General features: G+C 36.5%; 4 protein-coding genes, 1 long non-coding RNA gene and 1 pseudogene across 9 annotated transcripts; 4 read left to right on the forward strand and 2 right to left on the reverse strand.

Moving 5' to 3' along the window:
* Positions 1 to 45,631: 45,631 nt before the first annotated feature.
* LOC129398641 (uncharacterized) lies at positions 45,632 to 104,288 on the reverse strand. The gene is made up of 4 exons (XR_008626473.2): positions 94,217 to 104,288; positions 93,062 to 93,181; positions 52,420 to 52,597; positions 45,632 to 51,851 (listed from the first exon to the last, which is right to left on the reverse strand). It is a non-coding gene; the product is annotated as an uncharacterized LOC129398641 (long non-coding RNA).
* Positions 104,289 to 111,513: 7,225 nt separating this feature from the next.
* NUDCD1 (NudC domain containing 1) lies at positions 111,514 to 203,293 on the reverse strand. Its single transcript, XM_003821755.5, has 10 exons — positions 203,006 to 203,293; positions 191,107 to 191,261; positions 165,175 to 165,360; positions 162,133 to 162,313; positions 158,543 to 158,725; positions 149,781 to 149,985; positions 144,164 to 144,308; positions 139,825 to 139,950; positions 114,162 to 114,321; positions 111,514 to 112,142 (listed from the first exon to the last, which is right to left on the reverse strand). The coding sequence occupies exons 1-10, from the start codon at positions 203,121 to 203,123 to the stop codon at positions 111,850 to 111,852; spliced, it is 1,752 nt and encodes a 583-aa protein (XP_003821803.1). The 5' UTR covers positions 203,124 to 203,293; the 3' UTR covers positions 111,514 to 111,849.
* On the forward strand, positions 203,188 to 212,773 carry ENY2 (ENY2 transcription and export complex 2 subunit). Of its 2 annotated transcripts, none has more exons than XM_003821758.5 (5): positions 203,188 to 203,587; positions 205,245 to 205,321; positions 208,414 to 208,484; positions 209,591 to 209,665; positions 212,507 to 212,773. In XM_003821758.5, exons 1-5 carry the CDS (start codon positions 203,582 to 203,584, stop codon positions 212,581 to 212,583), a joined length of 306 nt encoding a protein of 101 aa, XP_003821806.1. In that variant the 5' UTR covers positions 203,188 to 203,581; the 3' UTR covers positions 212,584 to 212,773. The 2 variants fall into 2 exon arrangements, with proteins under 2 accessions (XP_003821806.1, XP_003821807.1); XM_003821759.5 differs by having other exon boundaries at positions 203,408 to 203,515.
* A 17,793-nt stretch (positions 212,774 to 230,566) lies between these two features.
* Positions 230,567 to 395,903, forward strand: PKHD1L1 (PKHD1 like 1). The gene is made up of 77 exons (XM_063606533.1): positions 230,567 to 231,779; positions 233,658 to 233,747; positions 250,455 to 250,599; positions 251,552 to 251,660; positions 253,177 to 253,234; positions 254,660 to 254,753; positions 257,614 to 257,667; positions 258,196 to 258,269; positions 259,572 to 259,614; positions 263,526 to 263,596; positions 265,127 to 265,237; positions 267,556 to 267,645; positions 269,177 to 269,445; positions 270,598 to 270,689; positions 273,655 to 273,814; positions 274,097 to 274,232; positions 275,429 to 275,572; positions 277,147 to 277,304; positions 278,964 to 279,077; positions 281,355 to 281,504; positions 282,514 to 282,638; positions 288,155 to 288,318; positions 289,576 to 289,748; positions 294,149 to 294,296; positions 296,052 to 296,206; positions 298,378 to 298,500; positions 298,970 to 299,075; positions 302,182 to 302,292; positions 304,260 to 304,424; positions 305,407 to 305,528; positions 307,393 to 307,525; positions 307,967 to 308,162; positions 309,781 to 309,923; positions 310,347 to 310,451; positions 311,080 to 311,268; positions 312,020 to 312,190; positions 312,748 to 312,974; positions 313,729 to 314,713; positions 317,202 to 317,450; positions 318,399 to 318,548; positions 320,037 to 320,211; positions 321,187 to 321,343; positions 321,781 to 321,937; positions 323,221 to 323,300; positions 323,773 to 323,902; positions 325,316 to 325,445; positions 328,649 to 328,890; positions 330,830 to 330,966; positions 333,295 to 334,324; positions 335,654 to 335,845; positions 344,171 to 344,322; positions 345,564 to 345,723; positions 346,281 to 346,452; positions 348,614 to 348,702; positions 349,054 to 349,202; positions 350,496 to 350,625; positions 352,051 to 352,169; positions 354,098 to 354,227; positions 355,707 to 355,880; positions 359,023 to 359,126; positions 360,043 to 360,172; positions 360,944 to 361,065; positions 362,758 to 362,848; positions 366,002 to 366,150; positions 366,233 to 366,355; positions 367,238 to 367,349; positions 367,429 to 367,545; positions 373,112 to 373,277; positions 376,444 to 376,676; positions 376,881 to 377,048; positions 379,557 to 379,714; positions 383,941 to 384,076; positions 386,938 to 387,279; positions 390,965 to 391,114; positions 391,521 to 391,669; positions 392,011 to 392,164; positions 395,599 to 395,903. The coding sequence occupies exons 1-77, from the start codon at positions 231,707 to 231,709 to the stop codon at positions 395,901 to 395,903; spliced, it is 12,789 nt and encodes a 4,262-aa protein (XP_063462603.1). The 5' UTR covers positions 230,567 to 231,706.
* On the forward strand, positions 338,378 to 341,141 carry LOC134731019 (mitogen-activated protein kinase 6-like; annotated as a pseudogene).
* An 11,015-nt stretch (positions 395,904 to 406,918) lies between the features above and the next one.
* On the forward strand, positions 406,919 to 433,728 carry EBAG9 (estrogen receptor binding site associated antigen 9). 4 transcript variants are annotated; one of them, XM_034966505.3, is made up of 7 exons: positions 406,919 to 409,569; positions 419,576 to 419,673; positions 422,637 to 422,715; positions 423,495 to 423,653; positions 425,700 to 425,807; positions 429,603 to 429,694; positions 433,199 to 433,728. In XM_034966505.3, exons 2-7 carry the CDS (start codon positions 419,591 to 419,593, stop codon positions 433,317 to 433,319), a joined length of 642 nt encoding a protein of 213 aa, XP_034822396.1. In that variant the 5' UTR covers positions 406,919 to 409,569; positions 419,576 to 419,590; the 3' UTR covers positions 433,320 to 433,728. The 4 variants fall into 4 exon arrangements, with proteins under 4 accessions (XP_034822396.1, XP_008973477.1, XP_003821808.1 ...); XM_008975229.5 differs by having other exon boundaries at positions 406,919 to 408,763; XM_003821760.7 differs by having other exon boundaries at positions 408,753 to 409,305.
* The last annotated feature ends 5,622 nt before the right edge of the window (positions 433,729 to 439,350 follow it).

The raw sequence follows: 439,350 nt of genomic DNA on the forward strand, positions 1-439,350 counted from the left end.
ATAATACCAACAATTAGAATAGTTGTTTGGTTAGCTTCTAAGTCCTATTTGTCATGGTTGGATAGATGTGTACAAAACTATTTTGAGACATTACCGCAACAGACAGATAAAGTGAAGAAAAATAGAATTTAAAAAAGATCAAATGAGAAGTCTTCCAAATAGCACATTCTGGGTTAGATTTATTGGGGGAATGGTTTTTAAGAGTTTAATATTAAATATTTCATGTGAGTACCATTACTTCATTCACAATCAGTCATTTTCTTAGGGAGGAATGCAATTGGCCACCAGAAGGATCTGAGACAATTGAAAGAATCTGTCCCTTTGCTTGGCATATTGAACACATTGTTTTAATGCCAACATATGAAGGATGTGAAAACACTGATTTCCATGGCCAGGTGGCAAACTACAACTTGGGCAAATTGGGTTGTTGCTGAGTTTGCCATTACTTATTGATCATCTAGGCTATATCTCATGATGCCCTTCTGCTTGCTGATCAGAAATGGCAATGAAGATGATTATAAAATAATCATTCTATAATTATAACGGTATAAAATACCGTTCTTTAATTTCTTATGTCAGTTGCATATATTTGGGATTTTTATCAAAATTTAATATTGCCATGGATTATGATTGACATGATATAGTCAAATAGAAGAGCTAGAGGGTTTGGGACCTAGCATCAAAACTGCTGCCTACATGAAGCAGACACTAAGAAGAAAGTATTGAGGTGATGGCCATCTATCTGTGGAAGCAGAGAAAGAATTCAGTCCAATAGGGAAAATGTCAAACACATAATCAACTGAAGGCAACAAATAAGTAGTCAGATGGAGACCATTTATAATTCCAGGGAATTCTCCAAGACTAAACAGTGTCTGTGCTTAAAACAATTGACTGTGCCTTCTGAGAATGTAAAATTAGTAAGCATTTCTGTCTTGGTTTTATGTGCTTTGTATAGAGGTGATGTGTAATGGCCCTCTCTTCCTCTTCTCAGCCTTGAGTTTTATTCTCCTCTTCCAAACCATCTCAACCCCTACACCTCATGCCCAACACACAATTCAAAGAAGTAAAACTTAAAGACGGGGGTGAGAATATTTGTTTCAAACATTTCTTGGTAATAAAATATACCAATCATTTAATAATTTTCTTTTCTTAGACTGAGTCAAAAGTGCCTGCTCCAAAACCTCTGGGACAAGCTGCTGCATCAAAATGTCACAGGAGCTACAAGCTTATTTACCATGATGGCCTCAAGGCAGCTTTAAAATGTCTTCTGATCTTTCTCATCATCTTTCTCTTTCTTCTTCTCTACCTCCTTCTCTACCATTATTTTCTTCCTATTCATTCTCTTTCTGATCCTTCACAGAGCGTTATTTAAAACATGGTACTAAAACATCAGGGAGGGAAAAGTGGGCTTATTAATAGAGATTCTTCATGCTTTAATCAAGCAATATTTTCCTAAACAGGGAATATTTCCCAGAAAAGATTCTAAAAGCTTATTTAATTTACCACTGTTTTGATCAAAAAAAGCAATATATGTCAGAACTTAAATCCATAATTTTTAACATTAAAAACACATAAACATAAAGCTACACTTTCTCTATACCTGTTATTGCAGATTGAAGTAAAGATCTTTATTCAATTAAAGATTGACTTTATATATTTAAGGAGGATTAATGGATACATTGATGAACAGATAGATAGAGAGATAGAGAAATAGATCAACCCAGCCAGACAGATAAGCAGATATTATTTGAATATTTAAGTTGCTAAACAATGACTTAAATGCTCTTTAAAAATGCTTTTAGGGTTACTCTTGGCACACTTTTTCCTCCTACTATTCTCACTACAAGTTCACTTTCTAGAAGTCTCATCGAAACTTCCACAAGTTCACAAGTTGCCTTTCAGACATCCCTCATCTTCCACTCTCACCCCTCTTGCTAAAAAAAGGCAACTAACTCATTCCACACACTATCATCTGCCAGAAGCAATTTCTGCGTTTGTTTTTTATTACCACAGTAGGATTTCACATTCTGCAAGCTTCCATTTCTGAAACAACACAAAACAAATAGAAAAGTTTATCTCATCAGATTTTAGAAAAAGTCATCAGATGCAAATGTGCTGAAATAATGGAAATGCAGCAAAAAGAGTGATCTCTGCCAATAATTTGGCATTAATGCAAAGTGCCCTAAGGCAAAATGTAATGCCTCTGTTTTCAAGTGAATTGAAATCTGAAGTCCCAAATACATATTTTTACTGTGTGAAACAGGAGGAAATGTAGTTTGTATTCCCCTGGACTTCACCAGCCTATGGACATAAACTAAGTCACATTAAGGTTAACATGCAATTTCACTGGGTGGCTAACCTCCCTACCTAAAACAGAGAACCTCAGCCTCCCCTTCAGATATTTCCTGCAGGGTGGGTATCACACTGCTCAGGGCTTATCTTGTTCTTCAACCTCAGCCTCCTTTTTGACTCAAAGCCACAAAAGGATAGCACTTCTTGCTGCCATGGCTTCTGGTTCCCCTCATGATAATGCAGCTTTACCCAAGGAATCATCTCTTCTGACTTCAAAAGTTACAAAAATTTCCATTGTCATAAAGAACTGCACTTATTTCCCTGCTCCATGTAAATATCCCCTATCTCCTACATCATATCATCTTTTGCCATAACCTTGGTTCCAATGTCACTGCTTTTTCACTGTGTATAAGAATGACTCATGAAAATAGGCTGTCAGTTTCCACCTGCAAATGCTCTCTTGCTAGAAGATCAAATCCAGCCCGGGTCCACCCTGTCCTCTGCCTCCTCCACCTCTGCTCTCAGGCACTCAATCACAAAAAACTTCCATCTCTAGCATATCTTCCCCCCAATATAAGTCAACTCGCAAAGGTAAATAATGGCAGGCACTGGCTCTCCAGAACAGCAGACTGAATTGCAGTGTCGGTTCAGTGAAAATTACAATTGTATTGAAAACAGGCTGTTTGAGAAACAAAGTAGATATGCTAGTTTCCTTCTTCTTTTTGGAACACAGAAGAAGAGTAAATGTCAAAGGAAAGAAAAACTCAAGGGATCCCTAGCTTACTTCAAATCTGAGTTCAACCCTACCCAAACAAGAAGTACTAACACCAACTAACATCAGATATCACTTATGGCTTCAGAATGTCTTTCAATCAGCAACAGCCTCAAGCATCCAGATGACATGAGTGAGGGGCAGAGCCAGAATGAAACAAAACATATTTGGCTGTCATTAGACTATAAATGACTAAAAAGAAAAATAATCTACTTAGTGTGGCCAACTAATATCTGATAAAGCTGAGGTGGAATTTTGAAATCAAACAGGGAGATTTAACTGTTAAGATCCTAAAAGCAAACATATTCACTGGTCTTTATTCTGCCTTCCAGCTGTTATTTTGAAATCCTGTAGACTGGACTGAGATTACAAAGCATTCTACCCAACAAACCTAGACCTACTGACTTTTTTCTTTTTTTCTTTTTTTTTTTTTTTTTTTAGTGCATTTGGAGGGAAGCCACAGAGTCCACACTCCACTTTCCATAGCCGTTAACTGATGGATTCACAAAATTCAATTTTGTGGTGAAAGGCTGCAGCCTCTCTCCATGTTTTAGAGACCATCAAATTATTCATTCCCTCCTTTCACAGTGATCTCAAGAGAGAGTAAGGTCTAAATCTCCACCTGCAGGTAAATAAACAGAACTTTCATAAGCAAATGAAGAATGCAAACCAGAAGCTTAATCTTGGTTTGTACATGCAAATCAAAAAGCAGCAGCTCAGCCAGGCTTCCTGAACCCAGTAAGACCAGAGTCAAGTAACATTCTTTAAATGGAATCCTGGAAGCTTATTTCCCTCTTTGTGTATTACCTCTCCTGGAGAAATTTCTCCAGCAATTAAAGTTGTCAAATTCATGCAGAGTGCCTGTTACACAGAGAAAACCGCACACAGAAAATTGGGAGACACATCGCAGCATCAAGTACTGTAATTAAGAAAATTGTTTTTATGGTTTTCTATGAATATGAATGACTGAATAAATGACTGAGCAACACCACAGCCTCTTCATTACTAAGACAGTCAGAGACCAGAAGAGGCTCCTGGGTCTTCAGGAGATCTGAGGAGGGTTAGAAGGAGGAATAGGGTCAGAAGCCAATTGATCTCAGTAAAACATAGGAGCCTGTACACTTGCAAACCGAAGATAAAAATAAATGAAATGTGCAGCCCAGGTGCAGGTGCTGAAACATAGCCTGAGTCAGAGATAGGAAATAAACTGTCACAGCTGGAAGGTACCTAGGAAAGGTGTGGGATCTATACTGTGAAAGTGGACTGTCAGCTCCCTGACCTTAACGCTGCTCTTGATCCTGGCTCTTAACTCCTACCCTACTAGGAACATTTACAAATTTCTCTGTGTTCACCTCTTTGTGCTTCTCCAGAAATCAGGGCTGGTGTAAACTGGAAGTTCTAAAAGGCTGAGAAAGAAGCAGAGAGACACTGAACTGGGCTCTCAGGAATGCCCCATGCCTACCTGGCAGAAATGGGGAAGGTCTTGGTCAAGAGTCACCTTTGGGAAAGCATGGAGGAGGAACTAAAGGCTGAAAAAGGGGATTTGAGAGGCAAATGGAACCCAACATACCAGGGGCAAATGAACAGCCAAGGAAGAGGAATTAGGGCCCCTTACTTGGGTATTGTTTGCAACAAAAAGGAATAGTTGCATGGTTCTAGCTCACAATTTCCCTGTTAGACTTGGTGACATATTCCAAACCAATCTTCAAATTTATTTTGCAATGTTCTGGATTTCCTTGAGTTCAGTCTTTCAGATTAAAGACGTCTTTAAAGATACAATTAGGAGCATTTAAACTTATGGCTCTGGTGTTCATTGTGAGGAAATATTTATAATAGATAGTAATTAGAAATAATCTAAAAATTCAACATTAGAAGATTAATTATAATTCTATAGATGGAATATTATGGGATCATTAAAATTATATAGTAGTAGTACTTAAGATATAAAGCAGCATTTGTGTAATATTCCGATTTTATATACATGCATATGTAATTTCAACTTGCATTATTTGTATAGAAATTTTTAAACCCCTTTATTTTTATCAAGCCAAGACTCACTTGAGTAGCCCTTTTGGTTGTTGCGGTGTAGGAAACCAAAATCTTTTGTAACTTGAGCAGGTCATGATCTCAGAAGAGTTACTTGGGAACCCAGAGAACTTCTGAAAGTCAAAGGAACACAGCCTCAACACTGTTGCCTGAAAGAAGAACTTAGGAAGAAGGTCTGATGGGGCTTTCTGGAATTGCTCCGGTCAGCTTTCATTGGCAAAAAATAGGAACAGGGCACCTGAAATAAATTTACCTTGACAAAAAGGTAGCTGTCTAGGCTTTTGACCCAGTCTTAAGAACATAGCCTAAGAGCGTATGTGGAAAGGCTGGTTCTAACACTGCATGCAGCTGATTTTGGAAATTCTCTGGAACCACCCCTTTGGGATACAGTGGTTGTGCACTCGGAAACATTGACTTAACTAAGACAATAGTCCTTGGGAATCCAAGTGTAGAATTTAGATGAAGCAGAATATGAAAGACATGCATGCCATCTGCCCTTTCAATTTAGGACTGGCCAGCTCCAGCATATGCACCAATTGAACCAGTTCTGAATGACTCCATAGCTACTGCTTTAAAAAAAATTCAATAGTTTTTGGGGAACAGGTAGTGTTTGGTTACATGGATAAGTTCTTTAGTAATGATTTCTGAGATTTTGGTGCATGCATCACCCAAGCAGTGTACACTGTACACTGTACCCAATGTGTAGTCTTTTATCCCTCATCCCCCTACCACACTCCCCTCAAGTCTCTAAAGTCCATTGTATCATGCTTATGTCTTTGTGTCCTCAGAGTTTAGCTCCCACTTATAAGTGAGAACATACAATGTTTGATTTTCCATTCCTGAGTTACTTAATGGTCTCCAACCCCATCCAGGTTACAGTGAATGCCATTATTTCATTCATTTTTCATGGCTGAGTAGAATTCTGTGGTGTATACATATACATATACACATACATACATACACACACCCCCCCCCCACATTTTCTTTATCCACTCATTGATTGACGGGCATTTGGGCTGGTTCAGTATTTTTGCAATTGTGAATTGTGCTGCTATAAACATGCGTGTGCAAATGTCTTTTTCATATAATGACTTATTTTCCTCTGGGTAGATACCTAGTAGTGGGATTGCTAGATCAAATGGTAGATCTACTTTTAGTTTCTAAGGAATTTCCACACCGTTTTCCATAGTGGTTTACTAGCTTACATTCCTATCAGCAGTGTAAAAGTGTTCCCTTCTTACCACATCCATGTTAACATCTGTTATTTTTTCATTTTTAAATTATGGCCATTCTTGCAGGAGTAAGGTGGTATCACATTGTGATTTTGATTTGCATTTGCCTGATAATTAGTGATGTTGAGCATTTTTTCATGTTTGTTGGCCATTTGTATATCTCCTTTTGAGAATTGTCTACTCATGTCCTTACCCCCCTTTTGATGGGATTACTTTTTTTTTCTTGCTGATTTGTTTGAGTTTCTTGTAGATTCTGGATATTAGTCCTTTGCCAAATGCATAGTTTGTGAAGATTTTCTTCCACTCTGTGGATTGTCTGTTTAATCTGCTGATTATTTCTTTTGCTGTGCAGAATCTTTTTAGTTTAATTAAGTCCCATCTATTTATCTTTGTTTCTGTTGCATTTGCTTTTGGGGTTCTTTCTCATGAAGTTTTTGCCTAAGCCAATGTCTAGAAGGGTTTTTCCAATGTTATCTTCTAGAATTTTCATGGTTTCACGTCTTAGATTTAAGTCTTTGACCCATCCTGAGTTGACTTTTGTATAAGGTGAGAGAAGGGAATCCAGTTTCATTCTTCTACATGTGGCTTGCCAATTATCCCAGCACCATTTGTTGAATAGGGTATCCTTTCCTCATTTCATGATTTTGTTTGCTTTGTCAAAGGTCAATTGGCTGTAACTATTTGGATTTAGTTCTGGGTCCTCTATTCTGTTCCATTGATCTATGTGCCTATTTTCATGTCAGTACCATGCTGTTTTGGTGACTATAGCCTTATAGCATAGTTTGAAGTTGGTTAATGTGATGCCTCCAGATTTGTTCTTTTTGCTTAGTCTTGCTTTGGCTCTGGGGGGCTCTTCTTTGGTTTCATTTGAATTTTAGTCCTGTTTTTACAGTTCTGTGAAGAATGTTAATGGTATTTTGATGGGAATTGCATTGAATTTGTAGATTGCTTTTGGCAGTATGATGATTTTTACACTATCAATTCTACCCATCCCTGAGCATGCAATGTGCTTCCATTTATCTGTATCATCTATGATTTCTTTCAGCAGTGTTTTGTAGTTTTCCTTATAGAGGTCTTCCACCTCCTTGGCTAGGTATATTTCTAAATATTTTATTTTTGCAGCTAATGTAAAAAGGGTTGAGTTCTTGATTTGATTCTCATCTTGGTTGTTGTTGGTGTATAGCAGTGCTACTGATTTGTGTATATTGATTTTGTATCCTGAAACTTTACTGAATTCATTTGTCAGATCTAGGAGTTTTTGGATGAGTCCTTAGCGTTTTTAAGGTATGTGATCATATCATCGGTGAACAGTGACAGTCTGACTTCCTCTTTACTGATTTGGATGCTCTTTATTCCTTTCTCTTGTCTGATTGCTCTCTTGTCTGCTGTTTGAAGTGGTTGGCTCATAAGATGGCAACCAGCAGCCACTGGAATAACAGGATCTTTTGTTAATATCCAGAGGAGGAGAGAGAGAGGAATCACTGTTCAAGGATGGAATATGTCTTTCACATTAGTCTGATTGAGCCAACTAAAGTCAGAAGCCCATTCCAACATCAGTAACAGTAGTGGCCTAAGAATTACCTGGGAGTAGCTTACATATGTAGAAAATTGCAGAGTCACTGTTATATTTCGTGCAACTTGGGAGAGCAACTTTCTAAAAGTATAAAAATATTTCTGTCATCAGTATGCAAGTAGTATGACCAAAAAAAAAAATGGCTGTATCGAGTTTACAGATAACTGAATCAGTGTCAGTAGTGTTGAGCCAAAAGTTACACTCCTGCTAAATTCAAAATACTCCCAGTGCACTCACACAAAGATTTCATCTTTTAACTTTTCCTTCATTGTGTGTGAGCTGCCTACAATGAGGTGTTTAGGCCCCTCCCTCACGAAAATCAATTGCTGGTGACTCTTATCCTGTCACAGCTGCATGCCCAAGAACTTAACTCCCCATGTGTACACAGATTTGGTTTCCATCTGGGATCCCCACTAGGTTAGCAGCCTCCAACATAAAAAATAGAAATGAATCTGAATGATTCAATAGACTGCATATAACCAAGTCTAAATGATTGTAAATGATTGTTCAAGCTAAAATCCATTTCCCCAATGGTCAGATTGATGTCATCTGATTAAAGCATGCCATGTTGGACTTTAAAGGCCAGTTTTTTATAAGACTTTGTGATTTAAGGCAATGAATTGAGTTTATAAATCTTTCAGATGTCAGTTGCCTGAGAGTATTAGCTTCTGAGGGTTAGTTTAGATTACACATTCTCCAGTTCATAGACCCATGCCAACTGGAGTCAGTGAATGTATAAATAATGAAAGCTCATTTATTAAGTAATAATTTATTAAACACCTATGATATGCCAGGCACTGTACTAGGACAAGGCCATTCCATTCTCAGTTGTGAATTGACATATATTTAGTTAACACTGAAATAATTTTTTTTAACATAGAGATCCACAAAGTGCTTTGGAGCCATGCAGACTAAGTGGTACATTCTTTCTGAAGATGTCAGGACAGCCTTTACAGAGAAAGCAACATTCAAGAAAGGTTTTTAACATGAGTAAAATCTTGAGAAAGAGAAAAGAACCAAAAGAAAGTATTTTCAGGAAAAGGGAATTTCATGGACAAAAGCATAAAATATAAACAAGTATAATAATTTCACAGAATGTTAATGGGCAGAAAATTTGTTAAGATGATTTTAGGAAAGGAATAGATAGGTGATGTGGAAATCAGTAAGCAACTGGATTGAGGTACTAAACACATGTATCGGGGACCTGCCCCGATAATCATGTAGGTTCTTTTCTATTTTTCCTAAGCGTTGGCTGGCTTGAGAAATAAAGGGACAGAGTACAAAAGAGAAAAATTTTAAAGCCGGGCATCCGGGGGAGGCATCACACATTGGTAGGATCCGTGATGCCCCCCAAGCCACAAAAACCAGCAAGTTTTTATTAGGGATTTTCAAAAGGGGAGGGAGTGTGTGAATAGGTGTGGTTGACAGACATCAAGTACTTAACAGGGTAATAGAATATCACAAGGCAAGTGGAGGCAAGGTGAGATCACAGGACCACAAGACCGAGGTGAAATTAAAATTACTAATGAAGTTTCGGGCACCATTGTCATTGATAACATCTTATCAGGAGACAGAGTTTTGAGATCAACCGGTCTGACCAAAATTTATTAGGCTGGAATTTCCTCTTCCTAATAAGCCTGGGAGCACTATGGGAGACTGGGGTCTATTTCACCCCTGCAGCCTCAACCATAAGAGACAGGCCATGCCCAGGGGGGCTGTTTATAAGCCGATACCTCCAGGCGCGTATTCTCTTTCTCAGGGACGTTCCATGCTGAGAAAAAGAATTCAGCGATATTTCTCCCATTTGCTTTTGAAAGAAGAGAAATATGGCTCTCTGTCCTGCCCGGCTCACTGGCAGTCAGAGTTTAAGGTTATCTCTCTTATTCCCTGAACAATTGCTGTTATCCTGTTCTTTTTTCAAGGTGCTCAGATTTCATATTTCTCAAACACACATGCTGTACAATTTGTGCAGTTAATGCAATTATTACAGGGTCCTGAGGTGACATACATCCTCCTCGGCTGACAGGATTAAGAGATTAAAGTAAAGACAGGCATAGGAAATCACAAGGGTATTGATTGGGGAAGTGATAAGTGTCCATGAAATCTTCACAACGTATGTTTAGAGATTGCAGTAAAGACAGGCATAAGAAATTACAAAAGTATTAATTTGGGGAACTAATAAATGTCCATAAAATCTTCACAATCCATGTTCTTCTGTCATGGCTTCAGCCAGTCCCTCTGTTTGGGGTCCCTGACTTCCTGCAACAGACATGGGTTGGAATTTTTATTCTGTCACTTAATATCTAGGTCTCTCTTCAACTGTAGATTATGGATGTTAATCTACCTTAACTGTTTCACAAAATAATTGCTGACCATGCTGCAGCAGGTAGAACCCTTGCCTTAAGATTTAGCAAATACTGATTCTCCAAACTGTGACACTGGCACCTAAGAGGGTACCTTGGTGGGACCAATCCCAGCCATCCTTTCATCTACTGTGAGGAGGGATTTGGACACTAGCCTGTATTTATGTGTTATGATACTTTGCACCAATACTCAACAGATACAAAGGCTGCAACATTTTTGGAATAGTTGATTTATTATTAAGACAAAAATAGGTAAAGGTAATACTTGACTGAATCCTAGACATGGTTAAAAAAAAATATGTATGACAGTTTGAGGCCACTTCAGAAAATTTGAATATGGAGTCAATAGTACTGTATCAATGTTAAACTTTTTCATTTTGACAAATGTACTGTGGTTATTTAAGACAATTTACATTCTTAGGAAATGCATGATGAAGTATTTAGGGGTAAAGGAGCATGACGTCTTCAAAATACCTCAAATGGGTACAGTAATTTCTTGTTCTCTTCTTGCAATGTTTCTGTAAGTTTTAAATGCCATTTTAAAAAGGAGAAAAGGTGATTAAGGTTTCATACCATCCAATAAGCCATTAATTCATTTGTCACATCCACCTGGGGACAATGACAATGGAAGTGACTCCAAGGGAATTTTCAGAAACTATGAAAGAAGACACCTCCTTGGGCAGGCAAATCTTTGATCCCTTCACAAGTTGATAGCTGCCCACAACATCACTACTACTACTAGTGTTAACTCTGTCTGCCTTGAAAAATTGACTGAATTTTTGATATAACCTAATTCTTACTGTGAATTGTTACTCAGTTTGAACTGAATTTTTTTTCTTTTTTCAGATTGGTCCAAGCATCCTTCTTTGAGTACACTTCTTCCCCAGATTCCTGGTGTTTGGCAAGTCTTATCACTTAATAAGGAATCATGAACTAATCTGCCACTTGGTAGGATAAGCTACTCAGATTTTTCATTCATTGAAGTCCTCTAATTTTCAGTTTCAGTTGTAAAATGGAGATATTAATTCCTGCCCCCCTTATCTTAAAGGATTGAGAGGAGCACAAACAGGAATAACACGTATGTAGGTTTTTGCAAACTCTAAAATCTGACACAAGTTAGGAATTTGTATAATTTAATTGTGATGTCAGAATCAAAGGCTCACATGAAGTTTAACCCTTCCTATCCTCTACTCTGGATTATTCCCGGGGCCTGAACTGTTTGAATTTTGAGGTACTTTGATTCCTACTATTAAACTATCTCATGGAGCATTTTTCCTATACAAATATAACAAATGCTGAACATTTTCTGTCCACAGTACTACGTGAAATGTAATGCAGATAAATTACTAATGAATAAATATTTTAGAGCAAGCTAGAATGACACCACCTCAAAAAACTAACAAAGAATGTTTGACTTTCTTATGCACATTGATTTGAGTCGTACTTGGTTTCAGAGATCACTAATGAAAAATTCATTTTACATTTATGTGTTTGGATCAAGTATGGCTTGCTCTACTTCTTAAATCCCATAAATTTCATCCCAAGGTAAATTTTTAAAGATTAAAATAAATCCTACAATAAAAGGGTTTTTGTTTTTCTAAAATATTTTCATTTTTAAAAATTAAATAACAGCCTGGCATGGTTGTTTACGCCTATAATCCCAGCACTTTGAAAGGCTGAGGCAGGAGGATCGCTTGAGACCAAGAGTTCAAGACCAGCCCTGGCAACGTAGTGAGACCCCATCTCTAATTTTAAAAATTGGTTAATTAAAGAAGTAGGTAAGAAACACAATATTATTGAAATAAATTTTTAAAAATCAGACTCATGTACAGTAAAAAAAAAAAGGTAATTACTATTAACAATGTGATATGTACTTTTTAGCCTTTTCTCTATATTCAGAGAGAGAGAAATAGGATATATAGCTTGAGTTTGTTTTCTTGAAGAATGTCATACTAAACATGCAAATCTGTAACTTGATTTTTCTTATTTAAGTTAATTTTATAGTATCTAATGTCTATACTTAAAGATAGTCCTCATGCTTCCTTTGGAAATAATTTTTAAAAATCTCTTAGAGAAGATCCATACATCATTCAGGTTGAAGAACATTGGTCAACTGCATATTATTCTATTGTGTGGATGTACCATGATTTACTTACATCCATCTATCAATGACACATGGGTTATCCCAGCATTTTACTATCAAAAACAATGCTTCAGTAAGCATTATCATGAAGTTTGTTGTGGTTTTTTTCTTGCATTTCTTCCAGCAATCCTATAGGATATCAGCCTTAAAAAAGAAATTGCTGAGTCAAATGGCATATGCATTTTTAATTTTATTGCTATAGTGACTTCCAAAAACACTGCATCTATTCATACCCCTAACCAAGAATACATGAGAGTAATTATTCCTCTACACTTTCACCCATGCTAGATATTATCAGTCTTTTAGGATTTTTCTAAATGGAAGGTCAAAAGTCACATTATTTTATTTATTTATTTACTTATTTTTTGAGATGGAGCTTCCCTCTTTTCACCCAGGCTGGAGTGCAATGGTGCTATCTCAGCTCACCGCAACCTCTGCCTCCCGGGTTTAAGCAATTCTCGTGCCTCAGCCTCCTGAGTAGCTGGGATTACAGGTGCCTGCCATCACACCTGGCTAACTTTTAAAAATACGTTTAGTAGAGACTGGGTTTCACCACGTTGGCCAGGCTGCTTTCGAACTCCTCACCTCAAGTGATCTGCCCTCCTCAGCCTTCCAAGATGCCAGGATTACAGGAATGAGCCACTGCACCCAGCCAAAAGTCACATTATTTTAAATTGCAGCTTCTTTATTTCTCCCTCTCCTCTACTTGTATGTTTTTCTGTAAGTTTTTTTTTTCATGACCTTTGTCCATTTTTTTAATTGCTTGAGTTTTCTTAAAACTTTATGGAAGTTTTTTATATATTTTAAATATCCCTTGTATATTTGCAGCATATTTTCTTTTATTTGGTAGTTTGTTTTTTAATGTGCTTTTATATCTTTTTTTTTTTTTGAGATGGAGTTCGCTTTTATTGCCCAGGCTGGAGTGCAATGGTGTGATCTCAGCTCACCACAACCTCCGCCTCCTAGGTTCAAGCGATTCTCCTGCCTCAACCTCCCTAGTAGCTGGGATTACAGGCATGTGCCACCACACCTGGCTAATTTTGTATTTTTAGTAGAGACTGGGTTTCTCCATGTTGGTCAGGCTGGTCTCAAACTCCCGACTTCAGGTGATCTGCCTGCCTCAGCCTCCCAAAGTGCTGGGATTACAGGCATGTGCCACCACACCCGGTCTTTATGATATCTTTTATTGCACAAAAGTTTAATTCTTTAGTTTTCAGGTGATATTTATCTGAATGTGAGAAATTTCTAACCAAACACAAAGAATCAGAACCCTTAGGACCAGTGATCCTAGTAAATCATTTTACACAGACATTCTAGTGGGAAAAGGCAAGATAAAAATCCCTTTAAATAATATCTTAATTTCTTCAAGTTTCAACATATGTTCTCTTAATTATCAGAAAAAAGTTATTTTTCTTTTTCTAAAAATCTTAGCCCAGAACCAGAGCACAGATATCCATGATAATCCATTTTCATTGGAATCCATTTGATTTCACTTTTCTGCAGTTAGTTTGTACATATGTTGACCCTTCCTTCTTTTCCATTTTCCATTGCAATTCTCTCCCTCTTTGTACCTTTTCTAGAAATCTAAGAGTATTTTTCAACTATTCATGTGGTATGTCATGAATAAGCCCTAAAGGTTCTAGATCAATGGCTAGTGAAATGTTCCCAAATTCTATTTATCCAGTTTTCTAACTGGATAAAATCTTGCATGTTCTTACTCATATGTCGGAGCTATAAAAAGTGGATCTCGGCCGGGCGCGGTGGCTCACGCCTGTAATCCCAGCACTTTGGGAGGCCGAGGCGGGCGGATCACGAGGTCAGGAGATCGAGACCATCCTGGCTAACACGGTGAAACCCCGTCTCTACTAAAAATACAAAAAATTAGCCGGGCGTGGTGGCGGGCGCCTGTGGTACCAGCTACTCGGGAGGCTGAGGCAGGAGAATGGCGTGAACCCGGGAGGCGGAGCTTGAAGTGAGCCGAGATCGCGCCACTGCACTCCAGCCTGGGCGACAGAGCGAGACTCCGCCTCAAAAAAAAAAAAAAAAAAAAAAAAAAAGTGGATCTCATGAAGATAGAGTGCATATTGGCAGTTACAAGAGGCTGGGAAAAGGAAGAAGGGAGGCTGAAGGGGGGAGTATATATATGTATTTATTACCAATGAATTGTACACTTAAAAATGATAAAGATGGTAAATTATATATATATATATAATAAATAAATATCTGCTTCTGCAGAAGGAAAGGAATAAAGAGCTTCCAGTCAACTTATTAGACATAACTTATTTCCTTTAGATGGTACACATCTAAAATTAGAAGTGTTTTTTACTCTTGGCCTGGCCCAGGAGTGCCACAACCACAGAGTGAACATGGAAGAAGTATTGATCCAGTCTACCATGGTTCAGAGATGCATGTTTGTATTTTACACTATGTGTGTCACATGGTCAGAGCTAGTGACAGGTAAAATTAGGAAGGAGGCCATGTTTGTCTTAGTATCATTTTGCTATCTTCCCCCAAGAGTCCCACCCCCTACTCCTTCCCTTTGTCCAGGCAAATAAAGGGACCCCAAGCATGGATATCCAACCAGGATAACTGATATGGTTTGGCTCTGTGTCCCCACCCAAATCTCATCTTGAATTGTACTCCCATAATTCTCACATTTTGTGGGAGGGACCCGATGGGAGATAATTGAATCATGGAGGCAGTTTCCCCCATACTGTTCTCATGGTAGTGAATAAGCGTCACAAGATCTGATGGTTTTATCAGGAGTTTCTGCTTTTGCGACTTCCTCATTCTCTCTTTGGCTGCTGCCATCCATGTAAGATGGGACTTGCTCCTCCTTGCCTTCTGCCATGACTGTGAGGCTTCCCCAGCCATGTGGAACTGTAAGTCCAATTAAACCTCTTTCTTTTATAAATTGCACAGTCCTGGGTATGTCTTTATCAGCAGCATGGAAATGAACTAATACAATAGCTCTCCAGTTTCACCCTGGTTCCTCTCTCTGACTAAATTTTAAAAATACTTGTTTCAATTGGACTGTAAGCTCCATAAAGACAGGGATCAGCTCTGTCATTGAATACTCAATGTTTACTGTATAGCAGGGGCTCCATAAATATTTGTAAAATTAATGTTTCAGATTTCAGGCCTTTTTAAATGAATGGGGCTTTTCTCCTTGCACCACAAAGTCTACTCTCAGAATGATTTATTTCACAACAGTGCTTTAGAATTCAACAACAGCTTAGTCGAAAGCAGAAAAACTTTAATATAGACATTTCAAATGTGAAGGCAAGTAGACGGGCTCTCCAATGTCCTATACCATATTATAGACAATTATCTGCTTTTCCTTTCAAGCCAAGCTCTGAACTCAACCATCCTTCTTTTATTTTTTATTTTTATTTTCTTGAGACTGCATTTCACTGTTGCCCAGGCTGGAGTACAGTGGTGTGATCAAAGCTCACTATAGCCTTGAACTACCAGGCTCAAGCAATCCTCCCACCTCAGTCTCCTGAGTAGCTGAGACTACAAGCAGGCACCACAATGCCCAGCTATTTTCTTTTTCAGAGACAGGGTCTCACTATTGTGCTCAGGCTGGTCTCAAAGCTCCTGGGCTCAAGCAATCCTCCTGCCTCAGCCTCCCAAAGTGTTGGGATTACAGGCATGAGCCACTGCACCCAGCCAACCATGTATCATTTATTCTTGTTCTACAAACCTGCTATTTTTTGGAAAGTGTCCTTCCATGGCATGATACATTTTAACACTTGTAAGCATGCACAGCTGGGGTGCTTTGCTACATTTCTATACATACATGTCTGTACATGCATATGTAACATTTAATGGATCAGAATGACCAAAGGAAGGAGAGAAGGGAGGAAGAGAAAGAGGGAAGAAAAGCAAGGAGGAAAGAAAGAAGGGAAGGAGAGAGGAATATAACTTAGAAACATGAGTTTAGGTTACTTAGACATAAAGTTGGATCACATTTTCTAATTATTTAATTTGTAAACCATTTTATTGACATATGATTGATATATACAGTTGTAGATATTTAATGTATACTTTTAAAGACACTATGCAGGTGTTAAAAATGAAATAGGGCAAAGCAAAGGAAAGCAAATCTATGGAATTATAATATGAATATACTGATTAGCAATTGCTAAATAATGCTGTAGCCTTGAACATTCACATATGTGAAAAAGGAATGATTTGAGGAAGCAAAGTGATGAAGTAAAAGGTGCCTGGTTTTATAATCAAACAGGCTGGATTTAAACCCTGATTCTGCCACTAGTTTTAAAATCCAACTCTTCATCTCAGAGCTTCCATCTATAAATTAGGGGTGATAAAATGAAATAGTGTGTATAAAAAGTGCCTGGATCATGGAAGTGTCAATAAATAACAGGCTTAATTATGTTTAAATATTTGGTTATTTACAGACAAATCAAATGTCAAACAAAAGATTAATGAACTTTTTTCCCTAAGCTGATCATTCAAGTACACTAGATCCCTTCTGAAATACCAATTGTCAGAAAACAGAATTTGACACTAGCCACCCACGAGTTTAAAGGACCGCTGCAAGATGCATTTCTACCCAAAACACTTTCTGTCTCTGTCCTGACTCGAGGGCATTTGTCAGGAGATTTCATTAGAGTTGGCTGGAGTTTTATGAAGATAAAAGAGAAAACATTTAGAACTACTCTGTAATGAGCACATCAAATGCTCATTTATTCTGTACAACAATTCTAAGAGGTAGATATTATAGTCCCTGTGTTATGTATGCGGCAACTCTATTCTATTGAATGGAAGTAACTCATCCAAATTACCTAAATTCTGTCAGCTTGTCAGTGGTAAAGACAGGATTCAAATTAGGCTGACTGCAAGCCTACTACCTTTCTGTCACATAATAATGCCAATGGGAGTCAATCTCAAACAGGAAGTCTTCTAGTTCTCAATGTAACAACAGTTCAGTGCATGCCAAGTTTAGAGAACAGACTTTTAGGCACCATGAAATCAAATGAGATAACATTAAAAGTTTATTTCTGATGATTTCAGGAGAATTTTAAAGATCAGAACTCATAATAGATCAAAAACAATAACGTTGCCATGATGCCATAGAATGTTGGTTTGGTAGCCATGAGTGCTAAATCTAATTGTCTTTTTTATTGTAGTCTTGGAAACTGTTTGTAAAACTCTCTGTGACATAGGTTCAAATTCTCTGTTTTCCAGAGAATGTTTTTCTCCCAGTCCATTTCAAGATGCAACAGATGCTCCTTCTAAATGATTCATTACTCGAAACTTAGAGAATGCCTTTCAGGAAGTCAGTTTCTTTACTCTCTCTTGCTGAGCATCAGTTGACACATTTTTTAAATTTAATTTGGTGGAAATTTTTTTTAACAGCCCTATTGATGTACAATTGATATATAAAAATTGTACATAATGTATACAATTTCATTAGTGTGAATATATGCATATATCTAATACATTTTATGTGGCGAGTTTTGGCTTTTTTTCCACTTTTCTCAAGAGAGTGAAAGGTCAGAATGTTGTGCAGCACTCTGTCATCATTCACGCACAATACATCCACTGGTCATTCCTAAGCATTCATCTTCTGAGGTAGTGTTCATAAAATATCTACACAATTACCCCACAGCAAAACAAGTCTTAGTCTGTTTTTCATGTTAAAACAGCTAAAACCCGAATCATAAAGTTTCCAATATTGATAACTTTAAAGTTTCCATTACAGATATCTCCACAGGGTTTCTCTAGTTGTTTCCAGAATGCATAATCTTTGTGTTTTTGCATCAGAAGTTCTGTTGACTAGGACTATTGTAGGCCAGTTCTTCACATTTTCTTCCTTAAAATCTTAGACATGTTGCAAGTTGGTATTAAGGCAATTCAAAGTGAATGAATGGATGCCTAGATAGCTTCAGGGAGGCATTAAAACAAACAAAGGATGACTGTAATCCCAGCATTTTGGGAGGCTGAAGCAGGCAGATCATGAGGTCAGGAGTTTGAGACCAGCCTAGCCAATATAGTGAAACCCCACCTCTACTAAAAATAGAAAAATTAGCCAGGCGTGGCTGTAGTCCCAGCTACTCGGGAGGCTGAGGCAGAAGACTCGCTTGAACCTGGAGAGGCGGAGGTTGCAGTGAGCTGAGATCACACCACTGCACTCCAGCCTGGGCAACAGAGTGAGACTACATCTCGAAAAAACAAAACAAAACAAAACCAGAAACACAAAGGATGCACTATTGCTTAACAGGAATTCAATTACATGGAGGGTAACTGAAATATCTTTAAATAATAATGAAAATAATAATATGAGGTGCAATTACTGAAATACTATGTGTTTAATATACCAAGAGGATAGCATTTATCTCACTTGATCCTTTTAAAATTTTGGTAATATTATTATTCCCATCTTACAATTGAATAAAATGAGACTTGGGAAATTCAGTAATTTAACTAAGTTTCCACATCTAATAAGTGATAAAAGCAACATGTAATTCTAAGTCTGTCTGACTCCTAGGCTCAGGCTCTTAACCACTTAACCACACTACCTTTCTAAAACTTTAGTGTGTGTGTGTTTGCTACCCTGTGAATACCATATTTACATTGCGTGTCCCTTAAAAAACAATTAGGATATCTTGAAAAGGAAAATTTGGCAAAGCTGGAGATTATTTGGTGAATGAGGTACTAAAACCATTTCTACTACAATCAGGAGTTGTACACATTAAAGAAAGCAAAATAATTTGAATTTTTCCTTTATATAAGCTCTCATTCTTGCCACTATTTTGTCTTTCTATCAGAACCAAGCTAGAATGCATTTAAAAATAGTGCTGCCATAATATATACAACATTCATTTCACAAACATTTTCTAAGCATTTACAATGTGCTAGGTCCAGTATTAGGCCCTGGGGATACATGCATGCAGCCTACACAGTCCTCCTAAGGAAACAAACTGTTATGTATATTTAGGGCTTGTTCTAAGTGCTAGGTATTTATATTAGTCCATTCTCACACTGCTATCAGGAAATGCCTGAGACTGGGTAATTTATAAAGAAAAGAGGTTTAACTGACTCACAGTTCCGCATGGCTGTTGAGGCCTCAGGAAACTTACAATCAAGGCAGAAGGCAAAGGGGAAGCAAGGCACCTTCTTCACAAGGCAGCAGGAGAGACCTAGAGAATAGCACTCACAAAGGCCCCGAAGCACTTGGCGCTTCCCAGGAACAGCAGAAGCCAATGAGGTTGAATTTCACTGAACAGCCAGGGACCATGAAGGGATGAGAACCAGGAAACAGGGCGTACACGCCTGGCGCGGTGGCTTACGCCTGTAATCCCAGCACTTTGGGAGGCCGAGGCGGGCGGATCACGAGGTCAGGAAATCGAGACCATCCTGGCTAACACGGTGAAACCCCGTCTCTACTAAAAAAAATATAAAAATTAGCCAGGCGTGGTGGCGGGCGCCTGTAGTCCCAGCTACGCGGCAGGCTGAGGCAGGAGAATGGCGGGAACCCGGGAGGCGGAGCTTGCAGTGAGCGGAGATGCGCCATTGCGCTCCAGCCCGGGCGACAGAGCGAGACTCCATCTCAAAAAAAAAAAAAAGAAAGAAAAAGAAACAGGGGGTACATACCCCCTGGAGTCTTAGGGCCATAGTAAGGACTTTGGACTGTCTTCTGAATGGGTTGGGAGATGATTGGAGATTTCTGAGAGGAGGAGTGACATGATCAGACTTAAGTAACTAAGGATCATTCGCTCCTGAATGAAGAGACTTCAAACAGTGTTAATCCGATTGTTTATATTGGGTAGCCCACTGTCAGGGATTACTAAGTGATTAAATGCTTTTTCACCTCTGTCCTTCCTCCCTTCTCTCTCCCCCTTTATAATGTCTCTCTATATAGAGTCAGCCTAGAACGGCTGCCTTTGCAGCTTTGTTCCAGAATCTGACAGGGACCAGAAAAGGCACTGCAGATGAAGCTGGCAGGTTCTAGACTGATCACACTCTCAGGAATTAGGGTAAAGGTGTCCTCTGCAATCCCCTCTACAATGTACAGGCAGTTTTCTAAAGGTAGGGACTCAGGACAAGAGTTTCCTTCAGAAGAACGTGCTACACACTTATGTCCCTGGGAGGAGTATGGTGTCACTCAGGAATATGAATGCATCAGTGAGTTGGGGTGGGGGGGGTTGTGTCACACAAACAGTGAAAAAAAGCATCCCACTCTTGGCTGGGAAATAAAGGAGGATTAGTAAAGCTGCTTTTCAGGGGAGCTCAGGTCTAGCTGAGGTATGCAGGGGGATTTCTAAACATCTAGCTAAGTGGAGGAAGTCTAGTAGTGTGAGACAAAGTTATGAATAATCAAAGCCACAATGTGTTTTGCCCTGAATTTTCTCTAAGGTCATGATACCCTTAGGGTCAGGGAGCTGGGAACCCTGAAGTTACTTTGAGCATGGGAAAGGTCTACCAAGAAAGGATTTTTACTTGTGCCTACAAGCTTGGAAGTACATTCATGTATATATATTTTTAAACCAAATACAACCGTTATTGTTTGCTTACAGATACAATTCAACCATAATATCAAATAGGGCTATTTTTTGTTGTTAGGTTCTTTGGTTTGGTTGGTTGATTGGGTTGGTTTGTTTGTTCATTTGTTTGTTTTTACTGCTTTTGTACTTTCCTAGGTTCTTAAAGCATGCAGCCCCTGAGGTTTCTACAAGGATCCCTGTCATTTCTAGTGGGGATTTCATGTTGTCAACCCTGCTACATGTTAGAATCAACTGTGGAAATATTTTTAAAATATTGATGCCCCAACTTCATCTCTAAAGGTTCTAATTTAATTGATCATGGGTGGACCCACAGCTTTAGATGATTTTTTTAAGGCTTGCCAAGTCATTCTGAAGTTCTGCCAGCTTAAGAATTAACATACCAAATAAACATGTCAACCAGGTGTCAGGCAGATAATTTCTGGATTTTGGCTTTCTTATTGAATTCTAATTAAATTAGTGTTTACACAGTTCTTTGTAATTTTCCAGTAAAGTCATTCATAACTTTTTTCTCCCTAGGGTACTCGAAAAATGCTGGTTATTTCTCAAATGGAGGAAAATAGGATATTAAAATTTCAAACTGCAAAATTAAGCCCATAAGTTTATGGCTTGTTTATGCCTTGAGACAATAATATTTCTATTTCCTTTTGTCCTCATTCACTTCTAAGGCTTAAAACCTAACTATCTGCATCGTAGCAGTATTTGAGGCTCTAAACAAAGTGACTTGTAGGATCTATTTTGTTGTTTTATCATTAAAAATGAAGAACATCAGAATAAACAGGAAAATAATGATCAAGGAACAAATGTATGTACATCAATTGATGATGGATAGATGCTGTTGGCTGGGGTAGTGCCTGAGAGAAGAAGAGTGACAGATGGCATGTGTTGATGTACACAGAGCATGAGGACTGAGGACATTTTTTTTTCCTTCCAATTAGCCATGTCTTCCTTAAAGGAGGGAAGGTCTGAGAAACCAGGTCCGATGCTGCTTTGGAAAACTCTACCGTCATTTGACAGCTTGGCAGCATGAGTAAATTATTCACAACTTGCCCCCATGCTGTGATGTGGCTTGCCTCAGACCATTATACATCTTCCTCTGACTAAATGCCTTCTATACTTCTATACTCTGAGGAATAATTAAGAATGTCCTTTGAAACAAATAATCTTGATGTTCCTGTGATAGGAGTCTTTAGGTCATCCAAGGATCTGTGTATTAATCAAACCAAAAGAAACCTGTAGAAATCATAACATTCATAATAGCTCACATTTATTGAACACACTATGTGTCAGGCTTTTCGGTGAGCCTTTAATATGCATTATCTCATTTAATTCTCACAACAACCTAGGATGTAGGTGTGACTTTAAGACCCATTTCAAGATTAAACAGAGTAAGTTTTCTAAGATCTGTCACCATGTGGTGACACTGGTAGGCATCCCAGTGTGTGTAGCCTAGTGCTAGACAGGTTTCAAAGTTGGAGAATTTATGTTAATTCTCTTGCATTTAGAAACTCATATCAAAAGAATGTTTCTCCCGCCAAGGTTATATAGGTCACTGAGGCAAGAAATTTCCTGGACTCCTGTCAATCAACCAGAAAACTAAGGCACTGGTTCTCAACTTTGCTATATGTAAGGCTTACCTGTGAAGCTTTAAAAAATAAGAGTCTGTGGTCTCAACCTCAGAGATTCTGATTTAACTAATGTAAACTGGGGCTCAGGTATGAAGATTTTTAAACGTTCTCCAGGCAGGACAGCTACAAGATTTGTAGGGTCCATTGACAAAACATGCAGTTCTTATTTTAAAATTTTAAGAGCGTTAAGATGGTAACAGCAGACCATTAAACTAAGTGCAGGGCCCTTCTTTGAATGAGGCCCTGTAGGATTGCACAGACCACATACCCATGAAGTTGGCCTTACCCCACGTGATGCCAATATGCTGAAACTTTGAAAACCATTGGACCAAAGGGTTCCCTTGGCCAAGCCCCACTCCTGTAGCTTGGTTGGCTCTTCATCATCATCACTGTCGTCACATGTATTAAGCTGTTTGCAAGCATCACATAATCCTCACAATGACATTGTGAAGAAAGAATGGCAGGTACATCCCAGTTTTTCAGATGAGGAAACGAAGGCTCTGCTAAATTTAGTATTGTGCCTGGAGTCCCTGAGGAGTCAGTGCCCCTGCTTACATGGAGCCCAGGCCACACAGATTCTGGATCCCATACTCCTTTTTTTTCTTTCTCGAGACAGGGTCTCACTCTGTCACCCAGGCTGGAGTGCAGTGGCACGATCTCTGCTCACTACAACCTCTGCCTCCCGGGTTCAAGCAATTCTCCTGCCTCAGCCTCCTGAGTAGCTGGAATTACAAGTGCCCACAACCATGCCCAGCTAATTTTTGTATTTTTTGGTAGAGAAGCGGTTTCACCCTGTTGGCCAGGCTGGTCTGGAACTCCTGATCTTAAGTGATCTGCCTGCCTCAGCCTCCCAAAGCGTTAGTATTACAGGCGTGAGCCACTGTGTAAAGCCGTGGATCCTGTACTCTTAATCATTACCTGACACTGCAGCATCTTGAATAAGTGGTTCTTTGTGTAATAATTATCTGTGTGACCCCCCCAGATTCCAAATTTTGAAAAAAAAAAAAAAGATACTCGAATGGAAACAGATTCATGTCTAAAAGTTTATAACATGTAATTGATTTCCTTTACACCTGAATGTGCCATTGTTTGCTGTTTTTTTATGTTTTAATTTTGCCATTATATTGCATATACACTGGCTGGAATATACATAGACATGCATATACATAGGCAAAAATATAATTTGTATGAAATCTGACTTGTAAACTCAGAAAGGGATTTACAAGTCCCCAAATCTAAATCTTCTCCAGCTTTCCTAACTTCAAAATCCTCTCTGAGGTGAATGGCAGGTAGGAGGTGTGCAGGGTCACTCCGTGACTGAGGGAGAAGACAGATTTTTTACTTTGAGGAGTCATAAATAGCTTTGCTCACTGATTTGGTATACTGCACTCTAAAAATAAAAAGAAGATTCTGAGAATAAGCAGGTGCTCACCCCAGGGATCAATACATTTAATTTAGTCCTCAGGGAGAGTTTTTAGTGTGGCTCTATTTTGTCACACTTAAACATATTTGTTAAGAGGAGCTCAGTTCCTCAAGCTCCCTCTCAAATAAAAAAATCATATACCTCCCTCCCCACTTTCCACCCTACACTGTGTTGTGTCACTGCTGTATCTTATTATAGCCATTATCTCACCGTCCTGCAATCATTTGTTATATGAAGACTTGCCTTAGACCATGAACTCCAGAATGCAAGAACTGAGTTCTATTCATTTTGTGTATCTTTGGCTTTTTACACAGTATCTGACACATACTTGGCTTTCAATGTTTACTAAGTGAATGAATGCAAGCACACATAAATGACTATCTTTCAGAGTTCATTATGAAATTCATCCATTCCACTGCAATATGAAAATGCTTCAAACCATTTTATTCTTTCCTCCCTTTTAGTGACTTACTTCTGCAACTACTTTCTATCATTTTTGACATCATTTCACTCATTTTTATTTATGTCCCTCTGCAGATTCAAATGAACTCCTTATTTTTGCAGTCGTCATTTGTATTTTATGGAAATTCCTCAAAGGATCTGCTTGTACAGCTTCAGAGTTGTCTTGGGAACTACTATTTATCCTGGCTTTCAGAAGGATTTTGATTCTTAGCACAAGGCTGTGTCACTGGAAAGTACAAATTCATTATTATCCAGGCTCTTGACTGGGGACTAGAATTATTAGGTTAGCTTTATCTCACTTTTCCAATTTTTCTCTTTCCCTAGTTAAATTATCTCATATTTTCTATCTCTTATACTTTCATTATAATTCCTAAAGCATAGACTATCACATGAAGCAGAAATTTGAATACACCCTCATAATCAATCACATGGCATTTTCTTTTTTTTTCAGTTCTTTGCCTTCTACTTTTTTTTTATTATACTTTAAGTTTTAGGGTACATGTGCACAACGTGCAGGTTTCTTACATATGTATACATGTACCATGTTGGTGTGCTGCACCCATTAACTGGTCATTTAGCATTAGGTTTATCTCCTAATGCTATCCCTCCCCCCTCCCCCCACCCCACAACAGGCCCCGGTGTGTGATGTTCCCCTTCCTGTGTCCATGTGTTCTCATTGTTCAATTCCCACCTATGAGTGAGAACATGCGGTGTTTGGTTTTTTGTCCTTGCGATAGTTTGCTGAGAATGATGGTTTCCAGCTTCATCCATGTCCCTACAAAGGACATGAACTCATCCTTTTTTATGGCTGCATAGTATTCCATGGTGTATATGTGCCACATTTTCTTAATCCAGTCTATCATTGTTGGACATTTGGGTTGGTTCCAAGTCTTTGCTATTGTGAATGGTGCCGCAATAAACATACGTGTGCATGTGTCTCTATGGCAGCAATCACATGGCATTTTCATTGTAGGCTGGTTATTCATTAGCTTAGCCAAGCCCACATTTTGCTAAAAGATTTGCAGATTTAAGATAATATCTAGTATTTGTTATCTAGTTTTCTCAGCATTTTTCAGTCTGTGAGTATTGCCTAACAGAGAGTCAAGTGTCCAAACTTAGTCTTTACTCCAGTGGTCATTGATACATAAAGCCCTGGGTTATGGATAAAGCTTCTTACCCCCAGAGCAACACTAGGTTCCATGTCTATGTTTATTTGCTTCTGTGATTTTAACATTTCCTTCTCATTTTCTGGTCCTTCAAGATTTTCTATACTTTCTTGTGAACTTAACACACATTTTCAAAGTGTCTTGCTGTGGCAGAGACAGCTAAAGGGTACCTTAGCCCACAATACTGCTCAAAGTGGAAGCCCCCACTTTGTGGTTTTAATTATGACCAGGATGCTGGTTTTAATTCTTTCCTACCCCCACCCCCATGCCTTCTCTTTGTTTCTTTGGAAGATTCCTATTTATCCTTCAAAACCCAGTTTAGAAACCCTCAGCTGGGTTAGACATGAATCTGTTTCCATTCGTAGTATCCTTCTTTTTTTTTTTTTTTTTAATTTGGGAACTGGGGTGGTGGTGGTCAAAGAAGAACACAGTGGTTCACAAGAAAGAACCACTTACTCAAGATGCTGCAGTGTCAGGCAGTGATTAAGAGTACAGGATCCATGGCTTTACACAGTGGCTCATGCCTATAATCCCAGCAGTTTGGGAAGCCGAGGTGAGTGGATCACTTGAGGTCAGGAGTTCAAGACCAGCCTGGCCAGCATAGCAAAACCCCATCTCATCTAAAAATACAAAAATTAGCCAGGCCTGGTGGCATGCACCCGTAGTCCTAGCTACTCCAGGGGCTGAGGCAGGAGAGTTGCTTGAACCCGGAAGGCAGAGGTTGCAGTGAGCTGAGATCGTGCCACTGCACTCCAGTCTGAGCAACAGAGCATGACTCTCTCAAAAAAGAAGAAAGAAAGAAAGAAAGAAAGAAAGAAAGAAAGAAAGAAAGAAAGAAAGAAAGAAAGAAAGAAAGAAAGGAAAAGAAAAGAGACCACCTCATATTGAAGGCTTTCTATATAGAGAATAACTTCTTCCTGTGTATGCTGTTTCTGTAATTGCACAAAATTCCCTTTTTTCACTTAGCATGTCATATTGTAGTCTGTTCACATGCCTGTTTTAATCACTAAAGTATAAGTTCCTTGAAGGCAGAAGCTAAATCTTACCCATCTTTTTATCACAAGTTCCTAGTACGGTACCTAGCAGACAACCAGCAGTACCAATCTTTTTGGCACCAGGGATCGGTTTCGTAGAAGACAATTTTTCTACAGATGGTGAGGGGATGGTTTCAGGAGAAACTGTTCCACCTCAGATCATCAAGGCATTAGTTAGATTCTCATAAGGAGCGCATAATCTAGGTCCCTTGCACGTGCAGTTCACAATAGGGTTCGTGCTCCTATGAGGATCTAATGCTGCCACTGATCTGACAAGAGGCAGAGCTCAGGTGGTAATGCTTGTTCACCCTCCGCTCACTTCCTGCTGTGAGGCCTGGTTCCTAACAGGCCACGGACTGATATCGGTCCATGGCCCAGGAGTTGGGGACCCCTGCAATAAAGAATAAAATTTATCTTAGAAAGATTTTAAGTCTTGTTGCTTCCTTTTTTTTTTTTTTTTTTTTTGAGACAGAGTCTCACTCTGTCACCCAGGCTGTAGTGCAATGGTGCGATCTTAGCTCACTGCAACCTCCACCACCCAGGTTCAAGCGATTCTCCTGCCTCAGCCTCCCGAGTAGCTGAGATTACAGGCATGTGCCACCACGCCCAGCTAATTTTGTATTTTTAGTACAGACGATGTTTCACCATGTTGGTCAGGCTGGTCTCGAACTCCTGACCTCAGGTGATCCGCCTGCCTCAGCCTCCCAAAGTGGTGGGATTACAGGTGTAAGCCACTGCACCCAGCCAGTCTTGTTGCTTTCTTAATGTACATTGCAACAAAACAGATTGCCCCTTCTACTGCTGACTCGGTAAACTATACTAGGCATACAGTGGACAGATCTTCACTGTGGCTGTTGTTCAAAGAACAGGGCAGCTCTTTATATAACCCCACTCCAGTGCTTAGAATACCACAGATGGGCCCAAGAACAGTTAATAGAATCAAGTAATTCTGCTTAGTCCTCTATTTTACACACCCCCCACACCCACACACCCCTCCCCACACACATATACACATCACAGTATAACAACTTTTGATGTTAAATTTCCAAATGACTGTAGAAAAATTATTCTGTAGAAGATAGGTAGATGACAAGGCCCTTCTACTACAGTCCAAGATTTCTATGATAAGAGAATTTCATGGCACTATGGAGCACATGGGAGGAACCCTTCACCTATCCTTTATAGGGTGAGGTTAATTTTTCTGGAGAAGTGAAGCTCATACTGAACCCTGAATAAGATGCCATCCAGATGGATGCAGCTGACCTTAACATTCTGATACATTTTTAAATTCAGCTTCATAGAATAGCCCTCAACATACCTCTAGAAACCGTAACTGTCAGGACACCAAAGCTTTAAGAACAGTAGAAGTATACCTCATCACAATAATAACATATTTTAGCTGGTCCAACAGAAAGTCAGGAAAATATTATCTACCACTGATTTAGAACTTATGTTCGGTTTGTCCATAGACACTGGTTATTAACCCCTAATCCTCAGATTTCACATCGTTGCTCCCAGACCCCCAATCTCTCCTGGCTCAGATTTATCTTCATAAGAATTAGAGTCCAGATCACGGTACCCCGTCTTCCAATCTTAGAATAACATTTTTGTTTTACTACTGCCCTCTTGATGCTTTAAACTTGTGAGAACCTGCCCCATTATGTGATTGAGATTGAATACTAGCCTTTTATATTTTTTATTTTCATGGGTACATAGTAGGTGTGTATATTTATAGTTTACATAAGATATTTTGATACAGGCATGCAATGTGTAATAATCACATCAGGTAAATAGACTATCCGTCACCTCAAGAATTTATCCTTTGTGTTTCAAAAAATCCAGTTCTATTCTTTTTACTTAAAATTATTTCTTACTATAGTCACTGTTACATGAATACTAGCCTTTTAATGATTTATGCTATGTACCTCAAATCACATGCATATCCTAGAATACATACAGCTAGCTATATTGCCTTACTTGCCTTAGGTCTATCCAGGGCAAATAGCATCTGTTTATAGCCTAGGACAGTGGTCCTCAAACTTTACTGTGCGTCAGAATTACCAGAAAGACATAACTTGCTAGGCCCTATCTCCAAAGCTGCTGATTGAGTAGATTTGGGATGGATCCCAAGAATTGCATTTCTAACAAGTTCTCACGTGACTCAGATGCTGTTGTTCAGGGAACCAAACTTTGGGACTCACTGGTCTAAGAATTAAAGGAAGAGGCTATTATTTCTCAAACTAATATATGTTACCCTCTGGGGAGCCAAAACATAGTCTCAAGGGCCTGAGAGTTGTTTATAAAATTTTTAACTTTTGTGTATCTATTTTCATAATAATCTGAACAAAATTAATACAAACTTATTTTAAAACATCTAGATAAGCATCATATTGCTGACTATTGTAATATAATTTCAGTGCCCATGTTTGCATTTATGATTATAATTTCATTGATGCCAAGTAGTACTACTTTAATTGTTGATAATAAACTAGCTAATGAGATAAGAACAGAGGTAGACTAATTACATAAATGATGTATTCATACTCAGTGAAAACTCACTGTAATTATGAATGCTATCTGAATAAAGATTTGGTAGTAATTTGAATAGAGAAACATATTAGAGAAAAAGGATTGGCACAACTGAGCCAGTGCACAAGAAAGCAATGGCATGTCCAATTCAAAAGAACCCATGTGGTAGCAGTCAGTGCTAGATTCCCTAAGTGAATGATGCTTTACTTTCAGAAAAATGTTAGGTATCAAGTAAACTCAATATTATTATTAAATGTATTGGAGTATTGTTTGAATGCAAATAAATGATTGAATATATCACTTTTCTTTGAAATATTTTAGCATAATTTAGGAACTGTCACTTAGTGTTAGCAGGCTTATCATAATCTTATCAGTCAGCCTCCTGGATAAACTGGAGGCGAGCCTTCATGGAAAAAAGCTAGCTCTAAACTCCTAATTATTTTAATAACAAGAATCTTACTATTTAATATTGAATTCAAACAGACGGGAAATTTAATTTTTAAAATTCTATCTATCTGGTGACAAAAACTAAGGAAAGGGAGTGGATTTTTTAAAAGACAAAAGGAAAATGTAAATCACAAATAGGTAAAAATGGAAAATAAGAGAAATGGAAGAGTGAGAAAATGACAAAAAAAAAGACAGAAGGATCATGAAACAGAAAAATGTAAGTCAGTGGAAATGTGCTTGGGAATAAATAATATATCTCCAAAAAGGTCAAATACATATATTATGCCTCATATTTGATGAGAATATAAAAATCTAATTATTATGACAAGGTTTGTACAAGAAACTCATGAATCTTTTTCTTTCTGCTATGCTAAAATTACTAAAGTCAATATAAACTTTGTTCAAACAAGTCTAAAAAGCAACATGTCAGTTTCCATACTGAATAAACAAATGACTTTAGTTTAAAGGAACAGATATACCAATTAATAAATGTTTTTGAGTCTTTTGTATGTCTCAGGCACACTGCCAGGCATCAGGCATACAATGGTAAAAAATTACATATAATCATCATTTTCACGGAGTTCACAGCATTGAAGAGGCTACAGGCAACAATGGACCAAGAAGTTATAATACACTGGCAATCACTTGGGTGGAAGAAACTCAAAACTACAGAAATATTGGTAGGGATACCAGTCCAGATTTAGAGGGTCAGAAGTGCTTACATTAGGAAACTGGGAAGAAAAGGATTAACAGCAGGTTTATAATCTATTTCTTCCTCCAGGAGAAGGAAGAGATTGCCAAGAATCAACCTCTAGGAAGAGATGCCACAGTCAAACCCTTTGTAATCACACTAATGATAGAGCTGATAGTATTTTCTAGGGGGAGAGTCCTTTCTATGAGATGTCCTAACTGTGGTCTATCTAGGTTGCTTATTATAACTAAAGCTGGAATTTATGAGTTTATGAAACATAGCTCACTAGGAAATGTCATGTAAACTGTCGAATAAAAGAGATATTCCATTACTGAAATGACTCCCTTTATGTAAGTAATATCACTGAAGCTTCATTTAGGTCCTCATGTGTTCTAATACACATCCTAGTATGGGAAGAACAGACCTGGGTGACTTTGTTGACATGCTCAGACTTCTCCATGTTTCACTTGAGTGTTGTGATTTCCCATATGCCCAGAATTTGACAATTCAACCTTCCATGTTATCTCAGAAATGACCAGCTATGACTTGAGAAGTAAGTAGAAGTTAGCCAGATAAAATCATAGAAAGGAGTGGGGACGGAGATGGGCAAAGAGTGAAAGAAAACTGAGTTTATGGCAGAGTAAACATCTGTGAAGGAGCACATTTAGGAAAGGTGAACAAGGTTTAGCTAGAGCAAAGAGTGAAAGCTGCAGCAAGCAGAAGCCAACTAGCAGAAGGCCTGTGGGCCATGGAAGGGGTTTGTAATTCATTCCCAAGCAATGCGACCCAATTGAAGTGGTTTAAAAACATAAATTATAGGATATGGCTTGATTTTAGGAAGAGTACTCCATCTATAGTTTAGAGAATGCATTAGAGAAAGGCAAGAAGTCAAGATAGGAAGCTATTAAAAGAATAATATTGTATCTAGACTAAGTACTGCAATTGAAAGATGAATATTTTCATTCCAAAGAGTTTATCTAACATAAATGCATACAATGTATGCCAAAGGAAATGGACAAGAGTTATTTTAGAAGTATTATTTACAATAGCCAAAAACTGGAAACAACCTAAATATTCATCAACAATAAAATGGATAAATACATTGTGGAAAATCATACAATGCAATATACAGCAATGAAAATGAACAAACTGCTGCTACACAACAACAATAGGAATGCTTCTCACAAATGTAATATTGAGCTAAACAGGTCAAACACAATGCATCCTCTATGATTTTATTTACATAAAATTCAAAAGCAGGTAAAATTAATCCATAGTATTAGAAACTGGGGCTGGGCGCAGTGGCTCACACCTGTAATCCCAGCACTTTGGGAGGCCAAGACGGGCAGATCATGTGGCCAGGAGATCGAGACCATCCTGGCTAACAGGGTGAAACCCCACCTCTACTAAAAATACAAAAAATTAGCCAGGCGTGGTGGCGGGCACCTGTAGTCCCAGCTACTCAGGAGGCTGAGGTAGGAGAATGGCATGAACTGGGGAGGTGGAGCTTGCAGTGAGCCGAGATTGCACCACTGCACTCCAGCCTGGGCGACAGAGAGAGACTCCCTCTCAAAAATAAAAAATAAAAAAAAAAAAGAAAACAACAAAAAAAAGAAATTGGACCAGTGGTCCTTTTGAAGGTTGAGTGGTATCTGAGGAAGGAGTGGGGCTAAGGGATTCCTAGGGCACTGGTAAAATTCTGTTTCTTGATGTGGGTGATGGTATCACTAGTATTCACTTTGCAGTAAGCCAATAAGCTGTATGCTTATTATTTTTTTTGCACACCTCTGTGTATATTTCAATATCAAAGTTAGTTAAAACAAAAGCAAAACAAAAACATAGACCATTAAGCTAAGATTTATTGTTCTAGAAGAGAGAATATAAAGAATCCAGTAAGCAAAGAGTGTCAAATTTTGGGATTTTTGTTCCAAAATGTCTTGAAAGTAGTGACTTTCCAGTGCAAGAACCAGGCATTTGAAAGACATAATAGTTTTATGCTACTTGGTTTTTCTGTGGGAAGTTTCTGGTGGACTTAGGGGGAATTCAAAAAGCTTGGCTTTATTGATTAAAGGCAAAGATTGGAAAACTCAAAACATACAGCAGAGAAGAATGAGTGATGGCACAAGAATATCTTTCTTAACACCCAGATAGGTGGTTAAAACCCATTATGGGCTATGGAGAAAGAGGACAAGAACTTAAAAAGAAAAGCAAAAGAGAGATATGAATGTGGAGCACCTGAGAAAACTTCTGCCACACTTTCCTACTCTATTTTAATCCCAGGTGGCAGATCAGTTTAGAGGGATCCTAGGGTGGAGAGGATATAGCCTTTCTTTCCAAAGTTTAGCCCTAAGAGAAGCCTTGCATTCAAACAACACCAGAGAGTGGATGAGCAATGGGTGTGGACCTGATACGTTCCCTCCAAGTCTCCTTCAGATCTAAAGCTACATGGGAGACCTCGCTCAGGTCTCCAAGAGAGGCAAAGAAATTAACAGTAGGCCAAAAGAAAGCTCATGCCTGAGGTAAGGCTAATACATACCATGGTATCCAGCTAACTAAAGGCGGTGGTAGAAATGACACTGTCAGCAGATGCAGCAGTACGAGATGCGAAGCCTCAGGACCTGCTAGCACAAGGCACCCATCAGTACAGACAAGCAAGGTCAGAAGATGATCTTGGATCTTCATGTCACCCACTTCATGATGTTACATAGGGCAGAATCTCCCCTAATTCCAGACACCTCTCAAGGAGATAAGGGGAAGAAAGGGGAGGAGGGAGGCTACAGAGCCTGAGCTCTAAACTGGCAGTGACTGAGTTTCCTTAGCTTAGCAAAATGATGTTTTTCACCATCAAGCAGAAATGAGGAATAAAGTTTCGTGTTTGCACCTGAGTCTCTGACTATAAACAGTTTAACTGCTACACATAAAAAAGATTTACAAGCAGTTTGGAGGCTCAATTGTTATTTCCATCACATCCAAAAAGATGCTCTTTCCAGGGCATGGAGAAAGAATTGAAGGAAAGAAGTGTTTGAGATGGATAAAGCAGTATTAATTACCCAACCTCACAGGATAACTGTAAAGATTAAGGAACATGATAAAAGCAGCTGTCACCAAGTCAGAATCAGTAGATACTAATCCCTTCTCTCATGGAATGAAAGGGTTGAAAGAGACCTCCAGGGGCCTTCTGCTGCAACCACCTTGTCCTTATGAAGGAAAATTAAAAACATCTAAGGCAAATTGTTGTCTTACCTAGTTTTACAGATTTCAGGCATGAACATCCTACAATCCATGCTAGTATTTATCACATGCGTAGTTAACAGTATTTCCAATTCATTCCCAGCAATGTAAGCCATTTCTTCTCATTAAAACCTATGCGAAAAGAGAATAATTCACTAAATCTTTTTATATAATTTTTATTTTCCTGGAAAATAGTCATAAAATCATGATTTCATTTTCTTTTCATGTAAGGTAAATAATTTTAACTCGTTTAACCTTTCCTCACTGTCATGTTTTTTAGGATGTCATTGTTTTTGAGACTTAGCACTAAAAACTTCTTTTGAAATGTGATGATCAAAACAGAGTAAGATGCTTTATTGACTAGGGAAATTACTACTCAATTTTAGCATTAGTTTTTGAAACAACATTCAAACATTGCTAATTGTAAGAAAGTTGATATTTTTAAGAGATAACTATGATTGGATCTGTCCTGAATGTCATATTTTTTAACAAGAGAGAAAATTGAGACAGGTAATGTTAATCAATTTTAAATTTATAGAATATGAATTAAAGGAAGGAAAAATATACAGATTTATATATTTTGATAACTATTTTCCAGTAAAAGAAAAAGTATATAAAAAGATTTAGCAAATTACTCTCTCTTTTAACATGAGTTTTAATGAGAAGAAATGGCTTAAACTGCTGGGATGAAATTGGGAAATATTGTTAACTACACATGTGATAAATGCTAGCATGGATTGTAGGATGTCCATGACTGAAATCTATAAAATTAAGTAAGACAACAATTTGCCCTAAGTGTTTTTAATTTTCCTTCATAAGGACAAGTGACTTACTCACATGCAAACTGCTAGTTAGGTAGAGCTGAGATTCTAATGCCATTTACTCTCACCCACTCCCCATCCCTGGACTAAGCCACCATTGCCTCTGACATTGTCCACTGTGGTATCCTCATAACTGCTCTAACCTACATACATTTATGCCTTCCTTTAATCCATTCTCTATACTTCAGCTAGAGATCTTTTCAAAAAGATGCCATCAATGCCTTGGTTAAAACCGTTCTATGATTTTTCAGTGCCCTAAGGATACACATGAAAATGCTTTGACATGCAGACAAGGTCCTGCATGGTCTGCCTCAAGCAGGCCTCAGCAGCCTGGCCTACCATGGACCCTCACTCTTTCTCCTCTCAAACTGTACTGGCCTTCTTCCATAATCTCAGTCTCATCAGGCTAGTATTTATATTAGACTAAACATGAGCTTATACTGATATCTCCAACTCTAATCCATTACCACATGAATCATTCTCCTCTTGTTTATCTATATCCCCCCATTCCAGTAGTGAGAAACCCACCATTTACATCCATTTGCTTTGTTTTTCAATTCTGATATACACATATAGTGATATCAAATTGTTACCTCATACTCCTGTGGGAAACAACTTTATCAATTAGAGTACAGTGCTTACGTGCAGTTCTTTTTGCCTTTAGTCTTATAGATTCCACTCATTTCCAGTTAGGTTGGTGCTCTTTTCCCCAGTACCTTCAATGCAGTGGTTGTTTCACACATTTGTAATACAGTTAGATTCTGAATTCCATCCTGGGATCTGCTGACGTTTTAAATAATTTCTTTAAAATTTGCATATGTCAAGAATTATCAACATCATCATTTATATGTTCTTACCAGTTTGATTTCTGCTCCAGCTAAGCATATCTCTGCTATAACTCCCCAAATTTACCTTTCTTTCGAGATTGAAATATGGTACCCTGTGAACTCAGTTCTCTGATGGGTCCAAGAAAAGTCACTAATGTTCAGTTTGTTCAAATTTTTTCTTGTTTTAAAGACAGAAATGAAGATTTCCAAGATCTGTACATGTTGAAACTAAAAACACTGTATTCACTTTTTAATGTCCATCTTTCTCCTTAAATTCTATGTTCTGTGAGAATAAGATTATGTCAGTTTTGCTCACCATTGTATTCAATTACCTAGTTTGGGTTCAGGCATATAGTAAATACTCAATAAATATTGGTTAAATGAATGGAAAAATGAATAACTCAAGTCCAAATACAAGTCCAGTAAACTTTCATCTATGTCACATGTGCTTCCCTGGTCCTATGCCATTAGACAGTCTTTTTTATTAATTCATGTTGGTTACTTCATAGTGTCCCTTTCAGTCATACTTATAACTTCTCTATTAGTGACAATCTAAGTCTTTATTCCATGCCTTGTTAGTGAAGAAAATGTCACAACCTCTTTCTAGATCCTATTTTTATCATCATCATCGCCAAGAATTTTTTCAGGCAATAACTATCTACTGGACTTACTGGGAACACTGGTGCTTTAACCTCATAATGATTTTAAATAAATAATATAAAACTAAGTTTTCCTCTGCGCTGTATAGTTTGCCTCTCTCAATATGCCTCTGCTATTTCCTGATGTCCAAACTTCCTGACATAACAAGCTTTCTTTGAATGAGGAAATAAGCCAACCTTCAGGACTCTGCAGTTTGAGCAACTAATCAAAGCTTTAAACTATACAGATGCTGAGAGCAAAACATGTTTTCATGTGTGGTAGAATAATTATCTTGATTTGTTTGCCACCAATCAGTTGATATTTAAAACTCTATTTGTAAAGCCTATAAATACAAGAGCTATGAAGAGATTACTGAGCAAGGCAGGAAAACCAAAGATCTCTATAATTTTTCTTTTCTTCTAAATAGATTATTTACACATACATAAAGAAGTATGTTACTCAAACACTCTCTTAACTTTAATACACACTCCCTACCAAAGCTGGGTGTATTAACTTTTCTCAAGTAAACTATATAACCCTCTAAAGAGACTCATATGTTTCTTCTAGGAGTATATATTGATATAACCATTCTGGAGATTATGTATCCAAAGATTTCAATTTTAACACAGAAATACCTCTTCTAGAAAAAAACTTCCAAGGAAATAACTAACAGGGTATTAAAAGATCTAGCTATGTAGGTATTAATCACATATTTGTTTATAGTTATGAAAAAATTGAAAACAACTTATTCAACTGTACTAGATTGATTAAATTGTGATTCAATCATACAATGGAACATTCTACAGCCATTAAAAATTACGTTGTAGATGTACATTTATCAACATAGAAAGATGTTCTTAATGTGCTGGAGAGTTAAAATTAAATTACAAAACAGTTTACACTGTATAATTTCAAATATAGATGGATTTATTGACACAATAAAGGACAGATAAAAAGATGATTGATTGATAAATAGGTACTCCAAAACTGTTCACAAGTTATTTCTAAATGAATGTATTTATCTCCTTCTTTCTTACTATATTTTCTTGTTTTCTATTATGTACATGTATTTTGTATTTTTTTAAAGAAGATGTACTCAAATATAGTCATTATCTTAGTACCATAATTTGGTTTGTTGCCATTTCCAGTTGGCATTGGTATCTTGGTATTGGTACACAATATTGCTAGAGACCTTGATTGTGAAGTCATGAACATTATCTTTCAAGGACAGATATAACTAAAAGTGGTTCTTTTGTTCTTTCTCTTTCAAAGATGAAGTTATACAAAGAAGGCAATAGAGCAGAGTTTGAATATCATACTGAGAAAGCAATGGCAAAATAACAATATTTCTGTGGCAGAAAAAAAAGCTAGATTTGGGATGGGTCGGGTATAGATGTAGTAGTCACACTGGCTATAATTTTAAGAGCATTCATTTTCAGATTCTTGACTTTCATATGCCCTTTTCCCCATCATCAGGTAGATTATCTTCCCCACTTTTCCTTTCAAAATGACTCTTCTCCCATTTTACAGAAGAAAGACATCCCCATGACTCATCTGGAATCTAATTATGCCATTATCCCAGGGTATAAAAATATCTAGGGCATCAGCAAAAGGTAATTAATGTAATGTATGCAGGAAAGCCTCATTTGTTGATATATCAAGACCCTGTCTTCCCTTTTTCTCTGTCTTATCCGTATTTCTAACAAAACTGAAGCATGTAACATTAGAAATGGGGTATACTGACGCTTGTGAAAATGTTTTAAAATTAGATATACAGTGGCAGCCTTCACCTTTTCCTTTCCTTAGACCCTTTTCAAAGAATGTCTTGCCCCCGAGGGAGAATTTGAGGAGAGAATATTGAAGAAAGCATTGTCAAGAAACATTAAAAGCTAAAAGCTCCTTTTCTAAAATGAGCAATTTTTCAGATATTTATAATATTCATAATGAAAGACATGTTGTTGCAAAACACTACAGCTTAATGACACTAACTCTTCTTAAGAGTATATTTTCTGTTGGGAAATGTTTGTCACTGACATAGTATGCAGATGTATACTTAAATAAAACCAAAGTTTAGAAAACAATACTTACTCTTAAAGAAAAAAACAGAGCATATTTTCCAGGACTATTCAATTTTTTTCTACTTTTGTGGAAATTACATCTACAGATGAAGATTTTATGTGATTTCTTTTAGATTCAGTATGCATTATTAAACAAAGTCATTAAAGTGTAATATATCAAATCAGATCTTAAAATATTTATTGTAATTATATACTAGTTCATTTTATAAAGTAGTTAATATCTTCTATTTTCTATTATATAGTATGCAATTATATGATAGCTGCCATATCAATTTAGCCATAAAACATTTTTCTTTCATAAAATACATAGAAAATATATTTTGTCAAAAAACTGATGATATTATGAATATTTATAGAATATACTTGTTTAATAGTTCCCAAAATCTGATACTAGAGTTCAATAAATATCTACAAACTCATTGAGGTAAGGAATATCATGGTTGATTTATTACACTCCTTACTTCGCAGCTACTTATTTTTGCTATCCATCACATAAGATTTTGGATATTGTATAATATTACATTATTAAACATATGAAATTTTAAAACATATTTTGTTTTATGATTCATAAAAAGTAAAACATTATTTTAGATCCTACATCATCTTAAATGAGACTCAGCTGTTTGGAAGGATCTATCTTACAAGATGGAATCCATTATTTGGTTTTCAGTGCCTTTCATAATAGTGAAAATGAAACACATGTTAATCCATTTACTTGAATTAAAGAATAAAGCTAGACTTTTTCTAACAATGAGTATGCTTGATTTGGTTGACTGGTTTACTAATGAGTACTGACTTTGCTAATTTGGTTATAGAGTGGAAATTTTCTATTAATTGAATGAACTGAATTTGAATTTCCAAGTTTTTGATAAAAATATGTTTAAAGCATGTAGAATATGGGAGACACAGCATTTTGTCAAATGTATGGCAAAGGTATGTAGAAGTTATTACTACCTCATGTCCTAATTCTTTCTTGAGTGTATTGAGTTAAACTATATGCCTCTAAGTGCAAAAATAACAAATATAATTAATACCCATCTGAAAAGTATGGGTAAAGCACTTCTGGTACAGTTCCCAGAAATCAAGAAAATGAATGATTCCAACAACTGTGTAGCAAATCTTTGCAAGTGAATTGATTTTCAGTTCTTTGCTCTCAACAAAATTGAAGGTGGACCTAATAGAATATTCAGTTAATAAATCATCAGATGTGCTTTTTGATGCTAGACCACTTTGAGATGGTTGTCATATAACTCGGAAAGTGTTCAAAGAATTAAGGAAAATCAGTATAACAAACTCCATTCTATTGCCATCTACTTATCTATGTGAATTGATGCTGAACCTTCCCTGTCTCACTCAAGCAATGAGTAATATTCATCTAGAGTTGCATTAACTAATTGAAAAAAGGTGCCATTCATCTCAGTAAGTGCTTAATTAAATTGTCTTTGTTTAATAATTATCATATTATTTTAATCAAATTGCATACTCATAATGCAATGATAATATGATCCCGCACATATGTTTCAATATAATAAAACACTTTAATTGAAATTTATAAACATAGCTTTGTTAAAAACAAGTGTGATGTGGGATCAATAAAATAATTTTAAGGATAAAAATATGTTTTCTTAACATAAAACTCTATGGGGAAAGTAGAATAAAATGTAGAGCTCAAGGAATACATGATGTTCAATTTCTTACAATTAAAAAAGTTTCTTGTGTTTTTAAAATGAATGGTGATGGCTATCAAATCGCTAGGGTATTTAGATTGGATTAGATACAATTAAAAGAGCATTTTAACAGTTTCATTTAAAATATTAGTATTGAAATATTTCAGAAATTGCATCTCTGCATTTCCTTAAATTAATGTTTAAAAATTAAAAATAACTACTAAAAATTAACTACCTAGTCTAATAAAGACATCAGACAAATCTCAGTGGAAGGGCATCCTACAAAACAACCAATAGTCCTCAAAACTGTCAAGGTCATTAAAAATAAAGAAAGTCAATTGTTGATCAGTGAGTACAAAGTTTCAGTTATGCACAATGAATAATTTCTGGAAATCTGCTACACACCATAATACTAATAGTTAACAATTTGGTATTGTGCACTTTAAACTATGTTAAGAGGATAAAGCTCATTAAACGTTCTTACCACAAGCACAAACACACAAAAGAACACAAGGAAATTTTGGAGATGACAGGTTTATGTGCATGTACCATAGGTAATCAATGTCAGCACATATCTTGATTGTGCTGATGGTATTATGGGTGTATATATTTGTCGAAAATCATCAAAATGTTTACATTAAATATGGTGAGCATTTTTGTATATAATTGTACCCCAAGAATGCTTAAATAAGTAAATAGAAATTACATGCTAATTTTATTTTTATATATGTTACATAGTAAGTAAAATATATCTAATTGTAAAAAAAAAGAAAGAAAAAGAGGGAAAGTTTGAGAAATTGTCACAGCCAATAGAAAACTAAGAAGTGTGATGACTAAGTGTGATTTGGTATTTAAAATGGGATCCCCAAACAAAAGAGGACATTACGTAAAAACTAAGGAGATCTAAATAAAGTATTGGCTTTAATTCATAATAATGCATCAATATTGGTTAATTGCAATAAATGTACCATCTTAATGGTAAGATGATAATAATAAAAAAACTGGGTACAGGATTATAGGTATTCTCTGTACTCTGAATGTTTTCTGTAAATATTAAACTGTTCTTAAAAATAAAATTTATTAAAAATTAATTACTAAATTAAAAATAGGTATAAAACTAAAAATATTCAAGAAGGGGCGTCATATAAAACTATATATATTTAGTGGGTATCCATGAACAAGCATTTTTTTTTTTTTTTTTTTTTTTTGAGACGGAGTCTCGCTCTGTCGCCCAGGCTGGAGTGCAGTGGCGCGATCCTGGCCACACTGCCAGCTCCGCTTCCCGGGTTCATGCCATTCTCCTGCTCAGCTTCCCGAGTAGCTGGGACTACAGGCGCCTGCTACCATGCCCGGCTAATTTTTTTGTACTTTTAGTAGAGACGGGGTTTCACCCTGTTAGCCAGGATGGTCTCAATCTCTTGACCTCATGATCCACCCGCCTCGGCCTCCGAAAGTGCTGGGATTACAGGCTTGAGCCACTGCGCCCAGCCAGCAAGCATGTTTCATGTACACAAATTCTTGCCTCTGCAAATTTCTAACTATATTAACAGAAACAAATGGCCGAACCCGTCTCTGCCTCAGTTTCCCCATGTAAAAAAGAATGTCTTAATAGGGTTATTGATAGGACTAAAATAATGCCTTTAAAATGCCTAGCATACAGGAAACACATAAGAGCAGTTGTTATTGCTATTATTTTCATAAACAGATGAGTCAAATACAGTAGTTTCAAGTAGTAGTTTATAAGTAAATTTGATTTTGTAGCCGAGAGACAGTTACGAGTAGATGAGACCAAGCAACCAAGGTGAAATGTTCAAGAAATATTCATGTGCACATGCACACAAACTTTCTCAAGATCTGAGCCCCACACTTACAATATGCTTCTGTTATTCTCCAGTACTCCCTGTGTCTAGGCCCTGACACCAAACGCAGCCTGAGTGCAGCCAAAGGAAAGTTTGGAATCTACCCTTAGTGACAACCCTGGGGAGTACCCAGACACAAGTCAGGAAACCATCTCACAGCACTAAGAACTGTGAAGTCAACCTCTAGCAACCTTTCCTTCTTTGAACCATCAACCTATGACTGAAAATTAGATCAATGAGATTAAATCACTTGCAATCAAGATATTGAGAAAAAGCCACAATGAGGGCAAGGTAAGTGTGCAAAAAGCATTCAAAGTAGCCACATAGCCTTGCAGAAATATTTAAAATAGAGGAATTTCATCTGGATGGTTTCATGTCTGTCTCCCTCTCCAGAACGAAAACTTTTCAAAGGTAGAAACAGTGGCTTTTAAGCTCTTCCTCTCCAACGATAAGCACAATGCCTGGTTGACACTTAATAAATAGTTGCCCCCAAACACAGTATTTATCTCAATTCAGTTTACAAAGATAATAAAATCACATTTTTATTCTCTTTATTATATGAACTGATAGTGATAACAATGTAGCATGCTCTTACATTGGCAGTTAAAGCTTTCAATTTACAATTGCATCTGATATCTTATTTTTATAGGTGCAGATACTTTGTAGAAAATGTAGAGGATTTTTTCAATTTTATGTAGAAAAATACAAACATTTAAACATCTGCCACTTCAAAAGACATCAAATACGTGGTTCTCGTGATAGTGAGGGAGCTCTCATGAGAGTTGATGGTTTCAAAGTGTGGCACTTCCCCTTCACTCTCTCTCTCGCCACCTTGTGAAGAAGGTGCTTGCTTCTCCTTTGCCTTCCCCCATGATTGTAAGTTATCTGAGCCATGCGGAGCTGTGAGTCAATTAAACCTTTTATATTTATATATTAGTAAGTCTCAGTTATGTCTTTATAGCAGTGTGAAAATGGAATAATACAGGAAATTGGTACCGGTAGAGTGGGGTACTGCTATAAAGATAACATGAAAATATGGACATGACTTTGGAACTAGGTAACAGATGACTTTGGAACTGTTTGGAGGGCTCAAAAAAAGAGAGGAGGATTTGAGAAAGTTTGGAACTTCTTGGAGACTTGTTGAATGCTGATAGTGATGCAGACAATGAGGTCCAGGCTGATGTGGTCTCAGATGGAGATGAGGAACTTACTGGGAACTAGAGTAAAGGTCACTTATGCTATGCTTTAGCAGAGGGACTGGCACATTTTGTCCCTGCCTTAGTGATCTGTAGAACTTTGAACTTGAGGGAGATGATTTAGAGTATCTGGCAACAGAAATTTCTAAGCAGTAAAGCATGCAAGAAGTCACCTGGATTTTTCTGAAGGCATACAGTCATATGCATTCACAAAGAGATGATTTGAAATTGGAACTCATGTTTAAAAGGGAAGCAAAGCATAAAAGAGAGACAGAAGAAAGAAAGACTGATGAATAAGGCATTCTATAAGCCCACTGATGATAGTTTTGGCAGAATCAATGCTTATAAGGAAGGCAAATCTATACCCAAAGTGTCTATTTCAGTAACAAAATGCTACCCCTTCCATAATGAAAGCAGTCCTAGTGATCATTCTGGGAAATGATACCTTATCAGTGACTTACTATTGATCTCCACTGCTGGCGTATTGGACATTCAGCAGTGGTTGTAGCCACATCATCCTAGGTTAATGGAAGTCTATATTACTGAGCCCATGCATAACTTCCATCCCTGTCACCATGGCCACTTTGTTCATGAGCCCACTGGCGATGACAGAGGTGGCTGGAGAAAGAAGCTGACTGGTATCCATAAAACAGGTCATCCTATCCAGTTGATTATTAGAATCCTCCCCTGCTGAGGTCACCCTTTGGTAAGCATTAACACAAAACGCAAATATCTTCACATTTTTTGCTCATTTAGAAAGATCTATACACATACCTCTTCCCCAAATTTCCTTGTCATCAATTTTCCAATCATGTGCTTTACAAGTCCCTGACCATCCAACAAAACCACTGGGCACAGGCCATGAATTGATATATAATTGCACATATGCATTTGGCCACTTCCTCTTCCAAGCGAAGTAAACAACCAAATGTGTTGCTCAAAGTTCTGTCCGCTGGTTTCCTCCACCAATATGCTTCAGGGATGCCTGCGTATTTTCCAGAATCATCTGTAAATCAGGCCCAAATCTTCTCTTCTTCTGTCAACAGATGATAGGGAAGTCTCCGTGGGCCCAGAGGTACAGAGAGAAGGCAATGTAGCAGAAGTGGGGGCCACTTCTTCATGTAACTTATTCGTGCCCTCGGGGCCTGCTTGGGCCTGATCATGGATATGCTACTTCCAGCTGACAATGGAGTACTCCTGTGCATGCTCAACTTCATGGTTTGGTGGGTCAGATAACACCCAGTTCATGATGATGAGTAGCTTAGTTTGCATGGTAACTTCATGGCCCATGTTTAAGTGTTCAGTCTCTACTAAGGTCCAATATTAAACCAACAGCTTTTTCTCAAAAGTGGTTATCTGCAGAAGATGGCAGGGATTTACTCCAAAATCCTAGAGCCTTCCAAAGACTCCAAAGGTCATTCCTATCTGCCACTGACACTTCCAGCACCATTGGATCTGCAGGATTAGATAGACCCAGTGGCAGAGCAGCTTGCACAGCAGCCTGAACCTGTTGCAGGGTGTTGTCTTGTTCTGGAACCCACTCAAAACTAGCAGCTTTTTGGGTCACTTAGTAAATGGGCTATGTAACACACCCAAACAAGAAACATGTTGCCTGCAAAACCCAAAGAAGTTTAGTAGGTGTTGTGTCTCCTTTTTGGTTATAGTGGGGGTTAGGGGAATGCAGATGCAAAAATGTATCCCCTAGTACCTGGTGTAGATGTGTTAATTTTCTTAAGCAATGAAACCACATCTGGTGTGGTAGCTGCAGTTGGAGTCACCATCTTGTTAAGCCTGCAATAATTCATTGTCATTCTCCAAGATATGTCTGTATTCTACACAGACCAAGAGTTGAGTTGAATGGGGGTGTTATGAGAATCACCACCCATTTATCCCTCAAGTCCTTGATGGTGGGACTAATCTCTGCAATCCCTCCAGGAATGTGGCATTGCTTTAGGTTTACATTTTTGCTACGTAGTGGCAGTTCTAGCGGCTTCCACTTGGCCTTTCCCACTATAATAGTCCTCACCCCACAGGTCAGGGAACTGAGATGGGAATTCTACCAGCTGTTGAGTATATCAATTTTAATTATGCATTCCAGAACTGAAAAAATAAAACACAGGATGGGTTCAGAGACCCACTGGCCCACTGTGAGACAGATCTAAGCCCTGACTCTGATGGAGCACAGTAATGTTTTGAATACCTTGAAATTAGTGTCAGCTCAGACCCAGTGTTCAGTAGTCCCCAAGAGTTCTGATTATTTCCTTTTCCCCATTGCACAGTTAAAAGACTATAGGTGCTTTTGTAGAAAGTTGGAAGAGAGATTAACAGTATACATTTTTGTTGGTGTACTGGGGTCCTTCTTCAAAGGGACCTCCCTTTCATTGAAGGAGTTTAGGGTCTGTAAACTGGCTCAAATCTGGAAATTAATTGAGTGACTATGGCTTTGTTCTTATCTCAGTGTATACTTTTTTTCACTTGGACTAGAACTTTTCTGTTTATACAGATCAAATAAGAATGTTAGAGGTTTCTTATCTATTTCACTTCTAGGAACACCATGATCAACTAGCCAGTGCCATAGGTCTGCAAGTCAAACTATTCCAATTACTGCTTTGACTCTGCTGTTCAATGCAGTAACCACATCCACCTTGCCTTTGATAGCTGAGTGCTGCTACTTGGACACTGTCAAACCAGAAACTAATTACTCTCTGACATGGCAGAGAGTAATTCTCATGCCTGATTGTGGCAATGGTAATTTATGCTGAAGCCAATAACTTTCTGACCATAGGAAAGGCAGCAACATTTTTTTCATTTTTTAAAAAATTATATGTATATGTAATGCATACATATGGTAAAAATTAAATAGAACACAGGGCTAAAAAACATGATAAAAAACAAGAGTCCCCCAGCCCTCTCTCCTAGACAGTGGCCTCCTTCCCAGAGGCAACCTCTTTTAACTATTTCTTGTTTTGGTTCTTCTGGAGGTAACTCCCACAGTCTGGACTCACGGAGTTGAGGCAATCTGGATATTGGCATGAGGGTTTTTAGTTGTCACAGTGATGGGGTGTGGGGGGACTACTGGCATTTACTGGGCCCAGGAGAAGGTGACAAGTCTCCTGCAATGCACAAGATGGTCTTGAATAATGAAGTCATGTCCCCGTTTCTCACCCTGTTTATTGTCCTCTGGACATTCACACAGACAAAAAAATCCGCTTCTAATCATCAGTATAACATAACTCCATTTCATACATAAACATGAGTTATTTTGGGGTGGTTTTAAAACATGTTGATTTTTCCAGGGATGCAATTATCTTATAAACTGGGCAAAGATTGTACTTTGTTTTGCTGGGAATTTTACCAATTTGTCCACCATTTGGGGACACTGTGACATGGATGGCAAGGCCACTCTTGATATTTGAATTATGAAACAACACATCTTCATAGTTGGGCCTTTTAGCTGTCCCATTCGTGGAGATTCTATAAGTAGATTGCTCATTGGGTGACTTCATTACATCTTCAACCATCATTTTACCTGAGCACTTATACACATCAAGATAGACACTATTTGTGCAATTATTTTCAGTTCTCTTTTATAGTTAATGAATTATATGGAGTTTTTTCTTCAATTTGCTTTTTTTTCCCTCAACTTTTATTTTAAGCTCAGGGGTACATGTGCAGGATATGCAGATTTGTTACGTAAGTAAATGCATGCCATGGTGTTTGCTGCCCAGATCATCCCATCGCCTAAGTTGGAAGCCCAGCATCCATTAACTATTCTTCCTGATGCCCTCCCTTCCCCCACCATTCCACTGACAGGCCTCAGTGTGTATTGTTTCTCTCCATGTGTTCTCATCGTTCAGCTCCCACTTATAAGTGAGAACATTCAGTGTTTGGTTTTTTGTTCAGCAGCAACATTTTTAAAGGTCCAATTTTGCACGTGGCTCTGGGATTCGTTCCTGAAAGCTCAACGTAGAATTTGTTGCTTCATCCCACTCAACAATTTCGTAAGCCATTTAATACCCTAGAATAAATACCTTCTTATATAAATTAGCTAGAGTGGGTTTGCTATGTAGCTAGAGTAATTTATTTTTTCCACAACAACTGAATGCCAAACAATATGGCCACTAGCATTATTACATGAATTGTAAATATCCTTTTGGCTTTTATTTTTTACAGCGGAAGAAATAAAGACTTGAAGGAGAAAAAGGATTTCTCTCTGGTTGTGGTTCATAGGAATTCAAGTTGTATATGACCGTCATACCTCCATATCTTGTGTGTCTCTCTTTGCTCCCCCATACACTAAATATACCTCTCTACACTGTGCCCAGTGAGGAAGCTGGTAACATAGCTTCATGGGAACAAATCTAAACTTAATAACTGAGAAGCTATGCAACATACATCCTGACTATATTTAGACCTCACAAAGCATAGCAGGAGCATTTGTTTATTTACTTATTTATATACATATGTTCATAGCACCTTTATTCATAACAGCAAAAGAAAACTGAAAATAACTCAAATGTCCATCAACCAATAAGTGAATTAACAACCTGTGGTATGACCATACAATGCAAATACTGAAAAGTAAAACAGGAACTAACGACTAATACATTTAACAATATCAGTACCGCAAAAGTATTACGTTAAGTGACAGAAGCTGGACGCAAAAGACTATATCTGATTCTGACTATTTGAAATTCTAGAAAAGACAAAACAAAAGTGACAAAGAGCAGATCAATGGTTGCCAGGGGGTAGAAGTGGGGGCAAGGGATTGACTACAAAGGGGAAAAGGGAAATTTTTAGGTGATAGAAATGTTATATATCAAGATTGTGATGGTGGTAATTACATGACTATACATTTGACAAAATTCACTGAATTATATACTTAAATTGGTTAATTTTATTATATATAAAATAATATCTTAAAATTTATTATATATATATAATACCTAAAGTTTATATATATCAAAATGGAACAATGGTAATATGATTTACTTTGTATGCTACATTTCCAAATATTCTCCAATGAGGATGTTTTGTTTTAAAATCAGAACAAAAATCCCATTTAAAAACAATTAGCGTATTATAAATATGAGTATATGTGATCACAATGACTTATAAATAAATACAAACTCAGAGCTAAGAATAAAAGGAAATTTACCATCATTTACTTTGGGTAAAGGAGTACTAAAATTCCTCCTAAAGCTTTTGTATAATTGATAACTTTTAGGGGAGGACTTTGTTTTAAAAATGCAGTAAGAATAGAGAATGCCTTGCAATAATTGGTATAAGTTTGTCCAGAGCTTTTGCCCAAATTAATGAATTAGGAAGGCATCGCGTGCTCACTTTTCAAAGATGCCTTTGAAAGGTTATTCAGTAGTTTATTTCTTTTGTTTTTTTCCGCTAAGTTTCTGTTTCAGGTGGCTATTTTTTTTTTTTTTCAAGAGTTATTCTCTGCTGGAGCATTTAAATTGAAGCTATGAAACCAAAATTGAAAGGCTGCTAGTTCTGACTTAGTCATTTCATCCAGATTATGCTACCTGTATGAGCCCAAGAGTCTCTTTTTCCATTAAGGAATTCATGTTCAAATTGTGTTTTGAGGGTGTATATGTATGTATGCCAGCAGCAAAAGGAACAGGCTCACGGGAAGTGAAAGACAGTAAGAGAGAAGGTTTGCATAATCTAACCTTGGCAGGCCCTCTCATCCTCTTGGGTTGCTTTTATTCTCATCTCAGCTCTTTGTCCCAGGTTTTTCCCATCTTCATTTTTCTCCTCTCTATGCCCTCAGATTAAACTTCCACTTCACTGCTCTTTCCTCCCTCCTCCCCATCTTTATTGCCTTTTATCTTATTCTGTCAAAAGAAGAAAGCATAATAGCAAAACAAAAAAGTTCTGTAAAAGGAAAAACAAGCTCCTACTCCTACATCTAATATCTAATTTTCTTCTCTTCTACCACATTCAATCATGTTTACATCTAAAAAAATTTACACAGATAGAAGTAATGAAAAAGGAGAAAACATAAATAGAAAAAGAGAAAGTGGTATTTAGATGGTTTCTACTACGTGCATTTATTGCTAGATAGGAATAGTTGTTTTAATTATTGTTGTTGTTGTTATTTGAATTAAACATGGGATCATTTATTTAGCATTTATTCCATTCCTACTTTATGTCCCCTGACGGTGGGTTAAGAACTAGACAGAAAATAATAAATGAGACTTAGTGTCTGCCTTCAATCAGCTAGTAAGAGAAACATATTCATACAATTATGATGAAATATGTTAAATCTAATACTCCAGTTTGAGCTAAAAAAGCATCATCTTTAAATCCTCTGAGGAAGGAGCTGTACTATCCTGCTTTGCCACATGGGCTAATGCTCTTTCTAATAAATTCTTATTGGATATTCAGTGCCTCTAACTTAAGCAATTGCACTCTGAAAACCCCTGGAATGCCCTGGAATGTTTAGGGAAACTTTTTGGTCTTAGCTAGCCCACAAAGTGTTCCCTAGTGGGCTCATATTTCATAGTAACATAGTATTGGTAATCATTTTTTATTCCTTTCTTTCCCTCAGCAGCCTCATATCTAATCAGTGAGTAAGTCCCATTGTTTCTATCTCCAGATAATATTTTTAATTTGTCTACTTCTCCTTATCGTCACCAATTAAAAGACCCTAAAAGAAAAAAGCTACTGTTATTCTGTTTTAGACTGCTGCAACAAACTCTAACTGGTCCCCGTGCTAGTTATTTTCTGTTTATTATCCCCACCACCTCCTTCAGATCCAGTCTCAATCTTCTGTGTATCCTGCTCTGTGTCCCAGAAGTCTGATTTTACAGGCTGCCTCATCCAGACTCCCTTCCTTGCTGGCCAGATTCTGGGTCAGTGTGGCTGAAGGGAGGCACCAGCAAGAAGTCAGTGATATGGTTTGGTTGTGTCCCCACCCAAAATCTCATCTTGAATTGTAATCCCCATAATTCTCATGTGTCAAGGGCAGGAGCAGGTGGAGGAAATTGGATCATGGGAGCAGAGGGAATTGGATCATGGGAGCAGTTTCGCCCATGCTGTTCTCAAGATAGTGAGTGAGTCTCATGAGATCTGATGATTTTATAAACATCTGGCATTTCCCCTGCTTGCACTCACTCTGTCCTGCTGCCCTGTGAAGGTGCCTACTTCTCCTTTGCCTTCCACCATGATTTTAAGTTTCCTGAGGCTTCCCCAGCAATGCCGAACTGTGAGTTGATTAAACCTCTTTCCTTTATAAATTACCCAGTCTCAGGTATTTCTTCGTAGCAGTGTAAGAATAGACTAATACAGTCAAGAAGTGGGGAACAAAAGTCAAGATATTTCTTCCCCTCTCTGTTCTTCCTAGGCATCACAGCTCTGGCAAGAGGTATGTCTCTCCGTAACTACATTTCTTGTAGGGCAACCCCTCCTCACAGTTCTAACTCTCATGGAGCTCTGGATGCATAACTTTGCCCCCTTCCTCCTTCAGGCCTAGGAGAGATAACAGCTTTCTGCTGTTGTCAGTCTTTGGGAGCCTCAATATCATTTGTGGCTTCCCTTGAACCTACCTACTCCTCTGTAATAATTCTTCATTAAAGTTTATTAAAGCCTTCTGAGTAATGTTCATTAGATCATGACCCTAATTCATATAGTCTCCTTGTTTCCACTCCTGCCTGCTTCCAATCCATTCTCTACACAGTAGCCCAAGCCAGGCAAATGCAATCACATCATGTTGCATTTACAGGATGTGATTGCACCATGTCTGGTAAAGATGACCTGGTTTATTCTTCCTGATTTTTAGCCCTCAGAGGCTTGTTGGTTCCAACCCAATGTTCTAACCTGTTCTCCAGTTTTCTATCAATTTTCTTGTAGTGTCTAATGGATACTACTCAGAAGGCTTTAATAAACTTTAATGAAGGAATTATTCATAGAGGAGCAGGCAGGTTCAAGGGAATCCACAAACGATATTAAGACTCCCAAAGACTGGCAACAGCAGAAAGCTGTTATCTCTACTAGGCCTGAAAGAGGAAGAGGAAAAGTTATGCATCCAGAGCTCCATGAGAGTTAGAACCATGAGGAACTGTGAGGAGGGATTGCTCCACAAGAACTGTAGTTAAGGAGAGACACCTCTTAGCAGAGCTGTGATGCCCAGGAAGAATAGAGAGGAGAAGAACATGTAAATGCAATCACATCACTCTCCCACTTAAAACGTTCCACTCATTCCCCATCACACTTAGAATAACTCTTCACCATGGCCTACAAAGCTCTGTAGTCCTGCCCTCCCTACTGTTTCTAATTTCTCTGACCCTATTACTCTATCTTTAGTTCCATAAACATGTTGGGTTCGTTTCCCACCTTGGGGCTTTGGCAGTAGGTGCTTCCTCCTTGTGAAACATTCTTCCCCATAATCTTCATGCAATTGGTTCCTTCCTGTCTTTCAGATCTCATCTAAAATGTCATCTCCACACTGAGGTCTTCCCAGAACAAAAAACATAAAATAACCTCTCAATAACCCTGTTTCAATCTTCTATACACAATTGTCATTTTCTGATGTTTGTTTGGCTTATTTGTTTATTGACACTGCTTCTTCCTCCACTAGACAGAAATTGTATCTGGTAATCTGAAACAAAAAATGGATAATTGGATCCAATTTGAAAGATAGCAGCTCAGATAATTTATAGAAAGCTGGAGAGCAGGTTGGGAAATTGGGCTGGAACCAAGGAGGCTCTGAGGGCTAAATGTCAGGAAGAATAATTCAGGCCATCATCACCAGACAGGTGTGCCCAGCACACCTGCCTGAAACCAACACAGTACCTTACCAGCACTGCCACTAGATGCTCTCATTGCTGCTAGACACTGCAGTTGCTCCACCATTACAAAGTTGGGTCTCCTATCCTTGAGCTGAGGGAACAAAGGCATCTTTGTTCAAAGAAGGCAACTGAAGATATGGTGGATAAAATGAATTTGAACTCTATTACTTACAGCTCTGGCTGTGGATGTAATCTGTACAGGTCATCTTCTTCAGATATAAAGCAGGGAGCAAAAGGATATGGTTTTGGAAGAAAAACTAGAAGATATCCCTTAAAGCTCACCGCTTTTGCCCTTCAGCACTCATTCTTTTCCTTCATCCTGTTTGAAATTTCTTATCTTCAATCCAGGTGACTAAACTCCCATTAGAAGCTGGCATTAATTTGATTACACTACCACCTGAAATTTAAAACATTAAATGTCACCAATATTTTTCATATTCGATAGTAGGGGGAAAAGACAGATCATGAAGTTATTAATTTACATAAAATACAGGTGCTCAGTCCCCACTCTGGTAGCTGGTTAGGAGATCTAAGCTGCCTTCTTCCACTACCCAGTTCATGTTTCTTTTACCCTTAGCAAGCACCTTGGCTGCAAAGGGATTTTTACTTGGAAGGGTTATTTGTAGGATCAAAGTGGTTGGTTGTCTTGTCATCTTGAGATTTTTGCTATTTTCCATTTGACAGAACTATTAGACAAGGGAATGTTAACAGGCATCAAAGAGAACCTCTGAGGTCCTAAACATAGTCCTAGTTATGTGAAGATCATGGGCAAGAACACTCCAGAAAGGGGAAGAAGGCATTCCAGGAGGGACATTTACATATCCTTCCTTATCTTCAATCTTCCATTTGTGTCCTTAAGTGCCTGACCACCTGGCCAGCCCATTAGGCCTTGCCTACAAATCAGTGCAGATCTATAACTCAGGCTCTTTGTCTTAACACAAAAAGTGAGCAACCACATGTCTTACCTGAAGTTCTGCCTACTGGCATGATATGCACTTTCACCACTGTCTTTTGGAGTCTCTCTTAAGTCAACTATAGTGAAACAGCCATCCACTCCTGCCTGGTGCCAGTATACCATGCAGATACATCAGTAGGCCAGGCCCACCTTTCTTTCCTCCTCAACAAATAAGCCACAGGAACTCTCTGTGAGGCAAAAAGATATGAGTTGGGAGAGAAGCAGCAAAGCAGAAGAAGATGACATGAGTCTGAACACCCGCTTATGCAGTTTATTGTGCCTCTGGGTCAACTTAGATCCAATATCTATTAGCCATTTCTATTTTATAGTAAAATGTTGCTGATATTAGTCCAATTTTATGATTCAGCAGATCTGATAACACTAGTTAATGTATAGTTTGGGGGAAATAGTAACATCATGTTCCATAGTCAGGCTGCAGTCTTTACCAGAGCCCAGTAACAAGCCAGCAACTGTGTTGTTTTTGTTTTTTTCCCCCTTTGCTGTTGTTTTGCTTTTTGCTGTTTATTGTAGGTAGCACTTATATTTTTTCTCACACAATGATGTGTTCCTTGGGCCTAATGTTCTTAACAGCAATAGAAAAACAAAATGGTTCTTTTAAAGAGTTCTGAATTATGTGCAAAACTTTACATTAGTTAAAAGGATACATAAATTTATGGGTGTAAATGCAAATCACTTCTCAACTCAAGATAAATAACAATATATGATGTTGTGGTGGGAAAACATTAGGTAAGAAAAGAAACTGGGTGCTGGGACTTGAATTTTTCCAAACTATTCTGGCTGTTGAGACAGAAATGATAACTGATTCTGGAACTCTTGCAAGCTTCTAGAGAAATCTTGAGTTAGCTTTTACATGCCAAAAGTCAAACCATTAATATCCCACACAAATCAGAAAATTGACAGTCTTTCCTCTTTCTAAGCCAATGGCTTTTTTCTCCTGTAAACATGCTCTTTCCTTCACCTCAGTCATGAAACAATTAAGTCACATCGTGTAGGAGTATAAATCAAGGAAATGTATAGGATATGCACGTGTATATATATGTATTTTTTATATACACATGTATACATATATGTATTTATATATACACATATACATATATCAAAGCAATCATTGACTGAAATATAAGGTCAAATCAACAAGGCATTTCATCCTTCCAGAAACCAGCAGTAGTTCAGTCACTAGATAATATCTTCTGGAAAATCTGAGTATTTCTGTCTCCCTCATTGCAGTCACTCTAACAATGTCCGCAGCATATGAAGGACTATTTCAAGGCAATCATGGAGGCACTCTTGTTCTTCACATGCTTTAAATTTTATATCACAGCTTCCAGTTTCTCTTGTTTCAAATGTATGTTTTCTAGGACAATCACAAGAAGCCAGATGAATCCACAAGATTTATCATCATTATTTTCAACATAACAACTAAGTTGTTATGACTCCACCTCCTGATCTCCCAATGTCTTGTCCTCTACTTGCACCTTATCTGCCTGCATTTGCCATCACTGGTGATAATTGAGTAATGCTGATGCCACTGTATGCCATAATTTACCCATGTGTCATTCCCTTAAGCAAGAAAATTATCTTTCCATTCCTAAAATATGTGAACAACTGAATTTTAGAATCCCACTTTAAGGCAAGGAGCAGAACATTGTTTCACCATTCACTGAGTGACCAGGTGGTGCAGCCACGGTTAAAGACAGATAAGTGTCATCCAGGAAAGAGAACAGTTGAACAACAAGCACAATAGGCTCAAGTAATACAGCATTTACTTAAAGCCGAGGAGACAAAAGATATACAAAATCCAGCCCCTTGCTATGTGTTGGTCCCCCGTGACCAGCAGATCTACTCTGCAGCCTTCACAGGCAATGGACCTGCACACATCCCACTCCGTGCTGCAGTAGAAGGACTCCTCCCCCTCTTCTATTGGATCTAAAACACAGAAATCTGGACTGTGCCTGAGGCCCATTGATATATGTATTAAGCAGGACAAAGGAGTACACGTTGAGTCTGAAACAGGGAAAAATATTCCCACAAAAGGCAATAAGCTTAGCACAGGCTGTGAAGACTCTTAATTCCTGGTAAAGAAGTGTTTCAGGCTTGCTATGGTTTGAGTGTTTTGTCCCCTTCAAAATTCATGTTGAAACTTAATCCTCAGTGCAAACTTAACCCTTAGGTGAAGGCTGATGGGAAGTGTTTAGGTCATGGATTAATGGCACTATAAAAAGGGCTTGGAAGCTGGCTTTCACTCTCTTTCCCTTCTGGTCTTCTGCCATGTGAGGAACAAGATTCCTCGCCTCTGGAGGATGCAGCATTCAAGTTGGTATTTTGGAAATGGAGACTGGGCTTTTATCAGACACAAAACTTGCCTGTGCCTTGATCTTGGACTTCCAAGCCTCCAGAACTCTGAAAAATAAATTTCTATTCACTATAACTTACCCATTCTCAGGTATTCTCTTATGGCAGGACAAAACAGACTAAGAAAAGGCTCAACACCCATTCTTATGTGGCCAAGAAGGGTTCAAAAGACTATAGGCACACGATTGCCTTGTACAACTCTACTAGTAGATTATTACCAGCTCTAGGTCTGAGGAGCAAGGTGAAGGAGTGATTACTGAAACCTGGAGACGAAGAGAATGCTGGAGAGGGTTGCCTTACAGAAGCAGTGATCTTCAGTCAAGGGACTGAAGTAATCTCACAGGCAGGGAAATAGCAAAAAAGTCCCTCAATCTCATTCTCTTCCTTTCAATCTCCTACCAGTATTTCAACTGAACAGACTTCCCTAGACACCAGAAGTCAAGAAACCTGATGATGTACTCCATACAATTCAGCCTTCTCAGGCAGACAGTAGGGTAGAGAAGGTTGTGAAAAATAGATTCAGAGAGGTAAAAAAAAAGTTATCTAAAATATGTATCCACAAAGCTTAGAGCAAAGTATTTCCTAGTACTGCACTGTCATCTGTCCTTGCTTAGTATAAGTAATATGAAGACATTCTCCATTGCATAAACTGTTATCAGCTGAGACGAATATTCTCTCTGGTTCTCAGTAGTCAACATCCCAACATACTCATAATTTATGAGGCATTCAGATCGCTTCTCATCTTTGCTGTTGCAACACTTTTGTCCTGACATTGAGGCTCCTTTAGGTCCTCTGGCTCTTACTCAGATACTTCCACTCACATATGAGAGACATGGAAACATTTTGCAGTTCTCTAGTTCCACTGCTCTAGATGGAAGTAAATTGGATAGGGCTACCTTGGGACCTTTTGACAAAGATATACTACATTGCCCTCTCCATTCTGCCTCTCCTGAGCCATACTGAATATAGAAACTGAGTGAGGGAGTACTCCTTGAGAGTGAATGTCTTTTTCAGGTTATACACAGAAAGTGATGGATGGGTATCTCTTGCATGGGACCCCATGGAAGGGATCCTGTGACTCTATCTGGAGTTCTACCATTCTGCTTCCTACCTCTGGGGGATGAGAGGTGAAGAGTGGGGAGTGTGAAAGTGCAGCATTCAAGCCTCTTATCTGGGACATTCACCTGTACCTAATTTTATATCTCCATTTCTAACTTTGTTAAATATTCTGTGTCAGGGATATTTTATAGCCTCTGGGAAGGGGGAATAAGTTTGGCTTGGAAAAAATTCTTCCAAATTTACGTTTCATGGTAAAATCTCCACTTTTGATGTCAAATGACAAAAGTCACTTCTATTGTTCTCCTATCCTATGGCTACCTCTTCTTCCAGCAGTGAATATAGATTCTTATAGCTGTCTATGGTGGGGGCAGAACCATTGCATATAAGTAAGTGTGTAGAGAAAAGTACATAAGCTAATAATTCACAATATTCACCAAAGGTCTTTTCTTCAAGACTCTAACATGTACACAGCAATCCTTTCTAAAGACACAGATTTTCCCGCCATTTTCCATAGTAAACTGAAGAATTATTATGAATGTAACAGCCAGAATTTCTCCAGCACTTATTCTATGCATTACATTTAAGTATTTTAATAAAATAATTTAATGTATATAAAGTCCTTAGTAGAGATAAGTCTAATAAATGTGAAGTCTCTCCTTCCATATACTATTTACATTGTTGGTATTCACCTCATTGAAAATAAATATTGATATGAATAAACAGGTAAAAGACACAAGAATAATTACATAGCAAACTGGAATTCCTAAATACTTTAACATTTAACAACTTCTAAGTAACTTTAATAAAATAGAAGATAAAAGTAGTGATTTTTACTTCAGTCTTAGCCATGCTTCCACCACTTAGGGGACCTGCTCCTATTATAGTTTAATAACTAGATATGTCTTAAACATAGTTTTTGGCAACACACATATTCTCTGCAGTGCCTCAAACCTGATCATGTTTTAAAGGGATGATACTTAACATCTATCATTTTGATAGTCTACTTTAAAATATACATTGCAATAGATAGAAATAACATGAGTTACATTTTAGAGATAAATGGCTTTTTAAATAAATGTCATTTTATAATTAATTTTTACAACCAGAATTTTGTTTAAGGAAAATATCTTCTTTTTAAAATCTGTGTATATCTTGATAGAATTCCTGGTGTCAAAGAACAAAATTTCCACAAGTTAAGTTTGAAACACCTAATTGGATTTTGTGATTCATGAACCAGGCAGAATTCAGTTTACAAAACAGAAAGGTGCTCCACTGAGTGCGGCAGAACAATGGGCTTTTATAAGGCAGCTTTAGCAGGAACAAGTAAACAGTATAGCGCAAAGAGTGGATTGGTTATCATTGGGTTATTTCCCTTGCAGGAATGTAAACAAAATCTTGTTGGCTTATGGGATTTGGCAATTATCTCTCTCCAAACTTTTTGGAAGGTCAGGTCCTACAAGCAAACAGCTTATATTTCAGTTTGATGACATGGAACTTAGCATGAGTGACTCCATTTGGGTTCGTCTGTTGGGGTCTAGAGTAGAAGTTCAGTCCAAATCAATGACCTCCATAGATTTTATTTAACACTAGCAACCTAACCTGCCCTCCAAATTTACCATGTTCATTAACCAAACTTGCATTGTGTACTTACGTAGGTCTACTATGTGAAAGGTACCACATTGAGCGTTTTGGAAGAGATAAATGTAAAAATTAGTCCTGCCCCTAGGGGGATGACAAGTTAGGGAGACAATATTTTAACATAAGAAAAGTAAATAATGTCACAGAGTTTTTAAAAACACCATGAAATCAACAATACAGAAAGTTGGAAAGACAACCTAGTTTTAGAATGGTAAACCCAGAGTTCACGGGTTGCAAATCCTATAAGCCACAGTATCCTAAGAAAGCTTGATCTCATTTATAAGATAAAATAATAAGATCACATGTCTACCATGTGTCAAGCACTATGCTCAATGTCTCACAAGTACTTTATTTAGTTTTCATAATCCATCCTGTGTAATCCATACTGTTAGCGCCATTTACAGTGGTAAAATAACTTGCACAAGGTCACATAGCTAGCTTAAGTGGCAGAGCTAGGAGGCAAACCCATGGCCTGTACTGTTAATCAGCACATTACATTATCTAGTAGTGTTTACTTGGACCCTGAAAGATAAGTGAGACTTGGGCAATAGTTAAAGGCTTAACATTATTACCAAGTCCTAGAAATTTAATATTTATAATATAAATATTATATTTAACATTCATATGGTATATGTAATATTATAATATAATTAATATTTTTATTTGTTGTCTCAGTACAAAAAATCTACAAAGTAGATACTATTATCATTTCTTTCTTACAGATGAGGCAATTACCATTTAAACAGGTTAAGTAATTTTCCCACATGACACAGCTAGTTAACAATAAAGAAAATAAAGATTTCAATCCATGCAGTCTGACTTTCTATCAACATGATAAGCTTTGACAGACAAAGTAGAGTAGGAGAGCATTTTGGCAAAAGTAGTAGCTAATGTAGAGCCAAATTAACAGCTATAGAGTTAGGTTGGATCAGTTTCCAAAGAGCCTGGAATGCTGAGATAAGGAGTTTAAATTTCATCTGGTTGTTAACAGGAAGCTACTGAAAGGTGTTAACTGGAAATTCCCACCTGTAGAATGGCTTCTAGGTAAAATCAGTAGAGTGAGTCTGTCTATGGGCAAAATTCATGCCAAATCCTCTCACTGCTTTCTGGTAATGGTAATGAACAGTAGATCTGGGGTGATCCAGTGCCAGCTGGGAGAATTAAACAGGGCTAAGACAAACACTCTCTGCTATGGGATGACAGCTCTCTGTACGTGGGAGGCACTGCCTTAGATAAGAGAGAAGAATGCCAAGATCTTTCCCGGATAGCTCCTGCCTTGAGGGAGCTAGCTGTCTGTGATACAACAGCTATTCTTCTTGGTCACTTGTAATACTTCTAACATCAAGACCCAATAGCCTCCTTTTCCAGAACTTAAGTGAGCCTGACCATGATCCTTTCAGACTCAGCAGAATCTTTTCAGTTTCAACTTCTTCCCTGCTTAGCCAATAAAAGCCACTAATCTTTACATCCAGTCTGTGCTTCTTCAAACTTGACCGCTCACCTTGCTGCCCTAAAACCTTGATCAGCCAGATGCTTTCTGGTCCTGGATTATCCTCGCTAGTCTCAAATTGCCTTCATTCTACCTTGATTATTTTAGGATATTAACTCTGGTGGCAGTTATAGAACAGGCTGGAAGAGGAAGACACATGATACAAGAAGACCAGATGAGAAATTACTGTCATTGCTCACATGTGAGACAGGAGCTGCAACTAGAACGATGGCAGCGTGAACAGGAAGTTGCTAAAGACTTCGCAAAGACACAACAGGATCAACTGACTAGAGGATAGAGGTGAGAAAGAAAATGAAGAGTTCGGAGATTAAATTGCAATTTCAAGTCCAGGTAAGCTGGATAATGGTACCATTGAGATGTTAGGTTGGAAGGATGAGAATTCAGCTGTAGATATGTTGAGCTTTAATGTGGCCACTGAACATCCAAATGCAAATCTTCACTGGGCAGCTGAGAATGAAGAACTTGAGCCCAGGAGAGCCATCAGAGCTGGAGCTATTGATTAGGAATTGTTTACATAGTGAGGATCAGAGAAGCAAGGAACCTGAAAAGGCTCCTCAAGGGAAAAATGTTTAACCACGTAGCTTCCCTATGGATTTCCGCTAAAATGTCAGAGCACAGTAGGCCCTGTTATCCTCTTTATCTCAAATGGATTCTTTCGCATTTGAGGCTCAGACAAATGTGTGCGAGGGGGAGAAAATGAGGAAATTGAGAGATAATGAGTATAACAACAGCAACAACAAAGTACTCCCTCCAAAAATATTTTCCCCCCCATATCCTCAATTATAAATCTTAAAATCACATTCCCACTTTCTGTTATAATAATAATACTGTTGTTTTAAAATAAGCTCTCTCAATTTTAATCTTCTTATTTTGACAACAAACTTGATTATATATTATGATAACAGAGTGGACTGATCTAGTTATCCAATCATCCATTCCAGAGAAACATAATATGTAAATATGCATTGATTAATAATTTTTAAATAACTATAAAAATCTCTATAAGTATTACTTATAAGAAAACATAAGAAATACTATTTAATCTTTCTTTGATAATTCAAAAGGCAAAGTAGGATTATGAATTCCTCAGGTTAATCACTGAGGCCACAAATTTTCACTGGGCTAGGAATGTGTCAAAGCATGAGATTCATTGGATTTTCTGATATAAAAAATTCTAGCTCATCGTTTAGTCCCTACCTGAGCCAAGGAGACAAATTAGCCTGGCCACAAAAATGTTCAGGGTAGGTACAAAAATGTTCAGGGTAGCTACAATTTTGAATCCTATAGGAAAGAAACACATTTGTAATGGAGTTAGCTTTTGTCTTATCAAATATCTATTTGGTATGATAATTAGAATGCTGTCACTCACTTTAAGATTGCATATTTTGGTACCTCCATTAAATGCAAAAGCTCTTAGTACGGGACTACTGTTAATTTAATTGATTGATCATGCATTGTCTTTTTAAGCATCTCTTAAGTATTCTTGATTAAAATATATGACATTTAAAAACATATCTCAGGTATAAAAATAGAGATTTTTAAATAAGTTCTACAGTTTTAAGTTCCCTTTGAAAAGAAAAAGTGATAAAATTGGCAAACCAAAGGAAGCCTAAATGGGATTCATCACTACTGGTTGGGCAACTTTCTGCAACCTTCATTCTAGGAGAAAACGAGACATTTCTCTGAAACTTGAAGAATTTAACTATTTTCCTTCAGAATGAAATCCTTTTTCTAGTGCTTCTCCAGCAGTACAAAACACACTAAATCAACACATGGGAACAATAACATTTAAATCCATGCACAGAAATCTCAGGTTAGAAATAACAAATAGATAACGTAAATCACCACCACCACCACCACCACAAGAAAAAACCCAGAGGTTACCACCCACTCACCACATAGAGTGAAGGACTGGCAATAAGGTTAGTCTTTGCCTAAAAAATCAAAATTTTAAAGTACTATAGGCAGTCCTTCCTTAGTTATCTGAAAATATGTACAAAGTGAGTACACAGTTCAAAGATGCACAAATTTGAGTTCACACAGTGCCCATGCAAATCAAGAACTGCCTATATTTCAAGCAGAGGCTGAGATGTGAGCTGAAGGATAAAGAATGCCAACTTACTTTACATATTCAAGTGAAATAAATGTGTTTCCATTGAATTTCTTTCTCTTTTGCTCCTGAGAGTGCAGGGAGGGAAAAGAAGAGAGAAAAACTAGCCAGACATCAAGATGCCAGGATGTCCCATAGAACGTCAGAGCCTTTAAAAATTGCTCAGAGAAAAGACTTTTGCAAATGAAAATATCTAATGAGTAAATTTAAAGTTGTCTGTCACTCTAGACTTGCATTGTCCAACGTGGTAGCCACTAGCTACAGGTGGCTACAAAGTAGTTGATATATGACTAGAAAGAATTAAGAAGTACTCAAAATGTAAAATACACACTGGATTTTAAAGACTTAATATGAATAAGAAGACTGTAAAACAAATCTCATTAATAATTATATTTTATATTGATCACAACTAATTATGATATTTTGGATATGTTGGATTAAATAAAACATACTGTTAAAATTAATTTTACCTTTTAAAAATGTGGCTACTGTAATATTTCAAATTACATATGTAGTTCATATTATATTTCTATTGGATAGTATTGCTCCAGTAAAGCCTGCTACACACCTTGTGTGAGCAGGTTTTGGTGAGAAACCAAAGAGGCATTAAATCAAGAAAGCACATGTGAGATGGGGAGACCATCACAAACTGAGTAAAAACACACACAAGGCACAGCTTGAAGAGCTCTGTATATATTGATTTACAGAGTCTTCATTACAACTCTTTGAAGACCTCAGTTTTCAAATGAGCAGACTGAGGCACAGAGAGGTTAAGTAATTTGCCTGGGGACACACAGCCAATCAGTGGTGGAGGAAGATTTGAATCTATGCAATCTGGCCCTGGAGTCCATATTCTTTTACAACTGCTTTATTTAATTACTTCTGTAGCAGCTGCAGGGCTTAAAATAAAAAAGGACCATGAGAATGTTAAGTGTCCTGAGAAAATGCAGAAACATACAGGGAGCAGTGAAACTTTCCATGTGTCTTGTGAGGAATATTTGAGCTAACCTTCCAAGACCTTAAAGGAAAGAATGGTATTCTCTAAGACTTGGATAACACTGAAGTTAGGTTTGCTATAGGCCTTCCATAACTCAATGAGCTTGAACATAAACTTCTTTAAATACTTTGTTTTATTCCCCTCCATTAAGGAAGCCCTATGTTTGGGCTTCACTCTTGGTGTAATCACACTTTCTTATTGGTCCTTTCCACCTTCAAGTCCAAATTGAGCTTTCTCAGCAAGCTAGGTCTGCAGAAAAGCTCTTCCTTTCTAAGCTCCAAATCTAATACTTTAATTTCTTTTTTATTAAAAAATTTTAAATTCTTTATTTTTTAAAGACAGGTTTCTAGAGTAGCTTTGGGTTCACAGCAAAATTGAGAGTAAGATACAGAGATTTCCTATATATGCCCTGCCTTCACACATACATAGCCTCCCACTATCAACATCAAAATCCCCCACTAGAGTGCTTCCTTTGTTACTAAGGGTGAGCCTACACTGACACATCATTATAACTTGAAGTTCATAGTTTACATTTGGATTTACTCTTTGTTGTATATTCTGTGGGTTTGGACAAAAGTATAACATGTATCCATCATTATATTATCATCCAGAATATTTTCAGTGCCCTAACAACCTCTGTGCTCTACCTATTTATCCCTCCTCCAGTGTCCAAACCCTGACAACCCCTGATCTTTTTACTCTCTCCTAATTTTTCTTTTCCAGAGTGTCATATAGTTGGAATCACACCATATGTTCCCTTTTCAGATTGGCTTCTTTCAGTTGTAATTGCAATTAAGGTTACTTCTTGTCTGTTCATGGCTTGATAGCTCATTTCCTTTTAGTGCTGAATAATATTCTATTGTTTGAATGAACCAGTTTATTTATCCATTCATCTACTGAAGGACACCTTGGTTGCTTCCAAGTTTTGGCAATTATTAATAAAGCTGCTATAAACACCTGTGTGAATTTTTGTGTGGACACACATTTTCAAGTCCTTTGGGTAAATGCCAAGAAGCATGATTGCTGGACCATATAGTAAGAGTATGTTTAGTTTTGTGAGAAACTTCAAATTGCCTTCCAAAGTGGCTGTATCATTTTGTATTCCACCAGAAATGAATGAGAATTCCTGTTGCTCCACATCCTAAGCAGCATTTGCTGTTGTCAGTGTTCTGGATTTTGGCCATTCTAATAAGTGTGCAATGGTATCTTATTGTTTTAATTTGCATTTCTCTAAAGACATATGACATGGAACATCTTTTCATATGCTTATTTGTTATCTGTATTAGTTTGTTCTCATGCTGCTAATAAAGACATATGCAAAACTGGGTAATTTATAAAGGAAAGAGGTTTAATTGACTCAGTTTCACATGGCTGGGGAGGCCTCACAATCATGGCAGAAGGTGAATAAGGAGCAAAGTCACGTCTTACATGGTAGCAGGCAAGATAACTTGTTCAGGGGAACTCCCATTTATAAAACCGTCAGATCTCATGAGACTTACATTTGCCCCTTTAAGCCACAGCTGGGGCACAGAGCATCAAGTCATGAGATTGCACGAAGCAGCAAGGCCCTGGGCCTGGCCCATAAAGCCATTTTTTCCTCGTAGGCCTCCAGTCCTGTGGTGGGAAGGGCTGCACGAAGGTCTCTGACATGCCCTGGAGACATTTTCTCCATTATCTTGGCAATTAACATTTGGCTCCTTATTACTTATGCAAATTTCTGCAGCAAGCTTGAATTTCTCCTCAGGAAATGGGTTTTTCTTTTCTATCACATAGTCAGGCTGTGAATTTTCCAAACTTTTTATGCTCTGCTTTCCTTTTAAACATGAGTTCCAATTCCAAATCACATCTTTGTGAATATATTAAACTGAATGTTTTTAACAGCACCAAAATCACCTCTTGAACACTTTGCTGCTTAGAAATTTCTTCCTCCAGATGACCTAAATTATCTCTCCCAAGTTGAAATTTCCACAGATCTCTAGTTCAGGGGCAAAATGTAGCCAGTCTCTTTGCTAAAACATAGCAAGAGTCACCTTTACTCCAGTTCTCAACAAGTTCCTCGTCTCCATCTGAGACCACCTCAGCCTGGACTTCATTGTCCATGTCACTATCAGTATTTTGGTCAAAGCCATTCAAAAAGTCTCTAGGAAGTTCCAAACTTTCCCACATTTTCCTGTCTTCTTCTGAGCCCTCCAAACTGTTCCAACCTCTGCCTGTTACCCAGTTTGAGTCACTTCCACATTTTGGGGTATTTTTACAGCAGCATCCCACTCTACCAGTACCAATTTACTGTATTAGTCTGTTCCCATGCTACTAATAAAAACATACCCAAAACTGGGTAATTTAAAAAGGAAGGAGGTTTAATTGACTCATAGTTTCATATGACTCACCATCACGGCAGAAGGCAAATGAGGTGCTAAATCATGTCTTACATGGCAACTGGCAAGAGAGCTTGTTCAGGGGAACTCCCATTTATAAAACCATGAGATCTTATGAGACTTATTCACTACCACAAGGACAGTATGGGGGAAACTGCCCCCATGATTCAATTATCTCCACCTGACCCCGCCCTTCACATGTGGGTATTATTACAATTCAAGGTGAGATTTGGGTGGGGAAATGGCCAAAACAATATCATCTGTGTATCTTTTTTTAGTGGGGTATCTGTTATGGTCTTTGGCTCTTTTTTTCAATTGGGTTGTTCTCTTATGGTTGAGTTTTAAAAGTTCTCTGTATTTTTTGGGTAACAATCCTTTATCAGCTATGTCTTTTGCAAATATTATCTCCCAGTTTGTTGTCTGTCTTCTCATTCTCATGGTAGTACTATAATTTAGATAAATGTTGTCCTTATAGTCAAATGACCCACTACTTAGCCCTGTTTCCTAGAGTCTAGCTTCTAAGCTCTGTGAGTAGCCTTTCTTCAGATTTATATCCACTGAGCTTTAATCTCATCTGTTCCGCTTCAGTTTCTCTTACATAGAGCTCCTATTTCTAAATCCACAGATCTACTAGGAGCTCCTCATTTCTTTAGAACATTGCTTCATAGTATTACCATCATGGTACACAACTCTAAGGCAGGACCCTAGAGGAAGAGGTCTCCAGGAAACAGGGATACAAGGACCAGGAAAGGACTAATGCTTACCAAGTCTGTGGGATACCCAAACCTAGAGAATTCATATTAACCAGGAATAATAGGGAGGTAACAGTGAATGGGAAAAGGGCTCAGATATTGTTAAATAGGATTTGCTATAACAGTCCCTAGTCCTTAAAAACCTAGAAGGGATTTATTGGTGGAACTAAATAGGTAGACTTGGGCTGCCTTTTGATGAGTAAGCATAAGTCTTTCTGAGTGAGGTAAATTTCCTTAGAGTTACTTGAAGTACTAATAGAGAGTGGCTTCATACTCTATATACTAATGAAGACAAATATTTCTTCCCTTTTTTGTTCCAAATTTAGATGTAGTCTTGTGACATCCTATGAAGGTAACAAAGCCCAAGAGAATTCTTGAACTGAGTTCTTGCCATGAGTTTTTTCTCATTTCAATTAATAATGCCACTGTTCACTATTACTCAGGTCAAAACCTAGGCATTGGCCTTAATTCCTCTTTTCATTTCATACCTCACCCCTAATGCATCAGCAAGTCATGTTAACCCTCCCTTCAAATATTTCTGAATTCTAACCATCTAACCATTTCTTACCACCTCCATTGCTCCTCCCACTTAGGATAAGCTACTATCCACTCTAACTTGGAATATTTCAATCACCTCCTAATTGATCACTTGGCTTCCCCTCTTGCTTCTCCAATTGTGTTAGGCTGTTCTTGCACTGCTATAAAGAAATACCAGAGACTGAGTAATTTATAAAGAAAAGAGGTTTAATTGGCTCATGGCTCTGCGGGCTGTAAAGGAATCACGGCACCAACATCTTCTCAGCTTCTGGTGAGGCCTCAGGAAGTTTCCAATTATGGTGGAAGGCAAAGGAGGAGCTGGCAGGCTACATGGCCAGAGCAGGAGCAAAAGAGAGATAGTTGGGAGGGGAGTGGACATACACTTTTAGAGGAACAGATCTCGTGAGAACTCACTCACTTTCCCAAGGACAGTACCAAGGGGATGGTGCTAAACCATTCATAAGAAGTCCACCCCCTCGATCCAATCACCTCCCACCAGGCTCCACCTCCCACATTGGGGATTACAATTCAACATGAGATTTAGAGGGGAAACAGATAGAAACTCTATCAGCAATTTCCAAACATGGCCAAATTGATCTCTTAAAATGTAAATCAGATTATATCATTCCCCTCCTTAAATCCTTCCAATATCTTGCCATGACACCCGTAATAAAGTCTAGGTCCTTAACACGGCACACAAAAGTATTCCATGTCTTGTCTCCTACCTACCTCTCTGACCTAATCACTTAACACTATCCAGCCACACTGACCTTCCTACTCCTCAAAATGCTAGACTCATTTGTATTTCAAGACCTTTATACTCATTCATGCCATTCAGGTGTTTACTTAAATGTCATCCCCTTTAGAAATTAATTCCCTCATCATCTTATCAAAATTGGCTCTCCCCTTGCTCCCCTCCATCACTCTTGACCCCTTAAATTGCTTTATTTTTTCATAATACTTACCGTCCATCACCTGAAAATAATTATTTATTTATATGTTTATCTACCTTCTCATTCCCCATGCCCATCCTCAGGAAATTATAAGCTATTGCTTTGTTCAAGAAATACTGTTGAATGAGGAAATAAATGAGTTTTCTAATCCAATAGAGTCAATTAGTGACAAATTAAAGTTGATTTTGTCTTAGAACTTTCAGAATAAGCATCTAAAAAGTTTTAAAAATGCTTAAAGAGGAACGCTTTGATTTCTCTGAGTTATCTAAAAAATGGTCTTGTGTGGATTTTTGATGGATATAAAATGGAAAAATGATTGAGACTTATTTTTACCCTAAATTAAAGGAGATTAACATTTGACTTTTTAAGTGTGCTAATTGATGGAAGGCAGAAGTTCAACAGTACTTCTTGAATATTTACTATGTGTGACACATTTTTCTAGTTACTAGAAACTAGTTCTTGGAGATATTGTAATGAACGAAGCAGATACCATAAAGTTTCTCTTCCTTCCTTTACCCTTGCATTCATTTTCCATCTCAGCAATATTCTTTACAGTGAGAGTTTGGACTAATGTTTCCCCTTTTTATTATATTTTTTAAAGGAGGCAGTGGAGCATAATGGATGAGAGTGACGCTCTTGTTATTAGAATGCGAGAATGTGGCAAGTTACTTGGCCTCTCTGCACTTCAGTTAAATGGAGATAAAAAAATAGTGCCTAACTCATGTTATTGTGAAGATTAAGTGTGTTAATACATGACAGCCCTTGGAACAGTACTTAGCAATAATGTGGTGCTCAATAATTGCTAGTCATGATTATAATCATCATAATGAAATATTCTATATAAGGCTTGTCTATTAGTATTATTGGACAAATGTAATGTTGAACTATGTTGTGATAACATGGATGGATTTTCGAATTCAACATCTTATTTCAAAATAATGTGGAAAGCCTGAATTGTGAACACATAAATAAATGTGAATAGGGATACAACCATTGAACAATAAAGAAGGCAGAGCAAAATGGGGACGTGTATAGGCAGGCTGGTAGACTTGCTAGTGGAAAAATATTCACCTTGAAATAATCATTCAGCAAATATTTATTAAGTTCTTACTATGTGTCAGGCATCATACTAGGTGCCCCTAGCCTAAACAATAGTGCTGAGCCATACACAATCCCTGCTATCCTGGAGTCTCATTCTAGAGAGTCTGAGGTGAGGCAAATGGGTGAGGAAGAAACTAGGGAAGGCTTGAAGGGAGAGTAAAAAAATAGGAAAAAACAATTAGGGAAATATGAAGTTTTGATGCTACATTGAGAATATATTTGAGTTTTAAATGAATTTAAAGTATGGCTAATTTGGTCCAGTTGTATAATTTCTCAAACAGCATTCAGCTATTCCAGTACAAGCACAGAGAAGGTCGATAGCTGAGTTCAAGCAGTGGTTGGCTGGATTTTGGGCAGATGACTTTCAAATGAGAAATTCTAACTATTGGTCATAAAATGTAAGCTGGGTAGGCAGCAGTGATGGTAAGAGAGTTAGAAGGGAGAAAAATGATAGGATTAAAAAATTAAAAGTCTGGATGGTGTAAATTAAGAGTTTCAGTAGGAGTAATAGAGTGAGGCAGCTGGACGATGAGAGTACTACTTGAAGACTTTGAAGGTGGTGCATTTACTGGGGATAAGGTATTAAGGGGCAACACAGAATTGTGAAGCTAAAATGGAAGCAAAGATCATTTTGGGAGAAGGTCAAGAAAAGTGGGCCAAGATGCTGGATGGGTCACTCAGAGGTTATTGAAACTGCTGAGAATAAAGACGGGGTAGGCATAGAAGGGAAGGAAGTGAACCAGAAGCTCAAACTCAAGTATCTGCCAAGACCACATACATACATGAAGCAGCCACGAGAGCCTGCTCCTCAGCCTGCTCCAGCTGAATGCTGCCAGGCAGGAATGTGGACTCAGTATTGCCAAAGTTTATATCTTTTTCCAGAAATTTTTTTTGAACCACTTTGTGAAGACATGAATATATTGCCTATCCCACAAAATCAGCACCCATTCATTAAGAGTAACCGAAAAAATTGAGTCTGAACAATTTTTAAAATGTATCATCTTGCAACAGACCTCTTCAAAATTGTCCAAGATAGTTTACCCCAAGTCTTCATTTTTTTCTCCCAAATTTATTCACCCAAATTCTTTATGGTTTATTGGAAATGAAGTCAATATTTAAAGTGCTACATCTATGAACTCAAAGTTCACATAAAATCTACATCAAAGACTGAAAGTAAGTAGGATCCTTTAGTGGTCTAGCTCATTTGCTTCTCCAAAAAGCATAATTTTTCATGAGACAAGAATTTATCCAACATAATGTTAAACACATGAAAGTTCAGTGATTACACAGCCTTTCTTTGGGGTTTCCACTAGTCAACTTACAGTTAATATGATTTTTACTTTACTTTGGGGAGAGTTGGTTATAATTCTCAAAGTCATTTTTTCCCATTATATTCCTGTTGTACAGATTAAATAACCTAAATCGTTTTATTTTCTCATCCCTTTTGTTTTTTAACTTTTGAATTGTTACCCTAGTTCCCTTTTAGCTATTGGGGGGTACAGAGGGAGACAATACTGGAGCCATCATACTTACCTTCCTAACTAATTATGACATCTCTAATGGTGTTATCAGATAAAACTCAGAATCCAGGTTCAGCGTGTTTCACTCTTGGTTCCCTCAAAGAGAATTGTTGGCTTTGGGGCCATAATCAGTATTGGGAACACTCTCACCTACTACCTGGCTGAGTCAAGAGGAAAGTAAACTTTTTGCTGAAACAACAAAAGAATGGGACACAGAAAATAGAAATTTTCTTTTTTACTTTCATAGGTTGAATTTATCACTCTGCAAAGCAAAAAAAAAAAAAAAATTGTCTGATGATACTATAGCTTTTCTAAAACCAGAAAAATTATTGCACAAAAGTCTCTGAGTTGGAAAACAGTTTCTTACAGATCTGGAGTTGTGCTGCAGTAATTCTATTTTTTCATGATCAAAGTATCCTTAGCCAATCAGCTTCCCTCTAGTAGGGTCAAGGAAACTAATCAAACCCACATTATAAACAACACTGAGAACAGAAGTAGAAAGAAATGAGGAAAGCAAGCATAATATATAATTGCTATTATTTAACAGGTGGTGGGAGAAAGGAAGCCTCTGCTTAGCAGAAGGTCTATTGAGTGTTCTAAGATTATGACGGCCACCAGAGACACGGCAGAAAGTGAGGGAAGCAGCCTAGTTTCAGTAATGAGCTCAGACAAGGAAGCAGTTTGTACCCATATCCCGCAGTGTGTAGAAGACATTCAAGAGGTAACTTTTAATTTACAAAGCCTTAGCTACCTCTGGCTCCTTTTGCATGGCAACAGCAGGTCGAAATTAATGGAGCAGTTGTACGTTCAAGCAGCAGCTCTGGGAATTTGGACTTCTTCAAGATCTATTTGTGGCTTTGTACCACTTGGACTTTAGTTGCTAAAATAGTCTCAGTTAATTCTTTTTCCAAGATGAAGTTTCAGTCATATGAGATGAACCAAATACAAGTGATTACTTAAAAAAGGGATTTTTACAAAGTCTTGGAATCATATGGTTTTCTTCCACATGTTTCTTCACCATGTGCCTCACTCATTCCTTCCTTTCTTAAGCCATAATTTAAAAAACAGTGGTCCCCATCTTTTAATCCACTTCCTTGCTATTCCCTCATTCCTGCATTGATCTTTTTCCACCTTTACCAAGACACAGAAACTGGCAAATGTGACCAGCGACCAATACCCTTTTTAGTCTTTATCTTACTACATTATTCTCCTGCTTCTGATCATGTGGATTTATGTTTCTTGAAATGCTTTTAAAATAGAACTTATGAGAGGTCATTGTTTTGGACTGAGCTCTCGTACTAGACCCCAACAGATCAGACCAAACCAGAATGGAGTCATTCATACTAGACGCTATGTAATCAAACTTAACTTCAAAAAGGGCCAGAATGGCTAATAAAAGCTAATTAGATCTTTCAACTCAATTTGTTGAAATCTTGTTCTTTGACACTCTTTACTTCCTAGACTTCTGTTGTATATTCTCTTTAATTATTCCTTCTGAGTCTCCTATGTCTGTCTGCTCTTTAAAATACTTTTGCTCTCATTCCATTTTCTATAATCAACTGTTCTAAACCATATTTTATTGCTTTAAACACCACTTATGCAATACTAATACTAATTTACAAGTTGTATTTCTAGATCTGCCCCTTCTGTGAGTTTAGACTTGAATATCCAAATGCCTGCTGGATACATCAGTGTGGTTGTCCTATGGGCATACAAACAAACAAATCCTTCATATTCTCTCCTTCCCTTTTGCTCCAATTTCACTAGATGCTACCAAAATTCACCCAGATACCCAGGCCAGAAGCCATAGAAATTTGTTGATGCTTCCTAAGACCTCACTCCTCACCATCTCTACCTTCATTTCATCCACACCTCTGATGAAATGCAAACATAATCATCAAGACATATTGGTTCCAGCTGCAAAATAGTTCTACTCTCTACTACCTCACTTGGGAAAAATACAGTCAATAGATGCCGATGCCAATTCTAAGCCACAGATGTTGGAATTATCTGAAAAAAAACTTTTAAGCAGTGATTATAAAAATGCTCCAGCAAGCAACTCTTACAAAAATTTTATTGGCTTTATCAATTATTGAAAGAGGTAGGTTAAAATCTCCTGCTATGATTGTGGTTTTGTCAATGCTTCAGTAAATTCTAAGTGGGTAAAAGACTTCAATATAAAGAACTGTTGCAGGACTTTTCCTTAGTTCAGCTAAAGATAAGGTCCTTGTCCGTCCCATGGCCATGAAAATTTAGGCTTGCAGGTGGTTCGAAGGGTGAGTAAAGCAGGGTTTTATTGGGTGAAAAGGAAGAAAAGGAGGAAACAGAGACTCTCGCTAGGCCAGAGTCCCTGCTAGAGCACTTCCCGCCAGGCCTTTGGAATCTGAGGTTCCACACAGGAAGAAGAGAGGCCAGGCTCCTTCCCACTGCAAAGGGCTCGAACTTCCTGAGGCTCCACTGCAGTGGGCAGGCTATTTGAAGTTTCTCCAGGGACCCGCCTCCCACCTGGCTGTCTCAGAACTATATAACCATAAAATCTATGCCAGTTCCTCAGTCTTTCCTTGCTTATTATGAACTTGATACTTTTGAAAAGTACTAATCAGTTATTGTGTACAATATCTCTTAAATTGGGGTTTTCTCATGTTTTCTCCTGATTAGATTGAGTTTGTACATTTTTGGTAAGACTACCACAGAATAGATGTACCTTTATTTTTTCCTCTGTAATTAATATCTTGGGGGGTGATATTTTGAGACTGTGCAAATATTCTATTTCTCCTCAAACATTAGATCACAAATTTTAGCATTGATTGATGGTTCTTGCCTGCAACAATTATTATTGTGGTATTTTCATGGTGACTTTCTATTTTCCTCATTCTGCCTACATTTATTAATTGGAATTCTTCTGTAAGGAAGAGCTGTGCCTTCTTCCTTTTTAATTTGTTCATACAAGGTATTTATATCAGTATAGACTCATGTATTTTTCTTTTATTCTTTACATTATAATCTAATAACTATTTTGTTGTTGTTGTTGTTGCTCAAACTGTTTCAGCCTTGGCCATTGGGAGCTCTTTCTGACTGGCTCCAGAGCTTTCCCAATATGACCCATCCTGATCCTTTTTGAATTTTTAAAAACTTTCAGGTACTGTAAGATGCTCCAGGCTCATCTTGTATTTTTCATGTCCCAGACCTGGAATCAAGCACTTCTTTAAGAAGCCCTGGTTCTTATTGGAGAATGGTATATCATGCTCCAATAGAACCATTATCTGGGTGTACTCATTCTTACTGGGCTGTCATTTGTTCTAGGCTTACTTAGTGAACAGAGAATACACACACACACACACAGGCACATACATAGCAAATTTCTTTCTTTGGGTATCTATCTCAATACATACATTTTAAAAACAATGAGTTTGTACCAATACCTCAGATTTCAAAGAATTCTATCCTTCTCCCTTTCCTTATTTGTAACTTCTTTCTCTGACAGTGACAAATCTGGCTCTTGAATCTAAGCTATATTTACTTATTAATTAAACCTTACTATATACATAGTTTGTGAATTGCCAACCCATGCATTTGTGGACAATTTTTTCTGTTTTAATCCTGCTGAAAATCTGTTTTGCAAAGTAGGTTAGTTCTTTACTATTCCATCTCTCTCAGGATGGTTACATTCATTTATAACTCAGCTAGGTTTCTTTGCTCTTTTTTACCCCCAAAAATCTTTTATAATGAAAAAAATAGGTTTATTTTTTAGTCTGTGTTTCCTTTTAAGTTCCTCCTACATAGAGATTTTTTGTTGATTTTAAGTATACATATAATAAAATTCACTTTTTGTGGTGTAGTTTTTATAGGGTTTGACAAATGCATAAACTTTTAAGTTCACCATCACAGTCATGATACAAAATATTTCTATCACCCAAAAAATTCCCTTATAAATCAGCATTTTTAACATAAAAAATTTTAAAAAGAAAAAAGACTAACCATAAATAAGACAATTAAAGATTTTAACTCCATAAAATATGCTTCACGTTGTTGATTTTTTTAATTGGTTATTTTATTTTAATACTTTGTTCTTCAAATATCATATTTGGTTTACAAATTTTATAGTCTTTACTGAGATGTATTTTAAATTAACCTTATCAGGGTCTAATTTGTAAAAACTAAACTAAAATTTAAAGTATAAAATTCTTTGAAGAAGAGGCAGAGGAGGTGAGAAAGAAGGGAAAATCAGAGAGATTTGAATTGTGAGAAGGATTCAAACAGCCAGTGCTATCTTTGACTATGGAGAAAGGCAGCTTTCACCAAGGAATGCAGGATGGCCTCTAGAAACTGAGAACGATGCCCAGTGCCCGGTAAACAGCCAGCAGGAAAAAAGGGACCTCAGTCCTATAACCACATTATTTACAACTGAATTCTGACAGCAACTTGAATGAGCTTCAAAGTGGATATATCCCCAGAACCTCCAGAAAGGAGCACACCGTGTTGCTATCTGGATTTTAGCCCTGTGACAGGGAAACCCGCTAAGCCCGCCAGACTTTTGACCTACAGAATTACAAGATAATACATTTATATCATATTAAGCCCCGAAATTTGACATAATTTGTTGCAGCAGCAATAGAAAACTAATACCATGGAAAACTGATGAAACCCAAAAAAGTCCGTGGTTTTAATAATATACCAATGTTACCGTCTTACTTTTAGAAAATATGCCAAATGGTTATGTAAGATGTTAACACCAGTGTAAACTGGGTGAACGGTTTACAGGAGCTCTCTGTATGATGCAACTTTCTGTAAATCCAAATTTCTTCAAAAATAAAATTTTCATTATTAAAAAAACTATGAATTCTGATAAATATATGTGCCTGTGAAACCAGCAGCAGAATCAAGATGCAGAATGTCTCTAACAACTGCAAACGTTTTCTCATGCCTCTTTGCAACCATTCTCTCCCTCCACTTTCACCATAGGCAGCCATTGATCTATTTTGTGTCCCTATAAAAATTTTATAGATGTATTCCATTTTAATTTTTCTATTAGTTTACTGGTGTATTAGTCAAGGTTCTCTAGAGGGATGGAACTAATAGATGTATATATTAAGGGGAGTTTATTAGGAGAATTGACTCACATGATCACAAGGTGAAGTCCCACAACAGGCCAACTGCAAGCTGAGGAGCCAGGATGCCAGTCAGTCTCAAAACCTCAAAAGTAGGGAAGCCAGTAGTGCAGCCTTCAGTCTGTGGCCAAAGGCCTGAGAGCCCGTGGCAAATCACTGGTGTAAGTCCAAGAGTTCAAAAGCTGAAGAACCTCGAGTCTGATGTTCGAGGGCGGGAAGCATCCAGCATGAGAGAAAGATGAAGGCCAGAAGACTTAGCCAGTCTAGTCTTTCCATGTTCTTCTGCCTGCTTTTATTCTGGCCACGTTGGCAGCTGATTAGATGGTGCCCACCTAGGTTGAAGGTGGGTCTGCATTTCCCAGTCCACTCACTGACTCAAATATTAATCTCCTTTGGCAACAGCTTCAAAGACACAGCCAGGAACAATACTTTGCATCCTTCAACCCAATGAAGTTGACACTCAATATTAACCATCACAACTAGCTATATCTTTTGCATTCATTTTTAGTTGCTCTACGGATTATGTGCATCTTTAACTTATCCCAATCTACTTAGAGTTAATATTTAATTATTTCAGGTGAAACACAGGAAACTTACAACAATATAATTTCATGTACCCCCATCTTTAGTACTGTTGTTATACATATGTATCAGTGGATATAGATACAGATTTGTGTGCATGTGTGTTACAAAACCAACAGTACAGTGTTATGTTTGCTTTATAATGTTTGTTTTAAATTACGTCAAAACAAAAAGAAAAAAAGCAAAAAAAAATTTTTTAATGTTATACGTCCTTGAAAAAATTAAGAAAAATTAAATATATATATAATTACATTTAACCACCAGCTTATCATTTCCAGTATTTTTCATTTCTTCTTGTATATTTGAATCATTATATGGAGTTATTTTCTTTCTACCTGATAAACTTTCTTCAGTATTTCTTGTAGTACAGATCTGCTGGTTCCTAACTGAGTTGTTTACTTGAAAATTTCTGTATTTTATATTGATTATTGAAGGTTAGTTTCACAAGACAAAAAATTATTGATTCCCAGGCATTAATGATATTATTGTTTCCTTGTCTGTAAAATGTCACCTTTTTGTGGTTACTTCCAAGACTCTTTTAATCTTTGGCTTTCATCAGTTTGACTCTAATATACCTAAATATTTTCTTTGTATTTATTCTGCTAGAGTTTCATGGAACTTCTTGGATCTGTAAGCTGATGTTTTCTACCAAATTTGGAAAGGTTTCACCTATGATTTCCTCAAATATATTTAAGCTCCTTTCTTTCTCTCTTCTTCTGGGACCCCGGTTACATATATATTGAATTGCTTGGTAGTGCTTCAATGGTCTTTGAAGATATGTTTATTTCTCCATAAAACAAAATAAAGTATTGACACATGTTACAACATAGACAGACCTTGAAAACTGGGGAGTGAAAGAACCCAGGCATAAAAGGCCACATAGTGTATTAATTTATTTAAATGAAACGTCCTTAATAGGCAAGTTTATAGAGACAGAAAGTGGAGCAGTAGGGGATGGAGGGAGGAGGGAAGAGGTATAGGACTGCTAATGGTTATAGGGTTCTTTTTAGGGTGATGACAATGTTCTGGATTAGATAGTGATGATGGTTTCACAACCTTGTGAACATACTAAAATCCACTAACTATACACTTTGAAAACCATGAATTTTATGGTATGTAAATTATTTCTATTTTAGAAAAGGGGGAGGGAGGAAAAGATTCCAACAAAAGAGACCAAGAAATAGAGAGGTAGAGAAAGAACTAGGAGGTAATCAGAAGAGAGAAAACAGCTTCAAGGAGTGAATTTTCAATAGTGTCAAATATCATGGTGGGTAGAGGACTGAAAAATAACTATTGGTCTGGGAACTGGGATAAAATCCGTCATCTTAGTGAGAGGCCCTTCAGTGGGTTGGAGAGAGAAACCAAGGAAAAGTGTATGAAGAGGAAAATGGAAAACAAGAAATAGAAATAGCAATTATTTGTTATTTCTTCTGGAAGCTTTACTTGGTAGGAAAAAACAACAGGTGCTGGAGAGGATGTGGAGAAATAGGAACACTTTTACACTGTTGATGGGACTGTAAACTAGTTCAACCATTGTGGAAGTCAGTGTGGCGATTCCTCAGGGATCTTGAACTAGAAATACCATTTGACCCAGCCATCCCATTACTGAGTATATACCCAAAAGATTATAAATCATGCTGCTATAAAGACACATGCACACCTATGTTTATTGCGGCACTATTCACAATAGCAAAGACTTGGAACCAACCCAAATGTCCAACAATGATAGACTGGATTAAGAAAATGTGGCACATACACACCATGGAATACTATGCAGCCATAAAAATGATGAGTTCATGTCCTTTGTAGGGACATGGATGAAGCTGGAAACCATCATTCTCAGCAAACTATCGCAAGGACAAGAAACCAAACGCCGCATGTTCTCACTCATATGTGAGAATTGAACAATGAGAACACATGGACACAGGAAGAGGAACATCACACACTGGGGCCTGTTGTGGGGTGGGGGGAGGGGAGAGGGATAGCATTAGGAGATAAACCTAATGTTAAATGATGAGTTAATGGGTGCAGCACACCAACATGGCACATGTATACATATGTAACTAACCTGCACGTTGTGCACATGTACCCTAAAACTTAAAGTATAATAAAAAAAGGAGGTATATGTTTTTATATAAAAACTAATTTTCTCAGCTTTAAATTATTTTACATATAACCAATGAAACTATTAAAAAAAACTATAATTGAGATAATTTAGATTGTTTTTTGAAAAAGAATAGTTTTTCCTGGCATCATTTAACCCCATATCATTATTTAATATCAATATAAAATGCATAGTGGTTTTCCTATAATTAACAGGCTTTAGAATAATTCCTATTTTATGTTTGATTTCCTACTAATGTTCTATTGCTTCATACTACCTTAGTATTTTGGTAATATGCCAAGGCTATGAAAATTTTTTCCAATATAAAGATTAAGTAATGCATCACCTAAAGGTACATATTTCCTTTTCTATTTTCTGTCCTTTTAAAATGCATATACATTGCATTTGGTTTGTAGTGAAAAGTAATCAAGTAATTTCAAAAGAAAGGGTTAATGCGATTTAAGTCACTGCCAATGTAAGCGCCTTAAGTTTGGCTTATTACACTTTTCAGTAAGAAAGTTTCATTAAATTTGTTCTGTGCTTTTTTTTATAGACACTTTTACATGTTTTATGAACACTTAAAAAACTTAGGAATAGCAACTCTTACCAAATAACTTGACTCTATATTTTTAACAGATCTCTTTTCTATACCTCAAATAGTTCTAAAAAGACCAAGGCAAAAACATTTAATATATATTTCTATACATTTAACTCATTCAGAGGGAGGATTATGTTCACGCTCTTCAGGTATTCATTTGTTTCACTGTTAGTAAATTAAAAAAAAAAAAAACTAGCAGCTGAGACAAATACAAATGATCCTTCACTATCTTTAACTGTATGTTCTCTAAGAAAGGATTTTTCTTACCATGGTCATTTCATTTCCCCGAACCTGTTTTCTTGTCTATAAAAGATAGAGATTGGATCAAGAGGTCCACGGACATTCACACCCTCTCTGTATTCAGAAATGAGCTTTTCCCTGATAGATGCTTGTGCCAGTCATTTATATATTGTATCTGAGCTCCAAATCTGTTCTTTTGTGCTCCACTCTGATACTGCGGGGCTAGCAAACTGCCCTTCCAGGACTGCCTTGTCATCGGTCTTTTAGTTTCTTTGAAAGCAAGGTTTCTCAACCGCAGCACTCCTGACATTTTGGGCTGTATAGTTGTGTGTCAACGAGAACTATCCTGTGCATTGGTAGCATGCTAAGCAGGATCCCTGGCCTCTATCATCAGATGGCAACAACATTTTCCACCCACGTTGTGAAAACCAAAAAGTCTCCAGACATTGCCAATGTTCCCTGGAGAGCAAAATCACCTTAGCTGAGAAACATTGTGCTAGAGGGAAACTGGACCAATGGAGAAGGACTGTTGCACTTTGTTCCCATTCCTGTCAGCATTGCTTCAGTGGTAGCAGTTGCTCTCATTTCCAGCATCTTTTGGCAATACCAGAATTGACCTCATTATGACCCCTCAGAGACATCAATGACAGCACAACTGGGAAGTGCCATCTTCAAAGTTCTGATCATCAGCTCCTCAGGGCCTCTGCTCTAAGCTGCAAGGGGACCCCAACTCTGCCCTACTTTATTCAACAGACATTTACTGAACATCTACAAATAGACTGGCACTGTACCAGGCCTCGGGAATAGAAGGTAAACAAAATGTACTCCCTGATATCTGGGTAATAAAGAACAGAATTATCAAGAGCCAACTGTAGATGGATTAAGTACCTGCAAAATTGTTTTCCAATCCAGTGCTTCATTTGACCACCCACAGATCGGTGTCAAGAGGTGCACTGTATTATCTTATCTCTAGTAGTTTTAATTGTTTTTGGCATGTCCTACTTCTTTAGTTTAGCTTTTAAATAGAAAACACATGCATTCTGACTCACTCATTTTTATCACTACCAAAGATGCAAGTAACTTCATTATTTTACAGTTGCCAAATTATTAGTAAAGGTAGAAAGAGCTTAGAAAATATAAATCTCTATCAAACAACTTTGTTACAACTTGGAGGAAATAAGCCAGGTTTATTTAGAGAAATGGATGGAGCATGAGGGAAAGATAGAAGCTGGGAACCAGTGATGGTAAATGTTTAAAATTTCACAAAATCCTTCAAGATTGATTTAAAAACACAGAGATGTTAAATTATGAGTAATGGAAAATTTAAAAACTCTGCTTTTTTTTTTTAAGCCTCTTGGTTTCATAAGAGACTTCAAAAATTCCAAATTTTCTTTTCTTCTTGAATATGCCTGGTGAAACAAGGAATAGACCTTACTATGGTAAGTGGTTATATCAGTCAGAGACTAACCAGGAAACAGAACCACTTGAGCATTTAAAACAGAATTAATCTAATAAATAAATTAATAAATGGGCGATGAAAGAAATGAGAAGCCAATCAGAGAAGAAGTGAGGCAAGACAGAGATGATTAAAGTAGGAATTTAGGATGACTATCCATAGGCCAGAGGGACTGAGAGAAGAGTTGGAATTACCAAAGCTCTGAGACAGCCAGGTGGGACGGAGTCCCCAGAAAACCTCCAAGCAGCCTGCTCATTGGGGTGGAGCCTTGGGAAGTTTGAGCCATTTGCAGCGGAGAGGAGCCTGGCTACTCCTCTTCCCATGGGGAACCTGGGGTTCGGGGCCGCGCGGGAAGCGCTCTAGCAGGGAATCTGGCCTAGCAGAGTCCCTGTTTCTCCCTTTTCTTGCTTTTCACCCAATAAAACCCTGTCTTACTCACCATTCAAATTGTCTGCAAGCTTGAATTTTCCTGGCCATAGGACAAAGAATCCCGTCTTTAGCTGAGCTAAGGAAAAGTCCTGCAACATTTTTGGTGTGCAATGTTGGGACTCGAGAAGCGGTGAGTAAAATGGGGACTCAAAACCTCTCGCTGTTGCTCTTAAGCCTTTTCATCCTCGGACTTCTAGGGTGAGGGGAACCATGCCTCCAATCTCCATCATTCCTGGCCTTTTTATGGCCTTTTCCTTCCTTTTTTGGGACAGATCAGAGAGCAGCTGCTCCCCACGGCTCTCCCCTCCCCGCCGGGACTGGGACACGCAGCCCAAGGCGCTGCAGGCTGCTGGCTGGTGTTTTCTGCCACAGTCCCATGGGGTTTCCTCCTCTCTTTTCCAGGGAGGCCAGCTCTGATCCACCGCAATTAAACTTGTCCCTGGTGGAGGAACCACTTGCATAAGAATAAGGGGTTCTTCCCCAGGCATTTTAAAACTGTTTCTTTTCTTTCTTTCCCCTTCTCTACACCATCAGCAAGTTAACTTTTAAAGTTTTTTTTCTTTTATCTTTTTTTTTTTTTTTCTTTTAGAAGATGTTTTTACTAGGCAGGGCCCCTCAACTATCACTGTTTATATTTTCTGCAAAGCTTTGGTTGTAAAATCAAGCCTCTATCTTGTTTTACATCCTTAGGGCATCACTGGTAACTGCTGGCAAGGATTTGTTCAGCAATCTTGCCTTAGGGGATAAGCCCTCTCAGGTTGGATATTTGCATGTTTTTCCTAGCCCTGTCTCTCCCTCTTTTTTAAATTATTTTTTGAGAAGCAGCAAGGGTTTATTAATTTTATCAATTTTTCCAATGACCCATTTTGACTTTTATGATTTTCTTATTGTTTTCTTCTTTCTGTTTCCTTTGGGTTCAATTTCCTCAACTCTTCCTAGCTTCTTAAGATGGAAGCTTCATTCTTTTATTTTACACCTTTCTTCTTTCTAAATAGAAGCACTGAACACTACAGATTCTCTTCTAAGTGCTGCTTTAGCTTCATAACACCATACTTTTTTTTTTTTATATATATACTATAAGTTCTGGGACACATGTGCGGAACGTGCAGGTTTGTTACATAGGTATACACGTGCCATGGTGGTTTGCTGGACCTATCAACTCGTCGTCTACATTAGCTATTTCTCCTAATGCTATCCCTCCCCTAACTCCCCACCCCCTGAAAGGCCCTGGTGTGTGATGTTCCCCTCCCTGTGTCCATATGTTCTCATTGTTTAATTCCTACTTTGCAGTGTTTGGTTTCCTGTTCTTGTATTAGTTTGCTGAGCATGATGGTTTCCAGCTTCATCCATGTCCCACATCATTTTTCACGGCTGCATAGTATTCCATGGTGTATATGCGCCATATTTTCTTTATCCAGTCTATCACTGATAGACATTTGGGCTGGTTCCAAGTCTTTGCTATTGATCAACAGTGCTGCAGTAAACATACGTGTGCATGTGTCTTTATAGCAACATGATTTATAATCCTTTTGGTATATACCCAGTAACGGGATTGCTGGGTCAAATGGTATTTCTGGCTCTAGATCATTGAGGAATCACCACACTGTCTTCCACAATGGTTGAACTAATTTACACTCCCACCAACAATGTAAAAGCATTCCTATTCCTCCACATCCTCTCCAGCATCTGTTGTTTCCTGACTTTTTAATGATCGCCATTCTAACTGGCATGAGATGGTATCTCATTGTGGTTTTGATTTTCATTTCTGTAATGACCAGTGATGATGAGCTTTTTTTCATATGTTTGTTGGCCAAATAAGTGTCTTCTTTTGAGAAGTGTCTGTTCATATACTTTACACACTTTTTGATGAGGTTGTTTTTTTCTTGTAAATTTGTGTAAGTTCTTTGTAGATTCTGGATATTAGCTCTTTGTAAGATGGATAGATTGCAAAAATTTTCTCCCATTCTGTAGGTTGGCTGTTCACTCTGATGAGAGTATCTGTTGCTGTGCAGAAGCTCTTTAGCTTAATTAGATCCCATTTGTCAATTTTGGTTTTTGTTGCCATTGCTTTTGGTGTTTTAGTCATGAAGTCTTTGCCCATGCCTATGTCCTCAATGGTATTGCCTAGGTTTTCTTCTAAAGTTTTATGGCTTTAGGTCTTACATTTAAGTCTTTAATCCATCTGGAGTTAATTTTTGTATAAGGTCTAAGGAAGGGTTCCAGTTTCAGTTTTCGGCATATGACTATCTAGTTTTCCCAACACCACTTATTAAATGGGGAATCCTTTCCCCATTGATTGTTTTTGTCAGGTTTGTCAAAGATCACATGGGTGTAGATGTGTGGTATTATTTCTGAGGGCTTTATTCTGTTCCATTGGTCTATATATCTGTTTTGGTGTCTGTGGGCAGCAAGCCACCCAGGCGCCGAGGCAAGAGACCGAGGACACGAGCTGTTCCAGTATAATAAAATATAAAACAAGAATATTTATACCAGATATAGATCTTGGATATGATTATATATGAATAACATTAATCATTAGTTGGTAGTAATTACTCTTTATTCCAATATTATAATAATGCTCGCTCTACAATCATAACCTAGGAAAAACCAGGCCATACAGAGATAGGAGCTGAGGGGACATAGTGAGGTGTGACCAGAAGACAAGAGTGCGAGCCTTCTGTTATACCCGGACAGGGCCACCAGAGGGCTCCTTGGTCTAGTGGTGACGCTAGCGTCTGGGAAGATGCCCGTTGCCAGGCAGACCATAGTCTAGTGGTAGCGAAAAGTGTCAAGGAACAACACCTGCTACTTAGCAGACTGGGAAAGGGAGTCTCCTTTTCCCCAGGGGAGTTTAGAGAAGACTCTGCTCCTCCACCTCTTGTGGAGGGCCTGACATCAGTCAGGCTTGCCTGCAGTTATCTGGAGGCCTAACCATCTCCCTGTGATGCTGTGCTTCAGTGGTCACGCTCCTAGTCCGCCTTCATGTTCCATCCTGTACACCTGGCTCTGCCTTCTAGATAGCAGTAGTAAATTAGTGGAAGTACTAAAAGTCTCTGATATGCAGAAATAATGGTGTAAGCTGTCTTTCTCTCCGTCTCCTCTCCCTCTCTGCCTTGGCTGCCAGGCAGGGAAGGGCCCCCTGTCCAGTAGACACGTGACCCACGTGATCTTACCTATCATTGGAGATGACTCACACTCTTTACCCTGCCCCTTTTGCTTTGTATCCAATAAATAACAGCGCAGCCAGACATTCAGGGCCACTACCAGTCTCCATGCATTGGTGGTAGTGGTCCCCCAGACCCAGCTGTCTTTTCTTTTATCTCTTTGTCTTGCGTCTTTATTTCTACACTCTCTCGTCGCCGCACACTGCGAAAAGCCCACTGACCCTGTGGGGCTGGTCCCTACAGGTGTCAGTACCATGCTGTTTTGGTTACTGTAGCCTTGTAGTATAGTTTGAAGTCAGGTAGCATGATGCCTCCAGCTTTGTTCTTTTTGCTTAGGATTGTCTTAGCTATACGGGCTCTTTTTTGGTTCCATATGAAATTTAAAGTAGTTTTTTTCTAATTCTGTGAAGAAAGTCAATGGTAGCTTGATAGGTATAGCATTGAATCTATAAATTACTTTGGGCAATATGGCCATTTTCACGATGTTGATTCTTCCTATCTATGAGCATGGAATGTTTTTCCATTTGTTTGTGTCCTTTCTTATTTCCTTGAGCAGTTGTTTGTAGTTCTCCTTGAAGAGGTCCTTCACATCCTTTGTAAATTGTATTCCTAGATATTTTATTCTGTTTGTAGCAACTGTGAACGGGTGTTCACTCATGATTTGGCTATTACTGGTGTATAGGAATGCTTGTGATTTTTGCACATTGATTTTGTATTCTGAGACTTTGCTGAAGTTGCTTATTAGCTTAAGGAGATTTTGGACTGAGACAATGGGGTTTTCTAAATACACAATCATGTCATCTGCAAATAGAGACAACTTGACTTCCTCTCTTCCTATTTGAATACACTTTATTTCCTTCTCTTGCCTTATTGCCCTGGTCAGAACTTCCAATACTATGTTGAATGAGAGTGGTGAGAGAGGACATCCTTGCCTTGTGCTGGTTTTCAAAGGGAACGCTTCGAGCTTTTGCCCATTCAGTATGGTATTGGCTGTGAGTTTGTCATAAATAGCTCTTATTATTTTGAGATACATTCCATCAATACCTAGTTTACTGAGAGTTTTCAGCATGAAGAGGTGTTGAATTTTGTCAAAGGCCTTTTCTGCATCTATTGAGACAATCATGTGGTTTTTGTCATTGGTTCTGTTTATGTGATGGATTACGTTTATTGATTTCTGTATGTTGAACCAGGCTTGCATCCCAGGGATGAAGCCAACTTGACCATGGTGGATAAGCTTTTTGATGTGCTGCTGGATTTGGTTTGCCAGTATTTTATTGAAGATTTTTGCATCGATGTTCATCAGGGATATTGTCCTGAAATATTCTTTTTCTGTTGTATCTCTGCTAGCTTTTGGTATCAAGATGATGCTGACCTTATAAAATGAGTTAGGGAGAAATCCCTCTTTTTCTATTCTTTGGAATATTTTCAGAAGGAATGGTATCAGCTCCTTTTTGTACCTCTGGTAGAATTTGGCTGTGAATCCGTCTGATCCTGGGCTTTTTTTTGGTTGGTAAGCTAATTATTACTACTTCAACTTCAGAATTTGTTATTGGTTTATTCAGGGATTCAACTTCTTCCTGGTTTAGTCTTGGGAGGGTGTATGTGTCCAGGAATTTATCCATTTCTTCTAGATTTTCTAGTTTATTTGCATAGAGGTGTTTATAATATTCTCTGATGGTAGTTTTTATTTCTGTGGGATCAGTGGTGACATCCTCTTTATCATTTTTTATTATGTCTATTTGATTCTTTTTTCTTCTTTATTAGTCTGGCTAGCAGTCTATCTTTTTGATCTCTTCAAAAAACCGGCTCCTGGATTCACTGATTTTTTTGAAGGGTTTTTTGTGTCTCTATCTCTTTCAGTTCTGCTCTGATCTTAGTTATTTCTTGTCTTCTGCTAGCTTTTGAATTTCTTTGCTCTTGTTTCTCTAGTTCTCTTGTGATGTTAGGGTGTCGATTTTAGATCTTTCCTGTTTTCTCCTTGAGCATTTAGTGCTATAATTTTCCCTCTAAACACTGCTTTAGCTGTGTCCCAGAGATTCTGGTACCTTCTGTCTTTGTTCTCATAGGTTTCAAAGAATTTATTTATTTCTGCCTTAATTTTGTTATTTACCCAGTAGTCATTCAGGAGCAGGTTATTCAGTTTCCATGTAGTTGTGCAGTTTTGAGTGAGTTTCTTAATCTAGGGTTCTAAGTTGATTGCACTGTGGTCTGAGACTGTTTGTTATGATTTCTGTTCTTTTGCATTTGCAGGGGAGTGTTTTACTTCCAATTATGTGGTCAATTTTAGAGTAAGTGTGATGTGGTGCTGAGAAGAATGTATATTCTGTTGATTTGGGGTGGAGAATTCTGTAGATGTCTATTAGGTCCACTTGGTCCAGAGCTGAGTTCAACTCCAGAATATCCTTGTTAATTTTTTGTTAATTTTCTGTTTCATTGATCTAATATTGACAGTGGGGTGTTAAAGTCTCCCACTATTATTGTGTGGGAGTCTAAGTCTCTTTGTAGGTCTCTAAGAACTTGCTTTATGATTCTGCATGTTCCTGTATTGGGTGCATATATATTGAGGATAGTTAGCTCTTCTTGTTGCATTGATCCCTTTACCATTATGTAATGCCCTTCTTTGTCTTTTTTGATCTTTGTTGGTTTAAGTCTATTTTATCAGAGACTAGGATTGCAATCCCTGCTCTTTTTTTGCCTTCTATTTGCTTGGTAAATACTCCTCCATCCCTTTATTTTGAGCCGATGTGTGTCTTTTCTTGTGAGATGGGACTCCTGAATATAACACACCGATGGGTCTTTATTTTTAGCCAGTTTGCCAGTCTGTGTCTTTTAATTAGGGCATTTAGTCTATTTACATTTAAGGTTCCATTGTTATGTGTGAATTTGATCCTGTTATTATGATGCTAGCTGGTTATTTTGCCCATTACTTGATGCAGTTTCTTCATAGTGTCAATGGTCTTTACAATTTGGTATGTTTTGCAGTGGGTGGTACCAGTTGTTCTTTTCCATGTTTAATGCTCCCTTCAGGAGCTCTTGTAAGGCAAGCCTGGTGGTGACAAAATCTCTAGCATTTGTTTGTCTGTAAAGGATTTTATTTCTCCTTCACTTATGAAGCTTAGTTTGGCTGGATATGAAATTCTGGGTTGAAAAATCTTTTACTTAAGAATGTTGAATATTGGCCTCCACTCTCTTCTGGCTTGTAGGGTTTCTGCAGAGAGATCTGCTGTTAGTCTGATGGGCTTCCCTTTTTGGGTAACCTGACCTTTCTCTCTGGCTGCCCTTAACATTTTTTTCTTCATTTTAACCTTGGTGAATCTGACAATTATGTCTTGGGGTTGCTCTTTTTGAGGAGTATCTTTGTGGGGTTCTCTGTATTTCCTGAATTTAAATGTTGGCCTGTCTTGCTGGGTTGGGGAAGTTCTCCTGGATAATATCCTGAAGTATGTTTTCCAGCTTGGTTCCATTCTCCCCGTCACTTTCAGGTACACCAATCAAACGTAGGTTTGGTCTTTTCACATAGTCCCATATTTCTTGGAGGCTTTGTTCATTCCTTTTCATTCTGTTTTCTCTAATCTTGTCTTTATGCTTCATTTCATTAAGTTGATCTTCAGTCTCTGATATCCTTTCTTCTGCTTTTTCAATTCGGCTATTGATACTTGTGTATGCTTCAGGAGTTCTCATGCCGTGTTTTTCAGCTCCATCAGGTCATTTATGTTCTTCTCGAAACTGGTTATTCTAGTTAGCAATTCCTCTAACTTTTTTCAAGGTTCTTAGCTTTCCTGCATTGGGTTAGAGCATGCTGCTTTAGCTTGAAGGAGTTTGTTATTACCCACCTTCTGAAGCCTACTTCTGTCAATTCAGCAAACTCATTCTCTGTCTAGTTTTGTTCCCTTGCTGGTGAGGAGTTGTGATCCTTTGGAGGAGGAGAGGCATTCTAGTTTTAGAATTTTCAGCCTTTTTGCATTGGTTTTTCCTCATCTTCGTGAATTTATATACCTTTGATCTGTGATGCTGGTGACTTTTGAATGGGGTGCTGGTGTGGATGTCCTTTTTATTGATGTTGATGCGATTTCTTTCTGTTTGTTAATTTTCCTTCTAATAGGCCCCTCTGCTGCAGGTCTGCTGGAGTTTGCTGGAGGTTAACTCCAGACCCTGTTTGCCTGGGTATCACCAGTGGAGGCTGCAGAACAGCAAAGATTGCTGCCTTTTCCTTCCTCTGGAAGCCTTGTCCCAGAGGGACACCCACCAGATGCCAGCTGGAACTCTCCTGTATGAGGTGTCTGTCGACCCCTGCTGGGAGTTTTCTCCCAGTCAGGAGGCACAGGGGTCAGTCCACTTGAGGAGGCAGTCTGTCCCTTAGCAGAGCTCGAGTGCTGTGCTGGGAGATCTGCTGCTCTCTTCAGAGCTGGCAGGCAGAAACGTTTAAGTCTGCTGAAGCTGTGCCCACAGCTGCCCCATCCCCAGGTGCTCTGTCCCAGGGAGACAGGAATTTTATCTATAGGCCCCTGACTGGGGCTCTTGCCTTTCTTTCAGAGATGCCTTTTCCAGAGAGGAGGAATCTAGAGAGGCAGTCTGGCTACAGTGGCTTTGCCAAGCTGCAGTGGGCTCCACCCAGTTAGAACTTCCTGGCGGCTTTGTTTACACTGTGAGGGGAAAACGGCCTACTCAAGCCTCAGTAATGGTGGACGCCCTTCCCCCCACCAAGCTCGAGCATCCCAGGGTGACTTCAGATTGCTGGGCTGGTTGCAAGAATTTCAAGCCAGTGGATCTTAGCTTGCTGGGCTCTGTCGGGGTGGGATCCACCAAGCTAGACCACTTGGCTCCCTGGCTTCAGCCCCCTTCCCAGGGGAGTGAATGGTTCTGTCTCACTGGCATTCCAGGTGCCACTGGGGTATGAAAAAAAACTCCTGCAGCTAGCTGGGTGTCAGCCCAAATGGCTGCCCAGTTTTGTGCTGGAAACCCAGGGCCCTGGTGGTATAGGCACCGGAGGGAATCTCCTGGTCTGCGGGTTGTGAAGACTGTGGGAAAAGTGTAGTATCTGGGCCGGAGTACACCGTTCCTAAAGACACAATCCCTCAGGGCTTCCCTTGACTAGGGGAGGGAATCCCTGACCCCTTGCACTTCCCAGGTGAGGCAATGCCCCAACCTGCTTTGGCTGGCCCTCTGTGGCTGTACACCTGTCTAACCAGTCCCAATGAGATGAGCCGGGTACCTCAGTTGGAAATGCAGAAATCACCTGCCTTCTCTGTTGATCTCGCTGGGAACTGCAGACCAGAGCTGTTCCTATTTGGCCATCTTGCCAGCCTCCTAGCTCTGTCTCTTAAAGGGCCCCACCCAGCGACTGGGTTTTCTTCCGCCTGTCTGTTGTGTGTACTGTGTGTAATGTCTGTTGAAAGAGCTCTAATTAATTTGGCCTAAAGAAAGACATGCAGTTGGATCTAATATTTTTTAAAGGGAAGATAAAATCTGTGGTACCTTCCACTTCACGTGACTTTAATCTTTAAGAAATAAAAACAGCTCTCCAGACTGTTAGTAAAATGTAGGTCAGATGCAAGATTTGCTAAGTGTTTTGAGGTTACAAACTGACTTTTGGGTTTTGAGAACTATTTGACTTGTTGGCTTCACAACTGGTAAGGCCTTGGGACATATGAACTAACCACGCCCTTAACTAAGAAGGCAAACCTTGGCTGCACTTAGCACACAACTAAAGCAACTTACCAAATTTTACCTTAAAGTTAAAAATTGCTAGGAGTTAATTGAAACTACTAGAACAAGATTTACATGCAAGGTGTGTAAGAACAGTACAATGTGTGTGTGTGCGTGTTTTTAGTAATAAGTTATAAGAAGACATGGAAATGTAAATTTTTGCCTGGGGTTAAAGGATTGTTTTAAATTAAGAAAAAGCTGAAAGTTCAAACAAGTGGTAGAAGCATTATGGAAATTAATCCTGCAGAAGAGGTTCTCTGTGAACATATTAACTAAACATGTTAACTAATGTGAACATATTAACTAAATTCTGAGGAGTTCTAAGAGGATTTTGCTTCTTTAAAATTTCTGAGCCATCTTTTTGGCAAAATAAATAACTTATGGTAATCTGGCATTCTATTTCATAATATCAATGCTTTAAACATATTTAACAGCCTTCCCCAAATCAAACTTCAGTTTCAAAATTGTCTTCCCTAGCACCTGGCTTTTTGAATACTTCAGAGGGCCCCCGAAGTGTCCAGAAAAGAGATGTAGACAGGATTATTTGACATGTTTAGGTACACGGGATTGCCAAAATCTTCAATTTAGGTTATATTTTTGTGAATAATGCTAATACATGTTCCAAAATTGTATGGAATTTTAAAAATTCTAATGTCTAAAGTATATGCTATCGGTCACAATTAAGGTTAAGTTATTGTAAACTATGGAGATAACCAAACTTCTTTGTCAATCATGTTTCTAACTGTAACTACCCTGCCCATTTTGGTATTCACAGACAATTGCTGTCTTGTTTTAATCCTTTTTAAAAGATGGTTTATAATAAGCTATAGAACTGTAACAGGTGCTCTCAAAGACAATCAGGTTTCCGATAACTTTGGAGATTGTGACATTGGAATAAAGGAAAATGTACAGGACTCATGAAGAGGTGAAATGCTTATGAATACCAAGCAAAACAAGAGTTAACTAAATGGACTGAACTCAGAAAGCTGGAGCAAACTTTTTGACTTTTGCTTGGAATATTGCTGATCCTTGTTTTGTCTTTCAGAATCAAGGAAACTTATTTTGAACTATTTATGGTTTTTAATAATTAAGCAAGGTATAGTCCTATGATCAAAATTTGGAGCATGTTTGTTTCTCTCTGCCTAGTTCCTCCAGAATTTAGAACCTATCTGTGAGTATTCTTAACTTATGGCAATATAATTGTTTGCATCGGTGCAATAAGAATCCATTTTTCTCTTGCAACAGAATGCAAAAGGAAAAACTGAGTATTTTACCAAGGATCTGATTGGAAGCGTATGCTTCCCTTTAGGGAGTCAATCTTGACTTGCAAAGCCAATAAAGCCCAGTGGGGGAAACTGGCCTCCTACCCTTGTCTACAGATTCCCTGAACAGGGTTCCTGGTCTGTGATCAGTAAAATGTCACTTTCTAACAGGTCCAGGAGCTCCAAGTTTATCTTGGGACCTTAAGAGGAGAGGATCACCCAACTCACAGGTATTTGATGATGCAAACCCATGGCTGGGCTCGGCTTTAAAGGTCTTATCTGACATCCTTTGTGGAACAGAGTTCCATCAAAGCCAATCCAAAAGGCCTATGTATAAACAATTATTCTTGCTGCACTTTATGCAAATAATCAGGCCAAATGTAAGACTAAGGCCTATTTTGCAAACCACTCAGTCCTATGGTGATTTTTTTTTTTTTAACAAAAATGAGAACTAGAGAGAAAGAAATTATGTTCCAAAATGTACACATTTGTCATTAAATTCTGAACTCACCAGTTGTTTTTAAGTTTTTGCACACATTTTAGACTAACCCTGCTAGTTCCTGTGCTCCAACCAGCAATTTCCGGCAGCAGCTCAAAAAGAACAAGACAGGGCCAGGTGCGGTGGCTCATGCCTGTAATCCCAGCAGTTTGGGAGGCTGAGGTGGGCGGATCATGAGGTCAGGAGATTGAGACCATCCTGGCTAACATGGTGAAACCTGGTCTCTACTAAAAATAGAAAAAATTGGCTGGGTGTGGTGGCACGCTCCTGTAGTCCCAGCTACTCGGGAGGCTGAGGCAGGAGAATGGCATGAACCCTGGAGGCGGAGCTTGCAGTGAGCCTAGATCGTGCCACTGCACTCCAGCCTGGGTGACAGAGCAAGACTCTGTCTCAAAAAAAGAACAAGAGGGGATGGGTAATGTAGAAATCCTGATCAATATCCTAGTTCTGAGCAATTATCCTGCAAATCCTGCCAGGTGATGGGAATAAACAGAATTCTCATCACTCAGAGGTTTCCTTTTCAGGGAAGTAAGACCAAGGGAGCTAACCAAAGCCAAGTCCCATGCATAACTAAATCTTCACAAACATAACTATAGCCACCAGTTTTCTGGGTGTGTCACAAGATACCCTTTCCTCTCTCGTTGAAAGAGGACTCAGTTCCACAGTTTCACCTTAGCATTTGGCTTATGATAAGGAGTCCCTCCAATGCCCCCTGAGATACATTTTTGTCCCAGACTCAATTCTAAGCTTCGGGTCAAAGCCCTAGGAAGGAAAACTGGATCTGAAGGATCCAGAGATACATGACAACAGAGGTTAAGAGGCACAATGCAGGCGAGTGTGGCTGATTCTTGCAGATTAAGCCAACCCTAAGCTTCCTGTTTCATGGATAAAGGCCATGTTAATATCCATAGCATAAATGAAGTCTAGGGAACTCCAAGGCTACTGGCAGAAGCAGGGAGGCACAGGGGTCATCTGTAGGCATAGGTGAGAATGATAATGCCTATTCTCTAGGCCCTCACTGCTTCAGGGGTGCAAGCCGCTTTGGCACTCATGGCAGGACCTGCCAAGGTCACCAGGACTTGGGGATGCAAGGATGGAAAAAGAAAACAGGATGCTCTTCCCTTTCTCCCTAACATACCCTGAGTATCTGCTAGGAAGAGAAGGGAATCAGGGATGCCTGCTCCCTTCTTTCTAGATAGGATGCCATTCATCTTCTGTCTGTACTCCTTTCAAAAGCATCCTGAACCCCTTGGACTCCTTTAAAAAAACAAAAAAACAAACAAAAAAACGCCTTTTTTTCCTTTCTCCTCCTCATCCTCTCTTCACTGATAGGTAATTGTGTCTCCATACTATGGGACACTCCCCTCAGATGCATCCTCCACACTGGAAATAATTAATTTCCCAAACCTTAAACTGGTTGGCTTAGGATTGGGCTCAGGGGAAGGGAACCCAGAAGCCCAACATGCCAGCAAAAGGGTAAGGTTTTTATTGCCATTCGGGCTTTTGGCTTCCTTCTCCCTGTGCAAACTGGTAAATGGCCTCGGAATTTTTGAGCTGTCCTTACCCTTCCCCTTGTTTCATTTTGATACATGTTTTCTAATAACCTGGTTTGTCTGTTCTTTCCTTCAGGCCATCAAACTCCAGTCATACAACCAGAGCCTGGGACGATGGTCCCTTCTGCTGGGAACCCTTAAATAGGCTTCTGAGGGAGATAGATCTGACTGCTGTTTCCCCCCAAAGCAGCGCCCCCTGTTGGCAGGAAGCAGTTACGATTGGTCTTCGTCTTTAATGGCAGTTAGATGTTCTTCTTTAGATGGGGGAATGAGACAGCCAGGTGGGAGGGGGTCCCCAGAGAAACTCTGACCAGCCTGTGTACTGGAGTAGAGCCTCAGGAAGTCTGCAGCAAAGAGGAACCTGGACCCTCTTCTTCCTGTGTGGAACCTGGGATTCAAAACGGCCGGGCGGGAAGTGCTCTAGCTGGGACTCTGGCCTTGTAAGAGTCCCTGTTTTCCCCTTTTTTTCCTTTTCACCCAATAAAACCTTGTTTACTCACTATTCAAATTGTCTGTGAGCCTGAATTTTCATGGCTGTGGGACAAAGAACCCCATCTTTAGCTAACTAAGAGGCCAGGGTTACCTGCAGAAGTTGACATCATGGTACAGCTGGCCAGCAGTAACTGGGGCCACAAAGGAGAGAGACTGCTGCAATACATGCCACCTAAGTTGGAGAAGACTGGGCATTGTGGGGATTCCTTGGCTTATCCTTCCCCTACACCCCTAATCCCCGACCAGTATCATTTATTGATTGAACCCGGGTGGGACTGGAAACCTGGGAAATGCAGCCTGCAGGGGTCTCATTACTTGCAACACACAAAAGACAAGAGGGAAAGGTAATGCATGGATCTGAGACTGGAGATACTATAGCCTAGCAGAGTGGTTTACTCAGTATCTTATTGAATTTGTGCAACACTCAGTAAAGTCTTATCACCCATTATATACCTGAGGAAACTTAAGCTCATGGAGGTTAAGTGACTTGTGCAAAGTTACAAAGCCCATAAGGGGCAGATGTAGACGTTTTACCAAGGTCTATCCTGATCCAAAGCCCGTGCTGCTTCCTCAGCAAAAGGAGCTTGAACATCATAGCTGGGCTTCCTGGTTTGTAAGTTTAGAAAAGCAGCTCCAAGCAGGACTAGCATTCTTCTGGGAAACAAAATAGAAAGACGGTCTATGTGACAGAAACATGCAAGGTTGCAAGAGCTCAGCATCTAGCTGCAGGCTGTGAACCTTTTTATTAAACAAAACAAAGATTCTGGTCTAACTTCTTACATAAATCATCATTGTTCTGCTTAATGGGGCTGCCATAAACCTAATAACCCGAAGGATTTGCAAGCATTTTAATGAAAAATACACTGGTATTTCAGAGGAAAGTAATTGGGCTCAGGGGGACAGAGTTTGGATATAAAGGAGATTTATCCTTGGTAGTCAACAATGAGCTCTGTTACCTGGGAGATGTAACACATTAGCAGAGATGAGTTTATGTGATAAGCTACTGCCAATGAAAAGCAGAGCCTGAAGACAAGTAGAAGGGCACAGGAGAAATGATTTTTATGAAGGATAATAAGAGGTGGTCGGTAAGGGGAAAGGAAGGAAGGTGAGTTGCCTTGCAAAGAGATAAAGTCTGCCCCAAGAATGCTGGATTGACTAAGGAAGTGTATTGGATTTGCAGTTAGAAAGCTGTTAACCTATGACTAATATGTGTGGGTTTAAAAGGTTAAGTAACAAAATTCTTATTCTTTGGTGCTTGTAGAATAGGTATCCACATATTCTAATCTCCATAGCCTGATAGGTTAATAAAACCTCAGTCCATGGTTTTGGTTATTGTCCCTGGAGCCAAGTGAGAGTTTTTTAAATTTCTGATTTATGATTTTTTTGGTACTTTTTGTATTTGTGTTAGCTTTGGAGTTTGTACTGCTTGCTCATTTGTGTTGTAGAGACAAGCTAGGCTCAGAATTCTCCGATGGGCTTTGTTTGGTCTCCTGTAATCTGGTAACAGGCCTAACCCCCACTCCACAGCTGAGACATTGGAGAGCCTTGCTCCTTAGGCACAATGACTGCAGAGATGGGCACACAAAACAAAGCAAATCCATCTGAGGGCTGTCACTGGGATTTTTCAGATTTAAGCAGATTATGAAACTGTTACAATGTAGCACTGTAAACTGTTGCTAGTCACATTACCAGCAGATGGAGACATCCAGTGAGCAGCAGGAGAGAATAAAGGTGATATAAGGGAGACAGGACTGAATGACAATGGTGTTTAAGTTGTGGCTGAAACGTCGAGGTCCCAGATGGTCCACAGTTCATGCAGCTCTCATCCTTTTAACAAGTGCTTCTGTCACTTATAACCCAAGTCCTTAGTTTGTCATGCAGGTGTAATGCTGGTGATTCAAACATAGGGGAAACGTCTTTAAACTCTCCTTTTCCAAATCCATTGCCTGTAGAAATCAAAGCTGCACTCCTTCTCCTCACTTTCCACCTCTTCCACCAAAGACATTAGCTAACTCTTGGGAAGTTTGTTTTATCTTTGCCACTCTAGTGACTGGGACCCAGCCTCTTTACATATTACCTGTATTACACGATGAACAGACCACACAACTGGACAACCTTGTCTGTGGACAGCCTCCATAAAATTCACTCATCCAAGCACATAGGGTTTAGCAGGCCCCACACTGAAGATTTGATGGAGTCCTACAATACAGCCATGCCACATACCACATTGCCTTTTCATTTTCTCCCATTCCCCCATACCTTTTTCTCTCTCATATTTACAGCAGTATTTTTTTCATTAAAAACCCAAGTAGTTTGTTGGGATTGCATTTCTTCCTCTGTGAGTACAACAGCTTGCCCTAATGCCACTCAAAGGGAAAATTAAGGTTAACATGCTCAACTTCATGCTAGGTGCCACTAGTGTAGTACTTTCTTCTCCAAAAATTTATTTTTCTCAGGGATTCCGAAATTTGTTCTTTTGCATTAATTTTATTTAGCATACTCTTGAGTTTTTTCTAAGCTCAAACATTTATTTTATTCTATAAAGTCTTCCTCTATCCTAAAGCTCTTCCTCTTAGAGCCCTCTGTACTGTTCCTAATTGGACTGGTTGCTCTTTAATCCACTACACAACAATCCACATGAGACTCTTTTTACTTTTTATTTGGGCTTACTGTTTTCAGTATTTCATGCGTGTCCCTCTCTTGGTTCATTTTCTCATTTTGTTGGACTATATGCTTATAATGAAGATATTCAACTTTCTGAAAATTTACATATAGGAAAATATATTTATTCTGCCCTTACATTAAATTAATAATTTGTTGGACAGAAATTTCTAGATTGGAAATAACTTTAAGACAGAATTTTGAATTTACTATGCCATTATTTTCCACTCTCCAATACATGTGAAAAAACTTGTTGTCAATATGACTCTTAATTCCTTGTAAATGACTTTTTGTCTTTGAACTTTTCAGAATCAGTATTTAATCTTGATATTGTGAAAGTTTATGACACTATCTAGGTGTGGCCTTTGACATAGTTTGGATGTGTGTCCCCTTCAAAGGTGACCTCCAGTGTTGGAGGTTGGCCTAGTGGGAAGTGTTTGGGCCATGGGGGTGGATCTCTTATGAATGGCTTCGTGCCATCCCCGTGATAATGAGTGAGTCCTTACTCTGGTAATTCACACCAAAGCTGTTTGTTTAAAGGAGGCCAGCACCTCCTCCTTTCTCTTGTTCCCTCTCTTGCCATGTGACAAGCCTGTTCCCCCTTCATCTTCTGCCATGAGTAAAAGCTTCTTCATCAGAAGAGCAGATGCTGATGCCACACTTGTACACCCTGCAGAACTGTGAGCCAAATAAACCTCTTTTCTTTATACATTACCCAGTTTCCAGTATTCCTTTACAGTAACGCAAAATGGACTAATACAATCTTTCTGTACTTATTTATGCTGGACTATAGGTGGGTCTTTTTAGCCTGAAGACTCTTCAATTCTGGGAAATTCTTTTCTATAATTGGTTGGCTAATCCTCACCACTACTACCTTCACTACCACAAGTTATTCATTATTGTTTAAAATAAATGGGCAAGCTGCCACTGTTAATTTTCTGTTGTATAGGGTATCTTGGTCTTTCTTCTGACCAGGTCTCTCTTCAGCATAAAAAATTTGACCAGGAACTCCAGTGAGGAAATTCAGGGTATAGCCATTGGTGTAATCTCCTTCATTGTAAGCCAATAGAGAACCTATTGTGAAGCTACACATCTGCCCAAAATCTGGGATGAGAAATATTTTTCTTGGAAGCATCACAATCTTTGGAAGCCTTAGTTGTCTCCAGATAATCTTTTTTTTCTTTTTAGTAATAATAATAAAGGCAACACAAGTCACGCCTTGGAGAAGTGCCATCTTCTTGTGATCCATGAATAGGGTAGAGGAAAAAACAGGCGCCCATATACAGGTACAGTTGGCCCATATCAAGTTATTTAATTAATCCCTCTGATTTCAGCCTCATTAGCTTTCCCACCTAACTGAATCTGAGCCCAGAGTTTCCCTGGGGTTCCATTTTGGTAAATTGGCTCCTATCTCTTCAGTGGTCCTCTCCTAGTGTATTACAGCTATTTTTTTCTTTACTTGTTTCATCATCAACCGACTTCCAACTTGTCTTTCAGAAATTATTTTGAAAGATTCTTAATTTGCTATCTTTCTATTTATTTTGAGGGTGATCTTCAGGTTTTTACTATCCATTTGTATGATCATTTCATATTTGACTTTTTGTCATAATTGTAGCAAATATACCTTTTTTATACATTGTCTTATTTCAAACAGAATTTAAGGTAGAGATTGCTTTTAAGATACATATACTTAGATAACAAAAATAAACAATGAAATTAAGATGTATTTAAAAGCTTCAATCTATAACACTAATTTAGGAAGCCATATATTCTAGATACCAGGCAATAAAGACAGCAGTAATAGACAGAATAATGCCTCCAACAAAGATGTTCACATCCTTATCTCCAGAACCTGTGAATATGTTATATTACATGACAAAGAAACATTAAGGTTGGAGAGGGAATTAAGGTTACTAATCTGATAACTTTAAGATGGAGAGATTACCCTGGATTACCTGTGTGGGCCCAGTGCCAGTGTAATCAAAATGGCCCTGAAAAGTAGATGAGGGAGGCAGAAGAATTAGTGTCAGAACAATGATGCAGCATGAAAAAAATCTGACCAGCAATTGCTAACTTTGAAGATGGAAGAATGCCATGACCCATATAAGCAACTTCTAGAAGCTGCAAAAGGCAAGGAAACAGATCCTCTTCTAGAGCCTCCCAAAGGAATGCTATCATGCCAACACCTTGATTTTAGCCCAATGAGGCCGATTTTGGACTTCTGATCTCCAGAATCTAAGATATTAAATTTGTGTTGTTTAAAGTCATCAAGTTTGTGGTATATTGTTATTTTAGTAATTTGTTACATTTGGAAACTAAGATATCAATAAATATACCAAGTTAAAGAATCTCTCTAGGATTACTACTGAGATTAACATTCTGGAGTCTAGAATGTACAAGACCAGATAGGGAGTACAATTTAGACAATGCTATCTTTTGGCCCATTACTTCATCTGGGTGAAAACAGAATAATGGCATCGACATATAATAGTTTTTATTTTTTAATGTAGTTTTTCAAATACTATTCTTGGAGAAAATTGTGAAAACAATTGCCAGAAGCTTCTCTTTAAGCGACCTTAAGTGTGTATGACAGTGTTGAATTATCTCATTTGTTAAAAGTAACATTTCTAACCCAATCCATGATATTTGGTGTTTGTCATGGACTGCTGGAGTTTCTAATTCCACATAAGTTTGAAAAGCTTGCATCACTTGCCTTTAGACTGCTGTCAGACCTAGGATCAATAATTGTTAACCACATTTGGTAGGGGACAGATGGCTTGCACTACTCCTTTCTCTAACTCTACACTGAGTCAATTCTTATGAATCATGATTCCAAAGTCCTACCAGAAATGCAATGGAAAACACTGGTTAAACCCCTACTGGAGAAGTTCACTCATGTAAAAAAAAATGTCTTCACAACTGTCTCCACAGTAGGCAGACTCAAAAATAGGTCAACAAACTTTCCTGCTTCGTTAATGACTCATCATGGACACCAGGTAGATCAGAGAGCTTAGCCCACTGCTATCTTTGTAAAACAAGATCTTTGGGTAAGTAAACAAGTACTTGTAGCCCGGGATTCAACAAAAGTCAGAATGATACCTTAAGAAAAACACATCAAGGGAGGTTAAAACAAAACAAAACAAGATTTGGAGAAAAGAAAGTAAAAAAAATGAAAGAAGCATAGCCTAAAGGAAGATTGCTCATGAACAGGTGAATGGCAGTTTTTCTTCTCTTTGTACCAAGTTATAATAACCCTTTTAGGCCTAATTAGGAATTATCACACAGCTGGGGTGAGTCACTCTGTCGGTCAGGGGAAACCATTCAAAAGCATTCATTTGGAAGGAATTCAAAAACAGTGCTATGAAAATCACAGTACAGATTATCCTGACCCACCTCACAAAGCACAGGCGAAAATCACCAGCTTCTAAAATCATACAAAAGTTTTCCCATTGATTTGAATATTTTTACTTATTTTCCTAAAACCTCTGTCTCTGAAGATACTGAATACTGACAATTGCAGAAACAGGTAACTAAGCAGCAAAAGAAAAGCAATGATTGAGAAGTACATTTGTGCCCCGAACTCTATTTGCCTAAAATTCTAGAGACTTGGGACACATATGACTTAAGTCATCACCACAATTACCAAAAAGTATATAAACAATTTACTAGCTGTGTGTGCAAAGCAGGTTTTGTTTTGTTTTGTTTTGTTTTTTGAGATGGGAGTCTCGCTCCATCACCCAGGCTGGAGTGCAGCGGTGCGATCTTCTCAGCTCACTGTAAGCTCCGCTTCCCGGGTTCATGCCATTCTGCTGCCTCAGCCTCCCGAGTAGCTGGGACTACAGGCACCCACCACCATCCAGCATAATTTTTGTATTTTTAGTAGAGACGGGGTTTCACCATGTTAGCCAGGATGGTCTTGATCTCCTGACCTCGTGATCCACCCGCCTCGGCCTCCCAACAAAGCAGGTTTTAAAAGTGGCTGAGAGTTCAGCAAAGTCTAGACTGCCTTGGTTCAAATCCAGGTTCTGCCATTTACTATGTAATTCAGACAGATCACTTAACTTCTCTGTGTCCCGGTTTCCTCTTCTGTAAAATAGGGTTGGTATGAAAAAATAGTTAATAAGTGCTAGAACAGTGGCTGGTATATAGTAGCTACTATCTATGTATTAGCTGTAATTGTAATTAAGAAATATAATTTTGAAATGTCTGCAGCTCTTTGCACATTAAGGCAAAGATTTCAACCTGTCATTTAGATAAATGTGTAAATTTAAGATGCTATTGTCTATTTTATGTTTCAAGGTCTCAAGGGTTTTCTGTTTCTGAAAGGAGAATTCTCTGTCCTTACCTTGCAGAAAATTTTCAAAGAAATTTGAAAGGCTGGAACTTTCAACACAAAATGTCCCAAATTAAAGACAATGTATCCCTTCTATAACTTGTTCCTAATCCTGAATGTATGATAAAAGATAAATCTGTACTATATTTTCTTCCTTCTTTTTGCTTATTTGCTACTATTGTCTATTTGTCCTCTTTTTGACAGTAAAGACTATTACCATGTTTCTTGTCTGCATACTTTTACAGATGAACCCTTTTAAGCACCACTTTAATTTCACTACTCTCTAGCCCAAAACTTTCCACAGTTCCCTACTGTCTTCAAGATAAACTCTGAGATCTTTAGCTTGTTTAAGGCTGTACTCAATATAGCCTCAATCTAACGTTCCGATCTTATTTCTTCCTACTCCTTTCTCATAAAGCCAATAGTCTATCACAATGGGTTCTCAACTGTGGATGATTTTGCCTCCCAGGGAACATTTGGCAATGTCTGAAGACATTTCCTTGTTACAACTGAGGAAGCATGCTACTGGTTGGTATCTTGTAGGTAGAGGCTGGGATGCCGCTAAAGGTCATACAATGTCTAGGACAACCTCTGACAACCAAGAATTATCCAGCCAAAAATGTCAATAAGTGTTGAGTGTGAGAAACCTCGCTCGAGCCAAATGTAATAGCTATTTCACACCTGCTTAAATTTCCTGCTTCTGTGCTTTATTTTTCCAATGATACTCCTTCTGCCTGGAATTGATATATTCTTCAACATTACTTTATCATCTGTTCATTTATTGAGCATCTATCATATGACAGTCCTTATAAAGGTGAACAAGCCATTCCCTATCCTAAAGAAGCTCAGACTCTCATAGAGCCTAAATGACTCTTCTTGTACATGCATGTCCAAGTAGTACCATTTTTTCAAGATTTATAATTACGATTTGAATAATAAGTTATCATTTGAGTGCTAACTCTGTGCTAAACATTGTTCCATGTATGAACTCATTTAATTCTTACATTAATTCTATAGAGCAGGTACAATTATTACCTCCCTTTTACAGATGAGGAAACAAAGAGAAACTACAAAGTCACCCAATCTTATGGTTAGTAAATGGCAAAGCTGGGACTTGAACCTATGCAGTAGCCTATGCAGTAGCTAGGTGCTCAACCGTTGTCACAGTTTACTGCTGTCATCACTAACCCTCGATTACCTAGCTGCTTCATCCTGGCCCGCCTCAACCCTGAAACTTTCAGAATTGTGCTTTCTGCCTTTGACAGTTGCCTTTGGGAGACTCAGCCACTAAGAGCAGCTTACTCCAATAAGGCAGCAACCTGCAGCTCCCCTCAGATGTAGTGCTTTATTGTTACACACTGTGGTGGCCCTTGGAGAGCCTCTGGCTCCAGTATCATCAACTGTCTTTAGCCCCAACACTGGTACCTGCAGGCATGAAGAGAACCATCCCCATACCTCTCAGGCAACAGGAATTCATTCCAGGCTCCTTATCTCACTTCCTCATTGTTGCCCCACTACCAAACCATCTGTCCACACTGCCCTTTACCCTGCTCCACTGGGTAGGCGGGAAAGCCTGACGGCTAAGCAGACATCCAACTAGGAAATAAATGCAGTCCACTCTTCTTAACATCCCCAAACTTTATAAGAATCTCTCAGCATCTCTTTGCAGAAGAAAAATATTCAGGCACTTCCTCTCACCCTCACCAAAAGTCAAATTCATCTCAGTCCTCTAAAATCATCTGGAGGGAGTAGGGGTATGAGTGATGTTACCATCACTGTAGGTTCCACTAAACAATGGCCTCTCAGCAAGCCCTGGTGCCTTCAATATCTGGTGGTTACCCAAGTCTACAGGGTAGGGTCCTTAGCAAACTTCTTCTTTCTGTGAGCTTTAATGGTCAATCACAGGGAAAAAACTCATTTAACACCCAGTATCATGCTGTTACAATTTATTTCTTATCTAACACTTGTATATTCTTTAAGACATTATAAACTCTTCTGAGGAAACCACCATGTACTAAAAATTGGGCACACTATGTAACATATAATCTCATTCATAATAACTATGAGGAATGTAGCATTGTCTCCATTTTACAGAGTCGGTATTGGGGGAAGTCTGACTCCCTAAATCATGTTCATTTTAGAAAACAAAATTCCTTGAAGATTTGTGTTTACATTTTGATCCTCCTCTGCACTAGCAAAGTTACACAGGAGCATACAGCTGTTAAGAAGTAATGATCATGAGCTGGGCATGGTGGCTCACGCCTGTAATCCCAGCACTTTGGGAGGCCGAGGCAGGCAGATCGCTTGAGCCCAGGAGTTCAAGACCAGCCTGGGCAACATCATGAAATCTGTCTCTATAAAAAATTTTAAAAAAATTAGCCAGGAGTGGTGGCATGTGCTTGTAGTCCTAGCTACTCAGGAGGCTGAGGTGGGAGGATAGATTGAGCCCTGCAGGTTGAGACTACAGTGAGCCATGAAGCTGTGATTGCACCACTACACCACTGCACTCCAGCCTGGGTGACAGCAAGATCCTGTCTCCCGCTCCGTGCCACTGCCCCGCACCCCCCCCAAAAAAAAATGAAAGAAAAGAGAAAAAGAAAGAAAGAGTGATCACGGAGAAGGGCCACTTGGTGGAGCAGTTGGAACATACACAGCCTTTACAAATTAAATTCACTGTCTCATATTGGTGCAGTTTATGGTGCCCCAAAACAATTAGAATAGAAACATCAAAGATTGGGCTGCGCGTGGTGGCACATGCCTGTAATCCCAGCACTTTGGGAGGCCGAGGCGGGTGGATCATCTGAGGTCCGGAGTTCAAGACCAGGCTGACCAACATGGAGAAACTGTCTCTACTAAAAATACAAAATTAGCCAGGCGTGGTGTCACACGCCTGTAATCCTTGCTACTCGGGAGGCTGAGGCAGGAGAATTGCTTGAACCCAGGAGGCAGAGGTTGCGATGAGCCGAGATTGCACCATTGCACTCCAGCCTGGGCAACAAGAGTGAAACTCCGTCTCAAAAAAAAAAAAAAAAAGAAACATCAAAGATCACCAATCACTAGTCACTATAACATATAATACTAAAGTTTGAAATATCAAGAGAATTACCAAAATATGAGAGACACAAAGTAAGTATATGCTATTGAAAAAATGGTGCCAAAGGACTTGCTTTATGCAAGGTTGCCATAAACCTTCAATTTGTAAAAAATGCAAAATCTGTGAAATGCAATACAAGGAGGAACTGCCTGTATTTTATTATTTTACTTTCTGATGTGTTTTATATAAGGAGCTTAAAACACTTTGAGCTCTCCTTTGACCATGTAACATTTTGCTTTTCCTGTTTACAAAATCTGAAGTCTTTTTTTCTCTTCAAGATGTATAAAATGTGCATACTGAAATCTAACAAAGCGATTCTTCAGCTAAAAAAAGAAATGTGTAATCAAGGAAGGAACACGCACACACACACACACACACACACACAAGGAGCCCAGGAGGTCTGAACTGCAGATTATTTTTGTTGTGCATAATTATGAATGTATATACATATATATGTGCATGTGTATATATACATATATACATCCATAATTATGCACAAGAATAATCTGAATACAGTTTCCTCTCACACATAGTGTAATATTGGTAATAAAGCCGACTAGGTAACTATGAGATCTGGCCCTTTTGATGCCCAATCTCCTCTTTCAAACTGCTTCCCCATACTCTGCTCTCTGCTCACATGTCAAGCATCTCTCATTATCTAAGACCTTCACCCACAGTTACAGGAATATTAGTTTTTCACAGTCATTTTGCCATGTGACACTGATAACAAAGAATTTTCCATGCTAACAATTCTCTCTGCTAACACAAGTATAAACAGATATATTTTGCTCTTTACGTATTAAGGAGGTGATCTGAAAATATCAGCAGTCACATGCATTCTCATTACAGTATTTTCTGTTAGTGATGATATCTTAGATCTTTCCTGGTAGGTGTATGGCAGATGAGTGTCCGGGTTAAGGGAGGGGGAAAACTCTGCCAAGGCAGTAGCTGCCAGCGAGAAGTGGAGAGGAGAGAGGAAAAGGAGGAGGGGGACAGATGAGAGTACAAAGGATGAAGGGGAGGAAGAGAGAGGGAGCAAAGAAGAGAAAGACAAAGAAAATTAGAAGTTCTAGATCATGAGAAACTCGAGTACATGAACATTCCTGCTAATGCTTTTCCCCTGTTCCAAGGCCCTAACAGGCCTCACATCCTTAAATATAATTTGTGATATTTCTCCTGGGCCCACTGCAAGGATTTTCAACTAGACTGTGGACATTTAAGCACTCGTAATTCTTATTATTGGCTTAAGTTATTCATTATGGAACATGTATAAATGATAAACTCAGAGGTGCTAATTTAAACTATAACATGTTCAGAAAAACTTTAAATATCAAAATGTACTCCAACGCTAAAACCCCTTAGATGGCACATGTCTCATAGGGGTCCTGAAGTCAGTAGATACATTTTTCTAGGATCACTGCAATTTTGGTGAATGCACTCCTAAACAAGATATGTAGAGTGTTTTCTGTGGTTTTCATAGACTGCATGTTAACAAGAACAAAAATGCTGACAGCATAAAATCATTTCCTATAGACTCACATAGTCTTAGATGAAACGTAAATATCAGAAGAAAATAACAAAAACAAAAATCAAGAAAATGTTTTGTCCAAATAACTCCTCATAATATTATAGGAAAAGTATTTCCTCTGAGAGTTTTTGGCAAGAGAGGGTATCACCACTTTATCTGGTTTCCCTAATAAAATTGTAGGAATAATTTCCCTACCATAAAATTCAAATTTCTTTAAAAATATGTTGTTTCAACAAAGTTGAAGGCAAAAATACTAATACATTTTTAGAAATCCATTCATATTTAGCATGGAAGATGATCTCAGAATCTTTTTCTTAGCTCTTTTCTCATGCTGTTGTTGTTTCCATATGGCTTCATTGAAACAGAATCCACAAGCTACACAACTCACCTATTTAAAGTGTATAATTCAAGGGTTTTTAGTATAATCAGAGTTGTGCAGCCATCACCAAAATCAATTTTTGTCACCCCCAAAATAAGCCCTATACCCATTAGCAGTTACTTTCCATTCCTTCCCCACTGTAGCCCCTAAGCCTTTGGCAAGCACTAATCTACTTTGTCTCTATAGATGTGCTTTTTTTTTTTTTTTTTCCCTTAAAGACAGGGTCTCACTTTGATGCCCAGGCTGGAGTGCAGTGGTGCAATCATGGCTCACTTCAGCCTCGACCTCCTGGGCTCAGGTGAACCTCCCACCTCAGTCATGTGCCACCATACCCGGCTAATATTTGTTATTTTTGTGGTAGAAGTGGGGTTTTGCCATCCTGCCCAAGCTGGTCTCTAATGATCTGCCCTCCTCAGCCTCCCCAAGTGCTAGGATTATAGGCATGAGCCACCATGCCCAGCGAGATCTGCCTTTTCATATAAATGGAATCCTACCATCTGTAGCCTATTATGACTGGCTTCTTTCACTTAGCATAATGTTTTCAAGGTTTATCCATGTTGTAGCATCATTTATTGCTATATAATATTCCATTGTATGGATAAGCCACATTTTATTTATTCATTGGTCAGTTGATGGCTGTTTGGTTTGTTTATACTTTTTGGTTACTATAAACATGTGTGTACAGGTTTTTATTACTCTTGGATATATACCTAGGTGAGGAATTACTGGGTTATATGGTAACTGTTAACCTTTTGAAAAACTGCCAGACTCTTACAAAGCAGCTTTCCGTGCTGGCTGCAATCTCAGTTATTTTTCCTCACACCTGATTCCAGCTGGGTTCCTGAGGCACCACTAATGAACTTCCTATTATATCAACCTACGTAGGGGTATGCTTTATGCTTATATTGCCTTGTGCCTCCACTAAGATATCTTCATCCTTCTCTTTTTCCTCTAAGTAAGTGTATATTTGCAGATAAAAGAAAAACACTGAATGCTTATTTACTACTTAGTAAAAGACTTCAGAAGAATAGTTTTTTGAGAGCTCTTCATTTCATAAATTTCAGTGACTGTATTAAGTTTGTAGGCCAAACTACATTTTCTTTGTGAAAAACACAGATGGCAGATATGAGAACAATATTTATCCTAATGTCAAGAATATGTTTAATCTTCTTCAATATTCACCTGATATCATTTTTTCCTGCACTATGAGATAGATTCATATTGGATATTTTGGCAAGCATTAAAAGTGAATCTCAAACACTTAAAAAAAAGTCAGTTGCAGAAGTGGAAAAAATTTAAATGGCTTAAAAATGTAATATGTTACATATTTTTTTTTTCTCCTGTTTGGAGTAAAAAAATTGTAGACTGGGTGCATGGAAAATACTGAAGTCAGAAAATAGAGCTTGAGGATTGAAAGTACATTTACTTTTATCTTCCCTCCCTGGTACCAAAGAAACTTCTTCCAAATTTATTTTCATTAATATACATTTTTGAGGAGTTGCTAAACTATTTTAAAGTGAAAAAAAATTCCCCCATTTAAAAAGCACTTGTAACTTATCTATTAAACCCCTATGTGGATTAAAATATCAGTAATTCTCATCCATAGATTCTGATGTAAAAATCTAGAATAAAGTCTCAATGTGCACAGTATAATCATACATTAAAAGAATTTTCCACCACAGAATCAGGCCTCTTCTGAGTACAAGTAACAGAAAATCTGACCTAAACTGACTTAGGGAAAAAGAAAACTTAATGACTCCCATTATCCAAAATTCTAAGAACAGCTGGTTTTAAGAATTGCTTGGTAGGACTAGATGATATTATCAAGGTTCATTTTCTCAGTCTCTTAGCGCCATCCTTTGTTGGCTCCCTATTTTGAGAAGTTCTCACCTTACTGTAGTGACAAATGTGGTTTTGTTTATATCCCTTTATTCTTACATCCAGTGGTAAGCCTTTGTCCCAGAAATCACTGCAAATTCTCACTGTGAATCACTGTTTCTAAATGGGTCAAGTGCCCATTTATGAACCAGTCACTGTGACCAGGGATTCTGCATTCGCAAAGTACTGACTGGTTTAGCCTTAATAATGTTCTCTATACATGGTACCAAGGACAGAGTCAGTAACACACAAATATATTGGCTTAGAAAGAAATTATGGTATACTTCCAAAATAAGGGGAATGGGTATACTTCCAAGATAAAAGGGAAGGGATGCTGATCCCCGTGATATAGGAAACATGCACTAAAATGCCATTGCAATACAAGAAAAAAAAATTAAAAAGCAGAAATTAAATCAATAAGAAAATTTTGATAAGATTCAATACTTAATCTTTAAACAAATTTAAAAAGCATTATTGAGGCGTTGATGTGCAAAATGGAATGCTTAAGGTATACTTTTTCATAAAATTTAACTTGTGTATACACTCACAAACTACCACAATTAAGATAATGAAGATATCTCTTTACCTAAAATGTTTCTCTGCCCATTTATAATCTTTCAAATCCCTCCCGCTCAGGTAATCACTAATCTGTTTTCTATGTGTTTGCACTTTCTAGAATTTTGAGTTGAAGCATACAGTATGTACTCTGGCTTCTTTCACTCAGCATAATTACTTTGCAATTCATCTATGTTGGGTATATTGATACTTTTTATTGCTGAGTAATAATCCATTGCATGGACATAGCTCAATGTATTTAGCCCTTCATCTGTAGATGGATATTTGACTTGTTCTGAGGTTTGATTATTATGAATGCTGTTGCTCTGTTCAAATCTTTGAATAGACATATACTTTCATTTTTCTTAGGTAAAAGAATGGGTAAGTGGAATGGCTGGGTCACATGGAAGATCCATGTTTAACATTTTAGAAAACCACTAAACTCTTTTCAAAGGCGATTCTACCATTTTACATTCCAAACTGCAGTGTTTGAGAGCTCCATTTGTTTCATACCTTTGCCAACATTTGGAATGGTCAGTCTTCAATTAAAGGATTTCAATAGCTATGTAGTGATACCGCATTGTGCTTTCAATCTGCTCATTCCTAGTGACCAATAACGTTGAGTGCCTTTTCACATGCTTACTTGCCATTCATCTTGTATGATGTATCTGTTCAATATTTTGGCCCAATAAAAAATTTACATATTTGATTATTTTATTATTGAGTTCTGAGGGTTCTTTATACATTCTGGACACTAGTGCTTTATTAAATAGTGATTTGTAAATGTTTTCTCCAAATCTGTGGCTTTTCATTGTCACAACACTGCCTTTCTAAGAAAGTAATTTCTTAATTTTGATGAAGTATGATTTGTCAGTTTTCTTTTTTGGTGTCATATGCAAGAAATCTTTGCCTAACCCAGCCTTACAAAATTTTTCCTTTATGTTATCTGCTAGAAGTTGCACAGTTTCAGGTTTTACATTTAGGTCCATGATCCATTTTAAGTAAATTCTGATATAAGGCTCTGTTAGTTTCCTATGGCCGCTGTAATGAATTTACCACAAATTTGGTGGTAATGCATTCCGTCACAGTTCTGAGGCCAGAAGACCAAAATCAAGGTGTCAGCAGGGCCATTCCCCCTCCAGAGGCTCTGAGGGAGAATCTATTCCTTGCTTCTTCCAGCTTCTGGTGGCTGCCAGCATGCTCTAGCATTCCTCGGCTTGTGGCCTTTTAAACACCATCTTCACATAAGCTTCTCCTCTTTGTGTTTGTAATTGCACTCTGCCTCTCTCTTGTAAGGGACACTGCAATTAGATTTAGGGTCCACCCCAGATAATCCAGGATAATTTTTCCATGTGAAGATCCTCATTGTAATCACTTCTGCAAAGACTCTTTATCTTCATAAGGTTATATTTTCATGTTCCAGGGATTGGAACCTGATATCTTCGGGTGGCCACTATTTAGGCTACTACAAAGGCAAAAATGAATACCCAATTGTTTTTGCGCCACTTGTTAAAAATATATCTTTTCTCCATCAAATTATCTCTGCATTTTGAATTGCCTCTTCATTGAAATATCTCTGACTGAAATCAACTGACCATATGTGTCTGAGTCTCCATCTGGACTCTTTATTCTGATCTATGGATCTATTTGTCGAAATTGGTGCCAATACCACATTTTCTTGATTACTGTAGCTTTACTGACCATCTTTATTTTCTTTTCTGTGAATTAACTGTTCATATCTTTTGTCTGCTTTCCTTTTGTATAACTTGTTTGCTTTTTTATTAAATGATAGTTCTTATGTTCTAGATTTTAACATTCATACATTACGCATAAGTCACATATCTTTCCTCAGTCTGTTGCTTTATCTTATACCAAAAGTAGGTCATAAAGAAATTTTACATTTTGTAATGATCAAATTCATCAATCCTTTCGCTTATATTTTTGCCTTCTGGATCTTAAGAAGCCTTCTCAACCTTGAGAATATAGATATTTTCTTCTTGTAAGTATAGGATGATTAAATGTGTGTCTATTTTGTTTACTAATGCAATGATGCTACTCTTTTTACTGCTTCATGATGTATCTTGATATCTAGTTGGGTACCTTTTACCTTGGCTCTTTTTGTGCATTTATTCTTTCTTACCAATTCTAGAAGGCCTTACTTCTCTTTGCTTTATTACTTCTATACTTCCATCATTAGGCTTTTGTTTTTTACCACTCAACTATTATTACTTGTTCAGTAAGACACACTTACTACTAAGAAGTAATTAGAATATTCTTCCAGTAATAATCAGTGATAAGTATTAGTTTTGCCTTCTTATATGACTTGCCACACATAAACTTACCATCTGTTCTGTTCTATAGTTAACAACACAAAATATTAGAAATTCCTGTGTAATGATGGTTTAACTTGTTCTGTACAGTCATTTCCCTTTTATGTAGAAATGTGATGAGTATACTTTATTTAAGAGTATTTTTTTTAACATTGTTAACCATTCCTAATTTCTTGACACTCTGATTCTTTTTTCTAACTCTTCCCATTGGCAACTCCTCTACCTGACTCTTGTGGGTAGTCCCCAAGGTTCTAGCCCTGGTCAGACTTCCTTAGCAGGAAAGCAACCACTCTATGCCACCCTCTCCTCTTTTTTTCCCTAAAAAGAAATTTTATCTGAAAATCATTAGAATGTAGATTGTCTCTTTATCCTTAGTAATATACTATCCTTAATACTGAAAAAATCATGCTAAGGTACATAGTTGATGCTTAAATGTGTTAAAAGAGTGAATATTGTTAATGACTCTTAATATGCAAAACACATAAAATACTACTTTATTACTATCATAAATATTTTATAAATTCCTATTTAAAACATGATAAAAATCAACAAAAATACAAGGTACTATATTCTTAGCACTTGTAGTATATATCTCAATGTTCTAAGTATATGTACCTTAGAACATTGTTTAAATGTTTATGGAATCCCTGAAGCATTTCAGGAAAATAGCTTGAAATCACGGCTCTAGACCTATTCATCTTTTAACGTAGGTCAACATGCGACAATATTTAGGATTAATTATCCTGAGAGCTTTCAATTCAACATTAATCATGCAAAAAAAATCACATGCACAAAGAATATTGATTACTAAAATTGGCAATATATACATAGTCATGGTTAATTAAGCACCACATTTTTATTATACATTTTTCTTATGTTCCCTAAGAGGATATTATCTTTGGGGAAAATTTTAGAGAAAATTTAGATCTACTTTCCCATAATAAAGATTTTTAATAATTCACTATTTAAATGGTCTTTTGTTTCATGAAGTTTTACAACAATACTAAAAAGTTCTGGAAATATCACTGTTTTGGTTTTTGGTTACTATACAGTTTTCCATCTCTATGATCTCGTGATGTTTGGTATCTAGTCTCTCTTTCCTAATACGAATAGAGTACTATTAGGACTCCAATTGTCAATACCAGTCCTCGGGACCTTTCCTAACTTTCTACTTAGCACCTCAATACTCTCTAGGAAACTGCATTCTGACAAAGGGTTTAGAACATGTATGTAATCCTCATCTTTTTTCCTCCTCTCTGTCATTCATTCGTTCATTAAAATTTAGTTGAGTCAAATACTTGCCCAGACAGGCAAAAGACATGTTAGGAACAAAGCTTTTCTATCTTATATTTCTTATCTTAATCTTCTGCCTCTTAAATGAAGGTCTTAACTTCCTTATTAAAATATGAAATCCAACTTGACGTTTATATAAGATACGTATCTTGAAATGGTATAAAAAGTAATAAAAATTTCCAGGTACATACATACTAAAACAAACCTGGAAAGGTAAGTTTGAAAAAACAAAATTTGTGGCAAGAAACTATAACATATAAACAGGATTATTTTGTTGAAGTTGTTAGAAAAATAAAGAGAGCCACAAGGATAAATTATAATTTGTCCTTGTGTGGTAAGATTGTTCCATCAATGGCCCCCAATGAGTCATATCATCCGCTGTCAGCTTGTGTAGTCCACTCATTCTGACTCTAGACTTGGCCATGTGATTTGCTTTGTCCAATGCAACATTAGTAAATATGATAGATGTACAGGATCGATAAGCTCTTGCACATTGGAGCTTGCTCTCTTAAGATGTTTTCTCTACTATGGAAAGAAGATTCGTCTAGTCTACTGGAGGCTGAGAGGCCCTGTACAGCAGAGACAGCCAACTCACTGAATCGTGAAAAATAATAAAAGTCCTTGTTTTAAACCACTGAGTTTTGGTGTGGTTTGTTATGCACTGATGGATAATGTGAAATCTTATCTCTCTTTGTCTATGTCTGTGGCAGAGCAACTGGCTAAAAGTTACATAAAGCTACACTTAATTTGAAAATAATAATAAAGGTCTCTCAGTAAACTTAAAAAATATTAGACCTGCTGTTCTCTAGCATTTCCCCCTCCATGTAGACTCAGTTATTCAATCCACTTAAATACATATGTACAATACTCAACATTTAACTATTATCCTGTACATCTTATAGGTACAGCCTGTAGCAACTAATCAACGAACAGAGTACGCAATAAATATTTTTATTTTTAAACACTGAATTGTACATCTTTCATATAAAACATGAGATTCTAGCCTGTTTTAAAAAATAAGTATACTTGCTAGTACTATCTTCACTCTTTTTTTTTTTTCAGAAGCCAATGTTCTCTAAATCTGCAGCTTCATTCCATAGCTTTACAGAATCATAATCTCTTGAATATATTTCCAATGTTATTTAAAAAATAAAAAATCATACAAGATATATTTAGCACATTAAAACTTAAGAGGTTACAGTATAACTGTCCAGACCTCCAGGTACCACTGAATACTTTTCCAGTACAAAGAGGCCAATATGTTAGAATAATTAATTCTCTGTATTTACTTTTATTAAAAAGAGATTTTTGGTAGTAAGAACAAATAATCTCTCATTTGTTGCCTGAAATCCTAAAATAGGATCATTGGTTTCTAGGCTTGCTACTTGCTGCTTAGCAACCTGTCCTACTTGCCTGCCTTCCTTTCTGTTGTAAAGTACAGTGGACATGGGAGCAGGCTGACGATAGATGAATACTCGACGAAGGCACTCACAAAGGGCTGCATAGGAGTAATTTGGAGCACAGGCAAAAAATTTTTTGTCTCTCTTTGATGCTTGGACATAGCCTGCCAAGAATATGAGACAAACAAAAGAAAAACTATATATTAAACAGAAGGGGAAAAATGATGATTTAACATTTAATATTTTGCAATGTTTATTACAAATTAAAATGCCCAAGTAAAATATATACCATAAGGTATATAATTCTGAATCATTAATGATTAGCCACAATCAGTCTCTCCCATCTGGTACAAAAATACGACTTTAATTCCTAAGGAACAAAACAGATATGGCTTTCTCGCTTCAAAAAAAGCGTAATATACTTTCATTTAATTTCCACGAATAATTCGAACACTAAAATTCTAAAATCTAAAACACTCAATACATGACAAAATATCTTTAAGTGCCAATTTAATATTTAGCTTCGTGAGTTACGGATAGGGCATCACAGAATCATTTTTTTCCTCTTAAATAAATTGGAAACTGTGTATAGGATACCATCATAAAGTTATTTTAGGTTTCTGTTCATAATGTATCCCTGAATGTACTAGTATTCGTGATGCATTCTCTTATTATCCCTAAAATGTTAGTGATATTTTTATACATCAATACCAACACTGTAACCGGATTTTTTTGTACTTTTAGCCCCCACAAGTAGAATGTTGATCACTATAACTTCAAAAATAATTTCAAGTCTCTAAACTGAAAAAAATCCTTATCTTAATTCATGTACATGTTTAAAAAGTATCTTTTTGGATTAAAACAACATTTATATTCCAAAATATAAATTATGATTTTTAGATTGTGACATGGTTAGCAAATGTTAGGTATTTATGATCATGTAAAAGAAGAATATAACATTAATTAAAATTGAGATCTCATCAAACAATGAATAAGCAAAGGAACTACTGAGCACATGCAGATCAATACTGTTTTTAAAAATATTAAGCAGGTTTGAAGCAGGAAAAGTGAAGATTTAGATACCTATTTAAATAGTTTAAAGTAGCTATCCAGGCTAACCTTGACAGAATAATGTATATAATATTTCAAGAGTACATATCTAATGTATGTTGATTTAACTTAGAATTAAGCATAGAATTCCTCTATAATAGGGGATTTGGGGATACAAATAGAACATCTGAGCATCTAAAGATGATATGATAGAGCTTTCTTCTGACCAAAGTATAGATAATTAAAAAATAGCATTATAGTAGGGAGGCTAAAAATTATATGGTTAAATTAGTTAACCAAACTTTGTACTTCAGGTCATAAAAATCCATTTGGAGTCTGAACCAGTTTAGCAGCCTACATTATTAACTATAAGGGATAATTAATAAATTTCTTCTACAATTAGGGTTGTGCACATATAGCCATCAAAATACGTAACTTCACTTCTTGCTGCCTGTTTAAAATAACCTTTCAATAAAGCAACAACTGTGGCTAATTAACATAAAAAATTTCTGTCACACAATACTAATGCATTTTGACAGAAAATCAATGATTGCATACGTCTATAATTAAGTAGTTTAAACATTGTCAAGCCCTAATTTTAAAACTGATTTTTTTCCTTTTATCCTACCAAATAAATTTAATTTCTGCTTATCACCGCTTTCCATAAGTATTTTCATTATAATGGCTCTCTTTTGTACTTAATTTTGACAAAAGATGTCTCCTAATGTACATTGCACCTTAGGGGAATTCTATGATGTTTCTGAAGATTACTCTGAAGAAACTTGAACACCAGTTCCATGTAGGGTATTATCAAGCTCCTTGCTCAGACTCCAGTATTATATGGCTTACAGAATTAGAAAAAGCAAATGACTTATTAGAATAATTCAAGTGGTCAGATAACCACTTTCATTTCTATTCTGTGTTGATCTTCTGTACAAGCATAAAAACAGATTAGTCTAAATGTTCCAACAGTGCTAACACTCACAACTAGTACAAGCAAACAAATCATAGCACAAATCAATCTAAATGTAATCAGGACAGCTCAAATTAAAAAGAAAAAAAAGAAATGAACTTTAAATGAATGATGACTGTATTTCTGATTTCATGGAAAATGTCAAAGGTTTGCTTTATACCTAAAGCATTGAAAGTTGCGATGTGCTCCCACATATCATCTTGTTTGCTGGAGTGTGGTTGCCAGAGTAGGGCATCAACATCATGGCGCAAACAGAAGCAGGGCATTTCTTTAGGATCCACTATGACAGAGAAAAGGTACTGGTTGCTTCCAAGATTCACCTAAAAAGTGATTAAAAAAAAAATTTACTCAACAACAAATTAATAATAGCAACAATAACAATGGCAGAAGCTGACAGCCAGCATTAAGTGTCAGCAACTGTTTTATACTTTTTATATACTTAATCTGATTGACTCCTCATAATATCCCTGAGATAAATGTGCTACTGTTATGTTCATTTCAAAGCTGAGGAAAGTGATGCACAAGGCATTTAGGTAACTTGTCGATGGTCAGCCTGGCCATAAGACATGGAGCTGAAATTTGGACCCAGAGTCTATGTTCTTAATCACCACGTGATATACCACCTCTTAATTGTTAGTAAATAGTTTAAAACACGATATAAAGCAGGGGTCCCCAGTCACTGAGCCGCAGACTGGTACCAGTCAGTGGCCTTTTAGGAAGTGGGCCGCACAGCAAGAGATGAGCAGCAGGCAAGGGAGCATTACTGCCTGAGCTCCACCTCCTGTCAGATCAGCAGTGGAATTAGATTCTCACAGGAGGGTGAACACTATTGTGAAATGCACATGCAAGGGATCTAGGCTGTCTGCCTTATGAGAATCTAACTAATACCTGATGATCTGAGGTGGAACAGTTTCATCCTGAAACCATCCACCAAGCCCCCACAGGCCCATGGAAAAACTGTCTTCCACAAAACTGGTCCCTGGTGCCAAAAAGGTTGGGGACTGCTGATATAAAGCACCAATTTTATAAGCAGACTATTTTTAGGCCATAGAATACACACATGAAGTTTACTAATGCTAACTTGTAATGATTACCAAGAACAATGACACTACCAGAATTTATGAGCACACTCTACATGCCAGGCATGTTATAAATACTAATCTTAACAACACGCAAGGCTATTATTATCTTCATTTAAGGGATGAAAGAACAGGCTTGGAGAGTTTGAGTAACTTGTTCTAGGCTAAAGAGAAATATCACAATGCTGGAATTCACACTCAGATGTTTAAAACTATTTACTTAAATGTACTGCTTAATTAAAGTATCAATGTCAATATGTCAATAATGTCAACATTTGTTATTGTAACACATCAATAATTGTTACTGCAATATTGATGCCTAAAGAAATGCATTTTAATACAAAATCATCAAATTGAAACTCACTGAATTTCATCTACAGCAATACTTTTTCTAAATGAAGACATGTTGTAAGGATAGTCTTCTTTATGAGAAATGTTATTATCAGAGTTGAAAATACGAAACAGAATACCAACAAAAATCACATCAAATGTAGAAAATATAAAATATGCACAGTACTTATAAATATGTAATTGATTCTAGGAGTTTGCAAGCAGACTGGAGAACCGTAAGAGGTTGGGTTAAAGTAAGAAGTGGAGACCTGACCTGAATTCAATAGGGAAAGCTGTGAAGTGGCTCTCCAGCAAGGGGACCTATTATTGGTAAAGCTGTGACAACACAGGCTATTGGTCACAGGAGAATACAGTGTCAGAGCAACCCATCTTCTGCTCCCCAGCAATGCCAGGGAAATAGGGCTTCTTCGTAGAGCCAGTGCTTGCTCTCTACAAAATAAGGGGAGAAGGCCAGCACACAGAGACCACAGACTATTTCTTTTCTCTCCTTACTCCCGATGATCAGTGGCTAGATGAGGTTTATTTTCAAAGTCACCACTACCTAACTGGCCTTTTATTATTATAAGGTTTGACAGACCTAACACTGCTTCAGCTCTCTTCCCTGTACTCCAACTCTGATACTCTATTTTTTTTAACCAAGGGCTTTCACAGAAGAAAAATAAACAACAGCTAAAATAAAATACAAGTTGAAACAATATTTTCACAACAACACATCTACTTTCATGAGCCAAGTGCCTAAAGAATGTATTGAATATTATGAGGATTAATATAATTGAATGATCTCTGGTCCATCCATACTTGAAGAGACAGCAGTGAGAAAAGAATAGAGGACCTTGAACCACGAAGTGAAAGGTGACCACCAAGGGAGATCAATCATGAAAATAAGAGGATAAGAATGAAGGTAGGTGCCTTATTATGAGCCCCTCAGTCTGACTTAGATGTTTCTTCACTTCAGCAGCCACTTACCTTACGCATATTTCCATTATGGCGACTGTGTCAAGTGTTGTTAATTGTGAAACTAGCAATTTCATACAGCTTGTCTTTGCCATACCTTTGACATGGCATTCTGTTTGGACTCCTTGTATTTTTTTTACCTGATAGATTCCCACTTATCCTCTAAGACTCAATTCAACCATCAGTTGCTCTCAGAATTCCCCCACTCTCGTGGTTATATGCGCTGCTTGAATTCTGAGAACTCCAGCATCATGTATGTTATTCCTATCAAATTATTTATCATATTATATTAGATTATTAATATTTTTACATACCACCTGTGGCAGGCTGAATAACGTCCCCCAAAGATGTCCACATCTAAATCCCTTGGAACCTGTGAATAAGTTACCTTATATAGCAAAAGGGACTTTGTAGATGTGGTTAAGTTTAAGGTCCTGGGATGGAGAGATTATCCTGGAATATGTGGGTAGACTCAATGTATTAAGAAGTATTCTTAGGGAGGGAGGAGGGCCACAGACACAGAAGGTGAGATAACAACAAAATCAAGGGGATAGACAGAGTTTAGAAGATGATATACTGCTGGCTTTGAAGACACAGGATGGGCCCGGCCACAAGCCAAGTAATGGAGGCGGCCTCTAGAAGTTAGAAATGGCAAGGAAATGGATTCTCCCCTAGAGCCTCCAGAATGAATGTAGTCCCTACAAATTACTTTAGGACTTCTGACCTCCCAAATTGTAAGAGAATAAGTCTGTGTTGTTTTCAACCACTACACCTGCAGCAATTCGTTGCAGTAATAACAGCAACCTAACATACCACCCATTTCACAACGCTAATTCTTCTTAGGAACTAGAAGTCTGCCCTTTTTTCTCCAAATTGTAAAGAAATTTTTTTAAATGAATGTTATGTAAAAAGTGATTATTTCTGTAATATCTTCACCAAGGCTAATCTATCTTTAGATTTGGGAATTATCTATTTTACAGTTAGAATAATTGGCTGAAGATTCTGTAAGGCAAAAATCTCATAATTAGGTTCTTAACCTAACAAGAGGGTGACTAGGGTCAAGAGCTTCTAGACTTAGTACATAGTTCTCTGTGCCTTTTAGTTCTCACTTCCAGAAATGTTAGTTTCTCAGTAATTTCCCTCTATAGCTTTCCACTGTTTGAAAAAAAAAAAAAAGGTCCACATTGCCTTAAATGGCATTTTGAAAGCTTTTCGAAACCTGACCCCAGCATACTTTTCAATATTCACTATTACTTTCCTTAAAATATAACATTTAGCAAAACTGGATCACAATTTGCAAAACTGTCTCCCCTATTTCCCCATTCCTTTATTCATGCTTTTTTTTAACCTGTTGCATATCCTGTCCATTATACACTCTACGCCATATGCAAATGGCATCTTCTCCTCCAAGGAAGTTTTCCCTAATGCTAATAAAAAGAAATTGTGTATTGCAACTAATTATTTATACTTTTCCTATAGAGTTTGTTTCTTCATTTCACTTATATGCTCTTTGAGGGTGATAGCTATGACTTTGGGTAGGATATTTAAACCATTTTATTCCCCTTATAAATATGGTAACTACTACTCACTTCACAATTGTTATGATGAGTAAACAATATATTTCAAAGCTTAGAAAGAACTTAATAAGTGTTCATGTTGATTATTACCTGTCTAGGAAAGCCCTTAATAAGTATTAATGTTAATTATTACCCTTCCAGCATTCTTAAAACATTTTGTTTTGTATATTAATGGCATTTCAAATTTTAAGAATGAGATGAGTAACACTGACAGAAAAGCATAGCAGCTTTCAAGTTATCTTCCCGTAGCTCACAGCTACAGCTCTTATACAATTTTATGTCTCAGAAATGTGTAAATAGCTATAAAAATAACATACACTTATTCTGTCTTAATCCCAGCATATTTGAGACAAATTTCTATACTCTTGTACCATTTCAAAAATGAGAAATACAGAATTCATTGTTCTACTTGTCATTTTGTCATATAAATTCTATTTTTATCAGTGGTTACAAATGTATGCTTATTGCTTTCAATTTTATATATTCCTATAACGCATATATTCCTCAGTAAATGGATCTGCCCCTGAAAAGGGACAAAGTCATGTTTCAAATAAGAATTGGATTTTTAACATATACTCAAAACCAAGTACCTTAAAGTTTAAAATCCAAAGTAAACAAACTAGTCAATTTTTTGATGGCAGTAACTACATATAATTTACAGAGAGACATAAGAATCCCATTAAAAAATGAGATATATAAAGAATTGTTGAATTCTTTTTTTTTTTTTTTTTTTGAGATGGGGTCTCACTCTGTCACCCAGGCTGGTGTCCAGAGGCACATTCATGGCTCACAGCATCCTTGACCTCCTGGGCTCAAGCAATCCTCCAACCCCAGCCTCCTGAGTAGCTGGGACGACAAGCACACACTGCCATGCCTGGGGAATTTTTTTATTTTTTGTAGAGATGAGGGGTCTCACTATGTTGCCCAGGCTGGTCTTGAACTCAACTCAAGCAATCCTCCTGCCTCAGCCTCCCAAAGTGCTAGGATTACAGGTGTGAGCCACTGGTGCCTGGCAAGAATTGTTGAATTCTTTACTTCTTTCTGTATGTAGTAAGAGACTATGTGATACTCATTTTACTTATTAAATAAATTCTAGCTTCCCTATTTTTTACTTCAAAACTGAGTATTTCATACAGCTAAATAAAATAAAGATTTTGCCACTGCCAGATGTTTGCTACTTCTTAGGTTGGCCAGATGCCACAAAAGGAAAACAAAAGGAAAACAATTCAAAGATTCCAAACTGAGAGTGGATAAAGAAACTGAACATGAGCATTATTTTAAGATAATGCCTAAAAGGTGTTTGGCTTCATTTTTTTCATGGTGGTATTAGAATCTCTTGATAGCTGTTTATGCCTTTCACTATTATTTCCTGCCTCACTGCCTACCTGGGACTCCCAGCATTATGCTTGACAGGAGTAATGCGAGCAGACATCTTGGCCTGTTCCCAGTTGTAGCAGAAGCCTTCAGTCTTTTACCATGAAGTACGGTGTTAACTCTAGGGTTTCTGATGAGGCAGTTTCTGTCAATTCCTAGTTTGCTCAGCATTTTTATCATAAACGAATGGTATTTTTTTCATATTCTTTTTCTGCAACTACTAGGATGATCAAATATTTTTCTTTAGTCTGTTGATATGGTGAATTATACTGATTGACGATATTTGAATAACAAAATCAGCTCTGAGTTCCCAGAATAAACCCTACTTGGTCATAATGTAATTTTCCTTTTTACTTATTGATGGATTTCATTTACTAATATTTCGTTAAGAATCTTTGTGTCTGTATTCATGGAGGATATTAGTTTTTTTCTTCCTGTTTTCTCATCTTTTAATGTCTTTGGTATCAGGCTAACGCTAGCCTCATAAAGTAAGTTGGAAAGTGTTCCTTTCTCTTCAACTTTCTAGAAGTTTGTAGAGAATTGGTATTGTTTCTTCATTTGTTAAAATAAACCAGTGAAGCCATCTGCGGCTGGAGATTTCTTTGTTGGAAAGTTTTTAAAAATGAATTTAATCTTCTTCAACAGATATAACTAATAAGGTCTCATCTATTTCTTTTTTTTTTTTTTTCTTTTTTTTTGGAGAGAGTCTCGCTCTGTCGCCCAGGCTGGAGTGCAGTGACACAATCTCGGCTCACTGCAACCTCTGCCTCCCAGGATCAAGCAATTCTCTGCCTCAGTCTCTCGAGCAGCGGAGATTACAGGTACCCACCACCACGCCTGGTTAATTTTTGTATTTTTAGTAGAGACGGGGTTTCACCATCTTGGCCAGGCTGGTCTTGAACTCCTGACCTCGTGATCCACCCGCCTCAGCCTCCTAAAGTGCTGGGATTACAGGCATGAGCCACCGTGTCCGGCCAGGTCTCATCTATTTCTTAAGTGAACTTTAGTAATTTTGCAGTTTAAAAAATTTGTTCCATATAAATTGTCAAATACATGGAAATATAGTTGTGCATAAGACTTCATTGGTTACACTTTAGTGTCTTTAGGATCTCCATTGACATCCTAAGTGCTATTCCTGATGTTGATACTTTGTGTTTTCTTTTTCCTCAGTCTGGCTAGAGACTTACCAATCTTGATCTTTTCAGAGGACTAGCTTTTAGTTTATTAGTTTTCTCTATTATTTCCTTCTTTCAATTTAACTGGTTCCCACTTTTATCCTTACAGTGTCCTTCCTTCTGCTTGCTTTAGATTTCGTTTGCTCTTCTTTTCCTAGTTTCTTAATGTGAAAGCTTAAACTACTAAATTGGGGCACTTTTTTCTTTTCTAGTATAACATGTAATGCTGTAAATATCCCCCTAAGCTTTAGCTGTATTCCACGTGTGCCATGTTTCATCTTCGTTCAATACAAAATATGTTTTAACTTTCCTTTTGAGTTCCACTATAATTCATAGGTTACTCAGTTTTGCTCGAGTACTTTCCTCAATGGTATTGTTCCATCCCAAGCTTTAGGCCTTCACTGTGCATGTTCACCTCAGAGTCTATGCTCTTACTTCCTCTCTAGTGGTAGGCTGTGGTTACTTGTTGCTTGATGTGCTTCCTAGCCTGATGGTGAGGGGGATGTGGGTTGGGGAGTCAAGGAAAAGCATTCTCTACTGTCTGGTTCAGCCTCAGTACTCTGTGACCTCAGTTTCAGGGTTTGAGCTTTTTCAGAGATACTGCCCTCCTCCAGTGGTAGGAGACTTCTAATAACCTGGATGATTTTCTGCCCCTCAAGGCATAGAGATGGTGTTTTGAGGTTTTTCTTTATCTTCTCCTCTAGCTGCAATGGGTCTTCTTCTGAACCCTTGGCAAGCTAAGATTTGACACTCTTCCCTCAGCAGCTTAGGCTGCTGATACTTAAAAAAAAACAGTGCAGGCAAGACTTCATACTTTTCCCACAGCAGAGAACACACCCCTTTAATCCAATTCTGAACCAGGACATTTTCTAATGTCCTGCCCTCGCCAAGGTCCATAAAGAAGATCCTTTAAGTGTGAGCAACTTCCCTTGTGTCTGTGAATGCTAGGTGACAGTTACGGGTCACACCACGTCTTTAGCAATCTTAGTTGAATCCTTCTTACCCACTTACATGACAGTCCTCCTGTCTCCCTCCAATGTTCAGGTGAACCAGTGTCCCTATCTCATCTCTTCTTGACATACTTTTCCTTAGATTTTAAGCTGTTGGCTGCCCTGTAAGCTCAGCTTTCTGATGAGTCTTTAAAAAGTTATGATTCCATAAATAATCCAGCATTATTTTATTACAATGGGCGTGACAATCTTTCCAACTTTCTACATTTTAGGCAAAAGCAGGAATTTCCTTGATCACTATTTATTAACTTGCCTAAAAAGCTTAGGATTTCAACTTATAATCAACAGACCAGTGACAATTCAATATCTACAAGAGGTTCCAAATATACAAGTAGCCAACCCATGTACTATAGGAACCCACTTCCCTGGCTTCTGCTAACAGAATCAAGGGTTGGCATCTAATCCAAAGTTAACCGTCTTTAATCTATTGATTTATAAAATGGTTATGATGAAGTGTTTTCTCGAACAGATGCTTCCCATACTGGATGGTGGTTAGCCAAAACAATAAAGTCCTCTTGTTCAAGAAGTTTAAATACCAAAAAATAAACAATTCAAGCTAAGAAGAGAGGCAGAAGACATAGCTAGAGAGTACAGTAAGCAGAAACCATAAGATGTAGAAAGGAAGGGAGTGATCAATAAGTAGAAGTATGCTCAGCAGAAGCAAATACAGAAGATGGCAATGTGATCATAATAGCACAGAACTGACTTAGAGAACAAGTTGATTATCAAGAGGCAAATAGATCGCCTGGTCATCAGAACTTGTGCTATTTTCTAAACAATGTTCCACATTTCCTTTAGGTCTGACTTGCCAGCGAATTTGTTTCCAAAATGACCTTAGTTATCCATGAGATCTAAAGAGATTGTTTCCACTGTTCCTCACAGGCTCCATATATGCTCACATCATGACTTGAGATAACCAAAGGTTTTCTCTGTTGCCTGCAACCTCTAAAAGTTTAGGTAACAGGATTTCTTCCAAAACAATTGTACTTCCAGTACAATTGTACTTTGCTCTTTCTTCCAACAGCAAAGTACAATTAAAATTAAAAAGTAAAGTGACTAAAATAACTAGTTTTGCTAAGTGAATTAAAATGAAGTGTGATAAAAAGCACAATTAAAGTATACTTACTGTATAATCCTATAGACACAGAAAATATCAATATGAGAAAAAGAAAAAATATATGAATAACAAAAGGATATTGCATCATAATTTGAAGTGGAAAACAGGGGAAGTAAAACATTATCCATTATCTAGCATGGGCCATTACCTGGAAGAAAAAAGTACAAGATGTTCAGAAGGTTCCTGAGTCAAGAACAGGTGCCACAAAACCCATTTTTCACTAGAGAACTATTTATTCTGACTGTGAACAAAATTCCGTCAAGTTTACAACTTGGCAGCCAAGAGCAAAACAGGAAATAAGAAAGAAAAGGACTGTGGCTTTGGGTACATGCACTGCCAGAGGTGAGATGAAGCAGCCAATAGCTTATGAGCAGTGGAAACAAACACAAAAGACATTTTTTTTAATGAAGTAGGCAAAGACTCCCATTTAATTCAAATACCTTTAATGGTAATTACCTAGAAATACAAAGTATGGTAATTAATGTTCATTCTGATGATATGTAACCATCAACAAAATGTTACTTTCTCTTCAGAATGCTTTATGTAAGATGTTGGGCAAATAATACATTTTAGTAAGATTCCAAGGGCGAAAAGAAGGCTTTAAATATTTTTGGTATTTGAATGGAAAAAATTAACTTATTTAGGCAATTTACTCATTTGGAAAATTCATTCCTTGTTAATACCAACTAAATATCTTACTGCATAAAAAACAACTCTAAACTCCATAAATCCTTTGGGCAATAAAATATACTTCCACATTTCTTATCTTATGTTTACTCTAGAAAAGGTTATATTTACCTTTGAATTACCTTTGTAGTCTTTGAATGAAGACTACAATTAGAGTAAAATATTCTCTAGGGAAAATTTGGCATGCATTTCAAATAGTCAATTAATTGTCTTATTATTCTCTGTAGAACACTTAGCAATTAAAGACTACTGAAGATTAAATGTCAAAGTGAAGACATTTAGACAACTTTTAATCACTTCTAATACCAAATTAAATTTAAAAATAATATTAATAAAAAGGTTTTATCTACTCAGAAGGTATGTATTGGGATGCCAGATTGAAACTTTAATTCCAAATTCATATTCTGTACACAGAATAAATTGTAAAAATTATTTACTGTGTTCTTACTATGCATCAAGTATTTAGCTGATCTGTATTTACTACCTTATTTATTTAACCTTTGCTAACTGAGAATTAAGAATATGATCCCATTTAAAAGAGGAAACTCAAACTTGGTAAGTTCAGAGATTTAAGTCAAGAAGCTAACAACTGGTAGCTAGAATTTAAATTCAGATATATTTCCAAACTCATGTTCTTTACCACCACCTGCATGTTCTCCCAAAGTCCATTTTATAGCGACTATTAACCACCAGAATGTGTCCCTGGCTAGACACTAGTTCAGATACGGTAATTCACATACTATAAATATGCTTATAATCTAGTTTTGTCAGTTAAGTTGTATAGATAAGTTGTTCGTCTATTTTGTATATAAAATTGATGTCTAAAAAATATGGAAAAGAAGTAAATCCTGGGTTGCATTTTTTGGTTTGAACACCCATTAAATTACCTATATACTTAAATATCTCTTTACCTTGACTAGAGACTGAAGCATAGGAAGATGTCAGATCTTAGCTAAGTGGTATAAAATACAACTGGTGGAAATGCACTTAAATTTCTACTTTAAAAAGCCACATAACTATTACTTAGAAATATTTTTTTAAACTGATACTTATTTTTCATTTTTTGAAAATTATCAAATTAGGTCTTAACTATGATGTATCATAACATTTTACTGACTATTCCAGTGGAGGATACATATAAATGTTACCAGATAAAATAAATACACAGATACATATCAGAAAATAGAAAGTTCCATACAGAAAAAAAAAAAGAAAAAAGCACGTGAGAAGATGGATAATGTGGTTATGCTTTAATAGGGGACAAAAGACAACGTGAACAGAGGTAAATAAAGAGAATAAGAGGAATAAAGTAAGGAAACAGTGAGGAAAGGTAGAACATTTCAGGCAGAGATAATAACAAATGCAAAGACTCTAAGGGAACAGCATGTTTCAGTAGGTTTGAAGAACAGCATAATGGCCAGTGCAGCTAAAGAAAAGTGAACTAGTTGCCGGGTGCTGTGACTCACACCTGTTATCCCAGCAATTGGGAGGCTGAAGTGGAAAGATTACTTGAAAGTTCAGGAGTCTGACACCTGCTTGGGCAACACAGTGAGATCCCACAACTACAAAAAATCCAAAAATTAGCTAGGCGTGTTGGGATGCACCTGTGGTCCCAGCTACTCAAGAGGCTGGAAGTGGGAAGACTGCTTGATCCTGGGAGGTCTAGGCTGCAGTGAGCATGCACTTCAGCCTTGGTGACAGAGCGATACCCATCTCAAAACACAAAGCAAAACACAACCCAGAAAACTGAACTAGGAAAAAATGGTGAAAAATAAGATAATCAGGACTGGATGGCAGTGTTCTTTTAAACTATGTCTCCACATTGGTAGCAAAATCAAGTTAGAAGATCAAGAACAGGATTTTCTATTTTATTTCATTAAAATACCACAGAAGAATATTAGAGTACATCTCATACAATAAGGATAGTACTGTTTTGTGAAACTTTTGCATCAGATGTGTGTGTGCATGTGTTGAGTCTCAATTAAACACGTATCACCTACAGTGAGTTGCAGAAACTTGGAAGGTTCTTTGTAGACCATGGTAAGGACACTGAAAATTATTCTAAATGTAACACATAGGAAGCCTACTATAGGGAGAACAGGAATAGAGAAATGACATAATCTACTAAATCCTTTAAAAAGATTACTTTGATCTTCACACAAAGTACTTATTAATTCAAAATGAAAGATAACTTTAGATTACAGAAACCTGGTAGACATCACATAATGAAATATCGCACCACAAGAAAAGGAAAAAATGACACCAAGTTCCTCTTAATGTGATGCAGTGCAAGGGAAACATCTTTTATGTAGTATTCCTGGCAAAAAAAAATGCAACATCTGAACCCGATGAGGATATACAATCTAATTAAAAGATAATCTACATAAAAAGTACAAAATAAAGTTTAAAATGTTGGTTAACTTGCTATTCCAAATTACAGGAGATTAAAGAGACACCATAACTAAGCACTTAAAAATTCAACACCTCTTCATGATAAAAAAAAAAAAAAAACTCAGCAAACTAAGTAAACATGACTTCTACTTAAATAAAAACTCTAGAACTAATGTCATATTTAATGGTAAACCACTCAATCTTTCTTCCTAAGATTAGGAACAGGACAAGAATTCCTATTCTCATCACTGATATCTGCATTGCATCTAATATCCTAGCTAGTACAATAAGGTAAGAAAAAGAAATAAAACGTATGCAGATTGGAAAAGAAGAAGTTAAACTGTCTTTATTCACAGATACTACCCTGTACACTGAAATCTTGGAGTATCTACAATAAAGTAACTGGAAAAAGATAATTTATCGAAGTTACAATATAAAGTAACACTGTTGCTACATAATACACAAAATAAATTGGGAATTAAAAAAATACTAATTATATTAGAATCCCAAAATACAAAATATCGGGATTAAATATAACACTGACAACTTCAAAAGGCTGCTAGGACACATTAAGGAAAACCTAAATAAATGAAGAGACAACGTTTATGGATCAGAAGATTCAATATCATTAAAGTATCAATTCTCCTCAAGTTGACCTGCAGATCCAACACAATTCCAATTAAAAGCCCCATAGCCATTTTTGTGCAAATTAAAAAGCTGATTGTAAAGTTTTTACAAGAACCAAACCTATTTAGGAAACAAAAATCAAGACTAACACCATCTGAACGGAAACTCCCTGTAACGCGACAGTAATCAAGCCAGTATAGTACTGTCTAAAGAAGGAATCAGCAAACTTAAGGGGTCAGACAGTAAATATTTCAGGCCTAAAGGTCATACAGTCTTTGTTAAAATTATTAAACTCTGTTGTTGTAGTTTGTAAGTAGCCATAGATAGCATATAAATACATGTCTATGACTGAGTTCTAATAAAACTTTATTTATAAAAACAGGCACCTGGCCCACTGAGTCTTGCAGATAATGAATCATTTGTCAAACACATGTATTACAAATTCATTCCCCTCTCTGTAGGTTTCTGTTTTACTCTCATAATGACATATTTTTGAAAAATAGATGTTAATTTTGATCCAATTGATCACTTTCCTTTTTTGGAGTTAGTGTTTTTACATCTCCCAGTCAAGTAATCTTTGCCTAATCCAAGGCCACAAAGATGACTTTGTGTTTCCCTCTAAAAGTTTTATTAGTTTACTTCATGTTTATCATCATAGTTTATTATTTCATATGCAGCCCATCTGTAACTGATTTTTGCATATGGTATGATGTAAAAGTCAAAATAATTTTTTTTTCTTACAGATATCTAACAGACCCAGTGCCATTTGTTGAAAAGACCATCCTTTTCCCACTGCACTGCTATGTCACCCTTGTCACAAATAAGGTCATTGTATTCATGTGTCAGGTTTATTATTTATATTACTGTCAAATCCACAAAATGCATAGCAAATGATAATAATAATAAACAAACTGCATTTATTATCAACTATCTATCAATCCCTCCAGCCAGGAACATAGACTTCATCTCATCTAGTGTGTGAGGGGCAGTCTCCCTAGGAAAAGGTTGGCGAAGAAAGAAAAGCTATATTTGATAAAAATCCTTCCAACTGGGATAGTAATTTATGATAGCTGCTAAAAATGGCTTTGCCCTTTAAGATTCTAGAAGGAAAATAATTAAATATCCTAGCTAAAACAACAGCTTCTAGGAAGAGTATATTCCTGGAAAAAGGCTCAGTATATATGAACACAGATTCTAAGAAAAAAAAAGTATCAGTTAAGCATTTCATTACTATCCCAAGGAAAGGACTGAATTCTACTGCACTGAAGGCTTGACACTGTACAGAATTTTAAGAATCAAAAAATATAAGATTTGCAACTAAAAGTATATCTTTTCAGAGGAGAATGAAAGGCAAAAAAGGAATTAAAGACTTCTGCACATAAGTCCATCATAGGTAATAATAATTGGCAACCAATAATTAACAACATTATTCAATATACTCTCACAATCCCGAAAGAAACTAAAATGTCTCCAATAAAACCACACTCATATTGAGGTCAGCATTACTGTGATACCTGAACTTTAAGCTGCTGGGAGACAATTTTCCTAAATACTCACATTTTCTGCATATCTTTGAAGCAGAGGAACTAAATATAAGTCCTTAATTCTCAACTACTATTTCAAGGATGTTTGTAAAGCAAATAACGCAAATAACCTAGGAAGATATAGTATCTCTTTCCAAAGCAAAAGGCAGATTTGTTTAAAGTCCAGTAGAATAATGTTTCTTCTAAGCAAAGTACAGGAAGGCTTACTGGCCATCTCCATATTTCCCCGTGGAAACTGAGGATCAGGGAACTGGTCCAAATGCTGATACTCTGGGTTAATGCTATTGCTGTCAGTAATAAACTATCCTTTGTGTCTGACACAGGAGTTTCATGTCTTTTTACCAGCATCTATGAAACTGTGATAGGCTAACTTGTTAGCTTGCAAGTAGGCTAAAAATCTCAGACCCACTGTCATTATGGAGAAGAAGATGGAATGCTGACAGAGAAAGGGCTCCCTGGAGGAGAAAAATGAGAGCCTTATAGGTTGATTAACAAGGTTAGAGGTGTGTCTATGGGATTATCTGGTTAATTAGGCAATAAATGCCCTCCACTTCACTGCCTATTAATGAGGAGCTGCAAAGGCAGGTTGAGTACTGGGAAGATGGTTGACAGCTGCCTGAATAATGCCCTGGCTGTTGCTAACTCTCTTCCAGAAGAAAGTATCTTCTCACTGATTTGGTGGTAGTACTTTAATTAAAGCATAATGTGCTTTAATTTCTGTTTTGCTAGAAACTAAATATCACCATCTGTTTTTTAAAGATTTTCATGATAAGTTTCACTTTCTCAAAAACAGGGGCAACACAAATTTACCTTATTTAATAAGTTTCTTCTGGGCAAATCAAGTACTTGCTAATTCATACTTTTAACAGCTTACTATTCAAAAGATTTTTTCATATACTAAAAGTAAACCTCAAAGAGTCACACAGAAGATTAGGACACAATAAAAATGTCAAAAAACAGTATGAATATTTATCAGATTTTTATGAGGGCAATAATCTTCTAAGTGCAAGAAGGCAAATATATAAACATTACTCAAATACATAAACACTTAAGGCTGTCATTAAAGTGAGAAAAAATAAGCAATATTAACCAAAAACAGCCAAAGGGAAATGTCTGCAACAATTATGACCCAAAATCAAATCATATGCTATTTTTTCCTTTTATTCGAGAGAAGGTCTCACTCTGTTGTAGGTTGCCTAGGCTGGAGTGTAGGCACCATTATAGCTCACTGGAACTTCCAACTCTTGGGCTCAAGAGATCTTCGGGCCTCAGGCCCCTGAGCAGCTAGGACTAGATGTGTGCACCACCACACCTGGCAAATTTTTTTTTATACACAAGAGGTGGGGGTGGAGTCTCGCTATGTTGCCTAGGCTGGTCCTGACCTCCTGGCCTCAAGTGATCCTCCAGCCTTGGCTCCCTAAAGTCTGGGATTATCGGCATGAGCCACTGCGCCTGGCCCATATGCTAGTCAAAAAGCTAAAAAATAGATAATAGGTACAACAGGAGCAAACAGAATTTAAAACAAGCATACAGAAATCAACTGCAATATGAGCCAAAGAAACTCAATGTATAATTCACATATCTCAGATATCAATTCATAACCATTAAGATGGAAATAGTATTGAGTAGTATTGCTACACATACACACACGCACACGTCTCTTTGAGACTCTATACTCTGGCCATGCCAAATCTGTGCTGATTCTGAATCTCAAAAGAACCATCATCTCTGGGATATCACATAAATTGCAATATTTGCTTGATACAACTCTCTTTCCTCACTTTCCTATACTATAATTATTGTTATAAATATTTATTTACATGCTTGTTCCCCACATGACTGTATGTTTTAAAAGTAGAGACTGTCTTGATTACCAACAGGTCTTCGAAATTGAATGTAAGCACCATATACATTTATTTGCTCAATGTTGGCATGGTTACATTAAAAGTGGTGACAGGTAACTTCTGCAATATTTGTAGAACACTTTAATCCAAGGCCAAGACTCTAAGATAATTTAAGAAATACATGTAGGGGGGTATTTTAAATGATTATATTTGTAATTTTTAAAAATCTAGGGGAAACATATTCATTAGATAACTGATTAAATTACAGTATAAGCCTATATGACAGCATGCAATATATTAGTATAAAATGCTCATGGCAATATTAATTTTTAAAACAGTAGGCTACAAATTGAACCTACAGTATTGTTATAGACATAAAAATTACACAAGGACTACAAGGTGAAAGTTTCAAAAAGGTTAACATTAGCACTGCTAGGTCAAGAAAATGAAAAATCCACACTAGAATGAATAAATTACATATATATACATGATGAAAACTATGTAAGAGTCAAAACGAATGAAACTCAACTATACATGACAATGTGGTTGACTCTCACAAACTTAAAGAAAAAAAGTCACAAAAGAATACTCCAGATTATGATTCCATTCATAGAGTTCAAGAACATGAAATTAACCTATTATTAAGAGGTAAATGTGATAAGGGCTGTTAAACATATAAGTAATAAATATTAACAATGAAATATTAGACATTTAGGACTGCTTTCTTGGGCAAGAGGAAAAAGGCATAAGGAGATATAAGTAGTTAAGAGATGAGATCTAGAAAACATAAAACACAAAAACATTGATTCATTGTTTATTTTAATTTACATTAATGCTATTTAAACAATATATATTTTTAATAAAAGACTTCTACTTAAACTTTATTAAAATGATGACTTCATACCAACATAATTTGCCCGGTTTAATTATTTTTCTAAATGTAAATTTTCTTCAAGTACGACTCATAGGCCCTCAGGACTCACAGGGCCTCACTATGTACTAGTAAGGGCTAGTACATACCATAAAGAAGTATAATATATACCTATACATACACATCTGTACTAGTACACATACACACACAGGTATGGAGCACTGCATTACATGGTGTTATGAACAGCAATTACTGTTGCAACAAAAAAAAACGTCTTTCAGTTATCAAACTACAAGGGCAAGAAAATAGACTACTCACTTCAGCCACTCTCTATGGGCTAAAGGAATCTACTAAGAAAAAGAAAATTTAAATACTTGTATATGTGGTTTTACTTCGTATTGTTTTAACTTAATTCTACATTTCTCTTTAACTTCAGTATGTTTTGAAAGCGGAGATACTGACTGCTCTTTACTCTCTAATACCTTTCCAAATGTTAATGCCCCCAGTGGACAGACAAAATGGACTCCCATGGCTGAAGTGCTCAAAGTTAAAACAGAAGCAGGCAGCCATGGCTGGGTGAGGAAGTGGTCACCAATTGTGTTCTCAGAAAGCTGTTGTAAAAGTATGACAGGACCTCCTTTTCTACAGCCAAGTCAAACCAGTTCCTATTGTTGGTGCCAAAATAAACAGCAGCCAGAATCCCCTCACCCATCACTCACCATTTGAAAGAAACACTTGACAGAGACTTCTGGTTTTATGCTTGAAAACCAACCAGTCAGAGCTCACCTGCCCCGGTCAATCAGGGCTCAGCTGTGGTTATTCAGCTCAAACTATGGTTATTCAGAATTGGGTATTTGGCAAACATTCTTCCAAAGTAAATCAATCAATCATGGCTCAACTATATTGACCAAGGGGCTCAGCTGTGCTGACCGATCAGAACTAAGCTGTAATTCATTCATTTGCATAAACGGATCTGCTTGGGAACCTGGGCAGGAACTGTTGCTATAAAACCTGAATGTGGCCGGGTGTGGTAGCTCACGCCCGTAATCCTAGCACTTTGGGAGACCAAGGTGGGTGAATAACGAGGTCATGAGTTTGGGACCAGCCTGGCCAACATGGTGAAACCTTGTCCCTACTAAAAATACAAAAAATTAGCTGGGCGTAATGGCGGGCACCTGTAATCCCAGCTACTCAGGAGGCTGAGGCAGGAGAATCGCTTGAACCTGGGAGGCAAAGGTTGCAGTGAGCCGAGATCGTGCCAATGCAGTCCAGCTCGGGGGACAGAGTGAGACTCTGTCTCAAAAAAAAAAAAAAAAAAAACAAAAAAAACCCTGAACCCTCTCTTTGTTCTCTAGAACGCACCTTCATTTTACACTGAAGGCTGCCTAAGGCTACATCTCCTCAGTCTGTAAACTGTTCACTGGAATAAAGTCTCTTTCCTCCAAATACCTTCTCAAAGAACTTTGTTCACACAGGGATGTTCGCATAATGAACAACCTTAGAAGATAGAGTGCCTCCCTCCAGTACTATGGGCAAAATGTTTATGACAACAAGCAGTTAGACATGCTAACTGATCATTATAGCAGATTCAAGTTCCCTAAGCTCAAGTTTTCTCTCCTGTAATACAGCCTATTGATGTAGGTGGGAATCCATCTGGACCCATCTGTTTTGCCCAGTGGGAATTTTAGACTTGAGAAATTGGCATAAATATGCTAATGCTTATGCTGTTTACTGTGCAAAGTAATAAAGACTCCAATTCAGTAATTTCCTGTCTCCTACCAGAATCCATTAAACTGGCAGGTTAACTTGTTAGCCTGTAAATGGGGTAAAATCTCAGAACCTTCACAGTTCTTGACGTAACTATTATTCTGTAACTTTCTAAGAATTAGTGCTGTTACTGTGTGAGTGGCATATACACACAATCTCTGCCTTAGCCACTCTCAAAGTATGATATGCAGAACCCTATTGGGTTGGGGAGGGGGGTGCTGGGAGACATCTTCAGGGGGTCCATAGGCTTAAAACTATTTTCATGATAATACTAGGATGTAAATTGCTTTCTCCCTATTTTTAAATTTGTATGGATGGTACAAAAGGAAAAGTAGGTAAAACTGCTGGAGTGATAGCATAAATTACTGCAAATAATAGCACCACATACTAGTAATTACTTGAAGTTGCTACATTCTTCACTGCCACGTACTCACTGTAAAGAAAAGGCCAGTTTCACTTTAAAATGTCCTTGAGAAAGAAGTCAAAATGATTAATTTTATTAAATCTTGACTCTTGAGTATATGTCTTTTTAGTATTCTGCATGACTAAATAGGAAGTACACATAAAGCACTTCTGCTGCATACTAAAGTACCATGGTTGTACTTGGGAAGCACTTGGGAATCGTTTGAGTTGCAAACACTGAAATGGCTGTTTTTTCATGGAACATCATTTTTACCTGAAACAACAGTCGACAAACTATGGTTATTCTGAATTGAGATTTGGCAAACATTTTTCCAAAGTAAATGACCAAAGTCTGTCACTTCAAGGAGAACACCCAAAAGTATTTGTTGCCAATGATAAAATTTCAGCTTTTGAATAAAACTTAGAATTTTGAAGAACTCATATTTATCACCATGAGGATAATAGCCTGCCAATCCTTAAACACTTTTCTGGTGAGATTAGTGGTATATTAACAAATGCTTATGTGTGTATCGGTTTATATTGAATAATGAAATAGATTAGCATTTGGAAAGTCTGCATAACTCTGAGAAGCAATATTTCCAAGTTATCGTCATGGGTAAAAACATCCATTCAAAGTGTCTCAAAAACCAACTGATTTTAAAGTAACAGAGCATGAAAAGTTTACATTGCAACTAATATTTAAGAAATGGGCATGTCAAATTTTGGTGTAATATCAAAGGAAAAAACTCACCATTAACTGCAAATGTTAATTAAGTATCCCTTTCTTTCCAGTTATATATCTATAGGAATCTGAATATATTTCAACTACAGTATCATATTGCAAGAGATTGAATGCAGAAGCAGATATAAGGATTCAACTATATTAATGCAGACATTAGAGAGATCTGCAAAAATGTAAAACAATGACATTCCTCCTACTTTTTTTTTTTTACTCTGGAAAATATCCCAATTTTCATTAGAAAATATTATTTATGTTAATAGGTTATTATTTTAAAATGAATATTTAAAAAATTTCTTAATTTCTAATATGATACGTTTTGATAAATATAATCCAAATATAAAAATTAAGTACACCAAAAAGCTTAAGGAGGTAAAGACAGGCAAAGTAAACCCATTGGGTGGTTAAAAGGCTTGCTAAGAATACTAATTATTCAGTGAAACATAATTGCAAGGACAAAGTTTAACCTAATTAAAAAATAAATCTCAAATCTTCTAACATTAATTTTAATTACAAATGAATTGTTAGTAATTAAACAATTTTGTTTCGTAAAAATGCCGTTTACATGAAATTACTTGATTATTCATTACTTTGAATGACTTTTTGTAATGGATAATTCTGTTTTTTATAATAATTTAAATTTTTCATTTCCAAATAGTTTAATAAAATATGGAGGGAAAAAAAAAGAATGTAAAGGGGTCCTGAGACCAAAAACCACTGGTTTAGATACCTTTTAAATGTTTTTTAAATATTATAACTATTTACACTATTATAAATGCTCTAATAACTTCTGATCCTATCCTTAATATCCTCTTGAAAGGATTAACAATGTACAGCACTTGCCTTTCCTACTTCCTTTCATAATGACATTAACTTAAAAGAATTATTTTCTGTTTGTAACTCTTCCTCCTGTCTTGATGAGTTTATTTAAAAGTTACAAATATTATTTCAGGTGTTTCAATTTTATATCTTAAGCCAGTGGTCCCCAACTTTTTTGGCACCAAGGACACATTTCATGGAAGACAATTTTTTCACGGACAAAGGCAGGGGTGTGTGGGGGTTCCAGGATGAAACCTCAGATTATCAGGCATTAGTCTCATAAGGAGTGCATAATCTAGATCCCTTGCATGCACAGTTCACAATAACGCCACTTTGAGACTCTAAGACTGCTGCTCATCTGACAGGATGCGGAGCTCACCCACTGCTCACCTCCTGCTGTGCAACCAGGTTCTTAACAGGCCAGGGACCTGTAAGGTCTGTGGCCCAGGGGATTGAGGACCCCTGTCTTAAGCAACAGATGAATATCATCTGATCTAAGAAATTCATCATAATCTAATACTTAAAAATATCCCTTCACCTTCTGGTCATTCAAGTCTATATAATTTGATTAATACAGATCAGTGTTGTCCAACAGAAATAAAATGGAAGCCACATACATAATTTTAAATTATCTAGTAGCCATATTTAAGCATTAAAAGAAACTGGATAAATTAACTTTAATAACATATTTTATTAAATGAAACATATCCAAATGATTATCATTTCAACATGAAAATTGATATAAAAATTTATTAGTAATAATTTTTTTTTTGAGACGGAGTCTCGCTGTGTCGCCCAGGCCGGAGTGCAGTGGCGCGATCTCGGCTCACCGCAAGCTCCGCCTCCCAGGTTCACACTATTTTCCTGCCTCAGCCTCCCAAGTAGCTGGGACTACAGGTGCCTGCCACCATGCCCAGCTAATTGTTTTTTTTCGTATTTTCAGTAGAGATGGGGTTTCACTGTGTTAGCCAGGATGGTCTCGATCTCCTGACCTCGTGATCCGCCCACCTCGGCCTCCCAAAGTGCTGGGATTACAGGCGTGAGCCACCTCGCCCGGCTATTTGTAATATTTTATGTTTTATGTATTTCATGTTTTCAAAATCTGGTTGTGTATTTTATATTTATACCACATTTCAATGCAGACTAGCCACATTTCAATTGCTCAATAGTCACCATATGGCCAGAGGCTAACATTTTGACAGCATAGCTCTTAGAAGTAAAAATAATTCATCTTCAATTCTATCTGAATTCTGATTTGTGCTTTACACTTCAGTGACCAATTTAATATTTCAGAGAAATATTAAATATTCAGTTCTGATATTTAATATTTCTTTTATTGTGCTGCTTCATTTATTTATTTAACATTTTATTTTCAAAATGGCAATTCTAACCCTAATGTCCATGTCTTTAAAGGAAACTTATTTTGGGATATTTGTCATTTAAAACATAGAGTTCTGACCTTTTCATTACAGCATTATTTTCTAAAACTCTAAGGACATATACTAACCTTCCCATGTAAGGTAATTTCAAATTTCAAACATTGTATGAGTATCCATTCTACATATACGTTTATGCATTTTTACTTCACTGCATTTTTGTCTATATTTATAAAAATTAGTAATAGAAAAATCAAAATGCTTATAATTTTTAAATTTTATGTTCAGGGGTACTTGTGCAAGTTTGCTACATAGGTAAATTGCATGTCATGGGGGTTTGGTGTACAGATTATTTCGCCAACCAGGTAATAAGCATAGTTCCCGACAGGTAGTTTTTCAATCCTCACCCTCCTCCCTCCCTCCACCCTCAAGTAGGCTCTGGTGTCTGTTGTTTTTATTTGTGTGTCCATATGTACTCAGTATTTAGGATCTCACATGAGTCAGAATGGCCATTATTAAAAAGTAAAAAAATAACAGATGCTGGTGACATTGGGGAGAAAAGAGAATGCTTATACACTGCTAATGGGAATGTAAATTAGTTAGCTATTGTGGAAAGTAGTTTGGAGATTTCTCAAAGAACTCAAAGCAGAATTATCATCTGACCCAGCAATCCCATGATTGTATATATATCCAAAGAAATAAAAATTTTTCTACCATAAAGGGCTTATAATTATAAAAAGAAAGTTTGGTTTAAAATCCAACTGAAACAAAGATAAGAATCTTTAGTTTTAATTATACACTAATTGAAGTTAAACCAGCAATTAAACTCTGAAATGTGATTAAATAGTTAAAACGGTATGTACAAAATACTGGAAATGACTCATCAAATATTGTCTATAAAAGCTATGGTACAGTGAAGGATTATTTGTTTATTCTTAAGTTACTGAGGCTAGAACCTGCTTACCACAGAAATCTATTGTTCACACTCTTAGGAACACAGAAGACTAACTGTATTCAGAAGTAAGTACTAACTGCAGTAGCTTAGTAACTCCAAATAGAAATTTATGATCCTGTTGTTTAGGGAAAATTATGGAAAGCATACTGGCAGCCCGAGAGATCTAGTTTCTACTACTGACTCTCGCTTTGATCCCATATAAACTCCATCTATCTCAGCTTGTCTTAATAAATCTGTAAAATGAAGAAGATGAAATATGGAATTTCTTTGAAGCTGGAAAGATTGTCTGTTTTTATTATATATTGGACTTCTTCCCCACTCTTGATGTTTCCATCTACGACACTGAGAAGATCCACTGCTATAACATTCTAGCTTTTATAAATTCCTGAGGAGTGAAGTCACATTTGATTGGTAAATGTAAGAAAAATCGGTGTATTTTGCTCAGTTCTATCACTTTTTCCTATAAGGAGCTAGAGGCCTCAGGAAAGAAGAGGTTTCAGCTGCCCCTCCAGGGGCAGCCAGAGCTGATTTAACATTGCCTGTGACTATAGTTAAATCTGCTAAATTCTAGGACTTAGTAAGCAGATCCACTAAGCTTTGGTACTGTAATGTATCAGTAATAATGGTTTTCTTTTGCCATTGCTTGGTTTTAATTAACATGCTCAAACATAGGAAATGAAGAAAGGTATCATAAACTGGGGGTATCTTAGTGACCAACATTAAACTACTGATCAACAATACTTAGGAGTACTAAGATGAACTGAAATTCTCAGGGAAGCTACGTTTAAACCACAGCATTTTATGATACCTAAGATATAGCTGCCTTCCTTATAAAAGTTTGGCAGAAAACAGTATCTAAGAGTTATAGCACCTAAAACTATAACGTTAAGAAGAACAACCAGATTCTTCATTATTAGAACAAATAATCTCCAGTTAGTCAGATTCAACAGCCTTCTATCAGTCACGTCTGCAACTGGTTCTCTAAAATTTAACCCAAGGTAATAAAAAGAAGAGCAGCTATGTGATAGCTCTTATTTATCACAATTCAGGGAATCATGTATGGGATTATGTCAAAACTAAACAACATCTAGGAAGTAAAACTCCTAAAAAATCAAAACAGCTCCAATAATCTTGGGTTTTGACCGGTACCCAGCCTGGATATAATAATCTGATTAAGAATACTGCTTACTCTTCAATTAGAAGAGTAATTGAAGAGGAAGCGGGAAAATGAAAGATATTCATTTCTTGAGATCCAAGATGGACCTAAAACCATTTTTTTAATTTAATGACTGTCACTAAAAGATAATTCTAAAGAAATATATTAAGCATCTATTATGAATCAGAACATTTGGTAGGTGTTGAGGACACTGGTAAAATGTCATACATGTGCTTTTTAGAACTTACTGGTGTTAAAGTGTGGTGAACAAGAGAGCAGTGAAGAGATAGAAATTAATTGTAAAAGCAAATATTTAATTTTGATACAGTTTCAAATGGTACTTCTGCCTAGCCATTGGTCCTATGCCATTCCACCTCATTTATCTACACTGGTGTAACCTAGAAATGCTCATTTTACTTCTTTGAGTACTAATGTTCAGCCATTAAATAAAGCTGGTAAGTATCCAAAAAGACTAGGAAGGGATAGCGAGTGAGAAGAACAGTTATATTTCCTTTTAGTCAGTAAAATGTTGGGCCAGAACTCAGACCTGGTAAGCCAGCTTCCCATGACACTTTTAACTTCGGTTACATGAATTCTGCTAGAATACACTTTCCCCCAAATCTCTACATGACAAAGAAACATCAGGGCACACTTGGCAGAAATTTTTCAGGTTTTTCTTGAAAACAGAACCTTTGAAACCTGTATCAAAGACTCACAAGTCTAAAAACAGAAACAAAAGACCAAGTTGTTCTCAATCTCCTCTGTTGCTTTTGCTTGGAATGAGTCTCCTAAATTTCCTTCTGGTTTCAGTAATAACACTAGATTAATTTCTATATGCACAGCTCTAAATTAGCCACTGATTTGCTGAGACACCCTGCTCACATAAACAACTCTATGAAACACATTTAGTAGTATTAACTAATGGTTAAGGATTCCCCTAAGAAGGAATATCTAATAAGGTTCTAAATTAAAAAAAAAAAAAAAAATCTACATCTACTGCACCAAGCCACTCCAGGCAGTCTTCTTCAGTATCTTAATACAAATCTGTCAAAGCTTGTAAAAAGAGTGTAATTTTGAGGTGGGGGGGGGGTGGCTGGGGGGGGGTGTGAAATATATGCATATATGGCACACCAGAGAGAAAAGGAAAAACAAATTCCAGATGAATTAATGAGCTAAATAAAAAACATTCCAAAATATAAAAAGAAGAAAAAAATTAACTCACTTGATATAGAAGCATTATTCAAATTTAAAACACATCATACAAATTGGTAAGAAACACTAAGACAAATAAAAACTTCACAAAAGAAATAGTTATTACATAAAATACTTGACAGTAAAAAAAAAAAGACTGGCACAAGTTTATTCTACACACCAATTAATAATGATCAAACAAAAGTGAAGGTGAAGATGCAGTGAATCAGGCAATAACTGCAATCATTACTAATAAAAATATAAGTGGTAATCAATTTGTCAGAGGCTTATGATTCATTAATTTGAATTCTGTAACTCGTTATTAGATAAATATCCCTGGAAATAGAAAAGGCTTCATATGACAGAGATTTTTAAAAATAGCATCATCATAAATAATGTACTTTAAAAAAGTTATTACTTATTGTAATGTGTAGAACCACTACATGCAGACATGACCAACATCATAGCATAATCCAACCATTAAACCAGACATTTAAATAACATGAGGAAACACTTAAGTCCATACTGTTGAATGAAAAAAAAAAGTGAAGTTATTATACATTACAGGGTCACAATTGTATATTAAAAAGCTGTCCAGAAAAGCACCACTTGAAAGATATCAATATACAGTGGTACCAAAACTATACAACACTGTTTTGCTGAGTGTGGTAGTATGAAAAGATGCTACTTTATGGAGTGATGAGACTTATCAAAGCCAGTAACTGCTAATCAAGTATCTTTGAAAAACATATTTAGACCAATCATTATCTGAGTAACTACTGACAAAATTTTAGAAATATTAATATCAGTAACTTACCACATGAGTAGTTTTTAATGTATTGCCATCAAATCTGCATAAACTGGAGCTCTCTTCAAAGAAAATATCACATTCTTCTAACTCTTGAGCATTGCAAGGTGGTTTTTCTTTATCTGGATTTGGATTCTTAGTCCAGAAAATAAAATAAGTAAATAAGTAAAACAAATAAACAAGGGAATGGGTTTCTTCATCTTTAAAAATTTTAAGGTTACAGCAGTAATTAAAAATGAATTGCAAACCTATGACCAATAAAATCATAATCACAAAAACAGAAATAACAGAATGATGAAGTCAACAGAAAAGGATATGAAAACAGGTATTATAAACAGTTCCATATACTCAAAGATGTAAAGGAAAACATAACCATGTTGAGAAAGAGAGAGATGAAAGAACCACACTGAACTTCTGGATATAAAAACACAAATCTGAAAGGAAAAACAAAACAGATGTGACAGACAGCTGATTAGACACTGCAGGAGAAAAGACCAGCAAGCTTGAAAAATAGCAATAGTGACTACAAAATGAAGCACAAAGACAAAACATAAAAGCAGGGAAACTCAGTGACCTGTGGAACAATATCAAATGGTCTAGCATATGGGTAACTGGAGGAGGGCAAGAAGAATGGGGGGAAAAAATGCGAATAAGTAATGGCCAACACTTTAGAATGTCAAAGAACTCCAAGCACAACAAACATTTTCTTTAAAAAATCAAAAACCACAGTAAGTCACATTATAATTACATTTCTGAAAAGCAGAAATAAAGAAATTCCTAAAAGCAGACAGAGGAGGAAAAGATACATTATTTACAGAGGAACAAAGATGTAAAAGACAGCTGACTTCTCATCAGAAACTATGTAGGCCAGAATACAATGGTGGATATTTGAAGGTGTAAGAGAAAAAAACAAAAACAAAAACCTGTCAACACCAAATTATATACATAACAAAAATAACTTTGGAGAAGGGAAGAAAAGAGAAATATCTTTGCAGAAAAAAGCTGAGAGAATTTATCACCAGCAAATCTACACTAGAAAAAATGCTAAAAGAAGCTCTCAAGCCAGAAAAAAATAACATCAGATGAAAATGTCAATCAACACAAAGGAATGCAGAATAGAGGAAAAGGCAAATATAAGAGTAAATGAAAGACCTGTTTTTCACATTTTTAATCTCTTTTAAAAGAGAATTACTGACTATAGCTAAAATAACAAGGTATTATTAATTTTAATAGAATATAAAATGTAAGACAACAATAATACAAAGAATAGAGTGGAAAATATAAATTTCTTAAATTATAGATGATACAGTTTTTAAAGATAGTTGGTGATAAGTCAAATATGTAACCTCTAGAACCACTAAAACACACACACACACACACACACACACGCAAATATCTACCCAAACAGAAACATTGAAATATAGTTAACAATAAGCTTAAAGTAGACATAAATTCATAAAATTCATAAACTCATAACAGCAATTTTTAAATGTTCCCTTGCTTCAATGCAAGGGTCACTGTCTGGTCTTATATACCTCACAGAGTAACAGGATCACAATAATTAAGTAATAAATTATACAATATTTGCATATAGCAGAAATACAATTCTACAACTGACCAAATGTGTAAACATCTAGTTTGCTAAGATACAGAGATATGTTAATTCTCATATTATTAAGAACTTAATGAAATGAACTGAGAGAATCTGAAACTAAATGGATGGGAGTTCTAGAAGATCTACATACTCAACATGTGTCCATGTCCCAGCTGGGATATGGAACCACCTAGTTGTGGCTGTTGCCTCTACTCTAAATATCAATGGGAACAATTATGGTTGCTGTGGCTGGCTGCAAAGGCACCGCCAACAATCTCCTGGTTAGTTGATGCCATTGTGCACAGTGACTCAAGGAGATATCTATGTCCAGCAGAATAGAGAAAGTACCCTATAGATTTCTCCTTCCCTTCCCCTTCCAATTATTCATACTTTAGAAGCAGAAAAAATTAAAAGTTCGGGACTATCAAGGCCACCAGTGCTTCACAGGACAAGATTAGAGAGACAAGGAAATTGCAGAGAAAAGGGTCAAACATGCTATATTGCTTTCCAAGGACCATTTGCTGATTTCTAAACTGAGTCGAAAAAGACAAGCGGAAAGCAGCAAATAAGGGGCTAAAAAGCTGAGTTTGGGGTATTAAAGTGCTTGGGAGTCAAAAATTAGACTTCAGAGTCCACACAGTAGGAGAAGACCTGGTAACCATCCTAGGCTTTCAGTTGAGATAAATGAAAAGTTTTGCCTTAGGTGTAAGAATAAACATGGAATAAATCAGCCATGTAAAAGACTGAAGCCCAGCATCAAATCAAATCAATCCCTATGGAATTAAGAAGGTAGGCAAAAATTTAGAGAATGCAGCTACAGTAGTGCTTAGAAGGATATGTACAACATTAAGTGCTTTCATTGGAACAGAAAGGTCAAAAATCAACTAAGTATCACCTTCAAAAATAGAAAAAAAGAGCAAAATAAATCCCCGGTAAACAAAAGGAAGAACATAATAAACGTAACACAGAAAATAAGAAATGGAAAACTGAAAAACAAAGGCAATGGAAACAGATGCTCACATTAGACCTATATCTGTTAAAAGAAATGAAAAGCATTAAAAACTAAGGCACCATAGTTAAGTGCCTTCCAAAAAAGCAAACTCAAGGTCCAGATTGTTTTACTGACAAATTCTACCAAACATTTTAAGACTTAACACTAATTCTATACATTCTCTTCTAGCAATAGAAGAGAGAACACTTCCCTAATCATTTTACAAAGTTATTACCCCAGATACCCAAACTGGAAAAAGATGGCAAAAAAACAAAACAACACAAAACAGAAAACCTATCCAATAGTCCTCACAAATAGACATAAAAATCCCCAAGAAAATATGAGCAAATCAAATTCAGCAATATGTAAAAGGATAATACATCATGACCAAGAAGGGCTTATCCCACCAATGCAGAAAATTCTATAATCATTCATGATAAAAACTCTCAGCACACTACAAATAGAAGAAAATTTCTTCAATGTAATAAAAAGAATCTATCCTTCTTAATGATAAAAGTCGATTATTTTCCACAAGATCACAAATAAGGCAAGAATGTCCGCTTTTACCATTCGAGAGTTCTATATAGCTGTGGAGTAGACATTCTAACCACTGCAGTAAGGCAAGTATGAATATTTGAAAAACATAAAACTGCCTTCAGCTGCAGATGAGATTGTATATTTGTCTTCTCAAAATCTAACAAACACACTGGTGTTCAGGCATAAATAACTTTCTCATAAACACTAACATTCAATTGAAACCATTGAGTTTAACAAGTAGTTAACTGCAATTATCTACAATCTCAAAACACATCTCCACTACTGTCACTATTATATCCCCAGAGCCTAATACAATAATACTTGCTGAATGTGCGAATATAAGGCAATGCAGCCTGCATGGCTTGTTGTAAACAGGGCTATGAAATCAAAGTTTTATAGTCCTACATAAGAATTCCAGTGATTCCTGAAATTTTCAATTACTACTGGCAAACATGAAACTTAGTTTCTCTATTTAGCCATGTTTCCTTTTGATAGTGACATTCACTTTCAATATTCCAGTCCTTCTTTTCTATCTTAGGATGCAAGTAACATTACAGTATAAATAATTTTTGCACAGTCTTCCTCATCTCTATAATTCAAGATGGCAATAAACCAGACATCTTTCATATGCTGATATCATTGTTAGAAAATGAACACATAATTTCAAGTTCTGATGTACTGCTGTATTTGTTCACATTCTTAACATGATCTTACACGTCATGAGAGTGGGAATGTATTCAACCTCATGATTAAGTATTGTGTTGTCACTGTAATCATCATAATGAATTACATTATAAAGAAAAAATAACTATACTATATATGATACATATATCCTTGCAAAATTGTAAACTCACCTCAAAAATTTTAGTGATAAGTAGATTCTTAGCAAATAAATTGTAACATAATTTTTGTCCTACCAGCATTGGTCAGTTGATTCTCCTAAAGAATACATGTAGAGAGAGAGAGCGCACAATACATACACACACATAAACAGATACAGGCAAACCCTCTATACAGTATGACCACACATATATGTATGTATTTACATAGTGTAAGAAATAAATATTAGAACTTAGGCCATATTCAAACATCACTCAGATCAGTAGTATCTGATATGTATCTTTTATATTAGGAAAAGCAAAATATTGTTTGAAAAGCATGGCATAATCTTCACATAACATATTTTTGGACCCTTGGAAAGTCACACTACTATTCCAACTACTTACCAGTTCTTCAGAGGTCAAATGCATCAAACGTTCAGCTATTGCAGCACACTGGGCTGAATCCCTTATAAGTTCCCCTTGTTTATCTCCAATTACTAGCTCTGGCCAGGTCAGTCCTTCATTCTTCTTAATCAAGGAAATCTCCAAGCTAGAAGTTTAAATGGGAAAAGTAATGTTACATTAAGCAATTATACAAATTATACAATCAGTAGCAAAAATTGTTTGTTTCTATCTTCTATAGAAAGAACCCTCCGGTGTCCAGAGGATGGTTTACCAAAAATCTTGCTCATTTAAGTTTTGCATGTGATGGAAAACCTATAATCCAATGGCAAATAGTCCAGATTTAATAAAGAAAGAAAGTACCACTGGAAATGGTACATCAAATGGCCTGAAGAGAGGATTGCCTGGAAAGAGTCAAGTCATCCAGAAAGTACTGGTATGCAGTATGTTCCTGAACTTAATAGAAATACAAGAAGCATGGATCTATAAGACATCTGGGGAATGGTCGGGGGTGTGGGCATGTAAGCAAAGAGTAAAAGGGCTGTAATTAAAGGATAATTCTTTGTGTCTGGAATCAACAATTAACTTTATTTTCACAAACTAAGAGCCATAATATATGATTATTAACCTGAAGATCAAGCAGGTTAAATCAACGCAAATCTTAATTTTAAAATACAGATGTTAAATAACTGAAAAGTAGAAATAAGGAAAAAAATTAACTTTGGTAATACAGGGAAAAAAGATGTTAATGTGTTCTCTATTAACTTATTTAAAATCTAATTCTGTACATGTAAACAACTAAACAATTCCAGATGCACTTAAAATGGTCTGTCAGGGAACCCTGAGATCAAGGACTGATGCAGCAGGAAAGGGAAAGAGAGCAGAGTCAAGGCAGACTACGGACATAGGAGAAGAAGTAACTTGGCCCATGTTCCTCTGGAATAGGAAGGAAAACCCAAGTAAGATGCTTTGGGAGCACCCACTGCTATAACAGAAAAGGGGAGTGGTAATAGCTATTCCACAACAAAGCAACCTTTTCCATGTGCCATCTTTCGTACACATGTACCATATTAGCTCATGCCCTGGAACACAACTGCAAGAATACAATAATAACTATTATAGTTATCAAATAGGACACGCAAACTTACCAGCTGTTCTTTTTCAAGACTGTTACAATCACTACCTTATGAATTACAGCATTTAACATTTTTCTGAAACTACCTATTTTAAGAGACTATACAAAATAATAATATGAGTACTTATAATTAGCACTGAAAATTACTACCACAATAAAAGCCCAGATTTAGTTACATCTTTTCTTTTTTGAGACAGAGTCTCACTCTCTTGCCCAGGCTGCAGTGCAATGGCACAATCTCTCTTACTGCAACCTCCAACTCCCGGGTTCAAGTGACTCTCGTGCCTCAGCCTCCCAAGTAAGTAGCTGGGATTACAGGCCACACCATCATTCCCACCTGGCTAATATTTGTATTTTTAGTAGAGACAGGGTTTTGTCATGTTGGCCAGGCTGATCTCAAACTCCTGGCCTCAAGTGATCTGCCTGCCTTGGTCTCCCAAAGTGCGAGGATTATAGGTGTGAGCCACCGTGCCCAGACCCCAGACTGAGTTACATTTTCTAAGGATAAAGGTAATCTTGATAATAATGATGATGATAATAATAGTAATAATGACCATAGCTTATACTTACCTATATGTCAGGTGCTGTCTTAAGCACTTTACGTGTTTTAACTCATTGGTTACAACAACCAAATAAAGTACTGTAAATATTATTATCATCACCATTTTACAAGTAAGAAAAAAAAGTACTGAGGTTAAGCAACTTGCCAAGGTCACAAGCTATTTAAACAGTCTGGCTCTAAGTCCATGTTCTTCACTCCTGCACTATTCTGCTTCTCTGAAAAAATATATGTAAATAACTATTAAAGAACACTTACCCAGTGAACTGTTCTTAGTTGCTACCTAAAGAGGTCTGAAAGAGTTGATATAATCTTTTATAATTTCCAAACCATCATTAATTTGCACAGTTAATCAGTGCACCCTTCTTCTAAGACTGCATTTATACGTTTTAAAACTAATATTGTATGCTACCATCCAAGCAAAAAAAAAACCCCAAACAATGCCAAATATAATAAACTACAGATTAGTTAAAAAAATCTTTCCAAAGTGAGACAACAGTAACTTTTGAAAACGAGAGGTACGAATAATTTACTCAAGTACAGAAAATCATGTTTTTAAAACAACAATACCACCTACGCTACATTGTAGTTATCTTTTTTAACACAAAATAATAATCAAACACCTCAAATTTAATGGAAAAATAATACTGATCTATGTTGATGCATTGAATGCTGAAACTACTTACATGAAGTCAAGCTATTCCCCCAGACCTTTGCTGGGTTACTGCTTGATGACTTACATTTAACAATATGTTCTAGTTGGTTTGCCAATTTGTAAATGTGACTCACATACACATAAACATAATTAAATGGAGTATGTGGAGATACAAAATACTTTTAAAAGAAACTTTCAAGCAATTATTTTTGATATATTAAAAAGTGTAACAAAATCACCAAATGTCTTCATTAATAAAATGTAAGATACCTTTTACAACTTCAAACTTTCTATGAGCTAGATATATTCTTCTTGGATGCTCATGATTTAGACTTGTATCAGACTCACATGGATCATATACTACTAATTAAGAACTATACTTTGTGTAAAAACATCTAAGTTATCCTCTATGTAACATCAACTTAAAGCACAAGATTTAGGTTGTATTTTAAATCAACCATTTCTCATTTCTGACCAAATTTGACTATTTAAAAAATTAACTGCCTAACTCTATTCATTAATCCATCACTGAATTTAATAATTACTAAGACTTGATTTAAAATAAAAGAAAGTAATTTTAGTAATCCAAATAATTGGGGAAAAAACTGCCTGGAATAATAGATTTGCAAAATGGCACAGTTGTGGGGGGCAAAGGATTATAATTTTAAAAGACACTTAACTTTATCTTTTTTTAAAAAGACACAGTTTTGCTCCTTTAATTGAGGTGTAATTTATAAATAAAATTCACAGGTTTTAAGTGTAGAATTTACTGATCTTGACAAATGCATACACCTTTGAAACCCAATGAGGATACTGAATTATTTCCACCATACAGGCAGTTCCCTTGGCCTTTCTTCAGTCAATCTCCCTACACCCTAGAGATAACAAGTGTTCTGATTTGTATCACCATAGATTAGTTTTGCCAGTTCTAGAACTCCATATGTGGAATCATACAGTATGATTTTTTGTCTTTGGCTTCTTTCACTCCACATGTTTTTAATTCATTCATATTGCTTTTTATTTATTGCTAGCACTTTATTATAGAGTAACATTCCATTGTATGAATATACCACACGTACTTATCCATTCACCTTTTCAGTAACACTAGAGATATTTCTGGCTTTTATAAGTATGCCTGCTATGAATATATGTTTGCAAATTTGTTTTGGCTTTGTTTTGTTTTTTAACATATATTTTCAGTTGGGCATGGTGGCTCACACCTGTAATCCTAGCACTTTGGGAAGTCAAAGCAGGCACATCGCTTGAGGTCAGGAGTTCGAGACCAGTCTGAGCAACATGGCAAAACCCCATCTCTACAAAAAATACAAAAATTAGCTGAGTGACTGTGCCACTGCACTCCATCCTGGGCAACAGAGTGAGACCCTGTCTCAGAAAAACAAAAAATTATATACATTCATTTATTTTGGTTAAACATCAAGGAGTAGAATTGTTAAGATTAAAAATAGGTATATGTTTAACTTGATATGAAACTGCTAAACAGTCTGCCAAAGTGATTGTATTATTATTTTACACTCGTACCAGATATGAATGAGTTGCTGGTGCCCCACATCCTTGCCAACGTTTGATACTGTCAGTCTTCAAAGTTTTAGTCAGGTATGGGTGTCTCACTCTAGTTTTAATTTTCCTAATGTCTAATGATAATTACCTTTTGATGTGCTTACTAGCTGTTCATATATCTTCTATTGTGACATGTCTATTCAAATAATTTGACCATTTAAAAAAATTGGCTTCTTATTATGAATTTGTAAGGCTTCCTTATACACTAAGAATGAAAGTCCTTTGTTTAAGATGAATACTGTGAATATTTTTTCCCAGTTCATGGCTTACCTTTTTGTTCTCTTAATGGTATCTTTAGAAGAACAAAAATTTTTAATTTTGATATGCAGAAAATGCCTGTTTTGATGAAGTCTAACTTATGTATTTCTTTCTTTTTTTTTTGAGACGTAGTTTCACTCTTATTGCCCAGGGCTGGAAAGCAATGGCCCGGTCTTGGAAACCTCTGCCTCCCGGGTTCAAGTAATTCTCCTGTCTCAGCCTCCCAAGTAGCTGGGATTACAGGCACCCACCACCACGCCCAGCTAATTTTTGTGTTTTTAGTTGAGACGGGGTTTCACCATGTTGGTCAGGCTGGTCTCGAACTCCTGACCTCAGGCAATCCACCCGCCTCAGCCTCCCGAAGTGCTGGGATTACAGGCATGAGCCACTGTGCCTGGCCACTTATGTATTTCTTTTATGGCTTTGTGTCCTGAACACACAGTTCACAAAAGAAATGTAAATGGAGAATTTACATAAGAAAAAATTACTACAATTTACAAAGAAATATTAATTATTCCACTTTTAGAAATTTATCCTTCATATATATTTCTACACATGTGAAATAATATGTATATAAACAGAAGTTATTGAAAACAACCTAAATTAACACAATAGAGGATTAATTGTCTAAAATGATGGTGCAGTTGATAGAATAAAATACCGTGATGTCATAAAAGAGAATTTAATAATTTTTATATATTCATTATGGAAAGATCCCTAAGATTTATCATTGCAAGTGAACAAAAGCAAGATGTATAATTGTGTAAAGTATGTGTCAAAAAACTTTTTTATTGTTGTTAGAGACAGGGTTTTCTCTTTTTGCCTAGGCTGGTCACAAACTCCTGGCCTCAAGCAATCCTCCTACCTCAGCATCCCAAATGTTGGGATTACAGGCGTGAACCACTGCAGCTAGCCGCCAAAAGTAGTTTTCCTTAAAGAAAAGGAAAAAGTATGTGTCATGCTTGAATGTATGTAAAATGTAACAACACTGATTGTGAGGAGTGGGAGGATGGGTGACCCATAGGCTTGTGTTGGAGGCAGACTTCTCACTCTATATCCTTTTGTATATTTAAAATTTTAAAGAATGGAAATATATTATCAAGCCAGCAAACTAAAGTTAAAAAAATTATTTCTATTAAAAAGTTTGAAAAAGTGCAATTTAAAATAGCCATTTTCACCTATGATTATTATTGTATCCAGAGCTGGTAAAACAAAGCACTACCATATTCTCCAAGTGATAGCTATGCTACTATCTTTAATTTCAACTAGAAATATGCTCTTTGACACAGTAATTCTATTTTTAATATATCTTAAGAAAAGTAACCAGCAATACAGACAGAACTATTGTATTAATCTCTGATGTAACCACTGTGGAAAGAGTAAAAAGAAAAGAAAAAAAGATAATAGAATATTAAAGTAAAATTAAAAAAAATACCTATTACTCTCTTTAATTATCCATGTACTGCTTTCATGATCAATAGATGAATAGAGTTTTCCTTCTAAAAACTGGTGATCCTTCAGTACAATGTTGATGTGATCAGGCAAAAACTGTATTTGAATGTCCTCCTTAGTACTGTCTTCTGGAAGCCGTATGGTTACTGTCAAATCATCTTCAGTCTGTTGCCAGTAATACAGAGGTTCTATTGGGAAAAGAAAAATGCATCATGTAATAAAAAATTAGAGAAAGCATACATACACACAAAACCTATCTAAAAGAATTTTAGTATATTTACTAGTGATCATCTCACAAAACGTAATTATAAACAAACATGCACAGATCTTTTGAGGAATTTTCACTCAAAGATTTGCAGCAATTAACATGAAATTTTCCCCTTCCAGACTTACCTGATGCTTGAGGAGATAAAGCACTCATAAAATACTAATGATAGCAATCCTTTATCCTCATTTCTTCCCTCTCTCCCTCCCTTCCTCCCTCTTTCACTCCTTCTTTCCTTTAAACAAACACACACACACACACACAGAGTGAATCCCTAGTTCAAAAGAACATAAAATATGTTACCCAGAAAAGCTAGCAAAGCAGTTACATAATAATATCTCAATGGATAGCTTCTGCCAGATAATGGGAATGGGAGGATGTGCAAAATCACATGCACTTTTAGTATAAATTAAAGGCCATACTACCCCAACCCTTCCTGTGCATACATCACAGTGCAGCCGGGCCCTATCCACTCCATTTCTAAGCAGACCTCCAGGCATTCAAAGCACCTTGCCCAGATTGCAGCCTGAACTGTCCTACCTTTCCTATTCATAGATCTGGTGTTGGGGGGCCCTCTCTGCTTCACACCCAGGTGGACTTTCAGGCATTCAAAGCACCTGTTTGCCTGTTTCAACAGCCTGAGTTAACCTACATCTCCTGTGCAGATTTTCATACAGAGGGGCCCTCCCTGCTCCATGCCTAGGCAGAGCTCCAGGCACCTGGAGCTCTCCTAGATTAGGAGCTCATGCCATCCCCCGAACCCTGTCCAGAGAACTTGGGGCTGGGAGGGTTTCTCAGCTCCACACTTAGGTATGCCTCTGGGCATTTAGTGGCTGCCAGGTAGATTCTCCCTCAGCGCTGGTGTCCACACCTGCCACTGGGGGATCTGTAGGCAGATCTGCCCAGTCTCGTCCTGCCCATCTTGGCCCCTACTCCCCAGGGCTGAGCAGGGAGCTCAGACAACTGTGCAATCCAAGAATCAGCCCTTTGCCTGAGGCAATAGAGAGTTCTCCCAGTAAACAAGGATTAAGTAGATACCCTGCTGCACTGGCTGCAATTGGCTGTTACTAACAAGCACCATCTACTGGCTTGTAGGTTAAACTGCATAGCCCAATATACAACCTGCCAACAGAAGTGCTTAGGGCTATGGAAGCAAAGCCCAAAGACCCTACTCTGCATTCTCTATAGTCACACCCCCTAGAGAGGGAAAGAGAAAGAAAACAAACAAACAAACAAAAATAATATTATAAGGAAAGAAAGAAAAATAAAAAATCCTATCTGCACAAAAATATTATAAAAATTTGAAGTGCCAGGATCTCTAGATAAGAAACCAGAAAATCAAACACCACATGTTCTCACTCATAAGTGGGAGTTGAACAATGAGAACACATGGATACAGGGAGGGGAACATCACACACCGGGGTTGTCGGGGGGTGGGGGGCTAGGGGAGGGATAGCATTAGGAGAAATACCTAATGTAGATGACGGGTTGATGAGTGCAGCAAATCACTATGGCACGTGTATACCTATGTAACAAACCTGCACGTTCTGCACATGTATCCCAGAACTTAAAAGTACAATAAAAAAATTCCAAAAAAAAAAAAAGAAACCAGTGCAAGAATTCTGGCACCATAAAAAAATGTGAATGTAGTGACACGACAAAAAATATCACTAGCTTTCTAGAAATGGTCCTTAACCAAAATAGACACTCAGAAATAAGACACAAAGAATTCAAAGCATGGATTGCAAGGAAGCTCAACAAGATCTAAGACAAAATTGAAAATCAATATAAAGAAACTTCTAAAGCAATCCAAGAAATGAAGGAAGAGATAAACATCTTTAAAAGAAATCAGTACAAACTTCTGGAATTGAAAAACTCACTTATGGAATTTCCAAATACAATTGAAAGCTTTATCAACAGACTGAACTGAGCAGAAGAAAGAATTCCAGAACTTGAAGGCCAGTCTTTCAAACCAGTCCAGCTAGACAAAAATAAAGAAAAAAGAATTTTAAAAAAATGAACAAAGTCTCTGAGAAATATGAAATCATGTAAAGTAACCAACCCTATGAACTACTGGCATTCCAGAGAAGAAACACTAAACAAACTGAAAAACATGTTTGAGGGAATAATTCAGAAAATTTCCCTAATCCTGCTAGAGAGGTAGACATTCAGGTATAAGAAATCCAGAACCCCTGAGAAATACTATACAAAATGAAGATCACCAAGGCATATAGCACTAGACTGTCCAAGGTCAACACTAAAGAAAAAACCTTAAAGGCACCTAAAGAAAAGAGATTACATAGGGGAACCCCATTAGGCTAACAGCAGACTTCTCAGCAGAAACCTCACAAGCCAGGAGAGATTGAGAGCTATTTGCAGAATTTTTCAAGAAATTCCACCCAAGAATTTCATATCCCACTAAACTAAGCTTCATAAGTGAAAGAGAAACAAAATCTTTTCCAGGCAAGCAAGCACTAAGAGAATCAGTTACCACTATACCAGCCTTAACAAGAGATCTTTAAGGAAGTTCTAAACAGGGAAACAAAAGAACAGTATCTGCTACCACAAAAACACAAGGACAGAGCCATAGTCCCTGTAAAGCAACTATACAATAGAAACTACAAAGCAATCAGTAACAACTTCATGATAGAATCAAAACTTCACATAACAATATTAACCTTAAATGTAAATGATCAAAACATCCCACTTGAAAGGCACAGAGTAGAAAGCTGGATTAAAAAAAAAAAACAAAAAACAAAAACAAGGCCCATCGGCATTCTACAAGAGACCCATCTAACACACAATGACACCCACAGGCTCAAAGTAAAGGGCTGGAAAAAAACTTGCTATGCAAATGGAAAACAAAAAGCGCAGGAGTCACAATTCTTACCTCAGATAAAACAGACTTTAAACCAACAAAGGTAAAAAAGGACAAAGGGCATTACATAATAATAAAGGGTTCAATTCAATGAGAAGACTGAACTATCCCAAATATATATGTGCTCAACATTGGAGCACCCTGATACATAAAAACAAGTACTTCTAGACCTATGGAAAGACTTAGCCACAGGACAATAGTGGGGAACTTCAACATACCACTCACAGCATCACACAGATCATCAAGGTAGAGAACTAAAGAAAAAACCTATGGACTTAAATTTGACACTTAATCTAACAGACATCTACAGAATACCCCACCCATCAACCACAGAATATAAATCCTACTCATCTGCACACAGAACATACTCCAAGATCACTCACACACTCAGCCATAAAGCAAGTCTCAATAAATTATAAAAAATGAAATCATACCAATCATACTCTAAGATCACAGTGGAATAAAAATAGAAATCAATACCAAGAAGATCTCTCAAAAACCACACAGTATCATGGAAATTATCTGGGATGCATCAAAAGCAGTGTTAAGAGGAAAGTGCTATGTATCTACCTCAAAAAGTAAGAAAAGTCTCAAATTAATGATCTAATATCACACCCAGAAGAACAAGAAAAAAAAACAAATTAACACCAAAGCTAGCAAAAGAAAAGAAATAACCAAAATCAAAGCAAAACTGAATGAAATTGAGACCCAAATATGCAAACAATGAATCCATGAAACCAAAAGTTGGTTTTTTTTTTGAAAGGATAAACAAGATCAATAGGCTGTTAGCTAGATTAACAAAAAAAGAGAAGATGCAAATAAACACAATCAGAAATGAAAAGGTAACATTACAACCAATTCCACAGAAATACAAAAAAAAAAAAAAACCCGGAGACTATTATGAAGCCCTGTATCACACAAACGAGAAAACCCAGAGAAAATGGATAAATTCCTAGAAACACAATCTCCCAAGATTGAATCAGAAAGCAACTGAAACCTTGAACAGACCAATATCAAGTTCCAAAATTCAATCAGTAATAAAAAAATCTATCAACCAAAGAAAGCCCTGGACAGATGGATTCACATCCAAATTCTACTAGACATACAAGGAAAAGCCGGTACCAATTCTACTGAAACTATTCCAAAAAAATCGAGGAGGAGGAACTCCCTCCCTAACTCACTCTATGAAGGCAGCATAACCTTGATACCAAAACCTGGCAAAGACACACACAAAAAAACTACAGGCCAATATCCCCGATGAACATACATGTAAAAATCTTCATCAAAATACTGGCAAGCTGAATCCAACAGCACATCAAAAATTTAATTGACCATGATCAAGTAAGCTTCATTCCTGGGGAAGCAAGGTTAGTTTAACATAGGCAAATCAATAAATGTGATTCACTACATAAACAGAATTAAAAACAAAAATCATATGATCACCTCAATAGATTCAGTAAAATCCAACATCCCTTCACTATACAAATCCTTAAGAAACTAGGCATCAAAGGAACACACTTCAAAATAACAAGAGCCATCTATGACAAACTCACCGCCAACATCATACTGAACAGGCAAAAATGAAGCATTCCTCTTGAGAACTGAAACAAGAAAAGGATGCTTACTCTTACTGCTCCTATTCAACATAGTCCTGGAAGTACTAACCAGAGCAATCAGGCAAAATAAATAAATAAAAGGTATCCAATTAGGAAAAGTCAAACTTTGCAGATAACATAATTCTATACCTAGAAAACCCTAAAGATTCCACCAAAAGGCTCCTGGAACTGACAAATGGCTTCAGTAAAGTTTCAGAATACAAAATCAATGTATGAAAATCAGTAGCATTTCTACAAACCAATAATGTTCAAGCTGAGAGCCAAATCAAGAACACAATCCCATTTACTGTAGCTGCCAATAATAATAATAATAAAATACCTAGGAATTCATCTAACAAGGAGGTGAAAGATCTCTACAAGGAGAATTACACAGCACTGCTGAAAGAAATAACAGATGACACAGACAACTGGAAAGACATTCCAAGCTAATAGGTTGGAATAATCAATATCATTAAAATGTCCATACTGCTCAAAACAAACTACAGATTAAATGCTACTTCTATCAAACTACCAATGTCATTTTTCACAGAACTAGAAAACACTATTCTAAAATTCGTACGGATCCAAAAAAGAGCCCGAATAGCCAAAGCCATCCTAAGCAAAAAGAACAAAGCCAGAGGCATCACACTGACTTCAGAGTATACTACAGGGCTACAGTAACCAAAAAAAGTACAAAAACAGATACACAGACCAGTGGACCAAGAAATAAAGCCATACACCTATACCCATCTGACAATCTTTGATAAAGGCAGCAAAAACAAGCAATAGGGAAAGGAGTCCCTATTCAATAAGGGTGCTGGGATAGCTGGCTAGCCATATGCAGAAAAATGAAACTGGTCCCCTACCTCTAACCATATACAAAAATTAACTCAAGATGAACTGAAGATTTAAATGTAAGACCTCAAACTGTAAGAATCTTAGAAGAAAACCTAGGAAACACCATTGTGGACACTGGCCTTGAGAATGAATTATGACTAAGTACTCAAAAGGAATTTCAACAACAAAAAAATTGACAAATGGTACCTAATTAAATGAAAGAGTTCCTCCACAGCAAAAGAAACTATGAGTAAACAAACTATAGAATCAGAGAAAATATTTGCAACTACGCACCCAACAGAAGTCTAATAACAAGGCTCTATAAGGAACTTAAACAAATGAACACGCAAAAAACAAATAACTCCATTAAAAAATGGGCAAAAGACATGAACAGCACTTCGCAAAACAAGACATACAAATGGCCAACAAACATGAAAAAATACTCCACATCACTAATCATTAGCACTAATTATCAGAGATTTGCACTTGCAAATCAAAACTACAAGGAGAATATCATCTCACACCAGTCAGAATGGCTATTAATAAAAAGTCAAAAAACAACACATGCTGATAAGGCTGTGGAGAAAAGGGAATGATGATACACTATTGGTGGGAATGTCAATTAATTCAGCCCCTGTGGAAAGCAGTTTGGAGATTTCTCAAAGAACTTAAAACAGAACTACAATTCAACCCAGTAATCTCAATAGTGGGTATATATATAAAAAATAAATAATTTTTTTGCCATAAAGACACATGTGCTAGTATGTTCATCACAGCACTATTCACCACAGTAAAGACATGGAATCAACATAGGTGCCCATCAACAGTGGACTGAATAAAAACAATGTGGCACATATACACACCATGGAATACTACACAGCCAGGTAAAAGAACAAAATCATGTCCTTTGCAGCAACATGAATGTAGCAAGTGGCCATTATCCTATGCAGATTAGTGCAGGAACAGAAAACCAAATACCACATGACCTCACTTATAAGTCTGAGCTAAACACTGGGTACTCATGGACATAAAGATGGCAACAACATACAATAGGGACTACTAGAGGGGGTAGAAAGGGTTGAAAAAGTAACTGTTGGGTACTATGCTCAGTACCTGGGTGACAGGATCATTCGTACTCCAAATCTAAGCACCATGCAATACAACCAGGTAAAACAACATTGACATGTACCCCGTGAAACTAAAATAGAAGTTGAAATTTTAAAAATGTATTAATTAATGAAAGGCCATGGATGTAGACTAAAGGTAAAGTCACAGTTTTTTAATCACCTCCCCATTATATACATTGTTGAATGTATACAAACACCTAAATAATTTTCTCAATTATTGGTTGCTTTGAGTACCTTTCTATGCCTTTAGAGATTGTGTTTTAGGTCTTTAAAAACATGTTATTAAAATGCCAAATAGCCAATAGATAATACCAGTCTTCTTGAAGTTAACAGAAAAGGAAACCAGTATATATATTAATATTCAGAAAGTATTACAAATGCCAATCAATGACCAAACTACCCATAATTTTTAAAAATTACAACACTTTTCCTTTATTACTGTGAAAATCCTATGACAAAATAAACAATGAATTTGGAGGGAACTCAAGATACAGCATGAGATGTCATCAAGGAAAACAATACCTGTGGTAGTGATTTAAACATATGATGTGTCCCACTTAGGCTTCAACCTGTCTTGGAACTGCATGGTGCCAAGTTATCTGGGCAGAATGGTTCCAAAGATTAAGGCAAGCTTTCTATTCCCTCGAAATTGCTTACCAAAGGAATTCTAAAGACACATGATCTAGAGAAATAAACAGCTATTCTGGCTAAGCTTTGGATGAGGTTAGCATTATAATTAGAATAGTAACATTTATTCAGGAAAGGATCTTAGAGATAATCTAACAAAAAACGAATCCCACATGAGAAAACCAAGGTATTAAAAGTCTAAAGAAAAGGCCTACTAAGCACAACTTTTTGTATTCAGAGGTGCATATATTTATAAACCTGTGGAAAATATTTTTCAATTATATATTACATTAATATTCATTTCTGAAAGCATCCAAAAATAGTAAACCTAGGTTGCTCTGCTTATGGAGTAGCCATTCTTTTATTTCTTTACTTTCTTAATCAACGTGTTTTCACTTAAAAACAAAAAGGTAAAACTAATTTTTTAAAATAACTTGTTTAACAAAAAAGGGAGATTCAAAGAATAATATGTAGAATTGTTAAATATTATAAAAATCTCTGTTAAATAAAATATACTATTCTCTGGCTATGAACATCAGAAATATGAACAGTAATTATTACAGAGGAATGTTCTCTTGCATAGCTTTAAAAGAATGTCTGTTCTTTATATACAAATATAAATTTCTTCTGAAATTTCTTGTTAGTCTTCTCCTTTTTTTCTTTGAGACAGTCTCGCTGTTGCCCAAGCTGGAGTGCAGTGGCACAATCCTGGCTCACAACAACCTCTGCCTCCTGGGTTCAAGCGATTCTCCTGCCTCAGCCTCCCAAGTAGCTGGCACTACAGGCACCTGCCACCACATCCGGATTTTTTTTTGTATTTTTAGTAGAGACGGGGTTTCATCGTGTTAGCCAGGATGGTCTCGATCTCCTGACCTTTTGATCCGCCCGCCTAGGCCTCCCAAAGTGCTGGGATTACAGGCGTGAGCTGCCGTGCCTGGCCAGTCTTTTCATGCTAAAACATAACCTTCATTCATTCATTCAACATTGATAAAATTATGTGATTCTGCCCTCAAGGAACTTACTTTCAGTTTAGTATAAAAGGTAAGAACAGGTACATTAGCTTAACTTATTTTTAAAAATTAGTATCTTCAATATTACACTATTAATACCATCAATACTAATAGCAAATAGACATTTATTTGATAACTATTTATTAAGCACCTAATCAAGGAAGCTAATAAACGATTTTTTTAAAAAACATTTTTGGTAATAACAAAATGATCAAATTAAACCAGTTCATTCACACTATTAAGGTGGTATACCTTATAAAAGACTTCTGGAAAATACATGAGAAAATAAAGAAAAAATTATGCATCTATCTTGCCCTTGTAGAACTATTAACCTAACTGGGAAAATAAAAGACATAAATATATGTTTATGCAAATACAAATAAGCTCTATTAAGAATAAAAATTACCTTTGATTTTCTCTGATATGTCTTCATCCATATTTTCTTCAAGATCTTGACCAGCCTGAACAAATGTGAAAGACTTGTAGGATACAATCATTAGACCATTTCCATCAGGCTCAATAGCAGCATAATGTGGCACTGACTTTCCACGGAGAATATCACGCTTAATAATTTCATATTTTTTATTATCTGTAAGAAAAAGTATTTCAGAACAAAACATTACAAATAAAAACTATTATCAAAATATTCTGATATTTAAAAATTGATTTGAATTATAATTAAATAATTGGAATGTATTATTAAAAGGTACACTATTAAGAGTCTTTTCATAAGGATAAACAATTTACAATCTAATTTTCTGTAAATAAGTCCCTATTTTAAAATACTGGGTCTGGTGAAATTTGTTCCTGATTGTCCTGTCCAATGTGGTAGTCACTGGCCAGAAGTGTCTACTTAAAATTAAGTAAAATTTAAATTCCTCATACTAGCCACATTTTAATTGCTCAATAGCCACACATGGCTAGTAGCTACTGCAGTGAATGGTACACATATAAAACATGTCCATCTTGGAGAAATCTCTTATTAGACAGCAGTATCCCAGAACTCCAACATGACTGGCTTACTTGGAATAACAGCTTCTGTATGACCTACCTCTCCTGACTAAAGCCTGTCTGCCTTCTCAGCAGGTATGTGATAAGTTTCTTCTGAAAAGTGACAAATTGAGGACAAGGGGAAACATGCAGTGTGGTCTATTTTTCTGCCTGCTCTAACTCCCGATAAGGGGCATTTTAACAATGAAATAAATTTATAGCAGAAATGATTTTTTTTTACACAAGACATTTATCTATATGCTTATAATTAAACATAAATTAGTGCTACTTTTAAGATATAAACAATTAACTGTATTCCAAAAGTTTCTGACAAATTAAACTTATTTTCCTATAAAGACAGTAATTTTTTGCTTTAAAAAGTACTCAAACATTTTAGCTGACTCCATACTTTTACCTATACTGTTACTCTTTAAAGTGGGTTATACTTGTAGGCTTCATACTGAGTAGTCGAAAATCACAACTTAATGTCATATTATTATGAGTTTTTACATAATAATACCATCTGTTCTAAAATATCTCATTGTTTTTACTCAAAATCCTCACCTACATTCACACATTCAGTTCACACATATTTAAGAACAGGCTTGTAATTTAATGAATGAACAAAACTCCTACACTTCCCCTATAGATACATGCAGGGCCAAAAGTCCTACTTGACTTTAAAGATCCAAACACCGACATCACATATTTATAGCGTGGCCTTTCCCAGCATGCATGGGACAGAAAAGAATAGGAAGCCTCAAAAACTGGATTCCGTGGTTAAATATGTGGAGAAATGCTAGGTTAAAATTAAATGTAAATTGTTTTTTGTTTGTTTGAGACAGGGTCTTACCCTGTTGCCCAAGCTAAATGCAGTGGCACGATCACAGCTCACTGTAGCCTCAAACTCCCAGGCTCAAGCAATCCTCCTGAATAGCTGGAACTATAGGTGCACACCACCATGCCAAGCTAATGTTTCTGTAATTTTTGTAGAGACAGTGGCTCACTATGTTGCCCAGACTGGTCTCAAACTCCTGGGCTCAAGTGATCCTCCTGCTCTGACCTCCCAAAGTGCTGAGATTACAGGCATGAGCCTTTGCATCTAACCTAAATTTTTTTTACTCACAATTTTTAGAAACTTTAATATGCTTAATGTGTAATGGAGCTATTTTATGTCCACATTTTCAAACTTATCTGACCATAAATATACTTTATGAAATGTTTCTTTCAAAATAGTTTACGAAAATACTGTTCTGTTAACTAAAAAGAAACAGAAGAAAAAAACCAATCATATTAGTAGTAGTCTGGGAGAGAAGGAACAAGATATAAAAGAAAGATAAAGGGAACAATAAAGAGAATTAATGATTCTATAACTACAATCTTGGGAGAAAAAAGGTTAGTCTCAATGTATTTGTCCAGCTGAGGCAAAGAAACGAAGACAAACGGGATGGAGAAGTAGAGCTGGAGCAGAGTACTGCTATGTTGAGGCAATTTGATGAGTTCCCACAGATTGAGAAAAAGATGTTACAGAACCAAGTGTCTTGGAGAAAGGAGGAGGAATATGCATGACAATGTCTCCTGTAAGATTTTGAATTACGTACCTTAAAAAAATTAAGGCTTCCATTATCTAAAGCAGGGGTTCTGCAAACTAGGACCCTTGAGCCAAAGCTGAATCTAGGCCTATTTTTGTATGGCCTGTGAGCTAAGCATGAATTTTATATTTTTAAATTGTCAAAATAGTAATATTTAAAGAATAATATTTAAATATATGTCAAAAAAACATAAAATTCAAATTCCAATGTCCATAAAGTATGATTGGAACACAACTATACTCATTCATTTATATATTGTCTATGGATGCTTTTGCACTGTGTTGGCATACTCGGATAGCTGTGACATAGATCTTATGGTTACCAACTGGGATTTCAAAAAGTTTTCTAATATCTAATTAAAGTTTAAAGTTACTGTGTTCCTCCAGAGATAAAACTACAACACCAAAAAGAACTAATAAATTATATTGAATACTTCAAAGAACAAATCTAGGAGACTTATTCAGTTTATTTATAAACAATTTTGAGATATCTATTAGACAGATAGATAGCTGTTTTAGAATAAAAGGCAAAACCCTCTTAGGAAACAAATACTAACAGTCTTTACTGAATTGCAAACTAGCAGCTATGGTAAAGAAATATTTTTCTACAGAGATGAATGATAATTTAATTTATATTAACTTACTCATAAATGAGTCAGCTAATAAAAACTACTGAGAAAAAGAGCATAGAGTCATTATGGAAACAAGCACTCTCAGTACTCAACTACAGTTAAAAAGAAAACACTCAATGAGTCAGCAGGAACTAAGCAAAGGCAAAGAGATTTCTTAATACCTTAAAGAAATCCTAATTAATTCATGAGATTGTAATTTTTAATGTCAAGTTAGAAGCTTGACAGACAGCTTCAAACAGACTAAATAGTTCAGGACTATTCTAAACATGGGAGCACATCAGGTAAGAAAAAGTAACAGTTTTCCTAAATGTAGAAACAAATAATGAAGTTCAATTAGATTTAAAAGAAATCATACCTGTACTTTAATGAAATAAAGACATTCATTTCCAAGTAAGTATTTATATTTATTTACATTTAAATTATACTATAATTTATTAATTTACATTTAGTTTTAGGTATATGTTTTTGTGTATCACACATATATATGCATATATTTTTGTATATATTAAAAATATACCCGTTAAATTATTCAAAACTTATATAACAATGTCTTCTTTTATATAAAAGGCATAATTGGCTGTGGATGCACACTGCAATTTTTTTCTATAAAATATACCTGAGGAAAAACTATCTATACATATTCATTCCACCAGTGGTGGCAGGTGCCAGAATTGTAACACAATGCCCAAGAAAGAGCAAACAGTATTTACAGGGACAGCTTTGTGTTTCAAAATCTACTAAATAATGCCAACCAGTAGAGACAGATTCAGACTTTTGTTTTACCTTGATTTTTCTTACTGATAGTGACCCACTCCAGAGAAACATAGAAACCACTTCCTTTCATATCCAATTCCTCTTTCTCTATTCGAAGAAGTAGGGTAGCTATAGAATGTTCTTCAGCATTTAGCAGTGAGATACTGTGAATTATAATAAAAGGATCCCCAAGTTCTTCATTAAACATAATCTACAAAACAAAATTACACACACAAAAAAGTGTACATAATTACATGAACACAGATAGCATAGAGGGAATATATAGGATTCTGGTGATTCAACAGTTATTTTGGATACTATTTATTACAAGAAATTTGAAAATAAAAAGGCCTTTACATAAAGACTGCAAGTTTAGATAATGTTCCCTGAGGACAGAACTTTTAAGAAAATATTTATTTGTATAAGAAAAAAACTGATCATTAGTCTTGGCTACCTTGCTTCCTCTCAGTTTCTAGATATTGTATATGAGTGTGCATGCGTGTATGCCTTTTTCCTGTTTTTTGTTTGTTATTTATTCTCTGGAAGTTTACAAAGGCAAGAGTCAAAAACATTGAAGAATAAATCACCAAAACATGTTTTTTCTCAAAAACAAAAGAGCCTATTAGCATTTAAGAATAAGTTAACAAACTCTATTTAAAATATAATCCTAAACTGTTTTTTGAAAAGCAAAAAAGCATCATATAAAAACACACAAAATCTTATCTAAGCATCATACAGAAACACACAAAATCTTATCAAATTCTTTCTTATACCACAAACACAAGATCTCAACAACTATTACATTTTTAAGACTAAATACAAAATAGAGAAGGTTTTAAGGCTGCTTCCTAAACAAGATTTCCAAATAAGATATGGACAGTTGAGAAAAAGCCTAACTGAAAAAAAGGTAGCTTTAAAAAACAAAAACAAAAAACAAAAAACAAAACCTGTACCTGGTATCCCCACATATCTACTCCTACTTGAAAACCTTACAAAGAAAAATGTGCTTTAATATCATCAAGTTCCCTATGTATTTGAACATCTGCCAAAATCATTCAAGTAGTGGGCCTTCAGAATCCATTCTTAAGATTTCCATAAACAGAAAAAACAAAAGTTTAAAAAAAATCCTTAAATATTCAAAACAGAGATGACAGATGAAGGCAGGTTTTTATTGGTTGATGGGGTTTTGCTTTTGTTTGAGGAATAGGGGAAACAAAACGGAAGAACAGAAAATGACAAGTTTTGGCAGGAACAAGTAGCTAGTTTATTGTTTCTTTTTTTCTTTCTAGTATGAGTGAAAGGAACTGTAATGAAACCAGAAGAGTAGATGGCGTACTTTTAAAAATTGTTAGGCTGAAGTTTCTAGTTTTCTGAACAAGCCCAGCATCTAAACTGTGATACCGTTGATACATGGCACTTCCATGGTATTAGAGGCAACACATTTGGAAAGCAAGCTGTCTCCTTTAATTTCTCTTTTTAAACTTCAGTAATCACCACCACCACCCTTGGCCCCCTTACCCCCCACCATGCTCCGTAATCACTTCTACTTTTAGCTTCTCTGTTATATTAATTACCCTAAAGTCCTAAAACCCTCCTGAATTGTTTCTTAAAGTGACCAATATTCCACAGTATCCTTCCCACCTCAATTAATCCCCAAGTCTCCTCCCTCTCCCACCAGTATCTAGTCAAAACTATTATTAGCTGAAAACATCTCTGAAGGGAGCTTATTTCATTAGGGCAGTATATGCTAAAGAAGGCACAAGGTAGAATTAAGTTTTTAAATTTATTTAAAAGATACTATTGAAGGCTTAATACATGCCAAGGGGATACACAAAACAAAACCAAAAGAAGTATAAGCCCATATGAAATAATGTGTGGTATTATTTTTAAGATGAAAGTGAGCCAAGTAGGTTTGTCCTGTTCAAAATCTACAGAATCCATACAGCTCAATACCAGATAAATTCCCACTCATATCTCTCCTGTGCATTATTCTCAAAATACCTTCCAACTGTTTCAGGTAGCTGTGCTACATACCACATTACTTCTGTTTTTCAGAAAAATGAAAGTTGTTACTAAAGGCCAAAACAGAAATTGCCACAGTATCCAATGAATATCTGAAACTGTGAATGCAACAGGCTCTTGTAAATAGGCTACTGCTGTTCTGGTTATTTACTGTGTATTTTGAACATACTATAATTTGGTAGTATAACATTTAGTATAACTTAGTAAGGTAGGTAAACCATTTGGTTCTAAGACCTAACTGGTTTTTCTCAAGTAATTAAAGCCTGGTCTCTGTAGGCATCTGTTGGTCAGATGAAATTATTTTATAAGACATAAATATATTAAGCTCGCATCTCTTTATTTACCCAGAACTAAAGGCTACCTACAGAGATTCAGACAGTAGCAATATTACAATACACTTATTAGCATAACTCAAAGGAGCTGAAGCAGTAAACTAAATCTTTTGATTATCTACTTGGCATCATTTTCTTCTGTTTTCAAAAACTGTAGTTCTAGAGAAATTAATTCCTTATTTATTACTATTAAAACCCTAAACTACCCTTTAGATTTATATCTAATTTTTTAAATTAAAGTAAAAATGTTGTCTTGGAAATTGGCATATAACTATATATTTATATCATGTATTTTTCTAAGTAGAGAATATTCTGGTAATCTGACCACTATTTGACCAATGTAAACATCCCAGCAAATCTAACATAACGGCAGAGGAGAAAATCATCCTAACATAAGCTTTTGGTGAACTCTTCTTCAAGAAGGAGGAGGCAATGCCAATGCTTAATGAAGTACTCTACGCATATAAGATGTCTGCTGAAAAATGAATGCAATTCTTGACAACTGCACTGACTCCAGATCAAAACAGGAGTGGTTAATGTAACAGTTTGTGAAAAATATATATTTTATAATTTAGTTAAAAAGAGATCCAAAACATTATATATCAAACAAACAACAGATCACATGTAAACCATCCTTGAAAAGTGTCATTTTAAAATAAGTAGGGTGTAATTTACATATACTTTCTGGACTTCGCATAAGTCTTAAACAAACCCTCACCTCCCATTTTTCAGAAGCGCTATTTCCACGTTCACCTGTTCCAATGACATACAATCTTCCAGTTCCATCTGACAAGGTAACCCAGGTAGAAGATGAGAAATGGATAGATGCACAAAGACGGTTGTCACATGCTGTCAAATCTGTAGGAAGTCGAAACACCTCTCGTGGTTTTCCTAAGGCAGTGTCCTAAAAAGACCAAACATTATACATTAATCTCTTCCTCTTCACTGATCCACACACACAAAATAAATATCTGCGGTGTGGTGGTTTCTCTCCTTTTTAAGAGTTGGAGTCTAATTCCTCTTCCTTTGATGTGAGCTGTCCTACTGATTCAGTTTTAACAAAAATATACAGTAGATGTGACAGATGGCATATGACTTCTAGAACTAGGTCATAAAAGACTTTACATCTTCTACTTCACTCTCTCTCTTGGATCACACATTCTGAGGGTGGCTAGCTACCATGCTATGAATATGCTTAAGGTAGCCCCATGGACAGACCCACATGGGGAGGAAATGATGGCTCTTGCCAACAATCAGCATTCCATGAGTTAATCATTTCGAAAATGTATCCTTTAGTCCTAGTCAAGGCTTCAGATGACTGCAGCCCTGGCTATCGTTTTGGCTATAAACTCATGAAAAAATCATGAGCCAGACCACCCACCTGAACTACTCCCTGATTTCTGACCACAGAAACTGTGTGATATGGTAAGTGGTTATTGTTTCAAGTCACTAAGTTTTGAAGTTGTTGTATGACAGAAAACTAATACAATGCAGTAATCTAGTTTTCATTCTCTTAATTTTAGAGTTAAAGATCAGTATTTTTAACTCACTAGTTAGAAATACCACATCATGTTCAAAATGCCTACAGAGACACCAGTCTGCGGTATGAAAACACTACATTTAGCCTACTACGAATCTAGGTTTTTGTTAACAAATTTTAATTGGTCTATGTACTTATAATGTAAAGTTATGAGTTGCTGCTAGGGTTTGAATGTGGTATCCTCCCCAAAAGCTGAGTTAAAACCTAATCACCAAAGTGATGTTACTAGAAGTTAGGGCTTCTGATCATTAGGGCTCCACACTGGTGATTGGGATTAAGTAACCTTGGAGAAGGGACTGAAAGAGGGAGTTTGTCTCTTTTTCCCCCTCTGCCTTCTGTCATGTGAGGACGTATTATGCCTCCTTTCTGGAGGATGCAATGTTCAAGGCATCATCTTAGAAGCAGAGACTGAACCCTTACCAGACACCAAACCTGCCAGTACCTGGATCTTGGAATTCTCAGCTCCAGAACTCAGAGAAATAAATTTCTGTTCTTTATAAATTACCAATTCTCAGGTATTTTGTTACAGCAGCACAAATGGACTACAACAGTTACATCATTAAAATGTTTTACAAGAGAATATATTTTTAAAGGTCTATAATTCAGAAGATAAACTTCCTCTCATATACCAAACTGCATTCAAATTCAACCATTTGTTTTTGTTGCTAAACTTTACAAGTTTTTCTATAGGAGAAAAGTAATCCTTTATATCCATATTTCATTACCTTCTCCTAGAACTTAGATCTATATATGCTATAATATTTAAGTAAACTGTATACAATGTCCTTACTGGCCACAAAATTTTTGGTGACCCATTTTTTCTTTCTAAAGCACCTAATTTAGCTTTCTCCGAAACAGCACCTTTCCTTCCTTTCATATTTTACTGCTTTATATAATATTAAATTAAATAATAAATACTCAATGGCAAGCAGAGCTCACATTAAGTTTGTAGAATGATCAAATCTGAGTATCAGTGATCTAAAACCACAAGCAAGAAACAGAATCATACCAGCATAGTATTAAGTAGCCTATTAGTAGTAAACATTAAGCTTACTGTGGTCTTCCATCAGTATGTTTTACAGAGAGAACAGAGACTATCAATTAACCCATTTGGTCTGTTAAGTGGAGGTCAATTAAGATAAATTTTACTGTAGGTCACATCATTTAGAGCATGATGTGGTATTTCCAGTTAGTGAAATAAAAAGAAAACAGACTAGTCCACAAATGCTACTGGGACACCAGAGAACTTCTGGGAAAAAATTAAACTTATTCTCTCCCTCACATCATAAACAAAAATATTCCATATTCCAGTAGATCAAGTGTCTAAGTGTGTTAAAGGAAAAGGAAAATAATACTGTTCTTATAATCTCAGGATAGAAAAAGTCTTTCTACATGTAAATAAAAGGCATGTAAGAGAAAGGGAGACAAGTATTTGTCATAAATATAACCCAGGGCTAATATGTATAACATAAAAAAAGCCCTTAAAACTTAACAAGAAACATGATTATTTAAAATGTTTAGGGGGATGGGCAGATCATGGCAGACGGGAGGCAGGACTAAATTGCAGCTCCAACTCTGATGGACAGAGCAGCCTGTGGAGCCTCGCATCATGATTTTTTGCTCCAGAATGACTGCAGGAATAAATCAGGAAAGCCAAGAGAACCCGCAGACCCTCTGAAGGAAGTAGATTGCTCCTACAGGACCTGGGAGACACCCCAAATACTGTGAGTACCCAAACTGTGGAAGTAGGAAAGAGAGACCCCTCAAACACACACCCCCACTTGGAACCTGAAGGTCTAGGTTATGGGAGAAGATTCTGACCTTACCTGGAACTGAGTCACTTGAGAGCTGAGCAAAACACAGGGGTAGAGGAAGCAGCAGGGAAAGCCCTGTCAGCTCGCTGGGTTCCCTAACAAACCATTTCTGCCTGTCCTCACAGGGGTCCTTCGGGAGGGCAGCCAGAGGCACCGGGCAAAGGCCACAGGGAAAAGGAAATCGCCAGCTGAACTTTGTAACACTTTGAACTGATGGAGAAGTCTCCTTCCCAGAACTCAGGGAAGGGTGTGAATCTGGTGGGCAGACTCCACAGGCAGGCGAAGAAGGAAAGCCATATTTGCTTTTGCAGCTGGGAAACAGGTAGCCTGGGGCAAGTTCTCAGCCCTGCTTGCCCACTACCTGGAAACAGACTTGGTGCTGTTGGCGAAGGCATGTTGGGAGTGAGACAGGCCCCTCGGATTGCATGGGAATTGGGTGAGGCCTGTAACTGCTGGTTCTCCCCCACTTCCCTGACCAATCTGCATGACTCAGCAGAGGCAGCCATAATCCTCCTAGGAACATAACTCCATTGACCTGGAAACCTCACCCCCATCCCCCACAGCAGCTGTGGCAAGAAATGCCCAAGGAGAGCCTGAGCTCAGACACGCCTAGCCCTGCCCCCACCCAATGGTCCTTCCCTACCCACCTTGGGAACTCTAGACAAAAGGCATATACTCTTGGGAGTTCTACAGCCCCATCCACTGTGTGTTCCTCCCCATACTACCACAGCTGATGCTCTCTGGAAAGCACCACCTCCTAATAGAGAGCAAACCAGCACAAAAATAGCGCATCAAATCACCAAAGCTAAGAACCCTCACAGAGTCCATTTCACCCCGCTGACACCTCCACAAGGACAGGTGCTGGTATCCATGGCTGAGAGACCCACAAATGGTACACAACACAGGACTCCGTGCAGACAACCCCAGTACCAGCCTGGAGCCTGGTAGACTTGCTGGGTGGCTAGATCCAGAAGAGAGATAACAATCACTACAGCTCGGCTCTCAGGAGGACACATCCATAGGAAAAGGGGGAGACTACTACGTCAAGGGAACACCATGGGACAAAAGAATCTGAACAACAGCCTTGAGCCCTAGAGTTTCCCTCTGATAGAGCCTACCCAAATAAGAAGGAATCAGAAAATCAAGTCTGGTAATATGACAAAACAAGGTTCTTTAACACCCCCCGAAAATCACAATAGTTCACCAGCATTGAATCCAAACCCAGAAGAAATTCCTGATTTACCTGAAAAAGAATTCAGGAGGTCAGTTATTAAGCTAATCAGGGAGGCATCAGAGAAAGGAGAAGCCCAACGTAAGGAAACAAAAAAAAATGATACAAGAAGTGAAAGGGGAAATATTCAATGAAATAGCATAAATAAAAAACAATCAAAACTTTAGGAAACAATGGACACACTTACAGAAATCCAAAATGCTCTGGAAAGTCTCAGCAATAGAATCAAACAAGTAGAAGAAAGAAATTCAGAGCTCGAAGACAAGGTCTTTGAATTAACCCCATCCAACAAAGACAAAGGAAAAATAATAAGAAAATATGAACACGCCTCCAAGAAGTCTGGGATTATGTTAAATGACCAAACCTAAGAACAATCGGCATTCCTGTGGAAGAAGAGAAATCTGAAAGTTTGGAAAACATATTTGGGGGAATAATCGAGGTAAACTTCCCCAGCCTTGCTAGATACCTAGACATCCAAATACAAGAAGCACAAAGAACACCTGGGAAATTCACTGCAAAAAAATCATCGCCTAGGCACATTGTCATCAAGCTATCTAAAGTTAAGGTGAAGGAAAGAATCTTAAGAGCTGTGAGACAAAAGAACCAAGTAACCTATAAAGAAAAACCTGTCAGATTAACAGCAGATTTGTCAGCTGAAGCCCTACAAGCTAGAAGGGATTGGGGCCCTATCTTCAGTCTTCTCAAACAAAACAATTATCAAGCAAGAATTTTGTATCCAGTGAAACAAAGCTTCATATATGAAGGAAAGACACAGTCTTCTTCAGACAAACAAATGCCGAGAGAATTCACCACTACCAAGCCACTGTCAGGTCTCTGAGCCCAAGCTAAGCCATCATATCCCCTGTGACCTGCACGTATGCATCCAGATGGCCTGAAACAACTGAAGATCCACAAAAGAAGTGAGAATAGTCTTAACTGATGACATTCCACCACTGTGATTTGTTCCTGCCCCACCCTAACTGATAGGATATATTCTCCCCGATCCTTAAGAAGGTACTTTGTAATATTCTCCCCCCGCCCTTAAGAAGGTACTTTGTAATATTCTCTCCGCCCTTAAGAATGTACTTTGTACGCCTATCCCAAACCTTAAGAACTAATGATAATCCCACCACCCCTTGCTGACTCCTTTTTCGGACTCAGCTCGCCTGCACCCACCAGCTTTGTTGTTCACACAAAGCCTGTTTGGTGGTCTCTTTACACAGATGCGCCAGACATTTGGTGCCAAAGACCCGGGACAGGAGGACTCCTTTGGGAGACCAGTCCCCTGTCCTCTCCCTCACTCCGTGAGGAGATCCACCTACAACCTCGGGTCCTCAGACCAACCAGCCCAAGGAACATCTCACCAATTTCAAATGGGGTAAGCGGCCTTTTCACTCTCTTCTCCAGCCTGTCTTGCTACCCTTCAATCTCCCTCTCTTACTACCCTTCAATCTCCCTGTCCTTCCAATTCCAGCTCTTTGTCCTCTCTAATAGAGACAAAAGAGACACATTTTATCCATGGACCCAAAACTCCAGCACCAGTCATGGACTCGGGAAGACAGTCTTCCCTTGGTGTTTAATCACTGCAGGGACACCTGCCTGATTATTCACCCACACTCCATTGGTGTCTGATCATTGCGGGGATGCCTGCCTTGGTCATTCACCAACATTCCTTTGGTGGCAAGTCAAGTGCGGGGATGCCTGCTTTGGCTGCTTGCCCACATTGCAGCCCAGGGCTGCTCACTACCTCCCTTCTCCCTGTCTCTACCCTCTCTTTTCTCTGGGCTTGCCTCCTTCACTATGGGCAACCTTCCACCCTCCATTCCTCCTTTTTCTCCCTTAGCCTGTGTTCTTAAAAACTTAAAACCTCTTCAACTCACACCTGACCTGAAACCTAAGCATCTTATTTTCTTCTGCAACATCGCCTGGCCCCAATACAAACTAAACAATGATTCTAAATAGCCAGAAAACAGCACTTTTGATTCCTCCATCATACAAGATCTAGATAATTCTTCTCATAAAATGGGCAAATGGTCTGTGGTGCCTGATGTCCAGGCATTCTTTTACACATCGGTCCCTTCCTAATCTCTGCTCCCAATGAGACTCATCCCAAATCTTTCTTCTTTCTCTGCTGTCTGTTCCTTCAGTCTCCACCCCAAGCTCTGAGTCCTGGGAATCCTCCTTTTCTACAGACCCATCTGACCTCTCCCCTCCTCCCCAGGCTGTGCCTCGCCAGGCCAAGCCAGGTCCCAACTCTTCTTCAGCCTCCACTCCCCCACCCTATAACCCTCCTATTACCTCCCCTCCTTACACCAGGTCTGGCTTAGTTTCGTTCTGTGACTAGCCCTCCCCCACCTGCCCAACAATTTCCTCTTAGAGAGGTGGCTGGAGATGAAGGCATAGCCAAGGTTAATGCTCCTCTTTCTTTATAAGACATCTCCCAAATCAGTTAGCGTTTAGGCTCTTTTTCATCAAATATGAAAGCCAGCCCAGTCCATGGCCCATTTGGCAACAACCCTCAGACGCTTTACCGCCCTAGACCCAGAGGGGCCAGAAGGCTGTCTTATTCTCAATATGCATTTTATTACCCAACCCACTCCCTACATTAAAAAGTTCCAAAAATTAGATTCTGGCCCTCAACCCCACAACAGGACTTAAATGACCTCGCTTTCAAGATGTACAATAATAAAGAAGAGTTGCAATTACTTGCCTCTACTGTGAGAGAAACCCCAGCCACATTTCCAGCACACCAAAACTTCAAAAAGCCTAAACTGCAGGGGCCAGGTGTTCCTCCAGGACCGCCTCCCCAAGGATCTTGCTTCAAGTGCCGGAAATCTAGCCACTGGGCCAAGGAAAGCCCGCAGCCTGGGATTCCTCCTAAGCTGTCTCCCATCTGTGTGGGACTCCACTGGAAATCGGACTGTCCAACTCGCCCAGCAGCCACTCCCAGAGCCCCTGGAACTCTGGCCCAAGGCTCTCTGACTGACTCCCTCCCAGATCTTCTCAGCTTAGTGGCTGAAGACTAACACTGCCCGATCGCCTTGGAAGCCTACAGGACCATCACAGACACTTTGGGTAACTCTTACACTGGAGGGTAAGTCTGTCCCCTTCTTCATCAATATGGAGGCCACCCACTCCACATTACCTTCTTTTCAAGGTCCTGTTTCCCTTGCCTCCATAACTGTTGTGAGTATTGACGGCCAGGCTTCTAAACCTCTTAAAACTCCCCAACTCTCATGCCAATTTGGACAACATTATTTTATGCACTCCTTTTTAGTTATCCTCACCTGCCCCGCTCCCTTATTAGGTCGAGACATTTTAACTAAATTATCTGCTTCCCTGACTATTCCTAGGCTACAGCCACCCCTCATTGCCGCCTTTTTCCCCAGTTAAAAGCCTCCTTCACATCCTCCCCTTGTATCTCCCCACCTTAATCCACAAGTATAGGACACCTCTACTCCCTCCTTGGCAACCGATCATGCAACCCTTACCATCCCATTAAAACCTAATCACCCTTACCTCGCTCAATGCCAATATCCCATCCTACAGCACACTTTAAAATGATTAAAGCCTGTTATCACTCGCCTGCTATGGCATGGCCTTTTAAAGTCTATAAACTCTCCTTACAATTCCCCCATTTCACCTGTCCAAAAACTGGACAAGTCTTACAGGTTAGTTCAGGATCTGCGCCTTATCAACCACCCCATGGTGCCAAACCCATATACTCTCCTATCCTCAATACCTCCCCTCCACAACCCATTATTCTGTTCTAGATAAACCTAGCTGACCCCATAAATCCTAAATCCTTTCCCCACTCCCCTTTCCAATCCTTAAAAAACAGCCCTAAAAGCTGCTCCCACACTAGCTCTCCCTAACTCATCCCAACCTTTTTCATTACATACAGCCGAAGTGCAGGGCTGTGTGGTTGGAACTCTTACACAAGAGCCAGGACCGTGCTGTGTAGCCTTTCTGTCCAAACAACTTGACCTTACTGTTTTAGGCTAGCCCCCACATTATTCCTGATACCACACCTGACCTCCATGACTGTATCTCTTTGATCCACCTGGCATTCACTCTATTTCCCCATATTTCCTTCTTTCCTGTCCCTCACTCTGATCACACTTGGTTTATTGATGGCAGTTCCACTAGGCCTAATCACCACTTACCAGCAAAAGCAGGCTATGCTATAGTATCTTCCACATCTATCCTTGAGGCTACTGCTCTGCCACCCTCCACTACCTCTCAGCAAGCTGAACTCATTGCCTTAACTCGGGCCCTCACTCTTGCAAAGGCACTACGCGTCAATATTTATAGACTCGAAATATGCCTTCCATATCCTGCACCACCATGCTGTTATATGGGCTGAAAGAGGGTTCCTCTCTATGTAAGGGTCCTCCATCATTAATTCCTCTTTAATAAAAACTCTTCTCAAGGCCGCTTTACTTCCAAAGGAAGCTGGAGTCATTCACTGCAAGGGCCATCAAAAGGCATCAGATCCCATCGCTCAGGGTAACGCTTATGCTGATAATGTAGCTAAAGAAGCAGCCAGCTTCCAACTTCTGTATCTCAGGGCCAGTTTTTCTCCTCCTCATTGGTCACTCCCACCTACTCCCCCACTGAAACTTCCACCTATCAATCCCTTCCCACACAAGACAAATGGTTCTTGGACCAAGGAAAATATCTCCTTCCAGCCTCACAGGCCCATTCTATTCTGTCGTCATTTCATAACCTCTTCCATGTAGGTTACAAGCCACTAGCCCATCTCTTAGAATCTCTCATTTCCTTTCCATCGTGGAAATCTATCCTCAAGGAAATCCCTTCTCAGTGTTCCATCTGCTATTCTACTACTCCTCAGGGATTGTTCAGGCCCCCTCCCTTCCCTACACATCAAGCTTGGGAATTTATCTCTGCCCTGGACTGGCAAATTGACTTTACCCACATGCCCCGAGTCAGGAAACTAAAATACCTCTTGGTCTGGGTAGACACTTTCACTGGATGGGTAGAGGCCTTTCCCACAGGGTCTGAGAAGGCCACTGTGGTCATTTCTTCCCTTCTGTAAGACATAATTCCTCAGTTTGGCCTTCCCACCTCTATACTGGCCTTTATTATTCAAACCACCCAAGCAGTTTCTCAGGCTCTTGGTATTCAGTGGAACCTTCATACCCCTTACTGTCCTCAATCTTCAGGAAAAGTAGAACAGACTAATGGTCTTTTAAAGACACACCTCACCAAGCTCAGCCTCCAACTTAAAAAGGACTGGACAGTACTTTTACCTCTTGCCCTTCTCAAAATTAGAGCCTGTCCTCGAGATGCTACAGGGTACAATCCATTTGAACTTTTATATGGATGCAGTTTCTTGCTCGGCCCCAACCTCATCCCAATCACTAGCCCTCTAAGCAACTATCTTCCTGTCCTCCGGCAGGATAGACAGGAAATTCACCAGGCTGCTAATCTTATTAAGAATCTGACCCCTCAAATTCTACAACCTTGGTGGACTGGACCCCACTTAGTCATCTATAGTACCCCAACGGCTGTTCGTCTGCAGGACCCCCGCATTAGGTTCATAGATCCAGAGTAAAGCTGTGCCCATCAGCCAGCCAGCCTGATTTCTCCTCTTCCTCCTGGAAGTCGCAAGTACTCCCCCCTACTTCCCTTAAACTCACTCGCGTTTCTGAAGAACAGTAATAACCCTTATAAGCCTAATACATCCCTTCATTCTATTAGGTCTATTTGTCCTTACCCTGCTTTTTGCAACAGGGCTTTACGCAGTCACTCTCACTACTTGGACTGCACCCCGAAAACTTGTCATCCCTACTATCTCCTGTCTAGTCTTACTCCTACTCACCACTCTCAACTACTCATAAATGCCCTGCCCTTGTTTACATTGCCAGTTTACACTTTTCTTCCAAACTATCGTAGTGGATATCCTCTGGTACTAGCCCCAATCCACCACTCTTGACTCCCTCTTGGAGTGGATAGATGTTCTTTGCTGACAGGTTACACTCCAATACTTTCACCCTGATGAAGTCCTATTCTTTACTTTTATACTCACTCTTATTCTTGTTCCTGTTCTTATGCCACGCTCTACCTCTCCCCAGCTATCTCCACCACACTATCAATCTCACTCACTCTCTCCTAGCCGTTTCTAATCCTTCTTTAAGAAACAATTGCTTACTTTGCATTTCTCTTTCCTCCAAAATCGCCAAGGCCTCTATTTACTCACTGCTAAAAAAAAAAAGTGGGAATCTGTATATTTTTAAAAGAAGAGTGTTGTTTTTACCTAAATCAATCTGGCCTGGTATATGACAACATAAAAAAAAACCTCAAGGATAGAGTCCAAAAACTCGCCAACCAAGCAAATAATTATGTTGAACCCCCCCACCCCCAGACCCCACTGGACACTCTAACTGGATGTCCTGGGTCCTCCCAATTCTTAGTCCTTTAATACGTGTTTTCCTCTTTCTTTTATTCAGAGCTTGTGTCTTTCATTTAGTTTCTCAATTCCTACAAAACCACATCCAGGCCATCACCAATCATTCTATACAACAAATGCTCCTTCTAACAACCCCACAATATCACCCCTTACCCCCAACAAAATCTTTCCTCAGTTTAATCTCTCCCACTCTATGTTCCCATGCTGCCCCTAATCCCTCTCGAAGCAGCCCTGAGAAACATCGCCCATTATCTCTCCATACCACCCCCCAAAAATTTTCACCACCCCAACGCTTCACCACTATTTTGTTTTGTTTTTCTTATTAATATAAGAAGACAGGAATGTCAGGGCTCTGAGCCCAAGTTAAGCCATCATATCCCCTGTGACCTGCATGTATACATCCAGATGGCCTGAAACAACTGAAGATCCACAAAAGAAGTGAAAATAGCCTTAACTGATGACATTCCACCAATGTGATTTGTTCCTGCCCTACCCTAACTGATAGGATATATTCTCCCCTGCCCTTAAGATGGCACTTTGTAATATTCTTCCCATCCCCGCCCTTAAGAAGGTACTTTGTAATATTCTCTATGCCCTTAAGAATGTACTTTGTGTGCCTATCCCAAACCTGTAAGAACTAATGATAATCCCACCACCCTTTGCTGACTCCTTTTTTGGACTCAGTCCGCCTGCACCCAGGTGAAATAAACAGCCTTGTGGCTCACACAAAGCCTGTTTGGTGGTCTCTTTACACGGACGTGTGTGACAGCCACCACTACAGAACTGCTAAAAGGAGCTCTACATCTTGAAACAAATCCTAGAAACACATCAAAACAGAACCTGTTTAAAGCATAAATCACACAGGACCCATGAAACAAAAATACAATTAAAAAAAACATGTATACGGGCAACAAAGAGCATGATGACTAGAATGGTACCTTACATCTCAATACTAACATTGAATGTAAATGGTCTAAATGCTCCACTTAAAAGATACAGAATTGCAGAATGGATAAGAATTCATCAACCCATTTGCTGCCTTCAAGAGACTCACGATTCACATAAACTTAAGGTAAAAGGGTAGAAAGAGACATTTCATGCAAATGGCACCAAAAACGAGCAGAAGTAGCTATTCTTATATCAGATAAAACAAACTTTAAAGCAACAGCAGTTAAAAAAGGCAAAGAGGGACATTATACAATGATAAAAGGCCTTGTCCAATAGGAAAATATCACAATCCTAAACATATATGCACCTAACACTGGAGCTCCAAAATTTATAAAAGAATTACTAATAGATCTATGAAATGAGATAGACAGCAACACAATAATAGTGGGGGACTTCAATGCTCCACTAACAGCCCTACACAGGTCATCAAGACAGAAGGTCTACAAAGAAACAATGGATTTAAACTATACCCTGGAACAAATGGACTTAACAGATATATACAGAACATTTAATCCAACAACCACAGAATATACATTCTATTCAAAACCACGTAAATACATGGAAATTAATTAACTGCTCCTGAATGATCATTGGGTCAAAAAATGAAATCAAGATGGAAATTAAAAAATTCTTCGAACTGAAGACAATAGTGACACAACCTATCAAAACCTCTGGGACACAGCAGTTTTGATAAGTGGAAAGTTCATAGCCCTAAACACCTACATCGAAAAGTCTGAAAGAGCACAAACAGACAATCTAAGGTCACACCTCAAGGAACTAGAAAAACAAGAACAAACCAAACCCAAAACCAGCAGAAGAAAGAAAATAACCAAGATCAGAACAGAACTAAATGAAATTGAAACAAACAAAAAAATACAAAAGATAAAGGAAACAAAAAGTTGGTTCCTTGAAAAGATAAATGCATAGACCATTAGCAAGATTAATCAAGAAATGAAGAGAGAAAATCCAAATAAGCTCAGTAAGAAACAAAATGGGAGACATTACAATTTAAAAATTACCAATAAAAAAAAAGTCCAGGACCAGACTGGGTGTGGTGGCTCACGCCTGTAATCCCAGCACTTTGGGATGCCAAGGTGGGTGAATCACAAGGTCAGGAGATCGAGACCATCCTGGCTAACACAATGAAACCCAGTCTCTACTAAAAATACAAAAAAATTAGCCAGGCGTGGTGGCAGGCAAATGTAGTCCTAGCTACTCGGGAGACTGAGGCAGGAGAATGGCATGAACCCAGGAGGCGGAGCTTGCAGTGAGCCGAGACCGTGCCACTGCACTCCAGCCTGGGTGACAGAGCGAGAGTCCATCTCAAAAAAAAAAAAAAAAAAAAGTCCAGGACCTGACAGATTCACAGCAGAATTCTACCAGATGTTCAAAGAAGAATTGGTACCAATCCTATTGACACTATTCCACAAGACAGAGAAAGAGGGAAGCCTCCCTAAATCATTCTATGAAGCCAGTATCACCCTATTACCACAACCAGGAAAGGACATAACCAAAAAAGAAAACTACAGAGAGATATCCTTGATGAACCTAGATGCTATAATCCTTAACAAAATACTAGCTAACTGAATCCAACAACATATCAAAAAGATAATCCACCATGATCAAGTGGGTTTCATACCACAGATGCAGGGATGGTTTAATATACACAAGTCAATAAATGTGATACACCACATAAACAGAATTAAAAACAAAAATTACATGATCATCTCAATAGATGCAGATAAAGCATTCAACAAAATCCAGCATCCCTCTATGATTAAAACTCTCAGCAAAATTGGCATACAAGGGACATACCTCAATGTAATAAAAGCCATCTATGACAAACCCACAGCCAACATAATACTGAATGGGGCAAAGTTGAAAGCATTCCCTCTGAAAACTGGAACAAGACAAGCATGCCCACTCTTACTACTCCTCTTCAAATAGTACTGGAAGTCCTGGCCAGAGCAATCAAAGAGAAAGAAATAAAGGGCATCCAAATCAGTAAAGAGAAAGTCAAACCGCTGCTGTTTACTGATGATATAACTATTTACCTAGAAAACCCTAAAGACTCCTCCAGAAAGCTCCTAGAACTGATAAAAGAATTCAGCAGAAGTTTCCAGATACAAACTTAATATACATAAATCAGTAGCTCTTCTACATACCAACAGCCGCCAAACTGAGAACCAGATCAAGAACTCAACCCCTTTTACAATAACTGCCAAAAAAAAAAAAAAAAAAAACCAGTTAGGAATATACCTAAACCAAGGAGGTGAAAGACCTATACAAGGAAAACTACAAAACATTGCTGACAGAAATCACAGATTACACAAATGTAAACACATCCCACACTCACGGATGGGTAGAATCAATATTGTGAAAATGACCATACTGCCAAAAACAATCTACAAATTCAATGCAATACCCATCAAAATACCACCACCATTCTTCACAGAATTAGAAAAAAAAAATTCACATGTAACCAAAAAACAGCCCACATAACCAAAGCAAGACTAAGTTAAAAGAACAAATCCGGAGGCATCACATTTCCTGATTTCAAACTATACTATAAGACCATAGTCACCAAAACAGCATGGTACTGGTATAAAAATAGGCACATAGACCAATGGAAAAAAAAAGAGAATGCATAAACAAACCCAAATACTTAAACAGCCAACTAATCTTCGACAAAGCAAACAAAAACATAAAGTGGGGAAAGGATACCCTTTTCAACAAATGGTGCTGGGATAATTGGCCAGCCACATGTAGGAGAATGAAACAGGATCTTCATTTCTCACCTTATATAAAATTCAACTCAAGATGGATTAAGGACTTAAATCTAAGACCTGAAACTAAAAATTCTAGAAGATAACATTGGAAAAACCCTTCTAGACATTGGCTAAGGCCAGGATTTCATGACCAAGAACCCAAAAACAAATGAGATTAAAAACAAAGATAAATAGCTGGGACTTAATTAAACTAAAGGGTTTTTGCACAGCAAAAGGAACAGTCAGCAGAATAAACAGACAACCTATAGAGTGGGAGAAAATCTTCACAATCCATACATCTGACAAAGGACTAATATCCAGAATCTACAACAGCAAGGAAAAAAAACAATCCCATCAAAAAGTGGGCTAAGGACGTGAATAGACAATTCTTTTTTTTTTTTTTTTTTTGAGAAGAGTCTTGCTCTGCTGCCAGGCTGGAGTGCAGTGGTGCGATCTCGGCTCACTGAAACCTCCGTCTCCCAGGTTCAAACGATTCCCCTGCCTCAGCCTCCCGAGTAGCTGGGACTACAGGCACACGCCACCACACCCGGCTAATTTTTTGTGTTTTAGTAGAGACGGGGTTTCACCATGTTGGCCAGGACGGTCTCAATCTCCTGACCTTGTGATCCGCCTGCCTCAGCCTCCCAAAGTGCTGGGATTACAGGCATAAGCCACCACACCTGGCCATGAATAGACAATTCTTAAAAGAAGATGTACAAATGGCCAAAAAGCATATGAAAAACTCAACATCACTAATGATCAGGGAAATGCAAATCAAAACTACAATGCGATACCACCTTAGTCCTGCCAGAATGGCCATAATCTAAACATCAAAAAATAGTAGATGTTGGCGTGGATGCTGTGAACAGGGAACACTTCTGTGCTGCTAGCAGGAATGTAAACTAGTACAACCACTACGGAAAACAGTATGAAGATTCCTTAAAGAACTAAAAGTAGAACCTCCATTTGATCCAGCAATCCCACTACTGGGTATCTACCTAGAGGAAAAGAAGTCATTATACAAAAAAGATACTTCCACAGACGTTTATAGCAGCACAATTCACAACTGCAAAAAGTGGAACCAACCCAAATGCCCATCAATCAATGAGTGGATAAAGAAACTGTGATCATATATATATATATATATATATATATATATATATATATATATATATGATGGGATACTGCTCAGCCATAAAAAGGAATGAATTAAAGGCATTCACAGTGACCTGGATGAGATTGGAGACTATTATTCTAAGTGAAGTAACTCAGGAATGGAAACCAAACATTGTATGTTCTCACTTGTAAGTGGGAGCTAAGCTATGAGGATGCAAAAGCATAAGAATGACACAATGGACTTTGAGGACTCGGGGGAAAGAGTGGGAAGCGGTGAGGGATAAAATTCAACTACAAATAGGACTACAAATAGGGTATAGTGTATACCGCTCGGGTGATGGCTTTACCAAAATCTCACAAATCACCGTTAAAGAACTTACTCCTGTAACCAAACACCATCTGTTGTTCCCCAATAACCTAGGGAAATAAAAAAACTAAAAATAAAAAATTAAAAAATGTTAAATGGGGAAAATATTTGAACAGGACAACTATAGTTTAAAAAAAGTCGGCTGGGCGCGGTGGCTCATGCCTATAATCTCAGCACTTTGTGGGGCCAAGGCAGGCGAATCACCTGAGGCAGGAGTTCAAGACCAGCCTGGCCAACATGGTGAAACCCTCTCTCTACTAAAAATACAAAAATTAGACAGGTGTGGTGGCAGGCACCTGTAATCCCAGCTACTCAGGAGGCTGAGGCAGGAGAATTGCTTGAACACGAAGGCAGAGTTTGCAGTGAGCTGAAATCGCACCACTGCACTCCAGCCCGGGCAACAGAGTGAGACACTGTCAAAAAAAAAAAAAAAAAAGCCCCAAATCACTGGTATAAAATAATGGATTAATAGAATATGATTATCTCATTGGCCAGAGAAAACAATCTTACACTAGTAATGACAATTCTTGGCTAAAGTGCCATGTTGGTGGGAGTAAAAATAACTATAGGCTTTTTGGAGATAATTTAAAGCTATGAGGTGCTGCTATGGTTTTATTAAGTTTTATGTTTTATATACCGTTTGACATGATTCCACTTACAGGAATTTATTCAATAAGAATGTCTGCATATGTACACGAAGATCCATGTAACAAGAATGTTTATTTTAATAACGAAAAGGAAAAACTGTGCCAGTAAAAACTAGGAAAAACAACCTAGTTGTTTATCAATAAAGTAGGTAAGATGAAAGCAGACCCTGACATTACAGAGAAGGCCTAGCAGTATCAGCCAGGCCTTTGTTTTGTTACGAGCTAGCCTGGCACTAACAGGTGTTCTGTTGAACAGGAATAGTTTCACAAAACATAAACATCAGATAAGGCCTCTGCATGACCGTGATGGAGCAGGACAAAAAAGCAGCACTTCACAGTAATATCTGAACACAGATAAAACATCAACACTGTCAAGGCTACAAATATGACCAGGCCAATATAAGCAGCTGCAGCTTCCTTACTAATTATAGTGTGAGCCTCAGTCTAGTCTTCCCTCCTTCTAGGTAAGACTTATTAAGATACCCATTACATAAACAACCAGTTTCCTGACAGTATTCAATCTAGAATAAAGCCTCACTTTCTTTAACCCTTCCTCCAAAATCACCCAACAGAAGCCCAACCTTCTAACAGCATCCTGTTCCTTTTACTGAACACTCTGTGGTTCCCATGGTATGTGTTCTCCCTTACTGCAAAAGTAACAAATCCAACTCATTCAACCACAGATGCGTGCCTGGTATCTTTGTCTGGAGAGCATTGGCAGGCAAATGGTTAACTATGGAGCATCCACCCTATAGAATACCAAATAATTGTTAAATATACTAAGGCGGATTAATAATACTGACATAAAATACTGATTTTTTTTAAAAAGATGCAGAATACATACAATATGAGTCCATATATGCCAAAACAAATATCATGATACGACAGCACAAAGTATAGATAGACACATGCTGACCTGTTAAGAATGTTTACCATTAGGAAAATAAGACTGAAGTGTAGTGGTCGGGGAGATCAGGAGTATGAGAAAATTTTCCCCTTTTGCTTCAAATATATTACTATTTTAAGACTGAGCAACTTGTGTGTGATATACGTAATTTTAAAGGTATTAGTAAGATACAATGGGAGGCTTTCCTCAAAACAGTTATTTCAAAGTAAAGGTTTCTAGTTGTGTCTACTACATGGCCCCACACTGCATTTAATCTAATAAACCATTACTGGGAAGAACGTAGAGATAAACTTGTTAAATTACTATTCTTCATTTTATACACAATTATGAGCATTTTAAGCCATTTTCTTTAAAATACCTGGTTATACATGACGGAGGTTGCTAGAAGTCTAATTATCAATCAGATAAATGGGTACAATATCCAACAGAATGATTAAGATACTTGAGTATCTAAATGTGAAAACAAAATTAAATTAAAACACAAAAGGAAACACATAGTGGCTCTCTTACTTGCATTAATGACAGTTAAAGTGAAAGCAAACTAAATGTTTCTGATTGTTTAGATCTAATTTTCAAAGTACAGTTTAATTTTAAATGGACTATAAGCAATAAAATATCTTTTTCTCTAAATCCCAAAATATAGCATTTACTTATATCTGAATAACCTCTACTGACAATTTCACTACATGCCCTCATAACAACACTTTATATGCTAACTGACATCTATAATGTCCAGGTCTCACATAATCATTTTCTTTTTCCTCACAAAAAGAGTTAATGTAACTACGTTCAAGGGCTAACACTGAAAATCATTCTAAGGCAACATTACACAGCTGACTGCAGAAGGATTAAAATTTCATTGATGAACGGAATACTTACTGAATCAGTATAATGTATAAGAATTTTATTAAATAAGTGCTTTGACTTTTTGCCATGTCATGTATTTATCACCAAACTCTATGAAGTTAAAATTATTCACTACACTTAGAAGAGAGGTTCAAAAAGATTAAATAATTTGCCTGGAGCTCCACTGCTAGAAAATGACAGGGCCAAGACTCAAATCCTGATAAAACCCTACTCCAAAAGTTGGTTTTCTTTCCCCTACTCCACATTTGCTTGAGAAGAAATCACTTCTGAAGATTTTCTAAATAAATTAATACTTCAGATCGCAATATGATTTCTAGTATACCCATCCCCAACCCCCCAAATCAACCTTGAATGTAACTACTATATTCAGTTTTTCTTCAGGCCTCTACACAGTATTTTTAATGCAGATGCCTGGGTCAATATAGATGTAATATAAAAATTATAATGCCCATATATTATATATAAATGACACTGTAAATAAACAGTAAACAAGTAATACATAAACTATATATATTTATAAAAAACATCTTTAAACACATTTTGGGACCCTCTTAGTTGCAGCTATAAGTAGAGAATCTTTGAACTAACGAAGTAGTTTTCTAATAAATATAGATTTATAGAAAGGGCTACTCAAGTTTAAAAAAATAAGCAAGTGGGGATACCATTTACTAGTATTATTAGATACTATTTACTAGTATTATGAGACAATGATATTTAAAACTTTGCCGTTTTAAAAGGCAGTGATCTTTTTCTGGACAAAGTATTTTCATCATTAATAACCATTAACTTTATTTGGAAGAAAGAACATAAAAAGTTCCTTTTTCCTTTTCCCTTTTTTTTGTATTAAACGCACAGTTCTAAGTATTTACCCCACTCTTTATTTTTTTCTTTCATCAGGCATTGCAGCTCAAAAAATGTTACTCCGAAATAATGCCACTTCAACATGAAGCAGCCTCAAGGTCTTTCTGGCCTCCCCTCCCTTCCTGTCTCTCCCAAGCACAGGATAAAGCTATTCTCTGAAGTTCCTTCATCTACCTATAAACTGGACCTGCCAGAGAGAAACACAATTGCTTTCCCTGAAATTTCATTAACCAGAGAAGATTAAAACTTCTATCACAGAGGAAGAGGCTGAAAATTAAACACCCCACCTACAGCCCAGATGAACTTAGTCACAAACCATTGTCTGCTCTCCATCCCATTCAATTTCCAAAGAAAAGTATTAACTAATCATTGTCTGAGCATTAGGCCCATTCATTCATTTCCCCCTAAAGATCATTTGCTATCCCGCATGTCCCCCATGTCCCCTACTGATCAAGCATAAGAAGGGTATGAATAAGGGTATATAAGCATCTGTACCCCACTGGGTTACTGGGTAGTCATTTTCCTGGATTCTGCCATGTACACATGTTAAAATATATTTATATGCCTTTTTCTAATGTTAATCTGCCGTTTGTCAACAGATTTTCAGCAAACCTTCTAAGAATAAAGGGGACACTTTGCCTTCGTCTCTACACAGGTAAGTAAGTGGTCCCCTAATAATTAACTCAACTGTGAAAACAAGCTGACATTCAGGCCTAGAGATGAACATACTGACATAAAACTGAGCTCCTCTAACAAATAGTTGTAACATGTCACTCCAAGATGCAACCTCACACATATATTCTTACAAATGAAATCCAGTAACTGCCCCTTAGACCTTTAAGTACAAATTAAAGAGGCACTATAAGATGACACTCTTTTAGTAACAGAAACAAATTAGCTTTTCAGGTAAATACAAAACAAATTATTACAGAAATAATTTCCTAAATATTAAGAAACGGAACACATTACTTTAAAATAAGCCATAATATATAAAATAAGGATGTATTAAAAAACCAAAGTTTAAACACATTTTTGCTTTCCCAAGGCATTTTCTACTTCCTTAGCACACTTCTTTCCGAGGGACATTTCCCTAAAATTAAGGACTGTAAACCTACAAGTTAAACTTTTTTGTAAGTAGTGTATTCTGTCTTTATAAACCAGTATGTAGACCTGCTGCCACCTGCTGGCTCCAGACAGTCTGAAGACCTAGCAACCTATGGCTTTCAAGTGTTGGGTCCCATAGCATTCACTTTTACTACAACAGTTCAGGTTTAACAAAGGTGGTCATTTGTACATCAGTCACAGAAAAGGAGCCTGTCTAGGATTTGTGCACGTGTGCCTTTGATGAAAACAAAAGAAAACAAAAAAAATTATTAAACAATAAAATGGATATTGGAAGAGCTGTTTTCTGCTATAAGCCAATAGTCTAGTTAGTGGTCAACATTCTCTACCTGCCTGCACCTGACAGAAACTCAGAGTAGGTTGATCTCATTTGTGGCTGATGAGAAAAATAATAAGAAATAAGTGTAGTATTCTTCCGTATCCCAGGTACAAAATTTCTTAATACCTGGTCATCCCTGGACCACAAGCGAAACCACCTGAGGTGCTTGATAAAATGCAGGTTCCCAGTCCATGACCAACCCTGACAATAATGAATCAGAATTTTGGGAAATGGTACCTTGAAATTAGTTTTTGTTTTGATCAATTACTCCACAATTATTCCAAGGTACAATATGGTCTGAGAACCAAAGAAAATTAAGCAGAAAACAAGCTGTAAGAAACTAAAACATGGTTCTTTAAAAATAAACTAATACCCTTCCTAAAGCTTGATTAGGTAAAAAGAGGAAAAATATAGAAAGGAAAGAGAAAAGAGAGAAAAGACAACAATAATCTTAAGAGCATAACGCATGCAACTTTATAGCAGCATATTTGGAAACCTAAGAGGAAACTGATGGTTTCCTCTAATAAAAATACATATTACAAAATTACCCTAGAAACACACTTTGAATAAACCCATTACTGCACAAAAAACTGAACAGGTGATTAGAGAACTGGCACTGAAAATGATAATAGAGACCAGGAGCAGTTGCTCATGGCTGTAATCCTCCAGCACTTTGGGAGACTGAGGCAGGCGGATCTCTGGAGCCTAGGGGTTCAAAACCAGCCTGGGCAACATGGTGAAACTCTGTCTCTATTAACACATAATATCCGTCTCTATTAACAAGAAATAAGGAGAACTGGTAGAGCACTGTGGCATTCTGGAATAAATGAGTTTAAATCCAGACTCTTACAAACATCCCTATGCCTCAGTTTCCTCAACTGTAAGATGTGGATAATAATAGTATCTGGTATATCAGGATAATATCAGGATATTATCCTATGAGAAAGGATCCACAGGATCCATTGTTCTGTGGATTAAACAGTTAGTACGTGTAAAGTGTTTAGAATTGTTCCTGATATGTAATAATCTCTATGCAATAAAAGTTACCTGACATTATGATTTATTCTTATCATACAGTTCTACTGCTCTCAAAGAAGGAATATGTGCAAAAAAAACTAGCCAGTGTTTGTCTCCCATAAAGTGATACCCCAAGGCATATGCCAGTAATATCTCTTTATATTTGCATAATGCCTTCCACTTTTCAAAGCATTTTCACACACCTTGCTTTAACGTCTAAAAAACCTTATCATTATTCTTATTTTCTATGAAACTGAAGCCAAGGATATATGGAGACTGCTGTACCCTTTTTGTCAGCTACATATTACCATGTAATAGTTACCTGTACACTCATATTAGCACCTAAAAAGTATAACATATAAGTTACCTGAACTTATATGTAGAAGTATAAGTACTTGAACATGTTAAAAGTAATGGTAAAACCGTTTTTATTTTTGCACCAACCTATACATTAGTGTCCTACACAGAGTAGGTTTTCAATAAACACGTTAAAATGAACTCATTTGGTAAGTCTGTCTTAAATGTCTAGTTCCCTTTTGACCAACTACCCTACCTCCCTAACAACACGTATTAGAGCTACATTACATGTGCCACAAGATATCTATGGAAAAGTAAAATAGATTATGAATATGGATGGTATACAAAAATTAACACTTTCAGATCTACCATAATGTCATCTGACTTCTTGAGTCAGAAAATTGGTAGAATAAATGTTATTGGCAAACTTTATGGTACAGCAAATGCTATCAACAAATGCCCTATTCGTTAACACAAAAAGGATTAAGGAAAAACTTTCATGCACATACACACAGAACTCTACATCAAAATCTATTTGATCATTAAAATTTATTTGATCAGAGAGATCAGAGCATAGCCACTCATAAAAATGCATGTCCTATCACTTTAGTTGGCTTATACACATTGGGCCTAGATAGTAATCCTTAGTAGAACATGGGGCTAGCAAGAAAAAGCAACTAATATCTAAGAGTAAGAGGCCAGATTGCATCTCCTCTGATCCAACAAGCAACAATCAGAATTTTACACTATCTGTTTTAGGAGTCACCTGAAGGAAAATATTTATTACCAGGAAATGTCTAACTCCTTTCTGAACATTTTGAGATAAACACTGCATTGCCAATACAGAACTCATACCTACACTTGGATTATATAACAGGAGGAAGACCCTATTCCAAAGCCAACTTCCAACAGTAATAATGAACTTTACACAGCTATTATCCATTCAACAAATATACTGATCAAGCCTTCTGCTGGGTGCTAGAACCCATGGCCTCGTCCAGTGGGTGGCAAACTACAGTCCACAGGCCAATTCCTGCCCATTTTATGTTTTTTTTTTTTTTGAGACGGACTCTTGCTCTGTGGCCAAGGCTGGAGTGCAGTGGTGCGATCTTGGCTCACTGCAAGCTCTGCTCACTGCAAGCTCTGCCTCCCAGGTTCACGCCATTCTCCTGCCTCAGCCTCCTGAGTAGCTGGGACTACAGGGACCTGCCACCACGCCTGGCTAATTTTTTGTATTTTTAGTACAGACAGGGTTTCATCGTGTCAGCCAGGATGGTCTCGATCTCCTAACCTCATGATCCGCCCGCCTCTGCCTCCCAAAGTGCTGGGATTACAGGCGTGAGCCACCACGCTCGGCCCATTTTATGTTTTTGTAAATAAAGGTTAATTGGAACACAGCCACACTCACTTGCTTATAAACTGTCTATGGCTGATTTCACACTACAACAGCAAAAGCGAGCAACAAGAGACTATCTGGCCCACAAAGCCTAAATTAGCTGGCCTTGTGCAGAAAAGCGTATCAACCTCTAGACTAGAAGAAATTCACAGCACATGTAGATTTGAGAGCCAATGGTGTGAATATTCCTAGGGGAACAGAGGTAAGATGTCAAGGCAAGCTTGCTAGATGACAAAATGGTTACCTGGGACTTAAGTAAAGATTGCAAAGCAGACTGACACTGAATTAAAAGTATGCTCCAGGTAGTTAATCAATGAGAAAAGGACCAGAAGAAATAGGATACAGCGCATGTCTCAGGAACTGCAAGAGTTTAGTATGGCTAGAATGTAGTATACAAAGTGCTGTAAGACAAGGTTGGAGAAAACTCGGCATATAAACGTATATGCAAAGATGAAAAGTTTATTTTAAGAATATATATCATTTCATCAGGGAGCCTGCCCCAATATTCACGTAGGTTCTTTTCTATTTTCCCTAAGCGTCGGCCAGCTTGAGAAATTAAGGGACAGAGTACAAAAGAGAGAAATTTTAAAGCCGGGCGTCCGGGGGAGACATCACATGTCGGTAGGTTCTGTGATGCCCCACTAGCCGCAAAAACCAGCAAGTTTTTATTAGGGATTTTCAAAAGGGGAGGGAGTGTGCGAATAGGTGTGGGTCACAGACATCAAGTAGTTTACAAGGTAATAGAATATCACAAGGCAAGTAGAGGCAGGGCGAGATCACAAAACCACAGGACTGGGGCGAAATTAAAATTGCTAATGAAGTTTCAGGCACCATTGTCATTGATAACATCTTATCAGGAGACAGGGTTTTGAGATCAACCGGTCTGATCAAAATTTATTAGGCAGGAATTTCCTCTTCCTAATAAGCCTGGGAGCACTATGGGAGACTGGAATCTATTTCACCTCTGCAGTCTCGACCATAAGAGACGACCACGCCCAGGGGGGCCAGTTCAGAGACCCACCCCCAGGTGCACATTCTCTTTCTCAGGGATGTTCCATGCTGAGAAAAAGAATTCAGCAATATTTCTCCCATTTGCTTTTGAAAGAAGAGAAATATGGCTCTGTTCCGCCCAGCTCACCTGCGGTCAGAGTTTAAGGTTATCTCTCTTACTCCCTGAACAATTGCTGTTATCCTGTTCTTTTTTCAAGGTGCCCACATTTCATATTGCTCAAACACACATGCTGTACAATTTGTGCAGTTAATGCAATTATTACAGGGTCCTGAGGCGATAGACATCCTCCTCAGCTGACAGGATTAAGAGATTAAAGTAAAGACAAGCATAGGAAATCACAAGGGTACTGATTGGGGAAGTGATAAGTGTCCATGAAATCTTTACAATTTATGTTTAAGAGATTGCAGTAAAGACAGGCATAAGAAATTACAAAAGTATTAATTTGGGGAGCTAATATATGTCCATGAAATCTTCACAATCTACGTTCTTCTGCCATGGCTTCAGCTGGTCCCTCCATTTGGGGTCCCTGACTTCCCGCAACATCATTTTGTGTTTATACTTGCAAAAAACAACAACAAATAACCTACCACATCTGGAAAGACACACAAAACCAATAAAGACATTGCAGGGGAAATAATGGATACTGGAGATAGGATAGATAAAAGATGGGATCAAGGAGGCTTCACTAAATACCTTTTATAACTTTTTTGTTTTTTAAATTACATGAACACATTGCCTATTTTTAAATTACATATTAAAAACATGGATTTTGCCATGAAGGAAATATTAAAAGAATTTTAGCAAGTGATAATATTAAACACGCAAATTAGACAGACTACTCTGTAGATGCAATGCGCAGGAGGGCTAGAAGGAACAGAGTACTTAGGAAGCTATTAACAGATTATTGGCTGTTTGAAGCAAATATATTAACAATGTATTGTGGAGTTTCCAGCATATGAAGGTGAAAAACATATGATAAAATTAGCTCAAACAATGAGAGGGTAAGTGAAAGGAATTATATTGTTGTAAAGTTTTCACATTGTTTTTAAAGTAAAATAATATTAATTAGAGGCAGACTGTGGTAAGTCAAGGAAAACACTATAACCTCTGTATCAATCATTTAAAAAATAATAATACAAACAGGTTTAAATAAAAAGCCAAAAGAGGAAATTAAATCGAGTTCTAAGGACATTTTTTTTAAAAAGAAAAACTGTGATTAATTCCTCCCGCAAAAAAGTAGGAACAAAGACACCAAGGAACAAAGAACAAACAGGGCATAATGAGAAGAGCAAGATGGTAATATTAGCCCAAGAATATTGGGAACTAGATTAAATTAAGTATAAATGTAAGCCCTCCAATTAAGAGAAAGATTGTCATATGGAAAAAACAAGAGCCAACTATATGCTCTTTATGACACATACTTTAAAAACAAGAACACTGATAAATAGAAAAAGCATATAAGAAGAAAAATACTAATTTACAAAAATCCAGAAATAACTGTATTAATACCAAAGAAGATTTCAAGACAAAAAATATTCACAGAACCTAGAGATAAACAGAGACATTTTATAATGCTAAAAGAATCAATTCAGTATAAATAAAACAATTCTAAATGTTTGTACCAATTAACATAGTTAAAAATACATAAAGTAAAAACTAAAACAAAAGCAAATTCACCATTATAGTTGGGGACAACACCTCACATAGGAAAAGCAGACATGAACAGTTACATCAGTATTAATAATATATAAAATCCATGAGAGTCGCTGCCCAATGGTGAGAGTGGAGGTGAGTAAGTGTAAATAACAGGATCAAAGAGAAAAATTAAAATTGAAATAAGAAATGGAGTATTACGTAGATAGGATTCCATATACTACAGGTATGTGCACCTCACTTCTCTGGATATTAGATTCAAAAGGGAAACTTAATTATCAAATTTGCTTGATATTACATACATATATTAATTATTACATACATGTTTCTCTTACCAGCATTACTGTTAAATTCATAATTCTTCCAAGGGTATCAATATAGTAGACACTGTCTTGATACCATGAATCACAGTGCAGGTAATTATACATTCCAAAAGCATGCATGTGTTCCAGTGTATATTGATCATCTCGAAGTTTTACCTCTGCCACAGCTGAAATACAAGAAAAGCAAACATAAACATCAAGAGTTTTGCCTCAGATAGTTTCTATCTGTAGAATGCCTACAAGGCAAAAAAAAAAAAAATCACAGAATGCCAATCACAAAGGCCTTCAGGACAATTCAGTATATCATTCTTTCAAAGATAATTTCTGGGTACTGTGTACAGAGGATAAACAGTAAGTAAAACTGATATGGTCCCACGTCCTTACAAGACTTAGAATACAGTGGCCACAGGAGATAGGGCTTTTTATGTCATGACCCTCTTTTAGGCACCTCTAATAATTATGAATAAAAATAACAGAAATTCTAAAATTGAAGAATCTACCATTTCCAGGAAAATGTTAAGCCCAATTTATGAAGTGTTTATATACTTTAAAAATGTTTTAATATACTATTATCTCATTCATTTTAATACACATTAAGAAATTAACTTTTAAAATCTCATTATACAGTTATATAAATAAATGTATACACAAATAATGACTTCTCCAATGTTATACTACATCTTTTCCAAGGGTACAGAGCAAAACAGTATCACAGCTGGACTAGAAACAAGATCTCCTACTTACAGAACAGAGATTTCTTCACTTAAGCATTAGCTGCTTCCCTAGGTTTAAATCTAGCAAATGTGATCTCTTCCTCCCACTCCTCCTGCCCTTTCATGAAGATAGAAACTTTCATGGCTCAGAACTGCTCATGATCTGGAATTAATTTCTGCCCCAGCAGGAAACATACAAATGGATTATGCTGAGCCAATATCCTACCCTAATATAAAACTCACTTTACTGTATTCTGATGGCAACTGTTTTCTTCCTCCCCCAAATGCTCACCTGTTCCCACTTCCAATACCTGCTTTGAGTCCTGTCTGACTTATATTCATTTATACAGAAACTAATATAAATTTAAAAATAAATAAATAAAATTTCAATAGGCATCGATGACACAGTGATGAGCCAAGAATGGAATCTTGCCAATTAGCACTTATGATACAGTGAGGAAATGGGCATTAGTCAAATAATCATATAAATCTTAAATAATTTTTATGAAATAAATTTTATATAATTAAATTGTGATAAAGAATAATCACTGGGTACCATGAGAACACATAATGTAAGAGTTCTATTTGGGGAGATTAACAAAAGCTTTCCAAGGTTTGAGCCACGACATAAAAGATAAGAAAGAATTAACTTAAGAAAAAGTATTTTAACAAGAAGGTGAAAGACTTCTACAAGAAAACTACAAAACATTAATGAAAGAAATTGAAGAGGACACAAATAGACATCTCATGCTCATGGATCAGAAAAATTAGTATTGTTAAAATGACTATACTACTCGAAGCAATCTATACATTCAATGCAATCCCTATCAAAATACCAGTAACATTCTTCACAGGAAGGAAAAAAGCAATCCTAAAATTTGTATGGAACCACAAAAGACCCTGAATAGCCAAGGTAATACTGAACAAAAAGAACAAATCTGGAGGCATCATACTACCTGACTTCAAAATGTACTACAAAGCAATAATAACCAAAACAGCATAGTGCTGGTATAAAAACAAACTTATGGGCCACTGGAACAGAATAGAGAATTCAGAAATAAATCCATGTACATATAGCCAATTGATTTTTGACAAAGGTGCAAAGAACATACACTGGGAAAAGGATACCTTCTTCAATAAATGGTGTGAAAATTGGATATCCATAGCAGAAAAATAAAATTAGACTCCTATCTCTCATCATATGCAAAAATCAACTCAAAAACTATAAAAATACCAAAAAGGAAACAGAGAAGAAATGCTTCAGGATATAGGTCTATGCAAAGATTTTATGGTTAAGACCTCAAAAGCATAGGCAAGAAAAACAAAAAGACAAATGGGATTATATTTAACTAAACAACAACAACAACAAAAATACCTTCTGCAGAGCAAAAGAAACAAACAACCTAGTGAAGAGACAACCTATAGAATGGGAGAAAATATTTGCAAACTGTTCAATCATAAGGAATGAAAATTTTTTTTGCTGTTGAAGCAAAAAAAAAAAAAGTCCCATTATAAAGAGGGCAAAGATCTTAATAGACATTTCTCAAAAGAATATATAAATAAATAGCCAACAGTTACATGAAAAAATGCTCAACATCACTAATTATTGAGGAAATGCAAATCGAAATCACAATGAGATATCATCTTCCTGTAGTTAGAATGGCTATTTTCAAAAAAATACAAAAAAAAACAACAAATGCTGGCAAGGATGTGGAGAAAAGGGAACATATAATCTGTCAGTGGGAATGTAAATTAGTACAGCCATTATGGAAAATAGTAAAGAGGTTTCTCAAAAAACTAAAACTATAACTACTATACCACAATATGCACTCCCACAAATGAATATTTATCAAAACAAAAGAAAGTCAGTATATCAAAAGGAATACCGTCACTTCCATGATTATTTCAGCACTATTTACAAAAGCCAAGACATGGGGGAAACCTAAGTGGCCATCAAAGGATGAACAGATAAAGAAAATGTAGTATACACACACACTGAAATACTATTCAGCCATAAAAAAGAACGAAATTCTATCATTTGCAGCAACATAGATGGAACTGGAGGTCATTAAGTGAAATAAACCAGGCACAAGGCCAGGCGCCAAGGCTCAGGCCTGTAATCCCAGCACTTTGGGAGGCCAAGGCAGGCGGATCACGAGGTCAGGAGATTGAGACCATCCTGGCCAACATGATGAAACCCCGTCTCTACTAAAAATTCAAAAAACAAATTAGCTGGGTGTGACAGTGCGTGCCTGTAATTCCAACTACTGGGGAGGCTGAGGCATGAGAATCGCTTGAACCCAGGAGGCAGAGGTTGCAGTGAGCCGAGATCGCTCCACTGCACTTCAGCCTGGGACAGAGTGAGACTTCATCTCAAAAATAAATAAATAAAATAAACCAGGTACAGAAAGACATCATACACGCAGCTAAAAAAGTGGATTTCATGGAGGGAGAGAGTAGAAAGATAGTTATCAGAGGCTGGGAAAGATGGGGGTGGGGGATGAAGGGAGGTTGCTTAATGGGTACAAATATACAATTAAAAGGATTAAGTTCTCATGTTTGATAGCACAGTTGGGTGACTACAGTTAACAACAATGTATTGTGTATTTCAAAACAGCGAGTACCAAAATAGCTAGAAGATTTCAAATGTTCCCAACACAAAGAAATGGTAAATACTGAAGTTGACGAACACCGTAAATACTGATTTGATCATTACACACTGTATGCATGCATCAAAATATAACATAAAATCCCAGTTTATCAATTTAACATATTTTTAAAATAAAAAATACACCTATATACATGCATACCCACTCCTCTACTTTTCCAGACAGAAGGAAAATCTGTAAAAAGTAGGAAGAAAAACTTGTGTTCAAAGAACACAAAGAAGGCCACACTGTTCAAAGAAGGCCACACTGGCCGAAATGCAGAGCAACAAGGGGACTTGTACAGGAAAGGTTGCAATAAATGAAAACTCAGCAAAACTGGATTATGAATGGACTGTATTTATTTTTTTTGACAAATTCAATTTAAAAGAATTCATTAACAGTTTTTAAGCAGGAGAGTAAAGTTCAGATTTGAGTTTATAAAAGAGTACTTATAACTACAATATGGAAAACAAATTGGAATAAAGCAGGGTAAATCCAGGAAGATCCACTAGAAAGCTATTGCAATCATCTGGTTGAGAGATAATGGAAACATCTCACAGGTAAAAATCCAATTATGATAGATTTGATAGAGGTTGAGGAAACATATAACACCACTTATTTTATAAGCAACAGTTAGAAATATGTATTCTTGGTTTTCTAGCACCACTGTGTGGATGAAACTCGATACTGCAGGAAAACTGCATGGTAACATAAGGGCCTGAAGCAGTAATATTAGACAACGATATAACAAATACATTTTCTTCATATCTGTGCAAAGACCTCTGGGCAATCCTGAACAAACTGGAGGCTTCTTAGACATCAGTCTTATTACAACAATTCATGATTGTTTCATTCCAACAAAATAATTTATATAAGTTATTAAGACACAGATGTGAGTCTAGGCCATATTACATGCTATTTTGTAAAATCTCTATTAACGCATAGAAAAAGGACACCTCTCTGGCCCCAAATGAGAAAGGAAAAGTTATCACATGATGATGACCATGTCAATTATCTTGATTATAAAAGTGGGAGGCAGAGCAACTGAAAGTAGAAAAGCAGTGTCCAGAATGTGACAGTTCTTAGCTACTGGCAGAGCTCTTTTGCAGAGTTCTCCCAAAAAAAGAAGTAGGGGGCAGCGAGGCTTCAATCTCTGCATAGATCTTTGTAAGGGTTGAAGAAGAGGAACTTTTTACAGAGAAGCCAGTGTAGTAAATATTTTATTATTTAATGATACCTTGCATTGAAAATAAAAGAGCTTTGCTGAAAAATCTGATAAGGATTAGTCTTCTAAAAAGAACTTAGGGCCTCAAAAGAAGAGTCTCCCTTAACATTTGCCCAAATACTTACCGAAACTCAAAACCTAGTTTTTCACACATGAAAACCACAAAAGCCTCATGGGACCTCAAAGGGCTATAGTTTTTCATTCATAAATTATTTATTGAATATCTACTATACGTACCAGACATTGTGGTTGGCATTGGGCACAAACAGTGAATAAAACAGACCTGTCTCCTGCACTAATGGTGCTAACAATGATATTCATTACTGTTTCTTGGCTTCTCAAAATACACTATTACTTGAACCACATGATATTGCCAATATTTAACTCTTTGACACCAATTAAATATGATGCAGTCTAATATTTACATAAGCAAAGTATAATAATCTTTAAAAAGGGGGAAGAGAGAGGCCAAGAACGTTAACTTACAAAGGTCACTTCATGGACCACTTATCTTCTAGAATCAACCCAGTAAGTCTTCTTTTCACCTAGTTACTGAGCTTGCTATTTATCTATGAAGGTGTAAAAAAGTAAAAGTACAAGTCCACAAATTCTAAAGCGAGACTTAAAGAACACGGGAGGACCAGAGTTAAGAGCACTGCTCCCATAAAATTATTTTATGCAATACTTCTCTGACCTCAACACATTCATGTGGGTATTTTCCCCATCTTTTCCTCCATAAGGGTAGAGATGAGTTTTATAGTCAACTCTACATAAATACAATGGTTACGTGGCTTTTCCCTCCCTTTACTCTAACTGTAGTGTAAATCTTCACCAGCTTTTCTTCCCTCTGCTCTGAAGAAAGAAAAAGGCCAGAGTGACCACAAAGATCATTAGGAAAAGCATGAGCTTTAGGGTCAGCTTTGCCACTGATGAATAACTTGGTTAAGTTAGCTCATCTTATTGCCCATTTCCTCATCTATAATAAAGGTTAGTAATACTAATTGTACCAAAACATTGACAAGCTTCAGTCGAAATATGCAATGTATTTACTATCAATGCATGGCACATAAGATTAAGCATTGATTTCCCTGTTCCTTTTCTCTCATTCAAGGCTAATTCCCACACAGGTGTTTATGATTCAATTTTCTCCTGCCAGAAGTTATCTCCTCTCCACTGGTGTTTCTCCTCCACTTACATATGCTGAAACTTCCCCACTCGCAAAATAAACAAATAAAAAAGGCTTCCTTTTCTCTGCCTGGCCGCTAAAGCAGAGCTCTCCCCTACCTTGTTCTTCTCAAACTTCTTTAAAAAGCTGTTTATACATCCATTTTCTCACTATACTCATTAGCCCTTTTCAATTGTTTCTAGCTCTATTATTCTACAGAAAATATTTTTTCACTTAAAAATATACATTGAATAACTTTTGTTTGCAGCCAACATGGAAGAATAGGAACCAGATTTATCTTTCCACCAGAAACATCCAATAAGATGAAATAAACCAGAGAAAGTTAAATGAAACAACAGTTTTCAAGACATCAGACATAAAACAACAAAGGACACTTATGAGATTAGCCCCACCACCAATCTAGTTTACTGCCTTGAGGAGTTTCCAGACCACAGCACAAAGAAGGGAAAGTGAGGTATAGTCAACTCTACATAAATACAACGGTTACATGGCTTTTCCCTCCCTTTAACTGTAGTGTAAATCTTCACCAGCTTTTCTTCCCCCTTCTCTGAAGAAAGAAAAAGGCCAGAGTACTTGTATGCAGAGTTGACTTCAACCTCCTTGAGTTGAAGAAACTAGGCTGCTACTCTGTCATTAGACAGAGTAGCAGAGAAAAGAGAGATGCAGAGAGAAGCCCAGAGATCTGAGAGTCTGCCTCAAGTACTCAAGAGTACTAATGGCATGTGTTTGAGGAGATTACCCCAGGCTACAGAAAGAACCATCTGAAAGGGTTGAAGAGAAATCCTGGGCACTCACATAAGGCTAGGAACCATAACTGCTCCCAATAAGCAGAATGGAGAAAACCCTTAATTTGTGGGATACTGGGTAGTGTACACAGGAAAGTCTTGCCTCGGTAGTGGGAAATAACCCTAGACTGAGCACTGCTCCTGATCGGACTAACAAATCATAAAAGCAAGAACCAATGGAATTAATCTGTTTCCAAGTAACTCAACTATATCCCGGAAAAAAAACTCAAGAACATTATAAAAATACAAAAATAACCTGCACCTAAGAAGGTAAAATTCACAATGTCTGGCATCCAATCAAAGATTACCAGATATGCAGAGAGGAAAGAAAACAAAATCCATAATGAAGAGAATTACCAATCAATAGAAGCCAATATAAAACTGACATGGAAGCTACAATTCACAGAACAAGATGTAAAAACAATTATTGCTACATGTACTCCATGTATGTTCAACATAAGTAAGTAGAAGCAAGAAAGATGCAAAAGATTTAAATCAAACTTCTAGATGTGAATATTACAATGTCCAAGATGAAAAATACACCAGATGGGATTAACAAGAGATTAATATTACAAAAAAAAAAAAGTAAACGGAACTAAAGGCATGAAAATGGAAACTATTGGCAATAAAACAGAAAAAAGTATGAAGAAAAAATGAAACGGGCATTCATGAGCTGAGGCCAACTTCTGTGATCTAAAAATGTGTAACTGGAGTCTTCAAAGGAGAAAAGGAGGGGAAAAAGTTGGAAGAAATAATAGCCAAAATATTGCCATTGATCTTGATAAAAACTGTATGTCCACAGTTTATAGCCCAACAAACCCCAAACATAAGAATCATAAAGAAAACCACAGCTGGCCACAATATTATCAAACTGCTCAAAACCAATGTAAAAGAGAAAAATCTTAAAACAGAAGAAAAAAGGCATGTTATGTATAGAGCAACAAAGATAGGATAATGTGAGATTTCTCATCAGAAACAATATAAGCAAGACTGAGGCTATAACTTTAAAGCATTGAAAGAAAAAACTGTCAACCTAGAATGCAGAAGGAGCAGAGAGATGGTTACAGAAGGGTACAAGGAAACTTTGGGAATGATAGCTAAGTTTAGTATCTTGATTGTGGTGATGATTTCACCGGTGTATACATATATCACAACTTCTTAAGTTGTACATTTTAAATTTGTAGTTTATTGTCAATTATGTCTTCATAAAGCTGTTTAATTTGTGAGACAAATTTATGTCCTACTTACCAGGCATGCTCCAACCCTGGAGATAAAGCATTGAAAACGATGGACATGGGACCCTTCAATACAAAATCAATAATCTTAGCAAAGAAAACATACTGGATGCTACGAAGTATGATAAAGTCTATGAAGTACTGGTTACTATGGCAACGTATAATACAGATTCTATAGTGTAGATTCTGACTAGTCAAGAAAGGAATCCCTGAGGAAGTAACATGTAAGCCAACATGAAAGAATGAAGTATGAATTAGCTAGGTGAAATATAGCTGGGAAACATATAAAAACATATAAAAAGACTTGTACTAAATGAAGATTCTAGGAAAAGGATATTTATAAATGCCTAGGAAGGGAATTGCCGGATCAAAAGACAATTACAATTTGATTAAAAATAAGTTTTTTGTTTCGTTCTTTGGAATAGAAAAAGACAAAGTGACATTTACTGCTTATGTAGCAAAGGAAATCTTGGTACAACTTAATAACATTATTTAAGACAAGAGAATAAGCCTCATTGCATCAAGTTCTTGACACCAGAGACCACATCATCTTTACATCTTAAATGCAGTGTTTCAGGTAGCCAAGGTGCCCATCAAAGGTTTGTGGAACTAAAGTGAACTCCTTCAGTTAGAATAAAAGAAATCAAATTACCAGAAGCGCCTCAATTATGCTTCACTATCTCTAGAAATGATAGTTTTTAAACAAAATAATCTTTTTCGTCATCCTCAAGTAATTCCTAATGAAAAACTCATCATGTGAACTATTGCAAAAGCCTCCTATTTGCTGTGTGCAGTCATCTCATCTTCCAAACTCAACCTCCACAGAGTCTGAGGTAAGCTTTTCAACTCCCGTATCTGTTCATGTCCCTTGTACTTAAAATGTGGTACACATACGCCATGGAATACTATGCAGCCATAAAAAGGAACACAATCATATCCTTCAAAGGGACACGGAAGGAGCTGGAAGCCACTGTCCTCAACAAACCAACAAAAGAACAGAACACAAAACACCACATGTTCTCACTTGTAAGTGGGAGCTGAATAATGAGATCACATGGACACAGGGAGGGGAACAACACACACTGTGGTCTGTCAGAGAATGGGGTAGGGGGAGGGAGAGCATTAGGAAAAATTGCTAATGCATGCTGGGCTTAATACCTAGGTGATGGGTTGACGGGTGCAGCAAACCACCATGGCACACGTTTACATATGTACCAAACCTGCACATCCTGCACATGTACCCCGGAACTTCAAAGAAAAAAAAAAAAAAATCAGTCGGAGCAGTGGCTCAGGCCTGTAATCCCAGCACTTTGGGAGGCCGAGGCAGGTGGATCGCGAGGTCAGGAGTTCAAGACCAGCTTGGCCAAGATAGTAAAACTCCGTCTCTAATACAAAAATTAGCTGGGCTTGGTGGCGGGCACTTGTAATCCCAGCTACTCCAGAGGCTGGGGCAGAGAACTGCTTGAACCCGGGAGGCGGAAGTTGCAGTGAGCTGAGATCGCGCCACTGCACTCCAGCCTCAACGACAGAGACTCCGTCTCAAAAAACAAAACAAAAACAAAAAGAAACAAACAAAAATTAGCTGGGCATGGTGGCGGGCGCCTGTAATCCCAACTACTCGGGAGGCTGAGGCAGGAGAATCGCCTGAACCCGGAAGGCAGAGGTTGCAATGAGACGAGATCACACCACTACAGTCCAGCCTCCGCAATAGAGCAAGACTCAGACTCAAAAAAAAAAAAAAAAAAAAAAAAAAAAAAAACCTTCAAATGGCACCTGATATCCTGCAGCTGTACATCCCAAACACAGAATCTAAGATTAACGCTGATGAAATGAGTATGGAACAAGGACAACTTTGTGAATTTTTTCTAAAGTTAAAGTATTCAATGGATTGTTTATTGTGAGATTTTGCTTCCTGCTTTTTTGGTGTTAAAATATCCTTTTGTTTATGAAAAGATAGATGAGTAAATGATAGTTTTTAAGAAACATCTCCACCTAGTAAACAGAAAAGTTGGCAGAACTACAGCAGCTGAGTTTTATTTTATATTGTAATGGCTCAATACAAAAATGTCAGGGAAACACTGAATGACCGGAAATCCAAAAGGCAAACAAGGCCCTCACTGATTTATTTCCTCTCACTTTCCCAGACGTTTTGCTCCAGCAATATAAGAGTGCAAGGATGTCCAGCATACAACCTACTAATTATTTCCCTTTCCTCATGCTTTCCCATGAATGGAATGACCTCAACAATTTCTTCTCTTCTTCATATACTCATTTTATTGAATACATCCTATGTGCCAAGCACTGGATATAGGGTAGTGAGCAAAAGAAAAACATCACTGTTTTCAAGGAACTCATAGTCTAGTGGAGGAAACAGACAACAAATCAAGATAGAATGTAAAAGGCCGATAAGTACGTCTTATAGAGAATGCAATGACGAAGCCCAAAAGTGAAGGCAGGAAGGCTAGTCAGGAGGCTACTAGAGTTCAGGTAAGAGATAACTCTGATTTGGATTAGGGTGGAGGCCTAGAGATATCAAAATGTGGAGCTGACCGGACTTGCTACCAAGCAGACAGTGGCTAAAAGAAATAAACCCCAAATGACTCCGGCACAAATGTCTCTTGGAACTAACCTGGGCTAGTCTAGTCGGCTAAAGGATAAGAGACCACACGGAGAAAAGTCAAGAGGAGACCATGTGAAAGAATCTTAAACAAGCCTATAGTCTGAGACCCTAACCCCACCCTCCAAACATATGAGGAAGTCCAGCCAAATGAGCAGAGCTTCCCAGCAGATCCATTACTGAACAAGGATGCATCAATGAGCCCAACTAGGACTAGAAGAACCACTCAGCTGACCCGTAGACTTGTGGGCAATAATAACTGCTTCTTGTTTTGAGACACTGAATTTTGGCTTCACTTTCTAATGCACTAACTAAACATGGTGATACCATCTACTGACATGGGGTGACTGGAAGAAACACGGTGGCAAAGAGGAAAAGGAAGAAAATAAAAAGAAAAATCAAGCTTATCCTCTCTCATCCTAGTCAACTCTTAACCTACCCTTCAAAGCTCAACTTAGATATTAACTCCTCCAAGACGCCTTCCCAGATCCCCAGATCCCCAGACTAGTTTAGGAAAGATATTCAAGTACTACCATTGTATTTTGTACATATCCCTATCACTGCCTTCCCATATTGTTTTACAATTATCTGTTTACAATTTTCTTCCTAACTAGTTAATAGTCCTCTTCTGTTATGGAAGGTGTCTTGTTCATTTTGATATTATCAGGACGTAACACAAAACAGGTACTCGGTAAATATTTCTGAATTTAATAAATCAATTAGCACAAACTTATTTTATACTTTAATGTCTGTTATTATAATTAACTGTAGATCACTATTTCTCAAAGTGTGATCTCTGAAAACATGCATCAGAATCAGCAGGGGTGTGTATTTTAAAATGCAGATCTCTGGGCTCTATCATAACGAAAATGCCGTTAAGTTGTAAAAACAAGAGTAAGGATATTATACCAGCTACAGATAAAGCAAGGAGTAGCAGTGTGGGAGTAAATCCACTTTTCCTCACTATCTTCTAGAGATGTTCTCTACCAGAGTTCTTAATGTGCCAGGAACTGAGTAATTAAAAATGCTATGACTGGAATGTAGTTTCTCTTCTAAGAAACGGCTCTCGGTCAGAGGAAACAGGAACTGGGGGTCCTCCAAGGAGGTGTGGTTTCTCAACGCACACGTTCACAAGCGATGCTCCAGGAGGAAGGAATGTTCTCAGCGTCCCCCGAAACAGAAGCCAGGCTGTGGACACACAGCAGCCAGGGCCCCAGGCACTACCCGCACGCCAGCCCTCAGACCTCAGACCTCAGACCTCAGAGGCTGGGCTGCTGACGGAGGGGGCCCAGGGTCCCGTTACCGAAGAGCGCGCGAAGGCGGCTCCCACCGGGTTCTGGGATGGGCATCATTCCCCAGAAGCAGCGGCCTCCGTGAGTCCACGCAAGCCGCCACGGTGGCTTCGCTTGCCAGTCAGAAAGAAAGAAATTGCGGGAAGGGTCAGGCCGGAGGCAGCCGAAAGGGGAAAGGAACGGAGTACGAAGGGCGCCGCCGCTTCCCACCTGCGTCAAGCTCCAGCTGGTAACAAGGCAGCGGCTCAAGAGAGAGCTTGTAACCCTCGAAGCGGGGATCCAACAGAGGTCTCTTCACCCGTAGGGAGCAATTAGCCGCCACCTCCATCGCTTTCCAGGGCCGCAGCGTGAGAATTAATAAAGCCCTTGTTGAAAGGTCCGCGCTTCACGCCTCGCACAGAGACTGGGAAGCGGCGTGGTTCCCATCCCAGAAAACACTGCGGTGCGAACTGCCTTCTGGGAAATGTAGTGTTCGTGAAAAAGTTGAGACTGTTGCATGCTGGGCTATGTAGTTCTCCTGGTACTTAACGCGCGCGCGACGTCAAGGTCTGAACTCTGTTACCCAGAGGCCCTAGCAACCAGGAGGCGGCCCGCGCTGGTTAAATTCTCACATTATAGGCAGGGTGGCGAGACCCCGCCCCGGAAATGCGTGTTCTAGCTTTCTGTGTGCTTAGGTGCCCGAGCTACTGAGGGTCTAAGTCCGGGCAGCCGAAGAGTGTGGTAGGTAACGGTCGTCAGCGCAAGGGTCATTTCGTCGCTGGGAAGGGACGGCCCTCGCCCGCGGTGATGGTGGTGAGCTATGCCCGTGGTCCTCAGGGCCGGGACCCGGGCCCAGCCCAGGCTCCTTTCGATGTACTGTCTTTCGTTAGCGTCCCCGACCCGCGCTCGCGGGCCTGTAGGGCTCTCCGACAGGGCGTGCTACCGGAGTTGGCCTGAAGCCAGTCCTCGCTTTGTTTTCTGGCTCCTCCTCTCCCGCCTCTCCCGCTGTCTCCGCCCTGTTCTATTTTCCCTAAGAATGTCTGAACTGGGAGGGATACCCTAGCGCCCTTGTTTTACCAGTGAGAAAACTGAGGCCTTTAAGAATTAAGTGACTTGTCCAAGGTCACTATCCGTATTTTAGGAGCCAAGACGAGATCAAGTTCAATATTCCAGGAGTGGTACTGACTAGACCTTGTAGTTATTTTAAAAATGTTAGCCTCCAATTACAAAAGCAAGCATTTCCTAGTTCTCACTCAACTTCTCCTTTTCCCTGTTCCTCTCAAAAAAGAAAAAAAAAAAAATCAACTCTGGTAACTCATTGCCAGTCTGAATTTTCAATAGGCCAGATGGAAGACAACAAAAGTAATCTCAAGTTAGTGACAGATTAGGTGGGAAAACGTTAGTTTACGCCAAGTTTTATTTAATTTAAACTTTTAAGTGGCTTGAACGCTTTCAAAACCTAACTTTCCTCTTCTTTCAACATCATTTTGGTTTGGGTTGTCTGTTTTTACTGAATATTGAGGACTTTGTAAGTTAGGAATTAGTTTGAGATTTGTTTTCTCCTTATCCCGCCAGCAGTGTGTGTGTAAACACACAGATCCACACACTTAGGTTTAGCAGTTGTAATTGTGGGTTCATCCTAGTGAAGAGTAAAGCAAAACACTTAGAGCCTTATCTAGTAATTTTATTTTTTTGATTAATTAATTATTATTTTTTTTTTTTTGAGACAGAGTCTTGCCCTATCACCCAGGCTGGAGTGCAGCAGTGCAATGTCGGCTCACTGCAACCTCTGTCTCCTGGGTTCAAGCGATTCTCCTGCCTCAGCCTCCTGAGTAGCTGGGATTACAGACACCTGCCACCAAGCCCAGCTTATTTTTCTATTTTTAGTAGAGACGGGGTTTCACCATCTTGGTCAGGCTGGTCTTGAACTCCTCACCTCGTGATCCACCCGCCTGGGCCTCCCAAAGTGCTGGGATTACAGGTGTGACCCACTGTGCCCGGCCTGGTAATTTTATTTTTTTACTAATAGTGTTTAATCTTTTTTTGATGTTTAGTATGTATGACTTCTCCCAATTTTTGGATGCAGTCTGTGCAGAAGTGATCGGCAGTTATGTTCAGTTTTGGAACTCCTAGGGTCAAAGTACTTGAGTTCAAATTTTGCCTTTCCACTTTCTATCTCTGTGCCTCAGTTTCCTCATCAGTAAAATACAGATTATTTTATTAATATAAATATGTAACAATACGTTCTGGGAATTAAATGTGATGTTTAAAAAAAAGCAAACCCACACTGCATTAGCCCAGTGCCAAGCACATAAGTGTTTAATAAAGAGTAATGATATTATTAACACACTTGAAATGTATCACCCCTTCAGTTAATAGAATGGTAAACATGTTAGGATGCCTGCCTAGAGGATTTAGAAGAAAATGCTTTGTAAATGTTCTATATCTGAAAGTACATGTTGATGTCCAGGTTAGCAAGATGAACAAAGATGCGCAGATGAGAGCAGCGATTAACCAAAAGTTGATAGAAACTGGAGAAAGAGAACGGTAAGTAATAGATTGTGTTAATAAATTACATTTCACCGCCTTTAATAGTTAGCTTGTAAGAATCTAAACAAGAAATGAAACATGTCACTGGAAAGAATTACAATTGAGATTATAAAAGTTTCTATTCCGAACATCTGGAAAAAATAATTTAGGTTTGTTAAGTATTGCAGGACTTGGAGGGAAGTGGTGATGTAGAAAGATGAGCAAGATATGGCTCTTAAAGAGTAATTTGATGGAGAAGAAAAAGTACATACCTGAATTACAACTGGAGACATAATGTTACCTGGGTTTTAACAGGGAGACAATGTTGTGGAACCAGCTTCATTTACCAAGCTCTCAACCTTGGAGCAGCAAGTGCTGTTTCCACTCTCTAAAACATTCTTCCTTCTCTTCCTTTTTAGCTAATTCTAGCTCAACTATCAGGTCTAATTTATATATTGTCTCTTCAAGGAATGTTTTTAAGTCCCAAATACCTTGTTCCATCATAGCATTTAATCAACATTGTATTCTAACAATCTACTTGGCTAGTTTGTATCCTCCAGTATAATCTAAGTTCTTTAACACCAAAAACAACATTGTATACCCAGCATCTAATGCTTTGTTTGGTTCATAATTGGCCAAGTAAATATTTGCAGAATCAACAGGTTTAGAAGTACAAAGAAGGGGCTGAGGAATCAAGAAGGGCTCCCAGAGGCAGGGTTATAAAGTGAGTAAGACAAATATGTATAAGGAAGAGGGGGAATCTTTCAACTCAACCTGGGCATTCAGGTGATCATGTAAGATCTCACACAATAAGAAAAAGAGGTGCATCTGTTGCTGACTTTATTTTTGGATGATGGGAGTCATTTAAAGTTTTAAGAAAGGAAATGACTAGATCACATTTACACTTTAGGAATCTTACTCTGTTGGTGTGGAGCTTGGACTTGAAGGGGACAAGATAGATGGCAGAAAAATGAGGTAGAAGATTATATAGGGTTGAAAATGGAAAACTCCAAAAATTGGAAGGAGACCTTAGAATTTTAATAAAATGTAGAAACAGCAACCCTCAAAATGAGGAAGGAGGCATCTATAACTGCCTTGGGTAGCTTTAGAGGATAGTACTGCTGGTAAGGAGTACGGATTGTATGTTTTTTTGTTGTTGTTTGTTTTTGATTCATGCAGCTTCAAGTTACTTAGTTTCTATCATATGCCATGCCCTGTTAAGGTGTTGGAGGTAACAGTAGTAGACAAAAATGGAGACTGTGTTTTCACAGAGCTTGCATTCTAATGGGAGGAGACAGATAAAACTGTGTAATAATGTCAGATGGTGATGAGCACTAGAGGAACAATAAAGCAGAAAATAAAGAGGTGTAATATTTTAGATAGAAAAAACAAAGAAGAAATCAGAAGGAGGCCGTGCATAGTGGCTCACGCCTGTAATCCCAGCACTTTGGGAGGCTGAGGCTGGCAGATCACAAGGTCAGGAGATTGAGACTGTCCTGGCTAACATGGTGAAACCCCATCTCTACTGAAAATACAAAAATTAGCCATGCATGGTGATGGGCTGTAGTCCCAGCTACTCGGGAGGCTGAGGCAGGCGAATCGCTTGAACTCGGGAGGCGGAGGTTGCGGTGAGCTGAGATCGCGCCACTTCACTCCAGCCTGGGTGATAAGAGTGAAACTCCGTCTCAAAAAAAAAAAAAAAATCAGAAGGATATGAGGGTGAGCAGGGACTCTTTAAGTTCCTGAGATAGGAGCTTGCCTTTCATTTTTGAGGAGCACAGGGATGCTAGGGAGACTGAGTAAATTGGGTGAGGGAGAGTGGAGATTAAGTCAGTGGCATAGCTGGGGAGAAGGCAGATCATGAAGGATCATGTAGGCTGTAATAAAGTCTTGGAGTTTTATTCTGAGTAAATTGGGAAGGCACTGGAGGTTTTTGAGCAGCAGGAGAAGAACTAAGTGTACAAGGGAAGAAGCAGGGAGACAACCTAGAATGCTATGGTAATATTCTAGAGAAGAGATGATGGCTTGAACTAGAGTAGTAATGGCGGAGATAGTGAGAAAGGTGAATTCTAGGTATATGTTTTAAATTGAACCCAATAGGATTTGCTCATAAATTGGATGTGTAGTGTTAACAAGGCAGCTGAGTGGAAGGATACCACAGAGATTCCTAGTCTGAGGAACCAGAAGAATGGAATTGCCATTCTCAGAAGAAGAACAAACAGGATGAATTGGTAGAGAATCAAAAGTTGGATTTTGGCCCTATTAAGATTGAAAGACCTAATTAAATATTAAGATGAGAATGTCACATAGTGGATGTCTAGGGATAGTGAAAGTGGTTTGCAGGGAAAGAGAATTTGTTTGGGATGTGACATTTTTAACCTGAGAAGTTAAATGATTTAGGTTGAGGATTGAAGATTTGTAAAAGTGGATATGGCAAAAGGATAAGAAAATATTTTATTGCACCTGTGATGCCATTAGTTGCATATACATTGCCACTTTTTTGCCATCGAGAGAAAGAAAACACTGGGGGCATGCCAATTACTGAATCGTTAAAATGTGGGGAGAACAACAGTCTTACAGTCAATGAAATACCATTGTCATTTTGTAGTTTAGAAGGGCCTGATAGGCTGGGATCAAAGAGGTGAGTAGCCTGTGAAGTTAGAGGTAATGGGGGAAATAGTGGAGCTAAAGGGTAAGAAGTTGAGGTTAAAGAATGGATTTTGGAATTTGAAGATTTCGAGGTGCAGCTGCTCCAGGTTCAGTTAATACTCTCTAGATGTTGTACAAGACCCATGATATTCCTGTTGGTAGAGGACTGTAGAAAGTATGTAACGTGGCCAAAGAATAGAGCTTCTTGAAAAGTATTTTAGCCCCTCCACTTCATTTAATTTCACTCATTAAATGAGACCCAGATGAAATGAAAGGCCTAGAATTTAAGTACTTGCATGAGATCAAAGAACTATTTAGCAATTGAACCAAGATTAGGCCACAGTTAAAGTTTTGTAACTGGAAGGCAGGGAATTTTTAGTTGAACACTGAACCTTTGCTTCATACATTCCTGTCTAAGATGTTATACATTGTTCAATTTGAAAACACTTCTGTTTCAACAGCCTCAAAGAGTTGCTGAGAGCTAAATTAATTGAATGTGGCTGGAAGGATCAGTTGAAGGCACACTGTAAAGGTAATCAGTTTCATTTGGAAGATAAACTAATCCCATTTTTCTGATCAGGATTGGTTTGGGGGTTGCTTATTTTAAGGTATATTGAGTATTCAAGCATGATTTTAAACAAATATGGAATTTAATCTTGTAATGGTTTCCTCTTGGTGGCATATGTAGACCTAATTCCCAAATTTTTAGAAATTTTCTGTTTCTGTTAAGCGTGAGCACTTAAGATTTTCTCTGGCATCAGAATATGGAATCTCATGTCTTTCAGCAACTTTATTGTTTCTTATGTTTTAACTTAAATGGAACACTTTAGGGTTGGCAGACTTATAGAAATTATCTCTTTCCTGTCTTTAACAGTGAATATTTGAAAAATTCATCTATGAAAGCTCTTAGAATGCACTTAAAAAAAAAGTAGAAGGGAAGCTTATTAAATTGCTGGGTATTGTTGATGATACCATTTGATGGATTATACATGTCACTAAGGGGAGCCTCCTTTCTGTCTCAGCTTTTGATATAATGGAACTCTGGATATTTTTAATGAATCCCCATTGTAATGGTTTCTACAAATAAAAATAAACTATATGTTAACTGTAAGAAGGCAGTGTGACAAATTAGTAAAAGCATAGACTTTAAGGTCATACAGATTTTCATCACTGAAAGAATAGAGCTGGATTTCAACTCAGGGCTGGATGACTTATTTAATCTTTAAGCCTCAGTTGCTTCACCTGTGAAGTGGAAAAATGCCTAGCCCATTAGATCATCGTGAATATTAAATGTTGTAAAGCACCTAATAGAGATCTAGTAAATGTTAATTAAAACAGTTAGTTATAAGTTTTTGGCATTTTACAGATGTTAGATTTGAATATTACAGTCTAAATTTATTGTAAGTGTCACAATTATTTAGTTGCTGGTTATTTAGCTGAGACTTACGAACAGACTTTTATCTTTTAGATCTAAAGAATACTTGATGTGTTTGTAAGGTTGAACTAAATTTTCAGTGTCCTTTTTTTAAAAAAACCAGTCTACACTCTAAAAACATGATCTTAACCCTTCCTCTATGAAAATCTTTCTTACAGATAATGATTTTAAATGATATGATTTGTTTTTTGCTTTTGCATAAGAGGTAATTAAAGAAAAAGGACTAGAACACGTTACTGTTGATGACTTGGTGGCTGAAATCACTCCAAAAGGCAGAGGTAAGAAATACAGAGTTTGTTAAAAGAAACATGCTGCAGACATGATTTTTTTTAAATCTCTCGCTGGTTCAGATTTTCTTTCTGTTTTTAAGGAAAAGCACTACCTGTATTGCCTCTTGTAAAGAGTTAAAATTGCCTACCCGCCTCCTAGCATAGTCTGGGAGTAACAAATGAGATACTAGGTTTCAGTGTTCTTGTACTCTAGAACAGTGCACCAATGCAAGTTGATACAGTTGTTCAAGCAAATAATTTTTAAAATACGGGATTCTGCAGTGTCAAATACTACATGAAGCTAGGATTTATAAACTTTATCAGATATGGCATGACTCCACTTAAATATTTAATAATTCAAAGTCTTATTCCAACCCCTGAGTCATTGCCCCTTTATCTCATTAAAAATTAATGAAGGTCTGTCTTCTTAAATGTCTACTTAAGAATTTGGTAGCTCCATGACTTCATGTTCAGAGTAATTCATATTTAAGACTCACAATGCAACCACCTTCTTAATTTCAACCTTTAATGCCTTGTTTACAGAAGGCAAAGTTAAGATGGGAAATATTATATTAAAACTGATGATGTGTAGTAAATGTTGTCAGGAGCTACATCATTGTTATCTTAGATATAACTACATTATTTTCATTTACTTTGGTAAAGTTGGGGTTGTAACTGGAAGGTAAATTAGATGGCCCAAGTTGTTTTCTCACACAGAAATTGTGAAAAGAATTTAAGTGTAAAAAGTAAATAAGTTTGAAAATTATTACTACAGAACATGAATTTTTGAACTCCTCCCTGCTGGGAATAAGCTATAGAATCCCATGGTCCTTGTCAGCCATCTCTTTAGGCCTGTTTACAATTGAAAAACATGACTTTTTCTTCAAGTATGTCTCGGGGAAAGGAAAAAAAATTATTATTCCCCTTATGAATTTATATTTTTAAATTTCTCTAAATTGATTTTGTTTTTGTTTTCTTCTGTGACTTACACTTAGTCTGTTAACATTATTTAGGAACCAGCTATACAAGTTAGAAACTATCCTTTGCTTCTCCTTCAATACTTAAAACCTTGGACATTTCAATGTCTTGTAGCTCCCCTGCTAGAGAATGAGCAAATAAAAGAGAAGTAAAAATAGATATTTTAATTTATGTTCTTAGTCTTCTTACTGTTGTTAAGAGAAGACATACTTTTTAACACAGTAAAATTGTCGTTTTTTAGTGTGCAGTTCTGTGAACTTTATACATATGTATAGGTTCGTGTAGCTACCACCGTCAGGATACAGAACAAACAGTTCCCTCACCACCAAAACCTCCCTCATGGTATTCCTTTATAGTCCCATCTTATTTCAAGGCAACTCACTGATCCTGTTCTCAATCACCATAATTTTGATTAAAATTATTTTTAGTATACATATTGATTACATTTCCAGTGGACTTGAATTAATTATATAGTCTTGATTTGTAGGTTGGCTTAAACTAAACAGTTTATAAAGAAGAATATCTGGCTTATTTGATTTGTATAACTTTTTTATGGAAATACTGAACTGTATCTGAAGTTTTCCATTTCCCCAGAACACAAGTAAATACGTTAGAAGTTTTAGTTAACCCCCCCCTTTTTTTTTTTGCATTTATGGTTTAATATTCTGAATAGATAATAGTCAAATGGGTCAAAAGTATAACATATAACAGTTGTAATTTTTTGGATTTTTACTAGCTCGGAGTGTATATATGTGAATTATTTCAGTAAAATACAGATTACCTTCTAAAACATATACCAGTTTATACTCCACGTAATATGAGAGTGCTCCCTTAGTCTTGCCAACACAATGTTGCCAACAGTGTGTATGTATACATATATATTTTTACATATGTGTATACTTAAAATATATATTATGTATGTTTATATAGTTTATGTATGTATATAAATGTATATTTTTATATATGTATAAATATATATACCCTTTTTTTTTTTTGAGATAGGATCTTGCTCTGTCACCCAGGATGGAGTGCGGTGGCATGATCATGGCTCACTAGCCCGGATCTCCCAGGCTTAAGTGATCCTTCTCCCTCAGCTTCCCGAGTAGCTGAGACCACAGACACACACCACCATGCTCCACTAATTTTATTTTTTGTAGAGACAGGTTTCGCCATGTTGCCCAGGCTGGTCTTGAGCTCCCGGACTCAGGCAATCCTCCTGCCTCAACCTTCCAGACTGCTGGGATGACAGGCGTGAGCCATCGTACCCAGCCAACACAGTATATTATTGACCTTTGTATTTTTGCCTATGATTGGTAAAATATGCTATGTAAATGTGGTTTTAATTTCATTTGTCTTCTGAGATGGGGACCCTTTTATGTTCAAAAACTCTCCTTTTCTTCATCTCTTTTGTTCATGTTTCTATTAGCCTTTTGATCTTTTCCTTATCAGTGTGAAACAACTGTATAGTAGAAAGATCAGCCCTTTTCTGGAAGAACATTTCCTCAGTTTTTATCTTTTGGCCTTGCTTATGGTGATTTTTCATTCAGCATAAATTGTTACTACGTTTTAATCAAATTTATCCATCTGTTATAGCCTCTGTATTTAAAAATGGTCTTCTTTACTCCTAAAGAATTTTCTCACGTTTTCTTCTCATCAACATGCAGTGCATTTAGGCATTGGATAGCTCATTTAAAATGATGAATTGCAAGAAGACACTTTTCTTTGTCAGATAACTTTACCTTTTTTTTAATTGAACATGAGGGTTATTTATGAAATTCTTATGTTGTTTACCCTGAGCAAAATGTCAGATCTTAAATTCTCACGTATTAATTGGTACCTTCTTACTCTTATTTTTTTATTTTTGTTTTGCAGCCCTGGTACCTGACAGTGTAAAGAAGGAGCTCCTACAAAGAATAAGAACATTCCTTGCTCAGCATGCCAGCCTTTAAGATTGAATTAGATTGTGTTGTTGTGGTTTTATTTCTGAAAGTAAAACTTGCCATAAATTAGAAAACAATTTCCCAAAATAAAATCCTTTTTTGTATGATGGTATACAGTTTTCAGTAATGATGTATACATTGTATTGATTTTTTTCCCTAAATGTGTTATTTTAATAAATATCTCATGAATGAGTTTGAAGTTTGCTTGGATTTTGAAATGAATGGGATTTTGTCTTTATTACTAATTCACCAAATTTGTTGAGCGCAAAAGCAATTAATGTAGTTTAAGTATGTAGTATGTACAGTTCTCTGTGTTAACAGCTGAGAAGTAAGCAACCTTTTCTGACTGCATATGGTGTATTCCTCTTTTGAGTCCCCATAATATTTTATAAATTGTAATGCCCCATCTTGTACTACAGTTGTCTTATTCGTATTGTTTATAAACTTTGAGGGTTAGTACTGGGTCTTACTCATCTTTATGTGCCTTCCTTATGCTTCAAAGAATTTACCATCTAATGGAAGAGAACATTTGCAAGTTGGCTCCATACCAAGCTCCTTCCACATACTCTACTCATCTGAACTTTGAATGCAGAATCTTTAAATTGCAACCCCACATACTAAGGCCAAGAAAGAACTTAATGGGAATTAATCTCCACCCATTAGCTTTACCCTGACATCAGGATTGCCAAATCCAATGGACTCTTGTCTATTCTTACGTGACTTCTGCTGGAAAATGCGAATGTTGACCATCCTGCCACTTGGAACTCTCTTCCCACTCCTCACATTGCTTTTGCTACCACTGGAAGTTCCTTCTGTTTCTTGTGGAGTACCTTTTGCTGTCTGGGACTTGTAGATAATGGTGTTTCCTAGGGCTCCCTCCAGGGCCCTCTGCCTCACTAACTGGATATACTTTTCCTGAGCAAATCCCAGGAAACGCGTCAGACCGTGACTTCAAATACAGGTTGATAAATGCTAAACTGTCTCCAAACCAGACTTCATCCTAGCCTCCACACCCAGACACCCAACTGCTATGGATCAACTTTTTAGAATATCCTCACTTCAAACTGACCTTACCTAAAATAATGACTTTTTCCCCCAATAATTGCCCCTGCTATATTCCTTATTTCTGAATGGTACCTCGTAGCTATATAGATTATCTGAGGAGCTTACTGAAATGCTGATTCTGAAGATAAGGGGCATGGCTTTAAGATTCTGTATTTCTGGCGAGTACCCAACTGGTGCTCATGCTGCTGATTGAGAACCACTTCTGAATATAGCAAGGCTGTAAATTATCCACTACGTGCCCTCGTAATTGTCTTAGTTCAAGCCCAGATTATTGTAGTAGACTTAGTATTTCTTTGCCTTAGTTGATCTGTGACCCCTCCAATAGCTATTCCACACTGTTGCCTAAGTGGCCTTAGTAAAATTCAAGTCTGGTTATTTTATTCCCCTGCTTGGAATTTCTCAATGTAGAATGAAACTCATTCAGCATTAACACATAGGCCCTTCTTGATCTGACATCGTGTTTCTCTAGTTAGACTAAAGAATCCCCACTATGAAGTTGTTTCATCCGTAAGTACCTTTGAACCCAGAAGCCCCCTTTCTCATATGTTTCTCATTCCTGTTTGCCCTTCAGAGTTCAGCTTTAGTTGCTAAAACATTCAGACATCCCTCTGACTTAGATCCCCCATTTCTGTGAGGAGCAGCTATGCATAATTCCTCTTCAACACAGTAGTTCTTGAAATTTTGCAGGCCTCTCCTGGAAAGGAGGAAATGACTTCTCTGACTTTGTATGATGCTTATTTGTGGATGAATGGGCAAGGGAAAAAATGAAGGAACAAGTGAATGAACAGTATGGGAGTATGAGAAAAGGCATAAATTGGGTATAGTTGAGAAAAGGATTCAAATTGATCTTTGGTTCACTTCAAGAGACAATTTCATCTTTCTGATGAATTTAAAGTGTAGTCTTTGAACCAGCTGGGCTTAATTATGTAAAGTTTTGAGCCTGAGATAAGCACACAATCACAAAACCTACCCAAACAAGTTTTTTGTTTCACTTCATCTCTTATAAAACAATGTTCTAAAGTAAGTGATAGGGATGCTCATCATTCTGCTACCTATTATCACAATGAAAACAATCAAATAGTACACAGGAAAGGTGAGAAATAGCGGATGGTTCTTATTTCATAGTACTGTATATGGAAATAAACCAAATTTGCTCATAGAGATACTATTTTATTACCTCAAAAATATATAAAAATGAAAACGTTATGAAAATATTTTAAAATGGGATTTAAAAATAATTGAGAACATCACAGCAATTTAGAATACTAAAGAGCATAGCTTTAAAATGATAGTGCTGAGAACTCCCCACCTCTACCCCACCACCTATAGGCTTCTTTGACAACTTACAAATGTTCTCTAGTTTGTATCTAGAATCACTTATATCTTTCAAATAAACCAACTTTGTGAACATCTTGACTCACATGATTGATTTCTGTAAGCTAGGAATATATTCTTTAAATTCTTGCACCCTTTCATGCTTAATGTTGGAAATTCAATAGGATTACTGTTACATGACTGCACCAGGTGAGTAAAATACTAATTAGGATTACTGTAAGCTGCTCGTATAGGATTAAAGAAGACCCAACTAAATTATTTATGTAATCACTTTGCTTTGGCATTATAAGTGTATCATTTGGTTGAACAGTGCCAAGCCAGGAAATGGGTGATGCTGGGGATTGGTAATTGGATATGGGACTTTTCATAACTTGATCAAAAGCTCCATCCAACTGAAGAGAGCTGTGACAGCTGTTCAGTAGCTAATGTTGGAAATGATCCAGTGTGTGGGTGCGTGTGCGTGTGTGTGTAAAACCCATCTTGTAAATAACTCGTGTTACTCAATGACTTCATAAAACCCCTCATATTTACCATTAGAAGCCACACGAAAGTCATTGGATGAATCTGCCAAGAAAACTAATGGGTGCAATTAATGCAGGTTCCAATCTCATCTCTAATACTGAATTACCAGGTAAGACTGACCCTTCTGCCTCAGTTTCCTTGTCTGCATAATAGGTCTGATAGTGCTGACCTGGAAGGAATGCAAATAATAAAACAAATATTATTAATAGAATAAACAAAAAGTAATATGGATTCATGTTATCTTAGAAATAATTTAAAAATATAAAATTATTTACAATGTGTTTTCTAGTTGTACAGAGATACAGTACATGAATTAAACTTGTGTGGAAAATAGCTGCTTTTATTTTTTAGGAATTTCTAATATTAATTACCATAAGAATATCTACAAAAATGAAGATGACCAATGTAACTTGATTGAAATAGAATAAATATAACTATAGTAGCACTTAGCAGGGAGGGTTGAAATTATCTGTAGTCATCTCGCCTTTATTCTGTTATGAACTTCTCTATGACATGGACTGTATCTTATTTATCTTTGAATTTTCAGTGCCTAATAAATTATTGGTAAGTAAGTAAGTGGCAAAAGAGAAAAATTTGGCTTGTGCCAGTTTATTCCAGGCTTCAAATTATATTTGATTATTCTGTTATCAGCCACAAGAGGGCACTTGAAGCCAGTATTTTGGTCCTCCTTGGGGCTCTAACTGAATTGTGTGTTCTTTCAAACTGGTCTGCTTCTGATTCAGGCCACCCAGCCATTTACTTTTTCAAGATGAAAGTGTTACTGAATTAAATCTTAATGTGAGGACTTCAGAAAGTGCTTCTTGTATAAATTAAGATGAAGCTACTGTGAGATGTAGATGTTGTTTAGCTGGGATCGTTTTCTGAAGTCAATTCAGCAATTCAAGCAAGAAGATGATTTAAATAGCATACACTGCTACTGAAATAGTCTATTTCACTTACTTTATCAACAATAATAATAATAAGCACAGTAAATTCTTAATAAAAATGAAAGAAAAATAATTTTCAGTGTTTATTTTCCTTGCTGTACCTTTCTCATAGCCTTTTTTAAAGGTAATAATATTCATATTTTCCTTTTTTAATCTGTATCACTTTATCAAAACACACACACACACACACACACACACACACACACACACACACACACACTATGAATAGAGCCTTATATTATGCCAAAACCCTGTGGCCACTGAATGAATGTTGACTTTTGATTACAATGGTAAAACACGTCAATAAACAAAGGCATGTAGAACCTGCAGTCCTGGTGCTACGTTGTTCATAAAGTAATTTTGGGTACAGGAGTTGGTGCCAGTGCTTATCACATCCATTAATACCTCGACTTTGTGCCTGGGATCACTAGAATTAAATGATAAAAAATGGCTTTCAGTTGCCATATAAATTTTTACCTTAAAATATTTTGTTGAGAGCACACCCTTGATAATTTATCCCTCCTAGACAGCTACGTTTATCAAAGTTGGGCTTTTTCTGGGCTAACAGCCACAGAGTAGAATAATGGAAATAGAAATGTTTATTAAACCATAGCCTGTCTGATATGCAGGTGATTTAAGTAATGATATATATTTTCTGATTTGAGGAGCATTCAGTTGGGCTGAGATACTGAGAGTATGTGAGTGAGTGCTCTGGTTCTCTTCTCAGTTCTACCATTAATTTCATTACTTATTTGGGGGTTCATGTGACAATTGCATTTCAACAATATATCTCAGATTTGCTAGGGATACTGGCAATATAATCAAGTAAAAGAATTATGGGTGCTTCTTTCGAAGGTGTGACCTAAAGTCAGTTATAGTAAAGAACTTTACAAATCCATGTGTATATACACACATATGCACACACATGGATTTGTGTATATGCTGTACTATTCTAGCAATGGTACTCATAAAATAATTTTGTATGTGGGGTCTATCAGCCATATTTCACCTCCTACAAAAAAAAATTGGGCTTTCAGGTAGACGAATTTAGTAAAATAGAGCAGACATATTCACTGATTAGTTGCATTTCCTGTGTTTCTGATCTAATTATTTCACTTTATAAAGACTTTTTAGAGACCTCCAATGAACTCCCCCTTTATCATTATCATTGCTCCCCACATGCTCTCACTTCCCTCCTTACCAGCCTAAATTTGGTCACTATTAAGGTTAAAATTGATCGGTTTATCGTTAAAGCCTCCTTACTATAAACCTTAATTTCTCTCTCTTTTTTTTCTAACCACACACAGTCCTGTCTAAACCTGGCTACTCTGAAATCTTAGTCCATGCATGCACGTGTTTATCTGAACTTTGTTGAAGAAAATTACACAACCCTTCTGATAAGGCTCATTTTAAAATAAAAACCACTACATTGTGAAAAATGTATTTACATGGATTTCTCAAAACGAAGTCAATGTCTTGAAGGAATGAAACACTAAAAAAAAAGAGAAAGAAAAGCAAAAGCAAAGACAGGGCCTGTGCTAGATTAAAAGAAAGATATACTAAAGTTTAAAACAATGTGTCATCCTTGATAAATAAACAAAACACAACTATCCAAAACATTATTTGGACATTTGGAAAAATTTAAGCATAGATTGTAGTTTCAGTGTTAAATTTCTTGAGTCTTACACTTATATTTGGGAAGAATGATCCTGTTCCATCTTGAAGTATTTAAGGATGAAGTGCCACATTGCAACTAACTCTCAAATGTTTTAATAGCAAAAACTGGTACTATATGAATAGATTATGAATAGAAAAATGAATAGAAAAAATGATACTATATATGGAGATAGAGAAAGATTTAAAATGTGAATCTAATAGAAGTGTATGCACCAACTTATTGCAAATAAGTTTAAAACTTTTCAAAATACAAGTGTGATTTTTTGCTTCATTTTTAAAATGAATAAAATATTACAGATAGCATAAAAATATTTCCTGGTTTGGGTACATTTAATATGTATGGAACAATAATATGTATAATATGTCAGCATTCCTTTTATGTCTTTGGATACATGTTTTATATATATATATATATATATATATATAACTTGCCTTTATTTTCTATGTTTTCAAAAACCACTTTATTGAGATATGATTGACATGCAAAAAGCTATACTTATTTAATGCATACATCTCAGTGAGTTTGGGGATAAGTGTATACCTGTGAAACCATCACTACCATCAAGGTCATAGACATTTTCAGCACCTCCCAGACTTTCCTCCCCCACCCTTCATTATTGTTTGTGTGTGTGTATGTGTGTGTGTGCATGTATGTAGTAAGAATACTTAAGATAAGATCTATCTGCTTAGAAAATTTTAAGTATACAATACAGTATTGTTAGCTATAGGCACTGTGCTGCATAATAGATCACTAGAATTTACATAACTGAAACTTTGTACACTTTAACCATCATCTTCTCATTTCCCCATCACCCCAGCCCCTGACAATCATTCTACTCTCTGCTTCTATCAGTTTGACTATTTTAGATTCCACATATAGGTGAGATCATATGGTATTTATCTTTCTGTGTTTGGCTTTTTCACTTAAACATTATATCCTCTAGGTCCATTCATGTTTTCACAAATGGCATGATTTCCCTCGTTTCTCAGGCTGAATAATTCTAGTGTGGAGGAGAGTGGGTAGATTAATGTGGAGGTGTGTATTAAATTTTCTTTATTCATTTATCCATTGAAGGACACTTAGGGTAATTCCATATCTTGGTTACAGTGAATGACACTTTAATCGACAGGAGGTGCAGACACATATTGAAGATCCTGGTTGGGTGCAGTGGCTCATGCCTGTAATCCTAGCACTTTGGGAGGCCAAGGTGGGCAGAACGCATGAGCCCAGGAGTTCCAGACCAGCCTAGGCAATATGACAAAATCCCATCTCTACGAGAAATTCAAAAACTAGCTGGGCGTGGTGGCACACACGTATAGTCCCAACTACTTGGGAGGCTAAGGTGGGAGGATTGCTTGAGCTCCTGAGGTCAAGGCTGCAGTGAGCCATGATTGCACCACTACACTCAAGCATGGGGACAGATGAGACCTTGTCTCAAAAAAAAAATTCTGATTTCAATTCCTTTGGATATATACCCAGAAGTGGAATTGCTGGATTATATGATAGTTCTATTTTTTAACATTTTGAAAAAATCTTCATACAGCTTTTCATCATGGCTGTACTAATTTACATACAAACCAACAATGTATCAGGGTTCCCTTTTCTCCACATTCTCGCCAACACTTATCTTTTGACTGTTTGATAATAGTCATTCTAAAAGTTGTGGGGTGAAATGGTGATTTTGATTTGCATATCCCTGATGGTGATGTTTAGCACCTCATCATACAGCTTTTAGCCACTGCTATGTCTTCTTCTTTAGAGAAATATTTATTGGTCCTTTGTCTATTTTTTTAATTGGGTTGGTTTATTGTTGTTTGTTTTTTGCTATTGAGTTGTAGGAGTTCCTGATATTGTGGATATTAACCTCTTATCAAATATATGGTTTGAAAACATATTCTTTCATTTTATAGATTGCCATTACACTCGGGATTGCTTTCTTTGCTGCAAGAAAGCTTTTAAATTTGATGTAATCTCGCTTGTTTATTTTTGCCTGTATTTTGGCATCATATCCAAAACATCATTGCCAAGACCAATGTCAAGGAGCCTTTTCCCTGTTTTCTTCTAGTTTTACTGTTTCTTGTCTTTGAGTGTTTAATCAACTTTTGAGTTGATTTCCTGGTACTTAAGATATATGGATTAAACAGTTTTTTCTTTTTTCATGTGCACATCTAGTTTGCCTAGCATAATTTATTAAAAAGACTGTTATTTCCCATTTTATATTCTTGGCATTTTTTTCAAAAATTAGTTGACTGTACATGCATGGGTTTATTTTGGGTTCTCTATTCTGTTCAATTGGCTCACGTCTTTTTATGCCAGCATGACACTTTTTTTCTTTCTTTCTTTTTTTTTTTTTTTTGAGACAGGATCTCCCTCTGCCACCCAGGCTGGAGTGCAGTGGCATGATCACGGTTTACTGTAGTCTCAACATCTCAGGCTCAAGTGATCCTCCCACCTCAGCCTCACAAGTAGCTGGGACTGCAAGTAGCATGTGGCACTACACCTGGCTAATTTACAAAAAAAACTTTTTTTGTGGAGTTGTGGTCTCAGGTCTCCATATGTTGCTCAGGCTGATCTCAAACTCCTGGGCTCAAGTGATCCTTCCACCTCAGCCTCCCAAAGTATGATGCTTTTTTGATTACTGTATTTGTTATAGCTTTATAAAATTATTTGAAACCAGGAAATGTGATGACTTCTGCTTTGTTCTTTTTGTTCAAGATTGCTTTGGCTTTTCAGGTCTTCTGTGGTATCTTTTGAATTTAAGGCTTGCTTTTTCTGTTTCTGTGAAAAATATTATTGAAATTTTAATGGGATTGCATGGAATATGTATATTCCTTTGAGTAGTATGGACAGTTTAACAGAATTAGGTAGTCTAAGCCATGAACATGGTTTGAAAAGAAATAATGGTCACAACCTCAAATGAACACTTTTTTCCTGCCCAAGAACTCCAGTACATTTTCCTAGGGTATACACTTTCCTACTCACCAAAATGCCTGTTTCCCACTTCTCTCCAGCACTAATAACACTGCCTCATGCTTATCAAGGCAACAGCAGCAATCTGACAAGAACCTGGCATGATCCCATCACCAAATTTACCAGTCTTCCTGAATCTGGACCCATACATTTAACCTTGCCTCCACTTGTCCCCTGGATTCCAGCACCTCTCTTCTTCTCAATGATCTCTCTCTTACAGTTGTCCCTCCCTCTCTTCCATTAGGATTTTACCCCTCTGCTACATCAGCCATAGCAGCATAGTCACTTGGCCTGGTAACTACAATCTTTTATAAAAACCATGTCTTGATCACGTATCTCTCTCTAGGAACAGCCCCATTCCTCTGCTCCCATTATAAGCAAAAGTTTTTAATTGGATTGTCTCTACTCCTTCACCTCCCACTCAACTCACTCAATTTGGCGTCATGGAAATCACCATTCCATGGAATCTATGTCTAGGTCAAGAGAGATTATCACCCTCTTCAACCTCCCAAAAGCATTGATAACAAGTGATGATTCTACATCCTCAGATGCGTTCTTCTCTTAATTTCTGTACTGCAATAGTGTTCTGCTTCCCCTCTCACCCACGGCTGCTGTCTGTCAGTCTTATTTGCTAACCTGTCTTCTGCTAGACCTCTAACTGTTGGAGTTTTCCAAATCCTAATATTATGACCCACTTTCTTTTGTATCTTTACCCTCTGCCTAAATCAGTTGTTCCTAACCTTTTCTGAGTCCCTTTGGAAGTCAAGTGAAGACTATGAACTCTTTCTCAGAATATTATGTTTAAATACACATAATAAAATTTGTAGAATTATACAGGAAACAAATTATATTAAAATTATAGTTATCAAATATTTCAAAATAAATGCATGATATTCATCTTTATTAACACAAAAATAAGACAATATATTTTAAATACGAGTAACTTTAAAATTGTACCTTATTTTTAAAAAATCAGGGTAAAGTTGTTTCTTAACTTGGATAAGAACATTACACTGTAGGGTGATTGACAGGACAACATGCTTGTTACTGTTATGCAGGATATGTCGTCAATTTCAAATTTTTGTTTTAATGTTTGTAAGTATTGAAACTCTTGATTAGTTAAGATTGTGTGTGTGTGTGTGTGTGTGTGTGTGTATGTTTGTAGCAAAAAGGATATCTTACTTCATTTGGGCTGCTATAACAAAATAGCATAGACTGGGTGGTTTATAAACAACAGAAATGTATTACTTACAAACAGGAAGTTGTTTCTTATAGTTCTGAAGACTGGGAAATTGGTGATCAAGGTGCCAGCGATTTAGCGTCTGATGAATGCCATCTTCTGGTTCATAGAAAGAATCTTTTCACTGCATCCTCACGTGGCGGAAGGCGTGAATGAGGTCCTTTGGGCCTATTTCATAAGGACACTAATCTCATTCATGAGGGCTTTCCATGACCCAATCACCTTTCAAGAGCCCCCACCTCCTAACAGCATAACTTTGGTATACCATCACTTTCAATACACAAATTTTGGGAGGATACAAACATTTAGATCATAGCATTAAATTAAAGTTTTTTAAGCTTATTTTACAAGGCCAAGATAAGCTTGCCTCAAGAGATATCAGAATCCTCAAAGGTTTTTTGAGTTATATCCTACCTATAATGTTTTTGAGCCTAAGATCAAAGATTATAGACTAGGACAATGCTTTCAATTACAGTTTATATCAGAAAGGAAAGGATTCTGGATTCATAGTTCAACTTTAATACAATTAAGATAGAAGTAACTTCCAAAAGGGTACTAAACAGTTTCCAGATATTTATAGATATCTCTTTCAAAGAAATTGATAGTTAGCTAAGGGTAAAACATTTCAAAGTTTGGCAAAGATGTCAGTTTCTATTTTGATATTCCAAATCAGCTACATATTCTGGAAAGATTATAATATTATTTAAAGTAGAAAGCCTAATGAACTTGAAAATTTTAGCCCATCCATGTGGCTAAAAATAATTGCCAGGTAAGCCAACCCATGCATCATAGTTTTTTTCGAAGTATTCTGAATGCAGAATTTCTTTTCTTTAAGAAACATTAAGTAGTTGCCCTTAACTTAAACAAGCTCTTAAATCATACCCCTCACTCCCAAAATAAATTCATATATTTATGGTCAAATGATTTTCAAGAAAAATGCCAAGAACAAATGATGAGAAAGGACAGTGCCTTCCAAAAATAGGGCTGGGAAAACTGAATATCTACATGCAGGAGAATGCAATTAGGCCCTCATCTCATACCATAAACAAAAATCGACTAAAATAAAGATTTAAATGTAAGACCTGACACCATAAAACCACTAGAAAAAAAATATTGGGGAAAAGCTTGATGACATTGGTGTGGGCAATACTTCGTTTTGGATATAATTCTAAAAGCACAGGCAACAGGAAAAAAAAAGACAAATGGGCTAACATCAAACTAAAAAGCTTCTTCACAGCAAAGGAAACAACAGAGTGAAGAGACTATCTATTAAATTGAAGAATATATTTGCAAACTGTATATCTGATAAGGGGTTAATATCCAAAATATATATGAAACTCTTGTAACTCAACAGTAAGAAAACAAACAACCAGATTAAAAATAACCAAGGACTTAAATGGACATTTCCCCAAAGAAGACATACAAATGGCCAACAGGTATACAGCAAGGTGTTCAACATTGAGCCAGTATAGGAAAGAAACTCGGTCCTGGCAGATAAGTGACACAGTAACCCAGATCTCCTCACCCCCATTCCATAGGCCTCAAATGTCTGGGCATTTCCCTGCCATACCTTCTTGCCTCCCTTAACAAGCTGACCAAAGTCAGGGAGTAGAAAGCTGCCTCTTCCTAACTTAGCTGACCTGGCTGAATCCCTAACCATAAAAAGAAGAAACTGACCATTTATATCTTTGAGTGATGTCTTCCAAGGTTACTGAAGTGAGACTCTGGCATTCCCAATAATAAACAGACCAGATCCAGCCAGCCGAAGACAAGATGAATGAATTCCAGCACTGAACTTGCATGAAGTTTTCCTCATTGTAATACTGCAAATCACATCCAAGGGTGGGGATTTAGCATGCTAATGACACATACGACACATGAAGAAATATGTTATCAAACTGCACAGGTGCTAAAAGTTTCCTGCCTCTATATGCCTACACATAGCTCCTTTTCTCACCTTAGCTCCCTTAAAATGACAAGAGCCAAGCCCTTTGGGGAGCCGGCACTGAGATCCATTTTCTGTACATTTCTGCTTGCTTTGTGTGACCTGGAAGCCTATTAAAACCTTGCCTAGACAGAGCAAGACTCCATCTCAAAAAAAAAAAAAAAAACCTTGCCTAAGAAAAATTTCTGTTTGGTCTGGTGTTCATTTCTATTTACTTGAGAGTCAAGAATTCATAGTCTGAGCTGCAGTAAAAACATCACTAATCATCAGGGAAATGCAAATAAAACCACAATGACATATTACCTCACACTTGTGAGAATAGCTATAATAAAAAAGACAAAAGATAACAACTGTTAACAAGAATCTGGAGTAAAAGGAATCCTGGTGCACTGTTGGTAGCAATGTAATTCAGTACAGCCATTAAGGAAAATGGTATGGAAGTTCCTCAAAAAATTAAAAATGGAACTATCATATGATCCAGCAATCCTACTTCTGGGTATGCATTCAAAGGAATTGAAATAAGGATTTGTAAGATACATCTGAACTCCCATGTGCATTTCAGAATTATTCACAATAGCCAAGATATGGAATTAATGTAAGTATATATCAGCAAATGAATGAAGAAAATATGGTATGTATACACAAGGGAATACTATTCAGCCATTAAAAATAGTAAAAAACTGTGATTTGCAACAACAGGGATGAACCTGGAGGACATTATGTTAAGTGAAATAAGCCAGGCACAGAAAGACAAATACTGCATAATCTCACTTATATGTGGAATGCAAAAAGGTCGAACTCATAGAAAGAGAGAGTTGAATGTTGGTTACCAAAAGTTGGAGGTGAGGGGCTTTGGGAGATGTTGGTCAATCGATACAACATTTCAGTTAGACCAGAGGAATAGTTTCAAGGGGTCTATTGTACAACATGGTGACTACAGTTCAAAACAACATATTGTGTGCTCGGAAATTGATAAGAAAGAAGATTTCAAGTGTTCTCACCACACACACACACACACACACACACAAACAAGTAATAAATAAATAACTCCTGCTCCCTTGGAAATCAGTGAACTTTTATTTGATAAAATGTACTTTATATTTTGGTTGCCCTATTTCTTGATCATTTTTAAAACATGCGACAATTCAGGGGGTACTTTAAATAATGTCGATGACTTCTATGATTGGTGACAAAGCTTCTCTCAGGATTGTAAAAACAGCCTTTATTCCTATTGCATGTCTGTGTAAAAAACAACAAGTAATGACAGCATGAGGTGATTTCATTGTCACTAAGGTAACAATACCAGATACATTGAAAAGCATTGTTGGAACCAATTAAGTAAAGAGTGTATAATGCTTTAATTTTTCCATTCAATGTTTTACTTGGAAAAAGAATATAAAACAAAGCAGAACAATAAAACAATTTTTTACCTTTCCCAAAATGTCACCAGCCTGGTTAGTTTCCAAAAGAGACTCACAAAATCAGAATTTTGCCAGGTGCAATACTGAAGGGCAATGGTGAGAACATCAATCCTTTGATGGCTCATTTTAATGTTAAGATATTTCAATAATTCTACAATGTATCAACATACTGGACAAAAGCACCTCTTCTAGATTTCTCCTCTATTCCAGTGCAAAAACCAGCTTGAGCATCTCCAGTGCACATGGCTGAACTGAAGTCTCTCCAACTTTATAGGATCTTAAGTAAAAGAATTTTGCTGGCCGGGCGCGGTGGCTCAAGCTTGTAATCCCAGCACTTTGGGAGGCCGAGGCGGGCGGATCACGAGGTCAGGAGATGGAGACCATCCTGGCTAACATGGTGAAACCCCGTCTCTACTAAAAATACAAAAAAAAAAAAAAAAAAGAAAAGAAAAAAAGAAAAAATTAGCCGGGCTTGGTGGCAAGCACCTGTAGTCCCAGCTACTCGGGAGGCTGAGGCAGGAGAATGGCGTGAACCCGGGAGGCGGAGCTTGCAGTGAGCCGAGATCACGCCACTGCACTCCAGCCTGGGCGAAAGAGCAAGACTCCGTCTCAAAAAAAAAAAAAAAAAAAAGAATTTTGCTAAATGGAGAATTCATGTTTTCAAAGTGTCCTAGCTTTTACACCTTGAGATTTTTCTTGCATAACAAAAATCTACTATTGGCAAGACATTTTATAAATAAAGACACGGTGGCCTTGGTGTCCCACCACATTTATGCAAGCGAAGCTATAATCCAGTCTTCATCATCATCCTTCTCTTCAATATAAACTGAAATAGGTTCTGTAAAAAATATAAGAAATAATGATAAAATAAAACATTTGATTCAAGTGATATTTTGAAACTCTATATTACACGGCTTAAGGCTTTTAAGCAATTTGATAAATGTCATAGAAACAAGTAATTTGGCTGTCAATTAAGTAAATTATAGGATATTCAAGAAATTTGTAAGACAAGTGAAATAAGACAAGTTTTTTTTCAATTTGTTCATTTTTTAGCACTTTTTATTACTTTAAACCTCAGGTAGACACAAGGTTTCAGCAGGAGTTCAGAAGCCATGCCCTTCTAGGAGTGTGAATAGTTTTGAGCGTGGAATTTCATGGCGTTTTGTGTCTATGCCTTACTACAAATAATCATTCTCATTTCTGATATTCACAGTTTTCACACAGTTATTTTTAAAATACACACTATATTCATGAAGGAGTGATCACAAACACCCATTTTACAACACACCAGATACAAAAAAGGAATTTAAAGGAAATAAATAAGTAAATGAAAGAAACATTGACACTCACAGAAGGTACCAAACTTTGTAAAACCTTTGTTATGGCACAACATGTTAGCAATAATGAATGACTTTAACACACTTGAGTAATTGTCTCAACAGTCAAATATGTTTGACATTACCTGGGCTATGTAACTCCATGAAAATTTGCCAATGGAGAGTTAATGATTTTTATTTGAACCATCCCATATTTGCACCCTTAAGCAATTAGAAACCTTTCATCTCCTTCCAGGCATTAAGCAGCAAGGTTACATTGTTTGTTGTCTTCCTTGCTTTAGTATTTTCCGTCTAGCATTTATTAGTTTTGAACATGCTATGTATTTCACTAATTTTTGTATTTATTGTCTATCTCCACCAAGAATGTAAGCTCCACAAGGACAGGGATTTTTCTTAATCACTGCCATTTTCTTAATGCCTACAATACTGAATATATGTTAAAGGCAAACTACTGTTTTCCAAGTACCTAATTTTGTTCACCATCTTTCACTAATAGGTCTGGTTTTGAAATTAGGCCCGAGTTGAGTGATACATTCACAATTAAATTCCTTATTCCCTCTAGTTCTGCAAGAATTTCTATCAATCCCTTATCATTTTCTTATTGCTTTTAAGTCAAGGGACCAATAAGTTTAAAAACAGTCTCTTTTTTCACCATATGGGCCAGTAGAACAGACTACATAATTTGTGAGGTCTCATGCAAAATGAAAAGGGGAAGTCCCTTGCTCAAAAAATATTAAGGATCTCAAGATGACAGCAGAGTATTAAACCGAGTATGGGCCCTATGAGATTGCACAGGTCACACTCACTATCCTGGCCCTTTAGGCAGGGTTTTGTTAGAGCTAGATTTTTGAAAACCTGCAAAAGAAACACGGGCTTTAATGATCAGGATTCTACTTTCATGTTTTCTCACGTCCATGATGAATCTATGTTGCAAAGGTTTGAAGATTGTAAAAATGAACACAATTTAAATCATAAATTATATCAACTACATAACTGCTTTTTCTGGATCCAAGTTGACATTTTGGTTATATGAATCTCCATCTAGTTACAATTATTTATTGGGACATTATCCCATCCAATTATTTTAATAATTGAAGACCTAAATTCTCACTGGTGTGATCTTTTTTAGGACATTTATTTATCATATAAATAAGCACTACTTAAAGGGAAAAATCAGTTAAAGATGCTCATTCATTCCACAAAAATTTATTAAAAATTTATATATGCAAATTATGGGGCTTTTTTTTTTAGGCATTATAAGACAAGAAAGAAGGCTAATTTACCAGAAATCAACTTTCCTGAAGCTAATTGGTCCAATGATCATTTTGCTGAATGACTAATGTGCTAAATTTGCCAACTTAGATGACTGTAGTTTAATAGAAGTATTTACTAGCTTTAATATGATTGTTTAATGTGAGTGACTAATGGTGATACATACAGAAAAACATTATATATATGTATAATATTGAATACATATGTATGTATATAATATGTATACCTAATACATACTTTATATATATTTTACTTATTCTAAGAAGACTAAGTGTGAAAGAAAGTGAAGCTATCTGAAAGAAACTAGTATAATAAACCATGCAATTAGTATGTGTTAAGTAGAAAAATAAAATAGGACACAATAGAAGTAACCAAATTATATTTTGGATGTTGCATGCCATTTGCTGGTTGATATACTATCTAAAAATTTGGTGAAAAAAATCTTTTAAAAGTTTGGCAAAACAGAAGTCAACATAAAAAATTTGAAGCACTTTATTGATACACTCAATACTTAAGAAAGTTTTCCTCTTTGTTATAAATTATATGAATTCTATCTACAGGAAAGTCTGCCTAATTTAATGGTTTCTCATTAAAAATTACAACTTCAGTATATAGTATGGTAAGGATTCCCAACCCCCAGGCCATGGACTGTTACTGTGGCGAAGTATATACTGTTACATACTTTACCTTTATAGGCACAATTTTCAGTAGCTGATGACATGGAGAGGGATTCCAAAAATTTATGAGATGAATATAACTAGATAGCAAAATTATTTACTTTTATTTTTCAGTTCTTTTTTTCTTTCTTTCTTTTTTGGACACAAAGTCAGTCTCTGTCTCCCAAGCTGAAGTGCAGTGGCACCATCATGGCTCAGTGCAGCCTCGACCTCTGGGACTCAAGTGATCTGCTCACCTCAGCCTCTTGAGTTTCTGGGACTACAGGAATGCACCACCATGCATGACTAATTTTTAAAAATTATTTACTTTTTTAAATTTTTTATAGGGATGGGGGTCTCGCCTTGTTGCCCAGGCTGAAAATTATTTTCTTAACCCCACTAGACAGATATAAACTCCTCAAGAATAAAGGCCTAACTTCACTTATTTTAGGATTCTTTCTTCTATTTCTTCTCTCTTCTTTCCCAACTAGAGTTGTCAGATTTAGTAAATAAAAATATGGAAAGCTGAGTTAAATTTGGATTTCAGATAAACTCTGAACAATTTTTAGCATATGTATGTTCTAAATCTTGCTTGGACATACTTAAAACTGGAAAAAATAATTTGTTGCTTATTTTAATTTCAAATTTACCTGGGTGGCCTGTATTTTATCTGTCAACCTTACTCCCAACCTCTACCTTTCCTCCATCCCCCAGCAAGTACTTAGAACAGACCCTGGAACACAGATGGCCTTGTATAATAGATGAATGAGTAGGTGGACAGTGACCTTGAACAAGGAGTTTACTAAAACAGGCAACTCTTTCAAGAAGTTTAATAACAAGTAAACTAGAGAGTTTGCCTCAATTAAGAAGAAAAGAAAGGATTTTTGGTTTGTGTTTAGTTTTTTAGTAATGAATACTGTATATCTTTCTAGGAAAAGAGGAGAATGGGGAGAGCGAAGTAATTAGAAGTGAGATAAGGGGGATATTGTTAGAATAATAATCAGTAAGATGGGAAGAGAAGAGTTTTCACAAAGAGTTCAAAGAGGGGATTGACCATCTCATGGAAGAAAAATACTTCTTCCCGAAAGAGAGGAACAAAAGGAAAGGAAGGAGGGAAGGAAGGAAGGAAGGGAGGGAACGAAAGAAAGAGAATTTAAAATTTTCTACTTATAAAAATTTTTAAACTAATAAAAAAGTGCAAAGGATCATACCTACACTTAAATTCAAACATTGTTTAAAATTTGCCAGATTTTTTTTCAGCAAAACCATTTTGAATTAAATTCCAGGCATAAAGACACTACAACCCCAAATACCTCATCATGCAATTCCATCACTTGAAAACATTCTTTGACTAAAGTATGATACCACTATTATACCTAATGAAATGAACGCTTCTATAATATCTTTCAATACTTGTTACTTAATCCATATTCACTTTCCCTAATTTGTTCTGCAAACGTCCTTCATAGCTTTATTATTATTATTATTATTACAAACCAGGATCCAATAGAAGCTTATGCATTGCTATTTGGGTAATAATCTTTTAATATCTTTTAAAAACACATAACTTTTTAAATGTAGAAACTGCAAACTAGGTAGGTGGATCTTCTCATCTTTTTTTGTTGTTTGTTTTTGAGACGGAGTCTCACTATGTCGCCCAGGTTGGAGTGCAGGGGTGTGATCTCAGCTCACTGCAACCTCTGTCTCCCGGCTTCAAGCAATTCTTCTGCCTCAGCATCCCAAGTAGCTGGGATTACAAGGCATGCACCACCCCACCAGGCTAATTTTTGTATTTTTAGTAGAGATGGTGTTTCACCATGTCAGCCAGTCTGGTCTCGAGCTCTTGACCTCAAGCGATCCGCCCACCTCGGCCTCCCAAAGTGGTGGAATTACAGGCGTGAGCCGCTGTGCCCAGCCCCTTCTCACCTTTTAAAGAGTAGGGAGAGGTGGGCAATCAAGAGATCCTGAGGTTAAGATATTAAGAACAGTGAGAGGATTTGGAATTAGCCCCTGGGGAGCATTCAGTGGTGAATAATAAACTGCCTTCTCCAGGGAGGTCAGAGACACTTGCGTTTCATTCGTCTGCTATCTGGCATCCCAGAAACAGGTTAGCAGTGCTGGACCTCCCTCCATGCCAACAGTAAGCCTTCGCGCTAAGTCTACTGATTGTCAGTTAAAGAGATAGCACAATCTCAAATGAATGTGAAGGGGTAAACACGCATGGGATTTGTGTACTAGGTGGACTTATAGGCCCACCTGGGGAGGATTAATGACCAAGGCAGACAGGCAGTTGAAAGTACGCGGGGAAAGAAAGAAAAGAGAAAAGAAAAGAAAAAAACAAAAAGAAAATAGAGAAGGAGATCTAGGGAGACCTCAATGACCATTGATTCCTTTCGCCAAAAGGAGTAAGGCCCTTCCACCTATGGGGACAGCCTTGGGAAGGCAGCACCCGGGTTTGAGTGTGGAGGTTTGATTATCACGGACTGGCTCGGGGCCGGCTTGGTTCTCCCGCGAAGGTTCCAGGGTGTGTGTGTGTGTGTGTGTGTGTGTGTCCGCGCGCGCATGCAAATCCCAGAGGAGCAGCCCGACAGCAGGGGCGGGGCAGGCCACGGGAGGGCGGCCCAGTTCCCCAGCTCTCCCGGGACGAAGCGGGCGCGCCCGCGAGTCGCAGTCCCAGGAGCCGAGCTCCAGCACTAGAGCCAGCTGCGAGCGGAGCGCACCAACTCCGCGGAACTGGCTTTTCAATGGGACACCTGTGGCTCCTGGGTATTTGGGGCCTCTGGGGGCTGCTCCTGTGTGCCGCGGATCCCAGCACAGGTAACCCTTTGGGCACGCTAGGCAGGCAAGCAGGAGAGGCCCGCGTAGACACTACCCCTGCTCCCGGGGTCCTGGGAGAGGCAGGACCACCTGGCACCTGGCTGAGGCTGTGGGTGCGGTTGCATGACGATCCTGGGGACCAGGGGAGCTGGATAGCAGGCCTAGCAAACAGAGACAGACGCAGAGAGAGAGAAACAGAGACAAGGACACAGATAAAGAGATTGCGAGAGATTGCCTTTTAACTCATCAATGCTGCTACTTGAATGATGAAATCTCCCACCGGCACCCACAAAGTGACACAAGTAGACTGAAATTTGGCGGGGGAGTGGGGACTGGGAAGAGGCAACCTGAGTACCTTTTCCTCCATTCTTCTTGGGTCGCTTTCCTCGCAAAAGAAAGGGCAACAACCCCCAGTAGGACGGGGATGGGACTTCGTGGCAGGTGTCAGTCATTTCCAGGGGCAGCTGCCCTGTGTTTTCAAAGTAATACCCAGAAGAGGGCTGGGAAGAGACTGATAAGATAAGAAATTGGAGTTGTCTGTGGAGATAACAGGAGGATGAACCTGAGATAGGCGAGGAGCAGCACTGTCTGGAGATAGGATCCAGCTTCCTCGCTGGAGTTTCCTACTCTTGGGCTGCCCTGAGATATGAATGTGCGGGAATAAGAACACCTTGGAGCTCTTGGCAAAGACAGACCCGAGGTACAGAGGCACTGGGTCTGGGGCCTCGGAACTGGTCTCCTTTATGTTGGAGAGCTTTTGCTACTATAGGTGAAGTCCACTCTAAACCTTTTTAAGACAGAACTGAACAAGCCAATCATAATTCCCTTAGCCTTTTTATATACATCCATTTTGAGAAATTAATAATTTCTGTGGCCTTTCTTTGTATCATCCCTTAAATTTTTCTACCTACTGTGAAAATTTAGGATTCCAGCAATTACTAGATCTGTACAGTGTAAGCAGAAAATAAACACCTCTATCCACTGTGTAGCTTTGAGTTGTTTTAAAGAATTATTTGCAATACTCCAAAGAAGCAGCTCACACAATCCTGTTTGCCCAGGCAGTTCCCTCTATCTAGAACTATCTTTATCTTTCTGACAACTGGTCCAGTCTAATTCATATTTGTCCTTAAGAATGTGGAAGGGGCATGTCTTCTTTATAGAAGCCAGTGTGACACAAGCAGCGTGGGTGAAATGCTCCTTGAGGCACCCATGGCCTCTATGCTCTCCTCTGTCTCTTGGTACTGTCTAACCTAAGCCTTTGGAAAGTTAGGACTGTTACACATTTATGTATCTCCAGGAAGCTAACACAGTTTGTTGAATGAATTAGTGACCTTTATATTTAGAACTCACTATCATCAGGAGGCTAGAAGAATCTCAGAAATTATCTTTCCTGAAGCCACACTCCCTCACAGAAAACAATTTCTCTCAAAACCAATATTTCTCTTTGTACCTGGTCTAGTCTTTCAAACTACCTAGCATTGCATTTCTTCTGTGCTCTTATAATGACCTATTTCTTCTTGGTGTCTGCTGTTAGGTGAGCTGTTAAGCGTAGTTATAGATCTGCAGCACTACGTGAAATTAAGGATTTAATACGTGTTTTATAATATGATAGGTAAGTGATGAAAATGATCACGTGTTATTTTTGCTCTTGGTAGCACCTAAGATAGTGCTTTGCACAAAGCCAGTGGGTATTAACTAAGTTAATGACTCTGTCAAGTCATTGGCAGAGCCAAAAATAAAACCTGGGTGAATTTTACTTTCAATCCTGTAAACTTCATAATGTTTTCCTTGCAACCTTGTGGTATGTGTTACAAATTTTGATGACTGAAATGAAGAACTTGGTGATTTTTACCTCTACTGTATTTTAATATTTTTCAGATGGCTCTCAAATAATCCCCAAAGTCACAGAAATAATACCTAAATATGGCAGCATAAATGGAGCAACAAGGCTGACTATAAGAGGGGAAGGTATCATTGCTTTTTTTTTTTTTTTTTTTGGCCAAGGTTGAGGTATTTTCAAGCCTATTTCATATTTAGAGCTTTATGGACAAACAAACAAACAAATACCACTGGAGTTGTTTCTTCACTTAGCCAGAATATTAAAACTCTGTCCTCTTTGATAGCTAGTGAAATCCCCAAGAGTCTTTATCAACCTGATCATCTGAATTCTTATTATACTGACTTGCTTAACAGCAAGATCTGGATTAATGACTGAACTAAAAGGAATGCAATTAACCCAACTCAGCAATTATTTGCTTTATTCTTCATGAGTCTAATAACATTTCATTTATTTTAAGATCAAATAAAACATTTTGTGGGTGTTGGGTAGAATGTTGATAAGAAAGTATAATAGAGAAATAATATGTTAATGAAAGAGGAAAGGCAATAGAAAACAAAACTTTAGATTCCTTCTCCTGCCACCCAACCTCAGGCTTCATAAAGGCATGAGTACTGTACATGGTTCCCCTTCTCCTTGCCTGGTCTTAGGATGAAACGTAGAAGGCAATCAGTAAATATATTTAATGCACAGCTTTTCCTAGGTTTAAATAGAAATATGTGTTTCTTTCAGCCATAAGACCTTTGCAATATAAGTGATACCAGTATTCAGATACTTAGGAATTTTTGAACAATAAGAAACATTTAAAAATATTAGCAAAATCTATTATTTGGTCTTTAAGAAATGAAAAGTTTTCATAGCTAACAAAGATATTTAATTATTTTGTTATATAATGTAATGTCTTTTAATGTTTCTAATATTTCTGCAGAATTCAATCTCTCAATGATATGCTTAAAATGGTTTATGCTTCTACATTATAAACAATAGATTTTGGATTAAAGTGTTATTTTTTAGAGTTAAGACCCATGAACAATATAATTGTTAAAGATTATTTTATATTATTCATATATCTTTAACCATATGTTTCTTATATTGTAAATTGCTGATAAGATGGTATGCTTGAAAGTTACTGGGTTTTAAACAGAAATTTAAATGCCACGAGAGAAATGCTCAGATTAAGAAAGAAGAAGGGCTAGGCGCGGTGGCTCAAGCCCGTAATTCCAGCATTTTGGGAGCCCGAGACCGGTGGATCACGAGGTCAGGAGATGGAGAAAATTGTGGCCAACATGGTGAAACCCCGTCTCTACTAAAAATGCAAAAATTAGCTGGGCATGGTGGCGCGCTCATGTAGTCTCAGCTACCCAGGAGCCTGAGGCAGGAGAATCGCTTGAACCCAGGAGGCAGAGGTTGCAGTGAGCCGAGATCGCGCCACTGCACTCCAGCCTGGCGACAGAGCGAGTCTCCATCTCAAAGAAGAAGAAGAAAAAAAAAAAAAAGAAAACACCCAGCCATTTTCTTCTGTTTCCAGACCTGAACATTTTCTGATCTAGGAACTATGGCTTCAGTTTAAGCACATAGACCCAGATCATCCCTAGTTTGAAATAAAAAAACCAAAACATTCTATTCTTTGGAAAGGTATCCTTTTAAATCTAGCTAAAATGTAGTCTTTTCTCTTGTGTGGACGTTCTGAGGCAATTAGCCTGAGGACTCTTAATTATAAAGCCCAGAGTGTCATTTGGTAAATTTCTACTTTTCTCATCCGTCCCAGTTTCTGAATGTGTTTGGCATTGCAGATACTTAACAATTCCCGATTTCCCTTACAGTCCCTTGCCTTAACTACATTTTATAGATGACTAAAAACGTGTTCTCATATGTCTTTCTCAGAGGCTGAGTCTAAATACTGCCTTATAGAGGCAGAGAATAGAATAGCGGTCATTGAGAACTGGGAAAAGAGAAAGTGGAGGAGGGGTATTGGTCAAAGGGTGCAAAATTTCAGTTATGCAAAATGAATAAATCCTAGAGATCTACTGTACAGCATAGAGCATATAGTTAAGAAGACTGCATTGTATACCTAAATGTTTGCTAAGAGGGAAAATCTTGTTACATATTCTTATCAAAAATTTTTTTTAATAAATAGAGCAGGAGGAAACTTTTGGAAGCATGATCTTTCCTGTGGTTATGATTTTTCTTTTTTTTTTTGAGACGGAGTTTCACTCTTGTCGTCCAAGCTGGAGTGCAGTGGCATGATCTTGGTTCACCACAACATCCGCCTCCCAAGTTCAAGCAATTGTCCTGCCTCAGCCTCCCGAGTAGCTGGAATTACAGGTGCCTATCACTACGTCTGGCTAATTTTTTGTATTTTTAGTAGAGATGGGGTTTCACTATGTTGGCCAGGCTGGTCTTGAACTCCTGACTTCGTGATCTGCCCACCTCAGCCTCCCAAAGTGCTGGGATTACAGGCATGAGCCACTGCACCCTGCCGTGGTTATGGTTTTATGGGTATATACTTATATCCAAGCTCATAAAGTTGTATATATTAAATATGTATAGCTTTTATATGTCAATCATAGCTCAATAAAGTGGTTTAAAATAAATTAATAAATGCTATTTTAATGTAGGCTTTTGGGTGCCCATAATATATACAGAATGATATCTACAAAATGATAATGAATTTGCAAAACACACCAGAGCTTCTATAGCTACATGAATGAACTTAAAGTTAATTTGGAGGGACTATATTCATGTAAATCACCAGGGTGTCTCTGATAGATTCTCTGTTTTTAGAATTGCATGCAGTACTTATTTATCAATTACACAAGAACAATTTCTAAATGGAATTGTAAATTCTAGATGACTACCTAACTATTGGCTTCATATTACTTTTTAAAATGTTTTATTTTTGTAAAAGTCATTATAAAACAGTAAAATATTATAGAAATACTTGACTTAGAAAGTGAGTTCTCTGAAATTCTACCCAGTAGAAAGATCTACTGTTAACATTTTCATGTATCCGAATGACTTTTGGCTATTTCCAAACATAGTATAGTATTGACTTGTAAACATTTGCCACAGCATTACTTTGTTTAAAAGGCTGTGGTTGGGCTGGGCACGTTGGTCCGTGCCTGTAATCCCAGTGCTTTGGGAAGCTAAGGCAGAAGGATCACTTGAGGCCAGGAGTTTGAGACTAGCCTGGGCAACCAGCCTGGGCAACATAGCAAGACCCTGTCTCTACAAATGAAACATTTAAAACATTAGTCCAGCATGATGGCCTGCATGCCTGTAGTCCTAGCTACTTGGGAGGCTAAGGTGAGAGGGTTCCTTGAGGCCAGGAGTTTAAGGCTGCAATGAGCTATGATTGTACCACTGCATTCCAGCCTGGGTGATGGAGTGAAACCCTGCTTTAAAAACAAAATAAAACCTCACAAGACTATGCTTCAGGAGATATAGATACATGATTTTACTCTTATGATACCCAAGCCAAAGTGTTTTGAACAATGGCATGATTGTAGAAATTATTATACCTCCCTCTGAGATGACTAATTTGATTAAGAGCACTATAATTTTGATAAGTTCTGGAATGTTTGTAATTATATTGGCTTTGTTACTTTATAGTCATACCTTGTATTTCTCAATTGTTTTCTTTGATATTTATCATGTTGGTTTTTATTTTAAAAAATCAGTAAGATGGGAGGAATAACATTTTACTTTTGGCTCCTTTTTCTAGCTATTTCCCTTACAATTCCTGGCACACACATTTTTGTTGAAGTGTTGAATTATATACTTTCAATAATGTTACAGAAAGCATATGGACTTTGGTTCAGTCTGACTGGCTTTCAATTCACCTTTGCCATTTCATATCATGTGACTGGGGCAAGTTAGTTCGCTGAGCCTCAGCTTACTCATCAGTAAAATGGACTATTAATTCCTACCTCTTGGGACTGTTGTGAATATTGAAAAGGATGATACATCTAAGGTACCCATTATAAATAGTATAAATTCTATCCATTAGAGCTATTTTTGTTTGTATTATTCTTTGCATTTATGTTATAGGTCTGGTTTAAATCTTTAGGAGTTTTCTTCCATCCATCACGCTGTATCTTTCTTTCCCATTGTTTTGAATGCTACAACTTTTAAGTAGGTGAATACACTTTCAACAGTGCTTTTTTAACTAGAGAAAACAAAACAGCCTGCATTCTTCATGACAAGTGCTGGCTTTAATAACACTGACATTTTCCATGATAGCAGCCCAGGCGTTCCTTTTGGATTGCTGCTATCAGGAGACCCAGGTTTGCGTGCCTGGCAATTCCTGTCTCCAGTTTTTCTGCAAAATTAAAAAAAAATACATCAACATGTCAGGAATTTCCATCTGAAGCCTCATCCTTTTCCATTTCCAGGGTACACTCAGCTTTTCCTGTAATCTTTGTGACTTGGAGTACTTCCAGAGGTGGTGTTTTTATCTTCAATCATTTGTTTAAAATTATACTTTTTTTTTTTTTGAGATGGAGTTTCACTCTTATTGCCCAGGCTGGAGGGCAATGGCACGATCTCGACTCACTGCAACCTCCGCCTCCTGGGTTCAAACAATTCTCCTGCCTCAGCCTCCCAAGTAGCAGGGTTTACAGGCACCTGCCACTACTCCCGGCTAATTTTTTGTATAGTAGAGACAGGGTTTCACCATCTTGGCCAGGTTGATCTCAAACTCCTGACTTCAGGTGATACACCAGTCTTGGCCTCCCAAAGTACTGGGATTGCAGGCGTGAGCCACCGCACCTGGCCTAGAATTATACTTTTAAGTTAAAATTTTTAAAAAGAAGACTCCTTTGTATTTCTTTTTAACTCTTTGGAACAAGTTTAAAAGTCAGAAACATTTATATACTTGTTTTTTCAGCAATATTAATAATAATATTTATGAATTATTGTGGATTTGGTTCATTATTTTCCCATAGATTTTACTTCTAGGACTTTTTCACATATGTTGTATGTATTTGACATTATAGTAACTCCTAAGCTGAAAATGATATCATCTTTTGTTGGCATTATTTTTCAGAATGGTAGTTGTCTTGAGAATGCTGAAGAACAGATCCATGTTACCTATCATTGACATGACATGTACCTGATAGGAAAATATATATATATACATATCTCACATCTGGAACCACACCACAAGTAAAACTTTCCATTCTTTAGTTGGTTGCCAGGAGCTCTTCTGTGTGTTCCAAACTCAATGTGAACACCAAAGATAAGCAAAGTTGACAAAAGGGAAGAGTGGGTTTACACGTAACTTGCTTTGCAGTGTTTTCATGTCTTTTCACAGTCCCATTTTAGTAATAACTGCCTTTCTAGATTCAAAATTGCAAAGTCAATGCAAATGTCTCTCACATGTGAAATTAGTATTTATATTGTACTTTAGTTTATGCCGGATGAGTTATTTGGTTAAGCTTAGAGGAATAAAATGATATTTATTAAAATCTCTACCCTTTATTGAGTTTCTGCTTACTTTTCCTACATACTAAAGAAAGAATAGCCTAGCAGCTAAGAACATAAGGGCTGGAGGAAGGCTACAGCCTGGGTTCGAATCCCGGCTACCCACTTACTGATTCTGTATTATTTTTATTTATTTTTATTTTTTTGAGATGGAGTCTCGCTCTGTCACCCAGGCTGGAGTGCAATGGCGTGATCTTGGCTCACTGCAACCTCTGTCTCCCAGGTTCAAGTGATTTTCCTGCTTCAACCTCCCGAGTAGCTGGAATTACAGGGCACCACCGCATCTGGCTAATTTTTATATTTTTAGTAGAGACAGAGTTTCACCATGTTGGCCAGGCTGGTCTCGAATTCCTGACCTCAGGTGATCTGCCTGCCTTGGCTTCCTAAAGTGCTGGGATTGCAGGCGTGAGCCACCACACCTGGCCTCTGTATTATTTTTAAAAAGGGATATTAATGATGAACCTAAATCTCAGGATTTTTTTTATATTTTATTTTATTTATTTTATTTTTTATTTTTTAAATTTTATTATTATACTTTAAGTTTTAGGGTACATGTGCACAACATGCAGGTTTGTTACATATGTATACATGTGCCATGTTGGTGTGCTGCACCCATTAACTCGTCATTTAGCATTAGGTATATCTACTAATGCTATCCCTACCCCCTCCCCCCAACCCACAACAGGCCCCAGTGTGTGATGTTCCCCTTCCTGTGTCCATGTGTTCTCATTGTTTAATTCCCACCTATGAGTGAGAACATGTGGTGTTTGGTTTTTTGTCCTCATGATAGCTTGCTGAGAATGATGGTCTCCAGCTTCATCCATGTCCCCACAAAGGACATGAACTCATCAATTTTTATGGCTGCATAGTATTCCATGATGTATATGTGCCACATTTTCTTAATCCAGTCTATCATTGTTGGACATTTGGGTTGGTTCCAAGTCTTTGCTATTGTGAATAGTGCCACAATAAACATACGTGTGCATGTGTCTTTATAGGAGCATGATTTATAATCCTTTGGGTATATACCCAGTGATGGGATGGCTGGATCAAATTTCTAGTTCTAGATCCCTGAGGAATCGCCACACTGACTTCCACAATGGTTGAACTAGTTTACAGTCCCACCAACAGTGTAAAAGCATTCCTATTTCTCCACATCCTCTCCAGCACCTGTTGTTTCCTGACTTTTTAATGATCGCCATTCTAACTGGTGTGAGACGGTATCTCATTGTGGTTTTGATTTGCATTTCTCTAATGGCCAGAGATGGTGAGCATTTTTTCATGTGTTTTTTGACTGCATGAATGTCTTCTTTTGAGAAGTGTCTGTTCATATCCTTTGCCCACTTTTTGATGGGGTTGTTTGTATTTTTCTTGTAAATTTGTTTGGGTTCATTGTAGATTCTGGATATTAGCCCTTTGTCAGATGAGTAGGTTGCAAAAATTTTCTCCCATTCTGTAGGTTGCCTGTTCACTCTGATGGTAGTTTCTTTTGCTGTGCAGAAGCTCTTTAGTTTAATTAGATCCCATTTGTCAATTTTGGCTTTTGTTGCCATTGCTTCTGGTGTTTTAGACATGAAGTCCTTGCACATGCCTATGTCCTGAATGGTATTGCCTAGGTTTTCTTCTAGGGTTTTTCTGGTTTTAGGTCTAACATGTAAGTCTTTAATCCATCTTGAATTAATTTTTGTATAAGGTGTAAGGAAGGGATCCAGTTTCAACTTTCTACATATGGCTAGCCAGTTTTCCCAGCACCATTTATTAAATAGGGAATCCTTTCCCCATTGCTTGTTTTTGTCAGGTTTCTCAAAGATCAGATAGTTGTAGATATGCAGCATTATTTCTGAGGTCTCTGTTCTGTTCCATTGGTCTATATCTCTGTTTTGGTACAAGTACCATGCTGTTTTGGTTACTGTAGCCTTGTAGTATAGTTTGAAGTCAGGTAGCATGATGCCTCCAGCTTTGTTCTTTTGGCTTAGGATTGACTTGGCAATGCAGGCTCTTTTTTGGTTCCATATGAACTTCAAAGTAGTTTTTGCCAATTCTGTGAAGAAAGTCATTGGTAGCTTGATGGGGATGGCATTGAATCTATAAATTACCTTGGGCAGTATGGCCATTTTCACAATATTGATTCTTCCTACCCATGAACATGGAATGTTCTTCCATTTGTTTGTATCCTCTTTTATTTCCTTGAGCAGTGGTTTGTAGTTCTCCTTGAAGAGGTCCTTCACATCCCTTGAAATTTGGATTCCTAGGTATTTTATTCTCTTTGAAGCAATTGTGAATGGGAGTTCACTCAAGATTTGGCTCTCCGTTTGTCTGTTATTGGTGTATAACAATGCTTGTGATTTTTGCACATTGATTTTGTATCCTGAGACTTTGCTGAAGTTTCTTATCAGCTTAAGGAGATTTTGGGCTGAGACGATTGGGTTATCTAGATATACAATCTCATCATCTGCAAACAGGGACAATTTGACTTCCTCTTTTCCTAATTGAATGCCCTTTATTTCCTTCTCCTGCCTGATTGCCCTGGCCAGAACTTCCAACACTATATTGAATAGGAGTGGTGAGAGAGGGCATCCCTGTCTTATGCCAGTTTTCAAAGGGAATGCTTCCAGTTTTTGTCCATTCAGTGTGATATTGGCTGTGGGTTTGTCACAGATAGCTCTTATTATTTTGAGATATGTCCCATCAATACCTAATTTATTGAGAGTTTTTAACATGAAGGGTTGTTGAATTTTGTCAAAGGCCTTTTCTGCATCTATTGAGACAATCATGTGGTTTTTGTCATTGGTTCTGTTTATGTGATGGATTACGTTTATTGATTTCTGTATGTTGAACCAGCCTTGCATCCCAGGGATGAAGCCGACTTGACCATGGTGGATAAGCTTTTTGATGTGCTGCTGGATTTGGTTTGCCAGTATTTTATTGAGGATTTTTGCATCAATGTTCATCAAGGATATTGGTCTAAAATTTTCTTTTTTTGTTGCGTCTCTGCCCAGCTTTGGTATCAGGATGATGCTGGCCTCATAAAATAAGTTAGGGATGATTCCCTCTTTTTCTATTGATTGGAATAGTTTCAGAAGGAATGGTACCAGCTCCTCCTTGTCCTCTGGTAGAATTCGGCTGTGAATCCATCTGGTCCTGGACTTTTTTTGGTTGGTAAGCTATTAATTATTGCCTCAATTTCAGAGCCTGTTATTGGTCTATTCAGAGATTCAACTTCTTCCTGGTTTAGTCTTGGGAGGGTGTATGTGTCGAGGAATTTATCCATTTCTTCTAGATTTTCTAGTTTATTTGCGTAGAGGTGTTTATAGTATTCTCTGATGGTAGTTTGTGTTTCTGTGGGATCTGTGGTGATATCTCCTTTGTCATTTTTTATTGTGTCTATTTGATTCTTCTCTCTTTTCTTCTTTATTAGTCCTGCTAGCGGTCTATCAATTTTGTTGATCTTTTCAAAAAACCAGTTCCTGGATTCAATGATTTTTTGAAGGGTTTTTTGTGTCTCTATTTCCTTCAGTTCTGCTCTGATCTTAGTTATTTCTTGCCTTCTGCTAGCTTTTGAATGTGTTTGCTCTTTCTTCTCTAGTTCTTTTAATTGTAATGTTAGGGTGTCAATTTTAGATCTTTCCTGCTTTCTCTTGCGGGCATTCTACACACTGCTTTGAATGTGTCCCAGAGATTCTGGTATGTTGTGTCTTTGTCCTCGTTGGTTTCAAAGAACATCTTTATTTCTGCCTTCATTTTGTTATGTCCCCAGTAGTCATTCAGGAGCAGGTTGTTCAGTTTCCATGTAGTTGAGCGGTTTTGAGTGAGTTTCTTAATCCTGATTCCTAGTTTGATTGCAGTGTGGTCTGAGACAGTTTTTTATAATTTCTGTTCTTTTACATTTGCTGAGGAGTGCTTTACTTCCAACAATGTGGTCAATTTTGGAATAGGTGTAGTGTGGTGCTGAAAAAAATGTATATTCTGTTGATTTGTGGTGGAGAGTTCTGTAGATGTCTATTAGGTCCGCTTGGTGCAGAGCTGAGTTCAATTCCTGGATATCATTGTTAACTTTCTGTCTCGTTGATCTGTCTAATGTTGACAGTGGGGTGTTAGGCTCCCATTATTATTGTGTGGGAGTCTAAGTCTCTTTTTAGGTCTCTCAGGACTTGATTTATGAATCTGGGTGCTCCTGTACTGGGTGCATATATATTTAGGATAGTTAGCTCTCCTTGTTGAATTGATCCCTTTACCATTATGTAATGGCCTTCTTTGTCTTTTTTGATCTTTGTTGGTTTAAAGTCTGTTTTATCAGAGACTAGGATTGCAATCCCTGCCTTTTTTGTTTTCCATTTGCTTGGTAGATCGTCCTCCATCCCTTTATTTTGAGCCTATGTGTGTCTCTGCACATGAGATGGGTTTCCTGAATACAGCACACTGATGGGTCTTGACTCTTTATCCAATTTGCCAGTCAGTGTCTTTTAATTGGAGCATTTAGCCAATTTACATTTAAGGTTTATATTGTTATGTGTGAATTTGATCCTGTCATTATGACATTAGCTGGTGATTTTGCTCGTTAGTTGGTGCAGTTTCTTCCTAGCCTTGATGGTCTTTACAATTTGGCATGTTTTTACAGTGGCTGGTATTGGTTGTTCCTTTCCATGTTTAGTGCTTCCTTCAGGAGCTCTTTTAGGGCAGGCCTGGTGGTGACAAAATCTCTGCGTTTGCTTGTCGGTAAAGTATTTTATTTCTCCTTCACTTATGAAGCTTAGTTTGGCTGGATATGAAATTCTGGGTTGAAAATTCTTTTCTTTAAGAATGTTGAATATTGGCCCCCACTCTCTTCTGGCTTGTAGAGTTTCTGCCGAGAGATCAGCTGTTAGTCTGATGGGCTTCCCTTTGTGGGTAACCCAATCTTTCTCTCTAGCTGCCCTTAACATTTTTTCCTTCATTTCAACTTTGGTGAATCTGACAATTATGTGTCTTGGCGTTGCTCTTCTTGAGGAGTATCTTTGTGGCCTTCTCTGTATTTTCTGAATTTGAATGATGGCCTGCCTTGCTAGATTGGGGAAGTTCTCCTGGATAATATCCTGCAGAGCGTTTTCCAACTTGGTTCCATTCTCCCAGTCACTTTCAAGTACACCAATTAGACGTAGATTTGGTCTTTTCACATAGTCCCATATTTCTTGGAGGCTTTGTTCATTTCTTTTTATTCTTTTTTCTCTAAACTTCTCTTCATGCTTCATTTCATTCATTTCATCTTCCATCGCTGATACCCTATCTTCCAGTTGATCGCTTCGGCTACTGAGGCTTGTGCATTTGTCACGTAGTTCTTGTGCCATGGTTTTCAGCTCCATCAGGTCCTTTAAGGACTTCTCTGAGTTGGTTATTCTAGTTAGCCATTCGTCTAATTTTTTTTCAAGGTTTTTAACTTCTTTGCCATTGGTTCGAACTTCCTCCTTTAGCTCGGAGTGGTTTGATCTTCTGAAGCCTTCTTCTCTCAACTCGTCAAAGTCATTCTCTGTCCAGCTTTGTTCCGTTGCTGGTGAGGAGCTGTGTTCCTTTGGAGGAGAAGAGGTGCTCTGATTTTTAGAGTTTCCAGTTTTTCTGCTCTGTTTTTTCCCCATCTTTGTGGTTTTATCTACCTTTGGTCTTTGATGATGGTGACGTACAGATGGGTTTTTGGTGTGGATGTCCTTTCTGTTTGTTAGTTTTCCTTCTAACAGTCAGGACCCTCAACTACAGGTCTGTTGGCGTTTGCTGGAGGTCCACTCCAGACCCAGTTTGCTTAGGTATCAGCAGCGGTGACTGCAGAACAGCGGATATTTGTGAACCACAGATGCTGCTGCCTGATCATTCCTCTGGAAGTTTTGTCTCAGAGGAGTACCCAGCCATGTGAGGTGTCAGTCCGCCCCTACTGGGGGATGCCTCCCAGTTAGGCTACTCGGGGGTCATGGACCCACTTGAGGAGGCAGTCTGCCGATTCTCTGATCTCAAGCTGCATGCTGGGAGAACCACTACTCTCTTCAAAGCTGTCAGACAGGGACATTTAAGTCTGCAGAGGTTACTGCTGCCTTTTGTTTGTCTGTGCCCTGCCCCCAAAGGTGGAGCCTACAGAGGCAGGCAGGCCTCCTTGAGCTGTGGTGGGCTCCACCCAGTTCGAGCTTCCTGGCCGCTTTGTTTACCTAAGCAAGCTTGGGCATTGGTGCCCCTCCCCCAGCCTCGCTGCCACCTTGCAGTTTGATCTCATACTGCTGTGCTAGCCATGAGCAAGGCTCCGTGGTGTAGGACCCTCCGAGCCATGTGCAGGATATAATCTCCTGGTGTGCCATTTGTTAAGCCCATTGGCAAAGCACAGTATTAGGGTGGGAGTGACCTGATTTTCCAGGTGCCGTCTGTCACCCCTTTCTTTGACTAGGAAAGGGAATTCCCTGACCCCTTGTGCTTCCCGGGTGAGGTGATGCCTCACCCTGCTTCGGCTCACGCACAGTGCGCTGCACCCACTGTCCTGCACCCACTGTCCAGCACTCACCAGTGAGATGAACCCGGTACCTCAGTTGGAAATGCAGAAATCACCCATCTTCTGCATCGCTCATGCTGGGAGCTGTAGACTGGAGCCGTTCCTGTTAGGCCGTCTTGACTCCACCCCCCAAATCTCAGGATTTTTGTGACAAATAATAAGAGCAGGTGTCTACTGAGATCTTAGCAGATATCTGATTAAGTCAGGTACCACGTTAAACATTATACAACAATGATCCTTTATTATTCCTAATTATCCATTAAGATAGATTATGGCCATTTTTCTGATGAGGAGGCTAGGGTAAGAGGGGTTATATCTTGCCCAAGGTCATAATGGCAAGGGAGTGTTAGAGCTGGGATTCCAGGCCAGAATGTCAAGGTGCAAAGCCTGGGCCTTTTCAATTAAACATCACTGGCACCTGCCACGTAGCTTTACCAGAAATGGAGGTGAGAGGCTTTGATATCTGATGAACATCAGGCACAATGAAGTCCTGCTTCCAGGCCTACAAGAAACCACAAGTATTCATGTTGTCTAGCAGACCTTTGTGGAACACCGAAAATGCGTAATAATTTAAAAAGCAGTTGTACCACAGATATCTTCTGGCAACCCCAATTCTGCCACTTCAACTATTATTTAAGGTGAGCACATATTGTAGTAATGATTGCTTTGTTGAAACATTTTGAAAACTGCTAACATTGTAAGGTAAGTAACAAATATTTATCTTTTTATAATGTCAGTATTATAAATGGAATATATTATAGCACTATTTGTCACATTGTAAATAGTATTATACACAACATTTAAAGAGTTAAATCTACATCTCTGGGTTTACCTTTTTTTGTTTACTGATGTTATGTTTATTATTGTATTATGGGATAATATGGTCTGTAGGTAATTAAATTCTGAAATTTAAATAGCTTATAAATTTACAATGACATGGATACAAATTTGCTAGTGCAAAAGAAAAATTTTCATAGTTTCAAATATAATACTACCGGTTAATTTGCCTAAAGTAGAGTTTTACTGTTAAGAACCTGTGATAGAGGAAAATAATATTTAAAAATTCACATACTGTTAGAATTCAGAATTTAGGAATTTTAGATATTGAAGTAATCCGGGCAAAAGCTGTTTATTTCCTCGTTCAACTTTATTCCAAAGCAGTAAAATATATAAAATTCCATAGATGTGTGTAATTTACTTTGTGAACTAAAACAGTATAAGTACCTTTTTAACATTTTTATTAGGAGAACATTTAATTATAGGATTTAATTAATGGAACACTAATCTTATTCATAGGTTTTATTTCTTGGGTTTATTCCAAAAGTGAATATTGTTTCAAAAATATAAAATATTCTTATATGGCATACAAGGCTTAATCTATATTTAATTACTTCCAAATGTAGTTTTGAATTTTCATATGTTTATAGAAAGATTAAAGTAATTTTTGTCTCTGTTTCGCATTACCCTTTTGTCTCTTTCTGTTAGATATCCCGTCAGCATGCAAATTTACTGTTATTCTGCCCATCTGAAAAAAAGTAAAAGAAAAATCATCAGCCTTCCCCTTGCTCCACACACCTTTCTAGCTACCAACACATTTCTCTGCTCCTGTTTGTAATTAAACTCCAAAAAATGTTAGCAATATTTGTTCTTTTCACTTTACTGTCCTCTGATCTTCTCTTGAACTCATGCCATTTATCCCATTATTTATCCCATTTTTCACTGAGATAATGTCTTCACTCCTGCCCCTATTCTATTCTCAGAACAGCAGCTAGTGAATCTTAGACAGTGTGAGTCACATGATGTCACTCCTCGTTTGAAAGCCTGCAATTACTCCCCACACTTAAAAATAACCTAAGTGCCTTCATTTCTGGTCTCCTCTCCTACCATTTCTCTTCACCCATACTTCTTCAACCACACTTGCTATTATTTGAATCCACAAACATGGTCCCACCACAGGGCCTTGGCACATCCTATTTCTTCTACTAAAAATGCACTTCCCATAGATATCCTCATGGCTTGCTATCTCTGAAAAACTTCCATGACTGTCTATAATACATACATCCTGTGTCCCACTTCACATCTTCACGGTATCACCTCTGACTTCAGTCATAAATGCTGCAAAGTGGCCCTAAGGCTCTTAAGTCACTTCTCACTATCAGCCTCCCTGGTAGGCAGAGCCATGATCAGTATACACAGTTGCTAACTTTGTAGGCAGGAAAAGTGGTTTGTAGTAAGAATGTACATGGGCTTCTGGGCAGTCGAAGAGGACTTCACTAGTTGGTTAGGAACTGAAGGGAACATGATTGGAATCCAGAAATTAGAATGTCTTAGAAAGAGGCATATGAAGGGACTCATAATAGTGAGCATAAAGCATGCAGATCTATGTGTCTCAACTTAACTTCCGCAAGAGAACATCCCCCACAGAGGAGAGGGAATAAACAAATGGATTGGATGATTCGTCCAGGAGCTTCTCTCCGTGGCCACCGCAGTGCTAGCGCATTGGGCCCATGAAGAATGGCCATGGAGTGGAGGCCATGCATGAGCCAACAACATGGACTCCCTTTCACCCAGACTAAACAACCTACTGCTATTGCTGAATACGGGAACTGCCAGCAGCAGAGACCAACACTGAGCTCTCAATAGGCTACCACTCCTCAAAAAGTCCACCCAGCTTCTCAGTGACAAGTTGATTACAGCACCTTCCTTCTCCCATGGAAAGAACAGAGATCGACTGCTACCAGAACTGACCCTCCAATTATGGGCTTTGCTTCCTCTTTCTACAGTTCTCTGTCAGCACCATCTTCTGAGAGCTTAGAGAGCCTGATATACTGCCATAGAATTCCATAAAATATTGCTTCAGAACAAGAAATGTATTTTATAGTGAAAAAGTTCTGATAATGGGCACATGACCATGAAATCTGTCACTCAGAAACATGTAGCTTAGTAGAATGATGGAACTGCCTGTTAAAGCTATGGCCAAGATGTGAACTTGGGGAAAAACATCCTGTGGGGTGGGACCCTGGTATCCTCCATAACATGCATTGAACCAGTGGCAGACATATGCTGTTGTTTTGTAATAGACAGATGCATGGAGCTGGATATAAAGGGCTGCTTCCCTTCACCATCACTCCCTGTTATCCAGAAATTGAATTTGTGCTTTCTGCCTTTGCAACCTTACATTCTGCTGGATTTGTGGGTCTTAGTTTCCAGCTAGAAAATGCTCCCATCATGGGTCACAATATAGATTCCACTGAACTGAAACTACCACCATGGTCTACTCAGTTTGAATTCATCAAACATATTTAGTATATGACTAGAGATAATCAGTTCTAATTATCATAAAGAAATAGGGTTGCTTTAACTTAATGTAGTTAAGGAGGAGTTGGTCTGGAATTCAGGGTATTCATAGGGATATCTCTTGGCTTCATGTCCAGTGATTACTGAGAACAGGCAATTGCAGCAACCACCACCTAACAAGAGCAAGGCAGTTAGGGGCTCAGATTTCTCCAGGATGAACATTAGTGTCACCCCATTAGCTACAGTGCTGGCTGCAGGTAAGGGAAATCTACAATGGCTGCTGATAGCAAGGGGGCATGGTGAAAATTAATTATAGTTTTAGGACTAATTATAGAGTAGTATAGCCTGTAGCTTGTCCCTCTAACCCTCTTGTATTAAATCTTAGCAGAGATCTCAGCTGGCTACCTCTAACACTCTTGTATTAAATCTTAGTAGAGCTCTCAGCTGGCTACCACCTCAAAAACTTGGTGATGGATTGTGCTTAATATGTAGGCCATGAGTAGCTATGTGTTGTATAGTGGGTAGACTGTATCAGATGCCTTTTATATTCAGCTTTACATCCTCTCTTTCTTACCTCTAACTCTAGTTAGAGCTGTGGCAAATAGTTCCTTATGTACTTTGACTCAACTTATGCTTCCAGCTTCTTGACTGAGTTCTAACACCATGTCTTTGTCAGTTATTCAAGGACTTGTCTAGTGCAGTAACTCCGAACTTTGGAACTTATATAGCATATACCTATGTGCAGTGTGAAAGTGCAGAAAAAGTTACTTCCCCCAGGGAGAACCCTCAACCAATGGGGACCAGATTTGATGAATAAATGCTTCTTGCCATTGATTTTTTGATTTGGAAAGACATGCTATATTTTCCTTAGAAATTCCCAGCAATATTGAGCCCCAGTTGTCCTCAGTGGTACCCAGCTTTTCTTTCCTCACATTTTGCTCTTTCTCATACCTAAAATAGCTCATTGCCCAAATAAATTATGTGCTGGCAAATCCTTACCTCAGATTTTGCTTTGTAGAAACTTGAAACAAAGACCTCATCCTTTATAAGGTAGTGTTCTCCTCCTCTATTCTTTTTAGTCCTCTTAGCCTACCTTTTTCATGGTACTTATCACCTCCAGATATAGAATCTGGTATGTAGGCTCACAGTAGGCTCTCTGTAACTTCGAGCCTGTCATCCACGAATCTAACCAACTGCGAATGGGAAATACAGTATTCACCAGATGTGGAATCTAGATACTTGTCCTGCAGGGCTGACTACAGGACTTGAACATTTCTGGATTTTGTTATCCAAGGGGATGATGGAACAAATCCCCATGAATACTAAGAGATGACTGTATCTATCCTCCAGCAATACTTTTATGAGTAAATGAATTAAAGGCTAAATTTTGTGCTTCCAAAGAAGATTACAATCATAAGGATAAATATGAAATAGGTTCACTGCTTCAGTAATGTTTATGAAATCATTTACTGCATGATTTGATACTAGGTGACAAATGTTAGGTCTCTGAAGATAGAATACCATTAATAATAATTAAGTCTTCTTACTTTTCCAGGTTTTTCTCAAGCAAACCAGTTTAACTATGGAGTTGATAACGCTGAGTTGGGAAACAGTGTGCAATTAATTTCTTCTTTCCAGTCAATTACTTGTGATGTAGAAAAAGATGCAAGTCATTCAACTCAAATTACATGCTATACTAGGTCTGTTTTAAAGTATCTTTAATAAAATCATTTTTATCATATCAGAAGTTACAGTTATGAATATTAGTATTATAATAGTTTTATTACCCTGGCTATTATAAATAATATTTTTCTGATTATAGGTTAGTATTTTTCATTTTGTGATGTTTAGACTATTTTATGCATTTATTATATTCAATTTTAATTGGCATGATAAAAACATATTCTATGTCTTTTCCCATGTTATTAGAGCTATTACCTTATTGTTGAGCATTTTTAGAAGATAAATGACTATTTAATTGTAATGATGTGCCTTAAAATACCAAAATTATGCTATTTTGTTCAATTTGATTAATTTTGTTCAAAATATTCATATAGTCATTAAGATTAAATATAATCATTTTGCATAGTGACATTTCAAGTTCTTTACTATCAGCCCAAATTCATGTATGTTATTAGCAACTTAGGAAAAATTTTAAAAATCACTTTAAATTGCAACTTTCAATATTGAACTTAGAAACAGATAGCACATATTCTAGAGGATTTCATTTATCTTAGGCCTGTTGGCTGTTCTTCACCAGGAAAAGCTTACTTAGGGGAAACTTGATTAACTAGTCCTTTTTAGGAAGCGAAGCATGGAATAACTGATTGTACCGAGGTGATATGTTACTATTTTAAATGTTTATTATTGCATTTGTTGTTATTATACTTGTTGTCCTTTTTAATAACCACCAACGTGCACAGTCGGAATATGCATTTGCCTGAAGTTCATGAGGTTAGAGTTTGCAATAAAGAGTTCAGGATGGAGATCATTTTTCCATAATATAGAATGGAACTTAACTAGACATCAGTTACGACGTTGGACACTTTCTGTCAAAAATAGCCTGCAGTCTGGGGCAGTATTTTTCATTAATACTATACACTAAATAAGAGAGGAATTGCATGTCTCATATATTCTTCATTTTCTTTATAGAGCAATGCCGGAAGATTCCTACACTGTTAGAGTCAGTGTGGACGGGGTTCCTGTTACGGAAAATAACACCTGCAAAGGTCACATCAACAGCTGGGCATGTACCTTCAACGTATGTAGGAATCTTCTCTTCAGTTTATGTATAGTTGATCTTGCTTTCTTTCCTGCAGAACTGAATTTTTACTTTTTAGTTTTATAGACTATTTCCACATTTAAAAATACATTAGCATGTAACAAAGGATAATTTCCCTCAATTTAAATTATCTTCCATAGTAATTTAATGTCTGTTATTTCTGATTTGTTTCCCCTCCTTTAATTTTACTATTAAATTAAACTTTCATACTTCAAACATGTTTTCTTGTTCATATTTTCCCCTTTATCTCTACTTCTACTCTTAGTGTGATTCTCCCTTTTCCTATTTTCATCGAAGTAACTACCTTTCCTTTCTACGTAATTTCTAACGTAATGAGATAAAATGTGCCTGCATGTGGTGTAAGAGCCACTCAAAATTTAGCTGCCCTAAATAGAAGTATTAGCAGTAATACATTTTCTTCTAAGCATTATCCCATATATATATAATTAAATTAGTTATATATATATAATTATATTTTATATATAAATAGTTATTATATATAATATATACATAGTTATATATAATATATTATATATAAATATATAATATATAATTATATATAAATATATAATTATATATTATATAATAGAATTATATATTATATATAGTTATATATAACATATATAATATATAATTCTATTATATAATATATAGTAGAATTATATATTATATATAATTATACAATTATATATAATATATAATTAATATTACATATAATATATATTTTATATTATATATTAAAATATATTATATAGTATGTATATTATATATTATATATTATGTATAATTATATATTATATAGTATGTATATTATATATTATATATTATGTATAATTATATATTATACATAATATATAATATATAATATAAGTATATATAATATATAAATATTATATATATAAAACTATTTATATATAAATATTTGTATATAAATAGTTTTATATATATTAGTTTTAAGTTGTCAATTACCGAGTACTACAATGTTCTAATATAAGATGAAATACTGAAGAAAACAATAATGACATCTGTCTTCAAGAAGCTTCTATGATTCCAAAATATATTGCCAAATACGATTCCCAGATATCTCTGGCTTTCTTCTGTTTCCCCAGACGTGGAACTCTGTTTGGTTTTCTGGTATGTCACACCTAAATGGTCTTAAAGCGACCTAAATTGAGCATCAAACTGCAGTTTTTGTATTTCTCCTTAAATCTACTTTTTCTCTGATTATTTCTCACCATCTCAAGTTAGAAACCTGTTACCATTCTTGGTTTCTCCCTCCCTTCTCTTTCAGCCCCATAGCTATTAAGAAGCAAAACCACGATGATCCTATCCTCTAAATTAACTCTTAGGTTCATCTTATTTAAATATCTTCTTTCCTACATGACAGTTACATTATGAATATTGTTGAAATTTAGTAATGTAAGAAATTATCTATTTCACAAAACTAGAAACAAAACAGAGATAAGTTTTCATATTGACATTATTCTTTTTACAGGCAAAAAGTTTTAGAACCCCAACAATAAGAAGCATCACACCTTTATCTGGAACTCCAGGTCTGTTATATGACATCTGAAATAACTTTTGGTTTCATGGTAAATAATGTGTTTATTTTTTAGTATATGAAATTAGTATAATTCCTGCAATTTTTAAATAGCATTTTTTTCATTATAAAAATAACTATCAGCCAGGCGCAGTGGCTCATGCCTGCAATCTCAGCATTTGGGGAGGCCAAAATGCAAGAATTCCTCGAGCCCAAGAGTTTGAGACCAGCCTGGGCAACATCATGAGACCCTGTCTCTAAAAAATAAAAATAAATAAATTAGCCAGGCTTGGTGGCAAGCAGCTTTAGTCCCAGCTACTCCAGAGGCTGAGGCGAGAGGATCACTTGAGCCCAGGAGTGTGAGGCTGCAGTGAGACATGATTGAACTTACATGACAGAGCAAGATCCTATCTGAAAAAAAAAAAAAGATAAAAAAAGAAAAAAGTACCAATATTTTAAAAAATTGATTTTCAATGGCTATATCTTCATCTACTATAATGTATTTATCACCTCCCACCCCCACCACTTATACATTCAACTGGTTTCCAGGGTTTCATTATAATAACTATATTATTCCAGTTTATAATCCCAATGGCAATAACAGAGAATGTATAACCTTGACAATTCTAGGTACTATTTTTTCAAGAATTAATATACAAGATACAGTAGTTTTAAATTTTTTCCAACTCTTTAATTTATGTAATTAAACTTGTTTTTTGCCTATTGACCATTTGTATTCCTTCTTTTATACATTACCTGTTTATCTCTTAGGCTTAATTTAAAGTTATTCACCATTTTTCTTATTAAGTTACAAGGATTCTTTATATATCCTTAAAAAAGGATATTAACCATTTATACATTATATGTAAGAAATATATTTTAAATTTATCATTAACTTTTAAAACATATTAATGATTTTTCTGTCATCAGACAACCTTTTATTTTTATTATCACATCTATAGATCTTAACATTTGTTGTTTTTTCTTCATTTTTAAATAGCATTTAAAAATGGGTGGGAGGCCCTACTAACCTAACTATATAAATATTATATAAATTTTCACCTATTTTTCAATAATTGTTATGGTTTTATTTTTTATATTTCATTTTTATTTCACCTAAGATTTCTCTTACTTTTTGGTACAGAGATCTTTTTTTTTTTTTTTTCTCAAATAGTCACCGATTGACCCAAGCAGTACTTGTGGAATACCATCCTGTCTTCTATGCTACACTTCTTTACTCTATGAATATTTACAGATACTCATTCATATTTTATTGTGTTTGCTAGAACTTTCAGAACAATGCTAAACAATAGTGGCAAACACGAGGTATAAGTGTCTGGGTCCTGGTTTTATTGGGAAAATCTCTTATGTTTTCGTATTAAGTGTATGGATAGATTTTCTTACACAGAACCTTTTTGGGGTTTTTGTTTGTTTTCAGGTACACTAATAACAATCCAAGGCAGAATCTTCACTGATGTCTATGGAAGTAATATTGCACTAAGCTCAAATGGGAAAAATGTTAGGATTTTGAGGTAATCTTTTGATGTGGAAATATATTCTTATAACTCATAAATGAGAAGTAATATTCTAAGAATAATGGGTCCAATGATATTAAATCCCATTACAATGTAATATAACTAACCAGTGTTTTTTGTTTTCAGCCATATTATAGAAAGTAAAACAGACTATTGGAAGATTCATTGACACAAAAGCAATGGTCGATATGTCTTTCTTTTTTGGTCTGGTGTAATTTCTTATTGTTTTGTGATGGATTTATTAACAGAAGAAACACACAGACAAGTCCAATGGTAATTGAGTTATAGTCATACAACTTTATTACTAGAGGTCTTTATTACTTAATCTGTCTCATTTTGTGTATAAAAACACCTGAGGCCTAGAGGTCACAAAGCTTAGTCAGGGTCAGGAGTAGAACACAGTCTCGTAACACAGTTTTGACACATTTTCTACTGCTTCATGATGTACAGGCAAGTGCTGAAACCAAACATTGTCAATAACTCATTAACAGGCCAAGCTTTGAATCCTGTTTTGTCCATTTGCCAGCTGTGAACTAGATAGTAACCTTGGCTAGTTAGCTAATGTCAAAAAAATAATTGTCCACATTTTGGACTAAAAACTAGCATTGTCACTAGAGTTTCCTCCTGTAGCATAGATGGTGTTATTTCAGTCCTGCCTTTAAAGACTGAAAGTCCTGTTTATTTCCTACAGAAAAAAGTGTAGACTCATGATTATGGCTTTGAAGATATTTTATGTTTATCAAACTCATGCATAAAACAGGTAAATGGATAAGTTAAACAATTCAGATAGACACTCAGCAATTAGAGAATTTTTTGAATGCTGTAAAGGTGAGGTATATATACACACACATACAAATACATAATTTTGTAAAACAAGCAATTTAAAAGGTTTTAATGAGTGAAATAAAGATTTATCTGGAATTCTATAGAATAGAACCTTTAATTAAATCACATTTGTATGCATCTATAATTTCTGAAAATATTCATACTAATTCCTTATGTGTAATAAAAGAACTTCCAAGTAGAGATATTTAACATTTTATATGTACAGATTAGTAGAAGTAAAAATTTTGTCTGCTTCAACATAGTTGAGCGTTAGGAATGGTTTATATTCTAATTCTTAGACAGGTTTTTCTAAGTCATCCTTTCCCATAATGAAGCCAGGAAATAGAAAGTTTAACTTTCAAAAAGAGATTCTTTTTTTCCCCCACTGAAACTGGAATTTATTTCTGCTTAATATAAAGATTTGGATGGAAATTATTCCATGAAATCACAGAATTGCAGTGAGATGGGACATTAGAGTTCGGGCTACCTAATCCTTGTACTCTGGAAATCCTGAGCTATTATATGTAAATATAGAATTTTTTCACACATCTATTAATGTTTGGGCAAGAAAGTCTTGGAGCTGCATTTGTCTCATTTCTCCCATGTTAATTATGATACCAGGGCTCCCAAGGCAATTTATTATGCCTGGATTCTGTTAGTAGGGAGGGAGTTGAGAGCAATGGGCTGTGTTCTGGGCAGGAATTCAGGAGACCTGCTTCTCACAAACCTTGTCCATTCAACTAAATCTCCAAATTCAGACCAGGTAGAAATTATAGAGGACATGCAAATGGATAGAGGGATTAGTGCTTACTAAGCAGCTTTTGATCTAAAAGATCAGGTAAAAAGAATTCTAAAAAGTATGTATTAAAGACCAAATAGGGTGGTTTTACTCTAGATACGCATACCCAGATCACTGTGTGGATTACCAACTGTGGTTAAGAATACTGACTGCAGCCAAATTGTCTGAGTTGGAATTCTTGCTCTACCCGTTATTGTCTGCAGGCTTGGGCAATCTGCTTAAGCTTTCTGTTTCAGTTTTTTCATCTGTAAAATTGAAGGATAATAGTTACTAACTCATAAGATGGTTGCAAGGATTAAACATCATAGGAACCTATAAGTGTTAGCTGCTAAATTTATTATTTAGCTAGAATAAGGCAGGAGGTTAGGAGAATTTAAATCCATGAATGTGTATAATGGGTACAATAATTCAGTTTACTTGCTTTACAATCCTAATGTAATGATCAAATGAAGGGACTTATGTGTAAAAGTATATTTAAAAGTTCAAAATTTTCTGCAAACAAAAGTCCTTATTTTTTATAGTTCAAGTTTGTATCTGGCCTTATTTTGAGTCTGGGATTTGCTGTCCCAAAAGCTGATAGTTTATTCTGGTGTTGCAAAGAATCTAACACCAATCAGTCACCTGCCAGCCTCCAATAGCATCAGGTACTATCAGCTTCCAAGTAATATGTCAGACCCAATCACCTGAGGAAATATGAAGGCAGATGTTTTCCCTGCAGCTGAACTCTGGCTCTTCTCAGCTTCTTATTTTCATTTATGTGTCACTGATGCTGTTAGACGTCCTCTTTCTCATAACTTTGTGCTGTCTGTGCTGTTTACCTTAATTCCTATAGTACAAAACCTATTACAAAATTGTTTTTGAGTTGATTGAACTTCAGATGGATGACTTTATTATCTGTTTCTATGTTGTCTTTTCTTGTAGTATTTAACACCTCTAACACACCAAATATGTTATGATTATCATGTTTTATTCATCTTTCCCAGTTAAAATGTCAGCTCCCCAAGGGCAACAAAGGAACCTTTGTTAAGTTCACTGATGTGTGCCAGTACCTAGAACAGGGACTGCCACATAATAGAGGTTCAGTAGATGTTTTGTTGAATGCATGAGTGAGGGATAATAATAAGTGATTGAGAAAAAAAATTTAAGGGAACCAGTGAGTTGATGGGAGGAGTGCATTTTTGAAACAATTTGTTAAACATAACCTGATTTTTTCTAATAAAAATATTTGTACAGAGTTTACATTGGAGGAATGCCCTGTGAGCTTCTCATACCACAATCTGATAATTTGTAAGTAATTCAAATTATTTTCTTTACAAAAACAAATAGCAGATATAAGCATACTAAATTTAAATAGTAATTGCTACCAATACTGCATAGCTAAATGGTTTATAATACAGTATAAATTATAATATTCCACATAGCGCATTAGCAATCATTTTTACAGTTAGGTGCTACCTTACAGTTAGGTCTCCAAGATAGTATGATATGAACTATTTAGATTTTTATGAAAAAAGATGTTTTGAGCAATATCTTTATCAAGCAATTATTTCATTTGGCAGTATCTCAAAGTCTTTTAAAGGAATATTAAAGGGCATAGTCAAATTAATTATAAAATATTTTATTGTTATATAAAATTTTATGCAAACATCTTCAACAAAGTCTGGGAAATAGTTTTATTTTACAGAAATTTTGGTTGTAGCAACAATTTCTGTCCTGATTCATATTCTGAAATTAATGAGTAGTTTTTAAGAGAAACACAATATTCTAAAATTTTAGTGTCTATATAAGCTTTGACATTAACTTTTTTTTAATTAGATATGGTCTAAAACTGGATCATCCAAATGGAGATATGGGTTCTATGGTTTGTAAGACGACTGGAACTTTTATTGGCAAGTGTTGGTCATCTTTCTTCATAATGCTCACAGATGCCTTATTCTATTTCCCTGTTTTGTATTCTCCTAGACCTCCCTCCTCTGCCCTTTTGGATCAGGTGTTTTTGTTTGTTTGTTTTTTGTATTTTCTCTTTTCCTTGGCTTCTTTTCACTTTCATGCAAACATGTATGAATCAGTATTTTCTTATGGTTTATATATAAGGTAAACTTCCTCAGGTTTCTCTTTCTTCTTCTTTCTCCCTACAGCATTCCGTGTCTAATTTGGCTATTTTGCCTGTTGCCTTAATTTTGCTCTGTTCTTTTCTTCTTGATCTATGTCCTCCAGACACATAGATCTTTTAAGAGTGTGTGTGTGTGTGTGTGTGTGTGTGTGTGTGTGTGTGTGTGTGTGTGTTACAGAGTCTTGCTCTGTTGCCCAGGCTGGAGTGCAGTGGCGTGATCTTGGCTTACTGCAACCTCTGCCTCCCAGCTTCAAGTGATTATTGTGCCTCAGCTTCCCGAGTAGCCGGGATTACAGGCGCACACCACCATGCCTGGCTAATTTTTGTATTTTTAGTAGAGATGGGGTTTTGCCATATTGGTCAGGCTGGTCTCAAACTCCTGACTTCGGGTGATCCGCCCGCCTCAGCCTCCCAAAGTGCTGGGATTACAGGGGTGAGCCAACGCGCCTGGCCTTCTTTTAATTCTTGAATGGGCTTCCCTCTCTTCTGTCTCAGGCCCTTTGCAAACTTCCTATCCTGAACATTTCAGATAAAATGCCATGTTCTCAAAAAGGCCTAGGTCATCACTTGTCTTATATTCTCAAAGCTCATACTACTTTTTTTTTTTTAAATAGCATTATCACAATTTTTAGTTCTCTGTGTCATTGCTCTTGGCTAATTTTTCCTTCCTCTAGACAATATGTTCTGTTATAGAAGAAGGACAAGCTGTGTGCTCACCCCACATCTGCTCTCTCAGCCTCTAGCAGAGTGTCTGAACAGTTAAATAGCTGTTAAATAAATAAAAGAAATTTCAGGGCAATATGGTTACATATCTGTTCTTTTATTATTCTTCATTCGTGATCATATTTTGTTAGGTGTTTCTGGTTATAACTTCAAGACACCTTATTATGTATATTTTTATATAGTGGCTGCTTTAAGATAGTTCAATTTTTATTTCTTTGATGATGAATATAAAATTGGATAAATACAATTTTGATTTTGTACTTTTTCCCTGCTTTTAAATCAGCGTTATAATATAGAGTTATTGTTCTTCTGTGATTGGGAATTTAATTGATTGTGTATTTTCATTAAATTCCAGGTCATCACAATGTCAGCTTCATCTTAGATAATGATTATGGGAGGTAGGCTATTTTGTAAATAATAACTTTTATAATTGATTCAACAGGGTAAATAAGATAAAATGTATATTTAGTTTGTGCTGTAGATGCAGAGGTTTAAAAAATTAACTACTTTCTTTCCCCAATTAACAGTTAAAGAGTCTGTACCTTCTTTTCACTCACAATTTATGCTTCATACATAACCTTTCTGTTGTAGGGAAATCTAGCATTAACTAAAATAACATAAAAATCTTTACTTGTGTTATGGAAAAATATTATTTTATGTCCTGCAGCTTTTCTGATTTAATTGTAACTTTTTAAATAACTAAAGTAATTAAATTTAGATTTAAACTAATGGAAGAATAAAAAAAACCTCATGGTTAATATTACCTGATAAAGATTTTCTTTTAAGTTATCAAGACATAGAGAGTTGTGAAAGATGGTAGTTATATCTTTCAATTGTTCATCTTAACAGCAATATTAATAACTTATATTTATGACTTCTAATAAAACTAGAACTCATTTCCAGATGTTCTACATTCTAATTTCAATAAGAAAGATCATCATACATTTATAGAAACATCAGAATATGCAAATCTCAATGCATGTTGAAACCCCATATTATAGATAATAATAGTGAACATTTAGCAGCAGTCATGGTATTAAGCACTTTACATACATTATCAAGTTTAATCCTCCCAAAGAAGCTCCCAAGGATAAACTGAGTGTTATCATCCACCCTGTGTTACCCACTGGGAAAATGAGACTTAGGAACATTAGGTAATTTGCCTAGGGATATTCAACTAGTAGGAAGCAGCATTAGTGTGCAAACCCATGCCATCTAACTCTAGGACCTGAGCATTTTATTCCAGCGCTTTGCCATGACTGATGGAGCAGTTCAGCAACCAGTACCACATTTCATCTCTGCTTACCATCCTGATCCAGGATTTCATACCATAGCAGGATTTCCCCACTCTTGGGAGCATTTGCAAATGTGTGGAGAATCCCCTGGCTGTCACAGTAACTGGGTATGTTAATGGCCTTTAGTGGGCAGTATCATGATGTGCCAAACCCAAATTAATTGTTCTGCCCAAGATGTCATAGTGTCTCCCATTGAGAAAGTGAGTTGACAGAAACCCATATAAATTGCATTATTTAACACTCAATCCTAATATAGCTATAGTAGATTAATAATAGGAAAGATCCGGTAATTTCTTTTTTGTCTCTGAACAATGATCAGAAGTCTGAAAAAAATGGCAATATTACAATCTAAGTAGATGTTATTCCTAGTAGCACTCACAGACTACAAGTGAAGGATGAGATTTTGTCCCTTCATGTATGGAACTGCAATTGCTTTGTGAACTCAAGTACACTATCATTGTATTTAGAGATCATCTACTTCTAGACACCTAGAGGCAATCGGTGTCATTATAACAAATTGATGCCTGGCTGGACACTTTATTATAGACCAATATAGGCTAGACCAAAACTAAGAGTAAATCAGAGTGGAAGATATATAAATGATGCTAGGATACACCTTTGTGATTTACATGGGACACATGACTTCGGGTCCCATAACTTAACAGTTATTCTCCTTAGGGATGACCTACTTACATATGACTTGATAAGACACGGCAACAGGATTTTGTTGAACGTATTAGAAAACCATGTTAGGAACAATAATTATTGAGTTTTAAATGATTTTTTGAACTACATATGATTTTTTTAAATGCTCTTAGTAGCAACCTTCCCAAGGTGAAAGAAAAATGAATTCTTAGTTCTGAGTCTGTATGAAAGGCATTAATTGCCAAATCCATCATATGTCTCTCAGAGAAATAATTATCCAAAAATAGAAGGTTTGAGTGATCAAGGTTGAACGTGATTGATAAGTACCCATAAATCAATATGCTGCATTAACATGCCCAGAAACTTTCAATTTAGAAATGCCAGCAAATTCACATATAATATAAGCAAAAATACTGCATTAAATTGTTGATTCTGTGGACTCAATTTATAATTCCACCCCCCACCCATTTTTTTTTTTAAAGCCAACAGCTATCTCTTTGTACAAATGTCTTAGAATTGAGGAAATTTGTGTTTCTGTATAAAATATTCTTATGAATTTAAGATAACAGAAATATGACATTTATGATTTAAAAGCCTAGTTTTAAGATTACATTTAGGTAATCTTACATTAAGATTACCTAAAAAGATTAAAAATCTTACATTTTGAATCTTACATTCAAAAAATACTTTAATGTATTAAATCATTCATTAACTTATAAAATTCATATTTCACAAATTTCGCGAGCATTGTTGAATATCAAACGAACCAATTAAAGGCCTTTCTGTGGCATCTATTCTGTATTTCTTTTAATAGCCAACCTTCTCTCCTCTATTACCCCAAGTTCAAACAACAGCTGTTCCCAACTGATAAGGTTCAGACGAAGCTGCCTTAATTGAGAAATGCCTAGTCATTATCAATGAATTAGTGAAAATAACCTCAGTGTCATCCAAAATAAATTACATTCAAATTTTATTTCAGGAGGCAATTTCCCCACTAACTTAAGAAGCAGAGTTAATTTTTGAGATGCAGGATCTGACCAGACACAGTATCGCTGGAGCTAGCATCGTTTCAGATCTTTGGGAAATCAGCCAAAAGGCTTCTGACATAAAAATATGAAATCTAGTATGAACTTCTTAAGTAACTAATCTAGCATAAAATATTTCCAGAGACTCTTTAGTCTTGCAAATGAACATGGTAATGCCTGGGTTAGATTTACAGGAGCATTAATTGTTGGTCTCGGTGACAAGATTTACATTATTCTTTTAGATTCTAATTCAGTGTAATTATGATGAATGAGATTTGAGTCTTAATATTTGAATTTCTTAACTTTTCTAATGGAGAACGTCTTGAAGGTAATTAAAGTAACAGCATTTAATTTCCAGAATTATTTTCCTTCTTAATTCTTCAGGTTTATAGAAGTATAAGTGTATATGTATGAATAATGGGCACTGTGTTTATTAAGGACAGTTTTAACCCAGTCAATTGTTGCTAATTTGCTGTCATCCATTTGCAGTGTCACACAGATTAGTGGGCAGAGGAGTAGTACTGTGTAATACACACGTGAGGAGCCACAGCTCTGGACTCAAACTGCCTGGGTCCGGTTCTGTGTCTGCCACTTACTCACTGTGCGATCTTAAGTTAATTCTCTGAAATTCATCTACCTCATGTGGTTGATGTAAAGATCAAACGGCATAATCAATTGAAAGTTCTTAGCATGATCCCACCTCTTAGAACAAAAAGTAGGTTCTAAAAGAAGACAGACTGGGGCGGTCAGCAGAAGATCCCAGCCTTTGTAAAGGGTAATCCTTTTGTATGCTTTTTTATGTCAATATAATTTCTTAAAATCAACTGTAGGGCCGGGCGCGGTGGCTCACGCCTGTAATCCCAGCACTTTGGGAGGCCGAGGATGGATCACGAGGTTAAGGGATCGAGACCATCCTGGCCAACATAGTGAAACCCTGTCTCTACTAAAAATACAAAAAAATTAGCTGGGCATGGTGGCATGTGCCTGTAGTCCCAGCTACTCAGGAGGCTGAGGCCAGAGAATCCCTCGAACCCGGGAGGCAAAGGTTGCAGTGAGCCAGGATTGTACCACTGCACTCCAGCCTGGCAACAGAGCGAGACTCTGTCAAAAAAAAAAAAAAAAAAAAAGAAATCAACTTTATTGAGATACAGTTTGCAATTCAGTAACAAATGTATACACATATGTCACCAACAACCAAATCAAAATAAAGAACATTCTTATCTTCTCCCAAAAGTTCCATCGTGCTGTTTTGCAGATTATGACATAATTTCTATCACTGAAGTTAAAAAAATGTTCCTAAATTAAAGATCATTTAAAGCAGAAAATTTAATCTTTTTTTAACAGGAGTTTTCCACAGAAAATGGCATATTTTGTTTCTTCTCTCAATAAAATTGCAATGTTTCAAACATATGCAGGTATGTGACTTTTCTTTCACTCTGTTGCGGGGGTGGTGGGAAGGCAGTGTATAATTGATTTAATCAAACCAAAGACAATGAGTGTAAGGTGTATTATATTATTTGATGTACTGCTAGGAAAGGAAAAATCCCTAAGATGGGGAGTCTAACAGGAAGCTATAACATTAAGCATGACCTCCCCCACAGCAGACAATATTCTTAGTTTAAGATTGATTGAAAAATAAACTCATTACACTAACACAGACAGCAGGGAAATTTGCATGTTTCAACTTTGGCTATTGGTAGAGGGAGGGAAAAAATCTCCACTGTCAATCTTAACCAAAACCAGTATAGATGCCTCTCAATTTATGATGGGGTGACCCCATCATAAGTTGAAAATATTGTTACATTGAAAATGCATTTAACCCACTGAATGTGTATTAGCTTAGCTTAGCTTTCCTTAAACGTGCTGAGAACACTCACATTGGCCTACAATTTGGCTAAATCATCTGACAACACAGTGCTCTGTAGAATACAGGTTGTTTACCCTCATCATTGCGTGACTGACTGGGGGCTGCAGCTGGCTGTGCTGCTCAGCATTGGGAGAGAGTATTTACCGCATATCACTAGCCTGGGAAAAGATCAAAATTCTAAGTACTATATGGTTTCTACCAAATTCATTATTTTTGAATCATTGTAAAGTCAAAAAATGTAAAGTCTGACTTTGGTAACTTGGAGACCATTTAAGCTGTCTGAGATTTATGCTCTCAGTGTGGTTCAAAAGAATCCTCAAGACAATCATAATTTAATTTAAAGAGGTTTCAGGTTGATAGTATCCCTTGGAGAATATCAGAACAAACACAAATCATCCTGAAAAAATTGTACGTCATTCCCGGTCAGGAATAATGGAAAGATCGTTTAGATTTCAAAGATGTTAAAAAAGGTGGGTCTTGGAATCAATCAAATGTGATATATCTTGGCTTTTCCTAGAAGTTTATTTAGTGTGAAATTCATATGTAAGAATACATAGATATTTGATAGAGTTAATAAGGATAAATTTTAGTAAGAATCTGCCATATGTCATTTATTGGGCTATTTTACAATATACCTACAACTTATATATACAAAGCCACAAGAAGTTCAATCATAGTTAAATGTGTTACTCTAAAAGAAAATTATAAGAGGTTGGTCCATAAACATAGGAAAGATTCATTCTTCAAGAGCATATGGAAGAAGAGGTGGTTCTACCTGCCTTCCTGCTCAACTCAGGTTTTCCTTACTTCTTTAATGCTCGCATTACCAATGTTGCTTTAATACCAGTCACCACTAAAGCCTGGTCCTCATGGAATGTAAGTCTCTGTCAATGCCATGTCTATTGTCCTTTTTGCAGGATTGCATCAGAGAAAGTAATGAAACACCTAATTCATGCAGTTGGTAATCTACTACCTGTGTTAGGCACTATGGCTAGGTAATTTGGAATTTTTAAAAAATCAGGCATTTGGGTTTATGTGTAATATTTATGATATTTTATTTAATGCGCTTTTCCCCCAGAGGTCACCATGATTTTCCCTTCACAAGGAAGCATTCGAGGTGGCACCACGCTGACAATAAGTGGGCGTTTCTTTGATCAGACAGATTTCCCCGTCAGAGTTCTAGTTGGAGGTATTTCTCATGGTTTTTGATATATTACCTTATTACCACAAATTCTGCCTGCTCTTTAATAATTTGTAATAATAATAATAGTCTTTTCTCAACTCATGCCTTCAATTGGAAGCTGAGTATTTTCACACAGTCATTTGGTTCTGGGGTTTGATGCTCTTTCCATTGCAATTTTCCAGCAAGGGTCACTCCCTGAAACCTCATGTGAATAGGACCTGAGCTCTAGGGTTGGCACCAACAGGCTTTGTGTAGCAGCATTGTAGCTGCCATCCATGAATTCCTCGCCACAGTTTAAGGACACACCTACCCTTAATTTAGAAGCTCTTAAATGCCTTTTTTGAATGGTTGTTATTTCTCAGCGAGTTAGCTAATTGTGAGGAAATTTAAAGTAATATTTTGGTTATTCTCCTCATACTCTTCTCATATACTGTGCCTCATCTGGACATCAGTAATCACTGAAGATATTGGCCTTGGAAAGAGCAGTAATTTCAATGAGTTATCTGTTTACAAATGCATGTAGGGCTTGGTTCTGTGGTTATGCTTCACTTTTCTGTGTCCTGTCCAGATCTGTTCAGAGGTAGGGAGCTATGCAACTCAAAAGAGGTGAATGTGATTGTGGGAATCTTCCCATTCAGCCATAATGACATCACGTCTATTGCTAGGCAGGGGACAGGATGCCTGCCCATGCAACAAGGCATATGCATTTCCACAGTCCTCTTGCTCAAGTACTTTCTACCTTTTACAGATTCTGCCCACAAGCCAGCCAAAATGTGATTTCAGAAAAAAGAGAAATGGATATTAAGCAACCTCATGTAATATTTATACAGTCTTCTTTCGTGTCTGCATGAATCCTTGCTGGTCATTGGCATACATATTAAAACCTGGGCCATAAATATTTAAAATTTGTATAATGTATTAATCTGACCAGATTTTATGTTTTAAACATTAAAACCAGGGCCATAATGTACTTTTAATTTATATACTATGTTTTATAATCTGATCTTATGTTTATTTTGCATACGACTATCATACAGTTGATATGAAAAGAGAACATATTAGTTTTCTATCATCTTTCACTACCATTAATATGGCAACCAGATTCAAGATTTTGAATCCTCAATAATCTCTTGAAAACATGATGTTTATGTGTCTTTCCTTTGCTTCCAATAAAATGGGTGATTGGTTTAATATACTGTTCCTATTTGCTGTTTTCTGGTTCAAATTTCTTGCATCCATAAAACACTCAAAGTAGTGAAACGGGCTGGGTGCAGTGGCTCATGCCTGTAATCCCAGCAGTTTGGGAGGCTGAGGCAGGAAGATTACTTGAGCCCAGGAGTTTGATACCTGACTAGGCAATGCAGGGAGATCTGTCTCTACAAAAAAAGAAAGAAAAAAAGAAAAAAAATTAGCTGGCATAGTGGCACATGCCCATAGTTCCAGCTACTTGAGAGGCTGAGATGGGAGGATTGCTTGAACCCAGGAGGTGGAGGCTACGGTGAGCTATGATCATGCCACTGCACTCCAGCCTGGGTGACAGAGCAAGACCCTGACTCAAAAAACACACAAACAATAAAATAGTGAAAAGTATTGTCAAAATTTAAATTTTCCAGGCTATCAAACAAAACTTGGCAAAAATATCTCTCTCCATTTCCCTTGTCCTCACATTTCATGGGCTGCAATTGCCATTTCAGTGAATACTTTCTGAGGGCTGACCATATGTGAGGCATTGTGAGGAACACATGGAGGTTTAAAACATAGACTCTTCTCCTAAGTCTAACTGTGCTTATGTAAAAGTTACAATAGCTATCTTTTAGCCTTTTTTCCTGTTTTGGTTTCAGTCTGTCTGTGAAAATGCCATTTAACAATTATTATCCCCCTTTTTTTTTCATTTGAAGAACTTGGACTAAGCCAGCACTTTTTTCTACTGAAGAGGTCTAGGGTCATCTACCTTTGCAAATTCTGAGTGACATGGTTTATTCAGCAACTTATCTCCAAGGAACAAAATATAAGTTTTTACTTTGAATTCAGAAGTAACATTTTGTGCAAAGACATAGTATTATCAAATTTTTATCTCAGAAATTATGAAATTTTCTATCTCAGTCTTGTGATTTTCCACCAGAAAAAAAATGTTGCTTTGTGGAAGTATGACAATTATTATGTGAAAAGCTTTAATAGAGAATATGTAAAGGAAATAAAGAGCCCTAATTTTGCCTCTTGTTTATGGAACTTTGTTTTAATTGCAAAAGTGCTTAAAGATACACTGATGTGATTTGCATTCTGAAGTTTCAGTAGTAACGGTTTTGTATCTTGCTTCTCTATAGGTGAACCTTGTGATATTTTGAATGTCACAGAAAATAGTATATGTTGCAAGACACCCCCCAAACCTCCTATTCTCAAAACTGTATATCCAGGTAAGTTACCATAAGGGACAATGGCCATTTCTATATTTACATAAAAAGAATATATTAGTAAAAAATATTATTTAAATTTTTAGAATTTAGAATTTGTAGTAAGAATTGTAAGAAATTTCCTCCAAGTTTTAAAATTTACATTTTCTGGATTAGAAAATATTTCTATTAAAATAGCTGCCACAAAGCTATATCTATGGAGAAAAACCCAGCCTAAATTATCAAGACACCCTACTGAAAATAGCACATCTCTACTGACAGAGTTTAATTATGCTTTTATTTCTAATTAAATTATGATAACTAAAACTTGGTATAGTCTACATAGAAATTTTTTAAATGCCTTTTTCTGATAAAAAAAGATAAATAGGGGAAGTTAAATATTCGCTTGTCTAGAATAATGTGGGAGTGAAAACAGGAGATGAGAGAAATGTTACTCTAAATTCTTTTCAGACTTACACCTTGTGGCTCAGTGAAATTGCTTTCCTATCTACACTAATATCATTGAAATGCTGTACATGTGTCTGGGTGTGGTGTGTATCTCATATCTTGTTCGCACAGTGAAAGTTGTTTATAATCGTGTCATTGTTTCACATTTGAAGCCAAATGAATCATTTATGAACCTCTTAAATTTGTTTGGTTTGAATATTAGAAAAAAATGAACAGTTTAAGAAAATAATTTTGATAATTTATAATTGATGACTTTAAAGAAAATTGTGTATATCACTAGACACTGCTTCTGTGAAAGTTTGAAGTGCTCAAAGCTTGTCTTCAACCAAATTCAGCTGAAGAAGGGTAGCCATTATTTTCCACATACAGAAAAGCTTAAGGCTACTAAAGGAATAAATAAGCCTAATTGTTGTTGCAGTTGAAGGAAAATAAAAAAGAGAGATGGCTCCTTTCTGATTAGGAAAAAATTTAATCACAGGGTTTATTCTGGCAAGTATAGGTACAGTTTATTGAGAGTATCCTGTTTTTGATTCTGTCCAAGAAGGAGAAGAAATCCTAGAGTAGAAGTAATGTTTTTTTTAAAAAGTAAAACAAACATTGAGAGAAATCTGAAAGCCAACAATTTCTCTTTTCTGATTAATGGCTTTGTAAGCCATTAATTTCCTTTTGTTAGAATAGTCAAGGCAAAGGTTTTGTAATAAAATGGCATGAATCTTGAAGTTTCGCAACATCAGTTATATCATAAGTAATAATTACTATATATTATCTTACATAAAGCACTTTTTAAATGCCAGCTGTTTTACATGTGTATTATACATAATCCCTATAGCACCTATGCAAATATTATTATTACTCCCATTTTACATATGTGGAAACTGAGGCTCAAATAAGTGAAGTAATAATGAACAAATTACAGACTGCCCTCTGGCTGCAGATACGTGTAGGGGAATGTGTAATTGTTTTGTCTGCACACATACTAAAAATATGACTTGATATACAGAATCTATAACCAACACCCAAATAGAAAGCCATTGAGACATTGCATTATGATCCTGATGAAAGTCTTATTTTATTTCATTACACTTAGGAGGGAGAGGCCTGAAGCTTGAGGTGTGGAATAATAGCCGTCCAGTACGTTTGGAAGAGATACTGGAATACAATGAAAAAACGCCTGGGTACATGGGTGCCAGTTGGGTAGATTCAGCTTCCTATATTTGGCTTATGGAACAAGACACATTTGTTGCACGCTTTAGTGGATTTTTGGCAGCTCCAGATTCTGATGTTTATAGATTCTACATCAAAGGTGATGACCGTTATGCTATTTATTTTAGCCAGACTGGACTTCCAGAAGATAAGGTAGGGAAGCCTCAGAATACTATTTGATATTGTAAAAACATTATGGTGATATTTATATGTATCTTACTCTAAATCAAAATGAATGAACATTTTTAAAATGTATGAGAAATGATGTCATGTGGTTTGGCTCTTGGCTATTATCCTGGATATGATACAAGATATAAGATGATAGAAAACCTATAGCCTACAAGAAAATTTCCCGTACCTGAAAATATTTCATTATTCTACATTAACTTGGTCATGAGATAAAATTCATCTCTCTATTTTTTTATAAATAGAATTATACATTTAATTTCATATGTAGTTTTTCACATATTAGTATTAAATACTAATTTTATTAAATAATTTATGTAATCACTATTTTTAATGACTAAGTAGTGTTATTACTTGGGTTTACCAAGCTTAAATAACCATCTCCCTACTGATTAGTTTTTATTTACTTCTGGTGTTTTATGACCACAAATAATACTCTATTGAACATCTATGATCATTAGACTTTTCTGTATTTGGGGTTACTTTGTTAGGACAGTTTCACAAATATGAAACTAACAGATCAAATCAAAGTAACATTTTATGACTCAACTTATGTGGCAAGATTGCTTCCCAAACTGGTTGTGTAAGTTTAAATTGCTATCTGTAATTTATGAATTCTAATTTTTATCATAGTTTGTACTCCAAAGCATGTGTACTCCAAAGGTGGTATAATCATTCCTAATGGGAAGCCCAAAGTCCTCTCACTCTAGTGTGCAGAACCATTTAGCAATCTTTGGCATTCTAATTTGGATTAAATCTCTCAAAGTTCTCCACAGAGCAAAAGAATATTTTATTTGTCAATAACTACCTTTTTCCTGGTAAGTATCTTCTTAGTTTCCACTGCAGTTCTAATTATGGAAAAGCTATGATCTGCATAGTATACTTGGTACAGTAGTGTTGATGTTAGTGAACAGTAGAAGGAATGAAGTGAACTTTGATAATTTAAAAAAATGTATAGCATAGTAGATAACAGATCTTAAAAGAAAAATATAAAGTAGTTTTACATTTTTCTACTTATGAAATTTCTAAAACTGAAATAATAAGTTATAAATAAATAAATGTTGAAAAGGTCTATTAATAAATTCTCCCTTTTCTCTGTCTCGGTCTCTCTCGGATTAGGTGAGGATTGCATATCATTCTGCTAATGCCAACAGTTATTTTTCCAGTCCAACACAAAGATCAGATGATATTCATCTGCAGAAAGGAAAAGAGTAAGGTTTTTTCCTGTCATTAAATTACTGTGTGGTATTTATAAGCTTTAAGTTTATATTTTAAAATATTTTCAATTTATTTTTATTGGTGGAAGTGATATTAGTTTATTGGTTTAATTTATAATTGGTCATTCTCTATAATTTTATTCAAATGTGTTTCTTGATTTTCAAGAATACTGGCATTCAACTAACCAGGGAAATTTGAAGTCTAGATTAACCCTGTTGCAAAATTATACTTTTGTGAAATGTACTTGATCCTGTTCTTAGTTCTTTACTTGGAACTTTCAGTCAATCCACCCATTTAATTTCTCTGTTCCTGCAGCTGAGCTCTTCAGTATTGCTAGGGAAAAATGACTAAGCCACATAGATTGTTGCCACTTTTAATATGTATTTGTTATTAACTGGTTTATTCCAGGCCCTGGGCCAGGTACTGGAAATTTAAGAATATTAAAATACACTGCCAGAACTGAAAGAGCATTCATTTAGTGTTGAAAGGTCAAGTCCAAGGGGCCAATGAGTGGGATTATCATCCAAATACCAGATAATCCCATTCAAAAAGCCATTCAGAATTCCTAGGAAACAGGAAGATAAAAGACATGATACATTGAAAATGGAGAAGGTGGTGGAATGGAGTTACATGAAGAACATCAAAAGATGCATTTGCATCTGCTAGACTTTACTATGTAACAAAGCACCTCAGACTGTAGCAACATCAAACAAGTGTGAATTATTTTGCACAATTTTATAGTTGGCTGAGCTGTTATTTTAGTCCTGGCTGGTTTATTTGGGGACTGGTAACCTAGAATGCCTCACTCACATGTCTAGAGCCTCAGCAGGCATGATTGAGTCTTAGATATTTGGGGCATCCCATTGCACATGGTCTCTCATCGTCCAGGAGACTAGCCCCGGTTTGTCACATTGTGGATAGCTAATGCATACTGGGCTTAATACCTAGGTGATGATGGGTTGATAGGTGCAGTAAAGAGGGGAGTCCTAATGCACACACACTCTGCAATACTCTGTCTGTGTCATATTTGCTAATATCCCATTGCCCAAAGCAAGTGGCCAAGCCTAGACTCAAGGATGAAGAAATAGACTTCCCTTCTTGATGGGAGGAGTGATTTTTTCTTTTAAGTTTACCACATCACCCTTTCAGATATTGAAGAAGTTATGCTCAGAGGCAGCATCATGAGGATCTTATGGAATTGGACAAGGAGGGTTGGGATCAATGGAACCTGGGAGCAAATTAATGTTCTCACACTCAATGTTCTTGCTGAGGTATTAGTAATACTGACATGGGGAAAGAGTTTCATTCCTTTTTTATCCTCTTTCTTCTGCTTTCACTTCTTTAGACATTAAACATTTTCTTCTATAACCATGAAAACTACTGGGCCAGGTCAAGATAAATGGAGTTCTTGATTAATCCCTACTGCAATTAAGTGTCAGTACATTTTCAGACTTTGGCTTGGTTTTGGAAAATGAGTTCAGTCTACCAGCTTGGCAGGAGCACAGAGTTTGAATGAAAGCAACTCCTAATACATCTGCTGCCTGGTATCTGTGCTCCTGCAAAACCAGCTTGGAATTTACATACTGTGCTTACAATGATGGCTATGAAATCTGAAATTGAGGCCACTCTAGCTGGTTTATTGTAAAGTGGCTCTTCAAGCGTTTCCAAAGGTAGCTCATATTGCTAAATCATTTTACTCAAATATTAAAAATATAGTTTCATCTAGTGCATATCTTTTTGGTCACCTTATTTTGTTTGGAATTCTCCCTCAGTTACTAGTTTTAAAAGTTTTGAATCCTTAAAATTCCCTTAGCATTTGTTATTCATATGGATAAAGGAATAATATCTATTTTATGAGAATTTTGTGAAGATTAAATATAATAATGTCTGCAAAGTGCTTAGTTTATTGTCTAGCACAAAGAAAGTACCCAATTAATAGTTTTAAGCCACAAGTAAGGATGCAAAATTTTAATGGTTCTTCTTTGAATTCTGCTCTTTAATTAGTGTTGGTCATCTCAAGTCAGAAGAGCTGATGAGCAGGTTCTTATGGAAGTCAAGAGCCTGATATAATCCCCAAATATCAGTTCCATTGGGCAATGATCCAGAACCCTATCATTCTACACATATGAAACATGATAAATTTCCCTCATTCAGACTCTTTCATGAACTGTGGATACTTATTCTTCCTATATAAGTATATATGTTGAGTGATGTGAGACAATTTAGGGAATCTCCCAGCTGTCCTCTCCAAAGATGTGAGCAATGGTGACATTGCTAGAGATTTAGAGGAGAAGTAGTAGTTTTGCACTCTCTTGTTAACAGCTGCTCAGTGAAGGCATTACCTTGGGTACACAGTAGGATGAGGGGAGGAGACATCAAGAATCAGGAATTCAAAATATAAAGTGAAAATCCCATCCAGCTAATTGGAGGATCATAGTAAATCTGACAGGTAAAAGTTTCCTGAGGCAATGTTTTATTCCCCAAGTTATAAATGGAGCCAAATTTAAGGAACGTGAAAGTAGGAACTTCTACTCCTGACAAATATAACTACTCAGATATAAAATATATGCTATGTCTAAGCCTGCCATTTTCTTGAACACATTAAAATATTTAACCTCTGCATGTTGTCTGTGTTATATACCAGGGACAGGGTTATTTTTCAGGATGTTGAGTATAAGAAATAGTATTGTCTTCTATAAATATTTATTGACTAAGCTGAATGAATTGGTTATGAATGAGAACAACTTTCTACTAATGCAGATATCTTACAGAATTCATTTTATTTTGGCAAAATGCTATGAAAATTTTAACATTTGAATATTTAAAATATGAGATACTACAATATAAGTCATTTAACAGGCAGGCTTTTAAGATAATGTTGATATTTTATTCATTAAAATAATTTCATGGCAAGTGTTCTGGAAAAAAGTTATATTCATTAGTTACTCTATTTTCCAGATACTATATTGAAATCTTGCTGCAGGAGTATAGATTAAGTGCATTTGTTGATGTTGGACTGTACCAGTATCAAAATGTTTATACTGAACAACAAACAGGAGATGCAGTGAATGAAGAACAAGTTATCAAATCCCAGTCGACAATCATCCAGGAAGTACAGGTTTGCTATGATTGCAGTTCCACTTACAGAAAGTAAATGTTCGAAGGCAGGATCTCAATTTGATTATTAATTTTACTAGGGTAAGATACTGTTTTAGGTGAAAGCAGTCATGGACAATTATTAAATTATGACTTTGAGTATTTGTACGATAAGCCAAAAAGGCTGTTACTTGTCATTTGTAGTAAAATAGAGCAATAAAGTGGCATTGAATAGCTGAATTATGATGCTTTTAAGATATATATATTTTTCATATATTAAAAATGTTTTTTAATTGGAAAATAGGTTATAACATTGGAAAACTGGGAAACAACTAATGCAATTAATGAGGTTCAGAAGATCAAGGTAACCAGCCCATGTGTGGAAGCTAATTCATGTTCACTTTACCAATATAGATTAATCTATAATATGGAAAAAACTGGTAAGTTATAAATAATAAGGGAGATACTGTTTCTGTTCATGTATAGATGTAGTCATACAGTATTTGCTGTAGTCAAATTACACTGTCTGGAAAATATAGTTTTGATGATATGCTAGACAAAGAAGCAGAAAAATATATTATGGAAAAAAGCCTTCAGACTGGGATAGAAAATGACATCCATACAAATAACTTTGTGGCATATACCATCATTTTCTAATAATAATGATAAATATATATCTAAATGCACATGGAATTTATATATTTGCTACTCATAGATGTAAGTTAAGAAAGTAGGAATTGTGAATAGTCAACCCAAATGCCCGTCAATGATAGACTGGATAAAGAAAATGTGGTACACCATAGAATACTATGCAGCCATAAAAAGGGATGAGATCATGTCCTTTTCAGGGACATGGATGGAGCTTAAAGCCACTTCCTCAACAAACTAACTCAGGAACAGAAAACCAAACACTGCATGTTCTCACTTATAAGTGGGAGCTGAACAATGAGAACACATGGACACAGGGAGGGGAACAACACACACTGGGGCCTGTTGGGGGGTGGGGTCGGCACGGGGAGGGCATTAGGTTAGGAAAAATAGCTAACGAATACTGGGCTTAATACCTAGGTGATGATGGGTTGATAGGTGCAGCAAACCACCATGACATACGTTTACCTATGTAACAAACATGCACATCCTGCACATGTACCCCAGAACTTACAATAAAAATAAAAAATTTAAAAGGAATTAAATTCATCATTGCACAGAAGTAAACATGTCTTTCAATTTTTTAAATTAAATGATAGGCCTATGGAACACCAATTTATCAGCCAATAAACAACATTGCATTTCTATATTTTACAATAAATCCTAAAATACAACTTTTGCTACTACTGTTAATTGTTTTAACCAGTAAATATTGATGATTGCTTATTCTTTGCCAAATCCAATGATTATTACTGTGGGAATATTAAAACAATAAAATATCAGCCCTGTCCTCAAAGAGATCACAAATTAAATAGTCAATATTACTGAACTTGAATCAGTTTCAAAATACAATTTCTCTAAGTGATAACTTACATGGTACAGAGTATAGGTGCTTTAAAAATGTAAATACAAGACATCAGTGTTGGCTGCAGTAGCTCAGAAAGATTTCAACTTTTCTGTTTGTTTGTTTGTTTTAATCCAATCAAAGTCTTCCTACCTGCTGATGCTTCTGAATTCATACTGCAATCAGCCTTGAATGACCTCTGGTCTATAAAACCAGACACAGTTCAAGTAATAAGAACACAAATTCCCCAGAGCTATGTCTACATGGTAACATTCATATCAACTAGAGGTAAGCATGTATTTAATTTTGTACTTCTGTAGGAAACAAATGTATATCCTGTGCCACTCTAAAAGTTCCATAAGATGACAGAGAAAAAGACTTGGTTAATCTTAGGAGAAGCAGAAATTAAATGGTTTTTTCTACGGTAATTTAAATTTTAGTTGTATTTCAAGGAATGTACAACTCTAATGCATGAGAAATGCACTATACATACTACAAATGCATTTTCCATATAATAGCCTACTTTATAAATTAGTAAAAACTAGTGAAAATATTCATTCTGAAAATAAAATTTAGGCAAATCACTATTGTCCAGGAGACACTCATCTGGTCAAATCTTGCCTACTGAAAGGATTTTGTGGTCAAATTCACATGGGAGACACTGTATACCATGGGTCTTCCTTGAAGATTGGCAGAGCTCATTGGAATATTAAAATCCCTGAGGAGTCCTGCAGTATTAAAAAAAAAAGGAAAAAGAAAAAAATCAATTTACCTGTGTTTAATGCAAACGTATTTTATATCTCTATCTTTTTTCAAGTAATAGCTATTAACCTCCTATTAATGTTTTACACAAAACACTTTTGGAAATATTGACATAGACATTCTGCCTTCAAGTCAGACTTCGCAACTAATTTGGCTATTTGGTATATTTAGCTCAGAAAGTAGGTCCCTGAATGTGTGTGTGTTTACTTTTCTTTGGGCAATCATTGTTTTTCAATATGTAAGTAAAATGTTACTTCAATATTTATGTCTCACTTTATGAAATTGTTTATTTGATTGTTGAGTGGAGGATAAAGAATTTGATTTTACGTGAATTTAAGTTTTAAAAAGTGTACAAAAGTTAGATTGTCAAAATACTTATGAACAAACATATGGATATCCTTTTTGATGTATTTTTATACATCAGAGAGAAATTTTAAGGCTTCAGCAGAAACCTTAAGAAATATGGTGCCCAAATCCTAACTGGGCAAATTTTAAGACTTTACCCAACAAAAAGGGTCAAAAAGATCAATGAGATTCCACTGGTAGAGCATCCTTTCAAAGAAGAGAGACATTTGAGGACAGGCCTTATTCCTCTCAAAGTGGCAAAGCCAATGATTATCATACTAAGTGGCGTGGTATGAACAAACCTCACAGATCAGAGATTGTTTCCTGGAATTCAGCTTTGTGCCCTATTCATGTCTAAAGAAAATAGCAATATTCCAGCTGAGCATTTGCACTAAAATAATGGTACTAGCACAAAACTAAAAGAATTTTTGGAATATCCTACTACTCATTGATCTTTATTCATGGTCCTAATACATCTGTCTGTTTATCTTACAATACTTCCTTTTAAGCTATAGAAACAGCACCTTAAATATATAGCACTTTGTCTGTTTTGCTATTTATGCTATGGATAAATCTGCTCAAATTTTAAGGATCTACATCGCCCCCATTCTTCCTTCTTTTCTAATAATGGAGCACCAAATGAAACCAATTTGGCTACATTTGAGTGTCTATTAAATATATATAAAATATATAGTTTTATATATAGGCATTTTATTAGTTAACGTCTACAAATTCTGTTTGTCACTTAATTTCAGGAGACTTTGATCTGCTTGGTTATGAAGTAGTTGAAGGGAATAATGTCACACTGGATATTACAGAACAAACCAAAGGAAAACCCAACTTGGAGACATTCACACTGAATTGGGATGGGATCGCTTCTAAGCCACTCACTCTATGGTCATCAGAGGCTGAAGTACGGTGTAGGAATGTTTCTACCATGCATTTTCCCTGCACCCTCTCACATCATTCATGGGCCATTTGTAGACAGATGGGAAAGAGACGTTACTTCAAAAAAAATCACTGCAAATTATTTATCACCTGATCAACTCACCACAATTTATATACTGTGATACTTTTATCTGAAAGGAGACTAAGAGTCAACCTAGTGCAGCCACCTCTTTTTCCAGACAAGGCATATCTCAACGGTTCCAAAGCCTTGCCCTGCCTATGTGTAGAAGCTTTGAGTCCTTCTATGCACACTGGAGTTGTTCTTCACTCAACATCCAATTTGTTATCCTGTAAAATCAGAAATTCCTTGAGAGATGTAGTGCAATAAAAGCTTAGCTATAAAGTATTGGTTAGTTTAAATATCCTATTATTTTATTGATGTATTTTTATACATCAGAGAGAAATTTTAAGGCTTCAGCAGAGACCTTAAGAAATATGGTACCCAAATCCTAACTCAGCAAATTTTAAGACTTTACCCAACAAAAAGGGTCAAAAAGATCAATGAGATTCCACTAGTGGAGCATCCTTTCAAAGAGGAGAGACGTTTAAACAGAACACCATTTAAATGTCAACCTTTCATAAAGAACACTTTAAGGAGGAGTAATACATTCTTCCATTTGGCGTGATAGGTTGGAGCCTACCCGTAGTGAGGAGAGAAGGGAGGAAATATTCCAAAGACAAGAGAAGGAAAGGGAAGTTCTTAGGTCTGTGCCAACAGGGCCTAATGTATCTCCATAGGGGGCAGCCATTCATAAAGAAAGAATGCTTGTGAGTTACAACATTTTGACAACTATCTGGACAATGAATTTAAGTTAATATCTGTTTGCGGATTAAAGAGTATACATTGTCTCAAGCCCTTAATTCTAAGCGACAATTATTTCTGTGCTTTGCTGGAGAAAATGATATGGAAATTTTATGAGACTTGTGAATATGTACTAATTTCTGCATAATCTGCAATAATTTATTATTTTTTGAATAATTATAAATACAAGCTTACAGTATATGCATGTAATCTTTTTTTTTTTCAAGACGGAGTCTCACTCTGTCACCAGGCTGGAATGCAGTGGTGTGATCTCCACTCACTGCAACCCTCCACCTCCTGGGTTCAAGCGATTCTCCTGCCTCAGCCTCCTGAGTAGCTGGGACTACAGGCGCGTGCCACATGCCCAGCTAATTTTTATATTTTTAAAAGAGACAGGGTTTCACCATGTTGGCCAGAATCCATTGGCGTGTATGGTTTTTTTTTTTCCAGTTAATTTTGAGTTATATGGAAAAAGTATTTATTTGGAATCTATCTAATTGGGTACTAATTAATTTAGGTTTGCTTCATTGCTCTCTTTAAAAAGGTACTAAACAAATATGTCTGCCTTATAACTAAGTATGCTGTTATTAGCCAATTGTATGTAACTATTGTTATTCTAGAATAAAAGTCTTGAAAACTCATTAGACATTAAAATTATCACACTAACTTAAAATTATTTAGAAAATTAACTCATAATCATGACTAAAATATGGGAATTATGAAAATGTCCTATTAAAACTAATTAGTAGAATCAGTAGTAGGATAACGAGTGTTCTAACTTTTCATGAAAAGAAGTTACTAATGTTTATATTGTTAATTTAGTTTCAGGGAGCAGTGGAAGAAATGGTTAGCACTAAGTGTCCACCACAAATTGCAAATTTTGAAGAAGGATTTGTTGTGAAATACTTCAGAGACTATGAAACTGATTTTAATCTGGTATGAAATATTTAATGAACTGTGAAGCTGACCTAATAAGAATTTATATAATGGTTTGAAATTTTATAATTTCTCTTCTGAAGTAGCATTAACAACTTTGTTATTCACAGTCAAATTGCAAAAATGACTTTGTTATACATATATTGTAAGGGCTGTTGGTAGGTGATATTGGTACTGCCTTCTATGATTCGTTTGTTAAAAAATTTTTACTACTCATGAATTTTCTTGCTAGAAAGTAGGAAAGCTGATCAAAGGTAAGATTTGCAGTGTTTTTGTTTATTTTGTGTATAGGCCATTGTTGTGTTGCTATAAAGAAATACCTAAGACTGGGTAATTTAGAAAGAAAAGAGGTTTAATTGGCTCACAGTTCTGTAGGCTGTACAGGAAGCATGATGCTGGCATCTGCTCGACATCTTGGAAGGCCTTGGGAAACTCTCAATCATGGTGAAGGCAAAGGGGGAACAGGCATGTCACTTGGCTTGGTGAAGAGCAAGAGAAGAGAGTGGGGCGGTGCCACACACTTTTAAACAACCAGACCTTGTGAAAACTCACTCACTCTCATGAGAACAGCACTGATGGGATGGTGCTAAGCCATTCATGAGAAATCCACCCCCGTGATCAAATCACCTACCAACAGGCCCTACCTCAAACTTTGGGGATTACAATTCAACATGCGATTTGGTGGGGACACAGATCCAAAATCATGTCATTTTGTTGGTATTTTCTTTTTTCTTTTCTTTTCTTTTTTTTTTTTTTTTTTTTTTTGAGACGGAGTCTCACTCTGTCTCCAGGTTGGAGTGCAGTGGCACGATCTCGGCTCACTGCAACCTCTACCTCCCAAGTTCAAGCAATTTTCCTGCCTCAGTCTCCTGAGTAGCTTGGACTACAGGCTCGCGCCACCATGCCCGGCTAATTTTTGTATTTTTAGTAGAGACGGGGTTTCACAATGTTGGCCAGGATGGTCTCGATCTCTTGACCTTGTGATCCGCACGTCTTGACCTCCCAAAGTGCTGGGATTACAGACGTGAGCCACCACACCCGGCCTTGGTTTTTGTTTTCTTAGCTTGGATGCACAGTATATCCTTTCTCCTCATTGACTTCAGAGATTATAATTTATGGTGGGGCATTATATGTTTTTATGTATTATGTAGTTTTATATAATTGCTTCTCGACATAACACTCTGGTTAATTAGTACACGGCCCAGTCATTATTTATTTCTTAATGAGATATTTTCTTTAATATAAAGGAAGAAAATTGAATATGTGCTTTCTAATTCTCATTTTCAAGACTTCAGGAAGCCAGCTATTTGCTATTTCCAAGTGAAAAACTGTAAGAATAAAAAATGTATACTCTAGTTATTTAATTCAGATTAATACCCTGGATATGAATAAAAATCCTTAAAAATATCTCTCATGATACTTTTCATGAGCAGATTAGTGAGAAAAAAATCTTTCCATTTAATAGATGAACTTTTCAACTTCATTTAATAAGCATATGTGAATTTATGTTCTATTTTGAACGTAGTACTAGCAGCCATGAGGATGGTACATGTAATTTACCTCCTACTCCTTTCCTACTTCATTTCTCATCACCACCCTCACATGCATTTCCATGCTGTACCTAACCTTACAGTTTGCATTCCCAGCACCATGCTCTCTCACACCTCTGCTTTTTTGCACACATTTTGGACTCTCTCTGAAGCCCCTACTTTCTTTTTACCATTTGCACAGTGCCTTAGACACCTCTTTTCCATTCCAACAACTGCTATTTATCTTTAAAGACTTAACTCATTTGTCACTTCCCCTGAGTCATCTTTCTTGATGCTTTTATGTGAGTTAGATGCCTCCCTTGAGCCTTAGTACGATAATCATTGGCTTCTTTGTCTTAGACGGGTGACCTCTATCTACAGGGGGATAGGGTTCTTCACCACTTGAATCCTGAAGATTAAACAGCAAACACGCAAACAAGCAGAAACCTGACACACAGTAAACACTGCATAAACACTCATGGAGAGAATGAATAAATACCCGTAAAGAGCTCATAAAGTAAGGAAAAAATCAAACTTGGGAACTAGTCAAATACTGGTATAAAGGATTATATAATTATGGATCCGAATGAGAGCTTTAGATTTCAGACAAGGAAGAAAACATCTAAAGTTAAAGTAATCAGGGAAACAATGGGATCTGGGTTGAACCTTGAGTGGTTTGGGTGCATACGTTGGGGGAAAACCAGAACAATAAATCATGTTTTCATTTGAAATATTATTGTTCCGGTAGGAACATATTAACAGAGGGCAGAAGACAGCTGAAACCGATGCTTACTGTGGTCGTTATTCCCTGAAAAACCCAGCTGTTCTTTTTGACTCAGCAGATGTTAAACCAAACAGACGACCATATGGAGATATTTTATTGTTCCCTTATAATCAGGTAAGCTCAACAAAATGATATGCTAATTGAATCTGGAAAATACCTTGGTAATAAAATTTCATGAAATTTTAAGACAAGGAAAAATATTTGCCATATAAATAGTATGTCATATTGTAACAGGCACTAAAGTGTACATTCTGGGTGCTTGTGGTTTCCTCTTCTGAGGATTCTCAAAATAATATATATATTCTATATATATATATGTATATAGCACCATATATCATGTATTATATTTCTCTTTTAATTTCAGAAAAAAAATATTTGCACACAAGTTTAAATACTAAAATAATTAAAAATGTATAAGCTTCTTCATTTTTCTTCATTAATTATGAAGAAAGAAAAATGGCTAGCCATCATAGGATGATCTTGGGTATCCAGTCAGGGAGAAGTGAAACAAAATTAGGAGCAGAGGAGATGGCAGTTTTAGTGAGGGTATTTAACGCTGTTAATCACAGATTCACCCTTTCTCTTATTTTAAAATTCTCAAATTGTGGCACCTATCCTAAAATTCAAAGTTCTTAATATATTTGGCATGCTTAAGGACTTGGGGACTATTAAAATTGGTATTTAATTACTATTTTACAGTGACATTCATCTCTCTCTCTAAATGTTCAATGATATTTACGTCCCATTTAATCTGCCTGAATGTTTACCTCTCTTCTTTTCTATGTGCATTGGACTTTTAAATTTACTGAGTAGCTTAGAGTTAGTACATAACTCATCTCTACAGAGAGTGAATTGTTTCCAGTTTTAAAGGAAACTATACCTAAAAAGAAATAGAGAATTATAATTAATTGTAAGGTCACCTCAACGTCACTTTGTCTGTAAAATCTTTCGCAATTCTTCTGCACATAACTGGCTGAAATTAATCATTTATTTCTCTGTGTTCTGGTACATTTTATGTAGAAAATGCTCAATAAATATTTATTGACTTTGAATTTATTTGAATTGTTATGAAACAATGTAATGGTAATATATTGTTACCAATGTTTTTCATATTTTTATGTAGTTATGTTTAGCATACAAAGGATTCCTGGCAAATTATATTGGTCTAAAATTCCAGTACCAAGACAATAGCAAGATTACTAGAAGCACTGATACACAGTTTACATACATCTTTGCTTATGGAAACAAGTAAGTTACGCTATGAATTTGAAAATTACATTATATCATGGTATATAAACTACAAAGATAAGACAAATCCATTTCTTGGGGTTTTTTGTTTTGGTCTGTTTGGGGAGATGAGGGCAAATCATGTGCACAATGGATGTAAATGGCAGTTTTCCTATCCTACACATGTACAACCAACAGAAATAGTCATGTTTTAAAGAAATCTCTAGATTATGAAAATAACAATTGGTCATGACATAATCACCCATAACCATAAAAAGACAAAACAATGGTAAACTTTAGAATTTAAATTATGTATTACTAAATCTAATAATGTTCCTAGTTATGCTGGAAGGTAGAAAGAGACAGGCTTATCACAATATAGTCATTATAGTTTGATCACTGAAAAAAAAGGAAGTAGAGAGATTTTGAAATAATGCTTGCTGTGCCAAAAGTTAGGCACAAAGAAATGCAAATAGAGAAACATAAAGGAAGAAACAAAATAAACCTAGAGAAACTATTTAATGACTACAACTGTCATGCCTTTAAGCACAATTTAGTTCTATATAATTATTTTTTGGGTTTTATTAATTTTTATATCTTCTGAAATTTATGTCAGTTGTGACTGCATTTTCATACAGAGTACATACAAAAATTTCATTTATGGTATTTCATTTACAACAGAAGCAATAGTGAAGACATACACAGAGACACATACCTTTCTATTTTATATAGTACTCCCCATAAATTGTTGTTGTTTATTAAAGTATAATTTACATAAAGTAAAATTCATTCTTTTTAAGTGCACAGTTTAGTGAGTTTTAACACATGTATACAGTCACGTAACCATCACTCCACTGAAGACATAGAACATTTTCTCGCTACAATTGTAGAAGTTTTTCTTTCATATAAAGTTTTTCTCATAAAAATAACCATGGTGGGATCTCCATATCTTGAAAATATTCCTTTTTTTTTTTGCTTTTTCTTCTGTTATAGCTACATCACAATCTTTATTTTATATGGGTCTATACAGTTTATATGATACTTTAATACATGCCATGTAAGTTTCCATCATTTTATAAGATATGGAGAGCATTATTCTATTATAATAAGACACAGAGAGCACTATTTTCTTCCCATCGTAGAATAGAACTCTGTAACTCAGAACTGCCATGTGTGGAACAAGCACGAGGGAGAACCAGCTTCTCCTCTTGACACCCAGACAGAGGGAGTGAGAAAATGATCCAAAGTTGGAAATAGAACCAAATGTTGACCATAAACAAAACAAAGACAAGAAATAAAAACAGTCAAGATGTTAATGGAGAGTAGAGTAGTTAGATGGGAAGAAAGGGCAGTCTTGATGGAAGAATAAGTTTCTTGATGCAAAAGCTGCTGCTCAAATCTGCAATTTCAATTGTCCTGTTTTCTACATCATCCCAACATTATTATTATTATTATTATTTTTGAGACAGGGTCTGATTCTGTCACCGTGGCTGGAGTGCTGTGGGACCATCACAGTTCACTGAAGCCTTCAGCTTATGGGCTCAAGTGATCCTCCCACCCCAGCCTCCCCCCACAAGTAGCTGGGACTGCAGGTGTGCACTACCACGCCCACCTAATTTTTTTGTTTTTGTAGAGACTGGGTCTTGCCATGTTGCCACAGCTGGTCTTGAACTCCTAGGCTCAAGCAATCCTCCTGTCTAGGCCTCCCTCCCAAAGTCCTGGGATTACAGGCATGAGACACCATGTCTGGCCCCCAACACTATTTTCAAAATGCATCAGCCAGTTCCCAATTCATAACTTTAGAAATTCATATACTCTAAAAATTGTTGACATATGTTGGACTGGAAAGGAAACCTTGTTTGTTAAAAGTTTTAAAAACTATCTTTTAGAGGACAAGAAGTGTGAAGTGGGAGAGAGCCAGGGTGTAGACCTGGAGGTGCTCCAGCAAAGCTAGGTCCCTGGACTCTACCAGGAGGAAATCAGTTGTGTTCACTGGGACAGTGGCAGAAAGGTGACAAAAGATGGGACCAGGCAGGTGGGTGGGAGCATATCAGAGTTATCCTTCCTGTGGAACTGGAATGATCTTAATTTAAAAAAAGGAGGGGGCTGGGCAACATGGCAACCATCTCTACAAAAAATACAAAAATTAGCTGGGCATGGTGGTGCACACCTGTGGTCCCAGGTACTCAGGAGGCTGAAGTGGAGGATTGCTTGAGTCCGGGAGATCCAGGCTGCAGTGAGCCAAGATTGTGCCACTGCACTCCAGCCTGGGTGACAGAATGAGACCTTGTCTTAAAAAAAAAAAGGGGTGTGTGTGTGTGTGTGTGTGTGTGTGTAGGAAATCATAGTCTTCCGTTTTTAATATAAAACATCAACATCATATTTGAAGTATATATCTCTGGCATCAGATCCTGAGCGTATGGACCTAATTGTCTTCAAATACTCTGATCAATCAATGGATAAAGTGAGGGCAACTGTAGACCAAGTTTAAATACAGGTGTCAGTATCTCTTTAGTCATGAGGTAGGAAGCCACAGTCCAACAGGTGTTTGTCAGAGGGAAAAACTTTAATAAGGGCATTAAGCTTTTCAAAGGATTCTTCAGGAAACACAAAAGTCATGCTTCATATATTCCTTAGGTTCTTGAAATAAGCATTAAAAAGATAATGATTGATGTCTTGTCCCTAGTATAATATCTACACATGTTTCCACAGAATGTAAAGAAAGAGAAATTCTTGTTTACACAAAGTTCATTAGATACTGAAGTGTGGTAGAACTTGAAGTGGACTTCAAAGAAGAGAGAGAGAAAAATGCCTGAAATCTATACATGCTGTGGACGGTGTTTGCACAGAACCATATGATTTTAATAATTAACAATATCAATTCTTCCAATCCATGAACACCGAATATATTTCCATTTATCTGTGTTGAGAGAGATATATTAGTATTGAAAAACATGTTGCATCCCCCAGTGCACAAATATATGCCTTTGAGGCCATTACATAGTTCAATCCTATGTATAAAATGGGACTGAAGCTAGCTCCTGGAATGAATGAAATGAGTGGGGAGAATGCTACCATTCCACAGAGGAATTATTGACTCAGAAGGGGACATCCTTTGTTGGCAGTCACATAGGCAGATGCAATACCAGAAGTCGAGCCAGCCCTGCCTCTGTTAGGTGGCAAGGAGCATGAAAAGTCCATAAACAGAATGATTATATACCACTGCTTCATGCCCAATTTGCTACAGTCCATCTTTATGAAGCAGAAATCCTTCTCAAAGGGACATCTGAAGGTACATTTTCAACAGGAAGGAATGATTGAATTAAACAGTGAAATAACAATTTTACTTTTGATGCCTATCACCCTTATGCTATGCACTCCTCCACTGCCACAGGATTTTGGAACATTTTATTGATCCTTGTTCTTCTGTATCAATCAAGTCATCACTTACCATATCATTAAATAGCTCTCTTTTTAGCCTATAATTTGGGATGGCTGAAGGGAGGTGGGGATGGTTAATGGGTACAAAAAATAGCTAGAAAGAATGAATAAGACCTAGTATTTGATAGCACAACAGGGTGGCTAAAGTCAATAATAATTTAATAGTACATTTAAAAACAATTAAAATATAATTTGATTGTTTATAACACAAAGGATAAAGGCTTGAGGGGATGGATACCCCATTTTACATGTTATGATTATTATGCATTGCATGGCTGTATCAAAACATCTCATGTACCCCACAAATATATACACCTAATATGTATCCACAAAAAAAACTAAAAATTTTTTAAAAATTAAAAAATGTATCTACTGTGCACTAATTTCAAGATGTATTACATTTGATGGAGTTCATGGATTTTCTTTACCCTAAATGTTACAAGACCTTTAAACAAGAATATCATGATTGTTAAAAATAACAGCGTTCCCTTGATATTACCAGTCAAGACAAAATAAATGTATCCGCTTCTAACAGGTATTTCTTTTTTTCTTTTGAGATGGAGTCTCACTCTGTTGCCAAGGTTGGATTGCAGTGGTGTGATCTCAGCTCACTGCAACCTCCACCTACCAGGTTCAAGCAATTCTCCTGCCTCTGCCTTGGCCTCCTGAGTAGCTGGGGTTACAGGCGCGTGCCACCCCGCCCAGCTAATTTTTTGTATTTTTAGTTAGAGATGGGATTTCACCATGTTGGTCAGGCTGGTCTCGAGCTCCTGACCTCGTGATCCACCCACTTTGGCCTCCCAAAGTGCTGGGATTACAGGCGTGAGCCACCACACCCGGTCTCTAACAAATATTTCTAGATCTGCTTTAATATAGGTCAGACAGTCCACCTGGATCAAGTAGATGTATTAGTATTTGTTATTTTCAGTACACTGTTAGTGTTAAAAATGCCATTTCCCATCCCCCAAAATTGTTCTACAACCTTCCAAAAAGTGGTTTGTAGTTGTAAATCAAGTTTTAAAATCTAAAAACAGGCTGCCTTTCTCTTCAAAAAATGGAATTATTTAATCACAAAGGCACAGCATACAGTTCAGTTTTGATATCATTTGCAGTCTCCTTTTCCCTTATAAAAGGTCCTGTTCAGTATGCCAAATTTTCTAAGTTGTGGTTTTTAAAATTTTAGAATTGTATAATCAGTTGTACAATTCTACGCTGAGGCCCTAAGTACTTTTTTTTTTTAATTTAAAGACCACTTTAACTTAATGTCTAATGTTTGCATACAATTTTCTAAAACTGATATGTGTAGTCTAATCTTTGATGAGCTAGAGGTGGATCCCATGATGAGTTTATGAACCCTGAAGAAAATGGGACTATAAGGTACCCAAACAAACTAGTCAGTTAATAACTACAGTGGTAGCTGATGAAAGATTATTGTTAAACTGTATTTGATTATTTGAATGGAAATACTTATATATGTGTTACAAACTCTTGTAGCTTTAATGCTTAACTGTAATTTATGGGATTCCAATGCAGTTATGATTTAATGGAAAATCTGAATCTGAGTTATACATTTAAAAGGTACTGTGCAACCATTTATATCTACAACTAACACCCTTCTAAAGCACTTAGAACAATGGACAATGCTACTCCAGGGAACTTTCCTGGAAGTGTTATAAAGTTCCAGTTTTGCTTCTTAGCAGCGGACTGAACTTACTGTTCTATGCCTGGTATTGTTCATGAAAATTGTTGACTCCATTCTTGTGTCTTGTTTTGTTAATGTGCTCTACGCCAATGCCTGTGCTTCTTAGTTTCCTTACTTGTTGTTACACAATGTTATTTTACATTCCTATGGCTACTGCCAAGGCTACAAATAAAAGAAAGCCTATATTTGTACACAATGCTAAATCTTTTACTGCCAATGTAAGTTTCTGCTTGCTGTGCCTTGTTATGGCTGCTTTTCTGTGCTAATAAAGCTCCCATGATGGTCTTCTTGTGGGAAAAAATATTTTACTCTATAAAATTTTAATGCTTTTTAAAGTGTATTTGCTTAAACATTACCACTGATCTATACAACAAATTCATCAACCATATTTCAGCTGGACTTACACTTGCATAGACCTTCTGGATCTCGTAAGAACGAAATACACTGGGACAAATATTTCTCTTCAGAGGATTAGTTTACATAAAGCATCAGAATCACAGTCCTTCTATGTGGATGTAGTGTACATTGGACACACATCTACAATCTCAACATTGGATGGTATGTTGTATCATTTTATCTCTGCTTTAATCTAAATATAGTAAAATCTTACCATGGAAATTATTTTTATATTCTGCAGCATGGATAGAAACATTAATATCTAAATATTAATGAGTCACTCTTTTATCTGAATAATATTATGATTTTATTTTGTAATGAATAGTGCAAGGTGATTATTCCAAGGATAAATGAATCCTTAATGAAAACTTTCTCACAATAGCAAGAACTTGCTTTATAGTCCAGGATTTTGTTTATGGATAAATACACTATGTCAAACATTTTCTTTTTGCTTTGTTTTATTTTTGAGAAACCAACTACCATGAGAGAGATCTATTCCCAAAATGCAACTATTGACATTGACATCTGTCTACTAAGATTGACTTGAAACTTTCCATAGACTTAAGAGTGATAATTAATAATACTACAAATGAAACCTTCATTTCAATAGTGTTAGCATTGTGTTTCTAGTCATGTTAATAGACATGACATTTATTAGATGTAATAATAATAAAAATTAAACTCTACGATCTTTTAAAAAATTAACCTAACTCCAAACAGTCACCTTAAAAGTGACTTTTCCCATTTTTGAGAGGAACATTAGAATCCTTTTCTTTGAAACTGCTTTCAAGTGCAAGGTGGTGAGTTAACTGATTTTTTTTTTAATGTAAATGCTACTACTTCATTGTCACTCCTTTTGAATCTGCTGTCACCAGACCTACATTATGATTGGTAGAACATGTATAAGACAGATGGATTGTGCTGGGATAAATGTTGTCGTTCATTAAATGATATTCACTTAGCACCTACTATGTGTCAGGCATTGTGTCAAGTATAAGAAAAGAGCAATGAAGATGACAATCTTTGTCCTGCCCTCATGAAGCACACATCCTAGTGAGCACCACATTTGGGGGATGTAGAACAGAACAAAGCTAACTAACCACAGAAGGCTGCAGGAAACCCAGGGATTGGTGGCCTTTAAATATTTGGTTTTTACTTGATAGGGTTCATATGTCAAAAGACATAGAGCTTCATAATATAAAAGTGAAAGTTTAGCAAGCTTCATAAACTACTTGCCTTCAGGTCTTCTTTCTAATACTTGATTTTAAATACTTCATGACAATGTTGATATTATTTGATGATTTTATTTTTAGCAATAGAAGCAATGCAATTTTATCTCCTCTCTATTAGGTTAATTTTACATGGCAAAAACCACAGTTACTTTTACACCAACCTAATATTTTTATTTATATTCTTTAGAAATGCCCAAGAGAAGACTTCCTGCATTAGCAAATAAAGGAATATTCTTAGAGCACTTTCAGGTGAATCAGACCAAAACAAATGGGCCAACTATGACAAACCAATATTCTGTTACCATGACTTCATACAATTGCAGTTACAATATACCCATGATGGCTGTGAGCTTTGGGCAGGTAAGCCTAGAATTTTGCATTAATTTTTATGTAGTGAATTTTATTTTTAATTTTTTTAAATAACCAACATACAGATGGAATATTTTAACAGGAAAAGACAACTAACTATTCTAAGGTTATATGAAGATTTGGAGTATGAAAATTGACTTTAAGTATTTAAAAAATTCTTACAGAAATATGTCTATGGGAAGGAAAACAGGGAGAAATATCCTTAAAAAACAAAGTCATATTTAAGTAGAGTTTTCTCTGTGGATGTAAAAGAAAAAATTATGGTCTCTTCCAATAAACATCCTGAAACAGATATTATTGAGAGAAAAATTGAGATTCTGCATTATGCTTTTTAATTGTTTTGTTATACACACCATTTATTTTTGCTTGTATGAAAATTTATACAACGGAAGAAAGAAGTGGTTTTTCATAATTCCAGAAGGACCTGAACAATTTTTTGTACATTTGTAATAAGATTAATATTAAATATTACAAATATAATGAAAAATTTTAAATTAAATTTCTATAAAAATATTCAATGAGTTAATATAATTTCCTACCGCAAACCAAAAACAAGTATAATAAGCTCAAGATTAAAGATTAAATAATCATTAACCATTGTAATTGGATTAGAGCCTCACAGAAAATTTTTGCAAAGTAAACAATTTTATGATTAAAATTACTGAAAAATTATAAAAACTCCAAAAAAATTGCCTTTATCCCATCCTGGCCCAATGTTTTAGTCTTAATATCTTCAAGATTAGCATCTTACAAATGCTTTTCAGTGCTTTACTCTTAGCTCTATTAGAAAATATAATAACTGGCCGGGCGCGGTGGCTCACGCCTGTAATACCAGCACTTTGGGAGGCCGAGGCGGGCGGATCATGAGGTCAGAAGATCGAGACCATCCGGGCTAACATGGTGAAACCCCATCTCCACTAAAAAATACAAAAAAATTAGCCGGGCGTGGTGGCGGGGGCCTGTAGTCCCAGCTCCTTCCGAGGCTGAGGCAGGAGAATGGCGTGAACCCGGGAGGCGGAGCTTGCAGTGAGCGGAGATCGCGCCACTGCACTTCAGCCTGGGCGACAGAGCGAGACTCTGTCTCAAAAAAAAGAAAACATAATAACTAATTCAAGGCTCTGTATTCTCGAAGCATCTGTGTCAAAATTCTCCCATTTTTCAAGATTCCTCAATAAACTAATTGGTAACTGTAACCTCTATCTTTAATTATTCATCAAAGTTTACATTGAAGAATACAGGACTTAGATTTTTGTGACCTTTTAAAAAAATTCAAGGGATAGATACATGTAATTATATGCACATATGTTAAATGTATAGATCAATAAATTGTTTTAAGAACTTTAACTTTGACATAATTGTAGATTCACATGCAGTTGTAAGAAATAGCACAGAACTATTTTTATATCCTTTACCCATTTTCCCCCAATGATAATTTTTTTGTATAATATAGCATAATATCATAACCAGGAAATTGACATGATAAAATCCACTGAACTTATTCAGATTTTTCCAGGGCTGTGTGTGTGTGTGCGTGTTTGTGTAGTTCTTATACAATTTTATCATAGGTGTAGATTCATCTGACCACCACCAGAACAGTTCTATTACGAGTATCTCTTGTGCTACCTTTTTGTAGCCATGCTGTCACAGCCATCTCCCTCGTTCCATTCCTCCTGCACTCACTTATATATGGCAACCACAAATTCATTCTCTCAATAATTTTGTCGTTTCAAGAATGCTACAAAAATGGAATCAGATGTCATATAATCACACAAATACATAGCTTTTGGATACTGGCTTTTTTTTTTAACTCAGCATAATTCCCTTGAGATCCATTCAAATTGTGTTGATCGATTTATTCATTTTAATTGCTGAGTATATTTACTGTTATGGATGTACCAGTTTGTTTACTCACCCGTTGAAGGACATTTGAGTTGTTTCTTGGTTTTGGCTATTATGAATTAAACTGCTATGAACATTCATCTATAGGCTTTTGTGAGACATAAGTTTCCATTTTTTCTGGGTTAAATTCCCAACAGTGCAATTATAGGGTTGTACGGTAAGAACATGTATAGTTTTTAAAGAAACTACCATATTTTTTTTCTGAAGTGGTTGTACCATTTTAGATTCCCACCAGCAGTGTACGATCCAGTTTCTGCACAATCTTGCCAGTGTTTGGTGATGTCACTATTTTTAATTTTAGGCGTTCTGGTAGGGTGTGTAACGATGGTTCATTTTCATTTTAATTGATATTCCCTAATGGCTAATGATGTTGAACATCTTTTTATGAACTTATTTGCCACCTACATATCTTCTACTGTGAAATGTCTAGGTATAATTCTTTTGTCAGATATATGGTTTGCAAATATTTTCTCCCAGACTGTACCTCACCTTTTCATCTTCTTCATAAGGTCTTTGACAAAACAAAGTTTTAAAAATTTTATGAGGCCATATTTATCACTTTTTTTTTTCTTTTTTGAACGGTGCTTTTGGTTTCAAGTCTAAGAACTTACTTAGCTCTAGGTCCTGAGGATTTTTCTTCTTTTTTTTTTCTAAAAATCCTATAGATTTACACTTTATATTTAAGGGCATGATCCATTTTGTGTTAATTTTTACATGTAAGATGTGATTTTTCGTTGAGGTTCATTTGTTTGCCTATGCCTCCAGTTGTTTCAGCACCATTTATTGAAAAGGCTATCTTTCTTCCATTTAATTACATTGGAACCTTTGTCAAAAATCATATTTGTGTGGGCATATTTCTGAGTTTTCTATTCTTTCCATTGGTGTATGTGTCAGTCCTTCCACCAATACCACACGTTCTTGACTATTGTATCTGAATAGTTAGACTTAACATTGAGTAGAGTGATTCTTCTCACTTTATTTTTCTTGTGCAAAATTGCTTTAGCTATTCTAGGTCCTGTGCCTTCCCATATAAATTTTAAAATAAGCTTATTTATGTCTACAAAAAAACTTTGCTGGTATTTTGACAATAATTACATTTAATCTATAGACTGTTTTGGAGAGAATTGACACCATTGTGATATTGAGTCTTCCAATCCATGAACACAGTATGTCTCTCCATTTATTTGTCTTCTTTGTGCTTTACCAGCATATTTAGGTCTTCATTTATTACATTTATCAGCATTTTGCAATTTTCAGTTCAGGTCTAGTACGTGTTTTGTGAGATTTATAAACGTGTTTCATTTTCTTCGAGCAGTTGTAAATGGTCTTGTGTTTTTAAATTCGATTTCCACATGCTCGTTATTTGTATATAGAAATGTAATTGATTTTTGTGTCTTTATCTTGTATCTTATAACCTACTGAATTCAACACATTTTTACAAAGTAGATACACTCATGTAATCACACCCAGATGAAGATAATCATTAGCTCCCCAAGTACCTTCCTTGAACCGCTCTTCTTTCTTAAACTCACTCCTCACCCCAATAACCACTCTTTTGACATCTACTACCCTGAATTGTTTTCGATTGTTCTTAAACTTCATATCAATAGAATCATACAGTGTGTACTCCTTTGAATCTAGCTTCTTTCATTCAATTTTGTGAGATTCACATTGCATATACTGTAGTTTCATTCTCTTTGATTGCTGTACATTTTTCCATAGTATAAATATACCATAATTTATCCATTCTATTGAACAACTTTTGCATTATTTCCAGGTTGGGGCTATTATGAATATAGCTGCTAGGAACATTCTTGCTTATGTCTTTTAGCACTAATGTTTATTCATTCTGTGGTCTAGAAGGCTTATCATTTTAAATTTTACAATAGTAACAGATAACTATAAGGTATCAGAAACAGGAGAATATAATTTTCACTATTAGGGTTACAATCTATGAATTTCTACAGCATGTGCTGCTTCTGTCAATTGATTAGCACTGAACATTAAACAAGTATTTTTTTTTTTTAGCCTGGGTCTGCCACTGTATAAATCATAAATTTTCTTAAATTGTTGGTTAACTTTTCAAGCCTCCATGTACTATTTTTTAAAAAATCATTTTAGTTTTTTAATAGCCAAGACCACATCTCATGCTCCTTTGCCTCTCTGCAGTGATTAGCACTGTACCTTGAACAGAGTGCCTGCTCAATAAATATTTGTTCCTTGAGTGATGGAGGGTGCATTCTGAATTAATGAGGTATTACTGCAGTTCCAGCTGATTGCTGCACAGATGAATGAGTTGACTTTGGCCTCATTATTGCAGCCATATAGGTATGGCCTGTGTTGATTTATGTGACACTCCTTAATGTTCTGAAGAATCCTGAATACATGAGGCTCATTTATGTCATGTCACAGGATTGTACCATGATGAAATAGAAATCATGTAAGCCATTGTTAAGTTTAATCATTTTATCAATATTTATTTTGGAAATTAGATAATCACACATGAGACAGAGAACGAGTTTGTCTACAGAGGAAATAATTGGCCAGGCGAGTCAAAAATTCGTATTCGAAGAATTCAAGCTGCATCTCCACCTCTAAGTGGCAGCTTTGACATTCAAGCTTATGGACATATTCTTAAAGGTATATGAAAAAATTTTAAAATATTGGTGTATATGCACACACATATGTATAACATTATAAAGTGTTAAATGTTGCTTAACTTGAGAATTACTACTTATTGATACATACAAATATTTATTGATATATAAGTAAATATGTGATATATTAAAGTCACACATACATATATATTAATATATACCATATTAGGGTCAATTAATAGCCAATCATAAAGGTGTTTCAAATCCTTCTTTTTAATAGATTAGGAAATACTTCACCCATCCAAAGCTAACATTATTTATTTCGATTGTTTTCCCTTAAAAATAATATTTTAAAAAGTCTGCAAAATTTTATAACAATTTTTTATAGCCATTTTTTAAAGGCAGTTGAAATTATGACTTTCATAAGTCAAAACTTTCTATAATACATGCATTTTCAAAAATAAGCATTCATTACCTACTATGGTAGCCATAAACAATAACAATAATATTAAAATAGAAAAGTTGAGAATTGGAATATGATTTTAAAAGTCATCTATAATTTAATTATCTAAGTCTGTGCTATTCAGTATGGTAGCCATGAGTCATATGTGGCTACTGAGCACTTAAAATGTGACTAGTGCCACATGTCAAAATATAACATTTGAATATAAGGGAGTATATGCAATTTATTACTATTAAAATATTTTACCTGGTTTTGTTTTCTTTCTAAAATATAGCTACCAGAAAATATACAATTATGTATCTGGTTCACATTATTTATCAGTTGTACAGGACTAATCTAGATAACTATAATAAACATTTTGGTGTACTCCTTTTTAGTAGTATTTCTCTTATAATTTACATAATTGAGAGTATGTCAGTAACATGAAGCTAAACTATTCAGGGCAAGTGACATTTTTATGTTTTTGTCACTGCTTTATCCACTACACTGGTGACATTCTCAAATGTTTGTTTCTCTTTATATTCATGACTTATAGGTTATCAGTATTTTCAAAGACATACAAATTAACATTGTTATTAATTTAATCAAAATTGATTTTAAAAATAAAAGTATTTCTATATTAAAAGATCATTTTAACACTCAATATACTCTGACACTAAAAGGATTTTATTTTTAATATCAAAATGAATTGATATGAAAACATCGACTGATATTTGATATTTGTGAACTGATATTAAAAATATTTGGTCCAAGGCCACAGTTTGAGGTACATTACTCATATAATTTTTAAAAATAATTATTTATTATTATTTTGAAATTGATAAAATTGCATATATTTTATTTCCAGGAAATATATACATTCTTGGCATAAGTAGAATTCAAATTTTATTTTTACTACATTGGAGGGGGACATAGAGTTTGCAAGTGATAATACATAGTACACATTTCATGTGCTTTAAAGATAAAATTGGTGTGAATATATTTTATTTTATTATTATTATTTTTTTGAGACGGAGTCTCACTGTCACCAAGGCTGGAGTGCAGTGGCACGATCTTGGACACTACAACCTCCGCCTCCCGGGTTCAAGTGGTTCTCCTGCCTCAGCCTCCCGAGTAGCTGGGATTACAGGCACGCACCACCATGCCCAGCTAATTTTTGTATTTTTAGTAGAGATGGGGTTTCACCATGTTGGCCAGGCTGATCTCAAATGCCTGACCTCAGGTGACCCGCCCGCTTTGGCCTCCCAAAGTGCTGAGATTACAGGCGTGAGCCACCACATCCGGCCGGTTTGTGAATTGTGACTCCTGCTGTTTGCCACCCCTCTGTGAGTGCAGGCCTCCCCGCTGCTGTGTCAGCTGCAGATCTGCAGTTTGCACTCCAGAGTCTGGAGGGAATGGGAAGAATCTCAGTTACACGAGAGGGAACCTGTGCTGGCTACGCGTGGAACATCAAATGGAGAAGCACCTGTGGAAAGCAGAATCTTCTACAGGTTCCCTCATTTGGCTTGGCTTCTCTTTTCTTCTATGTGCTGTTTGCTTATTTGGACCCTGCATTATTCCAAAAAGAACTGGAGGCTATGTTTATTATAAAAATGCAAACCACAAACTAAAATTTCTTTAAAAGGAAATTAAGGAGAAGGTTTTTTTCTAAATTAAGCTGATCCAGTGTTCTCTTTCATGGAGAATAGCTGTTGGTACTTTACTCCATATCCCACTTAGAAAAAGTCCAGAAATGTGTGTGTTAGAATCCCCTTGACAGGGGCAGGTGGAGCACAGTCAGGACTGGTCTCAGAACTAAACCGAACTAAATCCAGATGTATGCTAAGGGGGTCCCAAAGAGAATCAGCCTCACTATCATTCTACCACGAGAGCTGTATTTTGGGGCCTTGGATCTTTTGTGGTTATAAAGATGATTTTTCCAAGTTCATAAGGGAGTAACACCTTAGGCTGTCATCTAATTACCTTTCTTTAGTTAGAAGGAAGAAGAGAATGGGGGAAAGGAGTCAGGCCCAGAGTATGTGAAGGAGAGGAGTCTAGGGACTCAGATTGTCAAACATTAAAAAGATGATGCTTTCAGCCAGGCACAGTGGCTCATGCCTGTAATCCCAGCATTTTGGGAGGCTGAGGCAGGTGGATCACAGGAGTTCGAGATGAGCCTGACCAACATGGTGAAATCCTGTTTCTACTAAAAATACAAAATTAGCTGGACGTGGTAGTGCACGCCTGTAATCCCAGCTACCTGGGAGGCTGAGGCAGGAGAATCGCTTGAACCTGGGAGACGGAGATTGCAGTGAGCCGAGATTGTGCCATTGCCATTGCACTCCAGCCTGGGCAACAAGAGCAAAACTCTGTCTCAAAAAAAAAAAAAAAAATGCTTTCTGGTGATGATGGGAGTGCAAGGAAATAGTTTCTTCTATGCAATGTTGGTGAGAATTAAAATTAGGACAACCTTTTGGGAAGATAACTTAGTAGTATCTTAATACAGAGACCTTATGATTCATCACTATCACTTATGTAACTCTATTCTACTGAAATAATAAGATAAATGTGAAATGATATGGCACAAAGGTAGTCACTGCAGCATTATTTGTAAAAGTAAAACCTAGAAACCTAAATCCCCATCAATAGCAGAAGGATTGGTGTAACTTTCACATTGAACACTATGCAGCCATGTGTAGACCCACATATATTTACCTGGAAAGAAATTCATGACATAAAGTGGAAACAAATGCAGAACTCTACTTATGAAATCATTTGGGGAAGGAGAGGAAGTGGAGAAGATAAGGAAGTGGGGGCAAAAACAACTATGTAAACATAGAAAACAAGTCTGTATGGTTGTGCAAAATAGTAATAGTCATAAGGATATGGGGGTTATTTTTAAAAAAATACATGGCTGGGAACTGAAATTAGAGAACTCCACAATGAAGATAGGTCTAGTGACTGACCTCCCTTGGTGTCTCTGCTGGTGTCTGTGCATCTACTCTCTTCCATCTTTTCTAATCAGTCTCTTCTGCTTATTCATTGTTTCTGTTCCATATCATTTGGCTCACACATGGGCCAGCATGGAGACTCCTATCTCTTTGCTAGTCCCTGAATACATCAGAAGGTTGCCATATTTGCAGAGGAATTTTGTGAAGAACAAATTGTATATACTGATTTAACTTGGCTTTATTTTTACCATTGGAAGAACATATAATTCCAAAATTGGGTGAAAAACCAGGGTAAAGGTAAAAAATGATACAAGGAAAAGTTGACTCTCAGATAGAAAGATGACTCAATTTTTCAATTATTTAAGAATAATTTATCCATTATCATATTCAGAAAAAGCATAGGACATTTTGAGAAAATCAAGTTTAGTAGATTCATTTTCTTTAGATTTATTTTTTAATTATAAAAATTCAAGTTAATTTTTGTTTTAATTCAAGTTGTAATTGATGCAATGTATGATAATGCAATGGTCTTAATTTTTTTTCTTGGATAGGTTATGTTCATTTTTGAAGAGGCTCCTTTTATTTAAAAAAAGTGACTACAATGGTTTTGAATTTTATTTTACATCCTTTGACTTTTATTCACCTTTGCCTATGCTGAAATTTAAAATGAAAAACTAGTGTCGTCATATTTGTTATAACCTTTCTAGTAAAATAATTGTGTGTAAAAATAGATTAATGATTCCAACATTATTGGAGAAAAGGCTAATATGACAGTTACAAGGATAAAGGAAGGTGGCTTATTCAGACAACATGTACTTGGAGACCTACTTCGTACACCCAGTCAACAGCCACAGGTATTTTTGAAACTTTTCTCATGATGCTTAATGTAATTTTAATAGTATAACTAGTTTGTAATATGTTAAAGACCTGGTGAAACAGGAGGTTTGACTTCTGTATTTCATGGGAACATTTGTCTTAATATTGATCAACTTGATAATATTATTTTACGATTTTTGGGAAAATTATCTTCCTTATGATAAAATAGTAGATTTTTTTAGCTCTACTATGCCAGAATTTGAAAATAGAGGAATCTTTCCTCCAATCTTTACAGCAGCTCTGTAAAGATGAAGAAATTAAAGTGAAAAGAGATTAGGTGACTTTCCCAAGGGCAAAAATGAATGAAATATCAAAGTACAAAAAATATAGATTAGTTTCAGTAAATTAGCAAACCAACAAAATTCCATCACTTTCGTTAAAACCTATTCATATTCTACTGCTGCCTCTTTGCCCGTGTTCTGTAGCTTCTTGTTTCTTTACTTGAAGGTTGAAGTCTACGTCAATGGAATTCCAGCTAAATGCTCAGGTGACTGTGGATTTACATGGGATTCCAACATTACTCCCCTAGTCTTGGCGACAAGCCCTTCTCAAGGTAACTTCCTGATTTTTAACCTATACTAGGGTGTGAAAGATAACCAGCAAAATGTAAACTCTGATAATGACTTTTAAAACTATGTTTCTACTAGTGTCACTAGCTAAAGCAAGCAAACAGTTCTACATTGTGAAAATTAAAAACCCTATCAGAGAAAAAAGCTATGGAAAGGGCACTAATTATTTATTTTTGAAAAAAAAATATTTCTTTTGAAGCTGAAATCTTGCCTTTGAAGTAGAGGATTTACTAATCTTAAACTTCTCCAGTTTCACCAGTTAGACTCAGTCTCTAAAATTTCACTTGGACACTGAGGAACTTTTGTTCAACTGTACCAGCTAGGGTATTAAGTGGAGTCTTTTATTCTATGAGACCACTTCCTCTAGGAGAGTTAGTATTAAAAGGCTAGTAACAAGACATCTGCTGTTTCATAAAAGAATATAATCGTGTCCTAGATTTGAGAATAAGAGATATAAAAATTATTGCCAGGAACTCAATCTAAGGAACACATTATGCCATTTCTTCATAAATGGTATTATTGCTTCAAAAATGTGATTATGCTTTGTGCCTGAGCAACTAAGGACTGAAATAAAACAGCAGGAATCAGGATAGTAAGGGATGGCTTTTTTCAATCAGAAAAATAAACTCATATGCTATAGTTACATATTTAGTCTTGGTGGATAGTAGGAAAATTCGCCAACTAATTTTATATTGGTACCTCCTAAAAAATTATTAAAATTTTAAAAGTAGTGCATTTTCGTGTTGAAAGAATATATTCTTCAGACTTTTTTAAATAGTGATGATACTAACTTTGGGATAATTCATGTTACATGGGGTTAAAACTCTCCAGAATAAGGATTTGATGAACTTTAATTTGGTTACAGTCCTTTGGTATCCTTATGTTTATATCCACTCTTGCATTTTGTAATGAATTCCCACTTTTTTTTCTTTTTTGAGACTGAGTCTTGCTGTCACCAGGCTGGAGTGCAGTAGTGTGATCTCAGCTCACTGCAACCTCTGCCTCCCGGGTTCAAGCGATTCTCCCACCTTAGCCACCCAAGTAGCTGAGACTACAGGTGCATACCACCACACTCAGATAATTTTTGTATTTTTAGTAGAGACAGGGTTTTACCATGTTGGCCAGGATGGTTGAATTCCCACTTTTACATGCACTTCCTGAAAAACTATTTCTTACCCAATATAACAATCTGAATTGCCTTTTGCCACATTTGGATCATTTTTAAAATTGTGAAAATTTAAGCATAAAGAAAACTACAAAAATACATATATTTTTCACTGAAAATTAACAGCTGTTAACATTGTGTCATATTTACTTCCAATCATCAATTTAAGAAAGAAATATTATAGGAACAGCTAAATTTCTCTTTAAGCACCATCCCTAGAAGACCTAGTCCCCTAAATAACTCTTGAGGGGCAATCACAGTAATTAATTATTGTGTGTGTATTCTTCCTTGACATTTTAAATACCTTTTGTATATAACACACACACACACACACACACACACACACACACACACGGTAATTTTGCCAGTTTTGTAAGCTTACAAATGAAATATTACAATGTAAATGTTATTTTGCGTATTACTTTTTTCATTCAGAATTCATTTTGAGATATATTTATGTGGTTTTATGTACACCTAATCAATCACCTTAAAGTATTTCATGAGTACACCAACTTACTAGTTCCTCTATTGGTGGACATTTAGATTGTTTACAAGTTTTCACTTTTACCAATAAGACTATATTGAACTTTCTTGTACAAACCTCCTATTGCATACGTGTTAGAGCTTCTTTAGAGTATATACCCAGACGTGCTATTACTGGATAACAATTGGTTGTATGAGTATTCGGTTTACTAGATGACCAAATTGCTCTCCCAAGTGGCTATACTACCAGCAAATATAATAGCAACATATCCCCTACATCCTTGCCAATATTGGAAGTGATCAGCTTCCTAATTTTAACTATTCCGATGGGTGAAAGTTAACACTTTTTAGAAATTTTTCTATTCCCTTATTAGTAATGTACATGATCATCTTCTCATATGTTTCTTGGACATTCAGATTATTTCTTCTGCAAAGTGTTAGCATCCTTTTTCCTTTTTTTATTGAATTGTCTTTTTAAAATTTACTTGTAACCATTTACTATATTTTATGTTTACCAATCCTTTGCACATGGCTTCTCTCAGTATATTAGCTGTGCTTTGATTTAGTATCTTGTTTACAAAAACATTAAAGTCATTGATTTATTCTAGGTTATTTATTTATTCCATTATGGTCAACCCCATGACTTCGTGTATCATATTTGAGAAATCCATTTCTACCTCAAAGTCATCAAGATATTTGATTATATTTACTTATAAAATTTTTGAGTTTTGTTTTTTGTTCTTAGCTATTTGAATCTATGTAGAATCTATATTGTGCATGGTGTTACATAAGTAGGGTGATCATATATATATGATTTGTTATAGTTAGATATGTAATTATCTATCTATCTATCTATCTATCTATCCATCTATCTATCTATCTATAATTTGTTGATCAAACCTGGACACTTTTAAGAGGGAATGGAAGAACCTTAAGTTTAAGACGCTGGAACACAGGTGTAAACCAGAACTGTCCCAGGCACTTTGAGATGTGTATCACCATAAACAGAAGAATCTTATTTTCTTTTCAAATGGGAAGTGTCCATACCACTACTTTCGTGGTTTATCCTTTCCTCATGAATTTGCAATGGCAAGTCCATCATATACTAAGTTACCATATAGAGATGTCTACTTAATTTCTTTGTTATGAGAATAATTTGTTTCTTTATCTTATGCCATATTTTCAATCAGATAGTTATTTCCACTAGTCTCTGTCAACACACAGTTTCAAAATATGAACAGATATAGAGTAATTCAATGGAAATAATGGAAATAAAATGCCATTGACAAATAAATGTGGATTTTTCTCCCTGCTCTCCTGTTAGGCTTATTGTTTATATCTTTTGAAGATAGACTTATTTTTATTTGAGAAATGTCTGATTTCATAACAACAGGTTTTATTTTTCTAACTTTAATATTGTTATTTAAATTGATCATTTTTAGGGTCCTATGAAGAAGGCACCATTCTAACCATAGTGGGTTCTGGATTTTCTCCTAGTTCAGCTGTAACAGTCTCAGTTGGACCAGTAGGTTGTTCTCTTCTTTCTGTGGATGGTAGGTCCTTTTAAAAACTGTTAAGTCTAATTGTTCTTCTCTAAGATAAAGTAGAATCAAAGGGCAGTATTACAATTATCTTGATCGTGTACAATTATCATGATCCAGTATTACAATTATCATGATCCCTATGGGGTCATGAAATTGGCAACCTGGTCTATATAATGCCTTATCTTTGATTATGATCACAGACTATTTCACTGTTGTACGGTGTCTTTATCCTATAACAGTTTAATTTTATCTTTTTTCCCCCTTCATTTGGAGGTTACATGAAATCTTTCTTGCTTCGGTGGGTCTCTGGGACACAAAAATGTATGAAATGCTTCTCTTGTGTTCCATGGTCCTGTCTGCCCATGTTTTGACAATGCCATGCAGGAAGAGGACCTGGCCATCTCCTGACTTCCAGTCCCATTGAACCTCTCTCCATTAATGTAGAATTTAAAGATCATTCAAATTTTTTTAACATCTTGAAATAGTGAAGGCCATAGTTATTTATTTCCCTAAAAGTTGTCTTTCATAATTCTAGGAGATTTTTCTTAACTTAAATCAATTGAAATTACATAAGTAAATTCATTTACCAAATCCTTTCTGTTGTTTTTAGTTTAGATCTTTTATGCATTGTTAAGCTCTAAGAGTCAATACTGCACCTGTATTATTGGTGTTCTAAAGAAAAAGTAAATGTGGTACATATACACCATGGAATACTATGCAGCCATGAAAAGGATGAGTTCATATCCTTTGCAGGGACATGGATGAAGCTGGAAACCATCATTCTCAGTAAACTAACACAAGAATGGAAAACCAAACACCAGATATTCTCACTCATAAGTGGGAGTTGAACAATGAGAAAGAGGGGAACATCACACACCAGGGCCTGTCGAGGGGTTGGGGGCTAGGGGAGGGATAGCATTAGAAGAAATACCTAATGTAGGTGACGGGTTAATGGGTGCAGCAAACCACCATGATATGTGTATATCTATGTAACAAACCTGCATGTTTTGCACATGTATCCCAGAACTTAAAGTATAATTTTAAAAAAGAGAGAAAAAAATCACTCTTCCCAACTCATGAAATCCTCAATATCAAATTCTCCTATCACCAGTGATAGAAATTATGTTTTCATACATACATCTCTGCTGAGGAATTAAATGGTCACATTTCAAAAAAAAAAAAAAGTAAGATAATGTTTTCATTTACTTTTTTGGTTTTGTTTTTGGTGTTTTGTTTTTTGGTTTTTGTTTTGTTTTGGTTTCTGTGTTTTTGCTTTTTTTGAGATGGAGTCTCATTCTGCTGCCCAGGCTGGAGTACAGTGGCATGATCTCAGCTCACTGCAACCTCTGCCTCTCGGGTTCAAGTGATTCTTCTGCCTCAGCCTCCCAAGTAGCTGAGATTACAGGTGCCTGCCACCACACCAAGCTATTTTTTGTATTTTTAGTAGAGACAGGGTTTCACCATGTTGGCCAAGCTGGTCTTGAACTCGTGAACTCAGGTGATCCACCCGCCTCAGCCTTCTAAAGTGCTGGGATTACAGGCGTGAGCCACCGCGCCTGCCCTTCATTTATTTTTTGATCATCTTTCCTGATAAAACGTATTTTGCACAATTTTAGACATAATATGTTTGACCAAAAATTTTAGAATTATTAAATAAATGAGCTTATAAACTAGTTTTTTTTTAAATTATGACAATAGTCTGTTTTGGGTACAGTAGCATCAGAAGCAGATTGTTTACTTTGCTTTCACTATTGGTTTACCTATTTTCTAGGAGTGTCTGATTCATAGCCTCAGGTAGTTTGTAAGAATTATTCCTACTAAGATTCCCCCACCCATTAATATATGATTGGTTTTCTCTGGATATACTTCGTGAGATCTAAAAATGAAGGCCAATGTTAGCATTTGCAAGCATAACTTTTATCTCATAAAACCATTTGATTTACGATTTTCTTCATCTTTTTCTTTTTTTTCACAAGAAAAAGAGCTCAAGTGCCAGATTCTGAATGGAAGTGCTGGACATGCCCCAGTTGCTGTGTCCATGGCTGATGTTGGACTAGCACAGAATGTAGGGGGTGAAGAGTTCTACTTTGTTTATCAGAGTCAGATCTCACATATCTGGCCTGATTCTGGAAGCATAGCAGGTAATTGTTAATAGTTTAAACAGAGAGAAAATTGCATGCATTTCCATCAGTTCAATGTGCTGTTTCTAGTACAGGGTGAAGGGAGAGGATCCCAAAGCTTCCTCTTCTAGAACAAAGGGGAGTCTCCTTCGAGAAGGCACAGTGATTAAATGGCTGACTAATTCTTTTGTTTCTTACAAAGCACAAGTCAGGGTGCTGCTTATACTTACATCTTAGGTTATTGAATTAATATCATCAATTATTACATGTTTCTATAACAAGCACATCAATTATGTCAAGATAAGATTTATTAGTTATTATTCTGCTTACCAGCTGCTTCGTTTGTAACCACAGTCTCAGTGGAGCTCCTTGACCCAGACAAAGTCCTGGGAACAAACTGGGGAAAGGAGGGCTAACACAGAGGATGGAAAGAACATAACACATTTTTCCTGTCTTGCTTCATTTCCTTTGTACATTTGTTTGTTTTTTTTTACCAGGCGTAGTTTAGGGTTTTGTGCTTTGATTTTGATCCTTTTGGTATGCTTTTATTTTACATTATTTCATCGCTTATTTTTAAAGTTTAGTTTTCCTTTTACTTAGAGGTATTAAAATTTGAGATTTGGCAAGAGTCTTAATTAACTCTCCTCTTCCACCCACAGAATGGTTGAGTGAATAGAAGCAGCATAATTATTCGTAGGATGAAGGCACTGTGAAAAATAGCAGATGCTGCTACCAATGCCCCAAAGCAAATGTGTGTTGCAAATCTGTTATTTCATTAAATCACTTAGCCCAGCTCCTTTATCGTTCTGAGCAAAAGCACCCAGGCTCAGGTGTGTGGTGGGGATTGCACTCATCTCAAGTCTGGTCCTTGATCTATTGGCCAGTCCATCTCTTGGATCATTAGACTATTCTCAAAAGACAATTCTCAAAAAATGTTACTAACATTTCTTTTTGTTATAGTTGAACTGTTTTGTTGTTGTTTTTGTTTGCTTTTCTTATGAAGGTGGTACTCTACTGACTTTATCTGGATTTGGCTTTAATGAAAATTCAAAGGTATTAGTTGGAAATGAAACCTGCAATGTGATTGAAGGGGATTTGAATAGGATAACCTGCAGGACACCAAAAGTAAGGCCTCTGATTTCAGTCACTTTTTCCTCCTAAGTCTGAAATCTTATAAATTAGGAAACATCTCAGTGGGGCGGGGGGTGAAACAAGTGGTGTATTTACTTAGGAACTGCAGGGTTTCTATTATGCTCCTTAAAACTTATTTCTTCCACATCTTTCCACTAAGATTCAAAGACAAAATATTATCTCCACATTCAAGATACTTAAAATCATGAAGAAAAGTGACACATAAGCTAATATTAAACAATGTATTTCATTTGAATTAATAGAAGTAGTAACAAAGTAAACATAAAACACAGCGGAGAGAGGGTGTCAGAAACAGTTTCACAGAAAAGTTGATGTCCTATCAGAATTTGAGAATGAATGAGAGTTTACCATGGTAAATTTAAGGATGAAAAAAATGAGTAGTCTAAAGATTTCAGGAAAGTAAATCTAGAAAATAATAGTTTTCAAAAAGGAATACTTTATTTTTCCTGAGACGGAGTCTCACTCTGTCACCAGTCTGTAGTGCAATGGCACGATCTCGCCTCACTGCAACCTCCACCTCCCGGGTTCAAGCGATTCTCCTGCCTCAGCCTCCCAAGTCACTGGGATTACAGGCATGTACCACCACGCCCAGCTAATTTTTGTATTTTTAGTAGAGACAGGGTTTCACCATATTGGCCAGGATGATCTCAATCTCTTGACCTTGTGATCCACCCCCCTCAGCCTCCCCAAGTGCTGGGATTACAGACGTGAGCCACCACGCCTGGCCAGGAATACATTTTTAAATGTGTTAAAGTTTTAGTTTAAATGTGTTAAATTTTCAGTTTCACAAAAAAAGTGAAGTTCTCTGTGGAATATTGTTTCTTAGAATCAATCATTATTCTTTATTTTTAAAACAGAGTTTTTTTATTATTATGCTTTAAGTTTTAGGGTACATGTGCACAACGTGCAGGTTAGTTACATATGTATACATGTGCCATGTTGGTGTGCTGCACCCATTAACTCGTCATTTAACATTAGGTATATCTCCTAATGCTATCCCTCCCCCCTCCCCCCACCCCACAACAGGCCCCAGGGACACAGGAAGGGGAACATAAAACATAGTTTTTAAATTTAAACTGTGACTCTGGTTTCCTTATTACATGCCAAAACGTAATGAATCCTGTCACTGACTTTTTTAAAAAAGTGTAGCAGAGTAAATGGGGGTATTATGTATTTGCAATCTGCAGGAAAAATAAATTTGTTTTTTGGACCAAATGATGGAGATGAGAATTGAGGGGATATGGTAAACTAAAACTTACTTTGTTTACAATATGTCATTCGGTTAAACACTGAGTGTGGATTAAATAAATACTAGATGTGAAAAAATGTTTTTCCTAATTGGGAATTGCATGGATGCTATATCTGCAAAAGCATCAAATAGTTTTCTTAGGGGGTCCAAGTGCTTAGTCTTGGATTCTGGAGTGAGGTCTTCAAAAGATATAATGATGTGATTTGTCAGAGAAGAGAAATAAGAGCTATACCTGTCTATTTTAAAAGCAAAAAGTCAAACTTTAGTATCTAATGCTTTATCAGAGAATCACTTCTCCAGAGCATCTCAACAATATTGTAGAGCCATCAGAAATCCAATAATATAGATGCATTTAAATTGATCATAAAACCCATAAAACTACTATGTCATGTAACTTTATTTTGAGAACTCAAGCATGTAACCTATATTTGACACCACAACTTTCTAAATATATGAAAACTGACTCTGATCATGTCTCTGAAGTAAAACATCTTCAGAAGTTTATTCTGAATAATCTATTTGTTTTCATCCCTTGCATTTCTGTATCTCAACAATTAATATTTTCTAATTTTTTTCCTCTTATTTTAGAAAACTGAGGGTACAGTTGATATTTCAGTTACTACCAATGGATTTCAAGCCACAGCAAGGGATGCTTTTAGTTATAATTGTTTACAGACACCAATTATAACTGATTTTAGTCCAAAAGTACGAACAATACTAGGTAAGAAATTCTTCAATAAGATCGGTCATTTGTCCTATGTATAAAAAACATTTCTAGAAAGGCTTTTGAAGCATAGTTTCTTCTGTAGTTTTGTTTCTTAAAGTGAAACCAGTTATAGTTTTATGTGTGTGTATGTTTTATCATAGATTAATCTATTTATTATTTTATACTGAACATATGCAATAAGGAGAAAAATAGTAAGTTTTTTTTTTTTAAAAAAGGACTTTGTCATCTTTTTTCCTTTTGAGCAATTGAATGTACATTTCATCCCTCTGTGGCTGCTACCAACTCTTTCGTTGTTTTTCCTTTTGCCTCTCAAAGTGTTAGGATTTCCTAAATCCAATGAAAGATGAGAGATGAATTGATTTATTTAATATGCAAATTTCACACTGGATAACAAGTTGAACTTTTTGCATTATTTTTTAAATTTTAAAATACCAGGAGAAGTTAATTTAACAATTAAGGGCTATAATTTTGGAAATGAACTCACACAAAACATGGCGGTGTATGTTGGAGGAAAAACCTGCCAGATTCTTCACTGGAACTTCACAGATATTAGATGCCTTTTGCCCAAGTTGTCTCCTGGAAAACATGATATCTATGTAGAAGTCAGAAACTGGGGTTTTGCATCAACAAGGTATGATAATGAACATAAACTTGATGGAGTTGTGGAACACATGGGGTTAGTGGAATTGGGATAGGAAAAGAAGTGGGCATTAAGCTTTAGGTGTTAATTGTTCTCTTTACCTTCCTATATCTTCTTTGGCAAAAGATGCCGAGAATATCTCATACAACTGCAATATGATGCATAGTTTTGAGACCAATACCATTCAGATCAGGTTGTAAAATTCTCTGTACAACTAGCCTTATGTATATGTCACATGATTTTGATTCACTCAGGAAATGCATATCAAGTAACTTCTAGGGGCTCAGTGTTGCTGGCTGGATTTACAGTGGATTAGAGTGGCATCTCCCCTGCACTAATGGTGCTCACAATTTTCTTGGAGAGAGAGAGATTTCAAACAGAGGATTACCTCAAGAGTTTAATTGTAAATGTGAAAAATACTGTGAGTTAGAGGTACCAGGTGCAGTAAGAGTCTATAATAGAGAGAGCTAACTTATCCTGAGTATCAGGGAAAAGTTCTCTGAAAAGCTGACAATTAAGCCAAGAAATGGGTAGGAGGTAGCCATCTGAAGGAGATGATGCAGAGAGTCTTTCTCCAACTCAATTTTCTGTAAGGACTTAGTATTTCTTTTTCCCTGAAACTGTTTGTTAACTGATAAAATGTTAGTTCTAGTATGAGGAAGTTATTGGTTTGGAATACTTAGAAAAGGAAGATACTGAAATTTTATGGATGCAGAAAGGCCAATACAGCTAATGTCAGAGTAGAAGGAGAGATGATTGCAGCAAAATCTTGCAAGAAGTAAATGAAGATGAGCAACATTAAACATAAACCTCAGCACTACATCCATCTCTTGGTTTCACAGGGCAGAGCTCACGTGGATTCTATATTGGCTTATGCTGTAGCTTGACCATATAATGGGTGAAATTGACACCATACAAAATTGCTCATTCAGATTTAAGAAATAACAAGGTTACGCTTTGGAAGTTAAAAGTTAACACAATGATTCACGTGAATTTTTCTGCCTCTCTGCAGTTACGAGGGAAGTTGGGATTTGGAAGTCAAATATGTCATATCAGAAAAGAATTTACATTTTGATGGCCTCCTAGCAGATGCATTATAACCAAGCAAAATAAATTAAAAACTCTCTCATTGAAGTAATGGGAAGGGAGACCCTGACAAGTTTTCAACAAACATGGAATAATAACTTCAAATTAATTATACAAAACTTTGATTACTCAAATGTGTGAGATTTAATTGCTAGTTTTAAAGCAGAGCTGCCTTTTTGTTTTAGTCTAATGAAAATATAAAATATTTTTTAAAATCTAATGTATTTCTTGAGACCTCAGTTCTCATAAGCATATTTTTCCATAATATTGTAGGATCTTCCATCTCAAATTCTTCTGCCATTAGAATTTTCAGAAATGTAATTTTCATAGTTAGGGAAAATATTGAATATATCATCCAATCAAATCGAGATTATGATAATTGCCAGATTGTCTATCTTGAAAAAGTAATGTACAGTTAAATATCCAGTTATTTCCTCTTTCTAAAGAAGTCATATCCTAGCAAGAGTTTAGCAAGATAAATCAGTAGGAAGCTCATTGAAAAATCTATTCTTTTTTTTCTCAGGGACAAATTAAATTCTTCAATACAGTATGTTTTAGAAGTGACCAGCATGTTTCCTCAAAGAGGCTCCTTGTTTGGTGGAACTGAAATCACCATAAGAGGTTTTGGATTCAGCACAATACCAGCTGAGAATACCGTGCTGTTAGGTAAGAGCTTCATTCATAGGAAAGTGATTATCATTTTTCTCAGCTTAAAGGATATACTACAGGTGCTGAGTTATTATATGAATATTCTAAATCACAGCTTTATTTTTCTAGTAGCATAAAAAAGGTAAGTGTATTTGGTTAAAGTGATAAAGAGAAACTGAATAACTACTTTTTATTTCAATAAATAACTACTGTGTATTTAATGTGTGTGCAACATATAGAGTGGAGGAGTTTTTCCACAAATAATTAGTACTCACACATGATTACTATCAGAAAAGAAGTTCTGAAGATCCTGCTATATAAGGCAGAGTTTTTTTTAGGGTCTTGGCTGTTGATGAATTATGCTTCATCTCTATAATTCACAAAAAAAAAATTTGACAAAATGTTTGCTTTTTAAAAATATGCAGTATTTATTCTTTCTAGGGTCCATCCCTTGCAATGTTACATCATCATCAGAAAATGTCATAAAATGTATTCTTCATTCAACTGGGAATATATTCAGGATTACCAACAATGGGAAAGATTCAGGTATCAGCCATTTATATACTATGAAATAATGGAAGCACTGAAACCTGAAATTAATTTGATTTTTATTTATTTTATATTTAAAATTATTGAGAGACTAAGTATTGTTATTTCTTTTATAATTTGTCAGCAGTAACTGCTTGACATAGAGGGTCACATATAGAGCAAATTAGTGGTAGACTTGAGTCTAGAAGGCCATACTTTGCAATTTCCAACTTCAGGAATTACCATTTGGTTTTGCTCTAGTACAGAAACTCCCAGATTGTTGTAGTTTATTATCAGTCATGGATTTCCAAATGAATATTCCAATTAAAATTGATCATAGCTTTAAAAATATTCTATGTAAGATTTCTAAGCAAACTATTTATTGACTTTCCAATTTTTTTTTCAAATTGTCTGTTGATCATCGCTTTTGCAGTTTTGTGACTTAATTTTTCCTTTTCTTCTTATTACCTTGCTTTCCATTATTTCTATTTGTTTTTGTTAAGTGCTTAAATTATGTAAGTAATTAAGTTTTAGTGTTGATTAAAATGTTTTCACTACTGACTGTATATAAATTGCCATGTTGTCAAAGATAATTATTAAGAAATTCTCTTTTTCTTTTAAAATATTACTCAATTCTTGCCCCCAGTACATGGATTAGGTTATGCCTGGTCACCATCAGTCCTAAATGTGTCTGTGGGGGACACAGTGGCATGGCATTGGCAAACACATCCGTTTCTTAGAGGGATAGGATATAGGATTTTTTCTGTCTCCAGTCCTGGAAGTGTAATTTATGATGGCAAAGGATTCACAAGTGGAAGACAAAAATCTACATCAGGTATGTTTCTGCTTATTGGGTTTTGCATCATGCCACTTTTTCCTAAATGTAATAAAATGACATTTTTTGTAGATTTAATACAGTATTTTTACATAAATAATATACACAAATGCGTAAGGTATTTGGCATTTTATTGCTGCAGTAAAAATGTTACTAATGAGTGTAAGCAAGTTATTTTATACATATTCAAGTGTGTTCTGATATTAGAAATATCTTATATTGATTCTGTGATAATCAACCAATTGAAAAACATATTGAAAAAGCAAAATGCAATAAAATAGGAATATATGTTTAAATCAAACCAATCTGGTAGCAAGCGATGAACTTTGACTGACTGAAATCAATTTAAAATCAGTGTTTCCTACAGGACAGCTCAGTGTAAAATGTGCCTTTTAGATTGTCTGTTTTGTTTTGTACATGTAAGATTTTGAACCTTTCACTCACGAAAAAAAGAATTTTCTTTCATTTCATGTTGAATTTTCTTTAAATTTTGGTGTGTTATGCCAGACTTGCCATGGTTTTCTAGAAAATCAATGCTGGATCTTGTTTTCATGGAATGTAATTTCATTACACAAGATAGCTTTTAATAGCGAGTTTTCTTACTGCATTCTGTTGACATTTCATACACATGAAAAATAAGAAACTGTCATCTGTATGTGCATTTAAATGATCATTTCAAATTGTTTTCAGTCTCTTTTCAAATATGCATTAATTGCTTATATTTATTACGTACAATCTCATTTTATGGCAGGTTCATTTTCTTACCAATTTACTTCACCTGGAATCCATTATTATAGCAGCGGGTATGTTGATGAGGCTCACTCCATTTTTCTCCAAGGAGTCATTAATGTTTTACCAGCTGAAACCAGGCACATTCCCTTGCACCTGTTTGTGGGTAGCTCTGAAGCCACATATGCTTATGGTAAGATGGTTAAAGATGGAAACTCTGTTACACAGGTGACCCAGGGTGTATGTGATATTTCTGGAGCAGGTAGCAGATAACTGGGTCTAACTGCTTCTATCTTACTAGCCACGTGACCTTGAATAGGTTTGGGCTTCTCTGAGGCTGGAATTTATCCTCTAAAGTAAGGATCGCATTAATGTCTTCCTACCAGTCTTTCCCCCGGAATCCTTGTGTGCCTCCAATGAGATGTAATGTAAAAAAGTTCTGACACTATGTATGTGCCTGGACATATATTGAAATGTAAGATGATGTTGTTATTTTCCCCATGGGGTCTGACCTTGGACAAACTGAAAAATAAATCAATTTTATATTCAGTTTTCTCTATTTACTGTGACATCTTTGATCAGGTCTTTAATACTTTTGTACTGCCTAAGACCCATTTGTCATTTTGTTTTTCAAAAAAGATTTACCAGAATTTAAACCATCATCATCAAAATAAAGATTAACGCAGTTTGAAAACAGTTATCATTTTGGAATGTTATTCATGACTTAACGGGCAGTTCTTTTGTCTAAAGGAGGACCTGAGAATTTGCACTTGGGAAGCTCTGTGGCAGGCTGCCTAGCAACAGAACCCCTGTGCGGCCTGAACAATACCAGGGTTAAAAATTCAAAAAGATTGCTATTTGAGGTTTCAAGTTGTTTTTCACCATCTATAAGCAACATTACTCCGTCCACTGGAACAGTAAATGAACTAATAACAATTATTGGACATGGCTTTAGTAATCTCCCATGTGCTAATAAGGTAAGAATATAAATACCCCCTTTGTACTTCTATTATATGTTCCTAATAAAAGTATTTTGACGATAACCTTGTTATTTAATTTTTACCAGCTTTATTGAGCTATATCACATACCACACAATTCACCCACTTAAAGTGTACAATTCATAAACTTTTAGCATAGACCCAGAGTTGGCATTCATCACACAATCAATTTTAGAACATTTTCATTACCCAAAAAAAAAAAAACCCTAAAGCCCTTAGATATCACACCTAACCCCTCCATCGATCCCAGCCTAAGGTGGTCTCTAATCTACTTTCTGTCTATAGATTTGGCTGTTCTGGACATTTCTTGTAAATAGAATCATACAATATGTGGTCCATTGTGACCAAGTTTATTTATTTTTCACTCAACATAATGTTTTCAAGGTTCACCCAAGTTGTACCATGTATCACTACTTCATTTCTTTTTGTGACCTAATAATATTCTGTTGCATGTTAAGCAACCTTTTATTTATCCATTCATCAGTTGATGGACATTTGGGTTGTTTTCACCTTTTGATCATTATGAATAATGTAGCAATGCACATTTATGTAAAAATCATAATTTAATCCAAGAGATGCGTTAATCAGCCCCTCCCAAATTAAATTTATGAATAAAAGATATTTATTTGTACATGATTAACTTTTAAATTTTGTAGTTGTTGCTAATACAAAATTTGTTTATACTGGAGGTATGTATTGACTTGTTTTATTTTGTATTCATTTTACTTACAGGTTACAATTGGTAGCTACCCCTGTGTCGTAGAAGAAAGTAGTGAGGATTCAATTACATGTCATATTGACCCTCAAAACTCAATGGATGTTGGTATCAGGGAAACTGTCACTTTGACTGTCTACAACCTGGGCACTGCTATCAATACGTTGTCCAATGAATTTGATAGGCGATTTGTACTTTTGCCAAACATTGACCTGGTGTTGCCAAATGCAGGATCAACTACAGGAATGACAAGAGTGACCATAAAAGGCTCTGGATTTGCCGTTTCTTCTGCAGGTGTAAAAGTCCTTATGGGTCATTTCACATGTAAAGTTCTATCAGTGAATTATACGGCCATTGAATGTGAAACATCCCCTGCTGCCCAACAGCTTGTGGATGTAGATCTTCTAATACATGGAGTGCCTGCCCAGTGCCAGGGAAACTGCACCTTTTCATACTTAGAAAGCATCACTCCTTATATAACAGGAGTCTTCCCAAACTCTGTAATAGGATCTGTAAAAGTTCTTATTGAAGGAAAAGGTTTGGGGACTGTTTTGGAGGACATTGCTGTTTTCATTGGAAATCAACAGTTCAGAGCAATAGAGGTTAATGAAAACAACATCACTGCTCTTGTGACTCCTCTCCCAGTTGGACATCATTCTATTAGTGTTGTGGTGGGAAGTAAAGGCTTGGCTCTGGGAAACCTGACTGTCAGCAGCCCCCCAGTAGCATCTCTATCACCAACTTCTGGAAGCATTGGTGGTGGAACTACACTGGTGATCACAGGAAATGGCTTCTATCCAGGCAACACTACAGTCACTATTGGGGATGAACCTTGTCAAATTATTTCCATCAACCCCAATGAAGTCTACTGCCGCACTCCCGCTGGGACCACTGGAATGGTCGATGTTAAAATCTTTGTTAATACAATTGCTTATCCACCTTTGCTTTTTACATATGCCCTGGAGGATACTCCATTTCTCAGAGGAATTATCCCAAGCAGAGGTACTCCAATATCTGCCTTATTATCTTGATATTATAGTATCGATAATATTTATTAGTATGGAATTGGAATGATATTTGTAAATAACTATTAAGGTGTGTTTATAAATGTTCCCACTTACACTTAATACCTGGGATTCAAGCTCTGTGTAGTCTCTATTGTATGATTATTTTTCACACATTTATGGGATAAGAATTTTAGCCAAATTTCAACTTCTATTTAGGAACAAAATTCCCATTAACTTGACCTAAATTTCAAATGAGGAAAAAATAAGTGAAGATAGACCAAAACTGATAATTCATTTATGTTATTGATGTTGATTTGCACTAGAAACTCCAGTTAAAAATCAAAAGTTACAATCTTACTTACATTGAGAGTGTTTCAGAGTACTTTATTTCCATGAAACTACAAATGAGTATTAACTTATTAGCACGCCAGAATTCTTTTTAAGGAGATAATTGGCCCATTCAATGGAGAAAATATTATAAAATACGATTTTCTTAATTACTTAGCATGACTCATTTTTCTAATTTAACAATAGGTTGATATGTCTTCTTAGTCCTTTGTCATTATGCTATGCTATTTCTGATTATCTTTGAGCTATTAGAATGCTTATTATATATGTACTGAATTCCGGAGAGGAAGCTATAGCATAATAGTTGAGAGCTTGGCTCTCAAATGGTTCAAATTTTGGTTCCTTTAATTTCCAGCGATGAAATTTTGGACAAGTTTTTTAAAACATCAATTTCCTCATTTATGCAGGTACATACATTAAAAAGTTAAAGAAGTTTATTCATATAATATAACTTAGAATAGTACATTTAATGAAGAACTCATTAAATGTTAACCTTTTAGAAAAGTCTTTTTAGGTTACATCACAGGGAAATGTATCAGGTTTGGGTAAGTAGTATTTTCTGCCTTCAAGGAGTTTGCTGTCGAAATCTTCTTTTATATGTCAAATTTGCTCATTTTGAAAAATGTGAACAATAACAATGGCACATTTCTTTTCCCATGTGGTTGTAATCATTGCAAATAATGGCATATGTTTCTTATTTCCATGGACTGTGTCTCTTCCCATCTCTGCCTTTGAAATTTTTTTTTCAAAACAATGTATTCAAAGGTATAAGAGACTTGCAGACATGTGAGAACTGAGCTGTTTTATTTGCTGAAGAGACAGGTGACAGAGCACACTGAGAACAACTCTGTTCCATTTGAAAGGCAAAATGTCAAGCAAAATTAAATGTTAAGACCTATACAACTTTCTTTAGATTGTATCTTAAAACTATTCTGTCCAGGTGCGGTGGTTCACGCCTGTAATCCTAGCATTTCGGGAGGCTGAGGCTGGCAGATTGCCTGAGCTCAGGAGTTCGAGATCAGCCTGGGCAACATGGTGAAACCCCGTCTCTACTAAAATACAAAAAATTAGCCGGGCGTGGCGGCATGCACCTGTAGTCCCAGCTACTTGGGAGGCTGAGGCAGGAGAATCGCTTGAATCCAGGAGGCAGAAGTTGCAGTGAGCTGAGATCACACCACTGCACTCCAGCCTGGGTGACTGAGCGAGACTCCATCTCCAAAACAAACAAACAAACAAACAAAAACTTTCCTAACATGAAATATCTCTTTAGTATCTGTCACGTTTAAAATAAAATAATTATTTATATTTAAGCAATCCTCACTATGGTCAATTATATGGTAATTCTTTACTATTATCACTTGAATTAAAATCAAATTACTACTTGAGGGCACTGCGTTTGTAAAAAGTTATGTTGACGAATTTTCATTTAAAATTTAGGTATGTGGATATTCATTTGAACAACCTATGAAAAGTTCCACATGTTTAATGCACTTCATGTACATTTGTCAAAAGAGGGAAGCAAGAGAACAGCCAGAATCTAATTATTTGTTCTATGTGCACTCATTCAAGGCATTAACATCAACATTCACCTACAAGTCTTTAAATTAATTCCTTTTTTTCTGTATTTACTATCTTACACCCATTTACATATCATAATTTCTTTACCAAGTCATACCTATCAAAAATGTTTGAATTAAGAAAAATGTAGTCTTTCCTCAAAAGAGTTGCTAATGTCAGGAAGGAAGCTACCAAAAATAAAGATAGTAAGCCTCATCCTTAAAATATGCTCTAACCCATGCTGCTGAGACATTCATACTTCCTAACTCTAGACCTGCTCTTTCCTCCTCCTCTATTCTCTATTAGCGTGAATTAATAACTTACAACTCAGTAGAACGGACAGAAGGGCTGGAAAAATACTAAACATTGAGATAAATCACTTATAATTAATATACAGTAGACTGTAGGGTATATTGTAGTCAAAATGTATTGTATGACATAGCATGTATTGTTAATATTTATATTAGTTTTAAAACACTGGTTATTCTTTTATTTGTAAAAGTAAAGAGGTATATCTTTAAATGCATGTGTATTAATAGTTAGATATATTTATATTGTGTGCTTTTTTTTTTTTTAAGGTCCACCAGGAACTGAAATTGAGATCACTGGATCCAACTTTGGCTTTGAGATCTTGGAAATCTCCGTGATGATAAATAACATTCAGTGTAATGTAACCATGGCCAATGATAGTGTGTTGCAGTGCATCGTGGGAGATCATGCTGGGGGCACATTTCCTGTTATGATGCATCATAAGACAAAAGGCTCAGCCATGTCCACAGTTGTATTTGAGTACCCGCTTAATATTCAAAATATTAATCCAAGCCAAGGTAGTCATAAGTATGCAAGAACCTGCAGATATTTTGTTTCAGTAAACACTTATTTAGAAACCTTATTTAGAAAATAATGTGTTACTCAAACACGTAAAATTTCTAGGTTTTTTTTTTTTTTTTTTTTTTTTTTTGAGACAGAGTCTCACTCTGTCGCCCAGGCTGGAGTGCAGTGGCGCGATCTTGGCTCATTGCAAGCTCTGCCTCCCAGGTTCATGCCATTCTCCTGCCTCAGCCTCCCGAGTAGCTGGGACTACAAGCGCCCGCCACCATGCCTGGCTAATTTTTTTTTGTATTTTTAATAGAGACAGGGTTTCACCATGAAAATTTATAGCACAATACAAATACTTTGCTTTATGTAGCAAATAAATAAGCATGTAAGTGTATAATTATTTATTTCAAAATACTAAACTTTAAAATATAATATCTTATATTTCTTAGTGATGTATGATTAATTTACTTAAAACTTAATCCTACTTAAAATGACAGTTATACATGAAAATTTTTCTTAAATCATGTTTAGACATCACTGGTATGTAATTATTTCCACATAAATTAGTATCTTTTTTATTTAAAAAAATTTTTGGTTAAAAACCTTAAGAAAGTATAAATAAACCAATCTACTTATAATTAAAATAGTAATTGCATAGTCTACGTTTTGCCTACTCTGAAATCCTTTGTGACATCTTTTTTAAATAAAATTTTAGTTCCTCGAAATAGTTCAAATAAATTACCAGATATGACATTTACTCAGTGAAGATTTTAAAACACTACAATCAAAAGAGATTCAGTTGCATTAATAGAATAATGCACTATAATTTCAGTTCTAAAAAACTCTTCATTTAATGTAACTTACTTTTAACATTTAAAATAAAGGTAAAAAATATGTACACAGAAGAGGTTTTATTTTAATTAGCTGTGTTTTTCCTTTTTATTTGTCTTCACTAGGGAGCTTTGGTGGGGGTCAAACCATGACTGTGACAGGCACCGGATTTAATCCACAAAATTCAATTATATTAGTTTGTGGCTCCGAATGTGCAATTGACAGGCTTAGATCTGATTACACAACACTATTATGTGAAATTCCATCTAATAATGGTAAGTTGTCAGAAAAAATAATGGCAGTCTTTGAGAACTAGTTAATTTTATAAAGATCAGTTAATTTCTTTTTTCAAGTTCTTGGATTCCTTGGAGTAATTAAATCACTTTATGACTGTCTTGATTCTAAGCAATTTCTTCAGGACATTTTCTAGATTTACATGTCTTTTGAGATTCATAAATTGCAGACGGAATTGTTTATAATAAACTGCAGTTTTTCAGTTTCTGGTATAAACTGATGGTTCTTAGTTTATTGCGCATACCAAATGGAGAACACATTTTTAGTTCCCATTAGAGTATTAGGCTTCCATTAAAGATAGGAGTTTCATTAATGGCTATGAGTATCAACGCCGATAGTGCATTGCTAAACTCAAACCCTACCTGTGTCACTGAATAAGTTATTTAACCTCTCTATGCCTCAGTTTTTTCAACTATAAAGTGAGATGAATCACAGTAGTCTACTGGACTGTTGTCAGGTTTAATCAGTTAATGTACATAAAGTGGATGGAATGATGTCTAGGACCATATGTAATTTGCTATTATTCTTATTCTTACTTATTTATTTTTAGTTAATGGTTAAGAGCCTGGGCTCTGAGGAGTCCCTGAATCTCAATTTTGTTACTTACTGTGTAACCCTAGCCAAGTAACTTCTCTCTGCTTCAGTTTCTCCATGTATTAAATGGGGATATTATTAACTCTAATTCAATGGATTGTTGTGAAGATTAAATATTTGGTAATTTGGACAACAAATCTTAGTTATTACTTAACAAAATTTAAGAAGATATTTAAACAATGTGAATATTCTAGAAGAATAAAGGATATGTTTTATGTGAACACATTTTTTAAAACATTAGCAAAATTTGTGAAGCTTTTCTAAATATTGTTGCTTCTTTCTCTGACTTCCTTAACAAAGAATATTGAAAAATGCAATATTTTTATGACTGAGCTTATGTATCATTTCCACACCAGAGTTTGAATCCTGATTAAAAATATATATATATATGTAGCAACGCTTTGAGACTTGTCAAGGTTTTAGGTTGTTTGTCTTAACACTGGCTCTGCATCTTCTCGTTATGTTTTTGCATCAGGTTTCTGTAGTCCTTGTCTCTGACCTTGCCTTCAGCTGTCACTCCTTGCTGTTGTCAGTGTGCCTGCCTTTAAGCAGTTCTTCCCTCCTTCCTGTTCTAATTTACAAAGTTGGATCCTCTAGAATTGGAAAACTAAGGAGGCAGGTTTGTAGAATGTTCTACAGGAAGAGTCTCCCCGGGAGGGTCAAAGGGCTTTTTCTTCTGTCGATAATGGGCATGAACTTTTGTAATGTTTTTGGCTATTGCTAGAGGGCCACTGTTATTCACATGTAGCCTAGGTATATTGGAAAAGGAAGATGATTGTGTGAAAAGTAAGATGTTATTGAAAATGTTTGGAGGTTTTGGAAATGAATCAGGGCCTGATGGCAGAACTGCATTCAGTCTGATCTTCCTTTCATAGGCACGGGAGCTGAGCAAGCCTGTGAAGTGAGTGTGGTTAATGGGAAAGATTTGTCACAGTCCATGACTCCGTTTACGTACGCTGTGTCACTGACTCCACTCATCACCGCAGTATCTCCTAAGAGAGGCAGTACAGCAGGGGGCACCAGACTGACAGTCGTGGGATCAGGATTCAGGTACTGTCTCCACACAAACACGCATCATTGTGCATTTCCAGACTTGAGCCATTACTCCTGCTTTCTCCTATGCCCGGACAGTGCAGAAATACAGTCATGCAATGTGTACCTATACGCTCATAACTTAAGCTTAAGGCAAAAATAGTACTAATTGCTAATATTTATTGAGTATTTATTTTGTGGCAACCACCTGCCTACCCACGGAGAAGTCCTGCCTTACTTCCTGAGATGTTTTTACCTCGTTTTATGGTTAGAAGACAGATTAAACAGGTTAGACAACTTGCCCCCAATCCTAGTATGTAGCATCACAAATATAAATCACCTTCTTGTTATGCTTTCTCCATCATCTTATCTCCAGCCATGATCTGCTTCATTGGATCAAAGAAACATCTTTCCATACAGCAGTTCTATTCCACTGTAATTGGTCAAGTTTCTTTTTCTTAAACATACTCATTATTTGGCTCAAATTTGTGTACTGCATTGTCATCATTATTCAGGTGCGGAAGGCTGAAGTCAAAACACCAGATCGCATACACCATAGAAGCTCATTGTAACTCCTCAAGCAGTTATGATTACCTTGAACTTGCATTTTTACCTGGAGGTTAAGTTCTAAAGTCCACAAACATGATGAAAATGTCACATGGACAAGTGATCCTTGAAAATCTCTTTTTAAAGTACCTGTTGGGAGATCAACATAGAATCACTGAACAACAACAATCACTGTTTCTTTCCCCAACACTGGAACATCTGCTAGTTACAGTCCTATTTTCTGGACTCTTAACCTCTTTGTTTACTTTTTTTCAATAAATATTTTGAAGTCTTAATATTGAAAAAAAGCGTCAATCTACACTTTGGTGGCTGATAGAATCAGGTCTTTTTTTTTTTTGCAATAATACATAGGAATAAAAAGGTTTGACCGTGTGATCTAGAAATTTGAGAAAAACATACATGTTGTGTTTTCCCTCTTTTTTACAGTGAAAATATAGAGGATGTTCATATCACCATAGCTGAAGCCAAATGTGATGTTGAGTATTCCAACAAGACACACATCATCTGCATGACAGATGCCCATACTCTCTCAGGGTGGGCTCCAGTTTGTGTCCACATCAGAGGTGTCGGCATGGCCAAACTGGTAATAGTGCTGTTGGGTATAGTAATCACAGCAATAGAAAACCAGCATTATGGGAGGTGGGCTAATTGGTAATTGTTGTTTTACTTTAATGTCTCCAAAAAAATAACTGAGCTGTGACAATAATAAATCTAAAGTAGCTTACATTTTTTGTTGCTTTTCCTAAAAGTTTTATTATTTTAGATTTTTTATTTTTCTGAGTTGTGGGGTAATTGGTAATAGATTTTTTAAACTTGATCATTATTGTCAAATAAACCAAGAGGCAATTATGACACATTTTAAGTAGGTTAGATTTTATTATTAATAAAATGCTTATTGTTTATATATATTTACTATATAATATAAATATATTTATATTGTAATAAAATGCTTTTTGAAAAATCAAATGAAAAACTCTGGTAAAATCCCTAAATTTTAAGGTCTCTTATGTTCTATTACAGGATAATGCTGACTTTCTTTATGTTGATGCCTGGTCCTCCAATTTCTCATGGGGGGGGAAATCTCCCCCAGAAGAAGGATCTCTTGTTGTTATTACAAAAGGACAGACCATTCTGCTGGATCAAAGCACCCCTATTTTGAAAATGTTGCTTATTCAGGGTAAATTTCTGAATATCTGTTCATTGGACTCTGCCTGATAAATATTTCTGTGAAACTGATTTAATCAAAATCCACAGTTATGAACATCCATAGTTGCACTATCTTTTTAATACACAGTGTAGTCCTGGGCTTTCTAAATTGAGTATTATGATCCATTTGTGATTATGATATTATTTAATGTGTTGCAGCCAGCATTTTAAAAATTAAATAGGATAGACAGCATCAGAATAGATTGCATGCATATGGGTAAGTACCTTTTAAAGCTAAATGTTGTTTTATGAAACTTTTGGTTCAATAACAATGTGGGGAGGTGTGAGCATGCCCGCCCACTTTCACTAGATCACAACAAAAAAGGTATTTTCCACTTTGAAAAACACTGATGTAGTGGGTCCCAGGAATTAAAAAGTCATAGAGATTTGCTCAGGTCTATCCTAAATGATCCCCTTGACTCCCTTTGGAAGACAGGTTGTGATTTTCACCTTTGCCTGTGAACCTGTTTCTGTTGTTGCCTGGGTTTGTCTCTGCTGCTGTGTTTTATTTTTTACTATGGAAAACTAAATAACCACAACTGTGATAATTGCATGTAAAAGAATCACTAATTGGTAAGAGTAGACTGCTTGAGGATTTAGTGCACAAACTTTGCCATAACAGGCTTAGCCACCGGAAGACTCCTGCATTGTTATTTACTATTTTTAACCTCTGGGAAAATAGAAAAGTTTCAGGTTTTTGAAGTTATTAAATATTGGACCTTTGGACAAATAAAATTTTACTACTTACAAATTTACAATAGTCTCATAAAAATGTATCTTGTATGATCTTTAATAATGCTAATCAGGCTATAGCTGTTGAGAGTGCAAATTAATGGGTGAAAGTTCAAAGCTAATGTTGACATTATAATGGTTTTTATAAACATGCTTTTCTTTAATTGCTTTTGTTCTTAATTTATATTTTGAGGTGCTGTGTTTGTACAACTAATTTGCATAGCTGAGCTATTTAGTAGCATCTAAAATAAGCTACTTTCCCAATGTTCAAGGGAAAATAATCTTCCCTGGGATTTGATTTTCTGTAAACTCCCATGGTCTTGTCTGGAGTTTTTATGCTTTTATGTTGCCAAAGAACTGAAGTGAAGTTATATGCATAACAACAGCAGAACATGAATGAGGAATTAAATTTTAATTTAATGTATAATTTAATAATTATGTTAAATTGTAATGAATAATTTAATAGGTAACTTTTAACAAGATTTTTCCTTGTGATGTATTTCAAAATTGTATGATTCATAGGTGGAACTCTAATATTTGATGAAGCTGACATTGAACTCCAGGCAGAAAATATTCTAATTACAGATGGAGGTGTTCTTCAGGTATTCAAAAGAACATAATACATATTCATTTCCAATCTGTCTCCATTCATTTTTTTAAATACTATGTGTAAAATGGATAGTTAATTATATCAACCTCTCCTAAGTTTATCTTTGTTTAGGTCTCTGTTATTGGTATAAAATCCTTTATGCAAGGAGAAAAGTTTCCCAGAATCTTGTGTTTTTAATGGGAAGATAGTAGTTTATATTTCCATAGAGCAGAATTTAAAATAGAACAGGAAAGAATTAACTCTGAGATGTGGCTAAAGTCAATCAGTATACCTTTCAAAGGTCTGGCATAGTGTATTTGGCTGACTAGAAAATTAAAGGTTTATCTTTCAAAAGAAAGATATGAACAACTGAGCAATTAATTCTCAAAAGAGAAGAGAGGATAGAAAAGAACTACTTTTGTGTGATTAGAATTGTGGATTTGGGGTTTTAATTTTCTGAATGGCATTTGTGACATCTTTTGCAGATTGGAACAGAGACATCCCCATTCCAACACAAGGCTGTCATTACCTTGCACGGGCACCTGCGATCTCCTGAGCTCCCTGTCTATGGTGCCAAAACACTGGCTGTGCGGGAGGGAATCCTGGATCTGCACGGTACTGTGGCCAAGTGGCTAAGGGAGTTGGTAGAGGAAGACTCACCAGGACACCAGGGATAATTATCCTGTGATAATTATAATTTGTCCTGTGATAAAGTGAAAGTGTGTTAGGCTTCTCATGTCTTTAGATATCCCCTCTTTACCCCTTCCTTCTTTCCCACATCCAAGCCAGGCTAGCCCAGACATCAAGACTCAGAACCAGGCCAGGTGTGGTGGCTCATACCTGTAATCCCAGCACCTGGGGAGGCCAAAGCGGGTGAATCACCTAAGGCCAGGTGTTTGATACCAGCCTGGCCAACATGGCAAAACCCTGTCTCCACTAAAAATACAAAATTTAGCCAGGCATGGTGGTGCACACCTGTAAGCCCAGCTACTTAGGAGGCTGAGGCAGGAGAATCACTTGAACCCAGGAGATGGTGGCTGCAGTGAGCCAAGATCGCACCACTGTGCTCTAGGCTGGGCGATAGAGTAAGACTCTGTCTCTGTGTCAACAAAACAAAACAAACAAACAAACAAACAAAACCAAAAAAACTCAGAACCAAGGTCACACTTGGGAAAACCTTTCTGGGTCTTTTCTACATTCCTCCTCTTCCCCTTTTCCATGAGCCTCCAGGCTCTTCTCATTTCATTTTACACTAACCATAGTACCTGTCTGTGATTGCCTGTTTACTTTATTTATCTATGTATATAAAAAGACTAAGTCTAGAAGCAGAAGAATGTAATTTCTTAAATTTGTATCTGAAAATGGGGCCTCTCTAAAATATAACAAGGGATTTATAGTTGTGGATTTCTATAACTATATCCTAGAACCTTGTCAGCAAGTAAAAATGATTTTGATCATGTTTGAGGTACCAGGGCAACATACTATTTAAAGAAAGCATGGTGTGAATCTTTTTTATATTGAAGTCTTCCACATTGCAATAATCTGTCCCCTTTATAAATTTAGAATACCATAAACATGATACCTTATTATCATAAAAGTCCTACATAGGGCTCAATATATGTATACTATGTAATTTCTTAGAAAATCTACATTTGACTCTAGATTATTAGTTTAAGAAATTCCTACCAATAATGACAAAGACAATAGACTTTTGCTCATTTTGTCAATATTATCACACCCCATTTACATCGTGTGCCTGTAAAAAAAGATGGTTATAAATAGGGTATATCATTGCAGAAGAATATTTTTGAAAAGTTTTATAGTCATATACATGTCATTACAAACACAATTGTTACTTTTATAAAGCAAGCATTCTACATATTTCTTTTTGGAGAAATGTGTGAAATGCTAAGGTAAAATGAGCCTCTCCAACATTGATTCAATTTGGGAAAAGATTAAAATGTATAAAGTTCTCAATAACAAATCAAACACATGTAAGGAAATACTCAGTGTGTATGTTGGTTCTAGGTGTGCCTGTTCCTGTGACCTGGACTCGCTTGGCTCATACTGCAAAGGCAGGGGAAAGAATTTTAATTTTACAAGAAGCAGTAACATGGAAACCAGGAGATAACATTGTAATTGCAAGCACAGGACACAGGTATGATATCTTCTGGGCTTAATGATGTGTATTTAGAAAAGAAATTTTTATACTGTATAAAGAGGGACAATTCAGATGGTGCATGACTATTTGGTTTAAACTTGAAATCTCTAATAAAGAAATACGAACAGCCAAATACAGATTTGCCAAGTGTTAACATTAGGTTGATCACATTTGTATTGCATTATAATTGATAGATTTACAATAAGAAAAAACATAAATTTGAACCTATGAAATAACTATGTCCTAGTAAAATGTATGTTTTACATGGTTTGGCTCCCATGTAAGAATCTATTTGGAAAAAACAAGTGTTTGACTACTAAAAGTCATTTGGAAATATCTTAGAGTTTTAAATAAATACCTTAATGAATGCAAAAATGTAAATGAGCTTCTTAGTTTGAGGTCACGAAAGAACATGTTTGAAAGCAGCTAGTGAACTCTCTTATCTTACAGCCTTAGCAAATGGTTCCCACTGAGCAAAATCGTTAATAATGACTAAATAAAAGAGAAGAAATAATTATACAAAAAGTGATGATTCACATAACCTTTTAGGTGCCTGTTATTTTAAAACCAAAACTACTTATGACCCTTAATTTCTGTTTAATTACATATTTTAGCAAATAAGACATAAAAGAAAGAAAATTAACATAATACCACCAAGTATCACCTGAGTAGGGGCAAGAGGAGCATTATTTTTGCTTTATTGTTCAAATTATAGATAATAGTAAAATTGAATATGGTTGTGATTATTAGGAAATGAACAGTGATTTATAAGAAACAGCTAAATTGTGTTAAGGCCATGATTCAACTTAAATTTAAAATTCAAGATGTCATTTTGAGTTTTCCATATTCCATGTTAAAAATAGACTTGCAGTTATTAGGAAGAATTAAATATATACTTAGCTTTAGTGCCCATTTTGTTCTGCCCTTGGAAGAAATTTTAATTATATAATGGCAAAATTAAAAAGCAGGAAAATGATAGGGGTTACTAACAGAATAGAAAATCTTCATTTATGGCTTTTTGTATGAAATGAAAGGGTTTAGAATAGGGCTATTTAGTTTTCAGAAACAAGAATTAAGGAGTTTCCCACCAAATCTAATTGTTCACTGTGTCATTGATAAATCCTATTTGAGAGTTTGCAAAGCCAGTGGTTAAGAAAATGCCTTCAAAAGTCAGCTTGTCTCTGTCTAGCTCCCTGCAATACCACTTACTAGTTCTGTAGTTATATTATTTTACCTCTCTGTGCTTCAGTAAAATTGGAATGGTATTAGTAAGGATTACATTAGTTAATAAGTGTAAAGCAGTAAAAGCAGAACTTGGCTCAAACTAAGTGCTTATTACACTTAGTGTTGTTGTATTACAACAAAGGAAGGAAAGATGTGTTTAGGTACATACAACATATGAAAATGCTTTTCACAACTTCTTTTCTAAAGAAATCATTGTATCATCCGAATCCAGGAAAATTCAAGAGAGGCTAATCTAAGGCCTTTTTGCATACCGCCTGTGAGATCTTGTACCACTGGTTCGCCCTTATCTCTAAGCATCCTTAATCTCCACCTTTCCTTGCCCCTCCCCCACAATTTCTTCCCTGTATCTTTTGGAATGATTCTTGTCCCCATCCACCCATTGTCTTGATAAACAGCTTTGTTCTCCTGTCTCCTGTAGCATCTTTCTTTTTTTAATCCTTTATTTTAGAGTTGTAAACTGCTTAAATATTATATGCTCATTTCTTCTATTTTATCCTTACTATCCTTTGTTTTCTTTCTTTAAACACCTGCATTCTAGTTTTCTTCTTCACAAATCTTTTTCAGTGACCTTCTAATTATTATCATTCATTATTTCCTTTGTATCACCAAGTTCTTTTGGTCTGCCCTTGGCATGTCTCTCAGCTTTCTCTGCTCTCAGTTTGATTTAGATTCTCAGCCTCTCACACCTGGAATATTACATCATCTTCCTCTTTGGGCTCCATTCCACTTTCTTCCCCCACGAATTCATTCTGCATTAATTTGTTCAATCAATCAAACCTGTTATTGAGTTGTGACAGGTGCTGTACTAAGTGCTCAGCATATAAAATGATTTCAATGGGTCTCATGCCTAGAAGAGTAGACAAGTCAGTGGAAGGGACAGAAAGGTAGATATCTCATAGGACTGCAGCGTGGTTGCTCTGAGCACTAACAGAGCTTTATGCAGAGTGTATTGAGAATGCAGAAGTAGGGTTGGGAAAGTTGAGAGAGCTGCTTTGAATCTATTTCACATGTGGCACTGTCATTTGCACTGGCATTTAAAGGAGTAAAAGGATTTGCCAAGGGAGGGAAGGGTAAAAAGAAAAGTTGGGAAAACACAGAGGTAACTCCCTTAGGCTTACCTTTGTTAACAGCAGCAATCACACTTTAGTAGATAATATATTATACAATCAAGCATTGACACACTTGTCTCCTTAAAATCAGGGAAACTTTCTACTTGGTATCCCCAGTGCTTAGTTCTATGCCTAAAATGCAGGTTAGACCCTCAATAAATGTTTGTTGAATGACTAAATGCACGAATGTGTACATTATAGAATTGGCAAATCCCTTCTGCTGTGGCTGGAATTTGGGGTATATTTGGAGGAATGGTAAAAACGAGACCTCCTAAACTTCAACTCAATCATTTCTTTTCCTTGTTCAGGAACCTTCAGTGATTCTCCCTTGTAAAGGTTCTCAACTTGTGCATGACTGAAATTTTGGACCCGATAATCTTTGTTATGTTGGGGAAATCCTGTGTATCACGGGATGCTTAGAAACACCCCTGGTCTCTACCTACTAGATGCCAGTAGCAGCCCCCAATTGTAACAACCAAAAGTGTCTTCAGGCATTGCTAAATGTCCCCTGGGAGGAATAAAATCATCCTCAATTGAGAACCACTCAGTATGATCCTCCATGTTATAAATGAATAGTTTTCCAAATACTTTTTATAAGCTAATCCAGTTCTAGGAACGAATGTAGACCTTGAAAAATATTTCATTGAATTGAATATATTTGTAAAACTTAGTTAATCAAGCAAGAATAAAATATTTTTTCTAATTTCTGTTCAGAATATTATATGACATAAGAATAGTTTCCTATTTTGCAGAGAAGTATTTAAAATGAATAAAACAAATATACCAAAACAATATGTTATGTCAATTTATATTAATTTTAAAATTTTTTTGTCAAAATTTTTACAGACACAGTCAAGGAGAGAATGAAAAAATGACCATTGCATCTGTGTCTGCTGATGGCATAAACATAACACTAAGTAACCCACTAAATTACACACACTTAGGAATTACGGTCACACTCCCTGATGGAACTCTGTTTGAAGCAAGAGCAGAAGTTGGAATTCTTACAAGAAATATTTTAATAAGAGGATCTGATAATATTGAGTGGAATAACAAAATTCCTGCATGTCCTGATGGATTTGACACAGGTAATTTTAGTAGCTCTCGTGGTTGGTATAATCATGCCATATAGTTTTACAATTTAATTGGTTTATATTGAAATACATTATTTCAATGTATTTCATTGTAAATATCATTAAATATAATTTAATGATATTAATCTTATTATAAGATACCATTAAATATCTTATAAATATAATTAAATGTGGAAATTTGGAAATGCTGATAGTATTTGTGAGTAACATGAAGATATTTGAATATATTGAAGAAAAGTGGTTAATGCTGACACTATAATGGGAGAAATAAGTGCACTTGGATTCTGTTGATAAATTATCTTCCTATAATTATGATTCATCATTATGTTTAGATTAGACCTTGATGATTAGTTTTAATATTGTCAGCAAGAAACTGCATTATTTAGATTTACTCAGAAAATATGGCAAACTATATTTGATAGTGATACAAAGATTCTGTTTAGCAAATCTTTGACTGTCAGAGCTTTTTTAATTTTCCAGAATTTGCAGTTTATCAGAACAGTGTGAGAGTGGGTTTACTGTAGAAAGATATTTTAATTAATTCCTAGACTGATGAAGGATAGACAGACAAATGGATAGATGGAATGATGGGGGGAAAATCTATAGATATATAGATCTGAGCCAGTGGGGGTAGGCTAAGTCCGAGTTTTTCAAAGTCAGCTCTGTTGGTATTTTGGCCCAGATAATTCTCTGCTGTGGGGCACTGTCCTGTGCATCACAAGATGTTTGACAGCACACTTGTCATCTACCAACTAAATTCTAGTAGCCTCCTCCAACAACTGTGACAACCAAAAGTGTTTCCAGACTTTGCAGAAATGTTCCCTGGGGGCAAAATTGGCCTCAGTTAAGAAACACTGGACTAGGTTATGCTCTATTTACAAACAAGCCCAAAATGTCAGTGATTTAAAATATAAAAGTCTATTTCCCATTCATGCTACATGTGTCCCATATGGGTCAACAGGTGGGCTCTTCTCATTATAATTGCCTTGGGATCCAGGCTTATGAAGGATCTATCTCAGCACGGGCTTCTGTGATATCTGAGGCAGGAGATGAGATTACTGGAAAGTAAAGCACTAGCAACTCATTGCTTTGGTCTCAAAGTGACAGGTGTCTCTTATACTCAAGGGTAATTGGTCAGAACTGATTCCATGGCTATGCCTAACTTGAAGAGAGTGAGTTAGTGCAAAACCCATATACCCAGAAATAGAAGGGAAATGGATATTGGTGAATTTTAGTGATGTTTATATCACAGTTCTCATATCTATAGCAGGAAGCAGAATGCATCTTACATGTCTCTTTTAAATATTTTATGTAATCATTCATATCATTACAATACTATAAGTAGTTGAACAATAACATATGCAGCTTAAATAATAGTCTTTTCTTCAAAAGGAAGTATAAGACAAAGCTCATGGGATTTTATGTCAAATGAGCTACGTTCTCATTCCAGTTCATCAGTTCATCTGCGTCAATTATCACAATGTACATGAAACCTAGTTTCATCCATTTAAATTAAGAATACTTTCTGTTCTATTTACTATGGTTGTAAAAAAGTAGGTGACGTAATGCATATTCTCATGTTCTAGAAATATAAAATTGCATTGATTATGTTAATCCTCAAATCTTGGGGAAGGCTTCATAAATAATAAAACTAAATCCCATTATCAATATTCCCTTGATCATTCAAATATTTGTTTAGTATCTTCTCTGAAAAATACTGTATAAGTACTTTAGGGAATACAAAGTTGAACAAGACAAGGTACTTACCTATCTTGCTATCTAAAAGAGGAAATGATGTGAATGCAAATAACTATGTTCTAGGATGAGGTTGAGATCATACGTGAATCAAATGATACACTTAGTTATGAGAAAATCTTCAATATAAGAGGATTCCGACTTTTTTTTTAATGATGCTTTAAAAACTGTTTTGAAGGAGAGTTTGCTACACAGACCTGTCTCCAAGGAAAGTTTGGAGAAGAAATAGGAAGTGACCAATTTGGAGGATGCGTTATGTTTCATGCTCCTGTACCTGGTGCTAACATGGTAACTGGGAGAATAGAATATGTAGAGGTGAGAGGCATTATTACTAAATCACAGTGGTTTGCTCAAGGTTATCCATACAAGAAATGTGTGTTGAACTCCTGCTGTTTGTCAATGCTACTTATAATCTGGTAGGGGAGACAGATACATAAGTAAACAATTTTAATACACCCATTTGATCATGCCAAAATTTTGTTTCTCAAATTTTCTCACACCTCGAATCGAATTAATCAGCATTTCTATCTTCTCTAACCACAAAATGCTGTAACCAGAACCCAGTCTCTTTCCATACCTCCACCTGATCCTGTGCCTGAGCCACTATCTCCTCCCACCTGGACTGCTGTGATTTTCTCCTACCTGGTCTTCCTGCTCCCACGTTGCTCTAATAGAGTTTCCACACTTCAGTCAAAGTAAAATTTTAAAACCATATATCAGATCTTGTTACACCCCTCTTCAAAATCCTTCAGTGGCTTCATGGTATACGTAAAACAACAGGTCCAAGTCCATCCCATAGGAATCATGTGATCTGACCCAGATATACCCTCTGATTTATCTCCTACAACCCTATGCCTTGCTCGTGCCATGCTAGTCATAGAGGACTCCTTATGTGATCATGTCAAGCACATTCCTATCTCAGGTCCTTTGTACTTGCTTTTCATTATTTATTTATTTATTTATTTATTTATTTATTTATTTATTGTTGAGATGGAGTCTCACTCTGTTGCCAGGCTGGAGTGTAGTGGCGCAATCTCGGCTCACTGCAACTTCCACCTCCGGGGTTCAAGCAATTCTCCTGCCTCAGCCTCCTGAGTAGCTGGGACTACAGATGCATGCCACCACACCCAGCTAATTTTTGTATTTTTAGTAGAGACGGAGTTTCACCATGTTGGCCAGAATGGTCTTGATCTCCTGACCTTGTGATCCACCTGCCTCGGTCTCCCAAAGTGCTGGGATTACAGGCATGAGCCATGGCGCCTGGCCTGTACTTGCTTTTCATTCTGCTTGGAATCCTCCTCCATCAAATACTTGCATGGCTGACACCCTAATTTCAGTCAGATCTTTTGACAAGGGTTATCGCTCCAGAGAGGACTTTCCTCACCACTTTTATTTAAAATTGCCACCCAAACTCCTGTTTACTTTATTTATACATAACTCCTAATAGGATATCTGTTTTTATTTATTTTCAACCTCTTCCTCTAGAACATAAGCTCTATTATTTTACAGATGTTGTCTTTATGGTTCTCTGCTGATTCCCTGGAACAATGCATGGCATATAGTAGATTCTCAGTTGATTATAAATTAAACAAATACATAAATATGCATGTTATCCCTATGACACTAGAAACTCCTGTGTATCTTATTTATATTCAGGCTGTATAATCACGGTTTGGCATAGTTCTTATCATGTATTCAGCAGAAGGAAGGAAGGGAGGGAGGAAGGGATAATAAAATCCATAAATCCATTAAACCAGGCACACCTCGACTGCATTGATGGTGACACAGTCAGCACCTCCATTTTTTAAACTTCCCTCCTGAGATATGTTACATGTGACATCTCAAATATGGACTAAGTGAGATTGCTAGGTTGATCTGGATATTGAATATTAATAATGGTTAATTTTTAGCTTTAGATGGACAACAAAAATAGAGGAAGTAACGTTTTATTTCCTTACCCCATGAGATTATATGCTCACATGCATGCACACTTGCACATACACACACACACAGACACACTGGTATCCTCTGTATTAAATTATTAAATCATAGACCATTTGAAAGAATGCACAGCAGGGTGATTAAGAGCACCAGCTCTAGAGTTAGACCAACTTGGGTTTAAATGGAACTTTGTAACCATAAACAAGATGCTCAGCCTTTCTAAACTTCCATTTATTAATCTGTAAAATGAAGTCAATGGCAAGTGCCTACTTTAGGGGATTATGGCAAAGACTAGGATCATGCATGCAAAAGAGCACAACATCTGGCACACATAAAACATTCAAGAAATGTTTCTTGTTATTACATAAGAAGCAAAGTAAAGTAAAAGAGGAAAAGAAGTCTTTCAAGATGTTTTATTTCCTAAAACACAAAAGTTTACTAATATACCAAGGCAAAAAGCAGAAGAGTCAAAGATGGCTTTTTACATTCTTTCATTCATTTTGTAATAAGTGTGGTCTGCTATACATTGTATAAAACATGGTGGGTTGGGGGTTCAATAACATTTTCAAATAATAAACATGAAAAATTTGGAAGAAATAAATATATTAATAATAATATAAAATTAGATATTTTTTGAAACAAGAAAATATGAGCTCAACATCTGAGCTATTACTAAATAACTGTGATTTCTGGGCTTAACAGGTATTCCATGCTGGCCAGGCTTTCCGGTTGGGGCGATATCCAATACATTGGCACCTGCTTGGAGATTTACAGTTTAAATCTTATGTAAGAGGCTGTGCAATTCACCAGGCCTATAACAGAGCTGTTACTATTCATAACACACACCATCTTCTGGTTGAGAGGAATATTATATATGATATTAAGGGAGGAGCATTTTTTATAGAAGATGGTATTGAACATGGCAATATCCTCCAGTATAACTTGGCAGTATTTGTACAGCAAAGTACCAGTCTTCTGAATGATGATGTGACCCCGGCTGCATTTTGGGTCACCAACCCGAACAATACCATACGACACAATGCTGTTGCTGGTGGCACTCACTTTGGCTTTTGGTACCGGATGAACAACCACCCTGATGGGCCATCCTATGACAGAAACATTTGTCAAAAAAGAGTTCCCCTTGGCGAATTTTTTAACAATACTGTCCATTCTCAAGGTTGGTTTGGAATGTGGATCTTTGAGGAATATTTCCCCATGCAAACGGGATCTTGTACATCTACAGTGCCTGCGCCTGCAATATTTAACTCACTTACTACTTGGAATTGTCAAAAAGGAGCTGAATGGGTCAATGGAGGTGCCCTTCAGTTCCATAACTTTGTGATGGTGAATAACTATGAGGCTGGAATTGAGACTAAGAGGATCCTGGCTCCTTATGTTGGAGGGTGGGGTGAAACCAATGGAGCAGTGATTAAAAATGCCAAAATAGTTGGCCATCTTGATGAACTGGGAATTGGGTCTGCATTTTGCACAGCAAAAGGCCTGGTTCTCCCATTTAGTGAAGGCTTGACTGTCTCTTCTGTGCACTTTATGAACTTTGACCGTCCCAACTGTGTAGCTTTGGGAGTGACATCCATCTCTGGAGTTTGTAATGACAGATGTGGGGGTTGGAGTGCAAAGTTTGTTGACATCCAGTATTCTCGCACAATGAACAAGGCTGGCTTTCGCTGGGAACATGAAATGGTAATGATTGATGTTGATGGCTCACTTACAGGTAATGTTATTTTTTAATTTGTGATAAAAATCCATTGGAAATATGTTTGTGTTAGCACAGAATTGAATTGTTAAAGCAGACTTAGGTGCATTACAGATCTTACCCAATAGCAAACTTTACTAATAATTTAAATGATAGAGGCAAGCACCAGGCACAGATGAGACATTCTTTTCTGGAAGAGCCCCAGTCTGTCAGAGGCAGCCTCCAAATATGTTCTTTTTCTCCTGCATTGGCACATTGATTTTAAATTAACAGAAAATTTTGGGCAATATTCATGGGAACATTGATCACAAAAGGAAACCATTTCAGTTTTAGAATGCCTCCATTTTATACTCAGTTAATTGCACAGATAAGAAACTGCTTACATCACTACCCTAATTTTTCAGCCAGTCATGCTCCAGAAACATATAAATTGCAGGCTTCTTTACAAAAGCAATATAGACAGACTGTATCTATCCTTGTGAAAATACTTTTAAGAAAAGAAATAAGTCACAAACCTGCTGTGAACCCTTTTATTCCAATCTAAATCCTAAATTTGTAATTTATTCAAAGAATACCAAAAGAACAAAATTCCATATACATTGTAGGTTAAATTTTAGCATTTCAAGTTCAGATAAGTCACATTTTCAATATTTCATAAATATTCATGATTTCTAGAATTTAGCATGTTTACAAATTGTAAATGATAAAAAAATCTGTCTAAATAAGATAGTGAGGATATGTGCCTCATACTTTGTGAGTCAATCGACAGGTAAACCTATAGACGGTAATGATTTACTTTTGAAAGACTGTGAAGGATGAAAGAATATTCATCTCAAAATTCAAACGCAGAAGTTGAGTTTTCAACCACAGTTGTTAACTTCTGTTTCAAGTATAATCGTAACTTTAAAGAGGGAGAATGTTTGGATGCTTTTGATATATAAAGCTTTGTGTAATGTTTATTGATTTACTTAATTCAGTTCAGGTTTTTAATGTTAATTGTTAGTCTACCAGTTTCAAGTAAAGGCTTTATGGTCATAACACCTGGATTTAAATCCTCTGTGTCCTTGAATAGGCTACTCATCCCACTTCCCATTTCCAACTTTGACTCTCATGGGTGCTTCAGACCCTGTGTTTCAGCTAAATCCACAATAACATTCCTGACCAAAGAGCCACTGCAAAGTTTCTGTATGAGATCCTCTTGCTCCGTGCAAACAAACAAACAAACAAAATTACCCAGACCTTTAGGCTATATTAGTGGTACTATGGGTCACAATTCTGTATATTGTAGACCTTTTTTATGTTTCTTAATGTGAAATAAAAAACATATTTTGTTTGTTTGTTTCCCAGGCCACAAAGGACATACCGTCATTCCACACAGCTCATTGCTAGACCCTTCTCATTGTACTCAGGAAGCTGAGTGGAGCATTGGGTTCCCTGGATCAGTCTGTGATGCTTCAGTCAGCTTTCACCGTTTAGCGTTCAACCAGCCTTCTCCAGTATCTCTGCTTGAAAAGGATGTGGTTCTTTCAGACTCTTTCGGTAAGTGGAATATATTAGTTTAAACAACTAATTTAAATATATCTTCCTAAACTTTTGTCATCATCTTCTTGCATTGTTACTTGGTTGTTCAAACATTGCAAAAAGTATAGTATTTATATTAGAGTCCAAGCAGGAAACAAATAATACTCTCGAAGTAGGTGTTTGAGAAGCATTTTATAAATGCAGAGGCTAGCAAAATATTCTGCTGATCAAGAAACCTCCAGACAATATTATGACAGAGAGAGGGAGCGTTGGCATAGCCCTTGGAGCAAGTAAAAATGGACCAGTGTTCCTGCCACTCAAAGCAAATGTTTTTGATTGTCCTTGCTGATTGAGATGGGATGGGGGAGCATTTACTAGGTAATAGCTGCCTACCAGGTGCCAGGGATTGTGGATTTACTGATTTGTTCCAGTAAAGGTACAATACCTGGAACACCAGATATGCTTGACATCATTACCTGATTATGTTGCATTAATTTACTGTCATTGTTCATAATCCATCTGGCATTTGCACCAGCCAAACGAGCAAGCTAACTAAATGGGGATGTGGTGAAAATCCTGAATCTCACGTTTCTTAAATCTTCAATCATGGCACTAATCTCTGCATTCCGCCCCCGCCCCACCCCCCCTTCCCCCCACCGCCCCCCACGCCCCAACTCAAGGAGATAAACTTGCTTTTATTCGATTAAGGAGGTGGCAAAATTGTTCCTAGAGTACAGAGTATCCACATAGTTCCTCCTACTATATTTGACCCTACTCCATTAGTTGGGGAACCAGTGTGGGAATTCTTCCAGTTATTAAGTCTGCCTAGTCTCACTCTACCTGACCTAACCTACCCTGACTGGCTCAGATCTGTATCTCTATCTCTTTATCATTCCATCCATCATCTCTCTAGAAATTATTAGTTAAAATATCTATTTATAATGAATCCACTCTCACAATATACACTGTTCTGAGGGACTGCAGATTCTGAAAAATGGAAAAAGCATTGATGAATCAAAGATTTGCTAAACAGAATCTTTATATCATCATCAAATATGGTTTTTTACATTTTCTGGGTAAATCTAAATGATGCAACTTCTTGACAGCAATATGGAAAACTGTAATCATCAAGGTCTAAACACATAATAAGGAATCGTAAGTATAGAAAAAGAGTTTAATAACAGAATCCAAGTGCACTTATTTTTTCTCTTATAGTGTCAATATTTACCATTTCTCATCAGTATTGCAGATACTTTCATGTTACTTTAAAATGCTATCAATATTGTTGAATTTCCCCCATTTAATGATATTTACAAAGCAGAGACTTGCCATTTAAAAATTTTAAACCATGTATCTCAATATAAACCAATTAAGATTTGAAAGTGTTTAGCATAATTATACCAGCCACATGACAGCTGCTAAAATTACTTATGTCAAATCCATCAGGACATGCTGGAATTTTCTTATTACACTCCACGTTGTCAGCTTCTCTTATTAAGATATTTCTTAGAAGAATTTCAACTTCTGCCCTCGTTTCAAATGGAGCCAGTCTTTTCAATTTTATATATGATTCAGGAAGGCAGGTATTTCTGCATTTATGACATAATAGCTTTCTTATTAAGTCTCTCTGTGCCCTTTAAGAATTAAGATTTTTTATTTAGTTACTAAACTGTGAATACCTAGAGGGCAATATCTACAAACTTACCTTTCTGACACCATAAGACTCATCACAGAACATTGTAAATAGTAAGTACTCGGCAAGTGTTGAATTAAATGGAATTAGTTGCAATACTCAGACCATATTGCAAATACTCAAACCAGATTTTATATGTCTGTTTCCACTGTACATTCTGGAACTGGAGAAAGAACCATAATATGTACCCATGACCCTACTGGTCTCACTGTGAGACTAAGTGAAGACTCATCCATCACTTGCCCTTGATAAGCCCCCATTCTGGCTGGTGGGGCATGTTAGCATGTTAGCATTGGTGACTTCGAGGATTATTAGCATCAGTTTAGAGCCAGGATCTAATAATATGGAAGGTCTGGTTATTTTTCTTTCCTTGGTATAATCGGCCACATATCTCTTTCACTCAGTTGTGGGGCTTTTGGTCTGTGAATTGGCTTGGATCTAGAAAATAGGTAAGAAGCAGTGAATTTCTACCTAGGTAATTTGAGTTAGACTTCTGTCATCTAAGACCCCTATTAGTTTTCTTCCTATATGCAAACCAAATATCACCTTAATATGCTACTCATCTAATCTCTGGAATCTCAAGATCAATCAATCAGCTATCACAGATTCCTGCAGGTCAGAACACTCTGATTCCTCTGCCCAGTGACTATTGTGCTAATTAAACCTACCTTTATATCTAATGGTTAAGCACTGACTCCTGCCACTTTTAGATTCCATTATTCCTACTGGGATCAAAAAACCCAATCCCATGGCACCATCCCCTACCAGCATTTCTGGCATTGAGAGAACAGCTACCACAGAACTCTTCAAAGGGCTAGTAAGGGGAAAATGCTATTACCATTACTGACCCTGAAAAGATGAAGGGAAGGAACAGTTACATGGACCCAGAGACAGAGCTGTATGAAGAAGGCTGCCTGAAAGAAGCTGTGCCCCTTGGTTGAGAGATACAAGAGCCCCCCAAGATCCCCCTACATTCCCTAAGGGTGAGAATCAGGGCAATAAATACCTCTCTTTCACTTTTCTCCTTCCCTCTCTTCTCTTTACTGTGTTTCTTACTGTCTAAACCCAACCAGAAGCTAGAAGGCAAAGGAGCAGGGTAGAGAAGGGTGAAAAGTGGATCTACAGGAGAAAACCTAAGTGTGCAGTGCCACTTCCATCATTCGTTATGATGATATAAGTTATTACATTTAATTTTAAAACATTTTTTCTAGGTTTTTTTCCCCTGTGAATTAAAAGGGTCATGTACCTGCTATCTGAGTAATAGCTATACCCACTGTCACAGTGCCTTAATAATATAAACCCAGAAACCTTTGCTTTTCTTCTGATAAATAGATGTCCAGAATGGAATGATGTTACTTAAACTTTTAAAGTCTGTGGTACAATAAAATATTTTAAACAAAATATCTATGAATGTTTCTTCCAAATAAAGACTGAAACAAAAGTAACCAAAACATCAAAAGCAAATGAAATTATTTTATCTAATGAAGTGATATTTTAGTATTTCCCATTACTGTATCATAGAATAGTTTCTTATTTAATCATCCTTTTACCTACTTTATGGCATACCTGTGAGTAAACTGAACATTAGTACTTTATTAAAACATGATTTAAGATACACTTTTTCAGAAACACAGACATGTGCAACCTTCCTAAGTAAATTATTTTAAATATACAACATAATAAAGTATATATTCCTTACAAGTTGATCCCCAAAAATATTTGGATGAAGATCGGGAAAAGTATCTGGAGGATCCTGCTTTTGATACCAGTTACTCTACTGAGCCTTGTTGGCAATACTCAGATCATCATGAAAACAAATACTGTGATCTGGAGTGTAGCCATACTTGTAACTGCAAAACGAGGTCATCATCATATTTAGATAACTTAGTTTGGAGAGAGAGTGAAGTTAACCATTACTATGAACCCAAGCTTATTATAGATCTTTCCAATTGGAGAGAACAAAGCAAAGGAAAATCTGATAAGAAAGGCAAATCAAAATGTGAAAGGAATGGATTGGTTAAAGCCCAGATAGCGCTAGAGGAAGCATCACAGCAACTGGCTGGAAAAGAAAGGGAAAAGAAGCAGGGATTTGATTTTGATTCCTTTATTGCAGGAAGTATTCAGCTTAGTTCCCAGCATGAGCCTACTGATGTTGTTGATAAATTAAATGACTTGAATAGCTCAGTGTCCCAACTAGAATTGAAAAGTTTGATATCAAAGTCAGTAAGCCGAGAAAAACAGGAAAAAGGAATGGCAAATCTGGTTCAATTAGAAGCCTTGTACCAATCTTCTTGGGACAGCCAGTTTCTGAGTGGTAGGGAGGACTGTTTTTTCATAAATCAGTTTTGTGAGGTAAGGAAGGATGAACAAGTTGAAAAGGAAAACACTTACACTAGTTACTTGGATAAGTTCTTTAGCAGGAAAGAAGATCCTGAAATGCTAGAAACTAAGCCAGTAGAGGATGGGAAGCTTGGGGAGAGAGAAATGAGGAAGGATTTCTGAACAACAGTGGGGAGTTCCTCTTTAACAAGCAGCTCGAGTCCATAGGCATCCCGCAGTTTCACAGTCCAGTTGGGTCACCACTTAAGTCAATACAGGCCACATTAACACCTTCTGCTATGAAATCTTCTCCTCAAATTCCTCATCAAACATACAGCAGCATCTGAAACATCTAAACTAAAACACTCAGCAGACATTTATCTTTGTATTCTTCATGAAATGTGTTTTGTCTTTTTTTATTACTAGTGTTTAAGTCATTTTTTACTTGAATCAGATGGTGTCATTTAGTAAGGGTTTTATGAGTTCTTCTTTTTTAAAATCCAGACTTTCTTTTTCTACTTGTGAGATCGTTTTCATTTTAACTGGCATGTCATTTGCACACAAAAATAAAGACTAGAGCAAAATAATGCAACGCAGGAGGAGAAAAGAAATGCACAAAGACAAGTAAAGAACATTCTCTCATAGAACAATGATCTGTTTTACAGGAAACAGACCTTGCCTTGAAATTTACACAGTGAGACTGTACATAATTGCATGAAAATAGCTATTTTTTTCCTAAGACATTTTTCATTCATGAGTATTTCCAAGTATTTCATACTGTACACATTTCTTAAAACACATGATACCAGCAGCAACTGAAAATGAATGCCGAATTTGGTTTACATGTGTTATCTACCTCAAGGTAACAAGAGTATGTGGCAAAACATATACCGCCCATAGTGCTTCACAAAATGCGCTTCTATTTAGACAGCCTTTATTGTAGTAAACTGTTCTTAATAAAACTCATTCACTGTTTACAAATGTTCTGGTATGCATTCTTTATAGTGAAGTGTTAATACATCACATCTTATTTATTTTAGCAAATCAGCATATCTTCTGTATTTAATTATAAAAATTAACTTAGTTTTTAAAATTTATTTGCAAATACACTTTTTCCATTTGACACTATGGTTTGTTGCCTACCTAGCTGAATCTATAATGTCAGCTTATCCTAAGGCTGTCCACATACTTAATTTACTTAAGTGTTCATTTTAAGTAACGTGCTCACTGTGTATAGGAATTTGTATTTTGGAGGTGCTTGATCTACAAAGAAAAATTAATTAGGAATTACTTTATTATAAAATGCTCCTAGAAGTCTTAATTGTGTTTATTTTTTTAAAAAAAAGAATGTTAGACTTGTGCGCATGGAAGTAATTAAGGTACATCATATTGTAGTTTAAAAGTTGTACATGATAAGACATTTTGTTTTTACTGTATGTTTTTACTGAATGATCTATCCCCCATCCCAAGGCAAGCATGAATAAAATTAAGTTAAACATAAAAAAATAAAATAAAGTATATATTCCTTTAACTATTAATTTTTAAGCACTAATATTCAAACATCTAAGCTTTCAAATCTCTAAGCTTTCTTTTTGTGGTTATTTTTAGTGGTGGTGAGGATTTTAGAAAGGAGCTTTTGTTTGCTTATTTGTTTATATTCTGGTTTTTTGATTCAGGGAATCTGGTATTTCTGAATTTATAACATTTTAGCTTTCTTGTCACGTTTCTCTGCGCCCTTTCGTCTATTCCCTTCAAGAATTAAGATTTTTTATTGAGTTACTAAACTGTGAATACCTAGAGGGCCAGATCTACAAACTTATCTTTTTGACGCCACAAGGCTCAACGCAGGACATTGCAAATAGTAACTACTCAACAAGTGTTGAATTAAATGGAATTAGTTGCAATACTCAGACCAGATTGCAAATTAGAGAAAACACTATGCTAGGCATTTTACTTCTGTGTGTGAAAAAAAAAAATCAACTGTATAGTAAAGTACATTTGGCTACTTTGATCTCCATTAAAGTCAAATAAAATTATTTACTTCTAAAAGTTAAAAACAGAAAAAGATAACTTGTCCTGATTGTATATGTATGCTGAGTGAAACAAAAGTTTAAAAAGTATACTAGATTAGTGGGAAGTAAGGGTTTGCTATAATTTTACACATGTCCATATATATCTTTATCAAAGCATCTCATGCATGATGGTATATCTTTATGTAAATATATGTATAAAGTTATACCAGATGGCAAATTAATTTGAGACACTAACTCTTAATGATCCTATTTTTAGAAAATATCAACTTCAAAGAGTTTATATTTCAGTCCAAGACACTTAAAACCAACATACTTGAAATGAGTGCAGCTTAAAAAATTAGGAAAAACACAACTTAAAAAAATGGAAATTTGTTTCACTTGTGAAACTGAATTATTAAGAAATGTCAGGTTAAATGCAATCCCAAGCATCAGAAAACTTCACTGGAGGCTAGGTGCGGTGGCTGATGCCTGTAATCCTAGCCCTTTGGGGGGCAAAGGTGGGCAGATCAATTGAGGTCAAGAGTTCGAAAGCAGCCTGGCCAACATAGGTGAAACCCTGCCTCTACTAAAACTACCAGAAAAATTAGCCAGGTGTGGTGGCACATGCCTGTAATCCCAGCTACTCGGGAGGTTGAGGCAGGAGAATTGCTTGAATCCAGGAGGCAGAGTTTGCAGTGAGCCGAGATCATACCACTGGACTCCAGCCTGGGTGACAGTTAGAGACTCCATCTCAAGAAAAAAAAAAAAAAAGAAAAGATAAAGAAAATTGCAAATCCAGGAGCAAATTCTAGAGGTTTTGGATGATTTTAATCAGCTCTTGTATGTTAACCATTGCTTCACAACAGACTATCTCAAAACTCAATAGCTTAAGCCTACAATCATTTATTCTTAGGTGTCCACAGGCTAGGTTGATTGATCTAGGCTGGGCTCTGCTGGAAGTCTCTGCTTCAATATAAGGCTTTGCTTCTCCCCAAGGGCTGAGCTCAGGTAACTCCACATGTACTCGTTCCAGGTGTCAGGCAAAGGGAGAGCAGTTACCTGGAGGAGGCTCTTCTCTTTGTGAAGATAGAGGCTTAAGAAGTCAAGCCTCACTGAGCAAGCACTTTTCAAGCATTTACTAGTGTCAGTTCCACTAATGTCCCATTGGCCAAGATCAATGAAGCAGGGAAGTCTACTTTTCCCTCAAGGAGAAGAAAGGAGTGGATATTTGCTGAACAATAATCCAACTAGTCGCAGTTCTTTTCATACTTTACGGGATTTTCTGGTAGTGAAAGTTTTTGGTGTCTCTGGTCATGAATCTTTTAAAATTAATACTAACTCATAAAGCATAGAAAATCATGAATTTTTTCTCTCATGGCATTGGAATTTTGTTGGGCCTTATTTTAGACAGATTATTTTATAATCTTGCTTCTAGCTTCTTCCTCCTAAATTTTTAAAATAAGAGGTTGTTAATTTAATATAAAATCCAATCTGAGATTAAAAGTAAAGGAAGGGGGAGAAAAATAGAGGCAGTTAATGAAAGACCTTTCCTTTATATTGTAACAGAACTTTTCAAATCTTCTATTAAAGCTATCAGGCATTCTCTTGTGACCAAAGCATTACTAAATTATATAGTTTTTCCTGTAACAGGTAGTTCAGGTTCAAGGTTTGTATTCCTAAAATGTATATATCTTCATCAGTGTTAAGTTATAGGTCTAGTTGTAGCCTTGTTCTTTAAGAATTCTAAATCAAAACACCATTAAAGTCAAACAAAATTATTTACTAGTAAACATTAATATGTGTTGTACAGATTTTAATTAGCTCAACAGACATAGAAAACTCTAATAAAGAATCAGAGCTTATGTTTTTATATATTCTACATCAAGGATTCCGAATAACTAAGTTCTTAAAGAATAAAAATGAAATTATGTTTAGATCAATGACCTTTAAATAATTATATTAATATGTTTAGGCACTTTCGTTTTAGCAGTTGTAATTTCACAATGTTTCAAGTGTATCTTTCCCTAAGGAATAAAGGCTCCATCTCAATTCAAAATTCCAGGTTTGAAAGCATTTTACTTTCCAGTTAAATATAATATTAATCATTTCAGTTCTTCAGTCAAACGAAGACATTTAGAACATAAGTAATGAAATGCCATATTAATCTTTTTAAAGACTGTCATAGACTAAACCAATATTTGCTAAACCAACATTTGCTAAACCAACCAAACTAAACTAACTTTTGCACTTGTTTACAAAAGGAAGAGTTTATTAGAGGTAGAGATTACTATTATTTGCTTGTTCTATGTTCTCCTATAGGCACAAGCATTATTCCATTTCAGAAGAAACGACTGACTCATTTGTCTGGATGGATGGCTCTGATTCCAAATGCAAATCACATTAACTGGTATTTTAAAGGTGTGGATCACATAACCAACATTTCATATACATCGACATTCTATGGATTCAAGGTAAAAATATTTATCTTCTAATGATTATAATTGTGTATTACCCAAACACAGCCTACATCCTCATACTTACTCACAGACATTGTTAGGCCAGAGGGACCTTTCATCACAAATTGAGCTATTGAAATCCTGCACATTCTTTGTGAGCCACTCTGAATCTAAGAAGTAAGCCAAAAAAATCTCATTTGAGAATCAGAAGTAAGCAATCTTTTTGCCACATTGCTGTAGTACTAAGCTTATTCCCCTGTCATTATTACCATGATAATAACTTACCTTTACTGAGAGTTTATGATATCTCAGGGACCAGCAGTTAAGGACTTTATTTTTTATATCATGAAATATATCAAACATACATGAGGTCAAGAGTTTGAGACCAGTCTGGCCAACATGGAGAAACCTCGTCTCTATTAAAAATACAAAAAAAAAAAAAAAGATTAGCCGGGTGTGGTGGTGGGCATCTGTAGTCCCAGCTACTTGGGGAGACTGGGGCAGGAGAATCGCTTGAACCCAAGAGGCAGAGGTTGCAGTGAACCAAGATCGCCCCACTGTACTCCAGCCTGGGCGACAGAGGGAGACTCCATCTCAAAAAAAAAAAAAAAAAAAAGCCACTACCTAACTCTATCTAAATCTAACATTCTGTGAATATTCACTTTCTAATTTATAAAAAAAGTAAAATATGGTAGATAAAGTGGAAGCCTTCTGTATTATTTACTCTCATGTTATTCCCCATTCTCCACCTCTAATGGTAGCCAGTATCCTGAATTGGATGTTTTCCATCTTATACATGTTCTTCCACTTATACTACACATTTGTGCAGCATTGTTTTAAATATTTTTAAACATTATAGAAATAAAATATTGTCTACAATTTTATCTGTCAGTTTTTAAAATAAAATATTTTCTGAATATATGCATATATACACACATACACACATCACATATATGTGTGTATGCATATATATATACTATACATGTGTATACTTAATGTATATGTATTTATATATACATACACACACACAGGAGAGAGAGAGAGATCCTTTCATTGCCTTAGTGACAGAACTAGCATTATTGTCATAGACATGTAAAACGTTAATAAACAAAATAGAAATTCAAGACAAAAAACAAACTAAAGCCAAAACTTTTAAATCTTAACATAATATAGGGGCTAATTATATGTCATTAAAATTAATGTGTTATACGAGGAATATTAACATACAAGTCACATTTTTCTATAAACTTTTATAGGAAGAAGACTATGTAATTATATCACATAACTTCACTCAAAATCCTGACATGTTTAATATTATTGATATGAGGAATGGTTCCTCAAATCCATTGAATTGGAATACTAGCAAGAATGGAGACTGGCACCTTGAAGCAAACACTAGTACTCTATATTACTTGGGTATGTGTCATTAGGCAGAAATGATAGTTTATCTAATGCTTTGTCTAAAAGATGAGAAAAATTGCTTAATAAGCACATGTGTTGTGCAGTGCTTAATATATACAGGATCCAATAAATGTTTGCTGAATGGAAAAACTGGAGACAAAATTTATTCTTGAAAAGGTTTTGAGTTGAATTAAGAACTTTCATTTTATGTTGAAGGTGACACCAGCATGCTTGCACATTGACAGTTTTATTTCATGGGCTTAGAGAAAATGAATACAATGGAAGCTGGCATATATTTTGTTTCCATTTTTATTATTTAATTATTTGGAAAATTAAAATATTTAAGAATAAGTTTTAATTAAATTCTAAAGCATTCATTTTTATCAAGATATTTTGACCGTGTATATCTTTATAATACATACATTATCAGAATTTCTCCATACCTCTTCCATACATGTGAATTATAATTCAAGTTACTACCTAAAGAACATTTTCCAAAATGCCATAATTTTGTTTACATTCAAGTACTTTGGTCACTATGTTCATTTAACCCACTTTTACTTCACTTTCAGTGTCAGGAAGAAATGACCTTCATCAGAGTCAGCTCATTTCTGGGAACCTGGATCCTGATGTGAAAGACGTTGTTATTAATTTCCAAGCTTACTGTTGTATTCTCCAGGATTGCTTTCCTGTACATCCTGCATCAAGAAAACCAATTCCCAAGAAGCGACCAGTCACATATAAGTACGTAGGCCTTTTGTAGTTGATACCCTTCAATATCTCTTAACATAATCCTTTTCACATGTCATTCCTGGGTGAAATAATAATGCTTTACTCTTGCACAATGTCTTGTAGGTTACAAAGTACTTTCACATTCACTGCTTTGCTTGAGCCTTACAAAAACCTTCGTGAGAAAATGAAAAAGTCTTACAAATATTATGTGTGAAAGTTACTTGTAACCTCACAGTTGCAGAATGTTAGATTTAGATTATTAGACCTGGCCCAACTCTCTTATCATATAGACGAGAAAGCTGACACCCAGTGAACGTAGGTGCATTACCTGAGATCACAGAGCTCACTGATGGCATATCCAGTACAGCACCAGAAACTAAGTCTCCTCGTGAATCCAATGCTTTCTTAGCAGGTGCTGTCTCTAGAATAACCATCGTGGTCAAATCTCATAATAGAAGTTAGTTAATTTTCTTTCTAATATATTTTAATTCTTTTAGTTAAAAACAATATTTCTATCTTTGTAACTTATGTAGCTCTTTACCTTTATTTCTCGTGAAGCATCACTTTCTACCTTGTATTAGAGTAATTACTGGACATGATGGTACTAGCACATTCAGTATTAGTCTTTAAGATGCTGAAAGGCGTGATCCTGATTTGATATATATTTGCATCCCTTATGGACAATACTACTGACAAAACATGATGATGATGCTAAAAACTAACATTTAGTGGGCACTGAATAGCCCACTACTGTGTAACAAGTACAACTCAATGATAATTATTAGATGAATTACATTTCAAAATAAATAGATACTGTAGTGGTTATTGTACAAAAGAACAAAAATTGAATTTGTTTATATATTCATTCAACCACTAAAAAAAATTTACTGAGTATCCACTAAGTGCCAGGCATTTTGGATTCAATTATAAACAACATAGATGTGATCTCTGATCTCATTACACTCATATTCAATCCAAAGAGATGACAAAACAAGCAAATAAATAAACAAAAAAGTAAACAGAAGATAAAGTATGTAAGTGTGAGTTGTGATAAATGTTATTAAAAAATGGATAAGGGGCTGGGACAGAGAGCAATATGGCAGGGACAGCCTTTGGGTGGGGTGGTTAGGAACACCCTCAGGGAGGGGTTATTCCAACTGCAACCCAAAGGATAAGGAAGAGCTCGCTGCGCGAAGGGTGGGAGAAACCTAGGGAGCAACTTGTGCAAGTGCCCTGACATAGAAAGGATGTGGCATGTCAAACAATGGAGAGAGAATCATCAAGGCCCTTATGCATTCTGAGGTAGATATAATTATTAAATATTTAATTAACATTTATTATGACTACTATAACAGATTTAGATTGCTCTAGGCCAGAATGTGATAAAGGTAAACTACGATAAACTACATGTATATGCCATGCTATAGTTTTTCTTTCTTCCCACGGTATGAATTTTCATCACTGGAAATAGTTATAATTGGACTGATTAATTTGTATTATTCAGCTAGCTATGAATAATACAAGACAAAACAGAATCTTGACCCAGAAGTGCTACCTCAGGATTAGAACAGAAGGCTCAAGCTATATAGCTTAATGCCTAGTTTTAGAGGGCTTTGTTGATCCTAACAATGGCAAATAAGAAGGGGAATGCATAACATGATTATTGATAGTGAGTGATGGTATTAATAAGAATGAAGGGCTATGATTGTGCATATTTTCCAGTGGGAAAATATCACCAATTTTATAGTAATATCCTTCATAAAAATTTGCATTAAAAGGTATTTTCTAGAAGGCATAGTGATGAAAACTGAAGACCGTCTGTCCTCCCATACACTTTATGAAATTATTTCAATTTAACCTAGCTTTCACTTTGGATACAGACCTGCCACCCCCATCCCAGCCCAGGGGCTTAATGGCATTGGTGCATCCTCGTCAACTCAGAGACCATCCTTCTACCCCTTTCTTCACAGAATCTAGCCAACTATATCCTCTACCCCTACTCCCCATGAAATAGCACCATGTGTCAAGGGTCTTTAAAAGGACGAAGCGTGCATTTCTTTTTTCTTCTCTACCATGTAAAATCTTATGGGGAAATGGAACAGTTTACATTTTAGACAAAATTAGGGAATATCACAAGTAGTAATTCATGGAAGTATTTCTCTTCTCCTTTCAGTTTATGGTCAAATGATTCTTTTTGGCAATCATCACGAGAAAATAATTATACTGTACCTCACCCAGGGGCAAATGTGATTATACCTGAAGGTAAATGCATAAACACAAATGAATAAAATGTTTGTTTTGTGTAATATTAACACTATGGCAGGGTAGATGTCACAGTTTTATCAGCACACCCTGGGGAAAGAGCAAGTGTGGAGAAGTGGACTCTATTAATGCATCCCGGATACTAAACCTAGCCTTCTGGGGTTTCTGCGGATTTAAACCTGACCATTAATTAACAAGAGCAGATTTTCTGGGAGAGATAGGAATCAGGTATTATATGAAAAGACATGTCATAGACACTCAAAACTAGGACTCACTGATAAGCTTGTCAATGTTTTGCTATAAGTTGTAGTTTATAGATTATGTTAGATTTCTTAAAGTATTGTTTTATAGGAACATGGATTGTAGCTGACATAGATATGCCATCAATGGAAAGACTCATCATTTGGGGGGTTCTAGAACTGGAAGATAAATACAATGTAGGAGCTGCAGAATCTTCTTACAGAGAAGTTGTTTTGAATGCTACCTACATATCACTGCAGGTAAGAGTGAGGGCCTTGTAGTTTATATCTTTATTAATCTAATTCTAAAATGTATATTTACTCAAATAATAAGAAAGAAGCATATTCAATTGGTGTGAATAAAAACACAACTGGCTCTAGCCCATTAAATGCAAGTCTCAGTTAGGTCCAATATATTTCTGTTCTCCTTTAAATTATGGACTAAACATTTCTTAGGAGTAGTTACTATGGGATTCTTGAGTCTGCAGTTAGCCCAGTTTCAATTGTGTATAGAATATCTATGTCATTATGAGGTCAGGCTAAACCAACAGCTTGTTCCAACAAAGAGTCCTAGGAGTTCTGAAAAAAGTAAAAGAATTTAAGCCTTTTGTTCTTTAAATAAAACAAACAGTATTTAAAAAAAAAACCAAAAGGACATAGATGGAATTGTGAAAGCCAGAGAAAATAAATCAAAATGTTACAGTTATTCGGAACAATCCCCACATTCCTTGTAAACCCCAGATGGTCTTGAACCTGTACCAGCTTAATCAGCTCGATTGTCCTGTCAGTCTTGTAATATTGTTCATGAAAAAGAATTGCTTAGCCAAAAAGCTATTAAGCAGCATTAAAATAATAAGTAGTTAGCATTATTATTATTTCTTTGAGAAAAGGAATAAAGTCCAGAAACTTGGTTATTAATATTTTAAAAGTGCGTTGTATTTTGATTAGACATATGGCTTTAAGGTAAATTAAAATTACAACTGAATTTTACCTTATTGTTTTTTAGTTGGGTAACCATGGGTAAGTTATTTGACCTCTTTCACCATTAGTTTTCTCACCTGTGAAATAAGGATAATAATACTAATTCATGAATTTGGTGTAAAGAAAGGTTAAAGGATATATGTGAAGCCTTACACGTTATGCATGATGGAAACAGCAAGCATTTAATGATAGCTATTAACTATTAGTATTAACAATGATGGCTCATAAATTGCATAGCTTGGGTGTAAGCGTAAAGAGTATATTTTACATATGGGATATTACTTTCAAATACATTATGGTCTGTTCAAACACCACTAGTTTAGGTCTTATGAAATCTCAGTTTTAGGTCTAGTTCTGTCAGGAAGTAGATATTGAATTTGACCTTTGAAAAATCATTTAAACTGCTTATCCAAAAGTGAAATTAAAGTCACTTCCAGTTATAATGCTGTTCTTTATATAACAAAACTCATTCCTTTTTACTAGGCTTCCAGTGACTTCTGAATTCCTTTTTTATGGGTGGATTTTTTTTCCTGGTCAATTTTTAAGTATTAACAATTTTCTGCTTCATTTCAGGGAGGTAGATTAATCGGTGGCTGGGAAGACAACCCTTTTAAAGGAGACTTAAAGATTGTTCTTAGAGGAAATCATACTACACCAGACTGGGCTCTTCCAGAAGGACCAAATCAAGGGGCAAAGGTCTTAGGTGTGTGTCTACAGATACCAACAGTGTCACATCTGTTTTAAGAATCTACTTTAAAATATATGGCACTAAAGTACATATCAGTTCATAATGATAAATACTTTATCATAAAAAGTACTTCTGATACAAAAGTATCAGAAGTTTTTACAGAAATTTATTTATTGTAAAGGGTTATAGAAGTAGCAGAGATTTTAGAATTAAATAACATCACATTTCACCAGGTAAAAACAGATATAAATGTGTGTATTTTAAACCAAAATGTAATTTATTACAAAACTGATATTAACAAATCTCTTTGTATGTATATTATTTTTCCAATCTGGTTTTCTTCATACAGTTTTCTTTACATAAGCAATACTATGTTTCACATTTTGGTACCTTCCCTTAAAAGGTAACTTTCCTACACATTTTTCCATTTATAGTATTAATAAATAATCTGTGGATCAGTTGACTCTGCAATCAATTACCCAATCACAGCTGTTGCTGAGATTTAATTTCCCAGTTGCATTAGTATACTGTGGATATTCTTATCTGAGCTCAGAAAGCAAATGGCTTGAAAGAGTTTAACCTGGTCACAATTAAGAACTGCTTTTATGAATGGTACTGCATATTTATTTAGGAGACGCATATAAGTATGTGCTACCATTGTTTTACTGTACAATTTCTAAAACTGACACCAAGTAAATAAGGGGCTAAACAATTGCTTGAGATTGAATTAGCTCACCATTCACAAATGTCCTGAGGCAGACAAATTCAATCTTAAAAAAAAGTATGTGCTTTTTATTTCAAAAGTAACACTTTAAACAACATAGAACAGTATGAAGAAAACATATCTGTAAAGAATACACATCTTTCTAATTCTCTTTTAAGGACACTAGAATTAGTTAAAAATTTTTTGTGTGTTTTCCTATGTTTTTTATCTATGCCTATATTCATATTACATATACTGATTTGTGGTGATAGTATTGTTCCTTTCATAAAACATGGTCACATTAAGTATATTATTACGCAGTTTTCTTTTCTCAGTGAACATATTATGAAAATCTTTCCTGATTGAAACAGATAAAACTCTTTTTTATAGCCTATTATTTTACAGTATTAGTATATTAAACTTTATTCCATCCTTTTCCTATTGATGTATATTTGGATTAATTCCAGTTTCCTTGTGTTTCTAAATATTGCTGTGGTAAGCATCTTCATTCATGTACTCTTGTATACTGGCTTTAATGTCTATGAGCCAGATTTCCGGAAGTGGGTTAAAGGGCCACGTCTTCTTACATGGTTCCAAGCAGAGAGCACCAATTCATTCCTTTTGTTCTAAAATGTTTAATCACATAATAAAATATATCAATGAACATTTTCATTTTATACTAGCACCTAACTCAGTACTGTGTGGTGAATAAGTAGGAGTGTGCTTTTCTTCTTTAGGGGTGTTTGGTGAGCTGGATCTTCATGGAATTCCACGTTCAATATATAAAACTAAGCTCTCAGAAACTGCACTTGCAGGTTCCAAAGTCCTGTCTTTGATGGATGCTGTGGATTGGCAGGTAGACAAAATAATTATGTAATGGAAAATGAATATACACAGTGGGTCAGCTGAAAAAAGTTTCTATTCTACTCTCATGGGCATTCATTTTCTCATGTGATTAACCAGATGAAAAATGTGTATTTTGCAATAAGCTTGCAAAAATGTATCTGATAGGAGGCATTTAAAAATTGTGGCTTCAATGGTCCTTTAAAATAAATAGAGAACATTATGTGTGTGTGCATATAATACATAGGTATGTATATTGTATTTATATATATTTTATGACTATATATTATATATATATAATGACATATATGACTATAGATTAGTCATACAATATATGACTAATATATATTATGTATATACAAGCTAATATATGTAATATATGTCATTAAAATGTATATACATAATATAAATTAGTCATATTATTTTATATTAATATATATGTAAGATAAGAAAAATATGAATATTTTTGGATAAAATTAAAATATGACAGTCATAAAAATGTATATACATAATATATTAGTCATATTAGTCATATTTTATACCAATGTATATTAGTCATAAAAGAAAAATATGAACATTTTTGGATAAAATTATTTATTATAAATTCTTGCAAAACAGAAAATTGAATTATTTAAAATATATTTTATTATCTTGGTTACCTCTTCACTTCTAATTTATGATTTTACATGTTAAGAATTTGAAAAGAAAACAAATTCTGACACCCAATGACATCCAAATACTGCCTGTGTTAAATGAGATATTTTAATAAAGTATAAATGGTAGCAATTATCATCTCTACTGTGCTCATAAACTATGCACAAGCCATAGAGTCCACATGTTTTACAAATACATTTTTTAATGCCAAGAAAAATTAGAGAAATGAATGGATTTCATCTCCAAGCTCTCAGATCTCAGCCAGTTCCTTTCTGGTGAGAACAAGCTTTAGACTCACAGAACAAAGAGAGCCTTAGTCTGAGCAAATCAATGCAAATCATCAAAACATATGGGTTTGCTCTCTTAGTGTAGTTTATAATTGGTAAATAGAAAGAGGGTTTATTGAGAAGTATTATCATCTACTTACAATATGTTTTTATTTGTGATAGATCTGGTGTGATTACTTTTTGAAGAGAGTAATTAAGTGATTTTGATATCCCTATTATTTATCCAATTAATACTGTCTGCAAATTTTGTGTCAGAGTAATATTTAACCAAGTGTCACACACTTTTCTAGGCATTGGGGATTTAGTGGTGAAGAAATTTGTCCAAGCTATCATGGAACTTCCATTGGAGTGGGAGAGTCAGATAGTAAACGAACAAATAAATATCTATTGATTTCAAATAATGTGCATAATGAAGGAAATAAAACAGGTAGTGTGCTAGAGACTGCCATGGCAAAGAGTAGCAGATAACATTGAATATTCCAGAGATGGTCTTTGTCAAGGGTACATCTGAGCAGAGATTTGGATGACAAGGAGGAGCTCAATATACAAAGTTCTAGGACTCAGCCTTGCCCTTTAACTTTCCTCGGGCTTTTCTGCCTTTCAGGAATAACAAGTGATAGTTAATTGTACTAAACAAACAAACAAAAAACTAGGGAAAAAATTCAACTCTTAATAATATTGTCCTGAGCAGTTTTTAATAAAAATGTGAGTATGTTTGCTTTGATGTCTTTGCTTTTTTAAAAAAGGTATATTGCTGTGGTTTTACTAAATGGCTGAATTAAAGTTAAGAAAATGCTCAGATAATTCAAAATTTATAATTCTTAATATCAAACACAAGCATATGTACTTTTAGAGACTTCAATGTACTGTTTATTCTTTCTGATAATACCATGATTGCCAATGAGATATACATTAAATTTGAATGATTTAATAATGATATCAAGAAATATAAACCTATTTTTAAAATTGTTCTTAAATTTGGCACTTGAATTTTTCTAAGGAGGGAGAAGAGATTGTGATAACAACCACAAGCTACGATTTCCACCAGACAGAAACAAGAAGTATCGTTAAAATCCTGCATGATCATAAAATTCTCATTCTTAATGATAGCCTTTCCTATACTCACTTTGGTAAGTGGATGCTTTTTAACCAAATAGATATATAATTGTGTTGAAAGATTCACATTTACTCTGTAATTATAATTCTTTGATAAAACATGTCACAAATATGTTAAAGGAGCATTTTATTCAGATTGGCAATGATACCCAGTGAGTGCTGCTCTTTCTGTGTTGGTTACTGATAGTCCCCGCTATGTGCTTTCATTCATTCAGCAAATATTCAGCAAAGACTTACTGTTTGACATTTTATAGGGTAAGGCTCAACACTTTCTGTTTAAAGCAAGCTTCCAGGTGATTCTTGTGCATGCTGAAATTTGAGGATCCTTGATCCAAAAGCCTTGTTGTCCTAAACTGTTTCATGGATATATAGTCTTTAGCGGTAAATGCATTTAGACAAGTAATAATGGAAGGATAAAACTATAATTGTTGAGGAAAGAAGGAATAAGCATGATCTGAAGATGAGTTTTCCACTTACAGGAGCAGGGCCTTCCCAGCATTCTAGCCTTTCCCCATTTGGCATGGTACTTTCATCCAAATCTCAGGAAGTGGGAGCAGACAGTAGTGTAAAGTTAGAAAATCCTTTCAGATGCCCATGATGCTCATGGGAACTCCAGATGCAAGTCAGCATGATAGACTAGCAGACCTTTGACCTGCATGAAAAAGAAATTGAAAAGAACTTCTCAAAGCAGTACTTTAATAGAAGCGCATGTGTCTATAATTCTATATCATATATTTTTCTTTAAATCATAAAGAAAAGTTTTATTTGAAAAATGTTTCATTGTAATTAGTTGTAAAACAGTTGGTTTTTGAAGTATGACATTATAGATTCTTTCATTTAAAATATCAAGCATTTTTCTCTGTTTGAAATGCACCTGCTCGTCTTAAAGTTTTGAGTAACATTTCTTAAAATGTAGCGTGTAATCTAGGTTATGTTTTACAAATTGTTAAGATGTAAATGTACAGATGGTGTTGGATATGCTACTACCTATTGATGAAGACTTGTGGTTGATATAAAATATGCCACAGAAAAAGTGGAACAAACCAAGGTTTAGGTGGCAGGAGTGTTAATAGCTATGTGTTGTTGATTCTCCTCCTAGCTTTGGGCAAATTCTTTTACTTCTCTACCTTATTTCCTCATCTATTAAAATTATAATACACTTCTCAATTTGCCACACAACAGGGCTTTCATGTGTAATTTGAAGTGATTATATACTACCTTCAAGATTTGTTAAGTAGTAACTTTATACTTGCTGATTATAATAATCATTTTGATGTAAATAGAGGAAATATTTTTTATTATATTTCATTTTATAAATATGAATATCATAATATCAGACTGCCATCTATATATGTTTAACATGTAAATGTAATCATGCATTCATGTTCATTTTTGGCTTATTAGAAGGCTGTTTAGCATATGAACTGCAAAGGAACTAGTAAAGACAGATACTTCTCAGCATTGGCAATAATCTAGCTGCCTTTATGCTGCAGCTGAAAAATACCATGTCCCTGGAACTGGTGAGAGCTACATGTTAGCAGCTGATGTTGGGATACTGAGTAGGAACATCAAAATAGTTGGTGAAGATTACCCCAGTTGGTCTGAGGACTCTTTTGGAGCACGCGTACTGGTTGGCTCATTCACTGAAAATATGATGACATTTAAAGGTTGGTTTCAATTCAGTTTATTTTTCTAAATGAGCTATAACATTATCTCATCTATATGTAGTCAGCTCTTACATAATTCTCACTTTTTTAATAAGATTATGTGGGAAAATAAAGCATTAAAAGTGATTATGTAGCCCAGTTTTTACCTTCCAAGTAAATTCTCTTAAATTACTGCTTTTAATTTTATCTTCACAGACAAAATGAATTATCAAATTAACAATGACCTTAGGTAACAGTTAGACCAGTCTTTCACCTAACAGAGATAATTTTATAATAAGTACCACAGATCATTTGTTGTTTTTGTTTTGTTTTAAGGAAAATTTCAAGCATACACCAAAAACAGAGAAAACAGTATAATGAATCCCAATGTACTAATCACCAGTTTCAACAATGATCAACTTTGGCCAATCTTGTTTCACCTACACCTCCATCCACTTTCTTCATGCTCCTGGATTGTATTGAAGTAATCACGTATTATATCATCTAGAAATATTTTAGTATGCAACTCTAAGACATTTTAGAAAACATCAACAAATATCAGACCTAAAAATGTTAATTTCTTAATAATAATTTCTTATCATCAAATGATACTTCAAATTTCCCCAGTATCCTCCCTCCCTCCCTCCCTCCCTTCCTCCCTCCCTTCCTTCCATCCATCCTCTTGTTTCAAATAAGGATCTAAATAAGATCCACATTGCAACTGATTATGAATCTTAAATCTCTGATTCATTCCTCTCTCCTTGCAATTTATCTATAAAAGAAGTTGGTCCTCTAATTCTGTGGAGTTCCCAACAGTCTGGAATTGAGTGATTGCATTCCTGGAATTTAACTTGTTCTTGTCCCCCTGTATTTCCTATGCCTAGGTGATTTAAAACTAGAGATTTCAGGCTCAATTTTTAGTCAAGAATTATGCCAGACAGGGTGTCTCAGGCCTGTAATCCCAGCACTTTGGGAGGCCAAGGTGGGATGACTACTTGAGGCCAGGAGTTTGAAATCAGCCTGGGCAATATAGTGAGACCCAGCCAAAAGAAAGAAAGAGAGAAAGACAGAGAGAAAGAGAGAGAGAGAGAGAGGGAGGAAGGAAGGAAGGAAGGAAGGAAGGAAGGAAGGAAGGAAGGAAGGAAGGAAGGAAGGAAGGAAGGAAGGAAGGGAGGGAGAAAAGGTACAGTTGGTAGTGTATTTTTCCATCAGTAGGTACATAATGTATGATTGTTTCTCTTCTTACAATGTTAATAGCTACTAATTAACATTGCCTAGATTCATTAAATCATTAAGGTTTAAAATTTCCTTCTCATTTATAATAAAGAAAATCTCCCCTAAACAACTATTTGACTGCACTGAAAAATAGTTCATGTAAGAAACACAGGAGAAAATGCTTGATTTTTCCTCATATTGACTAGGTTTCAAGATAATGTGTTGGTTCCCAAGTGTCCTCCAAAGGTGACAGGGAGTTTTTATTGTTTTGTTTTTAGTATCATTATGTGCTCCTGGATCAAAACATATTTGACCTGTTCAAATCCATTGTGATTGTTAATCTGATTAATACTTAGAATGCTCCATTATTGACCTTCAGAACCTTTTCATGTTGATGCCTGTCCTCTTGACATGACTTAGTTTTCTAAGCTTCTTTACTTTCTGATACGGCAAGCACATATTGTAATTTTTTTCTAAGACTGGAACTCATTGTTCCTCCAAGTAATTCTGGTTCTTTTTATTGGAAGATGTTATTTGGATCCCACAATCTGGGTACTAGGAGTAGACCATCCATTCTTGATTTGAACTGTTTCTGCAGGTACTCATTTGTTCAAACACTGCCTATTTCGTTTTGCAACAGATCTATTTTAGAAAATCTTTATATTGAGCAAACAGCAGTCTCACTATAGCCTCTACTTGTTGGTCATAATCTGCCAGAGGAAGCTTACCTGATGATGATGGTGCTGCTGCTGCTGATAATGATGGTGATGGTAATGACAAACATGACACAAGATCACAGGCACTGTGCTAAGCATTAAACACATACGATCTTATTTAATCCTCATAATGTTATGGCATAAATATTACCCCTCTTTTAAAGATGAACAAACAGATGATTAAAGGGGTAAAGTTGCTTTGATCTTTAATATTAATTTGTGTCTTTCTCACTTCAAATTCAGCGATGAACCCTATTCCTATGACAACCTTTCCTTGCTCCTATAAATTGTTTTGTGACGTGAGTAAAGACAACACATCTATGGCTTTTGTAAGCCCAGGTGGCTTGTAGTAATCATGTCTTCTCTATCATTATCTCAATTATTCATATCTTCTCAACCATGTATAGAAGAATTGCCTCATGGATTTTAAGGTAGGCTTTCCTTTCTAGTATAAAATAACTTTTCTCCAACACATCCTATTAAGTATCAGTTTTTGAACAAATAATATTCTCTTTTGTTATTTTCCAGCCATGAGTTCCTGTGCCTCAGTTTTTTTTTTAACTAGATGATAGAGATATAAAAGTTCCTAACCCACAGGGTGCTTTATGGGAATTAAAGCCCATATTGCCTGTTATGCATTTAGTACAGCACTTGACAAAGAGCAATCTCTCATGGATTGTTATTGCTGTTATTAGTAGTCTGTAAAATTACCCTTTGTCACCTCGATGGTACTTATGATAAGCTGACCAGCAGATAATTGGCAATACATATTCTGAAAGAGATTATAAAAGGTAATGCCCTTAAAAGCTCTTTATGGCATCAAAAGGGAAATATCAGGTAAATTATATTTTATGCCTTATGCCATACATTCTCAATTCGAAAATATCACCCCCCAGGAGGAAAAACTTAGTTCTTGAGGTGGGGGCAAAAAACGTAGGTATTACAATGGTTTGTGGTCCTCCAAAGGGCCACTGTATACTAACAGATACATGGTATATATGCGTTATTAAAATTTTGCGGGAGAGTGCAGGCTATTAGGAAAAAAAATGTTGAAAAAGGCTATTTGTGAGTACAATGAAAAGAGGTCTGAGAAATACTACCTCTTCTGGATTAAAGGAGCAAAGAATAATGATTTTTTCATGAAAAATTTGAACAACTTTGTGTAGCTTTTCAAAAATGTTTTATTCCAACTCTTTTAAGAAAAACAAATTTTAAATCTTTCCCTACCTTAGGAAATGCAAGAATAAGTAATGTGGAATTTTATCACAGTGGTCAAGAAGGCTTCAGGGATAGCACAGATCCAAGATATGCTGTAACGTTTCTTAACCTAGGACAGGTTTGTGCTTTATTTTTAATTTTGTATATATTAAAAATATGCAAAATATTTTTATTTTCATTTGACTTCTAAATAGCCACATCTTATATTAGCTAAAATTATAATCTAATATAATAAAACTTTCTTGGCCCATTAACTTTTTAGACCTATATAAGCAGGATTTTATTCCACCCATATTGTGCGTTTATTTAAGGCCAGTAAAAACCATAGGAAAAATAGTATGGATGGTGAAAGAATCAAAGATCTATAATAGTGGTTTATATATCCACTTTATTTTGCAATGACCAAAAACATTTTTCCAAATGGTTTCTAGTAAACAAAGAGAGTATTGCTTAAATTTCTCAAATGAAATGCATGTCTGATCTACACCTCCATCAAAAGTGGGAAAATAAATATTCTGAGAGGGCTGGTGATTTAAGAAAAATGAGAGACAGCATATTTCTTAGTAGAAATACAAAATAATCTGTAGGTTTAAAATGAAACCCCTAACCTGTTCACTGAATGGTTCTTATAGACATTTGAATAGTAACTCCTTGACTAAAGTATTATTTTTTGTAATTAAAAAAAAATTCCTGTCATCATAAACTATTCTGAAAAAATAAATTTTAGCACCTTAGCATTTTATAAGTGATAATAGGAATATAAATGCATATAAAAGAACTGGAGAATTTTGAAATCTGCATTTAAAGTAAGCATATATATTCAATATATCTAATAATAAATTCAGATATATGGAAATTTCCATATTTTATATATGGATATATTAAAGACTTATAGAGAAATCATCTTTAAGAGAAAGTGAATTGAGTATTGATTATTGGTAAAGGTTTGTTTACTGAAAATCATTTACTTCCATTTTTAAAAATATATTGTAATTTTATTTTAAAAATGTTCTCTGTATCCCAATGTTGTATAGATTCAAGAACATGGCTCATCTTATATTCGAGGCTGTGCTTTTCACCATGGCTTCTCTCCAGCAATTGGTGTATTTGGGACAGATGGATTGGACATAGATGACAACATCATTCACTTTACAGTGGGGGAAGGTAATATAATAATATTTTGGTTCAAATTACACATCCTGTGGAGGCTTTCTTATCTATATACTCTAGAGCTACACTGCCCAATTGATCTTTCTGTGAGGATGGAAATGGTCTATATTTCTGCTGTCTAATATAGTAATTACTAAGTCATATGTGTCTATTGAGCACTTGAATTATGGCTAGGAGCTGAATTATGACTGAGGAACTGAATTTTTAATTTTAATGGTATATAATTTAATTGTACTTAATATACATTTAAATAGCCACATGTGGCTATGGTTATCATATTAGACACTATAGCCCTATAAAATGGAAGAATTTTTACCACATCACATTCTTACATGAGTTATCTAATCACTAATTATTTAAATTTAATACTCCTCACTTATCAATCACAAATATTATTACAAATAAAGGTTATATACAACTTTAGGCATATTATATTTATTTTTGTCAATATGAAGTATAATAAACGTATTTAATGTATATGAAAGCTGTGGGTATGTTTGTTAAATAAGATCTGAGATGGACCCTGTGAACCCACATATTTAACAAGCATCCCAGAAGATTCTAATTCAGGTAGTCTATTAAAGAGGTAGAGTTCATTATCAAAGAGTTCAGAGGACTCCTTCGAAACTCTAAGAGGATTGTTTGTCAGGCTCAAAGTAGAAAAATAATTTTATGGAAAAATCAAAAGACATTACTCCTAATAGTCATTGCAAATTGACTTATGTTTTTTGGGGATTTTCTTTCTTTTTTTCTTTTTTTAAACAGGCATAAGAATATGGGGGAATGCCAACCGAGTCCGAGGGAATTTGATTGCACTTTCGGTTTGGCCAGGAACCTATCAGAACAGAAAAGATTTAAGTTCAACTCTCTGGCATGCAGCAATTGAGGTAGTGAAAACAAACTTATAATTATACTAATTTATAATTATATCAGTTATTGAAAAATATCTAATAAAATGAGCTAACTAAAGGAGTGAATGCACTTTTAAAAAGATGATGTAAGTTTCGATGGCCATTGGTATATTTTTTTTTTCTGTCAATGTCTATTGGTTTAAATAGTTCTCTTACCTCATTTCTTTTCCAACATTATTTCAAGTTCCAGTACAGGGCCTCTTTGCTGCTGCTCGACTGAGTGCTTTAGGTGTATTGCTACTTAATTCTGGATTTAGTTTCCTCCCTAAAAATGAAAATAGACAATGGAATCTCTAAAATTATTTTCTCATCTAAAATTGTCATGATTCTACATGCAAGGTTATTATGCTTATCTGATATTACTAATTGGAACCTTCTTGTTTCCCATGGAGTTTCTTCAATTACTATAGGTGTTTGTTGAGATATAGAGTAAGATTACAAACAAGAAAAGAGAAAGTAGAGGAGATAGCTTCCTCCTGTCTTTACCTATGACATACAATCAAAGGAAATTTAAAATAGTTATCTTTGAAAGATGGGATAAGGATTGAGTTTTTTTATGTGCAACTATTAATACCTTAAGGTAAAATCTGAAAGCTGAAATTTAGTATACATTTATGAGGTTAAAAATATTCTCTTTTTATCTGTTTATACGTATTGAATATCAATTCCAAATCTTTAAGGCTATCTATGGCTTTTGAAGGAAAAAGTACTTAATTGACATTTATGAATTCATGTGACTCTATTTTTATCAAAATATTTAAAAATAAGTGTGTTTGATATGATCGCAACTTTTGACTGTTTTGCTGACACCATAGGGAAGAACGAAATGTGTGCTCTATGCTTCCATTTTTTATTACTTTGACTTGGGTTATAAAATAAAATTGTTTAGTAATTACCTAACACTCATGCTAACCTACTTTGTGATTATAGTAAACATTATATAAACTAGTCAATGTCTCCACTGAATCTTATGATCCACTCTCATTGCCTTAGTTGTCCTTTTTTAAATAAATTAATCAAATTGGTAACAAAACATAACTAAAAAGAGCTTGCACCTGTAATCCTAGCTACTTGGGAGGTTGAGTTAAGAGGATTGCTTAAGCTTAGGAGTTTGAGATCTACCTGGGCAACATAGCGAGACCCTGTCTCTCTCTCTCCATATATATATATATGTGTGTGTGTGTGTGTGTGTGTGTGTGTTATATATTCTATATATGCATACTTTTATATAAATATATATTTATATTAAACATATATAAATATAATACATAAACATATATTTATCGCTTTTTCAGTGATCACAACTTCCTGAAAAAAGTGTTAACATTCTCCTTACCTTCTTATAATACTGGAATTTGTTCTGTGCCTTGTAAATTTTAAACCACATTCAGTGGATTTTGTGACTGAAATAAGAAATAATCTCTTTAATGTAGTTTTTAAATGAAGTCCAGGCTGTAGTACTTAATGATGGTTTTACACCAAGAACCTAGTGTAATTTCATCATTTGTAATTAAGTTTGAATGGGGTAAATAATAAATACAAATTTTCCTCCTGAAAATGTAGTCATAATTAAAGGTTTTCATAAGTGTATTGTCATATACTTACTCTCGATTTATATAAATGTTTACTAGCCTGATGCACAGTATTTTTTTTTAATCATTGCACTAGATAAATAGAGGGACCAATACAGTTTTACAGAATAATGTAGTGGCTGGATTTGGAAGAGCAGGATACCGCATTGATGGTGAACCTTGCCCAGGTAAGTCTTTTAAACCAGGAATCGCTAAAACTAGGAAATAACTTGTACAAAATTGTTAAAATAAATAATTATTGTTTGTTAATTCAATATGTGATATCTTTTCCTTCTGGGCACTGAAATAACTCAACAAGATAAATTATTTCAAGATAACATTGGATCTAAAAAAATAAATAAATAGGTTTCTAAGAAAAACTTTATTTTCCCAAGTTTATGATCCCAAAAGTCCAACGACAACTTGAGTTCTTGATTTGGTTGGTATTGGGACAGTAAGTACCTCATCCCACCACCATTTTTAAAAAAACAGCACTTATTATAGAGATACATGTTGACATACGCCATTATTTTAACTTCTGCTTTGATAGAATAAATGCTCACTATTCATATGTTAAACCTGCATGCATCAAAAAGTCAACAAACATGAACAGACACTTCTCAAATATAGATTTCTCTATATTGGATTAGTAAAAATTAAGAGGTAACTGAGCATCTACTCTTTTGGCAAGGCTGTAGGGAAAGCGAAACATTTACACCTTGCTGGTTGAAGGACAAAACAATATAATCTCTACTTAGGGTAACATGACAACATCTACCAAAATCACATGTGCGTTTACCTTTACTCAGTATTTCCACTTCTATGAATCTAGCTAACAGTTGCCTTTACAAACTTAGAAAATTATTTATGAACAAGGTTATTCATCACAGCATTGTCTGTACTAGCAGAAAACCGAAAGCCACTTTGTGTCCCGCAATGGTAGAATAGTTATATAAAGCCAGACGATGGAACACTAGACTACTCGAAGAAAGAAGGCAGAAGAGTTCAATGTATTGATATGAAGAAATCTCTAGAATATTCTTAAGTGCTTACTGGAGAGTGCAAAATAGTTTATATAATACTATTTTAGGTATAATACCTATAAAATATGTTTTGTGGAAGAAAGGGAAGGAATCAGAATGTATATGGTATTTGTATTTACATAAGGAAAGTATAAAAATCATAGAAAGTAATTGGGAACAAGGAGACTCAGTACTTATAATTGCATACATTTTAAATAACCTCTATATTTTCAACCAATAATTTATAATAAATAATTACCAGATCAAAAAAGTAAAATACATAATAAATCTGCAGACTTTACCCCTCAAGAAATTTAAAGAAAATGGGACTTTCTTTGAGAAATGTATGTCCCTTCCAGAGTTGATTTTAAAAGAAAAGTCTCAGTATAGTTACTTTTTAACAGCTTTATTTGGCATGATTTATATAGCATAAATTTCACCTTTTAAAAAATATACTAGTTAAAAGTGTATTTATTTTTAAGATTCTTTGAATCAGCATTTTTTTCTGTCAATTCAAACATTTTTAGACTTAAGCTGGTTTTATTCTTGTGCAAAATACATTCTGAAGGAATAAAAACTACTTTGTCAACATATTTAAGTGATTCCTTGATATATGCTCTTGTTAGATATTTTAGTTCCCAACCACTTAAAGTGGCTTTTCTTTGACTTAAAAATTTAAAATATGTAATTTCTTTACAACTTCAATAAAGTTATCCTTATGGATTTTTCAACATCAAAATATCTTTGAATATGAATATTTACTAGTATGTATAATGCTATGTAATGCATTTTTCACTGACTATGTTGATATTCCTAAATAATTGAGACTATTTATAAGGAGATTTTGGAGTTATAGCAACTGAAATATGAAACATCACAGAGGAATGAAGAGTTTATGTTCCTGTAATGGTACATCAATTTATTCAATCCATCCTCCAGACAAGAGTCTGGGAAACTGGGGATAGTGATATACACTGGGTTCAGGGGTCAAACCCTATTTGTCCATGCATCTATATTGTGTGATTCTAAGGGAGAGAAATGTAAACATCTTCTTTTAATAATAATAATTTTAATAATGCAGGAAAATTATCAAAACCAGGAAAATCATAAATAAAATGTAAAACCCAATGGACTAGGAAGAAGGGAAAATCAGCAGAAGATAAAAGGAAACAGATACCAGGGAACCTGAACAGGAGAGCTGGTATTAAGTACAATTTAGGAGGTGGTGCTGCTCTTTATAGACAATCCTCCAATTCATGCCTGTGTGGGGAGGGAGTTATTAAGGTTATTGAACTGACTTGGACATAAGTAAAACTTTCATGAAAATCCCCTTTGTTGTATATATTAATAATGAGTATAGTTGCCATTTATTGAGAGTATTTGCTAGGCACTGTATGTGGGTTATTTCCTTTTATTTTGAAACAATTCTGAATTAATCATTAAAACTTTTTACATATGAGGAAACTAAGTTCCTAAAAGGTTAAACAACTTTCCCAAGATAATGCATACACCAATTGTTAAAATATTTAAAGACCACCTATCTCTGTACTACCTTCTAGGCTCCAAGAAATGATGGTGAATGAGCTAGGTGCAATGTCTTCTGTCATGAAGCTTACATCTTAGTAGGAGAGAAGAGATGGATAATTCACAAATAATTAATAAAAATATCAAGTGAAAGGAATTTTAATTGTAATGTAAAGTGACTGAGGTATTATATTGTATCAGGTATTTAGGGAAGGTCTTTTAAGGAAGTGACATTTGACTTGAAAATGGGATGGCCAGAAGGACATAGCAATGGAAAGATGTTCAGGGGAAGCATTTCACAGACAGTAAGCTCTACCAAGTTTAGGCTTATTTGTATCTAAATCCCATGCTCTTTCCCATTAAATTAATCTTTAATCAGATAAAATAATGTAAGTGTGTTAACACTAAACTTTTGCAAATAAGTATACAGTTATTTTAAGTAACAGTGAAGAGACTAGTTAGACAAAAGTAAATACTAATTAGAATAAACCAGGCGAGGTGGGGCATGCCTGTAGTCCCAGCTACTCAGGAGGCCAAGGCAGGAAGATGGCTTGAGTTTGAGACGAGTTTGAGTAACATAGTGAGACTCCATCTCGAGAACATTTAAAGAAAAACACTAAATAGAGTGAACCATAAATGGCAGAGCCATAAAAATATTTGATCATATTAAACCTGATATCAGAATTATGTATGTAATTTTGAAAAGAATTTTGTTAACTTTAACTGATACTGCTTATTAAAACTATATGACATGAAATGTAGTGTTCATTCTCTGGTTCTATATTTCCCTCCAAGGCCAGTTTAATCCTGTGGAAAAGTGGTTTGACAATGAAGCCCATGGAGGTTTATATGGGATCTATATGAACCAAGATGGCCTTCCTGGATGTTCTCTTATACAAGGATTTACCATTTGGACATGCTGGGATTATGGAATTTATTTTCAGGTAATTATGATTAAAGATGGTGATTGTTTATTTTCTTTTATGATTGTCCTTAGTATTATGTAACCTGCAAATTCTATTGCAGACCACAGAGAGTGTGCACATTTATAATGTGACCCTGGTTGACAATGGAATGGCCATTTTTCCAATGATTTACATGCCAGCTGCTATATCACACAAAATTTCCAGTAAAAGTGTACAAATTAAGGTAAGAAATTAATACAGCCACACCATGGAGAAAAAAATAACTTGGAGAAGGGTGGAATTTCTGAAGGACTAATAAGAATAATCTCCTTAACTTCTATCTCTGTCTCGCCCACACCTCCCTGCCTTTGTTCCCACTGCCCTCTGCCTAAAAAACTGGTCGGTTTTTTTTTTGGTTTTTTTTTTTTTTCTTGAGATGGAGTCTCGCTCCGTAGCCCAGGCTGGAGTGCAGTGGCACAATTTCGGCTCACTGCAAACTCCGCCTCCCGGGTTCACATCCTGCCTCAGCCTCCCGAGTAGCTAGGACTACAGGTGCCCGCCACCATGCCTGGCTAATTTTTTATATTTTTAGTAGAGATGGGGTTTCACTGTGTTAGCCAGGATGGTCTTGATCTCCTGACCTTGTGATCCGCCCACATCGGCCTCCCAAAGTGCTGGGATTACAGGCGTGAGCCACCGCGCCCAGCAAAAAAGCTGTTCATTCTTATCTCTCCTCCTCCCTTCCCTCTTCTTGCTTATCACCTGCTAATCTTGCAATAGTTAGTTAAATTTTCACTCCCTCTATGAAGTTTTTTCTGAGCCAGTTTAGGTGGTAATGACACTTCCTCCACTTTTTTGTGCCTACTGTTCCCTGGATGTATTTATCACAGAAACATAACATGTCCTTATATGTAATTATTTACATGTCTGTCTTCCCTCTCCTATTCTCAGTGTTTTTCCAGTTGGGGTAGCAACCTTTTTCATCTTTGTTTAATGAATGATCCACTTTTTGAATTTATAGTTTGCGTTTTATTTACTACAGTAGAATTTAGTACTATTCATTATCATGTTTTCTTTTAGTAAGAGCTATTATTAATGCTATATTGTTTGGCTTATTTCCAAACAGAGCTCATTAATTGTTGGAAGTAGCCCTGGGTTTAATTGCTCTGATGTCCTAACTAATGATGATCCCAATATTGAACTCACTGCTACTCATCGGAGTCCTAGATCTCCATCAGGTGAAAAATTTGAAACTTTAATGTTATTGTTCATACGAGTGCATATTCAATTTTCATTAACTTTTTTTTTTGGTAAAAGGTGGGAGAAGTGGGATTTGTTGGCCTACCTTTGCTTCAGCTCATAACATGGCACCCCGAAAGCCCCATGCAGGGATCATGAGTTACAATGCCATCAGTGGCCTTTTGGACATCTCAGGCAAGTACACAGTCTTTTACAAATCTTCTCAATTAATTTCTGTAGAGAATATGTAGAGGATAACTAATAATGTTTCACTGTTAGTAAAAATGATTTAAGTGAATTTTTATAGCAATCTGCTCAATATGACAAAGAAATCAGACATCAGAGTCAATTTTGAGAATGGTTTCTTGGCAGGATTCTTATACTGTATGTTGAAGAATTGATGTTAAATTTTCCTTCTAAAACAACAACGACAAAACACTGGCATTTGTGATTTAATATGAATTAATTTGTATAATTTGTAAATGCCCTTTCATGTAAGTAGGATTATATATTATCATCCCCTTTTAAAATTGAAGAACCTTAAGCTCAAAGAACTTAGTGCCTGGCCAAATTCCCACAGCTATTGGCACAGCTAGGATTAGAATCAAAATCTTCTGATTCAAACTCCACTGCTCTTTCACTGAACCAGGATGGCTGCTTAGAAATGTAAAATAATTATATATAAATTAATGTAGTAAACACATCAATTATTTTCATTTGGCCTATTAAATAACACTGTGCATTTCCTGTTTTAATGGAGCAAGTGTCCCTTCCAGGATAATTTTAACCAGTGTCTCTTTCAAGAAAGTAGTTCAGTAAGTTAGACATCTAAGTTTTAACATATTCTTTCTCACAACTTTAGATCCCAGAAATGTGAAACAAATGAGCAACATTTTTAAGTGTTAATTGCAATGCTCATACCCTTGGAGGAAATTGTATAACATGCTACATAGGTTGTAATTGAACATATATGGCTTTTAATAAATAATATGCTCCAGAATATTATAAATATCATGTGACAATGAAACTGCCCTTATGAAATGAAGCCTTAAGATTGAAATTTATTGAAAGAACATTAATAACTATTATTATTTCATAAGATATAGTCTTTTAAAATAACATATAAAACTTGGTTGACTGAGATTCCCTAGAAACAGCCTTAGATGAGGACTTTTATATTAGTGGCTTCTTGGAACACCTAGTAGAAAGGGAAGGAAGAAAACAGGGCAAGGGAAGTTGCTAAGCAAGGATGTGATATGAGCTGAAGGGCAGCTATACTTGATGCCACTGGGAAACTCTAGAGTGTAAGTTAAAATTGCCACGGAGTTGATCCCACATCTGGTGAGGTGGGTGGGGGATGGAAGTCATTTGTATCCCCATGTTAGTTTTTGGTTACAGCTGCCCCTATGGGGAGGACCTTGATTTCCCGGGTATGTGGCTCCTTTTTGGCTAAGCTAATTGTCTGGGAAAAGGGAGATTTGTTAACAGCCAATATTCAAAGAGATGAGAGATGGGTGTACCAGCCTGTATCCACTTTAGTCCTCTCTTGGGACCACTGGGATCTACTTGCTTTCTTCATTGTTAGTTATATTAAGTTATATATGATTTCTCCAAGATTCTGCATGGTCACAATTTCTGGGAAAAACTTTAAGAAGAGGTTTGGTGGTCACACTGCCATAGCTGGTCCCTAAACCATAAATGATACTCATCATCTCTGTCATCCATCACCCTTTCTAAATTTCTGTCTTCCTTGGTTAACACTTCTGCTTGTCAAGATGGCTTGCCTGGTAGAATGGCTCAGACCCTCATCCCTGTTATAAATAGGCCCCTGGTCCATGGTGGCTCATGCCTGTAATCCCAGCACTTTGGAAGGCCAAGATGGATGAATCATGAGGTCAGGAGTTCAAGACCAGTCTGGCCAACATGGTGAAACCCCCACTCTATTAAAAATACAAAAAAAAAAAAAAAAAAACTAGCTGGGCATAATCCCAGCTACTTGTAAGGCTGAGGCAGGAGAATTGCTTGAAACTGGGAGGCGGAGGTTGCAGTGAGCCAAGATCACACAACTGTACTCCAGCATGGGCAACAGAGTAAAACTCTGTCTCAAAAAAAAAAAAAAAAAAGTAGTCCCTGGTTTCTGTGCCCTTATGAAGCCATGACTTCTGTACTTGCCATTTTACAACTAACAGTGGGCATATACCCCAGTGGATCATGTGAGTGCATCCTGCCTTCATTCTATAGAATAGGCCTACCTCTGCATGGTGATCAGGATCAGTTACTTCTGCCAGATGGTAAATGCCTTCTTTGTCTGATGAGAAGCCTGAAGTGACCATGAGGTAGGTATAACTTTATTTTTATGGAGTCACTTACTGTATGTCCTGCTGAAACACTTCTCATCTGGGAACTATGACCTCCAGACTCATAGAACCTAAAATTTTAGTATTGGAAACACAAGTTTCCCAAGTGAACTTCCAGGGATAATGGTGAAAACAGTTACTCCTACTTCTTGCCTTTGGTACCAGCACCCATGTATTCTATATTTTTTATATTTACCACCATATAATGCCTTTTGTTTTAGGTTAATAACACATTTTTTGCAGGTTGTCATTTCCAAAGTTGACACCTGTGCCTTCAAGAATCTATTCCACCAGTCTTTTGGGGTGACATTCTCCAGATGCTATATTGTATGATTGGAGCAATTCTTCCATGGTGATTCCATTGTCTTATGCTCACCCCTGTACCTATTTTGTCGAACGTGAGTTCTTTAGTCCAGGGTGATGTTATGCAGGAGCCCGTGCCATTAGATCACTTTGTGAGTCCTAGTATGGTGGTGCTAACTGAAGCCCTATAAGAAAGGAAAACTCACACCAGGAATACATGTCAGTACTACTCAGCATGAATTGTTACCTTTTCCAGGGTGGAATAAATCTGATGTCACCAACTTTAATTTAAGTAATTGTTTGATTTCCTGAGGAATGGTAGTATACTAAAGACTACATTTTAATTTCTGTTCCAGGCAATTTGGGTCAGACATTATGTAGTAGAAGTAGCTCCACTAACATTGGAAAGAAGGTGTCCATACTGTTGGATCCATGCATAGCCTCCATCTTCACCAAAAGGGCTACTCTGTTCATAAGCTGATTTTGTAAGGGCTGGGGTGGCTGAGGACAGAGATTAACTGATGTTTGTTGGACAAATCATCCTGTCCATTTGGTTTTTCAGGTACTCTTCTGTATTGAATGCTTATTGGTGGGAAATAGCATGCCTTTTGTACCCATTTTGACATGTCTATCCACATGTTTTTCCCTGAACATCCAGTCTACTTCCTTCCAGGCCCCTTACCAACCAGCTAAGCCACTCATCACTACCCAGGAGTCCATATTTATCCTTACCTTAGATCAGTTCTCTCTCCACAAAAAGTAGGTGACCCTGTGTACTACCCAAATTTCTTTTAATTGGAAAGATCTTCCCACACCACACCACACCACACCATACCACACCACACTCATTCAAGGCCACCTGTGAGTTGGGCTGAAATGCATTGGAATTATATAATACATCCAATATAATACATCCAATTTCAATATTCCCATTTTTGAGCCTTTGACCTGCATTTTTCTCACAACATGTCATGGAAATTTCAGCATTTCTACTTAATGTGGGCCATCACTATTTCCAAGCTTCTAAAAGTCATTCCAGCAACATATTAAAACTGGCCATACTAGTGTATAATTCCCTTGGAACAGCTCCTGTGGAAGATAAGATTTGTCTTGTAAGGCTCTATTGAGGTCCCTGATGATTTCAAGCAAGCAGAGCAGGAAGTTACTTTCTAATAAGAAGGAATATACCATTTATACACATCCAGAGCATTCAGCACATTCTGAGACTTCAAGGTCCAAGTGGCTCTTCCCACATATCTCCAACTAACTTAGCATCCCACTTTGTTTCTGTCAGGGCCTTTGATGTAGGGGATTTGGTAGGGCTCAGAACCCAACCATCTCTTAAGTTGTAAGGTTCCTCTGATCTTACACTTAGATCCTGAGATTTGCTTTGAATGTGTGAATAACCACCATAGTTTCCTTTTCTTTCTTCAAAGCATTAATAAAGTAGAAGCAGAAATGGAATTCTTATGCAAGTGGCTTATTGAAGGTACGCTCCCAGGAGAAAGGGAGTGAAAGAAGTATTAGAATAGGGCAGAGGAAGGAGCTAAGCAAAGATATGACCTCAACTGAAGTTCAGCTTCTTCTACCTGAAACTTCAGAGAGCTGTGGAGTATAAATTGTGCCAAATATTTTTCCCACATTGAGGCAAAAGGTTCTTCCATATCTCTTGTCAGTTAGGCATAGCTACTTGTGGTAATGGACGGGAGTACATAATCTCTCAGGTGAGGGAACTCTCAAGTGGCTAAAGGCAATTCTTTAGAGAAGACAGCAGCTGGCCAGGTGCAGTGGCTCACGCCTATAATTCCAGCACTTTGGGAGGCCAAGGAGAGTGGATCACTTGAGGTCAGGAGTTTGAGGTCAGCCTGCCCAACATGGTGAAACCCCATCTCTACTGAAAAAATACAAAAATTAGCCAGTCATGGTGGCAGGCACCTGTAATCCCAGCTACTCAGGAGGCTGAGGCAGAATTGCTTGAACCCAGGAGGCGGAGGTTGCAAGGAGCCATGATCACACCACTGGACTCCAGCCTGGGCTACAGAGACTCCATCTCAAAAAACAAAAAAACAAAAACAAAAACAAAAACAAACAAAAAAAAAACAGAAGACCGCAGCTATGAGTGGTTTGCAGCCAATACTTATAGGAGGAACTAGGGGTTGGGTGCACTGGCCCAGTAAAGGAGATCTGGGCAGGGCACAAACAGCATCTGCTACTGTGATATTTTCTTAATACTAATCTACAGGTTTGTATTCCTGTATATAGACTCTTCTTAGGAGAAAATATAATTAAGAAGGGGCATAGATAAAACATAACTGATTTAAGAATTTTAGAGGTCACCTTTTGCTTTTCTGTTTAGAGTTATTGGATTTTAAGTATAATGGAGATTAAGTTTTTGGATCCAATCAATTTTCTCTTTTAGCCACGTAATATATACAAAGAAGCCAAGGGAAAAATAGTGGTTCATTTATCTTAGCTGGACAACAAACAACCCCCCAAATTTAGAGACTTTAAACAACCATTTAGCTCATGATTCTGTGGATTGTCAATTTGGGCTTTGTTCAGCTGGATGGTTTTTCTACTGGTCTCACCTGGTCTTGTCCATTAGGTGCCATCAGTTTACAGGATGGCTATGGGCTGGTTAGTCTAGGATAGCCTTACTTCCATGTCTGAAGGTTGGTGCTTGCTGACAGTTGGTGCTGGCCATTAGCTGGGGCGATAGGAGTGATAGAGCCACATGTATCCCAGGCTTACTCATATGTTGGAAGTCACAGAATTCCCTGGAACACTAAGAAAGAGCAAGCTCCAATATGCAAGCACTCTCCAGATCTCTGTTTATGCCATGATTGCTATTGTCCCATTGGCCAAACCAAGTTACATGGCCAAGCCCGGAGAAAATATGGGAGATCATTACCCAGTGATATGGATATGGATATTGGGAGGCAACAGGCTACAACAAATAGTGGTAGACTTATTTACCATATCAGGCAAGAGCTCCATGTTTAAGGTAGTGACAAAAGATGTGTTTGGCAGAATGTGCATTAAATCTGATTTTATCACTTTCTTTAGAGAAAATAATCATTTATCTATTATTTATGTTTTAGGTTCAACATTTGTTGGATTTAAGAATGTTTGTTCAGGGGAAACTAATGTTATATTCATTACTAACCCTTTAAATGAGGATTTACAGCATCCAATCCATGTGAAGAATATAAAACTGGTTGATACCACTGAACAATCAAAAATATTTATACATAGGCCTGATATAAGGTAAAATACATAAAAATTGTGGTTTTTCTATATTTACAGTTTTTCATTCTCACTTCTTCCTGCTCAAGATCTGAGAAAGTTGGCATATTAAAATAACTGCCAGTTTTTATGATACTTTAATGAGCATTATGAAAATTAAGACCATTTAATAATGTAAATCTAAATGTTCTCAGATGAGTTTTTAAAACTGGGCTTTAATATATATGTTTTCTCCCATTGCTTTTTGTGTGTGTGAATCATCAATAACATCATCATTGTTAAATATGAAAGCTATAGATGGGGTCTGAAGTGTGTTATACATTAATATCTTTCCATTTAGAGCAGGCATAATGTGCCTGTAGTTCTAGCTACTCAGGAGGTTGAAGCAAGAGGATTTCCTGAGCCCAGGAGTTTGAGGACATCCTGGAAAATAACTCTGCCACTCAGGCTGGAGTGCGATGGTGCTATCATGGCTCACTGCAGCCTCAAACTCTTGAGTTCAAGCAATACTTCCACCTCAGCCTCCCAAGCAGCTGAGACTACAAGCACAAGCCACTATGCCTGGCTTAATTATTATTATTATTATCATTATTATTTTTGTAGAGACAGGGTCTTTCTATGTTTCCCAGGCTGGTCTTGAACTCCTGGCCTCAAGGGTTCCTTCTGCTTTGACCTCCCAAAGCACTGGGATTACAGGCAAGAGCCACACACACAATTTTTTTGTTTGTTTCTCCAATAACAGTCATTAATAGATAAGAGATATCTCTTATTATTTCTTCCATTTTTCTTACCCTTTTTTGGTTACCTATTGCTTCCAAAATATCCTATCACAGGTACCCCAAATGTGCTTGGAAATTAAATGTCAGCCATTATAATCACTGTGATTATAAATACACATAAACTTAGAACAATGATTTTCTGATCACAAAGGTCAGTTGGTGTCAGGACATTTCCAGAAGCGATCATTTAGATTCTAAGTCATAGAATAATATATCTAATAATTCCTACTTTTTATTATAAGTACAGACCAGAAATTTAGATATAAGACAATCCTGGAGGCAGAAAAAATTTTATTACTGATCTTTGACCATTTTCAGCTTAGGGGAAGAGAAAAGGAATTATGTTCTGTATTTAAATAGGCATCTTAGCCAGTCATTGTGGCTCGTGCCTGTAATCTCAGAATTTTGGGAGGCTGAGGCAGGAGGATTGCTTGAGCCCAGGAGTTTGAGGCCAGCCTGGGCAACATAGGGAGATACCATCTCTACAAAAAATTAAAAAATAAAAATTAGCTGGGTGTGGTGGTGTACACCTGTGGTCCTAGCTACTCAGGAGGCTGAGGCAGGAGGATTGCTTGAGCCCAGGAGGTTGAGGCTGCAGTCAGCTGTGATCACACCACTGCACTCCAGCTTGGGCAACACAGTGAGACTCTGTCTCAGAAAAAAAGTAGGCACCTCTTCAGATAAATATAATATTTCATAAATTGTTTGACTTCATCTGATTTTGCTTTGCTGACAGCCCAACGCTTACTCATTTAATTATTGTTGAATTCAGTGTTTGGGGGGTCAATAGAGCCCCTCTTCAGTAGGCAGTTATTAGCTCTTATTTAGTTGTCACTGAATCTTTCAGATTCAACATATAATTTTAGTTTGTAAGTCCTGAATAAAATACCACGTTTTCAAATATGATTTTTCTGAGTTCTGTGCTTGCAGGCGATGCCATCAGTGCTCTCCCAGATCTTTAGGGGCAGTGTACCCAGCCCCCAAATGTTCTCAGTGTTGGCAAATAACAACCCATGGCTTTTCAGAACTTTGCTCTTAGCCAAATAGAACTAGCCATAGGAGTCCAAAGTGCTCCCTCCCACCAGCCTGCAGTCCCTGTAAAATGACTGACTGATTCAGGAGTACAAGACTGGCTGCTTTGTCTTAAGGTGGCAACAACTCTGCTGTGCAGTTCATATGCCAGAGGTTTTCATAGGATCAGTTTAAAGCCAGTGGATAAACCACTTCTCCCCCTTTTGAGAGGATTCTTTTGCTAATTTACTTGAACAAAAATCCATATCTCAGGCTTTATTTCTTGGGAACCTAGACTAACAGCCCAAAGCCACAACATAAAAGACTGCCACTGAGCACTCTACTCACAGACTTGCTTACAAAAGTACATTGCACATATTTGAATACAACGAACACATGAACTACAAAAATATTTATTAAAATCCTTCTCTAAAACTTGTATATTATGTAAGGAATAACTTGTATTAATAGCTTCATATCTTTCTCATAGCAAAAAGGGAGAGCTATTCTAGATACTATTTAATAGATCTGAGCTGTCCACTATTATTTTGTTACTATAACTCTGCCCATGGTATATATCACGGTATTCTATGAGTATATTGTATGCATACCATTTGAATGTATAGTACCTCACACATTAAGTAGCTATTTTATTATTATAATCAGGTAACAATCAATCAACACTCCAGGTAACTCAAGATGAGGCCAAAATACCATCTACATTTGAACTGCATGATGAGTTTATCTTACCTCTTACTTTTATCTATAGAATGGTTACTAAAATATGTAGCATAATAAACACAATCCAAGTATATCTATATATCCATAAACAAAGGTCTATAAGAATATATACTAATCTGCAATTGGTGATGAGCCTAAAAGATTAGTATAGGAAGGTGATAGGGATTGAGCTTTTAATAAATCTTTAGATTATTTTATAATAAGCAATACTTTCATAATTTTTAAAGACAAGAAAGGAAAGGAAATAATAATAAAGACTTCCCTGCCAACACAGGAATTTTATATGTCCTGTATAACAGTAATCATTCACCTACTCTCTGGAGCAATGTTAGTATGTTGTGAACAATGCACAAATAAGAAATCTATCATTCAACAATATATAGAATAGAAAAGTGGAATTCTGATTTTATATCCCACAGGTATGACTTGTCGTTTTGAAATGTTAATGAATTCATAATCATAGACCAAATCAACACAATGGAAAAGCAGCCCTCATTATAATGCAAATTACATAGGCTACTTGGTCCCACTTTGAAATCTCTCTGAAATAAAATTCAATAGATCAATTTTTTTGGATACCCTCTAAGTAAATATTCAAGTATATTCATATTGCTCTCTAGAAACAATGAACTGAATAATTCAACTTTTCTCCACAGTAAGGTCAATCCATCTGATTGTGTAGACATGGTTTGTGATGCCAAGAGGAAATCTTTTCTTAGAGACATAGATGGCTCCTTTCTGGGGAATGCTGGTTCTGTGATACCTCAAGCAGAATATGAATGGGACGGAAACAGCCAAGTAGGAATTGGAGACTACAGAATTCCTAAGGCGATGCTCACATTCTTGAATGGAAGTAGAATTCCTGTCACTGAGAAAGCACCTCATAAAGGTTTGTTGGATCTTGCTTATTCTGTCGTTAGGCCTTAAACTCATGAAACAAAATATGTGTTTTATTTTTAATGACTTGTCTACTCAACCAATAACTTATATTTTCTACTTCTTAAACTAGCATAACAAGAAAAAGATGTTATAAGGATTTTTTTTGCAAAGAGATTCTGTATTATTGCTAAAATATACATACATATGTTTCTAGGAATTATTAGAGATTCAACCTGTAAGTACCTTCCAGAGTGGCAGAGCTATCAGTGCTTTGGGATGGAATATGCAATGATGGTTATTGAAAGTCTGGATCCTGACACAGAAACTCGAAGACTTTCCCCAGTGGCTATAATGGGCAACGGTTATGTTGATCTTATTAATGGTAGGTATTCAGTATGAGTAAACTACAGTTACTCAAAACATTGCTTGTTATTAAATGCATGAAGCCATCTCATAAATTATTTACCCCACACAACTAGCAAACATCAGGCCTTGTTTGCCTTCCATTTGTAACAATGAGCAATGTGCAGGGGAGAGACTTGATCCTGCAGTACCTCATCCAGGAAAGCAAGGACAGTTATTTAAAATTGGGCATTAAAATAAAAAGAAGGAGGGGAAGAGGGATGGAGAGGAGAGCAAAGAGTAGGGGAAAAGTTATTTCTGGAGTGATCTTCATACTTTATTGATAAGGTGGTATAAATATTTTAAAGAAAAAAAAGGTCCAAGTATCTCCAAAAAATACAATTCACCTAACATATATTAAAAACTGATCATGTGTTCTTTGGAATACCTGACAAGCAGTATTCTCAGCCTGCTCATGTTTTATGCTCATGAATCTTTGGAAGACTTATCTTGCTATCAACATGTTTTTTCGTCTCTAATTCCTTTGACTGTCAAGACCAGCTCGTCAAGCTCTAGCATCAGGTTTCTTCCATTCTGGCCTTAGGAGGCTGTAGCAGAGAAGGAAGGTAATGGCCTCCATGAGGATGCAGATCAGCTTAGGAGACCAAGGCTTTTTGAATAAGATGAACTTCTAAAAGGTACTGAAAACACAGGACAGGGATTCATTGTATATCCTTGAAATGACACCAGGGGCTCAAAACTTAGTCCCTAAACAGGCTTAGATTAGGATCTTTCATGTGCTGAAAGTGTACATAGCTTGGATTAGATAGATTTATGTGCCCTTGTAGTGTGATAACATGTACTAAAATATTCTAGAAATCAATAAAATATAACAGAATGAACTAAATCAGGAGTATTCCAAAGTTTCATGATTTTAGGACTCTCCTCACTTCTCCCACCCCAACGTGTGCTATGCCTGGTTTCTGTGACCTGCAGTTAACCCAATTTTAGATGCTGCTTTTCGGATTGTATGAAGCAGAGATCATGAGAACAACTTTAGAACTGTCAATGAATAATGGAGTAATAGAAGAGATCTTTCCCAATAGCTCTGTTTTATATGGTGAAAAAGATTTCATTGTCTTATTTTTACATTTCCCTTTTCTGGCAATCAATACAAGTTTTCCATTTATGACAATGACAAGACATATTTCTTCAATATGAATTTAAATTTTAAAAAGTGACTATCAATTTAAAGAAGTCTTATGTAAATGATAGCAGCACAGAAAAATCTTGAAGGTGTTAGAAGAATCACTGAAGCTTGGGATGTGCTATACTAGATGGGAAAAAATTCCCCAAGATAAAAGTTACAGAAAATAACTGAAGTTTCCTTTTGAATATTAATATTAAATTTTATTTATTTTAAAAATATGACTTTTGTCTCTAAATTTTTATGTTATACATAGATATTTCTTTATGTTTGTTTTCAAAACCCACAAAGAAAGTATATTTTAAAGTAGGATTTATATTTTGTATGCTAAGGAAAAGGTTAGGCTCTACATGAACTTTAGAAGTTTATATTGATTTAAAATTTGATTGAGGTGTAGTTATAAATATTGATAATACTTCCAAGTAAGCTAGGAAATTCAGAAAACCTAATGAATAAATACATCAATACAATTCATTCCATATTTCACTCAATGTTTTATATATGTATAATCTCAGCCACTTTAAGTGAAATAGAGAAGTTTGTTACAAAAGTCATTTTAAACCTGCTCAGAAAATGTTTGGATTCAGGTAGAAAAGCATTCACTATCACTTGGCTTTCTAGAGGGTTTGATAGAGTGTTATTTCTTAGGTGGCTTCAGTTCATTAATGATGTCAACACTCTAATAGTCATAACTGTCAACAAAAATTTCTTAAAATTAAAATGGAGGAAGATTAATTACTTGATTAGATGAATGTGTTGAATTTACAAATTAACTATTTTTAAAAAACAAGTGCATGAGTGAAAGAACAAATTAATGAATCAATGGTTCAGGCATTCAAATGTCCATGTTTTCCAGGTACAGAGCCTATTGTTAACAAATTAACTCTATTATAGCACATTTCCTAACAAAGAGCCTGAGAAAGTTCAATTCCCACTCAAGCTTATATTTGGTAGAGAGGAGAAAGGATCAAGCATTTTCTTCCTCACCATGTGGCCTAGGCTTGAATATTATCATTAAAGAAGAGATATATGGAAATCTACTATTTCTATCAGTGACCTTCCAATACAAATTCTTATTAACACATTAATGTACCCTTCTTGCCCTGGGCAGTGTAAAAGTAGGGTGATAGGAAGAAGTTTCTTCCCTGCCTTCCTTTTTAAGCCAAGGTTTGAGAAATAGCTTAGCTGGCTGGGTAACGGTGGATGGGTAATAGGTATAAATGCTGAACTTGCATTTGAACTTGACCACTGCAATTTATTTTTAATACAATTACTCTTCAGATTTTATACTAATAAAATGCATGATATAGGAGTATGCACTTTCATTTTGCATGGATTTAGGCCCACAGGATCATGGCTGGTGTGCTGGATATACATGCCAGAGAAGGCTGTCCCTGTTTCACAGCATTGTGGCTCTGAACAAATCTTATGAAGTTTACTTCACTGGCACCAGTCCTCAGAATCTTCGACTGATGTTGCTTAATGTTGATCATAACAAGGTAGGGCAAGATGTCTTAAGAGTAATTGCTGTTGATTATTTGCATGTTATTTCTATCTGCTAAGGCTTGTACCTCCTCCCCTGTTCTAACATTGTCAGCCTTACAGCTCATTTCCAAGGATGCATCAGGGTACCACTGAAATTATTATTAGCCTAGACAGTTTTCATCAACCTGAAGGTACAAGTACCAAGCATCACCATCATCCCCTTGCCATATGCACTTGATTCTGGTACTCCATACGTGAGGCAAACCTAAATTTTTATTTATTATTATACTTTAAGTTTTAGGGTACATGTGCACAATGTGTAGGACAGTCACACATGTATACATGTGCCATGCTGGTGCGCTGCACCCATTAACCCGTCATTTAGCATTAGGTATATCTCCTAAAGCTATCCCTCCCCCCTCCCCCCACCCCACAACAGTCCCCAGAGTGTGATGTTCCCCTTCCTGTGTCCATGTGTTCTCATTGTCCAATTCCCACCTATGAGTGAGAATATGTGGTGTTTGGTTTTTTGTTCTTGCGATAGTTTACTGAGAATGATGATTTCCAATTTCATCCATGTCCCTACAAAGGACATGAACTCATCATTTTTTATGGCTGCATAGTATTCCATGGTGTATATGTGCCACATTTTCTTAATCCAGTCTATCATTGTTGGACATTTGGGTTGGTTCCAAGTCTTTGCTATTGTGAATAGTGCCACAATAAACATACATGTGCATGTGTCTTTATAGCAGCATGATTTATAGTCCTTTGGGTATATACCCAGTAATGGGATGGCTGGGTCAAATGGTATTTCTAGTTCTAGATCCCTGAGGAATCGCCACACTGACTTCCACAAGGGTTGAACTAGTTTACAGTCCCACCAACAGTGTAAAAGTGTTCCTATTTCTCCACAACCTCTCCAGCACCTATTGTTTCCTGACTTTTTAATGATCGCCATTCTAACTGGTGTGAGATGGTATCTCATTGTGGTTTGATTTGCATTTCTCTGATGGCCAGTGATGGTGAGCATTTTTTCATGCGTTTTTTTGGCTGCATAAATGTCTTCTTTTGAGAAGTGTCTGTTCATGTCCTTCGCCCACTTTTTGATGGGGTTGTTTGTTTTCTTCTTGTAAATTTGTTTGAGTTCATTGTAGATTCTGGATATTAGCCCTTTGTCAGATGAGTAGGTTGCAAAAATTTTCTCCCATTTTGTAGGTTGCCTGTTCACTCTGATGGTAGTTTCTTTTGTTGTGCAGAAGCTTTTTAGTTTAATTAGATCCCATTTGTCAATTTTGGCTTTTGTTGCCATTGCTTTTGGTGTTTTAGACATGAAGTCCTTGCCCATGTCTATGTCCTGAATGGTAATGCCTAGGTTTTCTTCTAGGGTTTTTATGGTTTTAGGTCTAACGTTTAAGTCTTTAATCCATCTTGAATTAATTTTTGTATAAGGTGTAAGGAAGGGATCCAGTTTCAGCTTTCTACATATGGCTAGCCAGTTTTCCCAGCACCATTTATTAAATAGGGAATCCTTTCCCCATTGCTTGTTTTCCTCGGGTTTGCCAAAGATCAGATAGTTGTAGATAAGTGGCGTTATTTCTGAGGGCTCTGTTCTGTTCCATTGATCTATATCTCTGTTTTGGTACCAGTACCATGCTGTTTTGGTTACTGTAGCCTTGTAGTATAGTTTGAAGTCAGGTAGCGTGATACCTCCAGCTTTGTTCTTTTGGCTTAGGATTGACTTGGCAATGCGGGCTCTTTTTTGGTTCCATATGAACTTTAAAGTAGTTTTTTCCAGTTCTGTGAAGAAAGTCATTGGCAGCTTGATGGGGATGGCATTGAATCTATAAGTTACCTTGGGCAGTATGGCCATTTTCATATTGATTCTTCCTACCCATGAGCATGGAATGTTCTTCCATTTGTTTGTATCCTCTTTTATTTCATTGAGCAGTGGTTTGTAGTTCTCCTTGAAGAGGTCCTTCACATCCCTTGTAAGTTGGATTCCTAGGTATTTTATTTTCTTTGAAGCAATTGTGAATGGGAGTTCACTCATGATTTGGCTCTCTGTTTGTCTGTTATTGGTGTATAAGAATGCTTGTGATTTTTGTACATTGATTTTGTATCTTGAGACTTTGCTGAAGTTGCTTATCAGCTTAAAGAGATTTTGGGCTGAGACAATGGGGTTTTCTAGATATACAATCATGTCATCTGCAAACAGGGACAATTTGACTTCCTCTTTTCCTAATTGAATACTCTTTATTTCCTTCTCCTGCCTAATTGCCCTTGGCAGAACTTCCAACACTATGTTGAATAGGAGTGGTGAGAGAGGGCATCCCTGTCTTGTGCCAGTTTTCAAAGGGAATGCTTCCAGTTTTTGCCCTAAATTTTTACATAAAAACAATGTACATCCAAAACTGATCACTTGGAATTATATACTTATTCTTCAATGCTGCTATTACTTATATATATATCAGAAATACACCTTTGGAATTTACTTCAGAGACTGCAGCATGTTATTTTTAATATCTTCAATAATGTCAAGTCTTTGCTAGAAACTGAACTCAGCCAGGATCATTAAATTTATATTTAATAAGTATGAAAAGAGTATGAGTTTAACCAGTAGTGTCATCACTCAGATTTTCTTTTCTAAGAATATGAGACTTTAAAGTCCCAGGGTGTTTAATGTGAAGAAAGAATGCTGATAAGGTGAAGCAGAGAAAGGAGTAAGGAAAGGAGGCACCAGCCCCTTCCCAGGAGACAGCAGTTCCATCCCTTCGCTCCAGACAAAACCTTGGAACCACTCTTGACTCCTCTCTTTTGCTCACATTCCTCATCCAACCCATCTGCAAGTTGTTTTGAGTCTGTCTTCAAAATACCAGAATCTGCTCACTTCTCACCACCTCCACTGCTACTATCCAGTTTGAGCCTTTCCTGGATCATGGTAATTGCCTCCCAATTCCTCTTTCTACTTCCACCTTTGCCCTTCTATAGTCTGTTCTCAACTTAGTAGCCAGATACCGTGAAAACATGTCAGATCACGTCTCTCCCATGCCCCAAATCCTGTAACAATTTCCCTATCGGTCTCTGTCCAAGAGTCAGAATCCTCACCATAGCCTGTGAGGCCCTATGGGAATCTCTCCCATCCCTGAGCTCTCTGGCTTCTTCTACTCCTCCAGCCCCACTGAGCTCCTTGCTGTTCCTACGGACACCAAACATGCTACCCTCCCGGGCCTATGTTTCTGATGTTGCCTCAGTCTAAAACATTCTTCCCTAAGTGGCTAAAGTTCCACTCTCCTCAGATTCCACTTTCTCAATAGGCCTCCAAGATCACGCCTCCTTACTTGGCTCTCCCAAGTTACATGCACCCTGATTTACTTTTTTCTTTTCTCCACAGGATTCATCACCATCTAACATGTTTCCTACTTTACCTTTTATTATTCTATTTTTTGTTTCTCATCACTCTTGAATATAAGCTCAGAGAAGCCAGTGGCTCTGCCAGCACTTAGAATACCACATGGCTGAAATAGGAACTCAAAATTTTCTTTTGTAAAAAATTAGAAGAGAATATTTTACCTCTAAAAATGAGAATGGTGACTACAAAGTAATGTGACGGTTAATATTCTGAGCCTCTGAAGACAATATCCAAAGGAGATTCCAGAACTAATGTATAGCTTATTAAGCTCCATATTAATCCTTCCCTGCTCTTGGAAAAGCCAGTCTCTTTATGGTCATAGCTGAGAGCATGAAATGTAAGCAATATAAACATGAAAAATGAATAAAACTAAATCAGAGAGAACAATTATTTTGACATTTATTAGTCTTCCTACCAAATTTTTCTCAGAGATAATCATTTTTTTTCCAACATTAAGTACCTAATTTTGTGTGGCTGCATTATGTAGAGTATAGCAAGTCCCTCTTTCCCTGCTCCTGATATTGAAAGCCTGTATTGTCCTTTGTTGTCTTTTAAATGAATCTTTCTTTAAACTTAGAGATACTCCTCTAATAATTTCTCTTATTGTACTTTTCTACTAAGAATAGTCAATTAAGGGTTAAGTTGTACTATTTGTATGAATGGTTGAATGTAAGCCCATTTTAAAATTTTAGTTCATCCCTTATCCCAAATCCATAAAACTTAGTTTTAATAGTTTGCAGAAAGTATACAATATTGAAGGACGGTTTAAGTGCTAAATTACAAATATTCTATTTTGTTGCTTTCTTAAAACTTTCTTTTCTTTAATAGGCTGTTCTAGTAGGAATTTTCTTTTCCACACTTCAACGTTTGGATGTCTATGTGAACAACTTATTGGTCTGTCCAAAAACTACAATATGGAATGCCCAGCAGAAACACTGTGAACTTAATAACCATCTGTACAAAGGTATTGTCTCATAAAAAATACAGTACACATGGAATATGTACTTATTTATAATATTTTAAGTGTCTGATTATTAGTATTTTTAATTCCTTATCTATTGATGATGCAGAAGAAAACAAGTTTTTAGCCATAGTCCACCAAATACTAAGATGTGTTCATTTGTAACATGAGTGTCTTGAAAGATCACTCCTAATGGAACTTATTTATCTGTGCACATGCAGATATGAGTTTTTGTTTATCATGGACATTCTTTTGCTTCCTAAGAATGTTTTCATTCTGCATACATTGAGTTCAGTTCTTCCTATGTCTAGAAGAGATTTTGCTTAAAAGTTTCACCTTATCTTGGCTTTACTTCTATTTCATAGAAGTTAGAACCTAAATTAATTGGCAGTCATAAGAATTATTGCCAAGAAAGCTAATATAACATCAACTGAAGGTTGTGAAGTAAATATGATAAAATAAACTTGTGTTAAATGAAACATATGGAAGAGGCTAAACTTATTCATTGACCGATATTTGTAAAACCAGCATTTATCTCTGCTTATGTAAGTCTTTTTGTTAAACAGTGTTCTAATGAGGCCAATAGCATACATTCCATTCCACATGGGCTACTCATCGTCATTTTCTGATGTGATCCATATTCTTGGCTAACCATTATATAGATGTGTGTGGTAGATCATAATATGAGCTAGACTTGAAAATATGAATGGGTAATCTGTTTGCTTTACCATTTACAGAAGAAGTCATATTCCTACTAATAACATGAACTGCTAACGTTTCCAGAGACATTACTATATTTCAGGCACAGCTCTACATGCTTTATATGTAACTCATTGTTACTACATCATAGTAACTCTATGAGGTAGGCACAGATGAGTAAATTGAGACACAGGAAGTAATTTGCCAAGATAGTGGTCTTAGTTCAGTCTGCCATAACAAAATACCACAGATTGAGTGGCTCAAACAACAGAAATTTATTTTCTCTGGATCTCTGAAAGTCTGAGATCAGGGTGCCATGATGGTCATGTTCTGCTGAGGGTTCTTTGCTCGGCTTGCAGATGGCCACTTTCTTGCTGTGTCCTGACGTGGCTGAGAGAGTGCAAGCAAGCTCCCTGGTGTCTCCTTTTAGAAGGGCACTAATTCCATCATGAGGTCTCCCCCTTCACAATCTCATCTAAACCCTGTTTCTTCCCAAAGGCTCTCATCTCCAAATATCATCACCTTGAAGATTAAGGCTTCAACATGTAAAATTTGGGGACACAATTCAGTCCATAGCAGTCTCAAGCTGGTATGGTGCACAGCAAGTACTCAAAAACAGTCTAGCTGTAAAACCCATGCACTTAACCATTATGCTATATTTCCTTCTTTTAAATTAAGAGAGTCAGCGTTACTACTTTTTATATATAAATAGTTGTGTCATGAATAAAATGGCATTTATAGCTTAATTTTAATAAATTGTTCACTCTTTTCAAATAACAGATATGGTACCAAGCACAATATCATTCAGAGTTAGGAAAATAGGAACTATCTTCATAGGCAGAGAGTTCCACTAACATATATTGAACCCAGACAAATGCTGAATTGTATAATTAATAGTGGAATAAGGCACTTAGCTTCTTATCACATTTCATTGTGAGGCTTATTAGGAAAAAGAAATTAAAATTTTAAAAGGAGGAGGGCATTTCACAGTAATGAAAAAAGCAGACATAGATATTAATAAAACATTTCCAAAACCCCAAAATATGTATAGATCCACAACACAGGGATATTATTTTGTTCTCCATAGACAGAACGTAATGTAAAGAATTGATAATGTAGGTGCTGAAGAGCCAGAAAACAACTCCACCACTGCCCTCTTACAGATAAATGTGTGTTTTATGGTAGTGGTAGTGGTGTTTCTCTGAAACAGCGTTGCTTTTAAGTGAACGTTTTGCTTTGGCACTTGGCATGCAAAATAATATCCCTGTGTTATGAACCTATACATATTTTGGGAGTTACCCAAATGTTTATGATCTTTGTCTCTGCTCCTTTCATTACTGTGAAATTCCTTCTTCTTCCTAAAATTTTAATTTCTTTTTCCTAGTAAGCATCACAATGAAATGTGGTAAGAAGCTACATATCTCATTCCACCACTATTACACAATTCAGTGTTTGTCTGGGCTCAATAAGTGTTAGTGGGTTTATTAGCTCTTAGAAATTGTTGATACTCTGCCATAAAATCATACATATATTCATTCATTATAATGATCTCAATCACTTTTGTAAAATTCAGTTTCCTAGCAGAATTTGTCTTGCATTAGCCAAACATTTTTCAGGCTGAAATGTAAGCCTGTTTAGTTGGTATAAGATTCTTCTGAGATGTTTTAATATATACTTCATTTTTATTACACAGTTTTGTCCTTAGTTAAAATAGAAACACTGAATTGTAAATGCTCTTTTAAGAGTTGGCATATAGCACTGTATAAATTAGATAGCTAGTAAAGTTAAATTTATATTTTTAAATTACCAAATGCCTTCAGTCAAGGCTTTAAAATTATGAGCATGTGAATAGTGTTTCAACTACAGTATAGGCTCCTGGGATCATAACTTGATTTGTTTCTCATTTATACTGTGTCTATATAGCTAATTTTTAAAAAACAAACAGTGTGTAATGATTATTTGTGGTATTTTTTAAAGGAGTGGCTTTAATTTCGCAGGTCAGTTCTGTAAGTGTTTTTGTTTTTAAAAAGGTATGCTTTCTTATGAAAGAATGATAAAGTTGAATTTGGGGGACTTTCTAAATTCAAACAAACATTAAGTAATGCATGTTGATTGTGATAATATAAAATACTTAGCTGTGATGTTCTGGCTTTTTTCCTTCATAGACCAATTCCTTCCTAACCTGGATTCCACTGTCCTTGGTGAAAACTACTTTGATGGAACCTACCAGATGCTTTATCTTTTGGTTAAAGGAACTATACCTGTTGAAATTCACACTGCCACAGTGATATTTGTTTCTTTCCAATTACCTGTTGCAACAGAAGATGACTTTTATACCTCTCACAATCTGGTTAAAAATCTTGCCTTGTTCCTAAAGATACCAAGTGACAAAATCCGTATCAGCAAAATAAGAGGGAAGAGTCTGAGGAGGAAGAGATCCATGGGATTCATAATTGAAATAGAGATTGGAGACCCTCCTATTCAGTTCTTAAGCAATGGCACCACAGGTATGAATAACAGGTGTTTGAGATGGAGGAATGCAATTACCAAATCCATATCCATAAATAACCTGATCAGGACTTGGTGAGCCTGGCCTCAGGAAATCCCATCAACCCCACATCCTGAACCCTCTAAGTGCCCAGAGACCCTTTTTCCTTCTTTGCTCCTGTACTACCAAACTGTTTTAGAATTGGAAGGAATTTGAATCTCTGTTTTGTTATTGTGATGATTAATAAATTCAACAAAAGAATTTAATCTAATATAAAAAGATCTGGGAAGACCTACTTAAGCAAGTGACCTTATAGATGAGAGATTAAGGATGAAGATAGTCAATGAAAAGACAGAGGAAAAAGAGTGTTCAGGCTATGGAAACTGTTGGTGAGAGTTTGGTGCATTTGAAGAGAGGAAACAGGTCCAATTGGTCTGGAGTGGAAGGAGCCAGGAAGGACAAGCTGCTGGAGGTGTAGCCGAGGGGTAGACAGGTGCTAGATGTGGAAAGCTTTGGAAGTCAAAGGAAGGACTGTGGATGTTTTCTTAAGAAAAAGAGTAAATATTCTTGGATATTCTGAGCAGTAGATTGGTGGGTTAGATTTCCACAGTAAAGTCACAGATTCACCCCAAAAAGGGCAGATGTGCAAGTACATAATCTGTCTTTATTTTCTGTGACTGAGCGAATCATCCTCACAAGCCATCATCCCCTCTCTGTGTCCCTCACTTCCTATTTTTTATCAGAGATAAAAAAATAAGCTCATCTGTCCCATCAGAGAAATCTCTGCTGGCTGAAATCATTTCCTCAGGGTCACTCAGTTTGGGCACTTGAGTAAAGGCTCAGCTCTTCAAATTTTCTCTATCCATCTGCTCCTTTCAAGTTGGGGTCTGAATACCAAGGGGCTGTTCTGGCCTCCGTCCTCATGTTATCATCTTGTCTTCACAGCCTCTGGTACAGAGTGGGTCATCTTCTCTGCTCTACATATGCATCTCTTGAGGTACTACTGAACTTACCTGGTCTTCTGGGATGCAATAATATCCCCCACTGCTAACCTGCAACCATGCCTTTGTCTTCAGTGGTCAAGCACAAGTACTCTGATCTAGGTGTACCCCTCCCCAAGAACAGGAAAGGCAGGTATCTGTCAGAGGAAGATCTACCATCCAGTTAATGAAGCTTACACTTCAAGCCCCCTCACTGATACAAGTCCTGGGAGGGGCTTTCACTTTCAATACCTTAGGAGAGGTCCTCATAATGTGGTCAAATCATTGAATGCTATTATGAAAGCTACAAAGGTATGATTTTTCTGCATTCCTTTTCCTAAAGAGATCCTCTAGACATATATAAACTACAGCCCCACTAGGTTGGGATCTACCCTATCTACCTGTGTTCAGTCACTTTATCATTAAACTCCCAGGCTCTGTGTAAACCTGGGTACTGGGTGAAGTTCTCACTTTATGCCACTAGAGATCTTCACTCATTTTCCCAAGAGGTTTGCTTCTAGGCATTGACCCTATGCACCTACCACATTATCACTCTGGAATTCTATCAGCTAAGCAGGCGGAAGTTTCTTCCATTGGGGGGATAAGCCTGTGGGAAGGCTTGCCTGTGTGGAGAGAGGTGTTTATAAACTCTTGGTTAGAAGAGCGTAGGAAGCCTAGGCTTGTGTTGCAACCAGATCTCCCACGATGTTCTCTGCCCAGAGTAATAGTTAACTTTCCTTCGTCAGTTCTGTACTCACTTGGACTTACAGGCTCAGGGTTTGGACTCAGCATGACGTTGCCTGTTACTTTAGGAGTTGTAAAGGGCCCATGGCACATATACAGATTACTCACCTACTCTTAGAAATCTCTGGTGAGCCCTTACGTGTCGTGAGGTCCAAAATTTACCACACTAGCCACTAGATATCCAAAGAAACTGGGATTTATTTCTTACATGTGACATACATTTCCCCACATACAATCCCTCCTACGTCCATCCCCTTAAAGCAGTTTTAGCTTGTTAGATTTATCCAGACAGGTATAAGACCACTGAAGAATGTAGAAATTAGGGATGGTGGGAGGGACAGGCTAATGGCACATTTTCTAGACATAGACTGCGATAGTGTTTCAAGTCTCAAGGAGAACCCTACAACTTGGTGAATCACAGCAAAATGTTGAGAAGTGGCAAGAAAGATGTTCATGTAGTTGTACTCCTGGCTCCTTATAGCTTTTATATAGTATCAGGATATCCAGAAATTCCCAGATGTCCTAGAAAGGGGTTACCTATGTATTAAAGGCATTTATGAGCAGACAGAGTCCTACAGCCAGGAATAAGAGGCCTTCAAGTTAAGGTCTTTGGTTTCTAGATGGCAATCAGCAGAAATGAATGCCCTCACATGTCGAATGGTCAGCGAGAGAGAACCTGTTAACAGTGCAGACTGCATCAGACCTGCCACTCCATGCCAAAAACCAGTGAAGACAAAGTAGTAATAGTAGTGCATGGACCTGAAGCAGTTCTGTACTGCTACAGCTAGATATACAAGCCCTCAGACTTGGGAGGCCTCCTTGGAGAAGGCTGTTTCTGGAGGGAGTATGAGGAGAGGGAGGAATCTGAAAGACTGAGCCTTTTTCCAAAAGAGTCTGAGTCATCCAAAAGAGTCCTTTTGAACTGACAAGGACTGAAATAGCTTAGGACTGTGGGGTTCATAGTGTCATGTCAGACCTGCTGGCCCAAGACGTTACCTCCTTCTTCCTGAGCACTCTAAGCCTTATGGCTTAACTTTAATAGAAGAAACTCAGTGATTTGATTCCTCAAGGCATGACTCTGAATATAGAAGGTACAGGATACCTAGGAACAAGGGGTTAGCAAGGCCTGCAATACACCAAAACATTATCCTGGTTTACAGTTGTTTCTTAAAAGATCAGTCTGACTCCAGAGGCCAGTTTAAAAGTGGTTTTAGTAACCCTGCTGATGTGGCTTTAATTAAGATTTTAACAACAGGGACAGAGAGAGTTAGAAATTGGTAATGGATTAGATGTGGTGTAGTGCAGAGAGGTGAAGGAGCAGGGATTAAGCAAAACTACTAGGCTTCTGAAAAAAGGAATATGGTGCATTAAGGTATCACTTTTTAAGGTAAGGAGCACTGTGGGGGCAGAAGGTTTAAGAGGAAACCCCAGACCTGCCATGCTAGAAAAGGGGAACAGAAACTATATGTAGTGTTAACAGTAACTGAAAATTGTCAAATGTCCAAAGCAAGTAACAATTGGTTAGTAATTTAATAACTTTAGCAACTAATATATTAATACATACACATAATATGATCGATTCTAACAATCCTTCCATTCCAAAATTAACACTTTATTTTTTAAAATGACACATGATAATAGAAATGCATGATAATGCTTCATTGGTAAACAAAGTTTGGTAGGAGAAAGTATTAAATTAAGAGACATATATTCTCCCACTATGTTTTCATTCATTTTTCTTGTATCTGTTTTATCTACCTTTGTTTTTCCTTTAATTCCAACTTAAAATATATTCTCCTGAGTTCTTCCTTTTCCTCCCCTCATTAATGTGACTGCTGTGTTTTGCTCAGGTAAGACTAGAAAGCCTTAGAATTCTATAATGTGATGGAGCAATGCAAAGAAAGCTAAAGTGAAAACTCTCATGTGTTCTCACAATTCTATACTTTTATAATCCAAATGTCATAATACTTTTCCCTATAGGTCAGATGCAATTATCTGAACTCCAGGAAATTGCTGGTTCTCTTGGACAAGCTGTAATTTTAGGAAACATCAGTAGTATCCTTGGATTTAACATTTCATCCATGTCTATTACTAATCCCCTCCCCAGCCCAAGTGACTCTGGGTGGATTAAGATAAGAAAATGCACCTAGAAAAAATGCATTTTTGGGGACTTAAAATATCATTACTTATTTCTTATTTTAACTCTCTGTTTCTATTTCAAAACAATAATTTAGCAGGCATGTCTTTCTTATTTATTGTTGACTTTTTATAGGCTCGCTAAAATGATAATAAAGTTGTTTGAACAAAGGAGCATATCTTCCAAAAGTTGTGTATTGGTTACAAATTTGCTTTGCTTTGCGTATTTATAACAATGCTTCATAAATTTAATGGAGGAAATATTGTAATTATATTAATTTTACATATTGAACATATTCCAAAATAAATAATGAATATTTTATACTCAGCCTGGCTAAAATGAGTTTGCTGCTGAGTGTAGTTTATCATGAAGAAACCAGTTCATCCCTTGTGCATTCACAGGTGACTGCCCAGCCAGTTGAAAGGTCTGCATTTCCTGTTCATCACGTGGCCTTCGTGTCCTCACTCTTAGTGATCACTCAGCCGGTGGCAGCACAGCCAGGACAGCCATTTCCTCAGCAGCCTTCGGTAAAGGCAACAGATTCTGACGTAAGTCATAACTCAAAATTTTACTTAAGTGAAGGAATTAAGCTACAAATTCTGAACGATGAGCCAGTTTCACTCATCCTGGTGTGCTGGCAGCCTGAGGATCACACGGCCCTTTTAGAAGTTGGACTAATATCCAAGGATACCATCTTGTAATGTCTTAAAAATGTTTATGTTAAACGAACTTCTGCTGCTCAGGTTTATGAACTCTTTGTGTGGAATAAGGAGCTTCTGCAGATTTTCAATTTATAATGAGGCATTTTTAAAAATAAAGTTTTGCAGATATTTTTAAAAGCATCGAAACAGGACAATTGTTATAATTATCTACTTTTTTTTTTTTTTAGGGTAACTGTGTATCAGTTGGAATTACTGCACTAACTTTGAGGGCCATACTCAAGGACTCCAATAATAACCAAGTCAATGGCCTTAGTGGAAATACAACAATTCCGTTTAGCAGCTGTTGGGCCAACTACACAGACCTTACTCCCCTTAGAACAGGTGGGTGCACTATTTTGGATCCTCACATATATAGCCATAAATAGAGACAATTATAATGTTCTTTTAATGAACAAAGCATTCTGTAACACTCTGGTCAATAAATTATAGACATCAGAATGCCATATTTTGCCTTGTTTCAGAAAATATTTAGTCTAGCTTAAGAGTAGATTTAATATGTGAAATAAATAGAAATTAAAATAAAAAATTAAGGAAATCGAATTATATCATGATTTATCCATTTGTATACTTTCCTAAATTTGCTCACTAAAGATGTATTACATTTATAGTAAGAAAAATTAACATACAGATTTTCAAATTCAATAAAAGAAAGGATAAGGTAGGCTCATATAACTTTAATGTCTTAAGGAGGAGTTCAGAGTTGGGCTAGAAAGTTGGCTGTGGTCTTTCTGAAAGCCAAAGCAAGAGAGAAAATGAGCATTATCATAATTTACAGTACCCATCAACTAAACAGATCAGTTGCTGTGAGAATTATAATATTCTCTGAGAACAGAACAAATGTCTCCTGTGATTTTTCAGAAAGTGTGCACAATTAATCTGTATTAAGTGATATCTTCAACATCGGTACAGTAAATACAGCCATCACTGCCACAATTACTTTTTTAATACTATCTTCATATAGGTTGATGACACAACTCTGATTGGTAAAAACCATTCTACCAGGGTCCAGATGATATATCCCCGTACAGATCTCTCTTGGTGATAGAATGTAGAGTATCTAAAAGAATGAAATGGATAAACCGCTTACATTTGAGAAAGGCCTCCATTGTTCTGTTTGTCCCAACTCAGGGCCTATTTAAGATAGTTAGGGGCCTTAACTTCTGAAAAGGCTATGTAGTGGCACCCCTCTCCCCAATTTTTTCCCTGAATTTTTGTTTCTCCATGCTTTGATAGTGCCCTAAGCCAGATATGTTCAGTCTGCCTACTGGGCAGCAATATCTCAGCCTAATGTTTGATAATAATTAAATGATAATTAGTTCAGTGGTATGCTCCTAGACAAGTACCTTGTGTCCCACTGCTTTCTGGTTTAGAATAGAGCTAAATTCTTTTAACTATCAGCCCAAATGGAATTTTTTTTTTATGGGAAATGAGGCAGCTGGCAAGAATCCTACCTGAAAAGAAGTTTGCTCACCTCCTCATGAGGGTGGACCCAATAAGTATCCAGTGGAAAAGAACCAACCTTGTGACTAAGGTCTTCAAACTACAATGTTCCAAAAGTACCCAGGATCACTGGAGCACTAAAGCACTAAAATAGGTTTTGGCATTTTACTGTGGCAACAAAATAATAATTTAAGCATTTTTCTTTCATACGTTAAGTTTTTTTTCAGAATTCAAAGCTTCCCTTGGGAGGGTCTGTCTTACTTGCCAAGGAGAAATGCCAGTGCTCTTCACCTGTGTGTTTCCTTTTCCTCCTTTCCTTCCTTCCCTCCCTCCATCCCTCCTTCCTTCCTTCTTTCCTTCCTCCCTCCCTCCTTCTGTCCTTCCTTCCATCCCTCCTTCCCTCCCCCTCTGTCCTCTCTGTTACCCTCTCCTTCTCCCCTCCCCTCTTCCTCTCTCTCTCCTCTTTTCTTCATCAAGTGTGGCATCCCTGGTTATGTACAATAAGGAAAGCCAAGTATAGGAATCTCTTCATTATTTTTAAATCAATTAGCCAGTTGTAGATTAACCACAGTAAAATTAGAATAACAACAAAGCATTAGTGAGAAAATTAACAAAATATCTTTCACTGACTCTTTCTAGCAGTTAACCCCCACAGTCACTGCACTGAAGGAAATCCCCTTGCTGATCAGACTGCGGCCTGACAGCACAGCACCCCTCTTCTACATATAGCTCCATAAAGAGCAAAGCAGGGTACTTGGGTAGAGGAGATACAGGTTGTGGTTTCTAACACAGAAAATGGTGATGTGAGAAATGGGTGGGAGAAAAAGGATCTGCATCTTTAACCAACCTAGATAAGGAGAGTATTACTAACAGACACTGGGACATATTTGTTTAGTGTCCTATGTAATGTTTAGTGTTTGTTTCAGTTTCTATTGCTATGAAACAAACCAGCCCCAAATCTAATAACACCATTTCATTTGCTCACAATTGTGTCAGAAATTTGGGCCAGGATAGCTCACCACTGCTCCAATGTCTGCGGCTTCAGCTGGGAATTTCTTTTAGCTAGAGCTGGCTAAGATGGCTTGATTGAGGTCATATCTCTATGGACCTGATTCTGGATTTTGGCTGGGTTCTTCAATTCTCCTCTATGTGGTCTTTCCATAAGGCTAGCTTGGGCTTCTTCACAGTACTTCAGGAGGAGAAAAACAAAATAAAAGAACTACCCTAAATTATTTGCTCATCAAAAAAATTAATAAAAAAATTCACCTGCCACAAAAATTCAGATTTTTTAATGCAAAAAGAAAAAAATTTTAATACACCATTGTCAGGAATTGTCAGTGACAGAAAATTCTATAGTACAGTGCCCATATATCCTGAAAGTTATATAATGAATTGCAATTGTTCATGAAACCACAGATGTGATCAAGATCTAATTATATTCTTTTCCTAAAAAAGAATGAAAACAGGAATGACTTTTTAAAAACAACACAGAAAACAGATGAGTAAAAACTTACAGGGATGTACAAGTATTAGAAACGCTATTCTGTGTGGTGACTATTATTAATGATAGCATAGACCCAAAAGAAATTATAGGAAGGAAAAATATATTGGTTATCTCCTATTCAAAACTGTGGGAAGATTTAACCTGGAGATTAAATAATATTGGATGAGCTCTTTAACATTTTTACATTCTAAACACAAGTAACAATGTTTCTAAAATGTCTACCTGGAATAAGGAAAAAGGGTCACAGCCTTGTAATACAAAAATAGCATCTAACTTCAAACAAATGTGAAACATGGTAAAAGTTTTTTGAATCTTAATGGAAGGCATATGGTTGTTTGCTGTATTATTCTTTCAACTCTTTTCTTGTTTGAAATTTTTCAAAATAAAAAGTTCATTATCCATCCCCACCTCCCCCAACTGAGACTGATGCTTCTCTACTGCTAGGTCAAGTACGAAGGGATGAAACTGAGATTCAACACCCTCACCTCTCTTCCCTATTGTCCCTCATTTCCAACAGTTTTTGTCCAGTCCTGGGCACTAGGAAGCGGCTCTAAGAAGCAGGTACGGCTGCTGCAGAAAGAAAATCTACCCAGCTTCCCTGTTGTTCAGTTAATGGGCAGATAGAACTCTTCTAACTCTGAGACCCTGTCTATACTTGTCTGTACTTAAACTAATTTATTTGACTCAACTTTCAAAAATATTTCATCAGGATCTATATAGTGTTTTTCAGTCAATGAAAATCAAATGGGAACTGTATGAAAACAAGTAAAACATAAAGGAAATCAAACACTATGATGCTTTTTTTTTCCAGGAAAAAATTATAAGATTGAATTTATACTGGATAATGTTGTTGGGGTAGAATCCAGAACTTTCAGCCTGCTGGCAGAGTCTGTCTCTAGCAGTGGCAGCAGCAGCAGTAGTAGCAGCAGCAGTGGCAGCAGCAGCAGCAGCAACAGCAACGCATCAACTGTGGGTACATATGCCCAGATAATGACTGTAGTAATTAGCTGTCTGATTGGAAGAATGTGGCTCTTGGAAATATTTATGGCTGCAGTTTCAACTTATATAACTTTAAGTAAGTACAGTCCATTAATACATTATTTCTCCACATGTTGAAGTACCAGTGTTTACTGGATAAAGGCTGTGTGCACAGCTCTTGTGCATGATATCACTGTGTGCACAAAGAGAAAGTAACAGCCTCAATGGCAGAGACAAGACAACCTATGGAAAATGTTATTCACTACATGTTGGTCTATAAGAATGTGGTGAAACAAGGCTGGGCACAGTGGCTCATACTTGTAATCCCAGCATTTTGTGCGGCTGAGGCAGGTGGATCACCTGAGGTCAGGAGTTGGAGACCAGCCTGGCCAACATGGCAAAACCCCAACTCTACTAAAAATATTAAAAAATTAGCTGGGCATGGTGATGCGCAACTGTAATCCTAGCTACTCAGGTGGCTGAGGCAGGAGAATCGCTTGAGCCTGGGAGGTGGAGGCTGCAGTGAACTGAGATCCCACCACTGCACTCCAGCCTGCGTGACAGAACAAGACTCTGTCAAAATAAATAAATAAATACGTACATAAATAAATAAGTAAATAATGTGAAACAAAAGTGCAGGTCATATCAGAACTCTTTTTGAGTTGCAAGATGCAGATTCTTAGCTTGAATTGATCTAGCTAGTAAAGTGATCACTTAGAAGTCCAGAAGTTGTCTGGTTTCTCAAACAGTTGGATCTAAGGACTCAGATGATATCTTCTAGAACCTCTGTCTCTTCTTCTCTTGGCTCCACTCTCTTTGGTGTTAGCTTCACTCCCAGGCTGACTCCTCACCACCCCCAATCTTCATTACAAAGGTACACACCAACATCTTCTACCAGCCCATCAACCAATACAGAAAGAGCTAACCTCTTTCCCAACAGTTCCAGAGAAAAGCCCCAAAGCTATGTCATTGACCTGGCTTGGGTCACATGCCCATTCCTGAACAAATCACTGTGGCCACAGCATTCTAATTAGCTTGGCCTGGTCACATGGGGTAAGGTACTGAGAATGGCAGAGGTGTAGTTTCACTAAGGATAATAAAGGTGCTAGTACCAGGAATGACAGGCAGACAGAGACATTGCATATTAGAGAGATTGATAAAAGGGAGACGTCCCTATATGATTAGAGAAGACTGCAAATATCATTGCATTAGCAACACATGAAAGTTGGGACTGTATAAAATGTATAAGATTTGGAAAGGGAGGGAAAAGGCACTCAAGAACAGGGACATGATAGGAGCAAGGAAAAAATGGCAGTGGAATAAAACATCTTCAGTTATACATGTTTAGCACAGAATTCCTCATCATCTCCTTACAAACATACTTCTCCACCCGCAGTTAATGCCAGTGCCACTTTTGCCTATCCTCCATATTGCTGTCAGATTTAAGGTCATGTAATGCTAACAGGAATCTCAAATCCTCAACTATTCCTCACTACATGCAAAAAATATAATCAACATCAAAGATCTTGAAAACAGATTTGAAGACTCCCTCCTTTTACCAAATCATTTCCAGAAAGAATTCTCTCCACCCTACATATTCCCTATATCTATACCTAGGCTGCCAGCCTCTACTCACCAAGGTTACCTCTCACAGCATCCTTCTAGGTCTTGCTCAAATTCCACCTCATCCAGCAGGTTTCCCTTCTTCCTTCCCACTCTACATTTAATTCTCCTCTCCCTTGGTCTCCAATTGCACTTTGTGTTTATATCATTATTATAGTCCTTTTTGTAATATACTTGTATTAAGCTTATATTCAAATCTATCTTCATCACCAAATTGTGAGCACTTACAAGACTGTATGCCTTACATATTATAAGTACGAAAAATCTGGTTTAATTGATTTTAAATCTTGAAAGTGAAAGTTGAGTCTTTACCTCTGACTTAAGGGGAAATGTTGAGTAGGGGTATTGTGGGCAAACTGTAAAGAGCTTTGATTGGAACATATTAATCAGTTTGCAATTCATTTGATGGGGGAGAGTTTCTGACACGTTAGTGAAAAAAAATCACATAAGAGATACTGTATAATAAAGTCGAGGAAGAATTTGAGGTGGGGTAACAATTTAGAAGAATACTAAAGCATATTGAGCAATAAAAGCCAAGACTAGATTTTAAATTTAAATATAAAGGATCAGAGGACATAGTAAGGCTGGGTCTGGAAGTGACAAAACAAACTGGAGGCTGAAACAAACTGCTGGGGTTTCATGAATAGCCAGAAAACAAGAAGAAGGAAATCCTTTCTTCTCTCCTAATGGAAGAAATTAACTGGAGTCCAGCGGTCAAGGGAGAAGCATAGTTTGCAGAGGCCTTGTCCTGGCCTCTTATAGCTGAATATAGACAAGGGGGTTTATGTTATTTTTATGCCAGTTTTCTTGTCTCCAGAATAGTAATAAAAGTAAGACCAATTGTTTATTTTATAATAGGATGACAAGCATTTCTTTAATTCATTTTATTTTTTTCTCAGAAGCATTAAAATATAAGGTCTAATTGGCTAAATATTGCTCAATATATATTTGTGCATTTTGCATTGCCTCATTAAGTGCAAAAACCTTTATTGACTCTCATCCTGCTTACTCCTGACAACTTTGGTACTTTACCAAATTAATATAATTCTATTCTCAAATAATTAGTAAATCATATAGCTCCTGAGTTTTTTCCAGGAACTTTTCCAGATAAGAAGATTAATCAATGGCTTCTTCTTTGTTACTAAATAAACTACCATTTTTCAATTAGAATATAAGAAATTTAAACACCATTAATGGATTAAAATGCTGGGTTCTTTAATAACTTTGCATTCTGAACGAATAATATATTACTTTTAAGAGGATCATGAAGTTTCACTAAATAAAAGACCTTATATTTTAAATGTGTATTTTTGAATGTGAAAAATAAAAAATAAAACAATCTTGTATAAGCACCACAATCTATAAGTTTCTACAAAAAAACCATTACTGATTCTAACATTAAATGGGTAAACTTGGAAATACTGCTAACTATACCATAAAAATGAGAAAAGTTAAAATTAATGAAATATATTTTAAATTATACTATATGCTATTTCTACTTAAAAATTGTTTTGTATTGTTTTCATTTTTCAGGAAGCTACTAAAGTGCTGTTCCGAAGAATAGGCTGAAAACAAAAATATAAGAATTATTAGCTATTTTGTTGGGCAATAGGCAAAAGTCTATAGCATTTTCATGAAAATATACTAAAAATATTTTTATGATATATAAAATGTACTAATTAGCTTTAAACACTAAAATCAGATTTCTTCAAAATATAAATTTGTTTTGATTCTTTATATTTATATGTTTTTATTTCATTTCAATAAACTTCCAGAAATTTGTCATTTGGAAGTAGATATGACACCTCTAAGTTATTGTACCAACAAATCATAGAATCCTTTAAATAATGGAAAGAGCTTGTCTAGTTCCGACTTAAGCTCTTTACATCAGATTGGAAGCATTTTAAGTATTCTTTTTAATACTTGAGGGGGGGGTTCTTATTTTCTCTATCCATTTACAAGGTTTTGATTTCCAATAATCTAAGCCATTCTAGTTTCTAAGGATTTTGGAGAGACGAGATTGTCTTCACACAATCTGAGATGACAGTCTCATCTCAGATTTTTCACACTGAGTTCCTGTCTTTCAGATTCACAGTAATCCCAGGAATTCTAGACTGTCCTGTATTTCTGGATCTGCCCAACTCTGGCCAATATTGGGAAAAGTTTTCTTGTCCTTGGAATGAACTTTTGGAACAAGTCCAAACTCCTTATCTGCCTACCCCTCCTTCCCACTCAAAACTGCCACTACTAAGAGCAGGACTCCCCTCAACCCTGGGCATGAGTTGAGGGTTGAGGGGTTCCCTTAACTGGTGGATGCTTATTCACTGTTTACTGGATGAATGAAGTATAAAGTGTGGGAAGTCAACAACAGAACAGAACTTATTTTCAAGAAGATAAATTAGAGAATGCAAAAAAGCTACAGACTAAGGTAGCTAAGTTAACCGAACTCTCTAACAGTATTGAAAATAGCAATTCTTTACTCAGAAAATTCTAAAGGGAATACTTAATTTGACAGAACTCCTAATAAAGACATTGTATCCAGATCCAGAGCCTTCCAGCAAGTGACACTCAGCAAACATTTGGGACAGCTGAGAGAATTCAACAAAGCCCATACCGTTGTCTCTTGTATAACATCTCCTAGTACATTCACCTCAGATCATTGTTAATCTTACTTAGCAGAAAATGTATAAACACTTACCAGGTAGTAAAATCAAATATCTTGGTATAAATGTGGCATTTCATTCATTTGAGCAGTATCTGTTGGGTGTTCTAGTAAGTAGGAAGGCTACAAGAAATAAGATGCTATGCCTTCCCTCGAAGAGTTTTCAGGATATTTGGGGAAAGAATGGAAACAGACCATTTCAATACAACATGATCACTGTCTCAGGGAGAGAGAGACAGAGAAAGACAGAGAGATAGAGACAGAGACAGAGAGGGAGGGGGAGAGAGAGATAGATAGATAGAGAGAGAAAGCATGAGGTTGCTAGCAATATGGAGGCCTTAAGCCTTGTTCAGGAGGGCTACCTAGAAGAGCAGTGGAAGAAAACTGGGAGAGGACCACTGAAGGCCTAGGGGCTACAGAAAAAATTCAAATGAACAGCTGGAATGGAAATAGTCACAATTTTAAGGGAATTGCAGGTAAGAGGTCCCTGACAAGGTAGTCTTCAAAGCATACATGAAAGCCCCTTCATGAGGAACATTTGCCATGTCCAGAGAGCATTGATACTTCATTGTACAGCACCAGGTAACAGAGCACTTTTATACTCCCCTCAGTTCCAACCCTGGTGGGGTGAAAAACCTCTGTTCCTGGGATAGGGAGGGGGAAAGAGACCCAACATGGGCCATTTCACGCTGAGACTTAAAAATCAGTCTTCCTAAGGCAAATCTAGTTTACTGTTCATTCCGTGATACTTCCTTTCTGTTGGAAAACTAAATTCCAAAAACTGCAATTCCAGCATCTATGGAACAAATTCCTACATTTGGGTTCTGGAAGAGATACAAAAATATTCTTCACACCAGAACATTGTAAAAACCATAAAATTGTCCACCATCTGTATTCTTTTCTTACCTAAAGGTTTAATTCAGCCCACTGGAGTTTTTTGTCAAGATTTTTTCTGTCGGTTTTTAATAAGGAAATTTTCTAATACAAGTTATATGGCAGTAAAAGGAATTTCTAAAAATTGCTTCTTAGCCACAGACTTTGTTAAAAAGTTCCTGTTTTAACTGCTTTAGGCTTCTGGCTGTCTGCTTTTTAAGAACTTTCTAGAATTATCATAATAATTGCTTATTCCAGATAAATTACAATTTAATTACTACTTTTAAAAATGCTTGAATTATTGGAATCCATGGGCAATACAGCTTCACATATCCCTTATTCATATGCTAAGCAACTTTTATTTTTGCTTTTTTTTTGCATTTAAATAATATTTCTCTGAACATTCTGTCTCAGAAATTGATGTTTAAATTCTTAAAAATAATTTGTATTGTAAGAAGTGGCTATCTAGCTCTTGAACAAGTCATAAAAATCCTTTGATGTGTGAATATTCTTCTACCTAAGACCTGAAATGTTGGCGAAGTAAATATGTTGTTCCAATTTTGGTCAAAGTAAGAAATAGAGAATAAAAAGTTAATAAGAATAGCTTCTTGTATTTCTCATAGTAAGTGAAATGTTTATATCTTGTACTACTGTCTCTACTCATTCCTAAGTTCCATCACCTTGTGATCATTGCAATGACTTCTAGATGGTCCATCTGTTTTTACCTTTTATCCATTTTATCCCCAAAAGTGCTATTTAAAATACCCCTAGCACTAATAATAACAATAATCAATAATAAAGTAAAGGTTTATCACATGTTCACTACATGCCAGACACTATGCTGTGTGTTCTACATGGACCCCTTCCTTACAGCAATCCTATGAGGATAACCTTATTCCCTTCTCCAAATGAGGAAACTTGAAATGTTGAAGGGTTAGGTTAAATTCCCAAGTTCACAGAGCTACTAATGGTAAAGCTGGGATTCAAACACAGACAATTTAACTCCAGAGCCCAAATTCCAACATTTAATTGCTTCCCACTTTTCCTCAAGCATGGGCAAGTGCTTCATTGGGAAGAGTTTTTAATCCAAATTCCTGTTCAAATTCTTGGTTTCTACTTTACCACTTCTATGCCCTCAGGCAAGTTCTTAGTTTCCATTATTCTCAGTTTCTTCAACTATAAAATGTGGAAAGTGTGGCATCTGAAGACTGATGGTATCATATATATGACATGTAACACAGTGCCTAACAGGCGGTAAAATGATAGCCACTCTTGTTTTTATTTCCATAATGTGGCCTATATCATGTCAATCCCTGGCCCAGTAAACCATTAGGCTTCTTATTACACTGGAACAGTGCCTGGCATGTAATAAGCACCATGTGAGTGCTAATTATTAGAATTATTGGCTGGGCACTGGGCCACCTAGAACAAAGACAATTTCCCAGCTTCACTTGCAGTGAGACTGATCAACTTCTGTGCAGTGGGTTACAAAAACAGACATTATCTCGTGGCATATTCCAGAAACTGACCTTAAAACATAGCTATTATGCATCCCTTTGCCTTTTCTTCATCCCTTTCTGTTTTTCCTGCTACATGGAGCAAGATGGCTCCTGAGACCTGGAGGATAAAGGCCAGTGCCTTTTATTGCTCCATAACTTGTGTTAGAAAATCTCCTTACTAAAAATCTACAGAAAAATCTTGACAAAAAAAAAATTCCAGTGGATTGAATTAAAACTTTAGGTAAGAAAAGACTAAGATGGTGGACAATTTTATGGCTTTTACAATGTCCTTGTGTGAAGAATATTTTCATACCTCTTCCAGAACCCAGAGAGCTCAGCTGAAAGGAGTTTGGGTTCCTGACATTGTGGTGCCCTATACCAGCCCTTGCTCCTTTAGGGTTTCATTGTTATTTGGTAGTTATCCTAAATCTCCTGCTTTCATCAGATGTCTGAGATGGCAAAATTTGAAAGGATCAAGAGAACAGAGAGTTAATCCTTCCTAATGGGAAAGGTGGACAATGCCAAGGTTAAAATACCACATGCATCTTTGAGTTACTACTATACCCTCCTGAATGGAAATGCTTAAACTTTAATCTGAGGCCAGGCGCAGTGGCTCACGCCTGTAATCCCAGCACTCTGGGAGGCTGAGGCAGGCGGATCACGAGGTCAGGAGATCGAGACTATCCTGGCTAACACAGTGAAATCCTGTCTCTACTAAAAATACAAAAAAATTAGCCAGGCATGGTGGCGGGCACCTGTAGTCTCAGCTAGTCGGGAGGCTGAGGCAGGAGAATGGTGTGAACCCAGGAGGTGGAGCTTGCAGTGAGCTGAGATCGCGCCACTGCACTCCAGCCTGGGTGACAGAGTGAGACACATCTCAAAAAAAAACCCAAAAAACTTTAATCTGAATCCATTATGTGTTGGGTTGGGTTGGGGAACCTACCAAAACAGTGGGAGAGTCTTGCCCTTTTTCTAAGATCATCAGTGGGCATTTTCAGCTTCCCCATTATGGTAGTAGCTGCAAGGAGTGTTCAGTCTCCAGTGAAAGAAATATTAAGATTTATTCCCCCAATTTCCCCTCCCCAGAGAGTAGCTACAGACACACTGTGTAAGACCAAATAGGAAAAGTCTGCCACAGGGGACACAGTAGGTACTTGAATACTTGTGGGCAGTCTAACCAGCTACAAACCTCTTGTTGCCGTACTTGCAAGTCCTAATACAGTACTGTAGTTATTATAATTCCATCATTCTGAAATTAGAAAGATGGTCATGGAGAAACTGTTCTAAGAACGCCATTCACCCATGAATGTGACTTTATTAGAGGTTTTTTTTTAGGTTAAGGACTATGTATTCTTTCAATTTCTCTAAAGTGCTTAGCACACACTCTGCCCATGGTAAGTGTTAAATAAACTTTCTGATAAACCAATGATTGGGTAGCATGATGAAACTTTTCCTATCCTGCTTTTTGAGATTAAGAAATCTTTTAAAAATATTACAGAAACTGCACTTTATCCTGACTTACAGCCTTAATGTTTGAAGTAGCAGTGTATAAAATTCACACCCAGTTATAGACTGAGTAATTATGGTTGCTATGGTAATGGGCTCTGTGCCTATGAGCAAAAAAAAAAAATTCCTTTTGTGCAAGATATTTATGACTGTGCCTGGCTACATGGCAATAGTATTTTCCTTTGGTTTTTCATTACAGTAACTTATGCATTTAGGCAGATGATCCTTTATATATGTAAACGCTATAAATTCTTAGGAAGAAAATAAATTTATTAAGTTTTTCACATCAAAAATTTCTAGTATGATTATGAGTTCAATTTTCAAGTGAAAGTAATCCTTAAAGGATTTAATTTCAAATAAGAACTATGTACAAAATATAGATTTAAGTTAATTTTCACTGTATGAAATGTACAGTATACATAGACCAACTCCTTTAACAAGAATTTCTGGTATGTCTTAAAGGGCCATGGGTGGTTAGAGGGAGATCCCCAAACAAACAATTCAAAATTACGAGTTTAAAAAGCAACAATCAAGACACATATCCTCCTAAGTGAATTTGAATTGGACACTGGAAAATTTAAAAAGGTCAGTTACTATGAAGAAGGTATAACAATATTTACATTAATCAGACAGCAAAGTAACAAACTGACTTAGAGGAAGGAAAATAGTAAAATACAAAAGACTAAGTTAGCAGATCATTTTGATATCCAGATGTGCCGAAATGATGGACACTGAGAAGAAAGAATAGACAAAACTTGGCAACAGATCTTGGTATGAGATAAATATCCCATGAGTAGTACATAAAAGCCTGGAGAGAGAGGGGAAGGATTGTAAGTGTCCTAGTTCTGACAGCTGCTCTTTCATCCTATGCCTTTAAAACAAAGGGAACAAAGAAGGGAACAAAGAATGTAGAAGCCGGGGTATGGAGGGTTGACTTCTGGCTGTCCCTACCTGTTTCCCTTTGTTAATATATTGCTAGTAGACATGTCTACTTCTGGTTGCTGATGACATAAAATTCACCTCTATTTCTTGGAAGCACTATTCCATGTTGTGAGCTAAAGGGGATTGTACTGATCTTGAAGATAATAAATCTGTTTGCTTCAAAGCTTTCACCGATTTTATTGCTGTATTTCCAACACATTTCCACATATGGTATGATATTTAATTTGCAAAATAAATCCGTAAAGCAGGAATTACTAACCTAATTTTGCAGATGAGAAAACTGAGGCTTAAAGTTGTTCAAGGTCAAAGTCACGATGTCCATCATGCTGTAGCTCAATGAATGAGTCTCCCATTGTTTCATGTTGTTTTATTTCTACTTTCTCAATCCATGTACAAGATAGATTTACAAACTACTGTTTTATGTTGGTTGTATGAATTTCAATACATTTACTGTTAGAAATAACAAAAGGTCTTAGACTGCCAGATGCTGTTCCCATCAACTCTACTTAATTCATAATATAGCTGAACTCTGTCATAAATCTAATAACGATGTGGACATTAGCCAGAAGTATGATGTGGCTGAACCTCACCACTGAACACAAAATGAGAATTCACCTCATCTTTTCATTTGAATTTATTTCTACTAAAATATATGTATTATTTTTCTTGATTTCTAACCAGGCCCCTTCTGAAGAAACCTGGTTAACTCTGAATTGTTAGTAAATTTTGAATCTTCCTGTATTTAGCAATAAAAGTTACTGCTAATTGTAATAACAATTATGAGGAAAAATTTATTTAAATGCTTCATAGAAAGTGAATTTTCATTTAATAGAAAAGAAATAAAAAATCTGTTTCAGACTGTTTGATTTCTCTATTAGGCAATTGACCCTAACTAGTATATGGTGATTTTGAGTATTAAAAAAGAAGTTATAATTTTCCAGAATATTAATGTTTATTATTTTGAAAGCAAGTAAAATTCTCCAGTAGGAAGATTAATAAAACAATTCATTAAAATTCTCATCAGAAAATCCTATGCTTTCAAATGTATCTGCTCAAAGATGTCACTCTATGTGCGGCAAAGCTTTGTTTTACTTGATCAAGAAATGAATGTGACTTTATGATCTTGTATTCAACTGTGAACAGCTGCTCATTAATAAAAAGCCATTAAAGTCCAAGTCAGAACAGCAGGTCTAAAATTGTGTTTGAGGGAAAAAAAAAACCCACCCTTTGGTGAAAAGCCAGGGAACTGGGTTGGGAAAGATCTGGAAGCAGAGGGCTGTGTTTGCAGTCTGCTTCTACCTCCTGGGCCAGGTCAGGTGACAAGGCCAGAGTTAGCCCCAGCTGGAGAAGTCAGAACGAAGCCTATGTAGGCTTTGAAAGGGGAGAGTAAGTGGTGGGCTGGAGGTTGATAGTGTGAATAAATCAAGCTGGTAATTGGGCAGAGGCTGATCAGAAGCGTTAAAGTGAGCAAAATGGTTTGGACACAGAGCAGACAGAATTTACTATATTCCATTGAGTAAAAGAAATTCATATACCAGGTTCTATCCCTTATGTTCCTCCCATTTGACATTTGGTGGTTTCCTACCCCCGTCCCACACAAGCTTTGGGGAGAGGACAGGACTTAAAGTTCCCTGTTCCCAAGAGGTGGTCCCTAAACCCAATCCCAAATTATTGACTTGTGATCCCAATTATGGGCTTACTATTTAACAAGTAAAGATGATTTTAAAATATTATTTTATAGGTATTACTAAAGTAAATTTTAAATTTGCAGTCTTTAGCGAGCTTTGTTTTCTGTTTTGCTATTGTGTTGGGAAACAAGTACTCAGTAACTAGCTGTTTCTGGAAAAGTATATACCTTTCGTTTTGTTTCATTTGGAAATGGCAAATTTAATAAAGAAAACTGAAGAATCAGGAAAAAGAAGAAAATATCCTTGGGCATAATAAATTGTCTAAAGCAATCAACTCTTTAAGAAAAAAAAATTTAAACACGTTTATATCCGAATATAGGTTATTTTGGATTTTTTTTTTTTTTTTTTTTTTTTTGGAGTCAGGGTCCTGCTCTGTCTCCCAGGCTGGAGTGCAGGGCCCAATCATGGCTCACTGTAGTCTCGACCTCCCAGGCTCAGGTGATTCTTCCCACCTCAGCCTTCTGAGTAGCTGGGACTACAGGCATGCGCCACCAAACCTGGCTAATTTTTAAATTATTTGTAGAAACAGAGTTTCGCCCGTTGCCTGGGCTGGTCTTAAATTCCTGGGCTCAAGCGTTCCTCCTGCCTCGGCCTCCCAAAGTGCTGAGATTACAGGCATGAGTTACCGTGCCCAGCTAGATAACTCGATTTTTTAAATCCAAAAAAAATTTAGAAATTTTATATTGAAATTTAGGCATTAGAATTCTAGAGATTAAAGTTAGAGCAGGTGTTTAAGGGACTGACAGGGGTTGCATGGCCTTTGGGAAATGCAATTACCGGAAACGATACTGTAGTAATGCAATAGTAATGCAGTAGTAGTAGTAGCTGCAGCAACAACTGTTATCTATGAAATGTTTGCTATGTGCCAGGCTCTGTGCTAAGAGAGCTTTGCAAGCATTACTACTGCATGAAGTAGGCACTATTATGGCCACTTTACTGATGAGGAAATTGAGGTGAAGAGATTAAATAATTTTACCCAACTTTACACAGAACCATTCCAGAGCATGAGCCATAAACACATCTTTCCCGTCTTGGAAATTAAATTATTAATAAAAAACGTGGTGCAAATTGGAAAGAGGACGGTTGTGGTAGATTATCACAAAGTTAAGTGGGTAGGTGGTTGCTGGGTCAGGGTGGGAGAACAAAGGCAGCTGTAATAAAAAAAAATTAAAGGCATATAAAGAAAAAGGCTGGTTGAGGAACAATTTGCATAAACTGATTTTGGCCTTAGACCCTATTCACTTCTCCCTCACCAGTCACTTTGCAACTGTGGAGCATAGTATTCTGAGGGTCCCCTGCACATAACAACCCCTTTCATAGCATACAAGATAAAAAGAATCAGGCTGCAAAGAGAGAAGCACTGAAGGAAAGAGCATCTCAGGTTGAAAGAAGGGCAAGTCCAGGGTGCATGTGAGGAACAAATGCATGGACACGGTGAAGTGCCACTTCTTCATTTCTAGTTCAACACAATTCAATTAAAAATTACTGGGAGGAGGCTACGTGTTGAATTAAACTCAGCATTCCACATCTTTGAGGTGGCGGAATGACTGAGGGGAGGGGGTCTGTCTAGCCACATCCAAATCTTCCTGAGACAGAGGGAGATCCCTCATTTGTTGCAGTGTATTTTCCTTGGTCGCATCTGATACAGGGGTTCTGTGGGTTGAACAGAAAGGGACTCGGCTGGAGGGGAGGCACTCTGCATAGAAGGAAAGTAGGGACATCTGGCAGAAGCAGGCGCTCCGAGAATAAACAGTCAAAGCAGCTCGCAATAGTCCCAAAAAGCTACCCCTCACCGAACCTGGCGTGCCTGTCGCCGCTTGCCCCGCTCCCAGGGCTCATTGGCTCCCAGTCTCGACGTCAGACCCGTAGCCTCTCACCTATTGGGCCAGCCAGGACCTGAGGCGGAGTGCAGAAGCGACGGCCTGGAGACAGCCGAGAGCCGCCTTCCAGGAGGGCTGGGGGCGGGGCTAGAGGAGGGGCTGGGGGCGGGTTTCCCGATGAAGGGGCGGCCATGGCAGCTGCGCAGAGGCAACGCAGGCTGCTACGGAGCGCGCGCCCGGCTTTGAATGAGCGGGGCTGGGAGTGAACGGGCGGAGCGCGAGCTCGAGGAAGAGACAGGCAGCGCGCGTGAGCGCGCCTTGTGTGCGCGCGCGGCCCGCGGCAGCTCGGAGCCTCCGCCGGGCGGGCGGGGAGGGGGAGGGGCAGGTGAGTGTGTGCGGTTCGCGCGTGCCTGGGAGGGGCTTTCCTCTCCCTACCCCCATCCCGACCCCAGCCCTAGCCTCTGGGGCATCGTCTGCCCTTCGCCGTCGGCCCTCCGCCTAGCCGCGCACTTCCCGCCCTCCCACCTTCCTTTCGCCCTTCCACCAGACCTCCCTCGACGCCCGACAGCTGCTCTGGGTACTGTTTCCGGGTCGGGGTGACCTCTAGGGTGAGGAAACTGCGACTGGGAGCGGGACCCAGGCGTGCAGCATTCGCCATGCTCCGCTCACGCGTGGGAGACTGGGCTGTGGGGTACCGGCCCGGAAAGCACGCAGCCTCCAAAGCCGCCTTCTTCAGGGAAATTTGCGTGACCTTACTGCCCTCCGTCTACAGGCCTTGTACCTCCCCAGGCCGATTTTTCCACAATTTAAATCCCAGTTCACCTGGTATCCAGCTCCAGCAACTTAGAGCGTTTCACGTCACGCCGGGCGCCAGGCGTCGACTTGTATAACCTGAAAACGCTCCTGTTTTTCTCATCTGTGCAGTGGGTATGATTTTTTTTTCATCAACAAATTTCACGTGGGTAATCTGAAATGAAACCACTTAAGTTATGAAACTCTTTCCTTTTGAGTTATTCTGGAGACCTTACTCCGCCTTCGGAACCGCCCCAGTGGTGTCACATACTTGAGGGCCTGACTCTCGGTTGCCAGACATGGCACAGAATGTTCGATTTTACTACCAGCTCTCACACTCCGCTTCTGTTTCCCCTTCTCTTACGGGCCGCTGCTCGAACCTTTATTTATCAAATTTAAGTGAGTTCAGGTAAATTTTATTTTGGGAGCTTTGTAATATTTTCTAACCCACTTCAGAGAGTTATAGTTTGAGGATATTCTGGACTGTACTAATCATATGGTTTTCAAATTTTGGTATGAAAAGATTCGGAAATAGAGTTTTAGAAATACAGCACCTGTTTAGTATGTACCGAACACAGATTTTGGCTTTGCTTGTTTTGTGAATTGTGATGTATTGAGGCTACTTGAAAGGACCTCTAGCAGTTTACCGAGAATTTCAACAAGAAAAGATATAATACATTTGATCTATCAGTTTCTAATGTAGCATTCTTTTTTTTTAATTGTAGTAATTTTTTTTCCGTTAGCATGGCAGAGCTCTCATTCCTGATTTCCTAGAGTTGTCATTTCTTCAAAAAGCCTTAATGAGGATACATTGCCTCATAGTTTTGAATCTCATTCTGATATACCTCAAATTTTTGTCTTTGTAATTTTTAAGGAAATTTAATGTTAAGATTAGATTATATTAACATTGTTCCGTTCTAGAAAGTGTTTTAAAGCAACTAAAGTGTAAAGTAGCGTAAGATACTTATCAAATTGGTGATCTAGAGGGCATTTCAAAAATCGCATTGAGGCAATGTGCACACAATTAAAAGGTTTCTTAAGTAGGATATGATGTGGGGAGAGCCTTGGGGTTTCGGGTCAGTCTCTTTAAATCCTGGGTAAGTGAATCTAAGTCTGTCAACCTCATCTATTAAACGGGAGTAGTGAAAAACCTACCTCTTTTGGTTGTCCTTAGGATTCCAGTGAGGTGATCGAACATTGTCTTGAGCGTTCAAGTGCTCAAGGAATGTTAGTTTCCTTCCATTCAACAAATATTTGAGTACCTACTATGTGCCCGGCTTTGACTGAGACCTATAAATACCAGAATGAGCAAGACTGATGGACGTCCTGCCTCCTTAGTTTATTGCATTCCTCAGGGATAAGTTTATGGGCAAGCTCATGACAACTGGGAGTGAACGCAGAGTTTCCCCATGCGGAGTTGGTAGTATTTCCCAGCTTCCAAATCCAAAGTAGCGACTGAAACATAGTAGGTGCTAATATATATTCATTTAGATGAATCGGGACATTAAGTAAATACAGGTCTCAAAGGATATTCCTGCCTGCCAGTCAGTGTAATTGATAAAATCAAAGTGTGGCTTGATCGCATTTTCCCTGTTTTAGTGCAACTGGTTGGAAAATTTATCTTGGAAGTGGTAGTATCACTGAATTATTAAGAATGTTCCTTGTTCATGAGATGTTCTTGGCTTTTGAATTAAATATACCTAGGTTTGAATGGAGTCACTGGATGTGCTTACTCTGTGTTTAATTCAATGAAACAAGGACAATAGTATCTATGTCATAAGATGGCTTTTTGAGTTGTGTGTTAACTTTCGATAGTGCATGGTTCATAGTAGACAGTCAATGAGTATCAGTTCTCCTCTTTTATTAATCACAAAAGAAAATTTTCCGCAGAATGAGGATATTCTTTATTGCTAGGGAGAGAATTCTATTCTGTAATCACTAAAAGACCCAGTTTCTATTTTTTATTGGGAAAAAAAAACCTTTAAATGTTACCTCCAGTTAGCATTGAAGTTATTCAAGTTGGCGAATATTTATTAAACAATGACACTAACAATATTTGGAAAGGTGATGGCTGTGGTTACCAGGGCTCTTTATGAAATTTATTCTCAACTTTTATTCATGTATATCCTAAAACTGACAGTCCCAAATGGTAAATATCATTTTTCTTCACAACATACTGATAGAGTATCTCCTTGATTCTATTTCCTTCCCTGCCAAGTACCACATGTTCTGTAGTCTCTTTTCTGGCTCTTTTTTCTTATAATTTTTCAGAAAATTTAGGCTCATTTTCATTTGAGAAAGTTTTCTTTTGATTGAGAGTTTTGTTCTTGACAAATCAGCTTTAAATGAAGTGGTTGTTCACCATCATAATTTTTCAGATTATTCTACTCATAATGAAGCAATCAAACTTTTTTTTCAAGTCTTACTTTGCAAATGGTAACTGAAGGTACCAAATGAATAAAATACTCTAGAGAAGGGTTGTACAGGGCAAAGTAAGGTATAGAAATAACCATAATACAAAATAAAAAATGTTGTTTCTCGGGAAGAGTAAAATACTAGAATTAAGAAGACTTTACAGTACTCCAGCAAGAGGTAGTAAAGGCTTATGCTAGATAGATTACAGTGGAAATAGGAAAGAATATGGGCAGTACTGGGAAATTGAATAGGGTCTTTTTGGCAATTAGGTGTAAGGAGAAAGAAAGGAGGAGTCAGCATTGTTGCATGATTTGAACTTGAGTAAACCACTGGTTGGGATGTTTTTGACAGAAGTATTTAAATAACTCGAGTACAATTTTTAATATTCTGGTTTTTTTTTTTTTTTTTTACAGTCACTGTTCTTTTCATCCTGTCAATTAGTAGGCCACTTCCAGGTTAGGCATTCAGTAAATCTTTCAGCTTATATGGAGAGACAGCCTCCATATGTACAAAACTACTTGAGTATTGCTAAGGTAACATTTTGGAGCCCTGTATTTGTACCTTAATAGCCTACAAGCCCCTTCTGACCCTAGAAATAGAAAAGACTAGTGCGCGTTTTGCCTTTCCTTAGAAGAAATTGGCAATGATGCCTCTACAGAGCAATCAAGATCAGATACTATGAGAGTTAAGTATGTTTTTCTGGCTTTCTGATTTTGTTTTGTTCTTGTTTTTTATGTGTTTGTTTGGAACTTTCGTATTGAGGTATAGCATAGAAACAGTACATACAGTCAAGTATGTGGTGTTACTACTCAGATTGAGATACTAGATCTTAGCTCTCTAATGCTTCAGTATACCCTATCAGAGATGACCATTATTTTTTTACTATATAATTTTTAACCTATTCAATGTAATATTTTATTAGGTAAAAAGCTGCTTTTTTCAAGACTTTAGGAGTCTTGAATCCCCATGAAATGCATTTTTAAAAAGCATGGGCTGGGCACGGTAGCTCACACCTGTAATCCCACCACTTTGGGAAGCTGAGGCAGGCAGATCACTTGAGGCCAGGAGTTCGAGACCAGCCTAGCCAACATGGCGAAACCCCGTCTCTAGTAAAAATACAAAAATTAGCGGGTGTGGTGGCATGTGCCAGTAGTCTCAGATTTGGGGGTGGCTGAGGCACGAGAATAGCTTGAACCCAGGAGACAGAGGTTGCAGTGAGCCAAGGTTGTACTGCCACACTCCAGCCTGGGTGACACAGCAAGACTCTATCTCAATTAAAAAAAAAAAGTATGTTATAGTACAAGGATGGTGTATTTATCCAGGATGATTTTACTCCTTATGTTTCTAAATGTTATTGCTTATCTTATGCTCATGTAAGGTAATTAAAAAACTAATTAACATTTCAATTTTAAAAAGGTGTATATAGCTGTCTCTTTAATGTGGTCACATGATAATTATTACTTAAGTTAGGTTTTATCCCCTTTTAAGTAAGTATGTGTAGAACTGAAGTCCAAATATACTGCTTATGCTTTTTTATTTTGGGAAAAATAAACTATCAAGTTACTGTATGTTTTTTCTTTTTGTTTTAAGAAGTCAGCACTCTAAATAATTGTATTAATCAAGTGTTGTGATTGTTTCTAAAGGTGTTACTAATGGATTGAGAGGCCAGTCTGTTTTAGTTGTGATTTTGTTATTACCTGGTTGTTTCACCTTGAGCAGAACCGTTAACTTCAGTGTATCTTAGTTTCCTCATCTAGAAAATTTAAGAAGTTGGATGACGTATTCTCCAGCTGTTCCAATGACAGGAATCATGATTCTGAATACATAGTAATTCTCCTCCTTTGACAAAGAAAAGGCAAGGAAAAGCTAAGACATGAGATTCCATTATCAGTAATGTTATTCCTGTAAGTGTGTGTACATATGCACACACATATGTATGTTTGCCTGTGTATTTCTTGTGACTTGATTTAACATGTGGTCTGTTCTACCTCTCAACAGTGGAAAAATGACTATCTCTCATGGATTAACAGATTTTTTTCCCTCTTTCGTGTGTATTTTGAGGCTCTTAGTCGGGACATTGTCATAGTTACTTAAGTTTTCAATTTTAACTTGTGCCAAAACTTAAGAAAATTTTAAAATTAAATAGTGATTATTAGGGTAAATATATGCAGTACATATATAGTATACAATATATGCAATACATATATAGTATAGGTGACTAAGATGTATAAGAAAAATTTGGAAATTAAGAACCATGTTTAAAAAGGATACAGACCGGGCGTGGTGGCCCACACCTGTAATTCCAGCACTTTGGGAGGCCGAGAGGGTGGATCACTTGAGGTCAAGAGTTCGAGATTAGCCTGGCCAACATGGTGAAACCCTGTCTCTACTAAAAATACAAAAATTAACCTGGTGTGGTGGCAGGCATCTGTGGTCCCAGCTACTCAGGAGGCTGAGACAGGAGAATTGCTTGAACCCGGGAAGCGGAAGTTGCAGTGAGCTGAGATTGCACCATGGCACTCCAGCCTGGGCAACAGAGTGAGACTGTGTCTCAAAAAAAAAAAAAAAGGCTACCAAAATAATACCAGTTTTACCTTTTTTTTTTTTTGAAACGGAGTCTCACTGTGTTGCCCAGCCTGGAGTGCAGTCGTGTGATCTCGGCTCACCGCAACCTCCACCTCCCAGGTTCAAGTGATTGTCCTGCCTCAGCCTCCTGAGTAGCTGGAACTACAAGCATGTGCCTCTGCACCTGGCTAATTTTTGTATTATTAGTAGACGCGGGATTTCACCATATTGGCCAGGCTGGTCTCGAACTCCTGACCTCGTGATCTGCCCACCTCAGCCTCCCAAAGTGCTGGGACTACAGACATGAGCCACCGCGCCCAGCATAGTTTTATCATTTTTAGAATCTTTATTCCTATCATTGCTATGGCTGTAGTTTTCAATTCCTATATCATCTCTTTCATAAAGACATATATCTTGTTATTTAATCATAGGGAGGCAGTATGAGTGTGATATTTAAGGACTGAAACACTACAACCAGACTCTTTGGGTTCAAATTCCAGTTCTATAACTTATCAGTTCTGTATCTTTGGCAGCTTACTTAACCCCGCTGTGCCTTAGTTTTCTTATCTGAAGTAGAGACAAAATAGTACTTGCTTCAAGTCCTTCCCAGGGTTGTTGTGAGCATTGAATTAGTTATTACATGTTAATCACTAAGAAGAATGCTTTTTATGAAATATAAAGTAAGCTATTACAGTATATTGAAATGCTATTGTGAAATCAGATTTCTGTTTTTAGAGAAGTTCTGAAATAATGTTTCTTTTCACTAATTGTCCTAGTTTCCTAATGGAAGTTGGCTTTCTAGAAAGTAACAAATAATTGATACAAGATTATGATGGTGTTAATGAGTTTTTAAAATAGTATTCTAACCAGAATATGAACACTCTTCTAATTTAAGTGACATAATATTGTTCAAAAATGTCTTCGTGTAGATTGTTTTAACAGCTCTTTTGAGCTCTAATTGAAATACAATAAACTGTATATAATTAAAGTATACAATTTGATTAGTTTTGATGAATATATATACACTCACCTATGAAACCACCGCAATTGAAGCAGTAAGTATATCCATTACCTCCAAAAGTTGCGTCATGTCTGTCAGTGATCCTTCCTTCCCACTTCTGCCTGCCTCATTACAAGGCACTGCTGATATTTTCTGTCACTCTATATTTGTTTATAATTTCTTGAGCAAGCTTGTCCAGTCTGCTTCCTGTGGGCCTCATATAGCCCAGGATGGCTTTGACTGCAGCCCAATGCAAATTAGTGAACTTTCTTAAAACATTATGAGATTTTTTTGCAATTTTTTTAGGCTTATCAGCTCTGGTTAGTGTTAGTGTATTTTATGTGTGGCCCAAGACAATTCTTTTTCCAGTGTGGCCCAGGGAAGCCAAAAGATTGGACACCCCTGTTCTAGAGCTTAAAAAATACTATGTATGGAATCATACAGTGTATATTTTTTTTGGTGGTCTGACTCTTTTCATTCAGTATAATTATTCTGAGATATAGTCATGCTATTACTTGTAACAATAGTTCATTCCTTTTTATTGCTGAGTAGTAGTCTGTTGTATTTATATACTACAATTTGTTTATCCACTCACCTGTTGATATACATTTGTGTTGTTTCCAGTTTGGAGCTATTAAATAAAAATAAAGCTGCTATTCAAATACAAGTCTTTTATTTATTTATTTATTTCAATTTTTTTTTTGAGACGGAGTCCTGCTCTGTCACCAGGCTGAAGTGCAGTAGCTCAATCTCAGCTCACTGCAACCTCCGTGTCCTGCATTCAAACTATTCTCCTGCCTCAACCTTCAAATACAAGTCTTTATATGGCTATATACTTTTCTTTATCTTGGGTAAATTACTGGGAGTAGAATGGCTGGGTCATATGGTAGATTGTTTTCAAAGTGGTTGTACATTTTACTTTCCCACTACCAAAGTATGAGCGTGCCAGTTGTTCCAAATCCTCACCAGTACTTGCTATGGTCATTATGTTTAGTTTGAATCATCCCAGTAGGTATGTAATAATTTCTCACTGTGGCTTTAATTTGCATTTTTCTAATGATTAAAGATGTTGACTATCATTTAATGTACTTATTTACCATTGTATATGTTCTTTTTTTTTTTTTTCGAGATGGAGTCTCACTCTGTTGCCCAGGCTGGAGTGCAGTGGCGTGATCTTGGCTTACTTCAAGCTCTGCCTGCCAGGTTCACGCCATTCTCCTGCCTCAGCCTCCTGAGTAGCTGGGACTACAGGTGCCCGCGACCATGCCTGGCTAATTTTTTGTATTTTTAGTAGAGACAGGGTTTCACCGTGTTGGCCAGGATGGTCTTGATCTCCTGACCTCATGATCCGCCCGCCTTGGCCTCCCAAAGTGCTGGGATTACAGGTGTGAGCCACCACGCCCGGCCTTATATATGTTTTTTGATGAAATGTCTAGTTAGACCTTTTGCTCGTTTTTAAATTGAGTTTTTAAAAATTATTTTTGAATTTTGAGAGGTTCTTATATATTCTGGGTTTAAGTCTCTTATCAGACATATGCTTTGCAAGGATTTTTCTCTCAGTCTGTGATTTGTCTTTTCATTCCATTAATAGTGTTTTTGAATTGTAGTTTTTAATTTTGATAAAGTCCAATTTACTAATCTTTTATTTTATGGATTGTGCTTTTGTTGTACTACCTAAAAATCTTTGCCTAACCCAGGGTCACAAAGTTTTTTTTTTTTTTTCTTGCAAATTTTGTAGTTTCAGACTACATTTAGGTCTATAATCTATTTTTAATTACTTGTAACTGGTGCCAGATATATATTGAAAGTTTTTGTTTTGATTTTTTCCATATGGATATGGATATCCAGTTTAACCAGCACTTTTTTTTCTTAGTAACTATTCTTTTCTCTCTGAATTACCTTTGCATCTTTATCAGATTTCAGTTTTTGTATATACGTGGGTCTATTCCTATACTTTCCATTGATCTATTCGTGTATTTTGATTCCAATACTACACAGTTTTGATTACTGAAGCTTTATAACAAGTCTTGAAACCAGATAGTGCTAGCTGTTTTACCTTGTTCTTTTTCAATGTTGTTTTGGCTGTTATATACGTTCTTTGCATTTCCATATGAATTTTAGAAATTAGCTTGTCAAGTTTTAAAGAAAAAACCTGCCCAGATTTTGGTTGAGATTGCCTGGAATCTATAACTCATTTTGGGAAATGTTGATATCTTAATAAAAATATTCTGTCTCTGAAAAAGTCTTTTTAATATAGGCCTTTTAACTGTCTCAGCAATATTTGATAGTTTTCAGTAATCAAGTCCTTAATTAGATTTGTCCTCAAGTATCATTTTTTATGCCTATATAAATTTTTTTAACGTTTCAATTTCTTATTGATTGTTGTTAACGTATAGAAATACAATTAATGGTAGATCCCGTTGAATTTTCCACATAGAGTATCACACTTTTATTTCTGCCTTTCCATTCTGGATGCCTTTTATTTCTTTTCTATTTTTTTCTTTTTTTTTTGCTGGATTGCATGGGCCAGAACTTCCACTACGATGTTGACTAAAAGTAGAAAAAGCAGACATGCTTGTGTTGTTCATGATCTTAGGGAGAAATTATCAAATTTTTTTACCATTAAGTCTCATATTACTGTAGGTTTTTCATAGATGTTCTTGATCAGGTTGAGAAAGTTCCCTTATACTTTGCTGCAATTTTTTTTTTAACAGGAATGGATGTTGAGTTTTGTCAAAGGCTTTTTCTGTCTCTATTGAGATGTTTATATGGTTTTTTGTTTTTAGTTTGCTAATATAGTGAATGACATTTGATTTTTAAATGTTAAACCAATCCAACATTTCCAAACTAAGCACCAGTTTTTCACAATGTAGTATCCATTTATATATTGTTGGATTTAATTTACTAATATTTGGCTAAGGAGATTTGTGTCTAGATTCATAGAATATTAATAGTTTTCTTTTCTAGTAATATCTTTGGATTAGTATCAGTGTAATACTGGCCTCAAATAATGAGTTGGGGAAATATTCCTTCTTCAGTTTTTTGGCAGTTTGTATAGAATTGGTATTATTCCTTCCTAAGTGTTTTGTAGAATTTACCAGTGAAGCCATCTGTGTCTGGGAGATTTTTATAACTACAAATATAATTTCTTTAATAGATATATAGATTTTCAGGTTGTTCTTATGCTTTAGTAATTTGTGTCTTTCAGGGAAGTTGTCCATTTCATCTCACTTGTCAAGTAAATACAGGCACAAAGGTGTTTGTAATAGTTCTTCAGTATCCATTTAATATCTGCAGACTCTAACAATGTTATCTGTCTTGTTTATGATATTGGCAAAAGTCTGTTATTAAGGACACGTGTTTTAGATTGTTATGTACTTTTTATTAATTGACCCCTTTATCACTGTGAAATGACCACTTTTATACCTGGTAATATTATTTTTCCTATAATCTGTCTGTCTAACATTGAAATAGTCACTTCACCTTTCTTTTGATTAGTGCTAGCATAGTATATTTTCTCCTATCCTTTTACTTTTAACCTATTTGTGTCTTTTTATTTAAAATGCATTTCTCATTGGCAGCATGGAGTGGGGCGGTCTTTCTTTCTTATCCAATCTAACAATCTCTGCTTTTCAATTGGAATGCTATACAATTTGCATTTAATGAGATTATTGATATGGTTAGATTTACGTCTGTCATCTTATTTGTTTTTGGCTTGTCCCATGTGTTATTTGTTCTCTTTTCTTTGTTTCCTGCTGCCTTTTCAATTGAGTAGTTTTTATCTCCCTGCTTGTCTTATTGGTTATGACCAGTCCTTGCCCCTCAGAATATATGATTTAATGGACTAAATAATGATTTAATGGTAGTCCTAGGTATTGGCATTTCTTTAATAGATTCCCAGATTTGTGAACCACTGGACTAAATGAGCTCCATGGTAACTTTCAATTTACTAGCTATGTGACTTTGGTCAAGTTATTTGACCTCTCTTAATTCAATTTCCTCATCTATAAAATGGATATAAGGAAATATATTCATCTGCAAGTTAAAAATATTTAAAGTATTTTAAATAGTATTATGTTCATGTGGTTCAAACTTTAAAAGGTACACAGAGATTTAATATATTCTATTTTATACTTTTCTATTTTTTGAATTGTAGATTTTTGTATTAATAGATTTAGGTAAAATTATTTTCAAAAACTCAGAATGAAGGGTTTTATCCTTACAACCATTGAAAACTCAAAAACCTGGTTTTTTGACTTGTTAATATGATTTAAATTATAATTTTAAAATTTACTGTGTTATAGTTTCTAGAGAAAGGTAAAAAATATCTTAGATTTTTCTTAGTGCATAATAGGTCTTTTCAGGACAGGAGTATGACTTTTGAAATCAATTTAATGCATTTTTTGTTTTGTGCCTCTTCCACAGGTTTTGATTCCCACCATGGCCATCACCCAGTTTCGGTTATTTAAATTTTGTACCTGCCTAGCAACAGTATTCTCATTCCTAAAGAGATTAATATGCAGGTAAATAAGTTTTATGTTCAAACTGATCTGTTTATCTCCTCGCTGGTTTTGGATACCTTCAAAACTTCAAATTTAGTGGACGGGACAGGTTATATTTAAGCTGAATATCTTGATTGCAGTATTTATTCATTAATTCCTAGTCATTTTTAAATACTTTTTCTCTACTTCAGATCTAGAAAATAGAGATTCAGTTGTTTTGTTCATTCAAATTCTTACACTTTCCATTAAAATAACATGCTTAATACTATTTAGGAATAGACAGACCAACTTTCATTATTATAATCATCACAGAACTTTGATGTATTCGTTTCATTATGGGAATGTTTTAAAGTGGTTAGGTGAAATTCGGAATAGGTATTTCTGTCTATACTACAATAGTGTTGTTTTTATATTTTAAAAAAAAATCCTAAAAAAAAAAAATTTTTTTTTCTGTTTAAGTAACATTCTAGAATATGCAGGAAGTCAAGGGCAGGTAAGTCATTTGCTTTAGGACGTCATCTGTAGACTTCAGTTCCTTCTGTTTTGTCACACGATCATACCCAAGAGCTATGATGTCTAAAATGTGTGCTGAGGCACCTCAGGGCTTTACATGAAATTCACAGGGATGCCATAGAATATTTTAAATTTTACAGTGAAACATAGTGATAGCATGTGTTGAATACCTCAACTCAAAGTAGTTCACATTTGCAACATTAAATCCTGCAGTATTTTTTTATGATGGTGTTCTTTAATGTTTGAGATAAGTTTTTGTTTACTTATATTTTTGGTGACATCTCGTTGCAAAGCCAGGATTTTAGGTTGTAATTAAAAGCGAGTACTGCACCAAAATTAATGTAGAACTGAAAACAAGAATAATGGTCTCCAGTCTTATTCTAAGGCATAAGAAGCTGTGCAGTGTTCAACAGGCACACAGATTTCATTAATAAGTTCAGTGATTTTGGTTATTTAAGAATAAAATAAAAATATTACTTTTTCTTTAAATGTGTATTTTTTACAATGGCTACTAAGCAGTTAGGATATACTTAAGTTTTTTGGGTGTAACTACCTTATTCAGTGGAATTGTTAGGTGTTTCTGTGGCCTAAGGGTACTGTGAAAAAGTTACTTACATACTAAGAGGAGGGTATACTAAAAGAGGAAATGGACAGCAATCAGCTCTTTTTTAAATATATATAGACATGACTTAGAGGTTACACACAACAATTTTTGCACTGCCTGCTTTCCAGAGCTTAGTCATATGGCCCCCTAGCTGCAAGGAAGGATAGGAACTGCAGTCTCTGGCTATATGACCATTTGATAGCTGCTAAAACTCTGAGACTTAAGTGCCATTGAACTTATTGCTAGAAGTAGAGTGGTCTGGGATTTAAAAAAAAAAAAAAAAGTCCAGGGTATTGCAAGAGAACAAGTGGGTGAAATGATCATCTCTGGATGATCACTGGGGCAGAAGTGAAGAAAGAAATGGAAAATTTAGGTGGTTGACTTGAAATCACCCAAGAGGATAGGATTTGGGAAGTAGAAAAAGGAGCGAACTAAGTGTTCAAATTACCAGAGAATGAGGAAGAGAATGGCCAGAAATTCACCAGGTAAAGCAACATTAAAAATGGGTATTAATTGCCAGAAGGCAGGAAGTTAAAAGAAGCACTGTGTTAACAGTGGTGATGAAATATAGATGTTTTCTTCTTGTACTTCTATTTTTTAAAATTTTCATTAAATATAGATTACTTCTAGGATAAGAAACTTTCTTGATGTAAAAATATTAAGGACATTCCTATTGGCACTATAAACTTCTATTGTAAATGTATACATATTTAGAATTGATTGCATGTTCAGTTTTAAAGAAAACTGACCATATGTTAGGATAAGCTTCTCTTTGGTGTCTGAAGGAACCTTAGACCATGTATTTTAAAATACCAGACTTGGCTAGGCATGGTAGCTCATGCTTGTAATCCCAATGCTTTGGGAGGCCGAGGGGGTAGGATAGCTTGAGGCCAGGAGTTCAAGACCAGCCTGGGCAACACAGCAGGACCCCATCTCTATGGAAAGGAAAAACACGCTTATATCATAAATTTCATAAAGGACTATATTACTTTTCTATTCACCCTTTAAACAAATATAGCTTTGAATCTGTAATAAAAATAGCTGACTTTATCGTTCTTAGTTCTTAGTTGATGCTTTTTTAAAATAGATTATTTGAAGTGAAGTAAATGACTAATTATCTCTATTACTTGCCATTTTTTGTATGTTGTGCTATGTAGCAGGCACACACTGTCTAGGGTTTTTAAATATGTCACTTAATTAAATCCAAACAACCCTGCAAAAGTGGGTTTGAATACCTGCATTTTATAGATGAGGCTGTTGAGGCTGAGAAGTAGGTAATTCTAACTAGACATAATAGAAGTAACATTGAAAACCGTGGTTTACACAGATTCCACAGCCCATGTTCTTAACAACTGAGTTATAGTACGTCCTGTTTAATGTGGTACTTTTCATACTAATCCTTAAAAGTAAGTTACCGTTTGGTTCAAACTAGTGATTTTTAAACTTCTTAATAGTTAATCTTATCAATAAACCCCATGTGTAAAACATAAAAGCCAAGCCACCCTGTTTAAAACAGCAAAGATGGCCCAGAACTTCACCCACAGAACCCACAGCACTCCAAGGAGCATGCTCTGAAACCGTCTTGCATTTTTATTTTTGACTTTGTATTCCTCTTGAGTTTGTTTTAATTGAGTCCTAAGCCAAAAAGCAGTTATGTTGTTCTGTCCAAGATTTAAAAAACATTCACAGGATGTCTGATTTATGACTTTTTTTTAACCATAAATTAGTGAATAACTGTTACTAAAATCAATAATCATAAAATTGAGAAAGATCTTGTTTTATAAGCCTTAAATTACCGTACATAGTAGTGCTTTTACTTTGCTTGTTTTGGTGGTTCTTGAAATAAATTATTTCATTTTTGTTTCAGATCTGGAAGAGGACGGAAATTAAGTGGAGACCAAATAACTTTGCCAACTACAGTTGATTATTCATCAGTTCCTAAGCAGGTAGGTTTTTTTGTGTGTTCTTTTGTTTTGTTTTGTTTTGAAAGATTGAATAAGTGTCCTAGAACAATATTTTAAAAACTGGATTGCAGATCATTAATAGAAATTAATTTTTGTTGTGTTGTTAAATTTATCTGGTCTGAAAATTCTATTTGGTTCTTCATTTTATCTTCTGTTTCTTTGTTGACATTTTCTATTTTCATTGGTTTCAAGTGTTTGCTATTGTTTGTTGGAGCATTTTTATAATAGCTATTTTAAAGCCTTAGAGAATTCCAACATATCATTTTGGTGTTGGTATCTGTTGATTAACTTGCCTTGCAAATTTAGATGTATTGTTTTTATATGCTGAATAATTCTGGGTTGTTTCATGAACATTTTGAATACTATGTTTTGAGACTTCATCTTATTTAAATCCTGTGGAGAAGCTTGGTATTTTTTATCAGATGATCAATCTGGTTAGGCTTGGGTGAAAATGTCCATCCCTTCTGTGGGTTGTAGTTTTAATGTTAGTTCAGTTTTCAGAGCATTTGCTTTTGTTTTACTTTGTTTTTTGTTTTTTGATGGACATAATAGAATAAAATAGAGCAGAATATATCAGAATGTCTTGTATTTTTTGAACTTTTGATCAAGTTTTGATCTGTGATATGAAATGTATGTTTTCCCATGGGTTAAAAAAGTTTGAAAACCAGTGTTTTAGAAAGCCCATTTTTCTAATAAATCATCAATGATGTGTTCATTAAGTTGCCCCTTTGTGGCTGATAATGTTGATCAATTAAATTTAGACAGATGTTGAAGAGTGGACTTCCTGGGATGAAGATGCACCCACCAGTGTAAAGATCGAAGGAGGGAATGGGAATGTGGCAACACAACAAAATTCTTTGGAACAATTGGAACCTGACTATTTTAAGGACATGACACCAACTATTAGGAAAACTCAGAAAGTATGTTAAGATTTATGCTTTTGGAGATTAAACTACTTTTTAGATTCCTATAGTTAAAATTAGGTGATGCAATTCACATTTATTAGAAAGCCTATTTCTTTTTTTTTTTTTTTTTTTACTTTAAGTTTTAGGGTACATGTGCACAACATGCAGGTTAGTTACATATGTATACATGTGCCATGTTGGTGTGCTGCACCCATCAACTCGTCATTTAATATTAGGTATGTCTCCTAATGCTATCCCTCCCCCCTCCCCCAACCCCACAACAGGCCCCGGTGTATGATGTTCCCCTTCCTATGTCCATGTGTTCTCATTGTTCAATTCCCACCTATGAGTGACAACATGCAGTGTTTGGTTTTTTGTCCTTGAGATAGTTTGCTGAGAATGATGGTTTCCATCTTCATCCATGTCCCTACGGAGGACATGAACTCATCCTTTTTTATGGCTGCATAGTATTCTATGGTGTATATGTGCCACATTTTCTTAATCCAGTCTATCAGCCTATTTCTAATTATCAGTTGTTTGTTTTCTGTCATGTTAAGTAAGAATTTTATATGTTCAAATGACCTAGACATAGTTCTAGTAAGTTGTACCCCAAGTCTTTTAAAATTATATTTATATATGTATCGAAATCCTACTTTATGTCAGATTCTAGACTCCAATCTCTGCCATGGAGACTAAGGTGAATTGGATAAGAGTTCTAACAAGTTCGTACTTCAGTAATATCTACAAACTGATAGGTAGATTTTATTGTTTGTAACCATTATAAAACTGATGCACGACTCTAAGAACTTAAGAGTAATTGTGAGTTTGTATTAGTCATCCATACATTATTTAATCCCTTTTGAATTGAATATGGAAGATCATTTAGAGATGCAGGGAATTACTGGAAAAAACAGAATGCTTGAGTATTTTCCTTTTTATTTATCAAAATAGTACATGTACTTTTTTTAAATCAAAAACTGTAGAAGAACTTATAATGAAAAGTGAGACTTCTGACCCATCACTCTTAGCCAGTTCTTCCAAGAAACAGCCACTCAATAATTTTCTGTTTGGATTTCTTCAAGTGTCATCATATCTATCTATAATATGGTTATATTGCCATTTCTTGTTTACCAGTAACAGACATTGTCCACTGACATTCATACTATGGTAAATGAAGATTTATTTCTTACTACCATTCCCTCTCCTTTATTCCAGTCTACCTCACTAATCACTCTGCTATATCAGAAAAACACACTTAAAGCTCACTTTCTTATTCAAACATAGAAAATATTTTTATCATATATATATAAACACACACACACATACACACTTTATAAAAATTAGGACATTATTTCACATTTTCTAATACAGTTGTTCCTCACCTTCTTTCTCTCAGCTGATTTCAGCTATACATTTATATTTACATTGTCTAGATTGATAACATTTACATTCTTTGTTGTTGAGTTGTCCAAATGTTTCAATGCTAAAACACATTAAATTGTGTATTTTTAAAGGATCCTTTAAGTGAGTTTCTTAATAGATGAATACCTTGCATTGTGGAAGTATACTGCTGCTCTCAGTAGGAACCTAGTATATTACTATAGTGCCTTATTAAATTAGAATGGAAATGCTTTAAATGAGGCTACCAACATATCATATAAGTGTATTTTGATGCTACTGGCCTGAATGAGTTAATGTATTCATAGGTATCTCACATGCTGAGAGAGTTGTTAATACTATTGGCAGGATATGATACCTGTTGTTATTTAATACAGTAACTAAAAGTGATTGATTATATTTTGAGGTCTGGGGAAAGTAGGATAGAAAGAAAGAAAATGGGCCTGTATTAATTTTTAAAAGTGAAATACAATTTTTCTTAGTATGTAACTGATTTGTACAACAATTCCCTGGGAAATTGGTATTTACAGACTTTTTTTTTAGTTTTTACATTATAAATTTTAAGAAGAAATATTTTAAGTAATTAGAAAATGTTTTGGTTGTCTATTTTTATGTAGTGATTTGTAAAAGATCCCTGTAATTCTTTTTCAATTAATCTTTCAGATTGTTATTAAGAAGAGAGAACCATTGAATTTTGGCATCCCAGATGGGAGCACAGGTTTCTCTAGTAGATTAGCAGCTACACAAGATCTGCCTTTTATTCATCAGTCTGTAAGTATGTTAATGGTTCTAGGGAAAGGTTTTGTTTTATTTCTGTTCTCTTTAAAGCAGAGGAATAAAATCTAAATGAGTTTAACATAGTATTTATATTTTTGTAACTTTGAAACAGGTTTAGCAGTTTGATAGAAGTTAATCTGGAGTTTTACCAATCCTAACCTTTTATGAGATTAGATACTAAGATCAAGGTCTCATTGTACACATGAAAGATAGAGATACAATGTTATTTAAAAATATAAACATCAGAGAGATTACCATTAAAATGAGAGATTAACCCTAATGGTAGATTATTTTAAAGTGAGTTATGAATTGTTTTCTTCATAGAGTGTATTTTCATTCAAAGTATGACTTAATTTTAAATGGTTTGACTTAAATGAAACTTTTTAAAGGAAAAATTTTTGAAACAAGTAGACAGCTGAGGTTCTCAACCTTGGGAGCATATCAGAATCAGCTTTGGAGGTTTTTTAAAAGCACAAATGTCCAGACCCCTCCCTACCTAAGCTTTAAGCATGCTTTGATTGATTGATTATATTATCTATTGTTGTGTAACAACTCCAAATTCAGTGACTTAAAATAATTACAAATATTAATGTAACACAGTTTCTGTGGATTGGGAATCCAGGTGACTAAACTGGGTGGTTCTAACTCAGAATTTCTCATGAGTTTGCAGACAAGTCATTGGGTTGGGGCTACAATCATCTGAAGGCTTGACTGTGGTCGAAGGATTCATTTCAAAGACAGCTCACTTCTACACCTGACAAATTAATGCTGTTTGTTTGCACAAAGCCTCAGTTCCTTGCTGTGCACCTCTCCAAGGAGCTGCTTGAATTTCTTTATGATGTAACTCCTGATTTTCCCAGTAAGTTATAAGATGGTGCGAGCACTTGCTCATGGGTGAGGGTGACACCACAATGCCTTTTTGTGATGTGGTTTTATAAGTGATACTCTGTCACTTCCACGTTATTTCATTAGAAGCCACTAAATTCAGCCCACATGCAAGCCTCCACCTCTTGAAGGAAGGAAGGTCAAAGAATTTGTGGACATATTTTTAAATTACATCTGTCTGTCAATCTATGTATTTTATTTGTTTGTTTAAACTGCACAGTTGCTTCTGAGGTCCCTCTTCCGAGGGGACCCATGTATATATATATATGTTTTTAATTCATTGAGTAAAAACACTGTTTTTACTAAAGCCAGGCCCTGTGGCATTAAAGGGTCTTTGCCTCAGAAAAATGCATTCTACTAGGGGAGACATGATATTAAATGAATGATCACACACGTCAATATAATTACAAACTTTGATAATTCCTATGCAGTTACACGATGCTATGAACACATAACACCATAAATACTTAGCTGAATAACATAGCATTATAATGTTTTTTATTTTATATATCTCAAAATTAAATTTTATTCATAAATGTTTGATCCATATTGGTGAAATGCTTTAATCCCACCCACTGAATTAGCAATATTTGCCACCTAAATATAATTATAATACTATCATAGCTCATTGTAAAGTTTTAAATATACAACTACTTACAGAGTTGAGAAGGGGTAAATAGGGTAGATGGACAATGTCTCCGCTGCTATTTCCACGTATTTTCCTCCCAAGCAGACAGAATAAAGGGGCATTGCATAGGAGAGGATGGTAACCTATTGGACTTCGTTTTCTATACCAAAAATATCTTACCATTCATTCTACAAATTAGATTCTTCTTTTAAACTACACATTTTATTTTTTTCTAGAATTCATCATTCGTATTGTTGTGAGAGTTCTTTTATACTAAAGATAAATGTCATGTTTTATACTTTTTTAGTTTGTTAATTGGTTTGGATATTTTTGTTGGGCAGGTGTATTTAGTTTTTATGTAGACAAATCTATCAATGGTTTCCCCCTTTTCCTTTCTACTAAGGCCATCTCTACTAAAGGATCAGATACCACCCTTTTTAATGGTCTCTATAGTTTTACTTTTTAAAAAAACTAAATATTTTATGTACTCTAACAGTCAAATACTTCAGTGGAAGAATAGATAATATGAATGGGAAATTTACAAATAAGAAATAGACATAACCTAATTTGAAGAAAAGCTTGATCTTGTTAGTGCTCAAAGTAGGCCCAGTGAGGTGTTACATGCCTGTAATCTCAGCACTTTGGGAGGCCAAGGCGGGCAGGTCACTTGAGCTCAGGAATTCGAGACCAGCCTAGGCAACATGGCGAAATCCCCCCTCTACAAAAATAAAAAAATTAGCTGGGTGTGGTGGTGCATGCCTGTAGTCCCCGCTACTTGGGAGGGACTGGGGTAAGAGGATTGCTTGAACCCAAGAGGTCGAGGCTGCCGTGAGCTGTGATCATACCACTACACTCTGGCCTAGGTGACAGAGTGAGACCTTCCTTGTCTCAAACAAAACAAAGTAAAATAACAAGATACAATTTTAAATCTTGTCAAATTAGTAAAGATAGAAAAGAAAGCCAGCCGAGTGCAGTGGCTCACACTTGTAATCCCAGCAATTTGGGAGATTGAGGCAGGAGGATCACTTGAGTTCAGGAGTTCAAGACCAACCTGAGCAACATAGCCAGACCTCATCTCTAAAAAAATGTAAAAAACAATCAGCCAGGTGTGGTGGCATGTGCCTATAGTCCCAGCTACTAGGGCAGCCGAGGTGGGAGGATCCCTTGAGCCAGGGAGTTTGAAGCTGCTGTGAACCATGATCACACCATGCACTCCAGCCTGGGCAACAAAGTGAAATGCTGATTCCTAAAAAAAAAAAAAAAGGCGGTGGGGAGAAGAAAAGGCAGGATTTCTGCCTACTGCGGTCAAGAGGATAACTTGGTACTTTTCAAGGCTGTCATTTGCACTTTGTTTCAGTAGCTTTAAAAATCCTCCTTTCAGAAATGTATATTAAATAATTAGAAATATTTTAAGAATTTTTAGCAGAGTATGGTATTACATATATTCTCAGGAGAAGAAAACTCAAAACATTCTATTTCATTTTTAGGGGTAAGTATTTAAAACAATATATTAAATGTGTTCACAGATTGGTACCAGTTATTTTACACGCAGTCACTTCAACACCTACCTAAACAGTCCAGCATGACCATTTTCATTGGTTATTGAAAGAAAACTGAACTTTTAGAGGTCTGGCTTGGGAAATAGAGGTAGGGACCAGTAGATGATACCAGGTAAGAAAGACTGGGAAAAAGAAGCATGACCTAGAAGTATTTCATTAAAGATAAATTTTGCATGATTTGTCATTTTTGCCTAGGATTGAGACAGTAAGTGCCAATAAAAAATCTCCAGTAAGTTACATATGCTTAAATGAAGATGACTGTGCTAGTTTTTGAACTTCAGCTCGCAGTTCTTCTCAGCACAGATTAGTCCAGTCAAGGATTTCTAATTCAGTCTGGGATCAGTCAGTTTCTTGTCACTGTATCCCCAGCTCCCTCATCATACTGAGGAGAGAAAGAAACAAAAGACATGTTCTGTTCTTGTTCCTTCCAAAATAAAGTACAGCAAAGAAGAGAATTTAATATAAGAGAGTATCCCATGAAACATAAAGAAGAAAGCTGGCCTTGCCTAGGACTGTTGAGCACTGAAAGTCATACATCAGTTCTAGGCAAGCCAAAAGCAAAATCATCTGTGCCTTGTATAGGACAGGGTAAGGAAGCTGAGAAGACACAGGAGAATGACAGGTTCTGAGTTATGTGTTAAAAGATACTCTTTTTAACGGCTATGTGGAGAAAGGATGGCTTTTACTCTCTTAATTTTGTTTTACTTTTCATTGTAGTCTGAATTAGGTGACTTAGATACCTGGCAGGAAAATACCAATGCATGGGAAGAAGAAGAAGATGCAGCCTGGCAAGCAGAAGAAGTTCTGAGGTATTTGAGTGGCATTTATATTGCAACCTGAGTAGAAGAACTAGATTTCTTCCCTACTGTGTTTCAAGTCAAGGGAGCCTATTTTGCCAAATATTATGTTTTTCTTCATTTGATCCTTAGATAATAAGGACTTTTTTTTTTGTATTTCAGACTGCAGATACTATTTTATATGATTAAAACCTCACAGAAACCAAGAATTTTAAGCTCTATAGGAACAAAATAACTTTATTAATGGCAAATGGAGTGTTATATATACATGTATATAAAAGGTTTTATATATATGTTTTTTATATATATATAAGGTTATATACATATACATACCATATTACAAGCTTGATATTCCTCTAGGTCAGAAGTTACAACTTTATTTCCATTTCCTCATGATCTAGCATAGTGCCCAGTACTGCTCATTTGAATGAAAATAACTTATGTGACACTCTACATTTGTACATATATCTTAAATGATGTCCATGAAAGCCCTGTGTGTTAGATGAACTACCCATTCTGCAAAAAAATACTATTCTGGAAGTTTTAAAGTTCATTTTTATTGGTTGTTCTTTTTTGTGTGTGAGCAGCAAACATATTTCTTAGTACTGCTACATTAGGTCAAAGAGTAAAGAGAAAATTTATCTTAAGGGAGAGCTAGTGACTGATTACTGCTTTTTAAAAGTCAGATATTTAAATGCATCTAAAGAATTCATACATTTTTAAAATTGTATAGTAAGATACAGCAATATAAATTTTTTTATTTTAAAATTGAGATTGTTTTTACCATAGGAATAGCAAACAAATTATTCTTTATCTGACTCTCAACAAAAAAACTGATTTTGTTTTTGTATTTTCCTTTCTTGGCTTTGTCAATAAATTACAGTTACTGTGAACAACCAGCAGAGGGTGCAGCTAAATAACTGGGAATTTTGTTTGAAGTTTTTGTTTTTTTCCTTTGAAATATATCAAGCCCCTTTTTTTTTTTTTTTTTTTTTTTGCTGGTTAGAGGATGTCACATTTCAAAATTCAGTCAGTAAAATTGTAAGAGTTTTTAAAATTTAGTTCTTAGTATAGCTTATCTTTTATAAAGGGAATATTTTTTAAATTGTGAACTATAACACTTAGGATATTGCATGGATCATCAAAAAAGATAAATCATCTCTTTAAAATTCTGTGTTATTTTAAAAAACAAATAATAGATATAGATGTCTGAGTATTTTAAGACATTTTGGGGATTCTAGTAATTATTAGTGCCATTTACCACAAAGACAAAGGAAGGGGGCTGTCCCTTTTAAATACAGTAATCTCACTGTAGAGTTCAAGCCATGAGTTCACAAGTATCTTAATATTGTACAAAAACCTTTTCTTTTTCATTCTAGCCTCTTAATCCCTAAGCAAAACAAATGAAAAAATGTACTTAAAAACTTAATATTTTACCCTTTAAGGACAGCTTGGGAAAGTGAGATTGTTAATCCGTAATAGACATGCTTCATGCCGCAAGTACATAGGTAGAGCCAAAGAGAAATGGAGGTGTCAGTACATTGTTACTGCCCCTGAATAGACATTGAGCATTGTAAAAGTGTATCCACATTCCGTATCATCTAACTCTGAGCTTTTTTCCTGTTGCCACTATAAATACTGCCAGTACTGTGATCAGTATTGCTAAGAATGAAGATTCTGGTACTTTAATAATTCCCAGCATGAATCTGGATAGGTAAAATGTATTTTTGTCTGCAGCTATCTCTTAAGTTGTCTCTTTTATACTTTAGTTTTTGATACAGATTGGGTATCCCTTTCCAAAATGCTTGGGACCAGAAGTGTTTCAGATTTTGAAATTTTTGAGAGTTTAGAATATTTGTGTTCTGCTGCTAGTTCATCATCCCAAATATGAAAATCTAAAATCTGAAATGCTCCAATGAGAATTTCCTTTGAGCATCAGGTAGGCCCTCAGAAAGTTTCAGATTTTGGAGCATTTCAGATTTCGGATTTTTGTATTTGGGATGCTCAGCCCTTATATTATTTCAGCTAGTAACCAGGTCAAAACTTCGTTATCTTACTTGTTTATAACCTAGCCAGCCCTTTATAGTTTTTTCTCTACCTCCCTTTTTTCTTCTGGTGTGACATTTTTAGTTCAGATTATTAGTTTTTATTGAACATGAGCAGAGTGATGAAAAGCAGATTTTTAAAAACTATTCTTCAGAAATTGATAGCAAAAGTCAAAATGTTGCCAAAAATAGTTTCTTTACTTTCTTGAATTTTGGTCATCCATAACTCTGCCTACTCCTGTTTATGATTGAGAACGGTACATACATTTCACTCACTGTAGTTAATATTGAGCTCCCCCAGACATAGATAATCCACTTTGGATTTTTCTGCATATAACCTAATGTGGCCTATTCCATGCCCAATTGTGACCTGTAGCTTCCTTCCTCAACGTTGCATACTTGAATGATTTTCTCACACCCTAACCCTTCAGATCCAGGACCAACATATGTTTACTCTGCTCTCTCCTGTTTCATCATCCCACTCCTACCTCCACTCCCTACATTAACCAATCAATAAAGATAGAGAGAGTGAGTCTGGGTCAGTGGAGTTATGGAAAGAGTAAGGAAGAGGTGTGTATTTCACAAAGTATGATTAGTAAATACCTACCAGTCTTTTTTTTTTTTAAACTTTTAAGTTCAGGGGGACATGTGCAGGATGTGCAGGTTTGTTACATAGGTAAACATGTGTCAAGGGGGTTTGTCGTACAGATATTTCATCAGCCAGGTATTAAACCTAGTATCCATTAGTTATTTTTCCTGATCCTCTCCTTCCGTCTAACCTCAGCCCTTCCGGTAGGCCCCAGTATGCATTGTTCTCCTCTATGTGTTCATGTGTTCTCATCATTTAGCGCCCACTTATAAGTGAGAACATGCAGTATTTGATTAACTACCCACCACTCTTCTCTTTGGTAGAGTTAGTCACATGTTAATCCTGAAATTTACTTGGTGGAAGGTGTATCTTAAGTTTCCATTTTCTTTTTGGAGCGTGTGTTCTGTTCAGCTGTGTTCATCATGCACTTTAAAAACTGGCTGTTTGTAACTACTATAATAACAGGAGATTATCAAGCTCAATATCAAGCTTTTCTGAATGGTATCCCCAGAAAAAGATGTGGTTCAATGGAAGTATTGTTTTACAAAATGGAGATAATCTAAATAAGAAGTGTCAGAAGATGTGAGTTTTTATCCCTGTACTTAATCCTATGACTTCGGGCAAGTCACTTAGCCTTTATGCCTCATTTTACTTATTTGTAAAATAGAGATAATATTTCTTCTATTTCACAAGTCATGTTCTAAGGACTAAGAGAAATCCTGTTTTTGAAAATATTTGGAATTTTCAAATTAGTGAGAAAATTTTAAGACTTTCAACATTTTATTTGGTGATAATAAAAAGGCACTGCTATTTCTTTCTAGAATTTATTTGCCATTTTACCTGTATGGTATTTTCTAAAAGTAAAAGTATGTTTCTTTTCAGACAGCAGAAACTAGCAGACAGAGAAAAGAGAGCAGCCGAACAACAAAGGAAGAAAATGGAAAAGGAAGCACAACGGCTAATGAAGAAGGAACAAAACAAAATTGGTGTGAAACTTTCATAACACATGTTCTTCAAATTTTATCATGCCAGTAGGAGAAATCTCAGCTCTACAACCCAAGCAACATTTGTATGGATTTAAGAGTATTTTAAGAATACACACTGCTTGATTTTAATACATTGATCAGGCCATCCAGGACACCACGATTCTCCCAAAGTACCTTGAACTCTTAGTGATTGAGACTCAAAAAAACAAAAAAGACTTGAGACAATGTTTTCTTCAACATGCTCCAAATATAAGACATTTGTTTGCTGTACAGAAAGTATCACAAATGGAATATATCAGTACCTCTCAAGCTAGTGTTTCTAGCTAAATAAATGGGTGTATATAATTTTATGGTGGAAAAGAACTGTACTGTCTGTTATGATTTCCTTCAATGTGCATAATGATAAAATAAATAATTTTAATATTCTTTTGTTTCCATGGTTACCTGACCTAAATTAGATAAATTGTAGGGCTTTAGCTTTCTTATTTTTGTCAAAAGTTGGTGTTGACATACATTCCCTCTAATTTGAACTGGTATTGTTTACGTTTGATACAACATTAAGGAATTTGATGATTTTCATTTCATGAAAATGACATTAAATGCAATAATTTTACTTATCATAAACATTTTGTACATCATTGTTTTCTTTTGGATTAGTGTTGTCATACATGTAATTTATATCACATGTATAAACATTGAAAATCAACTAAAATGACATTTGTTTTACATTATAACTTGTGAGTTTTAAGAACTAGTATTAGTAGTTTTTTCCTTTCATTATAGATTGTAAGATGTTGTGGTATCTTTGAGTGCCTTAGTTCTTCCTTCCTCCCAAAAGCCATTAATTTACAAATGCTTAAAGCCATCAGGTCAAATATTTCAAAGCCTTTAGATGATTTCTGTATTAGCTTTAGATGTCTGACGTTATATAGGTTACCTGTGTTCTTGGCTAGGAAAACATTATTGATTCATTAAATCATAAAGGTAGGAATAATAATCTTTTATTTATGATGTTGATTGGCTCCAAAATAGTCTTAAGGAAATAAATACTGGGTCTGTAGGGGAAAAGTAGACTTCATAGTTTAAAATCCCATTAACCTTTTCACCGCAGTTGAAATGCAACCAGCCTGATTTTCCTATCATTTTGGAATTTTCTTAAGTTACTGCCTAGAATCAACATTCTGTGAGATTTTGAAATGTCATAGATACTGTACAGGCCAAACCTTGCTCGTTTATTTTACTTAAAGTGATATTTTATAGAAAAATCATAAGTTATACAATGAGAACCCTTTAAGCCCTTAGCCTGAGCTTCCAGACTAAATGTGATTATAGAATAAGATGAAAGTTAACTTTGGCACAGAGCTTTTTATAGCCCCAAATTATATTTCCAGTTATTATATTCATTAGAATTTCTGCTAATAAACTCCCAACTTAAATAGAATTGGGCTCAAAGTTTTAATAATGTATTCTCTTCCTTCTTTGTATTTATAGTTAGTTATTATGGGAATACAACATATCTTCTCTAAATTTGGAATTCATAAAGGATAACTTCCTTTAGCTCAATTACTTGTATTGCTTTTCCCTAGTAGCTGAAAAGTATTTAAGTTTGCTTTGGTCATGATTTTCATGTGTTTGAGGTTTTTGTTGTTGTTGTTGTTTGGCTTTTTGGTTTTTGATTATTTAAAAATAAAGACATTAGAAATTATAGTTAGTATGATTAGGAAGAAATAGATTTTTCTTGTGGAAAGAATAGATAACAATTCTGGAATTTATTTTATCTCTATTGATGTGTAAACTAAATTCCTGTATTAACTTGGGTATATTTTGGTCCCAAAAGTAGTCACTGAGTTAAATGCATATGACAAACAATTCATGGTAGCATACTGTCTCTTTTAGCTACTAAATTTATGGTTTCTATTTTTTGTTTTCTTGATTTCAATTAAGAATTGTCAGTTTTAGATGCTTATTAGAAATAATAATAAATACTGGTAGGCATAGATAGAATTAGTGAAGTTTTAACCATTACCAAAATTGTGCATTTCATGTACTGAGATAACAAGTAATCAAAGACATGGGAAAATTACCTTGTGTTTTTTATTTTGTTTTGTTTTGTTTTGTTTTTTATGTAGTAATTTCATGGTTTCTAGCCATTTCCTCTTCTTAAGCTTTACCTAGGGATATTCTCTACTTGGCTCTTCTTTTAGTATAGCATGTTTAATTGAGTTGACATTTTAGAACTGAAAATTTGAAATTCTGCATCCGAATTTCTCAGTTTTGACATGCACTCGCCTCTGGGTGATTATTTCTAGGTTGTTTCTAGATGAAGATTGGTGATTGGGCAGAAGGTACCTACAGAAACCAGCATCTGGATTGAGCTTCCAACACCACTCTACAAGCTACCACCATGGCGTAAACCTAACCATAGTCAGTGTTCCAAAAAGCCTGAATTTTGTTGAGAATGGTAAGTTTACTAAAGGATGGTTTGAGCCAGACAGAGCTAACATACTCATCTTGTTTGATCCTATGAAGTTCAGATTTGGAATAACCAACGATGGTTTTCTACTCCTTAAACCCCTTGCTCAAAGGAAATCTTTAGGCATGTAAGCAAACATGACAGTATCGTACCTAGAGTCCTTCTTGCTACAAACTGTCCCTGACCTTGTCAGTTATTAGCGAGTGTCTAGGATTTAGTTGAGAGAATGAATGGCACAGAAGAAAACATCTCCTTGTATAGAAAATTCAAAGGACATACTCTGATCAGTATGTTGACTTATTCTTGGAGCAATTTTGGCTCCTTATAACATATTAACTACTGCCCATAATTAGTTTTATTTGTTAAAATATTCAAACCTTAATTTGAATTCTTATACAGCAATGCCATTTCCAAACCTGTTGACTATTCCTGAATAAATGCAGTGCTTACCTATTTTATGGAGAAAACACCATCGTCAGATATAGTGGCCTCTGAAATTAACTCAGCATTTTATTGCAGTGCTAAGTGAAGATGTGCATAAGAATATAGATATATTTAACTTGTCACATTTAAGTTTAAAATGTGAAAATACAAGTGCTTTTTTTTTTGCTTTGTGAGGCTCTGCAGTGCATCTGAACCTTGTAATTACCTAATCTGTCTTGATTAGAAGGAGCTCTTATGGAGTGAGACAGTGCATGGGCGATCATTTTTAAAACTTGTCCATGTACAGCTTCCAGTGGGAGATGTAAAAATTATTGTCAGCTTTTGTTTTTCATTTTCTGTATACAACCAACAAGCTAGAAATAATGTGCTGGTTCAGAAGAATTAAAGGTCAATTTTAAATGCCAGCACCTATTGTTTACTGTAGAAAGTGAGGCTGGCAAACCATTTCAAACATTGTGAGCTACTTTAATTGTGAGGAAGGGGAGAGAGGGTCTTAACTGCACCGTCAAATTAGACAAGCCATGATACCTACCTTTAATATTCACAAGGGGAGTCAGACTTGATTTTATAATACATTGTCATCTTATATGTATCATGATAGTCCCAGATACTTACATGGCTTCTATAATCTGAGGGAGAGAGAATGAGTCCTCTTCATAGTTAGACCAACAAAGCACTGGCAGACAAAATTTTGTAACAAAGGTTTAGAAAACAATTTTGTTAAGCATTCCTTATTTAGGGCAACAGAGAAACATATCTTCAGCATTAACCAGAGCAGTATTTCAAGTAACAGTTTTCATACATGAGATCTTACATGAACTGGAAGTTTTCAAAGAACCTGGTATATAGGGAAATGACATGCAAGCTCTTCTCAGAAGTAATACCAGGACCCCCGCAGGGGGCCAGTGGGAGGCCAATGGCAGGGCTTCCAGCCTGTGCATTCATTTGTATGTGTTTTATATATTGGAGTGTTTAAATGTCTAAAATACTTATTAAAGTTGTACATCTTTTAACAAACTTGAATGCTTACTAAAAATATTTCAACCTTCTAACAAAAAGTCTTCTAAGTAGAATTTAAACCTTTTCCAAATTTTAAAATGCTTTGAAGTTATTATTGTAACCGTTAGTTATAACAATCATTATGATTGTGGGAAAATCAGTGGTCACAGCAGTGCATCCAGTGGGTTTAAAATAATTACCTGATATAAGCCTGTTTTATTCTATTTGGACTTTCTAATTGTTTTTGTTCAGGACAATTGAGGGTTTGTTGACATTCTTTCAAGATTTGTTATAAACTATTAATTTCCTAGGCTACTGCCTCATTGTGCACATTTTGCCGGCAAGATTGGAAGGAAATAATATTTTTTCAAGTGCTCACTGACCCAAAATGGAAATGGGAAACTACCCCAAATCTTTTAAAATGAAAAACCCTCAAGAGGAAAACATATCAGACCCAACCACTACTTAGGCAGGGCAAAAGATTAATGCAAATCACAATCTTCCTTTTTCTTCTGCCACAAATGTCAGAAACGCTTGGCATCTGAGTGCATGGCATTTTTTCCCCCTCTTTTCTGAACAGCTCAACTTGGAAAGGTCAACATATCCCTTTGGGAAAAATCTTTTCTTATAAATTGGAATGTTTGCACACATAACTGTAGGAAATGTTTAACATTTGCTTTGATGGGACAGCAATTTGTTCAGTAGAGTGGAATTGTTCTCGTTTCTTTCCATTTTCCTGCCTGTTTGTACATCATAGGCACTCAAATTACTGAAAGCAACTTCGAGGCACTTCTTTCTATGGGATCAGATCATCCTGTCCACAAAACCAGCCAATGCCTTGGGCTTCCAAAAGGCAAACATGTTCCATCTTTTATTTACTCCAAGAGACTCATTTGTGAGAGACTGTTCTGAATAAAAGCAGTAATTTTCCACAGACTATACAGCTGAAACCCTAAAGAAGCAGGAGAGGGAGGGTGAGGGGGTGTCCAGTGTCTCCAATGGGTTGTTTGAATCTTTTGGTTTATGTAAAGGAGGATATAGGACATTAAGACAATAAAACTATTTGCTATTGGTGATCAGACATCCAATCTGACAATTAATAAATATTTGTGGTTTGTGGAGAATTCTTTCTAACCAGAGCCTATCCTTTCCCTCCAACTTGAATTGATGGAGAACAATGCTGAGTTTGTGTGGTTATATTTGTTTCTATGGAAACAAGCAGATACTCAAAACAGGCTTATAATCTTTTTAAAGTAAAAATGCTTTTAGCAATGACTTAAAATAAGCACAAGGAGGGACTTTAAGGAAGATACCAGTATCTAAGTATTGATCTGGGCTGGACTACAGGAAGGGACCTGAGTCAGCATGGCTCATTATTTCAGGACACTTCCGATTATTCACCTCCAGAAATAGTTTCCCTTCCATTTCAAACAAATCCTTCTACTGCTGACTAGAGCTGCAAGACATGTAAATACAAATGTGTGTGCTTGAGACACGTGTGTATTCCAATAGGAATGTCCTATCAGAGACAAACCATCTCTCCTCACACACACATTCCCATGCCCTGGATCCTATCCCTTCTTTTCAAAGGCTCTCCTTCTTCAATTAATTTATAATTTTTTCTTATTTTTTCCCTGCTAAGTCATTAATTTGTTTTTCTTCATTGGCCTAATAACAAAAGCATACAAACATGTTCTGTCTCTTCTCAATATTGAAAAATTAACCTTTGACCTTATATCTCCTTTTAACTACCACTCAATTTCCTATTCTCCTTAATTGTAAAACTTAATAAAACAAAAAAATTCAGCAGCACATATTTCACTTTCTTGCTTCCATTCACTCTTCAACCTGCTCCAGTTGGCCTTCCATCCCCATTTCTCCAAGGAATGATGTTCACACAGTCATTAAGACCTTGCTGTCAAAGCTGGTGAATATGTAACTATTCTCATATTAATCTCCTGGTGGGACTTCAACACAATTGACTGCTCCATTCTTCTTGAATTACTCTCTTCTCTTGGTTTTTATACTACTAATCACCTAGTTTTGCTCCTACATTTTGGGCTGTCATTTCTCTGGCTGTTTTGTTGGTTCTTCATCCTCCACCTCTATCTAAATATAGAAGTACCTCAGAA

This window comes from Pan paniscus, chromosome 7 (assembly GCF_029289425.2).
Source record: "Pan paniscus chromosome 7, NHGRI_mPanPan1-v2.0_pri, whole genome shotgun sequence".
Taxonomy (NCBI): domain Eukaryota; kingdom Metazoa; phylum Chordata; class Mammalia; order Primates; family Hominidae; genus Pan; species Pan paniscus.

Bases quoted from the DNA above. Each gene is read 5' to 3' on its own strand.
- NUDCD1 (XM_003821755.5), bottom strand. From the start codon at position 203,123: ATGGAGGTGGCGGCTAATTGCTCCCTACGGGTGAAGAGACCTCTGTTG. The intron at 162,314-165,174 runs GTGAGGGTTTGT...TTTGTTTTGTAG, and splicing joins GCGCTTCTGAAAAATGGGAG to ATTATGTTTAATGAAGAACT. The intron at 139,951-144,163 runs GTAAGTAGTTGG...TTCTGGACTAAG, and splicing joins ATTTGACCTCTGAAGAACTG to AATCCAAATCCAGATAAAGA.
- PKHD1L1 (XM_063606533.1), top strand. From the start codon at position 231,707: ATGGGACACCTGTGGCTCCTGGGTATTTGGGGCCTCTGGGGGCTGCTC. The intron at 307,526-307,966 runs GTAAGAAATTCT...TTAAAATACCAG, and splicing joins AAAAGTACGAACAATACTAG to GAGAAGTTAATTTAACAATT. The intron at 346,453-348,613 runs GTACGTAGGCCT...TTCTCCTTTCAG, and splicing joins AAGCGACCAGTCACATATAA to TTTATGGTCAAATGATTCTT.
- EBAG9 (XM_034966505.3), top strand. From the start codon at position 419,591: ATGGCCATCACCCAGTTTCGGTTATTTAAATTTTGTACCTGCCTAGCA. The intron at 419,674-422,636 runs GTAAATAAGTTT...TTTTTGTTTCAG, and splicing joins CTAAAGAGATTAATATGCAG to ATCTGGAAGAGGACGGAAAT. The intron at 425,808-429,602 runs GTAAGTATGTTA...TTTTCATTGTAG, and splicing joins TGCCTTTTATTCATCAGTCT to TCTGAATTAGGTGACTTAGA.
- ENY2 (XM_003821758.5), top strand. The intron at 205,322-208,413 runs GTAAGTAATAGA...CTGTTTCAACAG, and splicing joins GAAACTGGAGAAAGAGAACG to CCTCAAAGAGTTGCTGAGAG. The intron at 209,666-212,506 runs GTAAGAAATACA...TTTGTTTTGCAG, and splicing joins AATCACTCCAAAAGGCAGAG to CCCTGGTACCTGACAGTGTA.